General features: G+C 39.0%; 4 protein-coding genes and 1 pseudogene across 6 annotated transcripts in view; 2 read left to right on the top strand and 3 right to left on the bottom strand.

The window, feature by feature from the left end:
- Nucleotides 1-38,460: 38,460 nt before the first annotated feature.
- slc28a1 (solute carrier family 28 member 1) lies at nucleotides 38,461-226,504 on the top strand. Of its 2 annotated transcripts, XM_039773404.1 has the most exons (18): nucleotides 38,461-38,508; nucleotides 56,304-56,395; nucleotides 89,628-89,689; nucleotides 121,725-121,816; nucleotides 124,076-124,265; nucleotides 127,219-127,360; nucleotides 129,328-129,441; nucleotides 154,460-154,537; nucleotides 154,645-154,725; nucleotides 170,171-170,251; nucleotides 172,423-172,548; nucleotides 176,594-176,724; nucleotides 183,361-183,529; nucleotides 188,289-188,486; nucleotides 190,985-191,066; nucleotides 204,628-204,726; nucleotides 206,528-206,639; nucleotides 225,666-226,504. In XM_039773404.1, the coding sequence occupies exons 1-18, from the start codon at nucleotides 38,505-38,507 to the stop codon at nucleotides 225,778-225,780; spliced, it is 1,968 nt and encodes a 655-aa protein (XP_039629338.1). In that variant the 5' UTR covers nucleotides 38,461-38,504; the 3' UTR covers nucleotides 225,781-226,504. The 2 variants fall into 2 exon arrangements, with proteins under 2 accessions (XP_039629338.1, XP_039629339.1); XM_039773405.1 differs by lacking the exons at nucleotides 38,461-38,508; nucleotides 56,304-56,395; nucleotides 89,628-89,689 and adding an exon at nucleotides 110,016-110,093.
- Nucleotides 226,505-228,780: 2,276 nt separating this feature from the next.
- On the bottom strand, nucleotides 228,781-232,616 carry LOC120540525 (annotated as a pseudogene).
- A 38,783-nt stretch (nucleotides 232,617-271,399) lies between these two features.
- alpk3a (alpha-kinase 3a) lies at nucleotides 271,400-414,994 on the bottom strand. Of its 2 annotated transcripts, XM_039773401.1 has the most exons (15): nucleotides 414,802-414,994; nucleotides 414,198-414,516; nucleotides 412,225-412,263; nucleotides 404,731-404,852; nucleotides 393,536-393,653; nucleotides 380,163-381,489; nucleotides 341,013-343,161; nucleotides 312,384-312,531; nucleotides 308,027-308,154; nucleotides 306,559-306,594; nucleotides 304,219-304,493; nucleotides 299,880-299,968; nucleotides 293,685-293,902; nucleotides 289,569-289,617; nucleotides 271,400-277,263 (listed from the first exon to the last, which is right to left on the bottom strand). In XM_039773401.1, the coding sequence occupies exons 2-15, from the start codon at nucleotides 414,353-414,355 to the stop codon at nucleotides 276,921-276,923; spliced, it is 5,199 nt and encodes a 1,732-aa protein (XP_039629335.1). In that variant the 5' UTR covers nucleotides 414,356-414,516; nucleotides 414,802-414,994; the 3' UTR covers nucleotides 271,400-276,920. The 2 variants fall into 2 exon arrangements, with proteins under 2 accessions (XP_039629335.1, XP_039629337.1); XM_039773403.1 differs by lacking the exon at nucleotides 412,225-412,263 and having other exon boundaries at nucleotides 414,802-414,993.
- Nucleotides 414,995-416,997: 2,003 nt separating this feature from the next.
- On the top strand, nucleotides 416,998-547,775 carry malt3 (MALT paracaspase 3). Its single transcript, XM_039773400.1, is given in 18 exon segments — nucleotides 416,998-417,322; nucleotides 456,090-456,168; nucleotides 467,449-467,543; nucleotides 467,625-467,672; nucleotides 469,519-469,643; nucleotides 493,909-494,041; nucleotides 494,579-494,754; nucleotides 502,004-502,106; nucleotides 503,478-503,513; nucleotides 511,879-512,082; nucleotides 516,872-516,979; nucleotides 516,982-517,048; nucleotides 518,105-518,179; nucleotides 532,280-532,407; nucleotides 532,872-533,021; nucleotides 542,080-542,234; nucleotides 543,560-543,679; nucleotides 546,751-547,775. Coding segments are annotated over 16 exon segments (2,001 nt in total). The 5' UTR covers nucleotides 416,998-417,322; nucleotides 456,090-456,168; nucleotides 467,449-467,524; the 3' UTR covers nucleotides 547,105-547,775.
- Nucleotides 547,776-566,272: 18,497 nt separating this feature from the next.
- vps13c (vacuolar protein sorting 13 homolog C) overlaps nucleotides 566,273-576,716 on the bottom strand; it is a 624,410-nt gene continuing 613,966 nt past the window's right edge. The window contains exons 77-80 of the mRNA XM_039771364.1: nucleotides 573,715-573,806; nucleotides 571,997-572,120; nucleotides 568,840-568,926; nucleotides 566,273-566,949 (exon numbers count right to left, since the gene is read on the bottom strand). Coding sequence (XP_039627298.1) covers nucleotides 566,848-566,949; nucleotides 568,840-568,926; nucleotides 571,997-572,120; nucleotides 573,715-573,806 — 405 coding nt within the window. The 3' untranslated portion in view covers nucleotides 566,273-566,847. The remainder of the gene's footprint in view (nucleotides 566,950-568,839; nucleotides 568,927-571,996; nucleotides 572,121-573,714; nucleotides 573,807-576,716) is intronic.

Here is a 576,716-nt window from a genome sequence, read left to right as displayed (position 1 = left end):
GCATTCAGGTCGAAAAGGTACAAGAATTTAAGTACGTTGGATCATTGTCCAGGAGCAAAAAGGGTCATGTGACATCAAAACCACCAGCTGGAATGGCCAAGTTTTTGCATCCATCAAATAGTGCTTTTGGCAAAAGAAAAACATCCACCAAGACCAAAGTCTGTCTCTTCAGATCATTGATCCTGGTTGTTTTGCTCTATGGATCAGAGACTTTGATGATGCTTCAATCCATCATCAATAAACTTGAAGTTTTCCAAATGTTCCTATGTCAAATTCTGGGTGTCTCGCTTCATGACCGCATCTGAAACCGCACTATCCAAATTTGATGTGAGCAGCAGCCTACAAATGGTTTTAACATATTTGCAGGATGGCTGACAGCAGGCTTCCATGCATCGTGCTATGGTGGCAATGAGCATCTCAGTGAAAGTTGCAGAAAGCAGCACTGAAAAAGACCTGGATCGAACAAATTGATGTTGACCTCAAAAACTGATGAATCAACATCAGTGAAGCTCAGCTGACAGGAGTGCAAACACATCATAAAAGAAATCTGAGACCCAGTGGTACCCACAGCAACATACTGACTCCGAGGTCACCCTTGTCCAGCTGTTTGCTAGGGTCCAAAGAAGACTGATTAATCATTGTAAAACACTGACACATGACTTATAAGCAGTTGCTATGTGGAATTTCATTAGCACAACTGCATGGCGCTTCCAGACTTCTGCATGGAAGGAAAGTGAGAAGCATGATAATAGCTGAGCAATAATTCAAAAGTGCTGTGCGGCACTCTGAAAAAAAAAATTAAGACTTGAATATTGGTTTGTGCTGCTCCGTCTCAGCAGTTAAAGTATGCATGCCATTGACCCACACCAAACCAAAAGCGCCTCAATTACAATGATGTAGAACAGACTGGATTTGTCCATTTTGCCTGGCTGGAACCCAAGACCCGGTTTAACAAGCTACTTCCAGAAATATAGGACTCTTTTTCACTGTGCCTCTCTTTGGAATGCGGCCTATCTGATAAGATAGTCAATACAGACCCTGTAACATAACAGTAATGCTTTCCAAAGGCAGTGGTCAACCGAGAGGATGGGCTTATGTGCGCCCAAGAAACCAATGGCAAGGTTTCCTTTAAAAACCCTTGTATGACTTCAGCTGAAACTTTCTCTCTATCAGCTCCTAGCTTGACCCCGCCATAAGATCTGCTGTACAGCCGAGACCCCAGAGCTTAGGGTGTGGCTGCAATGAAATTGGACCGATCCAAAAAAGGGTAACGGGGGCTGGACCGAAAAAAAAAGGAATACTGTTTGTAAAAGAATTAGTACCAGAAGTACCATCAGTTCAAACCTTGCAAAGACAGCAAGGGCCTGAACTGAGGAAGACTGTATACATCAAGCTCATGCATTTGCTTTGCCAACAATGGGGACTGACTGATTACCATCCGACTCAGCAGGAGTAATTTTCCTATCAACTGAGGACATTGTGTATACAACCCTGGAAAAGAAACAGCAATACCACCTGTAACTAGAAGGTGTAACCAAAGGAGAAGGAGACAACATTTGAACAAAGAAGATTTCTCTATGTGTCTGAAGAGAGCCAACTAGGAAAGGAATAAAGCATCACTCACATCAAACCATGAGTGAACATACTTTGATTTCGAGAACTATTAATTCTAATTTAATGAATAGGACAAAGCCAGCTAATGTATTATGGTATTGGTGTCATTATAATGTTTGCTCTGAGGATTTTGATGGAGAAGTATAGAGAAGACCAGAAGGAATTGCATTGTGTCTTTGTGGACCTGGAGAAAGCATATGACAGGGTGCCTCGAGAGGAGTTGTGGTGTTGTATGAGGAAGTCAGGAGCAGAGGTGGGTAGAGTAGCCAAAATTGTACTCAAGTAAGAGTAGAGTTACTTCAAAATAATATTACTCAAGTAGAAGTAAAAAGTAGTCAACCAAAAAATTACTCAAGTAAGAGTAAAAAAGTATTTGGTGAAAAGACTACTCAAGTACTGAGTAACTGTTTGATCATAATAAATTATTTATTTTTTAGAAATGTAATAAGACAGACAAAAATATAAAATAATGTTCAAATTCTGCTATTTCCAAATGATAAAATAAAAAAATGAGTAAAAATAAATAACATCTTTACAAAATAAAGATGCACAAATAACACAAAGTTCCAAATCTCAGTTTTTCACAACAAAGCTTTTGAAGCCAATACCTACAGAAGGTAACATGGATGTTTGAACAGTGCAAACTACTTACAGTGACAAGATATACTGTACACTGACAGTATAATACTGCATATTCACTTGCCCTCCAAATAGCACAACTGATAAAAAATAACATTAGAACATGGCAGCTTGTGCACGTACAAGAAGTCTCACTTTACCTTGACTGTCTGTGTCTGTGTATGTTTGGTTTAAACGTGCTTGTTCTTCACTCAGTGATGGTTAAGCTTCAGCAGGAGTTGGCTCTCATTTTTCATGTACAATGGAACCTTGGATTGCGAATAACTTGGTTTGTGAGTGTTTTGCAAGATGAGCTAAAATTTTTAATACATTTTGACTTGATAAACAAGTGAGGTCTTGCAATACGAGTAGTCCGTATTTGCTTTGTCTACTGAGCATCACGTGTTCACAACTGAGCTGATGGTTCTTCTCTCTCTCACTGCGGGATTGTGGGCAATCATCAGTCAGCGTGCCTCACCTGATATACTCAACATCCGTACGAGCGTATACTGTTTACTACAGCATTGTGACCACATGTGTGTGCTGTGACAAGTGAGTCCACGTCTTGCACCCCAAAACACGAAGCTGAGTCTCAATACTTTAGTGACACCATCTTTATTCAGCTTGAAACAGGAACAGCACGGTTATTTATTGTAGAGGGATCTGACACTCTCCTATACACAGACACAGCAGTCAGGCAGGGTCATGCCCAGGTTAGTGGCCAAGTAATTCTGTGCCCTGCGCATTTATAATGTTCTTTGTTCCTTGTTGCACCCATCAACGGCAGGTGCTTATAGCATGACCGCAATCTTTTTGGATTCGCTTTTACGGTGAACTGCTACAGTGCTGGGTGCCTGTGGTTGCTTTGGGATGCTTTTCTGCGTGTCGTCCTGTTGGGTGAAATCCCACAAGAGTTTAGAAACTCACTCACACAGGCCATGATTCTGTTCAAAGGTAAAGTACAGGTTAATTTGTTTTATGTAATTTTACTTTAAATTTTGTATTAATTATTTTTATATGAATAGTTTTGGGTTGTGGAACGAACCATCTGAGTTTCCATTATTTCTTATGGGGAAATTCGCTTTGATATACAAATGCTTTGGATTTTTGGATTTGGATACATTTCTAGAACAAATTATGCTCGCAAACCGAGGTTCCACTTGTATTTTTTTTTTCCCTGTCCGCTCTCTGTGAGGAGTTCGTGCCCTATGCCTCCACAGTTTGTGTGTGGTCATGTGAGTGCATGACTACGTCTGATTTGTGAAATGGAACCATGTGATTATTGTTGCTATGTCTGATTGGTGAGATGGAGTCTTGCGATTATTATTGTTATGTCTGATTGGTGAAATAGTCATGCAGTAGATCCACTGGTGGCTTCTCTCTGGCAAAAAATAGCGTATCTAATGAAAAAAAAGTAACTATTCGAGTGTTGCCCAATGTAGTGGAGTAAGAGTAGCGCTTCTTCTTCACAAATGTACTCAAGTAAAAAGTATGGTGCAGTAAAACTACTCTTAGAAGTACAATTTTTCAGAAATGTTACCCAAGTAAATGTAACTCGTTACTACCCACCCTCTGGTCGGGAGTGACAGAGAAGTATGTGAGAGTTGTACAGGATATGTAAGAGGGAAGTGTGACAGTGGTAAGGTCTGAGGTAGGAGCAACGGGTGCATTCAAGGTGGATGTGGGATTACATCAGGGAGCTCTGAGCCCTTTCTTATTTGCAATGGTGATGGACAGGTTGACAGACGAGATTAGACAGGAGTCCCCGTGGACAATGATGTTTGTTGATGACATTGTGATCTGTAGCGATAGTAGGTAGCAGGTTGAGGAGATGCTGGAGAGGTGGAGATATGCTCTAGAGAGAAGAGGAATGAAGGTCAGTAGGAACAAGACAGAATACATGTGTGTGAATGAGAGGGAGGTCAGTAGAATGGTGAAGATGCAAGGAGTAGAGTTGGTGAAGGCGGATGAATTTAAATACTTTGGATCAACACTAGAGAGTAATGGGAATTGTGGAAGAGTGGTGAAAAAGAGAGTGCAGGCAGGGTGGAAAGGGGTCGAGAAGAGTGTCAGGAGTGATTTGTGACAGACGAATATCAGCAAGAGTGAAAGGGAAGTTCTACAGGACGGTAGTGAGACCAGCTATGTTTTATGGGTTAGAGACGCTGGCACTGACCAGAAAGCAGGAGACAGAACTGGAGGTAGCAGAGTTAAAGATGTTAAGATTTGCATTGGGTGTGACAAGGATGGATAGGATTAGAAATGAGTACATTAAAGGGTCAGGTCAAGTTGGATGGTTGGGAGACAAAGTCAGAGAGGCGAGATTGCGTTGGTTTGGACATGTGCAGAGGAGAGATGCTGGGTATATTGGGAGAAGAATGTTAAAGATAGAGCTGCCAGGGAAGAGGAAAAGAGGAAGACCTGAGAGAAGGTTTATGGATGTGGTGAGGAAGGACATGCAGGTGATGGGTGTAACAGAACAAGATGCAGAGGACAGAAAGATATGGAAGAAGATGATCCGCTGTGGCCACCCCTAATGGGAGCAGCCAAAAGAAGAAGAAGAAGAGGAATCACTCAGGATAGATAAGGAGAGAACCATTGTCTGTGGCCACCACCTGGAAAAACATTCCATTTTTGGGTGGTGTCTTGCTGTTGCCTCTCCACCTGCTGTCATTTACATTTAATAATAATAATAATACATTTTATTTATATAGCACCTTTCCCATGCTCAAGGCGCTTCACAGAGTCTTAGAAAAAAACAGCAAGCTATATGTAACATTGGACACAAATGTTTTCCTGAATAGAACAATGAAACAGATAACAAAGTATTAAATAGAATAAAGGACAATAAACCAGAGTAAAATACTAAATTCAATACTAAAAGAAAAACCTAACAAATAACCTAATTTGTGATATAACGCAGGGGTTCTCAAACTCGGTCCTGGAGGACCCCTGTGGCTGCAGGTTTTTGTTCCAACCAGATTCCTAATCAGTGACAACACCTGATTGCACTGATCTCATTTAATTAGCTGGTATTATTGATCTTTAATTCTACATTCAGAAAAGCACAGCAGCATGATTTTTACATTTATAAGAAACTTAGAAATATTTCTGTTTTTGCTATGGATTTAAATGCTTAAGTGTCTTTTTATTATATTTCGCCCTTTCTCTGTGCAGTTTGCTCCCTTCATTGAATCTTAATAATGACAATTAAAAATAAGCCGAACAGAAACCCAAGCAAACAACACTCAATCGTGAAAGGCTGAAACTGCTTTAGCATCAGCCCCACAAAGTAGTAAATAACGGATTAATTAAACAATTAGAACACCTAGAAAAGTACAACGACAATCAAGATGAAAATACTGTTAAAAAGAAAAAAATACATGTAATATAACTGCTTAGTACATTTTAATACTTTATTTTTTTTTTTAACCAAACTTAGTTTTCTAATTTGTTTATTGTTCCCAAAACAGGGAATCTGGGAAACAACACTTCACTTAATTAGCCCAGGAGTCCAATTAAAAACAGAGGCTGGTTGGAACAAAAACCTGCAGCCACAGGGGTCCCCCAGGACCGAGTCTGAGAACCCCTGATATAACAGACACACAAATTATCCTGAGCACCAGGACAGAGAGGTAAACTAAAAGAAAGGGCAGAAAGTTAAGTTAAGTTAAGTTAAAAAGCCTTCCTAAATAGATGAGTTTTAAGCTGTTTTTTAAAAGAATGAATGGAGTCAGCTGATCTAATTAATTTTAGGATGTCATTCCAAAGTCTGGGTGCTATGGAGCTGAAGGCCCTGTCACCCATAGAGTGTAGGTTAGTGTGAGGCACAACAAGATTACCAGAATCAGAGGACCCTAGTAGGCAAACAGGAGCATTTAAAGCTTTGTAGGTTATTATTTGGATTTTATATTCAATCCTGTAAGACACAGGGAGCCAGTGAAGGTGAAGCAGGATGGGTGTGATGTGTTCACTGTTGCTGGTTTGAGTAAGGACTCTTGCAGCAGAGTTTTGAATCAACTGGAGCTGTGATATAACATTAGAACGGGCACCTGCCAGCAGCGAGTTACAGTAATCGATGCGGGATGTGATAAAAGCATGGAAAAGCTTCTCAGCATTGGAAAAGGAGAGGAATGAGTGAACACGTAATATGTTACGGAGGTGAAAGAAAGTTTCTTAATGTGGTTTATGTGGGCGGAATAAGAAAGGGAAGAATCAAAAATGACACCAAGATTCCTTGCATCAGAAGAAGGTCTGATGAGATCACTATCAAGAGTGACTGAAAAGGAACTCATTTTCTTAAGTAGCACTTTGGTGCCAATTTGCAGGAGTTCAGTTTTGTTGCAATTTAATTTTAAAGAGTTCTGCTTCATCCAGGTTTTAATTGCACTGAGGCAAGTTGTGAGCTGAAAAAACTCTGATGAAGTTGCGTTTTTGACATTGAAATAGAGTTGAGTGTCATCTGCATAAAAATGATAACCGAGTCCATAGCTACAAATAATATGGCCAAGCGGAATCATATAAATTCAGAATAGAAGAGGGCCGAGGACAGAGCTCTGAGGAACTCCTTGTGTGACTGGCACTGAGCTGTATCTGCTGTTGCCAAGACTAACAAACTCTTGCCTATCAGTCAGATACGACTTGAACCACTGGAGGGCAGTGCCAGAGATACCCAGTATGTTCTCCATTCTGGACAGTAGAATGTCATGTCTGTGTCAAATGCTACACTGAGGTCTAACAGAATTAATATGCTGGTTTGTCCAGAGTCTGCTTCCATAAGCAAATCATTGGTTACCCGAAGAAGAGCAGTTTCACAGCTGTGCTGCGCCCTGAAACCAGACTGAAAGGGTTCCACCAAATTATTAGGAGTTAAGTAATTGGTGAGCTAGGAGGCTACAACACGCTCAAGAACTTTTGACAGAAAAGGTAAGTGGGAAATAGGCTGAAAATTGTTAAGATCATCACCATCAAGACCAGACTTTTTTAACATGGCGGTTACAGAAGCGATTTTAAAAGTGGCTGACACAAACCCAGTGTCGAGGGATGTATTGATTATTGTCGTAACAGTCAGGATTATGGCATGAAGGCAGGATTTCAGAAGTGTGGTGTGGATGGGGTCCAGTACACAAGTAGTTGGCCTCATCTTACAAAGCAGATCATTAACAAATGCTGATGTGACTGGTGGAAATTTGGAAAAGGAGCTGGATGGAGTGGGAAGACAGGGAAGGATATAAATGGATGATGGATTTATGTTAGTTGAATTATTTAGATCTTTAATTTTATTGCAGAAAAAGTGGAGGAAATTTTCACAGACTTCAGTAGAGGAGGTAATTGGGGCTGATGCAGGTTGAGGTAATTTATTGACTACAGAGAACAAAACCCTTGGGTTATCATGGCCACTTTCTATAATTCTGCCATAATGTGTGTTCTTGGCTGCAGTTAGTGCATCCCTGTAAGCCCTTTGATGGTCAGAGAAAGCCTGGATGTGAACAGTGAGGTCAGTCTTACATGACATTCTCTCAAGGCATCGGCCAGTTGCTTTCATAGATCGTAGCACTGAATTATACTATGGAGCTGAACGCTTAAAGGAAACCGCCTTATGTTTTAAAGGAGCTGTTTTATCTAGTGCTGAATGAAGGGCTGAGTTATAGTTGTCAACAAGACTATCTAGTGTCGATGGAATAGGTGAAGTCAGAAAAAGATCAGAAATAGATCCAGCAAGAACAGAGGAACAGATATTTTTAAGGTTTCGGAAAGAAATCTGACGTTTACAGATAAGAGGAGGGAGAGGTAATGAAATAGTGAAAATCACTGCTTTATGGTCACCAAAGCAGGTGAGGTAGATTCACAATCACTTATGTTTCTTAACTGGACAGATTGATACCCCTGAAGATTAACTGACATGATGTTAGACTGTGATGAATAAGTGGTCTCATGTTTTTTGAGCAGTATATTAATTAAAGATTAGAGATCTTTGTTGTTGCATACTGTAGTTAGTTAGTGCATAGTGAAATTCTTGTGCCACAATTGCAGGGAGTGGGGAATGAGGGCAGAGAAGTATGTACAGGCAATAATATTCAACAAGATAATAAGATGATGATATTTAAATGCTGCAAATACAGAAAATAAATAAGAGTAGTAGAAGATAAATAAATACTTTAATTAAAAAAGCAGATGGCAGTACACACGAAATGTACAGTACAATTACACATAAACCAGCAGATGAGTACACTATAGGGTAGTTAAGAACGGATTACTGAGAGTTCATTGACCTTATTGCTGGGGGTGAGAAGCTGTTCCTAAAGCAAACGGAACAAGTGGTCTGGCTCCAGTAGCATTTACCAGAAGGTAGAAGTGAAAACAGGAGATGAGCCAGGTGGCTGTCATCAGAGATGATAGATAAAGCCCTCCTCAGACATCAGATGGAGAAGATGGTATGAAGATGTGGAAGGTCAGCCTCAATAATGTTAGAAGCTTTATGGACAGTTCTTTCGATCAAACCACACCTATGTCCTTCCCCTTGTCTGTTCATCTGAATGGAGTGTGACTTGCCATTGAATTTTGTGAAGACAAACAGGGAGAATAATACAATGAAAATATGAATACTCAGCTGTCTAAATATTGCCATAGCCACAGATTAGAGCAAATATGTATTTATTAGCATTATGGAAGAGGTACCTGAATTAAATCAGAGGAGGCACAGCCTTTACATGACTTCATTGTTTTCAGCAGATCATCAATTAAAGGCCGTTAAATTTTCCTCACAGTGCCTTTCTTCCAAAGTTGAGGCCTCCAAAGGTGGCCAGGAGGTGTACTGCCCTAAAACTGGTACAGCAAAGCAGGGTCATGAAGGTCCTCTGCCTAGATCTATCCTCTGGACCGTAACTATTTCAGTATACTAAATAGTGAACTGCTTCCAAATTCTATGGGAATCTAGGACTTCCTGGACACCAAATTCAAGAGACCAATTAACTAAGAATGAAAGGATGCATTTTCAGAAGTATAAAATAAAGGTTCATACACAAAGTGTATAACACAGATAGTTTAGATGTGACAGGTCTACCCTGTCACACATTTATATGTGGTCCACTGTAACTATGAATTCTCTTCCACAACCGAACTGTCAATATTATATTTTTAGGAAAATTAATTAAAGTTGTGAATATAATAACATCAGTTATTATAAGCAAACACTGTCTTTCTTCAAGTAGTTACTTTTTCTAGCACTAAGATCACAAGGAATCTTCCACAACGAGTGATAATATGGATATTTGCACCCATCCACATATTTGGTAAAATGCACATGGGTTTATTGACACTTCTGAATCTTCATCTTATGGTAGAAATCTACTGTGTCTGACATATGACACCTTATGATTTTTTTTAGATCCCATTGGACTGATGTATTTACATTTACATTTGTTGTTGGTATTTAAACGTTAATGTACATTAATCTGTAAAATATTGGAGAATATTCTCCAGAATTATAATACAAATGGCCCCCTCTGTCAGACATCATAGGACCTGGGAGCACATTAAAATATGTCAGAACAGAAATGAAGTCTACAGACAAGTGTGTTTGTGGCCAGTAAATGTTATGACTGGGCAAGCATTATTTCTATCATTTTCTATTCATAATTTCTATGCCATAAATACAAGAGTTTATACAAAAGTTTTTAACTTCAGAGATTTCAAATGTATAATTTCTTTAATTATACTTTTTGGAATGATATTCATTTTATTATTGCTATGTTTTGTACGTTACTGTGACACCATTTCACTTTGCTGACTTTCTTTCCAGGATGCACTGATTTGTTACTAAACAGGCATGCGGCCCTTTCAGGCCCAGGCCCAAGGGCCTAAAGCCTGGGGTGCCCTTTAGCAAAATCAAACCAGCTGAGTCTAACAAGTTAACCACAGATACTATGGTAAAGATTTTGGACCCCCTGGGAAATATTGCAATTCCATGAAGCTTTTAGGGCCCTTGTAAAATGTGAACAACACAGTGCTTTTCTCTGTTTATAATGGCATTATGGAGGTCTTTTTTTTGTCTTTTGCATGTCCCAACACATAACTGCAGTTTGAACCTCCTGGTCATGGTGTGTAATAGAAGAGCACAAAATTGACAGAACACATGATGTGTCATAAAATATTGTAAAATAGTGTAATGCTGCAACATAACAAACATGATGTTTTCAGGATTGTCTTCTGCTGAGGTTGTCAAGTATGTCCTTTATTTGGGCTCAAAATGTTTAGCACAGAATTGATCAGATGTGTCTTGGAGTGGGCATAACAAATATTACCAGAGACCAATTTCTGTCTCCTTTCTGTTTTATTGGATTTGTCACAGTGCCTTTGTTCACATATCAGGATCCAGTACTCACAGTTTTGTAAACAGAATTCACAAAAATATACCCTGCCATTTAAGGGTGAGAAGTGGACTGAGTCTAGAAAGCAGACAGTCACGGCCACCATCAGTTTAAGCAGAGAAGGTATGACATTAGATAGTAATTTCTTCTACTGTGGCTATTTGGCTACAAAAACCTGAGCAGACAAAAGTCACAAGGAACGTAATACAGTACCTGGCGTCCTGTTGATGATATACAGTAAGTCTTAATAGTAGTAAATATACAGTAAGTATTAATAAGAGCCCTTTTGAGTTCTTATAATTCAACTGTAATTTTATTTGTATGCATTTATAAAAAAATATGTTAAGGGATTATTCAGGAAAAGAAGACACAAGTTTTGAGTTAAGATAAATAGAATACCTAATGGAGAGTAGCAACATGTTGATTAGCACATACAAAAAAATGTAACTGTATTCTGTAAAGATGACAATAATGATCCTGTAAACCTGTACACATGCAAATGGATTCTTTGGCAGTGTAACAAATTATAAGATGGTACCTGCAGACCCGGCCTTAGGCATAGGCGAAGTAGGCGACCACCTAGGGCCCCAGCGTCCGGGGGGCCCCAGATCGACGGCGGCCAGGCCCCCAGCCCGCCCCTCCCCTCGCATGTTTAAATCACGTGGGCCAGTGGGGGCGTGTCCGTGTGGGCGGCTGTCTATAAAAGCGGAGCGGTTTGAGTCAAGATCTCTATGGGTCAAACGGGCAAAAAAGGGACGCATGGTGACGCATGGTGATGACCTCGTAACGTTACAAGAAAACGTCTCCTTGGTCTAATTTTCACGCATTTCACAGAGCTTCCAGGGGGGCTCCGCCCACCTCAGGGGGCCCCTGGACCCCCCTTTCGCCTAGGGCTCCATAATACCTAAGACCGGGCCTGGTACCTGCCTTTACATATCATTTTGTTTTAAACATTGACTAAACATAACCATGCAAAGGGATGGCCAGTGGAAATAATTTGTGATTTTGTGTCAATAACCTCCAGTCCCACCTTATACACCAGGCACCGGCCAAAAGGCTTCAGTGGTAAAAGAGGAGGAATGAACAAGCTGCCACATATGTGCGTCTGGGGACTACCTTGTTGACTCTGATGAGGTAAAGAGTTCCACCTCAGGACAAGAGAGAATACTGACACTAACATGATCTTCTCCTTCCTCCTCCACAGCCAAGAGAAAAATCTCCTAAGCCACCCAGAAAGATCCCACCCTTCGAGTCTCAGCCCTATAAAGCCATCCAATTTCCGGAAGGTGGCATCAGATGCCAAGCTTATTGTAGCAGAGGACAGAGCTCCTACTTGTTTACCGAAGTACTGAAGCCTTCATTTGGTACTTTTTTTTAACTGTCATTGGCTCTTTTATCTGATAAAATTAAAAGGGGTTACCAGGGTGGCACCTCAACCTTTCTTTGGCTCTCCGATTTCTCTACCTGTCTAGTTACCTCTTACAAAGCTTACAAAAAATGAAGGAGAAGGCATGTTCAGCATTTACAGGTGCACCTTCCATCTGGGATAAGCAACAAAAAGATATATCCCTGAGCCCCAGTGATACATGAGCTAAGAAAGAAAAACATTTTACCATCAGTCTCACCATTTCTTGCATGTATCAATAAACCATATAAGATTAGCCTAAACAAAATCTATCTTTAACATTAAAGCAGAACGTTTACTAGTACAACAACAACAACATTTATTTATATAGCACATTTTCATACAAACAGTAGCTCAAAGTGCTTTACATATTAAAGAATAGAAAAATGAAAGACACAATTATAAAACAAAATAAATCAACATTAATTAACATCGAATAAGAGTAAGGTTCAATGGCCAGGGGACAGAAAAAAAAAAACTCCAGACGGCTGGAGAAAAAATAAAATCTGTAGGGATTCCAGACCATGAGACCGCCCAGTCCCCTCTGGGCATTCTACCTAACATAAATGAAACAGTCCTCTTTGGATTTAGGGTTCTCACGGAAGGGCTTGATGATGATGATGATGGTCACGTAGACTTCTGCCTTTTAATCCGTCCATCATTGTTGGAGCATCATGAAGCTTTGAGTAGGTGGAGGTGGCGCAGGCCACCACCACAAAGAAACCGGAAAAAGAAACAGAAAAGAGAGTAGGGGTCAGTACGGATTTTAGAGCCACCATGAATAGTTATTATGATGAATTGAACATACAGAGTATCAGGATTAAGTTAAATTAAGATTAAAATGAAGTTATAAAAAGGCCATGTTAAAGTAATGTGTTTTCAGCAGTGTTTTAAAGTGCTCTACTGTATCAGCCTGGCGAATTCCTATTGGCAGGCTATTCCAGATTTTAGGTGCATAACAGCAGAAGGCCGCCTCACCACTTCTTTTAAGTTTTGTTCTTGGAATTCTAAGGAGACACTCATTTGAGGATCTGAGGTTACGATTTGGAATATAAGGTGTCAGACATTCCGATATATAAGATGGGGCGAGATTATTTAAGGCTTTATAAACCATAAGCAGAATTTTAAAGTCAATTCTGAATGACACAGGTAACCAGTGTAGTGACATTAAAACTGGAGAAATGTGTTCGATTTTCTTTTCCTAGTTAGGATTCTAGCAGCTGCATTCTGCACTAGTTGCAAACGATTTATATCTTTTTTGGGTAGTCCTGAGAGGAGTGCGTTACAGTAATCTAGTCGACTGAAAACAAACGCGTGAACTAATTTCTCAGCATCTTTCAGTGATATAAGAGGTCTAACTTTACTTATGTTTCTTAAGTGAAAAATGCTGTCCTAATGATCTGATTAATATGTGATTTAAAATTCAGATTACAGTCAACAATCACCCCTAAGCTTTTTACCTCCGTCTTGACTTTTAATCCTAATGTATCCAGTTTATTTCTAATAGCCTCATTGTATCCATTATTGCTGATCACTAAAATTTCAGTTTTTCTTTATTTAACTTGAGAAAATTACTATTCATCCATTCTGAGATACTAGTCAGACATTGTGTTAGTGAATCAATAGAATCGGGTCATCAGGTGCTATTGATAAGTACAGCTGTGTGTCATCAGCATAGCTGTGGTAGCTCACGTTGTGCCCTGAGATAATCTGACCTAACGGAAGCATGTAGATTGAGAATAACAGCGGACCCAGGATAGAGCCTTGTGGAACACCATATCGGATATCATGTGTCTTCGAGTTGTAATTCCCACAACTAACAAAAATTTTCTCCCTGTCAGGTAGGATTCAAACCAATTTAAGACACTGCCAGAGAGGCCCACCCATTGACTAAGGCGATTTCTAAGAATGTTGTGATCAATGGTGTCAAATGCAGCACTCAGATCTAAGAGGATGAGAACAGATAAATGGCCTCTGTCTGCATTTACATGCAAGTCATTTACTACTTTAACGAGTGCAGTTTCTGTGCTGTGATTTGTTCTAAATCCCGACTGAAATTTATCAAGAATAGCATGTTTATTTAGGTGGTCATTTAACTGCATAATGACTGCCTTCTCCAGAACTTTACTTAAGAAAGGCAGGTTAGAGATGGGTCTAAAATTTTCAAGAGCTGAGGGGTCAAGATTATGTTTCTTAAGTAGGGGTTTAACTACAGCAGTCTTAAGACAGTCTGGGAAGACCCCAGTATCTAGTGACGAATTTACTATGTCCAGAACATTATCAATTAGCACGCCTGATACTTCTTTGAAAAACCTTGTTGGTATCGGGTCAAGGACGCAGGTGGAGGGTTTTAATTGAGAGATTATTTTCTTTAAATCAGGTAAATCTATCCTAGTGAAAGAGTTTAATTTGTTTATAACAGGATGCTGGGGTTTAGGAGGATCCTTAGTGTTGGAGGGATATACTATGTTATTTCTAATATCATTAATTTTTTGATTGAAAAATACAGCGACAGCCTCACAGGTTTCACTGGAAGCACTTAGGAGGCATTCCTTTGAGCTACCTGGGTTTAGTAGGCGATCAATTGTAGAAAATGCTGATGAGGAGCATCAGGGCCAAAGTCAGCCATAAACATCTTTATCAACAAGTTACTGGGAAAGGAGGATAATGACGGCTCTTGGTAATAGAGCTCAACTGACCCAGCATTTTAAAGAGATACTGAAAATAATAAGATGACACACACTTTTATTGATAGAGGTATATTAGCATGGTGGTTCACTATCCAGCTTCAGTGACCTTGGCAATTGTTTGCAGCTCTTTAGAATTGCTTAGGTACACCATCAGCAGAACTGTTTGTTGTACTTCTGAAACATCCAGCACCACACTGTGCGTTTGGCTTTAGCTAGGACAGTTTTAGTTCAAGCAAGCTAGTAACTGAGCTCATATAATTAAGTTATTATATTGCGTTAGATGTCCTAGAAATAAACATAGACATCAGCATTTGGTCGAATAACACATTATTAGTGGACATGTGTATAATTTATTTATTGTAGGTTGCATGCAGGGGAAGTGGGCCCCAATGTCTTGTTAAGCTCAGGGCATCCATCCCTAAGTCAGGTCACGGAATGCCACTAACTCAAGACGCCGTGTACGTTATGGCTGCCATGATTGTGCTTATAAGCTCTCTAAAGCATTCAAGCATTTTCTCCAAATAAATGTCCCTATTGACTTCTTGTGAACTTCTTCCTTATGACATCTGCTTTGACATCCTGGTACTGAGTATTGCTTTGCTATTGAGTGACATTATTCTCCCAGTCCAGTCCTTTTCATAGAAAATTAAAGTCTCCTTAATCTTTACTGAGACTTGAACATGCAGTTACTGACATGAGTGATTCGGATGGGACCAGAACTGCAGAGGCCCTCCTAGTGTAAAACTAATCCCACCCAAATAAGGCTAAAGCCTCTTTGTAACCAGTCAACTGTTTAGGGAGCAGACTAAACAAATAATGTGTCAGCCTTCCGTGGATTCATCACAAATCCTTGATAAGAAATTCTTTAAACATCAAGCGTAGTGCAGCCTTTGAAAAAAAAAAATTGAGATGTGGCTAAAGTGGTTTTAATTGCAGGGAAACAGTAAAATGTTGTCTTTTGAAATGGTGTCTAAGTTCTGCATTTGGCATCTATCAACTAGCACTTGGGAGCAGGTACGTCCGTGAAAAACATTTTGTTTTGTTGTACTTAGTATTTGGAATTATTAATGTTGTAATTATATGTTTTTATTGTCTGAATTTTACTAAATAGTAATATTCTGATTTTTTGGGGGTTATTCTACTGTATTTTATGTCATAAATTTTTATCATTTTATTTTATGGGGACCACCCTGTTGTTGAAGCAATAGTGCATATTGCAAACCACAAGAACCAACAGTAGCACCTATTGTGATATCAGCAAATACCTGTTTATACTGTAAGATGCCAGTCTGCACATACCAGCACATGAACGTTTGAACTGGCAATACCCATACCACTAGAACACAGAAGAACAACTTGGTAACCTTTCTCTCTCATAATCCAAATAATAAAAAAGGGTTTGTCATGATGAGTTAAGACTTTTATGTTAAAGCTAATTTGAAATTTGTTAACCCACAAACTGAATTTAGAATCAGTAGCTTGATTAGGCCCTCGATTGTTTCCTCCAGAAGTCATCAGACTGTTGATCATGAGTGCCAAAACAAAAGGAACAAGTATATGCAGGAGTAACGCAACCACAGTACAATCTTCAGTAAACGCAAACAGAAAAAAGGCAACTGATGATGTGCCTGTTATAATGCAATTACCTTGAAAAAATGTGTTAAAGATTGACTATATTTTTCTAAGCTTTCCTTTTGTATTTTCAGACATTTTCAATATCAAGGATCATGCTTGTTTTATTATTTTGCTCAATTATAGTTGTGAGAATTACATATAATTTATTAATTTCTAAATTTTGCTCACCTTGATGTTGTCATGATTTGGTTTTATATAGTACTTTCCATGGCACATGTCAAATATACATAATAGAGTTCCTTAAAATATTCTCTCTTTCTTATTTTACTGTATGTGTACCTTAAGCACCTTTCCTCTGTATTTGTGTGTGTACGAACATCTCTTTACTGGTCCTCCCTATATCAAGCGTGTTCCCGTAAAGCCTGCTTCTCAGACTCTGCCATTATTTGTCAGGCACCTTTCTCACCTCCTGCCCAGTTTTATACTTGATATCTTTGAAGGTGACTCTCCCAGCAGGCCTTGTACAGTTTTACTCCTCCTTGTGCATCTCACACCTGCCTTTCTTCTTTCGTTGTATCACCAAAGCCAACCTGACCAATCACACAAGCCGCACTGACCAATCAGATTGCTCATAGGACTGGGCATATAGACCATAGTAATTTTATATATAGCAGATTATCTAGTACTTAAATTGAGATTTCTGTCATTATACTACTCAGAATTCTTTATGGTTTAAGTGCTGCGTATTGTTTTTGTAATGTCTTAAATACCATTTTACGTCCTTATTGCTGCCATTTTGAGTTCCTGTCATTAAGTGTGCTTCCCTACATTTCTGGGGGCATAACCTCAGAAGTTGAAAACTGTCAGTGACTGACACAACGGGGTGAAGGACAGCTAGGGATTTGTTTCCTTATCCAATTTGCAGATACCAAGCCACTTTATCAAAAACTCTTGCTCTAAATCATTGTTTCTCAAAGTTCAGCCATGAGGGTGTCCTGTGGCTTCAGGTTTTTACTCCAACCAGTCAGTCATTTTTACCTTTACTTGATCAGATTGCTTAATTAGCCTGCCCGTTTTTCCCTTTTATTTTGACTTTAGGAAAGTGTTGTAGTGTCAGATTTACACTTACAGTAAATTAACATAAAATTCCATTTTTACTGTATCTTAAAATGCTAACTTTTTTAATTCACTTTTTCTTAGTTGTACATGAATACAGACAACTAATGTTGAGCTGAGCAGACACCAGCACAAATGACTCTGAAAGGAATAATTACTTCAGTGTTACCCAATTATGTGTTTATTAGTAAAGATTTTCTTAAATAGAGAAAACATTAAAAAAATAAAACTTAAAATAATGAATTCTTACTGTCTATCAGAATGCAGCTGCTAGAATCCTAACTAGGAAGAAAAAATCCAAACACATTTCTCCAGTTTTGATGTTACTACACTGGTTACCTGCAGGGCCGGATTTTCCTATAGGCTAACTAGGCTTCAGCCTAGGGCCTCAAGATCAAGAGGGGCCTACATTCAAATTGTTAGCAAAATGAAAATTACACTACAGTATTCTAAAAACAGTGAACACTAAAACACTGAACTGAAAATAAGGAGAAATTCTAAGCATATGACTAATAAACAAACATAAAAATGTATTGGTTAAGATTAACGCGTTCGGCTCATTGGGTCTGTTCGTTTGTATATACTAGATTGCACCAAAGTATAGTTCATACGTTCACTGATTGCTATGGCAAATATTGATGTGCCTTATGCTACTAAGCTCTGGTTTGTTCTTGCATAAATAAAGTGCAGATTGGTGTAGATTGGAACAGACAAACGAACAGACCTATTGATATCCCGACGTTCGGTTATATTCGCGTTACTTCGATAATATGAAACACGTGTTAATGTTATTAGAAAAGATTCTTATTTTAGGATTGCATACCATCATTTGATTCTCGCCTTTTGAGTTCAGTAGGTTCAATACTTTAGTGAAGTGTTTATAGACTATTGAAAAAATTTTTGTGACAATATCTTCATTTTGCGGAATTCTAGGTAAGTTCTTAACATATGTTTTAATTTGTATATTTTAAAATGTATATTACGTGATTTATTTTATATTTTCATTATTATATTATTAACATATTGATATATATCACAGTAATGATGTATTTTATTATTTCTCATGTAATTTACAAACTTAAAAATGGGAGGTGAAAGGGCCTCATAAGTGGAATAGCCTAGGGCCTCTTTTCATCTAAATCCGGCCCTGGTTGCCTGTGTCATTCAGGATTGACTTTAAAATTCTGCTTATGGTCTATAAAGCCTTAAATAATCTCGCTCCATCTTATATATCAGAATGTCTGACACCCTATATCCCAAATCGTAACCTTAGATCCTCAAATGAGTGTCTCCTTACAATTCCAAAAGCTAAACTTAAAAGAAGTGGTGTGGCGGCCTTCTGCTGTTATGCACCTAAAATCTAACATAGCCTGCCAATAGGAATTCGCCAGGCTAATACAGTAGAGCACTTTAAAAAACTGCTGAAAACATATTACTTTAACATGGCCTTCTCATAACTTCACTTTAACTTAATCCTGATACTCTGTATGTTCAATTCATCACAATAACTATTCATAGTGGCTCTAAAATCCGTACTGACCCCTACTCTCTCTTCTGTTTCTTTTTCGGGTTTCTTTGTTGTGGCGGCCTGCACCACCACCACCTACTCAAAGCATCATGATGCTCCAACATTGATGGACTGAAAGCCAGAAGTCTACGTGACCATCATCATCAAATCCTTCCATGAGAACCCTAACTACAAACAGGACTGTTTCATTTATGTTAGGTAGATTGCCCAGAGGGGACTGGGTGGTCTCATGGTCTGGAATCCCTACAGATTTTTTTTTTTTTCCAGCCGTCTGGAGTTTTTTTTTTTTCTGTCCACCCTGGCCATTGGACCTTACTTATTCTATGTTAATTAATGTTGACTTATTTCATTTTCTTACTGTGTCTTTTATTTTTCTATTCTTCATTTTGTAAAGCACTTTGAGCTAAATTTTTTTGTATGAAAATGTGCTATATAAATAAATGTTGTTGTTGTTGTATCACATTTCATTCAATAAAAATATAGCATAATCAGTTTGCAATTTCTGTCAGGTTGTAAAAAACAGAAATTGTGAAATAATTGCTTAACTAAAGTAGCAGTCAGATTAAGAGAAGGAATGGAATGGGATGAAAACCCACAGCCACAGGGGGCCCTGAGGAATGAACATTGAGAACCGCTGCTCTAAATATTTTAAGGTGTTTTATTCGGTTTTGGCCTGTTGCTTGTTCTTTAAACTTTGATTTTATCTCACATCTTGGCTTCATGTTCTAATTCTCGTCCCCTGGCTTGTCCTTTTTTGTTGTTTTAGGCATATCTTCTGGTTTTGTTCAAAATGTTTGTCTCCCAGTTCACTGTCAGGACAGATGCCATTTTGTTTCTCATAAGGGTTCAGAAATTCTGAGGACTTTGTTGTTAGGATTCAATTTTTCAGTTGTTAGGGATTACAGTTCCGTAAGTCACACTGGATGATGCATCTGGCACAACTCTTTATAAGCTGGTGCTGCCAATCTATTTGCATTGTAGACAGAGTTTTGTGCAAGTGCTTATTGTGATTTCTGGTATTAGAGATCCCTTCTGACAAAGATTTGTGGTTAGTACTAAGGCATTAGGCAGTTGAATTTCTGGTTTATAACTCGTTTCTGGCTTTACACTTCATCTCCCAGTCTGTTTAAAAATATGGAAACTGCACAGATCTCTGGCTATATAGTACCATATATATATTGCATCTGTTACTCCTTGCCAAATGAAGAAGATATCTGACCTCACGCTGGTGCATTGATCCAAGGTAGGAAGTAAAAAACGAATGCTAACCCTTTTTCCTGTAATCAATGTGTTTTAGCAATAACTAGGAAAAGTAGTTGTTGCAGACAGGTAATAGAATAATTAAAAAATATTTGCTATCTCTTGCCCTATATGTACCTTCAGTGCTTTACTGCCGTGTCTGCGTGTCTTCGAATACCTCTACAATGGTGCTCCCTTTCTTGAGCGTGTTCCTGTAAAGCCTGCGTGACATACTCTTTCATTATTTGCTTTCTATAATTAGTACGAACGTCAAGGTTATCAAAAAAAGGAAAAAGAAGTTTTTGTAGCTTAGTTTACTGAAGTAAGATAGAGCCTTCTTTCACAAGATCTTTTTAAATAATAAAGTTCAACCTAGGTTGAAGACATGATAAAATGCACAGATATTTGATTCCAAATAAGGCAGTAAAACTAGGAAATTAGTGATATTGATTTACAAAGCAATCCCTGTTGTGACTTCCAAGGTAATTTCTGACTCAGAAGGGCGTTACAGAGTAATGATAGGAAAACTCATACAGATCACAGAGAAGAAAAACAATAAGCATAAAGAAATAAACTTGACAGAGAGTTCACTTTAAGGCTTTCACAACACATAGGTCATAATGCTTAGGGTAACGCATTTCAAACAGGCTCTCTTTTTACATTATTATATAATTTTTTATTTTTTGAACTGAGAACTGAGATTGTTTAAACAGTAGAGAAAATTAATCTTAATTATGTGGTGGTGTTTAAAGGGATAATATAGAGGATTTAGAACTTGTATTAATGTAATCTCTGCCAAATTAAAGCAGAACCTATTGTATTAGCTATCTTTAGGTTATAAAAGAGTTAAACCATTAAAGGCTCATGCCTGTATTTTTTATTTTTCTTAATGCATCGAAAGCCACCATTATCTACCAGCTCTAGGTCAGGAATGGGAGAAGTGATTTAGTGGACACAGAGAGAAGGTCACTCCTAGGGCGGGTGGTAACTATGTTTTGTTTTAAAAAATAATGTTGGCAGTAAGGGGCAGAAAAGCAATTTATTTCTGATAAAGCATGAGAAAATATTCATCAAATCCAACAACTTTAGGAATGAAGGATTTTTGTTTCCGTACACAGATAATGATGAAAAATGTTCAAAAGAGATACTGATAAGAATTGCAATAAATGTAAGATTTGCCCAACAAAGGATGCTCACTTCATTGAACTGAGACATCTTTACAGTAAAGTGCATTCTGCTTGCTCATCTTGAGACTCTGATGTTTACTTTGAAGAGAGAGCAAGTCCATTCTCCGCAGCAATAGTAGTTAACCAAGCAGATGTCAGAATAATGTTAATCAAACAAACCTTTTATGAAAACCAAAACATAATGTAAAATTCTTAGTCTGATTAAAGTCATAACCTTACTTAGCCTAGTTTTCTTTACTTCAGTCCTGGTTGACCACCATACTTGTACCTTGAACAGAAAATTTTATATAAGGACATCTGGGAAGGATGGAGGCTATTTTTTACATCCTTTTGGATAATCTGTGAAATCTTTAACAAATTCTTTACTAAATGCAAAGGTCAACCATCAGGAAGAGAAGAAACTGATCTGCACCATATAGATTGCTGTGTACTCATCAGCTGATTGTTGCAGAGAAGGACTGGAGAGTTAATCTGAGAAATAGCTTTGGAAGAGACAGTCCAGTGTCCCACTTGGTCATCTACAATATAATAAAATGGCAAGGTCTGTGTATCCAGTTTTTAAGAACAATCTGACAGGTCAGTTTGGCTTTGGTGACACGACGAAAGAGGAAGTGAGAGTGTGAAACGCACAAGGCAGAGTAAAGGCAAATGAGCCATGCAGAAATAGTTGTCTTCAAAGATGGCATGTATATAAACCAGACGTTCTCATTTCAACATTCTCATTTCTGTCACATTCAACTTCATCTCATATGCCCCCCTTACTGCCCATGTTTCAGCTTACATCATTTCTGGTCTTAACACCATCATAAAAACCTTACCTTTAACCTTAACCTTAATTCCTTGATAGCACAATACTCCTGACACCTTCTTCTAATTGTTCCATCCCCACTGCATTCTATGGGTTATCTCTGCATTTAATTTTCCATCTCGGGCTACCACTGATCCTAGATATGTACATTTATCCACTGTTTTCAATAGCTCTCCCTGCAGGCTAACGTCTGAATCCTGACCATCATTAAACCTCACCATATTTCCTAAACTGGGGTGTGATGGACAGCAACACCCCTACTGCATCTGTTCCGGGGGAGCAACCATAGGCAGTTCAATACCTGCCCGGGACGGTTGGTGGCAGCCTCCCTGGCCGAACGGTAATCCCCCAATCGGTCGCATGGCTCCATGGGAGATGGAGTCTTCCACAGTCTGTTTGGGAGCTTGGATGGCTGCTAGGGGGAGCTCCATGGAGTCAACAGCCCGGCTGGACAAGTCTTCGGCCCAACCCGGCAGTGCAATTAGGACCAGGTGGTCAAGCACCTGGAACGCTTCCGGGTGGGATATAAAAAGGGCCAGCCGCCACCACTCGAGGGCCGGAGTCGGGAGGAGGAGGACTAAGCTTGGTGAGGAGGAGTTGGTGGACAAAGAGAGTATTTGGTGCTGTTGTGTTTTTCTTTTGGGACTGTGTGTCACGGGGAAGATGTGTGCCCACGGAGGAAGAAAAATAAAAAGCCTGTGTTCATTTTGTATGTGCTGTCACAATAATGAGACATACTCAGATAAAGGTTTGGGGCAGCCGCCCGTATAATCTGGTATCCTGGCTGCAAAGTCGTTTTTTATGAAAATAAACAGCACTGATATGCATACAAACGAGTCCAAAACAAGACTGAGGGTTTAGGGAAGAGGGACAGGCTTTTAAAGGGGAAGACAGGAAGTGAGGTCATAATGATCCGGCCCATGTGCTTTAGCCATTGGTTCGAGCCCGGATGTGACATCACAGGGGCCGGAGCCGGTAAGGTCTCCTTCCATTGGCTCGGTCCCGGAAGTGACGTCAAGTGAGCCAGATGGAATCTCCCGGGAATGGTCTACAGGAAAGAGAGAAAAAGAGTCAGTGCACTCTACCAGCTCCTGGCATGCCTCAGAACTGCCGTCACTCAAGCCCTTTAGCTGCCTACCACGCGCACGTGTGACAGTGCCTCTGCATCAGTCTCTGCCGGGTCGGGCGCTATACAGCGCCCTTATTGCAGGGGTCAGGGAACAAGAAAAACAATTCTGGCAGTGGTCATTTTATTATATTATACTAGCCCCCTGCTCGCACTGCCCGCCCACCCCCGGGTTTGGTTTACCAGATATAGAATTTAAAGAGATTGTTCATGGGAATTGATACATATGCATTATTTTCACTTTTACTTTAAAACTTTAGTAAAAACAATATTTGGAATTAAATTTTCTACAATATCGCATTGAATTTTGATTCCATGTTTGGACTTACATCGTGAAGACGCAACGTATAACTGCCTGTGATAAAATATCGTTTCTTTCTCTCTAATAAATAAAACAACTTTCTTGAATGTTTGTCCATGTTCTTTATTCTTTGCTTTGTTTTTGACGTGTCATCTGGAGCGTATAAAATTATTGTCCTGATAAAATTTATAAGAGCTGAGAGCGCAGAAAGTGTGTCTGACAAAAGCATTCACACGACTAAGAGCTGAGAGTGCAGGAAGTGTGTCTGACAAAAGCATTCACATGACTGAGGTTAGATGACTGTGGTCTTGTTTGAAAATAGTTGTAAGTAGGGTGTGACTTGAAAGAATCTCATGTTAAAAGTTTCATTTTCACGGGACTTCATACCGCACCAGCATTTTTGTAATCTTTTAATTCTCACTGTTAACATGAATTAGATGATCTACAAGTCTCTGACGTAAAGTTTTTAACTGTTCCGTTATTTCATTGAGTAATAATTTCCATTTGTTTGTGCTAATGTGATCTTTACTATCATTTTTTTGAGACTTTCGAATTTTAGTACTTTCATTATCTCTAAACTGCTCTGCAAGTGTACCACGCCAACATTTTTTAATTCCTTATGACATTCTACTTAGTCATCTACTCTTTGTCCTTTATTTCTGGCCCCGGGCATGGTTAAATCTCTTTCTCGTAGGACGTATAAGTGTCTTGTCTCCTGCTCGTGCTCGTGCTCGTGCTCTGCATGTGTATCGCACCAACGTTTTTGAACATCTTTATGAAGTCTTTTATTTCTGACCCCGATTGGACCTACGAGGTTTTCAATTCCACTTGGTCCGGGCTGATTATTATTTTCCTTATTTTCAGAATTTGCACATAGATTATTATTGTTCTTTTTTGCCTTCTTTTCTCTCCAACACTTTTGGGTCTCTTTTTGACGCACTGCTCTTTATTCTTCACTTAGTCGTTAACGTGCCATCTAGAACATATAAAATTTTTAAGAGCTGAGAGCACATGAAGTGTATCTGCCACAGGAATTCCAACAATTGAGACGTTAGATGTCCATGATCTTGTTTTAAATTGGTTGTAAGTAGGGCGTAAGTTGCACCATCTCATGGGACTTGCTTCCAAAGGTTGTAAAGTCTAGTCTTGCAGGACATCAAAGTTTCTTTCCGAGAAGGTCGCGTCTCGACCCAAGATTTTTTTATATAAAAGAGATATGCATTGGTTCAGAAAGGGCAATTAAGTCCAGCTTTTAAGATGTCTTTTGTCTCTTTGACTAGTATTACTCAATAGTCATTGGAGAATCTGTACAAAATAGGGGTAATATCCCTGTTGAATTGTCAGAAACTGATCTCAGAATTGCATACATTAAAATATTAAGTAAATAACATAACTTAAAGGAAGTATAGGAAGTCCTCAGGTTACGGTAACTGCTGCTCCATTATCTTTGGCCTGGGAACGCTGCAAACGGTGGCTGGCGGAGGCTGGAGGGGCCGATTTCGTTGCTTGCGCAGTGTAGTGTCCCTCAGGCGACTCCCAACTGCAAGCGGTTTCACTGCCTGTCCACCACACACGGCTGCCCTGTTTGTTCTCGGTGGGCGGCTGGTAATGCTGCAAGCGGTGACACGGTTTTGGCTGAATGGAGGCCATTGAGGATGAAAGGGGAGGCAGGGGGTAGCATTGTAGTGTGTCTCGGATGGCTGCCTGTTGAATTGGGGTGATGATGGGTGATTCACTACCCGCCTTTGGCTGCACCATGTTCGTTCTCGGTGTGCGGACACTGCAGGCAGCATACTGTAGTGGAGATGACTGTGAGGTGGGCTGGAGATGAACCACCCCTCGCTGCCCCCAGTCATTCTCAATAGCAAGCCTGCTTGTACTGTTACGTACATAGCAGGAAGTTGTCTCTTAGCACATCAGACATGCTGACAAGGGGTGCCTTCCTGCTGTGATAGTGTGTACAGTGCTGTACAGAAAAACTCATCTTACCGTTTTGTCTTCATCCTTCAAGAATGTCTCTGAAACACAAATCTAATGCAAGTGCTGGTGATACAGTAAAGAAGAGAAAAACCATCACCATTGAAAATAAAGTAGAAATAATTAAAAGGTCAGAGAGAGGTGAAACTTCACCATTCATTGGCAGAGCACTTGGTTACAGTCGGTCAACAATAGCATTTAGTAAAATAATGTACCTGTTCCAACTTACATACAAATTCAACTTACCAGTAAGTACAAACTTACAGTCCCTATCTCGTAAGTAACCTGGTAAAATTACAAATTTAATAAAAGAGATGTAATAAACAAAGATACATTTAATAAAGTATAAACCTAGTCTACGGTATATACTTCAAGAAGAGAAGTACAGAAGTTATTTTAAAGGATGGCAATTATGCTTTACATAACAATAGCAATGATGGTACAGGTCTAGGCTATATGATTCCATATCAAATGAAAGAAAGGATGTAGAAGTAGATATGGATGGTGCAAATGGGAATAAATGTCAAGAACTATATGTGCTCCCTAGTAGAGAAGATACAAAATACTGAGTAAAAGAACATCATGTTAAAAAACAAGTTAGGCAGTGTATTGACTAACTAAAGAAAATCAGAAATATACATGGGATTTATCCATAGGAAGCAAAAATCCTTAGTAGTTTTTTATTCTTACTGTATATTTAAAAATGATAAAACAGCAGTTAAGGATTTAGATGCTCGTGAGTTGTGACATTTTTAACAATTTTGTAATGCTATGAGGCAGATTTTGATATTGTGAAATTTGTTGATATGTTCTTAAAAAGAAAATTCAAGACATAAAGGCCTGACTTAGAAGGTCGCCCCAACTAAAGACTAGAAATGTGAGAATTAGTAATATAGAAAGAGACAGAGTTAACTTTGTGTGTAACCTGGATATTAGGCAAAACAATTCAGGAGAAAGAATGTCCAGTCAAGCAGAAATTCACTTCTGTTTATGAAAAATAATGACTCAGGTTTTTCTGAGAATTTTTAAAAGCAGACTACCTATCAAGAAGAGCAGTTGTGAGCAATGAATGAAGAAGATGACAAAATATTAATAACTATGAAACATAATATTACACAATTAAATAGTGAGTTGCAGTTTAAAACAGGAGGTGTTACTTGCCACTTAAATGCCACTAAAGGATCATTTCTGCAAAAAGATGTAAGATGGTAAAAAAAAATTGCCTCTTTATCAGCCGGGGTAAAAAACAAAAATGACTTTGGAAAACTGGACATGAAGCATTGTCATATAAAGCCATGTCCTCAAAAACAGCATCTAGTACCAAACCAAGCCTTGGAAGGGTTAGAGAAAGATGACATAATTTAAGATAATTCAATTACAATACAAGCTGAATGGCTCTTGGAGGCTCACCGTGGATTACCAAGCTTTGATGGATGATGCAGTATACTCTATATACTGTAGACATATATAATCATGGACTTGCTTACCTCAAGGTTTTCATAATTCTCTAGATACATATCACAGGTAGCATGTAAGAGAACAGGGCACAATTTTCATATTCAGTCCTAATTCAATATGTACAGTACATGAGATTTCTATAGCATCTCTGACCACTGCAGATTATTATTTGGAATGCTGTTAATGGATCAGCAAAACAAAGGATACTAATCTAGTTTTTATGAAATGCAATTGTGTAAAGAGGAATTTATTTATGAAGAGTGAAAGTAGAACCCTGAAAGACCACTTTGCAAAGTTCAAATTGTTAAATTTCAGCTAGTGTTCCTCCCCTGGCTATGGTTCAAATGCATGTTTTATGTCCTTTTTTTATTTGTTGGGCCATTTATTTATGTTGATGTTTTGTTAATTATCTGCTGTATTTTCTTTGCCTGTGTTATTTTCCATGTGTTTTGTGAGTGGTCCCCAAAGAGTTGGGCCCATCTGCCAGTCACCAATAAACCGGGTTGGGTCTCCCACAGTTCCTGGTTGTTAATACGAACATGCTAGGGAGTGAGTGAGTTTTCTTGTATTTTCTATTTTGCTTTGTGATTTATTGGATTTTTTGATCTTGTTGTTCTGTCTTTCAACCTCAATTTGGATACTCTATTGGAACTTTGCTTGCTTTTGGATTTGTCTTACCACTATTGCGGAACATTTTTCTTGTGAAAAATAAATCTTTTTATATGTAAAGATTGTGTGTTTGCTCTTGTTACTTGCCAGGTTTGACAGTTTTTGCTCTGTTGTGGGTATTTTTTGGATTACGTGGTTTGGAACGCTCCCAAGTTCTTAATAACATGAAAAACCACTATGAACAAAAAAAAACTAAGATTTACAGCAGCATTGTGCAAGAAGAAAAATGAAAAATTCACTAGATTGCGATGCCCCTAAAGATTGGGCATCTATGACACTATAACCATTTGAGTGAAATCCAGGATAAAATAGTTAAAGCATTAACTTTCCTGGCCAGAATATGCAAAGAAGATGATGATTTTTTTTGAATTGGTAGAGGAGGTGCATATTCACGTTTCCACAAGTTGCTGAGAGCCATCCAGGAATTGCCAAAAAGGCTATGAATGTCATTGAGAGTACGCTGACATCTGACATCTACTCCGAGAATAAATGGAATAATGAAGCAAGCTGCTGCAAGAAAAAACAAGAGTACTGCTGCATGTAAGCCAATCCGTAGAAGTGTAGGGACTGTGGTGTTGCTTCCAGAGTGTTACCAGGAAGTGCTGAAGCAGACAAGTTGTCTCTGGAACTTGACAAGGACGTTTTAGAAGAGGTCAAGTCTTCAGTGTCACAGGCCTGCTGCCAAAGTCCCAATGTTCTTCCTGGTGGTGTGCTACTGAAGTGTGCTAATAAGCCTGAGACTAGCGGACTTGACCTGTATGAAGGTAAATACTTTCTCCTTACACTCACCTCTCTATTTTGCTGATTTAGGCCATTTTCCCCAGTCAGTTGGTCGTCTGCCTGATTTTTTAGCCTCATGTGAGATGTCAGAAGGAGAACCCCAGTTACTGCCCATTACTCCTGCAGTGGAATTACTCGAGTAGCTGCCTGTGGAACCTGGAGGGGACAAACCTGAGTTGCTGTCTGTGACCTCTTGAGGGGACACACCAGATTTACAGTCTAGGACTTCCATAGCACTAGAGGCACGCATACAAAAAAAACTCACCTCTTAGCTTGTATGTTTTAGCTCAGTTGTCTCTGATGGGAGATGCCCAGCTGCCTGCTGCCCAGTAACCCCTGCTGTTAGATGTTCAATCACCTGCTGTTTTGTGGGGACCGCCAGGAATTAGTGCCCAGTCACCAGCCCAGCTGGGACCAGGTAGCCTGTCTAGTTTAGAGATCTCTGTCTCTGGCACAGAAACAAGAAGGTATCTATCAATTGCAGATTCTACTTCAAATTTCTCAAAATAATCTTCCATCTCAGGCTCAAAGACAGGTAAATTGTTTTGCAAATCGCCTTCCCTTTTGTATTAAATAAAAGGCAATTTCAACTGCTTTAGGCAAGTGAACATCTTCTGAAGGTTCTGCTCCAGTTTGAGCTGGTGAATAATCGGTAGATTTTGCATTACAGCTGCTTGTAAAGCTTCTGGGAGTCAATGGGATTTCACATGTCTTTGTAAACGTTTTGCATACTCTGAGAATGTCTTAGGTAGTAGTATGGTTCATCCTCATCAGATTCTGAACATTCTTCAGTCAACATTTGCACAGATCTCTGCCTTGTTCTATGTTGTGGAGTTTGTTTGAAGTCAGTAAGTTCTCCATCTATTCCTCCAATCAGAACTCCACAAGGATCATTCTATCCTTTTGGTTGGACAGGCAAATCGTTCAGCTGTTTTAGCACTCTATGAACAGTGAACTAACTTATGCTTACCACGCAGACATACATTTCCAGCCAAAACACAATCCCCTCCCATTAAGGTGAATTTCCTCACAAGTTAATCAAAACGTCTCCATCTCTTATTTCAATAAGTGATTTCCTGAACATTCTTCATAGAATGCTTACAACTTTGCTGCAAGTTGTTAAAATTTTCAGATACTTTGATTGACTGATTACCTTGTGCTGGTAGACAAATGGCAATGTCAATATGCAGTCAAGGCTGTCTACTAAACATCAGTTCATATAATGAGAAGCTGGTGACTTCATTCTTTGTGTAGCTGTAAGCATGAGTGAGTGGTTTGACAAAATCATGCCACCTGTTCTTGTCTTTAGAAAAAAGGGTGTTTCTTTAAACTGCCTTTCCCAAGCTTTATTCTATTTTTTTTTCCCTAAAAGGGTTTTTGGGGGCTTTTCTTGCCTTCTTAGAGAATCAAGGCTGGGGGGCTGTCAAAAAGCAGGGCCTGTTAAAGCCCATTGTGGCATTCCTTGTGTGATTTTGGGCTATACAAAAGTAAATTGCATTGTATTGTAATAAGAGGATCAGTTTTCTAGTCCTTGATAAGCTTATTCTGGCTAAAGGTAGATGTTATTAAAGTTCCAAAGTCATACTCAAGGTCATCAAGTACAGCTTTAGGGTGGAGTGCAAGAGATTTGTCCAACATGACTGAAAGTAAATCAACACTGATATCACTTGTGGTAGCCTGCCTGGACACAGACAGGCAGACATGTTAATGTCACCCAACACACGTTTATTCATAACTATTTACAAGTTCAAAGTGTACACAAACCCCTAAAGACCCCAATGTCCTGGCCAACAACAATGCCTCTTTCCTTCTTCAGGCCACATCCTGTCTCCTTCAGAGGCCTCGTCCACTACACTCCCGACTCTCGCCATCGTATGAAGGGAGGCAGCCCCTTTTATACACACCCGGATGTGCTCCAGGTGCTTCCGGCAATCTCCCACCGACACGCCCCCGTGTGGCGGAAGTGCCGGCTGCATACCCAGAAGCACTCTGGGTGTCCCCAGTCTTCTTCCCCCCGGCCCTTGTGGGTATGGCGGAAGTGCCGAGGTCCAGGGCTCCAAAGGCATGGGGGTGCCCCCTGGCAGTGACCACGGGCTTCTACAGGGTTGAGCTTCTAAGCTCTGTACCCATGGCCCCCAAAGGAACCAGGGCGGTTGTCCCCACATGGTCTGGGGAAGGCATAAGCCCTCCTCCGGTCTTCCTAGGCGTCCCGGCCGGGTCACCACCGCAGCCATCTCCGACACACTAAGAAGATGTCTGTTGCAGACAACTACAACTGCATCAGCAGAAAGAAATGTATGTTCTGGAGAAGATGGTAAGTGATGTGATGTGATGTAATCAGTTGAATTGTTCTTGTGAAATTGAATCTTTAATCACTTGACCCTGAGGTTGATTTGAGAGACTGCCCTCACCCTGATTTTATTTCCTGGCTCAAAATTTGATATCAAATGTGAATGTTCAGAGAGCCAACTGATGATAACTTTGCTGAGGTAAGTACATAAATTAAAGGATTGTTATTGGTGATTACAGTTAAGTTATTACCATAAAGATAGCTGTGAAACTTCTCAACAGCTACTCATTTTACTGCCAAGAATTCTAACTTATTGTGCCAGGTATTTTGCGTCACTACGTGATAAGCCTCTACTGGCATGGCCTATGACATGCATTTTTCCAACTTGCTCCTGATACAAAGCTGCTTTCTGTCCTGTAGTGCTAGCATCAGTGTGAAGCACATAAGGCAATTTTGGATTGGCGAAACCCAGGATTGTTTCTGTTGTTAATGTATTAATGATCAGTTCAAAAGCATCATGACATGAAAATGTCCAGTGATCACCAAGGGATTCTTTGGGGTTAAAGTATTTCTGATCATCAGATGTTTTGACCTTTGCTCTTTTCTTCTTCTTCTTTCGCCTGCTTCCGTTAGGGGGTCACCAAAGTGGATCGTCTTCTTCCATATCTTTCTGTCCACTGCATCTTGTTCTGTTATACCCATCGCCTGCATCTCCTCTCTCACCACATCCATAAACCTTCTCTTAGGCCTTCCTCTTTATCTCTTGCCTGGCAGCTCTATCCTTAGCATCCTTCTCCCAATATACTCAGCATTTCTCCTCTGCACATGTCCAAACCAACGCAATCTCGCCTCTTTGACTTTGTCTCCCAACCGTCCAACCTGAGCTGACCCTCTAATGTACTCATTTCTAATCCTATCCAGCCTTGTCACACCCAATACAAATCTTTAACTCTGCTACCTCCACCTCTGTCTCCTGCTTTCTGGTCAGTGCTGCCATCTCCAACCCATACAGTATAACATAGCTGGTCTCACTACCGTCCTGTAGACCTTCCCTTTCACTCTTGCTGATATCTGTCTGTCATAAATCACTTCTCCACCCATTCCAACCTGCCTGTACTCTCTTTTTCACCACTCTTCCACAGTCCCTATAGCTCTGTACTGTTGATAGATAGATAGATAGATAGATAGATAGATAGATAGATAGATAGATAGATAGATAGATAGATAGATAGATAGATAGATAGATAGATAGATACCTTATTAAGGGGAAATTCACATAATCCCAAGTTGATCCCAAGTATTTAAACTCATCCACCTTCACCAACTCTACTCCTTGCATCCTCACCATTCCATTGACCTTTCACATCTCCACCTCTCCAGGGTCTCCTCAACCTGTTCCCTACTATCGCTACAGATTACAATGTCATCAGCAAACATTATAGTCCACGGGGACTCCTGTCTAATCTCATCTCTCAACCTGTCCAACACCACTGCAAATAAGAAAGGGCTCAGAGCCAATCCCTGATGTAATGCCACCTTCACCTTGAATTCATCCATCACTAATGCCACAGACCTCAATACGGTCACACTTTCCTCGTACATATCCTGTACAACTCTTACATACTTCCTTGCCATTCCCGACTTCCTCATACAATACCACAACTCCTCTCACTGCACCCTGTCATATGCTTTTTCCAGGTCCACAAAGACGCAATGCACCTCCTTCTGGCCTTCTCTATACTTCTCCATCAACATCCTCAGAGCAAACATCGCATCTGTGGTGCTCTTTTTTGGCATAAAACCATAGTGCTGCTCATTAATAATCACCTCACTTCTTAACCTAGTTTCCACTACTCTTTCCCATAGCTTCATTCTGTGGCTCATCAATTTTATCCCCCTGTAGTTACTACAGTCCTGCACATCCCCCTTATTCTTAAATATCGGCACCAGTACACTTCTACTCCACTCCTCAGGCATCCTCTCAGTTTCCAAGATTCCATTAAACAATCTAGTTACAAACTCCACTGCCATCTCTCCTAAACACCTCTATGCTTCCACCGGTATGTCATATGTTCCATTCTTTATCCTCCTAATAGCTGTTCTTACTTCCTCCTTGCTAATCTGTTGCACTTCCTGATTCACTATCTCCACATCATCCAACATCTTCTCTCTCTCATTCTCTTCATTCATCAGCCTTTCAAAGTATTCTTTCCATCTACTCAACACACCCTCCTCGGTTGTGAGTACGTTTCCATCTTTATCCTTTATTACCCTAACTTGCTGCACATCTTTCCCAGCACAGTCCCTCTGTCTAGCCAATCGGTAAAGGTCCTTTTCTCCCTCCTTAGTGTCTAACCTCTCATACAACTCATATGCTTTTTGTTTAGTCTTCGCCACCTCTCTCTTCACTTTGCGCCTTATCTCCTTGTACTCTTGTCTACTTTCTGCATCTCTCTGACTATCCCACTTCTTCTTTGCCATCCTCTTATTCTGTATACTCTCCTGTACTTCTCCATTCCACCATCAGGTTTCCCTTTCCTCCTTACTCTGTCCAGATGTCATGCCAAGTACACATCTTACTGTCACCCTTACTACTTCTGCTGTAGTTGCCCAACTGTCTGGTAACTCTTCACTACCACCCAGTGCCTGTCTCACCTTCTCCCTAAACTCAACTATGCAGTCTTCCTTTTTCAACTTCCACCATATGATCCTTGCCCTCACTCTCTTCCTCTTCTTGATCTCCAACATCATCCCACAGACCACCATCCTATGCTGCTTAACTACACTTTCCCCTGCCACCACTTTGCAGTCTTCAATCTCCTTCAGATTGACTCTTCTGCATAGGATCTAATCTACCTGTGTGCATTTTCCTCCACTCTTGTACAAACATGTTCCTCCCTCTTCTTAAAATACATATTCACTACAGCCATGTCCATCCTTTCGGTAAAATCCACTATCCTCTGACCTTCTTCATTCCTCTCCTTGACACCATACCTACCCATCACCTCCTTGTCTCCTCTGTTCCCTTCACCAACATGTCCATTAAAATCCGCTCCACTCACCACCTTTGTCCCTTGGGTACACTGTTCATCACTTCATCCAACTCACTCCAAAAATCTTCTTTCTCATCTATCGCACACCCAACTTGTGGGGCATATGCACTAACAACATTCATCATCACACCTCCAATTTCCAGCTTCATAATCATTATATCTGTCTGACACTCTTTTCACCTCCAAAACACTCTTGACATACTGCTCCTTAAGAATAACCCCTACTCCATTTCTCCTCCTATCCCCACCATTATAGAACAATTTGAATCCACCTCCAATCCACCTGGCCTTACTCCCATTCTATTTAGTCTCTTGCACACAAAATATATCAACCTTCCTTCTCTCCATCGTATCTGCTAACTCTCTCCCCTTACCAGTCATACTGCCAACGTTCAAAGTTCCTACCAGTTCCACTCTCTTTACCTTCCTCCTCTCCTCCTGCCTCCGGACCCATCTCCCCCCTCTTCTTCTCCTTCTTCTTCTCCTTCTTCTTCTTCTTCGGCCAACAGTAGCCCAATTTCTGCCAGCACCCTGTTGGCTAACAGTATTGGTGGTGGTTGTTGTTAACCCGGGGTTCGATCGATCCGGTATGGATATTTTTATTGTTGTCTGCATATTGATTTGGCAAACATTTACACCGGATGCCTTTCCTGATGTAACCCTCCCCATTTATCCTGGCTTGGGACTGGCACGAAGAAACACACTGGTTTGTGCATCCCCTGTGGCTGGGCTGACCTTTGCTCTTTTCTGCAAGGTTGAATACCTCCCTGTAAGGTCATTTAAGGGTTAGAAAATCTTAGAGTGAATTGCTTGCCATGAAACTATATGACCTGAATAGTGTACTGAAGTTTGGAAAAATGTGTGCTTGTCTGGAGAGAGTTTAAACAAATTCTCCTTAAGTGGCTGAGTGCACGCCTGCGTCATGTTCCACCAAACTTCTAATAAACACAATGAAATCATCATGGAACACAAAGATTTCTTTTAAGTTAATATCTCCCACACTCTTCTCCATCAGTCTCTGAAAGGTACTTTGGGCAGTGGTTATCCCATGGGGTATGTGACTGAACTCCCAAAACCCAGAGAACATACAAATGCAGTCCAGGGCTTGTCAGACTCCTGGCAGCACTCTGGGACTGAGAAGATAAACTGTAACATCCAATTTTAAAAGGAATTGTACAATCGGAGGAAGAGCTGGAAACCACATCATAAGAAACACTTAACTGAACAATAAATCAGTTCCTAGGAAGAGACACATTATGATCAGTTTCATTTTTAACCCAAACTGATAACTTGTAAGAAGCTTGGCTTGGTAGGGTCCACAAAGACTCCACCAGGAAAGAATGACATTGTGGGATGCTCAAGTAACAGCTACATTTCTCTGCAAGCAGCACTGGAACTAATGCAGCCTTTAACAGAAATTTTCCATTCTGCTGGAATCATCATCTTTGCCTTTTTTCTTACACTCAGCATACCAACATGGTCCATTATACACTGCTTCCTCCGAAGTGTAAGGGTTTTAATACAGTGTCTGTAGCCATAAGCAAATGTTCTTGTTCTTGAAACATTCCTGCCCCAGTACTGATCATACAGCACTTTATTAGTGCTGAAGCCAAACAAAATAGGAAAACTACTGCTGGTACAAATGTCAGGAACCACTAAGGCCAATGAATCCACTGTAGGTACAATCTCAAAGAGGTCGTTCGAAAAAGTCACACAACTTCAACATACCCTCAATGAGGAACTGGTTGGCCATTAGCTCCTTCACCTTCCAGTAAGCTGTCAGTAGATTTGATTGATAGGTTGGACAATATATCCAAATAAAATAAGCAATATATTGATAGTCACATAGCAGCATATATCAAGCAAACAATTACAATTCGCATCACAGGCAATGACATTTTCACTGCACTTATGGCCAATAAGTCCTTTAGTTAACTTAGTCTGTTGCACAGCTTCTGCACATGCTACAGTAACTTGAGACACAGAATTAGGGGTGGAAGTGTGAGAGCCACCCGTTTCCATTAGTTTCCATCTGTCCCATAGCAGAAAGTACTGTCATCACTGCTGAAATCATGCCCAACTTTACCACAATTGAAACAATGCCATGGTTTAGGTCTGTATTGATTGGAGTTTTAGTCTTAGTGTGGGTGAGTGGGTCCCCACTCTCAATGTCAGGCTTGGGGTCTTTTGGCCATTTGAAAGTTCACTTTTAGAAGCTTTAAGGGAAGCAAGCTGAGACCTAAGATGAGCAATCCCTTTTTGCAATTTCATAGTAGGTTGTGAGTCATTTGGGAAACCACGTATATCAAGCTCACTTATGAAATACTATTTCTGGTAAGAACCAGATTGAAATTTTGACTTTGAAAGGTGAAGATGTTGCCACATCCAACTAGACTTACTGATCTGCTTATATTGTAAGACCTCAGTAACAGTAACAATTCAGAGAAAGAAAGTGATTTGTCTTTCTTATATTCCAGATGAAGAATAATAACAAGACTGTTACTCCCAGAGCCTCTGCAAAATTGTTTTAACATCTAATGATCTTTAGCTGAGATGCATTTCATTTTCACAACTAAGTTGAGAGCTATCTGTAATCTGCTTAAATAATCTGACCATCAGGCAGATATTTCAAAGCTCTCATGCCAAGTTCATAATTAACTACCTTCTTTCTTGCCCATGCATTGCAAATACAAACCATGGGCATTGAGTGTTGCTAAGTTTTTTTGCTTTTTTTAATTTAGGTTAAAATTAGAAATACATCAAGTAACAAAATACATACCTTGATGTGACTGCAGTCTGCCCTGGTTTCTTTTTCCTGTCTGTGATGATGGTGATGTTTGGATGCATGGTGCAGAGAAGGTAGACACTCTTTCTCGGACTGTACATATACATAGTGAGTGTGTCTACTTTATTAATATATAACACTGCTATTAGGGAACAACAAAGAACTTTGGGAGCCTCAAAGCATGTTATGCTCTATTGCAGGGACAAAATGGAATCTTCGAGGAAGAGACAAGGCCCATAAAAACCCATTGGAAGTAAACTAAAGAATGCTCTGCCATACAAGGTCTCCGAAAAACATGTGACCCATCAAGACAGGTAACCAGAGTGAGAACAACAGTGGGAGCAGTGCTTACAATTGGCAGTTCACTTTCAGCAAGTGAGGAACTCCCATTCAGTTGAGCTGGGTGCTGAACCAAAGGAAGGGTTCCTAACTGAATACTAAGGCAAGAGAGCCTAAAGAATGAATCTGTTGTTACTGTTTAGAAAGTGTTCTACATGAAAGGATCAAGCTCTGTCTGCGGAATAGAAGCAAAACGTCTACTGTTTTAGATTATTAGTTTGAACAACTAAAAAATATTCCAGGATCATTATCTATAAAATCAAACATTATGTCTGATTTTGTTGTACAAGATTTTCCTGGATGGGGATGCCTGTATTTCTCAGAGCAAAATCAAAAATGCAACCAAACTTGACTAAATTCAGACTTGTCTTTAACTTAAGCTGTGGACATGTTGTGCAGGGTAGGAATTCAAACTAAGATCCCTGACTAACCTCTGTACCACTGTACCAACCAAATTGATGATTGGGTTGTTGAAACCTTTAATGCTTCTTTGCAGATATTCAGTTGAGTATCCACTCAGATTAGGTAAGGACCAAAATCTATCCCAACAGCACTGAAGCACCAATCAACCTTAGATATTTAAACAAGCCATTATTTATAATACGGGAGGAAATTCTCGTGCAGACAAATTCCACGCGCACTTAAGAAGAGCATGTAAAATTCACAAAATGAAGCTGAAGCCTCGCTATTTTATTACAGCAGCCCTATTACATCAGAAGGTAAGGTAGTTCATTCTGCTCTTTAATTAATATAAAGGTTGTTAAATATAGTAGTTATTGAGCCTTTTCCATTGACTTTCTGTTTTCAGTGTTCAGTAGTGGTGCTTGGAGTTCATGATGGGACATCAGCATGGATGGATGATATCAGCATCATCAGTGACAGACCAGTATCAGATCACCAATATCATAGACACTATACTGTATATTTATGTACATTATTAAAATCAGAAATTTTAAGAAACCTATTAAAAAAAGTCTGTCTTTATATGTTTATAAGATTGTACGAGTGTATAGAGTTACCCTGTTTTATTCTATTTATAATTTATTTGGTTCCAAATGGAAAGCATGCTATTGACAAATTAAATACATATTATTGAACTTGTTTACACTAAATGTAAACTTTGCATATTTAATGTATTGAAGTAGTTTATTAATCTTCTTAAGTATCACAATTTCTGACCATTAAATGGAGAAATAATACAGACAGGTTCAACATGTTTTCAGTATGAAAGATGTGTGGCTTCATGTTTTTTTTTGTTTTCACAGCAATGGGTTGTCCCAGCTGACAAAAGTTTGCAATACGTACAGCCTTCAATATATTTTTAATTGTTTTCATTCCTTCAACAGCTCTTCTAGGTAATTTTGATAAAGTATGCACCAAAGAATAGTCTTAACAGCAGTCCATGAATCATACTCACACTTTCAAAAAAATACTGTTTGTTAATCATTAACAACTATGGTTTTTATTTTTTTTTTTCTAAAACAAAAAGGAGGAGCAATCAGCTTCCTGGAACAGAGGACAAAGTGTAGAGGCTTCTTCATTTGAGAGAATTTGCTGTGAAACGAGATAGCCACACAATGAGTAAGTACTGTAAAGGTTTCATTCACATCTACAGAACTGAATATAAAACTGAATGGTGGTAACATGTCAGTTAGGGAGAACTGAAATTTGTGAAAGTTGTTTTAATGTAATTGTGGGAATTTGTTTCATAAAATTAAAAATATATGCATATTATGTACATTCATAATGCCAAAGAGAAGAAAGAATCAACAAAAATAAAGAATTACAATAAAACATAAATTATACTGGAGAAAGTACATGAAGGTCAGACTGTAAAACTTTATTATAATGCAATTAAGAATTATAGGTTTCTGAAATTATAGTGGTAAACTAGTAGTGTACTTTAGAATAACACCATTTTCTTATAATACTGATATATATATATATATATATATAAATATTTTCTTTTTTACCCTAACAATATATTTTTCTTCTGAAACACATTTTCTAATGATACTAGTATTGTTAGAGATTGACTATAATGGTAGTTCAGTTATGGGCAGCACAGCGGCACTACTGCCTCGCAAACAGGATGTGTCCTGGGTGCTCCATGCATGGAGTTAGCATGTTCTCCGCATGTCCACCTGGGTTTCTTCTGGGTATTCTGGGTTACTCCCAAAGACATGCAGGTTAGGGAGACTGGCAAGACCAAATTGGCCTGTAATATATATGTATGTATATTTGTGTGTGTATGTTTACCCTGCAATGGGCTGGCACCATGTCCATGGGTTTCATGCTCATTGTTTACTGAAAGGCTCCAGCTTCCCTGCAACCCTGCTCTGGATAAATAGTTTAAGAAAATGGATGGATAGATAGCTGGTTGGATGGGTGCTATTTAATTCCTATAATTTTTTTTGCAAAATACTTATGACTACATATATCTAATGAGATGCTTAAGATAATAATAATAATAATAATAGTACATTTTAAGCTTTTACTGCATCTCAGTAGATGCAAGAGACATTAAATAATTCCTGTGTAATACCATAAAAATGGAAAGAACCACAAGGAGCTGTGGACAAAAAGGTTTTGGAGTCCATCATGGTGGAAACACCTAGAAGGTAGCAGTAATAGACCAATTTATTTAGTTCAACAAAGAGGTATTCTTTGCAATGCTAGCAGGAGGGTCTCCCTGTATGACTTGATGCACGTGCAGCCCAAAAGAGGCAGCAATGGCCAAAGCAAAGGCTTGTGTGTTTGGGGAGATTGTTGAGGGCATGGAGAAGGACAGCCTTGAAGAGGTGTTGGCAAACTATTCAGCTACTCTAGAAACCTAGGTAGTAATCTGCCCAGGAGGCTTGAATGATGTTTTGGCAAAAATGTGAACCTAAACTTGTTAAATCATGAAGAGGCAGAACAGGCACTTTTGTGGAACTCATAAGCTTGGTGAATACACTGTTTTCTGAGGTGGCTGTGCCAGAAGCATCAGCTTGGGTTGGTTTAATTTCAGTAGTTTAGTTTGCTGAATTGATTAAAATGCTCTGTGGTGGCAATGCTGCAGAGGTTAGACAGATTCACCTGGAAATGCTGAAAGCACTGGATTTGGTGTTTTGGTTACTACATTCTTTCAATTTTGGGTAGATAGCAAAAACTGTGTCTTGGACCTGGAAAATCACGGGGATGGGGAAAAGATATGTGCTTGTGGGCGCCATCCATTAGCTGAACCACAAATCCAAGAGAAGAAATGTCAGTTATGCTCTGGTGGTATGTTTTCAAAGATGCTACATTTATATGGAATTTCAGTGTATGGTACATTTCATTCTGTCATTGAGTATTGTGTTTGCATACTTAGCATTACGTCAAGTATTTTCACTGTTGCTGGTGAACTCCACCGAGGCTGTTCTTTGATTTCTCTTCTGCTTGTGGTTTTCATAGGGAAAATATAAGCATGCAACTGAGGGTTTAAGAGCATCTAATTTGGGATTCTAGTAGATATGTCTTGGTTATTTCTGGGTGATGTTGTCCTCTTTCCTCCTGCTGTTGATGCAGACCGTTGTGAATGCAGCAGAGATGAGAATTTGCATCTTCAAATATGAGGTAATGGTCCTTTATCAGAAAATAATTGCTTGTTCCCTGCAAGTAAGTAGTAAACAGCTTCCTAACATGAAGTTCAAGTAATTCAGGGTTTTGTTCAGAAGTATGGATAGAGGTGAATTTGCAATTAACTAAAAAATATGTGTAGTGCCAAACATTGTGTCTATATTGTGGTGGAAAAATGGGGAATCTTTAAGGAAAACCTCAGTTTACATCCTCATCCCAACCCATGGTTATGAGAGATTATGAGAGATTGATATTATGCCAGAAGAATGAGATCACAAATAAAGGTGGCCTGAAATGGGGTACTGCACGGACTCACTCTTTCCGTAACAGGGTGAGATGTTCAGAAATACAGATAGGTCTTGAAGTAGAAACACTGCCTCTTTAGAGCAACCACAGATTTATGCTTGTGCTTAGGATGCCCCTAAGGGTTTTTCTGTACAAAGAGAAAAATCACTATATGAAATGAATACAATTCCTTTCTGTCTCTAAGCTGTTTGTAATTTACAAAATTATGAAAGTTCACTTTTAAAATCAGTAATGTATTTGTTTTGAGCTAACAATTCTCACTAACAGCTGTGTTTGGTGTTCTTCCAGATTGGTTTAAAGTGGAGAAGGACAAACAAACTCTTATTGCATTCACTACACTTTTGGCACGCAGACTTATTTTGCTAAACTGGAAGAATCCTAACTCTCCTCTTTTAAGTCAGTGGGAAACCGATGTTTTATACTATTTGAAATTGGAAAACATTAAATACTCAGTTACAGGATCTGTACAGATTTTTTTCAAAACATGGCAGGATTTAATCAGTAATATTTTAGAATAAACTCTTAAAGCACACAGGAAGCTATTATTTTTGCATTTCTTTTTCTTCTCCATTCATCTCTATTGGCTAATCAAACTTATCAATTTAGGTATGTTTATAAGCCTAAAGTTTTACTCCGTTGGCCATGCTCTTTCTCTCAGGAGTGGGGGTCGACTTGTTCGCAATCCTACTTTTTGTAAAAATGTATGGAATGATTACAATAAAATTAATTTAAAAGAAAATCATAATATCTTTAACTCTCACTGTCTCCAACCCATATAACATAGCTGGTCTCACTACCATCTTGTAGACCTTCCTTTTTACTCTTGCTGGTACCCGTCTGTCATAAATAACTCTTGACACTCTTGTCCACCCACTCCATTCTGAAGGCACTCTATTGTTCTTCTGTTCTTCCTCTTTTCTTCTTCTCTTCTTCTATACTGTTGATCCCAGGTATTTAAACTCATCCATCTTCACCATCTCTACTACACCATCTCTCCTAAACACATACTTGATTCCCCAGGTATGTCATCTGGACCAACGGCCTTTCCATTCTTCATCCTCTTCATAGCTGTCCCTACTTTCTCCATGCTAATCCATTGTACTCCCCGGTTCACTGTCTGCACATCATCCAACCTTCTTTCTCTATCATTCTCTTCATTCATCAGCCTCTCAAAGTACTATTTCCATCTGCTCAATCCACTCTCCTTGTTTCTAAGTATGTTTCCATCTTTATACTTTAACACCTTAACCTGCTGCTTATCTTTCCCAGCTTGGTCCCTCTGTCTAACCAATTTAGTACAGGTCCTTTTATCTCTCCGTAGTGACTGACTTCTCATATAACTCATCATACACCTTATCTTTAGCTTTCGACACCTCTCTCTCTTCACCTTATGCCTTATCTCCTTGTACTCATTTCTATTTTCTTCATCTCTCTGACTATCCCATTCTTCTTTGCCAACTTCTTCCTCTGTATATTCTCCTATACTTCCCCATTCCACCACCAGGTTTTTTGTCCTCTACTATGCAGCACACACCATCCTTACTTCAATCTTAATCCAGTTGCAACTGAAATAAAAAAGATTTAAAGGAAAAACATAAGTCCTTGATGGTTAATTTGGTGGGGTACGGTCAGAGGCATTTATTACATCAATTTTATGAGATTGGACATTTGGTAGCGCTAAAGAGAAAAAAATCCAAAGCATTCGTATTATGTATTGGCTTTTTGCCTCAAAGTGATATTAGTCTTTTATAAATGATTAAATGATGTTTGTTAACTGAGCTGTCAGAAGATTTCTCATAGATGTGTTGTTGTACTTATCAATTAGTTTGCTACATTCATTGAAATGCTAAAATTTGGAGAAGGGAAGGTTCAAGATAACCCAATGTAAAGTTTTGGATTTTTTTTCTACTTCAGCAACTGTTCTGAATTATTACTGAACTATGTGATGTTTATAATGTGGTAGTACTAAGGGACTTTGCCCCCTGCTCGCTTTGCTTGTCCACCCTCTCCCCAATCTGGGGTGCACTATGTGCCAGCCACTTTGCGTATCTGCCACTCACATTGTTTAGAGGGGGGCTGAATGCACACTAAGGAGATGCAGTCAGATCAGCTGCTGGCTTGCTGCTGCTGCTGCTACTGCTGTGCTGTGTGATCTAAATGTCGCACAGTGCTTCAAACATTTAAAAGCCTGTACAGCAGCTGTCATTTTGTTTAACTGCCTTGCTCGCAGGACTTTAAAGTGTCTCTGAGAAAATCACATCTCGTCTCCTTCCAAGTCCTTCCAAGATTTTTTTTAATAATAGAGAGATATACGAGTGCCTAGAGGTGTAGTGAGTTGAGGTCCTTAAGTATGTGTATTTTTTTGTATCTCACATGGCTAAAGAGGTTAGGTCATTTTACACCTACACCACTAAAAGCATCCTAATTGGATGTGTCACTGCCTTGTATGGAAACTGCACTTGTCCTCACACGGTAGTCCATTCTGTCCAACAGCTCACTGGTGGTGATGTTCCTAACCTACAAGTTGGACGAGTCATGAACTGTTCACACTATTCACAGGCAGACAATATTGTAGCATCAGATCCTGGACCAGCAGGCTCTGAAACAGCTTTTACCTTGACACTGTTAAGATGCTGCATAGTGACTGGTGCTAACCCTTACCAACACCCCACTATTCACCCACATTCACACTGCTGGCCCTTCAACTCTACATTTCATTGCAACACAATCATTTTCTGTTATTTTCTGTTATTGGTATGAACCGTATTAAATACACGTGGTTGTTATGTCTGTTTACTTATGTAATTAGTTCTTTTTGTATATTGTTCAACTGATTAATTAATATTTAAAATTATTTATTATATGTATTCCAAATTATTATTGCTGTATTGCTGTGGAAATTGTATACATGTTTTTCACTCACCTGTAAATATGTTCATGTTAAGTGATGTGAGAATAAAGTGACTCAACACATCCTTATTGGTTATCAGCATTTAAATCAAGGCGTAAATTGTTTTTATAAGGAGCATTTACAGGTTAAATTTAATTTTACCTCATCTGAGGTAGGTTTTCCGTGGATGATTTCTTTGAAAATTAATTTAATTTATTGTTTTGCTCTTTTCGTTGCTTTGTTATTGACATTACTTCACATCAACGTATGACATGTCAGACACCATGCTATTTAACAGCAAATGTTGTAGGAACTCAACATTCATATTGGCTAAAGCTTTTTATTAATTTCATTAATCATTCTAATTACCGATCCCTAAGTCTTTTCCATTTTCTCTTTCTTTTTGGTCTCACTGACATATTGTTAACCTTCCAAATCTTGAAACACAGCATTAGAGTTGTAGCAGGTTAAGTGTTATACTCCCGTAGAATCTCTGACTTTTGCCTGTGTTGCGGTCAGTATTTGAGCAAGGCTTTGATGCTGGCAGGGAACTCACATCCAGTGCACAATGGACAGAAATTCCAAGCATTTAGTATTCCAGTGATAAGAGCTTTTATGACATTGGACTGAATATCTGATTTTTTAATTTTTAATAAATTTATAATTTCTAAAATTCTGCTTTCACATGAGTGGCACAGTGACACAGTGGCAGGGCTAGTGTCTCACAGTAAGGAGACTTGGGTCCATGTCTTGGGTCCTCCCTGTGTGGAGTTTGCATATTCACCCTGCGTCTGTGTGGGTTTCCTCCCACAGTCCAAAGACATGCAGGTCAGGTGAACTGGCAATCCTAAATTGGCCCTAGTGTGTGGTTGGAGTGTGTGTGTGCTCGCCATGCAATAGACTGGACTCCTCTCCAGGGTTTGTTCCTGCCTTTCGCCCTATGCTAGCTGGGATAGACTCCAGCAGGCCCTGTTCAGAACTAAGTGGGTTAGAAAATGACTGATAGTTTTCGCTTTATTATTCTGGGGGTATTGAATATTGCTTGCATTGGGGAAAATTTAAAGAAGTAAAGGGGTCTGAATAGTTTCTCAATCCATATTGTGTATATAACGTAGGTGAAGATGTACCAGAATAAAGAGACATTTTGTTCTTGGTGACGTTTGTGGGCACTCCATTAGTGGCTGCGCTACTAACTGTGGTGCATTGTGGGTGCCTGTAAAGCACTGATGCTTAAAGTTGTGAGCCTGAGGACCACTTTTGGAAAATAATGGCTATTAATTGGGCCGGTAGGCCAATGTGCTACTTGTGACTAATTTATAAAAGCAGTCATTTTTTGTATGCTCTATTATGCATTAATTTCAAGTTTTTAGTCTTAACATATATTGTGAAAAAGGAATAAACAGTTAACAGGGATTATGGCCCTAAATACATTAAACAAGCATATATATATATTAGGAACAGTGGTACACCTGCTTATCTTTTCAATCAGCTAATCATGTAGCCATGGTCTAATGCATACAATCAGTCAAATAAAGGTCAAGAGCTTCATTTAATGTTTGCATTAAACACCAGAATGGGGGAAAAATATGTGATCTCAGTGATTTGGACTGTGGCATGATTGCTGGTGCCAGATGGGCTGGTTTAAATGTTTCTGTAACTACTGATCTGGGATTTTTCATGCACAACAATCTCTAGTGAGTACTCAGATATGTGTGAAAAATAAAAAAAAAAACATCCAGTTAGAGGCAATTTAGAGGATGTTGAAGAGACTGGTCAGAGACTTTTAAGAGGAGAAATGGCTGGGCTGGTCTGAGTTGACTCAAATGCTAGGGTAACGAAGATAACCACTCTGTACAACTGTTTCTGATGATCCAGCTTGGCTGCAGTTGCTATCATGTCCTGTCAATAGTCATGTCCAAGTTCAGCTGGACAGTGAAGATACAACACAGCAAGAGTAAGGTGAAAAAGTGCTTTCTGCTTTAAATTACACCTTTCAAACAGTGCACTGCAGTTTTTCAATAAATAAGTGTATTATCATAGCATTTTCCTCTACTTGCCCTTTTACCTGTTTCATCAAGGGTAAGTGTTCTCGTCAAATTCGTTATCGGGTTGGTCTACTGTTGCACTTTAAGATAAACACACACACAGACCCTAACCACAACAGTGCTCCATGAATGACACACACACGCTGATTAACCCTTAGCACTTTAAACCACACAAGTGCTATAGGAATAACAGCCTGTCATTCAGCACTTCAAGAGACTTACTTATTTTCGGCACGAACAACAATACGATGTTTTAGTGATATCTCAGACCTAAATATTACTTTTGGTCTACAAGAATACATTTAAACATACAAAGACTCAGCACTCTTGACTATAAGCCATTCATCAGCCAAGAATACCATCTTTCTCGTATTTGTTCTTTCTATTGAATATAGCACTCTCACTCTCAGCCTTATAAACCTCGCAGCACAGAAATAATGGCAAAAATCCGGCTGTCACCAGGTGCTCAAAGAAATCTAACGTATTACTTCAATCACTCTAGACATTAAGACAAAGCATTGAAAGTTAAAAGCAGCATGGTATTTATTACAAGAATAATAATAATACCACAAGAACAAAGAATACTAGAAAATAGGTACTGATAGGAAAGTCTGAATATATATAGTCTTTAGAAAAAGCTTACGAAAAAGTTACAGATGACAAGGATGAATGTCCCAGGGAGGCGTTTGATTTAGCAATCGATGTTCATGATGCCTTTCTGACGACCAGGGCCGTCTTCGTCCGTTCCTCTTCTTCTTTGCTTCTCTCTTCTTGCTTCTCAAACCAAGGCATATTTATTATGAAATGTCATGCCTTGGTTTCACAACACATGCACCTGATTGGCTGGCTGTCCAGATGATTGATGAATTAATTCACTGTCTGTTTTCCCACATAACAAAACCTTTGATGTGCTCTGAGGTATCAGTAGTTCTTCCTGTCCCAGGCTATAAAGCAAATTGTTGTTCCAGATGTCCATCTATAAAGTAATCAATAGCCTGAGGTATCAGCTCAGCATCCTTTCCCAGGCTATAAAACCAAATTAGCACGAAGCTATGAACAAGTGTTATAAAAGTAAGGTGTAAGGGAAGAAAACCTGCTTTAATTTGTCTTAGTTCATCTGTTGTCTTGTCTTGAACAAAATAAAATGGAAACCAAAATGTACAGATTTTATACACCATAACACTCCACCCCTATTTTGGGCAGACAAACTAAAGATGAACTGTGAGTCCTTCAAACCCTTGGCCGTCCAGGTTGGTAGTGTGTTCCCACGCCCTTCCAGTCGCCTCCTACTGCCCAAGTACTCAGTCCCTCAAGCAGATTTGGCTCACCAAGGACATTTGAAATACTTCACAGCTCCTACAATCAGCAGAAAAAGAAAAAATTATCAGCAGATGCAGTTCTTATGCTAGGATCCCATCAGATATACAGCAAAATTTGCCATTGTCATTTCATAATGATTCCATAAGCATTCTGAATCTTTTGCTAGTTGACTCTAGTAATTCCTGTGTTCTGTTATTTCTGCAGCTCTTCTCTTTATTTCTTCAAATGCCAAAGATGCTGTATGCAAGATGGAAGCTGGATTGCCTAAATCTTAAACACCTATTCCAAGTTCAAGTGGTTTGCCAATTCCAAATTAGTGTCTGCCACATTACTGTGTTTCACCTAAACAATTTTAACTATTTACTCCACCCCTGGACCCCTAAACATGAGTCCATCTATCTAAGTTACAATTCTATACAAATAACAGAAATGTTTTTATAATGTCTGTGCATCTGATAACTAAATACCTGGTCTTAGGAAGGAACACGTTTCCTCAGATGAGGCCTTCATCTCAACTATCAAATAAACCAAAGTAATTTCCCCTGCTCAATTTATTCAATCAGTAGAGAGATCTGACTGCCACCAATTCTGGCTAGAATACATTGGGACATCCTGTATGGGGCATCAAGTGTCTTTCCATCCAACAGGCGGACACCCTCTCCTGTTCCCTCTTTGAGCACTAAAAATATTTTTGGCTTATACCACTACTTGGTGTTCATGTGAAATGCCTCCTTCAACTCTTAGTGTTCTTCTCTAATGTGATCACTTTCTCATTCAAAACTAAAACTTAACTATGACCTACTGCATTGTACATTATATTACATTTCCATAGTGTCATATGAATTCTCTATGATAAACTTTACAGTTCTGAACTTTAATATCTTATACAATGTAGGATACCAGTTTGTCAAAAGGCCCAAAAACTTCTCTAAATTTAGTTGCTCTATTTTGTTCTAAATTTTGTTCACGCTTTCTTTACTTTTTTTTTTAGCACACATTATTGGACCAATTTGCTCACTAAATAATTACATTAACAAAACTGCAAATCTAACATTCTAGTTTAGAATTCAAAGCTGAAATGTATCTAATTAATTTAGCTTTAATGCCCAGTTCCTTATGTTATATTCCTGGTTTTATGGTTCCCTCTGAGACATGCACTTCCCCCAGTTCCTAACTATGGTAGCCATAAAAGGCACACCAGGTGTGAGGTGGTTTGTGGCGTGGCAGTTAGCTCATCTGTAGCTAGAGTGGGACCAGCCTGGTGGAATCACAGAACTCAGTGCCATTGCCACCCCTTCAAATGAAGCAAATGTTATAGTGCACCATGAGCACAACTCTTTGGATGACCACCAGAGGAATGCTAACTGCCTCCTCACTGGAGCATCACTTCCACAGTCACAGATACTGTTGTGCAGCTCCCTGCAGTGCAGCTTCTTGCCTCTAAGTGACTACGATTATAATCCTTAGGGCATCCAGCACTCCATTTATCCCCCTGTTTGTACTCACTTAGCACATTACAAGCCTCTTTACTGCTTTTCCACCACTGGCCTTCCACTCATGCCCCTTTACACCTTTCCAACACCCACAAAGCACAGAATATATCTATGGCCCCCAACTAATGGGCCTCAAAAAAGGTGAAGGAAAATAGCTTGTTTCAAAGTTTCCATTAAAACACAAGACACTATATTGACATTTAACCCACCCCAGAATCAACATCGCTTTAAGTCACCTAGTTGAGCATAGTGGGCTATACGTCAATATACAGGCTACAAAAATTAAAACAAATGCTAAATAAGGCATAACCTATCTGTCTAGGCCTTTTGGACAAAGTGATTCCCTCATAGTCTTTTTGATTGTCTTGATCATTGTTCTCCCTTTGGGTCCTATGAAATCCCTACAAATGTGTCCTAAACTATCCTGTCTTGCCCTTAGAAACCAGCTTCCCTCTGCATGCAGTACATCCCATGTTATGTGCTTATGGAAGAGAACACTTAGCTTTTATCTCTCAGTGTCCAGGTGTCTTTTCCTCAGTCCAGTGCTCGACAATGGTGGTGATGATGATGCAGTCCCTTGACCTCTTTCAGCAGGATTCTGATGCTTGCTTCAGGTCCTAGTATAAAAACTTTTTTGCACACAAATTCAGTCCAAACATAAACAGTTCATTCCGGTTCAAATAAAGTCTGTAGAAATGGATGCAAGAAAGTATTTTCTGGCTTTCAGTCAAATCAAGTCTTTTGTCCTTTTTTCTAGCAGCCACTGTTTCTCATTTTCTGGATGCTGTTCTTCCTAGACTATTAATCCAGACCTTGTTATCAGGTGTAATTATTAATAGTGCTGCAACTTGCCATACTTTGTCCACAACCAGAGTGAATGAAATAATATTCATTTCTAATTGAGAGAAAGAGAGAGTGCTCACATATTTTATTAAAATGTCTGCCTTCTGTCCCTGCTCCACAATAACTCCTAGAGCTCTTTACCTACCAGACAGACTTAACAAATATGTGACACCTGTCTTTCTTCCTGCTTTGGTGCTCATGTAACAAAGACCCTAAAAACTACCCAGCTGTTAGTGTGAATCACAACAGGCCTTTCAGTATGTCCTCCTTAATAGCAAAGCAACAGCTTTCAACTCAGCTCACTAGCTACATTTTCCATCCCTTTGTTCTACATGCTGAGTGCCAGAAACTGGATGGTAAGCCACTGCCTTCCATTTTCTTACTCCCCCAATATGAATGTGCTGCTTGTAACACCAATAAGAATTTCAATCCAACTAACTGCTAAAATGCCCATTCCAATCCATTCACTTTTAATTCAAATACATTCAAAAGCTTTCATATACATACACTTGCTTTGCTTTCATCTCCTGTATTTCTTTCTTTAATTCACTTAGTTTTCAGTCACATTATTCAACTCATGCCCTGCAGTCTACAATGGCCATACAAATCCACCAGTTGCTCTACATTCAATGTCTAAATCAAATTCTATCTTAGCACTGGTTACTTTTACCAAACGCTATGGATTAACTATTGGTATAACATGTTTTTAAATACTGGATACAGAGAATGCAGTTCAGTAGAGAATAATGGAAGAAAACACTTAACTCTTTTCCCTTTCTTTCACTTACAGTTTGGCATTGGCTGTTTTTATACTGTTGCATTTGTCCATCACTAAACAAATGCACACCATATTGTCACTTACACTTTCCTTCATTACCACATACAGTAGAAGTAACCCTCACATTATAGCAGCTTTCCTTGTACACTGCCTCTCCAATATACAGTAAATTTTGTTTTCTCAGCAGCACTAATCAACATGGGCTTTGAAAGGAGTGTTACCAAGAACCAGCTTCATTTCTACTGCTGTTGCTGGATGTTTCACTGCCCTATAGCCTGTAACAGCTGTTCACCTTTAAAGTTATCAGGATCAATGCTACTTCAGTGTTAAATGTAAATCAAAATTAAAAACGTGCTTTTTTCTTAAAACAACGGTCAGTTTGTGCAGGTCTACACTATCACTCCGCTTATCTCAGTTGCAGGGGACCATCTTCAAAACGCTGGCCTCAGGGGTTTTCTTTCCACCCCTCACTGAGACCTGAAAACTGCTCCTCCCCCGATGCTGTCTGCTGCTGCAAGCCGCTCGCTTCGCTATCATAAAACACCTCTGCCTGTTTTTCCTGCACAACAACCAGCATACTTGAGTGACTGCCTCCTGTCCCATCAGCAATCTGCTCTGCTATAAACTGCGCTCCGGTGTGCAGCGTAACAGCTGCGTGTCCTTGCCTTTCAACAAAAGCGTCTCTCTTATCAGCAAGCAGATATGAGAGTGCAGCGATCTGCGACAAACTAAGTTCTCCTGCATTTATCTCCTGTTTCTCAGGGTCAAAAGACCCCGAAATCAAAGCACACACTTTAACACTGAGCGCTCGTCGCTTAATCTGTATGGCGTTCTCTTTATACATTGCTACGTGTACTGCTAGCTGCTCGCGAGTTTTTAGCCAGGTATTTATCTCTCTTGCCTCCTCATCTAAATTCTTTATAATCATTAAACATACACAACCTGTCTGACCAGCAGACAAGTGTATGTTTTCTATTTTAGCCGCCTTTGCCTCTACTTTATGCAGAGACGGCTTCTCAGCATCTTTGACTAGCTCAACTGCTGCGCCTGACTCCGCCCTCCTCGAGGAAAGCACAATGGCCTGCGATTCTTCACTCTCTACAGCCCGTGTAAGGGAAGAAAACCTGCTTTAATTTGTCTTAGTTCATCTGTTGTCTTGTCTTGAACAAAATATAATGGAAACCAAAATGTACAGATTTTATACACCATAACAATAAGTTAATAAATTTTCAGTAATAAAAGCAGTATTGAAGTGGTGGTTAAAATCAAAAAAAAAAGTTCATAAATAAAATCGCTGTCAGGATCCATCTATTAAAAAGAATTCATGAGCCATGGTGCTTCCATCAAAAGCCAGCACCTCCCTTGCTCACCTTCTAAGGTTTGCTCAGCAAAGGGAGATGCCCTTCAGCAAGTAGTGTCATTCTTTGTCTCTGGCTCAGGTTCCCACCACCATGTAGGGAATTCACCTGTGACCCCTGTGGTGTCCCACCATCTTTCTTTGGGAGATATTCAGAGCAGTAGGTTGTGTCCACTACTGTTGCCTTCAACAGGTAATGGTGTTGGCCATCCCTGACCATTTGCCTCCACTCAGATACTGTGGACGAAAACTCAAACCCGAAAGCAGGTGTGGTTATAAAGCAGCTTTATTTTCAGAGTCACGGTGAGAAGAGTTTCAGTAAAGCAGACAATCAAATATACATGACAGCGTCAGGGCTCTTCTGAACCCCGTCTGTTGGGTGGGGTCCAGTTTTATACCCCTAGAATGCGTAATTTAATATCATTATAAAATGTAACAGTCAACACTTTATTATACACAATCCTTGAGCCCCTTCAATGTCCCTTACGCAACTTGATTTCTTGGCCCTTTTGTTATGTTATGTTCAGATGTAAGCTAAGGGAAAACGTGATAAGGCAGACTCATGTGTGGAATGCTCAGACCTTGAGTCCTTTGCACAAATATTTTTCTGTTTGCTAAAACAAAGCATGCTATTACATGATTTAGTAAAGCTTACTTCTCAGACATGAATTAGTACAAGGGAACGAAGAGAACATTCGTCTTCCACAATACACCCACTCTGCCTCAATCCCGACTTCTCGTCTTTTGTTTTGCTTTCTATTTAATCTCTCATCTATTATTATTGCTATTTTGAAAGCAAAAGTGGACCCAACCCAACATTAGTATAGCAGTCCAAAAAATTTTTGCAGAGAGTCTATAATCAATGTTGCAATTCTATATTGTTAGTGTAATGTGTGACATTGAAGGTCCATGGTGACATTACTGAAGGCAGGCTTGTGGAAAGTTGGAGTAAGGTGCATGCACTGTTTGAGATACTCATCTTTGAGTGTAATGCACCTCTTATTTAAAATTAAATTAATTAAAATACAGACTCACAGACATATGTACATCCAAACACGATCAAAACATAAGCAGAAGTCTGTTGCATTTTTGTAGTGTACTTCTGTGCATAACTGCATCAATAACGTGCACAGTTCTTCATCATTGCACTTGGCTTTGATCTATCTTTGTTGTTCCCTAAGTAAATTATCTGCAGTTTGAATGATACTTGTCTTCATTTGGGCATGCACTAGTGATTTTGGCAAGGAAAGAGTTTCAGACAAATAAGATCACATCACTTGTGATTTTGAAGTTGTCAAGCCATATCTTGAAAATCTCAATGAGACTGATAAGCTAGTGCCTTCACTGTAGAAAGTGCCATCCCATTCACAGTGTCAGGGACGTCATGCTAGGGAGGAAGTGTAACATTCTCCACTTTAGACCAGTCAGAAATAAACTCAGGTGTACACAAAACATGGTAAAATTTTTCAAGTAGATCTCAAATACAGTGGCATTGACATGAGTTGGTAAAATAGGGCTCAATTATGTCTAATTAGGGCTGAATTTTCATTTTGTTATATGTTTGTGATTCCCAATTCACCATACCTCTTGCTAACCATAACTGATCCGTTAGTTTAGTCATAACGTAAGTATAATTTGTTTAACCCTTTCAGGATTGTGGTGGTCAAGTCAAGTGTCTTTATTGTCATACCATCCATACAATGTATTGTAGCATACAGTAACACAAATTAATGTTTCCCCAGGACCATAGTGTAAAATACATAAACAAAGGACAAGTAGAAGACAGGTAAAGTACTATACTATGATATAACAGGTAAAAAAATTAATAAGCTAATAATAATAGGTAAATGAGTAAATAATCATAATTTGAAATGAATAAATAAATAATAACAGTTAAACTATTAATATAAAACAACAGCAGTGACAAGTGTAACAAATGTACTGTATATAAATTCACTATTTGGGGCAGATCTGTGGTGGTGCAGCAGCACAGAGTTTAGGGTCCCGTCAGCCAAGAGATAGAAGCTGTTGTAGTACCTGGCAGAACTTGCTTGGATGCTGCAGTACCTTCTGCCAGATGGAAGTGGGACTAAGAGACCATGGGAGGAGGGGTGGGAGTGGTCCTTCACAGTGCTGTAAACGTTGCCGATACAACCCTTTGCAAAATTGTTGTGGATGAAGGTTCGAGACAACAGCAGGCAGACACCAATTCAAACAAGCAGAATTCTTTTTATTCTTTCTTTTCTTGGTGAGCAGAGAAATCTGTGCAGACCCTGTCAGCTTGTCATTGACAGTTTCTAATCACAGCTCCCCCCTTTACAGTAGGCTTTTATATCCTTTTTTTATCAGTACACACTTACCGCAAAGCTTATCTGATAGTTGCAGCTTTACAGGCAGCCCTCCCTCACTTGTGGACTTCTTCTTTGTTAATTAAGACAGGGTGCATCTTCCTAAGGGCTGACACACCCTTCATCCACCTCTTCCCACTTAGCTTGTGGCTATTCTCTACGCCCAGGCTCTAACCTTTAACTTTCCTACATCACATACCCTAACAATCTTAATGCATTCATATGGTTAACACAAAGAACTCTTATACTTGCAAATATATACATTTTCTTAGCATCAGCTGGTTTGCATAACATATTTTCCATCCACCCAAACACACCCAGATAGTGATCGTCAAGGTGTTTTTGACTTGTTTATCTAAGTACCGAATGTTACATTACACTTAGGTGTAGTCTCAAGAACTTCCTTTCTTTTGGACTAGGTCAAAAGGCCCTCAGCCCAAGAGTCTTTGTTCAACTATTATTTAAGATATTGATTCAAATTTTTATTATTCCACATTGTCTACAATGGAAGGCAGAGAGGACCATGAGAGGCCCGTTGTAGGACCTTATGGTCAGAGATATTGTAATTCTCAAACCAGACAGTTATGCAGTTGGATAGAACACTCTCTATGATACCCCTGTAGAATGTGTTGAGAATTGGGGGAGGTATTTTTGCCTTCTTCAGCCACCAAAGGAAGTGGTGGCTTTTTGGCTAAAACGATAGTGTTATCTGACTAAGTAAGTTCTGCTGCCTGGTGTAAATGCAGGAATTTGGTGCTCTTGATCATTTCCACCATGGATCCAAAAGTATGCAGTGAGATGTGGACAGCATGGGCATTCCTGAAGTCAACAATCATCTCTTTTGTCTTGTCCATATTAAGAGACAGATTTTCACACTTACACTAGTCTGCCAGTATTCATATCCTAATTACCGTATATAAACTGACTCATTTCCATTGCTGATGAGACCCACTATCATTGTCTCATCCCCAAACTAAATGATGGTGTTAGAGCTGTAAGCAGCCATACAATCATGAGTTAGTAGAGTGAACAGAAGTGGGCTGAGTATATAGCCATGGGGGGCACCAGTGCTCAGCGTGAAGGTACTGGGGATGGTGTTTGGGGTCTCTCTGTCAGAAAGGCCAGGGCCTAGTTACATAAGGAAGTGTTGTAGGCTAGCAGACCCATCTTCTCTATAAGCTTCTGAGGCACAAAGGTGTTGAAATCTGAACAGAACTCAATTAAAAGTATCCTAGTATAAGTGTCTCTTTTGTCCAAGGTCATTTGACGTAGGGAGTCCGACTTTCACATGGATCAAGATTAGCTTCTCAAAGCCCTTCATGATGAAAGGTGTGAGTGTTATAGGGTGATGATCATTGAGGCAAAAGACAGGACATCTTTGGCATAGGTATGATGGTGGTGGTTTTGAATCACTTTAGGATGACTACCTGCCTCAGGGAAATATTGAAGATGTCTGTTAAGCAGCAGCTTTCTGTGGGTTTACATTCAATAAAGTTCTTCTCATGTCAGCACTGGGCAAGCACACTATTTGTTCTTCCTGAGGAGAGATAAATATCCTTGCAGGTATGTCATTCAGGGCATCAAACTGTGCATAGAAGTTGTTTAGGACGTCTGGACAGGAGGCATCACCACTGTAGACATTTGGTGTGGACTTATAGTTTGTGATGGCGCGAATTCCCTGCCACATGTGCTATGTGTCTCTGGTGTCCTGAAAGTGGCTGTCGATATACTCAAAATAAATAAAAGTTTCTTCTTATCTGTTTTTCATTAGGATATTTTAATAATGCAATCTGAATTTGAAACAATTCTGCAAGTGCTATATACAGTATGCATGTGGTTTTGTGTTTAACAATGTGTATTTAATAATGTTACATATAATATTGTGTTTTCATTAAACTATATTATATCAGTAATAGTGTATTTTACAAGTCTGATTCTTGTAAGAGTGTGGCATGATTATTTGATATATGGACTCATGTGCCCCCTATCTTGCACCAGATTTGTCAATCAGTTTTAATGGAGGCCTTAAGTTAGAATTTATGAGCCCCATACAACTCAAAATGTACTATTATTATTATTAATATTATTATTCAACTGACCATTCAGTATTTCATGGTGACTACAGGGTGGAGGGGGAATTTGTACAAGGTCAGTACTATATGCAGTGGACATAAGGTTAATTCAAGCTTTCAGTAAATTCTGCAAAGTTTCATAATTTTGTTGAGCATTATTAATTGTCTTTTCTTTCTATAACACAATTGTATTTATTTTATTAATTTGAAAAATAATACCAACAAAGTAAATACAACCATTTCAACTGGAGACCATTTATAAGTGCAGAAACAAATAAATGCTTTAATTTATCAACTCATTAAATCCTTTATCCATTTTTCTAGGCAGTGGTGACATCCAAATGGAAGAGGTGCAGGTTTCCACACCTTGTAAATCGAGTGATAATGGAATCGACAATTTAGGCTTTGACATACAGGTAAATCTTTTTTTTTAAGATGTCTGGTGTTCTTTTATTACAAAATGGATTGCACTACTCTAATGATGAAAAAGAAATGCAATACTCTGTTAATGAGCATACCTTTTAACAAAATTTCGTCAGCCTGGTGGAGGATAGTCAGTCATATAGAGATAAGGATAGTAGAAGCTAAACTACATGGCACAGTGCTCTTTATTATTATTGGTCCTGCTCTTAAATTACATTTTCAGTAGAACCATTTTGTTTTCATCAATCAATGGATATTTATGTAAATATTTCTTCAATATATGACTATATAGTCAGCTAATAGAAAGATACTTCTTTTTCTTATTCATATGATTTAAAATACAACAAACCATCCAACTACTACATTCACAGTCCATTACAGAGACATAGACAGCTTACGCTGTTCTCAGCAGTATTAGGCACAGAGCAGTCTATCACAATCTATGGCACATTCACAATCATTCTAGGCTAGTTTAGACTTAACAATGAGGAGGTGAAGAGGGCTTTGTTTGGGGCCAGGAAAGTAGGGAATATGTTGAAATGAATATGTCCAATAATCTGGACAGAGGAAGGAGGAAAAGGAAACTTGGAGGTGGAATGGAGAAGTACAGAAGAATATACAGAGGAAGAGAGTGGCAAAGAAGAAGTGGGATAGTCAGAGAGATGCAGAAAGTAAACAAGAGTACAAGGACATAAGCCACAAGGTGAAGGTAGAGACGTATGATGAGTTGTATGAGAAGTTGGACATTAAGGAGGGAGAAAAAGATCAGTACCAATTGGCTAGACAGAGATACCGAGCTAGGAAAGATGTGTAGCAGGCTAGGGTTATAAAGGATAAAGATGGAAACATACTCACAAGTGAGGAAGGTGAGTTGAGCAGATGGAAAGAGTACTTTGAGAGGCTGATGAATGAAGGTTGGATGATGTGGAGATAGTGAGTCAGGAAGTGCAACAGATTAGCGAGGAGGAAGTAAGGACAGCTATGATGAGGATGAAGAATGGTCCAAATGACATACCTGTGGAAGCATAGAGGTGTTTAGGAGAGATGGCAGTGGAGTTTGTAACCAGATTGTTTAATGGAATCTTGGAAAGTGACAGGATGCCTGAGGAAAGTGTACTGGTACAGATTTTTAAGAATAAGGGGGATGTGCAGGACTGTAGTAACTACAGGGGGTTAAAATTGATGAGACACAGCATGAAGTTATGGGAAAGAGTAGTGGAAGCTAGGTTAAGAAGTGAGGTGATGATTTGTGAGCAGCAGTATGGTTTCATGCCAAGAAAGAGCACCATGATGCAATATTTGCTGTGAGGATGTTGATAGAGAAGTATAGAGAAGGCCAGAAGGAGTTGCATTGTGTCTTTGTGGACCTGGAGAAAGTATATGACAGGGTGCCTCGAGAGGAGTTGTGGTATTATATGAGGAAATTGGGAGTGACAGAGAAGTTTGTAAGAGTTGTGCAGGATATGTAAGAGGGAAGTGTGACAGTGGTGAGGACTGCAAGTTAGATGAAACGGATTCACACAATGTGCAGGTGGGATTAGATCAGGGATCGGCTGTGAGCCCTTTCTTATTTACAATGGTGATTGACAGGTTGACAGACAAGATTAGACAGTCCCCGTGGACTATGATGTTTGCTGATGATATTGTGATCTGTACCAAGAGTAGGGAGCAGGTTAAAGAGACCCTGGAGAGGTGGAGATATGCTCTAGAAAGATGAGGAATGAAGGTCAGTAGGAACAAGACAGAATACATGTGTGTAAATTAGGGTGAGGTCAGTGGAATGGTGAAGATACAGGGAATAGAGTTGGAGAAAGTGGGTAAATTTAAATACTTGGGATCAGCAGTACTGAGTAACGGGGATTGTGAAAGAGAGGTGAAAAAGAAAGTGCAGGCAGGGTGGAATGGGTCAAAAAGAGTGTCAGGAGTAATTTGTGACAGATGGATATCAACAAGAGTGAAAGGGAAGGTCTATAGGACGGTAGTGAGACCAGCTTTGTTATATGGGTTGGAGACAGTGGCACTGACCAGAAGGCAGGAGACAGAGCTAGAGTTAAAGATGCTAAGATTTGCACTCGGTGTGACAAGTGCAAAGAAGAGATGCTGGGTATATTGCGATAAGGATACTAAGGACAGAGCTGCCAGGCAAGAGGAAAAGAGGAAGGCCTAAGAGGAGGTTTATGGATGTGGTGAGAGGGAACATGAAGGTAGTGTATGTGAAAGAGTAAGATGCAGAGGACAGGAAAATATGAAAACAGATGACCAACTGTAACGACCCCTATTGGGAGCAGCCAAAAGACAAAGAACACAGGTCTGAGAATCATTTCGAACTGTTATTGGCCTTCTTCTATTCTGTTCCACTTCTCTACATCCTGCTGTAGTACTTGGTGCAATTTCTATACTTCCATATTATATGCTAGGAGCCTTGGAATCCAAGGATAAAAAGATTTGTTCTAATCAGATTTCTCAGTATGAAATTATATTATTGTCACTTTAGCTATAACTTTTCAAATATAATCAACCCTAGACATTTTCTTCATGAACGCCATTATTAGTTTTGTTTTCTTCTGTTCTATTGTCAACTGGCAATATCTCAGAGTGTAACATGAACAGACTTTTATTGTCAGGATTTGTTTATGTTAATCAGATTGATGCTAATCTGTCTGTTAATCTATGTTTAATTATATCTGTCATTGCAGTATAACTGGAAATGTGTAATTTCCACTCTGTTGTGTCCTTGAGCAAGACCCTTAACCTGCACTTGCTCTGTCCTGGGTATGATGTTAACCTGCATCCAGTCCTGCAAACAGGTCCCTCTGCTTGCAGAGAAAACCTGGAGGTTGGTGGCAGAATTGGCACTCCAGCCGCCATAAAAAACCTCACACTGGTTCCATGGTTCCATTCCATCTGAACTGGTGTGGTGCTGAGGTGTCACCCGTTGCATGGCTGCACTGGTCCTAAATTGGGATCCTGAGGTGGTTCGTCATGTGGTGGGTGCAGTAACATACTGTATCAGTGCAAGCTTCCAATCTGCATTCAGTAAAGCACACAATTAAAATACATTGGACTAAATATTAGGATGATTCCTTCTCTTGGTCCTTAGCAAGGTGGCATTTGACTAAGAAAAAAGCAGAGAAAAGATAATGTACAAAAGAGCCAAATAGGTAAATGGTAAATGTTGACTAAGTAAAGGAAAACCCTTTGACAAATAAAAATCACTTCATGAACTATAATAAAAAGCTCAAGAATTACAGTATACAAAACAGTTATGCAACCCTTCAAAAAACAGCCAGGAGGCTCAATGCCTCAGCAACAAGACTGAATCCAGAAAAGCTTTTATATAGATGGCCTAAGGTAAAGGCCCCAAATGATCACACAACTGGGTAACTGGGACCCTGCCCTCTTAGGTCCAAAAGAATGATATAAACCAATGTGAATTGCCACCACAAAAGCGGAAGCCGCAAATATTGTAAAACACAATATTTGTGTCACTGGCCAAACTTTTGGCCACCGCTGTAAGTCAAAAAACAGAAAAGCAAAAGTTAAAGAACTTGAAGGCACAAAAGTTGTTTGGAATCTGCAAACTCGATCATATTGTGAACCAAAGATCACAACCTCTGAGAGCACACCCCTAACAAAACAAGACACCACCCTAACAACTGGATGTCAAAATAGCAGCAATAGGAAATAAACAAAATGATGGGGGAAACAGACCAAATAAAATAACAAAACCAAAAGTAAGTTTTAATTCAGAAAATGAAGGTGAGATTCAGACATCCTTTAGCTAACTTTTTCAATGCTAGATCTTGTAAATAACATGTGACATTAATTCATAACAGCCACACAAACAAAGGTTCCTCCCACAAAACACAAGTATATAACTGAAACACCAAACCACTGTGACAGTAGATGGTGCTATACCAGCTCTTACCCTGGCAGAGACAAACACAAGAGGCACACTTACACAAGTTCACGCTTTTTATTTTCAGTTCTCTTCTTTACAGTTCTTTGCACTTCACACACTGTGCTCAAATCACAACAAATATAACTCACAGTCCTTTTTTTCCTTCTTCTCTGTATTGCCGCCTCTACTCCACTCCTCACAAGCTCCGTCCTCTTCCACCTGACTCCAGCTCTCCGAATGGAGTGAGGCTGACCCTTTTATAATGCACCCGCATGCGCTGCGGATGCTACCTGATGACCTTCCTGCAGCACTTCCTGCTGTAGAACTCTGCCTTCTAAGAAGGAAAATAATGCAACTTATTGATAAACACAAGGATTATATAAATATGATAAGTACATATACATGTTAACATGTCAGACTGGGCGCAGAGAGACAAACATATGATATACAGTATAGGCTGGCTGTTTACTGGTATTTAGAGTTCTACTTTATCTTTGCACAGATAAAGAGTTTTTCAATACCAAGTCTTCATGTGTGATGTCCGATGTGATGTGGAGTTGTTGCTTTGTTGTTGCTCCGGGTTCACATTGAAGATTCTTCATGCATTGAAGTGCACTCTTTCTCTCTGATGCATGATCCTTGCAAGTGCTGTGCTGCTACTTCCTCAATTTGCCTTTTGCTCTTCTTCGTACAGAAAAGTCATTACTCATTTTAGCTCATGCCTTCTCATCCTTATCAGACTAATGGCACACAGCTTTGGCTTGACAGACTGGGTCTCAGCTTCTGATTCACAAAGGTTTGTCAAATTCAGCTCTCCAAGGAAGAGTTGCTCATCACTTTCAATATGAGAGAAGATTTTAGAAAGTCATTTTGGAGAATGTGCACAAAGTGCCCCTGGGAAGAGTCCCAGAATTATTTAGGATTCCCTAGAGAATTTCAGTGAGAGAGTTCAAATCACAATTTACAATTCTCCAAGTTTCTCTTTGCTTCTCCCCATTCTCTGTCATTCTTTGATTCTATTCCTTTTCTTTCTATTCTTTAAGAGATGGGGTGCATGTAGTTTAAAAGGAAGGATGAAACTTCTCATGATTGATTAAAGTCACTTTCAGTTACAAAACTGGTGTCTTCTAGTAGGTGAGTTCTACTGATCATCTTAGTAGTCATCCAATGAATTATAGGTCTTTGTCCTTGCTTGATTCCATTTCATGCCTGTGATTGTGATCCTGGTACAAACTGAATTCAGTCACTTAGTTTGGAATGCAATATGGGCACAGCTGGATGCATGCATTCCTGTTAAATCTGCTTTCTTAACAGGCCTAGTGTGCTGTGAAAGCCTAGTAGATTGGCTAATGCCAACTTTGTCCTGCATAGCCTGTAGCTATAGGATCCATAAACACAAGAATTATCATCTTGACAATGTTATGGAAGCCTCAAAGGTCTTAACATTTAAATCAAGGCTAGAAACTCTATTCCTTTAGTATAGCATAATCCAGGAAATTAATTGGTGTGTACATTCATATTAAATTTGATTATATCTGGTATTAATTGTGATGAAATACCCAGTCTCAGAGGCTAACATGAAACAGCATAAAACACAGAGAGAGGCTACTGTTATGATTTGCAATCTTTATTTTTTTCCTGGGTTTTTAATTATAAGAAAAATCAAGGAATCTAATTGTGCTATTAGTTCCTTGAGTTACCATCTTATTTAAAAGTTAACTTTTTACCATCATTTTTGATGTTGTTCCGTTTCATTATTGAATGTCCCCATTTTTTGGGAGCTTGCTATGGCAATTTCCGATGATCCTGTGGGGAGTGTGATTATATACACAACAGGATAAAAGATCACCTTGGAACTTTATTTGCTATTTGAGATTGGAATAAAACTTAACGATTCATTCTATTTACTTTCTGACTTTGTTACTGGTCCCTGTAATTCCCTTTTGATTACTATCTTTCATTTTGCATTTTGGTTGTGGCAATCAATTTTCTTTGATTCCCTCACATTCACCTTGCTTTGTTTTCCTGACTACAGTTACCTCCCGGTCCTTTAATATTGACTGGTTGCTTGGCATTACAGCTGCTTGGCTTTTTGATAAGCCCTTTGTTAGGGACCTTGAGCCCCCAAATGTTGTTTTTCTGTATAGACTAAAGTTTTGTGATGATTTCAGGTTGGTCTAGACTTGTTGGCTTTGCCTTTGTTTTTGACATTTCTTCTCATTGCCTTGTTTTTGGTTTGTCTTTGTTTTGGTTTATGTTATTTATGTTTCCAAGTTCCCTTGCCCATCTCTAAGTCAATTAGGACTGTTTGATGCTGTGTTCATTAAATCAGCAGTTACCTGAATATAAGATTCTTTTATGCCCCAACAAGTTACAGAGGTATTAGTTTCTGTACGTAGCTGTATCCTTTGACTTCCATTTTGTGATTTCTGTTGGCTCAGGGTTTGAGATTAATTTAAACTATTTAACATTTGATTCTTTGGTTTGGTTCTTTATTTATTGTTTGTGATTTGGGGTTATAAAGAAAAGAAGAATGTGAACCCTAAAAAGACTAGATTAAGATTTAACTTGTTTATTAACATATGACTCATTTTTTAATGTCCTTTTAAATAATTAAACAAATAGTCCACAATGTAAGAAATCCTAAAGGTAAAGATACAAAAAATACTTTAATATGTCAAAAAGGTCAAGCTTTACAAAGGCTGCCACTAAAAAAATACTATAATGATAAAAAAGACAGGCAATACAAAACATTCATGATTCAGCAGCAAAATCATTTTGCTAATTCAATCCAAATTTTAGAGATGTGAGAAAAGGGAAATAAATGACAAAGAGCTCAAATTCAATGCCTAGCTGACAGCAACAGTCTTAAAAGAGGATCAGTTGACATCCCCTTTATCAAATCAAATCAAATCAAATAACCTTTTATTGTCAATTCACTATATGTGCAGAACATACAGAAGAATCGAAATACTGTAACTCTGTCAACTTTGTAGTACAATAAAATATAAAAAAAGTATAAAAGTATAACTTATAAGATAAATAACATTAGAACTTGTAAAGTAGACCTGTGTACAATGTGAAATAGTCATTAGTGCAAAAGCCAATTACAGTAAAAAAATGAGAAGGTGCATTATAGAGTAGCTTATAGGAAGTACAAAAAGACAAACAGTTAGCAGCAGATGTAATATTGAGCCCTTATATAATACCAGCTGAGGTAGGGTACTTGGTACATAATAACTCTTGTTATGGTCCAGGGGCAGGGGACAAGGCGGGAAGGTAGTAAACAGAGTTCAGCATCCTGACAGCTTGGTGGATGAAGCTGTTAAGCAGTCTTGTGGAGTGGGCCCAGAAGCTCTGGAACCTTTTCCCTGAGGGGAGGAGGCTAAAAAGGGTGTGAAAGGGGTGGAAGGAGTCACCAGCAATGGTGATGGCACTACAGGTGAGATAGGTGTGGAAAATGTCCTTGAGGGAGGGCAGTGGGGCACCAATGATCTTACTGGCCACATCCACTATGCGTTGCAGGGACTTCCTACAGGAGGCATTGCAGCTTCCATACCACACAGAGATGCGGTTAGTGAGGATGCTCTCGATTTTGCCCCGGTAGAAAGAGCACATGATGGGGAGTGGAACTGGTGCTCTCCTCAGTTTGCGTAGAAAGTAGAGGCAGGAATGAGCTTTCTTGGCCAGTGATGTGGTGTTATCTGACCAGGAGAGGTCATCTGAGATGTACGTCCCCAGGAACTTGGTGCTTTCACCCTTTCCACAGCTACACCATCGATGGTCAGTGGGGGGTGCTGTGAATGACCTCTCCTGAAATAAACCACAATCTCTTTGGTCTTTCTCATGTTCAGGAAGAGATTGTTGTCTTTACACCACTGGACCAGTTGGCTCACCTCGTTCCTGTAGTTAGCTTCTTCATTGTTGGTGATGAGGCCAACCACAGTTGTATCGTCCGCAAACTTGACAATGTGATTGGTACACAGTTGTGGGTCTGCAGGGTAAAGAGCAATGGGCTGAGCACACTCCCTTGTGGGGCCCCTGTGCTCAACGTGATGGTCTTAGAGGTGTTTTTGCCGACTCGTACATTTTGTGACCTCCCTTTTTTGTGAGATTAGTCAGGGGTGTCTTCCGGAGAATTGAAGTACTAATCGGCATTGGTACCCCACTAACCCCAAAAGTACCTGTACCTGCCACTTGGTTTGCAGATGGGGCAAGCTCAGAATGGCACTTATTTTGGATCTCGGTGGCAACTGTACCACCATCCATCACATAGTCTAAATATTTGACCCTCCCTTAAGCCTGACTTTTTTTTTGTTCAGGTTTACTCAAAGACCTGTCTCATTTAGTGTTAGCCGTAGAGACGTGTGTTATGTGTTCATCCCAGGTGCAGGAACAGATGACAATGTGATCCAAGTAAGCAGTACTTTAGGTATTGTTGGACCCTAGAAGTTTATCCATCATTCGCTGGAAGGTGACAGGCACCCCATGCAATCCAAATGGAGGACATGATAATGCCAGTGACCACTGAGTGTGCTAATTGCAGTCTTTCCCTTTGCAGACTCTGTTAAAATAATTTGTCAATACCCATCGCTCATGTCAGTTGTGGCCAAATAACGTGCATTTCCTGGCCACTTGAGGAGCTCATCTATGTGTGCTATTGGGTATACTTTAAAGTGGGAAAGTTATTTAAGCCAGAGGAATTCATTGCAAATGTACCAACTGCCATCCAGCTTTGGGATCAATACAATAGGGCTAGACCAAGGACTAACACTTTCCTCAGTCACTCCTGTATCTAGCATTCGTTTGATCACAAGCTCCTATTCAGCTTTTTTTTGCTTCCGGGAGTTTATATGGTCATTCTCCGACACTGAACCCTGGCGTCATAACTTTGGTGTGTGCAATCAGAAAGATCCAACTGGGTCTCTCATCCACTGTCCACAGGAGACAGGATGAATGCTTCCAGCTCCAATCACTGGAGGGCAGACAAATTAGATCTGAAATTGAGTTGTCTCCAGAGGGCAAAGAGAGAGCATGGCTGACCAGAGTAGTGATCAGGTTCCCGCTCCTTCAACTGCTTCAGCAGATTGATGTGGTAAAACATGGTGCGGAATCTGTCAAAACTGAAATGTCAGAATCATGTGAATGTTGAAGAGGAGCAGTCAAGCTGTGAAACTTGGGACTTGTCCTGTGGTGTGGCCAACAGTTAGAGTAGGTGTGCATGCACTTCTGAGCAAAGATAGCACTCATGGTCACTCCGCTGAGACTATTGTAATGATGTTCTGTTGCTGAGTTTGTCTTCATGCCAGAGTTTTGATGTGAACGCTTTGCCATAGCTGATGATCCAAAAATGTGGCAAGTTGAGCAGTAGTGGCCTTTTTTGACAGTAGTGCAGGTTTTAGTAGCATGCATATCATTTCAAAGACTTAAATTATATAGCCCACCAATTCATGGGTCACGTTTGTGCCAGACTAGCAAAGTAATTGGTCAACAGTAATTGTGATGTTAGCTATATGTCAAGGCACACTCTGTTGGGCTTTTCCGGAAGTGCTATGTATGGCTGTGTTTAATTCATGTATACACCTTTGTTCTATTTGAGCACATCTGTGTGTTTCCTATCTTTGGGATGTATACTGCTGTGTCTTTGGTAGGCATGAGAAAGCCAAATTTTGGTGTTAAAGTGAACCGGACACCCAAATCATAGGTTGCATTGCATGTGTCATGGCATACACTGTCGACTAAAACAAACACAAAGCTTTGCATGACAGACAGTAAACCCTTACAATTTTCTATATGTACATGATATTATAGATTTGTTGACCCAGAGTCTGTTGTTAGGATGGAGCTTTATGCTTTTAGTTGGGATAAGCATGTCCCCACAAAAAATAATACAGCTGCTGATAACCTTTGAAAGTTCATCTAAATCAGCGTTTGTATCCTTAAACAGATCCTAATCTGTAAACTGAAAGCATCTTTGCAGAATTTAAATAGAATCTCCTCTCCAGGGGTTTAATGTCTTTTTGAATATTATTTCTCTTTTTAAAGCTGTTTTGTAAATAGGGAGAAAGCAAACAGAATTATGATCTGAGGAGCCAAGTGGAGGTTTGGCCAACGATTTGTAAACTTCCTTGACTGACCCGTAACAAAGATAAAGAGTTTTCAGCCTGCAGCAATCAAGTAACCATCAAAAATCAAGGTCTGAAAGTCATCTATATTTTGTGTAACTAAACACAGAAAATGCTTCCTTTTCAAAATTTTATTTTCCTGGATTTCTTTGAAGCAAAGTCCTTGATCAGATCACTAAGATCCATTATCCAAATCAGATCATTTTCAGTTGTCATCAGATTCAAATGATTCCCTGTCCTGTTGTTGATGTCAGCCTATTGTTCACTAGTCTGAGGTTGGAGAAAGATCTCTCACCACTTGCACTTCTGGCAGACTATGTTATTTAAAACTTGAAAGCAAGGTCTACATTTGGAAAGATGTTCTATAAGTCTTTTTTAAGACACTACAAAAGCTCTGGAGTGATAAAAATGCCTTTAGTGTATATGACTCCTCTAAACTGAATAATCTGCTAACCACTGCAACACTGTGCCTCAAACAATAAAAGACGCAGAAGGAACAATAACCATAAACAAAATACAACACAAATCCTCAAACTAGCAGTAATATATATACACTGATCAGCTACAATATTGAAACCACCTGCCTAATTTTGTGTAGGTCCTCCTTGTGCCTGGCGAAACAGCTCTGACCCATTGAAGCATGGAGCCCGCAAGGCCTCTGAAGGTGTAACGTGATATCTGGCACCAATACGTTAGCAGCAGATCCTGTAAGCCCTATAAGCTTCAAGATGGGACCTCCATGGATTGGACTTGTTTTTTCAGTAAATCACATAGATGCTTAATTGGACTGAGATTTGGGGAATGTAAAGACCATGTCAACACCTTGATCTTTGTCATGTTCCTCAAACCATCCCTGAATGATTTTTGCAGTGTGACAGGGAGTATAATCCTGATGATAGAGGCAACAGCCATCAGGAAATACCATTGTCGTGAGGGGCTGTATGTGGCCTGTAACAATCTCTTATTTGGAGGCAAATGCTGACATTCAGTTCTAATTTATTTAGTTTATTTGACCTCACACTAATTTTGGCACTTTGCTGCAGAATGTCTGTATTTTAACATGTTTTGCACATCACTTTCATGATTTTTATAATTTTTAATTTTTAGTTTGTATAATCTATTAATAAAGCAAACTGCCTTTACTGTCGCACTCCTCTGCTTTTTGGTAAACTTGTGTACTGGCAACAGATTTAAAACATGTCTCCAGTGCCCTATAATACATTTTGCATGTCACCCAGTTTTGTTTTAATATTCTTTTGCTATTATCTCCAGGGGTCCAGAGTGTATCCTATAAGTGATCCTTAATCAATTCATATCTGACACTTTAAACCTTCTGCTTGAGTAGTTTGCTCATGGGTGATTTTTACTTTTACTTTTCATAAAGATAACTGTAGTTTCACTCATATAAGGGTATTGATCACTTTATACAACACTAATGTCACAGTGGTCTCTCCAAGGCAGAAGAAAGCAGTATTTTTAAGCAATATTTTACACAGTGTTTTTAAAAAGTTACAAACGCAACAATCACTTATACACTTTTTAATGTTGCTGCCTCACTTTAAAACCATGCAGAAGTCTTTCAGTTACATTACTCCCAATACACTCAAAAATGTGGTGCAGATGGTGAATAATTGCAGAAACAGTACCAAAAGTATTGGGGCGCCAACGGGGTCATCCCTTTTAATTCTCAAATAATATAAATCAGTGCTCAAGTGCACAAAATAAAACAGCCTACCTGCCATCATGGAAAGGTCTGGCTCTTGAAAGCAGGTCAGTCACAGGAAGCACCGTCCTTTCACCAAAGGAGACACTGATATCTGGAGGCAACAGACCTTTATCGCCCTACAACATGAAGGGATGAGGTTATTTTCTCTCAAGGGGTGTCTTTTCACTGCTGCAAAGGAGAACAGAAAAGATGAGGGAGTTAGCAACAGCACCCCCTCCTGCCTCAATGGGGTATTACGTACCTGTCATGTGCCAGGAAGGTGTTCCCCTGATGTGCATGTGTTACAGCAGTTAACTACAAGTTTGTTTTTTCTCTCTTCCATGGTCAGCAATGCCTTTGTCTTTGGTTAGTTGGATATTCAGAACCAAACTTTGTGGATTTTTATTAGAATGTTGTTGAGAAATTATGCATGTAAACATTGCATGGTTTTGTGCTCTTTGTTTGCAAGTTATACATGTAAGAAACTCAGGGACATGAAAATGGAGTGGAGTGCTATAAAGCATCTTCAAACTTACTCTTTGTGCTTGTGAGGGAAAGCCTGCTTGATTTGCATTGCTGGGAAGGAACGTTACACTATGAGCATTCAGTTACACACCCGTGAATTAGTCAGTTAGCTCCTGGCCGGAGTAGAGATCCAATTGCTAATTTCCTTATTTGAAAAAGAGTAAACTGACAGTTTTTACAAGTCAAATTTGAAGAGCTAGACAAAGTACACTAAGGTAGAACTCACATGCTGCTCTTCAACCTGTACCACACGCATCTTCAGGTAAGACAGAGCAGATCACAATGTTAAATGCATTGTTCAAATATTGATGTGTGAAAAGTGGACATAGGCTTGTTAGGCATTGAAACAGATTTTGGTTATGATAGGACTTCAACCAGAAGGGTAAAAATGCACCAGTAAGCTGTATGTTCTGCTTAGTTAAGGATGGATTAAATAAAATGGGAGAAAGTCTTTAATATCACACTTAATGTAATCAACATTTTGTTATCATAATAAATATTTGCAAAATTAAAATAAACAAGAAACCAAAAATTATAATAATGTTAAAAATACTTGCAGAGAAAACAAATAAAAAATACATTAGTAGACTACTATAATGGTAGATGTTTGAAATTACATTGTTGAACTGACTTTGTGCATAAGGCACAATGACAGCATATTGATAACTGCTGCTACCATACATTTTGAGAACCCCAGGTTCAAATTGCAACTTGGACATTGTCTGTAATTTTATCCTAATATTCTGGTATCTTTCTACTACATGCCAGATATGTGCAGTATAAGCTGACTTGAATCTCTAAATCTTCTGTGCAAGGCTGAGTTTGCTGAACAGTAGACTGATGTCCAAGGCTCTGAGACTCTGTGGCTGTGGATTGGAAATAGCTGGATCAGAAAATGAATGAATCAATGAAGGGTGTGTATAGTAGCACATTATAACAACAACAGAAACCTACCTAAATCCAAGAAATTGGGATTGATATAACAGAAAGGAACAAAAGTAATTTCAAAAAGACAAGTAATACTGAAAAATGGGACAGCTTACAAGACACCTATAGTTAACATTTTGCTTTCACTGCTGGGCACCAGAGCTAGGAATGCTGACATTCTGAACTATGGACTTGCCAACAATTAGTCCTTTATTTTCAGCATCAGCGGCAATCCTGGAGAGTGCTGAGTACCATTCCTGAGTGATTGTTTGATTGATTGAGTGCAACTGATGACCTTGATGTCATTAAGTTATCAAAACTGTGCTGCTTTTAGTTTGGTCTGTCGACTGTTAACATTAGAGCCCTGGGGAGCTGATGATTAACACAGGACCGGCCACATTTTCTAAATAAATCAAGCCAATCCAATGCTTGTTTCATCCTAAAGCTGACAACAGTCCTAAAGGGAACCTAACAGCTCTCAAGTGGATGTATGTGTGGTTCCTAGTGGGCCTAAGACCTTCTAGTCAGAAGTGTAGACCATAAAATCATGATAGTTTATTTTATATCTGTATAGCAGTGTATCACTTGGGCATGAAGAGCATGCACTTACAAATCACAGATTATAGGCAATGACCATTATCCACATGATGGTTACTCATACATAACCAAACATGAACTGCTGACTTATTCCAAGTGATATTATCTCATATCCTTGCAATGCCAAATATGATAGACTTAATGAAGAAGTGCTGCTGTTAGTAGAACATTATAAGAATTATCTCCAGCCCTTCCACATCAGGTGACCACATTTTGCACAACTTTTAAAGGGAATATTCCAGACATAGCAACAATTCCAGAGTTAACCAGATTAATTGTTGTAAACGATTAATAATATAGCAGCTAACTTAAAGTTTACACAGTTCTGATTCTTTTTTTAACCATCCCTGTCACTGTGATGTTTGCTAAGTTGTCATTTCTAATGCTCGATATAATTAAAATATGACTTGTGCAGCATCATGGGTCATGCGAGAGAGTTAGGACTAGCAAGTCTTTCAGTTGACAACACCCAAAGCACAAACTTGGACATGGGAATAAAATATCACTTGGTTGAGTTTTAGGCTATTTTCATATTATTTTAATGTTATCCTAATGTTAATCGGCAGCTGTGCCAATTTAGTGGTTATGTGCCAGCTACTAACAGGCTATTGTGTCAGTTTCATGCTTGACTCGGCTGCTGTGTCAGTTGTTTGGGGCCAGAATAACTTCTGGTTATTTTAACATTATAGATACTTGCACCTGATGCTTAGTTGATGACCTGTGTTCCAAAAAGGACTGTAAATACTAACAGTGGTGCTTAAAGAAGGTCTAACCATTGGTCTAGCCTACTCGCGAATGAGGTTATGATGGGTATGAGTACACTCGGTAGTACTTCAAATAATACAAGAGACTGAAACGTCCAAAGATGTCATTGATATGCAAACAGTCATTCAAACATGGCTGTGTAGCTGGGCTGTCTAGTACGTCTTTTATGTTTTCCACCATTAAATAATGACAATGACTCTATAAGGGTATTGTGTTGCTGTGCCAGGTCAAGTTAGACTCATTAGTTTGAGTCAAAGATCAAGGGACTGGTTGTAAAGCTTTGCATGCAGGGCCCAGTAGTGAGTTATTACACCAGTGGTTCTCAAACTTTCATACTTCACGTCCCCCTTTTCTACCTGGAATAATTCTGCGCCCCTGCATAATATAAGATAGATGAGAATAACCCATGATACAACTAACAAAGGTATGATACTCGTGCTGTGTCACGGTATCCTATCAATTCTACTTCCATAAGATTTGTATGTGTTCGGCTAACTTCGAAGAAATATTTGCAATTTATTTTTTTTAAAGTGCTTTAATAACTGTTAAAATGTCTTGTGTGGTTTTTGGTAGTAATTCTAATTCCAAAAACAAAGAATAAATTATTTATTCTTATTTAATAATTTTTTATTTAAAGAAACGATTAAATCAGATTTCATTTTTAAAAATATCGTAAACGAGGACATCGATGACGTCAATCTGCGTGAGACAAACATATTTTCGTCCAACAAACATTATACCGCTGTTAGTTAGGAATCTATATCCGGTGCCCGCGAGTGGCAGCCATTCCAGCAGCTACGTGTATAACTTTATCCTTTTACCTTTTTTTTTCTCTATTTTTGTCTATTTCACTGATCACTTCTACCACTTTCTTTTATGTGGAATCGCTCCCTGGACACTTTTTACTACTTTTACTACTTGACATGGATTTTTACATGCCGAGACTCACCTATTCAAGTAGTCAACTTAAAGCACTGAGAAGAAATGCCCATGCCGGTGTGGTTCCCTATTTACCTGACGAGATAAGAAGATGATATCGGGGCAGCCGAGCCGGCACTAAGATAAAAGATAAGATAAAATCCAAGAGGCTTGCGAGAAAGTGGCGCTATAAACCATCGGTGCCTTCTGTGATCCTGGAAAATGTGAACTCACTACCAAATAAGATCAACGAACTGGCTGTGCTGGTGAAAAATGTCACAACCTACAGAGAATGCAGCTTGCTGTGTTTTAGTGAAACGTGGCTAACAACTACCATCCCAGATGCTAACATGGAGCTACCTGGGTTTAACACATTTAGAGCGGACAGAGAAGCAAATACCTGTGGTAAGAAGAAAGGAGGTGTTGTTCTCTATGTCAATACAAAGTTTTGCAACTCTGGACATTTAAACGTTAAAATCTCCACTTGCTGCAGGGACATCGAACTGTTGGCTGTAAGTTTGCGCACCTATTACTTGCCCAGAGAGTTTGGACACGTGATTGTTGTTATTGTTTACATCCCCCCACAAGCAAATTTGGAGATAGCGAGTGACCTCATCCATTCAGCAGTTGCTAAGTTACAAACGCAGCACCCTGAGGCGCTTGTGCTAATCACTGGAGACTTTAACCATGTAACACTGGACAAAACATTACCTGCCTTCTCCCAGTATGTGGACAGTAACACCCGGGGAAATAGGACTATTGACCTACTTTATGCAAACGTTAAAGACGCATACAGCGCCACCCCGCTGCCTGCGCTTGGGAAAGCAGATCATAACCAGGTTCTGCTTCAGCCTCAATACAAACCAAGAGTGAGGGCGCTACCTACAACTACACGCTCATTCAGGAAGTGGTCCCCTGAGGCAGAGCAGGCTCTGAGAGACTGCTTTGGAACTACAGACTGGGATATCCTGCAGGGGTCACATAGTGAGAAGAATGAAGAGGCTGTTGACTGCACAACTGATTACATCAACTTCTGTATGGACATTGTAGTTCCAGTAAGAACAGTGTGCTGCTATGCTAACAACAAGCCATGGATTACAAGTGACATCAAGGGCATTTTGAACCAGAAGAAAAGGGCTTTTAAAGGCGGTGATCAGCATGAGTTCAAGTGCGTGCAGAAGGAACTCCGAGTCCAGCTCAGGGCGGCGAAGGAGCAGTACAGGAGAAAGCTGGAGCAGAAGTTGCAGAATAACAGCATGAAGGAAGTGTGGGATGGGATGAAGATCATCACTGGCTGCAGCTCGAAGCAGGTGCCACCATCGAGAGAGATGTGGAGAGAGCAAACCAAATAAACAAAGTCTTTAAAAGGTTTGAACACCCTAACCTACTCTCACCTTGCATCCTCCAACCATCCTTCTGCTGATACCAGCATAGAAAAGATATCCCCACCCACAATTACAGCAGCGCAGGTGAGCAGAGAGCTGAGGAGACTTCGTGCCAGCAAAGCAGCAGGTCCAGATGGAGTATCGCCATGACTGCTGAAGGCCTGTGCGTTGGAACTGGGGAGTCCTCTACAGTGCATCTTCAACCTGAGCCTGGAATAGGGGAGAGTCCTGGGGCTTTGGAAAACATCTTGTATCACCCCGGTCCCAAAGGTATCACGTCCTAGTGAGCTGAATGACATCCGGCCTGTTGCTCTGACGTCACATGTAATGAAGACCATGGAGCGGCTGCTGCTTCACCACCTGAGACCACAAATCCGCCACACCCTTTACCCTCTGCAGTTCGCATCCCAGGAGAATGTGGGAGCGGAGGATGCCATTATCTATATGCTACACCGATCCCTCTCCCACTTGGACAGAGGCAGTGGTGCTGTAAGAATTATGTTTTTGGACTTCTCTAGCACCTTCAACACCATCCAAACTCTGCTCCTTAGGGACAAGCTGACAGAGATGGGAGTAGATTCACACCTGGTGGCATAGATTGTGGACTATCTTACAGACAGACCTCAGTATGTGCATCTCGGGAACTGCAGGTCTGACATTGTGGTCAGCAACACAGGAGCGCCGCAGGGGACTGTACTTTCTCCGGTCCTGTTCAGCCTATATACATCAGACTTCCAATACGATTTGGAGTCCTGCCACGTTCAAATGTTCGCTGACAACACTGTGGTTGTGGGCTGCATCAGGAATGGGCAGGAGGAGGAGTACAGGAAGCTAATCAAAGACTTTGTTAAATGGTGCGACTCAAACCACTTACACCTGAATACCAGTAAGATCAAGAAACTGATGGCGGATTTTAGGAGGCTCAGGCCCCTCATGGACCCCGTGATCATCAGAGGAGACTGTGTGCAGAGGCTAATGACAAATTGGACTAATCTGCCAATACTGATACTCTGTGTAAGAAAGGTCAGAGCCGACTATACTTCCTTAGAAGGCTGGCATCCTTCAACATCTGCAATAAGATGCTGCAGATGTTCTACCAGACGGTTGTGGCGAGTGCCCTCTTCTACGTGGTGGTGTGCTGGGGAGGCAGCATAAAGAAGAAGGACACCTCATGCCTGGACAAACTTGTTAGGAAGGCAGGCTCTATTGTAGGAATAAAGCTGGACAGTTTAACATCTGTGGCAGAGCGACGGGCGCTAAGCAAACTCCTGTCAATCATGAAGAAATCACTGCATCCACTTAACAGTGTCATCTCCAGGCAGAGGAGAAGCTTCAGTGACAGACTTTTGTCACTGTCTTGCTCCACTGACAGACTGAGGAGATCATTCCTCCCCTTCACTATGCGACTCTTCAATTCCACCCAGGGGTGTAAATGCTAACATTATTCAAAGTAATTGTCTACTTTTACATACATTTTTATTACTATTTAATTTAATTATTTTTTTTTTTGTATCAGTATACTGCTGCTTGCTTATGTGAATTTCCCCTTGGGATTAATAAAGTATCTATCTATCTATCTATCTATCTATCTATCTATCTATCTATCTATCTATCTATCTATCTATCTATCTATCTATCTATCTATCTATCTATCTACCTAGATGTATCATGAAAATAACCCAGTATGCAGTACATTATGTAACTGAATTTGGCAATATTGGCCATGTTGCCAATGTGGTGCAGTCGCGCCGCATTATCACCTGATCTACTGTTACCCGAATGTTCGTGACAGATACTGATACGTCTCGAACTTTCTGGATTGAAAAATGGCAACTAAAAAAGCAGAAGCAGCGGTGCCGCTCGTCATAGAAACAAACTTCAAATAGAAAAGGAGCTCAGAGTGTCTGTCCCGAAAATATCAAACCAAACCTGGACAGGCTGTGTACTTTAAAGCAGGCACATATTAGTCATTAGATTTATGCCTTAGAAATGTTTTACTTTAATTTTAGTTATAAAGTATTTATTGTGATTATATATTATAAAAATGTCGAAAATTAATTTTGATGTCTCGTTCATTTATTTGACGTCCCCCTTGTACAGCTTCAGCAAACCCGCAGGGACCAAGTGTTTGGTACTTATTGGGACTGTGTTGTGCCTGTTGGAATGGGGAAGGCGCTGCCTACAGGCGAAGAAAATTAAAATATTTATTTGTTTTATAAGTGCGCCTCGCGTGTCTGTCTGTGTCGGTTCAGGCGCTGGTATAGTGCCTTTGTCACATGATAAAGTTCCAAATAATTGCAACAGACAAAATATCACATCATTTTCTCTGCAATATTTTGCAAAGGATAGTTTTTAAATAAATACACTACTTTTTTTTGCTAAATTTTCAGACATGTCTTTGAAATATCCACTGGTGAGCACTTATCTGGTTATGATATAGAGATTATCTTCTTGTCTTTACTTCCAAGTCATTACTTAAGATTTTGTATGATGGTAGGTCTTAAGATTGTTTTTATCTTCAGCAGTTTTTACCACTGTGTTCCAGAAATTTCCTGGAGTCTTCTAAAGCCAGTCTGTTGGTGTTAATGTCACAGATCTTAGAATTGACTTTCAATGCATTGGGGCTTACTGAATTTAACTTTGAGTTACACACATATTAGGCTAGAATAGGATAGATGGATTTTATTATTTTGTATTTTTATTATTATTATTTATTTTTTTAAATCTGAAACTGGCTGAGTTAATGGAGTAAACAACAAAATAAAGAAGAAACAATTGAATCACAGGACAACTCAGCAAACATAGGAAACAAATTAGAAAAATCTATAAAAGTAAAAGAAAAACATTGTGACCTGTTCCTTTTATCCTTGGCTATATACTAGTCTTATACATCTATTGTGTGCTTTTTGTGCCATTGTTCTTATTGTTATTATATTGTTTGTGTTTACATTTTATTGTATATTTTTCATATATTAATTATATCGGCTGTGCTTTAATTTTATTGTACATTTTTCATGTGTAAATTACAGTTATGAATTGTATGCTTTGTAACCATACAAAAGGTGTGAGCTGTTCCCCTTTAATTCCTGTTAGTTGCTGTAGTCTGACAGTTTCCATGTCTGCGGATTCTGTGACACTGGCCTCCTCAATATGTGCATCTGGTGCTGTGCATTCTTGTAGAAGGTCTAAAGTTATTAAGGATGTTTAAAGCCTAAGCCTTTTAGATATGTTTCTCATTTTCTTCATATTCTGTAAGTCTATCACAAATATTCTTTGTTTGTTCCCACAGTAAGTAATAAGTTATAGCACACTGATAAGTAACTTGATTTAATGGCGGTTCTACTTCAGGTGATTCATTTTCATGCCTGCAGAATTATGACTTGTTTGCAGTTTCTGACCTCTCCCTTAAAACTGCCATTCAATTAATTAGGTGTTTTTGGCAGCTAAAACTATTTAGCTATATTGAACAATCCCACAAGATCCACACAACACACAGAAACCCTTGGGAATCATGGCAAGAAGCAGATTTTTTTACAGTTGCTATGAAAAGGATTATTTTGATAATTTATGCCCCTTTTCAGGGGTGAATTTCTGTACAGTATATTAGACACTCTTCACACAAGTTTTTCATGTCCAAGAGTCAGTCTTTAATGTTGGATTCATGTTAAGATTCTGTGTCTTGTTTAGATTTTGTCATTATATTTTGAACCGTTTCTGCCACCGTTTTGATTATTGTAGTTGTTTCTATTCCTTTTTTCCTCTCTCTATTGAGGTTTTGCAGTTGGTAGCCAGGAATTATGGAAGTTGCAACACGAAAACTAATCTGTGCCAGATTAAAAGTATACCTGCTCAAAGATTCACTATTCAACTTCACAGATAAATTCTTACTTATCTTTGTGCTGTAATTCTTGTTCTTTTTGGACACTTTTGGTTACAACTCTGTTCTTGAACACTTTGACTTGGTTTTGATGCCTGTGCTAACAATCTCTCAGAGTTTGACTTTCACTCCATCCTAACCTCATCTTCTCTCCTGATCAGCCTCATTAAATTCACTCTGCACACTGGAATCAGAATAGAAACTCAAATCACTGAACGATCCAACAACATGCATGTTTTGTAGAGCAAAATGACAGCTAAACAGCTAAAAAAGCGAATGGGAGATGTGCATACAGTACTTCTCTACAGAAAATAGCAGGCGCTATTAATATCTTGACACAAACAGGAACCTATGATCCCACAACCAGCTGGGTATACTGCAGATCCGAATGTATGTAGTAGATTTTTAGACCAGTGCCGTATGATATTTGACATCAAACCCACTACACATCCTGATGATTGAACTCATACTGTTTACCATCACTTCACTAATTAACTTCATTGTTTTTCATTAGCTACTTTTTTTAAAGAATTTTGAAAAATATTTGATGTGCCAGTTCACTCCAAGATAGCAGCTAATAGACTGCTGGAATGCAGGCCAGGAAAAAGCCCTTAAATGACTACACTGTAGTATTTCATATGCTAGTGACTGAGGAGGGGATTGATAAAGCTGTTTTGATTCCTGCATTCAAATCTGGTTTAAAATAAAACAAAAATAAAATAAAAAATGAATTAACACGTAATGATACTGAGGACACCCTGCTTGCACAAACACAAAATCTAAAGAAAGTGGGAAAGGAGACAACAAGCCATCCTGTTGAAACTAAAGTAATGGCTGAACCCATGGAATTATGCCTTAAAGAGAGACAATGGAATTTAAAAGCTTCTATTTGGTGAATCTGGACATGTTTTCTTGTGTCCCAAATTACAGAGAAACTAAAACTCCAAATCAACATTAGGTTTGGTAGGATGTAGTCTTGTAGTCAAAGCCTATGCAATAATTTGCTTCTTATGCCTTTCATTACAAATACTATTACCATCTCCACTCTCATAGATTCAGGGACAGCTGAAAATGTTATGAGCTCCATCTTATTAGATCAGTTCATGTTAGCTAAAGTACCATTAATATATAAGCCAAGAATTTTGGTAGTCAATGTGAAGCCAGTTGGCAAGAAACAATATTGATTACACTACTCAGGCAGATCCTTTGAATCTAGGTCTTTCTCACAAAGAAAGCTTTCTCAGCTTTCAATCCCCAATACCTTAGGTCATTGTGGGCTTTCCATGGATTCAGAAACATACCCTTACATAAAAGAAAAACTAAAGTTATTGATCACTGGAGTCCACAGTAACATTGTCTTAAAAATCAGCCTATTAATGTCCTGTGGAATACTATATGCCCAATTCACAGATGTAGTCAGTAAATTAAATAGGCTTACCACCGCGTAGAGAACTCAGCTGCTTAATCATTAATGCCTGGTGCTCTGTTACCAAAATGCAAAAATCTATGCTCTCTCCTGACCAGAACAACAGTCTGTGAAACTAAGGAGAATCTGCAAAACAGAATTATTAAAGCTTTTCATATTCCTATAGGAACTGTTTTTTTTTTTTTGTGGAGAAGAAAGATTATCATCACGTAGATTAGATCGATTTTATTTATCCCATGGGGAAATTCAGATGCATATAGCAGCAGAAACATAAAAAAACAAGGACAAATAATACAGTCAATCAATCGATAAGTAAATCGGAATAGATACATAGAATACAGGGAATTACATTCAAAGACTGTTAAAATAAACTATCTTCTCCCTCTTATTTCCTCCATTCTAAACCAAGTAATAGGATCCATCATATTCACCAAGCCTGATCTAATAGGTGCATAAGCCTAATTCAGAGAAAAGAATAGGATGAATGGAAAACTGCTTTTAATACATCCAGCGGATATTATGAATACAGGGTCATGTCCTATTAATGTTTTTCACTCCTTCATCAATGTCTTTTCTGAGATGCATTTCTCCTAAAGATTTGCTGTCTCATGTGAATCACGTAAATGAGATTCTGCATCAATTAAGAATGAACAATCTGTTTGTAAAGTTAGAAAAAAAACAGCATCCATGATAAGCAAAGCAGCAGCGTAAACAATCTAAAATTTAATTACAAAATCTAAACAAAGCACAGAAATTTAATTGTAATATAAAAACTTGAATAGAGTAACTAATATATAAATATTCCCCTCAGAAAAGGAGCAAAAATTATAAAAATAATTGTTTTCATAACAACTGGAATTTGTGGGACCCGGGTTCACTTCCCGGGTCCTCCCTGCGTGGAGTTTGCATGTTCTCCCCGTGTCTGCGTGGGTTTCCTCCGGCTCGGTTTCCTCCCACAATCCAAAGACATGCAGGTTAGGTGGATTGGCGATTCTAAATTGGCCCTGGTGTGTGCTTGGTGTGTGGGTGTGTTTGTGTGTGTCCTGCGGTGGGTTGGCACCCTGCCCAGGATTGGTTCCTGCTTTGTGCCCTGGGATTGGCTCCAGCAGACCCCCGTGACCCTGTAGTTAGGATATAACAGGTTGGATAATGGATGGATGGATGGACAACAGAAATTTGTAATCCACATCACACACAGAAACTTAATAGGTATTCTAGTTGGTTACAGGATGCTGAGTTTGTAAGCCTTTTGCTGTGGCTGAGCTGAGATATTTTATTTTTTATTTTTCACCAACATTGATGCAAATTGTAGGATACTATTATTTGTTGGAAAGTTAGTAAATCATGTAATTTATGACAGATGTTAAAAAATGTGCGCTGTTCCAGCTTTTGGCTTAAAAACAGAGCAGCCACTACTCCCATGACTTGCATATCCTCAAGGCTAAATGGCTTTACCACATCAAAAATTCATAAGGGACATGCCAGGTAGAAACAAGGAGCCACATATGCAGCTGTAATGTAATTAAGCTTAACTAAAATTCACAAAGCCTCTGGTCTGAAATGCTACCGTACATGTCCACTAAGCACATCATTTCCTTTTTATGTTTCTATATCAGTCTTTTTGGTATACTTTATACATATTTCCTAGAATCATGTCATTTAAGGGATTAAATGGGTGTGTAGAGTATAAGTTCATCTGGTTTTGTATTTCTTAATGTATTTCACATCAAAGATCACTGGAAAAGAAAATTACATAACAATGAAGAAAAACATTGTATGCTTATCTGTGGATAACTGCTGATAACGATCCTAAGTCAACTGAAAACAAAAAGACAACCTGATAGTTGTGAATTAATTTATTATTGAACCTTACATACTTTCTGTAATATACTATCAGCAAATATTTCCTTTCACGTAGACACTGAACTTATAGTAGGTGAGAACAGTATTCTGCATCGGTATAAGAATATGCTCTTTTCTATTTAGACTAGCTGTGCTATCTGTCTAAGATGAATGGAAATCAAAGTAATCAAAGTAGACCTCAGCGTTAACATTTGCAGTGCACCATCTATTGGAATGTATTTTGTAATTATGTAGTAATAAAATGCATTGCATTTGTCATTGCAAATTATGTTGAATTGCAAGCATTTGCAGTAATAAAATGCTTTACTACAAATGTTAGTGATGTAATGTCATGTTAGACCCCCAGTTTAATTAACAGACTTGTCACACTCTATGGTGAGTTTGCTGGTTCGTTCTTTATCCATTGATTATTTTTTTCTTTCAAAATACTTCAGGTTCCTCATATATCACAAATATATGTTTCAGTTACAGATTAAAATTGTCACTTTTCTACTGTTTTTAAATAAACATTTTAATTCTCCTATTAGGTTCTTGAGCATGAAGATTTCAAAACCTCCCTTTATTTTATTCATATAAAATTTATTTAATATAGTATTTTTTAATTTTTTTTTGCCATTTTGTTTATACTGGACATCACTATTTTTGATTGTTATAACGTTCTTAGGTGATTGACATAAAAGCAGAAGTGGCTTCAGAGGTGTTCTAGCTGTCAATCAATTGGGGCCTCATGTATAAACGGTGCGTATGCACAGAAATGTTGCGTAAGAACGTTTCCACGTTCACGATGTATAAAACCTACACTTGGCGTAAAGCCACTCACTTTTCCACGGTACCTCATACCATGTCGTACGCAAGTTCTCTGCTTGGTTTTGCAGTCTGGCGGCACCCAGTGTCAAAGCAGTGCTACTCTTCCTGTGTGGTTACCATTTATTTCTTAGAACCACATTCCTGCCAAGGCTTTATAAATACACTGAAACTAAACGCATATTGTTTATTAGTGTAATGCATCTGATTGTAATTAGCTTGTAACAATATAATGGTCCGGGGAATAGCCATAGTATTCCAAATACCATAACTGCTTTAGCGTTGTTACTCTCACTGCACCTTCTTCTTTCAGCTGCTCCCGTTAGGAGCTGCCACATCAGATCAACTTTTTCCATATTGCTCTCACTGCACCACTCGGAGTATTTATATCACTGTATCTGAGTGAGGAATCACAGCAGCAGCTGATCGGAAAGAGAATTATCGGTATACAGCATCAAGCCCACGCTGCCAAAGCCACGGCAAAACGCTTCAAAGCCTTTCCTGTATGGACCTCGCGGTTCAGAAACAGTTTCATCCCAAGAACTTTAAACGCACTCAACCAAGCGCTCCTTGTAGAACGGTTTGTACTTATAAGTACAATCACCTCACTGTAAACTTGCACTACAGTTATAATACTGCACAACCTGAGCCACTTTATAAAGCGCGTATTTACATATGATGACGATATCATTTTTAAGATGAAATGCAGCAAGATATGTTGATTATATTATACAGATAAAATTTTAACTTCATTTAACTAATCTGTATTGTTAATAATTAAACATGTGAGGATACGATTCCGCAGCGCTAACTAGTTCACGGACTGATCCTACCTTGTATTCTTACTGGGGCTGACGCGACACTGGAAGGATAAGATGGGTAGAATAATTAAACTTGTACTACAAAGATATTTAAATGTTCCTTAAAAGTTTTGAAGAATCGTCGTTGTAAGCTTACAGATGGCTTAACGTCTATTACAGAGCTGATTGCGTGGCAATTGGGTATTTGGAGAAAGAAAAGTAAGCACAGGAATTGGAGGTTAGTATGTTTGAAAGAGACAGTACTGCTACAATAATTTTATCGAAGGTGCGCACAATGACGCACCGTGTTCCAATGTTTAATAACATGCTTTAACTCCTATGATCATGAAAAAGATATCACTTATACATCTCAGTATTTTAATTATTCAGAGAGCTGTAATATCACAAATGTAATGGATTCTCCTGTCGGAGAAAGAGAAAGTGGAAGCAAGTAGTGATTCACACACATAGAGCAAAAGATCAAATACAAAACAAAGCATTTAACGAGCTACTTTAATTACGATGTGATTTGAGAAACTGGTTAATTAAATGATTTTAAGATGAAGTTTATGATGTTCTACTTTAATGACAAAATAAACTTTGTTATTAAAGTGGAAATTTCGAGATTGAAGTTGACCTTTAGTGCTTTTTTCCCTCTGTGTGCCTTTTTTTTCTCTGTACCCTAATAAGCTTTCATATGACACTCAGACGGTGGACTACAACTCGCCTTTTCACGGCGACTTTGATATCTGACAACTTCTTTTTTATTTTGGGTACTGTGTGACTTTGTGAACTTGAGCTTTCGAGTTTCTCTGACACGCTATGTCAGTCGATCAGCTTCCTTTTGTTATTTATACCACTATTTAAATCAACAAATAGTATGTTTTTCTTTGCCTCCACTTGGTATTCGCTGAAATTCTTATATTTTCCCCTGTGCTTTTCCCATTGTCTTTTCACAGAACGCTGAGCTTAAGGGCTATTTATATTGATTTGCATATACAAAGAGGAATAATTCTGGGAGGAGTTTGGGTGGGACAGCAGGCATGTGAACATGCTTTACTTTTCATGCTGACCGGGATTTATGGAGCGGAAGAACGTGGAAGTTGGAGTACGCACAGATTCCTGCATCTGGATTTTTCTGTGCGTAAGCACATTTCGGCTTTTGTGCTTAAGTCATGTTATAGTGCGAATTCTATGCACGGCATTATGCTTGAGGCCCCTGGTCTGTAGAGGGAGGAAGAGAGAAAGCCATCAGGACACAGCATCAACTCCTGGAGTGGCAGTAGAACTGCAGTCACTAGAGCCCTTCCGCTGTACCCTAAGCGCTTGCACTTGACAGTAGGTCATGTGCACTTCCTAGAATGAGTGGGCACAGGGGTCCAGTGTGAGCACTGCAGTGAAGAAACCAAGGTTTGCATCCTGGGTCAACACTGAGTGGAGTTTGCATGTTCTCTCTGTAGCTGCGTGGGTTTCCTCCCACTGTTCAACAGACATGCATGTTAGGTGAAACGGCAATGCTAAATTGGCCCTAGTTGGTGTGTGGGTGTGTTTTGGCCCTGTGATGGACTGGTGGCCTGTCCAGGGGTTGTTCTTGCCTTGCACCATGTTCTTGTTGGCATGACATGTACTCCCTATTCATCTGAGTTTACTGTGATATAGCAAAAACATTAGCATGTGTTTACTTAGTTAGTGATCTTGGTAAATTGATTTCAGCAGTGTGTATTTTTTAATTTGATTGTGGGTTTTTGTGACTTCCTGGTTGCAAATCTTTGCCTGTTCTTTGGATCACATGTCTTCTTCTGGTCCTGTACTTAATATTTTTCTGTTAACCTTTCTGTGACAAAAATGTGTGTGTTAAATTAACAGCAAGTTCTCATCTGACCCATTATAAGGGTTATGGATGTGCCCGTGATAAACTGGTGCTCTGTAGAGAGTGTGACGCTTTATATTCCAATGGCCCTGCAGTCAAAGCAAGTTCACAGGATGCACAAATGAAGGCTGAAGACTGTGAAAGCTGTGTCTTCTTTCTTTTAGAGATTTATCACTAGTAGAGCATTAACCACTTATAGTGCATATTGTCACAAGGTCATTAATAATTAATTGAATGCTATCAAGGGCCATGAAACTAATTAGAAGCCATTGGAGAGTTACTGATGTTCCCTTGTCATTTGATGCTAGTCCTGTCCTGCCAGCTTCTCAGAGAGCATGTCACTGCAGAAGTTTAGATTAGTAAACTAAAAGTGAAGGTGACAGGACAAATCAAGGTAACTCAGTATGTTTGAAGAACAAATTTTATGGAAATATTTGATGTAGGAAAGAGGATGCAGGTAACTGCCTGAAAAAAATAAAATAAAAATAACATTCCAACCACTTTAAAATCTGTGCATCTGAAGAATATTGCAGAATGATAAATAAAATGTATTTAGTATTGGTGGTGAAGGACGATTAGGGTATACTGTAGGAGTCATTCATAATGTGAAGAAAAGCTGTGTGCTTTGTACTGAGCACTGTGGTAAAGATGGAAAACTGGCCTGAAAAAGCCTCAAGAGAAGCTTCACCACAATATGCACTGCAGTATGCCTGATTTGACTGATCAGAATTAGAACCTTTTGAAATATATTCCAAAAAAAGAAGCACAGCAAAAAAGGAAGAGCTAAATATGGACACAGACATTATGATTGAGGGTCAGTATTTGTAATGGGTGTGTGTATATACATAGTGGGACCTTCTGAGACCCTCCTCAACAGGACAATATGCAGAAGCGCAACTGCTGCGTCTGTTAAAGGTTGCTTGTCTGTCAGCGAGGAAACTGCAAGTTCGTAGCTCCACAGAAACAACTACAAGCTGATTGCTGCCATGCGCAAAGCGCCAGTTGCCCAATGGGTGATGCAGGGAACATTATAAATTGGCCACTGACCTGGCCCGGACATTGCATGTTTGCTGTGTTTGTGTATTGTAGAATGGCAGATCCCGCTACAATAAATAACCTTTACTGATCCTGTTTGGAGTTAAATAAAGCTGATTTTACTAAAGTACAGAGACTCAGCCTCATCTTTGGGTTGTAAGACACCGACTCACAAGTCACATGGAACCAGGAGTGGGGTTCTTGCACCAGTGGAACCCCAAGAGACACATAACATCTCGATACCGATGGAGCAAAATGAGGCTCCTGCAGGTGTTCTTGTCTTCATGCTCCTCCAGGATGTGCAGGTGAAGATGGCTCCCTCAGATGTTTCCTATTCTGCTTCAAACGCACAGGAACATTGATGCGCTGGAACAGGGAAGCCTGGGCAGATATTGTGGCCCTGATTTTTAACTGGGGAGGCCCTACAGGTTGTGCTATACCTCTCTCTCAAAAGGCTTGATGATTATGACTTACCTGAAGTAAATGATCCTCCTCTGCACAGCTATGAGCCCAGTGGTCAAGGGGCATCAGTTTCGTCTGTATCACATTGACCCAGATTACCGTATATGAGGACAGATCCAGTACTCAGTGGACCTGATTCAAAGCTGGGTCCGCAGGGACACTTTCAAGCGCTTTGTGGAGAAGCTCACTATTGACAGAGTCCTGTCAGGGATAGATGAGGACCTTTGTGATGAGATGCCCTGGAATTATATCCACTTCAAGTTAGACCTGATCTGTAGACTGGAGGGCATCCAAGCCACCTGGAAACAAAGGGGCTACCCGGGTTTGGACTCAACTTCAATCCAACCAGCACAGGCTCCTCGGTTCGTCTGCGCCATGGGTGGTAGACCCACTAGGGCTCCCCTCTCCTATTTTGGATGTTCCCTTTGAGAGGGTTAGACTAGTTATTGTGGGCCCACTCCTCAAGAGCAAAAATGGTTTTCTGTATATGCTCGTGTTGGTTAACTATGCGACAAGATACCCCAAGGAGGTCGCTTTAGAGAGGGTGAATGCACAGACTGTCACTAAAGCTCTCTCAGAAATGTTCATACATATTGATATCCTACGTGAGATTTTAACTAATCAGGGTATGCTGTTCATCTCTCATGTCATGAAGCAACTGTGTAAGAGCCCTGCAATTGAGCACCATTATTTATCATCTGCAGACGAATGGCTTGACTGAGCAGTTTAATACAATGTTGAAACAGATTATACACCGGGTAGTCCATGATGACCCGACCTCCTGGGATACAGTGTTACCTTTTCTCCTGTTTGCTGTTTGGGAGTCCCCCCAAGCATCCCCCGGGTTGAGTCTGTTTAAACATTTGAATAAAAAAACAATAAAAATGCTCTAACTAAATAGCATCTGAGGTAGTAGCAATACTTTTTTTCCACCTTAGAAATGGAAAAATAAACATTTTGGTCATATCTGACCTAGGCACATCTATAAATGTGTAAAAAACAAAATAGTGCACAATATTAGCAATAACATTTGCTTCCCTTAAGAAATAAAATAAATATTTTGTTCAGATATGACTCATCACAAAGTGCATAAAATCAAATTAAGTATACAATAGTAGTAATAACAATTATTTACCTTTTGAAATAAAATAAATATTTGGTTATATATGGCCCAGGCATATCACAAAGTGCATTTAGCAGAATAAGTACTATCAATGCTATCAAAGTTATCAGTGCACAAACCCATAACAACTGATAACAATAGCTAACACACATGAATATAACGTCTACTGCACACTGAGGGAACATAGGTTCATTTTAAATCAGCCCATGTGTGATCAGCAGTGCCTTTTTTTGTAAACAAAAAGGTGGCGGTATTCATACCTTGCATTTGGATCATGTTTGAGGGACTGTGAATGTATATAAAGGCTGAGAGTCCAAGCGTTACATATTTTGTTGATTTGGTGAAAAAACATAACGTTTAAAATTTGAAACTGAGAACTCGCCAAGTATAATAATAACAATTATTCAGATTTATATAGCACTTTACACTATGCAAATTCTCACATGGAGGACCCTGAACATGAACCCAACATCTCCTGATTGCTAGGCAACAGAACTATTATTGTGCTACCTGCATAGACATAATGTATCTTTGATTAGCTTCCTATTCTTTGATTAGCTTCCTATAGAAAGTGTTATTCAGTGGTATTCACTGAAATTCTTATATTTTCCCCTGTGCTTTTCCCGTTGTCTTTTCACAGAATGCTGAGCTTAAGGGCTATTTATATTGATTTGCATATTCAAAGAGGCGTAATTCTGGGAGGAGTTTGGGCGGGACCGCACGAGCATGAGCATTACTTTTCACGCTGACCGGGATTTATGGAGCGGAAGAAAGTAGAAGTTGGAGTACACACAGATTCCTGCATCTGGATTTTTCTGTGCATAAGCACATTTTGGCTTTTGTGCTTACGTCATGTTATAGTGCGAATTCTACACACGGCGTTATGCATGAGGCCCCAGGAGATGTAGATCGAAAATGAAAGTTAGGTACCAGCATCAGCTGATCGGTCCCCAGCTGATCGTGGTGCTGAACACGTTTGTGTAGCTAATGCACTTATGGCAACATTCGCCTGGGAGGACAGACACTTATGATGACAGGAGGTACAAACCATATTGCATCTCACTGCAACTGGCACCCCCGCGCTCCCCTCTCACAAAGACAGCCAGGCAGCCAGCCCACCGTGCATTCCTGCTGGCCATCAAGCTGCCCTCTGTGCAGCTGCTGCTGCCACACACTGCAAACTGGCATCAACAGCAGGCACAACAGGCAGCAACAAACTTTTTATGTTGATTTATGTGTGAAACCATTGCTTTGCACGCTTTTCTGAAAACTGAGTTTTTTGGAAAAAATATTAGCCCTCAAAGAGTTGCTACTGAACATAGACTGTTTATGCTGCTCCCTGTAAAAGAAAATGTTTCTGCTGGTATCTGTTCAGATAAAAAAGAAAACCGATTTAGAAATGTTGCTCAGAAGGTGCCTGTTATAATGTTGTGATTGTGGCTGTGGACTCTGAGGGTAACTTGTTTTTCTATAACAAACTAGATAAATTATTAATGCCTTGGCAGTGGCAAATAGCTTTGGTTTTATATTTGATTTGATTATATTAATGTTTAAGTTGAGATTTACAAGAAATATTTTAACTGCTACTATATAAAGTGAATACTGCTGTTAAAAAGCACCCTATTTGTTTAAAGTGTTTGCAAACCAAATGCATGCAATACACTACTTTTGAGTTCATTATTGAATTTTGCACATAACAATGTGATTGTTGTGATTGTGTGCGATTAATCGCAATTAAAAATTTTAATCACTGCCCAGCACTAATATATATATTTATAAAACAAAAGTTTGGAGCAGCCACCCGTATGGTTTCCCTGGCTGCAAAAGGCTTTAAAGTAGAGTAAAATGTGTACTGGTTAGAGTCCAAAACAGAATTGTTTCAGTATGGAGGATGAGGGGGTTTTATAGCTGGTTCACAGGAAGTGACGTCTTTAGGGCCGGGACAGGAAGGATTTCTTGCGTTTGGTCTGCGGAGAGAAAAGCCTGGCCCAGTATGGAATTGACATTTCCTGGTCCCTTTGGTTGACTCCCAAGCGTATGTGTGTGACAATATATATAAACATATATATAAATACCTATATAATAGGGTGTTACCTGGCTTCACCTGTAAGACAATGATTGTCAGTTATAGTGTTGTCAGTTAATCAGATGTATCAGAACTACTATGTAACTAATTGATTTTCTGCACAATATTGGTAGATTTTTTTTTTTTACCCAAGGCAAATATTAGACATACAAACACCAGCATGTCATTTACGTATTGGTACTTCAAGGCACCCGACTCCCCCTCTCTTCACGTAAGAGTGCTTCACTGCGCTTGAAACTTCAAGAGGATCCGCTCACTTGCCCTTCATGTGAAAAAGGGCTTTGCAGCACTCAGTACGTCACCCCAGGATGTCAATGGAGCAGAATGGATAACAAAGATGCGAGCCTGTAGGTAGTCAACAGCAAAAAGCAGAGCCTGCTAACCAGTGAGCTTTGCATTCACATTGAGTTTACTAACCTTTCATTTTCCATTTCATAACGTGATGATGTCTCTTTATTCCTGTCCAGCATGTACGTTAGCAAGTAAATTACAACGTTATAAAATATTGACAAATAAAAAAATTATATAAAAAGGTGTCTCATTTTCTGTTTTCTTTAATGTCACCATTCTTTGATCAAATCTGTTAAGGCATTTTGAGATTTTGTGTATTCTATCAAAACATACTATAAACACTATAAATAAAAACAAAGGAGTTTGTGTCTTTGAGGAAAAACAGCTCAGGCCTGCACCTCCTCACCAGTCAAATTATTTTCCTTTAAATCGGCTTTTACAATATTTTTGTTTTTCCACATAATAATAACACAAGAAGCAAAACACATAATACATGGACCTGTTTTCATTTAACTGCAAGTGTTTGAGTCCAATTTACAAAATTGTTATAACTAAGGTTCATCAAAACCGTGGGCCTCAAGGACAGGGCTGTCCAGTCAAGCTGGAGGTCAGTTATGGCTGCTATGGTAAACTGATACCTCGTTAACCCAAAAACAGCATCAACAAGATGAAATATGTATCCATGGTTTGGAATATAAATTACACCAATTATTTAAAAACACTTTTTTTTTTTTTTTTAGGAAGAGATGGTTGCTACCGGTACTGAAAAAAAGGCTCCTAATAAAATCACCTCGTTTGTAAGGTAAGAAGGTAAAACTCATGCAACATGGCATCTCATAAAATGGAAGAATTACAAAATGGTTGTGTGCAATAAATGTATTTAATGCAGTTTTCATTCACAAGTGATAGAATTTTAAAAGTTTTAAATAGAAACTGGAGAGACCTGTACTACTCCACATGCTGTTTCAAGGTGATGGTATTTATTTAACTTACGAAACCTTAAATTACTATTTAGCTGCTTAAGTGGAATATAATAAAAGAGAAATCTTCTCTCTGGTAAACAAGATGTGAAATGTGACAGTCAGGTGTATAAGACTCAGCCACAGCTTCTGATCCTTGGATATCCTTCAGCCAGCTTTAAGACGTCTAATCGTCAATTAACCTTTTGTTTCTGGGCCTTGATTGAAATCACACAAAGATCGACCAGCCAGATTAGTTGACCTCATGTAACATTTTTATTTATGCATGATGAGAACCACATGAAGAAAAAGTAATGTATTTCTTGTTAATTCTTTGCAAAATCTGTTTGATTTAAACATTGTCTTCTGAAGTAATTTCAGAAAGAAAATAATTTTATAAGGGATGAACAAATATATGCCATACCATGTACTTGCATTTTGTTCAGGGCTGCTTTCTCACTTGCATATGTTTCTGTTGGGGTAGGCAATTGATTCTTGCATAGCACTCTTCACTAAGTGCAGCCTTTGAGCGTTTACGTATATTTACACTACAGTAAAATGATAAACTATTACATTTATATATATGGTAAACAAATATAAACAGAAATTAAACTGAAGGCTCTGCTGTTAACATTATAATTGAGATATGGGCAAGTAGAACCAGAGGAGAGTGAAATAAAAATTCCAGTTAACTGCACTCCTAGGGAAACTTCTGGTTGTCTTTGGTCATTTACAGTAGGAAGGCTCTGCCTTGCTGGTCTAGGCAAACTAGTTGAATAGGCATACGCACAGTCCACAACTTGTAGACTGAAGTATATAAAGTGGTCTACTGTTGGCCAATGTTTCCTCTGAGTTACATCTATGTGTGAGTCAGTACACACACCATTTTACTGAAGTACACAAAGATGCAAGTTTGTCCTCTTCTCCCTGTCGTCAATTACTAGAACTTGACATGGAAAACCCATAGGTGAATACTTTGAAAACTGATGTTAAAGTGACCAAATGGGTCTATCTTATGACCATCCATTATTACAGAGGGAAATGGACTGCATACAGGCTTGGGTAGATTTGTGGCAGATGAAATTTAATTTAAGTAAATGTAAAGTATTACATGTAGGAAATAAAAATGTTAGGTTTGAATAGCTGATGTAAGGTCTGAAAATCGAAAGGATACCTTAGAGGAAGGATTTAGGAGACACAGTGAAATAGGCACTATCTGACAGTGTTCAGAAACCATTAAGAGAGGTAACAGAATGTTAGGTTATATAGCACGGGGTGTGGAGTACAAGTCCAAGGAGGTTATGCTCAAGCTTTATTATGCACTGGTGAGGCCTCATCTAGAGTACTGTGTGCTGTTTTGGTCTCCAGTCTACAAAGTGGACATAACAGCACTAGAAAAGGTCCAGAGAAGAGCAATTAGGCTCATTACAGGGCTTCAGGGGATGAATTTTGAAGAAAGATTAAAAGAGCCGAGCAGTTTACCACATAAGTGGTGACATGATTGAAGTGTTTGAAATTATACAGGAAATTAGTACATTGGATTGAGAGTGTTATTTTGAAATGAGTTCATCAAAAATATGAGGACGCAGTTAGAAATCTGTTAAGGATAAATTTCGCACAAATATTAGCATTTTTTTCTTTACAAAGAGAACTATAGACATATGGAATAATGTTGTGATTTTACACATAGTTAAACAGCAAAACCAAAGCATTAATAAAGAAGAAGCAATTATCAGACTTCCATTATTTTACTTACTGAAGTATATATAACAAGTACTAGGAAAAATATGAGCATTAATACCTAGGTGCAGGCACATCACATATTTTATGCAATTGTTTGGTAAAATAAAATAGTTATATTTAGTATTACATTCGCACAAATACATAACAAATAAGCTACCAAGTAGTGTGTCAAACATTAGGACTTCAGGGACTTTCAAAATAAGACTTGATGTTTTTTTAGGAGAATTAAGTGAACAGGACTGGTGAGCGTTTATTGGGCTGAATGGCCTGTTCTTGCCAAGAGTGTTCTAGTGTTCTAATGCTCTAATTGCCAACATTTTTAACGATGAATGCACAGTTTGGTGGAAATTTGCTTTGAAGGAATTTTGGTTAGTGAAACATGGATTGATGACTAAATATTTCACCAAATAACCAAGATGTGAAAAAGAAAACATTAAGGTCTGATCAGAGTTCAAGCAGCTGAATTAGAGAAGAGAAGAGACCCAGAGATGGTGGTTTTGAACAAATTAGCTCCACTGTCATGTTGACAAAATGTGTAACAATTTGTATTTATTCACAATAAAATTCAAAGTGTGACTGGCTTGAAGACAAAAAAGTAGGGAGTGCTGTTTTCCATAAAATGTGCAAACACAAATACACAAATGTTATCTTTAATAACAAGAACAGTGGAGTTCAATGAATTATGACATCTACTAAGTCTTTAAGACTACACGCAGCTTCAAAACAAAAAAGCTTACAAGAATCCCAAAGTGCAAACAAAATAGTTTAAAAATCCATCATTTAATGAACACAAGTATTGGAAGACTAATGAAAGCCTTTATACATTTGTCTCTGTGTAGGCCATATGCCACAGATAACTTGGTGGTTGCCTTGCACTTCAAAAAAAGACTGGGTTTCAGGGTTACAAAGAAACTTGGGGGCCCTAAAGAGAACTGTGGTAGAATGGCCTCCAAAGTTTAAAATGATGTCTAGAGTTTCCTACCTTATTCCTGACTGCAAAAATGATTCCCAGGACCCATCGAGTAGCAGCTTCAATCCAAAGATCAACTGAACTTGAAGTCAGAAGGGACAGTTGGCCAAGAGACAAACAGAGACCAGAGATAGTGAAGAAAAATTTCAGAGGGCAAGAAGTTAGTGTTTGTGTTGGTACTGAAGTGAGAAAGAACATGCAGCACCACATCTGCCAGAAAGGGGACAGAACCTGTTAGTAAGGGCCTAGAGAACAAATAGGTTTATTGTTTTCTTGTAATTTATTAGTTTAAGCTTTCTCTATAACCTTCCAAATCATATGTTTATTCTTTTGGTTAATGAATCACTTTTAAGGGCCAATATCTGTTTCCTTATTCGGGTTCAGAGATGGCTTAAAAGCACTCCCTACATGACTCTAAATTGGCCTAGTGGATTCATGTGTCTGAGAGTGCTTCTTAAAATGAATTGGCATTCCATCTTGGACTGTTTGCAGAATTTCTACTGATGCTTCCAGAGTAGGCACCAGTTTGAAAACTCCATATTAGAAGGATATTTCAGCATTCCAGGATAATGACGTGTAACACTTAAATAACATACTGGGTCAAAGCTACTTTCAACACCCAGACTTTGTTGTAAATTTTTTTAATTTGTTTTCATTACTGATTGTTATAGTCTGGTTGCATTTAAAGGACTAAATAAAGGTGAATAATGGATTGTGGGTGCCCAGGAGGAAGGACAGGCACCCCAGCAGGGATAGCAGAAGTTTCATACCCAGCCAAGAGGCCATAATGGAAATTGGGAAAATTGACTCACCAGGAGCTGGTCATTCCCCCACATGTCAGGTGGCAGTATTCCTCAGAGCTACGCCCAATTAGGACACCCGCAGGGTTACATGGGAAATGGAAATGCAACCCTGTGGGGTCTTTGGTGTCTGCCAGAGGGTGCTGTCAAGGGAGGACTGCCCTGGTTTCTGGACAACGTGGAAGTGCTCCGGATGACTGGGACAAGAGAATAGAAGTAATTTCCAGGCTGGACTTAAAAGAAAGCCTGCTGCCTCATTTGGACTGAATCAGAGTCAGGAGGCAGTGGGTTACACTCCATGAGGAGGAAGGAGAACTGTGCTTGGTGTGTTTTTTTGTTTTTTTTTTTTGTTGTTGTTCTTCTTGTGGCGAAGGTGTTGAGACTCAATAAACCCCTTTATTTGAGAGTGAATTGTGTTGGGCTTTATTGTGTCTGTGGTTTGAGGGTCCGGGTGCCCTTTTGTGGTTATACTAAACTCTAATGCCGAATAAAACTAAAGCCATTTATTAAGTAATGCAGAAAAATATTTATCTATTAAATAAAAAATACCTTTGTGTAAAAAAAGTCAATACACCACTGCTCTGACTAATCTGCAGCAGTTTAAATTAAACACTTCTTTTTAAAAGCAATATCTCCTGTCCTTGTGCTGAGGGGATTTCTGATCCACTTTTTCTAACAGAAATGGTCCAGTCTTCTGACTTGTGCTGGCTTCCCAGTAGGCTCAGATCTCTTGAGCGCCTCTCACTTAGTGCAGGGTTTTAGGAGTTTTTCATAGTCAGCTCTTGAGCAAAATTTGACAGGGCAGCCATTTTTTTGAGAAAATAGCTTCTCAACGTATTGCAGCTGTAATTTCTTTTTAAACGTTAGCATCTAGAGAGTGTGGATGTGTGGAAGGACACTGAAAAACTTCAAGGAAGTAGGCCAGGTTGCCCTGTTTAATCCTGACTAAAATCTCTCTAGGGACTATGAAGACGAGACGTGATCTTCTCGGAAGACAATTTGATGTCTCGAGAGAGACAATTTAATATCACACGAGACAAGGCAGTGAGACAACTTTTAAAACAAGTTCACAAACATCTAACCAAGTAGTTGTTGGAATGCTTTTGGCAGACACACTTCATGTGCTCCCAGCTCTTAAAACAACGACAAGCAGAGCAAGCAGCTCGCCAGCAGCAGCAAGCCAGCAGATGATCCGACCGCTTCTCCTTAGCATGCGTTCAGCCAAACCCCATACCGCCCTTCACAACGCGAGCGGCAGAGATGCAAAGTGGCAAAAGGACAGCTGCTGTACAGGCTTTTAAATGATTGACACACCGCGCAACAAGCAAAATACGCAGCTCACCAGCAGCAGTAGCAGCAGCAAGCGAGCAGATGACCTGACCGCTTCTCCTTAACTTGTGTTAAGCCCCCCCCCACCCCTTTACAATGCAAGAGGCAGAGATGTGAAGTGGCAAAAGTACAGCTGCTATACAGGCTTTTAAGTGATCGACGCGCAGAGCAACAAGCAGAATACGCAGCACGCCAGCAGATGATCCAACCACTTCCCCTCAGGGTGCGTTCAAACACAATGCGAGCAGCAATATACGTCCTGCGAGAAAGAGATTTAACCATTTATTAATGCAGATTTAATAATGCGTATGTAACAATTCCCATGAAAATAACAATCTCTTTAAATTGTATATCCAGTAAACCAAACCCAGGGGTAGCCGAGCAAAGCGAGCAGGGGGCAGATCCCCCTAGTATTATTGTAGAAAACAGTCGCTTGATGGCAGGAAAACTAGCAAAGGTAACAGAAATAAAAGGCAGCCTTTTCGCCTCTTGTGGTTTAATAGCTCCACAGAGTGGATCTTACCTGAAAGCTCAGTTCTGGTTACAGTCTGAGCCCTGATTGAGATGACACTCTCTAGGACAGGCATGTCAAACTCACTACCATTGGTGGGCCGCTTCGACTGCTATACATATGTCAGCGGGCCGCACTGTACAAATACTGTTATACTATTATATAAAGTTACTTTAGCTTTCTTTCCAATACTGAAAACTTAAAAAAATGTAACACTTAAAGTTTAATGAAAAGCAATTTATTTCCATACATTCTCCGTACAACAGCGTACAATTAGAGTCTTAGCATCTTAACTAGGTCCTTATATTATTATATTATATTCATTATATTATATTCATTGCTTATATAGGAGTCTTACAGTCTGAGATCTATTTCTTTTGTCCCAACACTTGGCATCTCTTGTTAGTAACCAGTTCATCAATATCAGGCTTGAAATCTTGTGCAGCTGCAACTTTTATGAGGGATGAAAGGTGCTCGGCAGTAAGTCTTGAGTGATGTGGAGTTTTGGTAGCTTTCATTAACGAAAACAATTTCTCACAAAGGTAAGTGCTTCCGAACATAGACAGTACTCTCGATGCCAACTTATGGATCTGCACATGCGAATGTGGCAGGTAAGCATACAAGCCTGGCACACCCACTTCGTTGTATTTTGCCTTCAGAATAGAATCTGACTGCAGTTCAATCAACTCCATTTGGATATTCTCGGGCGGATTCTCAACGTTGTAAGAGAACAGCGTAAAGTCCTCTTCATGTGAACTGAAATCATGAAAACGCTCACTGAATTCACTGCTCAGTAATTCAAATTGGAAAACAAATCCTCCAAAAATAAAATTTTACTTTACTTCAAAGTTTATATTGTAAAATAAGCCAATGTGCAAAAAGCCCCCTGACCTACACTAATTTTACAAACTCAAAATCACAAAAATGTGTTAAAAAACAACTCACCACTTCAGATCTTCAGCTGTAGTCTGCACTAACTGTTCGTTACAATACTAGCACAAAATTACATAAAACTAGAGCAGAAAAACATGAACATATTACTACTCGTGGTGGTCAGTTCTGCCCAGTGGCCAGTCTCAGCAGCCCAGCCAGTAGTGTAGCCTGCAGCGGCGGCTCTAGGCTCATGGTGGGCCTGGACAGAGAAAGAATCAGTGACCCCTTCGCCCGCCAATGTCAATTTGGTATCTTAAGCACGGCGGATGGCCACGTCCGTTGCAGACACTGCATAGCCGCCTCTTGCTCATGACACGCTGCTATATACCTGTGTCCATAACTTGAAAACCAAGTGGCGGCCCATGATATTCTCATTACAGCAGAACGTTATAATACAGTACTATATATAGCTTACTGCTCCGACTCTAGCGACCTTAGTAAATACAGCATCCTAATCAACAAGGAACACAATGTTTTTTGGCCACATTGCTGTCAGCTATGTCGTTATTTTCTCTTTCTGTTTTATATTCAATATATATTGGTGTGGCGGCCCTGTGCAGGTGCACAGTTTTCACATGCCTAAAGCCACCCCTGCTGCCCGCTGCTGCAGCCTAGCACTTCAGTTGCGACGTCACGGCTCATTAACTTTGGTCAAGGCTTGTGGCTATACTAGCAGATGATGTTTCCTGTACTGTAATGCCATGGGAAAACGTGCTTTTCTCAGAAGACAGAAGTAAGAAAAGTCAATAAATAACTTCGAAGATGCAGAATGATTCAGTCACAAATGACAGTAATCATTTTGTACAAGTTCAGTGATAACTAGGATCTGTCATGCGGGCCGCATAGATTTCTGTTGTGGGCCGCATGTTTGACATGCCTGCTCTAGGACATCCTGGCTTTTATTATGATCCGATTAGGAGGGTCACACTCAGTTGCCCTCACTGGGCGTCTTCTCTCTGCTGCAGATGAAAGAAAAGATAATACTGTTAGTGAATGCGCCCCCTGTCGCCTACTTCAGGTGATTCTCTGATGCATGATAATAGTGTAAAAAGAGCAGACCTAATAAATAATTTTGAAGAGAGGGTTTACCACAAGGAGTTATAAACCAGAGTTTTTTTTACCATGTAGATGATATTTTCATAAACAATTCTTTTTACAGATTTTTTCACACCGTATGTTGTACATTGCAAGTTGACAGCTCTGTCATATTGCACCAGATGCACATGCAGGCCATCACATGCTGAGTCAAATCTTAGTTATAGGATTTGAGTGGCATTTAGGATTAATGCCTCCACATCCATTACACTTGAAATGGTGGTCCTGACTTTATTTCTTTTTGAGGTTATAAGCTGCTACCTTCCAAAACTGATCACGGTTTTAAGTGGATACTGTGAGCGCTGAAGTTGAAAAACAACGGAAGAACTTAAACCCAATTAAAAAAATACTTTCTTTATTCTTAATTCTTGGTGAGTAGAGAGAATATGAGACTACCTCTTCCCAACTCAGTCAACTGATTTGGGTTTTAGCAGAATATCTAAAGTAAACCGTTCTCTCTTTTATATCCTAGAAAAGGAAAAAACCCCTAGCAGTTCATTCTGAGGCTATACATAGCTTAAGGTTAAATCTTAATTTATGACATACTGGAATGTCCTAAAACATGAAACAAACAGCCATTTGCATTCCTAAGGAATACACCCTTCTAATTATACACACTTAGAATCAATTTAAACATTCTTATAGTCCATAAAGATCTTACATTCTTCACAGGGTCTTCTGTTAGTATCATAGGTCAGCATTTCTTATAAATGATAAAAGTTAGTTCCTTAATGCTGTGCACACAGCCCAACTCCTTTTCTGCATAAATCAGGAACAAATCATATCGCTCGAGCATGATCAACTCAAAACACAGCCCTTGATATCTGTGAGTTAAAAAATGTTTTCTTTTCCTCAGTTCCCCCCTTTGCACATAAAATGTGCACATTAATAATATGACTTCTGCATCATCAGAGTTCAGAAAAGGGTTGTGGATGGAAGAAAAGGTTTGTACTGGGAGTCAGGGTCAGCACTGAGGAGATAAGCCTTAGTAATGGAAGCGTTAATAAACCTTTGTAGAAGGGCTCAGATGCACGGGATTAGACAGCAACCCAAGAACATGAAAACTACCAGAGAAATAAGGACAGTTATGAGAACTGAACCAATCTTTGGAAGAGTTAAAAAAAAAAAGAGTCAGGTGTTCCTGAGTGTTCTGCTAATTAGATAGATAGGGAGGTAAGGCCAGCTAAAGCACGGGTAGATTATTGGGAAGGGATACAACTAGGAGATTGGGTTTAGCAGTGGCACATGCATAACAAGAATCTATTCTTAATTGTGTAACAGTAACCTTCAACCACTTATATCACAGATTATCCCCTAAACAAAGGGAATAATCCCTTGACAGAGTCCCAACATAGAAAGTCCAAAAATAGCAACAGCTTAATGATTCAGTCCACTTTTTACAGTGAGAGATGTGCATTCAAGAAAAGAGTCCTTCAACCATCACGGCATGTGGGGTGCAGATAGCAGCACCTGGAATGGTTCCCCTCCAGCTAGGTTGATGCCAATGTTTCCTTCGGGTGTCTCTGACCAGTATGCAGGTTCCAAGGGGAATCTGGAACTTCATCAGTGGGGACTGGTCTGCCAAGCCTTGTTAACTTGTTTGTGGACTTCCTTCAGGGAAGCTTGGAGACCTGCAAGACTGAGAGAAGATCATTGTCCACAGTATGCAGAGTGACATTTCTGATAACCATGCCAACAGGCATGGGGCATCCAGTTACAATTTTAAATGGTGACAGTCCCAACTGCCGATGTGTCCTTCCTCTCAACCCCATCAAGGCCAGGGGTAGAGCATCTGGCCAGGTTAAGTTTGTCTGCTCACAGATTTTTGCCAATTTTGATTTTAGGGTACCATTGCACCTTTCTACAATACCTCCACTTTGAGGATGGTATTTGCAGTAATGATGCACATTTATCTGAAGCCAAGTAGTCAGCTCATTTATTACAGAATGCACAATCTCGGTCTGCAGTTTCTGTGGTATTCCCCATCTTGGAATGATTTCTTTTATTAAAGCTTTAGCCACAGTTTTGCATCTGCATGTTTAGAGAAAACTTCCACCCATGGGAGAACACATCGACAATTACCAAGCAATAACGGTAGCCTTTAGACGGTGTTAACTCAATGAAATCCATTTGGAGGTGTTCAAAGGGACCCATTGGGTTAGGAGTGACGGCGGGGCTTACCTGAGTACCTTTACCTACATTAAACCTTTGGCATAGTGCGCATCATCAGCAGAATTGTTCAGCATATGTAGAGAACCTGTGGTTTCCCAATGTCGCTCGACTTCCTGAGTCATAGCGTCTTTTCCTGCATGATCCAGGCCGTGTGTGATTTGCCATTCCTGGAAAAGAAGCCTTTGGGAGGAAAGGTTTGTTAGTTTGCTTATGGGTCCAGACCCCAGCAGAGACGGATCCTTCTTGGGACCACTTTATCCTTTCTCGGTCAGTGGTAGCGCTCTGTAAAGAAATAATTTGATTATCAGGGTCTTTGTCATCCTTCTGTTGGAATAAAGACTGGTGTGTTATTACAGGCGGCCTGTTTAGCAAATGGTCAGCCAGTTCATTTCCTTGGCTGACTGGGTTTTGTTTCCCAGTAATGGGCTTGCATTTAAGTATTGCCAGTTTTGATGGTTTTGTTATAGCTTCGAGAAGGGATTCCACTAATTTCTGGTGTTGTATGGGCTTACCAGTACTGGTTTTGAATCCCCTTAATTTCCATAATGCCCCATGATCATGGAAGACTCCAAAGGCAGATCTGGAATCTGTGTAAATGGTTATGACCTTCCTTTCAGACAACTGGCAAGCTCAGTGAGAGCTATTAGCTCAGCTGCTTGTGCACTTAAACTAGAAGAAATTCGTTTGCTTCAAGTAAGTGGTCTTCCTTGACCACTGCATAACTGGTGGAGAGTGTTCTGTCGTCCAATCCCAAGGAACAGCCATCCTCATAAAGAATTTCTCCTGTTTCTAGTAGAGTTTCCTGGAGGTCCGGACTAGGTTTCAGGACCTTTGTTATCTCATCCTGGCAGTTATGTGGTTCCCCCTCTCCCTCAGTGGGAAGTAGGTAGCTGGATTTAGAGTTGAGCATCTTGCAATAGTGACATTTGACAGGGTACAGAGCACATTTTAATAGTGTATTGCCCTTACAGTAGTGAGGTAGTTCACCGTGTTTCCCTCACTTGTTCATGCACTCTATCTGTAAAGCCTTTTCCTACATTAAATCTTCGCCATAATGTAGACCTCTTACAGAACTGTTCAGCAAAGTTAGAAAAACCCTGGGCGTGACAGTATTGTTGCACCTGTGCCATCATTTCGTCTTCTGGAAGGGTGGGCCAAACCATGCAGCCTTTGCAATTCCTAGAAAGACTTTTGGGAAAAAGGATGTTTAGTTAATGGATGGATCTAAATTCCTTTCAGAGCTTTATCTGATCCCTCTTTCTGCACGTCTTTATCTCCTTTTCCGTTGCTACAGTTTGTAGAGATAAACTGCATCCTTGTGTGACTCTTGTTCCTCCTTCTGTAATAGAAATAAAGAAGTTAGTGGTGAAGTAGGATCCCGGGCGGCTTTCTTTGCCCCCATGTGTGCTTGCGCATTTCCCTTACTCACTGGATTTGTTTTCCCCTTGTGAGCTTCACACTTCACTACATAGCGCACCTGTCAAATGAGATGTTTTTTGTCTGTACTAAGATGGAATGTACAGCATGTGGTACCTTAACAGTTAATAAACTCATGAGAACAACATCTGAGCATGCTAATATGGCCTCTGTTATTGCATCAGCTGCTTATAAACAGGCCGGGATTGTAGCGGCCACTGGATCCAGTTTTATTTGTTAATTTTTTTTTTTTAGAACAGTATGTGACCGGTCATTGTCTATTTCCTTGTTGTTGAGTTAATACTGCAGTCATACACCCCCCTTTCTCATCCACAAACAGAGTGAAAGGACGAGACTACCATACTCCGGAACTCTTAACGCAGGCACAGACATCAAAATTTAATTTTTATCAGTTAAAGCCTTCTCAACCTGCTCCGTCCATGAAATTTTATCAGTCAAAACCAAATTAGAAGAGGTCGCTAAATCTTGGAGTGGCTGTGCTTTTCAGCAAAAAAAAAATCTTTTTTAACCCATTGCCGGCAATATCAATATCATAACATTCCAAGAACAGACATAACTTGCCGTCTTGCAGACTGTGCACATTCCCCTGAAGTCAAATCATGACTCAGGTATTTCATTTTTCTTTCAACCCGTTGCAACTTTTTCCGGAACACTTTGTGCCCGATTTCCGCTAGGAAGACCAACAAAGCCTTTGTGTCTTCTTCGCATTATTCCTGAGCCTCAGAACATAAAAGCAACTCATCTACATATTACACCAGGACACCACCCCCCTTTGGCCAATAACCTTTCAACTTTTTATCCTTTCTAATTCTTGTCCATACACACACGAACACGTGCACACACACACACGTGCACACACATTCACATGCACACACAGAGCCTCTGTATATCCCTGCGGCATCACAGTTCAGGTCCAATGCTTCCCTTTAAAAGTGAATGCGAACCAGAACTGAGACTCAGGGTGTACAGTAATTGAAAAGAAAGCATTCACAAGATCAGTAACAGAAAACCACATAGCAGTGGCCGGGACAGTACAGAGAATAGTGGAAGGTTTCGAGACTATAGGAGTCCTAGGGTGTATAGCAGCATTGACTCCACGGAGGTCCTGAATGAATCGTCATGAATCATATGCTTTCTAACTGGAAGAATAGGAGAATATTGGATCAGAATAATGGCACCCCCGCTTAACTAAATCAGCATAAACAATTGTAATACCAGTCCCAGCCTCAAACGAAATAAGATATTGTGCACAATGTAAACGGAAGGATGACTTTGGGAAAATGACCAAGGGTTCAGCATGAGCTATTCAGACAAAATATTATTTCCCTTGTACCCAGAGAGATGAGTGGAGCAAATCTAACTAAAAATTTTAAGGGTAAACAGCATGGGTTTAGGTGGAGAAGTGAAAGATAAATGACAGAACGGATCGGGTTACAGGTACAACTAGTTCTACTGCTATTTTCTTAACAGATCTATCTGGGTGAACTAAATGTTAGGTCCCACATACTCCCAATCCTCCCCTTCTGGACATGCTATTACCAATTGTCTCACATTATGCCACTGAAAACAGAGGATTTAGCAATGAGGATATGTGGTAAAACCACTCCAGAAGAAAAGCGATTGTTGTAAAAAGAGTAATACTGCTCCAGCCAGTTTTGCTGAGATATAACAGTTCGTTAGGCAAATAGTCTCTTTTACTGACAACAGCAGCTGAAAAGTCCACGAGTCAGATTTCATCATAATACAGTCCAAAAATCATGCAATACAGTAAAATGATTTTGAATACTGTAATCCAAGAGGAACCCAGGACAGCAGAGATTTTTGCTGTTTTGAGACAAACATGAACAATCAAGGCAGCATACAAGCATGTAATGGTGGTGGTCAGTGCAAGGGCAGTGTGCTGTTCTGATGCAACCTTCACTCCTTATTTGTAACTGAAATGCAAAGGCACAGGCGGACCATCAAGTCTTGTCAAAGTTCACTGGGCATTAGGGCTGATATATTTTGCTTTTATTTGTGCTCGTAACTGTCCACTGAACACTGAACTGGCCACTATCAACCCGCTGTCGTCCCAGAGTCTCTGTCCATTGCACTCTCACATCATTTCAGCCTGAAATGAGCTTTCCTTCTAAGGACCTGAATCCATTCTGCAGTATTTGGCTTATATATTTCATCTAATTGTTTCTCCATTGTCATGAACTGGTTCAGCAATTCCTGCACCACCTCTTTTAAATTCTTGCAGGTCCCAGTTTCTTTGCACCATGATGGTGGGACAGTTTTAATCTGAGTCAGGCTGTTGTACATTATATTGCGGAAAGGGCACTTGTATTAATGGTGCTATTTTTGTTTTTTTGACCCTGAGGGGTCAGAATCGGGGCTTATGAGTCTTCATCCCTCTCTGGCTGAAACTGTTCATTTTTAAAAGTCATCAGGACCATTTTCTTCCTCTCCCTCATTAATTCCTCCAGCTGCCCCAAGGGGTGGTGATGGACTATTGTGCTCAAAGGGAGTTTAAACGCATGCTGTCGCTAAATCAAGGTATAATCTTCTTTTTTATATATTTTTATTTATTTATTCTTCCTTCTTTCATCCAGACTTTTGAGGCGGTTCTTGCATTATCAAAACAACTTTTCTCTTTCTGCAATAAGTTTAATTTGGCTTTGCAGTCCCTCATTGCACTTCTGCATCGCTTTCAGGGCTCTATCTTTAATTATCAATTCCCATCTATTAAAACATTTCCATTTTCTCGACTACAGCACCCTCGTGCTTTTCTATATACAATCTACCTAACTTCCTGTATTTCACTCATATCACCAGAGCCTTCTACTGGCCACCTGCCCCTGCTCTGTTCATTCCACTGTTTACAATTTTTTTTTTAAATCTAACCCTGTTTTCTGTTCTATGTAGTGTCTTGAAGAGCCGCTTTTTTTTTCCTTGGTATGTTTTCCGAAAACAATCCTCCGAACAGAGGCTCCTCATTCACACCCTGTTTTTTCAATTTCTTTTTTTAGCGAATCCCCGACTGGGAGGTACTTTCCCTTTTTATTAAATTTCCACCTCTCGCTTCTAATTACGAGACTACTTAAGACTCTTGTCTCATTCCAAGAGGCGATCTTATCATTACGTCCCAGTACCTCTCCCGGACGGTAAAGCAATTGTACTCAGCGGTCACCGATCTTATTCCTGTCTGCAATTCGCACCTTCACTCGGGTTCTCCAACACGAAGGAAACTGTTCGGTGCCAAATAAACAGTGGAAGTAACACCCGAGGAAGACAGGAATAGTTCAATCAATTAGTCTTTATTCAGTCACAGATGAGTACGTTGATTCATGCTTTCTGTTTCCCAAAGGAGTTTTAACCGGTTTGCTATTAGTTTTCTCCATGGTCAGTGAGTTTTCCACACTCTTTTTGCTAAACCAGCCTTCACTCCCGGTCCCTCCTGTTCTCCGGTCCACCGGGATGATTAACCTGATTAGCGGACTGACAGTTTCACCCGAAGGACGCTAGTTACCGCTGTTTAGGTGATCATTTCCATGAGTTACCTGTTGAGTTCAGAATTTAACCAGACCGTTAGAGCAAAGAGTCTCGCCCTCCCAACAGTGCTTTTTCCCGATCACAAAATGTTCAGTTATTTATCTATTCTTCCCACTCCCTTCCTTTATTTTACTTTTAAGCCTCTAAGAGACTTCTTCTTCATTTCCTAGGGAGTGTACTAACTCATGTCCTTAACATTCATAATCTTTACACTGTTTTATTTCCGAGAGCTTATCTATACATTCCGGTCCACTCACTGCCTGGTTTCTTTTCCCCGGTCGGACTCCCTCGGTCTACTCACCAAGAATTTTTCCTCCTGCCTGGAAGTTCCCAGTTTATTCGACTTTCAGGAAGAATCAGAGGAGGTCAAGGATTCCCCATGCAGGAGTCGCCTGAGGCAGACCAGTCCTAACTTTTTCCGGATCTGGTCCTCCCGACCCAGCTGGAATCAGTCCATTTGCTGGTCCTCTGGACGATCCTGCTCAAGGAGTCGCTTGGCCGTCTCTGCCCCACGTTGGGCGCCAAAAACTGTGAGCACTGAAGTCGAAAAACAACGGAAGAACTTAAACCCAATTAAAAAAATATTTTCTTTATTCTTAATTCTTGGTGAGTAGGGAGAATGTGAGACTACCTCTTCCCAACTCAGTCAACTGATTTGGGTTTTAGCAGAATATCTAAAGTAAACCCGTTCTCTCTTTTATATCCTAGAAAAGGAAAAAACCCCTAGCAGTTCATTCTGAGGTTATACATAGCTTAAGGTTAAATCTTAATTTATGACATACTGGAGTGTCCTAAAACATGAAACAAACAGCCATTTGCATTCCTTAGGGCTCATTTATACTTCGCGCTCAGAACACGTACGTGCCCGCATCATGACTGCCACGCGTTCCCAGCGTTCATTTCATGCGTCCTCTGAGCAGGTCCTCAGAAATTAACGCAGCGTCGCGAGTTGCAGTACCAGCAAAAAGTCGGGGGGCCCAGTGTGCTAAAAGTCCGAACGTGACGTCAGAGTCTCTGTTTACTATCTACATGTGACAGCAAGCCTCTATGGAGATCCTTCGGGGATCGATGTGCACTTTGCTGTTTGATGAATGGCTCAAATACAGCGCTATACATTATGTACCGATGTGAAGTTGCAAAAAAAAAACAGACGGCACAAAAGATGGTATGTGAGACTTTTAAAATGTATCGTGTCATTTATATATGTCTTTTTTATTTTTTAATTTTTGCAACTTAACAACAGCAACATAATGTATAGCGTTATATTTGAGCCACTGAGAAAAAACGGTGAAAACGTGTATTTTGTGATTAAAGTGGAAATTTCGGCTTTAATCTCGAAATGTCCACTTTAACCTCGTAGTTTACTTTATCATTAAAGCAGACGGTCGTAAACGTCATCCCAGTTTTTAATCGCTACGAGCTTCTTGGACCTGACAGCAGGTAAAGTAAAACAATAAAAAATAGACGGCACAAAAGATGGTATGTGAGACTTTTAAAATGTATCGTGTCATTACGATCGGGAATATGCGACGCTTGAATATAAAAGCACCACGAATGCATCTGTATGTCGGCATTTTGCATTAGCAGCGGAAAGCAGCAATAGATCGCCAAACAGAACAAATTAAATGTATGACATTCCAACTCTCTGCACATTTAGAATCTTTAGATTTATACTTGATATCACTTTCATGATGAAATGCATTAAAATGTGTATGTTACATTTTACATATAATTTCGTTTAAATAATGAATACTCTTAATAAATACACACATGGGGAGAATAATTACACACATGGGGGTGTCACGATGGTGGAGCGATAGCACTGCTGTCTCGCAGGGAGTTATGTTACTGGTATTTCCTGCTTGTATTCCACAGTGTGCTCCGGTTTCCTTCCAAAGATATGCAGATTTGGGGATTTGGTGCCGCTAAAATGACGCTAGTGTATGTGTGTGCTTGTATTCACCTTGCGATGAGCTGAGGCCTCGTCAAGGGACTGTTTCTCACTCGTGCCCAATGCTTCCTGGAATGGACACATACATCCCTGGATTTATGGATTTAATCAATAAGCATCCTTTTCAGAGATATTGCGGTAAGGTGTTATCGGAATTTAATAGGTGTTTTAGGCAATTCACAACACAGAGAAGCCGAACATGTTATCACCGTGATAATATCTCGCACTGCCACCTGGTGGATTCCTCCAGATTTACGTAAAGTACGCGCACAAGTATAAGCACTACAACGCTTGCGTAGCAGGAGTGTCCGCTGCAGCATGCGTCGCGTCGCGTGAAGTATAACTCCGGCCTAAGGAATACACCCTTCTAATTATACACACTTAGATTTCAATTTAAACATTCTTATAGTCCATAAAGATCTTACATTCTTCACAGGGTCTTCTGTTAGTATCAGAGGTCAGCATTTCTTATAAATGATAAAAGTTAGTCCCTTAATGCTGTGCACACAGCCCAACTCCTTTTCTGCATAAATCAGGAACAAATCATATTGCTCTCTGCAGCATGATCAACTCAAAACACAGTCCTTGATATCTGTGAGTTAAATAATAATGTTTTCTCTTCCTCAATAGTTTCATACATTTTTCTCCTAATTTATAGACGTGACTTCCAATCTCACAGAAAATGTTTCCTAATAAGCAGCCTTGCTAAGGTGACCATTCTTCTTCAGTATAGAGTGATGTGGCAAATTCATAGTCCTGAATTTGAATCTGCCTGTGTCTTCATGCTTACTCTCGTGTGTAGTTTCTTTGTCTATCCCAAAAGCATGTGTTTTAGGATACAAAGAGGCAGCAAATTGTCTCAGAATGAGTGGGTGGGAGTTCGTGCATCACTGCACCCTGTCCTATTTTCTGGGATTTTTGAAATAAAAATTATGGTGGAGCCATACCAGAATTGCTCTCCATTTTTTCATACATTTCTAACATACACATTAATTTAATTAATTAAAAACAGATGACACTCTTCTGCTCACGACTAGTAAGACCTGCAAATTCACACACATTTCATACCCTCTCATCATTATCTGTCAAAATATACCCTGTGAGATGTGGCCGGCTTGTCATCCCGGCCAATACCCCCAGGCCGCCAGATGGAGCCCTCCCTGCAGTATGGAGGTGCCCCGAAGACCAGCAGGGAATCATGGACGCTGTAGTTTTTATCCTCAGCCCTGCTGGATACCTCAGGGCCCACAAGAGGGTGCTGCCGGGAGGACCGAGGACTCATTTGTGCCCTATGACCCGGAAGTTCGTCATAGGAAGAGTGACGGGCTTCCGGGGTGAAGAAAAGAAGTTTTACCTGACCCGGAAGTGATTTAGGATCACATGGACTGGGGATTGAGAACACTTCCGGGTCAGGGAATATAAAAGGACTGTGGGAGCTCCCAGACGGAGAGCTGAGCTGGGTGGAAGGGTGGCAACGCGTCTGGGAGCTGGAGGATTGTAGTATTTGTGATTATTGAGTATTTATATGAATATTGTTGAAGAGAGTGTGCTTTGTACACTGTGGCAATTGAATAAAGTCGATTTGAGGACTTTTACCTGGTGTTTGGAGTCGTGGACAGGGGTTCAAGGGAGCGAGAGCACCCCTATCCACCACAACCCTTATATAATGAAATCCTATAAAAATTGAAAAATATGCTGGCCATGAACTGCCTAAATTAAAATGGCAATACCTCAAGTTTAGAATCGAAAAGGTCTGAGGTGAAAAAAGGACACGCCACAATAACATGAAAAGAATCTGTGGACTACACACACTGCAAGACTTGAACTGCACACTGCACATCCAGTAGTAGCACTAAATATTGTGTGGTCAGGTGTTTGTTGGTCAGAATGAGATCCGGGCCACCACATGCTAAAAGCAGATCAGCAATCACCTGGTAGAGAGAGAAATCTGAACAGAGCCAATCCAGTTTTCTTATTATTCAGGTCTTTTATTTTTCCACTTTGAATGCACTGGCACCAATATCTAAGCTTCCCTTCCCAGACTGTCCATTTTTGCTGTTTGGGTGAGAGCTGGAGAAGGCCTGCCATGACAGCATTGGTCCAAGGAAGTTCAAAGAAAGTGCCAAAAAATTCTTGGGTCCTTTGGCATCCATGCAAACTCTGAACTTGTAGAGAGCGTTTAAGGGTCTCATAAGCAGCCAGTTGGGCTAAAGAGGATTTACAGTATTCTGCCAGCTAACAGGCTTCTGATTTCTACTACAATGTCTCTCTCTTTTCCACCCTTCTGTCCCCAACTATAGGGTTCCACATCTTGGTAAAGTGCTTTTATGGGCTACTGACATGTTCCTCTCACATCAAGAAAACCATTGACAGACTGATCCTGAAACAACTACACTGTCTGATTATTGGTCAGCTTGATGATACCTTGCAGTTTGTCTACCAGTCAAATATAATGGGAGATAATTCCAGAATCATGTTTTTTAATTTCTTCAGTGTAACACTATCCAACCTATCTGGTTGGGAAGTAATATCAAAAAATGAAAGTACAGTATATACCTCTATGGTGTTCAAAATCACTGACTCTTGACCTACAGCAACTGATTATTCTATACAACTTCAATTTATATAAAATTTAGAATTTCTCAAATGACTCCTTAATTGTAGGCTGTATTGACAAACAATTAACCCCTTAAACTCAGCCCCTTTGTTTTGGACCTGATGGTGGGACTACACAATAATGCAAATTAAAAATAAAACTGCATAAAATCATTCATTTTCTCATTGCTATAAATAAAGTACAGAGTTTTGCTGTTAAAATGTCAAATTGCACATTGTGATACCACATTATGGTGTTTTTTCACTATGAGCATGCACCCAACCCTCACAAATGGCTGAATTGCTGTATCATAGCAGAACCTAATCCCAACCAAACCCCAGGCTATGTTTAATGTCCTGATTGTGTATAATGTGACAGACATACTAGTATCTACTAAATGACAGGGATGTTTCAGCTTTCAAGTGACACTACATTTTACTCTCTATCTTATCCACTTTCCATATTTCAGATTTTTTTTTTTTTTCGTAAATGCAATTTTGAACCTTCTAACTATTGGTTTATTTTTTTAGTTTGCATACACAGCATCATTTCTTTACCAACTGTGCTGAAATTGAAAGTGGTGCCAGGTACTGCATACAGGTGAATACCAGCCCATTCCAAGTGTAATGGAGGTTAATTAGCCTTCCATTTACGGCCATTCTGCATATATATTTTTTCTTATTTTAATTACATTTTAAAGGCTAATTAAAAAGCCGAGGGATGTTTAAATTTCATTATATTATTTTTATTGGGAAATGGATAAATGTTGCCATTGAGAGGTAATTAACATCAACACCCCTGTCATGTAAATGGAACTTTCCAAAAGAAAGGAAAGGCAGGTTAGGCTTGGCTCACCCTCAGTCCTGTGATGGCTGTCATGAGGTCAGGGTTTCTTTCTTTTAGTTTTTCCCATATAGTGTTTCAATTTCTTATTTTAGGATTTACATGTACATATTTTGTATTACAGGTATTCTTGTTTAAACTTTATGTTTCTTGAAAATGAAAAGAACTTCTGTGGTGGCCATGTGAGGGCATCCAAATGCTGAGACTTTTTTACATTTTATTTTACAGGTAGAGAAATAAACTAATAGGAGAGGTGGACAAATGATTATGTGGCCTCTGTCTTACATCTAAAAAAATGAATAAATGAATCACAATGAAGAAGGGGTGCCTGAGGTAATACAAGCACTGATAACAGCATTGAACCCTAAAGTAGCTTCATCATGTTAAGGACATGAATAACTGCTTACTAGCGAAAACCTTTAAAGTTTCTAATTCCTTTTAGTCACTCATACACATCTTCCTCAATCATTCTTTATCTATTCCATAACAAGAGCAACTCAGCATACACTACACAAAAGTCAGTGATAGATTTTGAGGTACTTTATTCTCTTCATGTTCTAAAAAAACTCTTCAGTATTTCTCTTATCATGCATGTACATGCCACAACTCAGAAAGTGTGCAATGAGTGTTGATTGGTAATACCAGCTTAGTTACCTCATGCAGTTGGCCATTGCATTTAAATCTTTCAAAACTTTATAGAGTTTTAGTTAATCAAAAATGTAATGCATGTAATCATTTTAGATCAGATTTATTATGAGTTTATTATGCATACAGAGTTTAATTAAATTCTTATTTACATATTTGAACAACCCAGAACATGGGGTCACACTGGTGTCCCATACCTTACTGCATAGGTTATATAAATATAACAATGCAGAATAAAATGTCTGCTAATGAAGTGGGTCATAGGTAAAAACAAAATATAAGGGTTACCCAGAATCTTTTTTAACATCAGTATTTTTATTCTTGTATAACAGAGCTCAGCAACCTAAGGCAAGCATGCCACAGCAGGAATGCCATGCCATTTTCCATGGCACCGGGAAAATTGATACATGCCCCATGTGTACATTATTATTTGATATTTCTCATTAAAACTTTATTGTAGTAAAGTTGCTTACATTGTATCTAGTCTATAGTGTCATGAAAGTTTACTATAGTAATTATAAAAAACAGATTAAATCAGTAAGTAAATTACACTTAAGAGCAATATTCCTCATGCATGTACTCCTTCACCGAGCAGCCGCACACACAACAGCAGCAGTAACTGTTGCCAGAACCATCTAAGTGATGTTAGTTTTGTGTTAATACTTTGCAAAATGGCAGATAAATGTAGGAGTCATTCTTTGCAAAGCAGGTGGACAACAGAGTTTGTTTTTAGAGGGGATCAAGCTGCTCTGTTGTGATAATGTTGTGAGCCAAATAATGTGGATCATTTAAATTCTTCAAAGCCTTTTTCACAGTGAATATATTCTCCAGTGTCCCATGATGCTTTGGGAGGCTAGTGTGTCATCATATATATGATCAGTACTCCAGCCAAATTTCCATTCTGCATGTGTTAAAAAACAAAAAAAACTTGCAGTATTTCCATTTCAGATGTACATTATCTCAATGTTTCTCAACCATTGGGATGCAGTATGTTTCCCAATTTCTAAATGACCTTATTTTACCAAGGGGCAGCCCTCCAACTTTACTGATGGCAGTGGTTTCACCATGGGGAGAGTTTGCATTGGATGCTCATGGGTAGACAATGAAATTAAAAAGAGAAAACTGAGTCCTGGGAACATAAAGGTTGAGAAACACTACATTAGCTGACCATATTGATGTTACTATGAGAACTGCCACCAAATATATAACACTGGTCCCTGTGCACTGGCAAGACAGCTCCACATGGATAGTTTGCCTGCATAATTAGCCATGTGCCAAGCTACAATCGTAGAACCAGCCTTAAAATATCCCTCCCATTCCCCCTTCTTGTGTCAAATGAGACAATGTGAAATGAGATCATGCAAATGCAAGATCTAAAAGAATTACTTGGCTCTTCTGAGAAGCTGCTGGAGAGTCTCGAGTCTTACATCAGAACTTGGAATGCTGTTTGCAGGAGCAATACAGGGGGGAAGACAGCTGAGAGACTGCTCCTCTACAGCTCCACCAATGCTTCTTCATCTTCTAAGGTCCATTGGCTTAGATGTATGAATGGCAGCAAAGCTTCTGGTTCATTGGTTTGGTGGTAAAACTGCATAGGCAAAGCACAAAGCAGATCACCAAGACGTTACAAGACAGCCGTGGAGGGAGAGTCTCAAAGCAGAAATACGGACCTGGAACGCTGTTTGCAGTTTCAGGTCAGTGGAGGGAATTGGCCCAGAGACTGACACATTTGCAGCTCAAGACAATGAACTTCATCTGCTCACTTGTAATCAGCAGATCATCTGAACAGAAGTTCAGCTTTAACACCTCTACTGCACCTCATGACAGCACAGCACTCAACATCCCCTAACATCTAATAGGGAAATGCCCAAGACTTCTGTTGATGTAGTTTTGTCACTTGCCACAAAACAATGGGAGAAATGAAGATCATTCTGCCATAGCTTCAAGATGTTGGAAATGGTTGCTGGGCACGACGACTTTGAAGTAATTATAATAAAATGGCCCTGACAGGTTGCATCAGCCAGGCATGAGTGACCCATAGTTTGATCTGGCATTCAATAACCAGTGGCAGGGGTACCTATAAAAACAGCAAGCCTGCAGAGTCACAAACAAAATTTCATTATGTGCAGAAATGGCAAATAATCCTTTAAGGATAGTGAGCCATCTAAAAGAGCCATGCAAAGAGCAAAGGAGCTACAGTATATCAGAATTCTGCTGGTTCTACAATGTAGTGGATATTAATGCCATCTCGTGTCTAGCCATTGTAATATACTGCAACACAATCATTGTAAGAGAGAAACTTTGCTGCTATTAGCTTATGTATGGCACTAAAGATGAAACAGATGCAGCAAAAGCTGTTGCCAACCATTTTGAAAGTAGTATAGACATGAAGAAAATATTTTGTATTAGAACAGACAATGCTCTTGCTACGGCGGGGAAACAAAGGCATCGTCATCACATAAGCCTGTCAACCCTGATGACATCATTCAGTACATAAAAGAACTTGAAATGGAATTCTCTGCTTTGAACAAAACAGCCAAAGTGTTTTTTTTTTTGATTGATCTGGAAAACTTTTCAGAGAAAAACGTGAATTTGCCCTTGCTGAAGTGGATAGGAAATGAGGAGATTGAAATGCAGCAGATTGATCTTAAAAAATCTTCACTGTGGGCATATAAATTCACAGAGCTCTGCACAACAACTTGAAAACACTGACACTGGCCGAGTAGCATCCATTGTGGCCTGTTGGGAGAGTTTGACAAATTCTCATATTTTAAAAAGGTGGCTTTTGCATTATCCTCTGTATTTGGATCTATTTATATGTGCAAATAGATTTACTCACACCTGAAGTCAACATGAAGTCCATCTCATAGCCAACTTGGGAAACGTGTGTGGAGATGAAATTACCATGCTACAGGCTGGATTTAGCACAATCAAGTATTGAAAGGCAGGGACGGGGATCACACTAAATGTTCCAACTTAATGTTCAGCACATTTTAAGAGTAAATATGAACATGCTTTTTGTGTACAAGCTACTATAATAAAAATAATTAAGACATGTTCAGCAAGCCATAGATAGATAGAATTCTTTATTGTCATTATGCATACACATATTTTTTTGTGAAAGGACTTGGCTTCAAGGCAGAATACTTAAAATACACAATACACTATAAATAATAAAATAAACATAATAAGTATAATAGACAGCCGCAATAAAACATCAAGTCCAGACTTTTCCTGAGATAGTACGCCTGCAGAGACCAGTGATCTGTTTGCGTTGGTCTGCAGGGGTGTGTGTTTGATTAAGAGGAAAAGTGTGTGTACATGTCTACAGAGGGGCAGGTTAGGGGTAGGTGTAGATGTATGTATGTGTGTGTGTATCAGCAGGGGCAGGTGGACTTCACAGCTCTGAGGAAAAAGCTGTATTTCAGTCTACTGGTACGTGTTTTTATGTTTCTGTACCGCTTTCCCGAAGGCAGTGGTACAAACAGTCAATTTCCTGGATGGGTGAGATCCGCAGCTATACATTTGGCTTTCTTCTGCACCCTACCAGCATATACAGAGTCCAGGTCTAGGAGAGGACTTCCCATGATCCTAAGTCCTTCCTGTCCTGTGCAGCTGGTGTACCACACTGTCATACTGTGACAGAGAATGCTTTCTATAGTGGATCTGTAGAAGTTTGTGAGCAGCTGAGAGGAGAATCCAGTACAGTACAATACAATAAAGAGTACAATTATGAGTGCACTGATTGTCTTATGCTTGTAAAGTGACTGTTAATATGGAAGAGGTTGCCAACCCCTGTAGTACAATGTGAGAGAAGTTTGTAGAAGTTTGTTGTCCACATGAACAAGATGACTGTGAGAAAAGTTCTCAGGAATTGAACCAGGACTCTGAAGCTGTTCATCAGCAATGGCAACCACTAAGCCAGCAAACAGCCATTAATGCAAATTTCTTAAATATAAACTGCTCAAAAAATTAAAAGAAAACTTTGAAAACACATCAGATCTCAATGGGAAAAAATCCTGCTGGATATCTATAATGATATGGACTGGGTAATGTGTTAGGAACAAAAGGATGCTATATCGTTTGATGTAAATGAAAATTATCAACCTACAGAGGGCTGAATTCAAAGAAACCCCGAAAATTAAAGTGAAAAAATGATCCGGCAGGCTAGTCCATTTTGCAGAAATCATATTCAGCAGTTTGTATGGCCCACCACATGCTTGTATGCATGCCTGACAACTTTGGGGCATGCTCCTAATGAGACGACAGATGGTGGCCTGGGGGATCTCCTCCCAGATCTGGACCAGGGCATCAATGATCTCCTGGACAGTCTGAGGTGCAACCTGGCAGTGTCGGATGGACTGAAACATAATGTCCCAGAGGTGTTCTATTAGATTTAGGTCAGGTGAGCGTGCAGCCAGGCAATGGTATCAATTCCTTCATCCTCCAGGAACTGCCTACATACTCTCGCCACATGACGCCTGGCATTGTCGTGCACCAGGAGGAACCCAGGACCTACTGCACCAGCATAGGGTCTGACAATGGGTCCAAGGATTTCATGGCAGTCAAGGTGCCGTTGTCTAGCCTGTAGAGGTCTGTGCGTCCCTCCATGGATATGCCTTCCCAGACCATCACTGACCCACCACCAAACAGGTCCAGCTGAGTGATGTTACAGGCAGCATAATAATTCTGGTATTCTATGGCAAATGTCAATTGAGCTCTACAGTGCCGGGCAGTGAGCACAGGGCCGACTAGAGGACTTCGTACCCTCAGGCTACCCTCATGAAGTCTGTTTCTGATTGTTTGATCAGAGACAGTCACACCAGTGGCCAGCTGGAGGTCATTTTGTAGGGCTGTGGCCATGCTCATCCTGTTCCTCCTTGCCCAAAGGAGCAGATACCGGTCCTGCTGATGGGACCTTCTATGGCCCTGTCCAGCTGTCCTAGAGTAACTGCCTGTCTCCTGGAATCTCCTCCATGCCCTTGAGACTGTGCTGAGAGACACAGCAAACCTTTTGGCAATGGCACGTATTGATGTGTCATCCTGGAGAAGCTGGACTACCTGTGCAACCTCTGTAGGCTCCAGGTATCGCTTCATGCTACCAGTAGTGACACTGACCACAGCCAAATGCAAAACTAGTGAAAAACCAGTCAGAAAAGATGAGAATGGAAAAATGTCAGTGGCCTCCACCTGTTAAACCATTCCTGTTTTGGGGGTCGTCTCATTGTTGCCCCTCTAGTGCACGTATTGTTAATTCCATTAACACCAAACCAGCTGAAACTGATTACCATCATCATCTGCTACTTAACTAACCAGATCAATAACCCAGATGTTTCATTGACTTCATGTTAAACTCTGATCAAAAAGTGTTACCTTAGTTTTTTTGAGCAGTATAATTTCAAAATCAAGAGTTTGTAACTAGAAGGATCTGATCACAAAATGAAGCATAAAGAATCCACCTTGTAGAAGTGTGATTTAAAATGTTTGGGTGTTTTGCTTTTTTTTGTATGGACATTGATGGCAAACATTGATTCTGGCCTGAAAGAGTAAAGAGCCAAATAACATGAGGCCATGTACAGATGGTGTGTACTGTTTGCATGATCTTCACTGGTGGAGGTTGGGGAGGGTGTTCATTTTATATCCCTAAGACTTTACAGTTCAGTTGACTGGATGCTGTAAATGTTGCTGGTGTCAATGAGTATTTGACTGTGATGTATTGGCACTTTGTTCACTGATGGTGTCTGCGTCATGTACACCACTACCAGACTAGGCTGCAGACTCCTGCAACCACATATAACATAACATTCTCAAATCTGCTTACACCAGGTAGGGAATCACATGGAGCCTAGATGCAGTGGTTCCAATTCAGGAAATAGACCTGGTGTAGGAATTTTGATTACTAATAATAAATAAGACGGCCATCCAGGTGGATGCCATAATAATGTGGGATTTAAAAAAGACTAGGGGGCTCCACCCCTTGCTCGCTTCGCTCACCCACCCCTGGATTTGGTTTACTGGATATACTATTTAAAGAGATTGTTATTTTCATGGGAATTGTTACATATGCATTATTTTCACTTTTACTTTAAAACTTTTTTTAAAAACAATACTTGTCCTTTATTTCCAGCCCCAGGCATGGTTAAATCTCTTTCTTGCAGGACGTATAATGCTGCTCATGTTGTGAAGGGGGCCGGCTGAACGTATACTAAGGAAATGTCGTCGGATCAGCTGCTGTCTTTCTGCTGCTACTGCTGGCAAGCTGCGTGTTTTGTTTCTAGCACTGCATGTTGATGATTTAAAAGCCTGTACAGCAGCTGTCCTTTTACCACTTCGCGTCTCTGCTGCTCGTATTGTGAAGGTGGGGCTGAACACACACTAAGGAGAACCGGTTGGATCATCTGCTGGCTTGCTGCTGCTAGCAAGCTGTGTGTGCTGCTTGTCCCTTGTCGTTGTTTTAAGAGCTGGTACATATGAAGTGTGTCTGCCAAAAGAATTCCAACAGCTGTTAGGTTGTTTTAAACGATGTCTTACTGCCTTGTCTCGCATGACATGTAAGTGTCTCTCGCGGGACTTCAAATTGTCTTCCGAGAAGATCACGTCTCGTCTCCCTAGTCTCCCTCCCAAGATTTTTTTTTATAATAGAGAGAAATTTTATCTTGGCTAATTAATCATCAGTGTTTCTTTTGGCAATACCAAGTGATTAAGCCTATAACTCAGCAAGGCTCTTCCTTTATTTACCTTAACTTTCTCTGTTGCAGGAGGCAGGTCTACAGCCTTTTTAGACTTGTATCAGGGTAATGAAGGCACACTCATTTTAAGAAACAGAGCAATGAAATTCATTGATAAACACAAGGATTACTGAAGTATAATAAGTGCTGTAAAAGTAGGGGGCACTAGTGCTCCCTTGAACCCTCAGGTACAACTCCAGACACCAGGTAAAAGTCCAAGACTCTTTGTTTTCGTTTTCCACCGATGTGCACCAAGCACCTTCCACACTACTCATCCAAAAAAACAATAAACCAAATCCTCCTCGCCCAGACACTTAGCCACCCTACCTCCCAGCTCAGCTCAGTGTCTGGACTGGTGTGACGATGTGGGTTCTGGCTCCACACTCCCTTTGCTGTTGGAAGCACATGAACCCAACACCGTCGATAATGTTACCGAGTGAGCTAGTCAGTGGAGGCAAATAAACACTTGAGCAAGGGGTGGTGCAAAAAGTGCAACCGTGCTTTTATTAAAAATCAACAAAACAAAAACAGTGTTCATAAATAGTGCAGTACTCCAAGTTCTTCAATAAATAAATAAATAATCCATTAAATGAAAACGAGGAGGTTAAAATCAATAGAAAAACAATCCTTTAAAACCAGAGGTTAAAATGATCAGGAAGCAGTCTTAAAAACCATCAAACAAATCCGGTGCTCTTCTGTTAGCGTCTCACCTGCTAATCCCGTTTGGGCCAAGCAGCAGGCAAGACGCCTCTGCAGCTGCCCTCCTACAACACACGCATGAGACTGAGACCTCCCGAACCCTGGCTTCGTATGGCACTCATCCCAGTCTCGAGAACTTGGCTTCCAACCAACGCCAGGTCGCCCACGTTGGGGATTCCAGCACCAAGTCTCCCGACTTCCGCTGCCTTTCCATGGCCTTCATGTGGCCAGTTGCCTTCCCTGGTCACTCCCGCTACCTGATCGCTCAGCGGGAGCGACATCAACACAAACGCCTGGGTGTCGGCCTAACACCCAGCTTCCACGCAGCTGTCCACGAGCGCTCGATCACGCGCTCACCACACTCACGCACCGTCTGCTTCCTCTCCTGCTCCCGGTAACCTCCGTCCTCTCCTTTCTCTCTCCACTTTTTTCCTCCCCTTTAAAACCGACTCGCGCTTCTTTTTTTTAAAATGACGAGGGCCACAGCAGCTGCAGCATTAGCCACGGGACAATCATGAATGTGGGCAGTTCCTCACCTGTGCACTAGGCGAGAAACGCCCACACCCTACGGATCGTCCCGCGCCCACTATGGCCCAACGTCCCCTCACTAAGCCGCGAGCACATTGATTATTTATTTAAAAATGGCCTTTGCTCAGTGAGCTGTGGACCCTTAACACCACAACTGGCCCAAAGTCCTTTTATAGCCCCTGACCCAGAGGCGTTCCTGTCCAATCAGACCACAGTTCCTTATTCCAAACAGGGCAAACAGTCCTTTTCTTCACTGCGGGAGCACGTCGTTCCTTCCCGTCACGTGACCGTGACGTACTCCCGGATTATAGGGCACACAAGAGCCCATGAGCCCCCCTACAGCGACTCCCGGTGGTCCCCAAGATATCCAGCAGGGCGTGTAAAAACACTACATAGTCCATGAGGCCCTGCTGGAACTCGGGGCACAATCCTGCTGTTGGGAGAGCTCCTCCTGGCGGCCTGGGGTGAGGGCCGGAGCACGAAGCCGGCAATCCTCCACAGTGCATATTTATATTGATATACTAGGGGGCTTCGCTCGCCAACCCCCTTGTTTGGTTTTCCGGATACACACTTTTAAGATTTTTTTTTTCTTTGAATTGTTGCTATTTCATTAGTTTCACTTTTATTTCAGAACCAATAAATGCATGTGTGGTAAACTCTGTTTTTGAAATTCTCTGACTTAAACTTCAAAGCCTTACAATATTTATATACTTCTGACATATCACCTATGTCCATATATTCGATCTCTTTTCGCCTTTTCGTTATTTCTCTGAGTTATAATTTCTCTTTGCGCTAATGCGATCTTTACTTTCTTTGTTGTGACACTTTTGTTTTTTCTATTTTCTTATTGTATATCTTGCTCTGCATGTGTTTCGTGCCTATGTTTTTTTTGAGTCTTTTGAATTCCACTGTTTTCATTATCTCTAGCCTGCCCTGCATGTGTTTGGCCCCCTTTTTTTTAACCTCTTTATGACGTTTTACTTTGTTTTGTGCTCCTTGTCTTTTATTTCTGACCTCACTTTGTCCTGTTTTTTTTTTTTCAATGATACCTGGTCCGTGGTGATTAATTTTCCTTTTTTCAAGTAATAATTTCTGTTTGTTTGCGCTTCTGCGATCTTTACTTTCTTTTTTTTGATACTTTCCTAATTTCATGCTTTCATATTCTTTAACTTTCTCTGCATTTGTATCACGCCAACTTTTTTTGAGCCTTTTGAATTCCACTTTCGAATTGAGCCCGATTGGACGTGCTTTTTTTTCAATTCCACTTGTTCCGGGCTGATTATTACTTTCCTTATTTTCTGATATTTAGATTATTCTTTTTGTTTTTTGCATTTTTTTCTCTCCAACACTTTTGAATCCCTTTTCTTTGCGCTGCTCTTTCTTCTTCACTTAGTTGTTGACGTTTCATTTATAATGTATTGTCCTTATATGCTTTATACGCACTGAGAGCCCTGAATCTGTGTGTGCTCAAAGCCTTTACACAACTGAGTGTTTTGCTGCCCGTGGTCTTATTTGATATTGGTTGTAAGTAGGGACGTATCTTGCAAGAATCTCATGTTCTACGTCCCCGCAAGACGGTCCTGGGTCAATCTCTTGGCACAAAGTCGGAGCATCTCGCGGGTCTTTTAAGTGTCTTCTGTGATCTTCACTAAGATCACGTCTCATCTCCCTAGTCTTTCTCTCTGAGGATTTTTTTTTTATAATATAGAGAAAAGACTGGACACAGACACACTAGACAGACAAACATATCATTTAGACTGTTTTTTTACTGGTATTTAGAGTTCTATTTTATCTTTGCACAAATAAATAGTTTTATGATACCAGGTCTTAAAGGATGATGTCTGATGAGTATTGAATTGTTGCTCTGGCCTCAAATGGAGGATTCTTCATGCGTTTCAGTGTACTCTTTCTTTTTGCTGCATGCTCCTTGTCAGTGCTATGCTACTGCTTCCTCATCTTGCCTTCTGTTGTCTTTTACCACTTCATAGAGAAAAATGCATTACTCATTCTGGCCTAAGAGTTTAGATGCTGAGGTTCCCTTCTTGAAGTAATAGCTGCTCCTAAGCAGACACAGCTCAGTGCTTAGCTTGGCAGACTGTGATATCATCTACTGTTAAATTCTGCTCCGTACTTGTAAAATTTTTATTTTTATACTGTATTGAGGATTTGTTCTGGTCTGTGTATTGTATTGTATTGACCCCCTTCTTTTTGACAACCTACCTGGAAAGGGGTCTCTCTTTGAACTGCCATTCCCAAGGTATCTTCTATTTTTTTCCCTACAAGGGTTTTTTTGGGAGTTTGTCCTTGTCTTCTTAGAGAGTCAAGGCTGGGGGTCTGTCAAGAGGCAGGGCCTGTTAAAGCCCATTACAGCACTTCTTGTGTGATTTTGGGCTATACAAAAATAAATTGTATTGTATTGTATTGTACTTGCAGTTACAAAATCACTGTCTTTTAATAGGTGGGTTCTTCTGTCCATTCTTGTCTCATCCCTTGATTTATAGGGTTTTGTCCTTGTTTGAGTACATTTTTTGTTTTCTGGCTCAAGAGGTTTGCAATGGTGCATCTGGAGAGAAGTCAGGTCACCTCTGATTTATGCCTTTGTTATCAGATGATGTCCAGGCAGATCCTGGTACAAGCTGGAATTCAGTCACTTAGTTTGAAATGCAAGTGTGGGTTTTGTAGAGCCTGTTAAATCTAATTCTTTAACGATATGCTGTACCACAAAAGCCTATCACAATAGGCAATGCCTACATTAGACTGGGAGCCAGTCAATCACAGGGCCCATTCATGCTCACATGAGTAGTCAGTTAACATAATCTGTATGTTTTGAGTACATGAGAGGAAAATTGGAGTACTGCGAAGAAAACATGCAGACATGTGAAGAACTTTCAAATTCTACCTGATTGAAAACAGAACGCTGTATCTCTGTGCTCTGTGTTAAGGGCTTAAATGATATAAGGGCCTGGGAAATGAATGAGTTAAAATGTGCAACGTTTCGCATGTCCTGGTCAATAATTTGCCTACAAAGTTCTCATAACCTGCTGCTAATGTGAAATTTTCTCCTTTTTTTGGAAACTTGGGGGTGGAATTTGTTATATTAATGTACATCGATGGGTTCTCTTTGCTTGTATCCATAATCAAGTCAGGTGTTTTACTGGTATAAAGGGTATGGTGATCAGATTTTTGTCTAGTGCTTCATCTGTTATGTGTGCATGGTCTCGAAAAATAACAATAAGTAAGCTGAATGTGTTGGTGAGCAAACTTTGGAAATGTTGTTAATTTGGTGAGATGCACAATGTCGCATGTTATTGTTACTGAACAAAACATAACTAAATGAAATGCTTCTCTTTAATCTTTTTCACAGTAATGTTGCACAGCCATTCTCAGAAGCTAAAAGTTACTGCAAAGAACATTCTCGAACCATAAAACATGTTTTTCTTGCAGTTCTTTTGGCAGGTAAAGTATATTTATATACTGCAACTATTTAAATTCAGTTATGATAAATAAAATTAAAACAGAAAAATGCACATGTCATTCCATCCTTAGGAAGCCACAAATAATGGAAACATAATTTCAATTAGATGTAATCATCTTTTATAATTTATTAATTCAGTTACCATTTGATCCAATTGTTATGTTTAGACACAAATGGGAAAGCTAAAATCATCAAAACACCTTGATCTCACACAATGTTGAAAGGGGGAACAGGTAAATCTTTATAGCATCAGGAAACGAAAAAATGTCTCTCTATTATAATAAACAAATCTTAGGAACAGAGACGAGACATGACTTTCTCAGATACACTTTCACGTTGCCAGAAATAAAAGACAAAGGGAAATGACAAAGTAGAACATTGTAAAAAATTCAAAAACATGGTGCAATACACATGCAGAGCAGGTTAGAGATAATGGAAGTACGAAAATTCAAAAGTCTCAAAAAAATGATAGTAAAGAGCACATTAGCGCAAACAAACGGAAATTATTACTCAGTGAAATAACGTGACAGCGAAAAGAGATTGAATACATTGTTTGGATTTAAACTTTAAGTCGGAGACTTGTAGATCGCCTAATTCGTGTTGCCATCAGGGAAAAGTAATGTTTCGTTCTCAATGAAGAGGTCTATCCACGAGAATTAAAAGATTTTTTGTTTGGTGAAAGTGAAATCCCGTGAGAGAAAATTTCAAGCCCTGCGAGACAAGACCTTATGCAAAGAGATTTGGAAAAGTCCTGCCCACATCTAAAATATTTACAACCACGCACACGGTTCAATTATTTCTCATTTGTGTGAATGCTATTGTCAGACACAGTTCGTGTAGAGAGAAAGAAATGATATTCATTCACGGACAGTTATACATTGTGTAGTCACGATGTAATTCCAAACACAGAATCAAAATTCAATGTGATATTGACGAAACGATAAAAGTGAAAAGAGATTGAATATATGGACATAGGTGATATGACAGAAGTATGTAGATATTGTTTGGCTTTAAACTTTAAGTCGGAGATTTGTAGATCAACTAATTTGTGATGCCATCAGGGAAAAGTGGTGTTTCCTCCCAATGAAGAGGCGTATCCGTGAGAATTAAAAGTTTTGTTGTTTGGTGAAAGTGAAATCCACATACGCAAGTGGCAGAGACACAAAGTTGCTGGTGTATAGCACAGGCAGGGGGGCTGGCAAGTGAAGCGAGCAGGGGGCAAAACCCCCTAGTAAAAAAAAAGGAAAAGAAAACAAGTAATCAAAAATAAAATGAAATCTGAAAGTCTAAAGTCTAAAAATCATGAGATGAAATGAAAACACTAACAAAAACTAGTCTAAAGTCATTGCCAGAATTCATAGTTAACCAAAAGTAAAAATCAATGACATAAATTAATTCTCCATTTCACAAAACCCCTAAAATAAACAACAGTACCAAATAAAATAAAAACAAATGGCATATCCTCCTTGTCATGAACTAGGAGTCCCAAGCACTATGCACTAATTGTAGGAGCCCACAGTGTCTCAAATTCCCACAGTAAAGTCCCTTCCCTCAGAGATGCACTTGTTCTTTCACATTTAATATTTTGTTAGCAGCAGTCTTGCACTCATTTTGTCAGATTTATGAGGCCAAGGAGAATTTCCTTTCATCTTAATTAATAATCTCCATGTCAACCTGTGAAAAATACCAAAATGTCTATCCACTTCCACTTTAAGAGTGGCAGCATAATTTCTATGTATGCTGTCTAATCTGAAACATAACATCTCATGTCCACATTTTTAAAAGCCCAAAGAGAAATTTCACATAAAAACAACATAACCAAGAAATAAGACAAGACAAAACCGGAAGGCAAAATTTTAAATATCCAAAACATAATATACAAAATCAAAATCATAGAAACCTAGTGTCCTGAAATCATTGTTGCTAGCTATGGCACCACAAAGATTTGTTTTTATATCCAGAAACTTGGACAGTAGATGGTGCCTCTATGTTTTATACAAGCACTGATGTTACAAAGACATCAGACTCTTCAGCTTCGTGCCATCACTTGATAGTGTCCATAGTCAGAAACAAATAAATGAAATGGAGGTAAAAATGTAAACAATGTTAAAAGTAACCACGTTATGAAATTCAAAACAAAATGCAAAAATGTAAATCAAGATAGTTTCTATAATAAATAAATCCCAGTCTATAACAGCATCTCCTGTGTGTTACTCATTTGAACCATTTTTTCCCCACAGGTTATTTGTCCTACTTCATCACTGCTTGTGTGCTCAACTTTAATAGAGCTGTCGCCCTTGTTGTACTGACATGCATTGCTGTATTCTGTGTTGCTTATGATCTTGTCAAGAAACATCTGGGAGCTAAAATAATAAATCTTTTCCAACCTGTCAGTCACTGTTTCAAAACTTACTTTCAGTGGATCAAATGGTAAGTTTGAACATTTTATGTCTTTGAGATTCTAGAATTGCTGGTATAAGAAATGCTCTGTTCATCTCAGTGCTGCTTTGTTGTAAATTTATACAATTCTCAATGTTGACTTGGTAAGTAGGGCAAAAATATTTATTGAAGGTTTTTAAAGTTTAATATATTAGTAAATTTGAGGCACTGAATGCAGCAAACAAACTTATATTGGGCCAGTGTAGGCTTAATGTAAGAAAATATATTGATCCTGTTTGAGCAGTCAGTAATGGCCTAATTGGGATTTGCACATCAGGGTAATATTGGCCCCAAAACAGTGTGGGCAATTGGAAATTACCTTGAAAAAAGTCCATACCTTACTAGTCCATCCATCGATTTTTTATAATTGCTTGTCTAGGATAGAGCTGTGAATCACCTGGTGCCTATCCTAGCAGGCAATGGGCGCAGACAGGAACAACCCCTGAACAGTGCACCAGCCCATCATAGGGTGAACATACACTTACACACTCATAGCATATGGCCAAATTAGTACTACCAGTTCACCTAACATACATGACTTTGGACAGTGGGAGGAAGTCAGGTTACCTGGAGGAAACCAACATGGCCACTGGGAGAACCCAGGATGTGAGCCACAGTTTTCATACTGTGAGGCAGCAGCGCTTGCATTGCACCACCCCCTTTAATTATTTTTTTTAGTTGCTTTTTTATCATTTAAAGTATGTATAATTATGAAGATTTAGAATGTATTCATTTATACAAAACAAATTAAAAGAAGACAATACTACTGCAAGAAAAGTTTAAACTATTTATGCTTACAAATTACAAAATGCCTCTTCATTTATTGGTACTAGTCCAGCTTTTTCTTTTTTTCCTTTGTGGTGTCACAACTGTGAACACAAAAACATATAAAAAGAGTACAATTTTAACCAAAATAAAAATTATACTTTTTGAAGTTGTTATAAATTACTATATATACTTAACAATCAAAATCTAAAGCCCACTGAAAATACTTACTCACTGCATTACCTACTCTGCTGCAACAATAAAAAGTGGGAAATTAGAAGGGTACACAACCTCACTGGTCCAAAGAGGGGCTTACTGAACGAATTTTGCACCACTTGGCGAACTGTGCTAAGGAGCCCCTTGTTGAAGCCCTCCTACTAGGCCAGTGTGGTAATTGATTACATTTTCTCAAACCCACCCTGCCCATGGTCTGTCCATCGGGGGCCACTGTGTGCATGTTTTCTGGGATCACTTACTTTTGCATAGGAATAATTACCACAGGCTTTGTCCAGTCCAGCGTTTCAGTGTTTACTAATGGGTTTTAATCACTGGGAATTGGTTATTCATTATTATATTATGAAATGACATCCTCCACCCTGCTGCCTTCCTGCGCATTCAGTGTCCAAAGAGTGTGAGAAGCCTAACAATTCATGAATTACAGGCCCATACAGTGGAATGCAAAGGTTTTGGCACCCTTACTTAAAATGTCTGTTTCTGTGAATAGTAAGTGAGCAGAAGATGAACCGATCACCAAATGGCATAAAGTTAAAAAAAATTATGCATTTCTTTTCAGCATTTTATGCAAGATTAGTGAATTGTTTTTGTTTTGTGCAATACTACAGTGAAAAAAGGAAAGCAGCACAATGCAAACGTTTTGGCACCACAGGATTTTTGAGGTCTCAGATAACTTTTTCCACTTGTTCACAGTCATCGGTAGGTAACCCCAGGTGATGTAAATTACAAAGCTTTATAAATTCTCGGACTCCTCAAACCTTGTCCCAACAGTCAGTAACTGAGGAAAAATAAATAATTGATGATAGAAGGATACAAGAAGAAAGCAAAGCTATTTCGTCAGTTTGTAATATTAAGAAATCGCAGTTAAAAGGAATGGTGGACATCTAGTTGAGGTCAAGAAAATTGAAAGAATGAGTTTCAACACACTGGAAGGGTTTGGGGCAGCTACCCGTATATTGTCACTGGCTACAAAAGGTTTAAAGAAAAACAATAATTTGTTGTTAGGTTGAGATCCAGGATTGAACTGAACTGGTTTAGAAAGATTGAGGTTTTATATGCTGTGAACCAGAAGTGATGTCATTTGACCAGAACAGGAAGGGATGTCAGTCTTTGCGCTGGAGCAGGAAGTGACGTCAGCCCGGGCGCCAGAACAGGAAGTGATGTTAAATCAGGCAGGTTTTCCCATATTTGGTCTGTAGAGATAACAGAAATAGACTTTTAGCTGGCTACAAAAAACATTTTCAAATGGTGATACTTGGTAAAGGGGGTGTTACTAAGTACTGACCATGTCTAGTGCCCAAACTTTGGTTCCGGTCTTTTTCATTTTTTTGGTATTTTATACCTATGAATGATGGAAATAAAAATGTAATCTTGCTTAAAATATTAAAGAAATGTGTCACCTTTAACTTTATGTGTTTTGGTGATCAGTTCATCTTCTGCTCACTTACCTATTGATGGTGACAGACATTTTAAGAAAGGGTGCCCATACTTTTGCATGCCACTGAAAATTGCACTTACTTTGAAGTCTGTTCAATGTTCAGAAACAAAATCAGTGCAATTTGTAAAAAAGGCACCTGAACATCTCTTCTAATAAACTAGTATAGACCACAGGTGGCCCAGTGACAAAGTGGTTAAAGTTCCTGCCCCACCATGCTAGATAGATGTATTCTTTTTGTATATTTGCTCACTGTTAGCAGTTGGCACAATCTCTTTGTGTCAAAATGAATTTCCTTTCACATCCAATAGAAGCATGCTGGATAGACTTGTGCAAGTCAGAAGGTACTTGTTCCATTTCATTCCAAACCTGTGTTGGTAGCAGCGAAACGAAGGTTATGTTGACGTGCCTGAAATACGAGTTTGGAATAAAAGAGAATGGTGGATGCATCTACTATACATCCCTTACTTTTGATTGTATTGTTTAATTTCTTTCTGTTTGCTTCATCAGGGTGTTTATAATAATTGTGCTGGGTCTGCTGGTGACTTGGCTTATCCTGGATACTTCAAAAAGGCCAGAGCAGCTCATTTCCTTTGGTGGGACTTGCATGTTTGTAATTATTTTGTTTATCTGCTCCAAGTACCACAGAAAGGTGAGTTTCTCCACAGTTAGGGAGAACTTCAAAAAATCTAAGAAGCTAAAAAAGCATCCTTGTGTATAGTCCATTTTTATAGATAAGTCACTTTTAACTAAGACTGAATTCCTATGAAAAGCCACTTTGTCTTTAGTCCATTTAAGAACACAGTAAAACAATCTAGCCACTCATTAGTGAATATCATTATTTCATTCTAACCAAGATGTTCTTTGTCATGCCTAAAAGATCAATTGATTTATGTCTTATTGTCATATCCCAGTTCGCAAATGCTCCCCGAAGAAATATTTTAGAGAACAAAATTCAAAGTCCTTATTTGTAAATCTCATGATAATTCACATACTTTTTAAATGCAATGGCAATAAGGCATATTCAAAAATTAAATTTGAAAAACCCAATAGAGAACACTAAATGAGATGTTAATCAGATGGCCAGGCCAACAAATCCTTGTTTGAAAAATAGATAGAGCAGCATGCAGCAGATGAAAAACTGATTTCATTGGTGATGTAAAGCTGATGCAGGTATGGGACTATCTTAACTATTTAGTGCACTGTTAAGTTGTGAATATATGCACTATTCTACTTTCTTACGTTATCCCAGGAAATTATGAATAGCTGGTTTCAAGACAATCATTCAAACCACCACGTCTCTTTGTCCCCAGCTTTTCTTGATCCTGTTGTCATACCCCTCTCCTTAAATCACTGTCATAGGACAATAAGACACAGTAACTAAATAAGACACAATAACTAAATAACACAACAGCAGCAGCTCCTCTCAGCTTTACTCAGTTTTGTCACCTCCTTTCCTTTTGTTTTTTTCCACTCACCAGCCTTATTCTGTGGTTGCAGTAGTGAGATCCAAATCCATGCCTCCTGAGAGACTTATGTTGCACACTCCCACCTTTCGTTTGTCCTTCGAATCTGCAAAATCTCTTTATTTTCCAGCCATTGTACCAACATCCCACCATTCCATGTTCTTAATCTTAACCTTCTCTTTCTCCTACACTATTCTCCTCTTCTTCTGTTTCTTTTAGACTAACTTCTTTAACCAGACTTACACTTGACTTCTCACAAGGGTCAGGTGAGTCCCCTGTGAGTCGTCTGTGGGATCTGCCCTAGTATTTTTAGAAGTTGATTGGAATGACTTCATCATTGATTTTTTAAGGTTTCACAAGCCACACTATCCAGTGACCTGCGATGAAGACTGAACTCCTTTGGTACTGTGTCTCTTTGGAGAATCCTTGGGTACCACTGGTTTGAGTCGAATGAGCAGTTGCTAAAGGAGTCCCAAATGAGGCACGTTACCTACATTGTGAGGTTGCGTCAGTTATGGCAATACGGCCATGTGGGGTGATACCCGAAAGTGATCCAGCTTGCAGGATAAGGGAATGCCAACGTAACATCTGGCAGATTGATGGTCATTTCCAGTGGGTGGGACTGGACGACGAGTCTGCCTGGGGGATTGCCAACCAGGATCCCAAGCTGTTTCGTCATGTGGTGGGTGCAGCAACGCACAGTACCAGTGCATGCTCCCCAACCTGACCTGACCTGTTTCACAGCCTGGTACACTTCCTGGCACTAACCCTCTTTATTTATCTAGCGTGGGCCTGGAACTAACTTAGGCTGGTTTGCCCCCTTGGTTGCTGGATCAAGAGTGACTACTTCATAGTAAATATTCGAATCTCTTGTTCTTTAGATGGTTAGGTGTAGGAATGTGTGATTTGAATCTAATAAGATACAGAATTGTGAGTATGACTTAATTGTAATTCATTCATTAAAATGTAATTTATAAAACTATTAAAATAATAAAAAGGTTAGCATGACATTAACAGGTAATATAGATGAAGGCAGCTGCAAATAATTGCTAAACTTATAAAGACTTCATCCAAAAATAGAAAGACCCTTAATGGTCCATATACTGTGATCTGGGTAGTCTTCTCATATTTCATTCTTGTTTGCACCTCGCAGGTATCATGGAGAGCGGTATTTTGGGGATTGGGGCTGCAGTTTGTACTTGGCATTTTCATCATTCGAACAGACCCTGGCTTTGAGGCTTTCAACTGGCTCGGAGTACAAATTCAGGTAAATTTTGGTTTCTGATGGTGTTACTAAACTACTAAACTGTGCTCTGTAAGGGGGTATCATATCTTTGATATGTGCCTTATGATTTTTCACTATGAATGTTTTTTTAAGACTACCTGCCATATTTCTACTGTATTGCTTCCACTCAGAGCATTGATGAAATGCTAGAAATGGAGAGTACCTTGAAAGCTGCAAATTATATTGAGTGCATCTACCAGCAAAATAAGAGATTTCTTCTAAGTTTGACTTGTGGCCTGTGCGATATTAAAAACTGAACAAGACAAACGATATTTACAACTGTAGTAACATTGTTAAATTAGCGGTCACTGGCTAAGAATTAAGGTATGTTCAAATGCTTTTAATGTCCATTTTACAGGAGTTAATTAATTTTACTGAAAAGACGATACAAACATTTAATTATGCTGGATTCAGTAACTGGAGCCACTGCTGGATATCGCGTCAAGTTAGGAATCAAGATAAATACATTTTTTAACACTGGCTATGCAGAAATGTTCAGAGGATAGCAAAGGTAAAAATACCAGGAAGACAAGTAAAAGAAGCAATCTTTAAAATCTACTTTTAATGTCTTTTGTGGCTTCCACAACACAACACAACCAGACAGGCATGATCAAAGGCAAAAAAAACATATAAGAAGATGCCAGGGAAGAGTGTTTAGAGGATGCCTGATAAAGCCTGTCATATATCCACACCTGCTAAATTTTTCTGGAGTAAACAACAAAAGAAATGTCAGGGTTTCATGAGATATTGCACTTTATTTATTTAAGTGAAAGGTTGAAGGCCATTAGAACCTTATTCACTACTCAATAGAATAATACTCCAAATCCAGCACCTACTCTGCATTTCAAATGGAAAGTAAACATATGTTAAGCATACAAAAGATGGACAACAATTATTTCCAAAGAAAATAATAACTCTCAAAAAATTACAAATAATCCACATACCCCTGTCCAATTAGATCTTCTGCACTGCCGTTAAGATTGTTTCCAAAACCCAGCTGTTTTATCATGGAAGAGTTTTGGGTGACCCTATCCTAAAATCATTTGTATTCCCTGACACAGATTCTTTGTTACGTAGATCCACACACATGTCCTCCACCCCAACTCTTCTTCTCTGGAATGAGACACAGCACGGCAGTCTCAAAGCACTTGCAGCTGGGACTACAGACCATCTTCACCCAGGACTGACTGCTACCCTATTTCATTTCTCCTATTAGAGGATTTCCCCTCTTTTCCATGTACCCAGATGGTAAAATAGAGCAACAAGGCAAGCAAGGGGAACAGGCAATAAATCTTCATTCTGTCATTATAGATTGTAATATTTTAAATATTCTTACATTTGTCAAAATGCAAAAGCAAATAAAAGTAAATGAGTTTGGCAAATCAATTGATACACCATGGAATATTTCAGGAGCTGTAATAGACGTTCCTGCTACCACACCCATTGTGTATTTGTCTTTCAATCTCTTTAAGGTGACGTTGCTGGTCTCACTGTGTGGGTCATCTTGATGGCTATGTTCTTCTTTATTTCCCTCCTTTCTAGTTCTTCGATATCTCTTCCTGCTTGAAGCCGATGTTTAAAAGACTATCAGGGCCACAGTGAGACAACCCTAGCCCCTCTCTGACCAGTTTCACTTTGACAGACCATTTCTGTACATGTTCAGAAAATATGGATGTGCAAAGATAACTAATGATTTGAGGTCTACACTTTTGCACATGTGGAATGTCCAGAAAATGACCAATTAACAATTTCTGTCCTTTTCATCTTGTTAGACTGTCCTTTTTAATGTGTATGTTGCATTTTTGCTAGTTTAGCCTTGTGCCTGCTGCCTCTACTAACAGTCCCTCTTTCTAGACATTTTTACAGAGACTGGAGGTTCAAGTAGAAGAAAAGAACTTACAGTTTTAACAAAAAAATAGCAAAACACAAAGTGTCTATAATCCTTCTTAACACTTTAAAGCAAGAGAATAAGATTGCCCTATAATGCCCTATAACAGCCACTACTCTTAGCACAATCAATTAATGGCAAGGTGGTTATGAACAGCCTCTTAAAGCAATTACAAAACATTCCCTCCAACATTTTTGTATTAAAAGAATTCTGTTTTTTGATTATTTTTCAAAAGCACAATCTCTTGTTAATTCTTCACCTCTCCGACACAAGCAGACCTCTCATAATTACACCTTTTAAAATACTGGCTTCTGTAATCCTTTAGGGAAATAATAGCATGCAACCATCCCACTGTGAAATCTTCTGTGTTTTCCTGCTACCGATGTCACAATACTTTCTTTTCAACTCACTACACTATTTCCATTTAAACATCTTGGCCTGCCTCTCCCTCTTCTTGAGAGACCAGTAAGATTAACTTAAAGTAACAAAGACACCTCAGCTGTACAGTAGTTATCCACCAGGTTTGCATGAGTGTTCCATCCCAAGGGCTGTAAATGCCATGCAGGACAGGCAGGCATCCCAACCAGGATCAAGACACATTTCTTGCCCAGACTGGATGCCTTAATGGTAGGATTGCTGGACTGGAGACACAACCCAGTCAGATCTCCCTACAGTCTTTGCCCTGGCTGGAATCAGCCAATAATGAATGGACTGGGAGACTGTGAATTCCGAGAACAGTTCATTCCTTCAAGGTTGATTCCTTTCAGAACACCCTCAGGGTTGCATGGGAATTGGAGTGTAGATGTACAGACCTGTCGGGGTATTTGGGAACCGCTAGAGAGCACTGTCTTGGGAGGACAGTTTTTCCACATATACAGTCAGAGTTGGGAGGCATTTTTGGAGGGAGGAAGGAGGAGGAATTGACAGAATTATTGTATTTAATTACTGATCTTTTGACAGAAGATTATTGGAAAGGTGCATTGGATAAATAAATATCTTTTATTTAAACCCAGAATTGTGTGGGGCATTACTTTGTCAGCACTTTGGGGCTCTCAAACGCCCTGTGGTGGTTATAGTGCTTAGACCACATTTTTAGACATGACTTTTAAAAGATGTTAGAAAGGGAGAACATGAAGGCCATCACAATTATGTGGCTTTACTCTCTCTCTCTCTCTAATATATACTGTATAGTGGTCATTCAAGGTAATAACGGTTCGATAACTGCAACAAATGTTGGGGTGCTAACCTGGCCGTCCGCATTTACTTCCTAAATAAAATAAAACTGCTCGATGGCACAATTGCAAACAGAAACATCACCCTCTGATATTTTAACAGAAAATTGCTGCCTGTCATGGTATGGTTTCTTACTACTAGTACTACTTACTACTAAAATACTAAAGGAATCTCTTTGGGTCATCTTCTCTGCTATATTCCTCTCTAACTGCCTTTTAGCCTCCCTAATACCCTACTAAATGATTGCCCTCTTGCTCTCATACACTCTGCGATTCATATTGGAATTATTAGTCTTATGTGCCTTCTATAGCTGTTATTTCCTTTGCAGTTTATTTTTCTTATTCTTTTTTAACCCTCTGCAGAATATTTGAAAATTTACCACTTATTCCAAATTTAGCTATATACCTGTCCTGCATTGTATGTAAAACATTTTTAAACCTGTTCCATTGCTCCTCAACTGTCTCCACACTTGAAAGCTTATCCCAGTCTATCCTCCTTAGACTTTGTAGCATCTGGTTAAAATTTGCCCTACCAAACTTAACAGTTTTAATCTTTGCACTGGCACTCTTCCAAAACACTGAGAATTGTATTATATTATGGTCACTTGACCCCAGTGGTTCAATCACCTATACACACTCAATTCTATCCGGATTATTAAAAAATACTAAATCCACAAAATGCTTCACCCCACGTTGATGCTTTAACATACTGTGTTAAATTGTAACTGATTACTTCTAAAAACACGTCTTTCAGATGGGAGTCTCCACCAAGACTGGTAATATATATTGTAAGTACCAAGCAGGATTATCTGTCATTCTGGCCTGGATGAGTATGGGACCCTTACCTGGATGGAAGGACAAGATAAGGCAGCAGCAGGGGTAGCTCCTAATTTTGTATATTTTTATATATTATCCAGTAGATGGCAGCATCCCAGGACCATGGTAACCATGTGGAACCCTGCAGGGCATGATGGGAGTTGTAGTGCCAAGAATCAGCCCTAATGGTTCCCATGGGTGCCTCCAGGGGGTGCTACAGGAATTCACTATTCCTACTTTTTGGGACTTCTGCCTGAACTGAAAGTGGTTCATGTGGGCTATGCCCTGGCACCTGAAGTACTCCCATATAAAAGGAAGCTGTCCAGCCTCCTCTAAGGAGTCAAGATTTAGGAAGAAGAAAAGCAACACTCACTGGAGGAAGTTGGAAGGAGAGAGAAGAGATGGACGGAAGAAAGAAAAAAGAATATTATTTCTGTGCTTGTGTAACCTGGGAGAAACCTTTTTTATGAGTTATTTTTATAATAAAAAGTCTCTATTTTGAACCCATGCCTAACTATATGTCAGTTATATCCAGGGTTTGGGTCTCAGTGGTGCCCCCTATCAGTTACAACTGGCATAGTTGGTAGGATTTCCTGGACATCTGTTTGGCAGGAACCTGTTTTATTAAAATTCTGTTGAATCAGAAAGTCCCTGGAATAACTGTACCACCCATAACCTAAGTTATTTTTTTCATACTAATGGAGGGAAAAAATCTAGGAAAAAGAGTGGAAATGCTTCCAGGAGACCAGTCACCCAACTTCATCACTGAACTGCCTAGGGGATAGTGAAGATGGCAGGTCTGCAAGACAGCCTGCTGATCCACTTCCTCAATGGAGAGGGGACAGCTGTGTGGAGAACATGCAGGACATTCCAGGCACTTATATATAGCAATGTAACCAAAAAAGAGATATGCATTGTCACTCTGTCCTGGGTTTAAAACTAGCTGGGGAACTGTCTTAACTGTGTGCCTTGTTCATACCTCCTGGACAGAATAAATGCCGCTTGCTGCCTGCTGTGCAATTCTCACCCCAGACAAGATGGCGACGATGAGTAGACCATCCAGTCTAACTATGAGAACCTCAAGTCACTGTTCGCCAATGAATGTAATGTGGTGAAACCCAGTGAACCCTGGAAGGAAGATGATGACTGGAACACGGATGTCTATGTATCCAATCCTGCCTGGGGAAAACCACAAAGGGAAAAGGTTGCGCTAAGCACTCTTCCTGTTTCTCATAGGAATTTCCAGAATAAGTGTCAGGATTCTGTCGATAAATTAGTAGAGACGGGACCATCTGGTTATACCAAAGACTGTCGGGGCTCCAACTCCCTCAAGCCTTGGGTGCTACCTACAGGACATGCGTAGGAGATATACATGACTTTCGAATCAGTGAAGGATGACGGGAAAGCCTGAAGTCTTACCCTACCAAGGATGAACCAAACTGAAGGGCAAATCGACCCCATGGATGTAGAGTTGTTATTTATGCCACTTCACACACTCTTGAGAGTAATGAACTCAATTTAAGCAGTAATGTGTGCATTGGAAAGCACCGCAAAAGATCTAATAGAAGTCATGGAACAATAAGCCTAGGAAAGGGGCTGGTTATAACGGCCTATTCAGCTGTACAGGTAAAAGAGCACTGTACAGTACAAAATAAAGGAACACAGAGCGAAGGGGTCCTGGAAATAATTGAAGGGAACTGAGTAGCTGCTGTTCTGACAAATTAACAAAGCTCGATGGTTAATCTCCTGGTACAAGGACCGCCAGTCAGTGAAATTACCATTTATGGAGGCTTGCATGTCAGATAAAAGAGACTGGGATTTCAATAAAAAGGGTCAATTTATTCATACCAGCCACCAAGCTATTCAATCTCCTACAGAGGGTAGAAATGTTAAGAAAGATGTTAAAGCTGTACAGATGTCAAGGGACTCATCTTTGATTTATGAAGCGTCCCAGACAATCTACATAACCCAGATTTTAAAGGTGAGTCCTCCGGTAAGGTTAGGATCACCTAACATTTGTGGTACGGACTTCTCTGCAAAAAGTGCAGATCACGGCTTTCCTTCCTGCTTTCAGACACACAGAATCAAACGGCCGGTTGGGAACAATCATTGTTATAAGTGAGATGGTGTTGGGCATGGCTGGAAACTCTACCTTTACAGGCTGCAAAGAAAACTGCAGAACTGCAAATGGGATTTTGCTATCGCTAATTATGCATTTTTTGTTCCAGACCACCACGTCAATCTCTGGGACTTTGATTTGACACTTCGGAGGACTGCTACCTTTGCAGGGCTAGCCACTGAACCCTATAGGGCTCAAGCTAAGGGGGAGCCATTTAAGTTTCAAGTAGGATTATCTGTCATTGTGGCCAAGTTGAATATGGGACTATTACCCAGACAGAAAGACAAGATAAAGGAGCAGTGGGGAAAGCTCCAAATTGTGTATAATTTTATCCACCATTCTCTAGCTGGCAGCATCCCAGGACCACGGTAACCATGTGGAACACTATGGGACATAATGGAAGTTTTATTGCCAAGAGTCCACACAAGCAGGGGTGCTGCAGGGATTTTTTCTGGACTTCTATTTTGAACTCGTGAGACTGTGTCAGTTGTATCCAGTGTTTAGGGCCAAGTGGTGCCCCTGGTTTGCCACTATATGTAATCGGCAATGTCTGAAATTAGGCATTGTGTAGTATGCCTAGGAAATCTATAGAATACTGAAAATGGAATGTCAAAGTATGAAATGATTAAATTTCCTAGGCATTCTATGTAATGCCAAAAGGCAAACCGGCAAGTGATTCTGTATAATGCCTAGGTATTATATACAATGCCTAGTGAAGCATTGCCTAAAAAGTCGTGCATTCTATACAATATCTGCTTTTCACACATTGCCAGTAACACATATACAGTATGTCTAAACAAGGGCTTTAACATTGATTACATGTACATTGTACTGTTTTAGTCTTGGCATCCCTGTTCAACTGCACACAATGATTGATTAGACCAATTTGTTAAATGCCGTGGGACCATCCCATTTAGCAGCACGTTTGGCTGAGTATTTGGTCGCAACTTTGGAGAGAGGATACAATTTTATCCTGGCTGGATCAACAACAAAAATACTCTTGTAGGTCCAAGCCTGTCTAGCTGAGTTGTCACTGAGCTCTGCTTCATCTACTGTTTTAAGAGTTAAAGGCTGCATGCTGTAGGTTATTGAAAGAGTAGACATTTGAAGGAGACTGCAACAACAAAAAGGCTTTTGATTTAACCATACATTTACTTAGAGATAGCAGTGCAGAGGTCTCCACTTTTATCTCACCCAGAGCTCAGTTAACATACTTACTGCATTCTTGAGTTTGTAACCCTGAGCTGGTGAATTGTGGGATTCTATAAATGATTATAAATTTTAGCAAACTCCAGCAGTTAAAAAATCTCATCTTTAAGTATGGAGCAGTTTCCTTTCACCTATTTGGTGAAAAATAATCCACCACCACCATCAAAAAGGTTTTCCTGTTTTTACTGGAAGGTAAGGGTACCATGAAGCCTGTTCTTAACATATTCAAGGAGTACTGACTGTTGTGGATTGGAGTCCACCAGATGTAGGACCAGGGGGCTCTTGTACTATTTCTTCTCATGACTCCGGGTTTATTTGCAAATAGTCATCTACCATACCACCTCCAATAGTTCACAAGCATCCTGGTACAAATAAGGTATTCACCAAAAGACCCTGTGCCCAGATGAAGGGTATTGTGCTACACATGTAAAATTAAATTGAACAACTTGCTTACTGACCAGTACTATGTCTTCACTGCAACAGGAATTTGGGTTTAAATGTTGACCTGATTAATCTTTTGGGCCTGCCCACTAACTCTGTGCCAGTCTGTATTTTTTCACTGGTACTTTGGTTGTTCCTTCTGCATCATGAAGACTTTTGGCTGAATTGAGCAGGTCCAGTAAATGAAAAGGTGGTTGGTTCAGTTGAAAATCAAATAATTCAAGGTCTCAATCTCATCAGTGCTTTTAACCTGACCAGCTTAAAAATTTAAAGACAAACACATACTATTCTTTTCTCAAATTCTTATAAAATACTATAATATTGTGTTAATCAATTTTTATGACCTTCTTTTGGAAAGTTTTTTTATTAGCTCTAGAACTCTTAATTGCATTTCTTCAGAAATTTCTCCACATTTTGCAAGTAAGGGCCGGATTAATGCATAGGCTTACCCAGGCTTAAGTGGTGCATAGAGAGGGGTGCACATAGCTAGGGCAGAAAATTAAATACATCAATGGTTAAAATAAAAAAAATGGTAGCACTTTATTTAAAAGAATCAATAAAACATCTGCAACTACTACTTCAAGTAGAAGGTTCTCAAAGTGGCGGGACCACAAGGGAAATTGTAAGAGGCACCTACAATCGCTCAACTTTTCAATGAAAGCATATGGAGTAGAGGGATAGAACGGCATGCAGTGCTTCAGTAGCAGCTTGTCACTTTAACAGTTTCTTTCTGCCAGCCTGGGATCACTGTGTTACTTTCATTATAAAAAATTGGTTTCTAAATGCACCCTCACAACAAGCTTTTTAAGTACAGTCAAGGTGGAAAAGTGGCTCATGTTACACAAAAAACAAAAATACAAGGAAAGATTACGTCATCTTTAAATGAAAAATGTAATAGATTGCTTGGAATTGTTTGCTCAAGAAGAACATAACAAATATAAGCAAAAGTGGAAGCAGTTATTGAAAAAAATAAGTGAAAAAATGGCAGATGTCAAGCTGTATGCTTTTACTTGCTTGCTTATTGAAGGTGAGTGCTCATTCATGTTGTGTTTTGTGTTCAAAATTCCTCACCCATGGCAGGAACTCAAGTGACTTTTAGAAACAAGGTGTTGTTGTACTGAACTTATAAGAGGATTGTTGTGAAATTTAAATTCACTTGGAGATGATTAGCACGAAACAGAGACGTGTTCAAACCAGCAAGGGTCAAAGTCATGAGAGTGTATCAAAATAGTAAGAGGTCAAGTTGTGAATTGTTAAGTTGGGAACAAAGGAAATCTGAAATCAACAATCCAAACCTAACAGTAGGGCCTACTTGAATTTCGAAACTGACTATGCTACAGAGATGTTTACTTGAAAGTAATGAATCCACCGACGGATAATGCAAGATGAGATTGTCACATTTGTAACTTCAAGGTGTCTCCACATGACCCAAAATAAATTTTGTCAATTTGAATCAAAATAAAAATTAACCCATCCATCTATCCAACCCGCTATAACCCTAACTACAGGGTCATGGGGGTCTGCTGGAGCCAATCCCAGCCAACACAGGGTGAAAGGCAGGAAACAAACCCCAGGCAGGGTGCCAGCCCACCGCAGTGTGCGCATACATACACGGGACATTTTAGAATCGGCAATTCACCTAACCTGCATGTCTTTGGACTGTGGGAGGAAACCCACGCAGACATGGGGAGAACATGCAAACTCCACACGGGGAGCACCCTGGAAGTGAACCCAGGACTCCTAACTGTGAGGCAGCAGCGCTACCCACTGCGCCACCGTGCCACCCAAAATTAACACATTACAAACATAAAATACACAAAATTGTATAACAACGCCTTGCGTCATATACATATAACAACGTAAATAACAAAAGACATTGCACATTCATCAAAACAATTTAATTATCTTGTCGTAAAGATAGCAAATTAAGCAGTCAGTGGGAAATCAAAGATAAAGAAAATTGTTCAAAGGAAAAAACAAATGCAGAAAATGTTACACAATTGTTGAGAGCCTTGTTCATCCATTGTGATGTCCAGTTGCCTGCAAGATGCACACTCTTCTTGAACTCGGCCATCAATAATCATAAACCGAGATGGACTGGGTAATGAGGAGACGCACACACAGCAGGAGATGGGGCAAAGGGACTTGTGCTTTTTATTTTAAACAATCCAAATATATAAAAGTGCCAAAGCAAAAGTGCAGGATCTTCTGATAAAGAATCCAAATAAATCCATACATATAAAAGGCAAAGCCCTCACTGACTCATCACTAATTCTCTCACTTTCCATATAGGTGGGAAGCTGAAATTTTGTGTGCTCATTCGTTTCAGTGTACTTTCAAAAGTTAGGTATGTTTCATGTTCTATTGCAACACCCGAGGGGGGGATACGGGTGTACCCCCTAAACTATATATATTACTGTATATATAGATATATAGGGGAAACCCTCCTCACTATTTCTGCGACTTCCAATATACATAGGAAGCCCAAATTTCCCATGCTCATCCTTTACACTGTTACAAATATTAAGTATGTTTCATTTCGTGCCGTGCCCAGTAACAAACTTTCAAAAATAATGTCTTCCTTTTGGCAGTTCTCACCATTATGTTGTAAGAAACTTTTGGAAATGAGCTCTGCTTTTGGCGGTTTCATTCCATATTTCCATTAGACAATTTATTTCACAGCAGAGACGCACAAGGGCTGCCCCCAGTCCCCCTTCCTTTTTCTGCATGGCCATTGTCTGCACACCTACCACGTGGTTGGCTCCCTGCCTGTATACATTAACGACATCCCGCGCTGATGTGCCTCCTCACTCGCTTCCCTAATTTCCTCAGCTGTTTGTTGTGCTCACTGTTCCCTTCTTCTTTACTCCACCGCTTAATAAGCCTGTTATTGTTCACCTTCCTTCATGTCTTCCTGCTGGTGACTCCTGCCTTTTCTTTTACTCCACCGCTTCAAGGCTGACATTGTTGAGCTTCCTTACTTGCTCACGTACGTCTTCCTGGTGCTGACTTCTGCTTTTCATTCCCTGCTCCACTGCTTCTCACCTTCCTTCGTACTTTCTTTCTCAACAGGTGCAAGTTTACCCGGAATAACATGTCTATTCCGGTGATAACCGTCAATCCCAATTTCACCGACCCATACTCAGTGATTTCCATGCCCTGAGATTGCGCCTACCTCTTCTAATCTCTCTCTTACTTATTGCATGGCCATATCAATCTCAGCCTTGATATCCAGAGAGACATTGTGTCTTATGTACTGAATAACTGGGACAGGTTCAAGGTGTGGACTGATGACGGTGCAGGAGACAATTATACTACACAGAACCACTATAGCAGTGAAATGCTTAAGCTCTCAATCTATGGTTCTACATGGAACTTATAGCTGCCGAGGAATTGTTTTGTTGTCGCTTTCAAGTGTATAGAAATGGGGAAATATTTTACACCTTTGGACAACCGGGAATGCCTGTTAAACATCTTAGATTCACGGATAGCGATTTGGGTAGTGGACACTTTGATGTTTATGAATGTTTCAACTCTAACATCGTGGACACAAAGTTATCAAAGAAACCTTCGTCACGCTGCCACTAAATACTCTTTGGCAAATCCACAAGTTGATAGAGACGTCATTTTTAAATATTACAAACCGCATCCTCATGTTAACACAGCTTCTGTTTGAAGGTACGATCCAAATAATGGCAAAAGGCTCATTAGGAAAAAAAAGGTTGCCCTCAACAAAGCAGATTGTGGATTTGCCTACAAACCTCATTGAGGCAACTGTCTTCACTGGAACTGGCTCAAGGGAGACTGTATTTATTCCGCGCATCCCTCTAATATCCTCTGACCTCCCATTTCAATTCAAACGCCTCCAATTTCCAGTAAGGGTCTGCTTCACTGTGACAATAAATAAGTCACAGGGCCAGACTCTAAAAAAGGTCAGCTTTGACTTGACACAAGATTACATGGCCAACTCTACGTTGCATGCTCAAGAGTAAGCTCAGCAGACAGCTTGGTCATTTTACAGCCTGAGGGCAGAACTACAAACATCGTTTACAAAGAGATTCTTACATCCTAAAAATGTGCATATCTCATACACAACATTTACAATTATAAATTAAACTCTTTACAATCATCAAATTCATTCACAATACTAAAATAAGCCTACGACAATTACATTGTCAATCATGTTAGGTTATTTTTAAAATGTTTCCTTTTCTTTTTCATAACACACTACTTCTCTGCTGCGAAGCACGGGTATTTTGCTAGTAAACTATAAAAAGGGTGCTTGGTGGAGGTAAAAATGCCATTAATAAATAATCCATAAATAGGTTAAAATGAAAGGTCAAAACCACTCTAAGGTCTCCTCAGCAAGAGGAGAAGCCCACAAGCAAGCCCAGTCATTTTTCACTCTTGCTCATATCCCAACGCCATCAATGGCTCCTTTCTCCATCGACCTTCCCACTGAGATTCTAGGGGAGTCGCTTGGAGTGGTTGGTTGGTCCTGCTCCTTGGATGTTCAGCAGGAGCATCCCTGCCCTGACAGCACTATTCACTCGCTCTATCCAGGGTCACTTCCCAAACGCTTGCCTCCTCTCTGCCGCACCAGCTCTGCCACGATCCCATCACTACATTTCTACCTTTCTTTCTCCCATTTGTGTTTGCCTTCCTCTCTAGCCTGCTGAGGCTTTCTAGCTTTCTAACCCTTGTGGGTTTAGATTCCTCGATCCCAGAGTGCTAATGAGGAAAAGGCTGAACTAACAGAATAAACACATGAATGTATTATGAGTCAACAACCCGATCAACATCCCAGGGTCACTCAGCCATGCTATTGTACATACCTACAACTTCCCCTGAGCCTGAGCAAGTCGCACACTGCCACAGACCCCTACATCTGCCTTACCACATCTATCTGCAGTGCAATGAGTAAAATCACGCAGGTGATACATTTGCTTGCCAGATTCAAATAAAATGCTATTTTTTATAAAATCTGTTCTATTGTACAACACATTGATGACCTGGACAGTAAAGGTTACTTGATTGAACAAGTCTTGCTGAGAGAAACATTTGCACTCTAGTTATACAAATCATCTGATATAGGTGGGTCTGCTCAGTTACTTATAACTGTGAAATAATACTTTGATTCACACATACAGTATATTAATATATATTTGGGGGATTATGTCAATGTTACAATTAGGTGAAGGAGAAAGATGCTTGAGAGTGACTAGTCTAATCAACCAATTTAAGATGAGTTCCCAAAATCAGTCACATGGTATTTATGTGTCCTCTCCAGTAGGTGATCATATTCTTCCTCCTAGAGTGTCTTGAAATCGTGTGCTGTATGTTGCTTGCAAACTAGAATATTGTTTTGTTTTGTTTAGGTGTGGGCTTGACCATTTCTATGTTTCTATCCCATTTCATTATCCGCTCAAGGGGTGTTTTACCAAACAGGGGTGAGGACTGGGAGCACAGAGGTTTCAAAAGCCCAGGGGCACCCAACTGGGTGGTGGCCACACCACATAAATATTACAACTATATCAGGAGCCAAAAGGAACCTTTTTAAGGTTACAGTTAACTGAATTATAGAGCTAATAAAAACTTTCTGCAAATATTAATTACATTTAACTAAAGGCTACTTTTTCTAAATACACCAAATAAATGAATGTTAGATTTCAGGTTGTTTTTTAACTAAGCGCTACATTGCCATTTATTAAAATGGTGTGAAATTCAAGACTGCTTTGCCAAGACAAACAATAAAAATCAACACACATGTAGTACTTCCACATTAATTACACAAACAATGCATATATTTAATAAATACTTATTACATCACATCATATCTGAAGACAAACAGAAGAAATGTACAAAGGGCGTGCATACTTGTATACTTAAGACTTTCAAATGTGAAATATTCAAGTTAGATATAAGAGAGAGCCATACAAACTTGTTTTAAATTATTTAAAAGAGGTATATGGATATTTATGCACACAAAACACACTTCTAAGATGCCAAGGAATTTAACAGCAACAGCAAGACAAGTTAAAGAAATAATGCACAGTGTTAAAAAAACAAAATATAAATAGTCTGTGACACTAAAAACTATACAAAACGGGAGCCTTGTGTGAAGCGTCCAAGAGCTTCCTCTGCTCACCTAACTTAACATGCAGTCACTATGAGTACCTACTAATAGAAGATAGACCATAAGGGGTACCAACCCACCGTTGTTGTGAAAACAGCAGCAACAAAATTAAAGGGAGAAAATTAATGCATGAATTCTAGTACAGAAAATAAAGTGCTAAAACACAAACTTCAAAAAACAGGTAAAACTACTGTATTTTTTAATTAAACTATAAATAAAAAGAAGCATTGAAATGACAGTCTGGCTGTTCCAGAAGAGCTGACAATCTCAGTTCGGTTGACGCCAATATCACACTGGCGTAGTCGTCAGGATTCTGGTCCGTCCGTAAGGTTGGGCCCAGTAATCTTTTTTGTGTGGTGACCTGGCACAGCCCCACGAGGCACACAGACTACATGGCTGCGCGGAGAGCGCAACCCTGCAACACCACCAAAGCATGCTCACACGACAGGAAGGCCGCAACACTTGAGACTTCCTTATCCACCGCACCCATGGGAAGGAAGATGGTCAGGTGCAGCCTAAAGGCAGCAGGCATGCCGAAGGAGCCCGTCGTCGGTGGAAGGATCGGCAGGCCTGATGACACGGTCAGGCCATGGAAGCTGCCTCTGGGAGAGGGGATCCAGGATGTAGGCGCTGGACTCAGGGAGGGTTTGCCCTGGCTGCGCTGTTTCTTTTTTTCCAGATGCCTACCTAGTAGGAGACCGTCCAGAGGCATTTGGCTGGCTGAAGGACGCTGATTCCAGAGCCAGCAGCTGAGGACGTGGGCCTGCTGTCCAAAAGGAAAATGCAGCTGGCGGAGGAGCGCCTGGAGTCGCAGCCTGGTGGGAGTAACCCACGGGAACAGGGGGTGGTGAAAGAGCGAAGAGACTTCCCAGTAGCAGGTAAGGGGGTGGAGGGCGTGTGTCGGCTGCCCGCCAATAAAAGTTTACAGGTGGGAACGACAAATCTCCACCCCGGCTTCAAGAATCACCCGAGGGCACCTGTTGGCTGTACGGGAGCTGGGGGAGCTCCACCGACCCATACAGTCTTTATTTCAGGCCCTGGGACTGCTCCAAGAGGCTGGAGAAAAGGTCAGCACTCCGTTAGGAGCCATACTGGGTTGGCTGCAGTGGCGCAGCGCTGGATTCCCCAGCCTGTGTGATGTGGTGGTACAGGTAGGTGACGCCTGTACCGTAAAGCAAGATATAGGAGGGCAGTGCGAAAAGGAAGCGGTATGCGTCAGTACCGTTGGCCAAGTAGCCGGACCTCCTACAAGGAATGCAGCTGGAGTGACCAATCGCGCGGCAGATACACATGTGAGGAGGCGGCTAGTAAACACTGGCTGCCAAGCAACCTCACACAGCCTGCCGGCATCAGTCTCCCAGGCATCTAACGAGGTGCAGATGGCAAGGGGTTTCCTTCCTTCCCAAAAAGGGACCCAGACCGTTGGTGTGCCCCAGAGCAAGAGGAGGACCCGGAAAAGGAAGACAGGGACTCCATACAGTGCACAGCATGAGCCTGTCTGCTCACAGACAGGCTGTTTTGTGGAGAGGCGGAACCACCAGCCACCCTCAGCTGGACGGACGTTGGGGCAGGACATCCTGTCCTGTTTCCGGTCCCGCAGGTAACGCACCAGAGGGGAGCGCCATTGCTTTGAATGCCACCGCTGTGGCCATGGCTGGACATGTTATCCATGGAGGATGCCCGGAGGACGCGGGCGTTGGGGCAGCACCTCTCGGTCTTTTTCTTATATAGTTAAAGGACAGAGCTGTGGACCCAAGAATGCCAACTCCCCTTCCTGGAAAAGACCAGCCCTTGCGAGACGAGCCGATGTGCCCCACAGGGCTCAGCTGACGGAAGAGCACTGTGGCAGATGGCCGGGACCCATGCCCGGTCGGGAGACCCCTTTGACACTGGATCTGGGGGAGCAGTCACGGGATGCATACTACATCCCCTGGAACACTTGTTGGCAGCCCCCCTGGGTTGCATCAGGGCCAATAGTTTGGAACACTGGAGCTCATTCCTGTTGGGCTCTGTGTCCACTGCCAGGGGGAGCTGTACAGCCTAATGAGCCCATCTGGGTGGGAACGCAGCCACACCTGGAGGAGCAGCCGGAATTAGGTCAATGAGCACCTGCAACATTTCCAGGTGGGCTATAAAAGAGGCCGACAGTCACCACTCCAAGCTGCAGTCGAGAGGAAGAGGACAGAAGGACTTGAAAGAGGGTGATTAGTGCAGGGGCACTGTGTGCTGTGAACTGTAAAATGAATAAACGTGTGCTTTTTCTAGATGTCCTGGCGTCTGTCTGTCTTTGTCCGGGGCTGGCTTCCACAATATATATATATATACTGTATATATATATATATATATATATATATATTGTAAAAGATGAAGCAATAGACAACATAAAGGTTTGGAGTTTTCCGGCCCAGTATATTGCAGACAATCCACAATATTTCAAAAAGAAAAACGGTCAAAATATAAACAAAACAGTTCATATGCGCTACGCCCTTCAGAGGCGTCGGCGGCCATTTTATAGAGGAGGAGCTGGAAGTGGAGGAATGCTGGGAAGGAACCGTGAGGGAGGATGGGACTGCTGACGTCAGGAAAGATGGCGGAGGAAGGGCGGAAGTGGACGTACTGCGGGCAGGCTATGATGGTGGAGCGTCTCTTTTTCTGGAAGACAAAGGAGAAAGGTTAGTACCCGCTACTCCCCTGCCGTAACGCCTTTCGAATCGGTTTAAGATCCGTCCGTGGCCTCCTACTCGGGCATGTGTGACAATATATATATATATATATATATATATATATATATATATATGTATACAGTGGAACCTCAGGTCATGAACATCTCGGACCATGTACAAATTGGGTTACGACCAAAAAATTTGCAAAACTTTTGCATCTGTTCACAACCACACACTCGGGTGAAGAACAAGCCAGTTTCCCTTCCGATTCATACGGGATGATGATTTCCGCACGTGTTTAGTCTCTCCCTGTGCATTCCCTGTGCATCGAGCAAGAGAGACAGAGAGAGAGAGAGGGTTGGCCTTAAGGCGTGTAAGGCCGAGAAGGCAGTTAAAAAATGCACCAGGCTTGTTTTTAAAGAGATTGATTCGGGCATTGTTTTAACCGCATTGTATTTAATGAAGACTTTTTTTTTATTGGATTTTAACCTCCACTTCACTTCAGTTTACAGCAATCGGTTTGTAGCGTGCATTGTTGCAATGTTACTTTTCTTGGTTGTTTATTAAATTACAGATTAAAAAAAGGTGTTAACAGCGAGCAGTTCGTAAGGCTATAGCATGAATTTTTGCAATGTTACTTTTCTCTGTTCAAGGTTTTCTCAATGTTATTCAATGTTTTTACATTTAGTTTACTATTACGCTGTGCATTCTAATTAACAATTTTTGTGCTTAAAAATCTTTCAAAAAATATATTTACATACAATCCTATGGGGGAAAATTACTTTGGGTTCCACTGAGGCAGAGGTGCTTGTGGGATTTGTAGATTGTAGTTTGTATGCACTGTACCAATAAAACCGGAAGAGAAGAATATGGCAGGACTTTTCGAGTGGACTATTTTCTAATCAACATCATCCGCAGCAGCTCCTAAGCATTTTCAATTACTGGACATCTGTAGCGGAGAAGGATAGTGCTCGGCCACCAGATGGAAGGATGGCAGTAAGTTCTTTTCCTCCCAATGCAGTCCTTTGATGCTCTTCCTTCCTAGCCTTCCTAACCCTAGTTTCCATTTCCAGAATCACCCCCATCATTTACAGTGAGGACTATTTTCCAGGACTGTAATCGTGTGGGGGTTTGTTTGTGGGGTGTGTATAGTATTTTTTGTATTTGTAAATAGTTATTCTAGCAAATAAGGATCATTTTATATATTTGTGTGTATTTGGTGTATTTAATCTTAAGGGGCTTTTTCCTGGGTGTTATTAATATTCAGGTGGCAGGGTGGAAATTCAGTAGGGCTTAGGAGTTGGCCTGATTTTATCCTTCCCTCATTTTAAAAGCATAGTGGCTTCCTTGCTACGCAAATCTGGTAACACCCTCCGCACAAGCTATAAGCTGGAGGGTGTGCTACAAAATTAATGGACAGGGGGGGACACAGTCTTCCAGGACTGTATGCCTCATTGGTATGCTAGATGGCAAAGTTGCTGGGCTACCCTGCTGGTTCTCATGGGTGCCATTGAGGGAGCTGTAGAGAATGGCTGATCCTACTCTGATGGGCCTCAGGAGTGATTCCGTCATGCAGTGTCATTTTAGCAGAACTAATGGGCCTGGAAAAAAGGGAACTCCTCATCTTATTTAGGGATTTGAAGTCAGGAGGATAAGGGCAACGCTTGATGTAAAAAGAAAAGATAAAAAGGATGAAAGGATTGGTGTATTGTGACTTGCCTGTGTTCATTGAAGGTACAGACTTCAAAATAAAACATTAAATGAATGAATGACTTTGTTTCTGCAATTTTGTTGAGGGCTTGGGAACTAAAGATGTCCCCTACTGGCCACTATATGTAATGCATTGTATAACAAAACCATTTATATATACAGTATCTTCCAATGCATAGTATAATGCAAAGGTACTTTTCAAATAGTAGTAAGTGGAAACAAAGGAAAACAATCATCAAAAACATAATTACACTAAGGTTCAAATAATCAAGAGGAAAAAACCCTTTGGGGTTCTGCAACCAAACACCCAACCAGGCCCTGCTGGTCATTCTATCATATTCTGTATCTTCATCCATACATCCATCCATCTTCTTCACCTTATCAGAGGTCGGGTCGCTGGGGCAGTAGCTTGAGCAGAGAGGCCCAGACTTCCCTCTCCCCGGCCACTTCTTCAAGCTCTTATAGGAGAATCCCAAGGCGTTCCCAGGCCAGCCGGGAGACATAGTCCCTCCAGTGTGTCCTGGGTCTTCCCCGGGGCCTCCTCCCAGTCAGACGTGCCCGGAACACCTCACCATGGAGGCGTCCAGGAGGCAATGCAGAGGAGCAGCGGCTCTACTCTGAGCCCCACCTGGATGACTGAGTTTCTCACCCTGTCTTTAAGGCCGCTTGTATTCGCAATCTCATTCTTTCGGTCACTACCCATACCTAATGACCATAGGTGAGGGTAGGAACGTAGATCGACTGGTAAGTTGAGAGCTATGCCTTACGGCTCAGCTCCTTTTTCACCACGATAGACCGATGCAGAGCCTGCATCACTGCGAACGACGCACCGATCCGCCTGTCAATCTCACGCTCCATTCTTCCCTCACTTGTGAACATGATCCCGAGAAACTTGAACTCCTCCACTTGGGGCAGGATCTCACCTCCAGCCCTAAGAGGGCACTCCACCCTTTTCCGGCTGAGGACCATAGTCTCGGATTTGGAGGTGCTGATTCCCATCCCAGCCGCTTCACACTCAGCTGTGAACCAATTCAGAGAGAGCTGAAGATCACAGCCTGATGAAGCAAACAGGACAACATCATCTGCAAAAAGCAGTGACCCAATCCTGAGTCCACCAAACCGGACCCCCTCAACACCCCGGCTGCGCCTAGAATTTCTGTCCATAAAAGACAAAGAGCAGCCCTGGCGGAATCCAACTCTCACTGGAAACGGGTTCGACTTACAGCCGGCAATGCGGACCAAGCTCTGACACCGGTTGTACAGGGACCTAACAACCCTTATCAGGGGGTCCGGTACCCCATACTTCTGGAGCACCCCCACAGGATTCCCTGAGGGACGTGGTCAAACGCCTTTTCCAAGTCCACAAAACACATGTAGACTGGTTGGACAAACTCCCATGCACCCTCCGGGACTCTGCTAAGGGTGTAGAGCTGGTCCACTGTTCCGCGACCAGGGCGAAAACCACACTGTTCCTCCTGAATCCGAGGTTCGACTATCCGATGGACCCTCTTCTCCAGAACCCCTGAACAGACTTTTCCAGGGTGGCTGAGGAGTGTGATCCCTCTGTAGTTGGAACACACCCTCCAGTCCCACTTCTTAAAGAGAGGGACCACCACCCCAGTCTGCCAGTCCAGAGACACTGTCCCCGATGTCCATGCAATGTTGCAAAGACGTGTCAACCAAGACAGTCTTGCAACATCCAGAGCCTTGAGGAACTCAGGGTGTATCTCATCTACCCCTGGGGCCCTGCTACCAAGGAGTTTTTTGACCACCTCGGTGACCTCAGTGCCAGAGATGGGGGAGCCCACCTCCAAGTCCCCAGGCTCTGCTTCCTCATTGGAAGGCATGTTGATGGGATTGAGGAGGTCTTCGAAGTACTCCCCCCACTGACCCACAATGTCCCGAGTCGAGGTCAGTAGCGCACCATCCCCACCATATACGGTGTTGACACTGCACTGTTTGCCCCTCCTGAGACACCGAATGGTGAACCAAAATCTCTTCAAAGCCGTCCGAAAGTCGTTCTCCATGGCCTCCCCAAACTCCTTTGCCTCAGCAACCACCGAAGCCGCATTCCACTTGGCCTGTCGGTACCTATTAGCTGCCTCCAGAGTCCCATAGGACAAAATGGTCCCGTAGGACTCCTTCTTCAGCCTGACGGCATCCCTCACCGCCGGTGTCCACCAACAGGTTCGGGGATTGCCGCCACAACAGGCACCGACCACCTTACGGCCACAGCTCTGGTCAGCTGCCTCAAAAACAGAGGCACGGAACATGGCATATTCGGACTCAATGTCCCCCACCTCCCTCGGGATGTGATTGAAGTTCTGCCGGAGGTGGGAGTTGAAGCTATTTCTGACAGGGGACTCTCCCAGACATTCCCAGTAAACCCGCACAACACGTTTGGGCATAACGGGCCTGACCGGCATCCTCCCCCACCATCAAAGCCAACTCACCACCAGGTGGTGATCAGTTGACAGCTCCACCCCTCTCTTCACCCGAGTGTCCAAGACATATGGCCGCAAGTCCAACAACACAACCACAAAGTCAATCATCGAACTGAGGCCTAGGGTGTCCAGGTGCCAAGTGCACATATGAACACCCCTATGCTTGAACATGACGAGCACAGAAATCCAATAACAAAACACCACTCTGGTTCAGAGCGGGCCATTCCTCCCAATCATACCCTTCCAGGTCTCACTGTCATTGCCCACATGAGCATTGAAGTCTCCCATCAGCACAAGGGAGTCCCCAGAAGGTATGCCCTCTAGCACCCCCTCCAGGCACTCCAAAAAGGGTGGGAAATCCAGACTGCCATTCGGCGCGTACACACAAACAACAGTTAGGACCTGTCCCCACATCCAAAGGCGGAGGGAGGTTACCCTCTCGTCCACCAGGGTAAACCCCAATGTACAGGCTCAAAGTCAGGGGGCAATAAGTATGCCCACACCCGCTCAATGCCTCTCACCGGGGGCAACTCCAGAGTGGTAGAGAGACCAGCCCCTCTCAAGGCGATTGGTTCCAGAGTCCAAGCTGTGCATCGAGGTGAGCCCAACTATATCTAGCCAGAACCTCTCGGCCTCGCGCACTAGCTCAGGCTCCTTCCCCTTCAGAGAGGTGACATTCCACGTCCCAAGAGCCAGCTTCTGTAGCCGAGGATTGGACAACCAAGGTCCCCGCCTTCAGCCCCCACCTATACTCACACTGCACCCGACCTCCTTGGCCCCTCCCATAGGTGGTGAGCCCATGGTAAGGGAGACCCATGTTGCCTCTTCGGGCTGTGCCCGGCCGAGCCCCATGGCTGCAGGCCCGGCCACCATGTGCTTGCCATCGAGCCCCACCTCCAGGCCTGGCTCCAGATGGGTGTCCCAGTGACCCACGTCCAGGCAAGGGAAAACGGCATCCAAATTTTTTAATTATTATAGAAGGTCTACTGAACCGCTCTTTGTCTCATCCCTCACCTAGGACCAGTTTGCCTCGGACAACAGAGCTCCTAGGATCATTGGGACACGCAAATCCCTCCACCACGATAAGGTGGCGGTTCATGGAGGGGATAATCTGTATCTAAGATACAAGAAAAAAAAGAGAGAGTCAGCCTGTGAGGGGGAGTCAGTATTGTCCTTTCTTCAACCAGGCTCAGGAAATTTTGCCCAGATGGTGGTGCCATAGGGCCACTACTGGACACCAAGAAGAGAAACAACTTGATTAGTTAGAAATGTAACAAAATGACAGATTAAGAAAAGCATGTTTGAAGATGTGATTTAAGCCACTCTGCCTGATGTTTCATTCTAGGTAGATTACTCCATATTTTTGCATCACAGAAACTGAAAGCAGTCTCCTCACTTCTTTTATTTACACTTGAAACAGCAAGCAAAGCAGACTTTGGGGATCTAAGTTTATGGTTAGGAATGTAAAGGAACAAACATTCCAATATTTATGAAAGTGCAAGCTTATTCAAAGCCTTATAAACAATTACAGTCAATTCCGGTTAATTGGACCAGTCGCTTATTCGGACCAAATCCTAAAGAACTGAAACAGATCATGTTACATAAGCCTAATATTGTTCGCTTATTTGGACCAAAATTCCGTTTAATCGGACCAAAGAACGTGACAGAGAATAAGAAAAAGAAGCCACAAGTCACCCGCAGAAAATGGATGTAAAGCAGGTCAGTGACATTGGGAGGATCCCTGGGCTCCCCAGGAGAATTTATGCTTTTATCAAAGGTCAGGAAGTCGGAAAATTTGTACCAAGTGCAAACCAGTGTGGGTGAACATGCCTGCCCTTTCTTTCCTAAAACGGACCGCCCAGTAGCCAGCGACAAGAAGTCGAGTGCAATCAAGTGCAGTGCGTAAACAGAATGCGTCAGATCACACTAGACAAGTTCTTCAAACGTTGACTGGAATTTGGTAATGTAACCTTTTTTATTGTGCTTCGCATGCTGAGTGTTGTGTAGATTGTTTTGAAGAATTTGTTGATTTCTTTTTCAATAAACAAAGTTGTAAGCAACCGTACATGTACATAGTTCTTGTTTGTACATTCGCCATACGCATGTGCAGCACAATAAAAGTCATAATGACATTTTTAATATGTTACTTATAGCATGTCCCATCTTGGTTCCACATGTATAGGGCATGTTCGTGTAATCGGTTATTAGGACCAAAATGATCGTGTCCCGATGTGGTCCAATTAACAGGAATCGACTGTATTAGTATTTTAAAATGGATCCTGAAAGACACAGCTAGTCTCTCTGTTGTATAAAAAAATCTTTTGATGTGACAGGACTTTTTAGGAGACAAGACGTGACTTTTTGGAAAAGATTTTTTCCAAGTCCCACAAGACAAGAATATTGCCATGATATTTTAAAGTCATGCCCTCCTAGCAACCATTTTCAAACAAGACCATCGTACTCTCAACTTCTCAGTCTTGTGAATGCTTTTGTCAGACACACTTCCTGTGCTCTCAGCTCTTATAAATTTTAACGTTTTCTTCACTTGAAGTTCCCAATTAAACAAGACGTATTATGTCCAATTCTTATTGAAGAATTTCATCACGAAGGGTTTTCAACAGAAAAAATGAGTACACTGGCAATCCTAGCATCTAGAAACGAGGAAGTCAACGAATTTACACCAAAAATGTCAATCAGTAACACAGCAAAATGATTAAATGCCCATCAATAGACTGCTGAAACAGTTGATGGTGATCGTGCGGAACTTGAAAACATCAACTTACAATATCACGAAGAATATCTACATCCGTCAGCACCGTCTGGTCTTCCAATGCACAAATTACTATAGAAAGAAGGATGTATCCAAGAAAGGTAATGCAGTACATCTCCCGCAGATAAGATTAGACACCAAGGAGATTTTGATATGCCATACATATTAAAAGGTTCAAAGTTTCCCGTTAGAATAGCTTTTGCAAAGACAATTAACAAATCTTAGAGCCAAACATTCGAAAAAGTTGTTTTATTTAATAGAGAGAAAGAAATGAAATGCAATCATGGACAGTTATATGCCGCATGGATGCAAATGTAACACTTTACATGAAAATTAAAATCTGTTTAAATTGTACATCCACATCCCAATATGCAAGAGGAAGAACCGCAAAGAGGCTAGTGTGGAGCGCTAGCCAGGGGTTGGCGAGTGAAGAAAGCAGGGGACAAAGTCCCCTAGTACATAATGACAATAATAGTGATGCAGTGTGGTCAGATTTCTTCTGTTTAGTTAGGACTCTGGCAGCTGTATTCTGCTGCATATGTTGTATATACTGTATGTACAGTGGAACCTTGGTTCACGAACGTCTCGGTACATGTACAACTCGGTTTATGACCAAAATGTTTGCCAAACTTTTGCCTCGGTTCACGACCACACACTCAGTATACGAACAAGTCAGTTTCCCTTTAGGTTTGTACATGTTCGGTCTCTCCCTGTGCATTTCCTGTGCAGTGAGCGAGTGAGCAAGGGAGAGAGAGTGCGATACACACACACACAGGTGCGCGCGCGAGAGACACACACACACAGAGGTGCGCGAGACAGAGGCACACACACACACACAGGCGCGCAAGACAGAGGCACACAGGCACACAATACAGAGGCACACACTCAGGTGCCTCAAGAGACACACGTACACATGAAAGAGAGAGCGAGCGAGCGAGTGAGCAAGCGAGAGAGGGAAGGCTGGACGCATAAGGTAGAAAAGGCTTGTTATTGTTTTCAGTTCTGTTTACAGCGATCGGTTCATAGCGTGCATTGTGGCAATGTTACTTTTCTTGGTGGTTTATTAAATTAGGGATTTTTCAAATGTTAATTTTTTTCCTTGTGCTTAAAACTCTTTAAAAAAAAAGTGTTTTTAGCGAGCGGTTCCTAGCACTATAGCGCAAACTATTGCAGTGTTAGTTTTCTCTGTTGTTCAAGGTTTTCTCAGTGTTATTCAATGTTTTTACATTTAGTTTACTATTACGCTGTGCATTCGATGGTATAATTAACTATATTTGTGCTTAACAACTAAGAAAATATAAATTTACATACAGTTTGTATGGTCTGGAACAGATTAATTTTATTTACATGCAATCCTATGGTGGAAATTGCTTCGGTTCACGACCAAATCGGTTTACGACCAGAGTTTTGGAACGAATCATGGTTGTGAGCCAAGGTTCCACTGTATTTAGTGCATTGTTTTGTACTTATTTATAGTATGTTGCATTTTTATTGAATGTTAATTTTTGTTTTATTTTAAATAATACATAACTGTACATTAAATTGCTTCTTAATGCATTTTTTTCCTCTCAGATATTTCTTGATTACACGAAGGCAGGGTCTGGCTTTGTCTTTGGACAGAAACTGATTACAGAGGCATTTGCTTTCCAGGTTTGTCATTTTTTTTCTATCCACGTAATAGTAAGCTGTTTAAATATGGCATTTTCTAAATCCAACATAAACCATTATGCACTAAACTTGGCTTTTTTTAACCCTAGGCCTTGCCGATAGTGGTTTTCTTCAGCTGTGTTATGTCTGTCCTTTATTATCTTGGTCTGATGCAATGGTTGATCATTAAGGTAGGTATAATTCAACATGAATATACCAGGCAGCACACTATATAAAAGTAAATCAAAGTGAAGTGAGTAGAGTAAGATGTACATTTTTTAAATTATTTTTTTAAAAATATCTAATCCTCATAACAGATAGGAAATGAAAGGCTTATAGGATAAGTTCACTATTTCTCAAGTCAAAGTGATATCCTCACAAACATGCTATAAATGCATTTGCCAGGCAAATTTAAAAACTGAAATTTAAAACTACAAAAGAACCTCCAATCACAGCAGAGCCTCTTGTCTAGGACATGGTGTCCAAACATGCTCATTGGGCTTGTTAGGGGACCATTTATGAAACCTAGGAAGTAGTTTAGAAGCATAAATGTCACTGAAGTTTACCCAAAAGTAGTCTTTGTAGCCATGCTCCTTCCAGTAAAGAAGCCACTTGACCCATTTACCCTGGCGTCAAGAATTGACAGAATCTCAAGTTCTTCAGACCCATCCGTCGACACTGGGGGAGGAGAAGTTGTATTAGAATAACACAGACTCTTACTCACAGGTTTTAACCAGTAAACATGAAACAGAGAAAGAATCTTAAAGTGAGCTGGCAAAGGCAGCCCATAAAAAACTGGTCCTGCTTCCCTTCTGACGAGATGACCTATATAACATGGCGTTAGTTTATGGGACAGAACCCTCAGTTGGCTATTATGGTCTGAAAAATGCTTGGAAATTAAACCTGCCATCTTGAGATTTCCTTTAACCAGCTGCCACATGCTCTTCAAAGAGTTAAGATATTCAGTTATGCAACTGTAGGTGCTGAAAATGGAACTGATGGAATATTCAATCCGACAGCGTTATTCATTTCTCCTTGCTGCTGATTGACTGCTACCCTGTGACACATCTCCAGCTGCTTGTGTTTTCCATTTTGTTATTGTATTCATTTTGTTATTCTTAAATGCACAAGATGCCGCAGAGACGCCCTGCACCTTTTAAGGCTTCTAGCACTGAGCCTAAACACCAGAAGAAGTTTAAAACACTCCAGGAGATGATTGAACTACTGGATTTGCTCCAGGAACTAAAAAGTTATGCTGCAGTAGCGTGCCACTATGGCATTAATGAAAGCACTGTACGCTACATGAAGAAGAACGAAGCAGCGATCTGGAGTACCGTATCTGTAAATTTCTGTGATAGTGCCAAAAAGGTAACGACCTTAAGGAATAACAATATTGTCAGGATGGAATCTTTCTTGGCATTGTGGATCACCGACTGCAGGAAGAAGAACATCCCCTTAGATGGTAACATCATCCGTGAGAAAGCACGGAAATTGCACTAGCAGTTTGCTACAGTAGACAATGTAGCAACTTCCCAACACAATGTTCCTGAAACCTATAAAGAAAAGCCAGCACGAAACCCCACAAGAAGAAGACCCGTCCAAAGATACGACTCCTCCTGAAGCGCCTGAAGAAAAGGCGCCACCCGAGGAGTTTTAAATCCTCACATCGTACTACACAGTTACTTCATCATCATCATCAATATGATTCATCATTGGTGAGTACCTGCACCATTATGTATTTACTCTGCTTATAACAAAGAAAACGACAGTGCATACCAAAGAAAATACGCTTGCATGAATTACAGTACGTATAGCGGTAACATTGGTATTTTACATTCTGGCTCCATGAGAGACATAGCAGTACATTACTGTACAGTATACGGGTTTACCTTTACATTCTGTTTTTAGGTAATGTATTAAGGTAATTTTTTAGGTAATGTATTAAGCTGAGTTTGCAATGAAATTAAAGTGCTTTGGGGCATACTGTATTTAGGGTTTAAACTATAAAAATAGGCACTTAAAAGGCATTTTGTAACCACATCCAAAAGTCGCGGTTTTTCGCAATTCGTGGGTGCTCTAGGATCGTTATCTCCGCGAATTTTGGGGGTGTACTGTATTTAGAAAAATGATTGACAACTACATAAATAGTTTTCCAACCTTTGGAAAGATGGAAATCAATGATAAAGTCCATCAAGAATGACTCCCATGGATGTGAAGGGCAAGGAATAGGTTGCACAAACCTACAGGGAGAGCCTGGGAGGATTTTGCCCTACAGAAAACCACATATGCCAGAATATACTCCCTGGTGTCTTTAAGCATGTTTTCCCCTTTGAAATATCTTTTGATGTTACCTAGAGATTGTGACGGTCCCAGTTGGCCCATGACTCATGAGCCCAGTCTAATATCTAACCAGATAGCTTTGGTGGAACGTAATATGACCTTTAGAGGCTTAGTAGACTTGGCTTCTTGAATCAGTATATGTAAATTGTGTGGTGGAGCTGTGACAGTAGCTCCTAAAAACATTTCTGGGGAATAATGCATTTGGGATCAGATTGAATAATTACTGGACTCGGGCAATCCAGGGTTCAGGTGCTAGAAGGGAATTTGGACTAAGTTAACACCCTGAACCAATTTTTAATAGATTTTCCCTCCCACTTGCACAACTAAGGAAGCTACACATAGGAAACGTGAAACCAAATGAAGTCTGTCATCAAGTTCTTTAGGCCTGCGCTGATCACCTTTGTGGTGTTCTCTGTGACCTGTTCAGTTTGCTCCTATGGCTTCAGAAAGTGCCACTTTTTTGTAAACATCCTACAATGTTCCTGCTCCAAAGAAGGCAGGCGCCTCTTCACCAGTGGAATGTCTTATGTATCACATCATGAAGACCTTTCTGAGGCTGGTCCCAGAGTACATAAATCTTCTTGTGGTATACCACCTAGATCCACTGCAGTTTGCCTACCGGCAAATATTGGAGAGTTGAATGGAAATATCTATCTGCTCCACGTGCCTTATTTTCACTTTGACAAAGCTGACAGCACTATTAGGATGATGTTTTTTGATTTCTCCAGTGCCTTCAATTCTATTCAGCCATTTCTTTTAAGGAATAATCTCAGAGATATGCAGGTGGACAAGCCTATGATGTCCTGGATAATGGACTATCTGTTTAACAGTCCACAGTTTGTGAGATTCAAGTACTGTGTTTCTGATATGGATGTCAGCAACACTGAACCATCACAAGGAACAGTTCTCTCATTCTACAACTCTGTCATGTGCAGTGCAATTTTCTGTGCTGTGGTGTGTGCTGGTCTGATAACTTCATTTCAAGAGAGGCCCACTAAATCAACAAGCTAATTTAAAACATCGGCTCAGTTATGGAATGCACAGAATGAAAACAAAACTAAGCACCACTATGAGCAATGCTGCACATCCTCTCTCTGAAACGTCAAAACCGAAGACTTTCATCCACCGAATCATTCTGCAAAACTGTGTCCGGAAATGCTACTGGTGCTCCTTATACCAACAGCAGTACACCTGCATAATGCCTCACTCTGACTGTGACTGCCATGTCAGAAGTTCCTTTTTAATTTTCATCCTTTTTAGTCTGTATTGTGTGTATTTAGATCATAAGGTCTATATATATATATATATATAGGCTGTGCCCCCTACTCGCTTTACTCGAGTATACATATATATATATATATACAGTGGTACCTCGGTATACGTCTGCTTTGGAATAAGTCCAACTTGGTATACATCCTGTTTGGACACAAAAAATTTTGCTTGGTATACAACCTTTGTTTGGAATACGACTCACGTGCTAACCTTGTTTACCTCTCTTGAGACAAAGCCACCACTGCCCACAAGCGTTAGTGCGGCAGTTGCTGGCATTCAGTGAACAACCCGCGCTATAACTCTCTGTGAACTTTTACGTGTGTGATATAGTGGGTCCACAGCTCCTGTCAAAGTCCAGCTTTAAAATAAATAATCACCGCGCTCGCAGCTTGGTGAGGGGGCGGGGTGGTTATGTGGCTGAAGGTTGTCAGGGCGATTCGCAATGTGGGCATTTCTCACCAAAGTGCACTTGTGAGAGACCGTCCGCATTCATGATTGTTCCTGGGGCTGCTTATCTTGATAAACAGAAGTGTGAGTCAGCTAGAAGGGGAGTAAAAAGAAAAAAAAGACGGGAGGTTGAGTGAGTGAGAGAGAGAGATAGGGCTGCTTATCTTGATAAACAGAAGCGCGAGTTGGCTTGAAGTGGAGTAAAAAGAAAGAACGGACGCGAGAGAGAGAGAGCGAGCGAGCAAGAGCGCGCATGGATGAAGTGCCTGAAGCAGGCAGAGCGAAGGTCAGCTGCAAGTAGGGCGACTCCCCAGTTGGGAAGCAGGCACTGGGCTTCTTCTTGTTTTTTTTTTTTTAAAGAATGCTTCCTGCTTTTAACTTCGATGTTTTTAAGAAGACTTTTTTCTATTGTTTTTAACCTCCACGTTTCACTTCTGATTTTATGGATTATTTATTGGAACTTTGGAGACTGCACTTAAATTTGAACACCTTGTTTTGTTAATTGTTTTAATGAAAGCACTTTGCACTTTTCCACCATAACCTTGCTTTGTTGTTACCGATGAGGTTAGCAGCGAGACATTACCAACAGTGTAGGATTCAAGGGCTCCCCGGCAGCAGATGGGAGCATACAGCAAACCTGCATCGTCACAACGTGATTTTGTGTTTTTTTCATGTAAATTTGAATTGATTGTTGAAAAGTATGAAGGTGGCATGTGTATCCGGGACATGACTGTTGCATACCGTTTGCCGAAAACGACGGTATCTACGATTGTGAAAAACAAAGATGTTATTAAAAAGTAAAGTGAGGTAAAATTTTCATTTATTTCATCTAATTGCTTTTGTATTTATGTATTTTAGTATTAAGCAGTGTTTAAATTATTTTATACAACCCCATCAATGTATAATATGCCAATAGCAATAGGATTTTTTTTTTCATGGGAACGGATTAATAATTTTCCCATTATTTCTTATGGGAAAAATTTGTTTGGTATACGTCCTGTTTGGTATAAGTCAAAGGGTCTGGAACAGATTAAGGACGTATACCGAGGTTCCACTCTATATATACTGTATATATATATATATATATATATATATATATATATATATATATATATATATATATATATATATATATATATATATATACACTGTATATGTGTATATATATATGTATATATATATTGCAAAGGGAGACACAAGGTGAGAGAGTTGGGTCATATAATTAGAGACAAAAAAACAAGTAAAGAAGACATGCAATAAATGTGGACAGCAATTTCTGAGTTCTTAGTAGAACTGTTTTTTCAAGATGGCCAAACTACTGGTCATATGGCTTCCAGGGAGGAATGGCTGGGTCCGGGAAGTCAGACAACGAAAGTGACATCGGAGGTGGAACAGCTTTCATTCCATTATGCAGAAGATGGAAGAGAGAAACCATTAGCAAACAATGCCAACCCTTGTTCCAGCTTTGCCATGTCTCTTGGCAGATTTATAAGAAATTACAAAATTGAAATGACTTAAGCTTAAATGCCAATGGTCCTGAAGTGCATTTAGGCATATGCTGGCTTCAACTGCATTAAATTCTTATGATCAGTGTAGATTACAAATGAATACTTGCCACCTTATAGTCAATGTGCCCATTCCTCTAAAACTAACTTATCTGATGAAAGGTCATGTTTGTCTACATCACAGTTCTGCTCTGCAAAAGACAGTTTTCTTGAATAGAAGGCACATGGATGTGCTTGGTCTTTATCAGAATATTTTTGTGACAGAATGGCTCCCACCCCAATACCGGAAGCATCAACTTCAAGAATGAAGTAATATGAAGGGTTTGGGTGTCTAAAAATATGGGCTGTGGTGAATAACAACTTTGCCTTGTCAAAATCGTCTTGTGCCTTAAGGGTCCATTACATGTTTTTTCTCACATTTCTTTTGGCAATAAAGTGATATTAGAGATAAGAGAACTGCAATACCTCATAAACCTTCTGTAATAATTTGCAAACCGTATGAAGTATTGGACCTATTTCATACTCAATTGTGTTTTCCAATTTAAAATCACTGAGACTTTGTTTGATCTTTGCTAACCCCTTTTGTGTGATTTCATAACCCGGAAACTGAACTCCATCAGTATGAAATTCACATTTCTCTAATTTTACAAACAATTGATGAGATCTCAGACATTTCAGTATCTCATTCAATGTCCCTTAAAAGTTTTGAAGAGTTGGTCTCGTCCAATGCGAGAGATGGACGTCTGAAGTGGAGCTCCGCTAGCAGTGGTGCTATTTTTCATATTATTTGCTTATTATTCTGAGATATCCTGTATTTATTCAACCCGAGAGGGACCGCTACAGTATATGTAAACACATATAAACATGGCCAACAAGAAGGGGTCGAAAGAATCAAGACTAAAGCTACATCCAAGCTGCGATCAGCAAGCCCTAGTTCGAGATACGGCCTCTCAGAGACAGACCTGGATCAGATGGGCGAAAGTACAGACTCCTCGGGACCACGGTCCGCTACATCGTCGCCGGCTGAGAGCGAAAAGGGGAGCGAAGGTGCGATCGTGAGTGCAGATGTGGATAGCTCGCCGATTGGAGAGGATTACCTGAAACTGGAAAAGGCGGGAGGTCCGCGGCTTCAGTTACGCAATTACGCGGGACTGGAGCAGCGGGGACACCGGCTTCAGCAGAGTCTGCTGCTTCATCTACGGTACAAGAAGGCACATTTGAGCTATCTGAACTGAAAGTGTTGCTCGCTGAGCTCACGCAAGATATAAAGAAAAGCGAGAAGGCTAATGAGAAAGCAACGGCAAAGGCACTTGAGAGACTGAAACAGGAATTAAAACAGGAGATGAAACAGGCCAATGAATGTCTGCGACAGGAAATCCAACAGGCAAATGAAAGGCTGCGACAGGAATTCCAACAGGCAAATGAAAGGCTGCGTCAAGAGGTACAACTTGAACTTCGACAGGTGCTGGGTAAAATTGAAGAGCGCATTGAGAAAAACTCGGCTAAACTGAGCACGCTTGCTGATCGATTGGAGCATCTTAGTGAGACATTCACGAATCGGATCGAAATAGCCGAACATCTAGCTGCCAGTGCCGAGGAAAGAGCAGTAAATGTCAGTTCGGAATGTAAAAAACTCGGAGAAAAACTTGGAGACAGACTGGCTGCTTTAGAAGATGGGAATAGAAGGTATAATGTCAGAATTGAAGGCCTGCCGGAGAATCGAGAAAGTTTAAACCCGGTGAAATTCGCAACTGAACTTTTTTCTAAAATAATCGGGGGCGACTTTAAAGCAGAATCTGAGATAGCAGCGGCTTACGCACGCGATCAAACACCGTCAGACCCGACCAAGATCTTTTATAGTTCGTTTTGAACGATTATCATTTAAGTTAGAGGTGATGGAACTCCTCAGGAAAAAAGGAAGATATTATATATGAAGATTGCCACATTCGCGTCTTCCCTGACTTCTCTCCAGCAACAGCTATCAAACGCCGCCTTCTATAATATTAAACAGCGCTACGGCAAGCCAATGTCAAATACGGCCTCCTGTATCCGCAAAACTGAAAGTGGAATGGCAGGGTCATTTCTATGTTTTCGCTAGCAAGGAGGAGGCAGAAAATGAGTTAAGAAAGCTGATCCCGGGACTATTCTGATACATAATTGTGAGTCATGGCGGTAAATGATAAAGCTAGGATTAATAATCTACTGTCTGATCTATTTGTTTTAAAATACGGGTTTTTATCAGCATATATTCTCATATTCTTATATTATTATTACTTACTTATTACTTATCATTACTTAGTATTACTAGGGCTAAATGTTTATGTTTTATTGTGCTTAATTACGTTTTCCTCCTCTTTTTTCTTTTCTAATTATTTCATGTGTACCCTAAATGAGACTGTTCAATATCATACCCTTGGTTTGCTGTTATTGCTATTACTGCATTAAGACTTGTTATGCTTGTTTTGGACACATCTTTAACACCATCACCTGGGTTTATTATCTGGGGATATCATCTTAATGCACTAAAATTGATGAAGATTATATGTATATATATATATATATATATATATATATATATATATATATATATATATATATGTGTGTATGTGTATATATATATATATATATATTAAGTGCAAAATTCTTTTCTTTTTTTTTTTTTCCTCTTTTAAAGACTATATTGGTAACAGATATCTCTATCTTTTAACCTTAAAGCGCCACTGCATGGGGCTTGATGTGCTTTGGACGTGCTCTGTCTCTGGGTATGTCAGAGGACTGGGACTGCATGAAGTGGGTTTTAGCCTCACCTGGGGAGGCAAAAAGGGAGGGTGGGGGTTAAGGGGGGAAGAGAAAGAGAGCAGGCTTGATCTATATCTAATCTATCATCTCAATCTTTATAATTATAACTATCAACGTAATAATAAGCTGCATGGCAACAACTCTTGGGGGAATAGGAAATTAAGACCTAAACTATTTCACTTCCAGTTAAGACTATAATATGACACCAAAAACTCAGAATCAGTGTCTCCATGATGGGACAGTTAACTTCGTAAGCTGGAATGTTAAAGGCCTGAATCACGAATTAAAGAGAAAGAAAGTACTTTCTCACCTAACAGGTCTAAATGCTAAAATAGTATTTTTACAGGAAACCCACTTACTAAGTAAGGATCAGTTCCGCTGCAAAAGACTGGACTGGCCAAATGTTCCATTCTAGTTTTACAAAGAAAACTAGAGGGGTGGGAATTCTCATACATAGAACAGTACCATTTGTAGCATCAGATGTAGTATTGGATCCTGAAGGGAGATATGTGATGGTCATGGGAGACTTATCTAACTGTAAAATGATTTTGATAAATGTTTATGCACCTAATGTTGATGATAAGGAATTTATACAAAATTTATTTGCATCCATTCCCAATCTGAACACTCATAAACTTATAATGGCTGGGGACTTTAATTGTGTTCTAAATCCACTTTTAGATAAGACTTCCTCCACAGGGGAACGCAACTAACACCGCAAAGATAATTACAAAGTTTATAACTGATCACAACTTATCAGATCCCTGGAGGTTTTAAACCCAAATTCAAGAACATATTCTTTCTACTCACCAGTACATCATTGCTACTCAAGGATTGATTACTTCTTTATAGATAATAACTTCTTGCCTAAGATTAAATCTTGTAAATACGATGCTATTGTTATTTCAGACCATGCTCCGATGATCTTGGAGCTGAAATTACTAAGCCCCATACACTCACCCCAGATGGCGCCTCAATCCGCTTCTATTAGCTGACGAGAATTGTACTGAATTTATATCCAAACAAATTGAATTCTTTCTAGAGACAAATACATCCCCTGAGATCTCTGCAGGAATACTCTGGGAAACTCTTAAGGCCTTCTTAAGAGGACAGATTATCTCATATCTTTCCCACAGAAATAAATCCGCGAAGAAAGTAGCAGAGATAAAAAGCAAATTACTAAAATAGATGAAGAACATGCCAGACTACCAAGCGAGACTCTACATAAGAGGAGGCAGGCTCTACATTCAGAATTAAACCTCTTGACAACTAAAGAAACCGAACAACTAATTTACAAATCCAGACATCATTATTATGAACATGGAGAGAAAGCTAATAAGCTTTTAGCAACAAATTCACAAGCAAGATGTACAACGCAATCTCGTAATTACTAACACGAATGGAGATAAAATCATCGAACACAAAAATATAATGTACACTTTTAGAGACTACTATAAATCCCTATATACTACTGAGTTTAAAGAAGACAATATACAATCTAATGCATTTCTGGATAAATTACAGATACCACAAATTGACGCTATTAGTGTGGAGGAGCTCGATAAACCTCTGTCATTATCAGAATTACTGGATGCTATAAAGTCACTCCAAGGTGGAAAAGCAGCAGGCCCTGACGGCTACCCTGCAGAGTTTTACAAGAAATTCTCCGCTCAGCTAGCTCCCTCCTATTAGCAACATTTACAGAAGCCAGAGATAACCAATCTCTTCCACAAACCTTTCGCCAAGCACTAATCACTGTCTTTCCAAAACAAAATAAGGACTTATTACAATGTGCATCATACAGACCAATTTCACTTCTGAATAACGACGTTAAAATACTCTCTAAAATCATAGCTAGAAGGATGGAGAAAGTGCTCCCTCAGTAATATCACAAGACCAAACTGGATTTATTAGGGGCCGACACTTATCTTCAAATCTTCGACGCCTGTTTAATGTAATATACTCACCAACTAAATCAAACACCCCAGAAATATTATTATCATTGGATGCAGAAAAGCATTCGACATGATTGAATGGAAATACCTTTTACTATTTTGGAGAAGTTTGGGTTTGGCCCGAACATTTGTGCATGGATTAAATTACTGTATACTAACCCAGAAGCTTCAGTTTGCATCAATAACATTTGCTCAGACTACTTTAAACTAGAACGTGGCACAAGACAAGGATGCCCTTTGTCACCACTGCTGTTTGCAATTGCCATTGAACCACTGGCAATACATTGTCGAAATACTGATCAGATAAAGGGGATTAGCAGAGAAGGACTGGAACAGAAAATCTCATTATATGCAGATGACATGGTACTGTATATATCGGACCCAGAAAATTCTGTGCCTGCAGTCTTAGCAGCACTCACAGAATTTCAAAAGCTCTCTGGTCTCAGAATTAATCTGAATAAAAGTGTACTCTTTCCGTGAATTCGCAAGCATATAATATTAGATTAGACACCCTTCCTTTTATCATTGCAGAACAGTTTAAATACCTCGGGGTAAACATCACAAGTAAACATAAAGCTCTTTATCAAAAAAATTTGTCGTCTGTATGGAAAAAATTAAACAAGACTTGCATAGATGGTCAACCCTTCATCTCACACTAGCTGGAAGAATTAACACTGTTAAGATGAATATTCTTCCTAAGCTCCTTTTTATTTCAAAACATACCAATATACATTAATAAATCGTTCTTTAAGCAATTAGATTCAACAATAACCTCATTTATTTGGAATTCTAAACATCCACGCATCAAAAGAGCGACCCTACAAAGACAAAAGGCAGAAGGTGGCATGGCTCTACCTAACTTCCAGTTTTATTACTGGGCGCAAATATACAGTCGATAAGAACCTGGACACAAATAGAAGAACATACACAGGCATGGACCGCAATAGAAGTAAAATCCTGCAGTACTTCTTTGTATTCCTTGCTTTGTGCTCCAATAAACACACGTTATCGGCAATACACTAATAACCCAATTGTGCTCCACTCACTTAGAATCTGGAACCAATGTAGAAAGCATTTTAAGACGGAGAAGCTTCTTTCTGTGGCACCCCTGCAAAAGAACCACCTCTTTCAACCCTCACAAACATATGCAGTTTTAATATCTGGAAAAATTTGGAATTAACTTGCTTAGAGATCTTTATATAGACAACGTCTTTGCATCCTATGAACAATTACATTCCAAATTTAACATTCCAGCTACAAATTTCTTTCACTATCTTCAAATCAGGAACTTTGTTAAACAGAACCTTCCAGATTTTCCTCATCTTGCACCCTCATCCACGCTGGAAAAATTATTGCTCAATTTCAAGGAGTTAGACTCCATCTCTACAATATATAAAATCCTTTTACAATCCCTTCCTTTCAAAGATCCAAGAGGACACTGGGAAAATGACCTCTCAATTAATATATCAGAAAAGGAGTGGAAAGTAGCAATGCAGAGAATTCACTCAAGCTCCATATGCAAAGCATACAATTATACAACTCAAAATTATATATCGAGCACATCTGTCTCGACTAAAACTCTCAAAATGTTTCCAGGGCATGATCCAACCTGCGAACGTTGCAACCAAGCCCCAGCCTCACTAGGTCACATGTTCTGGGCCTGCTCCAAATTAACATTATTCTGGACAAAAATTTTTAATTACCTCTCAGACAGTCTTGGACTCACAATCCCTCCTAACCCATTAACAGCTGTGTTTGGGGTTCTTCCAGAGGGTCTTAAAGTGGAGAAAGACAAACAAATTGTGATTGCATTCACTACACTGTTGGCACGCAGACTTATTCTGATAAACTGGAAGAACCCAAACTCTCCTCTTTAAGTCAGTGGGAAACTGATGTGTTATATTATTTAAAATTGGAAAAATCAAATACTCAGTTAGAGGATCTGTGCAGACTTTTTTCAAAACATGGCAGGATCTAATCAGTAATATTTTGAAATGATTTTATAAAGCACAGAGAATTTGTTGATTTAGGTATTTTTAAAAGCCTTAAATTTTACACCGTTTGGCTTGCTCTCTCTCTCAAGGGTGGGGATCGATCTGTTCTTAGCATAATTCTTTTTTTTGTATAACTTGATTGCTATGTATTGATTGTAATAAAATTAATAAATAAATAAAAAAAAAAAAAGTTTTGAAGATTCGGCGTTCTCAGCTTACAGATGGCTTAACGTCTATTACAGAGCTGATTGTGTGGCGATTGGGTATTTGGAGAAAGAAAAGGAAGGACAGGAATTGGGGGTTAGTACGTTTGAAAGGGACAGTATCGCTGCAATAAATTATTTCATCGAAGGTCACACACGGTGCAGCAAGCATCTTGCGTGAGGCTTGAACAATCACTACGCCACTGTGTTCCCATGTTTAATAACATGCTTTAACTCCTATCATCATGAAAATGATATCAAGTATACATCTCAGTATTTAAATTATTCAGAGAGTTGTAATATCACGAATGTAATGGATTCTGTGTCCTATCGGAAGAAGAGAAAGCCAGTTTAAGAAGCACGTAGTGATTCACACACATAGTGCACATAGAAGAAAACATACAAAACAAAGCATTTAATGTGCTACTTTAGTTACAATGGGATCTGAACTAGTAACTAGTAAATTAAACGATTTTAAGATGAAGTTTATGATGTTCTACTTTAATGACACAAATAAACTACGTGATTAAAGTGGAAATTTCGAGATTAAAGCTGACATTTCAAGCTTTTTTCCCACTGTGTCCCTATTTTTTTTCTTTTCTCTGTACCCTAATAAGCTTTCATATGACATTCAGACGGTGGGCTACAACTCGTCTTTTCATGGCAACTTTGACATCTGACAACTTCTTTTTTATTTCAGGCACTGTGCAACTTTGTGAACTTGAGTTTTTGAGTTTCTCCAACAATCTATGTCATTCAATCAACTTCCTTTTGTTGTTTATACCACTGTTTAAACCAACAAATAGTACATTTTTCGTTGCCTCCACTTGGTATTCGCTGAAATGCTTCTATTTCCTCCGGTGCTTTTGCCATTGCCTTTTCACAGAACTCTGAGCTTAAGGGCTATTTATATTGATTTGCATATTCAAAGAGGTGTAATTCTTGGAGGAGTTTGCAGCAGGGACATGCATGTACGTTACTTTTCACACTGATCGGGATTTGTGAAGGGGAAGAACGTGGAAGTTGGCGAAGGCACAGATTTATCCATCTGTATTTTTTTGTGCATAGGAACATTTCCACTTTTGTCCGTATGCCATATTTTAGTGTGAATTCTACGCACAGCATTATGCATGAGGCCCCAGGTCATTAGAGCCTTCTTGGTCTATTTGTCCATGATGATACCTACTCCTTCCTATTGTTATCCATCACGGCATTCTAAGTAATGAGTTGTTTCTCCTGAAGTGAGTATTAATCTTTCAAAATCTGTCAACCTCATCCTGCCATTTCCAAGAATGTTTATATTCTATCTTGTCATTTTCTTTGCTGTATTTCCAGATTCATACATAGTCATTATATTCCATGCCGCTATTCTCACTTGCTGCTTGCACCTCGTCACCCCTTTAACAGACTCCAGAATGTTTGAAAGTCATAAACTCTACAGACCACCAGGAAGTTGAAGATTTATAGGTCCAGTGTATACTCATTCGTACTCTATGCAGCAGAAACCTGGAGAACTAACAAGAAGATTGAAAGCCTACACAGAGGGTTCCAGTTAATCCTAAAAATCTTCTGGAAACAGCATATCATCAATCAAGATCAGGCATCAACCACATTATTGCTGACTTGAAGCAGAGACACAGAAGGTGTCTGTGCCATGAACTACCAAAGGACAAGAACAGACACCCACTTGTTGCTCTCCAATAGACACCATCAAGAAAGAAAAAGAGAGGGAGAACATTGGGCACATAGGGAAGAATGAAATCAACTGGCTTGTTGAAGAATATGAGGGCTGGAGAAGAACTGTCCATGAGCAGGAAAGAGCATTATTAATAAATATTATTAAGAAAACTATAACAAAAATGCTCTTAAACAGCAATAGGGATGTGCCTTAAAAGCTGTTGCAGTGCTCTACATCTGCACTTGATGAGGAATGCTGTGAAAGACCAAAATGTTTTGTACTATTGTATTGCATTTCTGAGGTGATAATAATAGATTTACCATCTACTGTAGTTCTTTGAATAGAATTACTTGTGCTCTGTTTAGTGTATTATATGTACCCCATTTTTTGACACCCATTGCATGCCCAAGATACCTGGAAGGAGGTCTTTCTCAAAATTGCCTTTACCAAGATTTCTTACAAGTTTTGTTTTGGAGGGAGGGGTTCTTGTCTTTTAAGGCATTCAAGCCTGAGAGACTCTCAAAAACAGGGCCTGTTAAAGCCCACTGAGGCATTGTGTGATTTTGAGCTATGCTAGAAATAAATGGTTGTTGTCGCCTAAAAATCACAATCCAAAGACAGGAGCAAATTAATTAAAAAAAACTCTAAAATAAAGGAAAAAAGCAATACTTAAAATAAACTCCAATACTAACTCAATGATCAACTGCAGGGATCTTTTAATGGCTGATTTATAAAGCCAGAAGGAGGACCCAGCAGAAGTGTGGTGGTCCCACATCTTGAAATTCCACCCACAAATGTGGCAGCACATTAAAATATACAATACATTATTAACAAATTATGAACAAAACTAACAACAATAACATTAAAAAATGAAAAAAAAAATTATATAAAACAAAAACAACAATAAAACAGAAAATACACTTGAGCCAGGGAATAACCTCAATTTGTTGTATAACTGCATGGAGGATAGTGTCTAGTGTTCTTATTGACCAGGTTATGTAAATAGGAAATACTTAGTTCTGTTGGGATGAAATAATGGCAGGTTTTGTTTTTAATTTGATAGAATGCATATGAAATAAACATTGATAGGATCTTTTATATCAATATCAGAGCTACATTTTGGGCTATTATGGATTAATCCTCCTCTACATCACCAATATATCAGTGACGCATTTGCTAGCCCTAACCCTTATCATGATCATTGGTCATGGCAGCATATTAGGAATTTCTACTTACCTATAATTATTTAAATTCCATTTCACTCTGTGACACCTCCAGCCCTGGACCTCAAATTTAGAGAGACAAATTACCCAATATCCAACATCAAAATTAGTGCTTTTAAACAAATGGAAAATATAAAGGATAATAGATGCACCCACTCATCTGGAACGGCAGCTACACCATCAAGAGTGATGTCTTAAATATCTGATTTGTATATTCCAGATTGCCTGGCTAATGCAGATCTCAATGGGAACATCAGCCACAGAATCTTTAAGTGTAGCGGGAAACATATTTGTTGGACAGGTAAGTTGTCATAAAATCATTTAGATGTAAGCAGCTGAAAATCCTTCTGTGTGTAGTGAACATAAGAAATTTGACATATGAGAGGAGACCATTCAGCTCATCAAGCTCATTTGTTTATAACTAAGCTGTTCCAACATCTCACTTAAATTCTCCTTAAAGGTTGTCAAGATTTTGACTTTAACTACATGTCTCAGTAGTTTGTTCCAAATTACCACAACCCTTTGCATAAAGAGGAGCTTCTTGGCTTCAGTTCTAATTGCCCTTCCACTCAGTTTCTACTGGTGCCCTTGCGTACGTAATTCACTGTTTAAAAGGTGGTTTCATGATTAATTAAACACAGGATAAAATGTTACTATCCATTGTGCAAACACTTACAAGAGATAATGTTGGTGTTAATAATATGATAGTGATAGTGCCACAGAGGGTGGCACAGAGGGGTTTTAAAGTGGGCATTCTCCTTCCTTAACATTTTGCCTATTAGCCCACTACATCCCTGCAGGATTGACAATGACGTCTGGTGTCCCAAAATCAACCCCTGTATGTCTACCTAATCTTCAACAATTTTGGAAGGCCAAATGAGGTTACGCCTCTTCAACCAAAGCCACTGGCTGCCCTTTGCTGCTGCATCTGAAGTTGACATGATAGTTTATTTTAAGGCCTGGTCCTGGATAACCAGATCTTTAAGCAGTTTTCCAATGTATGCTTTCATCTTCTAGTCACTGTCTGAGTGTAACTGACTTAGCTCTGGGAACGTCCTTCAGTAAGGCTGATCTTACACCCTGCTAGGGTGTGCTTGAGGGATGCTGGCTAGGGACATATGGTACATAGAGACTCATTCAGTACCTTTGATCCATAATCTCAGAAGATGCTGGATGAAGCTCAGTTCTAAATCTGCTTACAAGTAAAACACAAGCACATAAGCAGTAAGCACAAGTATTTAAACGGGATGGTCCATGATGCTTCTGTAAGTTAACCAGTGTTACCAGTGTTCTTTAGGCTATCCAATAAATTATCAGATAATTATCTTGTCTGAAAAGGGCTGGCTCCTGCCTTGTGCTGAGTGCTGCCAAGAAAGCCACAACCTCCCAACCACTATAAAATTGGATTAAGCATGTTTAAAAATGGACGGAGAAATAATTGTCATAATTTCTCAGCACTTTGTCATAACAGATACATTTCAGTATCACCTGAGCTGGAAGGCCAACAACAGTAATCCAGTGAATAATTAAATGTTTAAATTATCTGGATTAAAATACTAAAAATGATTATTCAGTATTATGGGCCTAACCTGTACATTCAGATGAATTCTGGGAGTGAGTTGTACAGCAGCTGGCACTCACCTTCCATTGAACCAGAGTGACAGCAGATCACTACTACTTGTAGATCACATGACATGCATAGACAATTGTGATCCATGCTGCCACTTCAAATTATGATAACTTCTATTTATGACAAATAAAGTCTTATCTATGACTGGAGAGTGCATACATTGGCAGATTATTCAAAACCATTGTAATTGCTTATGATAAATGCATAAGCAGCCTTTTGCCATGTTTCTAGACATTATTTTACGTGCACATCATAAAAGCAGAGTAAGAAGTTGTAATGAATGGAAGGACGACTTGAAGTCCAAAAGAAAAGTTGAGTAGCCATCTGGGTCACCTGGTTTAATACAATTATCCAAAAAAGCCAAACAGAAACAGGAATTCTATGGAACAACAGAAAACAGGCTTCTTAGATTCCTTCTTATCCAACTAGGCTCTGCTTTATAAGTGACTCGTCTGAGCAGGTCAGTCATGGCCAGTTCTGACGTATGGATATTTCTCCCTGGAGTGAGAGGCCCTTCTCTGGGAACGTCTCGGCTTTATATCATCCCAGTCCAAAAGGGTGTGGCTTCTGGGACACTGTGGGCAGAGTTGAGCTGTCCTAATGGGGCATTTCGGTACTGTAGGAAAAAAAGAGATGACACAGTTAGTGACTGCGCCCCATCTCATCCCATGCTGGTGAGAGTGACAATGAGTGACAATGTGCAATAACATATTACTGCATATACAAATGGTCTCTAGACACATGTCTTCTGAAGCTTCTATCTCATGCAAGTCCCAAAGGATTTTTATTTCAATGCACTGTATATATTTGTTTATTTTATGCTTTGTCTTTTTTCTATTGAGACGGAGGCCCCTTTGTTGATCCGTCCTTATCTGCCAGACATGACCAAATCGGAGATGCATGCAGTGATGACTGGTGGTTTTGCAACAATAGCTGGAAGTGTTCTGGGAGCATATATTTCATTTGGAGTAAGTGATTTTGTTTTTCTTTTTTTAATTAATTTCAGTTTTAAGAAAGATACATTTTTAGCAGAAAAACGCAAAAGAACATTCCTGTGTAAGTTTTTTATATTATTGAACTTATGAGTGTTCTGAGTGTTTTTTTCACATGGAACCAAGATATTCTGTATCCATCATGTCCTAAACAGTAACCAAGGTAATGTTGAGATAATTACATGAAAAAAATTTTCAAGAATTTATTAGTAAGAATTTCTCTTTAGAGATAAACATGTGGGAAGGACCTTTAACATATTAGCTATTTTTGCACCATAATGTAAGTTCCCAAATTTTTAATTTTAATATAATTTATTTTATATTTAAGACATAGGTTTGACATTAGTACATACAGTGGAACCTCGGTTCGTTCCAAAACTCTGGTCGTAAACTGAGTTGGTCGTGAACCGAAGCAATTTCCCCCATAGGATTGTATGTAAATACAATTAATTCGTTCCAGACCATAAGAACTGTATGTAAATATGTAAATATTTACTAATAAAGATTAAGCACAAATATAGTTAATTACACCATAGAATGCACAGTGTAATAGTAAACTAAATGTAAAAACGTTGAATAACACTGACACAAAACACTCAGGCTCCCTGCTCAGCTACACGAGCTGGCTCGCTCGTGCTCTCTCTCTGTAGCACACACAATCCCCCGTCTGTCAGCAGCACGCGCTCGCTCTCTCTCTCTCTCTCTGAACAGAGGGGAACATATGAACAAATCTAAACTTAAATTTAAAAACCAACCACAAGCAACCAAAAAACATTGCAGGAGTTCATGCTAATAGCCTTGCAGCCCGATCGCTGTAAAAACTTTTTTTAAAATGAGTTTTAAGCACAGCGGAAAAAATGAACATTTGAAAAAAAAGAAAAGTAACATTGCAACAATTCACGCTATGAACTGAAAAATTAACTTTTGAAAAATCCGTAACAGAAAAACCACCAAGAAAACTAATCTTGCATGAGTCGAGTTCTGGCATGAAGTGAGGAGGAACTGGGTGGAGAGGAGGGAGAGTCTGGCTCCGCAATGGAGGGATCTTTTCCTTCAGGTGTTTTCTCTCTTGTGATTTATTGGGTTTCTGGTATTTTTAGCTGTTTAGCTGGTGGGAGCGAAAGCCTCATGCAGCCATTCCAAAAACAAAGTCCTTGTGTTTGCCCCCCACATTATTGGCAGTCTGGCTTTGTTTACATTGTGCTGCTTGAAAGCACGAGGGTTCTCAAATTGGTAAATGAGTAAACTGGTAAATAGTTTTTCCACCTCTTCCAGCACTTCAAGCCTCTGCCTTGTTAACGCTGTAACTCCTTTTGCAACATCAGCTGCTTTAATAGATTCTTTCTGCTTTAAATTAGTTGAAATCATAGATTTCACCACACTCAAACTTTTCAATAATTTCTTTCTTTACTTCGATTTCAGTTTTCTTCAAAACTTTCTTCTCACCACTCTTCACTTGCTTAGAAGCCATAGTTAACTACAAAAGCACACGAAATACTGTAGAGCACAAAGAGAGTGCTGGTAAAGCACGCACGTCTGACTGAGAACAATGAACAGGGAGCAGCTTTGCTTAAACACAGTAATCGGCGCGTATGAACCAGCCAGGCAGGCACGTACCCTCCCCCCTCTCTCTCTCAGCGGCAGGCAGGCAGCCTCCCTTATCCTCTCCCCGACCACCCCCACCGCCCCCAACCAAAGGGAGCGGGCAGGCAGGAACTGCAGCACCCTCCGCCTCCCCCTCCCTCTCTCTCTCAGCAGTAGACAGGCAGTCTGACCGAGAACAATGCAACACGTGCGAAATCATGGGCCGCGAAAGGGAAACTGGCTTGTTCGTATACCGAGTGTGTGGTCATGAACCGAGGCAAAAGGTTGGCGAACTTTTTGGTCGTGAACCGAGTTGTACAAGAACTGAGACGTTCGTGAACCGAGGTTCCACTGTACCATTTATCTGTATGCTGATTGGTATACATTGAAATGATTTCAATATGTTATGTAAATGAACCTTCTGTATTTAGACCGTTGTTTTGTCATTTTAAGTCAGTCAGTTACAGTGTACTGGTAGAGTGCTTTGAGTCGATTTCTTCCAGCTTGTTGTCATGTAGATATCCATCTTTGGGTTCATTAGTAGCAGTGACATGTGACTCTTTTTTAGTTACAGAGAATCCACCTTAACACATTCCATGCAGGTCAATGAAACATTAAAAATTCAAATGACATTTTATACTTCAAAAAGAATGAAGCTGTCATTTCTGCATTTAATTACTTATCTCACAATATCAAATATTAATTCGTTTTTTTAAAAACATGATTTAAACTTGCAAGCTTTCTGTTTATTGCAAGGAAGGAATAAACAGCATTTTTCATTTTTGCTTAACTGGGATTGAATAATAATAATCATAACAATAATAATAATATCAACAATAATTCTTTACATTTATTTGGAGCTTTCCTCACTGCTCAAAGTGTTTCTGTGAGTGGGGAGCCACTTCAACATCACTGATGTATACCATCCGCCTGGATGATGCGACAGCAGTCATTTTTGTTCCAGTACGCACACCACATATTAGCTGTTATGTGGTGAAGTGGTGAGAAAGAAACAGTTAGAGACGGGGGGTGATTATGGGGCCAGAAAAACCTGACCATGGTGGGCAACTTAGCCTGCACATCAAGAAGGATGTGCCCAGGGACCTTAATGACCACAGAAAGTCAGGACCTTGGATTTACATCTCATCCAAAGGATGACAGCATTTTTACAGCACAGTGTAATAATAACATAATTGAACTGGGACATTAGGATCCACATTCAGACTGCAGTGCAATCACTCCCTGCTAGCCTCACCAACACCTCTTCCAGCAGCCAGCCAAGCTTTTCCTGGTTGGTCTCCCATCCAAATACTTGCTGGGCTCAGACATGCCTAGCTTAAGGTGCATGACCTCTTCTGAAGTGCATGTGGTATACTGATGCAGGGGTTAGCACCAGGCTGCTGGGTTCAGCTAGTCCTGTTTATTTTATGGAATTTGCTTGTTTCTATTTTTCATGTCTATTGGTGTTTATTTTTCCCGGTATTTCAGAGGTGGATTATTAAGTTGATGTCTCTGCTTGAACATTCCAGCCCCATTATCCCATCCTAGGCCAGTTTCTGTCTTGCCAGAAATCGGATATGCTTTAGACTTATAACAGTAACATTTTGCAGCATTACAACATTTTACCAATAATGATATAAGCAAACTGGTCATTTTGACCAGGAAGAATAATTGAGCATATTTGTTATGATTGGAGTGGATTTGTTTGAACAAACAAGATGTGTTGCTACTGAACTGGTCCATGGGCTGGCCTACTGAGGGACACAGTGCACACCATTTTTCACAAACTTTCCCAAGTGTACAGAAAATCAAGTTGTTTAAAACTCTTCAGAATCTATTAGCAAAACAGGGAGCTTTTTGATTTAGTGTCATTAAGGCTACATCCTCCCTCATCCTCATTATATGGGTTGTGCTCTTGACTCTGGCTCTACTGGGCATCTATTCTTTGTGTGCTATTAGAAGGTTTCTACTGACCCTCATACTCCTTTTGCACTTTTTGGGGTTATCCCAGGATGACATGCCAATCCTGTATGATTACTCTATTATTATTACCTTCGTTATGTTCCTGTCTTGCTATACAATGATACTAATTTTCCAGAACGCTGTATTGCATATTTTTTTTATGACTTATGAATGTACTTTTCTTTTGAAACTGGAATAAAGTTACCAGGACTGATACTTTAACAAGATATGGTGGTCTGTCTTCGAGAAAGCTTTCTGTTTCAATCTCTAGAACAGTCTTTGTCCTTTCACTTCTTCTCTGCCTTTTCTACTATTGTTTTTGGGGAGCAGAGACAGTGAATTGTTTGGGAATATTAAATGAGGGAAAGGTAGGCTTAGTGCAACACGATGTTCACACTCACATGCTGTTGTGCCTTGTGCTTCTCAGACTCGGACTGGACTGGACTGTGTATAGTGTCCTTCTTTGCCTTTTCAGATTGATGCCTCTGCTCTTATAGCTGCATCGGTGATGGCTGCCCCCTGTGCTCTCGCTCTGTCCAAATTGTCATACCCAGAAACAGAGGAAAGCAAATTCCGATGTGATGGTGAAATTCATATTGATGCTGGGTAAGTTATTTTCATCTGGGACTCATGATTTGTGTTCATTTTAAACCAAGTATTCAACCCCTGAAGATGAGATTTAAGGTGGGCTGGATTTACGAGTTTTTTCATTGGTTCTGGTAATTCTAGTGTTAAAGGCCCATATAGGAAGTGACATCATCAAAGGAGCCAGAACCAGAAGTGACATGTTCTGGATCGGAAGTGACATCATCTAAGGCCCTGGAACCAGAAGTGACATCATCTGGGCCGGAAGTGAGGTCTTCAGAGATGCCGGAACCTGGCAGGATTTCTCAGGAAAGGTCTTGAGGGAACTGAGAAAGACAGTCAGTGCACCCCACCGACACTGATCGGATGTGATATTACCATTACTTAAGCCCTTTAGCTGTCTCCACGTGTGTGACAATATTAAAAATAACAAAAAAATGTAATCTCTCATTTCCATAAGTATTCAGACTTTTTGCAGCGGCTCTCCAGATTTTGGCCCAGTGTATCCTGTTTACTTTAATTCTCTTTGAGCTGTGTCTAGAACTTGTTTCGAATCAGCCTGTGGCAAATTGAATTGTTTGGACATTGTCTAGAAGAGCGCACACCTGTGTATATAAGGTCCCACAATTCACACTGCATGTCAGGACAAAAACCAAGCCATGAAGTCCTAGGAATTCTCCATAGAACTCCATGATCAAATTGTAGTAAAGGATAGATCTTGGCAAGGAAATTAAACTATTTGTAAAGCTCTGAGTATTCCCAGGAGCACAGTGGCCTCAATAATTTTGAAATGAAATAAGTTTGGAACCACAACGACTTCCTTCAGTTGGTTCTTTGGCCAAACTGAGTAACCGGGCAAGAAGGCTGTTGGTCAGGGAGGTGACCAAACACTGTATGGTTACTCTAACAGAGCTTCAGAAATCATCTTCTGAGATGAGAGATCTTATTAAAGGACAACCATTTTAGTAGCACATTGATTAAGTGTTTATGGTTAGAGTGGTGTGTTAGAAGGCAGTCTTGAATAAAAGGCATATGACAACTAAAAGGACCCTGGTAACATGAGAAGAAATAAAATAAAAATAAGAGATAAAACGTGAACATTTTGGGCAAAACTCCAAACACTATCCCTGACAAGGACATGGCACTGCTAATTACCTGACTAAAACCGTTCTTGTGGTCAAGCATGGTGGTGACAGTGGAGTGCTTATCAGTAGCAGGGACAGGGAGAATTGTCAGAATTGAGGAAAGAATGAATGCCGCCATATATAGAGAAGTGCTTGAAGAAAACCATTCTCCAGATTGCACATGACCTCAGACTAAGGAGATGATTCAACAACCCAAAGCATATAAGCAAGACAATGCTGGAGTGGCTTCAGGAAAAATCTGACTGTCCTTTAGTGGTCCAGCCAAAGTGGAGAGACCTGGAGGTAGCAATTTACATATACTTCCCATCCAATCTAATGGAGCTTGAGAAGATCCTTCAGGAAAAACGGGATCAACTACCCATATTCCGGTGTAGAAACAGAAAACATTTTGAAACACTTTACACAAACCATACTGGACAAGGCACATGTAAATTTCAGTCTAAAATTTTCAGTTGAACTGGCCAAATTCAATATTTCAGTTTATGTGTTTTTACTTAACAAGTTAAAAAATATTTTTCAGTGAATCCACTCTGTAAAATGAGTTCATCCTTGAGAATAAGCTGGACAGAATTGAAAGAAATGATTTCAGAAAAATATTTTTCACCCTTTTAATAAATGAGTCAGTCCATTTATTATATTTTTAATGACTGCTTTCCTATAAATTAAAGCTTCCTGAATGACCTTTTTACACTGGCTCTCCTCAATTTTATACTTGCAATATATTGAGATTTTGTTTTTGTTTTGTACTTTGAGGTCTTTAGAAGCCAAAAATATATTACTTACTTAACATGCAACTGTATTGCCATTCCAGGATATTTTCACTTATGCTTGTTTAAATGACGTGCCATATATAAGCCAGATCTCCTAATTTAATGATACTCTGTCAATTTGCAAATAGAAGCAGAATTACTAGTTTAGAAGTTTGGAAGCCCCAAATAAATGTCTTTTGCTCACAAATAACCTATCTTCTATTAAGCAATCCCCTTGACACATGAAAGGGTACAACCCTAAGTCTTTAGTGAGAACAGAAGACACTTCTAGTTGTCAACATATGAGGGAAAGTCATTGCAGATTGCTCGGCAGTCCAGGCTGCAGTGGCTTTCAAAGTCATCACCTGTGTCCACTGCAGGGTTTTCTCCAAGCATAGCAGTTACAGTTTGAGTCAATTTCTCAGATCATCAGTGGGTCAGTTTCACTTGCTGAGAACACACTCTGCTTTGAATAAAATCCACCAACAAAACACTTGTGGCCACCAAAGGGCACTTCAGTTCCCCAAACACCCAACACAAGCAGGCTTGAAGACAAGTGTAAAAGCACAAGATAGTTTTTTATTATGTGAATCTCTTCTCTGTAAGTGTTTCCCACCACCAGCAACACAAATACAGCAATATAGCACAGCACACAATACTTTGTCATCTTCTCTCCCTCTTTGTCTGTCTGTGCTTCCCTTGGGCACTGCTTCCACTCCTCCTCGCAAGCTTTGTTCTTCTTCCTCCCGACTTTGGCTCCTGGCGCTGAGGCAGCCAGCTTCTTTTATGCAGCACCCAGAAGCACTTCTGGTGTTCTAAAGCAGTAGCTCAGAAGCACTTCCAGGTGAGTTGAGAACCTGACAAAGTGGGGCTACCCAGTCTCAGCAGCACGCCCTGGTGGCACCCATGTATCCCAAAAGGGCTGAGTCCAAGAACTTCATTTCCCATGATGCCCTGTGGGAAACCATGGAGCTGCTGCAACTCACAGGGGCTTCCATATAGCAATTCCCTAAAGAAGCTGCCTTCCCCCATCCTTCCACTTCCTAGGCTTCCTGGCCAGGTAAGAATACTGGCTGCCGCTCACACAGTATAAAAGTAGAAATGTCAAAGCACAACACACATCTCAAACAGCAAAATCACCATACTCCACACACCATACTTTAGAATTTAGAAGAAAAATGTTTGGAAATGTATATTCTACTAAATGAACTACCATATTGTTATTTTTCAGTCATTTTCATTCCCTGAACAGGGTCATGGTGGGTGCTATAGCCTATCCAAGTTAGCACAGGGTGCAAGGCAGGAACAAACCCCAGACAGGGCTCATATGCAATGGAAAAACTTAGTAACTGCCATTTTTTTCAAAATTGAGTTTTTGGAGTTACAAGGTCTTTCCTGATATTATAAGGTAGCAGTGGCCAAATATGTCTTCATTCCTTTCAAAGCATGATGGAAGAAGCTCGAATAAACACAGTATTTTACATACTGCCAGACAAAAATCTATGAAAACGTTGGATTATGATCATGTGATTTAAATGCTGCAACTGTGTCATTTAAAGGGCAGGTGCTGTTGATATGTGAAAAAAAACAATATTGTGAATGTGAAACTTAGGAAAAATAAAATCTAGAGATCGTTAATTATATGGGTGACATCATTTTCTCAATTTGCCAAAAACTTGAAAGATGTGACATATTAGGTTTTTCCATAGTTGGTGAGAGGGCCCACACACACACACACACATACCAACCATAGGGAGTACATGCAAAGTCCACACAGGGAGCGCCAGGACACAAACCCTGGTCTCCTTACTGCATGTTATATTTTAATGATTATATATTTTAATTATATATCGGATCGGTGTGGCATCCACAGTGATACGGGCTCTTCATCGGTCTGTCGTGGTGTAAAAGGAGCTGAGCCGTAAGGCAAAGCTCTCAATGTACCAGTCGATCTACGTTCCTACCCTCACCTATGGTCATTAGGTATGGGTAGTGACCGAAAGAACGAGATCGCGAATACAAGCGGCTGAAATGAGTTTCCTCCGCAGGGTGTCTGGGCTTTCCCTTAAAGACAGGGTGAGAAGCTCAGTCATCCGGGAGGGGCTCAAAATAGAGCCGTTACTCCTCCGCATTGAGAGGAGTCAGATGAGGTGGCTCGGGCATCTGATCAGGATGCCTCCTGGACGCCTCCCTGGTGAGGTGTTCCGGGCACGTCCAACCAGGAGGAGGCCCCGGGGAAGACCCAGGACACGCTGGAGAGTATATGTCTCCCGGCTGGCCTGGGAATGCCTTGGGATGCTCCCGGAAGAGCTGGAAGAAGTGGCCGGGGAGAGGGAAGTCTGGGCCTCTCTGTTTAAGCTGCTGCCCCCGCGACCCGACCCCAGATAAGCGGAAGAGGATGGATGGATGGATATATTTTAATTATATAGATATAAAAAGATTATCTATTTATTTTTTGTAAGCAGAATTTTGTCAGAGTTGTGACAAACTCATAAAGTTCCAGTATTTGTATTCTGTATAATACAGCTGCTATTCTCAAATGTTATGTGCTTAAAAGCATTCTGTCCAGCTACCTGTTTATCCAATCCTTATCCTTACCCTCACTGAGTTATCATCTACATTCTTAGTCTCTTTAATCCAATTCAAAGGTCACTATGAGCCAAAGCCTGCATCAGGAGTATCAGGCTCAAGGAAGGGATCAGCCCTGCCAGAGAGGCACCATTCCTTTATCACACACTCATTCAAAGGCAATTTCAAGATATGGAGGCAATCAGAGAAACCCTTACAGGTAATGCAAACCCAACATAGACAATAACTTGAATGGAAACCTCTTCTTGGGGTCTCATTTATAAAGCTTGCATACGCACAAAAAGAGGCTTGAAATGTGTGTATGTAACTTCCCACGTAGACGTCAGGATTTATAAAAGAGAACTTGACATGAAAACTTATGCATATTTAGGGCTACTCAGAGCCATGCGTACACAACATTTGAAAGAAAATGGGAAATGACGAACTCTTGGTCGAGCAGGGATTTGTAGCCTAAATGACAACTCAAATGTATTATTATAATATAAATATAATTTATATACTAATATTTAATATCACCAAGCCATTATTATAATGTGTGTTAGCGTGACAAACATATTAAACCTCTACAGCAGGGGTTCTCAACATCGATCCCGGGGACCTCCTGTGGGTGCAGGTTTTTGTTCCAGCCAGCTTCTGTTTTTAATTGGAATCCTGGGCTAATTAAGTGAACTGGTGTTGCCCATATTCTGTGTTTTAGGAACAATATAGAAATTAGAAAACTAAGTTTGGTTAAAAAAAAGTACTAAGCAGTTATATGGGAATAATGAATTTTCTTTTCTATTCTTTTTAACAATATTTTCATCTTGACGCTCATTCTATTTTTCTGGGAGTTGTAATTGTTTAATTAATCCATTGTTTTCTAGTTAGTGCATCTAATGCTAATCTAGTTGCAGCCTTTCATGATTCAGTGTTGCTTGCCTGAGTGTCTGTTTTGCTTGTTTTTAATTGTCATTATTAAGGCACAATGAAGGGAGCAAACTGCACAGAGAAAGGGTAAAATATAATGAAAGCAACAAAAGTGAGTTAAGCATTTAAATCTATAGCAAAAGCAGAAATATTCCTAAATGTCTTATAAATGTAAAAATCATGCTTCTGTGCTTTTTAAATGTTGAATAGGAGAAGAGAAAAAAATACCAGCTAATTAATTGTAATCAGTGTTATTATTTGTCACTGAATTTGAATCTGGTTGAAGCAAAAACCTGAAGCCACTGTGGGCCCCCTGGACCGACTTTGAGAACCCCTGCTCTACAGTAATTGTGATGTACAGATTGAATTTTGGTTCCCGTTTAAGCGGCCCAATGCTGCTTATTGGCACTGAATAACTTTTCCGTAAGTTTATATTGGCTACCTGTTGTCACTACACAGAGGACTGTCTGACAGGTCAGGAATATCTCAGCCCACTTTTACTCCATCATGGCCAGTGTGCTGAAAGCCACTACATCCAATTTTGTATGATGTGAGTGTATGTACCTAAAACAAAACATATTTTTGCCAACATAAAAAGGCACTTTACAGCAGTTCTCCTAACACTTTACTGCACTCATTTTGCAATAAGAGTGAAGCTGCTTTTGTTAATTGTGAGCTGTTACATTCTATTAGTGCACAAGTCATCTGTGATGTCAAGATGACAAACATGACATTTCAATGGCCTGGATTAACCTGCGATTCATTTATTTTCAGGCAGACTAGCTTTGTCAGACATGACACTTCTGTACGTGGTGGCTGGCTTGTTGGTAAGGTAACTGTCAGACCTCAGGTCTTCATGCGGCCTGTACTATTTGTTGTATCATTACACGTGCCAAATGATAGTGGCTACCGTTCAGACACTGACACCATAGTCCCCTCCTCAACCCCCAGAATGCAGAAGAGAGGAGCTATAAACAAGAATGAAAACTGAAGGATCAAAAAGTACTAATCTGCACAGGTCCAGAACATGTTTGAATGATCTCAGAAATTCAAAATTCAGCATTCAAGGCAGCACTAGATAACTAAGCCAAAGAATTTAACAGATTTTAGGAATTGGCTTCAAATTAAGATACTGTTTGGAGCAAAATCCTACATATATTGGAGTCCTCTGAAACCAAGACTGATTAAGTATTTATTTAGTGGCGTATAATGTATCGGTGTTACAAAATAAAATTGCAGAAATTGTTAATGTTTTTTTTTTTTTTTAGAAATGAGCAAAACCTCTTGGAAGCAGCCAGTAACGGGGCTTCATCTTCCATTGGCCTTGTTGCAAACATTGCTGCCAATCTGATTGCGTTCCTGGCCGTGTTGGAGTTTATTAATGCTGCTCTCAGCTGGATTGGAGGGATGGTGGACTACCCAGAGCTTACTTTCCAGGTAAAACTTAAGCAAACACTACTTACAACAGTCACTGCAAAAAATGACAGTATGTTCCTAATGGAATCCAATTTATTTTAAGAACTGTTGGTGATCCATCTGGAGCAAGGCAAGATTAAACTTTGGATGGGTCAGTCGCCCATCAGAGGGCATGCTTACATACACTGGGCAATTTTAACCTAATTATTGTTGTATTTTTGTTCAGCTGTGGTGGGTTGGCACCCTGCCCGGGGTTTGTTTCCTGCCTTGCGCCCTGTGTTGACTGGGATTGGCTCCAGCAGACCCCTGTGACCCTGTAGTAAGGATATAGCGGGTTGGATAATGGATGGATGGATGGATTTTTGTTCAGTTCTGTTTTGTGGGTGAAGCTTTTAAGTTTTATCTCATTTGTCACTTTGCCTAGGAACTAACATTGTCCTCCTCTGCAGTTGGTATTTTACAAACAACTTCATCATTTCACCTTCAGCTGAATGGAGTGTCTGAACTTGCATTAGTGGCAAGGATGACAAACATCACCCATAGATCAGATTAAAGTAGATCTGTAGACAGAAGATGTGCAAGTTGGAAATGGCTTAGACTTGGCCTGCCATGCAAAGGCCAGCACATCTCTAAGGAAAAAATCGGGATTGGCCTCCCCTAGACATTCTCATGTACTCAGATATGGGGATGGATATTTGAGGAGTAAACCGCAAGACAATGGTTATATTTTTGTATTATGTACGTTAAACAACCATCAACAACAAATCAAATCAAATTAATAATATGTTGAACAATTATTCTAAAAGTAAAGTTGAATAAACCAGACTCTGCAGCTGCAAGAATAAAAAAGTACCATTCCGGTTAGCAGAACTAGCTCAAAAATTGAAAGAAATCTAAGTTTTGTACCTAATACTTGTATGCAAAATTTGGTTGACCTAAGAGAAAGCGTACACAAGTTACTGTGTTTACATACATACACAGACACACACACATGCAGACATAATTCCAAAAATTAAAATTAAAATACTTTCCCTATACTTTGTTTACGAGACAGTAAAAAAAAAATAGACAGGAAAGGGGATATATGAACTTCGTAGGCCAAAGGCATCAAAGATATGGAATAAAAAAGGTAGAATATGTCAGTATGAGAATTTTTGTGGATTTAATTATCAAGCATTGCGGTTAAGACAAAACTGAACACTGCAGGTAATTAACAACCTTAAAACCACTTGTGAATGGAGCAGCATTGTGGTATTGTCTCACTGCTTCAGAGTTCAGGCTTTGAATCCAGCCTCAGGTACTTGCTGTGTGGAGTTTGCATGTTCGCCCATGTTCTCTCCATAACTTAATGGGAATTTCTACCTTTATTTCTGTTTACCTTGCACATCTCAAAGATGTGCACATTCAGTTGATTTGTAACTCTGAAATGGTCCGATATGTGTGTGTTTGTGAAGGGTCTGCAATGAACTAGCACCCCATCCAGGGCTGGTTACTACCTTGCCATGAATGCTGTTATTATAGCCAATGTCTAGATAAATGAGTGAAGAAATTGTTGCACACTTCTTATCACTATGGCAGTCAGAACTGCTTGCAATAGAAAAGGGGCTTTGCCAATACAGGAGCAACAAAAGAAGCAAGTAGGCATCAAGAGCATTAAACTAAAATTGCTGAATTTGTTTATATTGTTCTCTAAGTGATCGGTGCTGATTTTAGAACTTTTTAAGAACATCAGAACACTCTAGATGAGAACAGGCCATTCAGCCCAACAAAGCTCACCAGTCCTATCCACTTATTTCTTCCAAAAAAAACATCAAGATGAGTTTTAAAAGTCCATAAAGTCTTACTGGCTACCACACTACTTGGTAGCTTATTCCAAGTGTCCGTGTTTCTCTGTGTAAAAAAACTTCCAATGTTTTTGCGAAATTTGCCCCTAACAAGTTTTCAACTGTGTCCCTGTGTTTTTGATGAACTCATTTTAAAGTCACAGTCTAAATCCCCTGTACTAATTCCTTTTTCCACTTCAGTCATGTCTCGTCTTAATCTTTTGTTTAAACTGTATAGCCTCAGCTCTTTTAATCTTTCCTTATAACTCGTCCCCTGTAGCCCTGGAATCAGCCTAGTCGCTCTCCACTGAACTTTTTCTAGTACTGCTATGTACTTTTTGTAGCCTGGAGACCAAAATTACACACAGTACTCCAGATGAGGCCTCACCAGTGTGTTATAAAGCTTGAGCAGAACCTCTTTGGACTTGTACTCCACACATCAGGGTGCCCAATAATCCCTAATATTCTGTTAGCCTTCTCTATGGTTTCTGAACACTGTCGGGAATTTGATAGCGTGGAGTCCACTATGACTGCTAAATCCTTCTCATAAGCTTTACTTTTGATTTTCAGACTCCATTGTCTATTCAAACCTAACATTTTTACTTCCTATGTGTAATACTTTGCATTTACTGACATTAAATTTCATCTGCCACAAATCTGCCCAAAGTCTGCATGCTATCCAAGTTCCTCTGTAACAATTTAGCTGTTTCTCATTAATCTGCCCTTCCACCTAGTTTGGTATCATCTACAAACTTAACCAGTTTATTGATTATATTCTTATCCAGATCATTTATGTGTATTAACAAGAGCAGCAGCCCCACTGAGGGACACCAATTTTAACACCACCTAATTCTGAAATAGGTCCCCTCACCATAACCCTTATCTTCCTGTGTTTGAGCCAATATTGTATCCACCTAAAGACCGTATCCTGAATTCCCATTTCTTTTAGTTTGATCACTGACCTTTCATGTGGTGCCTTACCTACAGCCTTCTGATAATCAAGATTAATAAAATCATATGCACCTCTTTTATTTTATCCTTTTTTGCTTCCTCATAGATTTCCAGCATATTAGTGAAATCTGATCTTTCTTGTTTAAACCCCCATTTTGTATTTGGCAATACTCCTATTCTGGACATGTGCTGCTCATTCTTTTATTTAATGATTGCTTCCATTGATTTACCTGTGGAGAACGTTAAGCTTACTGGCCTGTAGTTATTTGGATCAGCTCAGTCACCCTTTTTATACAACCGGTGCCTCCAGTCTTTAGGAATTTCCCCAACATGCAGAGGTTTTTGAAAAATATGTACCAAAGGTTTGTATATCTCCCTTAAGTACTTTTTCTGTGTAGCTTCCTTTCCATCTCTTTTTTTATCCACCTTCAGTTTTAATTTTTTACTGCTATTAAATTTTGGGATTAACTTGTACTGCATTGTACGTAAAACACTTTTAAACCTGACCTACATTTTCTCAACTGTCTCCATGCTTAAAAGTTTATTCCAACTAATCTAACTTGGACTTTGCCACATCTGGTTCAAGTTTTCCCTATTTAATTCAAATTTAACTGTTTTTGTTTTAGAATAAGACCTCTACCAAGAACACTGTAAAATCTATAATATTATTGTCACTAGATCCTATTGGTTCATTCACTTTTACTCCTTCAGGTCTAAATACTAAATCTAGATGGGATTTCCTCCCGTATTAGTGCTTTAATGCACTGTTAAAAAACAGTCACTGATTTCGTTTAAAATCTCCTGTTCTTGTGCTAGCCCAGTTAATATTTGGGTAGTTTACATCACCCATGACTATAATATCCCCCTCTAAACTTGCCTTTTTAATTTAATTTAAAGGATGTTATTTGAAACTATTGTTTGCATTGGAGGTATATGACACACTCATAATATAAGACTTCAGTTCCTAATGCTGTCTAGTTGAACTTAACCATCTGCAATAAGCTAGGGTTCACTATCTATTTATGAAGACTTGTATTTAAATTCTGTTTGCATACGTGGCATCTCCCTGCCTTTTCAGTTTTGCTGGTGTTTTCTAAATAATGCGTATTCGTCTTTTTTGTACTTCTGCCCATCTCTATTATTATGTGCTGCTACATAGAATTCTAACCCATTTTGTTTATTCTTAAAATTGTTAGCATTAAGACAAGCAATTGTCAATGTTTTACAGTATTTATTTTGCTATGGCACAATACTTTGATGTAGAATTTAAATTACTATGTACATTTGATATTACACAGTGGTTGTCTCTTCATGTACAGTTTTAAATCTGGACAGTCCTAAACTCCCTGCCCACCATTCCCTAGTTTAAACAATCCTTAATCTACCAACTCACCTAATTATCGGACCTTTGACTTTTGAATTCAATTTGTGGCTTGAAAATTGTTTTTTAATGTTGTTTCTGGTAGTTAACCCCTGCCCATTTATGACCACTCTTTCTCCATCCCTTTGAAATGCTTTCCATTTCCCAGTCCTTCAGTTGGTAGGCATGTTTCAGTTTTCCACTCTAAATTTCTCATTTCCTTTGCTTTCAGGGTTCACTTCATTAGTGCTGTGATGTACTAGTCTCAATTTTTGGATGCACTGACACAAGGTTACATCAATTCTCTTGGTTCTTTAGACACTTCTTGCTGCTTCACTTATCAGGAGGAAACTCTAATGCCAGTCTGATGGTGCCAACTATTACATAGAAAAAGCAAAATAAGTCAAAGTCAATACTTTCTCCTAATATAAAGTGAAGTTGGCAGATTCTGCTCAATCCCTAAATGACACTCTGGGATTTTAGGGCCTCCCATATCAGCACCATTAAGTGTTTGGTTGGGTAATCACACAATTTGGAATCATCTCTACATTGCCTTGATCATTAAATGTCATTAAAGTATTAAGAATATGATGAAAAAACTATATAAAATCAGATGTTCTAATTCTGATGAAATTGTGTCTTGCAGCTAATTTGCTCCTACATCTTCATGCCTATCGCATTTATGATGGGGGTATCTTGGAATGACTCCTTTTTAGTGGCAGAACTGATTGGAACCAAACTATTCCTGAATGAGTTTGTCGCCTATGAAAAACTTTCAGTGTTCAAGAACAACAGATTAGCTGGGATGGAAGAGTACATCAATGGAGAAAAACAATGGATTTCTGTAAGTTTGTCCATCAAGATCTCAATTTTCTTTAACTAAGCTGAAGTTTTAAGTTTATTGTCAAGAGTACAGAGCATATTGAACTTCATACTTGCATGTCTCCACCAAGGTGATGACAGTAGTTCAATATACACATCAGATGTCATATCAGACAAGAAACACCATCACTATGATGAGGATAAAAACTGTCCTTCAGTCTACGCGTGTGTGTGCTAATGGTACTTGTTGTGTTTGCCCAAATGAAGAAGAAAGAAAAATGACTGTGCAAGTTACTCAATACAGTATGCTGCAGAAGTCTGGATGTTGTATTTTTAGAACATTACAAAAATTGTGACAAGAACAGGCCATTGAGCCCACCAATCTCAACCATCCTATTCACCTACAGTAGACTGCTCAAAATAACATCAATCATGACCAAGCCGAGCCTGTAAGAATAAGTTTTTGCAAAATATCAAAGTGTATATTGCTGAACACATAATAAATTAATACCTAAGAGGCTAAAGATCACATTTTAATTATACATCAAATGTAACAAATACAAAATAAACCGAAAATCAGCAAGCCCGTCTGCCTCTCTGGCAGTGCTGGTCAAATCTCATATGCACCCAAGGGTGGAGCAGTAAACACATGTCCCCTTAGTTGCCAAAACGGTTCCCCTCTCTGTCCATAATTTCCTTTTAGTTTTATTAGACCTTGTATGCTGTGGGACCTCCTCAGTGTCTATAGAATGCCCCTTAACTTACCAAAACGGCACCCTTTGCTGTGCGTATTGAAAACATAATCAATAGGTATGGAGCATGAACATCCTGGTTTATATGAACAGTGTCCGTTAACTTGCATAAATGGTTCCCCTTAAGTGTCTTTTGGATTGATCGGCTCTGCTCTTTGGTCTTTTCTGTACCAGGCATCTCCCTGTCTAGTCAGTGATGTGGCTAGTCCATTATTCTCCTCAGCACCATACAAAGCACTCCTCTGTTTCTTCTGTACCTCTTTGTCCAATGCTCTCTCCTCTCTTCCTCGCACCAGATGAACTCACTTTAAACCTAGAAAGGCCAATTAATCCCCAGCCTGGGATCACGTTTGGGTAATTCTTCAGACCATTTTTGAGATCAGGAACTCTCTCTCAAACTCCTGAAGCCATTGTTTTGCAGCAGAAGCTCCAGGTGTTCCTAAGTCCCACCTCATTTTATCAAGACCAAGAAACCCTGTGACAGCCCAGCTTCTTTAACTTGCAGTCAGTGCCGGTGCCTGTTTTTTTGCGCCCTAGGCCAAGCTTATTAGTGTTTCAACTGACTGTTCAGTAGCTAACCTATGCGGCTAGGTTTTATTCCTCCTTATTATCTTCACCATAGGCGAATGCCTAATTTGCCTTAATGATGGCGCCGGCCCTGCCTGCAGTAGAGAACCATACAAAGTGAATAGCACCTGTGGAACGAGCCCCGGACACAGACAGGCAGACATGTTGTAGATCACCACCACACGTTTATTTACAGTCTATTTACAAGTAAAGTGCCACCCAACCCACAGACTCCCCCAAAGTCCAGGCCAACACCACCTTATGCCTCTTCTTCAGGCCGCCTCCTTCTCTCTCCTCCAGACCTTGTCCTCTTCCACCCGACTCTAGCCCTGAATGAAGTGAGGCGGCCCCTTTTATAATTATCCGGATGTGCTCCAGGTGTTTCCCGGCAATCTTCCACCGACATGCCCCAGTGTGGCGGAAGTGCCGGCTGCATCCCCGGAAGCACTCCGGGTGTCCCTGCTCTTCTTCCCCCCAGCACTTTCGGGTGGGGAGGAAGTGCTGAGGTCCAGGATCCCCAAGGCATTGGGGCGCCCCCTGGTGGTGACCACGGGCCCCTACAGGATTGAGCTTCAAAGCCCTGTACCCGTGGCCACCAAAGGCACCAGGGTGGTCGCCCCCACATGGTCTGAGGGAGGCGCAAGCCCCCTCCGGTCTTCTGAGGCATCCCGAGTGGGTCGCCCAAAGCCATCTGCGACACACTTTTAATGGCCGACTGACTTCCATCACATTGGTCTGTGACCTCCTACCCTTCCTTTGTTTCTGTACACCTGGAGCAGCTACCTCTGGAGCACTGTCTTGGCCTTCATGTTTCATCATTCCCTGGTTGTGTTTCTTTTAACCTTACAGAATAGCATCATCCTTCCATCATTAAGGTTCTTGTATGGCCCTGACCCTACTGAGTGGTGTCCTCTTTTGCCTGTAATTCCATCATATGCTAGATACTCTGCAATTTAAACAATTAATCTGAGCTATTTTCAATTGCAGTTTCAATACTAAACCTTTAGTAATAAAATGGATTCCTACATAATTTTAGACTGAGTCTGCACTTTAATACAAAACCTGCATTATTGCAGTAATGTTAATTATTCACTGTGATTAATGACTAATGAATACTTTATAATCTATATCGGTTTATTATTATTTAGTTTTCAACTGACATTATGTTAGCTTTCTATAATTTTTTACTAAATTTTTGCAGGTTAGAGCAGAGACAATTTCTACATTTGCCCTCTGTGGATTTGCTAACTTCAGCTCCATTGGAATCATGCTTGGAGGATTGTGTAAGTTTACTAAGTATTACAAATGGGCATGGTGGTTAGCAGTGCTGCTTAACAGATTCAGCATCCTGGGTTCAAATCTTGGACTCAGGTGTTCTCTGTGTAGATTATGCCAGTTCTTCTATGTGTTGCTTGGGCTGCCTTCTGCTGACAATTCCTTGCTGCACATAGATATCAATAGTCATTTACTGAGATGAACTTAGTGCAATGGGGACGTATAAACAACAAGTGGTGTAAAGTGCATTGTTTTTTAAACAGTATCTAAAACAAAGTGCAGAACAGATTCTTCATTTCAGATCAATTCATTATTTAATTAAATTCAGTGCTCAATGAAGACAATAAAATCCAATAAATAGGAGAAATAAATCTATACTAATAAAAGGCAAAGCCCTCACTGACTGACTCACTGACTGACTCACTGATTCCCTGACTCACTGACTCATCACTAATTCTCCAACTTCCCGTGTGGGTGGAAGGCTGAAATTTGGCAGGCTCATTCCTTACAGCTTCCTTACAAAAGTTGGGCAGGTTTCATTTCGAAATTCTACGCGTAATGGTCATAACTGGGAGCTATTTTTCTCCATTTACTGTAATGGCGTTGAGCTCGACAGTCGTGGGGGCGGAGTTTCGTGTGACATCATCACACCTCTCACGTAGTCACGCATTACGTAGAAAACCAGGAAGAGCTACAAAAAGCGCTGAAGAAAACATGCATTATATAATTAAGAAGGCAGCGAAACAATTAGAAGCGAGCGAGTGACATATAAAACCATATTTAGTGGCTCACGTGAACAGACGCAGTGCGCAGACAAAAACCAACAGTTCCAAAGAGTGCTGAACAAAAACCAAATTACACTGCTACGCTCAAATAGACAAACCGCACAACGTGGCGCAATAGTAGAGGCTTCGCCTCTAGCGCCGAGGTTCGATTCCCGAGAGGGGATGCACTGTATGTACGCGGCTTCTCGATTCATTTTAGCCTCGCATCCCCTTGGTTTGAGACGTATGAAAAAATATGTGGTTAACGCAGAAAGACAGATCACCAATTGAAGCTTCATGAATAATGGATACTTTATTCACGACCAATGATTGTTTTGGTAAAGCCGTACTCAGTGTATTCATTAGATGAACGGTAAAAAAGTAAGAGCGAGGGGAGGGTAACTTATTGAGGCACACAGGCAAAACCACAATAGCACGCGGGCTCGATGTACTGTAGTGCGTGTCAACTCGATCTGAATTGTGCGATCACATTCGAAAAAATATTTCTTTTCAAGTTCTATTTAGTCCATATGTGTCAAACTCAAGGCCCACGGGCTACATCCGGCCCCGCGTGTAATTATATCCGGCCCGCAAGATCATTTTATATACTGTATTATTGTTATTAATGGCCCGGGGATATGAAGCGCTGGTAACACAATAAACTACAGATCCCATAATGCAGCGCTTCAGCTGCCTTGCCGAACACTTACGCGTTAATCAAGTCTAGCTTATGATGCTGCAAGTTATTGCGAAGCTAGCCCACACGATGCTGAAGAGAAAAGGTGATTCTGAACATAGAGCCTTTAAAAACCGATGGGAGGCTGAGTATATGTTTACTGACATTGCCGGTAAACCCGTGTGTCTCATTTGTGGAGCTAATGTGGCTGTAATTACAGAATTTAATCTAAGACGGCACTATGAGACAAAACATCAGGATAACCTGAAAGACCTGAATGCAATGCAGAAGATACAGAAAGCAGAAGAGTTAAAGAAGAATCTGACACTTCAGCAGACGTTTTTACCCATGCAAAATCACAAAGTGATTTCAAGTGAAGCTGCTTTTATGGGAGACACAAATGCACCAGTGCAACTTGCCCCACTTTCCCTGTTGCCAAGTAATGTTGAACCAAGTCGGCACAACGGTGTTCCCAAATACGCACTTTGCTGATAAACTGAGCACACTGCGCACTGAGTTTGCACGGCGCTTTGGTGACTTTGAAGAACAAAAAAAGAATTTTGAGTTGTTTTGCAACCCATTTGCAGTCGATGTGGAAACTGAACCTGTGCAGATTCAGATGGAGGTGATTGAGCTGCAGTGTAACGGCACACTGAAGGCAAAGTACGATACTGCAGGGCCCGCACAGTTTATTAACTATATATATATGTATGTATGTGTATGTGTGTATATGTAGATATGTATATATATATGTATATATGTGGATGTATGTGTATATATGTATGTATATATATATGTATGTATATATGTGTGTGTGTATATATATATGTGTATATGTGTATATGTATATATGTATGGATATGTATATATATATGTTTATATGTGTGTGTGTGTGTATATCTATACTAATAAAAGGCAAAGCCCTCACTCACTCACTCACTGACTCATCACTAATTCTCCAACTTCCCGTGTAGGTAGAAGGCTGAAATTTGGCAGGCTTATTCCTTACAGCTTACTTACAAAAGTTGGGCAGGTTTCATTTCGAAATTCTACGCATAAGGGTCATAACTGGAAGCTATTTTTCCCATATAATGTAATGGAGTCTTGAGTTGGAGATGGCGTGGGGTTTAGTGTGACATCATCACGCCTCCTACGTAAGTACGTAGAGAACAAGGAAGAACTCCAAACAGCGATGAGCACAAAACGCCATTTCACAATTGAGAAGGCAGAAAAACATTATGAAGCAAATGATGCATACAAGCATATTCATAAGTACAGCTACTGCGGAAACAAAGCACGGCGTGAACCGTAAGTTTATATTAAATTAAGTTCATAGACAGGCTGCCACTAGCGTTTGTAATTTAGTGCCTGCCCATATAAGGCCGTCCATCAGCGGCAATCCAATACAAACACTGCCGGTAAATGTTCACGGGTGAAGGACTGTGCTTATGCAGAGGAAGATGAGATGGTCAGGGTGGTGTTTGGCACAAACTCATTGAAACTGCGAGAGAAACTTTTAAGTGCCGGGTCTTAGCTGACATTACACGAGATGGCACCAGTACAGCTGGGAACCTTCGATGCAAGAACACCAAGCGGCTCCGTGAACTGGCGCAGTGCACAGACAAAAGCAACAGTTCCAAAGAGTGCTGAACAAAAACCGAATTACACAATTGAGAAGGCAGCAAAAAAATATGAAGCGTCTTATACATACAATCATATTCATAAGTGCAGCTACTGCGAAACAAAGCACACGGTGGAAAAAGTGAATGTCCTGCTAAAGGAAGACAGTGTAAAAAAACGTGCATGCAGTTTGTCACATCTCAGATAAAGAGGAAGACGAGCTGTTTATTGATGCAGTAAGGAACTAATCGATGAATGAAACCTCTTATCTTTACAACGATTGACAAACACGGAATGTAACTTGAACACATCCTACAAATACGAGCCTGATTGAAAGAAATAATGATAATCAAATCCTTGATGACAGCAACATTCAATAACACTCACAAAACAATTACTGTATATTGACAATCATGTTACGTTATTTTTAAAATGTTCCCTTTTCTTTTCATAACTTCTACTTCTCCACTGCGTACACGGTATATATATAAATGTATATATATACCCCATCTACAATACATACTTTAGCATAGACAAGCCACACGCTGTGGCTAATTGTAGAGTCTTAAGCCTCTAACGCCGACATTCGAGGTTCGATTCCCAGAGGGGTGTACTGACTATGTATGCGCTACCGATTCATTTTACCTTCAGATCTCCTTGGTTTGGGACGTATGAAAAATATTAGGTTAACGCAGAATCATGTTACGTTATTTTTAAAATTTTCCCTTTCTTAGCACAAGCACAGCTGAGAAGCTTCGATGCATGTACTCCATAACGCGTTAAAAAATAACGCATTTAATCACACTTTCAATTCCAAGCAAGCGGGAACTTTTGTCAATGCATGATTTCCTGGTACATCCATTACACTGATGCACACATCACAGCTACAAAAATGTTAGAGTCGGAATAAAGCGCGTTCCTACGACTGATCATTTCGACTACCCGAGTGAAGCCTTGATAAAAGCATGGTTTTGTGCACACTGAAAAGCAAGCAAAATTAGATGCATTACAGAAAGCGGACTTTGTGGCTCTTACTGGGGATCATTGGACTTCCGTGACCGTTAGTAATTCTAAATACATCTAATTACAAAATGTTCAATGATCACACTGTTTTAGCCTAATGTACAAAATAATTTTGGCTAATGTTACTCAGAGTTTAAAGAGTAAGCTGGTCAAATTACCTTTTATGTTTCTGACTTATTTTTTAAGAAGAAAACTGCACTTTATGTTGAAATTTTGGTTATTATTATTTAAAGACAATACTATTCTGAAAATGTACTTAAAGTACTTAAACTACCACTTTATTTTTAAGTCTGCCCAATTTTAACCAGGGATGATATTTTTGTTTCTGTTTTGAATTCAAATGCAGTTTAAAGCTTTTTTTCAGAAATTAAAAAGCTTCAGTTTACAATATTCATGTCCATGTCTATTATTTGATTCTGTCGCCCACTAAAACCGTTTTAAATTAAAAAAAAACATTTGCGATTTGGGGCAAATTTACGTGCGATTACATACGATTAATCAAGATTAATTCTTACACAGCCTCTAATTAATTGGATTAATTTTTTAATCGAGTCCCACCTAATATATATATATGTAGATATATATATGTAGATTTGTATATATATGTGTATATACAGTATATATGTAGATATGTATATGTTGTATATACAGTATGTATATATGTGTGTGTGTATATATACAGTATGTGTATATATGTATATGTATATATATGTATGTGTGTATATGTATATATATAACTGTATATATGTATGTGTATAGATGTGTGTATATATATATATATATATATATATATATATATATATATATAGCAACACTCATGACAATGACAAAACAATTACATTGTCAATCATGTTACGTTATTATTAAAATGTTTCCTTTTCTTTTTACTTCTCCGCTGCCAATGCAGGTATTTTGCTATATATATATATATATATATATATATATATATAATATAAATAGATAGATATGACAACAACACTCATATCAATGACAAAACAATTACATTGACAATCATGTTACGTTATTTTCAAAATGTTTCCTTTTCTTTTTCATTACGTCTTTAACACGCTACTTCACAACTGCGAAGCGCGGGTATTTTGCTAGTAATCCAATAAAACCAAGGACAAAGTCACATAGGATTGGTCCATATTTCCATAGCAGTGCTGCTCAATCTCCTTTTCTCTCATCTTACCCTACACATCCATCTTCTGAGTATCATGAATGAGGTAAAGACTTTGGCGAATGCAGTTCCTTACTGACTTACTTACTCGACCATCTTTCTTCGGTATCCACTGAGATGAGCAGAGTCCAACTCCATCTTCCTGAAACGTCTGTTGGTGTCATCTGATTGCTCCTGCTCTTAACTACTTAGCAAGAGTGATCCACTCTACTGCTGGAGAATATCTTGCACTGCTTTGTCGCTTGGTTTATCCTGAGTACTTTATTGCCTTCGTTCTGCACTACTTTCTATTGGATCATTTCTTTTCCTTCCCTCTTCTCTGTCTATTTTGTACCTTGATGATGACCCATGGAATGGTAATGAGGAAAATGGCTGAACTGATCGTGTCATGCATGTGAATGCACAGTCAGAAAATTTCCCCATCAAACACCCCAGAGCTGCATGGCATTGCAGCAACACACAACCACACCCACTGAGCCTGAGGTGCATTGTTCTGATTCACTAAAATCCTGCTCTGCCACGCACCTCAAACATGCTTCACCACATATGTATTTGCATTTTCCTCAGTTACTTAGCTAATAATGCTAAATTGGCTCCTCATTTGTCTTTTTATGTCCTTTATATATTTCCTTATATCATTTATGCCCCCCCGCCCCAGATAGCAGCAGTTATTGCAGTAATCATTGTGGTGATTGTTACCTTCAGCTTGGACTGTTCATTTCAGTTTCCTACAAGGTCCGCGGGCAGAGTAGCAAGCCCAGTTTTAGTTTGTGCTGCTGACTCATGGGGGGTAGTTGACAGTGGAGATGGTAAGGCCATGCACAGTTTCAATGAACCTTCTGAAATCCACAAGTTCTCCTGGCCCGACTCACTTGCAGTTTAGCTTCCACTTTCGCTCTCAGCTGGAGCCGATGCTGCAGCGTCAAAGCCCCAGAGGTCTGTTCTTTCGCTTATCTGTTCCAGGTCCGTCTCTGGCAGGCCATACTTTGAACTTGATCTTGAGACCTGTTTAGACTTAGATGAAGTTTTACCTGTCTTTTCCATTTCTTTCTGAGCTCATTTTCTGCTCTTCATGCTTTTACATACAAACATTTACTTTAATTAAAGCCCCTCGGGTTCAGTAAATAGAGGATACCTCAGGAAGATGGTAAAAAAAAGGTTAAATAACACCGCTGCTAATGGAGTTCGCCTCAGATGTCCAACTCCTGAAACGGACATGACCAAATTCCCTAAACTAGCTCCTTGTGCAGATTTTTGCATTTGTGGGTCTTACAGCAGGCAAGTGTTCCATCCAAGGTGGGTTTCTACCTTTGCCTTTTTGCCTATTCAGCTAGGCTTTGGCCCGCACAATCCTGCTTTGGAGTTGCGAGGTTTGATAGTATTAAGTTATGCAATATTAAATATTCAAATTTCATAATGCTCAGTATGTTATATTTGTGTACATGATTTAGCCATCAGTTATTATATTTAGAAAATGTGTTGCAGGTCTCATCCAACTGCACAAATTCAGTTCAGACATTGTGTTTAATTTCTAGCAATATAATTCAGCAAATCATTAGTTTTCCAATTAATACTGTACCTGAAATTTGCAATAATTAGTGCAGTGCCACAGACTGTTCTTCTGACAGCATTGATGTAGGCGACAGAAAGGGAAAATTTGCTTGGAGGTTAGAAAAATGATAACTTCAAGATGACGGCAAAACCAGAAAATCACAAAGAGAACTATGCATCCATAGCCCAGTGTAGAGAAAAGTCCTCACTAACAGTGAGTTTTCGAATACTAAATACTATAAAAAAAAAATTTTAATTATTCAGAAACTTGGGCAAAGAAAATAGAGTGCCACCATCTTAAATAGTGGTGTTATGATTATGGTTTTTATCTATTTACTTTATTTTGGATTGTTTATTTAAATATGCACCATTTTAATTTTTTGCAAAGAATCTAGATGTATGGTTGATTCAGTTGCTCCATATTAGGCAATGATCTTTCTATATATTTTTTGTGCTGTATTATGTTGTGTTTATGCAACACTCTCTAGACATCACATGACCTGCCTGTGTGAGTCAGCTTGTGCATATAAATGCTCATGAATCACAGAATTATTCTTCCATTGATAAGCACAAGATCTACTCATGGTTTGCAGTAGCTTAATTTCAAGTTACCAAACAAAGCAGTTCAGTTTGGGATTCTGACGTTGCCTTCTTATTACTGACTACTGTTTTATGTCTCTTCTTTCACTTGGCACTCAGTTTTGTCTTCTCAGTTTTGACTCTTGACTGTTCGTCTGCCAGTCCGTATTTCTCTCAGAATGACTTGCGTGTACTTTAAAGTGCACATAACACTGCAGCTTCTCAAAGAGTCTTGGTTCCTGACTTGACCCCTTGTCCCCACCTAAACCACAAAGTCTAAGAAAATCTTTGTAGACATCCATGATAAACGTGTGGTGAAGCATAGATCAAGACAAAGGGATAAAACCATTTCTAAAGCTTTGAGTGTTCCCGCTGACCTCAATAAGCATGTAATGGAATAAGATTGCAACTACCAGATTTCTTCCTTGAGTTATCTGTCTGAACAAACTGAGTAACTGGGCATGAAGGGCCTTGGTCATGAGAGGTCACTAAACAATGGTTACTTTAATAGAGCGTCAGAAGTCATCTGCTGAGATAACAGAATCTGTCAGCAGCACTCCATCAATCAAATGCATATTATAGCCCACTTGGAGTAAGGACTCTGAAAGCACATGAAGAAGATTCTCTGATCTGATGAGACAAAAAGTAAATTTCAAGTATTATATCTAGCAAAGACCAGGCACTGCACAGTAACTGCCTAACCACACCCTACAGTAATGCATGGTGGTGGCAACAGTATGCTACGGCATAATTCTCATCAGAAGGTAAAGATATACTGGTCAGAATTGAGGGAAGGATGAATGCAGACAAATACAGAGGGATCCTTGAAGAAAACCTGCTCCAGATTGCACACTGCCTCAGACTGGGGTAATAGTTCACCTTCAACACAATCATGACCTGAAGCCTACAGCCAAGACCACAAAGGAATGGCTTCGGGACAAGTATGACTGTCCCTGAACGGACCACTCAAAGCCCAGATTTAAACCCCATAAAACATCTGCAGAGGGACCTAAAAATGGTACTTTACAGATTCTTCCAATCCAATCCAACAGATCGAAGGGATCTGCCGGGAAGAATGAGATAAATATCCCAACTCCAGGGGCCTCATTTTTTTCCATATTACTTTCACTGCACCACTCAGAATATTTATATCACTGTATCTGAGTGTGGAATCACAGCTCTACAGCAGCTGATTGGAAAGGGAATTATCGGTATACATCATCTAGCACACGCTGCCTCAGCCATGCTGTCTATTTGAATTGCTCTCATACGGCAAACGCTTCAGGGCCTTTCCTGTAGGGACATCGCAGTTCAGAAACAGTTTCATCCCAAGAACTGTAAACGCAATCAATCAGTCCATCAAGTGCTACTTGTAGAACTGTTTGTACTTATTAGTACAATCACCTCACAGTAAACTTGCGATACAGTTATAATATTGCATCCTGAGCCACTTTATAAAGCGTGTATTTACATATGATGACAGTATCATTTGATATGAAATGCAGCAAAATATGTTTATTACATTATACAGATAAAATAATTTGAATGGTCTATATTGTTAATAATTAAACATGTGAAGTCACAGTGGCACAGCGCTAGCTAGTTCAGGGATTGTTCCTGCCTCACGCTGTATTCTTGCTGGGGCTGGCGCGACACTGGAAGGATAGATGGATGGAATAATTAAACATGTACTACGAAGACATTTCAATGTTCCTTAAAAGTTCTAAAGAATCAGCGTTCTAGGCTTACAGATGGCTTAACATCTATTACTGAGCTGATTGTGTGGCAATTGGTTACTTGGAGAAAGAAAAGGAAGGACAGGAATGGGGGGTTAGTATGTTTGAAAGAGACAGTACTGCTGCAATAAATTATTTAATCGAAGGTCGCACGGCACAGCAAGCATCTTGCAGGAGGCAGGAAAAAGCTCTGGACAGGGCACCAGCTCATCACTATCACTGCGCCACCGTGTTCCCATGTTTAATAACAGGCTTTAACTCCTATCATCATGAAAATATCACATATACATCTCAGTATTTTAATTATTCAGAGAGCTGTAATATCATGAATGTAATGGATTCTGTGTCCTGTTGTAGGAAGAGAAAGCCTGTTTAAGAAGCACGTAATGATTCACACACATAGAAGAACACATACAAAACAAAGCATTTAACGTACTACTTTTGTTACGATGGGATTTGAGAAACTAGTAAATTAAATGATTTAAAGATGAAGTTTATGATGTTCTACTTTAATGACAAAATAAACTACATGATTAAAGTGGAAATTTTGAGATTAAAGTTGACATTTCGAGCTTTTTTCTCACTGTGTTCCTATTTTTTTTTCTCTGTACCCTAATAAGCTTTCAGATGACACTCAGATGGTGGGCTATGACTCACCTTTTTACGGCAACTTTGATATCTGACAACTTCTTTTTCATTTCGGGCACTGTGCGACTTTGTGAACTTGAGCTTTTGAATTTCTCCAACACTCTGTGTCACTCAATCAACTTCCTTTTGTTGTTTGTACTACTGTTTAAACCAACAAATAGTACGTTTTTCCTTGCCTCCAATTGGTATTCATTGAAATTCTTCTGTTTCCCCCTGTGCTTTTGCAATTGCCTTTTCACAGAAAGCTGAGTTTAAGGGCTATTTATATTGATTTGCATATTCAAAGAGGTGTAATTCTGGGAGGAGTTTTGGTGGGGCAGCAGGCACGTGCATGAGCGTTACTTTTCACCCTGACCAGGATTTATGGAGGGGAAGAACGTGGAAGTTGGCGAACGCATATATTTATGCATCTGGATTTTTTGCGTGTGTGTGTACATTTCCACTTTTGTCCATACGCCATGTTTTAGTGTGAATTCTACACACGGCATTATGCATGAGGCCCCAGGTGTGTAAAGCTTGTAGAGAGTTAGCCAAAGGGGCATCTACAAAGTACTGAATTAAGGGTTTGAATAATTATATGAAGAGAGATTTCAGTTTTCAATTTTTAATAAATTTGCAAACTTTTCTGAAAATATGTTTTCACTTTGTCACTCAATGAACACAACACAATGAAGTGTGCAGAATGTGATGGGAACTGGAATTTGCTGTATGTAATATATAATATAGAAGTGGCACTTGTAGGAATTTTTGACAATTAATAATTTTTATTGATTAATAGTCAATAAGACGGCCACCCAGAAGGATGCAGCAATAGTGTGGGATTAATCCGATAATTTGACAAGATTCCTAGTTTATTTACCTTACCTCTTTCTGTGTCGTAGGAGGAAGGTCTCCAGTCTTTAGACTTATATCAAGGTAACTGAGGCACACTCCTTTTAAGAAGCAGAATAATGCCATTTATTGATAAATGAAAGGAGTTTACAAAGATGATAACTACAGTACTTATACATGTAGACATGTAAGAATGGACAGACACACTAGACAGACAAAAATATAACATATTGGCTGGCTGTTTACTAGTATTTAGAGTTCTACTTTATCATGGCACAGATAAATAGATTTATGATACCAAATCTTTATGGATGACATCTGATGTGTGGTTTTGTTGCTTTGTTGTTGCTCTGGTTTCAAGTGGAGTATTCTTCATGTGTTGGAGTGCACTCTTTCTGCTTGTTGTGTGATCCTTGTCAGTGCTGTGCTGCTGCTTCCTCCTCAGTTTGCCTTTTGCTGTTCCTTTGCATTTCATAGGAAAAAGGCATTACTCATTTTGGCCCAAGATGCTGACGTTCCCTTCTTCTGATTGGATTAAAGTCAATTCCAATTACAAAATTAGTGTCTTTTAATAGGTGGGCTCTTTTGTCCATCTGAGTTGTCATCCCTTGAAATAAAGATCTTTGTTCTTGCTTGAATCCATTACACACCTTCTGACTCAAGAGTTACATTTACTTCTTTGGCTGATGATTTATTTATGATACAGTTGCTTACGTTTCTTTTGGCTTTCCAATTGGAGCACAGGCGGGTCAAGTGACTTGCCCATGGTCATACAATGTCATAGTGGGATTTAAACCCACAACCTCAGGGTTTAGTGTCCAAAGCAGATTTTTGCAGAGGAGCCGGTGCAGATTTTTGCAGAGGAGCCGGTGCAGATTTTTGCAGAGGGGCCGGTGGAGTGGTGTCAGGTCACCTCTGATTTACACCTTTGCTATCAGATAAAGTCCAGGCAGTTCCTGGTACAACCTGGAATGCAGGCATTTACTTTGGAATGCAAGTGGGGGGGTTTTATGCAGCTGGATGCCCTTCACCCTGTTAAATCTGCTTTCTTAACAGGCCCGTTGTGCCAAAAAAGCATAGCAGAATGGGCAATATGCACACTTTGTCCTACAGACTTTAACAAGCCAAGTTAAGATGCTGAAGGCAGAGAGTTTGTTTTCTAACGGACCACTGGACACCATGCCTCTCTGATTTAATCACTTTTTTTCAAGCACATATCCTGCACACTGTCTGAGCCAAGTATGGATTCTCATCACAATGCAGACACAACCTGAGTTTGCCACGATTTCATAACTCAAATATTTCGGTTTGTTTTCTACAGCCTATTAAATCAGGTTACTGTTCTGCCAAATGGTAAATGACAGGCCAAAAATGTTGCCAACTTCATAGAACCAAGAGATTCATGTGAAAATATACCAAGAAATTGATTCAGAGAAGCAAAGAAACCTGATAGCTAAAGCATAATGCATAAACTTGTAGTCAAAGCCAAAAGAAAAAGCATGGAAAGTCCCAGTTGTTGAGAAAAGCAAAAAACATGGATGCTAATGATCACATCTCAGATAGGAAATTGCCTGGGACATCACGCCCTTGTCGACTTCTAGTCCAAGGAACTGTAAACAATGGGGGTGCCGCCCTGAACAAACACACCAAATGGCAGTGCCTGCGAACAAGAGCAAAGTACAAAATCACAGCGCAAAGTAAAAATAAACATGATTATTAAAAATAATCATACCCTTAAAATGAACAGTTAGGTACAAAATATATGCATGTTCATAAAAACCCAAAGTGTAGCAGTTACAATTCAAATATATAGTATATGCAACCAATATTCTCAAAACTTTATGTTTCATATTATTTGAGGTCAAACTCGACCCTCCACTCCTATCTGACTTTAAGACATATGCAAGCACAAAGTAAGTTCACAAACACAATGAGACATCAGGGAGGTTAAACAGAGGCACAGTGGGTTTACTTCAGGACAGTATTCTTCAATTTTTCATCAAAATTCTAAAAATGCTTTTACCATTCCTTATAAATAAAATTACATTTTTCTAATTTTAGATTATGAGCTATTCCTTTCCTTCAAACTAATAAGCAAGCAATGCAACATAAAATATTAAAACATATTTTTCATTGCCTATTGTTTGGCATATGTCTCTTAACAAGTTTTTAATTTACACACACTGTAAAAGAAGAGAACCAACAATGGAAAAGGTTAGGGTCACCCCCTATCACCCGCTATGTAAAACAAGTACTGAAAATAAATGCAAAGGCAAAGGAATATCTTTCAGCCGGGGGTCCAAATAAAGAACTGGCAGCCATGGCAGGGTTTGAGATCATATGGGTTCAAGGCAGGAAGGGGAGGGTCCAGGAGGTCAGACAACAGGAGTGATGCTATTGGTGGAAAGGCTGTCAATTATCCTTTATGCAGAGAAAGGATGAGAGAATAACGTCTGGATGAGAGAATCAGCCCTGGTTCAGTGGGAAAATTAGAAAATTACCATCATCACATCCTTAAGCAGTGCCTCAAGCACACACGCATAACAACAGCTGAATTAGTATTTTACTTGATGATTCTATTTGAGGTGTAATTGTTCAAATGTAGAAATGTAAATTGTTGGTATAAAAGTCCAAATCCTTGTTACCCTTTAAAGTGTTTTCTATGCAGCATGTTCTTTGTCTTCTCCTGTGGCTTCTTCCAATTGGTAGTACATGGTACGCCAGTACCACCTGAATTGGCTTCTCTTGCTCAGGAGGAGCAGTTCCTGTCCTGCAAGGTCTTGTCTTGTCGTGAATACCTCATCTTGTAAAGAGCAGTGAGGCCAGCAGCCCCTAAGCTGGAGTCTTATTCTGAACACTTGTCTGCATCAGTAGACCAAATCATCCCACAGAGACATAGCTGAAAAGAAACATCGCGCAAAATATTCATTTAACGGGTTGTGTTTTCTTTTTGTTAACCAGCTTCAATAGCACCATCAAGAAGAAGTGACATTGCCCAAACTGTTATCCGGGCTCTCTTCACTGGCACATGTGTCTCCCTGGTCAATGCTTGTGTGGCAGGTGAGTTCATCATCATCAAAGTTTATAAACTACTTTTCAAAGTTTGAAATCACTTGAAAATGTGCATGTTTTTGGTTTAAAAAATGGTACTTTTTTATCATGGTATCATTAAATCAATTTTAAAAATAGACATATCATTGCCATGTCCCAAGAGCCAGCTTCTGTAGCCGAGGATCGGACCATCAAGGTCCCCGTCTTTAGCCACCACCCGACTCACACTGCACCCAACCTCCTTGGCCCCTCCTACAGGTGTTGAGCCCATGGGAAGGGGGATCCACATTGCCTTTTCGGGCTGTGCCCGGCTAAGCCCCATGGGTGCTCCTCTGCATCAAGAGGAGCCAGATGAGGGATTATGTCTCTCCGCTGGCCTGGGAACACCTCGGGATTCCCTTGGAAGAGCTGGTAGAAGTGGCCATGGAGAGGGAAGTCTGGGCATCTCTGCTCAAGCTGCTGCCCCCGTGACCTGATCTCGGATAAGTGGAAGAGGACGGATGGATGGATGGACATATCATTACTATTGTTCCAAATTTCCCTCTGGAACAAATAATGCTCAAGCTATCTATTTATCGAAATTGCAATTGCATCTAGCCCCATTTTCAGGAGCCATTCAGTGTTCTAATGGTCAACTCTCTTAGTTCATCTTTAAAATATTTAAGTTAAAGTACCAATTGACTATGAGAGAAACCTTGAAATTGTGTTAGTGCAGCTTAAAAATGATATTCTGTTCAATAAAGCAAGTTAATTGTCTTTCCTTCATTTTGCAAGGTGCTAGCATTGCTATGTCACAGTACACTGGCATGTGTCAATGTTCACTAGCAGTTCATAGCCAGATGGCACTTAAGCTGCCCAAAAACACAGATGACATGGAAAGTACTTAGGAACCAAAATCATAGATGTTTATTGTGTTCTTTTATTGGTGAGAAAAAGAACAAGAAAAGTTGCCATAAAAAGGGAACAATCTGTAAAAATGATCTACAGCAATCCAGGAAACATTAGGAACTACCTGAAAAATTCAATAAATAACTAAAACTTTCAATCATTGTAGTTACAGGCCAGGGCTCTGAAAATGCAGATAGTCCAAAGAGCCTCTGGGTGAGCAATCAGAATAAGACCTTACTGCAAAGTTCATAAAGCCGTCTCAGTTCAATGAAGTGAGTCTTGTTCTTCTGGTGAAACCTTATGTTATCACAATTCTTATCATTTATGCAAAAATGTTTTTATTTTTTTTTTCCTGATAGATCCAGTTTTCTTTCATCTCTCAAAACAGTTGTGCACACCTTTGTATGAAATTGTCAGTTTCTTGCCAATCTGTTGCATGTAATAGCCTTCATTTCATGGAACAACAATAGACAGACATATTTCTCAAGAAAACTGTTTCATTTTGTCCATTTCTGAAACTAGAACTGAACTTTATGAATGCCATTAACTTGCATTCAAAGGAAATACAATTTGCTTGCTAACACAATTACGTAGATTCCCTTAAGAACAAAATACCATTTAAATATGATTATTTGAAGATGAGCTAAGAGAGCTCATCATTAAGGTCATGAAAGAGTTTCTGCTTTGCAGTGATATGTAAATAATAAATTATAAATCAGTCATTTCAAGCAGTATTGGCCATTTGCAAAATTAGTAATGGCTATATAATTTTTTTAATTAATTCTAAAAAGTAATGAATTTTTTTTCAGCATCATGAACCTTTCTGGGCGACTCCAAGCATTTGAATGCTAGTGTGTATATTGATGACAATATGTGTTTCAGAAAATCAGGTGTAATTTTTCAACTGCTGTCTCATTTTCAGGCATATTGTATGTTCCCAGAGGGATGCCAGACTGTGTTCCGTTCCTAGGCGAGAGCACTTTCACCAACAAGACTTACGATCTTCTCATGTGCTGCCAGGATCTTTTTCAAAAGTAAGAGTTTTCAAGTTACTATAATTTTATACTGTATATATTCAGGTCCTGTTCAGTCTTGATGCAAACAGTAAATCTTGGCAACTACGCCAATCTGTGAAGAAATAAATGTGAGAGAGGCAGATTAAGGGTTGGGGATACGTCCACGTATACTGTTGGTGATCCAAATATTCAGTTGGCACTGATACAGTCAATTTTGAGTAAAACAGTTATCATCAAACAAGGATAGACGGAGCAATTTATGTGATCTGGACAGGAAGTAGGCATAATAAATGAGGTGACATGGACAGATGGCGACAGAGGTGGCGTCATCAGTGTAGTCCGGGTTGAGTTAACAGGGAAAAACAGAAGGAAAGTGAAAACACTTCATGTAACGTGACGGTGTTTTTAGTGTGGAACTCAAGGTGCAGAATGCTTTTGTTCTTCATTTTTTCTGGTGAGGAAAAGAGAAAAGCATTAATATGCTGTCCTAAACCCCCATCCAGTGTGTTTTTGAGCTCTATCTGACCCTTTGGTTGCCCCCTAATCACATGTGTGTGACACGACTCCGGCTCCCCTCCCATCCCAGACCCATCGGATCGGGCGACCCAAATTGAGAGGTCGAATACCCAACAAAGGGCATCGGCATTAGCATGGAGAGTACCACGGTGATAAGTGACATTGAACTTGTAAGGCTGCAGATCTAAAAACCACCTGGTGACCTGAGGATTTGACTCCTTATGAACAGCCATCCACTGGAGAGCAGCATGGTTCGTGATCAGGGTGAATTCCCGACCCAAAAGGTAGCACCACAACTGGGTCATGGCCCATTTAATTACCAGGGCTTCCCGTTCTACTGCTGCATACCTGGTCTACCAGTCAAGCAGTTCCCGGCTCACATCACGGGGTGTTCGGCACCATCGATGCTCTGGCTCAGCACAGCACCTAGACCTGTGTCCGAAGCATCAGTCTGGAGAATAAAAGGAGAAGAGAAATCAGGGGGTTTTAGTAAAGGTGCCAAAGTAAGGGCCTCTTTTACGTTAAAAAATGTAATTTCTGTTTTATCGTCCCATACCACATTGAAAGGGGACATTTTCTTTGTAAGATCAGTCAAGGGTGCAGCTCTTTCCGAAAAACGAGGTACAAACTGACGGTAGTAACTCGCTAATCCAAGGAAAGTCTGTACTTGCTTCTTGATTATCAGATGGAGCCAATTTAAAATGGCTTCAACTTTGGAAAACAGTGGTTTAGCAATCCCTCTGCCCACTCGATAGACTAAGTATTTGACTTTGTTTACCCAAAAGAATCAATGGGCCAGTAATTTACAATGGGAGTGGGCACGAGTACCATAACGTGATCCCCCGGGAGGAACTCCCTCAGGGAGCTGTTGCTGTTGTAATTCTGTGTCTGCGCTGTTTGAGCCTTCTCCATGTGCTCTTTTAGAAGGGGTTGAATTTTTTCAAATCTATTGTGTAACTGCGATATATTCTAGAATATTAATGGAGGGAAGGGCCTCTCCTTCCCAACTTTCTTTTAGGATGTCCATAATGCCTTGGGTTGTTGTCCATATAATAACTCAAAAAAGGAAAAACCAGTCGAGGCTTGCAGCGCCTTCCGGTAAGGAAAAAGTACGAGGAGGAGTAACTGATCCCAGTTCCTCCCATCCCCACTGACTACTTTGCAGAGCATCTGTCTGAGGATCTGGTTAAATCTTTCAACCAAACCGTCTGTCTCTGGGTGATAAACAGATGTCCGAAAATCCTTAATATGGCATAACTTGACAACCTCCCTGAACGTGTACAACGTAAAAGAGGTCACCTGGTACATAAGGACTTCTTTAGGGATCCCCACTCTTGAAAAGAGTCCTACTAGTTCCTGTGTGATATTCTTGGAATTGACTGTATGCAAAGGGACAGCTTCTGGGAATCGAGTAGCGCAATCTACCATAACTAATACATACTTATGTCCTCTTGCTGAGGGCTCTAAGGGTCGAATGAGATTGATACTGATTTTCTCAAAGGGAATATCAATCAAGGGGAGAGGAATAAGAGAAGCACATTCCCTACGGGGAATCTACCAAAGTTGACATTTCAGGCAGGAATAACAAAATTGGCAGACCTCCTCGCCAAAAGAATCCAAGCCAGACCAGAAGAATCCAAGCTTATTCATCTCTAATGCTTTTTTGGAACCCAAATGGCCGCCTAGGAGGTGGGCATTTGTTACTTCACAGACCTCCAATCAGAAGGCTCGTGGGACTAGCAACAGTGTCCGTACCTTGTCCTCATGCTTCGTTACTCGATACAACAGATCATTTTGTAATACAAAGTAGGTTCCTTGTGGTGTGGGGGTTGCCCATCAACGGAAACTATTACATTTTGGCAAACTTTAGTGAATCATTGGGAATCACTGTTCCCTTTTGAATGATGCAGGTATAGACCTAAACTGAACATTAAACGCCGATAAGGGATTGGTGCTGACCTCAAGAGGTTGGTTCTCGACTCCCAAGACTTCCACCTGGGTTTTTTCCGGGTCAATGGGTGGAGAGGTGAACTCAGCCTCTTGAGATTCAGTGTCATCTTCAGTTGCCAGAAAACACAGTGTGGGGGCAGCCGGTTCAGCAAGAGGTCTGTCCATTATAAGACCCAACTTGGGTTTAGGAGTGGTAATATCTATTTAATTTCATCAAAGTCTCATCCCAGTATAACAGGGTAGGGAAGATTGGGCAGCACTGCAACCAATAACTTTTTGGGTACCCCTTCCCAAGTTATAAAATCTTTGGCGGACTTAAATTATCTGGTCTCCCCATGTATACAAGTCACACTGGTTTTGATTTTTAAGATCTCTTGTGGTAAGACAAAACAGCGAGTAACAACAGTGATGTTACTCCCGGAATCTAATTTAGCCACCACCCTTTGTGAATTTCCCCTTGGGATTAATAAAGTATCTATCTATCTATCTATCTATCTATCTATCTATCTATCTATCTATCTATCTATCTATCTATCTATCTATTGTGGTAGATAGGGGCCGCTCTCACTCCCTTGAACCCCTGTCCACGACTCCAGACACCAGATAAAAGTCCAAATGTTGACTTTATTTAATCGCAAAAGTGCACAAAGCACACTCTCCACCACAATACTCATATAATCAATCACAAATAAACACAATAATACAATCCTCCAGCTCCCAGACGCGTTGCCACCCTTCCACCCAGCTCAGCCCACCGTCTGGGAGCTCCCACAGTTCTTTTATATTCCCTGACCCGGAAGTGTTCCCAATCCACAGTCCAAGTGATCCTCAATCACTTCCAGGTCAGGTAAAAGTTCTTTTCTTCAACCCAGAAGCCCGTCGCTCTTCCTATGACGAACTTCCGGGTCATAGGGCACAAATGAGTCTTCGGTCCTCCCTGCAGCACCCTCTTGCGGCCCCTGAGGTATCCAGCAGAGCTGAGGATAAAAACTACATCGTCCATGATTCCCTGCTGGTCTTCAGGGCACCTCCATACTGCAGGGAGGGCTCCATCTGGTGGCCTGGGGGTATTGGCCGGGATTATAAGCCGTCCAAATATCACACTATCGATCTATCTATCTATCTATCTATCTATCTATCTATCTATCTATCTATCTATCTATCTATCTATCTATCTATCTATTTACCCTTTGTCCATTCACTAACACTACTCCTGTTTAAGGGGCGGATGAGGGATAAGACAATGCACAATACCTCTCTCTTTTTGCCCAGTCCATCGGCTCCACAGTTAGAGGACAAGCGGTGATGATGTGCCCCAGCTCCCCACACTTGAAATGTGAAGAAATGGGAAGATTGGGAACTTTTTGTTCTTAAGTGACGTGAATGGATGGCAACGGAAGTGACGTCATCAGTATAGACCAGGGATGAGGACAGTGGAGGGAAATGAAGTCATCAGAGAAGGACGGCTGGAATGTGACATCTCCTCAGGTGTCGTAACGGTGTTTTTTCTCGTAGAATTCAAGGTGCAGAATGCTTTTGGGGCGGCACGGTGGCGCAGTGGTAGCGCTGCTGCCTCGCAGTTAGGAGATCCAGGTTCGCTTCCTGGGTCCTCCCTGCGTGGAGTTTGCATGTTCTCCCCGTGTCTGCGTGGGTTTCCTCCGGGCGCTCCGGTTTCCTCCCACAATCCAAAGACATGCAGGTTAGGTGGATTGGCGATTCTAAAATTGGCCCTAGTGTGTGCTTGGTGTGTTTGTGTGTGTCCTGCGGTGGGTTGGCACCCTGCCCAGGATTGGTTCCTGCCTTGTGCCCTGGGATTGGCTCCGGCAGACCCCCGTGACCCTGTATTCGGATTCAGCGGGTTAGAAAATGGATGGATGGATGGAGAATGCTTTTGTTCTTCATTTTTTTCTGGTGAGGAAAAGAGAAATGCATTAATTTGCTGTCTTAAACCCCCATCAGGTGTGTTTTTGTGCTCTGTTGTGCCCTTTGGCTGTCCCCTAATCACGCTTGTGACAATATATACATATATAGTAATAGGAGATGGCATTGGGCTGAGGTTCCGGCCAGGACCGAGGATGTGACTGCTATTAAATGCATGGATTGGGGGAAAATACAATAGATTGTGTAGTCCCCCTAATGCTAGATGGCAGTGTTTCTGGACTTGTACACCCATGCATATACCCATAGAAAATGTTGGGAATAGTAGAGAGAACTGTCCCCACTTTGAGAGGGGCCTGACCCAGAAGTGCTTCCACAGAGCAACATTTTAACACCAGAAGTGCTCCCTGGTCTGGTATAAAACAGTGCCACCTCACCTCCATAGGAGTATTGGAGTTTACATGAAGCTTGTGTTGGAATATTTGTGGAAAAGTCTGTAAAAGGTGTTTGTGAATGTTAAACAATTGTTATTTGAATCTGTGACTGTCTGTGAAGTTGTATGTGGAGTGCTGTTACTTCCCCTGGTGGTAACAATATACATATAAATAGTTCTTTCATTTGTACTGAAGAAATTGGTGTCAATTTACACATTCACACAACTTTCTTTGATGTATTTATTTAGTGCTAAATTAAGATTTCAATTTCTTTTTTTTTTTTACAATAGGCATAGTTTTCTTGTTTCAGTGCTGATCATTTAGCTGCCATGTCATTCAGTCTTGATATAATTCTGAGTGAAGTACAGTAGACCCTCAATTTAACAGACCCTGATTTGACGGACAAAACATTCCTGTTTGGTGGGAAAAATTACACCAAACTACCACTAACAGAACATACGAAAAAGATCAACATGCAAAATATATATTTTTACAAAGATATACTTGAATAAAACTACTTGTGTAAAAAAGAAATTTTAGAGGTAAGAGAAGTATTGTAATGAGGTGAGCAATTGGCTTGTGTGCTCAGCACAGGCTCACTGTGGCATGATTGAGAATAAATGAAAAGCGTGACACGGTCTAAACATTTAAAAAGGGGCTATGCAGTTTGGGAAAATGTAAGTAATTTAAGATGATTACAGGTCAGTTCAAAAGAAGTTGAATAAAACGTTTTGCAACATATTTATTACATTGTCTTCACTGCAGCAGCATTAAACAGTACTTGCAGCATCTGAAAAAATTAGTATTTGAATTAAGAAAGTTTAGTTATTGCAATAAAAAAACAGCATGGCAAATTATCCCCAATTTGTGCAACAAAAGCCATTGAAAAGCTTGAAAAAATTTGCGTGAGAATCAATTCAACATTTTGTTTGTAAAAGGGGTCTTCTGATTTCTAGGTTTGGAATAGAAAATAAAAATAGTGTTTGAGATCAGGTGTGTTAAAATCAGAAACACTAAATTACAAAGCTGGAAGATGTGTCAGTCATAAACATTTGGTTTCTTTTGACCAGAGCAGAAGTTGTGAATACTCAGGGCTGCTTGCTGTGTGTGTTGGTTGGGAGGGGGTCAGGGGGGGTTTGGGGTTGGGGGCCCCTGTTGGTCTTGAGACCCTTAATCACACACTTACCTCACTTAAACCGCAAAAAGGCCCTTGGTCAAATGGAACAGGTGTTTAACTGTTCAACAAGGCTTACAGGAAAGAAGACAACAAAATAAAAACAAAGCCTAGTAGTGACAAAAATGAAATATGAACTTCACATCTTTTTTAATAGTAGTGTAAATAACATTATTTTATCATTTATACAATATTTATTGCAAATAATGTGGCTTCATTCTCAGTTTTTACCCTATTGAATGTAAAACATCAAAACGGTGTACAGAAACGCAGAATTCCAGCCTTCTACAGGAGAATTCTAATACATTACAATAACATGCCAGTAGGTGGCAGCAGAGGATTCAAAAATTATTTAAGAACCTTGACGAAGACCCAGGTGTACAGTATATTACTGAAGTCCTCACTACGAGGTTTTCTTTACCTGCTGCATACAACAGACTGAAGACTAAAGACAGTTGTTCTCAGGATTACATCACTTTTGCCTAGCGTGGGTTTAATCCCCCACTTTGTCGACATTGAGATTCAGAAATTGTGGTGAAACTGATCTTGACCCTCTGTCTCTCTGTAATCTTTGTTCCTTTTATCTCTACAAGTATAGCCCATAAAGCACTTAGCCTTTGTTCATTTTCCCCTTTTTGTTTGCACTTTTCTGTTCTCTCTGTGTCATTGCCTTGCTTTGCTAATACATTCCATTTTCATTTGTGCATTTGTACCCCTTATGTCCTGATACCATTTCCCAATTAATTCATTTTTATTAACTTTTTCTCACCTTGTTGATCAAGGAGATTTGGCCTGTAATGTTAGTTTCTTGACGTCTCGTTAGTATTATTAAAATAATACTATATCATTTTATTGCCATATTTGTTTTCTTTTGGCTGCTACCATTTATTTATTTGTTTCCAAGGAATCACACGGTGAGGGTGTGGGGGTGGGGCACTGGAGCAACAGAATAAAATGTCATCACAGATGCCATGAGTATTTATCTATGATTGCAGATAACCCATAATACTTTAGAATTTCAAAACAATCTCATTACTTATGAGAAGCCAAACAGACCATAAATCACATATTTTTGTGCGTAATCTATTGCTTTACATGTAAACACAATTAGTTTATAAGTTTTTACGTGTATACTTTACTGGTTTTATTCATAAGAGCTATATTGGTTTGTGTCCGTATATTATCGGTTTGTGTATGTATACTACTGCTTTGCATATGAACTATAGATTTCCACGTTAATATAACTAGTTCCAGTACATTATTGGTTTGAAAGTGAACTGTATTGGTTTACGTTCGTATGCTGTCAGTTTGCATATGAACTATATTGGCTTGTGTTCACATACTACTGGTGTGCTGGTCTAGCAATGGATTTGTATATGCACAATATTGGTTTCATGCATGTCTTATACTGGTTTCATGTGGGTGGTATATCAGGGACATTTGATCTCAATTGGATTTATGTATGCACTAGATCAATGTGAGAATTGTACCAGTATTATGTGTGTGCCATGCTGGTTTTATGTGTGTACTATAACAAATTTGTGTACAAAACACACTGTTTATTTGCACAAACCCTATCACAGCTTTGTATGTGAACTGTATCGGTTCTGTGTGCGAACTGCATAGGTTGTTAACGTGATCTTCAGCTGAAATGGAAGGGGCAAGAAATAGAAACTCCAGCACTGCTAAAGTACTGATGGGCAATACTGCTGATTTATTTTTCAATCCAACACCGGGTGATACTGAGGCCAGCATTGCCAATATGGAAACTGATACCAATACTGATGCAGCCAGAGTGTTGTCTTGCAAGAATGGTTAATCTTCTGTAAAATCTTACAGTATGTGTGGACATGAAAAAGTCTTATTTTAAAGGCTTTGCATTAGTAAACTAATACATATGTGCCAAGGATCAGACTTTGCTTGTTTATAAACGGAAATTATTAAACATGTTCAGTTCTTGCAAATAATCTGTGGAACAAAAACATGCGTTAGCATTACATTTTTTCTCAGAATGACATGAAAAAAATATTGCATTTTTTTTACTTAAACATGGCATTTTTATTTTTTATTGTAAAACATCCATCCGTCCATTATCCAACCCGCTATCCTAACTACAGGGTCTGCTGGAGCCAATACCAGCCAACACAGGGCGCAAGGCAGGAAACAAACCCCAGGCAGGGCGCCAGCCCACCGCAGATTTTAAAACATGCAAAACACTAAAAGTACTCAATCAGAAGTGTAAAAAGTATAATGATTTAAATACCGAGGCAACGTAACTTTTGGATTCATCAGACTCACTTTCAGTTTCACTGTCTGTTTCAATTTTACTGACTGAGGACAGATTCACTTTGTCATCACTGCTGACGAGAGGCTCCTCAACATCACTGCTCATTTCTCTGTCAAGAGCATTCAACACCTGGGACTTCATATATAATGCAGTGTATGGAATTCACATTAAAACATGGGGTATGGACAAAAACAGAAATGTGCTTACGCACAAAAAAATCCAGATACATAAATCTGTGTGTACGCCAACTTCCACGCTATATAAATCCTGGTCAGCATGAAATGTAACGCACATGCACACACCTGCCGCCCTACCCCAAATCCTCCCAGAATTACGCCTATTTCCATATGCAAATTAATCTAAATAGCCCCTTGCCTTCAGCATTCTGTGAAAAGACAACGGCAAAAGCACCAGGAAAAAAAAAGAATTTCAGTGAATGCCAAGTGGAGGTAAGGAAAAATATACTATTTGTTGGTTTAAACAGTGGTATAAACAACAAAAGGAAGTTGATCAAGTGACAAGTGCCCGAAATAAAAAAGAAGTGGTCAGGTATCAAAGTTGCCATAAAAAGGTGAGTCGTGGCCCACCGTCTGAGTGTCATATGGAAGCAAATTAGGGTACAGAGAAAAGAAAAAAAAATAGGGACACAGTCGAAAAAAAGGTCTAAATGTCATTTTTAATCTCAAAATTTCCACTTTAATCATGTAGTTTATTTTGTCATTAAAGTAAAACATTATAAACATAAACTTAAAATTGCTTAATTTACTAGAGTTTCTCAAATCTCATTGTAACTAAAGTAGCATGCTAAGTGTTTTGTATTCTATGTGTTTTTCTATGTGCTCTATGTGAATCACTTATGTGCTTCTTAAACAGGTTTCCTCTTACGCCAACATTAAATTCATGACATTACAGCTCTCTGAACAATTGAAATACTAAGATGTACACTTGATATATTTTTCATGATGATAGGAATTAAAGCATATATTGCACATGGGGGCACAGTGGTACAGTGGTAGCGACGAGCTGTCCCCGTGCAGAGATTGTTCCTGCCTCCAGAAAAATGCCCTCTGCACTGAGCGCAACACTAATAATTTAAATAATTTATTGCAACAGTACTGTCTCTTTCAAACGTACTAACCCCTAATTCTTGTCCTTACTTTTCTTTCTCCAAGTAGCCAATAGCCACACAAGCTCTGTAATAAAGTGTCAAGCCATTCTGTAAGCTTAGAACGCTGATTCTTTAAGACTATTAAGGAACATTGAAATATCTTCGTAGTACATGTTTAACATACAAGTTTACAGTGAGGTAATTGTACTTATAAGTACAAACAGTTCTACTAGGAGCACCTGATGGACTTACTGAGCGCATTTATAGCTCTTGGGATGAAACTGTTTTTGAACCATGAGGTACCTACAGGAAATGCTCAGAAGCGTTTGCCGTATGGGTGCAGTTCAAATAGATGTGCACATGGTTGAGGCAGCGTGTGCTAGATGCTATATCCTGATAATCCTCCTTCTGATCAACTGCTGTCGAGCTGTGATTTCACACTCAGATACAGTGGGTTAAAATACTCTGAGTGGTGCACTGAGAGTAACAACACTAAAGCAGCTATGGTATTTGGAATTGTTTGCCCATTCCATGCATCATTATATTGTTACAAGTTGATTACAATCAGATGCCTTAAACTTGTAAACGCTATGCGGTTAATTTCAGTGTATTTGGTAAAGCCATGTCATGGATGTGAATCTAAAAAATAAAGAGATACCACACAACCGCCAGTTTGCAAGTTTTTTTTCACAAGATGGACATAAATAAATAAATATATTAAGTTTGAAAATGTGTTGTAAATATGTCCATTTGTCAAGGTATAAATGTAACATGCTCCCCCCTAAAAACACATTGATTATTTTCTATTCAAACAATTGCAACAGCCTTACATATGATTGCAATACTAGCGTTGCTGGGTACTGCCTGCCTTTATGGAAGGCTTCTTTAAGAGTAGACTGCAGCCTGAGTGTCTGTGCACTGTTCTTTCTGCCATTGCCTCACATTTACATCTCCACTGCTTTGGCTTGTAGACCACAGCACTGCCAGGGTGAATGCAGGGTGATGAAAAATATGGAAGGAAAAGGAGCTCCGGTTTTATGTAATATGACACATTTAATCATGTTCTCGCAATCAAATGCTTTTAAAAAATAATTTCCAATAAACTTGCATATCATTGAAAATGTGTAATATCTATACTTTTAATGTAAACATCGATGTTTAAATTAAAAGGTCCGGATCGGAAACAGCAATACTTTAGGAGGCAGAGTTATGTGTTAAAATAGCTTAATACTTACTTTTCTTGTATAATATGTTTGTGAAAGGGTTTGGTGGTAATTATTCTTAACTGTATTTTCCCTTAATTCTGAAATGACCATGGGGCTAAAGTTAGGTCCAAGTTTGTCCGGCTTTTTATTCGTTCCTAGCTACATATACGCTTGCACTCAGCCACTTATTCACACAGCTTTTACAAATCAGTTTCTTATTCTATGTTAACAACAAGGCAAAATATTGTACAACGTGTAGAATATGATAAACTCACCCGTGCAGGTCCATAATGTCGAATATTTAGCTTTTCAAATAATGGACCAGTTTCTAGTTATGCCAATTAATATACATGCTGTACTGATTAAGAGTTTGCACTTTAAACCCTGAGTTTGTGGGTTTAAGTCCTAATACTGACACTGTGTGAACACGAGTAGGTGTCTTCACCTGTCTTTGCTGGAGGGGTTGGGGGCAAAATAAATGTAACTAAATCTTGAATGTTGAATAAAGGTGGCAGTTGTAAGTGTAAATGTAGAATATTGTGCCTTTATAACAAGTAACTGGTTCGCAGAAACTGTGTGAATAATTACGGTCATAGTTGTAAGCAAACATGTACAGTAGCTTGGAGTGAATAAGAAGATGGCCGAATGCGTACCCAGTTTCATGCTTGTGTTCATTTCAGACTCAAGGACAGATACTGTTAACCAGTAATATTTACCACCAAGTCCTTTTGCAAACGTTTGTGTAAAAACAAAAATATTGTGCTATTTTAATGCAGATCTGTCTCTTACCCGCTTTTCTTCACGCTCCATGACTCTACTGGCACTTGAGTTCCTGTTTCTTGCTCCTCCCATTACCGCTGATCACATGAACAACTAGCATAGTTCACACATAAAGCTGCAACTGGGTGCATATGCATAACCAGTATGTTTCATACACGAAACCAGCATAGTACACATATAAAACCAGTAGAGTTCCCACATGACACTAGTATAAGATGTGCATGAAATCAATATACTGCATACACAAAACCATTGCTAGACCAGCACAGCAGTAGTATATGAACGCAAACCAATATAATTGATATGCAAACCGATAGTATACAAGCATAAACCGATGCAGCTCACTCACAAGCCAATAACAAACACACCTGAAGCAGTGATACACAAATGCAAATCAATATAGTTCATATGCAAACCAGTAGTATAAATATATAAACCAAAACAGTTCACACATAAACTGAAAATATACAGACACAAACCAATCTAGTTCATATGAATGAAACCAGTATTGTACACATGCCAACATGCAAATCGATAGTAAATACTTATAAACCAATAGTGTTCACATGTAAACCAATAGAGATTACGCACAAAAATATATGATTTATGGTATTTGGGTCCCTTCATAATTTCTTGGTTCTATGGTTAACAAATTTTTGACGCATTCTTTCAACTTTGATTTTCAGTTCACAAATAAGGTTTGACGAAAGATTTGTTGAACTCACAGTTTTTGAATTTGGCTTTTTAAACTAGCTGCATTTTTTTTTAATCCCTCAGTGTACACTTTGGTCCTTATTTAAGTTCTGGGATGGCTCAAGAGTGACACATAGTTTACAATAAACAAATACTTTGTTTAAGCCAGTAGTTTCCAATCTGGGGGTGCTCACATTCCCTGGGATTTCAGAAGGTGTGACAAAGACGAAGGCTGCTTTGCGATTTTCCAGAAAGGAGTGACGTGTGTTGTCCAACTTTATCGTGGTGTAGTCAGTTTCTTGCAGTATGCCATAATTTTTAGGTCATTTATTAGTCAGTACTCCTGTTCTACAATATGAAAAGAATCAAGCATTGCACGTGCAGTTGTCACCTATGAATGAGCCCCAGAAATGCTCGTTGTTGCCAGTGCCTTGCTGCATTCGTAAAGGTGAATAACTATTTTTAAGAGAATCGAATTTGGACCTTGCAATGATCTGTAGGGAAGGGCAAAGTCTAGTATTGATTTCTGTGTAAGGCCAGATTGTGAAGTATCACTGATTTTGAGGTGTGATTGACATTTTTGCCAGTGGGGGACAACAGGAACTGAATTGGATACAACACCTACTGCTTTCACTGAGCCTATCTCTCCTGCTGGAGGTCCTGGCAGTACCATGACAATTTTAACTGTGTGATGTTTTTATGTTTGAACTGCAGTGCAGGTGTTATTAGGAGCCAAAGCTTGTCATCTGTGTTTTATTGCTTACTTCAAGGGGGGTCTTCAGTCCCGCATAACCTCTCAATTGTTCATTGTGTATAATTTTGTCGTGGCGCTGGGTGCTTTGCGGGATGCCCCAACCTCCAGAAAGTCACTCGAGTGTCTAAGCTTCACGGAGGAGGGATTTACAAGATTGTTGAAATTTTTAAGCAACAACAACAACCTTTATTTATATAGCTTTATATAGCTCATACAATGTAGCTCAAATTGCTTTGCAAAATGAAATAAAAGGAACTTAATATAAAACATAAACAAAAAAGATTATGCAATAATGTTATGCAGTGAGTAGCAAAGAAAAAGGTAGGATCGAATGGCCAGGGTGGACGGAAAAAAACAAAAAAAAAACTGCAGCGTTACAAGCCCAAAAGAACACCAAGCCCCCACTGGGAATTCTACCTAATATAAATTTTCTAAATCAGTCCTTATGGTTTTCAGGCTTCACATGAAAGAAATTGTCAATGATGGTGGTCATGTGAGTATCTGGGACACCCGCCATTTAATCCATAAATGCAGGGGCAACATGGTGCCTTGATCAGGTGGTGGTGGTGGTGCAGATCAACTCCATAGAAGAACCAGAAAAGACAGCAGATAAAGTAGGGGTTAGTCCAGAAGTGTAGAACCCAGACGGAAATGATAATTCACTGCCCATGTAGACTAACAGGGATACAACTAAAATGTAGATATGAAAAAGCCATTTTAAAATAATGGGTTTTTAGCAGCTTTTTTAATTGTTCTACAGTAATAGCCTGTCAGAATTTTGTTGGTAAAACATTCCAAATTTTAGGTGCATATCAGCAAAAAGCCGCCTCACCACTTCTTTTCAGGTTGGCGCCCAGAATTATAAGTAGACCTTCATTTGAAGATCTGAGGTTACGACTTGCAATATAAGGGGACAAACATTCCAATATGTAGGATGGGGCAAGATTATTTAAGGCTTTGTAAACCATTAGTAGTATTTTAAAGTCAATTCTGAATGACGCAGGTAACCAATGTAAAGATGCTAAGACTGGTGAAATGTGCTCAAATTTTCTAGTTAAGATTCTTGCTGCTGCATTCTGCAGTAACTGTAAACGGCTAATGTCTTTTCTGGGTAGTCTTGTAAGGAGTGCATTACAGTAATCTAGTGGACTGAAGACAAAAACGTGAACTAAAGTTTCAGTGTCTTGTAAAGTTATTAGAGGTCTAACATTATCTGCATTTGCTCAATATATATACAGATTTTACACACTAAGTTAACAGCTTATTTTCTGGTACAAACTGTGCTTCAAAAAATTGACTTCTTCATCTTCAAATGTGATATTACTTTTGTTGGGGACACAAACATAAACATTTTTTAGGGATGTGGGTTATAGAAAAGGTTGGGAACTGCTGTCCTAGTGGAAGCTTTCCCCATGTTCATCAGAGAACACTCCGTGTTCTCAGGGAAGCAGTAGAAATGAGAGTGTAGGAAAATGATTTTTAAAGACATGTTGCACACAAGTGCTCGGTAGAAGAGAGAAGCTCCTCAACTAGCTCCTCATACTTCTCCGTCTTTGTATTCCCAAGAAAATTGTGGCACCCTTTTCTTTCAATAAAAGCTGTTTGTAAATTAATTTACCATTTGCCTACCTGTTTACCTGGTCAAGACAATGGATAAATAAACTCGACCTTGCATAATTCTGTAAGAGCCATTTAAACAGCAACTTTCTCTCATTTGAGCACTAAAATGGCATCTTTGTAACTTTCTAAATATACATTTGTGGCTATACTGAAAGAATAAGAAGACAGAAAAAGTATGACTGATTGCAAAATTGTGGAGTAAGTATTAGATGTTGGATTGTCCCCACCTCAAGTAACTTTAGGAATAAAGAAGACAGACATTTTACACCTCAAATCATACTTCAAATAGTACTCTAAGCTTGAAAAATACTTAATGCTAAACAGTTAAACAAACTGGTTTTTCACAACTGTATTATTCACTTAATCCAACATCACACTGAAACAGTTTGTGGTACAGAAATTCCAGTTACAGAAATGGATTTAACACACCTACATCTGTAAAGTACACCAATTACGCTAGAGCAGGGGTGGGCAGGCTTTTTTTTCCTGACCAGTATCTCCAAGTCCAGATTAGGCCTCTGGGTGACAAGGTGTCAGTCGTTCTTTTAACAGTGCAACGTGTGGATACCCAGTCATTTAATGCAGCACGATATTTCCCACTGTTGCTTTCGGCGGGCAGAGACTCAATCATTTTATCAAGTCTTGGTCATTTCTGTACGCATTCATTCGATTGATTCGTTGAGAGTGAAAAGGCTTCTTGCTATCATGGCCCCCTGGGTGTACACCAGAACAACCTGATGGTAGATCAATCCATCCAGAATTGACACTGTATGCCGTTTAATTAGAGATTCTGCTCCTATTCTCTTAGATGATCTTTTCTACCAATTTTTTACTTTTAAGGGAAAATCAACAAAATGTATGGATAAAGATCATAACGATTATTTCACAATCTGCTTGATTGTTTATTGGTTAATGAAAGTAAGCGATAAAGAACTGAAAACTCCTGACAAGTAAGTAAACTAAAATAAAACCCAGCAAGTAGAAAATGAGGTAGCTGCTGAGGAGTAAAAACATCATGGATGAAGAAACAATATTCTAAACTTTAAGGGATGTCTGGAACAACACAGATAGAATCAGAGTGTGGCATCTGAATGAACTAGGAGCTTAATTAGTAACAATAATAGAGGTTAGAAGTATGTGCTGATACAGCGTGTTGCTGCACCCATCATGTGACAAACCAGCTCAGGATCCCAGATTAGGAACAAGATCACATTAAATTCAAACAGTGAATGGAATGAAACCCTGCGGCTCCCAAGCCCTCCAGGAGCAAAACTGCCACTACTGGTCTAGAACATGAGAAGACTAAATCTTGCATAACTAGACATATAACATACATACATTGAGACAACTAGGAGTGAAAACTGAGAAAATGTGGGTGGGAAAAATTAGACACATTGAGTCACAATTCTAAACCAAGGCCGAGCTCAAAGTAGGGCGGTGGTTTAAACAGCAAAGACCACTGCTGCTCAGCTCAACATCATCTGCCAAACATCAAGCCTACAGTTATGATGCATAAAACTCCCATGGCCAAAAATTATCCAAAAAGACTCCTGGGAAACAAATAAAAGTGTTGTGTATGTATGTATTTGTTAAAAACAAACATAACCTATTAAAAGGGAAAAATCTTTCAGTGAAATCAGATTATACTTGAGCATCTGAGCTCGTCAGTGGACTTGTAGTAAAAATGAGCGATGCACTGCCTCTGGCTGTAAGTGGTCAATGACATTCACATTTACGACGGTACAGCCAGAGTCGATGTGAAGTAAAAAGAACTGACTGACACCTTCACTAAAAAAGTAATGGCAGAGTATGTATTCATATTAAACGGTGTGCTGTCACACCCAGTACAGTATAAAAGAAGTGATAATGAAGAGCCAGAGCAGAGCAACACTCTACCATTACAACAGACCACAGACTGGGCTGGACGGTCTACACGAACAACTAAAGTAAGTTAACATTACTGTTTAATTGTAAATTGTAACCATACCATGCCTGAATACGGTTACAGTGCTTTAACACATTTAACACATTGTAAATGTTTAGGGAGGCATCACTTGCGATTCACAGGGGTTAAGTGCTTGAACACATTTTGGGCTGCATTGTGAGGCAAAGGGGATGCAAATTAGTTTAAATTATTTCATCTTCTTTGGTAGAGGCACATACTGTGTTTTGGTCTGGGTTGGTATGTGACACGGAGATGCTGACAAAAGGATAATTAATGATTACCGGTTGTCACAAACTTGATCACGAGCCATAGCAAGGTTTGGGGCAGCCACCCGTATATTATTTTCCTGGCTGCAAAATTGCAAACAAAAAAGATAGTACTGGTGTGCACAACTCAGAGTCCAAAACAGAACTGAGGGAGTAGGGGAAAGGTGGAAGCTTTTAAAGGTCAGGATAGGAAGTGACGTCAAGGGGGCCGGGATCGGAAGGGTCTTCAACCATAGGCTCGGGGCCAAGCATTACATCAAGGGGGCCGGAACCGGAAAGGTCTTCATCTATAGGTTCGCACCCGGAAGTGATGTCACCAGGGCCAGGTGGAATTTCCCGTGAATGGCCTGCAGGGAAGCGAGAAAAAGAATCAGTGCACTGTGCCACATCCCAGTCTGATTTGGAATTGTCCTCATTCAAGCCCTTTAGCTGCCTCCCATGCACCCGTGTGTGACATGGTCAAAAGCATTGCAGCAAATTAGACAGGGTACAGCTGAGTACAATGTGGAGTATTATGGGGAGCGGGTTCAGTGTAGCAAAAAATTTAAATAAAACAAAGAACGGAACAAAAAAGAAAACAGAGAGAAAGTGGTCACTGAATCAGGAGACGTGCAGGTGGTGGAGGATGAGTTGAGCAGCAACAGACTGCTGAAAAGTTTGCAGAGAGCAGAATGGAGTAGTGGGGAAGCTCTGGGAGGTGGCTACATTTTCAGCGGCTGTGAAGCTAGTAAATACAGAGCTGGCAAGAGAGAGACAGGCTATGTAGTCCCATAGTTCTTAAGTATATTTTAACATTATACAAAATTGAACTTATTGAAATAAACTAGCTGTCCTGCTCGTCTTAGATGGACTGAAATCTAAATAGTCAACGTAGACATCAGTGTTAACATTTGCACTGCACCGTGCAATGTAAAAGTCTCTGTTATAAGTGATTCAGTATTAGATGCGTAAAGGCAGTGCTAATATTTGTGATGCACCATCTGTTGGAATGGCAAATGTAATGCATTTTATTACTAACAATGTTTGTGATGTGCCATCTTTTGGAATGAGAGAGACACAGCAATCAGTTGGACACACAGATAGATACAAAGGCCCTTCTCCTTCTATTAAGGTGGATTTGTGTGTATCTTTATGGAAGCAAATGATAAAAATGATTATGTATATTTTATGTATTTATGACTTATTAGACCTTTATAGTTCATTTAAGCCGATGCAAATCATCTGTGGTTTTCTGTAGTAGATTGTAAAGCTTTTAAACTAATTTGTATTTAATAATTGATAACAAACCCACAAATAGACAGATCTGTGAATCGTAAACCCATGGATCACAAAGCCAACTGCACTGTGTATAAAGCCTACAGTACCTCTCTAAAGACTAATTGCTGCTGTTATACCATGGAGTGATGCAATAGACAAAACGACAGAATGATATATAAATTAAGTTAACCAGTGTTACTGAGCTCTAACTGATAGCAGCAGTTGTAGCTTTTTACGACCTTTCAGTGTCAAGTCTTATGTTCAGTTGATTTTTCCGTTGCACTCCAGCTGTTCGAAGTGCTTGAACAGGAGTAAACTGATGATGGGTTTTAGGAAGAAACCCTGTGGGCAGAGCCAACCTCCCCACTGACTTTTTGTCCCACTTCGATCTGGCAAGAGGTAATGTAGCATCCAAACCAGTTCTGCCAAGTAGCACAACAGCTTCTACCCCTTGGCTCTCTGGACTCCGACTCTGAGCTGCCCTCCTCCTCTCAGATCTGCCCCTAGTAGTGAATTTATATGCAGTGGATTTGTTACACCTTTTACTACTGTTGTTTTTTATTATTAGTATTACTGTTATTTATTACTATTTCACACTAGTACTATCTATTCACTAACCTATATTTAATTTTTCATATGTCCATTATATTATCGTTCTCTGCCTGTTTTGCTCTTGTCTTGTGTTTATGTATATTTTGCACTGTGGCCCTGGAGAATGCTATTTTGCACATTACATACTGCAATACTGTGTATGAATAGTATGGTAAAGCCAATTGACTTTTCAGTGTCAGATTTAGTTTACAACATGCTTTTTAATGAGTTGTCCCCAGAAGTTTATTCTGAATCGAGAATCACGTCACGCCTGGTTCCACAAGACTAGAAAAGACTCAGCATGTCCTCTGTCCCCATAAGTGTCATCACCACAGAGCCTCACAGGAATAGCTGTCATGTTTAATAGCAAAAACAAGACAATCTATGGACTTGATTTAAGAAGGACATTGTTGGGAAGCGGTCCTTTTCCTTACTTTACATTTACTTCCTGTTTATTGACTTATTCTTCTAATCTGATAGGTCTGATAGATTTAGAAATTTCATTGTCTGGTGTCTTTTGCTTAACATTGCTTCTGTCCGGTACAAATGTAATCATTTTCTTCCTTTGTTTCTTTTTTTTTAACAGTACCGATTCTGGAAATGGATCATTTATTTTCCACAATCAGTGGTCTGGAGTGGAACATGCCAACCAGTCATTTATTAACTGTTGTAGGCTTTTTAACAGTACTAATTGTTGGTAATCTGCTGATATGTACTGGCGTGGACAAATTGTATGCTCATGAATTCACATTGGTTATAATATTTTTGTAAAGTGATTTCATTGTAATAATTCATTTTTGAAAAACTACAACAGCTCTGTACTTGTTTACCTTTTTATTATTTATTTAGTATTTATTTCAAGTCAAATGGCCCAGTTGTGCAGCAGTCAGCTAATGCACAGATCTGCACAGAAGTAAGGACAATTATCAACTTCACATTCAAAACATCTCAAAACTTAAAAATCATTTCAGCCCTTTAGCATCTCTATGTAAATAATCCACGTATAATTTATGTTGTTTTTTCTGATCACTGCCATAAATGTAGAACATAAAACATTTTAGTGCATAGTTGTTGTAATGTTGCTTGGCAAAAAAAAAAACATTTTTATTAAAAATGCAAAGTAAACTGTATATTTTAAAGTGTATGCATTGTCAGGTACATAATACTAGTAATATTTAAATCTTAGAATCAGTTCTTTTTGCATTGATCTTCTTTTATTTATTTGACATCTTTAGAAAATGTGTAGTAGATGTAAGTCTTCCTTTTTGTTTTGTGTTATTTTAGCTTATTAAGGTTCCATATGTACAGTAACAGATTCCCAATTCTGTCCATTATGAGATTTAATCAGTTACTTATGATACACAATCACATTCTCTTATTGTGTGTCAGAATCAGAAACAAATAAAACACCCAAGTGAACACAAACAAAAGTTTGTCTTAAAATGTTTGTAACATCTTCTTTTTCTTCTTCTTCTTCTTTTCTCAAGGCATAGCGGGTCACAAAAGTGAATCACTATCCTCAATTTCCTCTTGGTAATTGCACCCACTTCCTTCAGACCTTGACTCTCTACATCTTCCATTAATGTGTTGTAGGCCTTTTTGGTTGGCTATTAATTTATGCATTTATTAATTATGCATTCATGGTCATTATTGTAATTGTTTATTTAAGCTACAGTTGTCACATCACTTAACTAACAACAGAATAAGGGTGCAGGTCTTTTAATGTGACTCCAGTTTATTATTACTGTGAGTTATCAATTGATTATGTTATCTGTAATTTTTGAGTTGACAGAAGTAGTTAATCAGATAGATACTCTCAAACGGATGATTGATGACATTCAGCCCCGCCCCCAATGTGATTGATGACTTTAAGCCCCGCCCCAAAATATGAAAAATACAATTTATGAAAATATGCAAAATATAATTTATGAAAATATAAAAATATGAACATATAGTTTATGTAATATAATTTATGAAAATATACAAATATGAAAATATATTTTATGTTAATATGATTTATAAGCTGTAAACTTATAAATTATTTTATAAACGCTAGATTCAAAATTAATATTAAGAAATTAAATATACACTTATCTTGCCATCATTGCCGTGCCTACGTGTAACTTTCTAAAAGCAATATAAAATATTCACTCCCCTGATCTAAGTTATAAGAATTATTCAACAGGCTAAACTCCTCCTCCAATTTTCTTTTAATTCTTTTCATTTGGTCAGACAGTTTTCCTTGATAAATAGCCTCATCAATATTTGGAATAAGAGATTTAAAAAAAGTCCAGTCTTTTATAGAAAAATGAATTTCACTCACTCGTTCCTTTATCTAATTTTCTTGATATTCCTCCCCCTCTTCGTGACCGTCCTCTTTACATTCAGGAAGGATAGACTCCTTCTTGGAAACTGCCACCGTGAGATGTCCCTCAGCATTTCTTTTTACTTCTACTTGGCTCAAAGCACAATTAGAATTGTACCAGGAAGAGCTGAATCGAGGGTCCCATAACTCAGTCCTTCTGGAAAACCTGTTTGTTTTCAGTTTCTTAGGGGCATTCACAAGACCATTCATTCTGTTTGCTTTTGTGTGTCGTAGCGTTTTCACTAAATGACTAGAATTTTATACAAGAACTCTTTTGTCTCCTCCCACAGTCGGGGGTGAGCAGGGGTGGAGCGACATGCCTCTCCCCTAACCCTATAGGCAGTTAGAGAGACAAAGGCGTACCTCGTGGGTGTGGGTATTGTTAATGGGACGTGATAAGGGATCGGTTTATGAAAGAACCACCCTAAAAGGCAGGGTTTAGAGATGATCAATTATGACGGTGGTCCAACCCTTCATTACCCTTCGGGGTATATTTCATATTTTCATGAATTATATTAACATAAACTATATTTTCCTATTTCCATAAATCATATTTTGCATATTTTCATGAATCATATATTTCATATTTTGGGACGGGGCTTAAAGTCATCAATCATATTAGGGAGTGGGGCTTAAGGTAATCAATCATCCGTTTGACATTATCTATCTGATTAACTACTGATGCTGGGTGCCGCCAGTTTGCAAAACTGAGCACAGAACTTGCATATGCCAGGGTATGAGCTACCATGAAAATGTGCGTGGCTTTACGCCAAGTTTAGGTTTTATATATCAAATTTGAGCATGGAAACCGGAGTACGCAACATTTTTGTGCATATGCACCATTTATACATGAGGGCCCAGGTTTCTAGCCAGCAGTGAAGGGAACATAATCTGCTATAAATCACATCCTCTCTATATAGTCTTGGCAAAGGGACAGATACAACTAAATTTCAACACTTTCTTTTAGCTTTGGTGCATAGAGAGATGAAGTTCCCCTTTAATAGCTCAGATTGCTGTAAATAAATATCATTAGTGCCGGCATGCAACAATAAAGTCGATGTCTGTGAAGATTCTCAGTCATCCAGGTGAAATGATCTGGTAGTTGAGTCATGGCCACTGGAAACTTTCTTGTTAGGTAGATACATTTCACTGCTCATCCAAGCAGCTTTGTCAGTCTGAGGATGTTGTTAGAGATCACAGTTTTATCCTCCAGGTTAGTTTCACTTCACACCTACTTTGATTAGTCTCATTGAGTAAAACAAAGGAAGGAGGAGGTGTGGGTAGATGTAACCGTCATACCTTTTAACAGCCCCTCCTACCCCCATAGAATGGGTCGTTAAGAGTGGTCCACCTGGTGGAGGTGTGTATTGGGCCTGATTTTCCTGGGGTTGGATGAAAGGGCAGCATGATAAATTGAAGAAAGATTACGCCTAAGGCCTCCACCTCTTTTGAGTGAGGGGTTGTTGATTTGCATATGCAAAGCTTCACTCACCCCTCTCTCAAACCACTTGTCTTCTCTATCCAATATCTAGATGTTAATGTCCTCAAATGAGTATCCTTTGTTCTTCAAATGGAGGTACACAGCTGATTCCGGCCCCAAGGTGTTACTCCTTCTGTGCTGGGCCATCCTCCTGTGTAGCAACTGTTTGGTCTCTCCAATGTACAGTTCAGGACACTCTTTGCTGCATTGAACAGCATATATTACATTGCTCTTCTTCTGTTTCAATATCCAGTATTTGGGATGGACGGGTCTCTGTCTCAGTGTGTTAGAGGGTTTGAAGTGGACAGGTATGTGGTGTTTTCCAAAAATCCTTTTTAACTTTTCGGACACATCAGCCATGTATGGAATAACCAGGTTCTTCCATTGGTCCTGGGACTCCCACTGTTCTGTTGTCCTTTCTCTGAAACAAGATACTGCTTTGTTAAAGGCCCACTTGGGATATCCACAGGTCTTAAGGGCTGTCTTCAGGTGCATGTTTTCTTTCTTCTTAGCTTCATGGAAGTGGGGATGTTCTCTGCTCTGTGGTGTAGAGTCCTGATAACTCCTAGTTTGTGTTGTAGTGGGTGATATGAATCAAACAAAAGATACAGGTCAGTGTGGGTGTGTTTTCTGTAGATTTCTATTTCTAGCTTTCCCTCAGTCCCAATGATGAGTGCACAATCCAGGAAAGCCAGCCGGTTATCTTTGGAGTCTTCCCTGGTGAACTGTATGTTGATGTCCACTGAGTTAATGTGGTCTGTAATGGCCTGTACCTCCTGGATCTTGATCTTTACCCAGGTGTCATCAACATATCTGAACCAGTGGGTTGGTGTCATCCCTGGGAAAGAGTTTAGTGCTTTCTCCTCCATTTCTGCCATGTGCAAGTTGGCTACAATGGGTGACACTGGGGAACCCAAGGCACAGCCATGTCTCTGTCTATAAAAGTCACTTCTGTATGATAAGTAACTGGTGTTCAAACACAGATCCAAGAGCAAGCAGATTAGATCTGGGTTAAGGTTGCTCCTGGTGGCGAGGGTGCCGCCTTCTTCCAGTCTCCTCCTTACAGCTGTTAATGCAGCAGTGGTGAGGATGCTGGTGAAGAGAAATGTGACGTTAAAGGATACCATGATTTCATCAGTATCCAGTTTCAGCTCCCTGACCTTGGAAGCAAGCTCCTGAGGGGCTGTTAAAAGGTGTGACAGTTACATCTACCCACACCTCCTCCTTTCTTTGTTTTACTCAATGAGCCTAATCAGGGCAGGTGTGAAGTGAAACTAACCTGGAGGATAAAATTGTGGTCTCTAACAACATTCTTCAGACTGACAAAGCTGCTTGGATGAGCAGTGAAATGTATCTACCTAACAAGAAAGAAGTCCAGTTGCCATGACTCAACTACCAGAAAATAAAGTAGATACTTCATCATCAGTGATACGATCCAATTGGGCCTCTGTGTCAGAAGTCTTCACCCCCTGGGAGGGATATGTATACCTTCCATACACAGTATTAATCACACACACTTACTGCATAAATTGGTAAATGTGAAAAGTGGGAATTTATGGGAAAAAGGAAGGCACTTAGGGCCTAGTGGACCCGCCAGATTCATGGTTGTTATACCAAAGGCACCTTCTTCCAGCTGGCTTCTTACGACACGACAAACTCTGTTTTTTTTTTGTTTTGTTTTTTTTTAACAGTGTCTTTTTGTTTGCCAACCTATCATAATGTTGTTACTGTTCTCTACACAGTCTTCTAATTTCAGTCAACAAAAAGATTAGACATTCAGTACTTCACCTCATCAGTCTGCAGCAAACCATGACTTCTGGGAGGGTCATGAGGTTGCCAACAGTGATGAAGCCGCTCTTCTTGTAAAATGAAGGATGGATGGAATTAGGCCAACACCTAAGCCCAACAGTATTTTCCATCCCAATGGCTGAAAATTAACAAAACACATCAGAAAAGAGTCAAAGTAGATTACATATATTAAGCAATAAATATATAAGTAAATATATATATATATATATATATATATATATATATATATATATATATATATATATATATATATATGTTTACAAACACAATAAAGAAAGGTAATGACAAACATATAAAACAAACGCCACAAACAACTCCAACGATATATACAGTCACAAAAAAGTGTTTACTGTAAGTAATGGGTGTGGATCCTTAATTGTAAATAACAGTTAATAGAAGGAAAAATGTGATGGAATAATCCCCTTTTGTAAAAGGGATAATGAACACAGTCCTTCCACCAGAGTCCCGTAGGTGAATTATTTTCTGAGGCCACCTCTTCACAAAGAGCAACTGCATACAGGAGTGGGAAAAAATACCCTTTGTCCAATGGCTGTGCAAAATCCTCCTCCAGTTCATAAAGAGCCTTTGGGTTCCACCATTGATGAAGTTAGCGGAAAATGGAAAAGTCAAAAAAGTCCTGTTACATCTTCCTCTTCCGATTTTATATCTTCAGTGCCTACCTCTACACACTACAATTCCTACAAGCCCCTGCACATTCATGAAAACTTGTTTAAAGACACAGACCCCATATTTATTAAAAAGGTATCCGAGCTACTCACATTTAACAAATGCCAAACAGGACATGCTATACAAAATGATAATCCCGTATGGGGCAATGCCACAAGTTGAGTGACTGACAATTTAGAAACAGATTAAGAACATAGGAGGGGAAGGGGAGAACAAAGCAGGGGTGATGAAAGTAATAAAAGACAAGAGGATGTGAGAAAAACAGCACTGGAGGAAAAGGAATAGATTAAAAGCCTAGTCAGTTATTGAGTAGTAGAGAAATGTGTTTTCTTTTGTGTCAAACCCTGTGAAAACACATACAGAAAGGTCAGTGTGGCAGTGATCAAGGGGTGAGAAATAGGCTTTGTCAGATCATTGATTTGAATGATTTCTGATAAAACTGCCTGAAAGTCATCTCCCAGTTTCACCTGTGTGGGTGGCCACAATCTTTCTGAAGGAACGGCAGTAAATAAAATTTTTGGACTGGCAGAAGTACTTTTTGCATACTAGTATATTTTCCAAAGGACCAGATCTAAATGTATTGGTGGTGATTCATTGGCTCCTGTTTCAACAGAAAATGCCCAGCTGAGAAAGTGGCCCTGCTTTGTGACGTGTATATAAATACATGTTACACACATACTCAATGTAAACCGATAGATTTTGTTGCACTGCAATGACCTTTCACATCAAACGATTGCCAGAATAGATTACCAAATACATCAGACACAGGAGAAAAAGAGCTTGGGGTTTGATACAGACTAGGGAATCCATTCCCGGACGGGTTTATCCATTCCCAGGCGCTCAGGGATGACACAGTGCACAGGCATCTCACATGTGAACGGTTTTAGAATGACCGACACTTATTTTTAATAAAACTACTGCAATATGTTAACACCAATAAAAGACTAACCTTATCTACAAGCAGTTCATGCTGTAATATAAGTACATGTATCTAATTAGTTGCGGTAATAAGAGTGTAGAAAGCACAACGTGTCCAGCATGTGGTCATCCAGGCGAGAGTGCACATTCGTGCGGAGTAAGCTAGCCACTGAGAAAGCACGCTCAGTCTTCACTGAAAAAGGCAGCACAGTCATCAGATACTGACACACTTGTTCTAAACAACGCCCGCGCTTGCCGTTGCGTTGAAACATCGCCATTTCAGCTTTTACTGAAGCATCCAGTTTCTTGTCATCATTCTGTGATGGCAAGTTTCTTGGTACAGATAATGCGGATGCAACGGACTGACGCATTGCAATTTCAAGTTGTTGTTCAAAGCTGTAGTCTGACAGACGTCAATGAAGTCTGCCCCGTCCCGGCATTTGTGAACTGCAGACTGCAGACTCCTCCCAGTCCACTGTGCTCAGTCTTAGTGGGAGCCGGGAGACTGACTGCTGCTGGTCTGTTGTTGACTGAATTAATCAGCAACACACTACACCGTGGGCCAAAAAACCGTGCCACTTAATTATTTTAAACTATAACTCTGTTATTTCTTGATAGATCTTGATCCCTAATACAGACAAAGGAAGCAACAGAATCAGAAAAAAGAGAAGCTGTGTGCCACACAATGTACTGTAAGGGTTTATTATTGCTGATATTAAGAAGATGACAACCTGAAGATGACAAACTCTCCAGTTCCAAGTGTAAGGTTCCAGTCCTGGAGATAGTCTGGAGTAACGAAAATTGATTGCCTTCAACTAAAGTCATGCATGGCCCAGGAGACGTGGACAAAATCCAGTCAGGTTAGCTGCCCACTGATGACAGACAACAAACATCAAAGACTCATTGTTGTTTGTCTTATTTTTGAGACGTAACACCGCTCTGATTACGTATGTTTAGTAGCTGGTATTATCAGTTTGCTTTATTCCAGTGTAAATGGGAATGATTCTCAATGCATGGACTAAGTGTGCTTTATTATTTGTTACATGTATTTTTGATGAGACTGGTTTATGTTTTATTTGTGTTACAAAACGACTCCAGACAAATACAAAGGTTTGGGGCAGCCACCCGTATATTATGCCCTGGCTGCAAAATGATTGAAACAAAGCAAGTTGTTCACAAGACTGAGTCCAAAACAGAACTGATTATGTGAAGGTGAGATGGCTGTTGTAAAGGCTGGTGCAAAAAATTATGTAATTTATGCCAGAACCAGAAACAATGTCTTCAGAACCAGAAGTGATGTCATCAGAGGTGCCAGAACCAGAAGTGATGCTATCAAAGACAAGGAGTCGGAAGTGACATCATCAGAGGCGCTGGAACCTGGCGGGATTTCCCAGGAAAGGTCTGCAAGGAACTGAGAGTAACAGTCAGCACACTCCGCCATCCCCTGGTCTGATGTAGCATTACAATTACTCAAGCCCTTTAGCTGCCTCCTATTCACACGTGTGTGACATTGTAATCTGAATGATACATTTTGTCATTTTTTTAATTAATTAGATATATATTTTTGCATATGCATTTTACAATTATTATTTGTTTGCTTTAATAATAATAGACCTAAAGTAAATTTAGTCAACATAATTAGAGGAAGGAAAATTGGAAACTTGTGTTGGTAAACTGAATCTCATAATAAAATCAACACATGAATGTTAATAGAAGTTGTTGTATTTGTGCTTGACTGACCAGGAGTTACCAAGAACAGCATATCGTATGGTGAATAAAAATGATGAGCATTGAGTAGTCTTCTTTAAAAGTCTAATTATATTTTATTGCCATTTGTTGTCAATTTTAATAATATACAAATGCTTAAAATTCATATGAACACATACACACACACAGAGCTCAAAATTATGTCCAAATCTAAAGCTTGTTGAGGTGCCCTCAGTTTGAGAAATCTAGCTTTTGTACTCTTCAGATGTTCTCTATTAGAATCATTTATCACTAATGTTTTACAATGGTAACTGCAACGATGTCTTAAGACTGCTGTAGTTAAACCCCTGCTCAAGAAAAATAATTTTGACTCCTCTGCCTTTGAAAATTTTAGACCTACTGTAGTTCTAACCTGCCTTTCTTAAGTAAAATTCTAGAGAAGGCACTCATTATACAGCTAAATGACCACCTCAATAAACATGCTATTCTTCATAAGTTTCAGTCAGGTTACAGAACAAATCACAGTACAGAAACTGCACTCGTTAAAGTAGTAAATGACTTGCGGGTGAATGCAGACAGAGGCCATTTATCTGTTCTCATCCTCTTAGATATGAGTGCCGCATTTGACACCATTAATCACAACATTCTTACAAATCGCCTTAATCAATGGGTGGGCCTCTCTGGTAGTGTCTTAAATTGGTTTGAATCCTACTTGGCAGGTAGAAAATTTTTTGTTAGTTGTGGTAATTACAACTCAAAGACACATGATATCCGATATGGTGTTCCACAAGGCTCTATCCTGGGTCCGCTGCTCTTCTCAATCTACATGCCTCCGTTAGGTCAGATTATCTCTGGGCATAATATGAGTTACCACAGCTATGCAGATGACACACAGTTGTATTTATCAATAGCACCTGATTACCCTGACTCTGTTATTTCACTAACACAATGTCTTTCTTGTGTTTCTAAATGGATGAATAGTAATTTTCTCAAGTTAAATAAAGAGAAAACAGAAATTTTAGTGATTGGCAATAATGGATATAATGAGGTTATTAGAAATAAACTTGATACATTAGGATTAAAAGTCAAGACGGAGGTAAAGAACTTAGGAGTAACTGTTGAGTGTAACCTGAGTTTTAAATCACATATTAATCAGATTACTAGCACAGCATTTTAAGAAATATAGCAAAATTTAGACCTCTTATATCATTGAAAGATGCTGAGAAATTAATACACACTTTTGTTTTCAGTCGACTAGATTACTGTAATGCTCTCCTCTCAGGACTACCCAAAAAAGACATCAATCGATTGGAACTAGTGCAGAATGCAGCTATTAGAATCTTAACTAGGAAAAGAAAATCCAAGCACATCTCACAAGTTTTGATATCACTACACTGGTTACCTGTGTCATTTAGAATTGACTTTAAAATACTGCTTATGGTTTACAAAGCCATAAATAATCTTGTTCCATCTTATATTTTGGAATGTCTTACACCTTACACTCCAAATAGTAATCTTAGATCTTCAAATGAGTGTCTGCTTAGAATTCCAAGAGCTAAACTTAAAAGAAGTAGTGAGGAGGCCTTCTGCTGTTATGCACCTAAAATCTGGAATAGCCTGCCAATAGGAATTCGACAGGCTGACACGGTGGAGCACTTTAAAAAACTGCTAAAAACACATTTCTTTAACATGGCTTTCTCATAACTTCATTTTAACTTTAACTTCATTTTAATTTTAACTTTTAACTCATGGCCTTCTTATAACTTCATTTTAGTTTAATCCTGATACTCTGTATATTCATTTAATCATCATTACTATTCATGGTGGCTCCAAAATCCGTACTAACCCCTAGTCTCTTCTGCTCTTTTTCCGGTTTTCTGTGGTGGTGACCTGCGCCACCACCACCATATCAAAGCACCATGATGTTCCTACATTGATGGATTAAAGGCCAGAGGTCCATGTGACCGTAATCATCAAGTCCTTCCATGAGAACCCTAAATACAATGAGGACTGATCATTTATGTTAGGTAGAATGCCTAGAGGGGGCTGGGCGGTCTCATGGTCTGGAACACCTGCAGATTTTTTTTTTGTTTTTTTCTGTCCTCCCTGGCCATCGGACCTTACTTTTTATCTATGTTAATTAGTGTTCCCTTATCCATCCATCCATTCATCCATCCATCCTCTTCCGCTTATCCAGGGTCGGGTTGCGGGGGCAGCAGCTTAAGCAGAGAGGCCCAGACTTCCCTCTCCCCGGCCACTTCTTCCAGCTCTTCTGGGAGAATCCCAAGGCGTTCCCAGGCCAGCCGGGAGACATAGTCCCTCCAGCGTGTCCTGGGTCAGTTGGACGTGCCCGGAACACCTCACCAGGGAGGCGTCCAGGAGGCATCCTGATCAGATGCCCGAGCCACCTCATCTGACTCCTCTCAATGCAGAGGAGTAGCGGCTCTACTCTGAGCCCCTCCCGGATAACTGAGCTTCTTACCCTATCTTTAAGGGAAAGCCCAGACACTCTGCGGAGGAAACTCATTTCAGCCGCTTGTATTCGCAATCTCGTTCTTTTGGTCACTACCCTTAACTCATGACCATAGGTGAGGGTAGGAATGTAGATCGACTGGTAAATTGAGAGCTTTGCCTTACAGCTCAGCTCTTTTTTCACCACGACAGACCGATGCAGAGCCCACATTACTGCGGATGCCGCACCGATCCGCCTGTCGATCTCATAGTCCATTCTTCCCTCACTCGTGAACAAGACCCCAAGATACTTGAACTCCTCCACTTGGGGCAGGATCTCTCCCCCAACCCTAAGAGGGCGCTCCACCCTTTTCCGGCTGAGGACCATGGTCTTGGACTTGGAAGTGCTGATTCTCATCCCAGCCGCTTCACACTCAGCTGCAAACCAATCCAGAGAGAGCTGAAGATCACAGCCTGATGAAGCAAACAGGACAACATCATCTGCAAAAAGCAGTGACCCAATCCTGAGTCCACCAAACCGGACCCCTTCAACACCCTGGCTGCGCCTAGAAATTCTGTCCATAAAAGTTATGAACAGAATCGATGACAAAGGGCAGCCCTGGTGGAGTCCATCTCTCACTGGAAACGAGCTCGACTTACTGCCCGCAATGCAGACCAAACTCTGACACCGGTTCTACAGGGACCGAACAGCTCCTATCAGGGGGTCTGGTACCCCATACTCCAGGAGCACCCCCCACAGGATTCCCAGAGGGACACGGTCGAACGCCTTTTCCAAGTCCAGATAACACATTGAGACTGGTTGGGCAAACTCCCATGCACCCTCCAGGATTCTGCTAAGGGTGTAGAGCTGGTCCACTGTTCCGCGACCAGGACGAAAACCACACTGTTCCTCCTGAATCCGAGGTTTGACTATCTGAAGGACCCTCCTCTCCAGAACCCCCAAATAGACTTTTCCAGGGAGGCTGAGGAGTGTGATCCCTCTGTAATTTGTATGAAAATGTGTTATATAATTAAATGTTGTTGTTGTTGTTGTTGCTGCTGATATCCTGTTTTAGCATCAGTAAACCCACTGTTTGTTTTCCCTAGGTGCACCGACTCATATTGTGCAAATAACCAAAATGTAGGTCAGTAACACTTATGTCAATTCTTCTCTGCAAAGCAACAATCACAGTGTGGTTTGGAAGTTTAAAGTGCTCTGGTAAAACTGTGAGTGACCTACTTTTTAGGAAGAGATAAAAGAAACAAACCTCAGTGTAAACTGATTAAAGCCAGAAAGCAGATAAATGGTATTCCGTTTTTCTATTTTAATGTTCACAGTTCTCAGCCTTCCTAGCAAAGCTTATGCCAGGGTAATAGAAAAGAGACTCTGCCCAGTAATGGAACCTCAGTCCAGGAGAAGCAATGTGGATTCCATCAGCCCGTGAAACAGTGGACCAGCTCTTTAAACTCGAAAGGATTCTGGTGGGGCCATGGGAGTAGAGCCAGTTGGTCTACATGTGTTTCATGGAGTTAGAGAAGGTGTTTGTCGTGTTCTTTGAGGGATTCTGTGGAGTGTGCTGGGAGAGTATGGGGTTCTGAGGTCCCTAATAAGGAATGTTTGGCCCTTGTATGATCACAGTGAGAGCTGTGTCCACATATTCAAAACAACAGCACACATATTCAAAAAAACAGCTTCGTTTCCAATGGGTGAGGGATTCTGCCAGGGCTGTGCTTTGTCCCCATTTCTGTTTGTGATTTTCATGGACAGGATACCAAGGTGCAGCTGGAAAAGGGATCCACTTCAGTGGCCTTAGAATTGCATCACTGCTTTTTTGCAAAGGATGTGATCCTGCTGGCTTCATCGGGCAGTGAACTGCAACACACATTGGGATGGTTTGTAACAGAGTATAAAGAGGCAGGGATGAGGATCAGCACCTCCACATCAGTGTTAATTTTGTTGATAAAAACAAAGACAAATGCTTTTAAAATAATTTTTGAAGAAAAATAAAGAAAACAAAAATGTTACAAATAGATAACGTGGGGCCTCATGTATAATTCTACGGCTCGTGCATAGAATTCTATGGTGGCCCCGAAGGGCAAGTGACAAAAAATTTAAAGGTGTGACGCGCACAATAAAAAAATTAAACAAAGTAATGCACACACTTAAGGTGACACGCAAAATTAAATGTGGTGCCACGCAAAATTAGAGATGACACGCTTACAATCAGAGGGGTGACAACAAGCAAAAGTGTATTTAAAGAGTAGGTACCTTGGCAAAACTAAAGAAAACTGATTGGTGGCAAGGTTTGTCTGTCAGTCCACAGGGGAAGCTAGCGGTTAAGTGGTGTGCTGAGTGAAGGAAAGTTAATATAGCATTATTTTTTCAATTAAATTGTTGGCACAAATCACAAATCCCGGTGAATGTACATGATGGTGTACATTAACAGATGGACATCCACTTCTTTTTTCCCATGCAAGAGTTATAAAAGAAAAAAATAAAAACGACCCCAAAGCAGGTGACTACATATCCTTTGAGGCATTCATTTTAAATATTAAAACAGATTTCAACACAATTGTAGTTCTAGTCTACAGACCACCAGGGCCATATTCATTTTTCATAACTGAATTCAGCAACCTTTTATATGATTTTACTATAAATTATGATCACGTTGTGTACACATTGATGTGGAAACTGACACTTTCAGCAGATGTTTTACTTATTTGTTAAATTCAGTAGGATCAGTAGGAAGGTCCAACTCATAATCAAAACCACACATTAGATTTAATTATAACTTACAAAGCTGAACTTCAAAATGTAAATATTACTCCATTAAATGAAGTTATTTCCGATCACCTCTTAATTACATTTGATTTAGTCCTGCCATTGCCAACGCACTCACAGTTTAAAACAAAGACAGTGCAATATCTAGATTGTAATTCTGCTTCAGAATTTATAGATACTTTGAGTAAGTCAAGTGTAATTGTGGAAAACCATTTAGATCAGTTAACATCAAATGTAAACGTAGAAAACAATTTAGATCAGCTAACATCACATTTTAATGTGACCTTGAGAGATGCTCTGGACGCAGTTACTCTCCTTAAAACAAAAGGGATCAAAGCACATAGAAACTCTCCCTGGTTTAATAAGAAAGGTCAAGCTCTTAAATTAGAGTGTCGAAAACTGGAGCACAGATGGAGAACAACAAAGCTGAATGTCTTTCAAATTGCATGGGCAGAGAGTGTTAATAAATATAAAAAAGCTCTCTTTAAAGCTCACTCAGAATACTATTCTACAATAATAGATACCAATAAAAAAAATCTTCAGGGTACAGTTTAGAACAGTTGCTAAATTAACAAATGGAAATTCAGATCTACAGTGCAAAATAGTAACAGATATTAGTAGTACAGACTTCTTGAACTTCTTCAATGAGAAAATAAAAAATATAAGATCCCAGATCTCAGCATCACAGTGCAAACCACATGCTAACTTAGCAGACCCTGCCTCACATTGCATTCAACACTTTAGAAACTTTAATCCTGTAACTTAATTTCTAAAATGAAGACCACTACTTGTTCCCTAGATCCAGTGCCAACAAAACTAGTAAAAAGTACAATGGATGTTCTTGCATCGAGAGGAGTCAGATGAGGTGGCTCGGGCATCTGATCAGGATGCCTCCTGGACGCCTCCCTGGTGAGGTGTTCCGGGCACGTCCAACCGGGAGGAGGCCCCAGAGAAGACCCAGGACACGCTGGAGGGACTATGTCTCCCGGCTGGCCTGGGAACGCCTTGGGATTCTCCCGGAAGAGCTGGAAGAAGTGGCTGGGGAGAGGGAAGTCTGGGCCTCTCTGCTTAAGCTGCTACCCCTGCGACCCGACCCCAGATAAGTGGAAGAGGATGGATGGATGGATGGATGTTCTTGCAGCACCTATTCTAAACATTATCAATATTTCATTATTGCATGGCACAATACCTGATGCACTAAAAATGTCAGTCATTAAATTATTACTTAAAAAGTCAAACCTAGACCCACATATTCTTAATAATTATAGACCCATTTCAAATTTACCCTTTCTCTCTAAAATACTTGAAAAAGTAGTCGCCAATCAGCTTTAGTCACACCTTACACATTACAATTTATATGAGAAATTCCAGTCTGGTTTCCGCACTGGTCATAGTACAGAAATGGCACTAATGTGGGTTGGAAATGACATTCGGATATCCTTCGATGAGGGAAACTTCACTGTAATTATGTTGTTAGACTTAAGTGCAGCATTTGACACCATTGACCATTCTATTTAACTACACAGGCTAGAAAATGAGGTTAGGCTCACAGGTACTGTCCTTGCCTGGTTTAGTTCTTATATATCAAATCGATTCCAATATGAACAGAAATGTGCTGACAGTACTACATCATTATACACAAAAGTGAGATATGGTGTCCCATAGGGCTCAGTACTGAGACCTTTACTGTTTTCACTTTACATGCTTCCACTGGGATCTATCATTAGGAAACATGCAGATGACACCCAGTTATGCCTTTCTTTTGGACCAAATGAGCTTTCTCCAATGGTGTCTTTAATTAGTTTTGTTAATGCATTAAAAAAACAGATGTTAATTATTGGAGAGGATAATGCTAATCACAACAATATTTTGTCATCATTTAACTTGTTTAGAATCACCATTAATTTTACTGAATCAACTCACAATCTAGGAATTATCTTTGACTCTAGCATGTCATTTAAAACGCACATTACAAAGTTGTCCAAATCATGTTTCTTCCATCTTAAAAATGTTGGGAAATTAAGGTGTTTTCTTATTAAGCGGGATTCTAAGACATTAATTCATGTGTTTATTTCTAGTAGGATTGACTACTGCAAAGCAGTGTTCACTGGATGCTCAAACTGTTCTTTGTACAGCATCCAGTTCATCCAAAGAATTACAAGAACACATAACTCCAGTTCTTAAATCTTTACACTGGCTCCCAGTTAAGTTTAGGGCAGATTTCAAAATCCTCCTTTTAACATATAAAACATTAAATGGCCAAGGTCTGGCTTACTTGTCTGAACTTATCATGACTTACAACCCAGATTACATTACCACATTAAGATCTCAAGATGCCGGTCTGCTTAGGATTCCAAGGATTAATAAAATAACAGTGAGAGGTCGAGCTTTTAGTTACAGGGCCCCTAAACTGTGGAATGGTCTTCCTGCTTCCATAAGAGATGCCCTTTCGGTCTCAGCTTTAAATCCCGACTGAAGACTCACTACTTCAGTTTATCATATCCTGACTAGAGCGGCTGATTAACTGTACAGACTGCATCTCTGTTGTTAGTCATTAGCACTAAAACATAAGTAACATGATAGTTATAATTGGATACTAACCCTCACCTATTCTGTTTCTCTTCTCAGTACACAAATATGGCACTTGGTGCCACGGCCCACCTGCCAAGTTGTTTTGCCTCCCTAAGGTAAAGTCATCACTGATGGAGGATCGCAGGAATCATGGAAAATAGGGGTCCTTTCATCGAATTGGCTGGCCCAGCGGTGTCTCAGCTGTGGAATGCCCTATAGGGGGAGGCAGCTTGATGGCTGAGGTCTCCAGGACTCTGAACAAATCCAAATCATATTATGTGATATCATCTACTGTTAAATTCTGCTCTGGACTTGTAATATTTTTATTTTACTATTATATTGGATTAAGGATTACTTGTGTACTCTTCTGTGTATTGTATTGTATTGACCCCCTTCTTTTTGACACACAATGCACGCCCAACCTACCTGGAAAGAGGTCTCTTTTTGAACTGCCTTTCCCAAGGTTTCTTCCATTTTTTCCCTTCGAGGTTTTTTTGGGAGTTTTTCCTTGACTTCTTAGGGAGTCAAGGATGGGGGGCCGTCAAAAGGCAGAGCCTGTTAATGCCCATTGCGACACTTCTTGTGTGATTTAAGGCTATACAAAAATAAATTGTATTGATTTGTATAAATAGGTGGGAGGTGAGGAAAGTTGGGCAGGTTTTGTTTAACAAAGTTTCTAATTTGTAGGTAGTGAAAGAAATGTGTTGCTGGAAGGTTAAATTTGGAGTGTAATTGTTCATAGGATGTAAAAACGTAGTCTATGTACAAATATCTAAGTGATTTAATCCCACATGTTTTTCAGACATTGAAAGCTGCGTACATTTGAGAGCGTGGGAAAAGGTGGTTATCATGCAGAGATGCCACAGATAAAAGCTTCTCTGTCTTAAAGCACTTCCTGCATTGGTTCCATATTCTGAGTGAATGAATCACAATTGGGTTATTAGTACAGTATATTGGCGATAGCTTGTATTTACTGGGGTACAAAGCAAAGAATATAGAGAAGGATTTTATTTCTATTGCAGACCAGGCCTGTGTATGTTCATCTGTTTGTGTCAATGTCCAGGTTTTTATAGCTTGTATATTTGCCTCCCAGTAATAAAACTGAAAGATAGGTAAAGCCATGCCACCACCTACTTAACGAGTTTGTAAGGTCGCCTTTTGGACATGTGGATGTTTTGAGTTCCAAATAAATTAAGTTATGATTGACTCTAACTTCTTAAAAAAAGATGTGTTGATGTATATTGGAATACTTTGAAATAGAAATAGAAGCTGTGGAGCCGACCCGGACACAGACAGGCGGACATGTTGTTACGTTTATTATGTACAATTATTTACAATAGTTATGGTCACTCAGACCCAGTCCAAACCCCAACACACAGTCCTGGCCACACAAATGCCTTCTTCTCGGACCACCTCCACTCTCCTCTCTTGCCTCATCCTTCTTCCACCCGACTCCAGCCCTGAATGAAGGGAGACGGCCCCTTTTATACACTCCCGGACGAGCTCCAGGTGGTTCCCGGCATTCCCCTCTTGGCCACGCCCCAGCGTGGGGGAAGTGCCGGCTGTTCTCCCAGCAGCTCTCCGGGTGTCCGTCTAATTCTTCCCCCAAGAACTTCCTGGTGTGGCGGAAGTGCTGAGGTGACAAGTCCCCAAGGCATTGGGGCGCCTCCTGGCGGTGACCACGGGCCCCTACAGGGTGGGGCTTCCATGCCCTGAACCCGTGGCCCCCAAAGCAACCAGGAAGGTGGCCCCCACGTGATCCCAGATGGGCACACGCCCACTTCCGGTCTTTCAAGTCGTCCCGGTCGGGTCGTGGCCCCTGGCATCCTCGATAAAGCTTAGAAAGGATATTCATCTTAACAAAGTTAATTCTTTGTTGCCTATTCATAGAATTCCAGCATGTTAGTAAAACACGTCCTCCCTCTTCTGAACCCATGCTGACTATTCCTAATAACTCCTGTCCTTGCCAGGTGTTGCTCAATCTTATCCATAATAATTCTTTCCATTAATTTTCCTGTGATGCATGTTAAGCTTACTGGTCTATTGTTGCTTGGATCTGCCTTGTCACCCTTTTTATATAATGGGACAAAATTTGTCATTTTCCAGTCCTTCAGAATCTCTCCAGTGTGCAGTGACTTCCTAAAAATATATGTCAAGAGTTTATATCTGTACTTTCTAGCCTCCTTAAGAACTCGAGGATAAATATTATCTGGTCCTGGGGCCTCATGTATAAACGGTGCGTACGCACAGAAATGTTGCGTAAGAACTTTTCCACGTTCAAATCGCGATGTATAAAACCTACACTTGGCGTAAAGCCACGCACTTTTCCACGGTACCTCATGCCTTGTCGTACGCAAGTTCTCCGCTCGGTTTTGCACACTGGCGGCACCCAGCGTCAAAGCAGTGCTACTCTTCCTGTGTAGTTACTCATTATTTTCCTGACGCGGCTTTATAAATACACTGAAACTAACCGCATATTGTTTATTAGTGTAATGCATCTGATTGTAATTAACTTATAATAATATAATGGTCCAGGGAACAGCCATAGTATTCCAAATACCATAACTGCTTTAGCGTTGTTACTCTCACTGCACCTTCTTCTTTCAGCTGTTCCCGTTAGGAGTTGCCACAGCGGATCATCTTTTTCCATATTACTCTCACTGCACCACTCGGAGTATTTATATCACTGTATCTGAGTGTGAATCACAGCAGCAGCTGATCGGAAAGAGAATGATCAGTATACAGCATCAGGCACACGCTACCTCAGCCATGGCAAAACGTTTTAAAGCCTTTCGTGTACGGACCTCGCGGTTCAGAAACAGTTTCATCCCAAGAACTTTAAACGCAATCAATTGCTCCTTGTAGATCTGTTTGTACTTATAAGTACAATCACCTCACTGTAAACTTGTACTACAGTTATAATATTACACAACCTGAGCCACTTAATAAAGCGTGTATTTACATATGATGACAATATCATTTTTAAGATGAAATGCAGCAAAATATGTTTATTATATTATACAAGTAAAACTTTAACTTCATTTAAATAATCTATATTCTTCACTGGGACTGGCGTGAAGGATAGAATAATTAAACATGTACTACAAAGATATTTCAATGTTCCTTAAACTTTTTAAAGAATCAGCGCTCTAAGTTTACAGATGGCTTAACATCTATTACAAAGCTGATTGTGTGGCAATCGGTTACTTGGAGAAAGAAAAGCAAGAACGGCGGCCACGCCAATATATATTGAATATAAAACAGAAAGAGAAAATAACGACACAGCTAAAAATGCAGCGGCAAATTTCGACAAAAGTTAAATGCTTGTGTCATGAGCACGAGGCGACTAGTGTCTACAACGGACGTGGCCATCAGCGGTGCATAAGCTACCTCACTGACATTGGCGGGCTAAGGAGCCACCGATTCTTTTTCTGCCCAGTGCCACCACAAACCTAGAGCCGCCCCTGATACTGCTGCAATAAATAACTTCATTGATGGTCGTGCACAATCGCTGCGCTGTAAAACCCATGTTTAATAACGTGCTTTAACTCTTAATGATATCACGTATACATCTCAGTATTTTAGTTATTCAGAGAGCTGTAATATCACGAATGTAATGGATTCTGTGTACAGTCGGCGGAAGAGAGCCGGTTTAAGAAGCAAGTAGTGATTCACACACATAGATCACATAGAAGATCAAATAGAAAATAAAGCATTTAACGTGCTACTTTAATTACGATGTGATTTGAGAAACTGGTTAAGTAAATGATTTTAAGATGAAGTTTATGATGTTCTACTTTAATGACAAAATAAACTACGTGATTAAAGTGGAAATGTCGAGATTGAAGTTGAAATTTCTGTACCCTAATAAGCTTTCATATGACACTCAGACAGTGGGCTACAACTCGGCTTTTCACGGCGACTTTGATATGTGACTTCTTTTTTTTTCCGGCACTGTGCGATTTTGTGGATGTGAGCTTTCATGTTTCTCCAACACGCTATATCACTCGATCAACTTCCTTTTGTTGATTATACCACGGTTTATTTGAACAAATTGTATGTTTTTCCTTTGCCTCAACTTGGTATTCGCTGAAATTCTTATATTTCCCCCGTGCTTTTCCCATTGTCTCTTCACAGAAGGCTGCACTTAAGGGCGATTTATATTTTTTTGCATATTCAAAGAGGCGTAATTCTGGGAGGAGTTGGGGCGTTACATAAAGCGCGCATGAGCGTAGTTTTCCGCTGATCGGGATTTATGTAGCGGAAGAACGTGGAAGTTGGAGTACGCACAGATTCCTGCATCTGGATTTTTCTGTGCGTAAGCACATTTCGGCTTTTGTGCTTACACCATGTTATAGTGCGAGTTCTACGCACAGCAATGTAGCGGTGCCACATAGTTAGTGTTTAAATGTCAGTTCTGTGTGTGTCTCGTTTCATTGTCCCATTGACTGTGTGTATGTGTAGCAGTTAATGTTGTCCCCGTAAAGGAGGACGGATGATGGGAGGAGTTCACAACCACTAATCTGGAAAGCACCTGTATATCAATCAATCAATTACTGCCGTCACGGACTATTTAAGGAGAAGAGGAGGAGACGAAAGGGGGAACTAGCACGAGAGAGAGAGAGAGAGAGAAAGAGGAGAACCAATTTCGCATTCACAACTACAACCTGCCTGCCGATTCATTTTCATTGCGCTTTGATCCAGTTTGTTTTTCATTCATCCGACTGCCTTTCAACCTGCTTGCTGCTGAAGACCCCGGGGTCGAATCATCATTCGCCACACGCCGAGGAATCACGGTGAGGTTGTTCCAAACGCCGGGAAATACAAACGCTACAATTGCCGCTAATCAGTATCCGTATTCAGGACATTTACTCACGTATCGGACTCAAGTTCACAATCATTCTGTTTGCTAGTCATTTGTCGTTTGTGTGGTGTGTGTTATATGTTACGTGGACAAGGGAGGGGATTTGTATATATATATTTTCGGTGTTGCTTTGGGATTGTTGGGGTGGAGGAATATTTGGGTGTGCATTTGTCTTGTGGCGTGTCTTGTCTCATTTAATACATTTATTCCTGTTTAATTTTACATTCTGCCTATTGTGTCTTTGCATTACAAACCGTCGATTGTGGGAAAAGTTTATTTGTGTAGGAGTACGGCTTGACAGGAAAGGCTTCTCAGTAAATTATCCAGGCCACAGGTCTTGGAGGTGTAGCTGCCGGCTGGGAATAAGGGGTCGGCCGTTACATAAGTGGTGCCCTTTCTGAGGAATCTTTATTTAATTCGATCACTGTCTGCCTTTAAACGTTCCCCAAATTATCATGTCTTTAGGGCGTGCTGAGCAGGACGACACCATTGCTTCGCCTCGGTGTGATGATGGAGTAGCCGGGGCACGGCACGTCACGGTCAGAGCGTGTTCAGCAGTGCGAGAGGTGGTGGATTCTTTGCAGTCGCTGTACCTCGAAGATCACCATGGATCTGAGGAGGAAGGCCTGGAAGATGTCTCGCCTCTGTGGGAGGATCTGGCGCAACAAATAACCCGGCTGGAGGAGAAGATCTGCGAGGTTGCCGAAAGTACACTCGGGCGCGAAGAAGCCTTGCGGGCTCGCATCAGCAGCTCCCAGGAAGAGATAAAAGAATACATCAACGAGCAAGTTCAACTCCTGGGACGGGAAATTGTGTTGTGCCTCCAGAGGCGGGATCAACACTGGCAAGAATCTCTTCGGGGGAGGTCCGAAGGAGTCTCCAGAAGATACTTCCGTCACCCTACCAATCAACGCCGTACGTGTCTCGGGGGGGGAGTGCATACATCAATCGGCCCTCTGTTCCTGGGGTGTGCCTTTCCTTTCCCAAGTTAGGGGCTCCATATAACGTCGATGATGTCCTGAACTTTGTGGAGGAAGGGGAGGCGTACATGGCCGTTAACCCTTTAACCCCAGAAGAGCTGATGGGGGTGATAGGGACATCCCTCTCGGGACCGGTGCAGAGCTGGTGGCTGACGGCCAAGAAGAACATTGTCGACTGGGGATCCTTTCGTCGATCTTTCCTCGCGGCTTTTCTTCCGGATGACTATAAAACCGAACTGGAGGACAAGCTGCGATCCATGGTGCAACTGCCTTCACAAACCATCCGGGACTTCGCCTATGAGTATCGGGCTTTGTGTTTGAAGTGGCGGCCGGTTATGACTGAAGAAGAGGTGGTCCGCCGCATCCTTAATGCCTGTAACCCGCGGTTAGCTGGGAGTCTCAGGGGGGTGGTGGGGTCGGTGGAAGACCTGGTGAGGGTAGGCTCGCAAGTGGAACGGGACTGGGGAAACTCAAACGTACTGGCACAAGGTACAGGCCAGTACACGAGAAACCCAGCCCCTAAAACCCCAGCGAGCCAAACCTTGCCGGTCGGAAGCCGATCTCGCCATCATGCAAGCGAGTATGTCCCTCCTGATCGTCCCAGTGAAGCTGCGGGGGTGGCAGATGGATGCGGTGGTGGATACAGGGAGCCATCACACCTTAATCCGCTCAAGTATGTGGGAGAAGATTAGTTGACCGACAGACAAATTAACATCTGCCCCGTCCGTCAGATTTGTATTGGTGGATGGGAGTGAACACAAGGCCCTGGGCAGAGTCCCCTTGAGGTACAGTGTACTCGCCACCACCTGGGATATGGATACATATGTCCTGGAGGACCAGCACCTGTCAGTTCCGTTACTCCTTGGGCTGGATTCTTTTGCCACCATGAGGATGACCATCCATCTCAGTCCCAGGGGGTATACGGTACCGGGGGAAGGGATATGCGAATTCATGTACAAATCCAAAGAAGATTTGGGCTCTGAATTTATCGTGTTTTACGCGGCAGAGAGGAGCGGCGCAAGCACCTTGGCGGCAGCCCCAGTGGAGGGACAACCTGAAGAGGTGAGGCCGGTGCTGAAGAAGTGGGCCGAGGTGTGGACGGAGAAGTTAGGAGTTGCCCGTGGGGTGACCCACATGGTCCACACCTTGGACGAAGTCCCTATAAGGCACCGAGCTTACCGAGTTTCTCCACTGAAGAGGGGCGTCATTAAAGAACACCTCGATCGGATGCTCGCCGAGGGAATAATAGAACCATCTTCCTCCTCCTGGGCGTCCCCTGTGGTCCTCGTGAAGAAGCCGGATAATTCCTATCGTTTCTGTGTGGACTACAGGGGGGTTAACGAGCCTGGACGCATATCCCATGCCCCTGGTTCATGAAATCCTGGAGTCACTGCATGGAGCTGCAGTGTTTAGCACATTAGATCTCCGCAGTGGCTATTGGCAGGTGCCGATGGACGAGGGGAGTAAGAAGAAGACGGCAGTCATCACCCCTGAAGGCCTGTTCCAGTTCAATGTCATGCCTTTTGGGCTTAAAAATGCTGGGGCCACTTTCCAGTGGCTCATGGAGCAGGTTCTGAGGGGGTTGATAGGCAAGATCTGCTTCGTGTATATCGACAACGTCATCATTTACTCCCCTTCTATAAATCAACATCTCCGGGATTTAGACACCATCTTCCAGCGGTTTCATCAAGCGCACCTTACGCTGAACACGAAGAAGTGTACCTTCATTCAACCCCACATACGCTTCCTCAGGCACATTCTTTCATCAGAGGGGGTCGCTGTAGACCCCGAGAAGACCTTGGCCATCCGGGAGTACCCCACGCCCACAGATTTGAAGTCGTTGCAACGTTTTCTTGGGTTAGTGGGGTGGTACCATAAGTTTATTCCCAGGATGGCAGATATAGCGGCTCCCTTGAACCAACTTAGAAAAAAAGATGTCCCGTGGGAGTGGACCACAGAATGCCAGGACGCGGTCGAGCGACTAAAGAGCCACCTTCAAGAGCCACCCGTTCTGGCCCAACCAGATCCACAGCTCACCTTCCAGGTACAAACTGATGCCAGCAACCTGGGGCTCGCGCGTGCTCACTCAGAGAATTAACCAGGCTGAACATGTCATCGCGTACGCCTCACGAGTTTTGCGCGGCGCTGAGCTGAACTACTCGACAGCTGAAAAGGAGTGCTTGGCTGTCGTGTGGGCTGTGGAAAAATGGAGACACTATCTGGAGGGGGTTGAATTCGAAGTGTACACTGACCATCACGCTCTGACCTGGGTGTTTAATCACCCGAAGACCTCCTCCCGCCTGACCATGTGGGTCCTCCGCCTCCAGAATTTTACATTCAGGGTGACCTATCGGAAGGGCTGTGGTAACATTGTGCCGGATGCGCTGTCTAGGGTATCGGAGCCGTCGGGGATGGTGTGTTTGGCAGAGGTAAAAAAGATGATCCTCCCTCTGCCAAGGAGCCTTGAAGATCTGGCCCAAGCACAAGCCACCAGTCCATTCTGCCAGAACATCAGGGAAGGACTGGGGCAACAGCGTACTGACCGGGTACACTTTGTGGACCTCCAGGGGGTCTTGTACAGGACTATTCCATCCGCCCTTGGGGGTCTGCAACATCAACTTGTGGTCCCGGAAGATCTCGTCCCCGACTTTCTGAAGCATTACCATGACAATCCTTTAGGTGGTCACCTTGGAAGGACAAAAACTTTATTAAAGACTAGCAAAATACCCGTGCTTCGCAGCGGAGAAGTAGTGTGTTAAAGAAGCAATGAAAAAGAAAAGGAAACATTTTGAAAATAACGTAACATGATTGTCAATGTAATTGTTTTGTCACTGTTGTGAGTGATGAGTGTTGTTGTCGTATGTATGTATGTATGTATGTATGTATGTATGTATGTATCTCTTGCCTTGAGAAAAGAAGAAGAAAAAGAAGATGTTACAAACATTTTAAGACAAACTTTTGTTTGTGTTCACTTGGGTGTTTTATTTGTTTCTGATTCTGAAACACAATAAGAGAATGTGATTGTGTATCATAAGTAACTGATTAAATCTCATAATGGACAGAATTGGGAATCTGTTACTGTACATATGGAACCTTAATAAGCTAAAATAACACAAAACAAAAAGGAAGACTTACATCTACTACACGTTTTCTAAAGATGTCAAATAAATAAAAGAAGATCAATGCAAAAAGAACTGATTCTAAGATTTAAACATTACTAGTATTATGTACCTGACAATGCATACACTTTAAAATATACAGTTTACTTTGCATTTTTAATAAAAAATTTTTGTTTTTTTTTGCCAAGTAACATTACAACAACTATGCACTAAAATGTTTTATGTTCTACATTTATGGCAGTGATCGGAAAAAACAACATAAATTATGCGTGGATTATTTACATAGAGATCAGAGTGCTAAAGGGCTGAAATGATTTTTAAGTTTTGAGATGTTTTGGATGTGAAGTTGATAATTGTCCTTACTTCTGTGCAGATCTGTGCATTAGCTGACTGCTACACAACTGGGCCATTTGACTTGAAATAAAGTTGAAGTTGATGTAGTCAGTAGTGCAGTCAACAACCTCTTCAATGTTGTCACTATATGATCCCTGCAGGGTATCCCAGTCCGTAATACCAAAGCAGTCTCTCATAGTCTGCTCTGCCTCAGAACTACTTGTCTTTAAACACAGATAAATCAGAGATGTTAATTGTTGGAGGAATGATGCTGATCATAACAATATTCTGTCATCATTTAACTCAGTTGGAATCACCATTAATTTTACTGAATCAGCCCACAATCTAGGAGTTATCTTTGACTCTAGCATGTAATTTAAAGAGCATATTACAAAGTTGTCCAAATCATGTTTCTTCCATTTAAAAAATGTTTAAATGTTTAAAAATGCTGTTTCTAAATAAACAGGATTCTGAGAAATTCATTCATGCATTTATTTCTAGTAGGATTGATCTACTGCAGTGGTTCTCAAACTTTTGTATTTCGCGTCCCCCCTTTTCTACCAGGAATAATTCTGTGCTCCCTGCATAATATAAGATAGGTGAGAATAATCCATGATACAACAAACAAAGGTATGATACTAGTGCTGTATCCTATCATTTTTACTTACATACGATTTTCATGTGTTCGGCTAATTTCGATGAAATATTTGCAATTAATTTTTTTTAAAGTGCTTTAATAAATGTTAAAATACCTTGTGTGGTTTTTGGTAGTAATTCTAATCCCCAAAACAAAGAATACATTGTTTATTCTTATTTAATTTTTTGTTTATGTAAAGAAACGATTAAATATGTTTTAATTTTTAAAAATCTCGTAAACGAGGATACTGATGAAGTCAATCTGCGCAAGACAAACGTATTTTCGTCTGACAAATATTATACCGCTGTTAGTTCTATCATGAAAATAACCCAATATGCAGACCCAAGAATTTTTTGGCACTTTCTTTGAACTTCCTTGGACCAATGCTGTCATGGCAGACCTTCTCCAGCTCTCACCCAAACAGCAGAAATGGACAGTCTGGGAAGGGAAGCTTAGATATTGGTGCCAGTGTATTCAGAGTGGAAAAATAAAAGACCTGAATAATAAGAAAACTGGATTGGCTCTGTTCAGATTTCTCTCTACCAGGTGATTGCTGATCTGCTTTTAGCATGTGGTGGTCCGGATCTCATTCTGACCAACAAACACCTGAACACACAATATTTAATGCTACTACTGGATGTGCAGTGTGCAGTTCAAGTCTTGCAGTGTGTGTAGTCCACAGATTCTTTTCATGTTATTGTGGCTTGTCCTTTTTTCACCTCAGACCTTTTCGATTCTAAACTTGAGGTATTGCCATTTTAATTTAGGCAGTTCATGGCCAGCATATTTTTCCATTTTTATAGGATTTCATTATATAAGGGTTGTGGTAGATAGGGGTGCTCTCGCTCCCTTGAACCCCTGTCCACGACTCCAAACACCAGGTAAAAGTCCTCAAATTGACTTTATTCAATTGCCACAGTGTACAAAGCACACTCTCTTCCACAATATTCATATAAATACTCAATAATCACAAATACTACAATCCTCCAGCTCCCAGACGCGTTGCCACCCTTCCACCCAGCTCAGCTCGCCGTCTGGGAGCTCCCACAGTCCTTTTATATTCCCTGACCCAGAAGTGTTCCCAATCCCCAGTCCATGTGACTCTCAATCACTTCCGGGTCAGGTACAAGTTCTTTTCTTCACCCCGAAAGCACGTCATTCCCCTTGTCCACGTGTGCTTCCGGGGCGTAGGGAAAATAGTTATTGTTCCTCCCTGCAGCATCCCCTAGTGGCACCCACGGCATCCAGCAGGGCTGCACATGAAAACTGCATTGTCCAAGATGTCCTGCTGGTCTTCTGGGGACCTCCATACTGCAAGGAGGGCTCCACCTTGCGGCTTGGGGGTATTGGCTGGGATAAACGGCCGGCCATCCTCCACAGTACGTAAGTAGGATTCAGTTAGCGCTGGGAACCCGCGTACCAAATTTCTTGAAGATGGGCCCATAAGTAACAAAGACTGTTGAAAAGTTCAATATGGCGGCCGACACTGGCATCATACCACTGAAATAAGTACGTAAATTGGATTCGGTTAGCGCAGGGAAGCCGCCTACCAAATTTCGTAAAGATGGGGCCATAAATAAGAAAGTTCAATATGGTGGACGTTGTCGACCGTTATGACAGTTACGCATAGAATTTCGAAATGAAACCTGCTTAACTTTTGTAAGTAAGCTGTAAGGAATGAGCCTGGCAAATTTCAGCCTTCTACCTACACGGGAAGTTGGAGAATTAGTGACGTTGGAAAGTTCAATATGGCGGGTGATAGTGGCGTCATACCGCCGAAATAAGTACTGTGATGATGATTCAAAAGAATCTTACTCAACACAAAACAAAGTTTTGGGGACCGTCCCCATATATTGTCGTCCAGACAATTAAAGAAAAGAACAATTCAAAGTCTCAGAACAAAACAATGAACAGATTTCTTGAGTCAAAATGGCGACTTTATACAGGGAAGGATTATGGGACAGGAAATGGTTGGCAAGAAGTGACGTTGAAAACAGGAACCGGAAACAACGTCATCATGATGGGACGGAAGTGAGGTGGATTGATGGAGCCGGAAGTGACGTCATCATGGTGGGCCGGAAGTGACGTCGTTGCGGCCATTTTGGAATCCTGGAAGTGGAGGAATTATTTTTCTTCAAGTTTTCTGTTGAGAAAAAGAGATTCAGGTAAGTACCACGTGACAACCCTCTATCTCGCAATGTTTCACTCACCTTTAGGCTCTTTGACTGCCTCCTAATCGCACATGTGTGACAGTACGTACATTGGTTTTGGTTAGCGCAGGGAAGCCACCTATGAAATTTCATGAAGGTGGGGTCAGCCTTCTACCTACATGGGAAGCTGGAGAATTAGTGACGTTGGAAAGTTCAATATGGCGGCCGACAGTGGCGTCATAACACCGAAATAAGAACGTACATTGGTGTCGGTTAGCGCAGGGAAGCCGTCTACCAAATTTCGTGAAGATGGGGCCATAAATAAGAAAGTTCAACATGGCGGACGTTACGTGTAGAATTTCGAAATAAAACCTGCTTAACTTTAATGAATAAGCCTGCCAAATTTCAGCCCTCCACCTACACGGGAAGTTGGAGAATTAGTGATGAGTCAGTCAGTCAGTCAGTCAGTCAGTCAGTGAGGGCTTTGCCTTTTATTATTATAGATATATACACATACATCCACATATATATACATATCTACATATACACACATACATATACATACACACATATATATATAAACATATATATACATATACATACATATCTACATATATACGTATACACACACACACACACACACATATATATATATATATATATATATATATTGTAAAAGAGATATGAGAGACACACATAAAGGTTTGGGGTTTCCAGCCCCGTATACTGTAAAATTATCCACAGTAATAATACAAAAATCCCGGTCAAAAAATACATAAACAGGCTGTATTCGGATGACAGTCAAAGATGACGTCGGAGGAGTATTTATATAGGCGGGGCCGGAAGTGGAGGAAAGCTGGGAAGGAGCCGTGGTGGATGATGGGACTGCTGACGTCATTGGTAGCGGACAGACGAAGGGCGGAAGTAGCGTACTGCGGGAAGGAGGTAGGCTCATGGCGGCGGTGCGTCTTTTTCTGTAAGAGAAGAGAGAAAGGTTACTACCCCGTCACTCCCTCCTGGCGTATGGCTTCACGATCATATTAAGGTTTGTTCGCGGTCCCCTACTCGTGCATGAGTGACAAAATATATATATATATGCCAGAATCCATCAAGGAAGAAAAATGAAAAACATTATTTGTAAAAAATCTTAATTTATTTATCCATTCCTAAATAATTAAATGGGCAAGCTATTTCGTATCAGTGCAATCCGCTGTTTGTTAAAACGGATGACGTCCGCTCTTATGTGCAAGTCTGCGTGGATATTATGAACTATCGTATCTGTTCAAGTTTTATTTAAATTTTAAATAGACGGAATTTTTATTTAGTCGACAGAAATATCTTTGGTAGGAATGTAAGTTAAATGTAGGCATCATTGCATAAATTTTTCTTCACCATAGAAATGTAAAGAGTAAATTCGCCTTACATTCCAACCAAAGATATTTGTGTCAACTAAATAGAACTTGAAGAGATATATTTTTCGAATGTGATCGCGCAATTCAGATCGAGTTGACGCGCACTACATCGAGCTTGCGTGCTATTGTGCTTTCGCCTGCGTGCTTCAATAAGTCACCCTTCCCTCGCTCTTACTTTTTTACCGTTCATCTAATGATTACACTGAGTATGGCTTTACCAAAACAATCATGATGGCGAATAAAGTATCCATTATTCATGAAGCTTCAATTGGTGATCTGTCTTTCTGCGTTAACCGCATATTTTTTCATACGTCTCAAACCAAGGGGATGCGAAGGTAAAATGAATCGGGAAGCGCTGATATATATGTATGTGTGTGTATATATATGTATGTATATATATATATATATATTGAAATAGTTTTACTGTGAAATAATGCAAAGAGTACGCGACACGTGTTTCACCCTAATTTTGGGGTCATCAGGCATACATACTCAGTGCATTACCTCTCGGGAATCGAACCTCGGACGTCGGCGAAGCCTCTTCCATTGCGCCACGGCATGTGGTTTGTCCATTTGAGAGTATGTAGATCGGGGTACATATATACATATATATACATATATATATATACCCGAGCTTCGCAGCGGAGAAGTAGTGTGTTAAAGAAGTTATGAAAAAGAAAAGGGAACATTTTAAAAATAACGTAACACGATTGTCAATATACAGTAATTGTTTTGTGAGTGTTATGAGTGTTGCTGTCATCAAGGATTTGATTGTCATTATTTCTTTCAATCAGGTTCGTATTTGTAGGATGTGTTGTGTTCAAGTTACATTCCGTGTTTGTCAATCGTTGTAACGATAACAGATTTCATTCATCGATTCGTTTCTTACTGCATCAATAAACAGCTCGTCTTCCTCTTTATCTGAGACGTGACACACTGCATGCACGGGTTTTTTTTTTACACTGTCTTCCTTTAGCAGGACATTCACTTTTTCCACCGTGTGCTTTGTTTCCGCAGTAGCTGCACTTATGAATATGCTTGTATGTGTCACACGCTTCATATTTTTTTGCTGCCTTCTCAATTGTGTAATTCGGTTTTTGTTCAGCGCTCTTTGGAAGTGTTGCTTTTTGTCTGTGCACTGCGTCAGTTCACGTGAGCCGCTCGGTGTACATGCATCGGAGGTTCCCAGCTGTGCTGGTGCCATCTCGTGCAATGTCCATGGCTGTATTTAATGTTAGCTAAGACCCGGCACTTAAAAGTTTCTCTCGTAGTTTCGCTCAATTTGTGCCAAACACCACCCTGACCATCTCATCTCGTCTGCAAAAGCACAGTCCTTCACCCGTGAATATTTAGCGGCAGTGTTTCTATTGGATTGCCGCTGATGGACGGCCTTATATGGACAGGCACTAAATTACGTGGGAGGTGTAACTCAGCCTCCCATGGCCATCGAGCAGAAGTCTATTATAGTATATGGACGAAAAAATAGGTTCCAGTTATGACCATTATGCATAGAATTTCGAAATGAAACCTGCCCAACTTTTGTAAGTAAGCTGTAAGGAATGAGCCTGCCAAATTTCAGCCTTCTACCTACACGGGAAGTTAGAGAATTACTGATGAGTGTCTTTAAATAATAATAACAAAAATTTCAACATAAAGTGCAGTTTTTCTTCTTAAAAAATGAGGCAGAAACATAAAAGGTAATTTGACCACCTTCATCTTTAAACCCCGGGTAACCTTAGCCAAAATGATTTAGTACATTAGGCTAAAACAGTGTGATCATTGAACATTCTGTAATTAGATGTAATTAAAATTACTAACAGTCACAGAAGTCCTATGAGCCCCAGTAAGAGCCACAAAGTCCGCTTTCTGTAAGGCATCTAAATTTGCTTGCTTTTCAGTGTCATAAAGCTGTTGAATTTTTCTTAAAATAGTCTTTCGGCAAGGCAGTTGGAAAGTTGGATAACCTGATGCTAACTGTAGCACATTTTCAAACCCCCTATCTTCCACCACTGTTAGTGGTCTACAGTCCAAAGCAATCCATTTTGCGAGAGAATTTGTAAGTTTGACTGATGTTGACTTACGAATTTTGGTCCTGAAGTCAGTCATTTCATCAGATTTGGGCTGCTGACACCTTTTGTTGGTACTTGAACTCGTACTGGTAGTGCTAACATCATACATAGTTTCTATGCTCGCTGTAACATGTTTTGCATTTAGATGGTACCGTAAGGTTGAAGTCCGTCGGTGGTATCCAAACTCATTTTTGCACAGTTTGCATAAAACCACGCTTTTATCAAGGCTTCTGTCGGGTAGTCTTTCGAAATGAAATTTGCCTCAGATTAGTCCTAGCAACACGCTTTCTTCAGACTCTTCCATTTTTGTAGCTCTGATGTGTGCATCAATGTAATCGATTTACCAGGAAATCATGCATTGACAAAAGTTCCCCTTTGCCTGGAATACAAAGTGTGATTAAATGCGTTATTTTTTTAACGCGTTATGGAGCACATGCATCGAAGCTTCTGAGCTGTGCTTGTGCTAAGAAAAGGAAACATTTTAAAATTAACATAACATGATTGTCAATGTAACCTTTTGTAGGGTCTGTCCCTGAGACTTATCAATTGTCATCGCGAAGCAGAGCCATACTGGAAATTGGAGGCATTTGAATTGAAATGGGAGATCAGAGGGTGTAACGGGGATGCGAGGAATACAAACTCTTTCCCCTGAGCAACCGCCAGTAAAAATAGTTGCCTCAATTAGGTTCTTTTGCAGACACGTGACCTGAAGTCTTGTGCCGTTACAAAGTCTCAGTGGCTGTAAGGTTTTCAGTAATATTATTGGTGTCCCAACCCTCAAAATTAGATTATGCTCAGTAGTGCCTGGAGGATTCAGAGTGTGGAGAAGCCCTAGAGACAGTGTGTGTATTAACTTATGGATTTTTCTGTGAGTATTTGGTGGCAGCGTCACAAAGTTGCTTCCGCAAGACCACGATAGCTGCGGAGCTCAGCTCAGAGTGAAATGAAGTGAATGGGAGGGGAGATGCTGACGTAACTTCCCCCCCGCCTTAACTGTCAATCCCCCCCACAAACACAGTCTCTTGAAATTTGCATAAGCACAGTCCTTCACCAGCAATTTTAACTTAGTTAGAAAGTGATCAAAACTCTCGTTTATACCCTGCGTCCTCTAATTAAACTTGTATCCCGAATATCGTGCTAGTCGTGGCATGACAAACGCCAGCGGTAGCCTGTCTATGAACTTAATTTAAGGAGCGTGTCTACAAACTTAAACTTACGGTTTATACCGTGCTTTGCTTCCGCAGTAGCTACACTTATGAATATGCTTGTATGTGTCACTCGCTTGATATTCTTTTTCTGCCTTCTAAATTGTGTAAAGTGTCTTTTCTCAGCGCTCTTTGGAGCTCTGCCTTGTTTTCTACGTACTGCGGTTACAGTCAGTTCACGTGAATACGTGGGAGGCGTGATGATGGAGACACAACTCCGCCTCCCACGGCCATCGAGAAGCAGTCTATTACAGTATATGGGCGACAAAATAGGTTCCAGTAATGACCATTATGAGTAGAATTTCGAAATGAAACCTGCCCGACTTTTGTAAGTAAGCTGTAAGGAATAAGCTTGCTAAATTTCAGCCTTCTACCTACACGGGAAGTTGGAGAATTAGTGATGAGTGAGTCAGTCAGTGAGTCAGTGAATGAGTGAGTGAGTGAGTGAGTCAGTGAGAGCTTTGCCTTTTATTAGTATAGATAAAAGCACACTTATTTTGTTATACCTTTGTGAAAGTATTTATTTAATATTCCAGTAACCACTTGAATGAGATCAAATCTGTCTCTGCCTCTCTCACGTGTGCACACACACATCAATGCAAAAAAAGTTATTATTTAAAAATGCTGTCATTTGAACATGTTTTTGCATATTGCAATCTGTGTTATGGTGCATGGTAATGAGAATGCAGACAGATTCCTTCTTTTTGGGCACATACACTGCCAGTATGGCACTGCCAGATCTAAAACAGTGTGGAGAATTACTTGTGTACTAAAGTGACTTTAGCTGCAGGTGGAAGTTTCTGTCCAATTTTATTTATGGTACCAAGCAGAGCTGTTTTGTGGTGCAGCCATCTATTAGCCAGTGAAAGCGATGTAAAGAAGTTGTGTGTTGTTATGGTTCTGCCTTTGTCCAGAAATGGATCCATAAGCTTTATAAACCACAGTCTCAGAAAGTCTTTCTCCTGTGGGACGACTGGGATCTTTTTCTAAATAAGGAATGACATTGCACATATACTTTGTCTGCAAATCTGCCGCAATCCAAAAGTTTATGCCAAATTTGTCAGGCTTGGTTGAGATGTATTTCAAGAAAGTACAAAGGTTACTCATCAACAGTAATATGTTGCCCTGGGTTGTAATTCAAAACACACTTCTCAACAAAATGTTGCCAGATATCCAAGATCACTGCAAATCTGTCGTTTTTCACACGTTCTGCATGGGCGTTGTCACACACGTGCACATGGGAGGCAGCTAAAGGGCTTGAGTGACCCTGACTCTTTTTCTCCCTTGTCTGCAGACCATTCACAGGAGATTCCATCTGGTCCTCTTGATGTCACTTCCAGGACCAAGCCAAGGGAAGGAGACCTTGTCATGTCCAGGCTCGCACCAATAACAGAAGACCTACATGAGCCCGACCCCTTTGACTTCACTTCCTGTCTTCCCCTTTAAAAGCCTCCACCTTTTCCCTGTTCCCAGAGTTCTGTTTTGGGCTTGGTTTTGCGCACATTAGTGCTGTATTCATTTGATCGACTTTGCAGCCAGGAAATCAATTATACGGGTGGCTGCCCCAAACCTTTTTACGACTCTTATGTCTGGTTTTTGTGACAGCGTCTTTGTTGTCAAAGTTTTTAATTTGCAAATAGTGGAAACATTGTGTAGATGGGAAGCTAAATTTGGGTTGTAACTTTTTTGTAGGAAGCAAAGACAATATCTATATACACATCTCTAAGTGACTTAATCCGATATGTTTTCCAAATATTATAAATTGTGTAAATTTGAAAGAGTGGAAAAGGAGGTTATTGTTTAGAGGTGCCACAGATACAAGCTTCTCTATCCTGAAGTGCATTAGTTCCATATTTTGAGTGAATGAAGGACAATTGGGTTGTTAGTATATTGATGATAACTTGTATTTACATGGGAAGAAAACAAAGAATATAAAGAAGTACTGCAGGATTTCTATTGCAGACCAATCCTGTGTGTGTGTTCATTAATTTTTGTCATTGTTCAGGTTTTTATAGCTTGTATGTTTGACACTCAGTAATAAAATTGAATGTTAGGTACAGCCATGCCACCTTCTGCTTTTGGTTAAGTGAATGTTTTGAATTCCAAATAAATGAGGCTATGATTGAATCTAATTTCATAAAAATGATTTGTTAATGTATATGGGGATAGTTTGAAATAGAAAAAGAAGCTTAGGAAGGATATTTATCTTGACTGTGTTAATTCTCCCTGCTAAAGTGAGATGGAGAGTAGACCATCTATGCACGTCTTATTTTAAGTTTTTCAATGCAGACAGCAAAATTTTGTTAAAAAAGAGCTTTATTTTTACTTTTTAGGCACAGTTTTTTATTAAACTGATATATAGTACAATATCATCTGAATTTTGTGATATTTTCTGTTCAGGTCCATCTCTGATAAACCCCTTTATCTCAGGAGCATTTTAAAATGGAGTAGCCAATGGCTCAAAGAAGATTGCAAATAGCAGTAGTGATAGAGGACGTCCTTGTCTAGTACCACATTATTGTTTGAAGTAGCCTAAAATAATGCTGTTAATATAAACTGAAGCTTCTGGACTGGTAGCTTGATCCATGCAGATAGATTCAGGCCAAACCCAAATTCGTACAATGTGGTGAATACATAGTCCCATTCACCCATATCAAATGGTTTTTCTGCATCCAAAGATAATAAGATTTGCCAAGGGTTACACATTAAACGGGCATCAAAGATTGGAAACGTGTGCCTTTAATAAATCTGGTTTGAATTTTTGATATTACCAAAGGAAGCAGTTTGGAGAGTATCTTAAAATCATTATTCAGATGTGTGATTGGTCTATTTGATGCATATTGTAAGTTTTTTTTTCCTTAGGAAAGATGGTAATTAATTCTTGGCAAAAAGTTTGAGGTAGAATTCTATTTAATTATAAATGTCGCTAATAAAAGGAGAGCTAACTTTTCATAAAATTCAGCAGGGTAGCAATCAGGGCCTGTTGTTTCCCAGTCTGAAGTGAGTTTATAGCATCTAGTAATTCTGAAAGTGTCAGAGGATTATCCAATTCCTCTGCATTGAGAGTATTTAGCTGTGGTACCTGTAACACATTAGATTGTGTCTTGTCTTCTTTAAACTGAATAGAATATAAGGATTTATAGTAGTCTCTAAATGTGTGCGTTACATTTTTATGGTCAATGATTTTGTCTCCATCTGTGTTGGTAATTACTGGTATTGCATTGCAAATCCAGCTTGTGGATTTGCTGAGCTAAGATCTTTTTAGCCTTCTCTCCATGTTCATAGTAATGATGTTGTGATTTAAAAATGAGTCATTCCATTTCTTTTGTTGTCAAGAGGTTGAGTTCTGAATGCAAAGCCTGTCTTTTCCTATGAAGTGCCTCATTTGGGAACCTGGCATGTTGTTGATCTATTCTGGTAATTTCACTGATTAATTTTGATGCCTTCTTAGTTTCAAATTTATTTTTATGGGAGAGATATGAAATAATCTGTCCTCTTAAAAATGCTTTCAGACTTTCCCAGAGTATTCCTGCAGAGACCTCTGAGGATGTATTTGTCTAAAAAAATCAATTTGGTTGGATATAAATTCGGTATGCTTCTCCTCAGCTAATAAATGTGGGTAAAGATGCCAGATGTGCGAAGAGTATGTGGGGCATAATGATTAACTGAATTCCATGATCAGAGGGGAGTGGTTGGCGATAACAATAACATCATACTTGCAAGATTTGATCATAGGCAAAAAATTATTATCTATAAAGAAATAATTAATCAATGATGTACTGAAGAAGGAATATGCTCTTAAATTTGGACTTAGAAATCTCCAATGGTTTGATAAGTTGCGATCAATTCCAAACTGTGTAATTGTTTTTGCAGTGTTAGATGTTACCAACCCTCTGGCTGAAGACCTATCCAGGTATGGATTTAAAACACAGTTAAAGTCTCTGGCCATTATAATTTTATAAGCATTCACATTAGGAATGGATGCAAATACGTTTTGGATGAAGTCTATCATCCATATTGGGTGCGTAGGTATTTATCAAAATCACTTTACAATAATAAATAAATAAATTACCCATAAAAATCATATATCACCCTCCAGAATCAGATGCTATATCTGAAACTACAAATAAAATTGTTCTATGTATTACAATTCCCAAACCTCTTGTTTTCTTTGTATAGCCGGAGTAGAATATTTAGCCAGTCAAATCTCTTTTCAACCAAAACCGATCCTTGCTTAATAACTGGTTCTTCTTTAAAGATACTATCTTGGCGTTTAAACCTGTTACATGAGAGAATATTTTCTTTGTCTTTAATTTGTGAGCAAAACTTTTTACATTCCAGCTCACAAAGTTCACTGTTTTGTCATTGAGACATTGCTCTGAACTTTTGTTGACATTTTGTAGTCTTACATTAAGGTAGTACATTATTACATAAGGCTTTAACCTTAATTTAGAATTTTGTCAGGAGTTATTTGTATGAAGCCTACAGTTGGAGGGAAAAAAGACAGATTAGAAGTAGATTGTTCTTGTACCCCCCCCCTCAGTTCCCCTGCCCCCCCATTTTGCCTCCCCACGTGAGGCTAGACCACGCTTCACAAAGTCCCTGTCGTCTGACATACCTTGAGACAGAACATGTCCAACATAAAACAAGCCCTTCAGCAGTGGTGTAGAAGGATTAAAGTAGAGATATCTATTGTCAATACAGTCCACGGGTAGGACAGAACACACTTCACAAAGTCGCAGTCCTCTGACATACCTAGAGACAGAGCACGTCCCAAACAAAACAACCCACACAGCAGCGGTGTAGAAGGATTAAAGTAGAGATATCTATTGGCAATATAGCCCAAATACTATAAACCTGGAATAAATAAATCTAGGAAATGATTTTAAACAGTACCCATGGAGAAGCAGATAATGTTAGTACAATCCTAATACAATAAATCAAGGGTATGATGTTAAACAGTCCCCTTTGGGGAGAAAAAAAATATAATTATAATTTTAATTCAAATATAAAAAATAGCAGAGAAGGAAATAGAATGTATAATTATGGCATTGTAAATGGATCAAATTGCAGGTAAAATCTTCTTTGCCTTGCCAGGACACAATGTGACTCATGATTGTATTTCAAAACATGTTGTGATTCATTTTCTTAGTTCTTTTTCTGCTTCATCCAGAGAAATAAAAATGTAGAACTGGCCTTGAATATCCACTCTCAATTTAGCAGGATACAAGAGGCTTTTTGTAAGCGTGGTACAATGCTGCAAAATGTGGTACATTTGCAGCTGTTGAAAGTGAGAAATCAGAGAAAATACAGATGCGGTTATTTTCAAGAATAATCTCTTTTCAGCCTGAGAAGTCACGTCAAATTTAATTTAGATTGTAATTTCTCGAAACGTACAATGAGGCTTCTAGATTTTGAGGCTTTTGATTCACATATGCGGTAAGCTGCTGATATCTCGATGTCTGAATTAAAGTCCTCTCCAATTATTTTAGAGAATACTTCAGCTATGAACTTCACTGGGTCTGGACTTTAACGGTTTTCAGGGAGACCTTCCATTCTGATATTATTCATTGTACATTGTACAGCACCACTGCAGTAATTTTCAAATTAAGGGCCTTGTTCAAGGACCCGACAGAGTAGGATCCCTTCTGGCAATAATAGGGTTTGGACCAGCAGTCTTCCAGATACCAATGCAGATCTTTAGTAAAAGAGCCACCTGTTTTAAACAGGATTTCAGTGCATTTGGGCTTATTCCCACTCCAGAAATGTCATGTTGCTCATGCATACAGCGCCATGTAATAATGAGATCCTTAACAAATTATTACATGTTAAAAATATAAGAGACCGAAGTGGCATCTCTTATAGTAGCAAGCAGACCATTCCACGGTTTATGGGCCGTGTTGCTAAAAGCCCGACCTCTCACTGTTATTTTATTAATCCTTAGAATCATAAGCAGACCAGTATCTTGAGATCTTAATGTGCGCTCCGGTTTGTAAGTCACGATAAGTATAGACAAGTAAGCCGGACCTTGGTCACTTAATGCTTTATGTGTTATAAAGAGGATTTTGAAATCTGCCCTAAACTTAACTGGGAGGCAGTGTAAGGATTTAAGAACTGTCATGTGTTCGTATTTTCTTGTTCTTGTAATAATTATTGCAGCAGCATTTTGGATTAACTGGAGGCTGTATAAAGAACAGTTTGAACATTCAGTGAACACCGCATTGCAGTAGTCCAGCGGTTCTCAAACCGTGGGGCGGGGCGCTGAAGCTGTACAAGGGGGTCGTCAAATAAATGAACACAACATCAAAATTAATTTTTGACATTTTTTTTCAAATTTAAATTTTCAAGCATATAATCACAACGAATGCATTATAACTAAAATTAAAACATTTCTAAGGCAGATCTAATGACTAATATATGCCTGCTTTAAAGTACACAGCCTGTTCAGGTCTGGTTTGATATTCGAGATAGACAATCTGAGCTCCTATTCTATTTGAAGTTTGTTTCTATGGTGAGCGGCGCAGCTGCTGCAACTTATATAATCATCTATTTTCAATCCAGAAAGTTCGAGTCGTATCGGTATCTGTTGCGAACATTCGGGTAACAGTAGATCAGGTGATAATGCGGCGTGACTGCACCACATTGGCAGCGTAGCCAATATTGCCAAATTGAGTTAAATAATTTACTGCATATTGGGTTATTTTCATGATAGAACTAACAGCGGTATAATATTTGTCAGACGAAAATACGTTTGTCTTGCGCAGATTGACTTCATCAGTATCCTCGTTTACGAGATTTTTAAAATTAAAACATATTTAATCGTTTCTTTACATAAACAAAAAATTAAATAAGAATAAACAATGTATTCTTTGTTTTGGGGATTAGAATTACTACCAAAAACCACACAAGGTATTTTAACATTTATTAAAGCACTTTAAAAAAAATTAATTGCAAATATTTCATCGAAATTAGCCGAACACATGAAAATCGTATGTAAGTAAAAATGATAGGATACAGCACTAGTATCATACCTTTGTTTGTTGTATCATGGATTATTCTCACCTATCTTATAGAATTATTCCTGGTAGAAAAGGGGGGACGCGAAATACAAAAGTTTGAGAACCACTGCAGTAGATCAATCCTACTAGAAATAAATGCATGAATGAATTTCTCAGAATCCTGTTTATTTAGAAACAGCATTTTTAAACATTTAAACATTTTTTAAATGGAAGAAACATGATTTGGACAACTTTGTAATATGCTCTTTAAATTACATGCTAGAGTCAAAGATAACTCCTAGATTGTGGGCTGATTCAGTAAAATTAATGGTGATTCCAACTGAGTTAAATGATGACAGAATATTGTTGTGATCAGCATCATTCCTCCAACAATTAACATCTCTGATTTATCTGTGTTTAAAGACAAGTAGTTCTGAGGCAGAGCAGACTATGAGAGACTGCTTTGGTATTAAGGACTGGGATACCCTGCAGGGATCATATAGTGACAACATTGAAGAGGTTGTTGACTGCACTACTGACTACATCAACTTCTGTATGGACATTGTAGTTCCAGTAAGAACAGTACGCTGCTATGCTAACAACAAGCCATGGATTACAAGTGACATAAAGGGCCTTTTGAACCAGAAGAAAAGGGCTTTTAAAGGCAGTGATTAGCATGAGCTGAAGAGCATGCAGAAGGAACTCCGAGTCCAGCTCAGGGTGGCGAAGGAGCAGTACAAGGGAAAGCTGGAGCAGAAGTTGCAGAATAACAGCATGAAGGAAGTGTGGGATGGGATGAAGATCATCACTGGCTGCAGATCGAAGTGGGGTGCTACCATCGAGAGAGACATGGAGAGAGCAAACCTGATGAACAACTTCTTTAACAATTTTGATCACCCTAGCCCACCCTCCACCCATCCTTCTGCTGATACCAGCATAGGAGAGAGTTTCCCCCTACCCACAATTACAGTAGCCAAGATAAGAAGAGAGCTGAGGAGACTTCGTGCCAGCAAAGCAGTGGCTCCAGAGGGAGTATCACCATGACTGTTGAAGGCCTGTGCATTGGTGCTGGGGAGTCCTCTACAGGGAATCTTCAACCTAAGCCTGGAACAGGGGCGAGTCCTGAGGCTTTGGAAAACATCTTGCATCACCCCAGTCCCAAAGGTATCATGTCCTCATGAGCAGAATGACTTCCGGCCTGTTGCTCTGACGTCACATGTGATGAAGACCATGGAGCGGCTGCTGCTTCACCACCTGATGCCACAGGTCCGCCACGCCCTCGACCCTCTGCAGTTCACCTACCAGGAGAAGGTGGGAGTGGAGGATACCATTATTTATATGCTACACTGATTCCTCTCCCACTTGGACAGGTGGTGCTGTAAGAATTATGTTTCTGGACTTCTCTAGCACCTTCAACACCATCCAACCTCTGCTCCTTAGTGACAAGCTGACAGAGATGGGAGTAGATTCATTCCTGGTGGCATGGATCATGGACTATCTTACAGACAGACCTCAGTATGTGCGTCTCGGGAACTGCAGGTTTAGCATTGTGGTCAGCATCACAGGAGCGCCGCAGGGGACTGTGCTTTCTCTGGTCTTGTTCAGCCTATACACATCGGAGTTCCAATACAACTCAGAGTCCTGCCACGTGCAAAAGTTTGCTGACGACACTGCTATCGTGGGCTGCATCAGGAGTGGGAAGAAGGAGGAGTATAGGAACCTAATCAAGGACTTTGTTAAATGATGTGACTCAAATCACCTACAACTGAACACCAGCAAAACCAAGGAGCTGGTGGTGGATTTTAGGAGGACCAGTCCCCTCATCGTGATCATCAGAGGTAACTGTGTGTAGAGAGTGCAGACCTATAAATACCTGGGAGTGCAGCTGGATGATAAATTGAACTGGACTGCCAATACTGATGCTCTGTGCAAGAAAGGACAGAGCTGACTATACTTCCTTAGAAGGCTGGCGTCTTTCAACATCTGCAATAAGATACTGCAGATGTTCTATCAGACAGTTGTGGCGAGCACAACTCGTCTTCTATGTGGTGGTGTGCTGGGGATGCAGCATAAAGATGAGGGACACCTCACACCTGGACAAACTGGTGAGGAATGCAGGCTCTATTGTAGGCACGGAGCTAGACAGTTTGACATCCGGGACAGAGTGACAGGCGCTGAGCAGGTTCCTGTCAATCATGGAGAATCCACTGCATCTACTAAACAGTAACTGTCCTGCTCTATTGACAGATTGAGGAGATCGTTCCTACCCCACACTATGTGAATGTTCAATTCCACCCATGTAAACGTTAACATTATACAAAGTTATTGTCTGTTATACCTGCATTTTTATCATTCTTTAATTTAATATTGTTTTTTATCAGTATGCTGCTGCTGGAGTATGTGAATTTCCCCTTGGGAGTAATAAAGTATCTATCTATCTATCTATCTATCTATCTATCTATCTATCTATCTATCTATCTATCTATCTATCTATCTATCTATCTATCTATCTATCTATCTATCTATCTATCTATCTATTCATCCACTCCTTTAATTCACTAACACAACTAATTAAAGACAACATCGGAGAAACTTCATTTGATCTAAATGAAAGGTGTAACTGGGTGTCATCTGCATACAAATGAAAATTAACATTATGTTTCCTAATGATAGATCCCAGTGGAAGCATGTACATTGAAAACAGTAAAGGTCCCAGTACTGAGCCCTGCGGGACACTATATCAAACTTCTGTCTATAATGATGGAGTACTGTCTGCACATTTCTGTACATATTGGACTCGATTTGATAAATAAGAACTAAACCAAGCGAGCACAGTGCCTGTAAGTCCAATATCATTTTCTAGCCTGTGCAGTAAAATAGAATGGTCAGTGGTGTCAAATGCTGCACTTAAGTCTAACAACATAATTACAGTGAAGTTTCCTTCATCAGGATATCAGAATGTCATTTACAACCCGTGTTAGTGCCGTTTCTGTAATATGACCAGTGCAGAAACAAGACTGGAATATCTCATATAAATTGTAATGCGTAAGGTGTGACTGAAGCTGATTGGTGACTAATTTTTCTAGTATTTTAGCGAGAAAGGGTAAATTTGAAATAGGCCTATACTGTATTAGTATTTAGTATGTCTGACTTTTTAAGTAATGGTTTAATGACTGACACTTTTAGTGCATCAGGTACTGTGCAATGCAATAATGAACTATTGATAATGTTAAGAATAGGCGATGCAAGAACATCTATTGCACTCTTTACTAGTTTTGTTGGCACTGAATCTAGGGAACAAGTAGTGGGTTTCATTTTAGAAATTAAAGTTAAGACTTCCTGCTCAGTTTCAGGATTAAAATTACTAAAGTGCTGAATGCAACGTGAGGCAGGGTCTGCTAAGTTAATATGCAGTTTGCACTGTGATGTTAAGATCTGGGATCATATATTTTTAATTTTCTCATTGAAGAAGTTCATAAAGTCTGTACTGCTAATATCTGTTGGTATTTTGCACTGTAGATCTGAATTCCCATTTGTTAATTTAGCAACTGTTCTAAACAGTACCCGAGGATTTTTATTATTATTATTTATTTATTTATTTATTATTCTATTATTGTAGAATAGTATTCTGAGCGAGCTTTAAAGAGAGCGTTTTATATTTTTTAACACTATGTCCATGCAATTTGAAAGGCATGTAGTTTGGTTGTTCTCCATCTGTGCCCCAGTTTTCGACACTCTAATCTAAGAGCTCGAGTGTTTTCATTAAACCAGGTAGAGTTTCTATGTGCTTTGATCACTTTTGTTTTAAGGGGAGCCACTGCATTCAGAGAATCTCTCAAGGTCACATTATAATGTGATGTTAGCTGATCTAAATTGTTTTCCACGTTTACATTTAATGTTAAATGATCTAAATGGTTTTCCACAATTACACTCAACTTACTCAAAGTATCTATAAGTTTTGAAGCAGAATTACAATTTAGATGTTGCATTGTCTTTGTTTTAATCTGTGAGTGTGTTGGCAAGGGCAGGGGCAGCTGCCAGCATGCCCTGTAAAATCCTTTGTGCTGAAGCAACCCTCTCGTGGGAGATATAGCCCTGAACACACTCTTTCCCCCGGCTTATCCATTATAAAAGCATCCCAGGCCGAGCAAGGGCTCGGGCATCCACCACATAGCCCAAAACACAACAGCATAGAAAATCACATTGCCATCACAGAGTTGTAGAAGATGTGAAGGATGTCACTTCCCACATTAAAGCAACACAATATCCTAAGGAAAAATAGCCTGCCCTTTTCTATATAGTTCTATAGTTTATAGTTATATAGTATTTTTATATAGTTCCTACTTGGCAACATAGGACAAATAATGGAAGAGAAGTAAAAATATACTCTTCAAAATGTTTCCCCTGCCTCATTGGTCTTCAAGCACACTAAACCCAAAAAACAAGAAACTGCAATTAGAGACATCTGTTTATTATGCATTTTAACATACTGCAAATCAAGATTGGGCTCAAGAGAGGTCCACAATTTGGCCATGATCACACTCTGTCCAACAGCTCCTGTTACACTTCCCTGGAGGACCTAGAGTGTAATGCACTGTTCCTTTATAGTGCCTTCATGTACCTACCTTTCATATGATACGTTGGATGCCTTTTAATGCTCACATATTACCATATATACTCGCGGATAGGTTTTCCCACAAATAAGTTGGGACTTGATTTTACTGTATAATTTCTGGTATTTTATAATGTCGGCCATATAAGTCGAATGCAGAAAACTCACACTATTGGCCGAAGAGATTATGATATGCTAGTGCCCACCTGAGAGAGTAACCACAGAGCACACTGCTTTTTTTCTATGTATTGTGCCCATGTGACCACATGGCAATACCCAAACTATTCCGAAGCGACGTTTGCACTGATTTGTGTTTTTTGTATCTCACATCCTCATACACCGTTATCATAAGTGCATCCCTTATCTACGATGGAGCATTTGATCAGAAGAAAATATGAAGCTGGTTTTAAATTAAACGTCATTGAAATAGCGAAAGAAATTGGTAACTGTAATGCTGCAACAAAATTTGATGCATCTGAGAAACTGATGCGAGATTGGAGGAGGCAAGAAGATGTAAAAAATAAATAAATAAATAATACGTATTTTTAAATGTGCATATAAGTCGGGGTCTGACTTTATGACCAATTTTTCGGATATCAAGTCCTGACTTATATGTGAGTATATATGGTAGTTCTTTCATACAGCAAATTTTGCCTTGTAATTTCATTGTGTTTTCCAGCATAAAGTTGCAGCAAAATTAGAATGCCATTACTAGAACTGTCCAAATGTTATATTAATGGGTCCAATTCTCCTCCACCTAGTTCAGACGTCCCTAGCAGACCTTGCATGCCTTTTACTTCCCTCCATACACAGGACCTTAGTGTTGGTTGTTCTTCACTCAAGCTGTAGTACTTAAATTTAATAACATAATAATAATAACAATCTCTCCATAATAAAATAATAATAGTGACAGTACTAAACAGTTGACATGCTTTAGACTTTGTGATCTATGAAGTAAACACAACAAGACTCCTTTGCACTGTGTAGTTTTAAATGTTTTAGAGTACTGCTACTTACAATGTTACCATTGGATATGAGAAAGACACTATAAATTGGTGGATTATTTTCTGGAGCTCTATCAATTGTGCATAATTTGACAAGACAGAATACAGAACATCTCAGAATATTCTGCATGGTTTGAGATTCACAGGAAATCACACAGCCACAAGTCTTCTTTGTTCAAATATTTATTGCACATTGGATGTGAGGTTCCAGCTTTGTTAAAATGACATTGTATTCTTACAAATTATGTACATTTTTACAAATACAGTAAAAGCAAGACATTTAATTACACTGTATAACAGTGTCAGAGAGGAATAACAAGCACAAGCCATATTACACGTTACTATCCTTAACAGAACAAAATATTTGAATAAAGATTTAAATAGGTTGCAGTATTGAAAAATCAAATTGATCTGGATTTGTGCCAAAGCATAGTAATTTTCACAAGCCTCTGCAGAACTCATAAATGCTACAAATTACACTTACATTCATCAGATAAGTGGATTCTGTATATGTTGGGCTTCAAATTGTCAGCCACTTAAAAATTACATTTTAAAAACTGTCATAATTCATTTTTATTACTTGTCTTGTGGATCTTTCACATGTTCTTCTTTCCAAACATCAATAAATCAGATTATCATTTAACTTAATTCTTCTAATTAAAGTGTAGGTTTTAATAATTATTATAGTATAACTTGGTCTTCTGTAAAAAGAATGAAGAATATTTTCCTATTAGCTTGAGCCAGAGGTTTTACAAATGTTATGTTTTAACATATGTTTGCTTGTTTCTTTCTTAATGTATAAAATAAGTAAAGACTAAGTATGTATCTATTGCTTGTATTAACCGCAGTATTTTTGTGACTTATCCAGATACAATAATAATTGTCTGTTAAACACATTAGTTAGATGTGCAATTAACAAAATCTGGATACATTGGTGAAGAAATGAACATTTTCAAAAATGCATAGATTGATGATGATTTATGAAATATGATTTGATCCATCAGGTCACAAAAATAAGCAACACAATAACATATAAGTAGTGAAATTAAAAGAGTAATGATATGGAAGCCCAACATATACAAAGCCGATAATCATTTCCTGTGAACAGAAGTGATGCTAAGTATCATTAAATTTAGGGAGGTTAATAAACACACAGCCCTCACACAAACGACGCCAAGCATTTTGAGGCACCAATACTACACAATATATTAATCTGCTACCCAACGATGATATATGAGGGGTGATGAAAAGATTCTGAGTCTAAATTTGAAATTGGAAATTCATTGTGCAGATTTTGCAGGTGGCTAAATACTGCATTCTGCATATAGAAATATATAAATGACATGTTTTTTTTGTTTACAGCGTACCTCTATTTTTTCAGGTCTAAGCTAACATTAGAAAATTATAAACACTTTTGATGGGTGTAGAGAATTCAGCCCAACAATGCTTGTCAATCCTAAATTCCTCCAAAACAAAATCAAGTCGAGTCTTGAATGTCTCTATGGTCTTACTGTCTACCACACTACTTGGTAGTTTATTCCATGTGTCTATGGTTCTTTGTGTGAAAAAGAACTATTAATGTTTGTGCAAAGTTTACCTTAAGTGTACCCTTCCAACTGTGTCACCATGTTCCCATTTTAAGGTAACTCGATCCACTGTAATTACTCCTTTCAAAATTTTAAACACTTCAGTCGTGTCATCTCTTGTCATCATTTGCTTAAACTGAGAAGGTTCAACTCTCTTAATCTTTCCTCATAACTCATTCCACACTGTCTTGGAATCAGTCTAGTCATTCTTCTATGTATTATTTCTTGTGCTTTCTCTGTCTTTTTTGTAGCCCAGAGGCCAAAACTACACATAATACTCCAGGTGAGGCTTCACCAGTGAGTTATAAAGCTTAAAACGTGAATGTCAAATCCCATAAAATCAAGTACTATGCTATCATTGTGTATATAACACTAGAGAACAATATGCTTTTTGAGATTCGTTCTCACCTAATTAAAATCTTTTTAACTTGGAACACATTGTTATATAGATTGAAAGAGTGATAGTGTCAAAGTTAGGAGACACTAAAGGGATTAATTTTGGGTCAATTCTATCCATTCTTTATGAACAATTAAACATGAGCAAGGGCTTTACATGTTGGGTTCTCAGAGCGTTAACTCCCAAAATAAAACATCACCAAATCCAGTGCTACAAGGAGAATCTCAGCCTAATGAATCTGAAGTAGGAGAAACTTAAGAAACGTTTCATAACTAGGCACAACACTTGGATTCATTACTATGACCCAGAGTTCAAACAACATTTAATACAATGGAAGCATTATGACTCCACCAACACCACAGAAATGCAAGGTTTAAGCCAGTGTAATTAAACTCGTACATACCTTTTTGTGATGTTGAAAATGTAGTCCATATGGATTACATACCTTAAACGAACCATATATCTGGGGGCTGGACAAACTATGGCCAAAAGACCAGATCAGGCTTCCTGGCCAGTTTTATCTGAAAAAACTGTGTTTCGTGCGGTTGTTTTCTTACATTTTATTATTCTATCTGTCTATACTATAACAATTTAATTCACTGGTTAGTGGGGTTCCGTCATATTATGAGGTAAACTGTGTTAAAATGAACAGAGCACCAAGTTGAAAGTTAGCAGTGAATTCAGTGTCTTCGACAAAGAATAGACTTCAGAATGCATTTTTACAGTAGTTGCAACAAAGGCTGTATGTTCAGTTTCTAAGGAAAGCATTACAGTGTTTAAAGAATCAAATCACAGTTGGCATTTTTCTGCCAAACATGCTAATCTAGTTTACAGACTCCAGAAAATGTTTTTTCCGCCTATTGATTATATAAGTTTCCAGCACAAGGGCAAGCTACCTACTAGCATATAAAACTACTATAAAGATGCAAGAAGTTTTTGAAGCAGATGATCGGCCACTCATTTGCACATTTCGCAACTCTTGCGTCACTGGATATATCAAACACTCAGGCACAAAGATTCATCAGGTCCTTCAAAGACTTGCATGGAAATTATAAATTAAGCTTGAAATTAATAAATTAAGGTTGGAACTTTTCAACACCCCTCTTATCACTTTTTCTGTTTTCTTCACCCACCTATTCCACAGCAGGATGGCTGAATCTATCCTGTAATCCAAACTCACTCATTATGGGCAAATGCCAAGTCTCCTCTTAATTTAACAAGTACAGTTATGGGGATTAGGGAAGAAATCCAAATGTCCACAGAAAAGACGACGAGGACATGGGAATGTGCAAACTCCACATTGGTATTGACCAGGCTGGTAATTGAACCCCGGTCCCTGTAGTGCTAACCACTGCAGCATTGTGGCATACATTTAAAATACAGTAAAATTAAGTCATGATCAATATTTTTGTTGTTTTGCAACTGAAACAGAAAGAATTTTTTTCAAGTTCCAGTTTACCTCACCTCTGTTCAAATAGGATATCACAAAATTAAACATTTCTTCAACATCAAGTAGTATATTTAAAGTTTACATGATGCCAAACACTTCCACCAGATTGGTCATTTTAAGCTAGTGTTTCAAAACCAATGAATGCCAAAAAATATTTTAAAATACTGATTACTGTGCTACATGAAAGGCATTGCTAAGAAAATAATAGAAATGTTTCACACTAGATCTTGCAGGGATAATTCAATAACCATATCACAATCACTGAGAAAAACACTGAATAATTCAGTATGGAATAAGATTACTCACAAAAAATGACAAGTTCAGGCTACGGGGATCATTCATATAAAAACAGTAAGGAAGCAAAGTTTTTCATCAGAGGTTACCATGTGCTTTACTGAAGATGTGACTTCATTCAGATCAAATTAACCTTTTTCTTGTACATGTAGCTCAACACTTGCTTTGGAAATTGTTTTTCTTGAGCAGTAAATTTTCTCTGTCTGTTGGAAGCAACCACAGTGCCACAAATTCAGAATAACTGAGTGCCTTTAATTAATATTCTGCTTAATGGCTTGAATGTACAAAGATTCACGTTCAAATCTTAATTCCTAGCTCACTAGTTGCCAGTGGAAAAGCAGTATAATCTGCCTGTACTTACATGAACCTTTAGGAAAGTATTCATTATGGAAGATTCTCCGTGGATGAAAAATTTAGCAAACGATCTGTACATAACTATTAAAAGAATGCTGTTAGTTTCCAACTAAGATTAGCATAAATATGTAAAGCAAAAGAAAATAAATAAATACTGTAACAAATATTTGGAAATCTCTCTCAGTGTAATAACATTGTTAAGCAACTAGTGAAACCCTCAGACCTATGGTCCTAAAACAAAATGCTACAAAAGGCTAGATATAAACAACATTAATCTCTCTACCCATTGTTTACAAACATAAGAACTTCCACTTGATTATGAATTATGAACACATATGTACCATGAGGATTTATCAATTGATGTGGGCTTGTGTGAACCGTGCTTTAATTACAATAAACTTTTCTGCCCACCATGTTGCCGCTATCTAAAATATTTTGAATTTTCAGAATATATCAGGTCATAAGCTTTTGATTAAGACCAAGATCAAGGTTCTATCCCCATTAATTTATGAGTTATTGCATAACAGATGGACATACATTAGCATTTTATATAAATAGATATTTCAGTCACTGAATTAACCTTTATTTTATACAACATCTTTCACTGTGAATGTCATACTATATTGTCTTATATGTACACTGTAGTTAACAGATACATCCTATATTCATACAATACCAGCACCATCAGATAATAGTATGTGTACAGATGGCATTAACAAGGTTAGGTCATGAAAAAATACAAAATCATAAAGCAGCATTTTAATCAAGAAATACTACATAAAGATGATAATCAGATGCCAAATCATTATTTTAGCACATAATTAAAATTTCTCTTTAGACATTTCTAAAGTGAAATAAAATCCACTATTACATTTTTTTTTGGACCACAAGTATTTAAAATTGTATATTATCACTGAAACAAATACTCCACAGTGAGATCTAATCCATTAAAAACATCTTGTAGTCCAAATATTTTGCAGAAAAAAAACATGAATGCTCCTGAGAGCAATACAAGATATAAAACGAACAAGGGAAGAAATTTTGAAAACCTTGTGTTAATAATTTGTGGTTAAGATTTACTTACATTCAACAAATATTTTTACAGAATTTCATATCTGTGATGAGCTGCATATTTCTTTCAGGTCTTGGATTCTGGACAGATACAGGAAATCCAAGAGTGCATTCTCCTTTAACTCCTCCATTAGCAAGAGATATATCTTAAACTCAAAGACTGAAGAGAAATGTCTCACAAGATGTTATCACATCAAACTTAAAACTGAAGTAAAATAGTGTTATTCATAATTTCAACATTTCTCAGACACATATATTTAATTATATAAATCATGCACTTTTTAATTGCTATACATCTCCATTTTTAACTGAAACAAAGCAAATCGTTTTCATGTTAAATATATATATATTTTTTTTTTTGGTGAAATGGTAGCATTATTTTATTCTCATTGTCAATCACAAGCTTCGGTAAAGGCACTGGTGAGATATTAAAGATGGCATGTTCTGCAAGACACTTTCATTACAAACTTCAGCTGTTGTTTAACACAGCAAACTGAAAGATAACAAAATCTGTTCAAAATGTTTCTTTCTTTTCCTTATCTCATTCGGACAGATTTAGGGATTTCTACTGTTTTATGTCTAACTGTTGATTTAGTATCCCCAGAGTCCGATTTTTTAATAACCTTTGGACTTACGGGGCCCTTTCTTGGAGCCTGAGGGCTAATCATTCCTTTCTTCTGTGTCTGTGGACTAGAGGACCCTGATCCAGCTTTTCTGTTTAGCAGAGGGCTCCGAGATCCCTTTATTTTACCTTGCAACTGCACTTCTGGGTTCCTCAAATTTCGCAGTCCAAGCAGACCACAGTAGTAATTGCACTGATGCAAACTGGTAAATTGTTCCAGTAGATGTGCACAATAATTATTAGTAAAGCCCTGATATCTGTAAAATAAATAAATAAAAAAAGTATAAGGTTAGGTTTCATTGCAGCAGGACATAATTCCAAAACAAATGCTTAAGATATACAGTATTAAAATCTTCAGCAATATTATAAAACAAATTGAGCTTTATTAGTTTACCTTGGTTTTAGCTAAGAATACATAGTCAATCTGGATGTTAAGCAAAAGAAAAACAGGTCTGATCTATAATTACTTCATAGCCCTACCAAGAATACTGGCATCTAGAACTTAAGAAAATGAAGAATCATGTAGTTTCTATAATTCATTCACATTTAATGAACCAATTTATACAATTTTTTATGTAAACCAAGCACCACTGGAAAATAAAAGTCTAAAAACCTACTGAATACGTCCTCCTTGAAGCAGCAAAAGAAAACATGCCTTCCGTGTTTCCAACACATGTTTGTGACAACAAAATGGATCTGGAAAAAATTTTATAGCAAACTCCTGAAACTATTTTTCTTAAAGTAAGGATACGTTTTCTATTTGCCTGTGTGATACCAAACCCCCCTTGGGGGTGTTGGGTCTCACATAAATACGAAAGCAAATCAACACATGGCATGAACAGTTTACTGTAATTTTGTCTTTTGAGAGTAAACCACGCCCCTGGGGAGACATGTTGTTATGGAAAAAGGCAAATGCAGAGCTAGCATGCTGGACTTTTATAAAATGTCTGAATCTCATAATTTTGCTGTTTTTTTTTTGTTTGACAATGACATGTATAAGCTATCTTACAATATGTGTGTAACCTCAGGATACAGATCAATTGCTCAACAACGTTTTTGTCTTGAGGAATTGACATTTTCTGTAAGTTTTCAGTCTTTTGTTTTCCAGGCAACACATGCCCCATAAGGTTTCATCATAAAACTCCAGGAGCGGTTATGTATTTTTTTAAACTTATAGAAAATACATAACTTCAGAACACAATGTTGCATGGCAAATGCATATATACCATGTTTGTGAAGAAATAACTTTGACTTCAAAAATACTGAACTCACCCTTTAAGTTCAAATCGCACTTGTTTAATTAAAACAGCAGGCATTTTTTAGTGCAGGGGTGCCCACACTTTTTCGGCTTGCGAGCTACTTTTAAAATGACCAGGTCAAAATGAACTACCTAAATTAAAAAATTATATATATATATATATTGTGAACGTTGACCCGGACACAGAAAGGCAGACACATTCATGTCACCCACAAACACGTTTATTTACAATAAATATGTGCACCACAAACCCCCAAAGTCCCCAAAGTCCTGGCCACACAATGCCTTCCTTTCCTCAGGCCGCCTCCTTGCCTTCTCCAGCTCAGTCCTCTCCGCTCCCCGACTCTCGCTCTCGACTGAAGGTAGGCGGCCCATTAAATAGGAACCCGGATGGGCTCCAGCTGTTTCCCTGGGGCGTGTCTGCTGAGGAGTGCCGGCTGCGCACCCGGAAGCCCTCCAGGTGTCCCCTGTCTTCTTACCCCCAGCACTTCCTGGTGTGGCGGAAGTGCTGGGCTCCAGGGTTGTTCAGGCAACGGGGCGCCACCTGCCGGTGGCCACGGGTCCCTACAGGGCCGGGCTTCCAAGCCCTTTACCTGTGGCCCCCAACATAACCAGGGCGGTCGCCCCCTTGCTGTCTGGAGGAGGTACAAGCCCTGGCCGGATGCCTGTCACACACGCGTGAGTAGGGGGCCTCGGACGGACCTTAATACGTTCGGGAAGACATACGCCAGCAGGGAGTGGCGGGGTACTAACCTTTCTCCTTTTGTTTCTTACAGAAGAAAAGACGAACTGCCGCGGCAGTGAAGAGGGAAATCTTGGCCATTAAGTGGGTGGTGACACATTTACGTTACTACCTGTTGGGTCACGAATTCACTCTGGTGACTGATCACGCTGCTCTTCAGTGGATGTCACTACACAAGAAGTCGAATCCCCGAGTCACCAGGTGGTTTCTGGATTTGCAGCCTTACACCTTCAGGCCAATGCCGATGCCCTCTCTTGTATTCACGACCTCTTGGTTAGGTCCGCCCGGAATGCGGTTGTTCTGCCAGGCAGCTCACAAGCTGACGGTTCCATGCCACGCGAGCCCTTCTTTGTACTGGAAAACGATCTGTTGTATCGGGTAGCAACACACGAGGGTGAGGTGCGGAAGTTGTTGCTAGTCCCGCATACCTTCCGGCGGGAGGTGTGTGAGCTGGCACACGCTCACCTCTTAGGCGCCCACCTTGGGGCCGAAAGACACTGGAAAGAGTCAAACTCCGCTTTTACTGGCCCGGGATCAACGAGGAGGTCCGGCGTTTCTGTCAGTCCTGCCCGGAGTGTCAGACTCGCCAGATTCCTAGGAGGGACCGCGCTCCTCTCGTTCCAATTCCTTTAATAGACATTCCGTTTAACAGAATAGGGGTTGATTTAGTAGGACCCCTCGAACCCTCCACCCGTGGCTACAAATACATATTGGTCATGGTTGATTATGCAACCCGATACCCAGAGGCAGTTCCCCTGCGCTCCACTAATACGCACGGGAATTAGTCAACTTATTTTCAAGAGTGGGTATCCCCAAAGAAGTCCTCACGGATCAGGGTACCACCTTCACCTCGGAAAACCGTGGAAGGACAGGGAAGAGGTCCCTGACACCCAAAGGTCCCTCTCCCTATTCGCTGGCGTGTCTGCCCTTAACCTCGGGGATGAGCTGACGCCCTTACAATGGCGTGAGATAGCCCAGGTCATCCACGCCAACCCTGAAGTGGTGAGCGAGTCACCTGGTCGGACTACCCTGATTGCGCATGATATAGTCACAGACCCCGGAGTGATCGTTCGGGAGAGGCCCTATAGACACCCGGAGGCGAAACGCGCTGTAGTGGAACTGGAGATGCAACTCATGTTGGATATGGACATTATTGAGGAAAGTCACAGCCCCTGGTCTAGTCCAATCATCTTCGTTTCCAAGCCAGACGGTTCCTGGAGATTTTGCAATGACTTTAGACGTCTAAACCAGGTCTCCAAGTTCGATGCCTACCCGATGCCCTGCATTGTTGACCTACTCGAGCGGCTGGGTACGGCCCGATACCTGACTACCCTTGACATGACGAAAGGGTATTGGCAAATTCTTTTAACGGCATCCGCGGAAGAGAAAGCGGCCTTTAGCACCCCTAGTGGACACTGGCAGTACAAGGTCCTCCCATTTGGGCTGCATGGGGCCCTAGCGACCTTTCAGCGTCTGGTGGATAGAGTGCTGAAGCCCCACCAGTCCTATAGTGCCGCCTACCTGGATGACGTCGTCATCTATTCCGGCACCTGGGAGGAACATCTATTGCAGGTCTCAGCTGTCCTCGCGACACTGGCTAAAGCCGGCCTCCGTATTAACCCCCGTAAGTGTTTCTTTGGCTTGAAGGAGGCCAAATATTTAGGCTACCTTGTGGGACGAGGACAGGTGAGACCCCAGTGTTCCAAAGTCAAAGACATCCTGGGATGGCCCCGTCCGAATACCAAGAGACAGGTGCAGGCTTTCCTGGGGTTGGCCGGGTACTACCGCCGGTTCGTACCCCGTTTCTCCGAGAGGGCTGCACCCTTGACTGACTTGACAAAGAAAGGCGCTCCCCTTCATGTGGTATGGAACGACAAGGCAGAAAACGCATTCAGTGACTTAAAAAAGGCCCTAACGTCGACACCTATATTAAGAACCCCTGATTTTACCTTACCCTTTATTCTCCAGACCGATGCTTCGGACACAGGCCTGGGTGCCGTGTTGAGCCAAAGCATTGATGGTGTCAAACACCCCGTGATGTACCTGAGCCGGAAACTGCTGGACCGGGAGACTCGGTATGCGGCGGTGGAGAAGGAAGCCCTGGCCATTAAGTGGGCCGTGACTTATCTCCGGTACTACCTGTTCGGTCGCGAGTTCACTCTAGTGACTGATCACACTGCGCTGCAGTGGAGTCAAACATAAGGAGTCAAACCCGTGGGTCACCAGGTGGTTTCTGGACTTACAGCCCTATAGGTTTGCGGTCACTTATCGCCGCGCCGGCTTTCAGGCCAACGCCGATGCCCTCTCTCGTATTCACGACCTCTCGGTTAGGTCCGCCTGTCCTGACGGTCTCGGGCTAAGGGGGGGGTCGTGTCACGCATGCGCGAGTAGGAGGCTGCGGATGGACCTTAAAACACATCGAAAGACGTTCGCCGGCGGGGAATGGCGGGGTGCTAACCTTTCTCCTTTGTTTTCCAGAAGTAAAGACGCTCCGCCATAAGGCACTGTACCGCAGTACATCCACTTCCGCCCTTCCTCCGCCATCTTCCCTGACGTCAGCAGTCCCGTCATCCCTCACGCCTCCTTCCCAGCATTCCTCCACTTCCGGCTCCTCCCATATAAAATGGCCGCCGACGCCTAGTATGTTTTTGTTTTCTCTGTTTGACCCGTTTTTTTTATTGTCTGTGGATTGTAGACAATATACGGGGCCGGAAAAACCCCAAACCTTTTTCTGTTTTGCTCTGAATTCTTTAAAATATATATATATATATATATATATATATATATATATATATACTGAGTATTAGAGATGGGTAGTAACGAGTTACATTTACTCCGTTACATTTACTTGAGTTGTAGTTTTACTACATTTGTGAAGAAGAAATGCTACTCTTACTCCGCTACATTGGGCAACACTCGAATTGTTACTTTTTTACCACTATATAAAGTCTGACAGACAATTTTCAATCTGCTCTGTAGCATATGCTGTCAAGTTGCACACATGCCTCCCATTGTGTCTCCAGCTCTGATGCGAGGTTTTGGATGTTCCCCAAATCAAGGCGCTGCAGCTTTGAGTACAGATGTTGCATTTTTCGTTTGAAGCATTAACTGAGCTAATCATATTGACCATGGTTTTCTCTTTTCCTTGCAGCTGTAAATTAAGCTCATTAAACATGTTGGTCAAAAAAAAATGCCAAGTCCAGCAGCCATTGATCGTTATTAAGTTGCTTGTATTCTGCATGTTTAATGACAAGGAGAAACTCCTTCTTCTCCAGCCAGAGGTCTTGAAATCTCAGCAGGAATTTCTCCTTAGCCATCTGCCTCAACGAAGGCATCTTTTATTATCTCTCCATCTTGGAAGGACTTCTTATGCTTAACGATCAAGTGACTCACCCGGAAGGATGCTTCGGTGTGTCTGCCTTTGCTTTTGAATTCAGCTGAGTGAAAAATGACAGCTGTCCGATTAACTGCGATTTTAGTTCCCTCTCCTTTCTCTTTCTCAGATTGCTTTTCGGAAGGAAATCAGTTTCGTAGTTTTTATGAACAGTTCGAAAGTGCGTTTCCACATTTTCCTTCTTTGGAATAGCAATGATAGATTGACAGATCAGACAAACGCACTTCGATTATGATAATGTGAGAGAAAAAAATCCTCTTCCAATTCCACATCCAGCCCATAAACAACAATTTTTTTTTAAATCCCTTCTTTAGTTGATATAAATTGGAAGGCTAACTAGATCACAGCCAGAGTTTTGCAGTAGCTCGCGCATTTTGATCATGCATGTGGGATGACCAGTGCGTTAGAAGGAAAGAGATCTCAGACTGGCCACCCTGTATGTCAATCAAGTGGCAAATGCCATAGGGAGGATATATGATAGACTAACATTTTAAAAAAAAAATTTTTGAATGCAACGCGATCAACACATTGGGCACCCCTGTTTTAGGGTGTAAGACAGTTTGACACAACCAGCTGTGCAGAAAGAGCAATAAAGCCAAGGTTTGTCTTGCAGTCACTTTTGTATTGTACATTTAAATTTTTTAATGCTTATTTTGTGCTTTTTTGTTTTGATGTTATTGTAATGAATATTACATTTTTGTCTAATGTTCACAGAATGCTCTGTATCACAAATTCTGTATAGAAATACATATTATATGTGAATGAAGTGCATCCTCTCATACTGTTGTCACACACGTGTGCATGGGAGGCAGCTGAAGGGCTTAGAGAGGACTGATTATACATCTGCCCGATGGGGGGCGGGGTATGCTAACGCTCTTTCTGAGTTCTCTACAGGTCTTTCCCGGGAAATCCCACCAGGAGCCGACACCTCGAAGCGGGACACATCAGTTCCGGTCCCCGCCCCGAGGACGACATCACTTCCGGTTCCGGCACCAAGGACGACATCACTTCCGCCCTCCAGCCTATAAAGCCTCCTGCCTTTGCTCTGGCAGGCAGTTCTGTATTGGACTCTGTTGAGTAAACTTGACTCTTATGAACCGATTACTTTTGCAGCCAGGAAACCAAATTAAACGGGTGGCTGCCCCAAACCTTGCCATTCCTCATGTCTCTTCTTCTTACACTGTCTAAGAATATGGAGCAGAAATTGTAAAGGTTGTGGGTGCGGAGGTACTATAAATGGAAATAGGTGTCAAAATTCACATTGTCTCAGGTGGCATTTTGTAATGAGCCAGCACTTGATCAGTTTGGTACCAAAGAGAGGATACTGTTACTACAACAGTAGCAACATGTTTTGTGCCAGATACATTTTGAACCGCTTAAAGAATTTAAATAAAAGCAAACGAGGGGGCTGGCAATAGAAGGGGTTATCCTAAGCATAATGGGAAAAAGTGCCACAAAATCTGGGATTAAGAAAAGGATCCTATGAGTGTATGACACTGGAAATTTGATAGCAATCAAGAAAACATTTTTGAGTTTCAGGAGAAGTTATCATAAGAGGAATTACTTCTTTGTGCCACTGATTCTGGGTAGGTAGCACAAGAAACAAACAAAAATCAGAACTAGAAGCAGAATAGATGATCACTCATATATTGATATAGTGATCAGACGTGTTCCATAATGAAATCTAAAATGCAGTAGAATGAGTGGCTCCACATTAAGATATGACATAAATCCAAAGAGAGTGGGAGTAGAAGAAGTATAATGCTCCAAAAAACGTTTACCCGTTACCAGGTAAGGTCTTAGCTAGGGAGCTGAACTGAATGAACTACCATTAATTCAGCCTGTGCTGCAGAAATGTTAATGTATTTAGCTCTGCACAACAACGGAGGCAGTGGTGACATTTCAAGAGTCACGGGTATTTAATTCAGGCTGATTGATGGCAACAAGTGAGAAGGGTTTTAGTTAGGTGCCAGCATGGAGTCTGGTATGTCTGCCCCATGACAATAAAGAATAGAGAACAAGGTAGAAGTACAGCTGATTGAAATTGTTGTAACAAATTGTTATCTTTCTAAAAAGAACTTCTTGGTATGAATGTGATCAACAAGGGCATATTTAAAAGCCCTACTTCTACAGTAAGTTCCCAATGATCTTATTTAAACAGCAACAATGTCCTCTGATTAAACTGATAAAAAATATTTAAATACCCTAGTGTAATATAATTTCTTTATAAATAATTTGCTTCATGTGTAATCTTTCAATAAAATGGCAGCAGTAACAAAGCATACCTGAGAAATCATTACTATATCTTACTGAGAAAATGGGAGGGACTGTCTGGCATCATGGTGTGAGGACAACAACCTCACCCTCAACACAGACAAGACGAAGGAGATGATAATGGACATGAGGAAGGAGAGGAGATCTCACTGGTCACCATTCATCCGAGGGCTTGAAGTGGAGAGGGTGAACAGCATTAAATAGCTGAGCGTCTGCATCAGTGAGGACCTCACCTGGACACTTAACCCCCAACACATACTGTTCACACTTCTACCCTCAGGCAGGAGGTATAGAAGTATGAAATGCAGGACTTTCAGGCTAAAGAACTCTTTCTTTCCCAAGGTCATTAAACTCCTAAATAACTGGAGTTTATAACCGTGGTTCACCTCATTCTATCTGCCTCACACAACTGTATTTGACTTGTCCATCACCCACCTGCCTGCACAATTACACTTTATACTTCTATTCTGTTTTAATACTTTAAGCCGCCTCTGTTACTTGTTATCTATCTGCTACTTATTTTTTATGTTTATCTTTATACGTTGGTTTTGGCATTTGGTGTTGATAGCAAAGAAAGAATTTCATTGTACAGGGAAATATGTTTCCTTACTGTGCACATGACAATAAACTTTGAACTGTTATGGAATGATCATCATGACACAGATATAACATTCACAGGTGTATAATATTCTGGCATAAACAAATTACTAAAGGATCAAAACTGTGATTTTAACTGGTCTGGAGGAGTACAACCATCCAACCATCCATCCATCCAATTACAGAACTCATCTAATCCATCTCAGGGGTGCAAAAAGCTGAAGCCTATTTTGTCAGTCAGCACAAGCAACCAGCCCTTGGAGTCTCCGTTACAAGACTTTGACTGAATTCCAGCATGCAAATATGCACATAAAAAAGGAAAATACATTCAGCACACATACAAAAACAAAACAAACAAAAAAAAAATACTGGATTTATAAAACCTGGTGTATGCACATTTATATGCAATTTACCCTTTATAAATCACAATTACCTTGTAAATGTGCACATGTGAATGCGCCTCGAATCCTGCCCAGTTGTTTCTCTGAATCAGCAAGATATGAACCATGCTAATCAACTGTTTACATATATAATGCATCTACCAGCTGCACCATGTGTACCGATTGGCTAGACAGAGGGACCAAGCTGGGAAAGATGTGCAGCAGGTTAGGGTGATAAAGGATAAAGATGGAAATGTACTCACAAGCAAGGAGAGTGTGTTGAGCAGAAGGAAAGAGTACTTTGAGAGGCTGATGAATGAAGAGAAGAGAGAGAAGAGGTATGATGATGTGGAGATAGTAAATCAGGAAGTGCAACGGATTAGCAAGGAGGAAGTAAGGAAAGCTATGAAGAGGATGAAAAATGGAAAGGCCGTTGGTTCAGATGACATACCTATGGAAGCATGGAGGTGTTTAGGAGAGATAGTAGTGGAGTTTTTAACCAGATTGTTTAATGGAATCTTGGAAAGTGAGAGGATGCCTGAGGAGTGGAGAAGAAGTGTACTAGTGCCGATATTTAAGAATAAGGGGATGTGCAGGACTGCAGTAACTACAGGGGAATAAAATTGATGAGCCACAGCATGAAGTTATGGGAAAGAGTAGTGGAAGCTAGGTTAAGAAGTGAGGTGATGATTAGTGAGCAGCAGTATGGTTTCATGCCAAGAAAGAGCACCACAGATGCAATGTTCGCTCTGAGGATGTTGATGGAGAAGTTTAGAGAAGGCCAGAAGGAGTTGCATTGCGTCTTTGTGGACCTGGAGAAAGCATATGACAGGGTGCCTCGAGAGGAGTTGTGGTATTGTATGAGGAAGTTGGGAGTGGCAGAGAAGTACGTAAGAGTTGTACAAGATATGTACGAGGGCAGTGTGACTGTGGTGAGGTCTGTGGTGGGAGCGACGGATGCATTCAATGTGGAGGTGGGATTACATCAGGGATCAGCTCTGATCCCTTTCTTATTTGCAATGGTGATGGACAGGTTGACAGACGTGATTAGACAGTAGTCCTCGTGGACTATGATGTTTACTGATGATATTGTGATCTGTAGCAATAGTAAGGAGCAGGTTGAAGAGACCCCGGAGAGGTGGAAATATGCTCTAGAGAGATGAGGAATGAAGGTCAGTAGGAACAATACAGAATACATGTGTGTAAATGAGAGGGAGGTCAGTGGAATGGTGAGGATGCAGGGAGTAGAGTTGGCGAAGGTGGATGAGTTTAAATACTTGGGATCAACAGTACAGAGTAATGGGGATTGTGGAAGAGAGGTGAAAAAGAGAGTGCAGGCAGGGTGGAATGGGTTTAGAAGAGTTTCAGGAGTAATTTCTGACAAACGGGTATCAGCAAGAGTGAAAGGGAAAGTCTACAGGACGGTAGTGAGTCCAACTATGTTATATGGGTTGGAGACCATGGCACTGACCAGAAAGCAGCAGACAGAGCTGGAGGTAGCAGAGTTAAAGATGCTAAGATTTGCACTCTGTGTGATAAGGATGGATAGGATTAGAAATGAGTACATTACAGGTTCAGCTCAAGTTGGATGTTTGGAAAACAAAGTCAGAGAGGCAAGATTGCATTGGTTTGGACATGTGCAGAGGAGAGATGCTGGGTATATTGGGAGAAAGATGCTAAGGATAGAGCTGCCAGGGGAGAGGAAAAGAGGAAGGCCTAAGTGAAGGTTTATGGATGTGGTGAGAGAGGACATGCAGGTGATGGGTGTAACAGAACAAGATGCAGAGGACAGAAAGATATGTTAGAAGATGATCCGCTGTAGCAACCCCAAACAGGTCCAGCCAAAAGAAGAAGAAGAAGATTATCATATTAATTTGCAAAGCAGTTAACATTATAGAACTCAATACAGTCCCAACATTATTAGCATAGAAAAATGCTTGGTTAGCCTTCACTAAAATCAAAACCATACACTGAATATGTATAATTAAAAACAAAAACGTTGCAGGAGAAGAGTGTTATTGCTACCCTTTGGCACATGAAACATCCATATGTGCTGCAGGCCTAAGGTGAAATCATTAACATTTAACACCAACTCCGACTATGGCCAAAGTGAAACTGGTCAGAAATTAAGGGATTAGTTTCTCTGGGGAATGAGGAGGTGGGCCTCTTATTATGCAATATCTGGATCTCCCAATTGAATAAAGTAAAATGAATCAGAGTCAAATGTCATTCTTGCAAGTATGTTTAAAACACTAAGGTAACCTGATTTTTTTGCCTTGTTCATGAGGAGAATAACTGTAATTTATCTTTGCCAACCCTGATGAACAAACCTGTAATCTAGTTATCAACCAAAATGTTGGGGCTATGTGCACCCAATGAATCAAGGGCAAAATGACCACTACTTTCTTTATAACCCACTATCAGCACTAGCCCTTGTTTTTTCTCTTTATCAACTCAGCTAATGCTCTCCCCAATAGATGCACTACTGCCTTAGGTGTGGCCTATAAAAAAGAATGAAGTGTCTCAAACAAATGTAATTCTAGTACCAGACCTTAGATAACAAAGCACAGCCAACAATGGAAATAGGCTTTAATTCCTCTGTAAATGACAGTAAGATTCACAAACATGTGAGCAGATGGAATGCATGTTCAACTTGCTAAAGACCAAAAATAATTGATTACCACCTCTCAGCTGACATACTGTATTTTATGCTAGCAAGGATCACAGTGTGAAACCTCAAAAACTGTAACTGCAGCAATGCAAGTAAACTGACAAAAAGACATTTGAACAAAGAAATAGAAATTGTTGTCAGGGTCATAGTTTAGTTTTGTTGTTGGTTTGTTTTTTATTTGTTTTAAACTTGTTTGCTGATGGTTTATGTTTTGTATTGTTTTAGTATTTTTGCCCAATTCCTTTACCCCAGGTCTGGTCATGTTTGGCTCTCAGGCATTGCTTTGAGTAAATTATCAATTACCTAGATGCTCTACTTAAGATACCTGTCATCACAGCTACTTTCCTCTGGCATGAACTTGTGTAAGCATATTTTCATATTCTTTTCTGATTGTTAGTGTTACTTAAGTTCTGAGTAATAAACATTTGTTTTGGATAAACCTTTGCCTTTTACAAGTCTATCCCACCAGTTTAATAGAAAACTTAATTCATTAAACCATAAATAGCCAGCTTCTAATGAAAAAACATAAAGCAACTTCTATTTATCAGTGACACACAGTGACATCCCCACAGACAATCTAAGAACAAACACAACTACATTAAAGTATACAGTCACTAGGTAAAGAAAAAGAAGACAAAGACTGACAAAATAATATTCCAATAGAATGGAAATCCAAGAAAAGCTTTTAAAAGTTGGTTTCAAATGAATAAATAGTGTTGGGTTAGCAATTCTTTGAACAGAAATTAAAAAGGGAAAACTGAATTCATACACCTGTGTTCTCATCATAAAAGAAATACAGAAAGTAACCAAGTCACCTTAGATTTATATTTTGTGCTGTTTGTTTGCTCTACTGTATCTGACAAGATAAGCCCATTTTCTATAATTCTTGTCTAATGAATAAACGGTATGATTCTGCCTAGCCCCGCAAGATGTAATGTAAGATTACATCTTGCCCGAAGAAGGGACCTGAGTTGCCTCAAAAGCTTGCATATTGTAATCTTTTCTAGTTAGCCAATAAAAGGTGTCATTTTACTTGACTTGTCATTAAAATTTCTGTTAAAGTTTGGTAGTTAACCCATTTTAACTTGTCCATCTTAGTTTAAAATGATACATATAGTTTTCTCATAAGTAGTACTTCACTGACTTGTGTATTTGGATATTCTAGTTCAAGTGGCGCAATTTCATTAATGAGAATTAAAAGCTGCACATTATACCTTTACATATTTAAAAATTGAAATTTACAAACCCTTTAGACTTTGTCGTGATTCCGACATTTGTGAGCTTCAGCCCAACACCTGGAAAACAAAGAAAAAAAAAACCTTTGAAACTGAACTCAACCTTAATTTATTAACCTATGAAGAAGAATAAATGCTATAAAGCAAGAAGAAACAAGCAGTCAAATAATTAACCATTTAATTGATTAAATGATTTATTCATTCAAGTAACACTTTCTAATAAACCAGAATGCACTTATTTTATTATTTTTTATTTGAATTGGAACTTAGAACCTGTACATAACACACCATAATGTTCAAATTCACTTATCAAAGATGATAAAATACTGCAGTGGGCGGCATGGTGGCGCAGTGGTAGCGCTGCTGCCTTGCAGTTAGGAGACCTGGGTTCGCTTCCCGGGTCCTCCCTGCGTGGAGTTTGCATGTTCTCCCTATGTCTGTGTGGGTTACCTCCGGGCGCTCCGGTTTCCTTCCAAAGACATGCAGGTTAGGTGGATTGGCAATTCTAAATTGGCCCTAGTGTGTGCTTAGTGTGTGGGTGTGTTTGTGTGTGTCCTGTGGTGGGTTGGCACCCTGCCCAGGATTGGTTCCTGCCTTGTGCCCTGTGTTGGCTGGGATTTGCTCCAGCAGACCCCCGTGACCCTGTGTTCGGATTCAGCGGGTTGGAAAATGGATGGATGGATAAAATACTGCAATCAAAAGGCACAATAAAAGGAAATATGACACAGTACCTGTAGTTTTCAGAGAAGTGTGTGATCTATTGTTACAGTTAAAAGGACACCTATAAGCTTTCATAAATATATCTGGAGATTTATACACAGTTTATTTTTGCTGTTTGTAAAACATGTGAGGCATACATTTGCCTTTATATTCAATTTGCTGTGTTGAGACTGTTGAATTAGTGGTCACACATGTACTATATATGAGTTTATTTTAATTTTAACCTTACTATATTTAGGTTTAGAGGGTGGCTACTTCCTGTCTAACTTCAGAGTTTACACAGAAGTGTGAAATACAGAACATGATGGTCAGGCTGGGAAAATCCAAAAATGTTTAAACAGTTGCATGTTTCCTTTTTAAATTTCTGGCTTCAGAAACATCAATCATGTATACTCACATTCACAACATATCATCATAAATAATTTTTGAAAACATAAATTATACATAACAGTATACATGCTTTTATACAGTAGTTGTCACTTATTTACATTTTACAGAACAGTTGTAGGTAATATTAAGTTATAATTATGATATGCGTTGGACATATTAATCACATACACCTTCATAAGTCCTGTGCCATGATATAACAAATAAGATTACAATACAAGATCATATATACAAACTAATCAGTATGGTAAAAAGAAAAAATAGTAAAATCCAAGTGAAAAAGTATATGCTGACTGAAGTAGTAGAAATGAAGTATACTTGACAAATTTTAAAAGGATGTACCATTAAAATCCCCTGAGATTTTAATGAAAAAAATGTACAATTTAAAATGAAAATTTTAGAAGTGAATTCCAGCATAGAATGAAAAGAAGTAAGTAACTAAATGAACTCTTTGAATGTAGCTTATGAAAGTGGGCAAAAAATAGGTGAATTAAAAAATAAAATTGTCAGTTTCAGAGAACAAGGGATAAAACTGACTGAAGAAAATATTCACTATTTTCTTTCAGGATATGGTGAAATGAAAATAGCATACATTAAAATACACAAACATTTTGAGTTTAAACATTGTCCAGAAGGAAGTTGAAAATTATAAAAATATCAAATTGTGCAATGCTAATTTATATCAATGAAACAACTAAACTGGCACTGCAATTTCTGCTGAATGGCCTTAAAGGAAGTATCAGTTGGGCTAAATAAAAATAGTTAACAGCAAACTGTTAACTTAGATAAGGCAGGGCTGTGGTTAGCACTGTTCTATTGCACCTCCATGAGACTAGGCTCAAATTCATATATTAAAACTGTTCTCACTGTCTGTGTAGGGTTTGTACATTTTGTCATGTTTGTGTAGGTTTTTCTCAGGGGATGTTAGATCTTCCCTCTAAGTTCCAAACACAGGTACATACTGTTGGGATGATCATTGACCCTAAATGGTTTGTTTGTTTGTGTGTGTGTCCTGGTTCATAGTTCCTTAGCAGGCTTTTGCCTTGTGCCTAATACTACTAGAATGGGCTCTGGAAATGGAATTCAATTAAGTAGGATAGATGAATAGACCTATGCTATGATAGTCTTTCGGTCCAGCTCTATAGTATACTTCAGGGTTTGAAAGAAGACAATGTATGGAAACCATACATTGAGACATTATGATTTTTATGAAAATGTTACTCTGTTTGATACAGAATACTAAATCGCATATCACCTTGATATGGAAATAAGCCTCACAGCTGGTCACTTTCTATGTGAAAACTGCATTTTCCTCTGTTTGTGTGAGCTTCCTCAGTTTTCTACCACATATTAAGATCTGCACATTAAGTTAATAACTGAATCTAAATTGCCCTAATGTGAATGCAGGTATGTGTGTTGCAACCAATCTTTGCTTTGTACCAATAAGGCAGAGATAGGCTTTGACTCTTTGCATTCAAATTATGGAAAAACTGGTTAAAAGAATGTTTGATAGGTAAACTAAGAAAGTGAAAGGTATATTTTGGACTCAACGGCCAATTGAGCATAATTTTCTGTTTTAATTTTTTATTTACATTTGTTTTTTTTATAATTTATCTTGCTCATTTTCTTCTGAAGGTCCAAGGTGGTCAGACCAAGGACACATCACCCTGATGACTGACATGCTATGTGAGGATTGGCATACATGGTGGCAAATTCCCTATAAAGGAGGATCTTAAATAGAGGGAAAATGACAGCTTTTCTTATTGTCTCTCAAGAGCCTGATGTTACTTATTTGTTGTTTCCTCTACTATTTCACAGAGATTTGCTTTATTGTGGATACTCTTTGTGAATTACTCCTGTGTCTAGCTAGTCCATGTATTATATTTTCTTTCCAATTTTTTATCATTGCTATGCTCTTTTACATTCAATGCGAGATAGCTGTCCAATTCCCTGTGGCTCATCAATAAGGCATGCTTTCTGGCACTACCTGCTCTTTGGAGAGGTGAACTTAAGGGAAATTTCCAGCTGTCTGAGGTGATAGAAAAAGCAGTCTTACAGACTTTAGTGAAAGGTGTTCACATTTCTATTTTCCTGAAATATACTGTACATCTATTCAAAAGCTGACACTGGTTTGCCAATCTAGTTGTAAACCTGAATCCTGAACTTGTTTATGGTTCATAAAAAACAAAGTCCTTGCCATATTCGGCAAAGAATGTTTTTTATATGCTGTAGAAAAAAAGGATCAAGAAAACTGGGATTTTAGCAGATCTGTTCCTGTCATTAGTCACTATCACCTGTTCATAGAAGCAAGTGGGAAACTGATATAAATACTCTGAGGCCAGTATCAAGAATACAGATAACGACAAACAAATGCAGATAGAAAAATAGATGAGTATTCCAACAGGAAGGTGGGATTTAAAGATGTAATTTGGACTGAAAAAAGATTAAACTAAATTGCAATGTTAAAATAAAGGTGCGGTTTTAGAAAACTGTTTAAAGGTCATGAGCCACTGAATCAAACCACAAAATAATGTAATTTTTCTTAGACTGATAATAAGTTGTTTTATTTATTTTTTGAAAAACAAAGATTAAGTAATACACATTTAAGAGGCATCTACATATTCAAAATGAACCCTTTTTGAGCAAAGTGTGTATAATTCACATGCTCCAACTGCTTCTTTTATTCACTCAACATTACATTCTAACAGATCTTTCAATAAATAAAGTAAAATAATACACACAAAACATCCATCCATCCATTTTCCAACCCGCTGAATCCGAACAGGGTCACGGGGGTCTGCTGGAGCCAATCCCAGCCAACACAGGGCACAAGGCAGGAACCAATCCTGGGCAGGGTGCCAACCCACCGCAGCACACAAAACATAATTGTGAATATTTTCTGCCATTAGAATACATTATTGTTAATATCTAGATTAATATTATCTAGTAAATGCTACAACTGGAAGCATTGCTTTTTCAAATCATTATTACATTTGTGATTACTATATATTCTTTCTTACCTTCTAACTCAGTGACCAGTAAGTTCCCATTTGTCCACTGATAAATCCAATGCTGAAAGGCACAACATTTTTGGTCTTCTTCTGATGTATTCCTGCTTACTATATTTCCCATATTATCCATAATACTGTATGTGACAAAGGAACCTTCCAAGTCCGCCTCCACTGTGGCATAAGGAATGCTATTAGCAGGTCGATAAATAAGATGTAGAGGTATAATCCTACATTGAATAAAGTCAAAGAAATACATTTAATTATTTGGAAAACGTTATTTCGTTCAAAAAGCCTATTTCATTTCATTACATATTCAATATACTTTTTAGTAATCACCCTGGGTTATTGATTTAGTTATCCCATGCATGATACCCTCTATTTTGTGTGCATTCTTTTTCAAAATCTAGTAAATATATGTGATTCTACCTCGTGTAGCATCCCTAGCCCAACCCCATAATAACTCGGAGTCCTGCCACGTGCAAAAGTTCGCTGATGACACTGCTATTGTGGGCTACATCAGGAGTGGGCAGGAGGAGGAGTACAGAAAAATAATCAAAGACTTTGTTAAATGGTGCGACTCAAAACACTTACACCTCAACACCAGCAAGACCAAGGAGCTGGTGGTGGATTTTAGGAGGCCTAGGCCCCTCATGGACCCTGTGATCATCAGAGGTGACTGTATGCAGAGGGTGCAGACCTTTAAGTATCTGGGAGTGCAGCTGGATGACAAATTGGACTGGACTGCCAATACTGATGCTCTATGTAAGAAAGGTCAGAGCCGACTATACTTTCTGAGAAGGTTGGCATCCTTCAACATCTGCAGGAAGATGCTGCAGATGTTCTACCAGACGGTTGTGGCGAATGCCCTCTTCTACGCGGTGGTGTGCTGGGGTGGCAGCATAAAGATGAAAGATGCCTCACGCCTGGACAAACTTCTTAAGAAGGCAGGCTCTGTTGTAGGATTAAAGTTGGACAGTTTAACATCTGTGGCAGAGCGACGGGCATTAAGCAAACTCCTGTCAATCATGAATAATCCACTGCATCCACTTAACAGTGTCATTTCCAGGCAGAGGAGTAGCTTCAGTGACAGACTTTTGTCACTGTCCTGCTCCACTGACAGACTGAGGAGATCGTTCCTCCCCCACACTATGCGATTCTTCAATTCCACCCGGGGGAGTAAATGCTAACATTAATTTTATTTTAATTTTTTTCATTTTTATTACTATTTAATTTAATTGTTTCTTTGTATCAATATACTGCTGCTGGATTATGTGAATTTCCCCTTGGGATTAATAAAGTATTTATCTATCTATCTATCTATCTATCTATCTATCTATCTATCTATCTATCTATCTATCTATCTATCTATCTATCTATCTATCTAATAAAAACCTACTGTCTTCATATACACACTATTCAACATCTCCTTCCTGGATCTCTTACTGTTCAATCATTACTATATGATCCTTGGTGATCTTCCTAATATTTCCACACTTCTTTCTAGGATTTGTTATAAAAAACCTTCCTTCTGAGATACCATCTATTAATTCATAATTGAAGTCCCGATCTTTACAGGATACTTTCAAATAATTATGCATAAACAGCAAACTATCTTCTGTAATTAATTACAAAAATCTTGCTGGTGACTAAAAATAATTAAATCATAATAATCTTCCTTGCATACATTGTTTATATCCGAATACTATTCTTCTTTTGCAATTATGTTAATAATCCTCAGCCCACTCCAAAATAAAGATAACTTAGGGTATAAGTATAACTAAGAAAGCACAATGAAATTTATAATTAGACTATATATGGTAGATGTTGTTTTAATTATAACACATACAACTGGATGGTGTAGTACCGAATAATGTTAAAAACAAACAGATGCATGGAGCAAATCACTAAAGACTGCTGCTGTGCATTGACAGCACACATAGTTATACAGCATGCAAATACTTGGAAATGTATTTTGAATGGTTTTTACAAGCCAATCTAAATTATTTTGAATTTACAGATAATGCACTGTTGTATACAGTAGCTACAGTATGTAATTTTTGCCATATTTTGCACAACTTGCATAACACAATAATAGGAAACTAAAAAAAAAACTCCATGGTGGATTAATAAATATTTAAAAAGAAGTGGCAAAGGAAAAAACTGCTTTATAAGGCATATAAGACTAATGACTGCAAAGTGAATCGTAGAGCGTATGAGAACATGAGGGCAACCATTAAGAAGGATATCAAGGAGGCTAAAAGACAGTTGGAGAGGAATATAGCAGATAAGGTGAAAGAAGACCCTAAGAGATTCTTTCAGTATTTTAGTAGTAAAAGAACAGTCAAGGAGGAGGTCAAGTGCATCAGGAATAGTAAAGGGGAATTAAAAGATACAGACAATGAAATAGCAGATGCCCTAAACTTACATTTTCCTGAGGTGTTTACAAGTGAGCAAGTGGATAACCTCCCAGAGGTAAACGCAACTACTAAGGAGGTACTGAGGGATTTGGAAATTGTAGAGGGAGAAGTGCTGCTCAGATTAAATAAGATGAAATCAAACAAATCACCAGGACCAGATAATATTTATCCCCGTGTTCTTAAGGAGACTAGTGAGTACATATATATCCCTTGACACATATTTTTAGGAAGTCACTGCGCACTGGAGAGATTCCGAAGGACTGGAAAATGCCAAATATCATCCTATTATATAAAAAGGCAAATCCAAGCAACTATAGGCCAGTAAGCTTAACATGCATCACCGGAAAATTAATGGAAGGAATTATTAAGGATAAGATTGAGCAACACATGCAAGGACAGGAGTTATTCTGAACAGTCAGCATGGGTTCAGAAGAGGGAGGTCGTGTTTTACTAACATGCTGGAATTCTATGAGGAGGCAACAAAAGGATACGATCAAAGTGGAGCTTATGATATTATTTATCTGACTTTCAGAAAGCATTTGATAAGGTGCCACATGAGAGGTTGGGCATCAAATTAAAAGAAGTGGGAGTTCAGGGTGATGTTTTTAGATGGGTGCAGAATTGGCTCAGACACAGGAAGCAGAGGGTGATGGTGCGAGGAACCTCATCAGAACTGGCTGATGTTAAGATTGGTGTTCTACAGGGGTCAGTGCTAGGGCTGCTGCTTTTTTTAATATATATAAATGATTTAGATAGGAATATAAGTAACAAGCTGGTTAACTTTTCAGAAGACACCAAGATAGGTGTATTAGCAGATAATTTGGAATCCATTATATATCATTACAGAAGGACTTGGATAGCATACAGAATTGGACAGATTTGTGTCAGTAAATGTAAAGTATTACACATAGGAAGTAAACATGTTAGGTTTGAATACACAATGGGCAGTAGGAAAATCGAGAGTACACCTTATGAGAAGGATTTAGGAGTCATAGTGAACTCTAAGCTATCAACTTCCCGACAGTGTTCAGAAGCCATTAAGAAGGCTAACAGAATGTTAGGATATATAGCACGATGTGTGGAGTACAAGTCCAAGGAGGTTATGCTCAACCTTTATAATGCACTGGTGAGGCCTCATCTTGAGTACTGTGTGCAGTTTTGATCTCCAGGATACAAAAAGGACATAGCAGCATTAGAAAAGGTCCAGAGAAGAGCGACTAGGCTGATTCCAGGGCTACAGGGGTTGAATTATGAGGAAAGATTAAAAGAGCTGAGCCTATACAGTTTAAGCAAAAGAAGATTAAGAGGTGACATGATTGAAATGTTTAAAATTATGAAGGGAATCAGTAAAGTGGATCGAGACTTGTATTTTAAAACGAGTTCATGAAGAACACAGGGACACAGTTGGAAACTTGTTAAGAATAAATTTCGCACAAAGTTTTTCTTTACACAAAGAATAATAGACACTTGGAATAAGCTGCCAAGTAGTGTGGTAGACAGTAAGATTTTAGGAACTTTCAAAACTCGACTTGATGTTTTCTTGGAAGAAATAAGTGGCTAGGACTTGCAAGCTTTTTTGGGCTGAATGGCCTGTTTTCGTCTAGAGTGTTCTAATGTTTTTAACACACATATTGTACAAGGATCTAAAAATGAAGCCAGATCGATTTTGATATTTATTTAATGAAAGAGTGAAGTAATTTTAAAATTAAAATCCCATCATTATATAATTGCATGTGTGCTATATGAACCATTCACATATGCAACAATGTGATATTAGCATCTTGAATTAAATTATAGCTAATACAATTTAACTTTTAAATTAAAGTAAATGTAACAGAAAATTCTGTACATTTGATTCTGAAAAAACTAGAGGACTACAGGGAGTGCAGAATTATTAGGCAAGTTGTATTTTTGAGGATTAATTTTAATATGGAACAAACACAGTGCTATCAGTCAATCCAAAATGTTAATAAACCTGAAACCTGAATGTTTCACAACGGAAATGTGAGTGTGAACATCATCAGGGGAATACATATGTGCGCACAATTATTAGGCAACTATTAGTGTGCAGATTTATTATGCAACTAAAGGAAAAATGAAAATTTTCCCATCTCACTTGTTTATTTTCATCTGTTATAGTGAGAATAATAAACAAACACCTCAAAATTTACAAATAAACATCTCTGACATTTCAAAAAAAATAAATCAATCAATCAATGACCAATATAGCCACCCTTCTTTCCAATAACAGTCATAAGCCTTTCCATTCATGGAGTCTGTCAGTTTCTTGATCTGTTGACGATCAGCTTTTTGTGGAGCAGTGACTACAGCCTCCCAGACACTCTTCAGAGAGGTGTATTGTTTTTCTCCCCCATAAATCTAGCGTTTAAGAAGTGCCCACAAGTTCTCGATAGGGTTTAGGTCAGATGAGGAAGGGGGCCATGTCATTATTCCTTCATCTTTAAGGCCTTTACTGGCTGGCCACGCAGTGGAAAACTTCGATGCAAGTGATGGAGCATTGGCCTGCATAAAAATCATGGTCTTTTTCCTGTATCACTGTTTGAAGAAAGTGTCTTCGAAAAACTGGCAGTAGGTTTGGGAGTTGATTTTGAGTTCATCTTCAATGCAAAAGGTCCAACTAGCTCATCTTTAAAAATACCAGCTCATACCAGTACCCCACCTCCACGTTGGAGTGGAGCTCTGTGCCCATTACTGATCCACAGGTCCATCCATCTGGTCCATCAAGAGTCACTCTCATCTCATCGGTCCATAAAACCTTTGAAAAAAATCTGTCTTCAGATATTTCTTGGCCCAGTTTTGACGTTTCAACTTATGTTTCTTGTTCAGTGGTGGTTGGGTTTCAGCCCTCCTTACCTTGGCCATGTCTTTGAGCACTGAACACCTTGTACTTCTGGGCACTCCAGGTAGGTTGCAGCTCTGGAATATGAAAGTACTGGAGGATAATGGGTTCCTGGTAGCTTCACGTTTGATTCTTCTCAAATCTTTGGCAGCTAATTTGCGTCTTTTGTTCTCAACACGTTTCTTGCGACCCTGTTGACTATTTGCAACAAAATGTTTGATGGTTCTGTGATCACACACCAATATCTTAGCAATTCCAAAAGTGCTGCATCCCTCTGAAAGACTTTTTACAATTTTTGACTTTTCAGAGTCAGTTAAATCTCTTTTTTGGCCCATTTTGCCTGAGGAAAACTAGCTGCCTAATAATTCTGCACACCTTGATATAGGGTGTTGATCTCCTTAGGCCACACCCTCCCTCATTACACAAATACACATCACCTGACATGCTTAAATCCAATAAGCATTCAAGTTAATACAGCTTGGAGTTGGAATATACGCATAAAAATGATGATATGGTCAAAATACACACTTGCCTAATAATTGTGCACACAGTGTAGTTCAATTGAACTAGAACTGCAGGAAGGTGCATGATGTGATGATGATGACTACCATGTTTTGTTTCTTGAAATATGCTTTAGATGTAACCAAAAAATTACAGTAAGAAACATTATTAAACAATAAATATCCAAGCAATGTCACATTTAACCAATTTAAGCCTTAGTTTTAGATTTCTTTAGATTAAACAAAAACAAATCAAATATACCTAAAGTACAAGTTAATCAAAATTGAAAAGGTCCTTCCAAAAACAACAACTTGGTGATGACCATGCATGCTCTCTTCTTAAAACTGGAAATGTAGTCATTTGAGGGTGGCAAAAGTAATGGAAAGCTGCTCTTTAATACTTTTATGATCAGATATAAGTACTTACTCAGGTACTGCACCAAAGTTTGAAATCAATCGTGCTTCTGCAGCAAATATTTTGCAGTATTCCCGTGCAGTATTCTGAATTTTGCATTCCTACAAAACAGAAAATTATCAATGAAAAGTTTTTGAGCTGATTAAGAATAGTGAAAGATTTCAATATTTTTGTTTACTCATGCAGCTGCAAAACAATGCTTAACTTAGTTAACACACCAGTATAATGAATGTATGGAACAGAATTTCCACATTTGGCCTCCAGAAGACTGGTATGGTAAGCTGAATTAACACTTAGTGATATCTCAAAATGAATTTCAAATATCTTAAAATGCAGTTCATATTTTAAGATATCTGAATCTTGTTTCCAGATATTTCAAATTTTAAAATGTGTTCCTTTACATTTTAAAATATTTGCAATGCATTTTGAAATATACCCAACAGATCACCAGAAGGGAAACTGCTCTAACCCTTGTCTGGCTCCTCCACAGACTCCACTTCCTCAACTGACATCACTTCCGGCAACCTCCAAAGACACGCCTCTTACTCTCTCATTAAAGCTCAGCAGATCCTTCTCCCTGATGGTCCTGTACTGGACACAGTTCCAAAGGACTACATTTTATGTTCATTGGCATTTTACCAAGCCTACTTTTAAGTATACAGATCGGAACCCCAAACCTTTTCATGCCTCTCTTGTCTAATTTTGAACAACCTTTTTTCATTAAACCAAGCCTTTTTTTAATAATTTCCTAGATGCACCATTTCTGGACGAAACATTAACTTGGGCCTGCCCCAAGAGAACTGACTCTATCTATAAAATTGATTTTGGCAGAACATAAATATTCACTGCTGCAAATACATTTAAGATTTGGAAAGTGGGAAAGTGAAAAATGCTTCTGTGTTACTGTAACTTAAGTAACATAATGTACAACCTCATACAATATATTATAAAAAAGCTGATTAAAATATTATTTAAATAAAAACCTGTAGCCATGCATAAAAAAAAATGTGAACCCCTGTATTACAATAATACTGTACACTTAACATCTTGCAATATAAAATATCGTCATGGTATCTATAGCTCAGTTCCTCCCAAATAATAAACAGTGTATATTAAGGAAAAAGTAAGAGGAAGTACATTAACTCATTGGCTTCATAAAATTATGTATAAATCTGAACCTTGAACAAATGACACTTTTGATTTTATGTATAAATTATATTCACTGTCTGAGTTAAACTTTATTAGCAACTGTAGCATTATATGTTTTGGGTACACTGTTATATGTTTCATGCAGTGGGATTAAACTATCTGAACAATTTTTCAAGCCTTGTCAAGTCCAGTGTTATTATGTTGTTAGATTTAAGCACAGCATTTGACACCATTGACCATTCTATTTTACTACACAGGCTGTAAAACAACATTGGGCTCATAGACAATGTCCTGGCCTGATTTAAATATTGTTTATCAAATGTGCTGAGGGTACTCCATTATTATACACAGAAGTTAAATATGGTGGTCGGGCAGGGTTCAGTACTATGACCTTTACTGTTTTTATTTTACATGTTTCCATTGGGAACTATCTTAAGAAAACATGATGATAATTTTCACTTGTACACAGATAAAACCTACTTATACCTTTCTTTTAGACCAAATGACATTTCTCCATTGTTTCCCTTAACACTAGAATCCCTGAAGCCTATGAAAAAACTGTTAATCCCGGCCCACGTTAAATTCCTTTGCACCTCTCCATCAGTGTCTTTTGTTTTGTAAATGTGTCGATCAGCACAAGCAGCAAGCAGCCAGCTATCCCATTTCCCAATACTGACGGAGCTCAACTTGGGCAAAAAGTTCTCCCAGCTCAAGCCAAAGCTTCTTATCTGCATGAGAGGTGCTTGTAGTAGTATAGGCCAAATAATACAGTACAGTAATCCCTCGCTATATCGCGCTTTGACTTTCGCGGTTTCGCTCTATCGCGGATTTTATATGAAAGCATAACTAAATATATAACGCAGATTTTTCGCTGCTTCGCGGGTTCTGCGGACAATGTGTCTTTTTACTTCCTGTACATGCTTCCTCAGTTGGTTTGCCCAGTTGATTTCATACAAGGGATGCTATTGGCGGATGACTGAGAAGCTAACCAATCAGAGCATGCAGTTAAATTCTCCTGACTGAGAAGCTAACCAATCAGAGCACGCAGTTAAGTTCCTGCTTGCTGAATGCAGTGTTAACCAGGAAGTCTTGTCTCGCTCATTCAGCATCAACGTGTTTCGCTGTGTAAAGAGTTGTTCTCTTTTGTGTTTATCTTTGTGCATAGTCAAGCCCTTCATTATGGCTCCAAAACGATCTGCTACTGCTTCAGGGGCCGTGCCCAAGCGCAAACGGAAGATGTTAACGATTGCCGAAAAGGTAAACGCTTTTGGATTTGTTGAAGGCTACGATTCTTTTTATTTAAAAAGTAGGAAAGGAATATAAGATCTACAGCCGCAGTGTCCTTTTAACCAGGGTGCAAAACAAGTTGTAAGTGGATGTAATAAGGCAGTAGTCTGGATGGAATCTGCTTTAGGGATTTGGATTGAAGACTGCCAGAAGAAGAACAACGGCAGTGCTACACAATCGCCTGAAGTGGCTCCTTTAAGGGCTGTAACGCTCTCCTTTGTTGTGCAGTAAAATAAAACTCATTGTTATCGGACAAGTCATCGTGTCATTGTTGGTGAGTAACCATAATTAATTTTCTACTTACAGTACTTAGTACATGTACGTACGTTTAGTGTCACTGTACACACACATTTACTGTATACTATTTTTGTTGCATTGTACATATTTATTGCTGCTGGCATGTCTATCGTAATGGCTGTAACATGTGATATCGGAGACACTCAATATCTTTAAAATAATATTTAGGTTTTACTGTATATAAACAGTGTGTTTATATACATAATTTCAATGAATCTTACCTAATATCTAAGAGAATACAAAGGGATTATGCTGTATAACTCTGCGGGGAATATTTATAAACAGTGTGGGAGAGTTTATAAGGGCTTAAAATATATAAAAATAACCATAGAAACATATGGTTTCTACTTCGCGGATTTTCACCTATCGTGGGGGGGTCTGGAACGCAACCCCCGCGATCGAGGAGGGATTACTGTATATCATATTTTGGAATACATGAATTTCATGTGTGTTCTGTGTCTGCAAAGATCTGGGTAAATGTAGGATGAAATGTGATGCAGGAATTTTTGAACACATAACTAAAAAAGAAATGTTTTTCATATTTTAGTAATAATTGAAAAAATGCAGACATGAAGTGTATAATGTGTGAAGTCCAAATATCAAATAAACACTTTCAGAAGAGGTACAAGTATAACAAAACAAGTACACTTTTATTCAAGAATATAACCCTAGAAAAAGAAATTGGGGTAAGGTACAGCACTGACATGACAACTTGGGTGATGCGGCGGTAAGAACAGCTGACTTGTAATCAAGTGGTTTCCAGTTCGATTCCGAGCGCGTCTGTTATAAATGGTGAGCTGCTTATATTGTTACTATTATAGAATAAATATATCCATTTGATATGAGTTTGTAACAGCTGGTGTAAATTTATGGCACTTACAAAAAAAGTTTTTATTCAGTTTTATTCTCTCAGTCATGTTCATAAAACCCCAATCTGACACTGCTGTTTTCAAATAAAGACATGCAATAACAGAGGTGAACTCAGATAAGGATGAGAGTTCTTTATCGGAGAAAGAGAACAGAAGACCTCCCCACAAGAAACGTTAACTCACACATAAGAGCAACGCAGCTGCACCAGGCGTAAAGGCAAAAGGTGTCACTGTTTGGATGCAGCAACAGGTCGGGCGTCATCCTGCCAATTAGTCTGTTCCGTCCTTCAATGAAACAGCAGGGCTTACTGAGCTTGCCAAGGTATCGTGCAAAGTTCTGTTTGTGATTATGTTTTGTGATGGTCTTTATATGAAAAACATGTATATCTTACTTATATAAAAGCCACATTGAATGTTGTTTACCCTATATTTATTTACTTATCTTCCTACAGTGTAAAGTCACAAGTAGACTACAGAGGTTCCTGTGTTTGATCGACACAAGTTATAAGTTATGATAATGTAATATTGATTGCTGCTTTTAATATTCACATAGAAAAAAGAGACATTCATTAAATGCATTACATATCCACTCAACGCTGTAAGGCTTTACCAAACTGTTAATGGCCTGATTTAATTTCTCAGTCACACACTAGACCTAATTACCTTGTGGCACTGAGATTAAAAATATAATTATGGCTTATCTAAACAAAATTATCTCTTATCACTGCTTAATTACATTTTTGTTATACCTGTTTTGCTATCTCCTGGTTCTTCTCGATTAAGCCATTCTCCTGTTTGGTCCCGTAAGCAATTGGGTTTCGTATTTTAATAATACAAGTGATGCCAGATTCAAATACTGGGTCCAAGCCATAGATAACTTTCACTTTGCATAATTTTCTTTTGCATCCACTACCAACACAGGCTTCCACAGTCATTATTCTCCCAAAGAGCTTTTCTCCCCAGGATCCTGAATCAGCAAGCCCCTTCGTAAACAGCATTGGTGTCATCTCAATCTCTTCCCCTACTGTAGAAGACAGTCAATACTGAAAATAGAGAATAACTCAAGTATTCATTGAACATGCATTATAAATGTAATATATGTTGCTGTTTCATGGGTGGACTGGCAATTGACAGAAACTGCCTAAATTAAAGGGGTTTACTCTACATGTGATTGAAAATGAACTTTTAATTCCCAAAACTAAACTTCACATTATTTAAATATATGGTAAGAAAAATACAAAAAGTTATAAAAGGGAAAACACCTTCAGCTGCTGTTTTACAAATGAATACACCTGCAGATTTAGGTGAAATTCACAACTGCTCAAATTACAAAGTCTTACCTTCAGTACTACACATGCTTATCACCCATTACAAGGATTTACTCGTCTAAAATCTAGTTGCAGCCAGATTGACTCATATACAGTATGCTAGCAATGAATAAGAAAAAAAAAATAAATGCAATTATCTATAACATTATACACTACTAAGTGTGCAAAAAAGAAAAAAATAATTTTCAAAAAACGAAAGATATATTGCTCTCCATTGTAACAACATAAATGTCACATGGTTCTCAATGCTGTCATATACTGTATAGGCTGGTGCGGTCCTAGTTAACAGCACAAATATAGAATGTGCTGCTGTGAGGCAAATTTTCTTCAAGAGTTGCGTCTCAGGTAAGAGAAAGCCACGTGGTCTGATTTATTACCAGTTAATAGGCAACTGTCTCATAAAGTATAAATAGAAAACTAAAAATGTCATTGTGGAAAATCTAGGATTAGGAAAGTTATAGAAAATATTTGAGAGATTATGTTTTTTTGTGTGAAGAAAAACATACAAATCTTTGTGTGAAATTTACCATTAATAAGTTTCAGTCTTTGTCCCAGTGTTCTTGAAGAACTCATTTTAAAGCAACAGTAGAGATCCACTTTATTAAATCTTTTCATAAGTTTAAAAACTTTAATTGTGTCACCTCTTAGTCTCTGTTAGCTAAACTTAACTGTAGTTTCAACTTTTTCAGTGATTTCTCAAAACTCATTCCCTGCAGTCTTGGAATCATCCTAGACACTGTTCTCTAGACTTTTTTCAAGTGCTGCTATGTTTTTGTTGTAGCCTGGATACCAAGCCTCAATAGAGTACTCCAGATGAAGGCTCAAAGGGGCATCATACTGTATAGCTTATGCATAACCTCCTTTGACCTGTACTCTTCATACTGTGTTATACAGCCAGACATTCTATTAGCCTTCTTAATGGCTTTATACACTGTCTAGACTCCTAGGTCCTTCTCAAGTGAGCCAAGGAAGCGTGAAAGTAGAAATGGCATGGAGAGGAGTTAAGCAATGCAGCACCATGAGTAATCAAGGATCAAGAATCTTTTATTGATATTCCAACATCCATGTGCAAAAGCGAAATTATTTCTTTTCAGCTGCTAAGCTGGCATAAGAATTCACTATACTATAACTTGAGTCTGATAACTGTCATGACAAAGTGCAAATAATATTTTCCAAAACATTAAAAACACAAACCTTCTTTTGTTAATGTTGCAAATCACAAACACACCACCCAACTAGCAACAGTGCTATTAACCAAGAAGCAAGAGCTTGGAAATTTGTGGTAAGAGATTAATCTTCCAAAAGGGCTTTTCACGGTCTAAAAAGTGAAAAATACCACTACTTTCAAAAAAGGATGAACACTATTTTGTTTTAATGCTATTGAAAAAAACAGTTTCAGGCTCTTTCAGACCTTTTTTGCAACTCTTCTGGATAATTTCATCTTCTGACTTTCAAACTATAAAAACGGCTTTGAAGTATTACTTTATTCAAAAACAATGTTAAAAGTAATTAACTATACTAACAAATTGCCATAATTTTTTTAAGCCCTTTACTCTTAATTTGGCCTTCTTGCTGTCTTGCCTAACTTTCACCTCCATTGAATCAAATTTTCCCTTCACTATATGCAAAAACTCATAGAAATCATTTTCTTTCAAGTAGTAGCATCACCAACAGTTATAACAGGTTTGACGTCATTCACTGTTTGCTAAAGCAGGCTCCATCATGTCCCTTGTAATATATAAGCCAAAATTTTCCTCTTACCTTCTGCTTCTTCCCTTACAATTAAATCTGATAGTACTGAAGCCATGAAAAGAAACAAGACAAATAGGTTAACATAAAAGTAATATTCTAAAGTATTTACAGTACATTATGCTTCTAAAATGATGAATATTAAACCACAAGATGAGGGAAGATCCATGTCAATTAAAATACACTAAATTGTCATTCTATACAAAGCATTTTATTAAATATAGAAATTCCAAACTGCACATATGTATGCCTTTATTCAAAATATAAAACCGTTATAATTTTACTGACAGTGAAAGGAGGACAATAATAAACTATCACTAATGCAATAAATTACCCATATTGAAAATGAATATGTAAAAAATAATTACTTCAATATGAATTTGCACTGAATAGTATAATAAGGGGACATAATTAAAACTGTCTGCATGCAGTGCTGCAAAAGTAAAAATGAAGCTATGCACATTTTAAACTAAACACAGTGTGACATGACATTCATTAAAATACTCTGTAGAACGCTTTACTTTTTTCCCTTTACTTTGTTTACACCAAATATTCTGTTTGATTTGATATTTTGATATTTGTATCTTGCTATGAAACCTCTTTTACATTTTCCTGCTAATGTGTTTTACCTAAAGTATACTGTATAATGACATGCTGACTTAAATAACATATTGTGATTGTGCTCATTACTTTAAGATTTCAACATGCTTCAAGTTAACCTGCTACAGGAGAACGTGCAAAACCCAGAGAGAGAGAGACATAAAAAGTGCAGGTCAAAAGGACCTCAGTGGTTGTCGTTAAATAGTGATGATGACCATAGATCTGTATTATATTTTCTTGAGTTAAGGATGTGTTTTGTATTTTCTTGTTTGTTAGAAAAAGGAGGTCTCACATAAATATGAAAGTCTTATGAAAGGAAACCAGGATCCTAGGGATGAACGGTTATTGTAGAGGAAGATGAGTCCTGTGGGAAGATGCACAGGTAATTTTCTTTTAAAATGACTGTATCTCATAAAATTTGTGTTATATTGTTTGAAAATACATGTTTAAGATATTGCAGATTGTGTGTATAATCTTAAGTTTGCAGATCAATGCTCAATAACTTTCTTGGCTTGAAAAATGGACATACTTGATAAGTGTTAAAACATTTATCTTCTAGTGGTGCTCCGTGCCCTTTTGCCTTCATTGTAAAACCTCAGGATAGGCCAGACAGACAGACAGACAGACCGACAGACAGACAGACAGACAGACAGACAGACAGACAGATAGATAGATAGATAGATAGATAGATAGATAGATAGATAGATAGATAGATAGATAGATAGATAGATAGATAGATAGATAACTTTAGAACAAAATTTGATGTTGCAAATGCATATATCATGTTTGTGAAGAAATTCAGCTTGTAGAATACCAAAGTTATCCTTTAAAGCGTAGGGGCTGAACCAAACCACAATGTAACATCAAATTCAATACTTACTTTCTGCACTTAGGAGGTAATCTGTGGAATCATATCCATATTCATTATTTATTGCACAAGTATAGACCCCACAGTCTTTTGAAGATGCCTGCACGATAGCAAGGGCAACCTGATCTTCATCTCCAGAACTAAGGAAAAATAAATACAGGTAAAAAAAGAATATTTCATTACAACAAAGTATTTTTATGGTCCTGACAGTTTCCCCATATGACACGAGTCTATAGAAATCCCGTTACTACGAAGTACATTCAGCAGATACTTTCATTACAACGAAGTGCCCAAAAGACCTTGAAATGCCTGAATGAATCATCCACAGAGTAGTTAGTTCTGTGTTCGCAGCTCAGTTGTGCACAATGATCCCAAACAGAAATATTGTAAAAAAAAAAAAATCTTTCTTTGGACATTCTTCATACTGTTATTTTGTTGTTTTTGTTTTCAGTGGTTTTCAGTGATACTTTTTGCTTAATGCTCGTCAACATTTGAAAAACATCCTTTGGAATTTAACTCATTGTCATCCTTCTATAGAAACGGCAGACACGAAAAAAATGATAACAGTTCATATTAGAAAAAAACCTTTACATTTTTGCAGCTCTCGATTGCGGCAAAAAGAAAAAAGACATTGCCAGTGAATTTGAAATTTTGCCATCGACACTGTCAACTTTCTTGAAGGACTAAACCAAAAAAGAAGAAAAATCTTGGGTTGCAAATGTATACGAACTGCTGCATTTGAAGATGTCGAAAAAGCAGTTTTTATGTGGTTAAGTGATGCTCGTTCAAGAAACATTCCAATTAATGCGGCACTCATTCAAGAAAAGGTGAGGTTTCTAAACTCTCTTGCAACATCTCACAAGTGGACAACATGCTGAAGAGTGTCCTGAAGTGCGATCCCAACTCCCAAAAGAGTTCAGAAACCTCACAATATGAAGAAGAAGAAAAGGATGATTTGGCTTCTGATGGATAACTGTGCTGCCCACAACATGCTTCCACATTTAGATAATGTTCATTGAATTCCTCCCACCCAATTGCACAGCAGTGCTTTACCCATTGGGTTTGGGCATCATTTGCACCCTGAACATGTATTATAGAAAGGAAATGCTGAGAAAATTTCTCGTCGGCATAATTTTTTATACAGGAGAAGATTACAATTAATGCAGAAGAAGCTATTGAAATGATTGCAAATGCCTGGACGCAAGGTAAAGAAAGTACTATAGTGAAAAATATAGAAACTCATTACATCGAAATATTTTTTAGGTCCCTGGCAGTTCTTTGTAATGGAATTTTACCTGTAATGACCTTGTATTTAAAAAAAAGCACTAGGCACATCTCTAAATATATCAGTTATATGTATACAAACATGCTGTATGTTTGTTGCTGTATGTTCGTACTCTATGTAATTTATAAATACATATATATATTTTATTCTACATTATGGTAAGATAAATAGCAGTGCATCAGTAACATTTATAATGGGTAAGGACACCATTTTACTTTTTGTTAAATAAATTTATGTCTCCCTATAACTGTAGTGCAGTTGTCCTGTTTTTTTTATGCCTTTTTCTTAATAAGAAAGACCCCATTTTCATCAATCAAAGTTAAGTGGGTGGGCTTTAGTGAGTTCTGTTTATTGATCAGTGAATCTTTAGAGCAGGGGTCTCCAACATTTTTTCCCCTGAGAGCTACTTTTACAAAATGAAAATGGCCGAGAGCTACTTATGTATTCTAACATTTCTTCTCATAGCTTATTTCAACCCAAACAAACTGAATAAGCTTATTTTGCCTGAACATTTACAAAATGTTGGTGTCCACAACTCACATTTTACATTAAAACAACACAAAAAATATTTAGTTCACCTGCAAATGCATTTTGTATGTCTGTATGCATTTTCTAGTGTATCTCACACTATTGAATTAAAACATGAATGCTGTCAAAACAAAACAATGCAATTACAAAAAATACACAGATATTACTTATTCATTTGCCATTTTGTTACATGTCACTGTTTCACTTCACAAGAGTATTCATATGTACAGTTGCATGTGTGATGTGTTTTTTAGTTAGACAGATAACTGGCACTGCATGGAGTCTACAAGAGAGGTGTATGGTGGAGTGTAGCCACTTAGGTTCACTCTTATGGAGTCATTTAAATGTTCAACTGTCAGTCTTGTTCTGAACTTTGATTTCATGACATTCATGTTAGAAAAGGCAGACTCACAGAGGTATGTAGACCCAAAAAAAGCAGACATATTCAGAGCTGCATGACAAAGATTTTTATAGTTATCTAGCTCTACTAAGCTCCAGAAATGCTGAGAATGCTGTTGAGACTTTAACTGTACATTATCTTGAAGGTTTACTAATATATTATATATAAAATCCAATGTCTGTCTGTCTGTCTGCTTTTCACGAGAGAACTTCTTAACGGATTTAGATCGGGTTTTTTTAATAAATTTGCTTGAACATTCTGGTTGATTTTGTGACTTCTTTCATCGCGCTGTGAATCACGGTTCGCTTGTGGTACCGATTTATTGCGTGAAACCAAGAAACTTGCAGCGGGCCGAGGGGAGGGGTCTTCCTCACTCACTCACCAGCTTCGGGGCGTGTTCCTTAACTCTGCTTAGGTAGTGAACGAGAGAACAATTGAATTCAAGTTTGTTTGATATTTAAAATAAAGTGTTACTTAGGTCTTGATGAGTTTGAGTCTGGATAGTCTCTTAAGTGTATGCCACATTGAAAAGATAGATTGCAATTCAGACTGTGGATTGTGATTTTGTGTTAAAAGGATCGTCATATGATTTTTTTGGAAAGATCGCCCACCCGTAATTTGACTAATCAGGTTTTCAAATTTACATAGGATTCATTAACCTTTTGGCGAGTTACTTGGAAAGGGGTTGCGAGCAACGTGTTGGAGACCCCTGCTCTAGAGGGTAAGCGCATAGTCTATGTGTTATATTTCAGCCAGGGTTCCTCCCCTGCCTGGGGTACAAATTCTTTTTTAAGTATTTTTTGTTAATTTTTTGAGACTTTTATTTATGTTACTGTTAATTTTGTTAAGCATTTCCTTTTTTCCCTATTCCTGTATTATATTCCTTGTATTTTGTTGTCGGTTCACCAAAAGCAGGGTCACCTGCCCATCACTGCAATGGACTGTCCTCTGCCCTATATGGGCAGGGACAACCCACAGTCCCTTGCAGTTCATTTTGAATGTGCTCGTAGTCTTCTGAGATTTCTACTGTGATTTTCTGTACTCTTTGATTGTAATTTTCTGGATTTTTTTCAATCTGTGCTCTGTTTTTGTGACATTGCCTCGTGGATTTCAAACTGGAACTTTGTTAGTTTTTTAGATTTTTTTTTTGAAGGCATTGCTTTATGTGCCTTTTACTCTGCACTTATCAGGGCTTATTTTTGTGCTATAGGGCATTTTTGTATAAATAAATCTTTTATTTTTTTGCATGTGACTAGTTGGATTTGAAGGTTTCACTATCTGTGGGGCATTTTGAGTATTTTTGGACACTGTGTGCACCAAATGAACAACATTTTGGAAAAAACCTTTGAATGCCTATCAGACAACTTTGGTATTACAATCACTCCAAATGCATTAACAGCTTTGTTTGATGTACTCCCAGATGGTTTTAAAATGGAGAAGTAGAAACAAACTGTAATTGCCTTTACCTCACTACTAGCATGTAGACCTATCTTGCTTAACTGAAAGGATTCCACCACACCATTTTCAAGTCAGTGGGTAACTGATGTTCCATATTATTTGAAATTAGAAAAAATGAAATTCTCACTTAGATGATCTATTCAAAACATTTAAAAAATATGGGAGGATCTAATCAATAACGTTTTAGAATAAGCTTCCATTTCGGGGAAAAGGATACTGTTCCTTTGTTGCTGATTTTAAAGAGTAGCTCTGGTTCTTGTATGGAATCAGACATACCCAAGATTCACAGGATAGCCAAGGCAAGCAAAGATCATTTTCAAAGTAGCACCTGTGTGAGTCTAAGGTGCATACAAGTGTAAGCAAGGTTAATATTATCAAGTGGCTTAATAAGGACAGAGACTATGAGGTTTAAAATCTTAAGCTCACACTTTACTAAGCATAGATCAAATAAAACTAGGAATCTTAAATATACAGTATATCTGATGAATCGTTTCTTATGTTATTATGTTTCTAAAAGGTAAATTGCTCTGGCACTCTTTGTAAAATACAATATTTGAAATAATACCTAATAAACATCATCATTACATTATTATTAAATCTAAAAGAGTTACAACCACATTAATAAATAATGCAAAAAAACCCAGTGTCTGAAGATTCATACATAATAAGGCTAAATGTAAAATAGAAATTAATTTTACCTTCTCCTTACTTCTGCCACTGGAACATCATCTCTGTACCATATTATGGTGGATTCACTCAGTATATTGAAAAACTGGCACCACAGTTTCAAGTGTCCTGAAGTATCTGAGAATTGCTCACCTCGAATCTTTCGGATCACCTGAGGAGCTAAAAATGTGAAATATTTACATACTTAGCATGATTTAGACCACTTTATATTTTGCTTAAATCCTGACAAATTATTTTAGCCATTTATAGAAATATTTAAAATATAAGACAGCCTTTGGAACTATACAACATTCATTTCTTGTAAAATATTAGTATGGTTGTTTATTTTGTATCTGACTGAACGCAAAATCTATATGAGGTTCATGGGAAGACATGTGAGAAGAAAGGATTTTTACCTTTGTGTAACCATCTTGTTTGACCAGGTACTCCCATTTTTTTCCTCAGAAACTACAGGTTTGGCTGTGTGGCGCTCCCTCTCTAGTTTATATAATCTAATGTCTTATAGACATGGGGACAAAAACAATTTTCAAAGTCAAAGCCAACTCCAAATCTTCACCTTCTAGTCATAAATCAGGTTTCACTTTACAGTTTTTAAATCAATCATGAGAAAGTTGCTGCATTTGTATGCTAAAAGTTGTTTTTTTTTTTTGCACAGAGTGTCTTTCGTTAAATCTGCTGTCTCACATTCCCAGAGGAGTGGCATGTATTCCAAATAACAATATACTATATTATTTACCCTATACAACTCCAGGCAATTCACACACAGATAAGGAGCCTTGGCTTGAGCTGGGAGAACTTTTTGCCCGAGTTGAGCTTCGTCCCTTGGGATGTGGGATAGCAGGCTGCTTGTTGTGATCGACACATTTACAAAACAAAAGACACTCATGGAGAGGTGTGAAGGAATTTACGGTGGGTTGGGATTACAAGTTTTTTCATAGGTTTCAGGGATTCTACTGTTAAACTGGATGTGTACATGAGTTTGTAATGTGACTGAGTGATGTTCCATCCAAGGCTGGTTTTTGTCTTGCACCTGGTAAAGCTTTTGGTTTTCCCTTTGGTCTTATAGTAGGATCTAAAAAATTCTTCAATCACAAATATTACTAAGCACTTGTCATTCTTTGAAGTTAAAAAGATCTTCAATTTTGTTTGTTTCATGAGTCACTTTAGGACAATTTTTTGAAAAATGATAAAATATCCATTATATTTTTGAGTGCATATGTCATGACTCTTTTATGTAATTTTGTTTGTAAGTTATGTAAGAGTATGTTAAGGAAAAGACCTTGAGAGAAGCAACGATAACAGTGGAGCTATTTGCAGGCCCTATTAAGGAGACCAGCAAGTATGAAGATCCCTCTGTGCTGGATATTCAGTTTCTGGCAGACATGACCCTCAATTAACTTAAGTCTAAAAAGGAGATCTAAAAGGCGCAGGTACTTATCTTAAGGGTGGACTTTAAACACTTTCTGATCGTCTCCTGGACAAGCTTTTTAAGTAGAACTCAGCAAACTATCTGCTTGTCAAAAACATGCAGCATCTGGACCAAAGACAGATGGTCTTAAAAAAGGAGAATTGTGGTCAAGAAATTAAGAGTGTCCAATACACTTGTGTCACAGCAAATCATTTCAATGAGCAATTGGTATGATAATGTGCTGAGTGAGTTCAAGAAACATGGGAGCTATCAATGGTGACACTATATCAACTTCAAGACCATATTTCAAGAGCAGGACAGAAAAAAGATCAATTTGGAAGTAATAATCAAGTTCTCCAATGAGACAACAAAAAGAGAAAGAATCAGAAAAAATGTAGTTTTAAAATGAGTGCTACAGTTACTAAAAATCAATACGAACAGCTTGAGCAGCATTTCTAAGACAATGAGGAAACACTAAAGCTTTGTATGAAGTGCTTCTTGTGGTCCATGGCATAGCTCTGGTCTATTAGCCATTCTTAAGAAAACAGTGACAGTTAATTCATAGAAAATACAAAATACGAGATTTCTTTATTGACTTTACAAACATTGAACATTTGTGATAAGTTATAAAAAAGCATACAGTAGAAGTACTCCTTGAGTTAAGATGCAAGAGCCTCCACTGAAAGAAGATCAGTAGATTGCTTATCTTTCACGAAACAGCAAAAACACCAGAAAGAAAGAGCTATCATGGGGACTTATTTTTATCACTGATATGCAGATGGCATATAGGGAGAACCAATGGACATTTTTTTTATCAAGCAGAGTAATCTGGTTGCCGAGTATGAGAACAATTACAGTCAGTAAATATGAACAAGAATAAAACTGATGCTTCAACAAAAGTAAAAATAATATTTACTACTTTTATTCTGAAGTATGACTTTTCAAATATTCAGTTTGATTTTGCAGCCATAAACAATGGAAGAAATCCAAAACTGCAGGTTGTCATTTGTGCAGGTATATTAGCTAACGATGCAATGAAACCCTCAAAAGTCAAGAGGCATTTACCTACAAAGTATGAAGCAATCAATCGGAACCCTAATGAATTCTTTGTAACAATGCAAGTCGATTTAAAAAGCCATCAGAAAGGAATCTTCAAAATATCACACATAAATACATAGGTGTTCCATGCTTTTTATAAATGATACACAATATGTAAGAATCTGGTAAAAGCGGAGTGGTGGCTCTGAGGCTAAGGATCTGTGCTGGTATCCGGAAGGTTGCTGGTTCGAATCCCCGTCACTGCCAAAAGAAATCCTACTCTGCTGGGCCCTTGAGCAAGACCCTTAACCTGTAATTGCTCCAGGGGCGCTGTACAATGGCTGGGGTATGTGAAAACTAACAAATTCCTAATACAAGAATTTGTATAAGGTGAAATAAAGAACAAAAAAAAAATCCTGTGTTAAAGACATCTACAAGAATATGGTAGGTAAGCTGGTGGCAGAAAGTAATTCAGCTCCTGCTTTCAGATGTCACTATACAGTAGTCCAAGGAATATAAGATACAGTTCATGATATGGAAGATGAGCTCATATAAGTTAAAATGGTAATTCACAACTAAATGAATATAAGATGATGCAAAAGTGGCAATTCTGAAGGTTTATGTGTTATTTAAACAAGGATAATTTGATGAAATGATTACTTTATTCTGATTCATTACCAACAAAAACACCACAACTTTCAGTGACTACATCATTAACAAAAGTGGCATAGATTTTAAATTCTGTGTAGGTTAATGTTCTGAAAGGACTGCTGCAAAGGCTAGACAACATTTGTAAGGTGTTTAACTATAGGCTGGATTTGATACTACTCAGGGACAAGAGGGGGCACCAATATTTACAACCTCTTTTCTTTCCCTCATAGCTCTGAAAGACTGCTGAGTGAGAATGCATAGTTCTGCCAACAATTTCTTGCACAAGTCCTGACCCTTCCTGACCAACTGCTATAAAGCAGGACAACCGATTAGAAGGAGGTCTCTTTTTGGAATATGACCATGGACAGAAACACAGATCCTGTCTGTGTCATGTGAAAGCTCACATACAGAACTGCTTTGGCTTACTACAGCCAACTTTTTTGATGTGCCACTGAGCTACTGTTATTTTTTTTTATTCAAATAAACAAGGTTTCACCTATTTGGTGCCCCAACATTCTCAGGGTGGTCCTTGTGATCTCTCAGTCACATATGGCGTAGTCTTCAGGATTTATTTGAGGCAAAGACGAGTGACCCGGTGGACCTTGCAGAGGTTGTGCAACAGCTAGCGAGGCAGGTCACTCAGTTACAAATTCAGGTGGCCATGTAGTAAACAGTCTTCTTGAAGCAGAGGCCCAATGTGAGGCTGCTGAAGTGCCACAGGTAGGTTGTGTCTGTTTCTCCTGCTATGCAGACAAAAAAATATGTAGCTGTATCTTCTAATTTTTGAGGAAACCATACCCTGGCACTGCTGGCCACATAATGATTGGGCACAGATCTTATCCCCTTTTCTTACCAGGAATGTGCATCTCAGTGAGATGGAGGAGTGTGCAGCCAAAGACTACCCCATGTTAAAGAGAACAATCTTGGCCTGATAAGGCTTTACTATAGTCATTTAGAGAGATAGTGTGCACCCACCCATAAGGTGGTGTGGGAGGAGATCCTAGACCAGACAGGTAGAGATAGGTGGGTCACGGTCACACAGTACAAGGTGCATACTGTCCAGGGGCATCAACCATACAATTGGAAGTGTCAAACTTTTTTCAGTTCCTTGAAGAGCGAAACAGTATCTCTGATGATTCTGAGGTGGTAGGCAGGGATAAGGGGCCCCAACAGGCCTCTTCTCAATCAGTTCATTCCCAGAAAGAGAGAGGTAGTTATAGTTGGGGACTCAGTCATAAGAGGGACTGAAGCACAGGTTTGGTCCAGAGACAGAGAGTCTTGTACGGAATGTTGCCTTCTGGGTGAACAGGTGGGAGACCTCCAAGGAAGGGTGGATAAGCTCTTGGCCAGAGCGGGGTTGGATCCAGTTGTCATTGTCCATGTTGGAACAAATGACATACATAAGGGTAGTCTGTCAGTTCTGCAATCCAAATTCAAAGAGTTAGGTGCCAGGCAAGGAGCAGAACTGACAAGGTTTAGGTGCCAGGCTGAGGAGCAGAACTGACAAGGTAGTCTTCTCTGAAGTTCTGCCTGTGCCATGCGCCAGTCCAGGTCATAGGAGATTAGAAAGCTTAACATGTGGCTCAAATCTTGGTGCAGGGTAAAAGGGTATAGGTTAATGGGACATTGAGAAATCTTTTTGGAACAGATGGGACATGTTTCGCCGTGACAAATTACATCTGAACTGGAAGGCTACCAACGTATTGGGGAGACTTATAAGTAGGTTAGTCGAGGATTGTTTAAACTAGGGAATGGTAGGGGCAAGGAGACAGGCCAGGTTTAGAACTATAGATGGAGGAATAAAAAATAGTATAAAAATAAAAATGTGTAGTAATAGCCCAACATTTAAATGTAAAAGGAGTAACACATTAAAAATAGCTTGCCTTAATGCAAAAGGTATCAAAAAGAAGGCAAGTGAGTTAAAGCTGTATGTAACAGAGCATAATTATGATATTATAGCAATAATTGAAACATGGCTAATTAATAAAGATGGGGATAGTTATAACATAGAGTGATACACATTTTTAGGAAGGATAGACAGAACAGAAAAGGAGGTTGGGGTGCTGTTTATGTCAAACAGAATTTAAATGCAAGTTCACTGGATGATATGCCCCATCTTAGTGACTACATGTGGCTTTGTCTGGAAAGCATTAGGGAGGCTTAGAGATGGTTGGACAGGAATATAGCAGATAAGGCAAAAGATGACCCTAAGAGATTCTTTCAGTATTTTAGTAGTAACAGAACAGTCAAGGAGGAGGTGAAGTGCATCAGGAATAATAAAGGGGAATTAAAAGATACAGTGAAATAGCAAACACTCTAAACTTGCATTTTTCTGAGGTCTTCAAAAGTGAGGAAGTGGAAAATCTCCCAGCGGTAAATGGGACTAGTAAGGAGGTTTTGAATGATTTAGAAATTGTAGAGGGACAGGTACTGTTAAGATTAAATAGGCTGAAATCAAACAAATCACCATGACCAGATAATATTTACCCTCAAGTTTTTAAGGAGGTTAGTGAGTAAATATATATAAACCTTTGACACATATTTATAGGAAGTTACTGTTCACTGGGGAGATTCTGAAGGATTGGAAAATGGCAAATATTATCCCGTTATATAAAAAGTGTGACCGGGCAGATGCAAGCAGCTTTATATCTAGTAAGCTTAATGTGCATCACTGGAAAAATAATGGAAGGTATTATTAAGGATAACATTCAGCAGCACATGGCAAATACAGGAGTTTTTCTGAACAATCAGCATGGGTTCAGAAGAGGGAGGTCATTTTTTACTAAAATGCTGGAATTCTATGAGGAAGCAACAAAAGGATATGATCAAAGTGGAACATATGATATTATTTATCTTGACTTTCAGAAAGCCTTTGACAAGGTGCCACACAAAAGGCTGGGCAATAAACTAAAAGAAGTGGGAGTTCAGGGTGATGCTTGTAGATGGGCGCAGAATTGGCTCAGACACAGGAAGCAGAGGGTTAAGTGCTGGGCCTGCTGCTATTTTTAATATATATATATAAATGATTTGGATAGGTATATAAGTCCAGAAGGACTTGGACAACATACAGGCTTGGGCAGATTTGTGGCAGATGAAATTTAATGTCAGTAAATGTAAGGTATTATACATAGGAAGTATAAATGTTAGGATTGAATACACAATGGGAGATCTGAAAATCAAGAGTACACTCTATGAGAAGGATTTAGGAGTTGTAGTAGACTCAACACCATCAACTGTCAGGGAGTGTTCCAAAGCCATTAAGAAAGCAAACAGAATGTTCGGTTATATAGCGCAATGTGTGGAGTACAAGTCCAAGTAAGTTATGCTCAAGCTTTATATGCACCGGTGAGACCTCATCTGGAGTACTGTGTGAATTTTTGGTCTCCAGGCTACAAAAAGGTCATAACAACACTAGAAAATGTCCAGAGAAGAGCAACTAGGCTCATTCCAGGGCTACTGGGGATGAATTATGAAGAAATATTAAAAAAGCTGAGCCTTTAAGCAAAAGAAGATTAAGAGGAAACATGATTTAAGTGTTGAAAATTATGAAGGGAATTAGTACAGTGGATCGAGACAGCGATACAGTTGGAAACTTGTTAAGGGTAAATTTTGCACAAACATTAGGAAGTCCTAATCTAGACTTGATGTTTTTTGAGAAGAATTAAGTGGATAAGACTGGCAAGCTTAGTTGGGCTGAATGACCTGTTCTCATTTAGATTATTCTAATGTTCTAATAGACTGTCAGGCCCAGCACTGCAGGGACTGGTGGTTTGACTCTGACCATCCAGCAAGAGCCTAGGCCATCAACCTGAGGGAGAGGTTGGCCCACTGGCTCTGGCCCAGGGTAAATGCAGTGAAGCATGTTGTCAAATAGTCATTTGAAACTTTCTCATATGTGCTCTTCCCAATCTCCTAGTTATCCCATGAGGCTGCAGTTCCTGGTAGATATGGAAGAACTGATTGATGCGATAAAGAGAAACATGACCCATGCTTGACTCAAAGGTGAATGAGACAGATGCCAGTACACATAAGAGAGAACAATCACCCCCTTTGTATCCGCTGCTATAAATGCGGAGAACTAGGAAATGTGGTGTTGAATTGCCCACATCTTGATAACACCATGCAATTCCACCTAATACTCATTTTTTTTTCAGGAACAGCCTGTCTACATTGACACCTTGTCAGGGTGTCTGGGTGTGCCAGAGACGAGGATGGATGACACAACAGATCCACTGTCCTTGGTGCAGTTTTTGTATCGCTCCTACATCTTTCAAGAGAAGGTAGAGGATTGATGATCTACTGAAATTTACAAGAAATGTCATAACAGTTATCAATGGTTAACCGTCAGGTAACTCCATACATACAAGGCCACATATCATGATAACAATCTTTGCATTAGGTGCATCACCACGGGGAGACACAGAGCCAACTCCTAATCCTACAGTACTATTGTTGCAAGAATTGTGACCTGGCCCACATCCAGCCCCTAAAACCCTAGAAAGAATAAAAGCCTGATTTTAATGGCCTTGTTTAAACAGGATGGTGCACCATTTTTGCTAGTCCTGTCTGGAGTGTTAGTTAACCAAAATACCCTGACAGGCTCGGGCAACCCTCATCCCACTGCCTATAACAGACATTCCTTTCAAGCATATAAGCATATATTTATTAAAAGCTCTCAGACACTTGGCATTTGTACAAAAACTGGTCTAGTTGTAGTTAATTCCAAGACTATTGCTGGGGAACCTGTAGAGGTCTTTTCCTCACAGACCGGGGGTGGCATTCACATATGAGACATCCAGTGAGGTTGTCAAATCATTCTGTATCACACACCTTAAAATGTTTGTGTACCATCCCCATCTGATTGACTGATTTAATTAAAAATTCAAGCAGATGTTGAGTTTAGGTGATGCAGGTAGATGGGAGGGTCTGGGACTAGCGCCTTCCTCTTGTAATGTTTGCCTTCTGTGAGGTGCCACAGGCTTCCATAGGATTCTTCCTGTTTGAGCTTGTATATTTATATATGGAAGACAGCCCTGCAGCTTGTAAGATATTATAGATGAGGGCTCGGCGTAGGAACCCCCCCACCAGTAATATTCTTGAATATTCTGCAAGCTTGCACGACTGTTTCTCTAAGCTGCAACCCGGTAGAAAAATAACATATGGAAAAGCACTTCATTCTGGCTATACAACTATGGCAAGTGCAGGCCTTTCTGGGTCTCACAGGTTACTATTGATATTTTGTGCCCTAATTCTTGGATAGAGTCTTAGACAGAGACCCCAACACAGTGGTATGGAGTCCTGTGGTGGAAGTGGCTTTAGGTGACTTGAAAATGGCCGTAATGACAGTTCCCATATTGATTGCCCCTATCCTTTCTATCTGCAGAACAACACCTTGTGCCTTCAGTGTCAGACTGAGCCAGGTGATTGACGGAGCTGAACACCCAAATGAGTACCTCAGCCAAAAACTCTTAAACTTGGACAGCAGGTATCCATTGTTTGAGCAGGAGGCCCTGGCTATCAAATGGGCTATAACCCATTACCTCTTGGAATGAGAGTTCATCTTGTTGACGACCACGACACTCTGTAGTAGTTGTGCACACACAAAGACTTCATCCGATAGGTTACCTACTGGTTCCTGGGACTCCAACCTTACAAGTTTGTTGTCCAACAGCAGTGATTGGGTGATCCATGCCAAAGTTGTAGCCATTATCTAGGCACACAACCTCACAGCTAGATCCACCCACTCCTCTGGGGACAAGCTAAGTGGAGCCGTTTCATATATGCATGCTTGGAGATCACCTACAAGGCTCTGCTAAGGTAAGTAATACCACTCTGGAATGAGAGGAGGTGCTAATGCTTACACCTTCTTCTCTTTCTCCAACAGCTTTGAGATAAAGTCCAGTGAGAAGGCATAGTCTAACCGCTTCAGGACCAAGTACTATAAACTGCCCAAAAAAATAAAAGGAACGCTTTAAATACACATCAGATCTAAATGGGAAAAAAACCATGCTGGATATCTATACTGATATGGACTGGGTAATGTGATAGGAACGAAAGGATGCTATATTGTTTGATGTAAATGAAAATAATCAACCTACAGAGGGCTGAATTCAAAGAAACCCCGAAATCAAAGTAAAAAAAAATGATCCGGCAGGCTAGTCCATTTTGCAGAAATTTCATTGCAGCAACTCAAAATCGTACTCAGTAGTTTGTATGACCCCCATGTGCTTGTATGCATGCCTGACAACGTCTGGGCATGCTTCTAATGAGACAACAGATGGTGTCCTGGGGGATCTCCTCCCAGATCTGGACCAGGGCATCACTGAGCTCCTGAACAGTCTGAGGTGCAACCTGGCAGAGTCGTATGGACCGAAACATAATGTCCCAGAGGTGTTCTATTGGAATTAGGTCAGGCTAGCGTTGGGGTCAGTTAATGGTATCAATTCCTTCATCCTCCAGGAACTGCCTACATTCTCTTGCCACATGAGGCGGGGCATTGTTGTGCACCAGGAGGAACCCTGGACCCACTACACCAGCATAGGGTCTGACAATGGGTCCAAGGATTTCATCCTGATACCTAATGGCAGTCAATGTGGCGTTGTCTAGCCTGTAGAGGTCTGTGCGTCCTTCCATGGATATGCCTTCCCTGTTGGAGTTCATTTTGTAGGGCTATGGCAGTGCTCATCCTGTTTTTTCTTGCCCAAAGGAGCAGACTCCAGTCCTGCTGATGGTTAAGGACCTTCTATGGCCCTTTCCAGCTTTCCGAGTAACTGCCTGTCTCCTGAAATCTCCTCCGTGCCCTTAAGACTGTGTTGGGAGACACAGCAAACCTTCTGGCAATGGGAAGCATGTATTGATGTGCCATCCTGAAGAAGTCAGAGTACCTGTGCAACCTCTGCAGGGTACAGGTATTGCCTCATGCTACCAGTAGTGACACTGACCGTAGCCAAATGCAAAACTGGTTAAAAAAAGTCAGAATAGATGAGGAGGGAAAAATGTCGGTGGCCTCCACCTGTTAAACCATTCCTGTTTTGGGGGTCATCTCATTGTTGCCTCTGTAGTGCACCTGTTGTTAATTTCATTAACACCAAAGCAGCTGAAACTGATTAACAACCCCCTCTGCTACTTAACTGACCAGATCAATATCCCAGAAGTTTCACTGACTTGATGCTATACTCTGATTAATAAATGTTCCTTTAATATTTTTGAGCAGTATATTTGCATTTCTGTTTGATACATATGTGGTGTACATCCAGGGCCTTTGCCCAGTTGGGATGCCTCAACACTGAAAGGACTGGGGGAGGGAGTGTAGCCAGAGCATTTCCTCCCCCAGAGTGCTAGGCGGCAGCACCCTTGGGTTTTGCAGCGGTGCCTATGACTCCTGCAGGGCTCCATAGGAGTTGGAGTTTGGTGCAGGCCTGTTGGGTTCCGTGGGCACCACCATGGGGTGTTGTAGCTACTGCTGAGCCCTTGGTTGCAGCACTTCTGCCACACCCGGAGGTACTGTTGGAAGAAGGTCAACAAGCACCTGGAGCACTTCCGGGTGCTTTATAAAATGATCCAGCAGCCACTACTCTGGGAGCCAGAGTCGGGTGGGAGAAAACAAAGCTTGCCAGGAGGAGTGGAGGTAAAGAGAGGGAAGAAAAAGAGAGAAGGAAGAGAGTTTAGTGCTGGACTATGGTTGTGCTTGTGACTGTGCTGTATAGTTGGGAGACAGGGGAAGGAGTATCCCATAGGTAAAAGAAAGAAGTAAAAGCGTATGTGTTGCACTTGTGTCCTGCATCTGCTGTGTCGGGTTTGGGCAACGGGAGGACTCTCCACAGGACACACATAGCATTTTTTGTTTCTTACCAGTGTTTGAAACTTGAGGAAAAATAATAGTCAGTCTGCACATCTGTCCTAGGGCAGATTTATTTATCCTACCTGCATTTGGCAGTAAAAGAATGATATAATTAGCCATTTATGAGTTTACTGTGAACAGTGAATTATAAAAATAGATTTTAATTGCATGTCATTTCTATGTAGTTTTTCCTATGTTAATTCATGATCCTTGCTACTGTGCTTTGAATTAACTATAGTGCAGTAAGAAAGCAATCTGGAACAGCCTGAATGAAAAGCATTACAACAGTCAATGTAAGGTTACTATTTTCCATTTTCAATATGTTATAGGACGTTGGACCTTTGAGAAGTGCATAATTACAAGAACACTGTTATCTTATTATCCATCCAGCTATATCCTAACGACAGGGTCACGGGGGTCTGCTGGAGCCAATCCCAGCCAACAAGGCAGGAAACAAACCCTGGGCAGGGCGCCAGCACACAGGCACACACAAACATATCCACACACTAGGGACAATTTAGAATCGCCAATGCAACTAACCTGCATGTCTTTGGACTGTGGGAGGAAACTGGAGTACTCGGAGGAAACCCATGCAGACATGGGGAGAACATGCAAACTCCACGCAGGGAGGACCCGGGAAGCGAACCCGGGTCTCCTAACTGCGAGGCAGCAGCACCACCATGCCGCCCGTTATCTTATTTTGTTTTTCTTTAATTTTTTGTTTCTGCTCAAAAAACTTTATATGGAATTTTTGTTTTCCAATTTTTTTATTGAGGAAAATTCACTTTACCTTTCGATTTGTATTTACAGAGTACTTTTGGAGTTGTAATGTAATGTTTTTACTGTTTATGTTTGAAATTTACTGTGATGATATTTTATGACATGGTTGCTATATTGATATTTCAGTTGCTAGGGGGTGTGGTCCTGGAAGTACTGGAAGCCTGCAGTTGCTCTGGCAATGGATAAACTGTCTTCAACAGATGCGGTGAGCATGTTTCGGGATGCTCTTTGGCCTGTCATTCTGTTTTCGGGGGAGTCCCAAAAGAGTTTAGAAACATTATATCTCTCCCCTCAGCTTTGTTCACACCAGTGTGGGCAAAGCGACCGTGCAAGCCAGGCTTGGCTAGGTGGCAGAGAACGTTAGTATTAGTGTGTGAATCAAAAGCAAAATCCTGCAAACTGACAGACCACCAAGTGAGCCAGGCATTTGTATCCTTCTGTTTGTACAGCCATTGTAGTGGGACGTTGTCAGTCACCAGGGTAAACTGGCATCCCCAGAGATAGTAACAGAGGGCTTCTACCGCACACTGAATCGCTAAGCACTCCTTTTCAATAGTCAAATAATTATACTCCCTGGGTAGCAGCTTTCTGCTGAGAAACATGATCGGGTGTTCTTCTCCCTCAAAACATTGTGAGAGTACCGCTCCAAAACCGAAAGTGCTAGCATCTGTTTCCAGAATAAATTAATTTGAAAAGTCTGGATTGCGCAGAACTGGGAATGATGATAAAATGTCTTTTAGGTCAGCAAAAGCTCTCTTATAGGCATTGGTCCAGACAACACTACGATTCTTTTTGCCCTTTGTCAAGTCAATAAGGGGGGCGGCCCGATGCACAAAATTGAGAGTTAACCTCCTGTAATACCCCGGGAGCATGAGGAAGGCTCTATATTATGGGATGGAGATATGTAAGCACCTCCCCCACCTTGTCCAGTTGAGGCTTGAGTAAACCCTTCCCAATGGAATATCCCAGATAGTGGGTTTCCCAAATACCTCTAGCTTGCACTTCTTAGGGTTGGCTGTCAATCCTGCCAGCCATAAACTGTGAAGCAGCATCCGAAAGCGGACGAGATAAGATTCCCTGTCATTACTGAAAACGACCACATCGTCTAAATAGGTACCTGCGTATGCAGGATTTGGTCTGTCATTTGCTGAAAGGTTAGCAGTGCACCATGGAGACTAAATAGGAGTGCCGTAAATTCAAACAACCCATCTGGAGTGGCGAACGTGGTCTTCTTACAACTAGAGTCCTCCAAGGGGACTTGCCAATAACCCTTTGTGAGGTCAAGGGAGGAGCTATATGAAGCCTGCCTGAGCTGTTCCAACAGCTCGCCCACACACAGCATCAGGTATGCGTCAAACTAGGAATTCTTACTCAAACTCCTAAAATCAATACAGAACCAAACCAAACCGTCTGACTTTGACACGAGTACAACTGGACTTTGCCATTTGCTTTTGCTTGGCCGAATAACGGCTAATATGAGCATCTGTTGTACTGCCTCAGGTATGACTTTCCTTGTTGCCTCTGGTAGGCAATACTGGGGCACTTGTATAGTAACACAGGGTGGAGTGACAATCTTGTGTTCTGCAATTGTCTTCTGGCCAGGCGTTGGCGAAAAGACGGCCGAGTTCCCCTCGATCAGTGATAGCAATTCCACTTTCTGGGTATCAGTTAAATCAACTCGAATAGCGACCCACAAGACTTTGTGACGGTCATGCCACTCCTTTAAAAGATTAACATGCAAAATTTGTACGGGTTTCCACCGCCAAGGAATTCTGACTTTATAATTCACTGGGGACATATGCTCTTCTATCAATGGTGGCCCTTGCCATTCGGCCTGAAATTTATGTTGATCAGATTGGACCAGCCCTCTCCTTGAACTGCCACCTTATCGTGGTGGAGGGGTTTGCATGTCCCAACGATCCTAGGAGCTCTGTTGTCCGGGGCTTTATGCCCCTGGTAGGGTCACCCAAGGCAAACTGGTCCTGGCTGAGGGATGAGACAAAGAGCGGTTCAATAGACCTCCTATGACAAAGAAAAAATTTGGACGGCGTTTTCCCTCGCCTGGACGTGGGTCACCGGGGTCCTACTCTGGAGCCAGGCCTGGAGGTGGGGCTCGATGGCGAGTGCCTTGTGGCCGGGCCTGCACCCATGGGGCTCGGCCAGGCACAGCCCAAAGAGGCAACGTGGGTCCCCCTTCTCATGGGCTCACCACCTATGAGAGGGGCCAAGGAGGAAGGGTGCAGTGTGAGTTGGGTGGTGGCCAAAGACGAGGACCTTGGCAGTGCGATCCTCGGCTACAGAAGCTGGCTCTTGGGATGTGGAATGTAACCTCTTTGTAGGGGAAGGAGCCTGAGCTAGTGCGCAAGGTCGAGAGGTTCCAGCTAGATATAGTCGGGCTCACCTCAAAGCACAGTTTGGACTCTGGAACCAATCGCCTTGAGAGAGGCTGGACTCTCTAACACTCTGGAGTTGTCACCGGTGAGAGGCGCCGAGCGGGTGTGGGCATACTTATTGCCCCCCAACTTGGAGTCTGTACATTGGGGTTTACCCCAGTGGACGAGAGGGTAGCCTCGCTCCGCCTTCGGGTGGGGGGACGGATCCTGACTGTTGTTTGTGTGTATGCGCCGAACAGCAGTTTGGAGTACCCACCCTTTTTGGAGTCCCTGGAGGAGGTGCGAGAGGGCATACCTTCTGCGGACTCCCTCGTACTGCTGGGAGACTTCAATGCTCACGTAGGGAATGACAGTGAGACCTGGAAGGGCGTGATTGGGAGGAATGGACCCCCGATCTGAACCTGAGCGGTGTTTTGTTATTGGACTTCTGTGCTCGTCATGGATTGTCCATAACGAACACCATGTTCAAGCATAGGGGTGTTCATATGTGCACTTGGCACCAGGACACCCTAGGCTTCAGTTCGATGATCGACTTTGTGGTCGTGTCATTGGATTTGAGGCCACATGTCTTGGACACTTGGGTGAAGAGAGGGGCGGAGCTGTCAACTGATCACAACCTGGTGGCGAGTTGGCTTCAATGGTGGGGGAGGATGCCGGTCAGGCCTGGTAGACCCAAACGTGTTGTGAGGGTCTGCTGGGAACGTCTGGCAGAGTCCTCTGTCAGAAATAGCTTCAACTCCCACCTCCGGAAGAACTACGATCACGTCCCGAGGGAGGTGGGGGACATTGAGTCCGAATGGGCCATGTTCCGTGCCTCTATTGTTGAGGTGGCTGACCGGAGCTGTGGCTATAAGGTCAGGATTGGGTCACTGCTTTTTGCAGATGTTGTTGTCCTGTTTGCTTCATCAAGCCGTGATCCTTAGCTCTCTCTGAATTGGATCGTAGCTGAGTGTGAAGCGGCTAAGATGAGAATCAGCACCTCCAAATGCCGGAAAAGGCTGGAGTGCCCTCTCAGGGTTGGGGGAGAGATCCTGCCCCAAGTGGAGGAGTTCAAGTATCTTGGGGTCTTGTTCAAGAGTGAGGGAAGAATGGAGCGTGAGATCGACAGGTGGATCGGTGTGGCGTACACAGTGATGTGGGCTCTGCATCGTTCTGTTGTGGTGAAAAAGGAGCTGAGCCGTAAAGCAAGGCTCTCAATTTACCAGTCAATCTATGTTCCTACCCTCACCTATGGTCATGAGCTATGGGTATTGACCGAAAGAATGAGATTGCGAATACAAGCGGCTGAAATAAGTTTCCTCCGCAGGGTGACTGGGCTTTCCCTGAAAGACAGGGTGAGAAGCTCAGTCATCTGGGAGAGGCTGAGAGTATAGCCGCTGCTCCTCCGCATCAAGAGGAGTCAGATGAGGTGGCTCAGGCATCTGATCAGGATGCCTCCTGGACTCCTCCCTGGCGAGGTGTTCCGGGCACGTCCGACCGGGAGGAGGCTGCCAGGGAAGACCCAGTACACGCTGGAAGGACTATGTCTCCCGGCTGGCCTGGGAATGGCTTGGGATTCTCCCGGAAGAGCTAGAAGAAGTGGCCGTGGAAAGGGAAGTCTGGGCCTCTCTGCTCAATCTGCTGCCCCCACGACCTGACCTCGGATAAGCGGAAGAGGATGGATGGCTGGATGGAGATTGGACCAGCACGCAATCCTCCTTTTTAAACTCATGGAGTTTACTTGTCATGTCATAATTACACTGTTGATGTTCCACCTCAGTAAATAATAAATAAAATAAAAATAAAAAATAAAAATAAAAAAATAAAATAAAAAATAAATAATCTGGCAATCAGCTCTTGTAGCGAAATGACTTGGTCAACAAACCTCCCCCCAGGGGGTGTCTCACAAGTCCCTGTCCATTCATCCCAAAAAATGTCCAATACCCTGCACGGTCAACGACCTAATAATAATTGGAAAGGGCTCATCCCAATGGATGCTTGTGAGTCTTCCCGGACAGCAAACAGGAGGAAAGGTACATATTCCAGGTAGTTGGATCGTCATGGGCTACCTGCCAAATCTTCTGTTTTAGGATTTTATTAAATCGTTTAGTCAGGCCATTCATCTGCAGATGATAAACCGTGGAGTGTAACTGCTTAATTCTGAAACTTTCACATAGCTGCTTCATGATATAAGACATAAAGGGTGTGCCCTGATCAGTGAGAATTAGGGATGCTAATATGTGTGAACATATCTGATAGTGCTTTTGCAATAGTCTGGGCAGGACTACTACTTCTTGGTATCTTGTGGCATAATCGATTATTGTGAGCATGTACTGAAAGCCACTTTTACTCCTGGGAAGCTGGCCAACAATATCTAATTCCACTCTCTCAAAGGGGACATCTAAAATAAGCATCAGTACAAGGGGTGCCCTGGCGGGTCTGTGGGCTGAAACCATTTGACAGTTGGGACAGGCCATACAAAATTGCGCCACATCCTGGCCCATATTCACCCAATAAAAGATTTTTGAAATGCATTCCCTTGTCTTTTCTGTGCCAAGGTGACCCCGAAAACGTGACTCTGAGCAATTTTTAAAACCTTCTCCCTATGCTCACTTGGTACTACCATCTGCTCAATCCATCCATCACCCATACAATCAGAAATCACATGATACAGAAAACCATCCCTAAGTAAAAAATGTGGTGTTTTACAATTTCGGTAATTTCTTTCCAGATAGTAATAGTCATTTGCAACGTGGGCTTGTCCGAATGCAAAATCCAAGTTGTTATCGGCTCGTTGTAGGCGAGCAAACTCCACCTGGATGGCAGTCTCTGTTTTCCCCGCATTTGATGCAGAATCACACTTGCCTCCCATTGCTACTGTGTCTGATGCAGCATCGGACTCACCTCCCATCGCTATTTTGTTTTCATCCGGGTCCGTATTGAGTGTCTGGTCTGTGGAGGCTTTTAATGAGTGCAACAGCGCTGAAGAGTTTGACAGCTGCCCCAGGTCTTCACTTGAGGATTCGTCCCCCAGCTCTCTGGAGAACTCCCATTCAATTTCAAACCTGTTATCTTAACTGACATTGTCTGTGGTGAGCTCCTCTCTATCCACTACGGGGGTAGGCGCTCTGCAGGTGGCCAAGACCCATGGGAAGAGGGCATTCCTTTTTCCTATTAGGAGTGGCCAGGGTGAGGTGTCTGATATGGCAATCAAAACCTTAAAGTTCTTCCCTTTAAATTTCAGAGGGAGTAATGGAGTCTCATATGCTTTAATGTCCCCATGGACACAGCAGATATTTACTTTATCTGTGGTCTTATAAGGGGTCTGCCGGAACAAGTCACGGCAGTCTACACAGAGGTCGCTACCAGAATTCAACAGTTCAGAGAATTCCCGTCTGACCAACATAACAGAGACCTTAAAATTGTCCTTTAATATCTTGGGGGAAACTTGCAAGCCTCATACCTGGGCCAGACCCGTAGTTATTGTTTGTGCAGGTGGGAGGTGACTCTTCTAAGCCAGATGTCCCAGTTGATCACAGCGAAAGCAGCTGTGTTTAGTCCACACTATGGTGTTCACACTCTGGCTTCTTCTAGTCGTGGCGATGGTGACCTTGAAGGTCTGTGCTGGCTGGATTGAAATCGGGGTCAGGCCTGGGTAGCCCTGTTGTTTCGAGGTGGTTTGTGCACCCTCCAGACTGTGGGTCAGATCCAACAGCGAGTTGACGTTGTTCTGCAGCATTTCATCACAAAGGCTCTCATCTACAATATCCCTGACAGGACTGCATCAATAGCAAGCTTGTCCACAATGCGCATGAAAGGGTCTCCAAGAATCCCACTTTGAATCAGGTCCACTAAGCCCTGGATTTGTCCTTGTATAGAGCGATCCAGATCAATATGTCACAGCTGAAACTGCCGCCCCTTGACAGCCGTACAGAGGAGGATCAGTTGCTTCAGGTAGTCATAATCACCAAGCCTTTTGGGAGGGAGATTCTGTATAGTTTGGTGGGCTTCTTTGGTTAAAAAGTGGGCCAAAATTTCTGCCCGGGCTCCCCTGTCCTAGCGCATCAATGTTGCCATACGTTCAAAGCAGAATAAGAAACATTCAGTGTCATCTGATGGAGCCATCTTTGGCAGCACATCTCATGACTGCTCCAAGGCAGGGGCGGCCGCCAGAGCTTCATCTTGATCTGGGTTTTGTTGTACTTCTTGGTACCATGTGATGTGTGAGTCTCTGTCTTGCACCCCAAAACACGAGGTAGAGTCTCAGTACTTTAGTAAAACCAGCTTTATTCAGCTTGAAACAGGAACAGCATGGTTATTTATTGTAGCGGGACCTACCATTCTCCTATACACAGACATAGCAATCAGGCAGGGTTGTTGCCAGGTTAGTGGCCAAGTAATACTGTTCCCTGTATTTATAATGTTCCTTGCATCATCCACTGAAGACAGTGCTTATAGCGCGACTGCATTCAGCTCAGATTTTCTTTTACAACGAGCTGCTACAGCGCTGGGGGCCTGTGGCTGCCCTGGCAACAGATAAGCTGTCTTCTACAGATGCAGTGATCATGCTTTGGGACGCTCTTCATCCCAAAAGAGTTTAGAAACCTTACAAGATATTCTCAAAACCTTTCTCACAAGTGTTCAAATTTGATTTCCTGACAGCGAGCACAGGCTTATTGTTTTCTGACTTTGATTATTTGTTTCATATATTGGCTTAGACAAAAGATTGGCTTTGATTTTTAGTTTTGAGATTCTCACTAGTTTATTGGTTACATTTCACCTCCTGATCCATCTTAAGCTCCAACAGTCTGTTTCAAAAACTTATACCTGAGACAGGACAAATATATTGAAATTAAAATTAAAGACTGTTAGGAGTGTATTTGCGCACAATAAAATCACAAACTGTATAATTTACATTTATTGAATTCTGAATATCAATATGTATAAGTGTTCACATACATGATCTAAGTATGATGCAAAGTGTTTTGTGTTCTACTGTAAATCTGTGCTGCCCAGTCTTTTCACAATGTAATCTGTGATATTGGAATAACCGGGAAGCTTCCAACAGAAGTACACAGACAGAGGCACATGTAGAGGAGAAAGAGAAGAGGAATAGCCATTATGATCTGTTACTAAGAAGAATAGAGATTTAATATTAATTCAAATGAAATCATCAACCTTATGCTAGCTTTCAAAATGTTTGAGGGAGAAATCTTTGAATGAAAAATATGATGAGAAGGTAAATAAAAGGGTACATTGAAATTAGAGAAGATACTATGATAGAAAACACACAGCGGGCCTCTCTGTCTAAGAGACTGTAAAGGAATTCCACTCAGCTATTAAGAGCTCTTACATATGGCTATGAATAGATGTGTCAGACAACTCTGGTATTGCCCTAAGTTAGTCTGTCTTTCTCTAAAACATTTAAGCCAAATTACAAACCAAACTCTTAGTCCAGTAAAATGATTCTCACATATCTATGAAGGAAGGGAGGGAGGGTGAGGCAGACAGAGCAAAGTTAAAAGTTACGTTCTCTACTTAGACAATCTACCACCTCTAGCCTTCTCTTTTAAATAAGCAGCTAAACCTTTGACATCTATGTGTTATAAAATGTTTAATTCATTAAGAGATATAGTTTACCTTTTGGCTGCTGGTTTCAACAAAACCATTTGTTCACTTCATCTGTTGGCTACCACTATCACTTTCCTAAGGAAAACTTTGGTAAGTTGCCATGGAAAAAGTTTGGAGAGTATTAGTTTAGAGAAATGCAGAGTATTTTTTCTATCCTAGTTTTGGTACATTCTGATTGTTTCATCAAAGCTAATCAATCACAAAACCAACTTCAGTCCTGCTTGTTACTTGTAAATTATATCCTGCACTGCAAATCCCACCACTGGAATATATGTGTCTATGTATCAAACAAGTGGCCCATAAATTCAGTAACAACTTTGCCAGAAACCAATCTTTTGATCAAATATCCTAACAAATTAAATCCACACATTTTAAAAGAATTTTAGGCAATTTGTAATTTTTGTTTTTGGTGTAAACTTCCCTTTACTTTGTATTTTAACATGCAGATGAGAGACACCTTATGCTAAAAATGTATAAACATACACTGTAGTAAACAAATAGTAGCTTGTTTCCTTTCCTTATCTGGAACAAAGGAAAATCACTACCATAATGTACATCTTGTTATTTATTTTTGAATTTTACCGGGAATGAAATCAAAATTTCTAAGTGTCCTTTTAACATAGACAATATTATTATTATCTGCCCTTGCCAAAACACAGCTTTTTACTAATCTATGCAGGAGCATCTCTATTTGGCTGTTGTTTTGGTAAAAAGAATGTTTGGACGTAATCAGCAAATGAGAAAAAAAAGTTTCTCAAGATTGAAATTATTTCAGTCCTGTCTCTTTCTCCTCAGCCTACAACACTACATTTTGTGCTGCAAAGAGGTAAGATGGCAGATGTGTGAATGCAGGTCTTCAATTCAGCCCACATAAAGCAATAACTAGCTGACATCATTCTTTCATTAGTAAGCATTGGCTAATTTTGTTATAGCCAACTCTCAGGCAAACAATTGTAATGCTACTTTGTCATATGTGCTTTTATTAAATAATTAGTTAACAACAAAGATGGAAATTTAAGTGAAGCAATTCACATTCTGGAGTGATGAGGCATCCAGAAAACGATGAAGAAATTATTGATAAAAGGGGCACTTACAGGAGACATCAGGTTAGATACTGCAAAGGACAAAAATATAAGCAGATTAATACTGCACCACTTTCTTTATTCATATACAAATATATTTTCATTGTTTTGTTTAATAATAATAATTAATCTACAGTTTCCAGAAATGTACATTTTCCTCTCAAACTGTTTATTTGCATTGTTTTTTACGGTACAAAGCTGCTGGTTATGGAAGAGTAGCACAAATCTCATGACCCTACATGAACAGACAGAATTAAAAAAAAAAACAAAAAAAAAAAAAGTTGCGTGTCAATAACAGGTGTGAAAAGGCCATAAGAACCTGATCAAAAGGAGGAGGCTATAGATGTTTGGTGATGGTCCAATAAAGAATTGTTCTAATTAGGGCAGAGTGCCAGTAAATGAATTACAGAAATACATTACTTTATTTAGGAGCTAAAAGACACCTAATAAAGTTGTCAGGTTGGCACTGTAGGAGGGAAAATGTTGTATTGATGTTTTGTTTTTATACAATTTGTATATGCAGGGAACAAAATGATTTTGATAGATTTACAGTTAATTATACATAACCAGAAAGGGAGCTCCAATATGGCAGAAGAGATAATATAAATATTGGAATGCAGAATTCGTTACAGGGGCTTGTTGAGATTTTGTTATGCATGTTTCAGTTATATAAAAGACTGTTTGCCTCACATTTGAGGGGTCAGGTTAGGACATTACTATGGATATGGGTATAAACAAACTATGCTAAGCACACTTCATGCCAGCCAGCACATACAAGACATGAAATTGAATATCATTTTTCATAATATTACTTATATATAACTGATGAAGGAAGATGAAAATATATCCTCCATCCATTTTCAAACCTGCTTCATTTGGTTCAAACTTAAGGGGACCAGCAGACTATCCTGGCATCGGGCACAAGCCAAAAACCAAACATGGAGGCAGTACAAATAGTTTTCAGAATGATAAATATAAGTATACTGTACATAGAAAATTATATTTAAGTAACAGTTGAAAAGTCTAGGCCATGTGACAGTAAATACATTCTTTTATAAACATGACCCCATAATTTTTAAAAACAAAATTGCACTGTCTTACTTATTTTATATGTAGAAAAAGTTGTATATTTCAAATAATGTGACAGTAAATGACTGAAATTTGATTTCAGCTCTAAAACTGCCAGTGCTGTTAACAGAGTTATCAACTGGTTTTTGTTTCAGCAAAAAACATGATTGAATATTTATAGTAAGAAAAACTTTAGATTTACTGTAGCTATGAGCTAAAGATCTATCCATATATACTACTGGTATGAGTTATATTTAGCAACACTGAGATTGTTACATTATGAAGTGGGAGGTTTCTAAATATAAATCTAAAAGTTAAAACCATGATAAAAATTGAAATAAACTCAGAAATTTGTCTGAATTTTTATAAGTCTTATAAGTCATGCTCTTCTCTTTTTAACAGTGAAATTACATTTGTTTTAACATGCCAGTTAGGTGGGTTGACATTACTAAATTGGTCCTAGTATGTGTGTGTTTGTTTGTGAGTGTGTTCCCCTACAATGGACTGGTGCCCTGCCCAGGGACTGCTCCTGCTTTGTGCCCTGTGCTTGTTGGGATAGGCTTAGAAAATGGTATGGTATATTTTAATAAATATCTTTTTGTTCTTTCTGCTCTTTAGTACAATTCATTTGTATGATTTTATAGAACATTTCCCACTGGGAAACTAAGGGCACTATACACATTTATAAATGTACTGTACACAAAATATCATACAGAATATAAATTTAAATAAAGTCTTTCAATTTCTTAAAACTGTGAATGGTCTTAATGTAAGTAAAAGACAGCACATTGCAAAGCAAATCAAAACAAAGTCAGTAAAAATAGCAACTGACTCATTGATTCTTCACAGTTTCAATTAAGTATACTGTATACTAAATCACTATTTTACCCTTCAGGTAGGAAATGCACTCCACATCCTACTTACACTTGAAATGCAGGACAGTATTGTGAATGAGGTCTCAGCTTTTGTTTTTGCTGAATGTCAGCAAATGTTGACAGCATAAACCTTATTATAGTTTAGGCCTTTTTCCACACTGCCCACTGAGAGTTTCAGGTCTTTCTGAGGTTTTGTTTACATAAAACAATGTACACAATGGCTTCTTCGCAATGATCAACAGAAAAAGACTTGTTATGTCAAACCATGGTCTAAATTAACATAAAACATCAGAAACATAAAACACCAAATAACTGATCACATAAGTATTCACTCCTTTAATATGGCAAACCTAAATCATCACTGGTGCAGCCAATTGGTTTTAGAAGTAACAAAATTATTTAAATGGATATCATCTATCTGTAAACAAGGGGTTTCCAATTAATTTTAGTGTACATTCATTTTATCTGGAAGTTCCAACTTGTGAGGAGTCAAGATTGTGGCGTAACCTACACAATGATAAAGACAAAAAGTACACTCCAAGTAACTCACTGATTAGAAAGAACAAGTCAGGGGTTGAATACAAAAAATATCCCTTGGAGCACAGTTGAATTAATCATTAAGAAATGGAAAGAGTATGGCACAGCTGTAAATCTGAACAGATTGTACACAAAAACTGACAAGTCACGCAAGAAGAAAATTAATCAGAGGGACCACCAAGAAATCTATGGTACTGCCAAAGGATTTTCAAGCTGCAGTGGCTAAGAGTTGAGAAACTGTGCGCACAACAACTGCTTCCCAGTTGTTTCACCAGTTGCGGCTTTACAGAAAAGTGACCAAGTGAAAGCCACTGTTAAATAGAACGTACATGACATCTTGACTACAGTTCGTCCAAAGGCACATGGGTAACTGAAGTCAGTTGGAAGAAGGTTCTTTGGTCTGATGACAACAAAACTGAAATTTGTAATAAAACAGACTTTGTCGTAAGCCAAAAACTGCACATTATTAAAAACACACAATCCACATTCTGAACTAAAGTGGTGGCAGCATCATGTTGTGGGGATGTTTCACTGCAGCAGGTTCTGGACGGCTTGTGAGGGTGGAGTGGAGGGTAAAATCAATGCATAAAAAATACATGGAAATCCAAGAGGAAAACCTGATGCACCTTGGGAAAAGGTTTGTTTTCCAGCAAGACAACAACTCCAAAAATTATGTTAATGTATTGGAGTTCTATATTTGTAATTAATGTATATCTTTGAACAGGTCTGTTTTCACTTTGACATTAAAGAGTCTTTTTTTGTTGACCAGCGTCAAAAGAACCAAAATACTGTAAATGCATGCTGATTTATTGTTGCATAATCTCTGCACACTGGCAAAATTCTTAAAGACTGAAGGCTAGCAAATATTACCCCATTTTTATAAAAATGGTGATTGGAATGATAAAAGTAAGTATAGGCTAGTAAGTTTATTGTGCATTGCAGGTAAATTAATGGAATCAATTATTAAGGAAAAGATCAAGCGAAAGTGGATGTGAATGTGAAAGTAGAGCTTTTCAATAGCAGGATTGGTAAATTCACAAAATGTTAAAGAGTGAATTCCATCATTTTTACAGCATAAAGACAAAGACTCCTACTAGCTGGACACATGAGGTAGCTACCTATGGCTATGAAAAAGTAGGTATCAGTATAATTTCTCTTTAAGTCAAGCATTTAGTATTGGTTCTCTTTGATTAAAACCTCATTTATTCCACTTCAGTCCTACTTGAGCCACACATCAGACATAAATGCATCTTTGTTAATATTAAAAATGTATATACAGTCATGTGAAAACATTAGGACACCCTTTGAAAGCATGTGGTTTTTTGTAACATTTTTAATAAATGGTTATTTCATCTCCGTTTCAACAATACAGAGAGATTAAAGTAATCCAACTAAACAAAGAAAACTGAAGAAAAGTCTTTTCAAGATCTTCTGTAAATGTCATTCTACAAAAATGCCTATTCTAACTGAGGAAAAAGATAGGACACCCTCACATGTATTCCCTCTTAAATTGGCTCAGATCTCACACAGGTATATCACACCAGGTGCACATAATTAGTAGATCGTTACTCTGCATGTTGAATGAGGCTTGCCCTATTTAAACCTCAGACATTTAGTTTGGTGTGCTCCTGACTGTTGAAGTGAGAGTGAGCACCATGGTGAGAACAAAAGAGCTGTCAGAGGACTTCAGAAAAAAGATTGTAGCAGCCTATGAGTCTGGGAAGGGATTTAAAAAGATCTCAAAAGATTTTGAAATCAGCCATTCCACTGTCCGGAAGATAGTCTACAAGTGGAGGGCTTTCAAAACAACTGCCAACATGCCCAGGACTGGTCGCCCCAGCAAGTTCACCCCAAGAGCAGACCGCAAGATGCTAAAAGAGGTCTCCAAAAACCCTAAAGTGTCATCTCGAGAACTACAGCAGGCTCTGGCTACTGTTGATGTAGAAGTACATGCCTCTACAATCAGAAAGAGACTGTACAAGTTTAACTTGCATGGGAGGTGTGCAAGGAGGAAACCTTTGCTTTCCAAGAGAAACATCGAGGCCAGACTGACATTTGCCAGAGATAAAGTTGACAAAGACCAGGACTTCTGGAATAATGTTCTTTGGACAGATGAGTCCAAAATTGAATTATTTGGACACAACAGCAGAGGACATGTTTGGTGTAAACCAAACACAGCATTCCAAGAAAAGAACCTCATACCAACTGTGAAGCATGGAGGTGGAAGTGTCATGGTTTGGGGCTGCTTTGCTGCAGCAGGACCTGGTCAGCTCACCATCATAGAATCCACGATGAATTCTACTGTGTATCAGAAGGTGCTTGAAGAACATGTGAGACCATCAGTTAGAAAATTAAAGCTGAAGCGGAACTGGACCATGCAACATGACAATGACCCAAAACATACTAGTAAATCAACCAAAGATTGGCTGAAAAGAAGAAATGGAGAGTCCTGGAATGGCCAAGTCAAAGTCCAGATTTGAATCCCATTGAGATGCTGTGGGGTGACTTGAAAAGGGCTGTACGTGCAAGAAACCCCTCAAACATCTCACAGCTGAAAAAGTTCTGCATTGAGGAGTGGGGTAAAATTTCCTCAGACCGATGTCGAAGACTGGTAGATGGCTACAAGAACCGTCTCACTGCAGTTATTTCAGCCAAAGGAGGTAACACTCGCTATTAGGGGCAAGGGTGTCCTATCTTTTTCCTCAGTTAGAATAGGCATTTTTGTAGAATGACATTTACAGAAGATCTTGAAAAGACTTTTCTTCAGTTTTCTTTGTTTAGTTGGATTACTTTAATCTCTCTGTATTGTTCAAACGGAGATGAAATAACCATTTATTAAAAATGTTACAAAAAACCACATGCTTTCAAAGGGTGTCCTAATGTTTTCACATGACTGTAAGTTGCTAAAAGAAGATGTATGAAGGAAGTGTCATTGTCAGGGCAATGGAAAAATTCCTCAGGAAATAAAATTAAAAATGTTGATATGCAAATTGATTTGATAAAATGATGTTAAAATCACACATTGTTCCATGTTATTTATACATTGACTATATAAGATCATTAGATTTAATTTGGTATTCTAATTTTTAAATCTACTACAGTATTCAGAAAAACAAGTGACAAAAGGCAATTCTCCAACAAAAAAATAAGTACAATTATATGTGGTACCTTTATACAATAACAACTATTTCATGCTGCTGGGCTACTGACACTTGAATCCATTGTTATGCAATGCTGGTCCTTTAAACTTTCAAAGAATTATTTTGCTTATAGTATGATATGCCATTTTGGATGTTTCAAGTGTAATCTTTAAACATTTATAGTTCAATAACTACACACTTAATTAAAGCAAAGCTCTGCTTCCTTAATAGAATTGCAGAGTAAAACATAGATTTTACAACAGGAGACTGCTGCAAGCTTAACATCCATCCATCCGTCCATTATCCAAACCCGCTATATCCCAACCACAGGGTCACCGGGTTCTGCTGGAGCCAATCACAGCCAACACAGGGCGCAAGGCAGGAAACAAACTCTGGGCAGGGCGCCAGCCCACCACAGCAAGCTTAACATGATTATTTAAATAAACTGCTCAAATAAATTAAAGGAACACTCTGAAAATACATCAGATCACAATGGGGAAAAAATCATGCCGGATATCTATACTGATATGAACTGGGTAATGTGTTAGGAATGTAAGGATGTCACAATGTTTGGTAGAAATGAAAATAATCAACCTACAGAGGGATGAATTCAAAGACACCCCGAAATTCAAAGTGAAAAAAATGATGCGGCAGGCTAGTCCATTTTGCAGAAATTTCATTGTAGCAACTCAAAATCGTACTCAGTTTGTATGGCCCCCACATGCTTGTATGCATGCCTGACAACGTCGATGCATGCTTCAAATAAGATGACGGATGGTTTCCTGGGGGATATCCTCCCAAATCTGGACCAGGGCATCACTGAGCTCCTGAAAAGTCTGACGTGCAACCTGGTGGCGTCGGATGGACTGAAACATAATGTCCCAGAGGTGTTCTATTGGATTTAGGTCAGGTGAGCATGGGGGTCAGTCAATGGTATCAATTCCTTCATCCTCCAGGAACTGCCTGCATACTCTCACCACATAAGGCCGGGCATTGGTGTGCACCAGGAGGAACCCAGGACCCATTGCACCAGCATAGGGTCTCACAATGGGTCCAAGGATTTCATCCCGATACCTAGTGAAATCAAGGTGCCATTGTCTAGCCTGTAGAGGTCTGTGTGTCCTTCCAGGGATATTCCTCCCCAGACCATCACTGACCCAACACCAAACCGGTCATGCTGAACGATGTTACAGGCAGCATAACATTCTCCATGGCTTCTCCAGACCCTTTCACGTCTGTCAAATGTGCTCAGGGTGAACCTGCTCTCATCTGTGAAAAGCACTGGGCGCCAGTGGTGGACCTGCCAATTCTGGTATTCTATGGCAAATGCCAATCGAGCTCCATGGTGCTAGGCAGTGAGCACAGGGCCACTAGAGGGCGTCAGGCTGGAAGACACCCTCATGAAATCTGTTTCTGATTGTTTGGTCAGAGATATTCACACCAGTGGACTGCTGGAGTTCATTTTGTAGAGCTCTAGTAGTGCTCATCCTGTTCCTCCTTGCCCAAAGGAGCAGATACCGGTCCTGCTGTTGGGTTAAGGACCTTCTACAGCCCTGTGCAGCTCTCATAGAGTAACTGCCTGTCTCCTGGAATCTCCTCCATGCTGTTGAGACTGTGCTGGGAGACACAGCAAACCTTCTGGGAATGACACGTATTGATGTTCCATCCTGGAGAAGTTGGACTACCTGTGGAACCTCTGTAGGGTCCAGGTATCGCCTCATGCTACCAGTAGTGACACTGACCACAGCCAAATGCAAAACTAGTGAAAAAACAGTCAGAAGATGAGGAGGGAAAAATGTCAGTGGTCTCCACCTGTTAAATAATTCCTGTTTTGGGGGTTGTCTAATTGTTGCCCTTCTAGTACACCTGTTGTTAATTTCATTAGCATCAAAGTAGATGAAACTGATTAACAACCCCCTCTGCTAATTAACTGACCAAATCAATATCCCACAAGTTTCACTGACTTGATGCTATACTCTGATTAAAAAGTGTTCCTTTAATATTTTTGAGCAGTATATTTGTATTTCTTTTTCATTATGTATTTTGTAATCCTGAGAGCTATACTGAAACAACAAATTCATGTTTTATAGAGCCATAAATAGCCTCTGTTCTGAGCTGCTTATGACACTTTACTTTCAAATTAAATATAACAAACAGTAATATTTTAGTTGAAACCATTTTAATAAGTCATTTGCTTGTCTTTAGAAATACAACTTACCTTTAAAGGGGTCCTGCTGCTTCTTCATTTCTTCTGCTTTTATATCAGTCTTGAAATCTTTATTGCTTTCATTTTTTACATTAGCATCTTCATACAGCTTGGGCACCTCAAGAGTGGATACTTTCCTATTAAGCTTTGGTGAACATTTTTCCACTGATGTGGTGTGAGGTGCCATAGGAGGCTGTAAAAAGGTCAGGCCTCGTCTAGACTGCCCAGGAGAAGCACAAGGGCTCTCAAGATCCTGTGAAAGTTGCCTTCGCTTAGATATCTCCTCCTTCTTCACCTGGTTATCCAAAATTGTTCCGTCCAATTCATCTCCTTTGGATTTTGAAATAAAAATCTTTCTGCGTGCCCCAGAAGCCAATTCTTCAGGTGTAGCAGAGGGAATGAGTGGCAAGATTTCATTATGCTTTAGCTTAGGACTGTTCTCAGAAGAATGTTGTGTAAGAGGTTTATCTTTTATCTCTGTTTGGGGGCTAGCCTCTTGTTGATTGTAGACCTCTTTAAAGAGGGTATCATCGACTCTTATTGAGGGAACTGAACTAAGTCCTAGGACATCTGCAATAGCAGTGTTTGCTGATGTAGAACTTTCAATTAGAACAGCTGGGGCACATTTGGGATCTTTTTCTTTTTTTTCCAATATATTATATTCAGAAGGTGCCTGTGTAGACTCTTTCAGTTTAGATATGTGAATAGACTGAGTTGACTGTGTTATAGAAATGGTTTCTTCATTCTTTAAACCTTTAATTGATAAGTTGTCATCTGGAATGTTTGGTTTTCCATCAAAAATGACATACATGTCTGTGCTTACTGCAAGCTTATCAGCCTCTGATAATAATATTACTTTTTTCGAGGTTTCTGCAACTGCTTCTGTAGAAGGGGAAAAAAAATTATTATCCAAGCTATTTTCATTGTTGCTTGACATTATTGCCACACCATCCTTATTTGTGTCTAAAGGAAGTGTTTCAACATTCTGACTGTTTTCAAGATCTTTTTTAACAGATCGTAGCACCTCTACTAAGGACTCATTGTGGTTAATAAAAAGATCTTCTGTTTCAACAGATGGCATTTCCACTACTGAATATATGTTTTCATGTGGCTTATTTCCAACAGCTGGGGAAACATCTAATGATAGATTTTTGTCCACAGCAGTAAGTATATTACTAGACTGGGCTATGTTTTCAGAAGAAACTGTTTTACTTATAAGTGGGACTTTCACAGCACCCTGCTGTAGGGGCAGTATATTATCAGTGAATGGTTTTTGTTGTTTAAAGGTGTTGTCTCCTTCAGAAACCTCGTGGTCTTTTGTCATCATGTCAGGCAACTCTTCTTGTGGAATAAGTGGCTCTACATTATTTAAAGTTGCAGAATAACAGTTTTGATCAGGGTCGCTCTTAACCACAGTCTGATGATCTAAAATTCCAATGTTTTCTTTTTCTACTATTGTTTTCTCAGGGAAAGACTGGGTTATCTTCTCAGCTTCATTACCTTGGCTAATAGCATTTTCTTCTGTTTGTAGAATTGATAATTCTGAAACATTTCTGCATTCATCCTGCATATTTCCAGTATTTAACTGGAATATGTGGATTGTTTCTGGGCATGATACTGGAATGTCAAACAGTTTCATAGGTGGTTCAATAATGTCACTGATTAATTTGGTTTCATGTTGCACAGGAATAACTGTATGTACTTTATTAGGTGTTATCATGACATTGTCTTCAGCTGAAGATAGTGTATCATTTTGTATATCCACGTAGCTCTCTTTTACAATTCCCAGATGTTCTGTATTGGTTTGATTTTCAGTTTTCTCAATATTAGTTGATATTTCATATTCTACTCTATCTGTGTGATTAAAATATTCATCCAATATCACAGGCCTAGTATTTGAATTGCCCCTAAACTCTACAGGAAATTCATGTGATGTATGCTGTGGTTCAATTAATAGCTTCAGAATTTTATTAGTTTGCTCAGAAGACTTCTGTTCACTTTCTTCTTGAAAGGTTACATCATTACTCACATCCAATAACTGGAATGTTTCTTCAGAAGGCTCAACTGCTAATCTATCACTCTTTAAAACAAGTAATGTCTTCTTGTCATCTTCAGGACTACCAGATTTCTTCAAGTCCTCATGATTCTCCACATACCCTACCTTTAAGATACAAAAACAATGCTGAAAAACAAAGATAAACCAGCAATGTGGAATGTTTTAATCTTACAGTATAACCTACTTCTGGGTAAAGTCTACTGGGTGCAAATATTAAATTAAAAACAAAAGTAATTGAGATTAAAGATCTATTTCATATATTAACTATAAAAGGAAGTTGTTCTGTTTATTTTTTATCATCTTGGCAAAATTATTTTCAGTTATTCCTATTTGTTGTGAAAACATTCCTTGTCTTTGGGTCTGACTCACATGTTAAGAGTGTTAAATGCCTATACTATTGATACTGTACACAAAGCAGATAAATGACAATATAAACAGATACCACTTTCAATATTTGTCCACAAGTAAACAATAATACTCCAGATGTCAATATGTAAATGTGGGTATTGGATAATACTCCCATTGTTCTATGTTAATGTTTCTATGTCTGGGCATTTTCTATGCTCAAATTTTCTTGGTAATCACAGTGATGAGAATACACTGCATAAGAGCATGTATTCTACTCAGTTCAATTGAAAATCTTATCACAGTCATCGCTTTTTAAGATAATATTATTTGAAACCTGTTATTAGGCAAAATGTAATGACTTCTGAATGTACTTTATGCTTGCCTATTATGTTTAATTCAAGATTACTACCCAGTCTCATGTTTAAATTACTTTTTATGTCCAATTTTGATCCTTTTGTTAATTTCAATTATGTTATTACTATTTATATTTACTATATTTATAATTATTTAATTTTTTCCTATTTAGTTTACTGTTTGATTTCTATGTGTGAATGCTTCTTCTGCTATGCTCCTTGTGTTTTGAGGGTGGTTTCCCAAAAGGCAAGGCCACCAGTCAATGTCTATTGAGGAACTGCTCCAAGCCCTATAAAGCATCATGGGAATTGCAGTCCCATCATAGTACACTGCATGGTACATTACAAGTGCTAGGTGGTTGGTGAGTTCTTCCATTTTGCTATTGCTATTATTGTTATCATACTGGCTTTTTGACTACTTTGCTTCTATTTTGGGGATTTTGATTTCTGTATAATGTTATGGTATTTGTTTGCATAGTATTCCCCTATTGTCTGCTTTTTTCATTTGAATTTTTTTAATATATTTTTTACAAAGATTTTTTGTTGCTTTGCTTTGTAATAGACAGGTGTTGTTGGTGATCCTCTTCCTAGTGGGGTAGCTTAAATATATTTTCGGACATTTTAGAGTAAATTTTTCAACTTTGAGAGTTAAGTGCATTTTAGTCCAGTGTACACCAAAACCAGCCACTGAAGCAGAAGCTAGGCTCACTTTCGGTGCGCATCCTATGGGTTGGCTGGTGGGAGTCAGGCCTACTTCCTTGGCTATTTTTGAAGGCCTCACATAACTTTGGGTACTTCAGATGAGTGGATCACAATATTATGCACACTTGGATTTCAGAACAATGTGGAAAAAAACTTGCTGTAAAGATGGGGGAAGAATCCTGTGATCTCTCAATTACAATACATTTTTATACTAAGGATTCTTCTTTTGCTTACGGAGATTTGTTGCAGCACAGGCATAGTTGAACTTTGGCCAATCAGTACTAGGGCAAAGTACAATGTGTCTGCAAGAGCTTACTAAAGTTGCAACAAAATGTGCAGGGTGGAGTTTGAACCAAAGACTTGAGATTCATAGGGGGTAGTACTACCTACTGTGAATCTAATTCAATTCATGGAGGGCATCATCAGGACCCTGTCTATTCATCCAATATATATTTGTCACTGGAAAGAAAAATCAATGAAGTAAAAATAAATGTTTTTCTTTAAAGATTCTTAGTAGTTAATTCTTCATGTACTTTGAAAAAAATGTTTTGTATTATGTAAATAAAGGAAGAACAAAACAAATCTAAATTTTAAAAGTAAAGCTAAAAATATAATGGAAAACATGCAAACTTAAAATACAAGGTTCAATTTTAAAATAAGACAAAAACACAAAAATCAAACAAAAACACATCTAATTTACAAAGACTGCAAATTTGTAATAAAAAATGGAATCCTGGAACAAAAAAGGTCTTTTAAACTACAACGTGGTACCAGACAAGGATGCCCCTTGTCACCACTGCTTTTTACAATCACCATTGAGCCACTCACAATTCACTGTCGAAATGCTATTGAGATAAAAGGGATTATCAGAGAAGGACTGGAACATAAAGTTTCTCTATATGCAGATGATATGGTACTGTATATATCAGACCCACAAAATACTGTGCCTACAGTCCAAACAGAATTTCAAAAGATTTCTGGTCTCAGAATCAATTTGAATAAAAATATGCCCTCCACAGTGAATTCTCAAGCATACAATATTAGATTGGACACCTTCCCTTTTATCATCGCAGATCAGTTAAAATGCCTAGGGGTAAACATCACAAGTAAATATAAAGCTCTTTATCATCAAAATTCTGCCGTCTGTATGGAAAAAATTAAGCAAGACTTGCATAACACTTCATCTCACATTAGCCGAAAGAATTAACATTATTAAGATTAATATCCCCCTCCTTGAACCGTCAACTTATCGTGGTGGAGGGGTTTGCGTGTCCCAATGATCCAAGGAGCTATGTTGTCCGGGGCATTATGCCCCTGGTAGGGCCACCCAAGGCAAACTGGTCCTAGGTGAGGGATGAGACAAAGAGCGGTTCAACAAACCTCCAATGAAGAAAAAACTTGGACGACGTTCCCTTGCCCGACGGGTCACCGGGGCCCCCCTCTGGAGCCAGGCCTGGAGGTGGGGCTCGATGGCGGCGCCTGGTGGCCGGGCCTGCACCCATGGGGCTCGGCGGGCACAGCCGAAGAGGTAACGTGGGTCCTCCTCCCATGGGCTCACCACCTATGGGAGGGGCCAAGGAGGTTGGGTGCAGTGTGAGTTGGGTGGTGGCGGGCGGGACCTTGGCGGTCTGATCCTCGGCTGCAGAAACTGGCTCTTGGGACGTGGAATGTCACCTCTCTGAAGGGGAAGGAGCCTGAGCTAGTGCGCGAGGTTGAGAGGTTCGGCTAGATATAGTGGACTCACCTCGACGCACAGCTTGGACTCTGGAACCAATCTCCTTGAGAGGGGCTGGACTCTCTACCACTCTGGAGTTGCCCCCGGTGAGAGGCGCCGAGCAGGTGTGGGCATACTTTTTGCCCCCCGTCTTGGAGCCTGTGCATTGGGGTTTACCCGGTGGATAGAGGGTGGCCTCCCTCCGCCGGGTGGGGAAGGGTCCTGACTGTTGTTTGTGCGTATGCGCCAACAGCAGTTTGGAGTATCCACCCTTTTGGAGTCTCTGGAGGGTTGCTAGAGGGCATACCTTCTGGGATTCCCTCGTTTTGCTGGGAGACTTCAATGCTCACGGGCAATGACAGTGAGACCTGGAAGGGCATGATTGGGAGGAATGGCCCCGATCTGAACCCGAGCGGTGTTTTGTTATTGGACTTCTGTGCTCATCACGGATTGTCCATAACGAACACCATGTTCAAGCATAAGGGTGTTCATATGTGCACTTGGCACCAGGACACCCTAGGCCTCAGGTCGATGATCGACTTTGTGGTGTGTCGCCGGACTTGCGCCATATGTCTTGGACACTCGGGTGAAGAGAGGGGAGCTGTCAACTGATCACCACCTGGTGGTGAGTTGGCTTCGATGGTGGGGAAGATGCCGGTCAGACCTGGTAGGCCCAAACGTGTTGTGAGGGTCTGCTGGGAACGGCTGGCAGAGTCCCCTGTCAGAAGTAGCTTCAACTCCCACCTCCGCAGAACTTCAACCACGTCCCGAGGGAGGTGGGGACATTGAGTCCAATGGGCCATGTTCCGTGCCTCTATTGTTGAGGCGGCTGACCGGAGCTGTGGCCGCAAGGTGGTCGGTGCCTGTCGTGGCGGGAATCCCCCAACCCGTTGGTGGGCACCGGCGTGGGGGATGCCGTCAAGCTGAAGAAGGAGTCCTATAGGACTTTTTTGTCCTGTGGGTCTCTGGAGGCAGCTGATAGGTACCGGCAGGCCAAGCGGAACGGCTTCGTTGTTGCTGAGGCAAAACTCGGGCATGGGAGGAGTTTGGAGAGCCATGGAGAAAGACTTTCGGACGGCTTCGAGGAGATTCTGGTCCACCGTCCGGCGTCTCAGGAGGGGGAAGCAGTGCAGTGTCAACACCGTATATGGTGGGGATGGTGCGCTGCTGACCTCGACTTCGACGCTGTTGGTCTGTGGTGGAGACCTCCTCAATCCCACTAACATGCCTTCCAATGAGGAAGCAGAGCCTGGGGACTCTGAGGTGGGCTCTCCCATCTCTGGGACTGAAGTCACCGAGGTGGTCAAAAACTCCTTGGTGGCAGGGCCCCGGGGTGGATGAGATCGCCCGAGTTCCTTAAGGCTCTGGATGTTGTAGGACTGTCTTGGTTGACACGTCTCTGCAACATCGCATGGACATCGGGACAGTGCCTCTGTATTGGCAGACCGGGGTGGTGGTCCCCCTCTTTAAAAAGGGGGACCGGAGGGTGTGTTCCAACTATAGAGGGATCACACTCCTCAGCCTCCCTGGAAAAGTCTATTCGGTGGTTCTGGAGAGGAGGGTCCGTCGGATAGTCAACCTCGGATTCAGGAGGAACAGTGTGGTTTTAGTCCTGGTCGCGAACAGTGGACCAGCTCTTCACCCTTAGCAGAGTCCTGGAGGGTGCATGGGAGTTTGCCCACCGGTCTACATGTGTTTTGTGGACTTGGAAAGGCATTGACCGTGTCCCTCGGGAATCCTGTGGGGGTGCTCGGGAGTATGGGGTACGGACCCCTGATAAGAGCTGTTCGGTCTCTGTACAACCGGTGTCAGAGCTTGGTCCGCATTGCCGCAGTAAGTCAGCCCGTTTCCATTGAGAGTTGGACTCCGCCATGGCTGCCCTTTGTCACCGATTCTGTTCATAACTTTTATGGACAGAATTTCTAGGCGCAGCCAGGGTGTTGAAGGGGTCGGTTTGGTGGACTCAGGATTGGGTCACTGCTTTTGCAGATGATGTTGTCCTGTTTGCTTCATCAGGCCGTGATCTTCAGCTCTCTCTGGATCGGTTTGCAGCTGAGTGTGAAGCGGCTGGGATGAGAATCAGCACCTCCAAATCCGAGACCATGGTCCTCAGCCGGAAAAGGGTGGAGTGCCCTCTCAGGGTTGGGGAGTGAGATCCTGCCCCAAGTGGAGGAGTTCAAGTATCTCGGGGTCTTGTTCACGAGTGAGGGAAGAATGGACGTGAGATGACAGGCGGATCGGTGCGGCATCCGCAGTGATGCGGGCTCTGCATCGGTCTGTCGTGGTGAAAAAGGAGCTGAGCCGTAAGGCAAAGCTCTCAATTTACCAGTCGATCTACGCTCCTACCCTCACCTATGGTCATGAGCTATGGGTAGTGACCGAAAGAACGAGATCGTGAATACAAGCGGCTGAAATGAGTTTCCTCCGCAGGGTGTCTGGGCTTTCCCTTAAAGATAGGGTGAGAAGCTCAGTCATCCGGGAGGGGCTCAGAGTAGAGCCGTTGCTCCTCCGCATCGAGAGGAGTCAGATGAGGTGGCTCGGGCATCTGACCAGGATGCCTCCTGGACGCCTCCCTAGTGAGGTGTTCTGGGCACGTCCAACGGGAGGAGGCCCCGGGGAAGACCCAGGACACGCTGGAGGGACTATGTCTCCCGGCTGGGCTGGGAACGCCTTGGGATTCTCCCGGAAGAGCTGGAAGAAGTGGCCAGCGAGAGGGAAATCTGGGCCTCTCTGCTTAAGCTGCTACCCCCGCGACCCGACCCCGGATAAATGGAAGAAGATGGATGGATGGAAGATTAATATCCTTCATAAGCTTTTTTATTTCAAAACATTCCAATATACATCAATAGATAATTTTTTAAGAAATTAAACTCAACCATAACCTCATTTATTTGGAATTCAAAACATCCATGTATCCAAAAGGCAACCCTACAAAGATCCTGGACATGGACAGAAATAGATGAACATACAGAGGCTTGGTCCACAATAGAAGTAAAATCCTGTAGTACTTCTTTATATTCCTTGCTTTGTACTCCTATAAATACAAGTTATTGCCAATATACTAACAAACCAATTATGCTTCACTCAATCAAAATATGGAACCAATGTAGGAAGTATTTTAAGACGGAGAAGCTTTTTATCTGAGGCACCTCTGCACGAGAACCACCTTTTCCCGCCCTCTCGAATGTAAGCAGTTTTTAATACCTGGAAAACATCTGAGATTAAATCACTTAAGAGGTCTATACATAGACAATGTTTTTGCATCCTACAAACAACTAAACTCCAAATTTATCTTACCAGCAACACATTTCTTTCACTACCTTCAAATATGAAACTTTGTTAAACAGAACCTGTCCAATTTTCCTCACCTCCCACCTACTGTTCCTCTATACCAGAAAAAATATAGCTCAGTCTCGAGGACTCAGAGCATTTCTGTAACATATAAAAACTATTTTACAGTCCCTCCCTTTCAAAAATCCAAGAGAAAAGTGGGAAAAGGATCTCTTATTCAATAATTTAGAAAAGGAGTGGAAAGTAGCAATGCACAGAATTCACTTGAGCTCCATATGCGCAAAGAATAGAATTATTCAACTTAAAATTATACATTGAGCGCATCTCTCTCGTTTAAAATTGTCCAAAATGTTTCCAGGGCAAGATCCAACCTGTGAACGCTGCAATCAAGCTCTAGCCTCACTGGGTCACATGTTTTGGGCCCGTGCCAAGTTAACATCATTTTGGGCCAAAATCTTTAAATGCCTTTCAGACAGCTTGGATGTCACAATCCCTCCTAATTCACTAACAGCTGTGTTTGGTGTACTTGCAGATGGGCTTAAAGTGGAGAAGGACAAACTATGATTGCCTTTACTACACTATTGGCACGTTGACTTATATTGCTCAATTGGAAGAATCATAACTCACCTATTTTAAGTCAGTGGGTAACTGATATTATATACTATTTGAAACTAGAAAAAAAATAATTCTCATTTAGAGGATCTGTACAAAACCTTTTCAGAACCTAGCAGGATCTAATCAATAACATTTTAGAATAAGTGTTTAAATTGAGGAAGCAGGTTCTCTCTCCTCTTTTACTCCATTTATCTCTATTCATGTATTATTTTATCTATTCATTTGTCTTTACCAGCATAACAGTTTACACTGCTGGCCTAGCTCTCTTTGTCAGGGGTGGGGGTTGATTTGTTTCAAACCTTTTTCTTTTTTCTTTTTGTAAAACACGAGTTATGTGTATGGATTTGATTTTTAAAAATTCAATAAAATTAAAACATTAAAAAAAAGAAAAAAGAAATGTAACAAAAAATTGTTAGCAGGGGATTGCTCCCAGAGTTCAAGAAAACTAAACTAGCAAGCCCAAAATACAAACTCAGAGTCTGAAATGGAAGAAACATGCAATAAATTCATAAGCTAAGAAATAGTTTACACACATAACTACCACAACAAGAACTTGTTTTTTGTATCCTAAAACTTGGTCAACCAAGGAGTGTGAAATGCTGACCTTTATACTAGTGCATGATGTCACATGCTGCAACTCCTGACTGTCATTGAGCAGTTATGGAACAGAAACAGTATACAAAATGGTGGCACTCATTAATAAACATGATGCCGTCATGGCAAGATACAAAATAATTTTAAGTAATAAAAAGCAATGTTAAAATAAAAAAACTAAAAGTAAGAGAAATGAATTACATATATTAAGAAAAAACGAAAGGAAAAAAGAGGCATAGACATATTTGGAATTATTACACAGAAAACCTTTTAAAAATTCCTGACCAAGACATAGGTGGATATCAAACACAACATAAGTATAAAGAACACCCTGTAAGCAGATTAACACCAAATAGGCCAAGGCACACAAAAGTAGATGATTTACTAAATAATTGAAAGAAAAAAGAAGTAAAAACTGGGAGAAATCAAAGCAGCAAGCAAACTGTTTTACCTTAAAAGAAATTGGAAGAATATTTAATGATACAGACTAGAAGATGAACCATAGTGAGAAAAACTAACCAAAATTCATTATCCAAAAACCAATCGTCTCTGTAAGAGCCATTCTTTAAATGTTTAATGTTAATGTTAGAATTATTTAATTTCAATAATAGAATTTCAGACTGTTATAATTACTTAAAATATGATAGAGCTAATATGTAATGTCTTTGCTTTATCTGTAAAACTGAGTTAGGAAATAGCCTCATTGCTACGCATGGACTATTGGAAAAATCTGCAAATAGCAGAATGGCATACAGTTTTCTGACCATTTTGATATGAACATTTGAAAGTATGAGAATATGACTAAACTTAGAGAAACATGAAACCTTAAGTAAGCCATAAACAGACCTTTCTTTAAAAATAAACTTTATTGTCTTTAATATCAACCTTTTCTCTAGTTTTTGTGTGAATTGTTTTGCTATGAATTTTAATTAAAGGACCAGAAATGTCCTATGAAGCAAACTTAAAGCTGCAGAACTTTGGTAACATGGTACAAATGCAGCTACACTATCTTTCTAGTCATGATGTTCAGAATACTTTGGATAAAGTAATCAGTTTCACTCTGAAGAATGATACTAGGCATTTGTTAGTGGGGTGGGAATTTGTAGTTAAAACTTTCCTAAGCTTCTTTTTTTATTTCAAAACATCCCAATACACATCAATAAATATTTTTAAGCAATTAGATTCAACAATAACCTCAATTATTTGGAACTCAAAACATCCACATATCCAAAGAGCGACCCTACAAAGACCTACTGTAAGGCAGAAGGTGGCGTGGCTCTACCTAACTTTCAATTTTATTACTTGGCAGCAAACATACAAGCTATAAAAACCTAGACACAAACAGATGAACATACACAGGCCTGGTCCGCAATAGAAGTAAAATCCTGCAACACTTCTTTATATTCCCTGCTTTGTGTCCCAATAAATGCAAGCTATTGGCAATATACTGATAACCCAATTGTGCTTCACTCACTCAGAATATTGAACCAATGTAGAAAGCATTTTAAGATGGAGAAGCTTTTATCTGTGGCACCTCTGCAAAAGAACCACCTCTTTCAACCTTCGCAAACATATGCAGTTTTTAATATTTGGAAAAAATTTGGGATTAACTTGCTTAGAGATCTTTATATAGGCAACATCTTTGTATCCTATGAATAACTACATTCCAAATTTAACTTTCCAGCTACACATTTCTTTCAATATCTTCAAATTAGGAACTTTGTTAAACAGAACCTGCCCAATTTTCCTCATCCTGCACCCTCATTCATGCTGGAAAAAATATTGCTCAGTTTCAAGGACTTAGACATCATCTCTGCAATATATAAAATTATTTTACAGTCCCTCCCTTTCAAAGATCCAAGAGGACACTGGGAAAAAGATCTCTTAATCAATATATCAGAAAAGGAATGGAAAATAGCAATGCAGAGAATTCACTCGAGTTCCATATGCGCAAAGCATACAATTATTCAACTCAAAATTATATATCAAGCACATTTGTCTCGCCTGAAACTCTCCAAAATGTTTCCAGGGCAGGATCCAACCTACAAACGCTGCAATCAAGTCCCAGCCTCACTGGGTCACATGTTTTGAGCCTGCACCAAATTAACATAATTTTGGACCAACATTTTTAATTACAGACAGTCTTGGTGTCACAGTACCTCCAAACCCATTAACAGCTGTGTTTGGGGTTCTTCCAGATGGGTTTAAAGTGGAGAAGGACAAACAAACTGTGATTGCATTCACTATACTTTTGGCACGCAGACTTTTTTTGCTAAACTGGAAGAATCCTAACTCTCCTCTTTTAAGTCAGTGGGAAACCGATGTGTTATACTATCTGAAATTGGAAAAAATCAAATACTCAGTTAGAGGATCTGTACAGATTTTTTTCAAAACATAGCAGGATCTAATCAATAATATTTTAGAATAAGCACTTAAAGCACCGAAGAAGCAATTATTTCTGCATTTTTTTTCTTCTCCATTTATCTCTATTGGCCTATCAAACTCATCAATTTAGGTATGTTTACAAGCCTTAAGGTTTACCCCGTTGGCCATGCTCTCTCTCTCAGGGGTGGGTATCGACTTGTTCTCAATCCTATTTTTTGTAAAAAATGATTGATTTGTATGGAATGATTACAATAAAATAAAAATTAAAAAAAAAAACTTTCAAAATAATATTTAATGCTCAGGGTGCATCTAAGTTCATTTAGATACAGGGGTAACAGAACATTTTATGAGTTTTAAACTAGTTTTGAAGACTTTTAAATCAGGTTTTCTTAAAATTCAAACAACTATTGCTTTCCAATGATGGTAATACTATTAGTACAGGGCTTTTGAAATTCGTGACTCCTCCTCTTAGATTTCCAGTTGGCACTTTACAATTTTAATTCTTATCACTTTTTATTATTCACATCTTAATTTCTAATCTTATGTGATTTTAATGGTTAAATAAGACATCTAATCCAATCATGAATGAGGAACCCTTGGGGTTCTGTTGGCTTTGCCCACTGTTTACAAGCAGTTTTAGATAGATAGATAGATAGATAGATAGATAGATAGATAGATAGATAGATAGATAGATAGATAGATACTTTATTAATCCCAAGGGGAAATTCACATAATCCAGCAGCAGCATACTGATACAAAAAATATTAAATTAAAGAGTAATAAAAATGCAGGTAAAAACAGACAAAAACTTTGAATAATGTTAGCGTTTCCCCCCCCCCCGGGTGGAATTGAAGAGTCGCATAGTGCAGGGGAGGAACGATCTCCTCAGTCTGTCAGTGGAGCAGGACAGTGACAGCAGTCTGTCGCTGAAGCTGCTCCTTTGTCTGGAGATGATCCTGTTCAGTGGATGCAGTGGATTCTCCACGATTGACAGGAGCCTGCTCAGCGCCGGTCGCTCTGGCACAGATGTTAAACTGTCCAGCTTCATTCCTACAATAGAGCCTGCCTTCCTCACCAGTTTGTCCAGGCGTGAGGCGTCCTTCTTCTTTATGCTGCCTCCCCAGCACACCACTGCGTAGAAGAGGGCACTCGCCACAACCATCTGGTAGAACATCTGCAGCATCTTATTGCAGATGTTGAAGGACGCCAACCTTCTAAGGAAGTATAGTCAGCTATGACCTTTCTTACACAGAGCATCAGTATTGGCAGTCCAGTCCAATTTATCATCCAGGTGCACTCCCAAGTATTTATAGGTTAGCATCCACTGCACACAGTCTACTCTGATGATCACGGGGTCCATGAAGGGCCTGGACCTCCAAAATCCACCACCAGTTCCTTGGTCTTGCTGGTGTTCAGGTGTAAGTGGTTTGAGTCGCAACATTTAACAAAGTCTTTGATTAGCTTCCTATACTCCTCCTCCTGCCCACTCCTGATGCAGCCCACAATAGCAGTGTCATCAGCGAACTTTTGCACATGGCAGGACTCCGAATCATATTGGAAGACTGATGTAAATAGGCTGAACTGGACCGGAGAAAGTACAGTCCCCTGCAGTGCTCCTGTGTTGCTGACCACAATGTCAGACCTGCAGTTCCCGAGACGCACATACTGAGGTCTGTCTGTCAGATAGTCCACAATCTATGCCACCAGGTGTGAATCTACTCCCAACTCTGTCAGCTTGTCACTAAGGAGCAGAGGCTGGATGGTGTTGAAGGCGCTAGAGAAGTCCAAAACAATAATTCTAACAGCACCACTGCCTCTATCCAAGTGGGAGACGGATCGGTGTAGCATATAGATGATGGCATCCTCCGCTCCCATCTTCTCCTGGTATGCAAACTGCAGAGGGTCGAGGGCGTGGCGGACCTGTGGCCTCAGGTGGTGAAGAAGCAGCCACTCCATGGTCTTCATCACATGTGACGTCAGAGCAACAGGCTGGAAGTCATTCAGCTCACTAGGACGTGATACCTTTGGAACTGGGGTGATACAAGATGCTTTCAAAGCCTCGGGACTTTCCCCTGTTCCAGGCTCAGGTTGAAGATGCACTGTAGAGGACTCCCCAGTTCCAGCACACAGGCCTTCAGCAGTCGTGGCGATACTCCATCTGGAGCCGCTGCTTTGCTGGCACGAAGTCTCCTCAGCTCTCTGCTCACCTGCGCTGCTGTAATTGTGGGGTTGTCTCTCCTATGCTGGTATCAGCAGAAGAATGGTTGGAGGATGCAGTACTCCGAGGTGAGAATGGGTTAGGGTGGTCAAACCTGTTAAAGAAGTTGTTCATTTGGTCTGCTCTCTCCACGTGTCTCTCGATGGTGGCACCCCGCTTCGAGCTGCAGCCAGTGATGATCTTCACCCCATCCTACACTTCCTTCATGCTGTTATTCTGCAACTTCTGCTGAAGCTTTCTCCTGTACTGCTGCTTCGCCACCCTGAGCTGGACTCGGAGTTCCTTCTGCATGCGCTTGAGCTCATGCTGATCACCGCCTTTAAAAGCTCTTTTCTTCTGGTTCAAAAGGCCCTTGATGTCACTTGTAATCTGTGGCTTGTTGTTAGCATAGCAGTGTACTGTTCTTACTGGAACTACAATGTCCATACAGAAGTTGATGTAATCGGTTGTGTTGATAGATAGATAGATAGATAGATAGATAGATAGATAGATAGATAGATAGATAGATAGATAGATAGATAGATAGATAGATAGATAGATAGATAGATAGATAGATAGATAGAAAATTGAAAAAGAAACAAACCTTTTGACTTGTCAGTCATAGTCACAGTGAGGCATTATGCATAAATTATGTATAAAGGAGTCACAGTAGCATTACTTGACACACTTCTTTTTAATAATTCATTGTCTTAAAGAAGTTGGTGTTAGTGTGTCATGGAAAGGATGTGCAGCATTGTTCCTAATGACGCTCAGTTTTGTTGCAATTCTCTCCTTTGCTACTGACTTTGGGGGATCCAGAGTGCATCCTATAATTGAGCTAGTCCTTTTAATTAGCTTGTTGAATCAGTAAGCCTCTCTTGAAGAGATGTTTCCAGCCCAACACACCACAGAAAACTGCACTGCCTATCACAGAGCTGCAGAAGATGTGAAGCATGTCATCACCCACATTAAAGGAAAACAGTCTCCAAAGAAATAAAGAGCCTGCTCTGCTCTTTCTTGTATAGTACCTCTGTGTTCTGAGACCAGTACAACCTGTAATTGATGTGGATCCCCCCACATACTTGTAGGAGTGCACCACCTCTACATCTACCCATTGAATAGTGACCAGATATAGGGGCTGTTTCATGCAGCCATAATAATAATGCTAAGATGCAGACATTTCTCTTTACACCAAGACACAAAGTTCTCCACCTGATTCCTATGCTCCATCTCATCCTCCTTATCAATACACTCCATAAATGCAGAATCATCTGAGGATTTCTGTAAGTGACATGCCCTGGTGTTATATTTATAACCAGAGGTGTACAGAGTGAAGAGAAAAGAAGACATGTATAAAAGCAAAGCGTTTGATAAGGTGTCACATGAGAGGCTGGGCATCAAATTAAATGAAGTGGGAGATCAGGGTGATGTTTTCAGTTAGGTGCAGAATTGGCTCAGACACAGGAAGCAGGGGGTGATGGTGCGAGGAACCTCATCAGAACCGGCCGATGTTAAGAGTGGTGTTCCACAGGGGTCAGTGCTAGGGCCGTTGCTATTTTTAATATATATAAATGATTTAGATAGGAATATAAGTAACAAGCTGGTTAAGTTTGCAGATGATACCAGTGCGTAGCTTTGGCAGTTGTTTCTTTACTTGGTTGTCAATTATGGATAGCCCATACTGATAATCAGTGGTGGATTTGTCACTGGCCATTCCAGCTGACATGGTAGGAGTTGTTGATTTAGTAGAACTGGTGTGGAGAGACTGGCTATTGGAAGAAGGTGGCAGGAGGGAAAATACGTTAAAAAAATTGGTTCAGTTCGTTATCTTTATCCACATCTCCTTTTAGTGTCTGTGCCCTGGATTGCCCGAGTCCATTAATTATGCCCAGTCCTTTCTAAACATCTTTCATGTTATTCTGAGTGAACTTGTTTTCTGTTTTAACTTTATAAGCTTCTATTTCTTCATTCAGCCTTTTCTTTAGCTCTCACTGTGTGTCCTTCAGAGTTTCTGTGTCATTAGATTTGGATGCTCTCATTTTCTCATTTAGGAGACCTTTTAGCTCCTTAGTAATCCAGGGTTTGTTGTTTGGAAAGAAATGTAATGTCTTTATTTGTACTACTGTGTCGACACAGGTTTAAAAATGTTTTACATGTAATGCAGGACAGATACATATCTAAATTTGGAATTAATAGGAAACTAAAATAAACTCCACGATGGATTAATAAAGATTTAAAAAAGAAGTTGCAAAGGAAAAAAACTGCTGTATAAGGCATATAAGACTAATGACTGCAAAGAGAATCGTAGTGCGTATGAGAACATGAGGGCAACCATTAAGAAGGATATCAGAGAGGCTAAAAGACAGTTGGAGAGGAATATAGCAGATAAGGTGAAAAAAGACCCCAAGAGATTCTTTTAGTATTTTAGTAGTAAAAGAACAGTTAAGGAGGAGGTCAAGTTCATCGGGAATAGTAAAGGGGAATTAAAAGATACAGACAATGAAATAGCAGATGCCCTAAACTTACATTTTTCTGAGGTGTTTACAAGTGAGCAAGTGGATAACCTCCCAGAGGTAAACGCAACTACTAAGGAGGTACTGAGGGATTTGGAAATTGTAGAGGGAGAAGTGCTGCTCAGATTAAATAAGATGAAATCAAACAAATCACCAGGACCAGATAATATTTATACTCGTGTTCTTAAGGAGGCTAGTGAGTACATATATAAACCCTTGACACATATTTTTAGGAAGTCACTGTGCACTGGAGAGATTCCGAAGGACTGGAAAATGTCAAATATCATCCCATTATATAAAAAGGGTGACAGGGCAGATCCAAGCAACTATAGGCCAGTAAGCGTAACATGTATCACAGAAAAATTAATGGAAGGAATTATTAAGGATAAGATTGAGCAACACATGGCAAGGACAGGAGTTATTCTGAACAGTCAGCATGGGTTCAGAAGAGGGAGGTCGAGTTTTACTAACATGTTGGAATTCTATGAGGTTGCAACAAAAGCATACGATCAAAGTGGAGCTTATGATATTATTTATCTGGACTTTCAGAAAGCATTTGATAAGGTGCCACATGAGAGGTTGGGCATCAAGTTAAAAGAAGTGGGAGTTCAGGGTGATGTTTTTAGATGGGTGCAGAATTGGCTCAGACACAGGAAGCAGAGGGTGATGGTGCGAGGAACCTCATCAGAACTGGCCGATGTTAAGAGTGGTGTTCCACAGGGGTCAGTGCTAGGGCCGTTGCTATTTTTAATATATATAAATGATTTAGATAGGAATATAAGTAACAAGCTGGTTAAGTTTGCAGATGATACCAAGACAGGTGGATTAGCAGATAATTTGGAATTCGTTATATCATTACAGAAGGACTTGGATAGCATACAGGCTTGGGCAGATTTGTGGCAGATGAAATTTAATGTCAGTAAATGTAAAGTATTACACATAGAAAGTAAAAATATTAGGTTTGAATACACAATGGGCGGTCGGAAAATCAAGAGTACACCTTATGAGAAGGATTTAGGAGTCATAGTGGACTCTAAGCTATCAACTTCCCAACAGTGTTCAGAAGCCATTAAGAAGGCTAACAGAATGTTAGGTTATATAGCACGATCTGTGGAGTACAAGTCCAAGGAGGTTATGCTCAACCTTTATAATGCACTGGTGAGGCCTCATCTTGAGTACTGTATGCAGTTTTGGTCTCCTGGCTACAAAAAGGACATAGCAGCACTAGAAACGGTCCAGAGAAGAGCGACTAGGCTGATTCCAGGTCTGCAGGGGTTTAATTATGAGGAAAGATTAAAAGAGCTGAGCCTTTACAGTTTAAGCAAAAGAAGATTAAGAGGTGACATGATTGAAGTGTTGAAAATTATGAAGGGAATTGGTATAGTGGATCGAAACTGTTATTTTAAAATTAGTTCATCAAGAACATGGGGACACAGTTGGAAACTTGTTAAGGGTAAATTTCGCACAAACATTAGGAAGTTTTTCTTTACACAAAGAACGATAGACACTTGGAATAAGCTACCAAGTAGTGTGGTAGACAGTAAGACATTAGAGACTTTCAAAACTCGACTTGATGTTTTCTTGGAGGAAACAAGTGAATAGGACTGGTGAGCTTTGTTGGGCTGAATGGTCTGTTCTCGTCTAGATTATTCTAATGTTCTAATGTACACAAGACACAAGTTAATATAGTCTATGATGCAGTGACAGGACCCTCAATGTTATCCCCATGCAACTTGCACATCATTTCCCAGTCTGTCATTTAGAAGTAGTAATTCAGAGCCATTTCAGCCTCCAGTCTCCACTTCTTCACTATTCTAGTGGTAACAGATTTCACAATAGGCTTGTAGCTGGGAATAAGATGAAGCAGAGTGTCATCAGATCTGCTCAAAAGTGTCAGTAGTTTACACCTAAAGGTATCTTTAACATTTGTATATAGCAGGTCCAGTTTATTGTTTACACAAGTGGAACAAAGACACAAACTGATAAAAATGTGTCATTGTTCCTTCCAAAGTCCCATTGTTAAAGTCACTACATATTGTAACTGCTGAGTCAGAATGTGTCCCCATTTTTAGAAGGAATAATATAAACATTAATAAGGATAATGTAATTTATCCCCCTGGGAAAATAACATGGGCAAATTTCAATAACCAGAACTTTAATGTCTGAATTACAGACTGTAGTTTTAACTCTAATATGCTTCCTTTTACACCATTGCTCATTTCCACAGATGACCAGTCTTGTTCTTGTCTTTTGTGCACATCACACTGGGTCTCAGTCTGTATAAATAAGATGAAACCCATGCAGCATTAACACAGTGTCAGGTATATCAGGTTTAAGCCAGATGTCTATAAAACACAAAATGCCACAGTACTTGTATGCTTCCATGAACCGCTATAAAAACAACCAATTAACCCATCTTGTTTAACAGTGATCAAACTTTGCCCATTACAATGGATGGTAGATCAGTTCTAAAACATTTTTGCTTTGCTTTTACTCTGCCAGCATATCACCCTCTCCGTCTTTGGACTAACAACTCTTGCAGAACAGTGAAACTGAGCTGATCACAGCACAAATAGCTGATTATGGGATTATTTCATACAACCTGATTTTATTTTCTCAGTGTATCTTATATTTCCAGGTGTTGCAGACATAATAAAGCCTTCAGGTTCTCTGTGCTACTCCATCCAAGTTTGCAGCCCTTTTGAAGTGCAGTCAAGGTAAACCACCACCTGTGTTTGCATACTATTTGCATATAACTATCCCCTTCCCCTTATCTCTTCCTTACTCAATCAAGTAACTGGTTCTATAATATTTACTAAAAAAACTCAGAATTGGATTATGTTAATTTTTTAGTCATTTGCTATCCTCAAAAAATTGTTAAACTGTTGTTTCCGAGGTTTCTGAGATCAAGGAATTAGGTGTTTTTTTATTTTTTGTTCTGATGCATTTTATTAACATTTCATTTTGAATTTTCTCCTATGAGTCCATATTATATTTGTATAAACACTACCATTATTGTTGCGTAGTTGCTAGGCGGTTGCTAGACTTAACAATCTTAGGTGCATGTTGCATGATGTCATAACCACTACTAGATAAAGGCCGGCATTATGCATTTCCAAATTGTTGAAGTATTCAGATTTCTTCAAAGAACTTGGTGTATGACATATTATATTAATTTGATATCTTGGTTTGACATGTTTTCATTTCCTGACTTTTATTCTTGTCGCTTACATTGATTTATAAATAGTACTCGACTTCCCGGCTCCCAGCCTTCTTGCTATGTCCTTTTTCATTCAGATTTCTACTTCATGTTTTAGGCTCTCTTTAAAATAATAAATTCCTTGCTTACTGGTTTCAACCCTAGCTTGCTTTTCTGACCTTATCTCCTGAACCTTAATTTCAAATGATCTGTGACTATTTTTCCTTTGCAGTCATTGAAACAGACTCTGAGAATTTTGTATAAACTCATGCAAACAATCGGGAGTGGTCTCTCCTAGACTTTCTCATATACTCAGATATGGGGATAGATATTTGAGGAGTAAACTGCAAGAAAATGATTATATTTTTATTTTATGTACATTAAATAACCATCAACATCAAATCAAATTAATAATATATTGAACAATTATTATAAAAGTAAAGTTGAATAAATTTGACTCTGCAGTTGCATGAATAAAAGGTAAAATACAGCTTCCGGTTAGTAGAAATAGCCCAAAAGTTGACAGAAATCTAAGTTTTGTACCTAATACTTGTATGCAAAATTTGGTTGACCTAACTGAAAGCATACTCAAGTTATTGTGTTTCATACATACACACACACGCCCACACATGCACACCCACACACAGAGGCAAACAGACATTATTCCAAAAATGGTATTTTTGAGGCGGCACGGTGGCGCAGTGGTAGTGTTGCAGTTAGGATACCCAGGTTCGTTTCCCGGGTCCTCCCTGCATGGAGTTTGCATGTTTTCCCCGTGTCTGCATGGGTTTCCTCCGGGTACTCTGGTTTCCTCCCACAGTCCAAAGACATGCAGGTTAGGTGCATTGGCAATTCTAAATTGTCCTTGATGTGTGTGTGTGGATGTGTGTGTGCCCTTCGGTGGGCTGGCGCCCTGCCCGGGGCTTGTTGGCTGGGATATGTGCCCTGTGTTGGCTGGGATTTGCTCCAGCAGACCCCCCGTGACCCTGTCGTTCGGATATAGCGGGTTGGATAATGGATGGATGGGTATTTTCAAACTCAGGGTGGTCTAAAACATCAAGATACATCAAAATCTCAACATCAAATTTTTGAATGATTACAATACAGTAATCCCTCCTTGATCGCGGGGGTTGCGTTCCAGAAACCCCTACGAAAGGTGAAAATCCGCGAAGTAAAAACCATACGTTTATATTGTCACACTTGCATCACAGATTTGCACAGAAACACAGGAGGTTGTAGAGACAGGGACTTTAAAACATTGCAAACAAACATTTGTCTCTTTTTCAAAAGTTTAAACTGTGCTCCATGACAAGACTGAGATGACAGTTCTGTCTCACAATTGAAAGAATGCAAACATATGTTCCTCTTCAAAGGAGTGCATGTCAGAAGCAGAGAATGTCAGAGAGAGAGAGAGAGAGAAAGACAGAGAGAGAAAAGCAAACAATCAAAAATCAATAGGTGCTTTTAAGTATGCGAAGCACCACCCTGGCAAAGCAGCCGTAAGGAAGGGAGCAATGTGAAGGCAGTCCTTCAGCATTTTTTAGAGGAGCGTCTGTATCCTCTAGGCCAGTGTGCAAACAGCCCCTCTGTTCACAGCCTCTGGAGTTTTTTTTTTCTCAACCTTGCCATCGGACCTTACTTATTCTATGTTAATTAATGTTGACTTATTTTTATTTTTTATTGTGTCTTCTATTTTTCTATTCTTCATTTTGTAAAGCACTTTGAGCTACATTTTTTTTTGAAAATGTGCTATATAAATAAATGTTGTTGTTATCTAAAAGAAAAGTAGATAATGGTCAGAAAAGAATTTTTCTTTTGTTATGTTCCATGTGTTTTATGGGTGGTTCCTCAAAAGGTGGGACCACCTGCCCATCACCACCAGGGATTGCCCTCAGTCCTTTAAATGCGAAGGTTTCCCATAGTTCCAAAAGTTCATTTGGTTGTGCTCAGGAGTCATAGTGTGTTTTTGTGTCTCTGCTTATGTAGACATCTCTGCTTATGTTTTCAGTGTTTTCTGGATTTTTGACCTTGCCTTGGATTACTGTTGTAGAACAAAGTGAGCACTGCCCATTCTGATACACCTTTGTGGTAAACCAGGCTTGCAAAGACAGCAGATTTAACAGGGATGGAGACATTCAGCTGCACCAAACCCACACTTACATTCCAAAGTAGGTGGCTGCATTCTTTGTGCCAGGACAAGTCTATAATTCATCTGATAACAAAGGTGTAAATCAGAGTTGAACTGACATCTTTGCAGTGGCCTCTCTTCAGACTCTTTCAGAACAGAAGGCACCTAGACATTCGAGTCCGAGCAGAGACCTATAATTAAATGAATGGCAACTGTGATGGACAACATAATACACCTATGAGAAGGCACTGATTTTGTATCTGGAAGTGACTTTAATCCAATCACAAGAGAATGCATATGAGTTCAAAATCTAGCTGCATTCATCTCCCTGGACACTCTGTTCTGTCACTCTCCAAAAAGACTGAAAATCTCTGAAACCTAAAAGCAAATGAGCCACTCCCTCCCTTGCTCACCTATTTGATCATTGAAAGCTGACAATTTCTTTTCTTTGTGGACTATAAAACTGAAATCCAGTCTGCCATGCCAGGTACTGTGCCAGTGGGGTGAGAAGGCTTAGAAGCAGTTATTACTTCAAGAAACAAACTTCAGGATTTAAATTCTTGTGTCAAAAAGAATAATGCTTTTCTCTATGGATCTGTGGATGACACAACAACGGGCCTAACTGAGGAAAGCACTGCACACCACAGACAAAGGACCACATTGCAAAGAGAAAGAGTGTACTCCAATGCAAGAAGAAGAATCCTTCACTTGAACCCCAAGTAACAACAGCAACATTTCCACACAACATTGGATGCCATCTTTAAAGACCTGGTAACATAAAACTATCAGTGCCAAAATAAATTAGAAATCTAAATAGCAAGTAAACAGCCAGCCTCTTCTATTTTCCATGTTTGTCTATTTAGGCAGTCTTAGGTCCTGCCTTATATGTCAATATATATGTAGTTGCCATATTTCTATGATTCTTGTGTTTATCAATAAATTGTATTATTATGTTTTTTTAAAAGGAGTGTGCTTCAGCTACCTTTATATAGATCTAACACCTGAAGACCACATCCTGCAATGGAGAAAGATAAAGGTAAATAAAGTAGGAGGCTTATGGAATTATTTAATGAATTATCGGCATTGCCAGAGGCAGAGAGGATAATAAATTAGACAAGTTAAATCTGTCGATATTCCTACACTGTACTGACACTTTGTTTGGCTGGGAACTCCTTTTTGTGCTCCATGAAGCTTCATGTTATTTCAGAACATTTTTGATAAGAATAAATCTTATGTTTTATAAATATTCCATGTGGGCCTCTGTGTTACTAGCCAGAGATTTTTGATTGTATTTTGCCCCTATAGTGGTTATTGTTAGAACTATTCATGACTTAATATACTTTGGGACTCTTGAGTGGCACAACATATGGATACTCTTGTGGAATTTTGGCATCACACGAAATAATCTAAGCTGCCCACTCTGGGACCTTTAAATAATCAGACAGTTGTAGGGTGTAACAGTAACCTGAGCAGTAGAGGGCAGCAGAAAGGAGATAGTTTCTCCCAGCGTTATAATGTGAGTTTTCTAATAATTTTTTATGATCTTTTGTGATTTGTTATTCTTGATCTTTGACTTATTTTAGGGGTATTCTGAGTCAGAAATGTAATGTTAGTGTTTGCTTTTTGGTTCGCCTAATGTTTTAAAAGTTGTATTATTTTTAGATCATTTTGTCCATAATTTTGCATTTTTAACAATTTCCACTATTTTCCTAATATGTTGTTAGGTTTATGACTTGTTTAGTATGAGGCGGCACAATGAGTTTAAAGTTCAGCTGTAAGTTCACTTCCTTATCCAATCTGTGGGTTCAAAAAATCTTTCCCAAAAAACCTTCCGGTTTATACCCTTTTGGTACTGATTTCTTGTTTAATTCTTTTTTACATCGATTTAGTTTTTAGATTTTTCTTTGATCTCCTCGTTCTGACCCTTTTTTGCCAGATCACACCTCTCTCTGTTCTCTCTAAAATGACCTTTGTCAGTTCACTGACATAACAAACAAGAAATACACATTTCAAGTTAATGGGCCATTTAGATGTGCCAGCATGAAGGCATGACTTATTGATGTGAGACAAAAGAACTTTTGAAAAAGAAAACTTTATTCGTTCATAACTTTTCTTTGTGCTTTCTGAGCATAAAAAAAATGTAAACACATGAATCCACATAGTCACATGTAAATTATGCAGAGTAATATTCTTATTATACCAAACAACACCTCCGCCCCAACCCCCACACCTCTCTACAACTACTCTAATTAAAAAAACATTTTTACATGGACACATTGCCTCTCTTTTGTTTTACAAAATTTATTTGGCAGTAAAAAGAGGAACTACACATTAGCCCAACAGTACTTGTTTCAAAGAAAAGCAACAAGACTCTGCTTAGTGGATTAACAAGTCACCCCTCCACAGGACATGTTAAAGTTTGTTGTGTTTTCCCTTCCCTAACCAGATATCTTTCCAAATAATAGATCTGTATTAGTCAGAGTACACCACAATGTGTTTCACTTCTTTAAAATGAAAAGTGTACTTCATCTTTCTATATATATTGCAGAGGGTGGCTTGAATGCTGAGGTTTTAACAATGACGTAAATCCATTACTTTGAAACTAGTATAAAGAAAACACAGACTGATTTTTGACCAAGAAATGAAACTTGAGAAGCGAAGTTTTTCCAGGAGTTAATGTGAATCTTTTTGAAAAATCAGTAGATATAACAGGCTGTGGCCTTTGGCATTTTGGTGAATCTTTCTGAGGAAAATCAGCTAGTACCAGAAGTCATGAATAAAAAAGTGGCGATGGCCTATGAACTCTCACTGTGTGCATCACTGTATAAATTCAGCTTATTAGCAATAAGACAGCTCTTTTCCACTGCTTGTTAACACAAATATCTAACCAGCCAATCACATTGCAGCACCTCAATGCATTTAGGCATGTAGTCATTGTCAAGACGACCTGTTGAAATTCAAACTGAGCATCAGAAAGGGGTATAGAGGTGATTTAAGTGACTTTGGAGGAGAATGGTCGGACTGGTTCAAGGTAGAAAGGCAAAAGTAACTCAAATAACTACACGTTACAACTAAGGTATGCAGAAGAGTATCTCTGAAAGCACAACATGTTAAACTTTGAAGAAAATTGGCTACAGCAGCAGGAGACCACACGGGTGCCACTCCTGTCAGCTAAGAACACACAACTGAGGCTACAATTCTCATGGGCTCACCAAAATTGGACAATAGAAGATTGGAAAAATGTTGCCTAGTCTGATGAGTCTTGATTTTTGCTGTGACATTCAGATGTTAGGGGCAAAATTTGGCATCAACAACATGAAAGCATCGATCTATCCTACATTGTATCATGTCACAAAGCTCAAATCCTCTCAAACTGGTTTCTTGGACATAATAATGAGTTCACTGTACTCACATGGCCTCCGCAATCACCAGGTCTCAATAGGATTTGGTAGAATGGGAGATTCACGTCATGGATTTGCAGCTGACAGTTCTGCAGCAACTGTGTGTTGCCATCATGTTAATATCGACCCAAATCCCAGAGAAATGTTTCCAGCACCTTGTTAAATCTATACCACAAAGAATTACACCAGTTCTGAAAGCACGCAACCTGGTACTAGCAAGGTGTTCCTAATAAATTGGCCGGTGAGTGTATAATGCTATTCGTGCACCTCACAGAATCAATTCTGCCCTTATATTGGATAGAAATTATGAGGGCTGTCAGATCAAATGCCACTATACCATTTGAATTTATTTGAAAAAGTATTTGAAGGCAAAGTCTGACTTTCAATTGTAAAAGAACTGATTTTTGTTTTACTTTGCACTAAATTAAGCATAACATTATTCCATACATGCTATGCAATGTTAAGGTATTTTTCAAACCTGATTCTGCACTTTTCCTCCATGATCAAGCTTTTGAATTGTTAGTTAATTATCTTCATTAGTAAAACCTGATCCAGTTCTGATTCACTGCTGAACAAGTGATTTCTAACTGTTATTCTATGCTAAGACATTCTCATTAATGCAAATGGAAAATTAAAGGCATAGTTCTGATTTTCCTTTTATTGTTATAACACTTCAAAACCCCAACTTTAGTGGCAGTAATGATCTATGTAAGCTACCTCCACCAACTTGTGGTGTGGAGATGGAGATTTTACATGGCTTCTGGCTTGACATATAAAGCCTAAAACAAAGAGGCATATTTAAAAATATTTAGACTACCTTAATTACATTTTTGCTGCATTTTTTGTTAACATATTTTCCTGGTAAGCAAACAAAGTCATTTTAGTGAATATAAGTTGCTTTTAAAATGTCTGCTAAATAAAAATTATAATGAGGATAAAAAACTTAAAAATCATAAGGATGTAACATTTTAGCATAGTCAGTTACTTAATTTGTGAGACACAAACACAGCATTTACTTATTCAACTGAGTCACAGTGCCTCAATTATTATTAAAGAAATTGTCTTCTGGCCTCAAGGAGCAAAAAGCTAATTAGCTGGGGGAAAAAAAAAAATAATGACTACATTTATCTTGTTTAAGCAATCGTGTGTGATTTCATCTTGGCTTCATATGTGCATATCGCGAATTAATGCACATGTTCACATAAAGTATCTATCTATCTATCTATCTATCTATTGCTTTTGATCATGTCACTTAATATGCACATAGAAAGAAGTGCTGTAAGACTCATAAGGATTTCAGTTTGTTGCTCACTAAGGTGCCAGTTCTAAACTCAAGTAAAGATGGCTTGCAGAACCTTCTCTTTTCTAAAGCCCACCTAAGTTGGATTTTGATGGGTCTTATATTTAAATAGAGTATCACTATTATTTTTTTTGTTGGCTACTGTTCTTGATGCTGCCATTGGTACCAGTCTAGAGATTCTGGTCGAGAAAGAGGCTTTGGAATAATTCATTGTAACAAAATGTAAATCACGTCTAAACATTTAGGCGACTTTACATCCTTTGAGGCCTTCATTTTAAATATCAAAACAGATTCCAACACAATTATAGTGCTAGTCTACAGACCACCAGGGCCATATTCATTGTTCATGAGTGAATTTAGCAACCTTTTATCTGATTTGGCTATAAATTAGGATCACGTAGTACTGATCGGGGATTTTAATGTACACATTGATGTATTTGTTAAATTCAGTAAGATTTTGTCAGAATGTCAAAGGTCCAACTCTTATTCATAATCACACATTAGATTTAATTATAAATTACAAAGTTGAAATTCAAAATTTAAATATTACTCCATTAAATTAAGTTATTTCCGATCACTACCTAATTACATTTGATTTAGTCCTGCCCTTGCGAAAGTACTCACAGATTAAAACAAAGACAGTGCGACATCTAGATTGCAATTCTGCTTCAAAATTTATAGATACTTTGAGAAAGTCGAGTGTAATTGTGGAAAACCATTTAGATCAGTTAACATCAAATGTAAACGTGGAAAACAATTTAGATTAGCTAACGTCACATTATAATATGAACTTGACAGATGCTCTGGACACAGTGGCTCCCCTTAAAACAAAAGTGATCAAAGCACATTGAAACTCTCCCTGGTTTAATAAAAACACTCAAGCTCTTAAATTAGAGTGTCAAACACTGGAGTGAAGATGGAGAACAACAAAGCTGCATGTCTTTCAAATTGCATGAACAGAGAGTGTTAAAAAATATTAAAAAGCTCTCTTTAAAGCTCATTCAGAATACTATTATACAATGATCGATAACAATAATAAAAATCCTCGGGTACTGTTTAGAACAGTGGCTAAATTAACAAATGGAAATTCAGATCTACAGTGCAAAATACCAACAGATATTACCAGTATAGACTTTATGAACTTCTTCAATGACAAAATTAAAGATCCCAGATCTCAGCATCACAGTACAAAACAAATACTAGCTTAGCAGTCCCTGTCTCACATTGCATTCAGCACTTCAGTAACTTTAATCCTGTAACCGAGTCTTAACTCACTACTTGTTCCCTAGATCCAGGGCCAACAAAACTAGTGAAAAGTGCAATGGTTGTTCTTGCAGCGCCTATTCCAACCATTATCAATAGTTCATTATTGCATGGCACTGTACCTGATGCAGTGTCAGTCATTAAACCATTACTTAAAAAATCAGATCTAGACCCACACTTACAAAATAATTATAGGACTTTTTCAAATTTACCCTTTCTCTCTAAAATACTAGAAAAAGTAGTCACCAATCAGCTTCAGTCACACCTTACGCATTACAATTTATTTGAGAAATTCCAGTCTGGTTTCTGCACTGGTCATAGTACAGAAACGGCACAAACGCGGGTTGTAAACGACATTCTGATATCCTCTGATGAAGGAAACTCCACTGTAATTATGTTGTTAGACTTAAGTGCAGCATTTGACACCACTAACCATTCTATTTTACTGCACAGGCTAGAAAATGATGTTGGGCTTACAGGTACTGTGCTTGCTTGGTTTAGTTCTTATTTATCAAATCCATTACAATATGTACAGAAATGTGCTGACAGTACTCCATCATTATACACAAAAGTGAGATATGGTGTCTCACAGGGCTCAGTACTGGGACCTTTATTATTCTCAATTTACATGCTTCCACTGGGATCTATCATTAGGAAACATAATGTTAATTTTCACTTGTATGCAGATGACACCCAGTTATACCTTTCATTTAGATCAAATGAAGTTTCTCCGATGTTGTCTTTAATTAGTTGTGTTAGTGAAATAAAGGAGTGGATGGATAAGAACTACTTGTATTTAAACACAGATAAAACAGATATGTTAATTGTTGGAGGGAATGGTGCTGATCACAACAATATTCTGTCATTATTTAAGTTGGAATCACTATTAACTTTACTGAAACAGCCCGCAATCTAGGAGTTATCTTTGACTCTAGCATGTCATTTAAAGTGCATATTACAAAGTTGTCCAAATCATGTTTCTTCCATCTTATAAATGTTGGGAAATTAAGGCGCCTTCTAAATAAACAGGATTCTGAGAAATTAATTCATGCATTTATTTCTAGTAGGATTGACTACTGCAATGTGGTGTTCACTGGATGTTCAAACTGTTCTTTATACAGCCTCCAGTTAATCCAAAATGCTGCTGCAAGAATTATTACAAGAACAAGAAAATACAATCACATAACTGCAGTTCTTAAATCGTTACACTGGCTCCCAGTTAAGTTTAGGGCAGATTTCAAAATCCTCCTTTTAACATATAAAGCATTAAATGGCCAAGGTCTGGCTTACTTGTCTGAACCTATCATGACTTACAAACCAGAGCGCACATTAAGATCTCAAGATGCCAGACTGCTTATGATTCCAAGGATTAATAAAATAACAGTGAGAGGTCGAGCTTTTAGTTACAGGGCCCCTAAACTGTAGAATGGTCTGCCTGCATCTATAAGAGATGCCCATTCGGTCTCAGCTTTTAAATCCCAGCTGAAGACTAACTACTTCGGTTTAGTATATCCTGACTAGAGCTGCTGATTAACTGTACAGACTGCATCTCTGTTGTTAGTCATTAGCACTAAAACATAAGTAACATGATAGTTATAATTGGATACTAACCCTCAACTATTTTGTTTCTGTTTTAGGTACTCAAATGTGGCACTTGGTGCCACAGCCCACCTGCCGAGTTGTTTTGCCAGCCTAAGGTAAAGTCATCCCTGACGGAGGATCTCAGGAATCATGGGAAAGAGTGGTCCTTTCATCGGATTAGTGCTATTTCAGCTGTGGAATGGCCAAATGGGGGAGGCAGCTTGATGAATGAGGTCTCCAGGACTCTAAACAAATCCAAATCATATTGTTTTGATATCATCTACTGTTAAATCCTACTCTATACTTCTAAAACTTTTATTTTTATACTGTATGGAGGATTTGTTCTGTGTATTGTACTGTATTGTATTGACCCCCTTCTTTTTGAAACCCACTGCACGCCCAACCTACATGGAAAGGGGTCTCTCTTTGAACTGCCTTTTCTAATGTTTCTTCCATTTTTTCCCTACAAGGGTTTTTTGGGAGTTTTTTCTTGTCTTCTTAGAGAATCAAGGCCGGGGGGCTATCAAGAGGCAGGGCCTATTAAAGACCATTGCGGCACTTCTTGTATGATTTTGGGCTATACAAAAAATAAATTGTATTGTATTGTACCATAATAATAATATATAAAACAGCATGTTTGAATAAATTTGAATATTTTTTTGTTTTTCATTTAATATTCAATCCTGCTTAGGAAAAGTTATCAAAAGCTTTGAATGGGTGGGGTGGAGGGGTTTACACAAGGTACAAAGTTGATTTGATCTTGGTGGGAGCCCAATGTGATACCTTTCATGGGGCCTAAAATCTCTAGCAGCACTCCCTGCTAGACTGAGCCCCCTGCAGTTTTATTAGAAAATCGGCTGGTAATTTGTTCTAACTATCTTGGATAACTTGCATCAGTTCTTCTGCAAACTTTGACTATCTTGTTTGATACTGTTTTTCCAGGTAATTCCAGACAGCCTTGCTGGAGCTTGTAAAATGGCCACATGTTGCCTCTGCTAAGGCAGAAATTAAACATTAAGCTTCTGATCAGTTAAAAGGGTTGAAATTCCAGATTTGAGTTTATATTTATACCAGAAAGGCTGACCATTCAGGTATAGTGAATTTGTCAATATCCACATAAACTGGGTGGACCCCAGGGAGGGGGTACTTATGAATCAGGTGGAGGTCTGCTCAAGTGGAAGCCTTTTTGACTTTTTGCTGCATCCTAAAAATGAAATATATGGCAGCAAATGAACCCTATGTAAATTCTGTCAGTCTAGGCAATGGTATGAGCTTACTGAAGCGGTTGAATCTTCAGTTCCATGGGACATTGTAACAGCTGTTTTGTGTTACAGCCAAAAATGAACTTTTCTTTTAATTAAGCATTCTGTTGTAACCCATGATCTAATTTTGATGTTTCAATCCTGAAATTTCCCAGAGTGTTTGTTAACTTGTTACAAGAATTGAATGAGTATTATCCTCTTTTACATACATGATCTCTTAACATTTTGCTTTAGCATTTAGGCACTTTCTTGTTAATAAGCACATTAGATTAAATAGCAGTGAACTAGATGCTCCTGTAATATTATTGTACTTGAATATTAGTTTTTAGTATTTGAATACAATTTAGGAAGCAAATTCCATAAAATGTGAAATGAAAAAATAGAGATTGAAAGTGCTCAAGAGGTATGGAAAAATATCTATATATATAATTCACTAAGGCAAGACACCCATGGAAAACACGCCAGAAGGGGCGTGGATTCACTAAGCTGCCGATAAGTAAGACACCTATGGCGCATGCAGGGAGGAGCCACGCCCACCAACTCCAAGACCATTGGATACGACGACAACTCGCAGAGCCACGTCCACGAATTCGGACACGACGACACAGAAAGAACAGCGTCATTTATATTAGTCTGTCGTGGATGCCTCATGTACTTCCGAGCCACCTTGACTGTTCATAGAGGCATGTTTCTCGCGGAGGTGAGTCGCCATATGCAGCGTGTGAAATGGTTTGCGAGGGGTATCCCATGGACCTCGTGCACCATAGCAAACTGTTTTATACGCTACATACAGCAATTCGCATCCGTGACAAACATGTGTTTTCTTAGTTGCTCCTGCACTTTGTACACACCCCTCTCCCACCTCGCTACTACCGTGGTTGGGTGTCTTGGTGGATTATATATAGAAAAGTAGCCAAAACCGAGGGGTATCCCATGGGATCCTTAAAACATTCCTTTACAACTGAGGTTAAAACACAATGAAGTAAGCAGTCTTTAAAAACTGAGTTTTCGGTTACGACGCACGACCGCATGCGCCATGGCAAACTGTTTTACACGCTACATACAGCAATTCGCATCCGCAACAAACATGTGTCTTCTTCACTCACGGACAATTATATGTTGCTCTCTCCAGAGTTCCATCTTTTCATTCACTTTCTGTTGTATCCTTAAACCCTCCCTTTTTAGACAACTGTATGCACCATAGCAAACTGTTTTACATGCTACATACAGCAATTCGCATCCGCAACAAACATGTGTCTTCTTAGATGCTCCTGCACTTTGATCACACCCCCTTCGCTACTACCGTGGTCGGGTGTCTTGGTGGATTATATATAGAAAGGCAGCCAAAACCGCACAGAGCAATGAAATGTCTAGAGTTCCATCTTTTCATTCACTTTCTGTTGTATACTCAAACCCTCCCTTTTTAGACAACTGTGTCTTTCCAGAAGTGTTCAACCATCAATAAATAATTATGCGGTGTTTGTTATGCTGCGGGTTCACTATTGTGTTGTAGTTTGCTCTCTCCAGAGTTCCATCTTTTCATTCTCTTACTGTTGTATTCTCACACCAACCCGTTTTAGACAACCGTGTCTTTCCAGAAGTGTTTAGCATTAAATAAATAATTATGCATGACATTGAGTGTGTGTGTACCCGGCGCAGAGAGGCATAGGTAAGGAACCCCATTCGGGCTGCAAACCGTGGAATTCCCACTAAGTGCGACTCATACGCTCCCACTGCTTGCGTCCCTACCCTTTATGCACACCCCCCTCCCACCTCGCTACTACCGTGGTCGGGTGTCTTGGTGTATTATATTTAGAAAAGCAGCAAACGACTCAAGTGACGAGTTGGAGGTGGGCACATGAGCGGGCAGTACATACTGAACGAGAATTCAGCAGACTAGCATGACGGAGGGAGCTGAATGGACGTCCTTCTCCTCTCCTCCTGTTCCACACTCCGCGCCGTGCACCCCCATCCCTCCGTCTGGCAAGAGAAGGCGCGATTGTGGTCTGCCAGTTTTCAGTCACGGACGATTGTGTGTTGGTTCGTTCCGTGCATTCTTACAATGTTCTTTTTCTTGCCGATTTATTACATTACCGATTTTTCAAATGTTAATTTTCTCCCAGTGCTTAAAGATTATTAAAAAACCGGCCTGATTATGTGGCGCATGGTATGCCGCGGGTTGGCTAGTATCTCTATAATGGCCTTACCTACTGTAACAGCTCTAGTTACTCTACATGTAGAGCACACTGTGGTGGTCCCCTTTCTGTGCTTTCACCAGCTGATACCTTTAGTGCTAATGCTTACTCATCTACTTCTAGCCTTTCATTTAACCTTTTAGTGATCAGTCATACTGCTCTGCATTTTATTAGCTTTCATACAACTGTTAAAGGTAAACATATAAGGAACCTGCAATTGAAAGTCATACTGTATCTAAGTCATTACTATTTCTTTTGAGTGCCAGTAATGTATTCCAGTGTTGCAGGGGCAGGATAATGTTTCACATATCAGGCCACTGTTTCACAACGCTGTATTTATTAGGTTATAAAATTACTCTAAGAAACCAACTTTTTCATTATATATAGCTACTCAATAATGTACTTTAAAAGGAAAAATAACCTGGGTTTTTGACACAAAACTGTTGTTGGTAATCTACAGTAGGTAGTATGGTAAGCAAATAATAAGAGGATCCTTTACAGAGAACAAGAAATCCAAAAATGATTCCTTGTCTAGTAGCCTGTACTACTGAAAAGTCAATGAGCCCCAAGTAAGAACCAAAGAGATGAAACATTTGTGCTATGTTGGATTTATCCATCCATCCATTTTCTAACCCGCTGAATCCGAACACAGGGTCACGGGGGTTTGCTGGAGCCAATCCCATCCAACACAGGGCACAAGGCAGGAACTAATCCCATGCAGGGTGCCAACCCACCGCAGGACACACACAAACACACACACACACCAAGCACACACTAGGTCAATTTAGAATCACCAATCCACCTAACCTGCATGTCTTTGGACTGTGGGAGGAAACCGGAACACCTGGAGGAACCCACGCAGACACGGGGAGAACATGCAAACTTCACACAGGGAGGACCCGTGAAGCGAACCCGGGTCTCCTAACTGCAAGGCAGCAGCGCTACCACTGCACCACCGTGCTGCCCATGTTGGATTTATTACCCAACTAAACTAATAGCAATGCAGTATGGAGCATGCCTGCTATAAACACAAATGTCATGCAAGTTGAAGCATAATTTATTTGTTTTGAAGCAGATGGCATGCAAGATGGATGCTATTATGAAAGGTATGGAGTAGATTGATGTTGATGTCAACAACACATTGGGCCCTGGGGACTGTGAGACTGATGACAAGTTGTTTCATTAAACAGCTAACTGATCTAGCTAAGATGTTATTTATATATATTATGATCAGACTGGATGACATATAAGCTGTGTAATGCTTTTTAGATATTCCTGCAAATCTGAGCCCTGATTTATATTTAGAGGTCCTGGCTAACCCTACAGAAGATGCACTTTTGATAAACTCAGAAGAAGGCCATCCAGAGCACAATGTTGGGCCCTCCTTTATAACTTTTAATCAAGTCATCATAAAGAAGGGACAACCACAACCTTCTGTCTTTTTAATATGTGCCTTCAGACGTACTTATAAATAAATGGATTTGAAACTGTATACCCAACTGTGATATACCTAGTGCTTGGGAGTGTAAACTCTGATACAATGGAAAAGTATTCTTTTTGATTAAAACTAAAAAAAATGTAGCAAAAGAAAAAGACTTTTAAAGAAAAGTGCATTAAGAATGTGTTTAAATATACTTTAGTCATTCTTGCATTTGCTTGCAAGTTCTTAACTACATTTTTTCCTGGCCACATCAACTGTAACTCTGTTGAAGGAATTCACAAGTATAAGTGACCAGATAAACTGATAATGCTATTGTAACATTCCTTTGTAAGGCACTGCTTCTGATCTGCAAGGCTCTAAATGTGATTAACAACATACCAATTTAATCGAGTTAAATATGCAAAAAAACCTGAGATCGTTTCAGACAAGTCTCCTTACCATTCCAAATTCTGGCTGTGCTTTTGCTATAAAATATTCTTTTAGCTCTCTGCAAACAGTAGGTTTGACTGCTTCAGTTTCAGATATTTAGATCTAGGAAGAAGTCACCTTTCCTCTGTTTCTTTTTAAAAATACTGTCTTTTTTTCTCTTAGTTTATTTTCTCTATTGAGGCACTGGTCTTTTAAAGAGGGACAAATGTAACTGGTAAATTACTCAATTTTTCTGACTCTTTTAATCACTATGTCAATTTATATTGTTTGAGATTAAAAAGGAAACTATTTATTGTGAGACTGCTTAAACTTTCAGATATTTATTTTAATTCTAAAGCACAGTTTGGCTTACTGTGTAAATGCAGTGAGCTATGCAAAATCCCATAATAATTAATAGCAAAATGCACAGGTAAACAAAAATGCCGCACAACATTTAAAAAGAAATATATATATACAGTGGTGTGAAAAACTATTTGCCCCCTTCCTGATTTCTTATTCTTTTGCATGTTTGTCACACAAAATGTTTCTGATCATCAAACACATTTAACCATTAGTCAAATATAACACAAGTAAACACAAAATGCAGTTTTTAAATGATGGTTTTTATTATTTAGGGAGAAAAAAAATTTAAACCTACATGGCCCTGTGTGAAAAAGTAATTGCCCCTGAACCTAATAACTGGTTGGGCCACCCTTAGCAGCAATAACTGCAATCAAGCGTTTGCTATAACTTGCAATGAGTCTTTTACAGCGCTCTGGAGGAATTTTGGCCCACTCATCTTTGCAGAATTGTTGTAATTCAGCTTTATTTCAGGGTTTTCTAGTATGAACCGCCTTTTTAAGGTCATGCCATAGCATCTCAATTAGATTCAGGTCAGGACTTTGACTAGGCCACTCCAAAGTCTTCATTTTGTTTTTCTTCAGCCATTCAGAGGTGGATTTGCTGGTGTGTTTTGGGTCATTGTCCTGTTGCAGCACCCAAGATCGCTTCAGCTTGAGTTGACGAACAGATGGCCAGACATTCTCCTTCAGGATTTTTTGGTAGACAGTAGAATTCATGGTTCCATCTATCACAGCAAGCCTTCCAGGTCCTGAAGCAGCAAAACAACCCCAGACCATCACACTACCACCACCATATTTTACTGTTGGTATGATGTTCTTTTTCTGAAATGCTGTGTTCCTTTTATGCCAGATGTAACGGGACATTTGTCTTCCAAAAAGTTCAACTTTTGACTCATCAGTCCACAAGGTATTTTCCCAAAAGTCTTGGCAATCATTGAGATGTTTCTTAGCAAAATTGAGACGAGCCCTAATGTTCTTTTGCTTAATAGTGGTTTGCGTCTTGGAAATCTGCCATGGAGGCCGTTTTGCCCAGTCTCTTTCTTATGGTGGAGTCGTGAACACTGACCTTAATTGAGGCAAGTGAGGCCTGCAGTTCTTTAGACGTTGTCCTGGGGTCTTTTGTGACCTCTCGGATGAGTCGTCTCTGCACTCTTGGGGTAATTTTGGTCGGCCAGCCACTTCTGGGAAGGTTCACCACTGTTCCATGTTTTTGCCATTTGTAGATAATGGCTCTCACTGTGGTTCGCTGGAGTCCCAAAGCTTTAGAAATGGCTTTATAACCTTTACCAGACTGATAGATCTCAATTACTTCTGTTCTCATTTGTTCCTGAATTTCTTTGGATCTTGGCATGATGTCTAGCTTTTGAGGTGCTTTTGGTCTACTTCTCTGTGTCAGGCAGCTCCTATTTAAGTGATTTCTTGATTGAAACAGGTGTGGCAGTAATCAGGCCTGGGGGTTGCTACGGAAATTGAACTCAGGTGTGATACACCACAGTTAGGTTATTTTTTAACAAGGGGGCAATTACTTTTTCACACAGGACCATGTAGGTTTGGATTTTTTTTCTCCTAAATAATAAAACCATCATTTAAAACTGATTTTGTGTTTACTTGTGTTATATTTGACTAATGGTTAAATGTGTTTGATGATCAGGAACATTTTGTGTGACAAACATGCAAAAGAATAAAAAATCAGGAAGGGGGCAAATAGTTTTTCACACCACTGTATATATATATATATATATATAGAGAGAGAGAGAGCGAGAGAGAGAGAAAGAGAGAGAGGACTGCATCAGCAAATGGGATAAAGGTAAATAAGTTTATAAAGTTTATAAACTCCTGATACAGTGCTACTGTAAACATTCTTGTATCCCATTTCCAGTATCATGTGGGAATGTAAACTCTGACACAATTAATAAGTAGTGTTTTTTATTTAAATTTAAAAATTGCATCAAGAGAAAAAGATTTTTTTAAAGAAAAGTGCATTTAGATCAGTCAGTCATTCCACCACAGTGCAGTGGAGCCAACATGTGATAGAGCCATTTAAGGATTGTTGTGTCTAATAACAATAAAGGAGACTTAATTTATATAAGAAACACTGTCATGAAGACATGTGTGTTAAATAATTGTATGTTACATTATATAGATAAATTGTTAACTTTACTTAAATAATTAATACTGTTAACAATTACACATTTGTGGGTGGCATGGTGGCAGAGTGGTAGAATTGCTGCCTCATAGTAAGAAGTCATGTCCCTGGCAGTCCCTGCCTGGAGTTTGCATGTTTTCCTGGTGGTTTTCAGAGTGTGCTCCGGTTTCCTTCCAAGGACATCCAGGTTTAGGGATTAGGTAATGTTAAAATGGCATTAGTGTATGTGTGTGCTTCTATTCTCCTTGCGATGAGCTGATACACGTCCAGGGATTGTTTCTACCTCGTGCTTGGTGCTTGCTGGAATTGGCATGTCTCTGCATTGACAGATGTTATCATTAAACATCCATTCTTTTCAGAAATATTGTGGCAAGGTGTCCTGAGAATGTGATGGATTTTTAGGACAATCCACAACAGAGCGAAGCCAAATGTTGTTTTCTCACCGTGATGATATCTCACACTGCCACCTTGTGGAATCTTCCAGATTTACACAAATTATGCATGCAATTATAAACATTACACTGCTTGAGTAGCAGCAGCATCCATAGGCGCATGCATTTCATCACATGAAGTATAAAACAGGCCTAACACTTAGCACTTTCAGCCAACTAATTATTCATCAGATATATGTCAAGAAATGATACTGGGACCCCTTTATACCTAAGGCAATATGACTCTATAATGCCTTACTACGACTGTGAATTACCATCACATAACTCATAAGTTATCCTTCTCTTTAGATATTCTGGTGTGTATTTGATAGACAACAACCAATCAAACAATATAACCCTATCTATCTATCTATCTATCTATCTATCTATCTATCTATCTATCTATCTATCTATCTATCTATCTATCTATCTAATTGCAGAGTTGTATAAATTTTGATTCAGTCCAAAAATTATAAAGAAAAATCGTAACTTATCGTAACTTGCGTTTTTAGGAAAATGTTTGATTTGGTACAACCTTTTGAAAGCTATAAAATAATTCCTTTAACTGTTTTATATTTCTGAATATTATACAATCTTTCTTAAGTGATATATTAAAGACATTTTAAAAATCCTTGATTTATTGTGTTAAAGTCTTTACCTAAATATTTTTCTATTATTGGTATCAAGTACAATTTATTAAAATTAGTATTATTAGAGTGCTTAAACAAATATAAAGCAAAATAGTTATCAGTTTACATAATTATTTTTAATATAGGTGCTATAAAGGAATTTCTCTTTTATAGCTCTGTTTCAGCACAGCATTACCACACTAGTGTGTCATTATCCTAATGCACTGGGCTCATCCCAAAGATGTGCAAGTTAATCTGAGTGAAAATTCCAAACTGACAATGTCAGGAAATGCATTATTGTGTGAGTGCTGGATTTAAATGCATGTTTACTGGGGTTGCATGGTTTGTGTCTATTGCTGCACTAAAGGGTCCTTACCAACCATGACAATGACAATGATAAGTGGGTGTAGAAAATTGATTCATAGTTGATACATTGATATTGTACTTTTAAAGCAAACAACTGGAGCAGTATTTTGCTATAGATTCACTGATGTAATATGTGTTTCAAATTAATCAAGCTATTTTTATTACACAGCTGCATTTTCTGTCATCTATAAATATCGTTCAAGTGTCTGTTGCTGGGCTACATCAACTGATTTTGAAACAAAAACCATACATGAGATAAGGGGACAAGAATACCACACTTACCTCAGATATGTCTGCCTGTTTGAACTGTTCTTGCTGCAGAACATTCTGTTTACTAACAGAGTCTTCTTCCTCCTCCTCCCTCTCCATGAATGAAAGTAAACTTTTTTCTTCTGGCTTATGGTAAACTAAGACCTCATTTGCAGAAGACTGAAAACTATCTAATGTCAAAGTTTGCTCATTTGCACTCAATTTATTGTCTTTGGATCTAGGTATAGAATCAGCTGTTCCAGTGTGAATGTTGTCTATTGCTGTTGTATTTTCTGTTTCCATCATGGACCTTTCTTCTATCTGTGACTTAATTTCAGCATTTACAGTCTTTGAACTGTTTATTTTTTCAAATGCAGTTGGGGTAGATGTTATTTGAGGAGGCATTTCTTTTACACCACTGGCTTTATTTTCTTCTGATTCCAACTCACTGAGAAAACTATCTTCTTTGTTTCCAAAGAAGATGTCTCGTAGTGAAAAGTACCCTGGACTTGTGTCTGGTGGTGACTTGTGAAATTCTGTCTCCTTATGTAACATTGTCTGCATGTTGTTGCTTTGTTCAGAAATTCTGGAACTTTGAGTAATTAGAACGGGTGTTTCGTCCATTAAATCACTGGACTCTACGGTTTTTTCTTTTTCCTCAGGTATCTGTGACATTAATGATTCTGCCAAATATTGTGCCAGACTCATGCTTTCATTACCCTTGGCATGTTCTTCATTACTTCTCTTCTCACGTTCTTCAGTTCCTTGCCCTCCATCAACCTGATTCGAAATCTTTTTCTTTTTCTTAGCAAGGAATTCCTTACTGGCAGGTTTTTTTGTAACTATTTCCACAGTTTCATAAATATATGTCAGAAAATTGCTATTTCCATTGCCATTTTCCAGCATGACTTCTTGTGATATACTGTCATCATGTGATTCCTTAGATCCAGCCAAGAAACCATTGGGAACATCTGAAGCTGACTCCTTTACATCTGAGGCATCTTCTTGTAGTCTTGACTCAGTGTCTGGAATATTAATTTTCACTACATCATTCCTGCTTTGCAGAGATGCTGAAGACAAAATATTTGCATCACCAGGAGATCTCCTCTTTCTTTGTACTCGTTCAGGACTAGTTGTTCTTAGCTGTTCATGTGCCTCAATGACATTTTCTTTACCCCTCTTTCGACTTTCTTCTAGTTCCTTCATTTTCACAGCAGCTTTTTGCTTTAGTTTTGCAAACCATCTCTGATGTATTTTGTATTCAGTCATGGTTGCAACCTCTAGAACACCAGAACAGGAGACTATGCCTTTGCTGTTTCTGGCTGAGGCTTGATAAATGGCAGCATCATCCTCTGTGCAGCTGTAAATAAAGCAAGAGCAGAATAAAATTTTAATACACCATTAAGCAAAAACTTTTCTTTTTTACATTAATGTACCTGAAACAGAGTGAATCTATGGTTTTGGAGGTCAATCCTTATAATTTGATACTATCCATATGTATGGTGTTCGCATCAATACTTCGACTCAATACAAGTTAGACCCATGCAATGGGACTCTGCCTCTGTAGTTAGAACATAACGTGGCAAATGCGGATGCAGTATTGCATAATTGGCTAAGAATGTTCAAAAGCTTCAGTGACGCCGCTGGACAGCCAAGTATAGTAAGTTGCTGTTGGTTCGAGCAGATAATAGTAAGTTTGGTTGGTTTTTGGAGCGTTGGTTTGGTAGGGTGTACTTTCCAGGACTAACATCGTTAACTGACTTAAACCCTTTGACAGCTCCGGAACCGTAAGTAATTTAGAACATATCGCCATTTGCTTGGTAAGTCGAAATCTATCTTTGGGCAGTTCGGTTTTGGCATCCGTCCTTCTGACATCTGTTGGCAAACTGAGTAATGACGGCTGGCTTTTAACAACAGTCATTGTTTAAATTTTAGCTGATCTCAGATCTAAAATGACCACTCCAACATAATTAGTACTCCGACTCTGACTAGAGTCGTACAATACTTTTGTTTTGAAAATTTGTTTGCCGATAAAAATCGAATGAGGTGTGCCTAAGAGCTGAGTTCACGTCTCCCAGCCCCGTTTAAACAGGAAGCTCTTCATTACATCAGCCAAAAAGGTCTATTTTAAGCACAAATCAGTTCCATGATAACAAAATCATTTCAAAGACTTAAAAAAAAACAAATAATTATTTGCAGAGAAAGTATGGATTTCACAAATGTAGAATTTGTGGCCCGATTTGATCGGGCTCACAGACGCTAATTAAATAATGAGTGCAAAGCAATCTTGTTGTGTTATGTAGAATTCTTTCCTGCAATGTGGCACATTCATTATACTTTTCTATAATAATATGGCAATAATCATTCATACACCAGCATTTAAAATTAATGAAAACACATTATATAAAGCAACAGGGATCACAATAATAATGTAAAAACTTCTGAATCTAACTTTGTGGTCACATAAATGTGTCCTTCTAAAATTACATTGACTCCCACAGTATACTTTTTAAGGCCTCTTTAACTCCTTTCTGTTCTCTTCCTCTTTACTTTACCAATTCACCTCATACCAGGGAGGAATTAAATAAAATGGGTTAGCCTAATGCATAATTATTTATGCAATAAATTATGTCGAACATTTACTGTCTTGTAAAGAGAAGGAATATTAATTAATAGACTGGTACTAGCAGGTTTGTGTTTCTCTGAGCATTAAAATACTTGCAAAATGTGTGATTGAGTTCATATTTAAAGAAACTCCCTTTGAAATATACTGATGCAAACATAAAGGAGTAGGAACCCTAGAAAATTGTTGATCAACTTACCTTCTCCTAAATTCAACAGGTCCACCATTCTCCAATACTACTGCCTCTCCTCATTAGGTAAAGTAAGATCAATATATGTTGATACTTCATTGCCCATTAATTAAACAATTATACCATTGTATGAAAATTATGAACAGAACACCTACCTATTTTAAATTGGCTCATTTTAATGCCAGGTATGTTAATATAACCGTCACTCCAGCTGGAGTATGTGAACTTACCCTTGGGATTAATAAAGTATCTATCTAGTATGTGAACTTACCCTTGGGATTAATAAAGTATCTATCTATCTTCCAAAAACACACGGACTGAATGGCAACCATGAGCAGCCCTTGAATCTTCGTTGTTTTTTTTTTTGCAACTTCACAACAGCATCAGAATGTACGGCAGCATATTTAAGCCACAAAGAGAAAAATTAAGGGTATGGTGAAAAGGTCTATTTTGTGATTAAAGTGTCCCTTGTGTTACCTGCCTGGAGTCTACATGTTTTCCTGGTGGGTTTCCACAGTGTGGTCCAGTTTCTTTCCAAAGGCATGAAGTTTTGGGGATTTGGTGACGATAAAATGACGCTAGTGTATGTGAGTGCTTGTGTTCATTCACCTTGCAATGAGCTGATGCCTGTATAGGGATTGTCTCTGTCTCTTGCCTGATACTTGCAGAAATGGGTACATCCCTGGATTGATGGATGCAATCATTAAACATCCTTTCAGAGATATTGTGGCAAGTTGTCCTCAGAATTTATTGGATGTTTCAGGCAATTCACAACACAGCAAAGCTGAATGTTTTCCTCACCGTGATGATATCCCACACTGCCAACTGGTGGAATCTTCCAGATCTACCTAAAGTATGCGCGCAAGAATAAACAGTAAAATGCTTGCATAGCAATAGTGTCCGCAGGAGCATGCATCGCGTTCCGTGAAGTATAAACCTGGCCTAAATGTCTGTGATGCACCATCTACTGGAATACCAAATATAATGCATTTTATTATTAGAAATGTTTGTGATGCACCATCTATTAGAAAGACAGAAACACAGCAACCAGATGGATACACAGTCACTTACCCTTAATAAAAGTATTAAGATGGATTTTTTATACTTGGATAATATTTTATTTATTTTTCTAACTCAGTCCTTTGTATGTCATGTATGGATGTTGACCCTAATGTGCTGTTATCATCTCTTGCTGGTAATCTACTCCTATATATTTCAGGTTATCTCTTATGTATTAAAGCTTTTCCTAGAGCTTCATTGTATTTTTGTGATTTGTCACAATTTTCAGTGTTCATTTTTTGCTTTCAACAATAGCCTTGTGTGCTTTATAAAGTGCCTTGTGATGATTTGCTTGAGAAAGAATGTTCATATATGGTCTGCCTGCTACTATAAGACATTCCTCTTCAGTCTCAGCTTTTAAATCCCAACTGAAGACTCTCCCTACTTCAGTTTTGCATATCCTGACTAGAGCTGCTGATTAACTTTACAGACTGCTTCTCTGTTGTTAGTCATTGGCACAAAAAGATAAGTAACATGATAGTTATAATTGGATACTAACCCTCACCTATTCTGTTTCTCTTCTTGGTACTCAAATGTGGCACTTGGTGCCACGGCCCACCTGCCAAGTTGTTTTGCCTGCCTAAGGTAAAGTCATCCCTGATGTAGGATCACAAGAATCGTGTGAAAAGAGGGGTCCTTTAATCGGATTAGCGCTATTTCAGCTGTGGAATGGCCAAATGGGGGAGGCAGCTTGATGGATGAGGTCTCCAGGACTCTAAACAAACCCTAATCATATTATGTGATATCATCTACTGTTAAATTCTACTCTGTACTTCTAAAAGTTTTATTTTTATACTGTACTAGCAGAATACCCGCGCTTCGCAGCGGAGAAGTAGTGTGTTAAAGAAGTTATGAAAAAGAAAAGGAAAAATTTTTAAAATAACGTAACATGATTGTCAATGTAATTAATGTATATATATATATATATATACACACACACACATATAAACATATATATATACATATCCATACATATATACATATACACACATACATATATATACATTGTGAACGATAGGGGGCGCCCTCGCTCCCTTGAACCCCTGTCCACGACTCCAGACACCAGGTAAAAGTCCTCAAGTTGACTTTATTTTCTTGCCACAGTGTACAAAGCACACTCTCCTTCACAATACTCATAAATCACCAATAAATCACAATAATACACAATAAACCAATCCTCCAGCTCCCAGACGCGTTGCCACCCTTCCACCCAGCTCAGCTCATTGTCTGGGAGTTCCCATAATCCTTTTATAATCCCTGACCCGGAAGTGTTTCTGCCCAATAGTCCACAAGTCCTTTTCCCTTCCGGGTCAAGGTAAATAGTCCCTTTCTTCAACCCGGAAGTCCGTCGCTCTTCCTGTGACGAACCTCCGGGTCACAGGGCACGAAGAAGCCCTCGGTCCTCCCTGCAGCTCCCTCCTGTGGCCCCCACGGCATCCAGCAGGGCTTTGCATAAAAACTCCAATATCCATGATGCCCTGCTGGTCTTCTGGGGACCTCCACGCTGCAAGGAGGGCTCCACCTGGCGGCTTGGGGGTATTGGCCAGGATAAATGGCCGGCCATCCATTACAACATACATATATATATACATATATACGCATACATCCACATATATATATATATATACATATATATATATATACATATCTACATATATACACATACATATATATACACACACAAATACATATATATATATATATATATATATATATATATATACATACACACACACATATATATATATATATATATATATATATATATATATATATATATATATACACATACTCTCTTTGGGGTGCGAGCAACTGTTGTTGGGGGTGGCAGAATCCATCAAGGAAGAAAGATGAAAAACATTATTTGTACAAAATCTTAATTTATTTATCCATTACTAAATAATTAAATGGGCAGGCTATTTCGTAACAGTGCAATACGCTGTTTGTTAAAACGGATGACTCCCGCTCTTACGTGCAAGTCTGCATGGATATTATGAACTATCGTATCTGTTCAAGTTCTATTTAAATTTTAAATAGAAGGAATTTTTATTTAGTCGACAGAAATATCTTTGGTAGGAATGTTAAATGTAGGCATCATTGCATAAATTTTTCTTCACCATACAAATGTAAACAGTAAATTCGCCTTACATTCCAACCAAAGATATTTGTGTCGACTAAATCAAGGGTTTCAAACTCAATTGCACAGGGGGCCAAAATCCAAAACTTTAAAACCTTAACTTTTTTAAACATAAATATGAATAAAAACAGACAGGAAAATTATAACGGAATAAATCAACTCAAACCTTAAATAACTTATAATATTTTGCTCTCCATAAAAATATATCCTGTCTAAATTATACAAGTTAGAAATAAAGTAAACGCGTTAAAAGAACAAACATTCAAATTTCTTTACTCTTATGTAATTTTATATAAAAATAAACTTAAATTTTAAATATCCCAAAAGATTTTGCTCTCCATAAAAATATATCCTGTCAAAGTTATACAAATTCAAATATGAACATGCTGCATAACAAAAACCTGGAAATATAAATAAAATTCTTTTTTTTCAGCAATAACAAATCAAATCATTCAGTTGTCTTTGCTCATATGTCATTTTATCAGAGCTGGACGCCTGGCATCTTTTTTTGGCAACAAGTTCGTTTATGTTTGGTGTGAGGTTCTGTGTTATGGAGATTCTCAGGATGGACTGCAGGTGCTCATCAGTGAGGCGACTCCTGTGTGCTGTTTTGTTAGTCTTCATCACTGAGAAGAGCTTCTCACAAAGATATGTGCTACCAAACCTGCACAAGGTTCGAGCCGCATTTAGACGGAGCTGGAGCATTTCTGCGGGAATGGAGTGAATAAACTGTGTGGGCCCTGCAGTATCGTACTTTGCCTTCAGTGTGCCATTACACTGCAGCTCAATCACCCCCATCTGAATCTGCACAGGTGCAGTTTCCACATCGACGGCAAATGGGTTGCAAAACAACTCAAAATTCTTTTTTTTATTCTTCAAAGTCACCAAAGTGCCGTGCGAACTCAGTGCGCAGTGCGCTCAGTTTATCAGCAAAGTGTGTATTTGGGAACACCGTTGTGCCGACTTGGTTCAACATTACTTGGCAACAGGGAAAGTGGGGCAAGTTGGACTGGTGCATTTGTGTCTCCCATAAAAGTAGCTTCACTTGAAATCACTTTGTGATTTTGCACGGGTAAAAACGTCTGCTGAAGTGTCAGATTCTTCTTTAACTCTTCTGCTTTCTGTATCTTCTGCATTGCATTCAGGTCTTTCAGGTTATCCTGATGTTTTGTCTCATAGTGCCGTCTTAGATTAAATTCTGTAATTACAGCCACATTAGCTCCACAAATGAGACACACAGGTTTACCAGCAATGTCAGTAAACATATAGTCAGCCTCCCATCGGTTTTTAAAGGCTCTATTTTCAGAATCAACTTTTCTCTTCGGCATCGTGTGGGCTAGCTTCGCAATAACTTTCAGCATCATAATCTAGACTTGATTAACGCGGTAAGTGTTCGGCAAGGCAGCTGAAGCGTTGCATTATGGGATCTGTAGTTTATTGTGTTACCGGCACTTCATATCCCCGGGGAATTAATAACAATAATACAGTATGATTATTAATGATCTCGCGGGCCGGATATAATTACATGCCGGGCTGGATGTGGCCCGCGGGCCTTGAGTTTGACACATATGGACTAAATAGAACTTGAAAAGATATATTTTTTTGAATGTGATCACGCAATGCAGATCGAGTTGACGTGCACTACAGTACATCGAGCCCGCGTGCTATTGTGGTTTTGCCTGCGTGCCTCAATAAGTCACCCTCCTCTTGCTCTTACTTTTTTACCGTTCATCTAATGAATACACTGAGTATGGCTTTACCAAAACAATCATTGATGGCGAATAAAGTATCCGTTATTCATAAAGCTTCAATTGGTGATCTGTCTTTCTGCGTTAACCGCATATTTTTTCATACGTCTCAAACCAAGGGGATGCGAAGGTAAAATGAATTGAGAAGCGCGCGTACATACTCAGTGCACCCACTCTCAGGAATCGAACCTCGGAAGTCGGCGCTAGAGGCGAAGTCTCTACCATTGCGCCACGGCGTTTGGTTTGTCTATTTGAGCGTATGTAGATCAGGGTATATATATACATATAGCAAAATACCCGCGCTTCGCAGTGGAGAAGTAGTGTGTTAAAGAAGCAATGAAAAAGAAAAGGAAACATTTTGAAAATAACGTAACATGATTGTCAATGTAATTGTTTTGTCACTGTTGTGAGTGATGAGTGTTGTTGTCATATATATATATATATATATATATATATATATTTACACACACACACATAAATATATACATATCTATACATATACACATATATACATACATATATATATATACATACATACACACACATATATATAAACATATATATACATATACATACATATCTACATATATACACACACAGCTATTTCAGATCAGTGCAATAAGCTGCTTGTTAAAACGGATGACTCCGCTCTTACATGCAAGTCTGCGTGGATATTATGAACTATCGTATTTGTTCAAGTTCTATTTAAATTTTAAATAGAAGGAATTTTTATTTAGTCGACAGAAATATCTTTGGTAGGAATGGTAAAAACAGACAGGAATATTATTCGTGAATAAATCAACTCAAACCTTAAACAACTTATAATATTTTGCTCTCCATAAAAATATATCCTGTCTAAATTATACAAGTTAGAAATAAAGTAAACGTTAAAAGAACAAACATTCAAATTTCTTTACTCTTATGTAATTTTATATAAAAAATAAACTTAGATTTTAAATATCCCAAAAGATTTTGCTCTCCATAAAAATATATCCTGTCAAAATTATACAAATTCAAATATGAACATGCTGCATAACAAAACCTGGAAATATAAATAAAATGTGTTCCTTTCAGCAATAACAAATCAAATCATTCAGTTGTCTTTGCTCATATGTCATTTTAGAGCTGGACGCCTGGCATCTTTTTGGCCACAGGTTCGTTTCTGTTTGGTGTGAGGTTCTGTGTTGTGGAGATTCTCAGGATGGATTGCAGGTGCTCATCAGTGAGGCGACTCCTGTGTGCTGTTTTGTTAGTCTTTATCACTGAGAAGAGCTTCTCACACAGATATGTGCTACCAAACATGCACAAGGTTCGAGCCGCATGTAGACGGACTTTTTGTTCTTCAAAGTCACCAAAGCGCCGTGCAAACTCAGTGCGCTCGCTCAGTTTATCAGCAAAGTGCGATTTGGGAACACCGTAGTGACGACTTGGTTTAACATTACTTGGCAACAGGGAAAGTGGGGCAAGGTGCACTGGTGCATTTGTGTCTCCCATAAAAGCAGCTTCACTTGAAATCACTTTGTGATTGTGCACGGGTTAAAACGTCCGCTGAAGTGTCAGATTCTTATTTAATTATGCTGCTTTCTGTATCTTCTGCATTGCATTCAGGTTACCCTGATGTTTTGTCTCATAGTGCCGTCTTAGATTAAATTCTGTAATTACAGCCACATTAGCTCCACAAATGAGACACACGGGTTCAGTAAACATATACTCAGCCTCCCATCGGTTTTAAAGGCTCTATTTTCAGAATCAACTTTTCTCTTCAGCATCGTGTGAGCTAGCTTCGCAATAACTTGCAGCATCATAAGCTAGACTTGATTAACGCGTAAGTGTTGGCAAGGCAGCTGAAGCGCTGCATTATGGGATCTGTAGTTTATTGTGTTACCAGCGCTTCATATACCCGGCTTTAATAACAATAATACAGTATATAAAATGATCTCGGGCGGATATAATTACATGCCGGGCGGATGTGGCCCGCCCCTTGAGTTTGACACATATGGACTAAATAGAACTTGAAAAGATATATTTTTTCAAATGTGATCGCGCAATTCAGATAGAGTTGACGCACTACAGCCTGCATGCCTCAATAAGTCATCCTCCCTCGCTCTTTCTTTTTACCGTTCATCTAATGAATACACTGAGTATGGCTTTACCAAAACAATCATTGATGGCGAATAAAGTATCCATTATTCGAGTATGTAGATCGGGATATATATATATATATATATATATATACCCGCGTATCGCAGCGAGAAGTAGTGTGTTAAAAAGCTAGAAAAGAAAAGGGAACATTTTAAAAATAACGTAACATGACTGTCAATATACAGTATTTGTTTTGTGAGTGTTACTGAGTGTTGCTGTCATCAAGGATTTGATTATCATTATTTCTTTCAATCAGGTTCGTATTTGTAGGATGTGTTGTGTTCAAGTTACATTCCGTGTTTGTCAATCGTTGTAAAGATGACAGGTTTCATTCATCGATTCGTTTCTTACTGCATCAATAAACAGCTCGTCTTCTTCTTTATCTGAGACCTGACACACTGCATGCACGGGTTTTTTTTTACACTGTCTTCCTTTAGCGGGACATTGACTTTTTCCAATGTGTGCTTTGTTTCCGCAGTAGTTGGATTTATGAATATGCTTGTATGTATCAGGCGCTTCATATTTTTGCTGCCTTTTCAATTGTGTAATTCGGTTTTGTTCAGCTCTTTGGAACTGTTGCTTTTATCTGTGCACTCGCCAGTTCACGTGAGCCACTCGGTGTACATGCATCGAAGGTTCCCAGCTGTGCTGGTGCCATCTCGTGCTATGTCCATGGCTGTATTTAATGTTACCTTAGTCCTGGCACTTAAAACTTTCTCTCGCAGTTTCGCCGAGTTTGTGCCAACCATCTCATCTTCCTCTGCATAAGTACAGTCCTTCACCCGTGAATATTTAGCGGCTATGTTTCTATTGCCGCTGATGGACGGCCTTATATGGGCAGGCACTAAATTACGTGGGAGGCGTAACTCCGCCTCCCACGGGCATCGAGCAGAAGTCTAATACAGTATATGGACGAAAAAATAGGTTCCAGTTATGACCATTACGTGTAGAATTTCGAAATTAAACCTGCCCAACTTTTGTAAGTAAGCTGTAAGGAATGAACCTGCCAAATTTCAGCCTTCTACCTACATGGGAAGTTGGAGAATTAGTGATGAGTCAGTGAGTGAGTGAGTGAGTGAGTGAGTGAGGGCTTTGCCTTTATTAGTATAGATGTGTACATATATACACACACACATATAGTATGGGGTACCAAACAGGCAAATACATTGATTTTGTGAATATATAAAGTCTGCGTCAGAATATATAAAGTCAAAACTTGAATATATAAAGTCATTTCTGAATATATAAAGTCAAAACTTGAATATATAAAGTCAGCGCTGGAATATATAAAGCCAAAACTTGAATGTATAAAGTCATTGCTGGAATATATAAAGTCAAAACCTGAATATATAAAGTCAGCGTCGGAATTTATAAAGTCAGCACTGGAATATATAAAGTCAAAACCTGAATATATAAAGTCAGCGTCGGAATTTATAAAGTCATTCCTGATTATATAAAGTCAACATCGGAGTATATAAACTCACTCCTGAATATATAAAGTGAAGTCAAAATCTATTGATTAAAACGACTCTGAACTGAACTAAGTTAACAAAAACGTATTCAGAAAAATAAATTAAAAAAACACTGTTCGGTTAATGTTTTGAAAATGATGCTGGTGCACTGCCCAGGATTGTTTCCTGCCTTGCGCCCAGTGTTGGCTGGGATTGGCTCCAGCAGACCCCCGTGACCCTGTGGTTGGATTCAACGGGTTGGGAAATAGATGGATATTCCAGTGCTGACTTTATATATTCAAGATTTGACTTTATATATTCCAGCGCTGACTTTATATATTCCGACACTGACTTTATATATTTAAGTTTTAACTTTATATATTCCAGCGCTTACTTTATATATTCCGAAATATTCCAACAACGTCTTTATATACTCAGGTTTTGACGTTATATATTTGGCGAATGACTTTATATATTCACGTTTTGACTTTATATATTCAGAAACAAGTTTTGACTTTATATATACCGACGCTGACTTTATATAATCAAGTTTTGACTTTATATATTCAGGAATGACTTTATATATACAAGTTTTGACTTTATATAGTTAAATTTATTCATCATTGCATAACTTTTTCTTTACCATAGAAATTTAAAGACTAAATTCAACTTCCAATCCTAACAAAGATATTTCTGGAGACTAAATAGAACCTACTTATATCCAAATTCGAGCTATTGAGCCGTTGCCTGCCTGCCTAAATAAGTCACCCATTGTATTGTATTGACGCCCTTCTTTTTGTCACCCACTGCACGTCCAACCTACCTGGAAAGGGGTCTCTCTTTGAGCTGCCTTTCCCAAGGTTTCTTCCATTTTTTCCCTGCAAGGGTTTTTTCGGAGTTTTTTCTTGTCTTCTTAGAGAGTAAAGGCTGGGGGGCTGTCAAGAGGCAGGGCCTGTTAAAGCCCACTGTGGCACTTCTTGTGTGATTTTTGGCTATACAAAAAATAAATTGTATTGTATTGTATATATTGCTGACTGATTCATAAAGCTCTGCAAAGGGGAATGTAAGTAGTATATGATTTTAGAAAGAATAAAAAATTAGGTGAATTAGAGGGGTTACAATGAATGGAAATAACAGATTTAGCTTGCAACTAAAGTAAATAAAGTTAATCTCGATCTCCAATTTAATAGCATTTGAATTTTGAGAAGGGAGGTGGATTTTGGAATATTTTTCATGGATTTTAACATGTTCAATTGATTCTATATTTAGATTTTTACTGTGTCTTGGAATTTCATTAATAGAAAGCAGCCAACATTTAAAATATTAATCAAGTCAGCTTGGCATTTAAGATTAGAATTCCCAGTTTTGTTCAGGTTTTTTAATCTTTGCAAAAAGACTACTGTTATTCACTGGATTATATGGGTTTAGAAAGTTGTATAGTATGGTGTAGTATCTGTTAATTAATATTTTACTAAATATGACATATAAGAGTGTAACTGGTGTCTAATCCATGGTTACTTCTAGAAAAAAGGGGCCTGAAATCTGTATAATGTAAAACAGCACTAGAATCATGAAAAACAGAAGCATCTTTACGGGGACCTTATATAGTGTGATGGAAATGTATGTGAATACCCTTGAATTAAAGTCTGCAATGTTAAATTTAATCATGGCAGAATTGTTTGATTTGTAATCTTAAACCATAGAGCAGAAGGGTAAAATAAGGAAAAATGTGTCTTTGTCCTAAATATTATGGAGGGCACTGTATATAAAGGTTTTCCCCTAAGCTGATGCCTATTAGTTTATACTTCTCAGTGGAATGCCAGAGAGCAAAAGTAACATTTCTATTGTAAAAATGTGTGATACTACAGTTTTCCTTAAGAGCTATTTTGTTTCTACAGTTTTCTTCCTTGTTGCAAGTCACACACACACACAGAAAACTGAATTGTATAATTTCAACAGGGTCCACAAATTTGCCAATGAGTAAACAAATTATAATATCTTAATGAATGTTTGAATTACTGTATTCATGTAGCTTAACTCATTGCTAAATACCTACTTGTATATGTGAAGAGTATGAACTTTCCCGTTGCGAAAAATTTCATACTTGGGTAGGCCACAGTAGCGGTCCATTTCCACATCATCTTTATACCAGGTTAGTTCAGGTTCTGGGTGACCTAAAACAAGAAAAAAGACTCTGGATGACAGAAGAAGTAGGTTTCTACAATGTGAATGTCTGGACTATAGTAAATGTGTCTAGTTTATGACAATGTTATTGAGTAAACTGCATAAATTACAACTTGCTAGCTACTTCCTTCCTTGCCAGATAACTTTCAGATCTCTGTGATCCTGAAATAAGGGTCATAAAATTGGATGAACAGAAAAAATGTGGTTAAATCATCAGCTACAAGTCAGGAGTATCAAAAATGGGAAAATATAATCTTTCAGTTTGACAATGCAAATCCTCCAGTTTTATGTTTTTTAGACCCTCTGGACGTATGTGTGCATAGACAATTTTTCTGAGCTTAAAGAGATGAAAGATGATGGTGTATCAAGTGATATTGGAGTAAAATTAAGAATGTAGGCAACTAGATGACAAGGACACTTTTGACAGGCAGATGCACAGTCAGTAGATAAACCAATCACGACAAAACAGGCTAGGCAAAAAAGAAAGCTTAAACTGTTTAAATAGTTTAATATATTTTAAACATTTAAATTGAAGGACTTTTCACAACATGCAGTTTTACTGGATTTCTGTCAGATTCTTTATATACTGTGATTCATATATGTGTTTTAATTATAATAAAATTGTATAATGCTACATAAGAAACAAATTGTCATTATTACATTGTTATTATTCCTGAAACAAGTAAAATGGCAAGTAAAAATCAGTTAGCATAGAGCAGTTATCCCTCATATAATAGTAACAAAGTGCTGCAATGTTAAGTAAGACGGGATATAACAGGAATGCTTTGAATGTAGCAGCTGAGTAAGATTAAGATGTTGCAAGTGTTTTCACATGAAGCAATCAGAATGCCTGGTATATGGCTATTTCTATCATTTCAAACGTTTCATGTTGATTCCCGTTTTCCTTTAATGAATTACTTCTTTTGAATTTTATTATTTATTTAACAACAGACCTAATAAATGTTACCACAAGGTATTAAAAGAAATAATTCAAATAAAGAGTAGTTGTAGACTAATACAAACAAGTTACAAATGCATGAATCTGTTTATGTTTTAGAATAATATACTGCACATAAAAAGGATTTTAAACCATTTTCCATGCTAATATAGATATTACCATTGACAGAAAAATCAACTCCTGTAGTGATGCAGAGCAAAGTAGCATCAGACAGCAGACTTTTGACTTGCCAAAAAGCCTTCCTTATAAATATTATTCTTCAAAATTTAGTTTGCCATTAAACAATACATTTCAAAATAGTTATTATCAAATTTAGGTAACTTTGATTTAAAGCCATACAGCTTTATATTTTAAAAGGCATAACACACAGTTAATGTAGATATTTAATACCTATACCATTAGACATTCTATTCAGTTTAAAACAAATGTAAATATAAATGTAGATGTAAATTAAAACATGTAAAAAAGCAATACTGTAATGCATTACAACATAATTAAAATGGAAAAAAAAGAATGTTGTAATCCATTCATATTTAATATCATTAGAATGCATTAAGTATGTTATTACTTGTGCATTTTCACAATACAGATTCAAAAGTTTCCTATTTACTTTTTTTTTTTTAAATAGCTGTGCTAAATGCCTGTATAGTCTACCACACCCAGATTAATTCCAAGTGATAACTCCAAGGGAGTTATACTTACTTTTTAAAACTATAACCCTTACCCATGACTCATCACTCCAGGCTACTACTTTGTAAGTTAACAGTTAAAACAGTGATGAATGCAGCAGCTTTGGAGGAAAAGGAGTATATGCTCAAAGTATGCTATGTTTTTTCAAACTTTATCAGCTCATCAGATAAGAGTGTCAAATTTGCCAACCAACAATAATGTGATTTACATATCTAGGGTAAAGATATATTGCCACAGCCATCTACTAGAAAGTTTAAAACAAAGTGACAGAAATATGTATGTCTAAAATATGACACAGAGATACAAACAATGTATTCTGACTTTTAATCTTTTTGGAAAATAATTGAATTTAAAAGTGGATTGCATAATTTCAAAAAATAGACTGTGAAAAAATATAATTAAAGCCAAAGAAACAAAACTGCAAGAAACTGAACGATTACCGAATTGTTCATCACACATTAGCTTGGTCCATATCTAAGGAGATTAATGCTAAAAAGAATTAAAAATGTTGAAAATAAAGTTCATTTTTGCATATATGATTGCTTGTAAAAAACCTACTGCTCACTAAAAACTAGTATTAGTTTAGAACAGGGGTTCTCAAGTGCAGTCCTGTTTTACAGTCAGTGAGTAGTCTTTATCTTTAATTGATCCCATTGTTTAATTAGCAGTGTTCCTTTTATGTCTTCTCTTATTTTGCATTCAGAAAAAAGCATTTATTTTAGATTTATATTCATAAGAAATATTTGTTGTTTTTTTGCCGTATCTTTAGATGCTTAACTGTGTAATTTTCTATTTAACTCAATTTTTCTCTGTAATTTAAAAAGAACCAAATGCTAAAAGTTGAAAAATACCTACTCCATTCAGTTAAATTTTATTATAACCAATTTGTAATTTCTGGATTGATAAAATAACACACATTGTGAAGATTAGCTTGTTTAGTTAACATAGAAGTGTAGTTAAAAGGAAAAACTTGTTGGGATGAAAAGCTGCAGCCACCGAAGGGCTGCAGGACTGAACTTGAGAACCACTGGTTTAGAGCCCAGTCTTGTAACAGGATAAGTGTACACCAAACCAAGATAGAGAAATATCTCTGTACCTGAACTCCTGTTAATCTGTCGTATTCCAAAAAGATTCCGCTTACAACACAAATGCCCAAGGGGAAAAAGTGAGCTTACAGCCCTCAGATATTGTACATCACCATGGAAAAAAGTGTGATATCGGCATTTTATGATTTGCTGCCAAAGAAAGATAAATGCTACAGCTGGGAAATTGACTCCTGATTCAATACTGTATGAATGTTTCATTAAGAACTATGACAGCTTGTTTGACACTTAGTTAACAGAAAGCACATGTTGCAGCATAATGCTTACAGTTATTTTTTCTCATTTAATTTTATTCTCTTAAACAGAACAGATCACGTATTGTTTGATGTGGTGTGTATTGTACAAGTGAGCCCTGGCCTTTGTGAAATATGTTAATGTTTTAGGTAATGTTAAATAGTAACACTTAATTATAGTTTAATCACTTCAGTGAGCAGGACAATGATTAATGCTGTTGTATCTAAACTCTTGAGTCACAGGTTCAGACCCTGAATTAGTCTCTGTATGTGTTGTGTTATTGTGCTTTTTCTATACCCACCTTGGTTTTCTTTGGTTATTCCAGTTCCCTCCCACAAGTCAAAGATGTGTATGTTAGGTGGAATGGTATTTCTAAATTGGTCTGGTGAAAGTGAGTGTGATTGAGAATATGTATATCCTATTCAGAGTTCAATCTTAATGGAACATATTCTGGTCAAACAAATGACTATATTTTGGTTCAGGAGGTAGGTGCCGAAAATTAAGTAATATTTAAGTTGACAATTTTTCATATTATATTTTAAAAATAAACGGCATGTCCTAATTAGATTTTATAATAACAGCATTCTAGTCACTCTTGATTTCTTATATGCCTTAAACAAGCTGCAGTTTGTCAGGCCATTTAAGGCAATTTTCAACACCACACCAACTGTTTTATTGGCAGCTGCAGTTCCTGTAGTCATCAGTACAGAGTTGAGTTTGCTTTGTGCTCAATTAGACAATATTACCAGGGCAGCTGTACATTGACAGGTGGGATTTCTGAATACCAGGAAGTTACAATGTGTCAAACTAAGTATGCAGCCTATCATGAGGCATCCTGCCACAACTATAATGCTTCAATGTAGTATTCATAATCAGATCAGCAGAATGTTTCAACAAAATTAATATAAACCAAACAAGGGATTAAAACACATATAATACTTTAAAATCACTTGTCAAGTGTACCAAATACTGCTAATATAACCTGCTTTACCATTTCTGTTTTAATATCAATTTCTGAGTTGTTTCCTATGAAACAGATTTATTTTTTGCAATTCTATGCAAAACATATAGTGTTCAGTTATAATAATGAAAGCAGAGTTGGATAAATTTAGATAAGCAAAATAAGAGTTACCTGTCAGTGTAATAAAAGTATATTGAACAAGAGTATTCCACTTTGTACTACTGCTAAAAGGAATATACGACGATGATGTAAATGAAATAGTCTTAAATAGGAGTGAAGTAGTATGATATAAGCTGAGGACATAGCCAGAGCATGTGGCCACGAGGAATAGGTACCTAAAAATAACTGTCACGTGTAGAATCTAATCCTGGATAAATCTTGTGTCACTCATGAGAGATGTATTCAGTGTACAATGTTTTAGCTTGCTTCTGGTACATATTTGGGAGAATTATATTTTATCAAGGAATGACTTCCATTTATTGATAATCTAATTATAATGCAAATTCTTCCAAAGTTGTTTAGTGTGTCTAAGGAAGTATTGTTTTGAAAGCATTGGAATAGTGAGAACATAAATTAATTACTAGTTAAGCTATGTTGAAATAAACTGAAAGGAAGGAAATGGTTATGTTTCTTTCATTACATGCAAGTTCAAAACTTTTGCTGAAGCACCACAGCTCAAAACAAACTAACACTGAAAGTGCTGAAAAATAGGCAAACAGCACAAGCAAGGACATGAAAGTTATCAATACATGAGCCTCTGTCAAATAAGAGAAAAAAGCTGATCATTTTTTGTGTAGAGACAAATCTTAAATTACCAACAAGAGAGACTCTTTTGAAACCCTAATAATATTGATAGCTATAGCCTGAAGTTCAAAAGAAGCCAGAGCTAAACAGATGTAAAATGGCATAAGAACTGTGTCAAAATTACTCTTCTATTTGCATTTGGACCCAAAAAAGGAGGACAGCATCCATACTATAAGATGATGCCATAAAACCCACTGTTGAAATGGTGGTCAAAATAATGATAAAACACACTGTAATCCATTCATTATTTATTCATCTATTCATTTTATGACTTAGCAATATGGGGCTGTGTGGGCCTTAGATCCCCTTTCTGAACAGTCAAGTTAAAATGAGGAACCACTCATTCATGCCAATGCAAATTAGAGTCCCTAGTCTGCCCAAAAAGGATATCCTTGAGAAGGGGGAAGAAAACCAAATATGTAGATAAGTAAATATGTAAAATAAGTTGCTATCGTCACTCATTTGAACTGCCCAACCCCACCCATCTCACCTTCTATGCCGTGCTGCTCTGCTTAAGTGTACAGTACTTTACTACTGTCAGATAAATATTGGAATTCTACTATGTTGAAAAATTCATGACAAACTCCTGCATATTAAACAGTTTGTCCAGAGAAAACAGTCTGACTGGGATGTCCTAAAAGATACTGGCATTGTGCGGCACCTGAAATATTTACATCACAGGTCATGTCACTGCAACCGCCAGGCTGTGAATGGAAAGTTCGCCAGCAGCATCTGTTCAGGAATACACTGCCCTACTTGTGGCTTTGGAAATAAGAGTGCCAGTGTGCCCAATTTGCAATATGCTAAAATAAACTCTGGTTATGCGTCTGTGCACAAAGAAGCCTCATTAGCTAATTTTACATTGTTTAACAAAAGATCTGTTAATGGCAAAGCATTGGTGCTATCAGAATTCATTACAGACTCCAACTTGATATGCTGTGCTTAAAAGAAATTTGGCAAATAAAAAAACACTAATAGCATTGTTTTGGGATTTGCTTATGTCAGCAGACTCAGGACAAACCAGAATATTAATTCTGTTAGACCTGCAGCATTTGAAACTGTCAAAAGTGACATTCGACTGTCCAGAATGGAAAACATTATGTGTATCTCTAGCTCTGCCCTCCAGTGGTTTAAGACCTATCTGACTGATAGGCAAGAGTTTGTTAGTCTTGGCAACAGCATATCCAGCTCAGCGCACCAGTCACAAAAGGACAACTTGCCTCAGTGAAATTAAAACATGGATGCAGCATAACTCCTTAACGTTAAATTGCAACAAAACTGAACTTCTACAAATTGGCACTAAACCACAACTTAGGAACATGAGCTCCTTATCAATTACTCTTAATGAAAATCTCCTCAGACCTTCTTCAAATGCAAGGAATCTTGGTGTCATTTTTGACTCCTGCCTTTCTTACAGTATTCCACCAATATAAACCACATTAAGAAATTTTCTTAATTCAACCTCTGTAACATATCCCATGTTAACTAATTCCTCTCCTTTTCTAATGCTGAGAAACATCTACATGCTTTTATCACATCCTGCATCGATTATTGTAACTCCCTACTGGCAGGTGCCCCTTCAAATCTTATATCACAGCTCCAGTTGATTCAAAATACTTCTAGAGGAGTCCTTGCACAAATCAGCAACAGTGAGCACATAACATCCACCCTGCTTTGCATTCACTGGCTCCCTGTGACTTACAGGGATGTATATAAAATTCAATTAATAACCTAAAAGGTTTAAATGGCCTTGTACCGGACTACATCAGTGACATTTCCCATCACTATGCTCCTGTTCACCCTCTAATGTCCTCTGATTCTGGCAATCTTATCGTGCCTCACATTAACCTGCAGTCTATGAGTGACAGGGCCTTTAGCTGTATAGAGCCCAGACTTTGGAATCTTCTTCTTCTTTCGGCTGCTCCTGTTAGGAGTTGCCACAGCGGACCTCCCTAAATTAAATAGATCAGCTGACTCAATTCATTCTTCTACTCATCTCCTCATCTACAAAACTCATCTCCTCAGAAAGACTTTTAGCTTAACCTGACATGTTGCCACTTCCTTGAGTTTACCTCTCTCTTTAGATGCTCAGGATAATTTGTGTGTGTATGTGTGTTATATCACAAATTATGCTATTTGTTCGGGCCTTTATTCTAGTATTGAATTTAGTATTTTACTCAAGTTTATAGTCTTTTATTCTATTTAATGCTTTTCATATCCTGTATTTATCTGTTTTAGTGTTCTATGCAGAAAATATTTGTATCTCATGTTACATATACCCAGCTGTTTTTTCTAAGACTCTGTGAAGTGCCTTGAGCATGGTAAAGGTGCTATATAAATAAAATGTTTTATTTATTGTTATTAAAGTCTGGATGGGTAATAATTACTTAAGATTTATTGAGGATAAGAAAGAAGTACGGCCACCTTTTTCCTGATTGCTCTATCCCTAAGATTAGGCAGACAATTGGAATTTTATTTTCTATTCTTCAGTCAGGCTAAACTAGGCCATGTTTCTTCCACTTAAGAAACATTGCTAAGTTTTGAATCAATTGTGTCTAAATCTGAGATGGAAATGCTCATTCATGTTTTTATTTTTTCCCATTTAGACTATTGACATGTACTTTTTACTTGCCTCAGCAAGGCGTTATCACACTGCTTACAAACTGTCCAAAATACAGCTGCAAGGCATTTAAAGAGGTCCAACAGAAGGTCCCATACTCACCACCATTTTATTCTCACTACAGTTGCCTTCCTATTACCTTTTGAGCTTATTTAGAGTTCATTTTAAAATTCTCGTTTTAACATACAGAGCTCTGCATGGCCAGGCTCCTACATATATTGTTGACCTATTTCAACCATATACTGCAAACCGGTCCCTTAGGTCCTCTGGTCAGGGACTAATAACTGTCCTACGCAATAACTTAAAAACCTGTGGTTACCAAGCTTTTATAGCTATTACACAATGACTCTGGAATGCCCTTCCATTGACCTTGTGATGTGCCGACTCTGCAGATAATTTTAAGTGTCTGCTAAAAAGTCATTTGTTTAAACAAGCCTTTTGCTAAAAGGATTTTATATTGTAAAGTATGTATTGGTTTTTAACTTGAAAAGCTAGTTACTTTGTGTCTATTAAAATCTGCTTTATAGAACCTTTACTTACTAACTTGCTTAACTTCCTTTTGGAAAACAAAAGAATTAAGTCCCCATGAAAAACTGATTGCAATCCAGTCTTTACTCTGAAAACTTTGTTAATTCTTATGCCTTAATTATCCAATATAAAAAGATTATTTTCATGTCAAATACTGTAGCCAACTGGATTTTTATTTAAAAATACATTTACAAGTGAACACATTTTAATAATTGGTATTGATCCATTTTTTAAACCATTTATTTTACAGCAATCTGCAGCAAGGCAGAACATGTTATAGTAGCGTGAGTTGGAAACCTGTACACAATGTGATGTCAGTCCAGTACATACTATACTCATGCAGGGCCAGTTTAGGGTCACCAACTTAACATGCCTATCTTTTGGAACTGAGAGAAAATAGGAACACCAGGAGAACATTGGTAGAACATGCAAAATTCACACAGTTGTTGACCATGAAAGAATTTTAACCTAGGTGCCTAAAAAGTAGAGACCTCTGTGCTAACCACTGTGCCACTGTGTTGCAGCTTTTAGCCAATTGAATTTTAATTTAAAGTAATAAACATTGAAAGTAATAAACAACGTTTTCTGTAAAAAAATCCGACCTGAAAGAAAAACATTCTACGGTTTCCCAAACTAATACACAATGTGTCATTAGTTTAAAAGTTAGGGTTTTGGTTTATTGTTTATATGATCCAAATACCAGGAAAAAAATCATCAAAATGAAAAAAGGCCATGTAAGGTAGAAGTAAAAATGTTTTGCTTTACAAATAATGCAACTTTATGGAAGCACTATTACTGAGACTCGAGTGAGGAATTGAAACTAAATTTTGTGCTCCTGATATAGTTTGAAAAGTTAAACTTGGTATTTAGCTGGAAAATGTGTTATCATTGTTAGAAACCTACCTCAAGGCATACATGTGAAAACCTAGTTGTAATCTTGAGATTTAAAAATGAATAATAAATGAATCATTGTTTTATAAGGTCTAGGTTTGTAGTTAAAGCTGCTTGCTATTTCAAAGTGATTACTATAATAATGCTGCCACACACTACAAGTGCCAAAACTTTGCAGTTACAGGTGTCATTTACTTTTCTGATAAAATTCTACCACTGCCCCAATCATAATGAGGACTGTATAATTAAATCCAATTTTGAAAATGTCTTCAGACTCATTTCTGCATTATGAATATGCCAAATCAACATAAATCTGGTTTTAAATATTTTTTACATTTTGATTAATGGGGGGTATTTATATTTTTAACCCTCTATTTAATAAACAAAGAATTTTAAATATTTTTAATAGTAATTGATTCGACAATTTATAGATTTTATGGATATTTTAGGACACTTCAATAGATCCTTTTAAATTATGATTGACAATTAATAGGATGCGGAGTACTGCAAAATAAAAAATTTTATGAATGGAAAAGTGTACCCACGCATTTTTTTGATAATGACCTTCGGGTTATTATCCCCTACCCCAACCCTATTTCCAAAACCAGTTATTGATTGATAGAATAGGGTGTGGCAACAAAGTCAAACATCTGTGACTCATATTATATTCTGGAGAAGGATACTACAAACAAATTTTATTTGTAGTGAGTTATGCATATTTGAATTTATTTAATTACTGAGAGGCTAGGGGAAATAAACTCCTTTAATCTTAAGCAGGAAAACCAACCTTGGGACTGCCTAACTTTCAATTTTATTACTGGGCAGAAAATACTGATACTAATGAATATACACAAACCTGGTCTGCAATAAAATCTTGCTGTACTTCTTTATATGTCCTGCTTTGTACCTCAGTAAATACAAATCATTATCAATATACTAATAATACAATTCTCCACCATTTACTCATAATATGGAACCCATGCAGGAAGCACTTTAAGATAGAGAAACTTTTATCTGTTGTACCTCTACAATATAAACACCTTTTCCTACCCTCTCAAACCTACATAGTATTTAAAGTTTGGAAAAAGTCCAGGATTTAAACACTTAGAGAATTGTATATAGATAACGTCTTTGCAACAATTAATCTTCGAATTTAACTTCCTATCAACGCAATTTTTCTATTTGCAAATCAGAAACTTTGCTAAAAGAAACCTGAGCAATTTTTATTACCTCCCACCCATTTCTATTCCAGAAGAAATACTGATCAGTCTTGAAGACTTAGACAACATCATAATAATATATAACAACATTTTAAAATCAATTCCTTTAAAAGATCCCAGGGTACTTTAGGGAAAGGATCATTCACTTAACATCTCAGAAAAGCAGTGGAAGGTAGCAATGTATAAAATACACTCTAGCTTCATATGTTCAAAGCATTCAATTAACTTAAAATATTTTACTGAATTCATTAATCACATTTAAAATTGTCCAAAATGTATCCAGGGCAAGATCCAACCTGTCAATGTTGCAATCTAGTTCCAGCCACATGTTTTTGGGAATATACTAAATTAACATCATTCTGGACAAAAATCTTTCAGTCCCGTCACAATCACTCCTAACCTATTAACAGCTATATTTAGTTTTCTCCCAGATGGGCTCAAAAAAGTGGAGAAGGACAAATTGCTTGTAGTTGCTTTTACCACACTACTAGCACATAGACTTATCTAGCTCAACTGGAAGAATTCCAGCCCACCTGTTATAAGTTAGTGGGTAGCTGATGTTCTATACTATTTGAAATTGGAAAAAATCAAATTCTCACTTAGAGGATCAAAACTTTTTAAAAACCTGTCAAGATCTAATCAATAACATTTTAGAATAAGCATTTATATTGGGGAAAATGACATTCTTCTTTATCTCTTGTTTTTAAAGATTTGCTCTTGCTTTTGGCTCTCTTCTCTTTCACTTAGATAGGGGCTGGATTCTGGCTTAGTTAAGTTTGATTTGATTGTATGCAGAGTAATTTCATCATTGTAAGTTAGATTTGATTGTATGAAATGTTTTTTTTTCTTCAAATAAAACATATAAAAATAATTTAATGGCTTCAGTGAGAAATTCAAAGGAAATTGTGATTGTGCAAAACATAAAAGTTACATTATAAGTCTATAAATAAAACTGTTCTCTGATAGTAGCCATCATTTAGCATTAATATTAAAGAAATGCAAATTTCCGCCAGCATAAAATAAAAATAGTTTAATGAATATATTAGTTTAGTTGTTACCTGACACAACACATGAGAACTTTACGTTGCAATCTTCAGACACAGCCTTTGACTTCAGGGTGGTCTCAAAAGTTGGTTGGGTTTCCTCAGTCAATTGAGCCATAACACTGCAAAACGTGCTCCTGCAAAAAATCAAAGCTAGTGATCTAACAGAAATGCCCTCAAATGAACAAAGAAACAAATTTTGAATGTAAACTTTAGATCTGTGTTATTATTGCAATAAATGCAATAAAGGAAATACAATTTTTAACATTACTAGCAGGGTAATGGTCACACTAAATAAATATACCTATATTTTATGCTCTTTACTATTTAGACAAACCAGTCACTTTCAAACAGAAAGTCTCTATATTGCTGAGCAGATGTCCTGTGAAAGAGTTCCTCTTGATAACCTAGTCATTAAATACTCACCCTCTTCAGACCTTTTGTCATTTTCCTTCATGTAACACACTTTTCCCTAAAATATGTAACCACTTCTAGTGGAATGTCTACAATAAAAGTTAATCATCACTACTTCCCTTTCCCCTTAGTGTGGAATGTGGCATGTACATAGTGGAGGCATTAGGTGAAAAAAATCTGACTCCTCAATGGTTATTATTGATTTGAAAGTGAGTGCAGTAGATTTTTTCCCCAAATGTTCTTAATGTTTTCCTCTGGCTGTGGAGCCTTCAGAATTTACAAAAGGATTAATCATTTCCTACAACAGACACAAAGTTCAATACAAATTTAAGACAACACTCATAAGGCATAATGTTCATGTTTTAAAGAAAATCAGAAAAGAGGTCTCATTCAGAAGAAAGGGAAATTTTGGAGGTGCTATAGTTATGCCCAAGGGGTTTCACAGCAAATGTGTTACGTTAGTGGAATATCTGGAGTTATACAATTTAGTCCGGGATTGCAAAAATTACATGGAAAGGAAGTGTGTTTAGTAAAATAATGCAATTTGATAAAATAATTACCTCTAAAAAGACACAGTGTAATGATAAATAATTAGATCATACAGAATTAAATTTCAAATGAAAATTAAAACAGAATAGCATTATCCCTTATGCCTAATACCGGATATTGTATTTTTATTCTTTATAGAAAACAATGACATCCTCAGTGAAGTGATTTATCATTTTATTTTCTTTGTGGTATTGAATGTAGTTAAAGTTTATAACATATATAATTGAGGAATAAGGAGTTCAAAGTATACACTCCACATTTTGTCTTGATCTTATATTAAGATATTATATCTGGGGGGGGGTACTTTTATATATTGTTTTTGTTATTATTTATATTATTATATGTTTAATTCAATCTCAGAAGCAAATTTAAATAGATACGTGAAACATGTACAATCTTGTAATATAGCACTCATAACTAAAAACCAATGATTACAGTTTTTAAAATGTGCCTCTTGTCTAATGTTACCTCTAAATGATAATACCCTAATAAAAACTTACAAAGTTTTACAAGTTACAAATAGTACTAGAATGGAATTATTGGATGAATCTTGCATATTGTGAAATTCTACCCATATACTTTGTGTGATTATTTAGCTTAAATCTTTTAATAAAAGATGAAACATGTTACTATAAGTCCTCATGGAAACATATCTGACCTATGTGTCTAAAAAATGACAAAAACACTACACTTATGTCTCTCAGTGATATCTTATAGTTTTGCATTTTACAGTCTATATGCCATACCTTACAAGGCACATCACTACTAAAACTGTCTGTCAGTAAATTGACAGACAGAATGTGATAGAAACAGCAGTAATAACTCAGAATTGTATGGATCTCATTGTTTTCTGGTCTAAACTGATACACCTTGAAGTTTGTTAAGTAAAAAAGTAAACATAAATAATGCACAATGATTGTTTCTAATTGCTATAATTAAGGCTGGGAGATAGTGTTGAAGCCTCAAAGCATACAATGATTTTTACCTCAAATGACAAGACACCAAGTATTAATCACCAGAAAAGATCATCATTGTCATTGTGATCACTGGATTAAAGATCTTTTTCTGGGTTCAGGTTAGCTGGTTGCCTCAAAATCTTCCTCCTCCACTCTTTTAGGTCCTGGGCATCCTTTCAGTTGATACCTTTTCTCTTCATATCATCTGACACTACCTCCAACCATGCATGTGGCTTTTCTCAGCTTAACTCTTCTTAAATTAATGTGGTAAGGCAAAATAATCATGAAATAAATTTTCTTATTTGCACAACGTGGCTGGTTCCAGTGCATGCCAAGACCCATTAAAACTTGGTTCCGATTTGTACTTGTTTAATTTCTGTGTGAATACCTATATTTCCTGACTGAAAGGCACAGGGCAGATGATAGTGTATGTAAGCCCTTGATCTTTTCGCAAGCAGGTGGCCTGAAGTTGCCTTTTAATTGGTTGCTTTCAGGTGCACCTATTCCTTTCCACATCTAGAGGCCAAATTTTGGAAAGAATAAGGGGACGGTGGATGTCATGGACTCAAGTTCTGGAGCACAGTAAAAATGGGAAAGCTGGCATCAGATTAGGCATCATGGTGGAAAGAATAAAATAGATTTTATCCTGGATTTGATAGTTCTGATACTGGACTGGCCAAGATGTGCATTGGCATTATGATGAGGGCCACAAGAGCATGTTGAATGACTAGATAGATATGAAAGGCACTATATGATTGATAGATATATATAATAGATACATGCTACTTCAGTTTTTCTCTCCGAAAATTGTGCCTCTCACCCAAATTGTTTTCACCAGCTGTCACTGGCTTACACTGCATTTTCTAATTTTCCATTCACACTTCCAATATTCCATGTCACAGTTCCTTTTTCTTAACACCTCTTAATAACTGCCACTTATTCATCCCCCTTGTCAACAGGCAGCCTTCTCACAATACATCAGTCTAGGGCCGACAAAAATCATGTTTTCCCTGCCTATAGCTTAATCAGATTACCAAACTTTCTTTTTGACATAGGCAGGTGGGGGTAGGCACAAGGTGTACCCTGCTCATGCTTTGTATTTCTCACCTTTGTACCTGATCATGAGGGAAGTATTGGAACAGAAATTTTCAAGACTAGATGCACTTCCTGATGCCAACATACTTTAGTCGTCTATTATAACACAGAAGAGGGGCACAGATCCTATTTTAATCCAGCATCAAGGGGAAATTAAATGCCATTAAAAATTGTGACCACTAGGAAATGCCACTGAACCCCCAAACCCTCCAATACACCAACAACAATACAATTATAAATTCAAATGATGGTTTATTATTACAAACTCTGAACATGTGATGTAATAATCATATAATTCTTCTTTCTCTACCTTCTTATTTCTTTTTCTCTCTCTCTCCTTCCTCAATATGGTTGTCGTCCACTGTCTCAAGACCCTGACTGCCCATATAGCAAGCTTTCCCTCTATTACGCCATACCCGGGAGTACTTTTAATGTCACTGCACTAACAATTGGAGGCAGTTCTGGGTCCAGGGAAAGTTCCCTGAATCAAGGACCATTCAACCCTGCAGCTCACCCTGGGACATGGGTAAAAACCCGCAGGGCTGTGCTACCGAAATACAAATCTCAGACTGCCCTGGACTATCACTTATTGTGTCGGGGGAAAAAACAGTCTGCATAATTTTCCCTCTGTTCTTTCAACAAACTGGCATCATTGCCAGGTAATGGTCCATGAACTATTCCGACCGAAATGGGCAACCATACCTGATGTCCATCACAGACATTATCAGTAAAGCATTTTTATTACATATTCACCAGTATGTAAGTCAGTTGCAATATAAAATGAGACATGGTGTATGTTTTGATTGCATACTTAAAGACATAATTATGTGTCAGTCCTGAAAATGAAATATTATCTCCTTTAAAATTAACAAGTTCTGTGCCATTTGGCATGTGTTCACAAAGGCACTAACAAAAACAATAAAGATGATGAAAAATTAATCTAGTCTCCAACAAAAGTCTGCAATATTGTTTTAAACAATCATACATCAATTTGATAAGTCTAAAAACTTTCATAGTTTGTCATGTATTATTATTATCTGCTGTCTTTAAAACTTTTAATATTTCTGTCTTATAAAAAGATGTTATCTGGAGAAGAGTATATGTACAGTATATCAATATTGGAAAAAAGAAATAATTACACATTTCTTCCTGACAGCAAGAGAAGCTTAAGAATATATCTTAAAATGAAAAGCATATGTAATGCCAAGGTGGGAGGATCTGGCACAGCTAGTAAGCAGCATGGTTCTGGTAATAAAAAATGTTAAAAGTAAAAAAGCAATGAGTGTTACCAAAAGAACAAACCAGCATCAAAGCCAAATCATGGAACATCATTGAAGAATGGAGATTGTAAGTAAACCTGCAAATGAATTTACAGAATATATCTGCAATCTTGACTAATGATTCTGAGTCTGCCCAAACAGCATTGCATAATTTTTAAAACAATACCTTAAAAGTAATCAGTAAATCCAAATATCAAAATAAGTATAAACAAAAAGTAAAAATGAATTCTCTGTTATTCAAAAACTAAATAAGAAGTTAGCATAGAGTGAAGAAAACGTTATCAAACCTTGAATAAATTAAAGAAAGGTAAACTGCAGTAACATCATAAACCTCAAAAAAAATATAAAAAAATCTCTCTCTATTATCAATTCTGGATTGTGGACTCTAAGTTTTGAAATTTGACTTTTGTGAATTTTGTTTGCTTTGATATTTTTTGTGTTTTCTTATATATTGTTCTTTACTCTTTTTGCATTTTTTAGTTATTATTTAAATGAATTATGTAAAAGTTTTGTTTATGTGCCCTGCGTCGTTGACAGTTTTTCTTCCTTCTTATGATCAAATTCACATCCCAATTTTTTTTAACATATGAACAAGTACACCCATCATTTCTGTTGAATTTGGACATGGTATCACCTCTGATTTCAGCAACATTTATGTTTTCACTGTATATGTTGCCATAAGAAGTATTTTAGAAACATAATGTCAGCTTTCATTTATATGGCGGTAACAACCAACTATTTTAATTTATACCATCTGATAAGGTCTTCAGTTAGATTAGTTATTACCTGCTTTACTGGTATAAAACTGTAGATAAGCAGCAATTTTTTGTGTTTGGGGAAAAATTAAGTTCCTTTAGTGGGTGTTAGCAATACTGAACATTCTTAAGTTCACATCCAATCCAACATTTGAATCAAGGCTGTAAAATTAGTTATTTTAGCATATCATATTGTTGTTAAAACTGCTGCTTAAATTGCTGTATTAGAATGCTCTTGAATAACTTGTAGTCACTGTATTGATTGGTCATTACTAATTTATTAATCTCACCTATTTTAAACTGAAGCTATTTTTGTTTGCCGATGAAATGATCGATTTCCAAATGCAGGTGACTGAGTACATCTTGTGTTTATGTATATATTTCTTTGTATTGTACATTTTGCATGATATATCTGTATTTATGCTTTATTGTTATGTTTTGTGTTATGATGAATGTGTTTTAGTCATACTATATTTGTCTTTATTGTCTAGCTCTCTTTAGTAGAAGAGTGCTTCTAAGAGAAAAACAAATGTCAATTAAATTGACTTTGAAATAGTAGAAAGTGACATGAGGAGAAAAAAGTAATCTTCAAGCAAAATGTGTAAATAATTAATTCACAAAAGAATATACAGTTGAAAAGTCTTAAGTCTTAAAAAGATTGATAATATATATCTGATATCAGATTCAGCAAAAAGATTATTTTAAAGAGTTGGGTGCACTAACCATAGATAAATCATTGAGCCCAAATGAATTATTGCTTTGTGCTCAGAAGAGACCAGACAACTGTTTGTACTCCTGTCACATGAATATAAAATATATCTTCCAGGAAAAAGGGAGGCATTAATTGGAAGACGGAAAAAAGTTATTTTAGTTTTAACAAAAAAACAGAACAAGGTAAAGATGGATAATGGTATATCAAAAAGGGTGTGGCAAAATACAACAGACAAATTTATCAATTGTTAATTTTCATTATAAATATTTTCAAAATAATATAAATCAGTGGAATCTGCACAGCTGAGCACTCATTTGGAAAACTGTATGTAATTTGGGTTATCATGCAATATGAAAGATGTTTATGCCTTCAAAACAGTTTAAAGGAAAAGAAACACATTTTATTTTTCAGATAATGATAACTCAATTTCAAAGGAAAGTCTGGGGAAAGTAAAACTGAAACCATAGGAGCAGAAGTATAAGTGGAAATATAAAAATACTGAAATTAACAAAAAATAAAAATATAAACAATTTTAGAGTTCTTTTTATAATGAAACTGCATAACATGTAAGACAGTGGTAAAATAAGGGCAAGAAAAGGTAAAACAGAAGCAAAGAAATCTGTCAACATGGGCTTACAGTGGATTCACGATGTATTCAGATCCCTTCACTTTCTGTACATTTCGTTTTATGGTAGAATGAATTTTAAATGGATAAATTTGCTATTTTTACCAATATATCCACACTTAATAACCTGCAATGACAAATTGAAAGCATACTGTTTACTTTAATTATCCTTACAATGTATCTAGAAATTGAATGGACTCCACCTGAGGCAAACTGAATTGAATGGACATAGTTTGGAGAGGCATACACCTGTCTATATAAGGCCCCACAATTTACACTGCATGTCAGAACAAAAACCAAGAAAAAGAACTTTGGAACCAATGGACTCTTGCTGGAGATGGCTATCTGGCCAAATGAACATCTGTGGAAAGACATGATGATGGCAATTTACAGACCCTTCCCGTACAATCTAACTGAGCTTTAGAGGATCTGGCAAGAAGAATGAGATAACTGCCCACATCCAAGTGTGCAAGGCTTGCAGAGACTTTCACAAGAAGACCTGAAGCTGAAATTATTACCAAAAGGTCTTCTATAAAGTACTGAATTAAGGATTTGAAAACTTACATGAATGAGATATTTCACTTTGTGTAGATTTTCACTTTAAGTATAGATTCAAAAATGTCAAACTTATTCATTTAAAATTAAATCTACAACACAATACAGTGTGCAGAAAGTAAAGTGGTCTAACTACTTTCCCAATCCACTGTATGACACCATTCACCGTGGTATTAATGAAAATTTTTAACAGTTTGTGTCACTGTTTTATACTTGTATTCTATTTCCATTGGGCAGTACTGAAATGAAAAAAAACATGTGTAAACTCTATTTTTCAATGAAATCACTCTGTAAAAGTTTCACTTACAGAGCTGTGTATAAACAGGTAACAGAACCATGCCCAAAAAGTCCCACAACTTACACTTTAAAGCTAACTCATTTGTTATTTATGATGTTGCTTCTTCAGGAATGTGCTCTTAATGTTGATGAAAAGTTAATTCAAAGTGATGCTCTCGAAATTCAAGGAATCAAGTGTTCACTGTATTTAGTTTCTTCTTTCAACGTGAGTACATAAAACTTAGTATGAGTCAATGTGTGTTAGTTGAAATCAAGTTTTAAAAATATTTACCTCAATGACTTGTAGTGCAAATACCTGTGACTTGAATAGCTAAGCAGAAAACAAACAGAAGCAATAAACTGCACATTCCAGTATTATCAAGACAGACATATCAGCTCAATATTATAGGCCAGGAAAGAGAATTAATTAATTATTTTAAAAAGCAAAAACATACAATATTATTTTATCCTTCTATGGTTGGTCAACTCTGAACTGCGTTCTTATGAAATAAGTAGTCTTTTTAGACATAAAAATGAATTTGTTCATTTGTTCAAATGCTTTGCATTCACACAATGATAAGGCTTTTGCAATAGATGTTATTTAAATTGTTATTTGATTTACACAATGTTAAGTACTGAGAGGCAAAGAAAAATAACATATTTTATGACAATTGATTACTTTCTCACACGCAAAAATTTTCCTGAAAATCACTGAAAATAAAATAAGATCTCATGCAATGCTCTGTTTTAGTAAAATTCATGTCAACTGCTTAAAAACTAATTTAATTAGGAAAGAAAGACATTTGAAGTAGTATGCCCCTTTCACTTCTGTTTGTTCCTATTTTGTTGTACTTGTGTATGAAAAGCCCTAATTACTTTACAGTAATTTCATTTTGAGTTGAACCAGTCACAGTATGCACAATAACACAGTACTTCAAAAAGCATATATAATTACAAAATAAGACAATTTACAATTATATTTTAAAATAGAGCTTCAAATGTATTATATTTTGAAAGAAAATTAAAATGTGTGTGCCATATGATCTATCTAGTTTCCTGTCTAACACACAGTTTATGTTTACTGGCCTGATATTTTTGCTTTGTATGTCACTAGATAAGCCTTATCAGCTCATATTTTACACTGGTTTCCGTTGCCTTTGATTAGGCTCTAGCTCCAAGGTAACCATAGGTAGGTTTAAGCAAATAAATCAATTTAGTAATAAATTGATTGATAGATATAAGAAAATAAGCCTGAACAGGACTTTTTAAATTAGGCAGGCAACTTTATATAACACACACTGTTAACCTGAATATGCACAATGGCGAACAATGGCCCCATTCATATTGATTTTATAGGTATCATCAAAAAGCAAACATTGTCACCCACTGTGTTCTTGGTGAATGAAATCAAAAAATGTAGACTGATGACCTGAAACCAAAAACTATGAAAGTTATTTTTTATATTTTAACATGTTTAATATATTATATAAGAGCTGACTTAGCAAAGCAGCCTGAGGCAGAGACGATTTTCCTTATATGCTGCATTTCTACTTAAACTGTTTTTCAAATTTTTGTACAGAAGAACAGGCATTGTTACTTCCTAAGACTTTTACATAGTGCACAGAAGAACAGGTATTGATGCTTCTTCGGTTTTTATATAGTGTTCAAAGCAGGTGTCTTTATGTAACTTCTACTTCCTTCTTTCAAATCTACTGTGGTAATACCTGCTGGAAGGTGTGGGATGTTGAGATGAAATGTGAAGTCGAATAATATTATGGATAACAGTTCACAGTCAGGGTCAAATACACAGCCATGCCCTGGTATCTCAAATCATAAGATCATGACTCTGGGGTTTGTTATCTTCTAAACAGAAACCCATCCTCAACTTTAAACAAAGCAGGTTTATAATATCAATGCTTTTGAAACAGCCCCTGGCTCTTTGAGACCCTAACTTTTTTATCCATCTATCTACAGTACACTATATATGTATTTTCTAAAGCCCCATATTCCAGCTTAAGGTCACCAGGTAGCTGGAGCCTATCTTGGCAGCATCAGGTGATAGGCAGGAGCCAAACCTGGATGTAACACTGGTCGGTTGGCCAAATGTACACTCAAACACTGCCAATTCAGAGTTGAGAATCCAAAGAATAATAATATATAAATAATAGTTCCAGATCAAGTAATGTAATATCAATCTAAATTCTTTAAATATGTGCAGATAAACAAACATACTAATTATGAAGTATAAAGTATAAAATATATTACCTGTTTTCAGGTCTCACATTAAGCAGGTAATTGCAACTGTCTGGCCTGGCACTGGGAGGAAGAGGAGGTGGTTCTTCTCCATTTTGAGAATTAGAACTATTGAAGGAATACCTTCCATTCCCTGAGTAAGAGCGAGTCATTGGCCTCCTGGAGCCCATTTTTACTTAATCAGTTATCCAAAAATTAGGCAGAATAAAAAAGACAAAAAGATAATGGAGCTCTCCAAAAACTAGGATTTTTACAGTGAACAAAATATGTAATCCAGCTTGTAGAGAATATCCAGATAAAGCCCGCAGTAGGTTTCCTAAGCGGATGACAGCTGAAAAACAAAATTATTTACATGGTTTTTATAGAAAGCTTCTACTGAGGGAGCTGGAGAAGGTTTGTGCATAATATTACCATTCTCAGGCTCTGAGCTTCTTTCAAATCAATAGCAAGGAGCTTTTGTGGAAGTTTCCCATGCACCAGTTGCTCCAAATTTAAAAATAGACTCCAGATTCAAACAATAGGTTTACCATAAAAAGCTTTCCTGAGACATGATTAGAAATGTCTTTACTTTTCACACAAAGCATTGAAGAATTCTAAAAAATGATTGTTCACTCACCATTTCTTCTTTTCTTATGATCTTTTGAAAGTTGCCTGTAGCCCCAGAGCAAGGCACTGCAATTGTCAATCAAGTGTGAGCACGCGCTGTTTGACAGGGTATTTTTAGCAGGGCCACAAATAGGCACAAGTGCACATCACATTTTCCAAAACCTCTTCTCAGACCTGAGAAAAACGTCTAGAAAGCAGAGGTAAAACAGATGAAACCAAACAAACTTAGAAAGTTTGAAATTCTCCAAAGACATGCTTAGACCAGAAAATGCATGGAAGATCCAAGCTGCACTTTCTCATGGGATACAAAGTATGCTGAAAGATATTTGGACACAGATAAAGCGTTTCTTCATGAAATCTTTTTCTGTGTCATAAAATGCAAGGGGATTTGTTTGGTTCTCTGTCTGTGAGCCCCTGGCTTGTTTTAGGAGTTTGCTGGACACTTGGAATGAGCTCTGCCTTCTCATATGATATTGTCACTCAAAGTTAGGCCACCGCACCCGAATGTTCTGTAATGTGAGAATTAATGCAGTCATCCAGTCACATTGGCTTAATTTCCAAACATAAAAGTGGTTTAGTTACAGTGACCTATAAGACCAAAGGACACTAAACAACCCAGTACCTTTGTAAGCAATATAACCATTTCTTTGACAACATTTGTGAGGAATGAAACTGTGTAAAATATAACAAAAACCTGAAATTGATATTATATACTATGCTGCATACTTATCTTACATGGGAAGGAGGCATCTCTATATATATATAAACTTAATATTATAACAAACATAAAAAGAGCTTTTACTATTGAACAGTTTAAGTTATTTGCTCATTCTAGAGAGTGGACTACTTATTGTAAGAGGCATAACTGCAAACCCTAACAATGGCAAATGAAGTGGAGTAAGTAGGAGCAAATGAAGAATTGTTTTACTTCTGTCTGTTTTGACAAACACTGGTGGTTGCTTTCTGGCTGAAAAAAACACTTTCTGTTATAATAATAATAAAAAACTACTTTTTCCTATGTAACACCCTTCTTGCTATACTGGTTCAAACCTCGATACAAACCTTGCTAGTGTCTAGCCTGCATTATTTTGTTTTATGTTATGCAAGAGTATTTAAGTGAAAAACATGGATAACTTTAGTAAATTTTTTTTTAAAACCTCCATTGCCTTGATTGCACTTTTATTTGTTGTTTAATAGAATGGTCACTAATCACTATTTTTGTGTGTTTTTCTATTTTTTCTGATATTCATTGGTGGCACAATACAACCCAGACCACCGGCCTGAGTACAGTATACTGCAGCCACATGTCAGTGCTGGCAAGATGAAGAAAATTCCACAAGCGTATTTTGCTATTAGTAATGGAAATGCTCCTATATAATCACTTAGCTTTCGAAATATCCTTTTTAGCTGTTGCTCTCACAAGCCCTATGATTAGTACTTGTGTTTATTGACTAGTACACATAAAAATCAAGGTTTGTTTGTCGGGTCTTTAAATCTAAGTGTGGAAACATTTCAAATTCAAGCTTCTTTTAGATGTAGCAAAACTACTTTCACCTGGAAGCAACAGCACAGTGCATGAGCATACAACAAAACAAAAAAAAAAAACCTTAAATAAAGTGTTACTTTCAGATATAATGCCTCTTGTGTTCTGCGATAGGCTGCTGACCTGCCCAAGGATTGTTCCTGCCTTATGCCCAGTGGTTACTGGGTTAGGCGCCAGCATTTCCTTGTCCCTGCTCTGGATAAGCAGATTTAGAAAATAACTGGTAAGTTGAATGAATGAAGCTTCTAACTGACACATTGGCCAACACAAAAATAATGAAAATTTAATCTTTTCACATGTCTCATCATACACTGGACAAATTTGAGTATTCCAATCTCAGCATCTTCACCATATCTGCGTACAAGTCACCTCTGATTAATTTTTTTCAAGAATTAAGTCCACTTCATGCTCAAGCCTGTTTTACTTGACTTTAGGAAATTTGCATTTATGCATATTTTGGCAAGAGTCTAATTTTCTGGTTTGCTTTAATAGACCTATTTCAGCCTCATATTTTTAAAGTATTATTTGCAATACTTGATTTGTCTATTTAATTTATTTTCTATTCATTTCGTAAGGTAGTCAGGAATGCTGACCTTTCCTTCATTGTTTGTTTGTTTGTTTCTACGCGATTCTGCTCCTGTCTTTCTGATTCTGTAGCGGTGTATATTACGCCAGGAGGAGAAGACTTTCGTTTCGCAAAGTAAGGAAGTGCTAGTCACAAGCCACCCGTGCTTTAGGACCCAGCGAGCACACGCTTCGACCAAACTACGGAACTTTCCATAAAGAAAACTAAACGCTCTTGGGTCACAAGCTTCCGGGGATTTTCCAGCATTCCACTACACTCAACGTGCACAAGTCGGTTCAGTTTCTTGTCATTTAACATAAAGTGATATGGAATATGGAGCCAGAAATGGAGCTGGCGGCTTCGTAGTCCACACAGAGTGCATTTCATCGGATAAAAGTTAATTATTTAAATAGTTTCAGTCAGGTAAGAAAGAGCGAGATACGGTGGACGGAAGAGCTTCCTTGTTATTCGCAGCATCGACGATATTTGTTGCACTTGTGCGCGGAGATGTCGTTAACGAGCCCGCGTTAGTCGCTGGGCCGATTAGACATGCGCAATACATCATCAGTGCCCGGCTGTCGTAGGATTTTCTTGTGGGACACACTATTAAGAACCTTGCTGAAGGGGCTTGGGCCACTTGTGTGGATTGTCGGTAAAGTGTTTTGAGTATGTTGTTAATCCTTACAGAGGGTGCACCAGAGGCTGTACTAATAGCATAACTATGTTCGCACCAAGCACCGTTACAGGGCGGTTTTATTACATTATGGAAGAAAGTACATTATAGTTCAAAGTCGTAATTTAACCACCAGTCAATAATAGACGTAGTACGTTGACAAGTAGAGTCAGAATATAAGTCAATTAATTGGATTTACGCCGGTGTAGACAGAGTAAGACAATGGCCACACTAGTCAAGTTGTAATACCTGTCAAATATTACATGGGAGTAACAAACAGCGCAGCGGAGAAAGTGATGTTACTGCACACTATTAACCCTTCGCTATGTTTGCCTTACCACGTAATTAAAGGATGTTAAGATGACTCAACCATAGGTTACATGTGGAATAAAGAATGAGTACCTCAATCTGGAAAAGATTATCAAAGGACAGTTTGCAGACTCCTACACATTTGTGGAGCTTGTGAGTGTGTTAAATTAATAATTAATATACATGAATTATCTGGATAGAAATGTAAACGACAACCTGGGTGAATTTGCAAGTGATAGATACCAAGAAAGGCAGATTGTCAAATAATCCAGACTATGTTGAATCATTACAGAAGGGCTGGACTTGGGTAGTATACAGAAGTGGATACATTGGTGGCAGATGAAATTTAATGTAAATTATTCCAGGTAGGTATTTAAAATGTTAGATTTGAAGGCACGGTCGGTCTGAAACTTGAAAGTACCCCTTATGAGAAGGACTAAGGAGTTATACTGGACACCTCACTATCCACCTCCAGGCAATATGTTCAGAAACCATTAGGAAGGCTAACAGAATGTTATCCCATATAGCACATTGTGTAGAGTACAAGTCAACGAATGTTGAGCTTAAGCTTTATAACGCACTAGTGTGGCCTCACCTGGGGTTCTGCTTGCAGTTTTGGTCTCTGGGTTATACGAAAGACATAGCAGTGCTAGAAGATGTTCAGGGAAGAGTCACTAGGGTGATGTTAGGACTTCAGGGTATGAGTTATGTGGAAATACTGAAGAAGTTGAACCTTTTTAGTTTAAACAAATGGAGGTTAAGAGGTGACATGATTAAACTGTTTAAAGTCATGAAATGAATTAGTACAGTGAATCAAGACTCACTTTAAAATGCGTTCAGTAAGAACAAAAGAACACAGTTGGAAGCTTGTTGAGAGTAAATTTCAAAGAAACATTAGGAAGTTTTTCTTCACACAGTAGGATGTTTTTTTTTCACACAGATAATTACAGACACATGGAATATGTTACTAAGTAGTGTGGTGAACAGTAAGACTCGGGGATGTTCAAAACTAGACTTCATGTTTATTTGGAGGAATCAAGTGGATGGGATTGACAAGAAGAATGGCCAGTTCTTGTCAAAAAACTTTCTAATGGCCCAGTGCTCCAATGGAGGTCTTACAGGAGGGCAGTCAGCTGTTATGGGTGCAGTTGATGTTCACAGCTGCAGCCAGTTAAAATAGGATTTCAATGCAAACCTTATTATTTCCATGAAACCTTGCCTTGATTTTTTAACTACTGTGTTTTTACCTATTTGTGCATATGGAATTGTACAAAAATGAGCATCATGGAAACTATGATGCTTAGAAGAATTCAAACTGGACCACTAATTTGAATGTTAGATGCTTACTGTTTATTTCGAGGTTAAAGAGGGGCAGGAATGTCAAGAGAATCTCAGTCACCAGAAGAAGAAACATAACATAACATTTGCTCAGGTATAAGTGGAGCTTGGTTAAATGTAAACAGGATATTTACAGATGTAGAATCCTCCAGTAGTATTTTTAGCAGCCTGGATCTCCTATTGAACTCCAAAAGAGAAAGAAATATCAGAAAGATAAGTCCCCTTCTCGATCGTTACAGCAAGGCAATTTGTTGTATGGAGAGCATCTTTTTTAAAAGTTTTATTTCTGTAGCAAATATGGCAATTTGGTAATAAAAGCATCACACAGTTTCTTTGTGCATATGTTGATTTTACATAGTCACTGATGGTATTAGGACTTGACAGCAATGTCCTGGACCTGATCCAAAGAATATTAGCCTGTTTATAGTCAATCAGATGTCCAATATGTGTAAATATAAATTATAGTTAGTATAGTTGAAACTTAAGTGAAAGTTTCAAAGCTGTTTACTCAGACTCCTGTTACTTCAGATGCTGTACTTCCAGGAACAACCTGTTCCTGTTTCTTTATTAAAGCAGAATCCATTGTTATGGGTGAAACACAGTTTTTTTGCCTAATGTGAAACACTAGGCATTTTTTCAAATGAAGCAAACCTAATGTATATGAGATGTAGGTATTTCCTGATTTTATAAATAAAGTATGAAAGAGAATGTTGCCGAACCTTTGCTTGCCTCTGGTTTGATTTCTGGTTTACTTATCAAAAATCACGTGTCCTTTCTTAAGAAAAAAAAAAAAAATCAACTCTGACTGCGGTGGGCTAGCACCCTGCCTGGGGTTTGTTTCCTGCTTTGTGCCATGTGTTGGCTGGGATTGGCTCCAGCAGACCCCCATGACCCTGTAGTTAGGCTATAGCGGGTTGGATAATGGATGGATGGATGGAAATTCAACTCTGTGTGCTTTCATTATACCTGTTGATTGTGAGTAAACAGCACTTGACATAAATTTTATTTATTTTTGTCTAAATGTTAACTGTACATTTAACAGTGTCTTATTAAACTTGCATATGGAAAAGAGCATATTAAATACCACTATAAATATATTATCTGTACCTTCGTCCATTGTTGAAATATTATTATTATTTTCTTGTAGAAATGCTTGCATCAGAATAGTTTCCTTATTCTTGTTTTCATGTACATGAAACTGGAAATTTGTTGTGTATTTATATTGCAATGAAAAACGTCTGGCAAGCAGTTTTGACGTTTAAACAGGAGTTATTTATTTCTATTTGCCATAGTCTTTTCAGATGGTGACAAATGCTTTCAAGCATGGCATACCAGCATCTTGTACAGCTGACACAGAGATACTTGCATTTTCCAGGTATATTTATTTATGTCTGAATTCTTGTGCTCCAGTGCAGGTAACATTTTTAATTGAAAATATTTAGTGCTAGACAAGGGAAATTTTGTTCAGGCTAATATTTGTTAAACATATTAAACCTAGTAATTAGTAGTGATAGATATTTTTCAGAAATGTAGTAGTATTTGTATATCCTAATATGCTGCAGGATGTTTGAAATTTGCTGGAGGGTTGCAGTCTATGGGAAGAAGAGGCTTAAGTACTGATTTTCAAACTTAGCTTTTTAAGTTAAAGTCTGTATAACACTAATTTATTCTTATACCTGCTGCTTCCATCCATTACAAGTGTTTTACCTGTAATTGAGAATGACTCTTGCTTTAATGTCCAAAAAACTGAAGAATAGCAATAATTCTTTCATGACAATCCAAGTGATTTTTTCAGGAGCATCCAAGAGTAAAATAATACAATAATTCAACAGTCAGTATTGCAGCATAATGAAAAGGCAACCTTTGAAATATGGAGTATTTTTATTGGGGCTTTAGAGCAAGCTCTTCTTCCAATATGCAAATGACTTTCTTCTTGTATAACAATTTTTCTATCTGAGTTACTTTAAAAAGTGATGCAGCTTAAGTAAATGTAGTGAACATGCATTCATCTCATATTTTATCTGGCATTAGTGGCAAACATATGTGCTGGAATTTTATAAATAGTCTTCAAAAGACCACATGAGAATACAACATTGAATTAACAGAAGTACATTTTAAGTTGTGCTTTATATGAGAATCTGTGTAGTTTGTTTAAAGCATCCTTCTGTGTAATAATTAACTGGTGTGAACTAGCCAACCCGCGGTGTACCATACGCCGCATAATCAGGCCGGTTTTTTAATGATTTTTAAGCACAGGGAGAAAATTAACATTTGAAAAATTGGTAATGTAATAAATCAGCAAGAAAAGCAACATTATAACAATGCACGGAACGAACCAACACACAATCGTCCGTGACTGAAAACTGGTGGACCGCGATCGCGCCTTCTCCTGCCAGACGGAGAAATGGGAGTGTACGGCGCTCAGTCACGGGGTGTGGAACAGGAAGAGAGGAGAAGGACGTCCATTCAGCTCCCAACGTCATGCTAGTATGCTGATTTCTCGTTCAGTATGCACTGCCCGCTCATGTGCCCACCTCCAACTCGTCACTTGAGTCGTTGTCGCCTTTGCACAGTACAGATGCACCTGTGACTCACATAGATGTTTCATTGCTCTGTGCGGTTTTGGCTGCTTTTCTATATATAATCTACCAAGACACTCGACGACGGTAGTAGCGAGGTGGGAGGGGGGTGTGTACAAAGGGTAGGAACGTAACCAGTAAGAGCATATGAGTCGCACTTAGTGGGAATTCCACGGTTTGTAGCATGAATGGGGTTCAACGGCTTACCCACGCCCCTCTCGCCGGGTAGACACACGCTCAATCTCATGCATAATTATTAATTGAATGCTAAACACTTTTGGAAAGACACGGTTGTCTAAAACAGGTTGGTGTGAGAATACAACAGTAAGTGAATGAAAAGATGGAACTCTGGAGAGAGCAAAATACAAAACAATAGTGAACCCACGGCATAATAAATACCGCATAATTATTTATTGATGGTTGAACACTTCTGGAAAGACATAGTTGTCTAAAAAGGGAGGGTTTGAGGATACAACAGAAAGTGATTGAAAAGATGGAACTCTGGAGAGAGCAACATATAATTGTCCGTGAGTGAAGAAGACGCATGTTTGTCGCGGATGCGAATTGCTGTATGTAGCGTGTAAAACAGTTTGCTATGGTGCACGAGGTCGTGCGTTGTAACCGAAAACTCAGTTTTTAAAGACTGCTTACTTCATTGTGTTTTAACCTCAGTTGTAAAGGATTGTTTTAAGGATCCCATGGGATACCCCTCGCAAACCGTTTTACACGCTGCATATGGTGACTCCCTCCGCGAGAAACATGCCTCTATGAACAGTCAAGGTGGCTCGGAGGTACATGAGGCCTCTACAACAGACGAATATAAATGACGCCGTTCTTTCTGTGTCATCGCGTCCGAATTGGTGGCCGTGGCTCTGCGAGTTGTCGTCATATACAATGGTCTTGGAGTTGGTGGCCGTGGCTCCTCCCTGCGTGCACCATAGGTGTCTTACTTGTCGGCGGCTTAGTGAATCCACGCCCCTTGCAGCGTGTTTTCCATGGGTGTCTTGCCTTAGTGAATTATATATGTGAATTATAGCACAATACCTTTTATAAAAATATCCTTAACTTCTTGTTAACTCTGTACTTGCTGCTGGGATGATCCACAGGAAGGGATCAGAGTGCATCTATAGTTGTTGCCACTTGCTTACTCCCTTTTTTGTCTGGGGAAACATCACCTCTATGATGACATACGTACATAAGCAGTGGGTGACACAGTTCTGTATTTGTAGAAGCATATATTTAAACTCAGCAACTTCTGCCAAAATGTAAGAAGTTTTGCTTATCTACTGGTAACTTCTACACCAACTGCCTAAATTTTTTTTTTTTTCTATTAAAACACCTAAGTATTTTAGGGAATGCAAAACAGTAACAAAAAATTTACAATAGCTTGATCATCTGTGTTCAACTTTATTATTTTATAAATAACGTATTAATTGTAGTTTGAGTTTTTAAAGTTTGATTCTACAGTATATTCTTTTGCTATGCAGGTTATACTTGCCTAAAGTGAACATGTCATGTGCATGTCAGTACCATTTTCAAAATTGTAAAGTTATTTTTTCTCTCCACTGAAGTCTTTGCTGCCTCAAATCCTCAAATTGCACTTTATAATGAACTACATACTACATTGTTAACTGATATTTAGAGATTATTTTGATTACTTGCTTACCATGCATTTATTTCCATGTCAATTTTTGCATGTTTTTATTATTTGAAATACTGTATACAGGTTGCATCAGTCATTTTACTATTAGTATACAGCAATAGGCTGAGATAAGTGTTGCTAGCAACATAATTGAAACAATATAACATTTTTCTTATCAATTTCAAATTATAATTACTGTAATGTTTGTCTTTGGTTTTGGACTTCAAACACTGAAATTATGGGTTCATGCCCTGCTAACCTACACTGTGTGAGAATGACAAAGTCACTTCACCTACTTGTGTTTCATTTGTTAAAAAAAAACAAAATGTAACCAATTGTATCTCTCAAATGTCGTAAATCACCTTGGATTAAGGTTTCAGTTTTTTTTTGTTTACTACAAATACACAATAATAATTAAACAGTTTGAAACCAGAAATGCTGTTGTGCTTTTCATTAAGATTTTGGTTCAGTAAAAAAACTGCAAATAAAGAGAGGGCACTAGATCCTTCTGTCATAGTGGTATTATGTTTGGGATTTTCTCATTTTTTAAGATTTAATAGAAAAATGTCATTTGCAATTTTGCATTTAATGTTTTCTACTGAATTTATGTACATGAAAACATTTTTAAACAAAATCTGAATTAACCATAGTAACCTTCTTGATTTCATAGTTTAGTTATTATTACCATGTACTTTTAGCAGTAAAAATACACTTTCTGGTTTCATAACTTTAAATTTTATATCTGTGGAAGGGAATATGACACGCTTTGCAATTTATAATGGATCAATTTTGCTAGATGAGTACAATAATAATTACACTTTGAAATTAATAAGGACACTTTGTGATTTGTTTAGACTTTCTTCGAGATGTTTTTGTGTTTCATAGACATGAACATACTGAAACTGTTTGAAATTTACACATGCGCACTACTGTGCAGATGTTTGGGGTTATCCAGAGATTTCAATGTTTTTGATTGAAATTGATACATTTTACTGGCAAGATACCATTAAACTGATTTAAAAACATAGCAAAGGTATTACTAGTATTTATAATGGTTGTTACCACTTGATTATAGATTTTTTAATTTATTATTTACATTTGACTGCAAAGCCTCATTTTCAGCAGCAATTTATTCAGTGCCATAATGGTAAATTCCCTTAGCTTATTCTTATTTAGTCATGTTTACATACTAATTGGTTATTAGAGAAGCCTTTGTAATTGCATTAGAACTGCTGAAACCTGTTACTCTGTTCACTTGGGTTGCGAGGTAATGGAATTTCTAAAGTTCAGTTCTGAATTATTTACATGACCAAGGCTATTACATGTGACAGACTGCCAAGAAACCATACAAAGGTGTCTGTTACTGTCTTGAGAGAAGAGGGCGAAATAGATATTTTATAATATCGGGCGTATAAGTTAAATGTGGAAAACTCACGCTATTGGTCCAAGAAATGATGATATGCTTACGCCCATCTGAGAGAGTAACCAGGGAGCACACTGCCTCATTTTCTATGTGGGTGCAGCAATGTGCTGTATGCGCGTGCTCCTAACCTCTCTCTCTCTCTGTATTGTACCTACATGACGACGTGGTAATACCCAAACTATTCCGAAGCAACGTTTGCACTGATTTGTGTTTTTGTATGTCACACCCTCATACATCTTTATCGTAATAGCATCCCATATCTACAGCTAGCAAAATACCAGCGCTTCGCAGTGGCGAAGTACTGGCTTAAAATTTTTATTAAGAAGAAACTAAGGGAAAATATACCAATAATTATTTGTTAAGGATCTCTTTGTATGCCACGTTGTCAGTTCGGCCCTCCGGTTGTAATATGACCAAGCTGTGCGCTGAGCTTACTCTTGAGCATGCAACGTACAGTTGGCCATGTGAAAAGCAATCTTGCCTCAAATCTCACAGCTTGAATTGCTGCTGTCATAATCGGTTAGAGTTGCATGGTTTGTTTCAATTATGTTAGTATTTGCAGGACTTGTTGTGTTGAAGTGACATTCAGCATCTGTCAAGTGTTGTAAGCATACAACTGGTTTCATCGATAACTTCCCATCCAGCTTTTGAGAGTTTAAACATTCATAAACATCAAAGTGTCCACTACTCAGATCGTCACCTGTGAATCTAAGATGTTTAAGAGGTATTGGCGGTTGTCCAAAGGTGTAAAATATTTGGCCATTTCGGTAAACTTGAAAGCGACAACCGAACAATTCAGAGGCAGCCATCAACTCACATGCAGAACCATAGGTGAAGGGCTTAAGCATTTCAGTCTTATAGTGCTCCTGTGTAGTATAATTATCTCCTGCATCGTCATCAGTCCATACCTTGAACCTGTCCCAGTCATTCAATACATAAGACACAATGTTCCTCCCGATATCAGGAATGAGCCTGATATGACCGTGCAATATATAACACAGAGAATGGAAAAGACAGGTGCCATCTTCGGGCATGGAAACCACTCGGTAAGTGACAGTTCTTTGATCGATGGTGATCACCTCGAAAGACATGTTAATGGGGGTACGGTTGGAACGATAAAGGAAATGGGTACCTGAACAATGTGAACTAAGTCTAAAATACCTATACAATAACTATAATTGTAATAAATGAACAATGAAACAGCGGAGTAGCCATGGATTAAATAAAAAGGCTGCAGTTATCAGCAGGGAGACTTGAATACAGTGGCGAAGCAAGGAAGGGAATGAAGAGACCGGAGCGACAGACGGCCTTATATAGGCAGGCAGCCAACAACGTGGGAGGCATGGGGATGCACTTTTGTAAGTAAGCCGTAAGGAATGAGCCTGCCAAATTTCAGCCTTCTACCTACACGGGAAGTTGGAGAATTAGTAACGTTGGAAAGTTCAATATGGCGCCCGACAGTGATGTCATACCACCGAAATAAGTACGTACATCGGTTTCGGTTAGCACAGGGAAGCTGCCTACCAAATTTAGTGAAGATGGGGTCATAAATAAGAAAGTTCAACATGCCGGACGTTGTTGACCGTTATGACCATTACACGTAGAATTTCGAAATGAAATCTTCTTAACTTTTGTAAGTAAGCTGTAAGGAATGAGCCTGCCAAATTTCAGCCTTCTACCTACACGGGAAGTTGGAAAATTAGTGATGAGTGAGTGAGTCAGTCAGTCAGTGAGGGCTTTGCCTTTTATTAGTATAGATGGAGCGTTCAATCAGAAGAAAATATGAAGCTGGTTTTAAATTAAACGTCATTGAAGTGGTAAAAGAAATTAGTAACTGCGCTGCTGCAACAAAGTTCAATGCATCTGAGAAACTGATGCGAGATTGGAGGAGGCAAGAAGATGTAAAAAAAAAAAAAAAATTAACTGTCGCATTTTTGAATGGGTGTATAAGTCGGGGTCTGATTTTATGATCTATTTTCTGGGTTTCAAGACCCGACTTATACACGGATATACAGTGGGATGCAAAAGTTTGGGCAACCTTGTTAATAGTCATTATTTTCCTGTATAAATCGTTGGTTGTTACGATAAAAAATGTCAGTTAAATATATTATATAGGAGACACACACAGTGATATTTGAGAAGTGAAATGAAGTTTATTGGATTTACAGAAAGTGTGCAATAATTGTTCAAACAAAATCAGGCAGGTGCATAAATTTGGGCACCGTTGTCATTTTATTGATTCCAAAACTTTTAGAACTAATTATTGGAACCCAAATTGGCTTGGTAAGCTCAGTGACCCCTGAGCTACATATACAGGTGAATCCTATAATGAGAAAGAGTATTTAAGGGGGTCAATTGTACAAACCGGATTCCAAAAAAGTTAAGACACTATACAAATTGTGAATAAAAACTGAATGCAATGATGTGGAGATGCCAACTTCTAATATTTTATTCAGAATAGAACATAAATCACGGAACAAAAGTTTAAACTGAGAAAATGTATCATTTTAAGGGAAAAATATGTTGATTCAGAATTTCATGGTGTCAACAAATCCCAAAAAAGTTGGGACAAGGTAATTTTTACCACTGTGTGGCATCTCCCCTTCTTCTTACAACACTCAACAGATGTCTGGGGACAGAGGAGACCAGTTTCTCAAGTTTAGAAATAGGAATGCTCTCCCATTCTTGTCTAATACAGGCCTCTAACTGTTCAATTGTCTTGGGCCTTCTTTGTCGCACCTTCCTCTTTATGATGCGCCAAATGTTCTCTGTAGGTGAAAGATCTGGACTTCAGACTGGTCATTTCAGTACCCGGATCCTTCTCCTACGCAGCCATGATGTGATTGATGCAGAATGTGGTCTGGCATTATCTTGTTGAAAAATGCAGGGTCTTTCCTGAAAGAGATGACGTCTGGATGGGAGCATATGTTGTTCTAGAACCTGAATATATTTTTCTGCATTGATGGTGCCTTTCCAGACATGCAAGCTGCCCATGCCACACGCACTCATGCAACCCCATACCATCAGAGATGCAGGCTTCTGAACTGAGCGTTGATAACAACTTGGGTTGTCCTTGTCCTCTTTGGTCCGGATGACATGGCGTCCCAGATTTCCAAAACGAACTTCGAATCGTGACACGTCTGACCACAGAACAGTCTTCCATTTTGCCATTTAATTTTCTGTCACAACATTAGGCAATCAGCAGAGTGTCTCCAGCAACTGGTTTAATGTGTGGCGTGTAGCTGATAATCGTACCTGTGGTGTCTCCCCAGCAAGTACTGTTTAGGTCCCCAGCAAGTATTTTAATCTGTGCGGGCATGCAGCTGATTATTGTGTGTGTGGCGTCTCCCCAGCAATGGATTTTATGTGCGCTGCCGCGACTACCCAATCAGCACTCTCCCCAGCAATGATGTCCTTTATTTCTTATCATGCGCGGCCGTGGCAAGGCCATTCACTCTGTGTCCAGCTTCCAGTGTGTATGCTTTATTTACTTATCATGCGCGGCCGTGGCAAGGCCATTCACTCTGTGCCCAGCTTCCAGTGTGTATGCTTTATTTACTTATCATGCGTGGCCGTGGCAAGGCCATTCACTGTGTGCCCATCTTCCATTGTTTGTGCGTCCACGGTGCCGTTGTGCATGGGCGGGGCATGGCACAATGCACGGTGCAGCTCGTGCATGCGCACTTCACCAGAAGAAACACACACACACGGACACCTGGACGCACACAGGGGTTTTATTAAACAGGATATTTACTAATTGAAGTTATTTTTTTTCCAATGTAGCTAAATTGTACTTTTACTTCAGTGGTTTTCATATCAGATTTAAAGAATTATACTCCATCAAACCTTGATACAGATTGAAGAGAAGAAAGTAGAAAAAAGTCAGAAAATACCCACTTTAACTCATTCAGAGACAAATTAACAAGACAATTTCATTCTTTTAACCCTCTGTGGCTGTATGTCTGCTTTTCATTTATATCTAACCTTAATTCAATAAGCATCTAGTTCCCAGTTTATTCTTTATTTATTTGTTTATTTATTCATTTATTTTTGTATAAGTCCAAATATTACAAATTTATCACGCTAAATATTTACAGAATGAAGGAAGAAATTATTGTGTTTGCTTTTAAATATTTTTTCTCTTTTTGTCTTTTGTCTATTTAAGCTATTATTTACTAACAGACAAAACAACAGGATAACAGTGAAATAGCTACCCTTAAAAAATTTATTTTGTTTGCACTGGTGTGTGCTTAGCTCCTAGTTCTCTAATACAATTAAGAAAGAATACTCAATGGAAAAAATGTTAACTAAAAATGAAATAGCAAAACCAAGTTGAGCACTGAAAAATATAGAAAAAAAAATTTGTATTTGCAAAAATAGAAATATTTCTTATAAACATAAATTTCTCACTACTGCACTTCTCTGAATGGAAATAGGAGAAGGAACAAAGGACAGCTAATTCAACAATGAGATCAGTTAAAGGTAAAATAACTTGCTGATTGTGATACTAGTTGGAACAAAAGCTTGAATCTGTAGGTAGCCCCTGGGAATAAACTTGAAAACCACTGATATAGGAGATAAAGGCAGAGAATGTATTAACCGTTGTTGTGAACTGCCAGGGGCCCTGACTGGCCAGGACGGCAGCTGGATTGAAGGACTGTGTTAAAGAGCGTGTTCAGGGCATTATCTCCCCCAGGAAGCTAGAGGGCAGCCCCCCAACTCCCACCGGGTTTGGTGGGACACAATGTATTCCTGCAGGGCATGCTGGGAGTTCGCTGTAGCCCTTTTAGGTTCAATGGAAGATGCCGGGGGGTGTTGCAGAGGCTGCAGAGCTATATTAGGTCAGGCTTCCGCCACATCTGGGAGTATTTCTGGAACATGCTAATGGGTGGCCTGGAGTGCTCCCTGGTGGTGCTTTAAAAGGAGCCAGAGTCAGCAGGCAAAGTATGACACTTGGAGAAGGAGTGGAGGTGACTGAGAGGAAGTGAAAGCTGAAAAAAAGGCAAAGAAAGTGCTGTGTGCTGTGCTGTATTGTACTGGCTGCTGAAGGGAACAATTTGGAAATGTTTCCCCTTGGGAATAAATGTATTTGCGCTGAAACTTGTGCCTGGTGGGTGTCTGTGTTGGGTTTGGGTAGCTGGGGGACCGTACATTTCACACCTAGGCTTTCAGTAGTGCCCCGTTTGAATCAACTTGCCCCTCAAAAACTAATTTATGGTAATAAAAACCATCTTAATATGCAGAAATACAGTATAAAGAGCCGTTGCATTGCAGATAGATAACTCCTGTAGCCACAATAAATGCCTTTATTGAATAGACAAACCTGGAGTGAACAAGTTCCTTTCTACTACAGCTACAGCCGCGACACACATAAAAAACATAATAACTCATAAACTTGCAATATTATTTAGGAAAATTGCAACATTTTACTCACCAAAAATTCAGATTATTTGTAAACAAAATCCATCCTCCTCTCTTTCCTCAAAAACAGTTCAATTACTCTGTCATACAGATTATCCGTGCGCTTCAGTTCCATCAAAAAGTCACTTTCTGTCGCCATCGAAGCTAATGCTGAAAGTCGATCCTGCCCTGTCGTATTTCTGGCATAAGTTTTAATTCGCTTTAGGGCTGAAAATGTCCGCTCGACAGAAGCAGTGGACACGGGAATGGTCACTGCCAAACATACCAATGTGTACAGCTGCCCCAAGCTCTCATTCAGATTTTTCTGATGAAGGAAGTCAAGGAGATCAGTGGGAGATTTTCCTGCAAAATCATCCATGGCATACATTCGGGTCGAGGAGCGTGACAAACATCAGTTTTTCGTGGTCTTGAAATCTGGTCTGTGTCTGGCAAATAATATTGTCCAGAATCCTGCCGTGGAGTTGGTGGTAGTGCGCACGTGGATCTTGCACTTGACCTCTTTGTGCGCTCAGAGGGCCTTCTGTGCGTTCAGTGGCCTCGTAGAGTTCCTCATATCGGCTTCTATCTCACTCAACGGTGTCACAGAACTCCTTTACCCCAGCCAGACAAAACTGCACATCCAGTTTTTTGTCCTGTAGTATTGAAAAGAGCACGTCTGAATACTCAAAAATGCCATTGAATGTGTGAAGCAAAAAACAAAACTCAAAATCATCCAGACGTGCTTTAAATCCATCAGCACAGCGCACTGTGTCCTCATCATACTCGTCATGATGCTCCAGAATGTGATAAAACAGTTCCTTTAGAGCATCTCTCTTCTCAAAGACCGTATTGACCTCTCTGTATGTGTACTACCACCGTGTTGGTGCCACATGAGGGAGGCGCCGCTGGCAGATTTCGTCAGTAGTTGTGTGCGCCGAGGCGATCTAGAAAAAAATGCAGCAAGGCCATTGAGGTGGCCAAAAAGATCTTGCATTCTTTAAGCTTTGAGGCCCCTTGAGCCAATACTAAATTGAGCCGATGTGCATAGCAGTGTATGAATAAAGCCAAAGGTGCTCTCTCTTTAACTTTAGCCACCCCATTTAATCCAGAAGACATGACCGCTGCGCCGTCAAAACACTGTGCCACAACTTTACCCAGACATTCATTTTCCAACAAAAATTTGATGATAAGACCTGCAATGTCATCGTCTTGCTTCCCACTGGTAACATCTTCAAATCTGACAAATCGCTTCTTGACACCTGTGCCCGTTATATAATGCAGGATCAGTGCTAGCTGCGCTGCGTTCCTCGCGTTTGTCATTTCATCCACCATAATAGAGATGAACGGTGCTTTTTTAACATCACTTCTTATCTCTTCTCCCATCACTTCAGCAATAGCAGTGATCAGGTCATTTTGTATTTTACCCAATGTCCCACTAAACACTTTATTGGTGGACAGGTGGTAATGTAAATCCGTGTTGCTCTCAGCAATGAGAGAAAGAAGCTCCACATAGTTCCCTCTGTTATTGGATCCCGCATTTTCATCGTGTCCCCGAAATGAAAATTCCTGTTTGCCCAAAGAAAATGACACAGTCTATTAGTCTTTTTAAGATTTCTCTGTTTTTCTTCACCTTTTCGTTGTGGAGCTCCGTTTCCCTGCTCACTTGCTCGTTCAGCTGTAGATCCACTCTGGTTTCCCCAAAAGTTTTGGAAAGCACCGTTGCTTGTAACAAAATAGCTATTACACCATCCTATCCAATCAATGGGTCTGAATACGGTGACGCCTGCTAGAGGGCCCTACTGACACCAACTCAAAATCTGATTGGTTGAAGCAACAGTTTAATCCACATTTATTTTGTGTTAGAGGGCCTGCAGAACTGATTATGAAGGCCTCTGGGGAGACTGACTTTGACTCTGCCGGGCAACAAACGATACCATACCATACCATAACATTTTTATTTGTTTAGCGCTTAAAAACACAGCATTACAACTGACCGAAGTTAAAAAGAAGCAACACTAAAAACAAAATATTAAACACAAACATTAAGAGAGAAATTAAATCAGAGATACTAAAAACAGGCCAGAGGACCCAATAAAATAGGGAAATAGGAAGAAAGAAGTGGAAATGAGACAGGTTAAGAAGTAAAAGCCAATGTGAAGAAGTGTGTTTTTAGGCATGATTTAAATGAGGCGACTGAGGTGGCTTTTCTAACCACTAAAGGTAGGGAGTTCCAGAGCCTGGGAGCACAGACGGAAAAAGCCCTTTCACCACGAGCTTTAAAACGTGCCTTGGGAACAGTTAGGAGCAACTGATTTGTGGATCTATGAACACGAAGAGGATTGTGAGGATGGAGCAAGACACTCAAATATGCGGGGGCTAGACCGTTTAGTGCCTTATAGGTTAAGAGGAGTATCTTAAAATCAATTCTGAATCTAACCGGCAGCCAGTGTAGGGTTTTTAAAATTGGCGTAATGTGTTGGCTTCTGCTGCTTCCAGTTAGAAACCTTGCAGCCGCATTTTGAGTCAGTTGGAGTCTAGAAAGAGTGGCCTTACTGATACCATATAGGCAGGAATTTGAGTAGTCGAGCCGGGATGTAATGAATGCATGAATTACTGATTCCAGGAGGTGGTTAGACAGAAGAGGCTTGAGTTTGGCAATTCGCCTAAGATGGAAAAAGCAGGATTTTACTGTGCTATTGACTTGATCATCCATTTTCAGGACCGTATCCATTTTGATTCCAAGATTGGAGACAGAAGAAGTTACTGGAATGGGAAGAGAGTCGAGGCCAAGGGGTGGAGTCTGTTTGCAGTCGGGACTAAAAACAATGACCTCGGTTTTTGAATCGTTCAGGTGAAGAAAGTTTACAGCCAACCAGTCCTTAATGTCAGATAGACAGTCGAGGAGAGGTTTGGTGGAGTCAGTTGGCTTGAGGGAAAAATAAATTTGGCAGTCGTCAGCATATAGGTGATATGAAATTGCATGTTTTCTAAAAATTGCACCTAAAGGCAGGATATAAATTGAAAAAAGTAGTGGCCCTAAAATGGAACCCTGAGGGACCCCACATGGGAGTGGGACTGATTCAGATGAAAAATCATCTAGCATGACTAAGAGTTTTGTTGCAGAAATAGGACCTGAACCATTCGAGGGCTAAGCCAGATACACCAGCCCAGGATTCGAGTCGGGAGATCATGATGTCGTGGTCGATTGTGTCGAAGGCAGCAGATAAGTCGAGAAGAACCATAATCACGTGGAGTCCTGAGTCCAATGCCAAAAGGACGTCATTTAAGACACGTAAATGCGCGGTTTCTGTGCTGTGTTTGGGCCTAAAGCCTGACTGAAAAAGGTCCATTACCTGATGGTCCTGTAGGTGATGAGTTAATTGCTCATAAACTACTTTTTCGAGTATTTTTGACAAGAAAGGTAGTTTGGAGATTGGATGAAGATTAGAGAGAACGGCAGGGTCAAGATCAGGTTTTTTCAACGATGGCTGAAATGTGATTGGTTAAATGCTTTAATACGAAAATACATGTCTGGAAGCAGCACAACCATCGGAAAAGCTATGAAAGGAAGCGGACAGACTATTTGGAATTATTTAATAAGTATTCATGGACAAGATATAATTAACATCAGTTTTTGATTCAGATATTTTTTAGGCCAGCAGAGAAGGACTTGCAGGCCCTGACGGCCCACCACTGCCTGCAGGCCTTACCACACAAACACAGTGGTCTGGCTGAGAATTGACCCATATAAAAATGTATAATTTAAAGTACAACACATTTCCAAAAAAATACATAAATGACTTGGTCTGGTGTAAGAAAGCCTGTTAGTCTTTGCCTAAAATAAGCACCAAGCTCCCTGTCTCTGGTTTAAGTAGTGTAGTGGAAGAAGACATTATAAGTGGTCTTTCAAAATGGGTTGGTCAATCAAAGCCCATGTGAATGTTAATACTTGTGCCCTCCTGTCAAAGTGCTAAGTAACCACATCCCCAGTAAAGCATTGGGATAGGAGAGAGTTATATTTGCTGCAAATGACACCAAAGTATACAGCAAACTGTGTGACATCCACTTTAATATACTGTATAAGAACAATCAACTGTTTGTCATGTACTGTATATGTATGAATTTGTACTCCATGCCCACTGAAACTTGTAGGATCCCTAAGTCTGATCGTTATAATTTCCCTAAAATATGAAAAAAACTTAACTCAAAACAGCATTGTATGTTTAATTAAAGAAAATAGCAATTTTCCATATGATTTAAATGAAGAGTGAATTTCTTTATGCATATAGTACATCTGCATATATTAAACAATATTTTAAATATGAAAGCATCTTTTCATCTCATCTCTGTGACCTGAAAGTAAGGTTATGTATTAAGGTTGTTAGGCCAAATGTCACTATTTGAATTTAATAGAAATAAATATTTTTGCAAAATGTCCACCATTAGAAAAGTGTAACCTGTTTTGCAACACATGCTGTCTACTGATGCCCATTCTCGTCCATGTGCAGTAAAAGAAAAAATTCTGAGAGGCCTATCATATAGCAGCAACATGTGAGATTGAGCATTAATAGGTGTATGATGCTCTTAGATGTCTGGGGTTGCAGGTGTGCTACACTGAATAAAATGTGTATCAGCCTGGCATTGAGGGTTGTAGGTGAGCTGTTGAACCCCATTTCTGGTGGGAATCTGGGCTTGCAGTTTTTCCACATGAACGATGAATTCCCAGTAACTGCAGGTCACAAGTGTACACACTGACTGTTGCTACTACCAATTAGATGGTGCGAGCACGGGTCCAAACACCATCAGACAAACACCAGCACTTTACAAAAACACACGTTTATTAACAAAGTTCTCACATAACACACGGTGCTCCCGCACCAACCACTAACAACACGGGCCTCTCCCAATGCCTTCTTCAGGCCGCGTTTCTCTTTACTGTCACTGGAGCTTTGTCCTGCTGCAGCTCCCAACTCTCGCTCCCCGACTGCAGGAATGCGGCCCCTTTTATATTCACCCGGATGTGCTCCAGGTGCTTGATGACGTTCTTCCGCCGGCACTTCCTGGTGTGGCGGAAGTGCTGCGTGACCACCCGGAAGCACTCTGGGTGTATCTGGAAAGATCTTCCCCCACCTTCCCAGGTGTGGCGGAAGTGCAGAGCTCCTGGGCTTTAGGAGACTTGGGGCTCCTCCTGGCAGAAGCCATGGGCCCCCACAGGTTTGTGCCTCCTTGCTCCATCCCCGTGGTCCCCTGCTTGTCCAGGGCAGTTGCCCCCTCGTGGCCCGGGGCACGTACTGACTGCCTCCCTGTCCTTCCAGGCATGGGTCTGGCCCCCAGCCTCCTGTGACAATGGTGTTGTGAAGTTCTCAGGTCAGATGTCAATCTTCCATTCTACAAACAGAGGAAAACAAAAAGTGTTAACAAACTGTGCCTACCCCTATTCTGGATGGTAACTAAAATCGCCAGACTCCTTAAGCTATCTTCCAAGCTCATGCACGTAACAATGTTCAGATACATACTTGAATTGTAATACTCCATTTTATACATTGCCAAACATGGAAAAATTGCAATGCTATCTTATTGTGACTAAAGTGTATGGATAATATTGTATTTTGAACTCCCTTTCAATTCCTACCCCTAAAATTAACCTAACCTAATTAAAATGGAATGTGGGGTGAAGCATAAGCATTTGGTGGAAAATCCTATACAGACATTAAGGAAATATGCAAACTGAACCCTGGCATTGCCTGATTTAGTTGTGGGGGAAAAAAACTCAAGACAAGTTTAACAAAAGCAACTTTCAACATGCGGCTAGCCTTGTGATGATGCGGGTTCCGCTCCATGCTCATGCTTCTGGGAGCTATGAACCCGACACCATTGGTAATGTCACCGATGAGCTAAGCAGTGAGGCACAACAATGAAGCAAGAGGATGGTGCAAAAAGTGCAAAGTGCTTTTATTAAAAACAACAAAGTGTAAAGCAGTGTCCAAATAAATAGTGCAGTGTCTCTTAAAAATCTTCAAATAAATAATCCAATAAAAACAAGTGAACAGTGGAGGTTAAAAGAAACAACAGAAGAAAAATCCTTTTAAAATCCGAGGTTAAAACAATGGCTGGAAGCAGTCTTTTAAAACAAAGCCTGGTGCCTCCTTTCTACTGGTGACTACCCTGCTTCTCCCGTCCAGGCTATGCACCTGGGGAGCCACCCTACCTGCAGCTGACCTTCTTTCTGCCTTTTACTGCTGGTCTGTTCTCCTTTCCGACCCCTGGTTCCGTTGGGCATCATCAGACCATGACTTGGGCTCATCAGCGACCAGGTTGCTCACGCTGGGGCTTTCACTTCCCAAGTCCTGACTCCCGCTGCCTTCTCATCCTTATGCGGTGAGCCATCCCTCTTTCGGTCACTCCCGCTTCTCACTAATGCTCAGCAGAAGCGACCACTACCAACTGCCATCCGGGTGCTGGCCAAACACCCCACGAGGTTTCACTGTCCAGCTGCCAAATGCTCTATACAGTGATCGAGCATTCGCTCAATCATGCACCGGGTTTCTTCTCCCTGCTTCCTGCCTTCTCCTGTAACCTCCATTTGTCTTTTTCTCCTCTTTGTTCTTTTTCTCTCCCCTAGCCACCTCTTCGCTAATATTATTTATAATGGGGACGTGAATCAGGTGTGGCAATTAGCAGCTCCCGGCATCAATTACGGATGCGGACAAATCTTTACCTGTGCACTTAAGTGAGGACTGCCCGCACCACAAATTCACCTGGGAACCTGCTCCAGTCACACTACCACGCCCCCTCTCTAAGCCGCGAGTGCGGCGACTATTTATTTAAAAAGTGGCCTTTTTGACTTGAGCAGTGGACCCGCTACACCACAAGCATCCATTAATGATGAAATGAGTTACTCTAAATAATGATATGAGTCAGAATTCCACATTGACCAGACATTCAGTTGGCTTATCTCATAATGCTGTGTTTACAGTAATCATGGGGAAAGGTGCTATCATGATATGATAAGCTTTAGTGAGAGCTGAGTATTAAGCTGCTAAAACAGCTTTCTTTACTACTGAAAACAACTTATGAATCAGTAAGTTTGTGGAAGTTGTTTGGTGTCCTTCAGTAAAACAAATATTATAAGACAAACACAGTGAAAGCACATATGAAACATATTTAAATGTTTTGGGAGTGATTGCGATGGAGCTGGGACTGTCACCAGGTGATAGTTAAAAGAACATTAATAGATTACTTAAATACAGTAGTACAGTTAAGGTCAGCCAAGTTAAATAACTATTTCTGGATAACCCTACAGACATAAGCAAAAACAAATGTCTAATACAACAGTGAAAGCACATATGGTACATACTTAAATGTTTTTGCAGTGATTGGGATATGACTGGGACTGTCACCAGGTGACAGTTACAAGAACATTAATAGATCACATAAATACAGTAGTACAGTTAAGGTCAGCCAAGTTAAATAACTATTTCTGGATAACCCTACAGACATTAGCAAAAACAAATGTCTAATATAACAGTGAAAGCACATATGGTACAGTACATATTAAAATGTTTTGGGAGTGATTGGGATGGGACTGGGACTGTCACCAGGTGACATTTACATGATTATTAATAGATCACATTAGTACAGTTAAGGTGTTAAGGGCAGTCTAGTTAAAGGACTGTTTCTGGATAAATTCTTCAATCATTTCCTTGAAGCAGGAAAAAACATAAAAGTAAGGACAGATATGGAAAATTAATGATAATATTTGGCATCTGAAATGTTAATATGTTTGAAATCTCCATGATTTTTTTCCATTATGCGTTTTTTAGCAGATATTTCCTGAGTGCACAGGTTCAAATTAATGTCATGACAGAAAACATCTTAGGGCCAGTTTATACTTCACACTGAGAACACATACACGCGCATATCATGACTGCCACACATTCCCAGCATTCATTTGATACGTCCTCTGAGCACATCCTCAGAAATTAATGAGACGCGTGTATGAGTTGCAGTACCAGCAAGTAATCGGAGGTGCAGTGTGTTCAAGTTTGAATGTGACATCAGCGTCTCTGTTTACTATCAACATGTGATAGCAAGCTGCTTTGCGGATCCTACAGGATCAGTGTGGGTGCTTTGATGTTTGATGAATGGTTAGATGTGGTGAAGCAAAATGCTGACATTTTTTTTTTTTTGCACCTTCACAACAGCATCAGAATTTACGGCAGCGTATTTGAGCCAAAGAGAAAAAAAAAAAATAGGGACACGGTGAAAAGGTCTGTTTTGTGATTAAAGTGGAAATTTTCGCTTTAATCTCGAAATTTCCACTTTAATGCAGTAGTTTATTTTGTCATTAAAGTACTAGGGTATTGCACCATGTTAGCCATTATGAATGTAGTGAGAAGTCAAGCAAAGTGACACCTTTTATTGGCTAACTAAAAAGATTACAATATGCAAGCTTTCGGGGCAAATCAGGCCCCTTCTTCAGGCAAAATGTAATACAGAAACTGGAGTTCCCTGTGTTTTTATAGACACCAGGACAGATGCAACATTGGAAAACCTTTAAGTGAGACATCTTAAATATAAAAAATTAGTAGACCTCTTCAGGTTAAGCTTCATTAAAAAAGAGAGGAGAACAATTTATAGGCAAGATCTTTGGATAAGATAACTGTCCAACAAAGCCTTTTGAAGTTTCTGAATTTTTCAATACAATGTGGGTCTGTAGACAGGTTGTCTATGTCTGAGAGATGCAAACAGTCCTCAAAGACTGAGATCATAGACAAAGATCTATGTAAGTGTAGCATGACAGAACTGTTGAACACATACCTAAAAGACAAACTTTTTTCATGTTTTATTACTAGCAACAAAATTTTGACATGAAGTGTATAATGTGTGAAATCCAAATATCAAATAAGTACTTTCACAAAAGATACAAGTATAACAAAACAAGTTGGCTTTTATTCAAGACTATAACTAAAGAAAAAGAAATTAGGTTAGTGTACTTCGGTGTCACAACTGATTTGGTAGTACAGCGGTAAGAACTGCTGACTCATAATCAACAGGTTGCGGGTTCAAGCCTTGCCGCCTCACAAAATAAACATTTTGTATATTGAGCTGCTCTTATTGTTACTATTATTCAGTAAAAACATGCATTTAATTTGAGTCTGTAACAGCCGGTGTAAATGTATAGCACTTGTAAAGGTAAGCCTTTTTTTTTTTAATTCAGTTTTATTCTTTCACTCGCGTTCACGCTCGCCCCGATCGGACACTGCTGTTGTCAAATAAAGACGTGTTACAGCAGAGGTAAACTCAGATGAGGACGTGGGTTCTACATCAGAGAAAGAGAACTTAAGCCCTCCCCGCAAGAAATGTCCACTCACATATAAGTCTGACCCACACCTGTCCTTCAAAGAAAAAGAATGGCTTACAGAGCTTGCTAAGGCATCGTGCAATGCCCAGTTTGTAATTATGTTTTGTGGTTGTCTTTATATAAAAAGATTTATATGTTACTTATTTAAAAGCCAGATTGAATGTTATTTACTTGATTTATTTACGTATCTTCCTACAGTGTAAAGTCACAAGTGGACTGCAGAGCTTCCTGTGTTTGGATCATCACAGGCATGCTGATAAACTACATGTTTACTGAATTGACTTCAGCTGCAGGTGGAAGCTCCACACAACTGTTGTTACGGTTCTGCCGTTGTCCAGAAATGGTTTCATAACCTTTATGACGTTAGTCTTGGAAAGTCTTTCTCCTGTGGGGTGACTGGGATCTTTTCCTGAATAAGATCAAAACACAGTTGCGTAAGGGTGCTACAGGAGCACCGTCATCATGGCACTGCCAGATCTAAACAGCAGTATGGTGAATTGCTTGAGTACTACTGAAGTGACTTTAGCTGCATGTGGAAGTCCCATTTTAATTATGGTACCAAGCAGAGTACAACAGTCTATTAGCCAGCGAAAGCGCTGTGAAGAAGCTGTCTGTTGTTATGGTCTTGCCTTTGTCCAGTCTGATAACAGTCATGGGACATCATATCTTTGATTGCCTGTACAACAAATAGTTCTGAGCAGGCATCAGCCAAAGCACTGCTCTTATGAAAAGAATGGAGATAAATGCCATCAACTCAGAGAGTGAGAGGCAATTTCATTGTACCATGTGAATGTCACTGAGAGAATAAAACTGAATAATAAAAAGACAAGCACTAACTTTTACAAGTAACCAAAATTTACACAGGGTGTTACAGACTTAAATTAAATGTATGTTTTTATTATATTATAGTAATAATTATAATAATAGCAGCTCACTACTCAACACGTGAGGTACCTGGTTTCGATCCCGGGACTGTTGTGTTATAAGGCGGCGGTCCTTACCTCAGCACCATTCAAGAATACGTAATAAACTCCCTGTTGATTGACATTTGAGCTTGGGTTTTTAACTCATTGACAGCAACATGTAAATCAAATATTTTTTTTTTCTTTGGTTACATCCTTGAATAAAAATGCACGTGTTCATTTGATATTTGGACTAAAGTCTTCACACATTATACACTTCACGTCAATATTAGTATAACATGGAAAAAATTTATGCTTTAGGTATGTGTTCAGCATTTCTTGTCTCATTTCCTTTCATCCTACACTTACCCAGATCTTTGTAGACGTGGAACACACATGAAATGCATGTATTCAAAATAACAATATACTGTATTATTTACCTAATTCAACTCCAGGAACCTCACATGCAGATAAAAGGAGCCTTGGCTTAAGCTGGGAGGACTTTTTGCCCGTCAAAGCAGTGGATGAGTCAGCAGGCTGCTTGCTGCTTGTGCTGATCGCCGCATTTGCAAAACAAAAGACGCTGATGGAGAGGTGCGAAGGGATTTATGGTGCGCTGGGATTATGACTTTTTTCGTAGGCTTCAAGGATTCTAGTGTTAATTGTTTCTGCTGGTTGGCTTCCTCCACGTGCACTTCCTGTGGCTCTGTGAGCTCCAACATCATTTGCTTGGTGGCCTTTGAAAAAATAATGCAAGAGTTGTAAGTGCAATATTTTCTGAGAAACGCAGCTGCTTTCCCATGTCTACTGTCAGCTGCCAGCCCAAAGCTGTGGCTAAGAAGCCTGTGTTTGCTGTAAACTGTGGGAGGTCCTTTTGGCCAGCATTGATAAATCAGATAGTATTACCTTGTAAGGTGTCAATCCTTACTTGCATTGATAGCTGTGGCAACTTTGTTTGTAATTGCCTTTAGTACCTAGTCGTGCTGTCCACTGTAGCGACATTTTCCAAGGACTTTTGGGCAACTGCTCAGAAGGTGTTCCAGGGATCTGATCCTGATGCAGTGGTGACATAAGGGAGATTCACTCTTCCCCAGGCATGCAGGTTAGCTAGACTTGATAAGGTGTCATATAAAGCTTAGACCAGGAAATGGACCTCATAAAAGTTAGCCTGCCAGATATTCTAAGAGGTGACCTTCCATTGCAATGCGCCCTCCTACTTCGTCCACTTTCCTTGCTGCTTGAGATCAACCATCCCGCCGGCTATTTTTTTGTCTATGCTTTCGCGTATATCTTCCTGAATCACTTCGTGTCTTTCTTTGCCACAGGCTTTGCCCGCTTATCTCAGGCTTGACTCTGCTATCTGTGGTTCTTTGCCTGCCCTGTATCTCTGGCCTGTTTGTACCTTAATGCCAGCTGCTGCCATCTTGGAGTCACTGAAGTTTTGTGTGTGCCACCACAGATTATTCTTGAAGACTTTAGAATATAAACAATATGTTTCCATTGTTCTTTTGTGATATACTTGAGACCAAACGGAAAAACTAAAAACCAGTACTAGAACATGTGGAGAAAAATACCAGGTATACCAAGATGACCCAAAAGGCAGAGTGGGTTAGGTATTTGGTTCATCAAATGGCACTTCTTGGGAGTAGGGAGTATGATAAAGTCTAAGGAAAATTTTTATACTGAGTACTAGTACTTGGGGTTTCTAGAGTTGTATCTAACATTGGAGAGTATAATCATCTAGAACAGAGAAGATATTTTTTCCAACCTAAATGGAAATACAGTTAGGTCCATAAATATTTGGACAGAGACAACTTTTTTCTTATTTTGGTTTTGTACATTACCATAATGAATTTTAAATGAAACAACTCAGATGCAGTTGAAGTGCAGACTTTAAGCTTTAATTCAGTGGGTTCTACAAAAAGATTGCATAAAAATGTGAGGGAACTGAAGTATTTTTTAACATAATCCCTTTATTTCAGGGTCTCAAAAGTAATTGAAGAAATTAAATAACTGGAAATTAAATGTTCATTTCTAATATTTGGTTGAAAACCCTCTGCTGGAAATGCCAGCCTGAAGTCTTGAACTCATGGACATAACCAGATGCTGGGTTTCCTCCTTTTTAATGCTCTGCCAGGCCTTTACTGCAGCGGCTTTCAGTTACTGTTTGTCTGTGGGCCTTTCTGTCCAAAGTTTAGTCTTCAACAAGTGAAATGCATGCTCAATTGGGTTAAGATCAGGTGACTGACTTGGCCATTCAAGAATTTTCCACTTCTTTGCTTTAATAAACTCCTGGGTTGCTTTGGCTCTATGTTTTGGGTCATTGTCCATCTGTATCATGAAACGCCGCCCAATCAATTTGACTGCATTTAACTGGATTTGAGCAGACAGTTATGTCTCTGAACACCTCAGAATTCATTCGGCTGCTTCTGTGTCACATCATCAATAAACACTAGTGTCCCAGTGCCACTGGCAGCCATGCACGCCCAAGCTATCACACTGCCTCCACCATGTTTTACAGATGATGTGGTATGCTTTGGATAATGAGCTGTTCCACGCCTTCTCCATACTTATTTCTTGCCATCATTCTTGTAGAGGTTGATCTTGGTTTCATCTGTCCAAAAAATGTTTTTCCAGAACTGTGCTGGCTTTTTTAGATGTTCTTTAGCAAAGTCCAATCTAGTCTTTCTATTCTTGAAGCTTATGAGTGGCTTGCACCTTGCAGTGCACCTTCTGTATATTTACTTTCATGCAGTCTTCTCTTTATGGTAGACTTGGATATCGATATGCATACCCCCTGGAGAGTGTTGTTCACTTGGTTGGCTATTGTGAAGTGGTTTCTCTTCATCATGGAAATGATTCTGCAATCATCCACCACTGTTGTCTTCCAAGGACGTCCAAGTCTTTTTGCGTTGCTGAGTTCACCAGTGCTTGCTTTCTTTCTCATGATGTACCAAACTGTAGATTTTGCCACTCGTAATATTGTAGCAATTTCTCGGATAGGTTTTTTCTGTTTTCGCAGCTTAAGGGTGGCTTCTTTCATCTGCATGGAGAGCTCCTTTGACTGCATGTTGTCTGTTCACAGCAAAATCTTCCACATGCAAGCACCACACCTCAAATCAACTCCAGGCCTTTTATCTGCTTAATTGATAATGACATAACGACGGAATTGCCCACACCTGCCCATGAAATAGCCTTTGAGTCAGTTGTCCAATTACTTTTGTGCTCCTGAAATGAAGGGATTGTGTTTAAAAAAAATACTTTAGTTGCCTCACATTTTTATGCAATCATTTTGTTCACCCCACTGAATTAAAGCTGAAAGTCTGCACTTCAACTGCGTCTGAGTTGTTTCATTTTAAATTTATTGTGGTAATGTGCAGAACCAAAATTAGAAAAAAGTTGTCTCTGTCCAAATATTTATGGACCTAACTGTATATGGAATATCCATCCATTCATCCTCTTCCGCTTATCCGGGGTCGGGTTGCGGGGGCAGCAGCTTAAGCCGAGATGCCCAGACTTCCCTCTCCCTGGCCACTTCTTCCAGCTCCCAAGGCGTTCCCAGGCCAGCCGGGAGACATAGTCCCTCCAGCGTGTCCTGGGTCTTCCCCGGGGCCTCCTCCCGGTTGGACGTGCCCGGAACACCTCACCAGGGAGGCGTCCAGGAGGCATCCTGATCAGACGCTTGAGCCACCTCATCTGACTCCTCTCGATGCAGAGGAGTAGCGGCTCTACTCTGAGCCATTCCCGGATGACTGAGCTTCTCACCCTATCTTTAAGGGAAAGCCCAGACACCCTGCGGAGGAAACGCATTTCAGCCGCTTGTATTCGCGATCTCGTTCTTTGGGTCACTACCCATAGCTCATGACCATAGGTGAGGGCAGCAACGTAGATCGACTGGTAAATTGAGAGCTTTTCCTTACGGCTCAGCTCCTTTTTCACCACGACAGACCGATGCAGAGCCCGCATCACTGCGGATGCCGCACCGATCTGCCTGTCGATCTCACAGTCCATTCTTCCCTCACTCGTGAACAAGACCCCGAGATACTTGAACTCCTCCACTTGGGGCAGGATCTCTCCCCCAACCCTGAGAGGGCACTCCACCCTTTTCCGGCTGAGGACCATGGTCTTGGATTTGGAGGTGCTGATTCTCATCCCAGCCGCTTCACACTCAGCTGCGAACCGTTCCAAAGAGAGCCGAAGAGCTCGGCCTGATGAAGCAAACAGGACAACATCATCTGCAAAAAGCAGTGATCCAATCCTGAGTCCACCAAACCGGACCCCTTTAACACCCTGGCAGGGCCTAGAAATTCTGTCCATAAAAGTTATGAACATAATCGGTGACAAAGGTTAGCCCTGGCAGAGTCCAACTCTCACTGGAAATGGGCTCGACTTACTGCCGACAATGCGGACCAAGCTGTGACACCAGTTGTACAGGGACCGAACAGCTCTTATCAGCGGGTCCGGTACCCCATACTCCTGGAGCACCCCCCACAGTATTTCCCGAGGGACACGGTCGAATGCCTTTTCCAAGTCCACAAAACAAATGTAGACTGGTTGGGCAAACTCCCATGCACCCGCCAGGATTCTGCTAAGGGTGTAGAGCTGGTCCACTGTTCGCGACCAGGGCCGAAAACCACACTGTTCCTCCTGAATCCGAGGTTCGACTATCCGATGGACCCTCCTCTCCAGAACCCCCGAATAGACTTTTCCAGGGAGGCTGAGGAGTGTGATCCCTCTGTAGTTGGAACACCCCCTCCGGTCCCCTTTTTAAAGAGGGACCACCACCCCGGTCTGCCAATCCAGAGGCACTGTCCCCGATGTCCATGCAATGTTGCAGAGACTTGTCAACCAAGACAGTTCTACAACATCCAGAGCCTTGAGGAGCTCCGGGGTATCTCATCCACCCCGGGGGCCCTGCCACCAAGGAGTTTTTTGACCACCTCGGTGACCTCAGTCTCCGAGATGGGAGAGCCCACCTCAGAATCCCCAAGCTCTGCTTCCTCATTGGAAGGCATGTTAGTGGGATTGAGGAGGTCTTCGAAGTTCTCACCCCACCGACCCACAACGTCCCGAGTCGAGGTCAGCAGCGCACCATCCCCACCATATACGGTGTTGACACTGCACTGCTTCCCCATCCTGAGACGCGGACGGTGGACCAGAATCTCCTCGAAGCCGTCCGAAAGTCGTTCTCCATGGCCTCTCCAAACTTCTCTTATGCCCGAGTTTTTGCCTCAGCAACCACCGAAGCCGCATTCCGCTTGGCCTGCCGGTACCTATTAGCTGCCTCCAGAGACCCACAGGACAAAAAGGTCCTATAGGACTCCTTTTTCAGCTTGACGGAATCCCTCACCGCCAGTGTCCACCAACGGGTTCGGGGATTGCCGCCATGACAGGCACCGACCACCTTACGGCCACAGCTCCGGTCAGCTGCCTGAACAATAGAGGCACAGAACATGGCCCATTCGGACTCAATGTCCCCCACCTCCCTCGGGACATGGTCGAAGTTCTGCCGAAGGTGGGAGTTGAAGCTACTTCTGACAGGGGACTCTGCCAGCCGTTCCCAGCAGACCATCACAACACGTTTGGGCCTACCAGGTCTGACCGGCATCTTCCCCCACCATCGAAGCCAACTCACCACCAGGTGGTGATCAGTTGACAGCTCTGCCCCTCTCTTCACCTGAGTATCCAAGACATATGACGAGCACAGAAGTCCAATAACAAAACAACGCTTGGGTTCAGATCGGGGGGTGGCCATTCCTCCCAATCACGCCCTTCCAGGTCTCACTGTCATTGCCCACGTGAGCATTAAAGTCTTCCAGCAGAACGAGGGAGTCCCCAGAAGGTACGCCCTCTAGCACCCCCTCCAGAGACTCCAAAAAGGGTGGATACTCCAAACTGCTGTTCGGCGTATACGCACAAACAACAGTTCAACAGTTAGGACCCTTCCCCCCCACCTGAAGGCGGAGGGAGGCCACCCTCTCGTCCACCGGGGTAAACCCCAATGCACAGGCTCCAAGTCATGGGGCAATAAGTATGCCCACACCTGCTCGGCGCTTCTCACCAGGGGCAACTGCAGAGTGGTAGAGAGTCCAGCCCCTCTCAAGGAGATTGGTTCCAGAGTCCAAGCTGTGCGTCGAGGTGAGTCTGACTATATCTAGCCGGAACCTCTCGACCTTGCGCACTAGCTCAGGCTCCTTCCCCTTCAGTGAGGTGACATTCCATGTCCCAAGAGCCAGTTTCTGTAGCCGAGGATCAGACTGCCAAGGTCCCTGCCTTCAGCCACCACCCAACTCACACTGCACCCGACCTCCTTGGCCCCTCCCATAGGTGGTGAGCCCATGGGAAGGAGGACCCACGTGACCTCTTCAGGCTGTGCCCGGCCAAGCCCCATGGGTGCAGGCCTGGCCACCAGGCGCTCGCCATCAAGCCCCACCTCCAGGCCTGGCTCCAGAGCGGGGCCCCAGTGACCCGCGTCCGGGCAAGGGAAAACGTTGTCCAATGTTTTTGCTCTTCATTGGAGGTTTGTTGAACCGCTCTTTGTCTCATCCCTCACCTAGGACCAGTTTGCCTTGGGTGACCCTACCAGGGGCATAAAGCCCCGGACAACATAGCTCCTAGGATCATTGGAACACGCAAATCCCTCCACCACGATAGGGTGATGGTTCAAGGATGAGTTTTTTTCCTTGGGTGAGAAATAACAAAAAAGAGAGTTGATTAGAGTAGGTAGAGAAGCAAATATCCTCAACACAGATAGTTTTTCTTTTATTAGTACATAAATAATACTGTAGCGAGTAGTCTGTACAAATGCACTGGGTACATTGTTAGCACAGCACTGAGACAAAGCCAGGAAAGAAACCGTACCAGATGAATGTTCAGGGCTTGCTGGTTTATGCAAATTAAACTTGCTTGCAGTAGCGATGGGCAGGGTACACAAAGAGTGGCACTGAGTCTGTTAGACAACAAAAAGGAACAGTATCATGTCTGTCATGGAGATTGAGCTGTGAAGTGAAAGATGGAAAGTTCAGCAGCATTTAAGGAAGATGTGGTTAGCAAAATCTATAACGCTCGACTGCAGGTGCCAGATGCTGTGGCTGTAAGTACAGGTGATTCTTTTCCAGAAGCAAAAAGGGAGGGAGAGAAAAGTAGAGGAAAAAGTGACATCCTTGAGTTAAAGACACGCTTGAAATGATGCCGTCCCTTAGTCGGTTCAAATTCTAGTACAGGTCAGTTAAATGATCTGCCACAACAAGAACAGAGAGGATGTGGGCACTTAATTTCATTTGTTCTTTTCTGTACAATGCATACTTCACTCCTGTCTTGAGCCTCACTCCTTCATAAAAAGTTCTTCCTTTGGTTGTCTACATTAGCGACTGATGTGTCTTCTTTACTGTAGTCATGAAGATGTCACTATAGTACATTTACAGGGAGAAAATATTCCCAGAATTAAACATATTCAATTTGTTGTGTGGGCCAAATACATTTTCAGCCTGTAAATGTAATTGCAGTTTGCAGTAAGTTAAGGTAAACACACAATTCAGTGTTAGAACATAATTATCTGGCTATGGCTGTCAAATTAAAGGCATATTAATATAACTTAAATAAACAGGAACAAATATATGCTTGAATGTACAACTGAAGAAAAAATATGAAAAATAAATGCTTGAGTGAACAATGTAACCAAATGAAATAATAACATTATAGTGCTGCAACCAAAGAAAAATGGTGTAGTATGTTTTTTCTGGTTCTCTTTATCTAACATTGCATTTTGTCTACAGATCTGAAACCATTCATTATGACAAATAAACAAAAATTGGATTGCAGGAAAGGGGCAAAAACATATATTGCAAAGTGTTTTGTAATGCCTATAGTAATAGAATGCATTGTATTTTTCATTCCAACAGATAGTGTATCACAAAAACATTAGTACTGCTTTTACAAATTCCATTCTAAATGGCATATAGCAGAGGCATAGCAACCGGATTAATACATAGATGCACACACAGATGTTTATCCTTTTTTAGGTTGGATATATATACATACATATATACAGCATAAACTGTTTATTTCAAATGTATTTAATCCTTTAAAGAATTATCCACTTTTGCTATTTCCTGTTCACATTGCAGACTTTATGGATTGTCAGATTCTTCCTGGCAAATGAAACACCAGAATTACTTCTATTTTGTGTAAAGTGATTCTACTTTATGTGTTTATTTATATAATAGTATGTGTATAACTTTTTTTTGAATACAAAATAAATAGCAGTACTCTCAGATCTGCTTTACATACTTTAGGGTCACAAGCAGTAACCAATCCTGGACAGGGTGACATTCTCACAAACACCCACACTTAAACACAGGGCAGTTTGGAATAAGCAGTTAACCTAATGCATATTTTTGGATTTCAGAGGAAGAGAAAAATAGTTGGAGGAAAAAAAAATCACACACACAGAGTACATACAAACATTTGCCCATGGTATTTATTTTTATTGATGCAGCTTCTGTATCATTGGTTGTCTCTCTCTGGAACTACTTGGTCTCTTCAGTTATTTTATTAGATGACATTAGTTATAATAATTTGGCAATAGGAAATAATATAGTGTCCAGTTTCACACCAGAAATATTACTGTATCCATTAGTAATAAAAATGTGAATGCTTAGCACTCCATTGGTGACCTGTTTCATTTACAACAGGTACTGTCTGGTATGCAGCCCCTGGAGGTTGTGTATAGGCTGTGCCCATGCAACTATTTGGCTCTTTCTACTGTTCATGTCAGCTTAGTGTCAATTTCACAGTGACGACTGAGTGCATGACACTGTTCTTGTTCTAGCCACAAGCCAATATTTGGTGATTTCTGTAATACTATAATGTTTCTTGGGACAAGAAGAATCTGCAACTCCTTCTCAAAAGAATAGGCTTGAGACTATTGGCAGCTCTGGTAGTTTATGGTAGATTTTGGGTCTTATGGCTGACGACTACGACTCTCCAAAACTCTCAGATTTCTACAAATAACCCCTACTCCTCAGACCAAGATCCATCAATAGTCAAGAGCCAGCTAAATCATATTTCTATTGTTTTATGTTAAATATATAATTTTCATCCATCCATTGTCTACTGTCTATCTATTTTCATTTTCTTTTCTCAAATACATTTTAGTTTTTTTTTTTTTTTAGTTGTTTTATTGTCATATGCTAGAAAGATATTATAATTCTCATTCAGATGATACTTTTTCACCTAGTAAAATGCAATTGATAACTATTTCTTGACATTACTTTGAATGATTGTATTACATTATCAGATCTATTCCAGATTATAAGAATATGCTTCTAGTTAATAAAATGACACAAAATATTTCAAGAATTCAGTAGTGCGTGTCAAATTGTACTCCACAAATTTAACTTTAGACTTTAGAATTGTCTGTTAAAAATTTGTTTTAATGACTAAGTTACCTTATTTGATTACAATATGTTACCTTTCCTAATCAGTACAGTGGAACCTCAGTTCACGAACGCCTCGGAACACGTACAAATCGGTTTACGACCAAAAAGTTCACCAAACTTTTGCATCTGTTCACGATATGAACAAGCCAGTTTCCCTTTCGGTTTGTGCACGCCAATGATTTCCGCACGTGTTCAGTCTCTCCCTGTGCATTCCCTGTGCAGGGAGCTAGAAAGAGACAGAGCGAGAGAAAGAGAGACACCCGCACACGAGAGAGACACACACACACACAGGCGCTCCCGCGAGAGAGACACACACAGGCAGGCACCTGAGAGAGACACACACACAAGCGCGTGCCGGAGAGAGAGACACACACACAGGCGTGCTGGAGAGAGTGACATACACACAGGCGAGAGAGAGAGAGACACACGCACACACACACACACACACACACATATACACACGAGAGAGAGACGGATGGACGCATAAGGCTGAGAAGGCAGTTAAAGAATGCACCAGGCTTGTTTTTAAAGAGACAGATCCGAGCATTGTTTTAACCTCGTTGTATTTAATGAAGATTTTTTTCTATTGGATTTTAACCTCCACTTCACTTCAGTTTACAGTGATCGGTTCGTAGTGTGCATTGTTGCAATGTTACTTTTCTTGGTGGTTTATTAAATTACAGATTTTTCAAATGTTCATTTTTTTCCCTGTGTTTAAACCTCATTAAAAAATGTGTTTTTAGCGAGCGGTTCGTAACACTATAGCGCAAACTCTTGCAGTGTTGGTTTTCTCTGTTCAAGGTTTTCTCAGTGTTATTCAATGTTTTTACATTTAGTTTACTATTACGCTGTGCATTCTATGGTGTAATTAACTATGTTTGTGCTTAAAAAAATATATTTACATACAGTTCGTACGGTCTGGAATGGATTAATTGTATTTACATACAGTCCTATGGGGGAAATTACTTCGGTTCATGACCAAATCGGTTTACGACCAGAGTTTTGGAACGAATTATGGTCATGAACTGAAGTTCCACTGTATCTACCTTTCCATGTGGAAGTATTATGTAGGATAGAGTTATGGCACTGAAACATGTTGTTGATGCAAGACTGATAATTTGAATACTCTAATGTTCTTCTTAAGTATTTAACACTAGAATTACCAAAGCCTACGAGAAAGCTTGTAAATCCGGCCCACCTTAAATCCATTCTCACCTCTCCGTCAGAGTCTTTTGTCCTGTAAATGTGTCGATTATCAGCAAGCAGCCTGGTATGCCATCCCCCTGCCCACCGCTGCAGTTCATTTCGCAAAGAAGTTTCTCAGTGCTCAGTGTTTATCTTTGAGTGAAGTGTTGGAGCTTTATAGGGTTGTGCACAATTATTAGGCAAGTTGTATTTTTGAGGATTAATTTTAATATGGAACAAACACAGTGCTATCAGTCAATCCAAAATGTTAATAAACCTGAAACCTGAATGTTTCACAGCGGAAATGTGAGTGTGAACATCATCAGGGGAATACATATGTGCACAATTATTAGGCAACTATTAGTGTGCAGATTTATTATGCAACTAAAGGAAAAATGAAAATTTTCCCATCTCACTTGTTTATTTTCATCTGTTATAGTGAGAATAATAAACAAACACCTCAAAATTTACAAATAAACATCTCTGACATTTCAAAAAAATAAATCAATCAATCAATGACCAATATAGCCACCCTTCTTTCCAATAACAGTCATAAGCCTTTCCATTCATGGAGTCTGTCAGTTTCTTGATCTGTTGACGATCAGCTTTTGTGGAGCAGTGACTACAGCCTCCCAGACACTCTTCAGAGAGGTGTATTGTTTTCTCCCCGTAAATCTAGCGTTTAAGAAGTGCCCACAAGTTCTCGATAGGGTTTAGGTCAGATGAGGAAGGGGCCATGTCATTATTCCTTCATCTTTAAGGCCTTTACTGGCTGGCCACGCAGTGAGAACTTCGATGCAAGTGATGGAGCATTGGCCTGCATAAAAATCATGGTCTTTTCCTGTATCACTGTTTGAAGAAAGTGTCTTGAAAAACTGGCAGTAGGTTTGGGAGTTGATTTTGAGTTCATCTTCAATGCAAAAGGTCCAACTAGCTCATCTTTAAAAATACCAGCTCATACCAGTACCCCACCTCCACGTTGGGTGGAGCTCTGTGCCATTACTGATCCACAGGTCCATCCATCTGGTCCATCAAGAGTCACTCTCATCTCATCGGTCCATAAAACCTTTGAAAAAATCTGTCTTCAGATATTTCTTGGCCCAGTTTTGACGTTTCAACTTATGTTTCTTGTTCAGTGGTGGTTGGGTTTCAGCCCTCCTTACCTTGGCCATGTCTTTGAGCACTGAACACCTTGTACTTCTGGGCACTCCAGGTAGGTTGCAGCTCTGGAATATGAAAGTACTGGAGGATAATGGGTTCCTGGTAGCTTCACGTTTGATTCTTCTCAAATCTTTGGCAGCTAATTTGCGTCTTTTGTTCTCAACACGTTTCTTGCGACCCTGTTGACTATTTGCAACAAAATGTTTGATGGTTCTGTGATCACACACCAATATCTTAGCAATTCAAAAGTGCTGCATCCCTCTGAAAGACTTTTTACAATTTTGACTTTTCAGAGTCAGTTAAATCTCTTTTGGCCCATTTTGCCTGAGGAAAACTAGCTGCCTAATAATTCTGCACACCTTGATATAGGGTGTTGATCTCCTTAGGCCACACCCTCCCTCATTACACAAATACACATCACCTGGCGTGCTTAAATCCAATAAGCATTCAAGTTAATACAGCTTGGAGTTGGAATATACGCATTAAAAATGATGATATGGTCAAAATACTCACTTGCCTAATAATTGTGCACTGTGTCACCTGAGGCACAGCCAGTAAATATAGTTGCTTCAATTAGGTTGTTTTGTAGAGATGTGACCTGAAGTCTTGTTCCGTTACAAAGTTTCGGTGGTTGTAAGTTTCGCGTCCTTGGCGAAGGTCGTAAACGAAAGAAGACACCACAGTGAACACAGAAGAGAACCCGTGGATTAAATAAAACCTACACAATAACTGTAACAATCGTAACAAATGAACAATAAAATAGAAGAGAACCCGTGAATTAAATAAAAAGGTTGCTTTGTTGGTGAAGCAAGGAAAAAGCACTTTCTTATATGTCGTTCGTTTTAAAACAGTGCAGAAGCTGTGAAAAGCTGCTTCCTTGGCGGCTTCGTAAACGAAAGAAGACACCGCAGTGAACACAGAAGAGAACCCGTGGATTAAATAAAAAGGCTGCTTCGTTGGCGAAGCAAGGAAAAAGGACTTCCTTATATATCGTTCGTTTATAAAACAGTGCAGAAGCTCTGAGAAAGCTGCTTCCTTCGCAAAGTAAGGAAGCGACTGAAGAGACGGCGGGGACATGGTAAGTGTTCGGCAAGGCAGCTGAAGCGCTGCATTATGGGATCTGTAGTTTATTGTGTTACCAGTGCTTCATATCCCGGGCCATTAATAACAATAATACAGCATATAAAATGATCTCATGGGCGGATATAATTACGCCCGGGCGGATGTTGCCTCGGGCCTTGAGTTTGACACATATGGAGTAAATAGAACTTTAAAAGATATATTTTTTCGTACATCGAGCCCCCGTGCTATTGTGGTTTTGCTTGCATGCCTCAATAAGTCATCCTCCCCTCGCTCTTACTTTTTTACCATTCATCTAATGAATACACTGAGTATGGCTTTACCAAAACAATCATTGATGGCGAATAAAGTATCCATTATTCGAGTATGTAGATCGGGGTATATATATACATATATATATATACCCGCGTATTGCAGCGGAGACGTAGTGTGTTAAAGAAGCTATGAAAAAGAAAAGGGAACATTTTAAAAATAACGTAACATGACTGTCAATATACAGTAATTGTTTTGTGAGTTTTACTGAGTGTTGCTGTCATCAAGGATTTGATTATCATTATTTCTTTCAATCAGGTTCGTATTTGTAGGATGTGTTGTGTTCAAGTTACATTCCGTGTTTGTCAATCGTTGTAACGATGACAGGTTTCATTCATTGATTCGTTTCTTACTGCATCAATAAACAGCTCGTCTTCTTCTTTATCTGAGACCCAACACACTGCATGCACGTTTTTTTTTTTACACTGTCTTCCTTTAGCGGGACATTGACTTTTTCCACAGGCTTCATTCATCGATTCATTTCTTACTGCATCAATAAACAGCTCGTCTTCTTCTTTATCTGAGACCTGACACACTGCATGCACGGGTTTTTTTTACACTGTCTTCCTTTAGTGGGACATTGACTTTTTCCACCGTGTGCTTTGTTTCCACAGTAGCTGCATTTATGAATATGCTTGTATGTATCAGACGCTTCATATTTTTTGCTGCCTTTTCAATTGTGTAATTCGTTTTTTGTTCAGCGCTCTTTGGAACTGTTGCTTTTTGTCTGTGCACTGCGTCAGTTCACGTGAGTCGCTCGGTGTTCATGCATCAAAGTTTCCCAGCTGTGCTGGTGCCATGTCGTGCTATGTCCATGGCTGTATCTAATGTTACCGAAGTCCCGGCACTTAAAACTTTCTCTCGCAGTTTCGCTGAGTTTGTGCCAAACACCACCCTGACCATCTCATTTTCCTCTGCATAAGGACAGTCCTTCACCCGTGAATATTTACCCGTGGCAGTTTGCTATTGAATTGCCGCTGACGGACGGCCTTATATGCGTAGGCACTAAATTGCAAACGCCAGCGACAGCCTGTCTATGAACTTAATTTAAAGTTTAGGTTTACATCGTGCTTTGTTTCCGAAGTAGCTGAACTCATGAATATGGTTGTATATGTCACTCGCTCGCTTCTTATTGTTTCGCTGCCTTCTCAATTATATAATGCATGTTTTCTTGCGTGATTACGTGGAAGGCGTGATGATGTCACACGAAACTCCGCCCCCACGGGTTTCAAGCTCATCTCCATTACAGTAAATGGAGAAAAACAGCTTCCAGTTATGACCATTACGCGTAGAATTTCAAAATGAAACCTGCCCAACTTTTGTAAGGAAGCTGTAAGGAATAACCCTACCAAATTTCAGCCTTCTACCTACACGGGAAGTTGGAGAATTAGTGATGAGTCAGTCAGTCAGTGAGTGAGTCAGTGAGGGCTTTGCCGTTTATTAGTATAGATTGAAAAAATTTAGACATGAAATGTACAGTGTATAATGTGTGAAGCCTGAAATACAAATATGAAATAAACACTTTCACTAAAGGTACAAGTATAACAAAAGAAATGCCTAAATTTTGTAACATTTCTAAAATATGAAAAAGTTTCTGTTTTAACAATGTGTTTACACAGATTACTGTAGAAATGGAACACACATGAAATGCATGTGTTCCAAATAACGATCTATTATTTCCACTCTAAAACTCCAGCAGTTCACTCCCAGATAATCAAACAAGGTATGAGCTGGAAGAACTTTGTGAACTTTCTGCAACAGTGGGGGGATGGAATAGCCAGCTGCTTGCTGCTTGTCTTAATCGGCACATTTACAAGACAAAAGATGCTGACGGAGAGGTTCGAACGGATTTAAGGTGGGCTGGATTTACTAGTTTTTTTGTAGGCTCTGGTAATTCTAGTGTTAATAATGAATGATCTATAGCCCATAATTGAACATGTTATTCAAGCTAGTAGTACAAAATTTGTAAATTGAATGTTATAGACTGAAACCTTATAATTGTATATGTTAATTATTATATATGTAATGTTAGCTGGGATTAATAATAATAGTTCATTTTACTTAAAAGTACTTTTCATAATAATCAAAGACACTATATATACATAAATTAAAACAATAATACAGAATAATAAAACAAAAACTAAAAAAACTAGTTATTATAAATGATACAACAAACACAAAAATATTCCTTATTAGGTTATTTTTTATTCTAAATAAAGTTTGGGTTACTAATATTATCATCCAATAATTTGTAGCATTTGTCAGACAAAATCTTGAAGAGGGCTTTTATTTTTAATACTGTAATTCAGTACAGCATGGTAGAATTCTGAGATTTTGGTTTTCTTCTCAGTTTAAGCTCTAATTTTTGTCATTTTTAATTAGGAGTCTGTGTGGTATCATTAAATTGAAAATCCCTTTTCACTTTAATATTTTTCTCTGAAGAGGAACTGCTTTATCAAAGGTAAGTTTCACATCCTAATTAAACTGTACTTAGGTTTGAGGTTCTCAGAATATCTTTTGTATATATGAAGTGCTTTTGTTATTTAGGGACGTATTAGTTAGTTATATTAGGTAAGAAATTATAATTATGAAAGTGACAAATGTTTTCTTATTCACAATTTAATTTTTGTTAAAATTCCACACCCTTTCCGTTGTCTTTACTTATTATACTTGAGCTATTTTAAATTTTTGTCTGTTCTGTACAACTTACTATTTTTTAAAAATACCTTATTTATATTAAGACATTGTCCTAGTCAGAGCAGAGCAGAATGTGCCATATTGTACATTATGTGCCGTACCATACATTATAATTTCTGAACATAATTTCCATTGGTGATGTCACAATACCAGAATTTTTGTAATTGATACCAATACCAGTGAAATTATTTGATACTTTTTATTAAAATACCTGTATTATTGAAGTGAACAATATTGAGCATCTTTCTGTAACAAAATATAAAATATATAAATACTAACAATAACATACTTTAAAATACTGCTATATCTATTTAGTGTAATCCAACTACCATTTAAGAAATCAAGTATTCGCATTCATAAATATCAAAATACAATGCAGGGCTTAAATTTTAATGTGTGGCAGAGAAAGAGTTCCCCAAGTGTAACAGCAAATGGATGTTTATAGTCTTTGGGGATTTCAGCATAGGGTTTCTGCTCAGTAAGTGAAAAATACTACTTAAAATCCATAATAAAAATAAAAATTCAAATATTATTATATCTGTACTGTTGAATTAATGAATTCCAATATAATTCTGAAGATTTCCACTTAATCAAACCCTTTAAAGCTGTTTTTGTAACAGTAAGCTTTAAGTCTCTTTTGTCAGAGAACTACTCCATTAGTTTTATAACATTTCCTTTTGTAAGATTTATATTTACATCATAAGCTGGTTAAAATATTATTAAATATCAATATTTAACAGATGAATCAAATTAATTCAAATGTCAAAAATCATACATTTTCCAAATCTGTCCATCCTTTTTTATCATTTGTCCCAACTTTAAAGCTTCCTGTGTGAAATCAAACTTGTCAGTTTTACATTAATGCTTTATTTCAGAGCTCCTGTTAAACAGCCTTTGTTTTTCTGTTTTCAAGGTTTCTTACATAAATGATCAGACTTTGATATTTCTTGTGCCTGTGCACAAGACTAGAATTAGAAAATGAATTGGACTAATGTTACCTGTACTCAGATTTAAAACTTTGAGACAAATTTACATTTTTCAACATACCATTCAGATATGTGATGTATGCTTTTAGTTATGGGTTATACTCAAGAACATTAGTTGGCTTTCAAAAAGCAAACAAATGACAAATTTAGCATTTGCAGATTCTTATTTATCAATGAAGCATATGGTTTTGCTTATCCTGCTAACTTCATGTTTCAATGATTATGTGTTTCTGTTAAAACATGTCATATTAACCTTCTTATCATTGCATTTAATTCCCAAAAAAAACTTAAAGTGCTGGATTTTTTTTGGCATGAAAAATTACATTTTTATTAAATCTCAAAAGTATAATAGTGATACAAATAATAATAGTAACGATGAGTAAAAATAAAAATATGAAATAAACAATAATACCAAAAATAATAATAACAGTAATAATACTACTACTAATGGTGCCAAAACAATATATAATCTCAAAATGAGTCCTTTGTGTGGTAAATCTTAAAACACAGTGAAAGACACAATTCAACATCATAGTTGGTGCAATAATAGTGTGTTTCTTTTCGGATTTTCTTTACAGATTTATCAGTTTTTGAACAGAACACTGCACATGTATGAATTGGATTCTGTTTTTTTCTGGTGGAGGTATATAATCAGTAAAAAGTCAACCAGTAAAACGTTCTGGATTGTCCCTTAATGTGCCGGGTTGACCGTATCTCTTTAGCAATAGTGTGGACGGTGGATGTGCGGCAATGATTTGTTCTACAAGTTGGCATGTAAAGTTTGCATGAGATACTGTTTCGCCAACTTTTTGTTTGTATAAGACAAATGCATTCCAAATGCACTGTACCACCAGATGATGAAATATCTTTTTGTAGTGTTTCATTTTTTGCCCCTATATAACCGGTGTGAAGGATACTGGGGCATCAGCGAGCCACAAACACACAAAGAGTCCCAGGTTAAAATAAAGGAATGGTTTATTATAACTACCTACTATAGTAACAAAAACACACATACAAACACAGGTCTTCCTCTCCACAACACTTTCCTTCTCCCTACAGCACTACCCTCCTCCACTCCACTCCACTCCACTCCGAGACATCTGTCCTTTTCAGTGGACTGTCTTTCCATCTCTTCCGGTCCTTCCTTCTGGGTATGATCCTTTTCTCCTTCCTGGATGAGAGGCTTCTAACAGGCAAGGATGGTAAAGAACCATCCCCTCTTCTGGCCAGGATGCCCATTCCAGGCCCTTTGGCATCTATCTACACATGATAGAAAATCAATTCCTGATCTGCATGATCTATGTCTCCCATTGTGATCTATGTCTCCCATTGTGCTATTGTAGTTGACCACAGCACAAGGCTTCTTAACCTGCTTGTTGCCTTTTGCCTGTGCAGTGACTGTAGCTGCATTATGTATAGTGCTAAGAAGACAAACATCTTTCTTGTCTTTCTATTTCAGCTTTACCTTTTTGCCAAGCTACTAACACACCTCGCTGTAATTTAGCTCTGCCAAACTCTTTAGGCATGTCACAATGTTTGGAATGCATTGTTCCATATCTGTCAGTCTTTCTTTTCAGCAAGATATCAAGTAAGATGCAGCAAGAAGCACCTTCATCATGGGAAAGGCGCAATATAAATAAAATGTTAATAATTTTATTATTAAATAGCTCAGATAATGTATAAAAATTGTCCATGGTTAAAGAGTAACCTTGATCCAGCAGAGCATCTATCAAAGTCTGCTCCAATAACGTAGCAACACCATACTGATTGTATTTCGGATCAAACATTGTCACTTTTCCTGTATACAGAACCAAATTCCAAATCTATCCCATTTTAAGTTCACAAAGCTAGTAAAACTTTGTGCCAAATCTTGCTCTTTTTGATGCAATGTATTTATCCATGACAGTGTGTCCTTATAAACCATGAAACTTTCATTGATGCTGACATAATGGTCTGGAATGTAAATGCTCTTGACATTTTGTTACAATGGCCTGGTATATCTCACAAATTTTCTTCAGTTTGGGTGCAGGATGGGTATTCTCATCAAAATCTTCATTGATGGTAAAGTGTAAATATTTCATAATTAGTGAAAACCTACACTCAGACATAATTTCTCCAAAAAACGGCAGCATTTATAGCACTTTTACACCCTAAGTGATTCTCGGTTCTAACGCTTACGCAAGGCATTGTAATAGGTGGCCAGGAACCCTCCCCCGCCTGGATGCCTGGAGGAAGGCGGAACTGGGAGAGCGGCACTTCTTTTCCCTGGGAACCTGGCGCTCTTGGTCTCTGGGAGACAGCACATCTGGGACACCAGAAAGTGCTGAAAGACCAGGGATGGTTTATGCCCGTAGTGCTTCCGGATGCAAGGTCAGCACTTCTGCAACACTGGGGGGTGCTGCCGGAAGTTCATCACCAGGCACCTGGTGCCCATCCGGGACAGGATAAAAGTGGCCGCCTTACTTAAATCAGGGAGCCGGAGTCGGGTGGAAGAAAGACGGAGCTTGTGAGACAGGAGTGGAGGTGGCCGAAGGAACCAAGGCCTGTGCAGTCGTGTAAATATTTGTGTAAATAAACGTGTGTGTTGTGGACACTGCGTTGTCGTGTCTGTCTCTGGCCGGGCTAGCTTTTACAACATATCTGTACATATGCCTGAGGACTAACGCTTTTAGCAAGGTTTTCACAACCCGCGTAACACTCGGGTCTAACGTTAAGAAGGCTGATAGGGAGATGTCCTTTCAAAGCATTGAAGCACTAAATAAATTTTATTTTGGTATTAACCGAGAATCTCATGTCATTGCTGGTGGACAAAAATGTTTGGACCCTTAACTTAATATTTTGCTGCCCAACCTTTAGATATAACAACTGCAAATAAGTGATTACCTTAGCTCTCCTTGATTCATTGGCACTTGTCAACAAGTAGTTTATCCCACTCTTCCTGAGCAAACTGCTCCAGGTGTGTCAGGTTTTAAGGCAGCCTTCTCCAGACTGCTTGGTTTAGTTCTTTCCATAGATGTCTGTTATGATTAAAATTAGGGCTTATAGAATAGTCCAATGTTTAGTTCTTAGCCATTCTTGGGTGCTTTTAGTAGCGTGTTTTGGGTCATTATCCTGTTGCAATTTCCATACTGGCCAGAACATTTTCACTCCAGAATTTCTTCATAGGCTTTAGATTTCATTGTTCCCTGAACAGTCTCAAAACAGCCCCAAAACATAACAAAGTCTTCTGCATGTTTCACAGTAAGTATGGTATTTTCTTTGAAAGCTTAATTTTTTTTTCCATCTGTGGACACATAGCCGAAGTGACTTGCCAAAAAGCTATAGTTTTGTCTCATCTGTCCAAGGAATATTCCCCCAGGAGCATTGTGGCTTGTCAGTATCCACTTTAGTAAATTCCAGTCTGTCTTTTTTTAGTCCTTCATCTTCTTCTATTGAGCCCACTGTAACTCAAAAAGCCTTGACCTTGCAGTTGAGCTTGTATCTCTTTGAAACTTGTCCTTGGCATCCTTCTGCCCATTCTGGGCTTGACTTTCTTTTTGTCATGTTTGGGGAGGTTGGGTACATTCCCTTGGATCCTAAGCATCTTAATATTTGCAACTGTTGTCACAGGAACATCAAGCTGCTTGGAGATGGTCTTATAATTTTCTTTCTGATCTCTTCGGACAACTCTCTCCTTTGCCTTTTCTGGTCTATGTTCAGTGTGGGACACACAATAATACCAAAGAGCAGAGTAACTACTTTTCTCCATTTAAATATTCTGAATGACTGACAGCTAGTTTGAAAAAAAATCACTGTAATCCAATTATTTATGATTTTTTCTAGGGATACCAACAAATGTGTCCAGGCCGTTTTAGAATATCTTTGTAGAATAAGGAATATTTTCTCTTTTCACACTTGCTTTGCTTTACTAAATGATATATCAAAGGCATTCAGGTATACATTGGAATTGCTTTTCAGTTAATCACTTTTCAGGAGTTTGTAGCGGGACTACATAGGAATAATGTATTCAATATGTGCTGAGTGTGTGTTATTTCCATTGTTCCGTTTACTGTTCGTTATGTGTACATCAGTGAATGTTGTCCCGATAAGTGCAGAGGGGACGGGTGAGGGAGAGAGACCACAGCCCCAGGATGGAAAGCACCTGTTCACATTCAGTTACAACTGGCTATTTTTACTTTACTATTTAAACGATCATGAGGGAAAGAGGAAGAGAGAGGAGGGATGAGAAAGACGGAGATTTCATTTAACAACAGATCATCAATTCCTGCTATTTTTCACAATACGCATTGTAACCAGTTTGTTTCTCATTCCGCTGGGTTCACTACAGCTCAATTATCGCCAGAAACCCCAGGGTTGGACTTCATTATGCACTATACGCCAAGGAAACATGCCGAGATTGTTCCATTTATTTGGGAGATTCAAACGCATCCATTTTTTCTTGATCAGTCATCCGTATTCAGGACAGTAATATACCTGGACTCAAGTTCACTTCAGCATTCATTCTTTATTGTTATTTATGTTTTGAGTTTGTTATACGTTACAGGGGCAAGGGAGGGTTTGTTATTGTATACATGGTGTTTTCACATTGCTGCTTTGGTGGAGGGATATACATATCTATATATATATTTTCTACATGTGGAATTTGCATTCTTTGTTATTGTGTTTCATTTAATATATTTATACACCTATTTTACATATCTACTTTTGTGTGCTTGTGTTTAAACCGTCGATTGAGGGGAAAATATTATTTGTTAGAGGTACGGCTTGGTATATGTAGGTTCGCCACAGTAATTCATCCAGGCCACAGGTCTTGGTAGTGTAGCTGCTGGCTGGGTAAGGGGTCGGCCGTTACAAGGTATACAGCACTTTTTCTATGAGCTGTAAGGGTACTAACAAATTTGGCCATGTCTGTACTTGTCATTTTCGAAACAATAAAACAGTACTATGAGATTCAACCAGTTTAAAAAAAGACCAGCTCTGTGTGCTCCCTTGACACTTATCTTCCTCTGCAATAACATTTCACATTTCTTCTTGAAATACAAAATCCAAGTAAACTTTTTATGTCATATGGTTGGTATAGTGTTCATTTAGTTTTGTACCTATGTGAAAGCTCCTTGCAGGAAGGCCAAGTGATTACCTTTAAGTTGCCTAAAAAATTACCTTTACCTCAAGAAAAATAGTATCAGGAACATGCAATAAAATTATTATTTGCAGATCTCTTTTGTTGTCACAAACATGTTAGAAACACAGAAGACATGTTTTCTTATATCAGAACTTTTGCTGCTTCAAAGACGACATATTCAGTTAGTTTTTAGGCTTTTATTTTCCAGTGATGCCTCTTTCCCCATTGGTTACGTTATAAAACATCAGGACTGGCTGGGTATTTTTTTTTTAATTTACAGAAAAAGCTTAACACAATTTTACATATCTCTGAAGAATAGATCAGCCCCTGCAATTGGCAAGTTTACAATTTGTGGATCTGCCTAACCACAGGTTTGTCATCAATAATTAAATGGAAATTATTTTGCAAGTTTTGTGACCTATTGTGGAAAACCATAGACAACACTGTTGTCCTGCTACTTAAATATACTTTAACCACAGAAGTACTGCATCATCGGGCAGTTGCAAAGGCTGCTGGTGTGTTTTAGTTTCAATACTTCAGTTCACAATTGGATTAAAATAACATGCATCGGAATACAGTTTTTTCTTGATTTATATTCTGGTCCTTTGCCTGCTTGTTTGTGTAAATTGATATGCATAGCCATTACAATATTACAAAACTTTCAGGAGGCAGTTAATGGAGGATTTCATTTCATAAGTACACCACCATCTGTGAAACTGGACTGTGTAGTGAGTGTTTATCGTTTTGTGTTTAGTGGTTTTGTTGGATTTAATTTGTTCCGTGACATTATTTTTGTTGTTTACTACCATAAATATACACACAAAATTATTTGCACAGCCATCTTTTTATCTTGTGTTTCTCACTACTTTTTGTATCTTATGTAGTGCAAAATGCTTACAATATACACTAATTGTGGGTCCAAAATATATTGATGGATTTGTGGGAGTCCTGCTCCCCAAACCCTCGAGAATCAAAGAATTACTTCAACCTGTAAAATATCAAACTTATCCTTTAAAGATAAGGCTGTTGTTTTCAATATAATTACCAGTCCTTCTTCAAAGGCTGCTTCTTGTAACTTGATGTCATTCATCTTTGCACATACTCTGTCTTCTTTTTGTCAACATGTAGCACTTTGCACACACATGTATCCATATACAGTATTAAAATTTATTTAATTAATGCAAAAGTCAGATTCTTCTTAAGATTTTTATGAACTGTTTTTGCTCTCCCAATTAACAAAATGTGGAGGTAAATATGAAAAAAATATGCATAAAATCTCATAATACTTTGATTAGCGAGGATACTGCACAGGTTTTAAAAGTATTAATTTTGGTAGTACCAGAGTTGGAGATAAGACATCTCAATTTACTATCCTTCTACTGTTCAAAGTTTCACATTAACCATTATTCTTCCCTTATGCAAATTGTAAGAGTAGGATTTATTAACAACTGCCAATGGCTAACTATGTGAAAAATCGTTACCGTATATTAGTAAACCCCCAATTAGACACTTCTACTGGGTGGTGCATGGAAAAGTGGCTGATGGTTTCTTGGTTGCTGTGCATTATTCAGCAAATATAGTAGTATGCTACTTTTTCTCCAGGATATTGTTCCACAATCCCTTAATATCAGTCTAAAAAGAAAGACTGTAATGTGTTCATGTAGATAATTATTAATACTTGATTGATTTATTTTGATATTTGTTTTACTTATTTCTCAACATTGTCTTCTCATTGACATTTTTCATCATCAGCCTAGGATTTTATTTAAATTGACAATACTATATATAACATATTAAATGAGAGCTGGATTTATATATACAGTAAAACCTCAATTATCCATCACTCGATTAACCATCTTTCTCCATTAACCTTCAGGTCCAAAAAAAATGTGCATGCCAGCAACTACCTGCTACTCTACTATTGCTGCTATGCGGTACGCTGTGAGCTGGGCACATTGGAACAATTCTCCCTTGTGCTAGTGCATTGTGTTCTTCCCCAACACCACATGTCAGGCCGCATTTTGAAATCACTGTTATTACCTTGTTTTAATAGCGTCTCATAGCCTTTTGTTCTATTATAATTAATCTACTATACATTGTTATGGCTGAAAACATAAGCGTGTGGTTTAGGAATTTTTCAGAAAAAGTTGAAATTATTAAACATTTACAAAATGGTAAAAGTCCTTCAAGTATTGCTTCAATTTACAGAGTAGGAAGAACATCAATGAATAATATAAAGCATGATACCGACAAAATTAAAAAATGTGTTAAAAATGGAAATCACTGACAGTAATGTTAATGTATTAATGTCAAATGTTCTCCTGTATTGTAATTCTCTTTTTAAATTCTGTTATTATATTTTGTTAATATATTGTGATGTGCAGGCAGCTTGTGATGCGCTGTACATAAGCAGAAAGGGCAGAATGCTTTGCAAAGTGAAGAGCTTCTGTTCTGTAGTGGGTGGGCTATCTGTTAGGAGATGAGTGACAGGAGAAGTTGGGGAAAAAAGGAAGGTACAGCAGAAAGAAGTTTTGAGTATGGAGACAATAAGCAGAAGTGTTTGCAGTACAAAGAAAAAAGGAATGTGAGTGGCAAGAGATAAACTGATTGGTAGGGAAAGCTTTCTTTTTTTCTTTAGAGGTGTGCTCCATAAAACCCAGATAACGGAGTATAAAACAGGACACCATTTGTTATGGAACGAAGACTCCAAGTAAAATGTTAGAAAACTCCAGTACCTCTGGGTTGTGTTTCCTTATTATGCTGGCTGTTACAATTTTATGTGAATGAATTCATTTTGTTAATACTATTTTCTATTTTGTTTTGTAAATAAATATGACTATTTGCTAATCTACAGTATATAATTTTTAAAGTAGCTATTCTGTTATCCGTCTTTTCTCTTATCCGTCACACCTCAGTCCCGACAGCTGACTGATAATCAAGGTTTTACTGTATATAATTTTACAGAGTACTGTATATGGGTTGTTGCTTTTTTTTTTGCAGTATTCTTTCATTTAGCAGGGACTGGAAGGTGAGGGAACATATTAGTGATTTGCATGTTAACTGCATATGTTAACTGTTACAGCAGTTCTGGGTTATTGATATTATTGTATTGTTTGGATATTTTAAATGCACAGTAACTGCTTACAATCATGGTTAAGTCATACTATTCATGTCTTAATTATATATATTATGATTAAAGACCCATACTGAAGAAGGGTTTATTTTGGTGAGTGCGGCTCAAAGAACTTTAAATGAAGCAGTTTGTTTCTAATTTGGAGTTATTGGTCCTTCGGTAGCGCTGCTGCCTCACAGTTAGGAGACCCGGGTTCGCTTTTCGGGTCCTACCTGCGTGGAGTTTGCATGTTCTCCCCGTGTTTGCGTGGGTTTCCTCCGGGTACTCCAGTGTCCTCCCACAGTCCAAAGACATGCAGGTTAGGTGAATTGGCGATTCTAAATTGTTCCTAGTGTGAGCTTGGTGTGTGTGTGTGTGCGCGCCCTGCCCGGGGTTTGTTTCCTGCCTTGCGCCCTGTGTTGGCTGGGATTGGCTCCGGCAGACCCCCGTGACCCTGTAGTTAAGATATAGCGGTTGAATAATGGATGGATGGTCCTTATACCTTCTAGTCTGCTATAGTTATAGCTTGCAAGATTTACAAATTAACTCACAATAATAATGAAACAATCTATCCCCTTGTAATAATAATTACTGATAACAACCAGCTTTTTCACTACTGTCTTTGCACAATACTCAAAGAAATGAAAGAAGTGGCAAAGAATTCTGAAAGAATAAAAAGATATACTGTACATCCAATTACAACTGAAACATTAGAGACTACTTAAAATCAGTCTGTTCTTGAAGAAATAATTTATAGAAAACCTGTCATTCTAAGCTTTAAATATACAGGTATGTTTAAGTGTGTGATATATACTGTATCTGTTGTAAAATTCTGATATCTTCATATTTGAATTTGTCACAAATCTATTGGTCAATTCTACGTTTCAAGATTCAAAAGGGTCCTTACTGTAAAGTGTATATTGTAATTTACAGTGTTTAGTACTTTATTGAATTGTTTTTTTTACTCCTCTGTTTATATTCTTCTCTGTACTTGCCATTATTTACATGTACATCATTCTTTATATAGTTTTGTTATAATATTTACTTTGCAAAGCACTTGTTGTAATAACTTGTGGTAAAGTTAACTAAAAAAATAAACGCTATTTAATATGGTTTTATTTGTCATTCAAATTATCATACAGACATACAGTATATTTATGTAGATACAGTATATAAATGAATTTGGTTAGCCCTAGATAAGTGGTAGCATAATTTTTCATACTTTAGCAGTGTGATATATAACGAAAGACATTTTTAACAAGTATTGTGGTAGTGATAAGAAAAGAGATCTGATACTGATACATATATTTTTTTTTTTACTTCTACTTAAAAGCTGTCATCAAACAACAGCTAAGAAAGATTTCTCACATGATATTTTGAGGTGGGTTGTAATTAGACAGTTTGGCAGATTTCGTGAATAGTTTTTAATTGTATCCCTATCCCTCAAGCAGGAGGTATAGAAGTATGAAATGCAGGACTTCCAGGCTAAAGAACTCTTTCTTTCCCAAGGCCATTAGACTCGTAAATAACGGACTGGAGTTTATAATCATGGGCCACCTCATTCTGTCTACCTCACACAACTGTATTTGAGTTGTCCATCACACACCTACCTGCACAATTAGACTATATACTTCTGTTCTCTTATTATAAGTAATGCTTCCTCTGTTACTTATTATCTATCTGTTACTTATTATTTATGTTTATCTTTATATGTTGGTTTTGTCATTTGGTGTGGACAGCAAAGAAATAATTTCATTGTACAGGGAAACGTGTTTCCTTAGTGTGTACTTGACAATAAACTTGAACTTGAACTTGATTCCCTAGGTACCACAACAGTGAAATGGCAGGCTGAAGGGATTTACAATTCCTCAATTAGATACTTAAGTTGCTACAGTCAGAGATGCAAATCTTGAAAAAAGGTACAATTCTTTTATTAGTATTTGTTTTTCTTTGTTTAAAAATCCACTATTAACACTGGTGCTTCTTTTTCTTTAAATTAGATATTCACTTGTCCAGTTCCAGTACAGTGCCGGAAATGTACAACCAAGGTAAAATAATTAGTTATTTGTGTGTAGCTAACTATAGTTTCCGAATGTTCTAATTATTAAAATGAAAAATTAAAACAAGCCTGTTTAGAAAACTGATGAAGATTATTATAAAAATGACCCTATCCTATGTTTGTTTGGGTGTGAGGGTTACATTGTAGAAAAAGTGTTTTTGACCACTGTAAGTTCATTGGATGACATATATTTTAAACTTGTATACAACAGATGTGCTTTTTATTAACAAATACATTTTCAATCACAAAATTTTCCATTTAAAGCGTCAGACAACCAATAAAAGATATTTGACCCTGCAAGGGAGCACATATTTTGGGATTAATGTTAAGACATGTAGTTCTGATTTTGTAACTAGCTTTTCCTCTCCTTTTACTTGATTCTGCCTTTTGGCTTTATTGATATCTTATTTTTTTCTTTAATTTTCAACTACAACTTTTCTTGGCAGAAAGGTCATTTAACAACATCTCAAAGGTGAAATAGCAATTTGACAACCAAATAAACTATACTGATTAGTTTGTCTGTCTATGTATAAGATAAATAATATAGCTGATGGAGACATAAGAACCAATGTACCATCTTATTTCAGGGTTTTAGAACAGTTTATGAGGAGACTCAGGAGTGAAGCTAACAATAAACTTTAAATGTAAACTTGCACTGTATTTGCCATTATCCTGTCTCTTCCATGTTACATAACTGAAGATTTTGCAAAAGAAGTGCAATTACACTCTAAATGATACCAAGAGAGAAATGTATACGCAGACAAAGAAGGAAGCAAAGAAGGCAGTGGCAACAGCCAATGCACAAGTTTTGGGTGTGATGTATTAAAAATAGAAAATGAAAGAGGAAGAGAGAAAGATTTTTAGAATAGCAAAGACTAAGGAAATGGCCAAAAAGGATTTTAGTCAGATAAATCAAGGTGTGGTCTTAAATGAGCATGATAGGATCAAGAATAGACGAAAGAGGTACTTTGAAAAGCTTCTGAATGAAGAAAATTCAAGGGTAGTATTTGAGGATAGAGTCCCAAGTGAAAGGCTAGTACCAGGAATAAACAGGGAAGTAGTAAAAGAGGCACTGAAAGAATCCAAAAATGAAAAAGCAACACGACTAGATGAAATACCAGCAGAAGTGTGTAAGAGTGTAGGAGAAGAGGGAGCAGATGTGTTGTGGGTTCCAATGCATAAGATCTGTAAACAGGAGAAAATACCTGAGGAATGGAAGAACAGTTTAATCATACCCATTTATAAGGAGAAGAGTGATATTCAGGATTGTGGAAACTTTAGATGGGTAGTGCTGATGTCACACAATATGAAAATTTGGGAAAGGGTTATAGAGAGAAGTCTTGGGAAAGAGACTACCATAGTGGAGGAGTGGGATGGTTTTATGTAGGGAGTTGCAGGGAATTGAACAACTAATACAGTCTTTACATTGAGACAGCACATAGAGAAGTACTGAGTAAAGCAGAAAGGTTTGCATGTGGTGTTTATTGATTTGAAGACTTATGATAGAGTGCCACATCAGGAGGTTTGGAGGTGCACGAGAGAGAAAGGAGTACGAGGGAAGTGAAGATTATCCAGGATATTTATGAGGAAATGCGGACTCAGGTGAAAAGCAATGTTGGAGTAAGAGTCAGGATTCCAGTTAAAGTAGGTCTGCACCAGCAATCTATACGTTCTTACATTATTTGATCTGGTTAGGCATGTGTTGAGTCATGGGATGAAAGATCAATCCCCCTGGCCCATGCTGTTTGTTGATTACATTAGGGCAAAACTGCATATTTTTCAAAGTGTTCTCCAGGGAATCAAATAAACATTTTCCATTTCAATTCATATTTCAGCACCCATAATCACTAAGCATCCAGTTTCAGCATGTGTCCCTAAGAATTATCGCCTCACTCTGCATTGTCAGGCAAAAGGGATTGGGGTTTTAAACTACCAGTGGTTTCAGACTGAAGATGAAGAGGTAAGCTTTCTTTTTATATATATACTAGCAGAATACCCGCTTATGCGAGCGAGAAGTAGTGTGTTAAAGAAGTTATGAAAAAGAAAAGCAAACATTTTAAAAATAACGTAAGATGATTGTTAATGTAAATGTTTTGTCATTGATATGAGTGTTGCTGGCATATATATATATATATATATATACACACACACACAGACACATCTATACACATACATATATATACATATACATATATATACACATACTGTATATATACACACACATATATATATATCATACTGTATATACAACATATACATATCTACATATATACTGTATATACACATATATATACAAATCTACATATATATATCTACATATATATATATATTAGGTGGGACTCGATTAAAAAATTAATCCAATTAATTAGAGGCTGTGTAAGAATTAATCTTGATTAATCGTATGTAATCGCACGTAAATTTGCCCCAAATCGCAAATGTTTTTTTTTTTTTATTTAAAAGCGGTTTTAGTGGGCTTACAGAATCAAATAATAGACATGGACATGAATATTGTAAACTGAAGCTGTTTTAATTTCTGAAAAAAAAAAAAGCCTTTAAACTGCATTTGAATTCAAAACAGAAACAAAAATATCATCCCTGGTTAAAATTGGGCAGACTTAAAAATAAAGTGGTAGTTTAAGTACTTTAAGTACATTTTCAGAATAGTATTGTCTTTAAATAATAATAACCAAAATTTCACCATAAAGTGCAGTTTTCTTCTTAAAAAATAAGTCAGAAACATAAAAGGTAATTTGACCAGCTTACTCTTTAAACTCTGAGTAACATTAGCCAAAATTATTTTGTACATTAGGCTAAAACAGTGTGATCATTGAACATTTTGTAATTAGATGTATTTAGAATTACTAACGGTCACGGAAGTCCAATGATCCCCAGTAAGAGCCACAAAGTCCGCTTTCTGTAATGCATCTAATTTTGCTTGCTTTTCAGTGTGCACAAAACCATGCTTTTATCAAGGCTTCACTCGGGAAGTCGAAATGATCAGTCGTAGGAACGCGCTTTATTCCGACTCTAACATTTTTGTAGCTGTGATGTGTGCATCAGTGTAATGGATGTACCAGGAAATCATGCATTGACAAAAGTTCCGTTTGCTTGGAATTGAAAGTGTGATTAAATGCGTTATTTTTTTAACGCGTTATGGAGTACATGCATCGAAGCTTCTCAGCTGTGCTTGTGCTAAGAAAGGGATATTTTAAAAATAACGTAACATGATTCTCGTTAACCTAATATTTTTCATGCGTCCCAAACCAAGGAGATGCGAAGGTAAAATGAATCAGGTAGCGCGCGTACATAGTCAGTACATCCCCTCTCGGGAATCGAACCTCGAATGTCGGCGTTAGAGGCGAAGACTCTACAATTAGCCACAGCGTGTGGCTTGTCTATGCTAAAGTATGTATTGTAGATCGGGTATATATATACATTTATATATATACCCGTGTATCGAGTGGAGAAGTAGAAGTTATGAAAAGAAAAGGGAACATTTTAAAAATAGCGTAACATGATTGTCAATATACAGTAATTGTTTTGTGAGTGTTATTGAATGTTGCTGTCATCAAGGATTTGATTATCATTATTTCTTTCAATCAGGCTCGTATTTGTAGGATGTGTTCAAGTTACATTCCGTGTTTGTCAATCGTTGTAAAGATAAGAGGTTTCATTCATCGATTAGTTCCTTACTGCATCAATAAACAGCTCGTCTTCCTTTTATCTGTGATGTGACAAACTGCATGCACGGGTTTTTTTTTTTACACTGTCTTCCTTTAGCAGGACATTCACTTTTTCCACCGTGTGCTTTGTTTCCGCAGTAGCTGCACTTATGAATATGATTCTATGTATCAGGCGCTTCATATTTTTTTGCTGCCTTTTCAATTGTGTAATTCGGTTTTGTTCAGCACTCTTTGGAACTGTTGCTTTTGTCTGTGCACTGCGTCAGTTCACGTGAGCCGCTTGGTGTTCTTGCATCGAAGGTTCCCAGCTGTACTGGTGCCATCTCGTGTAATGTCAGCTAAGACCCGGCACTTAAAACTTTCTCTCGCAGTTTCAATGAGTTTGTGCCAAACACCACCCTGACCATCTCATCTTCCTCTGCATAAGCACAGTCCTTCACACGTGAATATTTACCCGTGGCAGTGTTTGTATTGGATTGCCGCTGATGGGCGGCCTTATATGGGCAGGCACTAAATTACAAACGCTAGTGGTAGCCTATGAACTTAATTTAATATAAACTTACGGTTCACGCCGTGCTTTGTTTCCAGTAGCTGTACTTATGAATATGCTTGTATGCATCATTTGCTTCATAATGTTTTTCTGCCTTCTCAATTGTGAAATGGCGTTTTGTGCTGATCGCTGTTTGGAGTTCTTCCTTGTGCTCTACGTACTTACGTAGGAGGCGTGATGATGTCACACGAAACTCCGCCCCCCGCGGCCATCTCCAACTCAAGACTCCATTACATTATATGGGGAAAAATAGCTTCCAGTTATGACCCTTATGCGTAGAATTTCGAAATGAAACCTGCCCAACTTTTGTAAGTAAGCTGTAAGGAATAAGCCTGCCAAATTTCAGCCTTCTACCTACACAGGAAGTTGGAGAATTAGTGATGAGTCAGTGAGTGAGTCAGTGAGTGAGTGAGGGCTTTGCCTTTTATTAGTATAGATATTTTATATATATATATAGCTATAAGAATAGAAAGACCATTAACTGAATGGTTATTTAGATGTTTGTGCAGAGGTAGAGTTGTTGCCTCACAGTTACAGAATCCCACTTTCAAATCCCTCATCAGTGTCTATTTATAAAGTATGCACATTCTTTCAATATTTTGTGGATTTTTCCTTTGGGTACTACAGTTTCCTGATACTGTCCCTAAGTTTATATAATTTATATAACAGATATTGTAACTAAATAGAATAACACAAGCAATTTGCTAAAAGAAATAAAAAAATGAAACTAAAAGCTGCAGTGTTACAATTTTTTCTCTTTTTTTTGAGAAGTAAGTTTTTTGTGCTTGGTAGATTTTATGATGAATGGATGGATTGATGGATGGATGGAAAAAAAAATCGTTAAAATATTAAGTATGTTTCTAGTCAGTAGTCATTTTTGAAATCTAGCATGTGAGTTTGCTTTTAGATTCTGATGTAATATAGAGTTGTGATTTCTAGCCATGTTAAATCAGCCTAAAAAATCTAAAAATTATTTTTCTGTACATAAATAAATAAAAATGGCACATTATTAAGTATATTTTCAAGCGTGCTCTGTACTGCATACACATATTTGGTGCTTACAAATGACCAGGTCATTATATCACATAATAGTAAGTACAAAAATGTCACTTAATTTATCAGTAAAAATACTGTAAATGATGAAAGTAAAAGACCTTTTCAAAAAAAAGGAAAGTTACCTTATGTTCTAGTGAAAATTACCTGTATATCTTAAACAACACTTTTCATTATTTATTTACAGACAAGTTCTGTAAAATCGATATTTTTCTAAATATGCTAAATACTGTTTATTGATGCATTTTAGTTACACTGAAAAAATCTGTTAATTTTACAGTGTAAAACTGTTAACTAGCGAAGGTAAACAACTGTAAAATGTAAAACGATAAATCACTTTCAGTAAAACCAGTTACGTTATTTGCATAATGACACGCCCCTTTTTACAATATTGTTCCTGGGGAACCACATACCTTTGAACAGTATTTTTCCCTGTGTGCTGAAGGTTTTTTGAGGTTATGGAAGCTGATTTATGGTGGGCTGTATTCGATAAGTAGGACACAAAACACCACAAAAGAAAACTTGACTTCCCCACTAGACAACGTGCCATAACTTCCTTAAACATTGAATTTTTTTCAATGTGTATAATTAAATGGTACATGCTTGCTATTGGTTGTTGTTACTTTAATGATGCAAACTGTGTACTGGGGTTTGACCCTGACAATACATATTATTTATTGATTGTCATATTTATTACACAACATGAATTTCTGGTTATGGTTAAACATTCCCTTCTGTTGGAATTTGTTGCAAAGAAGAAATAGTTTTTACTACAAAATTATACTATAGACCTAAAAACATCATCACCTTATTTATTACAGTAAAATTTTGGCACCCCAGCTGCCAGTATTTTACCGTAAATGTAACATTTTTTTTAAAGTGTACCGTAGACCAAAAAATATTGTCACCTTCTTTTTTACAGTAAAATTCTGGCGACCCCAGCTACCAGTTTTTTACCGTAAATTTAACATTATTTTTTTTACAGTGTAGTGCTTACAGGGTAATGTAATTTAAAACAGTCCAATCCTTAAGGAGAACGTTGCTCCCTTTATCACTAAATGACTGTGTACTGTAATGCTATGCAGCATAATGAGGATGTTGATTGCTGCCAAGACAATCATCAATCTAAGATTTTGAATTTGGACACACTGCAAAGAATTAGTCGTAAATGGGAAGATGCTGTCTGGGAGTCCTTTGGTTATGACTCTGACTGTAGCAAAAACAAGCACACAAATGGTTTGGTTTGTGGAACACATTGAAAGGGAAAGAACACTTCTAACCTTTCTTCATAAAGAAGTCTGTAAGAGTTTTGAGGACCATGATATGAGAAACATACACCTACCAAAGAAGGTAAATGATAGTATTGTGATTTTATCATTGTGTTTATTTATGTTACCATTACTTTGTTTATGGTACCGCTATTTTATTACAAGGCCAATGATGTTTTCAGATTCTTAACATTTCACCTTGGTGCAGTACTATGCATGTGATATCATCACATTAGCATTATATAACATTGTGATACCCACTTCCTACCATCTAATTTTTAATATCAAGGAATATCTAAATCCTGTGAATATCAGTCTTAATTTGCTTTGAAAATGCCAAGAAATCACTTAGCTTCAATAGCTGCATCATTGTTTCATTCTGAATTCAGTTTCACTTAAATACATTCACATTCAGTTTCATTTAGGTATCAGGTTCATATTGTTTGGTTTTGTTTTTTACTAGATCAAACATTTTGATTGGAAAGAATTTTTCAGAATCATGAAAAATTTGATTTTCCTTCCTTTGATTTATTACTTTGTTTTATTTTGGCCACAGTCCCTCATTTTCCTAAAGGTACATCAGATATTTTACATAGTTCAACAGTTTCTCTATGCAGAAAGCTGTTGTCTGGTCATCTCAATCAATTAAACACAGAAAGAGAGACAATGTTTTGGAACAACTATTTATTGAATTACTTGCCTTCTTAAGGTATTGTGAAATACTTGATCTTTACTTCAAAGTGACTAGTGTTGCCACACTTTATAAATTATTCAGAAAACTAGACATTAAGCCCGTTACAAAACGGGCGCTAGAACAGTATTGCATAAACATTATTAGGAACAGTCTATATTAAATGACAAGGGACCTTGACCTCATTCTGTTTGTTGTCTTAATTTTTTTGTTAAAAATATTTTTGCAAGAAGCCTAAAGTAAAAGTAAAATAATATTAAAAATAGAAATGTATATGACAATACAGTAAGTATAATTAATATTGCCTTAGTAATAAACTTTATAACAATCTGTAATACACAATATATGAAGAAGATATTTAGGAAAATGTTTTTATTTTTTTACCTCAGGAACTTTTTCAATAAAATTTCATTATAGACAACATTTTTTGTAAACACTCTTGTTCAGGACCATCTACAACATTGACAACAACATCAGTAAAACTTCTAACTCTTGATAATGCAACATATAACTGACCGTGGCTGAATACTGGTTCTGGCAAGTAAATGGCAACTTTTTCTAAGGTTTGCCCTTGAGCTTTATTAATTGTTATGGTAAAGGCTAATGTAACTGGAAATTGTTGCCTTCTTATGGTAAAGGGTAAATTAGTAGAGGATAGAGCCAAATCAATACGGGGAATATTCTGACGCTCATTTTCTTTTTTACAATCGATCTATATGCTCGTATTTTTCTTTGTCTTTCAGCCTTTCTTTTGTTGATGTTTACTTGCTGAGCTGACCGTTCTTCCAGGAGATGTTGCTTATATACGATTTGAGTGTCTGTGTCTTTTGTCCTACTTGACGTGTCCTTTTTTTTGGATGGTATGTTGTTAGTAGATAGTTAGTTACTAAACATGCACGGGGCAGTATGTGTGGCGTCTCCCCAGCAACGGATTTTATGTGCGCGGCCGCGACTACCCATTCAGCACGCTCCCCACCAATGCTGTCCTTTATTTGCTTATCATGCGCGGCTACGCCATTCACTGTGTGCCCAGCTTCCAGTGTGTGTGCATCCACGATGCCAGTCGTGCGTGTCACACCGACCCTCTCGCATGCGTACTTCACCAAAAGCCACACACACACACGGACACCTGGACACACACAGGGGTTTTATTAAAGAGAATAACTCCCTGCATAGATGCCTTAAGCAAAAACAGCCTCACTGAGCTGTTTATTGGCGTATCTGCATGTTTCAGCAATCCCTTTGCTATGCACACACATTTGCTAATCTTCTTTGAAAAACCATATTTTAAGTCAAAATAAAAGCTAAATTGTAATGATTTTCTCAAAATAAAAAAGTAAAATAGAAATGGTCACAAGTTCATAATAAAATGAAACTGAACTGAGAGTAAAATCACAGATAAAAAGTATAGAATGAAAGTTAAAGTAATGGAACTAAAATAACCTTGTAGTGTACACACCTCATACATGCATGCTAATCTAATTTTAGTAATCCGTTTTCCAATCCACTTATCCATTTCAGGGATACTGGGAGGTGATGTCTATATAACAGCATTTCGTGTGTAAGCAAGAGAGACTATGCATCAAGACTTGCTTTACTGTGCATTCCCAGGCTTTCTCTTATCATCAGGCCTCCTGCAGAGAGATAGTGACTAAAGCCAAGAACAATTTTTTAATTGGCAGAATGATAAAGTTTATAATAACCCAAGGATTTTGTTCTCTGTGGTTTTTAACTTCGGCCAACTTCCACTGCAAACTTTCTTTTACTTTATCTGTAGTAAAATTTAAAATCCTGAATAATTCCACTAGTGCTAGTTTATCATCCTCATATTCATTACAGTCATCTGCCAATTTTTCATTTATTTCACCTATCAGTGACTTACTTTGTAAAATCAGGCTTACCACTTTTGTACTAGATCCAATTCCTCCCACACGTACAAAATCCTGCCTTTATGTCATAGTCCTGGCTGCCACAGCAATAATAAATACATTGTTTGATGCTGTTTTGAAAATTGCTTCATAAGCTTTAGTGTTGAAAAAGTTGCGGGTGTTGATGCGGACTATGAATAATTTTAACCCTATTTCTCACTTATCTTTTCTGTCTAAAGTTACTGATCTTGTTACCAATAAACTAATAAATTGCTATCACTATTTCAGTGCAGCTTTAGTGCACAGCACAGCTGTGAAACTGCTCTGCTTTGAATAACTAACAATTTATTTATGGCAGCAAACTCTGGACAAATCAGCATATTAATTCTCTTAGACATTGGTGCAGCATTTGATACTGTCAATCGCAATATTCTGCTGTCCAGAATGGTGAGTATCCAGAGTATCTCTGGCAGTGTTCTCCATTGGTTTAAGTCCTAACTGACAGGCAGGAGTTTGTACTTCTTAGCAACAGCAGGTCCAGCTCAGTGACTGTCATCAAAGGTTCATCAAGGCTCTGTCCTTGTCCCTCTGCTTTTATGCATCATCCTGCTTCCCCTTGGCCATTTTGAAGCACAGATTAAGAAAATTAACTTCTTTAATTTAGTGTGGATGATAATACTATCATTGCTTGGAGATTTTGATTCCTTGCTTTGTTATTCAGTTCAGATAAATCACATTAAGAATGTAATTTACTTCCACCTACATGACACATCCTGTGCCTTCTTGTTGCTGTCCTTTTCTTTTCCAGACTTTTATCACATTCCACATTGACATCTTCCTGTAATTGGCAGACACACTTTTTAGCTTTATGATGTCTGCAGCCTGGTTCAGAACTCTGCTGTAAGAGTCATTCAAACCCATAATAAGCAAAAATGCCTGTTCTGTTCAATCCTTACTAGCTCGCTATGTGTTATGGGATTAAATGCAGACTCAGTTTGTAATTATAAAAATGTAAATGGATTGCTCTAAGCTACATCAGTTACTCCATACAGCACTACAAACCTGCTTCCTCACTACAGGCCACTAATGCTCACAATCTTACCCTAAGTAAATTATGAGTGGCAGAGACTTATTTTCATTATGTATATTGGGCTTTAAAGTTTCACAGTTTTTACATTGTAAGGTGATTCTTAACTAATCTTTAGCCTTTGACCTATTTTATTTATCCTGTGGTAAAGAAGGTGTAGAGTATCAGTTGAGTATAGTTTATGGGCTGTTTTAACTTCAGGGCACATTATGTGTTTGTGTGTGATGCACAATGATGCAGTGGTCAGCACTGCTGGCTTATTAATTCAGAGCACTGGATTCCGGTCTTCTACCCAACAAATGTCTGTGTGGAGTATGCACGTTTTCTGCATGTCTAGCTGAGTTTTATTCAGTGTACTTTCACGTTCGACACTAGAATTACCAAAGCCTATGAAACTTGTAATCCCAGCCCACCATAAACCTGTTTGCACCTCTCTGTCAGCGTCTTTTGTGTTGTAAATGTGTTGATCAACCACAGCAGTTCTTACCGCTGTGCCACAAAAGCAGTCATATTAAGGGCATGTTAATGTCGTACCCTAATGTGAGTTCTTTTTCTGCAGTTATATTCTTGAATAAAAGTGCATTTGTTTTGTTATACTTGTACATTTTGTGAAAGTGTTTATTTGATATTTGGAATCCAGGCTTCACACATTACCCACTTAATTTCTACATTACTAAAACATGAAAAATATTTCCTTTTTAGTGATGTGTTTACATAGATTTTCGTAGACACTGACCACAGATGAAATGCATGTATTCTAAATAACAGTGTATTATTTACCCTATACAACTCCCAGCAACTCACACTCAGGTAAACAGATTTGAGCTGAGAGAACTTTCTGTCCTTTTTGCATTGGTGGGGGGATGGAATAGCAGGCTACTTGCTCCTTGTGTTCATTGATACATTTACAACACAAAAGATGCTGATGGAGAGGTGTGAACAGATTTAAGGTGGGCTGGGATTACAAATTTTTTCATAGGCTTTGGTAATTCTAGTGTTAAATTAACTCGACACTCTAGAAATTGTCCATATGTGGTATGTATGAATGGACTCTGTAATGTACTGGTGCCCTGTCTTCACTTGATTCCTGCCTTGCACACAGTGTTGAAGGGTTGACTCTGATCCCATGTTACCCTGAATTTGTTTAAGCAAAATCATAAAAGATTGTTTAGTTGGTGCAACTATGAAATAATAAAATTAAAGGAACCATGCAGAGGAGAAGTCAGAAAAGCGAACCAGTCAAAAGAACATAATAAAAAAAGTCCTTAGACTATATTCTTCTTAGAAGGACCTTTTAGCTTACTCAATTCTAAAGGAAAAGTTTTATGTACAGGATTCCATACTTGGATAATTATGCTGCTATGCCACCAAAATTTAAATACAGTGTGTAGAAATTTGACAAATAGTAATGCAGACAGACACGTGGTAACAACAGGCGTCATCAGCATAAGCAACATGGCTGCAACCATGCAGAACCAATGCAATAGCTCCAATTAAAATCCTCAAGCATAGTTAATCCAAACAAACTTCACTCGAAACCTAAATTTGCCTTTTGCAGGTGCTGTAATATTTGTTTATCTGTATTTATTAAGGGACTGAACAACTTTCATAGAGGGGAGAAGTCTGAGAGTACGGTTTATGTTCTCACAGGCTATATGCATTATGTTGTTCTAGACAGATTGCAATTAAGTCATAGTGATGCCAAAAACACCCCAGCAGTGTAAGGTTTCAGTTATTCTCAGACTTTTCCTTGGGACCCCATTTACTTGTAGGTGTTTGTTCCAGCCAACTTTTGTTTTTAATTGGAATCCAAGCCTAATTAAGCAAGCTGTTATTTTTGAGTTTCTGTGTTTTGGAGTCTGTATAGAAGTGATAAAACTAAGTTTTGTAAATTTGTTATTTACAATGTGAATTTTGTAGATTTTTTTAATTGTTTTCTAAAATTGTCCTCATTATTATGAATTTAATTTTGCATTTTTAGGTGTTTCTGGTTATTTAATCATCATTTACTAATGTGTTATGTGTTCCTCAATGGAATTCTGTTGGGTGTTTTGGGAGTACGGTGTTCAATAGCCCTTAATAAAGGCGATTTGGTCCCTGTATAATTATAGTGAGAGATGTTTTTGCATACTCAGAAAAACATCAGCACTCTTTGCAGTGGGTGTGGGGCTTGGCCGGGACTGCACTTTGTCTCCAATCCTTCTTGTGATTTCCTTGGAAAGTATATCAACATGCAGGTGGGAAGGGGAGGTTGTCGATTTCTCCAGCCTTGGAATTGTGTCACTGCAAGATAATACAGTCCTGTTAGCTTCATTGGGCTGTAAACTCCAGCACCCATTGGGATGGTTTGTGACCAAGGGTGAAGCAACAGGGATGAGGGTCAGCACCTTCAAATCTGTGGCCATGGTCCTGAGTAAGCAAACAGTGGAATGAAAGGATGACATCTCAGATACATGTTGCCAAAGTGACCTTTCAGCGCAGTAGGACTGAGCACTCCCTCAGAGAGAGGGTGAAAAGCACAAAATTATGAGGTTCACAAATCATTCTGGGTAAGAAAACAAATTATAATGGCTGGGGACTTTAATTGTGTTTTAAACCCACTCTTAGATAGGACTCCTGTCACAGGGGGGATGACATCTAACACACCTAAGACAATCACACAGTTTGTAACTGACCACAACTTATCAGACCCCTGGAGGTTTCTAAACCAAACTGAAGAACATATTCATTCTACTCACCAGTATGTTATTGCTACTCAAGAATTGATTATTTCTTTATAGATAATAATTTCTTGCCTAAGATTATATCTTGCAATTACAACGCTATTGTTATTTCCGACCATTCACCTCTGATCTTGGAGCTGAAGTCATTATGCCCCACACACTCACCTCGCAGATGGCGTCTTAACCCACTTCTATTAGCAGATGAGAACCATACAGAATTTATATCCAAACAAATCAGCTTCTTCCTAGAGACAAATAGATCCTCAGAGGTGTCTGCATAAATACTCTGGGAAACTCTTAAGGCCTTCTTCAGAGGACAGATTATTTCATATCTTTCCCACAGGAATAAATTAGAAACCAAGAAAGTATCAGAGCTAAGAAGCGAAATTGCTAAAATAGATGAAGAACATGCCAAGCGTCCAAGCAAGGCTCTACATAGGAAAAGGCAGGCTCTGCATTCAGAACTCAGTCTCTTGACAACTAAAGAAACTGAACAACTAATTTATAAATCAAGACATCATTACTATGAACACGGAGAGAAAGCTAATAAGCTTTTAGCTCAACAAATCCATAAGCAAGAAGTTCGCAATGCAATCCCAGTAATCACCAACACGAACGGAGATGAAATCATTGACCATAAAAACATAATGTACACATTTAGAGACTACTATAAATCCTTATATTCTACTGAGTTTAAAGAAGACAACACACAATCTAATGCATTTCTGGATTACATTACATTACATTACAGATACCACAAATAGATACTTTTAGTGCAGAGGAACTGGATAAACCTTTGGCTCTATCAGAATTACTAGATGCTACTAAGAGTTGGTCTCGTCCGATGCGAGAGATGGACGTCTGAAGTGGAGCTCCGCTAGCAGTGGTGTTATTTTTCATATTATTTGCTTATTATCCTGAGATATCCTGTATTTATTCAACCCGAGAGGGACTGCTACAGTATATGTAAGCATATATAAACATGGCCAACAAGAAAGGGGATCCGAAAGAATCGAAAAATAAAGCTGCACCCAAGCTAAGATCAACAAGCCCTAGTTCAAGATACGGCCTTTCAGAGACAGACCTGGATCAGATGGGCGAAAGTACAGACTCCTCGGGACCACGGTACGCTACATCGTCGCCGGCTGAGAGCGAAAAGGGGAGCGAATGTACGATCGTGAGTGCAGATTTGGATAGCTCGCCGATCGGAGAAGATCACCTGAAAGTCTGCGGCTTCAATTACTCCACGCGAGCCGGGAACAGTGGGGACACTGGCTACAGTAGAGCCTGCCCCTTCACCTACGGTACAAGAAAGCACAATTGAAATGTCTGAACTGAAGGTGATGTTCACTGAGCTCATGCAAGATATAAAGAAAAGCAAGAAGGCAAATGAGAAGGCAAGGGTAAAGGCAAATGAGAAAATGAGACAGGTGTTGCAACAGGCAAATGAAAGGCTGCAACAGGAACTGCAACAGGCAAATGAAACGCAGCGGCTGGAGCTGCAACAGGGAAATGAAAGGCTGCAACAGGCAAATGAAAGGCTGCGACAGGAGCTGCAACTGGAGTTGCGACAGGTGCTGGGTAAAATTGAAGAGCACATTCAGGAAAACTGAGTTAAACTAAGCACGCTTACTGATCAATTGGAGGATCTCAAGGAGACATTCACGACTCGGATTGAAATAGCCAAAAATTTAGCTGCCAGTGCCGAAGAAAAAGCAGTAAATGTCAGCTCCGAATGCAAAAAACTCAGAGACAGACTGGCTGCTTTGGAAGATGGAAGCAGAAGGTATAATGTCAGAATTGAAGGTCTGCCGGAGAATTGAGAAAGTCCAAACCCTGTGAAATTCGCAGCTGAACTTTTTTTCTAAAATAATCGGGGACGACTTTAAAGCAGATTCTGAGAAAGCAGCGTCTTACCGCGTACGCGGATCAAATACCGTTAGACCCAGATCTTTTATTATTCGCTTTGAAGGATTATCATTTAAGATAGAGGTGATGGCACTACTCAGAAACAAGCAAGATATTATATATGAAAATAACCACATTCATATCTTCCCTGACTTCTCTCCAGCAACAGCTACTAAACGCGCAGCCTTCTACAACATTAAACAGCGTTACGGCAAGCCAATGTCAAATATAGCCTCTTGTATCCGGCCAAACTGAAAGTGGAATTGCAGGGTCAATTATATGCCTTCGCTAGCAAGGAAGAGGCAGAAAAGGAATTAAGAAAACTGATCCCTGGACTATTCTGATACATAATAGTGAGTCATGTCAAGGATTAATAATTTACTATCTGATGTATTTGTTTATAATACGGATTTTTTATCATCATATATTGTCATTATTACTTACTATTACTAGGGCGCTATCTGTTTATGTTTTATTGTGCTTAATTACTTTTTCTTTTTTCTTTTTTTTTTTTTAGCTAATTATTTCATCTCTACCCTAAACGAGACTGTTCAATATCATACCCTTGGTTTATTGTTATTGCTATTATTGCATTAAGACTTGTTATGCTTATTCTGGACATTTTTAACACCATCCCCGGGTTTATTATCTGGGTGTATTATCTTAATGCACTAAAATTGCTGAAGACTATATATATATTTAAGTGCAAAATTTTTTTAGACTATATTGGTAATAGATATCTCTATCTTTTAACCCTAAAACGCACTGCATGGGGCTTTTGCTTTGGACGTGCTCTGTCTCTGGGTATGTCAGAGGACTGGGACCGTGTGAAGTGGGTTTTAGCCTCACTTGGGGAGGCAAAATTAAGTTGGGGAGAGAAAGAGAGCAGGCTTGATCTATACCTAATCTATCCTCTTAATCTTTATAATTATAACTACCAACGTAATAATAAGCTGCATGGCAACAACTCTAGGGGAAATAGGAAATTAAGGCCGAAGCTGTCTCACTTCCAGTTAAGACTATAAAATGACATCAAAAACTCAGAATCAGTGTCTCCATGATGGGACAGTTAACTTCGTAAGCTGGAATGTTAAAGGCCTGAATCACGAATTAAAGAGAAAGAAAGTACTCTCTCACCTAACAGGTCTAAATGCTAAAATAGTATTTTTACAGGAGACCCACTTACTAAGCAAGGATCAGTTCCGGCTGCAAAAAGACTGGACTGGCCAAATGTTCCATTCTAGTTTTACAAAGAAAACTAGAGGTGTGGGAATTCTCATACATAGAACAGTACCATTTGTAGCATCAGATGTAGTATTGGATCCTGAAGGGAGATATGTAATGGTCATGGGAGACTTATCTAACTGTAAAATGATTTTGATAAATGTTTATGCACCTAATGTTGATGATAAGGAATTTATACAAAATTTATTTGCATCCATTCCCAATCTGAACACTCATAAAGTTATAATGGCTGGGGACTTTAATTGTGTTCTAAATCCACTTTTTAGGACTTCCACAGGGGAACGCATCTAACACGCAAAGATAATTACAAAGTTTATAACTGATCACAACTTATCAGACCCCTGGAGGTTTTTAAACCCAAATTCAAGAACATATTCTTTCTACTCACCAGTACATCATTGCTACTCAAGGATTGATTACTTCTTTATAGACAATAACTTCTTGCCTATGATTAAATCTTGCAAATATGACCATGCACCTATGATCTTGGAGCTAAAATTACTAAGCCCCATACACTCACCCCGCAGATGGCGCCTCAACCCACTTCTATTAGCTGATGAGAATTGTACAGAATTTATATCCAAACAAATCAAATTCTTTCTAGAGACAAATACATTCCCCGAGATCTCTGCAGGAATACTCTGGGAAACTCTTAAGGCCTTCTTAAGAGGACAGATTATCTCATATCTTTCCCACAGAAATAATTAGAAGCCAAGAAAGTAGCAGAGATTACTAAAATAGATGAAGAACATGCCAGACTACCAAGCGAGACTCTACATAGGAGAAGGCAGGCTCTACATTCAGAACTAAACCTCTTGACAACTAAAGAAACTGAACGACTAATTTATAAATCCAGACATCATTATTGTGAACATGGAGAGAAAGCTAATAAGCTTTTAGCTCAACAAATTCACAAGCAAGAAGTGCGCAACACAATCTCAGTAATCACCAACGAACGGAGATAAAATCGAACCACAAAAATATAATGCACACTTTCAGAGACTACTATAAATCCCTATATACTACTGAGTTTAAAGAAGACAATACACAATCTAATGCATTTCTGGATACATTACAGATACCACAAATAGACACTTTTAGTGTGGAGGAACTTGATAAACCTCTGGCGTTATCAGAATTACTAGATGCTATAAAGTCACTCCAAGGCGGGAAAGCAGCAGGCCCTGATGGCTACCCTGCAGAATTTTACAAGAAATTCTCCGCTCAGCTAGCTCCCTTCTATTAGCAACATTTACAGAAGCCAGAGATAACCAATCTCTTCCTCAAACCTTTCATCAAGCACTAATCACCATTTTTCCAAAACAAAATAAGGACTTATTACAATGTGCATCATACAGACCAATTTCACTTCTGAATAATGACGTTAAAATACTCTCTAAAATCATAGCTAGAAGGATGGAGAAAGTGCTCCCCTTGGTAATATCACAAGACCAAACTGGATTTATTAGGGGCCAGCACTTATCTTCAAATCTTCACGCCTGTTTAATGTAATATACTCACCAACTAAATCAAACACCCCAGAAATATTATTATCATTGGATGCAGAAAAGCATTCGACATGATTGAATGGAAATACCTTTTTACTACATTGGAGAAGTTTGGGTTTGGCCCGAACATTTGTGCATGGATTAAATTACTGTATACTAACCCAGAAGCTTCAGTTTGCATCAACAACATTTGCTCAGACTACTTTAAACTAGAACGTGGCACTAGACAAGGATGCCCCTTGTCACCACTGTTTGAACCACTGGCAATACATTGTCGAAATACTGATCAGATAAAGGGGATTAGCAGAGAAGGACTGGAACAGAAAATCTCATTATATGCAGATGATATGGTACTGTATATATCGGACCCAGAAAATTCTGTGCCTGCAGTCTTAGCAGCACTCACAGAATTTCAAAAGATCTCTGGTCTCAGAATTAATCTGAATAAAAGTGTACTCTTTCCAGTGAATTCTCAAGCATATAATATTAGATTAGATACCCTACCTTTTATCATTGCAGAACAGTTTAAATACCTAGGGTAAACATCACAAGTAAACATAAAGCTCTTTATCAACAAAATTTTGCCGTCTGCATGGAAAAAATTAAACAAGACTTGCATAGATGGTCAACCCTTCATCTCACACTAGCTGGAAGAATTAACACTGTTAAGATGAATATTCTTCCTAAGCTCTGGAAAAAAATTGGAATTAACTTGCTTAGAGATCTTTATATAGACAATGACTTTGCATCCTATGAACAACTACATTCCAAATTTAACATTCCAGCTACACATTTCTTTCACTATCTTCAAATTAGGAACTTTGTTAAACAGAACCTTCCGTTTTCTCATCTTGCACCCTCATCCATGCTGGAAAAAATATTACTCAATCTCAAGGACTTAGACACCATCTCTACAATATATAAAATAATTTTACAATCCCTCCCTTTCAAAGATCCAAGAGGACACTGGGAAAAAGATCTCTCAATTAATATATCAGAAAAGGAGTGGAAAGTAGCAATGCAGATAATTCACTCGAGCTCCATATGCGCAAAGCATACAATTATACAACTCAAAATTATATATCGAGCACATCTGGCTAGTCTAAAACTCTCCAAAATTTTTCCAGGGCATGATCCAACCTGCGAATGCTGCAACTTAGTCCCAGCCTCACTGGGTCACATGTCCTGGGCCTGCACCAAATTAACATAATTTTGGAGCAACATTTTTAAGTGCCTTTCAGACAGCCTTGGTGTCACAACCCCTCCTAACCCATTAACAGCTGTGTTTGGTGTTTTTCCAGATGAGCTTAAAGATTGCAAACTGTGATTGCATTCACTGCACTATTGGCACGCAGACATATTTTGCTAAACTGGAAGAATCCTAACTCTCATCTTTTAAGTCAGTGGGAAACCGATGTTTTATACTATTTGAAATTAGAAAAAATCAAATTCTCAGTTAGAGGATCAGTACAGAATTTTTTCAAAACTTGGCAGGATCTAATCAATAATATTTTAGAATAAGCTCTTAAAGCACAGAGGAAGCAATTCTTTCCGCATTTCTTTTTCTTCTCTATTCATCTCTATTGTCTTTTTAAACTAATCAATTTAGGTATGTTTACAAGCTTTAAGTTTTACTATGTTGGCCATGCTCTCTTTCTTAGGGGTGGGGGTTAATTTGTTTTCATCCTATTTTTTTTGGAGAAATTGATCTATTTGTATGGAATGATTACAATAAAATTAATAAAATTAAAATAAAAAAGAAACATAATTCCCAAATTGATTGTGTTAACTAAAAAAAATTCAAGTGGAATACGTTTTATAAAGGTAGTTGTCTTCATGAAGTCTCATAACTCTTGATTGTTTTTGGTAACATAAATGCTGTTCCTTTTCAATACCAAGGTTTTCAGGGTGTCTTTAGTAAACACTCCTCTTCTTCTTTTGTCTGCTCCCATTTAGGGGCCACCACAGCAAGTCATCTGTCTTCATCTATCCGTGTCTTTTCCATCATTTTCTGCCACATAGACTGCCTTTATGTCATCCCTCACCACATCCATAAACCTCCTCTTTGGCCTTCCTGTTTTCCTTTTGCCTGGTGGTTCCATCCTCAACATTCTTTTTCCAATGTATCCCTCATCTCTCCTCTGTACATGCCTGAACCATCTTAGTCTAGCCTCTGTCATTTTGTCACCAAACTCCTCGCTCCTGTGTTGTCCCTCTTATATACTCATTCTTAATCCTGTCTACCTTCATTACTCCGAGTTTAAATTGTAGCATCTTCAACTCCACTATTTCCAGCTCTGCCTCCTGTTTTGTCATCAGTGCCACCGTCTCCAAACCATACAACATAGCCGATCTCACTACTGTTTTATAGACCTTCTTTTTCAGTTTTAAAAGTACTCTTCACAAATCATTCCTGCCACTCTTTTCCACCCATTCCACCCTGACTGCAGTCTCTTCTTCACCTCTCAGTCGCAGTCTCCATTGCTTTGGAGTGTTGAACCCAAGTATTTTAATTTGCCTACCTTCACAACCTCCTCTTCTTGCACTCGCACCCTTCCACCACTTTGCCTCTTATTCACACACATGCACGTTGTCTTACTCCTGCTGACTTTCATTCCCCTTTTCTCCAGTGTTTACCTCTAGCCCTTCTGGGTCCACCTCAACCAACTATGTACTCTCACTACAGATCACAATGTCATCCATGAACATCATAGTCCACAGCGAGTCCTGTCTGACTTCATCTGTCAAACTGTCCATCACCATTGCAAACTGGAAAGGGCTCAGAGCCTTGATGTAATCCTACTCTCACCCTGAACAGGCTATCATTCCTCCCGCACACTTCATCACAGTCACACTGTCCTTATACACATCCTGCACCACCCTAACATTATGTTTCTGCTACTTCCGACTTCCTCATGCAGTACCATAACTCCTCTCTTGGCACTGTGTCATATTCCTTATCTAAATCCATAAACACACAATGCAGTCCCTTCCGACTTTCTTAGTACATCTCCATCAATGCTTAAACCAAACATTGCATCTGTAGTACTCTTTCCTGGCATGAAACCATATTGCTGTTTACAGATTCCCACCTGTCCTCTCACCCTAGCATCCATCACTGTTTTGCATATCTTCATCATGTGGCTGTTCAACTTTATACCCCCGTAGTTACTGCATCTCTGCACATCTCCCTTGTTATTGAAAATTGCTACCAATATACTTCTCTGCTTCTCAGGGATCATCTCGCTTTTCAAAATTTTGTTAAACTCTACTGCTATCTCACCTAAATATTTCGGTTTTAGTACCACTTATCAAAACATGAAATAGAAAAAAAAAACGAAGGGTGTAATTTTTACCTTTGCAAATTTTCTCTAGCATTGCACCAGGACTTCTGTAAACCCCACTGCCCACCCCCTTTCCTCCTAAGCCCCTGCGCCTTTGTCAGTATGCATAAATCAAGTAAATGAACATGAGTGCTATGTACATATTGTTGCATATATCGTTTTGAACCACATAATACAAAATGTTAAACCTTTAAATGAAAATTTTATTTCATAAAAATTTTAAAGTAGTATAAATGCGGTACTGGATGTGTATGTAATTCAAAGATAGAATTTAGATACACACTTAACTCTTTTGTCTTATTGTTTCATAATATTTACCAAAAAAAAAAAAATTATGTGAAAATGCCACCCCTGGCAAAGCACTGCCTTAGGCGTATGCTTCGTTGCCTGCTTTGGATGTGACAATATTTTTCTACATATTATACAGACCACAAAATCACAAAAAAAGAATGTGTTTACTTTCCCAGGCCTAATATATTTTAACTGTAACATATCTCGATCCTAAAGTAACATTTACTTATTGCATTTTCATCTGTTGACAAAGAGTGGTTGGCAAATAAGGGTGTCTCTTTATGAATTGCACCTTGAGATAGCAGCCATATTAAACTGGAAAAAGCCATAGAGTATTAAACAAGTACAATGCTCTGTGGGTTTTGCCATCTACTATTGCCATTTCATTCATAATTCTATCATGTCTCTGACCAGAAAGAGTCATCAATGATTTAGGTGGATGCCTGAAGATCAATTAGCATTTTAAAAGTTAACAGCTTCATTTACCTGTACACCAATTTTAAGATATCCAGATCCTAACTAAACATTTACGTATTGCATTTTCATCTGTTGACAAAGAATGGTTGTCAGAAAAGGGTGTCTTTTTACAATATGCTGGAATTGCACCTTGACATATCTCAAATGAATGTCAAATTGGGATTAAGGGAAAATCTATGTGATTATAAAGTATAGTTTAGCAGATTTTATCTTAGTACTAGAAAAGGACAATGAGTCTAAGTTATCAGGAACAACAAGGGTGCTGTACATAGTTGGCCAAACTGTGGCGTTGGCACCAGTGGAATGTTCAGACAACATAATCCTAATGAAAGAATTTTAGATCTGGGAGATACAAACTAGTACTATCCCTGGGACACTTAAGATTGCAATATTAACATCTGGGCCTTGTTCCATTCCATATAAATTTAGAAATTGTGGTTTTCACTTTCTTCCAGTTCATATAAGGTAGAGGTAGCAAAGTCATAGAACTAACAAAATGAAATGGGAAATGGCATTCATTTTAATAATAGTGAGACAAGTATGGAGTTGATTTTAGATCAAATTTGTTATTGATTCGTTTGCTCTACTGAAAATACATCTATAGTTAACCTTAATGACTGAATGGAAAGATTGAAATACCCACATAAATTGGTATAAAATCAAATAGTTGAGGGGATCTTAGCAGCTTGACATTGCTTATTTAATTGAAGGAGTCCAGACTTAGTCAAGTTAATTTTATAACTAGATTGTATTTCAAAATTCTGCAATACCTATAAAATATTAAAAAGGTCAGTAAAGTGTTTCCTAAAAACAAAAGAACATCACCTATATATAATAATGAGTGGTGATGTGATTCTTCGATGAAGATGGGTACAAAGTAATTTGAACTTTGGGCTTTGATATCTAATGAGCATTTAATAATGTGGCTTAATCAGCAGCATTATAAAGATTGGTTTGTTTCTGCAGTATTCAAAATTAGGATAATAATAGTGTTGATCAATGTTCCCTCTAAGCTGAGCTCGTGAGCGATCGCTCACACGATTTCAAACCGTCATATTCATACTTCCCGGACGATCGCTCATTTCGACGGCGTCGCTCGTACTTTTGAATTGGTGCTCATAAATTTTTGGCTTAAACAAAATGTCGATCATAAACAATGTTTTTTGCTCACTATATGCTACTCCTTAGAGGGAAGGAACATTGGTTGTTGATGTATAATTCTTGTGGCAAATTCTTTTTTACCAGTAATTTGAGGGAATACTAATATCTTTAATTGGAAGCTTATTTCAAAAGTTAATTTTTATTTTGTCATTTTTAATTTTACTAAATGCCATTTTGCTTTTGTCTGGACGCCACCATTTTGTTGTTTTATTACTAAGAAACACTCTATAATTCCTATGGAATTGGTCTCAGAAGTCCTGCCAGGTTACGTCATCAGCTTGCTACAAATTTTGATTATATCATCACAACTGCAAATACACACGTTTAGCTTCCTGCTGGCTCAATCTGGTGTCCAACTAAAAGACTTTCAGTTTGCTACTTTTCAAGTTTCATGTTAGTCAGATCTTGATTTTTATTTTGACTACGAATTTGTTTTTCCCCATTTGAATTGTTGCTGAATTCCTGGTTACAATATGTTTTAGTGGGCAGCATGACGATGCAGTGGTAGTGCTAGTGCCTTGCAGTAACGAGGCCAAGGTCCATGTCCCAGATTCTACCTGCATGGAGTTTGCATGTCCTCCCTGTGTCTGCATGGGTTTCCTCGGGTGTTCTGGTTTCCTCCCTCTGCCCAAAGACATGCATGTTAGATACATTGGCAATGTTAAATTGGCCCTAGTGTGTTTTTGGTGTGTGGCTGTTTACCCTGTGATGGACTGGTGACTGGAACCATTTTCAGGGTTTGTTTCTGCCTTTACCATATGCTAGCTGGGATAACCTTGTGCGTCAAAATCCCCCCCAAACCCCTCCTTCCCAAGACCTGCTCTGGATAAAGCAGATTAGAAAATGACACTACAGATCAATTTTGGTAACAACATTGGCTTGAAGTTCAACAATGTCTCATCTACTGATCCTTTTCATTAAAAGTTCTTAATAATAATAATAATACATTTTATTTATAGGCGCCTTTCAAACACTCAAGGACACCGTACATTATACACAGCAACCGACAAACAATACAGTACAATATTTACATAGAGAAGGCATGATTAAAAAGATGAGTTTTAACTGAAGACTTAAACAGAGAAAGTGAATTAATGTTTCTAATCTCAGGAGGCAGTGCATTCCAAAGTCGGGGGGCAGAACGACTGAAAGCTCTGTTCCCCATTGTGGAAAGACGAGCGGAAGGAACAGTCAATTTAATTGAGGATGATGATCTAAGAGTACGGGAAGGGGTGACGATGTGGAGAAGGTCAGACAGGTATGGGGGGGCTAAATCATGAATAGCTTTAAAGGTTAGCAGAAGGATTTTAAACTCAATGCGGAACTTGACAGGGAGCCAGTGAAGTTGATGCAGAACAGGAGTGATGTGGTGAGTGGAAGGAGATCGCGTAATAATACGGGCAGCTGAGTTCTGGACTAGTTGAAGTTTGTGAAGAGTTTTTTGAGGGAGACCAAAAAGAAAAGAGTTACAATAGTCCAAGTGAGAGGTGACAAGGCTATGAACAAGAACTGCAGCAGAGGGTGGGGTGAGAGAGGAACGGAGACGGTTGATATTGCGTAGGTGGAAGTAAGCAGATCGTGTAATAGTATTGATGTGTGAAAGAAAGGAGAGGTTATTATCCAAGATGACACCAAGACTTTTGGCCTGAGAGGATGGAGATAGCGTACAGTTATCAATTATAAAGGGGAAGTTGTGGAATTTGGATAATGTGGATTTTGTACCAATGAGAAGGATCTCTGTTTTATCAGTGTTGAGTTTAAGAAAATTAAATGTAAACCAGTTTTTGATTTCGGCCAAACAGTCAGTAAGGGCGGTAGGTGGGAGGGTAATTGTAGGTGAAGTTGAAAGTAAAGCTGGGTGTCATCTGCATAACAGTGAAAATGAATATTATATTTCCTGAAGATATTGCCCAGAGGAAGGAGATAGATAGTGAACAGAAGGGGGCCCAGGACAGAGCCTTGAGGCACGCCTGTAGTAACAGATACAGAGTGAGATGAAAATGATTTGAGCTGTATGAATTGAGAGTGGCCAGAAAGGTAGGATACGAACCAATTATAGACATTATGGGTGACACCAATGGAAGATAGTCTATTGAGAAGAATGGACTGAGAAATGGAGTCAAAAGCCGCACTCAAATCAAGTAAAATGAGAATAGAGAGTAAGCCGGAGTCTGCTGCCATTAGAAGATCATTAGTTATTTTGATTAATGCAGTTTCTGTACTATGGAGTGGGCGGAAACCAGACTGGAATTGTTCATACAGGTTGTTCAGAGATAAGTGAGAGTGGAGCTGTTTGGCTACCACTTTTTCTAGAATTTTGGATAAGAAAGGTAGGTTAGAGATCGGACGAGGTTGTTAAAATTAGCAGGATCGGCCCATTTTTTAAGATTGGGGTTATTATAGCAGTTTTGAGTGAAGTAGGAACAATTCCAGTTGAAAGAGAAGAATGGATAATAACAGATATAATATGGAGTAAAGATGGAAGACAGGCTTTGACAAGTGATGTAGGTAAGGGGTCAAGCAGAAAGGTGGATGATTTAGAATGAAGAATTATATCTGATATTTCTAAGGTGGAGGGAAGTTGAAAGAAAGAAAAAGGGTGAGTAGATGGGAAGAATTCAGAAGGAGTAGTGTGAGCGGATTGCATAGCAAGGTAGTGGTGGATACTCTCAATTTTGTTCATAAAAAATGACATCAGGGAATTACAAAAGGCATAAGAGTAAAAATGTGATGGCCACAAATCAGGGGGTTGTGTGACACGTTTGAGGAGTGAGAACAATGATTTAGTATTACCTTCATTCATGCTGATTATATTAGAATAGTAGGCAGATTTAGTTTGATTAATACAATCCCTGTAATGTGCAAGATACATATCTTTGTGAACCGCGAGCCCAGTTTTTTTATAGAGTCGCTCTAATTGCCGGCCTTTCGCTTTCATAAGACGAAGTTCCGGCGTAAACCAGGGGGCAGAAAGGGAAAATGAAACAGACTTTGTTTTAAAAGGGGCAAGAGAATCCAGAATATGATGAAGGCTGGTGTTATAATACAAAATCAACTCATCAGCAGTAGCCAATTTAGGAATTTTTCTGAGTCAGTACCCTAAACACTTTAAAAATGATCAATACCTAAACAAATATTGTGAAAAAGGGAAAGAGGAACTAACTTTACCCTGGCTCAAATAAACAAGACTTCATTATTGAACTTATTTATTCTATATATAGAAACATATTATTGCCATTTCTGCAGTGGAGCAACAGATCAATTTAAGTTATGATCATAAAAATAAGACTTTTACAAGGTTACATATTGCGTTATTTAGCAAAAGAAATAAAGTTTAATAAGCATGACTTTTAACATTTTTATTGCAGGTTCCAGGTGGCACAAAACCTGATCTTGTCATCACAGCTGAAAAAACACAAGTTTATGTATGCAGAGTGAATGATCAACATAATAACTGTGTATTCAGCGAATGGGTCAAGGTTAAAGTTCATGATATAGGAGGTAAACATTTTAGTGATTTTTTTTATAATAACAATTTTAAGATAACACATCCTTGTTTGTAAAAATTACATTAAAGTTTATTTCTAGAGCAAAGAGATTCATACTGCATTTTACCCTCTTTGTATTACCTACCCATATAAGTGTCAACATTTCAGCTGTAAGTTTTCAACATACATTTTTGTAGTCTACGAATACAATTTAGACAAACAGAGAGAGTGATAATAATTATTTAACCATATTTGGAGTGATATGCTGACTTTGTGTCTGATTTGGAGTCTGTGAACTTGATAACTTAAATACAGGTCACTCAGTCCAAAACCTGTAATTGTTATTAGCATTTTACAATGATTAAAACCTATTGATTTTGAATTACTCTTATACATATTACTTTACAGAGATAATGATGTTGCTTTTCACATTAGTTTGTAGTATTTCACAACTAAAATAATAATTTTAAGTTACAAAAGTCATGGCCTTAATCCGTTACTTTTTTTCTATATAGTACTTGCAAATGCAGATATTTCTTTATTTTGATAGATGTACCAGTTTCATGGCAAGGACAACCATGGATTTCAGTGCATCCTGTCTCAACAACCGTAAAACAAGGTCATGATTTAAAGATACAGTGTGTTGCTTTTGGAATTCCACGTCCAGTCCTTCAGTGGTATAAGAATGGAAATCTGTTACAGAACCAGGCAAATGAAATGTTAATTGTAAGTTATTACATTTTATTAAAATAACCAGCATTTTTAGTTCATTTTTTGAAAATAATATATATAACATTAACTGGATATTGTAAAGGTTTTTCTAGAGACTAGTATTTGTAGCCTTATTTTATGTCCAGCATACAGGATTCTTAGAAAGACTGCCTTAAATTTTGTATGATGAACCATTTGTATATGATTGTTATAAAATTCAAGAACTGGCAATAGACTTAAGGAAGAGAAAGGTTTCCATAATTCTCTTCTCCATACAGAGAGAAGAGTTTGAGATTAGAACAATTAGAACAATCTAGATGAGAACAGGCCATTCAGCCCAACAAAGCTCGCCAGTCCTATTCACTTGCTTCCTCCAAGAAAACATCAAGTCGAGTTTTGAAAGTCCCTAACGTCTTACTGTCTACCACACTACTTGGTAACTTATTCCAAGTGTCTATCGTTCTTTGTGTAAAGAAAAACTTCCTAATGTTTGTGCAAAATTTACCCTTAACAAGTTTCCAACTGTGTCCCCGTGTTCTTGATGAGCTCATTTTAAAATACAAGTCTCGATCCACTGTACTAATTCCCTTCATAATTTTAAACACTTCAATCATGTCACCTCTTAATCTTCTTTTGCTTAAACTGTAAAGGCCCAGATCTTTTAATCTTTCCTCATAATTCAACCCCTGTAGACCTGGAATCAGCCTAGTCGCTCTTCTCTGGACCTTTTCTAGTGCTGCTATGTCCTTTTTGTAGCCTGGAGACCAAAACTGCACACAGTACTCAAGATGAGGCCTCACCAGTGCATTATAAAGGTTGAGCATAACCTCCTTGGACTTGTACTCCACAGATCGTGCTATATAACCTAACATTCTGTTAGCCTTCTTAATGGCTTCTGAACACTGTTTGGAAGTTGATAGCTTGGAGTCCACTATGACTCCTAAATCCTTCTCATAAGGTGTACTCTCGATTTTTCGACCGCCCATTGTGTATTCAAACCTAATATTTTTACTTCCTATGTGTAATACTTTACATTTACTGACATTAAATTTCATCTGCCACAAATCTGCCCAAGCCTGTATGCTATCCAAGTCCTTCTGTAATGATATAACGGATTCCAAATTATCTGCTAATCCACCTATCTTGGTATCATCTGCAAACTTAACCAGCTTGTTACTTATATTCCTATCTAAATCATTTATATATATTAAAAATAGCAGCGGCCCTAGCACTGACCCCTGTGGAACACCACTCTTAACATCAGCCAGTTCTGATGAGGTTCCTCGCACCATCACCCTCTGCTTCCTGTGTCTGAGCCAATTCTGCACCCATCTAAAAACATCACCCTGAATTCCCACTTCTTTTAACTTGATGCCCAACCTCTCATGTGGCACCTTATCAAATGCTTTCTGAAAGTCCAGATAAATAATATCATAAGCTCCACTTTGATCGTATCCTTTTGTTGCCTCCTCATAGAATTCCAACATGTTAGTAAAACACGACCTCCCCTTCTGAACCCATGCTGACTGTTCAGAATAACTCCTGTCCTTGTCATGTGTTGCTCAATCTTATCCTTAATAATTCCTTCCATTAATTTTCCTGTGATGCTTGTTAAGCTTACTGGCCTATAGTTGCTTGGATCTGCCCTGTCACCCTTTTTATATAATGGGATGATATTTGCCATTTTCCAGTCCTTTGGAATCTCTCCAGTGCACAGTGACTTCCTAAAAATATGTGTCAAGGGTTTATATATGTACTCACTAGCCTCCTTAAGAACACGAGGATAAATATTATCTGGGCCTGGTGATTTGTTTGATTTCATCTTATTTAATCTGAGCAGCACTTCTCCCTCTACAATTTCCAAATCCCTCAGTACCTCCTTAGTAGTTGTGTTTACCTCTGGCAGGTTATCCACTTGCTCACTTGTAAACACCTCAGAAAAATGTAAGTTTAGGGCATCTGCTATTTCATTGTCTGTATCTTTTAATTCCCTTTACTATTCCTGATGAACTTGACCTCCTCCTTAACTGTTCTTTTACTACTAAAATACTGAAAGAATCTCTTGGGGTCTTCTTTCGCCTTATCTGCTATATTCCTCTCCAACTGTCTTTTAGCCTCTCTGATATCCTTCTTAATGGTTGCCCTCATGTTCTCATACGCCTACGGTTCTCTTTGCAGTCATTAGTCTTATATGCCTTATACAGCAGTTTTTCCTTTGCAACTTCTTTTTAAATCTTTATTAATCCATCGTGGAGATTTTTTAGTTTCCTATTACTTCCAAATTTAGGTATGTATCTGTCCTGCATTACATGTAAAACATTTTAAACCTGTTCCACTGCTCCTCGACTGTCTCCACATTTAAAAGCTTATCCCAGTCTATCCTACTTAGACTTTGTCGCATCTGCTCAAAATTAGCCCTACTAAAGTTCAACTTAACAATTTTAGTCTTTGCATCTGTACTCTTACAAAATACTGAGAATTGTATTACATTATGGTCACTTGACCCTAGTGGTTCAATCACCTCTACACCCTCAATTCTATCCTGATTATTACAGAATACTAAATCCAGATAGGCTTCACCCCTTGTTGGTGCTTTAACATGCTGTGTTAAAAACAGTCACGATTACTTCTAAAACTCCTGCTCTTGTGCTCCTCCATCTGTAAGGTTATCCCAGTTAATATTTGGATAATTAAAGTCCCCATGACTATAATATCCCCTGTAAACTTGCCTTTTGATATTACTAAAAGATGTGTGTTGAAATTACTGTCTGAATTGGGTGGTCTATAACACACTCCTAAAATGAGACCTTTTCCCTAATATTTTCCAGGCGAAGCCACATGTCCTCACTAAGATGGGGCTCATCATCCAACTGAAGATGACTTACATTTAATTCCTGTTTGGCATAAACAGCAACCCCACCTCCTTTTCTGTTCTGTCTATCCTTCCTAAAAATGTGTATCCCTCTATGTTACACTCATCCCCATCTTTGTTATTTAGCCAGGTTTCCGTTATTGCTATAATATCATAATTGTGCTCAGCTACATACAACTCCAACTCACTTACCTTATTTTTGATACTTCTAGCATTAAGGCAAGCTATTTTTAATGTGTTAATCCTTCTATCTTTACGTGTTTGCTTAAAATTTACATTACTATGCATTTTTATTTCTACACCATTGTTTGTTCTTCCATGTATAGATCTAAATCTGGCCTGTCCTAAACTCCCTGCCCCCATTCCCTAGTTAAACAATCCTCGCCTAGCCTACACATACGCCTCCCCAATACATTGGTGCCCCTCCGGTTCAGATGTAACCCGTCGCGGAACAGGTCCCATCTGTTCCAAAAGGAGTCCCAATGCCCCATAAACCTATACCCTTCTACCCTGCACCAAGATTTGAGCCACGCTAAGCCTTCTAATCTCCTCAATCTTACCTGGACTGGCGCGTGGCACAGGCAGAACTTCGGAGAAGACTACCTTGTCAGTTCTGCTCCTCAGCTTGGTACCTAACTCTTTGAATTTGGATCGCAGAACTGACAGACTACCCTTATGTATGTCATTTGTTCCAACGTGGACAATGACAACTGGATCCACCCCGCTCTGGCCAAGAGCCTATCCACCCTTCCAGGAGGTCTCCCACCTGTGCTCCCGGAAGGCAACACACCGCAGAGACTCTCTCTCTGGAGCACACCTGCGCTTCAATCCCCCTAATGATTGAGTCCCCAACTATCACTACCTCTCTCTTTTTGGGAACTGGTTTTGAGGTGGCCCGTTGGGGCTCCTCAACCCTGCCTACCACCTCAGAATTATCAGAGTCACCGTCCAGCTCCGCCAGGACATGATAACGGTTAGACACTTCTAATTCTGGGGTTGATGCCGGACAGTGTGCACCCTTTACCTTACGCCTTGCGACCGTGACCCACCTATTCCTACCTGTCTGGTCTGGAATCTCCTCCCGCCACCTTAGGGGTGCACACTATCTCTAAAGGACACCTGGGCCAAGTCCGCCAATTCTCTATTACAACGCAGGTCAGCCAACTCCTCCTCCAGTTCAGCGACCCTGAGCTCGAGGTGCTGGATCAGCTGGCATCTCTTGCAGATGTAGCCCTCATAGACAACTGGCTCTTCCAAACCATCATCTAAAAAGTCCAACATCCAACAGGACTTGCATTGCACTGGCCTCATTATTAAAATTTGATTTGGGATTACTAAGCTGCCTTAACTATATATTTTTTTTTCTTAAAATTAAATTTCTTCTTCTTTCAGCTGCTCCTTAACTTAAATGGTAACACTAAGATCTGCTACAGATATTTTACACCTTTTCCCCCTTAAGCTCCTGTACTGTTCTCCCTCTCAGCTGCCTGCCTTTCTATGAGGTTAACTTTACTTTTCTCTGTCTCTTCTAGCTTTGCGCTCTTCTTACTTATAAGCTCTTCACTCGCACTGTTTGTATTCCCCCGTATTAATGAACCAATACACTGTCGCCCACTTAACTGTTCTGCCTCTGGACCGCTAAGGACTGTTTAATCTAAAATAAACAAATAAATAAAACTTTACTACCTTATTTGCTCCTACTGCTCCTTGTGCCTGAACGGTGTCTTAACGCAGGCCGCTTACCTGCGCACTACTGAGTTTCCACCTTTTACTGCTTTGAAGTCAGCCGCGGCCTTTTTTTCTTTCCTTTAAACTAAGGAATCGCTGTTACGACGACGCGGTTATTTATTTACAAATGCCGATATCAGTTACTGCTGCTTTCTACCCTGCCGCCTCGATGCTAATTCAAATACAGATAACAAGAAAAAGAACAAGTACAAATAACTTTTCCAAGCGCACTTCCAAACACCCAGCTACTTTTGCTCTTGTGCGGCAAAAAAGCAAAAAACCCTTCTAAAGGGAAAAAGCTTTAAAAAATTCCCACACGGTTCCTTAGAGGCAACCAAAACCCAAGTTTTTAAGAGCAAAATGTATTTTTTTAATGTAAATCTCACACCACAGAACAAACCAACACTCTCAACAGACTCTAGCGTTTGCAAAGCACACGTCAGCACAAAGCACACGTGACACGTGACACGTGAGATGTTCCAGATATATGCAGAAAGTTCTTATGGGTTAACCCAAAAAGAAATGTTGACTGGCTAAAATGTAAAAATCAAATCAGAGGCCAATTGCCTTTCTTGAAGAAGCACAGGTTCTTTGTTGTCCGTGGAATATTTCCACATATGTTATATCAGTCTGTAGCAAATCTCAAAAAGGTAAAACTCTCAGGATGATTTGTGTAATAGCTCCTAGGCGACTATGCTAGAATGTATTATACATGAGGCATCGCAAACCCTGCCTTTCTATCTACTGGCAATTGCCTAGTTGATAAAATAAACATTATATTGGACAAAAAATCCTGATACTGCATATTTATTCTGCCTGTTGCCTATTTTTTAACACTCACTCAGACTTGATCTTTAATCTAGAAATATAAATATTTTCTCCCAAAAATGTAATCTTCCACATAAAGAACACAATAAAACACAACTGAGATGTCTCAGTTTCAACTAAAAAACAACTTCCAGTAGTATATGGCATTTGTTGGTTTATTAGTTCCTTCAGCTGATTTTTCTCCATTTGTTAATATGAAGATCTTCAAGGTTGATCCAGTTACATGACATCCCCAACCACCACCCACTACATGCTAATTGTATACATTAGATTCTGTAATGCCATTAGTTGAAAATGGCAGACTGGCAGGACTGGGGAGCTTTATTGTAATGAAAGTCTAATGTAAAATTCTCATATCTGGAAAATCCAATCAAAGTTTGCAAACGGCTGAAGCCTGTCCTGTCAGTATTGAGTGCAGAGCAGGGAAAACATCTAAGTAGAACACAGTGCTAGCTTGGAGTTTCCAGTCAAACTAACCTCCACATCTTTGGGAATGCAGGTAGAAAAACAGAATACCTGGAGGAAATCCCAGACAGCCACAGAGATTCAAACACATGATGATGGATACATGAGGCTATGAAATGAAAATTAGACGGAGCCACTTAGATCACTCAAGATAATTTTCATGCCTGTTGCAAAAAATACTGAACTAGCATTATTTGTATTAATAATAAAGTTAAAGGAAGAAAAAACGGAAATGTGTTCTTTCCCAATGATGCTAATACAATGGCATTTGCAAGAAAGACATTTTTTAAACAGTAAATATAAATTTATACATGCATAGGTTCTGAATCTACATCAGTGTAATAGGCTACACACTCTTTGAATAATATAAAATTAACTGACCAAACGTGTCATATTGGAATGAAGATCTTAAAGAACGAAAAACAGAATTCCATACAGAAGCCCAACTTTGGGTCACACTAATTGTACACATCTGTAAAAACATGGCCTTTACATGAATCCATATTATAACTGACACCCATTGTTTAAGGTTTCTTGCTAAATTTATAATATGGAGAAACATGCATTAAACCAGAAATAAAGCTTTTGGGTTATTTGACTGGTGCTGGGTGAAGGTTCATATATTCATTACAGTACTGGTTTTTAGGTAAGAAGCCATTATAAGTTTTAAATCATTATTATAATATCAATTGAAAAATGAAAAATACAGCAAGTAATAAAATATGACTAACTTACAATTCAGTGCTCAAAATTACACAATGCACAATACAAATACATTTAAAATACAAATAAATAAAATAAAAAATAAAATAAAATAAAATACATTGTAAAATACTCTGTTTAATTGAATGCATTTATTTATATGCATTTATTTGAAAAATATAAAGTTATGAAAAACATATTATTTTCCCCTTATAATTCTACCAAAGAATTTTATTTGCTTGGTTTTGTTTTATTCATATTTTGTTTGCTCATCATTTTCATAATCTATTTATTACAATACAAAACATATAAGGAATGTCAAGGCAGGGACCATCCATGGCTGAGATTCCACAGTTATACACAACCCCCTAGTTCCTCATTTTGTATCAATTTATATATGATAATCAATGAGAGTGTACATTTTTGTAATATTTGCAATAATAATCCCAGTAAGAAACATGATTGCACCACTTGCAAATAACTTTATTTTTTCTTTATTCTCTTAATTCTTTGGCATGAATTTATATAATAATGATGGACATACTGTAAGTAAAAATTTAAATAAATGCCTTCGTCATGTTTATCTAGCAGTGGTCCTGTCCATTTTTTTTTCACATATAAATTTAAAGATGAAACTAAACTACGTATTGACCTCATTATTTTATTTAGATCAAGAATGCAGAGAAGAATCATGAAGGCACTTACCTTTGTTCTGTCACAAATATTCATGATGAAAAATGGACTGAGCCTGTGGAAGTTCATATACTTTGCAGTAAGTACCTTTTATAAGAAGCACATTCCATTGTCGGTTACATCACAGTGTTCCCAATCTTTATTGATATGGTCTTGCTGTGAACCTAAAAGTAGAATGGAATTGCAGTACTGAGCTTCCTTCTATCCAACATCCCATAATCCACACACAGGGATGTTTTTACCATTTCTGATAATAGAAAGCTTTCAGTCTTTTTTTAAATTGCTGGGCAAAGTAAGGAATAACATGTTTAAAATCAGTGTTCAACTGCTTCTATATTTGTGTATATTATTAAAAATTTAATAAAACTGAAAAGTTATTTTAAAAGAACCAGTTGTTACGTAATGGAATTTGTTTTACACAGCAATACTACAGATCAGGTCAATTGTCTAAATAAGCCCAATAATTCTGTCAAAAGTGCTCCTATTAGAAGTACAATAGATACCTCTATTAAAACACATCCCTGCATGTCTCAATAAGTCAAGGATGATTTGTCATCATTCCTGCCATAACTATATGTAAAATGTCTTTCAGCTGCAGACTTTATTTACAGTTAACACAGAAGTTACTCCTGGGTTCAGTTGATGCAGTTGATCAGAAGTGATGCATACTGATGTTTCATATTTTGGAACATTTCACATTAAATAAGTGAAATATAAACAGTAGAACTCGTTTTTGTTAATATACTTTTATTAGAGTTTGTTGTTGTAAATAAGCTGAGCTTAATTAGTATTAATGCTTAGTTTTTATTTTGCTATGTTTTTCTTACTTAATTAAAAGTACATAAAAGTTTGATTTATTATCTAGATTTTTGTATCTATTGATGACAGTTGTATTGTCTATTAAGTATTAAGTTGTGTATACTAATATTAATAGTGTAGTTTAGATTATTTTTCCTAAAATATTTTTCCGTAAAATACATGTCAGCCTTCAATCAGAGACAATGTTGAGAACAATGAAAAGGTGAGGTCTGGTGGGAGGAGCATCAAAAATAGTTTTAGAATCACTTTAGAAATCTGTATTAGTTTCAACAGATATATTTAAAAAATTGCCCATATTGTATTTGTAATCACAAACTTTTAAAATAATACATTTCCAATTTATTGATAGATTGATGTCTTAATGATCTTGGCTTAAATTGTATTTTATAGTTTATAATGGATGTGAAGACTCTATATTTAATTCAATTAATGCACATCTTTAATAATACAGTATATTTTATTTTGCTTTGTGAATATTTGATTCTCTTTGATGGACTTGCATCTTGTCCAGTTGTTGTTCTTGCCTTGTGCCAGATGACTGCTGGAGCAGGCTTGCCCTGGACAAGTGGATTAGGAAGATGGTTAGATGGATATTTGATTCTGATGTGTTCATTTTTATTTTCTATCTTAGCACCTCCAGATAAAATCTCTACAAGAAGGTATTATGGTAAGAAATTTTCATATCTGTTTGTTATCAATTCAAATATAAAATCCAGAATTTCTGTGAAAAATTTGTTTAGTAATTCAGCAGATTATCAACTTGATAATTCATGGTCAGTAGTAATGCATAATTCTGAAAAACATACTTCTTTTAAAATAATTAACTATTTGAAAATGTTTTTGCTCCTGAAACTGAACTGATGTTAGTTTGCTATAAAATTATCTGAGAATATGCTGATATTTAATACTTAACAAACACTAGGAAACACTTTGACACCTGTAACTCTGAACTGGATTTTGGGAAAATAAGAAAAGTATATTCAGTTGACTTGTAAACAAAAGAAAAATACTTGGATTATGTATATAGCTGTTACTTAAATATATTATGGTGGCAGTGGTGGAGATGAACAAAGTACAATTACTTTGTTACACTACTAAAGAACGTTTTTCATATATCTGTACTTAAGTAAATTTTGTTGTAGATATTTTTTGCTGTTTACATCTTACATCAAATATCTCAACTTTCTGCTCCACTACAGTCACATTGTTGTTTTTTAACTGGACAACAACAGAAATAGTGATGGTTAATTTGCAAATGTTTAATTCTTTTTGAATGACCCTTTCAGTGAATAGTAGGAATCATTCATAACAACGAAGAAATCAATTCAGTTAAGCTCAAAATGAGTTCCAAAGTGTATACGTGATGCCATTAGTTTCTTTCATTTAGAGGTTTAAAGCACATGTGAAAGTAGTGCCCATCTGATGCATGATTCCTTTAAGTTAGAGCTGAATCATCTTTGGTGAACTAGAACTCTGTCATTGAGCATTCAACATACAAATACAATGTAGTAACACACATTTATATTAGAATGTATTAATAGTTACTTTTGTGTAATTAATTATTGGCATTTTTTAAACAGAATATGTAAACATAGTTTACGTTTATGCATTTCCAAGTGCTCACCCTGGCTCTCTACTCACAGTGGGACCTTTGCATATGTCAAAAAAATTACCTAATAACAGGAAAAGGTTCAAGTGTTTTACTGACAGTACAGACTCTTGCAGAAATGTGCTCCAATCCTCATAAACCTGTCTAATCAGACCTAAATTAAAAGCTTTTAAAACAAAAACACAAGTGGAAAGGGCACAATCAAAGGAAGTGTCTAATAGGTCATTTTTATGATATTGTAGATTTGATATGTTACTATGTTGCAAAAAGGAGAATGAATGAACATTTAAAGCGAGAGCCCAGTGGTGCAGTGAAAGGAAAAAAAAATAAAAAGAGAGAAGGAAAGGGGTTTGTTTGGATGAAAACCATATCTGACAGTTCTAAACTCAAAAATAAACTTTAAAATAAATAAATTAATATTTGAACAAGCCATTTATACTACAGTTGATGCTAATAAGACTGACTTTAAAGAAAGTCAGCAAACAGCTACTAGCGCCACTTCTACCGTCTTTAGCAACAATGAGCATTCCAATATCTCTGATATAGGTTTGAACAATATGGAAGACAACGAGACCACTGCAAGAGATATGATATGCCAAACAACGCTAAACCCAAATGAAGAAATTCTTTTATGTTTTTTTTTTTTATATGGAGCAAATATACCAACCCAGTTGCTCTGTTACCCTACATGTTACCTTTTTACCACAAAGTGGCATTATCCTTTTAAAAATGTTTAATGCATATTGATTAACTGGGCTATCACAAGAATGATGAGGCTGCACTCATCAATTTGTTTGTTCTTGCCATTGAAATGTAGTAATGAAGCACTTTTAGTGCCACAGGGGAGCTCATTAGAAACCCTATATACATTTGCCTCTGATTTAAAAAAAAAAAAAATCTGAAAAATGGGTTAAATATGTACAAATATTTTAATGGATATATTTTACCTAATAAAAACAAACTGAATGCAAAATACTGTTTGGCAAAAAATGTAAAATGTATCATTTTTCTTGGACAGTAATTCATTGGGGTCACAAACTTAGAGAAGAATTATTCAAAACTGATTCAAAAGAAGTGTGCAACAACAAATTCATTAATATTTGGTTTGCTTTTTCTGTCTGAGATAGTTGCAGTGGAAAAAAAAGAGTATGAATTTAAATTAGAACACAACTTAAACAAATGACATGTTCATCTGCTTCACTTTTTCCTTTGTGATGGTGTGTCTTCTACATCCAAACCAAGATATGTCTACCTTAATTGAAGCCTGCAACAGATAATATTAATTTATTACTGTAGACTTTATGATGCATTTAATATATGGTGGTGTTATACAGCCTGTATATTGCACACACAGTACAGTTACAGCTTAATTTACATGGCTTTGTGTTTTCTATGTATTTGTGCAGCAGTGTTTTATTTTTTCATTCAATTATGTTTTAAAATATATTTTTAGTACATAATTGGTAAAACCACTGTTCATGAGAGGTGTATACATCATAATTTAAATTATGGTTATATACGTGCTCTATATGAAATAGATAAATTATTAGAGGGCGGTTACTTAAAAGTTTAAACTTTATTCAGCACGTTGTTCTCGTCTGCTTTTTTTTTTTTGTCCACCAATATTTCTGCTGAAGTTCAATTTCTGGGCTGGTTGGCCTTTTTACTAATGGCGCTTTTCCACTGCATAGTACGGCACAGCACGGTTCAGTACAGCTCACCTTGGTTCGGCTCAGTTCGGCTCGGTTTGCGTTTTGACTGCAGTTTAGTACCGCTTTAGAGTGGGTGGGTGGGATTATTCACGTGTCATTATAGTTGCGCCGCCTCTACTGCCGTGACATCATCGTAAACGCGCCACAAACAAACACACAACAATGGAGCATATCGACGGAATGGTGTTCTTCATTCTCGGCATGTGGATGCTTTTAACAGCAAGACGAAGGAGTTTGTTTCAAAACAGGCTGATGGCAGCCAAAGAAAACACAGCTAAAAAAACAAGAAAGTTTTGGAACTTTTACAACAACACGCAGACAACGACAACACTTTAGCTCGACGACGCGCAAGGGTAAGCATCTAAAAAAATCACATCACTAGCTAACTTTTATCACTGTTGCAAAGCATAAAATTAACTTAACTGCCAGTGTAACATTAAAATGCTGATTTTGTATATTACAGATCTTCCACATTTTGCAAAAAAGTCGCCGCAACAGACCATCTGTTTGGACATTTAACCGTGCTTCAGAGTGGTGGGATGTGATTGTTCCCGGTTTTACAAACACTCAGTGGCTGGAGAACTTTCGAATGTCTGAAGAAACATTCATCCACTTATGCAACAAACTGCGTCCAGCGATGGAGAGACGGGACACAAACTTCGCGTGTGTACCTTTAAAGAAAAGAATAGCCATCGCACTGTGGAAGCTTGCAACCGGTGCTGAGTACAGAAGTGTTGGACATCTTTGTGTTGGTGTGTTCAGGAGTTCTGTGCAGCAGCAGAAATCCTGTTGGTACCAGAGCTAATTCGTTTTCCAGATCAGGAAAAGTTTAAAGAAATGGCTGCCTACATTGAGAACAGGTGGGGGCTCCCACACTGTATTGGTGCTATTGATGGATCACACATCCCCATCATAGCACCAGAGGAATATCAATGTGACTATTTCAACCGTAAAGGCTGGCACTCCATCATCCTTCAAGGTGTTGTGGATGGAAAGGGACTTTTCTGGAATGTTTTCACAGGACTACCCGGAAGCCTGCATGATGCTCGGGTTTTGAGACTGTCAACACTGTGGGAGTTGGCAAGCCATGGAAACCACATACCAGCTAACACCAGAAACATAGTTGGGGAGACTGCTGGCTACTACATTCTAGGAGACTCTGCCTATCCCTTGCAGAACTGGCTCTTAAAACCATTCATTGACACTGGACACCTGACAGCAGAACAGCAGGTCTACAACATGAAAATCTGCAGAGTACGCGTAGTTGTTGAAAATGCCTTTGGTCGATTAAAAGGAAGATGGCGATGCATTTTGAAAAGAAATGACTGTGCTGTCAATCTTGTGAAGTCCATGGTGCTGACATGTTGTGCTCTACATAACCTTTGTGAGAGTCATGGTGAGACCTATGAGAATGCTTGGGATTTACCCGCAGCAGCAGATACTGTGGTGGCAGTGCCACAGGCTGTAGAGGAGGAGGGCAGGGATGTCCGTGCAGGTCTGATGCGTTACTTGAATAGCTAACTATTCATGTAGCATGTTCTGTAAAGTGTATTAAATTTTTAAACAACATTTCAAAGTTTATAATGTATTCCTTGTTTTTTTAAATTGTTTTGGCTTGTATCGTGGCGGCATTAATCATTTGTCTTTATCAAGAGGTACTTCCTCAATAGACCACGAAACAGCCATTTTTGGTTAAAACAAAATGGTGCGTCCGAACCTTTGCTGGCTGTGCTAAAAATCTAGCGGGTCTGTTGTGTCTCGTGTCGCAAGTTCAGTGACGCAGTAATGACGATTTTCTCCGGCCAATCAGTGACCAGCAGAGTTTACACGCCACGCTTTGGTAACGGTTCGGCGCGCTTGGAACCTCGGCTGAGGTGGTACTAAAAAAAGGACCAGGTACTGTTCCCAGTAGAAAACCCCCCAAAAGTGAGCTGAACTGAACCGTGTCGTGCCGTACTATGCAGTGGAAAAGCGCCATTTAATGAATAGTGTACATTTGCCTGATTTCATGCATTAGCCTGGTGCAGTTTTACTTAACAGCTTATTATAGGGGAATGCAGTAGTAGGCCAAACTGTTTCTTTATTTTTTTGTTTAAATTTTTTTTGTTTTATTTTGTGATTTTTCCATTGTCCCATATTGAGTGGTGTGTGTTGGTTTTCTTATGTGTGCTGCCACCATGTGTTTGATTGACCCAACCTGCTTTTGCCACATTACTGTGTGAACCTACATCATTGTATTTTGCATCATGAATTTCTGTTTGGTTTTGTCTCTGTTGCTTATGCACTCTCAGGCATATTTGCTATGAATCTGAAATACTGTGGTCTTTAGTTGTACTGTAATCTCACACTGCCCCCATGAAAATCCAGTGCCACCATACCCACTAAATTTATTCTGGTGTCAACCCTGTCATGAACAAAAAGTAAACTATGAATTTTTAGATAAAAAAGTCTAATTCGCTGCCTACATATGATTTATTTTTGACATATGTCATGTTCATAATGGGGGTGTGAGAAGGTAATGGAGGTAGGATAATTTTGATTTTCGGCACCTTGGACCCATGGACCTCAAAATCCGGTTTTGTTAGCAGTACAATCTGCATCATTCTTAAGTATTTGTATTGTAAAATTTCTCACTGTCAAATTTTTGTCTCCTCTGAATTGATTTTTTATTAACACTAGTCAGCAAAACAACATTTTTCTTCACTCTTAAAGTGTTCTTTATTGATTTGAAGCTGCTGAATCCCAATCTGGCATCATATTTCCTCGATCATATCCAGTATTTCAGAGATGAAGGTTTAAAATGTAAATGCACTATTTTGGAGAAGAACAAAATAAATTAAAATAAATTGTTTAGACCTAAAAAAATTATAAATTACACATATTATTGTTTTAAATATAATTGTAGTCATGCATTGATTTCAGACGACCAAGTAAAGGCGATTTATAGTGCCATAGGAAACAATAGCCCAATAATGTTCTAGAAATTTCTAAAACCAATAGCAATAATACATCTTTCATTATTATCAATATTATTTGACAGGGTCTCTTATGTTTTTTGACTCTTGGAGGGCCTGTTATGGTTTCTGCTACTCCATACCAGCTACTTTGAGCAACTGTTTAAAGCTGATCCTCTGGCCAGGATGTTGGCTATCTCTGGATCCACGATTCTTGTGGCTGATCCTCCAGTTAGCTTTGAACCACCCAATCTCACTGAGATTGTACAGGTAGTAAACCAGCTGAGGGCAGGGAACGTTGAAGGGATCTGTAGTATCTGGGGTGAACTTCTCCAGGCTGGTGGTAAGGCTGTCCTCCTAGCATTGCAAGCAATCTTTTGCTTTCGTTTGGGAGAGTGGCATCATCCCAACTTACTGGAAAATGGAACTTGTTGTCCCTATCTGGAAAGGTAAGAGTGATTTCCTGGATTGCGGCAACTACAGGGGGATAACACTGCTCTCAGTGCCAGGTAAGGTTCTTGCTAGGGTCGTCCTCAATAGGATCCGTGATCACTTGCTTGGCTACAGTGATGGGAGCAGTCTAGTTTTTATGCCTAAGAATTCTACCATCCTGGCACTGAGGGTTCTCATGGAGCACAAACATAAATTTTGGCAGAGTTTCCTTGCAACCTTTGTCAATATTTGTAAGGTGTTGATAGAGCTGCCCTGTGGCACATCCTGAGACTTTGCGGGATCCCCACAAGGTTGCTGGATGTCATGGCTGACCTGTACACTTGTACTGTGAGTGCTCTGCAGAGTGGAAGCAGAACCTCTGTGTTTTTCCCAATTGATTCAGGGGTTCTTCAGTGGTGTGTTCTTGTTCCTACTCTGTTCAGTGCTTGCATGGACTGGGTGCTGGGCAAAGTTGTGGGGTCCAGTGGCTGTGGGGCATCTGCTGGCAAAGAAAGATTTACTGATCTTGACTTTGCTGGTGATGCTGTGATCTTAGCAGAGTCAATGGAGGCTCTGATCGGGGTGCTTGAGAGACTGAGCGAGCAGTCTGAATGTCTGGGTTTACGAGTGTCCTGAATAAAAACTAAGATCCAGGCCTTTAATGACCTATTAGGCACAGCCATCAGCAGTGTGTCTGCATACAGAGAGAGTGTTGACCTTGTCAAGAGGTTTACTTACCTTGGCAGCGACATTCATATTTCTGGTGACTCTTCCTATGAAGTCAGTAGACGGATTGGGAGAGCGTGGGGGATCATGAGGTTGCTCGAAAAGGGTGTCTGGTTTCCTGATATCTATCCAAAAGGATGAAGGTCCAAGTGGTTATAGTCCTGGTGCATCTTGTCTTGCTATATGGTTGCAAGACATGGACGTTATCCAGTGACCTGAGATGAAGACTGGACTTCTTTAGTACTGTGTCTCTTCGGAGAATCCTTGGGTACCGCTGGTTTGACTTTGTGTTGAATGCGCAGTTGCTCATGGAGTCTCAAATGACATGCATTGTGAGCGAGTGTCAGTTACGGCACTACGGCCATGTGCTGCGATTCCTCGAGGGTGATCCGGCTCACAGAATCCTCATTGTTAAAGACCCAAGTAGCTGGACCAGGCCAAGGGGACGCCTACCAAACACCTGGCTGCGGCAGATAGAGGGTAATTTCTGGAGGGTGGGTCTGGACCGCATGTCTGTCTGGGGGGTTGCCAACCTGGATTCCAAGCAGTTTCGTTGTGTGGTGGGTGCGGAAACATGCTATACCAGTGCATGCTCCCCAACCTGACCTGACCTGATACCAGTAGTTAAAGAACACCCGCTAATAACCCACACCAGACCCATATAACCTCAGTTGCAATGATCTGTATAGTTTGTGACTGACATACAGCTAATTTGACATACAGTCAGCGCATGACTATTTTATTTACATAAAGTGGTCACTTGGTAGTTTTTTTACTATTACCATCCTCTGATGGTGTTTCATGAAATGATTAACAGAAGTCTGCTAACTTAGGCTCATTCCACTTTTCACGTTTTTAGGAAGAAAGAACTTCCTCAACTAGTTCCTTATAGTTTTCTGCCTTTGTATTCCCTTTTGATATTTTAAAGCAATTAAAAGAAAGAAAAAATGACAGATTGAGAGGAAAAAAATGTGTAGTAAATAATCTGGCTGTTTCCATCTCAGTTAACATAAGAACAAGGAAGACTGACAATTTTCATCTCAAAATACACTTCAAATAATACTCTTAGTGTGAAAACTACCTTCACCATAAAACAAATCTGCATTCTTCCCAGAATCCAATATTTTCAGAAACTATTTGCAGTAGAAAAGTTCAAATTTCAGAAATAGAATCAACACATCTAAATCTATAAAGAACCCCAATTTTTTGTGTTTGTGTGTGGGAGCTCTTGGGTACAGAAATGTGTAATTTCTCTATTTGAAAATATATATTACCATTTTATCAAATTTGAATACAATTTTCTTAATAGTTTACACAATGGAATTCCTTGTTACTCACTTTAAATGACTATGCTCATTTATAATTAACTTTGTGTGCTGCCTGATCTCAGATTGTTTTATTTCTCATGGCTGTCTGGAGTAATTACTTAGGTTTTGAAGATATCCTCCTTGTTGTTTGTATGTTTGTGAAATTTACTGTTTATTTTTATCTGAGTAGTGTCATTCTGCCTATCTAAAAAGGAAAAATGGCAAATTCCAGTTAAATTTGTCAATTGTATTGTATAATTGCATACATATGAAATATAGCATTTTATTTTAGCAACAGACAAAGTGGCACTGCTGATTGGGAATCTGAACTACTCCCATCATCCAAACCTCATTGCTCCAGTGATGGACGTCCATGAGCTGGCTCATTTGCTCCAGGAGCTCAATTTCCGTGTTGTTTCACTGCTTGACCTCACCAAACAAGAAATGACAGCGGCTATTTTACAATATCAGCAACTGCTAAGCAAAGGCGTATATGGTAAGTTTCAAGGAACACTAATTGTTTTCTTGTTAGATTACAAATTCTTAGGGAAAAATTTTAATTATTGAATAATGCATTTATATTTTTTGAGTAACCAAAATGATGAAATGTTCATTTTATTGGCAAAAGGAAATGAAGATTTGATATACTGCCACCCAGTGGCAATGTATTTATATTATGCCAACACATTGTACAGAATGCTTAACTATTGTAGAAGAGTGGTGATATTAATTTGTAAGGGTGGGGTCTTACACAGCACTAACCTAGAGTCAAAAAATACAAAGGACATATGATCATATCTAGAAAGACTTTTAAATTGAATGAAGTGACCACCAGCCATTAGTTTCATGTTTTTTTAATTTTCTATATTTTTGTCCATATTATCTCTTTAAACCATATTGGTATATTTAGGAGCTGTGTACTGAAGGAATAAGAGCTCTAGTGGCAGCTTATTTTTAAAATCTTTTTTCTGTTTTATATTTAAAGATTACACTATCAAGGTTATTAAAGCATTGATACTTATACTGACAGGCATTTAAAATTCAGAAGATTTTCCTTAATCATTCTGGTCATTTTCTATAATAAAATACATTTTTCATTTTAGTTCATACATTCTTGCATTTACTTTGGTCATTTAAATAACTTGTTATGTGTTCTCTACTTCTGGCTGCTGGTGAAAAATTTGAAAGTCTTTTTTATTTATACTTTCACGTGTTTCTTTATATTTATCATAACAGCCCACACTATTTTACATTAATTGTCCATAGTTACTTGTTAGTTGAGAAGCAAGAGTAGACCAAAATCTGCATCCATCAAATGGGTTATTTAAATATCCAACATGATGTGAGCCTTATATGGCTCGTGGAAGCACTAAAAAGAGAGATTTATGTCATAGCTACATGTATTTTGTTTCATTATGGAGTATTTACAGTTCTGCATCTTTTCTAATAAATTCTCTTCTCAGTCATCTTAATATAGCACTGATTCTAATCTTATGTACAAACCTTATATGCGTTAAAACTGTAGTGAGATTTAATCTTGTTTTTTATTTAGACTGTTTCTCATTACCATCTTGTACGATTTTGTATGATTAATGATTAATAAAACGACACACTGGAGGACGCTGTAATAAAGTGTGGGATTTCAAAAAGAAATTTTAACTTGTAAATTAATTTTCAGTTTTGACTTTGGCAATACCAGTGCTTAATCAATTAATTCTACAAGGCTTTTACTTTATTTACCTTACCTTTCTCTGTTGTAGGAGGCAGATCTACGACCTTTAGACTTATAGCAAGGTAACTACGGCACAGTCGTCTTAAGAAACAGAGTAATACAATTAATTGATTAAACACAAGGATTATAGAAATATGATGAGTGCATATACATGTTGACATGTAAGACTGGATGCGGACAGACAAACATATAACATCTAGGCTGTCTGTTTACTGGTATTTAGAGTTCCATTTTATCTTAGCGTGGATAAATAGTTCAATAGGCAACTGGTATGTGGAGTTGTTGCCTTGTTGTTGATCTGGGTTCAAGTGGAAGATTCTTCTTGTGTTAGAGTGTATTCTTTGTCCTTGTCAAGGCTGTGCTGCAGCTTCTTCAGCTTGCCTTTTGTTGTCGTTGACACTTCATAGGGAAAAGGCATTACTCATTAGGCATTACTCATTCTGGCCCAAAAGTTTAGAAGCTGACGTTCCCTTTTTGAAGTCATGGCTTCTCAGCCTCCTTAGACTACTGGCACACAGCTTTGACTTGACAGACTGAATCTCAGCTTCTGGTCCACAAAGATAAGAGTTTGTTGAATTTGGATCTCCAAGGAAGAGTTGCTTATAGCTGTTAGTACTGAGAGAAGACTTTAGTAAGTAATTTTGGAGAATATGCACAGAGTGCCCGGGGGAAGAGTTCCAGAATGTCAATGAGTGTGTTCAATTTACAATTCTTCAGGCTTCTCTTTGCTTCTCCCCATTCTCTGACATTCTTTGCTTCTGCTCACTCTTTGAGAGATGAGGTACATGTACTTTCAAAGCAAGCTTGAACCTGCTTTTGATCAGATTAATGTCAATTCCAGGTATAAAATCAGTGTCTTCTAATCAATGGAGTCCTTCTGTTTACCTTAGTTGTCAACCACTAAATTACAGGTCTTTGTCCTTACTTGAGCTCATTTTGTGTCTTCTGGCTCTCAAGAATTCTGCAGAGCGGCCTCTGGAGAGATGTCAGGTCACCTCTGATTTACAACTTTGTTATCAAATGAATTTCAGGCAGACCCTGATACAAGCGGGAATTCAGTCTCATTGTTTGGAATGCAAGTGGGGGTTTTGTGCAGCTGGATGCCTGCATCCCTTTTAAGTCTGCTTTCTTAACAGGCCTGGTGTTCCAAGAAAGCCTAACAGAATGGCCAATGCCCACTTTGTCCCACAATCTTTCAGTTAATGGATAATTTAAAACACTTTTGAAAATAGTGAAAAATGCATCTATAGGAGCATAAATTAATAAACATTATAGAGTTTGTTTTATAAAGGATTCTCAATAATAAAATGGAAAATTACGATTATATTAAGACAATGACAACAAAAAAAACAAAATCCAAGTCTTCACACGTACAAAAAATAAACACATCGAATAGTGTATGTTGTTGGCAGAATGCAACAAAAGCTGACTATAATTGGTATTGATGTATCCATTCCAAGGTGCTGTTTTGGACTCAAGTGGAAATTCATTAAAAAATAAATGACGTCAATTGCCATTATGGCTAAACACATAATTCTTGCAATTTTTGATACACAATATAAACTGCTTTGCCATTATTCAGGACAAAAGTGTAATGAGTTTTCAGTCATAATTTAAACTCAAAAGCCAATATTTTCCAAAAGCTTCAGTAAAAAACAAGCATACATAAATGGCCAAAACTGAAAACTGGCCAGATGTTCACAAGTCTATTTTACCAATTCAAAAAATAGGTTGAAAATGTGAATGTAATACTTTAAAGCTGTTGTTTGGTCTCTCTTGCTTATAAGAAATAATTATTTTTGATCCATTACATATATTTATATAAATATATGGTATGTAATATTAAAATTATATATGTATTTGTTGAAGTGAATTGACCTTTGATATTGCTGTTCATCAAGTGTTACATGACTGTCGTTTAAGATAAATCACCAGGTAGCAGAAATGGCTAGTAATAATTAAATTTCTTTTTCTTTCCTTTACTGTAGGTTAGTACCTTCTAAGCTTTTTCCAAATTTCTGCTTGTGACTAGAGCATAATAGACATGTGATTTTACACACATAGTTAGGTTTTATAAAGGGAATAGGGGAACAAGCCATGCTTACATTTAAAAGAAAATTTTAAATAATTGTCTACAGTTACTCATATATGATTGATGAGTTTTACAGATTTCTTTGATGGTAGGTCAGATATGAGACAATTGTACTTACACTTGTTCATCAAACATTTTGAACATTATGTTTATGTTTTTCTATTTTTGGTTTTCTTTGTTATTATAAGCCTTTTCAAAGTCAGAAATGCTCATTTAGCTACCTCAGCCAGCATTGTGTTAACATGAAATCTGTAAGTAGGTGTCTGCTGGCTTGTCACACATGCCCTAAAACAAAGACATACTGAAAAATAAATATTAATGTCACCTGTACTGTAGTTATTATTAGGTTCTACTGTTACTTTAGTCCACAATGTTATTCAGTAGCAACTTGCCCCTGCCCTCAATGCGTAATGGCCCTCACCAGCTGTGAAGTATCAAGTCGGGGTAGGCCTCAGCACACCTAATCTGTTGCTGGGTTTTTTGTATTTATTTATTGTATTTAATGTGATTGAGTAATCACAATTTTGTCTGGATTCTTTGTGTTTGCACTTTACATGTAGTTTTGTCTTGATAGTTTCACTTTGCACAGACCGGTAACTCTTGTATTTTTAAGTGTTACATTTGTTTGAAGGCTGCAATTTTTACATACCTATTTAAAGTAACTGTGCACAAATCATAAAAATTTCACACTTAATTTCACATAAAATATTGAGTCATTTAAAAAGAGCACATACAGTACAAATGTATATACATAACCAAGAATATTTAAGCTGTTTTTGAATATATTAAAATATATACATATTTTTAATTTGAATACTCAAATCTTAATTTCATAATTTTTAAATAAGACAAAACTACCTTGGCCAGAAGTATGAAATTTCCATTAATGATAATTAGCAATGCTCTTAACACAATTTTTTGAACATGGAAGATGTGCTGTTTGTTGAATTTTTCATGTAGTAATGCTGTCCTAAAATGTTCTCAGTTCATTCTTTGTAATACTGCAGCTGAATTTCTCCAGTGGGTGCAGAGTCACAGCTCCTCCAAGACCTTGACAATCAGTGGTTAGGTATAGTTGGATTGGACTCTATGAGCAGCTTTGGGTCTGAAGCCTGTTGATTGATGTAATTGATATGTCTTTCTCTAACCCTTGAGAGTGAACCTTGTAGTAGGAGCTCTCCTCATGAGAGTTGTTGTAGGCTTTGTCTACTGGTAGAACTCTACACCTTGGAGAGATTGTACCTGTCAGGTACATATTTAGTTAAAATAACATGAATCTTATTAGTGTATTACAAGCACCTCTATTTATTAAATTACTTATGATTAGGAAATAATATGAATATTGTATTTGGTTTTATAAAATAATTACCTATGCAATAGTCCACTTTTTATGAATTGTGCATGCTCCAAGTATTGTTTGATTTTGCACTATATGTTAAAAATGTTTTTGTTTCCTTGCAGCTTTATTTTACTATGCTGGCCATGGATATGAATGTTCAGGCAGAAATTATTTGGTTCCCATTGATGCTCCTCAGCCATATAGGCGAGAAAACTGCATTAGTGTTCAACGATAATGAAAATAATGCAAGAAACCCACACATCAGTTAATGTTGTGTTACTGGACACATGTAGAAAATGGTGATTTTTTTTTTTTTTTTTTTCTTTGGTTGTATAGTCAAGATATCACCAAATTTAGAAAATTATTTGAATTATTATTTAAACATTCTGTTTATTTTGGTTCTCTGTGGAAACTTCTGTAAATATGAATTGCACAACGTTTCACATTTGTTTTCTTTAAATGTTCCCAATTTGATTCTCAGGATGCCTTGTTCCTGATTTGACAATAGAGGTTTCCTTTTCTTCCCAACTCTTTTTTGTGATACAAGGATATGCACGTACATTTGTGCTCCACCTCATGTATATTAGATCTACTCGAGTCAATCCTTGATGAGACATTTTCCTGAGTGGTCATGTAATAACAAGTTGATTATTGAAGGTCTGATATAACTGGCCAGAACACATGTTTATATTTTAAGATTTTGCAAGTACACAGCTGACTAAAGGTATTTGAGGAATTAGAACTTCTCTTTGCTTAGATACTGTGATTGTCACCTAGCAGACCACTAGACTGATACTTGCAGACCACACATTTAGAGGCTTAGAGCTTCAGTAGCTCTTAGACTAATTGTCCCCGTTAAATGGGCAAAATTATCACAGGTGTCATATTCTGTGACTGAGCACAAAGCTTTATAGCAGGTTGGAGAAGCTGCCTCTGACTCCTGACAATTTATTATAGCCTCTATTTTCTACTAATATCCTTGTCCATATTTCAACTGGAGAGCACAAAGCACCTTCGGCTTTTGTTAGCAGTTGTTGTATGTCAATATCTCTACACGGAGATGTACTGTTTCAGTCAGTTGGAGGCCTCAAAGCAAGGTCTCCTGTCCTAGAGTACTTTGGTGCCATTTCTGAACCAGCAGTCTTTTGCCATCCAGGTGTTCCTCAAGAATATATATATTTGTAAACATTTTTGCATTTTAACATGTGAATATTTTGATATTTATTGGTAATCTTTGAGAGGCCACATAAATGTTTTTTCATGTTAGAAATTTAGCTAGATCTGAGTTATTTTGTTTATTCACTTGTTTGTTAAATTAATGAATTTAGTTATATGTACACTTTTGTCTTATAAAGGTATAACCAGGAATTTAATCCTTCCGAGATAAGGCCACTTGAACCTTTGGGAAACACAGTCTATGGCTATGCTACGTAAGTGTAAAACATATTTTTTTCTTCTTTACAAGTATTTCTGTACATCAGTTTTCCCATCTTGTATATTCCATTAAAAGATTCAGGGGAGCCGGAGCCTGTCCTGGTAGCATGTAGCCAAAGGAAGAAACTAGCCCCTGACGGAAAGAAAAGTATATATATTTTAAAGTTAGTATTTTCAGTACACACCTAACTGACCAAATGTCAGAAAAGAGCAGCTTCATGTGTTGGTTGTCATGAGTTGTGTAAAATAAAGGTAATAGTACAGTTCTCTGTATATAAATAAGTATTGAAAAAGTTTAAAAGCATTTAAACTTTTGTATTTAATGGTGTTGATGTGGAGTTTTGTTTATTTAAAAACATTGTTTATTTATCAGGTCCAAAAGTTTATCACCATCATCGTCATGGGTTGAACAGCAATTTTCTGGATTTACCCAGGATAGCTGGTTGTCCTGTTTTAAAAGTCAAAGCGAACTTTATTGTCATCTCAACCATATACAAGTATACAGATAGATGAAATTGCGAAGCTCAGGGTCCACAGTGTAACAACATGAAATGCAAATAAAATATTAAAAATAGAATTAAAGTTTAAATTTAAATTTTAAAAATTAAAACACAAACAAGACAAGTCATTGTGCAAAGACAAGACAAAGAAGTACTGTAGCAACAATATTGATGTGTATATATGAACATTGATGCAATGTATGGTAGTGGCAATCTAGATAAATAAATTTAGTCAATAGATATGTAATATAATAAATAAATAATAAGTAATAGATATAGATAATACAGAAATTATCAGTGTATGAAAATAGTTGTTTAAGACGTGTAAACAATGACAGGTCAGAATGTTTCACAGCAGAAGGATAAAGAGTGACAAAATCCTTAAAGGTCAGTATGAGATTTTCAGTTCTTTTCTACATGCACACTCATCTTTGCAGGACAGTGGTTTTTCATGTATAAAAGTTCTGTTTTAAGAGATGTTTGAGGCAGTGTGGAAGATCCCCGGGGCAGCCTGGTGTTAAGGAGTCTGACAGTTTGGGGGTAAAAACTATCCTGCACCCTGGCAGATCTGGCTCTGTTGCTGCAGTATCTTCTCTTGGATGGCAGAAGTGTGAAAAATCAATGTGAGGGGTGTAAGGGGTCCTTCACAATGCTGCAGGTCTTGAGGACACTGCGTTTGTAAAATATGTCCTGTAGCGAAGAGAGAGGCACCCTAATAATGTTCCCTGCTTTTTCTTCCTTTTTTGTTGTTTTGGACATGATTCACAGTGAGACCCATTTATTTTCATATACTGTAATCTGAGTGCATCAAACCACATCTTCTTCAGCCTTTATTTGTGTCTTCCATCTTGATGCACTTTCTCAGCCAGTCATCCACAACAATTTGCTCTACATACCTAAACCACCTTAGTCTGTTCCCCCTCAACACAACACCTATCTTCTCCACTGCAAGTCTTTTATCATTTTCTCACACTGTGCAGCACTCCACATATCCATCATGTCATTCTCACCTCTGTTCTTTCCAGCTTTGCTTCATGTGACCTTGGGTTAAAATAAGGTAATCTCCCTTGCTGCATATTATCAAAGGTAACCAAAAGCGATTGCCGTCAAAGGTATCCTCCATTAAACATCCCTTTTTCCAACACCATCTTGATCATTAATAACATTCAGAAAACAAGTATAAGTATCTCTATTTTCTGTATCTGTATTTTGTTTGTGGTATTCTTTCCCACTTCGTCTTTAGTTGTTTTAAGCACAGTGGTACCAGTTAGCAGTGCTGCCTCTCAGCTCAGATTATATTTTTAGCCACAATAATTCGTCCAGCATAGTTAGCAGACACTTCCCTAGTGCTCATGGACACTTAAAAGACCACTGCACCATTATAATCCATGCAAAGCTAGTTTAGTTCCTCCTTCCCCATTTACTTCAATGCATTTTGCAGAGTTTAGCAAAGTTCTCGAACATTTCCATGCTATTGCTGCATTGTGCGGGGTTTACTCATTACTACTTATCAACTAAAACATTATTTTCTATTTAGTTAGAAAGCTATATTTGGTAGGATGCTACATCTAGAGCAGTAGGTATCAGCTAAGAAAGGGGATTTTGATATATCAATATTTAGGGTTAAAACTGTAGAAAAACAAAATAGCCCAAAATCTTAAAAATGCTTTGACTGATTTAACTGAAATTTGGTGATGTTATAAAAAAAAAAAAAACTAAAATTGGCTGACCTAAGTTCTATGTCAATAAATTTTCCATTTTTCAAAATGTATTAATATTATGCTAACATACGTGCTTTGCTTTAAGACTGTGCTTTGTGCAAAAGACGAATAGAGCAGAAGTGATCAACAGGCCAAACAGGACCACTAACCAATAGGGTGAATGGATTCGTTTTGCAATGGAAAAAAGAGATGTGATCACATTTGCCGTGTATAGTGAGTTCTGAAGTACAATGAGAAAGTTCAGCAAACCACAAGCAAGATGCTGAGCTCAAGTATGCAATAAAGCTCCAGTGTTGGAGAGAAAAGCATAAGTGGAAGTTGTATCCTTTGATCCAAGACAAGCCCGCACTTCAACAGGATTAGGATAGGGACTTTAGAATCGGAAGCACATGGTGTGTTTTGCCTAGCCCCTGATCTTTTTTTTTTGATTATATACATTATCAATAGCAGTGAGCCCTCTATCTTTTGTCCATCATATACAATATAGCCACTGATCAATGACACAATTGTATATACATGAGCGAGTCCAAAAGGATCTCCTGTATGATTGTATATACATGGAAGACCGTGTCCCAATATCACAGAGTGGGCTAAAACCTGATAGTCTTAAATCTTAGAAATGCCCCTGAACCGACAGCATCAGTTTAAACTTAACCAGTCTCCCACATGGTACTCCATTGTAATATACAGTCACATGTTCAGGTTTTGAAAGGGGAGTTTCCCCAACCCCCCAATGCCATGCAAAATTGTTAATGAGGTCAGTGGGTTTAGAAAATCAGTTAATAAATGATTTTTCTCTAGAAAAAAACTAGTAATTAACATGGATCAGTATAATTTTTAAAGAAAGATTCTTGTTTAGTTTTGATATTGGATTTAGTTTTATTTGCAAAATATATAGTGGTTATCAAAAGAAATATCTTTGTGATGAAATTACCTTTAAACATTTTAAGATATACTAACTGTTTTAAATGCCTTAGAAGCTGTATGCACAGTTTGAAATTGGAATGTAAATACTATAATCTGTTACACAGCACTGATGGGAATAAATTAATTTTATTAATGGAGAGTGATTAATGACAAATTTTCTGTATTTACAATGGGCAGTCTTTCAGAGTTACACTCAATCATATGTAACCATAAAGACATTCAAACTTCATATAAAACCTAACCAAACTAGAAAAAAATCAAACGTTAGCACCTAGCAGTGAGGCAAGAAAGCTAGCTGTGCGCCACTACTCCTCCAGTGTTGTAACATCTGTACTAAACAACCTGATTAAAAACGGATTCATATAACTAATTTTATGAATGTAATGTCTTTTTGGTTTCTGTCATTTCATTACATGCTCCGTTCCTGATCAATATCCACCTATCACTAAAAGACAAAAGTATGCATGTTTGCAATACAAGCGGATAATATCTTGGTGAAAAAATGCAATTTCAGTTTTGTTTTTGAGTAGCTGAAATAACATTCCATGAGGGTGGTATGTTAAAAACTACTTCAAAGTTTATTTAGTTGTACATAGCTGAGAGTTTTTATAAGATCTCTAAGCTTTTCAAAAACAAGCTGAATATTATGAAATGTTTTTTAAAATTATTTTATTTTTATTTTTAACTACTCTTTTTGGGTATTCCAGTTTTATTAGAAGTACTACATCTAATTTATTCGAAGCACATGTACATTTTTTAAAGTGTTGAAAATATTATGCTTTAGTAAATTAATAACCTAAATTAAATAAAAGTAACTTGAGCATTTTGTCTACAGATATTTCTCTGAGCACCCAGCCATTTTCTAAGTGACTAAATTCGAAGTGATAATGCTACAACTCTCCAGAGTCGCACAAGATTTAGTGTTACTGCTTACAAGCTGAAGCAAATTAGTAAGCAAGGAAAAGTTCACATTAAAATAACAATAGAAGGTACAATAAAATATTGCCAATGAACTCACTTTGTATGAAAGAGATATGAGATATATATGCAGGAAGCTGTTGCATTCACTACATCTCATTATATCTGCAACATCCTGTTCTTTGTTTCGGATTCTGAAGTCTGTTATAACTTTATGGGACCATGGACATACAGTGGGATGCAAAAGTTTGGGAAACCTTGTTAATAGTCATTATTTTCCTGTATAAATCGTTGGTTGTTACGATAAAGAATGTCAGTTAAATATATCATATAGGAGACGTACACAGTGATATTTGAGAAGTGAAATGAAGTTTATTGGATTTACAGAAAGTGTGCAATAATTGTTCAAACAAAGTCAGGCAGGTGCATAAATTTGGGCACCACAAAAAAGAAATGAAATCAATATTTAGTAGATCCGCCTTTTGCAGAAATTACAGCCTCTAAACGCTTCCTGTAGGTTCCAATGAGAGTCTGGATTGTGGTTGAAGGTATTTTGGACCATTCCTCTTTACAAAACATCTCTAGTTCATTCAGGTTTGATGGCTCTCTTTAATTCATACCACAGATTTTCAATTATATTCAGGTCTGGGGACTGAGATGGCCATTCCAGAACGTTGTACTTGTTCCTCTGCATGAATGCCTTAGTGGATTTTGAGCAGTGTTTCGGGTCGTTGTATTGTTGAAAAGATCCATCCCCATCGCAGCTTCAGCTTTGTCACTGATTCCTGGACATTGGTCTCCAGAATCTGCTGATACTGAGTGGAATCCATGCATCCCTCAACTTTGACAAGATTCCCAGTCCCTGCAGTGGCCACACAGCCCCACAGCATGATGGAACCACCACCATATTTTACTGTAGGTAGCAGGTGTTTTTCTTGGAATGCTGTGTTCTTTTTCCTCCATGCATAACGCCCCTTGTTATGCCCAAATAACTCAATTTTAGTTTCATCAGTCCACAGCACCTTATTCCAAAATGAAGCTGGCTTGTCCAAATGTGCTTGAGCATACCTCAAGCGGCTCTGTTTGTGCTGTGGGGGAGAAAAGGCTTCTTCTGCATCACTCTGCATACAGCATCTCCTTGTGTAAAGTGCTTGAATGGTTGAGCGATGCACAGTGACTCCTTCTGCTGCAAGATGATGTTGTAGGTCTTTGGTGCTGGACATTGGGTTGACTCTGACTGTTCTCACCATTCGTCGCTTCTGTCTATCCAAAATCTTTCCTGGTCTGCCACTTCGAGCCTTAACTTGAACTGAGCCTGTGGTCTTCCATTTCCTTAATATGTTCCTAACTGTGGAAACAGACAGCTTAAATCTCTGGGACAGCTTTCTGTATCCTTCCTCTAAACCATGATGGTGAACACTCTTTGTCTTCAGGTCATTTGAGAGTTGTTTTGTGACCCCCATGTTGCTACTCTTCAGAGAAAATTAAAGGAGGAGGGAAACTTACAATTGACCCCTTAAATACTCTTTCTCATTATAGGATTCACCTGTGTATGTAGGTCAGGGGTCACTGAGCTTACCAAGCCAATTTGCGTTCCAATAATTAGTTCTAAAAGTTTTGGAATCAATAAAATGACAATGGTGCCCAAATTTATGCACCTGCCTGATTTTGTTTGAACAATTATTGCACACTTTCTGTAAATCCAATACACTTCATTTCACTTCTCAGATATCACTGTGTGTGTCTCCTATATAATATATTTAACTGACATTTTTTATCGTAACAACCAACGATTTATTCAGGAAAATAATGACTTTTAACAAGGTTACCCAAACTTTTGCATCCCACCGTATAGGCAGTTATGTGGTCAGACATTGCCCAAAATGGACACTACACGGTGCATAGCTCTGTGTGTGTGTGTGTGTGTATGTCACACACTGAATGTGAATGAACACAATATTCAAGTGGAAAATCTTTGCAGAGTAATACTGTTGTTGAGAGCAAAATGTTGTAACAATAGTCAATGGAAACCAAAATCACCAATCCACTGAGAGCTAGATGCGACATCACATCAAAAATTTAAATCATAGGCAAATCCAACTCACATGAATTTCATCACAGCAACTTATAATGTTACTCAGTAGTGTTTATGGCTCCCACGCACTGTAGTGTTTATGGCTCCCACGCACTGTATGTACTTCTGATAAAGTCTGGGCATGCTACTGATTATATGGCGGATTGGTGTCCCAGGGGATCTCTTCCCAGACCTGAATCATGGCATCAGTGAGGTCCTAGATTCTCTGTGGTGCTACTTGGTGGCTTCCGATGCACCGATACATAATGTCCCAGAGGTTCTCGGTTGGATTCAGGTCTGGAAAACGAGTGGGCTAGTCAATGGCATCAATGCCTTCATCGTCCAGGAATTGCCTCCATATTTTGGCCATATGAGGTCGGGCATTGTCCTGCACCAGGAGGAACCCAGGGCCCACTGCACCAGTCTAAGGTTTGAAAATTGCACTGAGGATTTTATCCTGGTATCTGCATCAGTCAAAATACCACTGCTTAGCACGTGGAGGTCTATGCAACCCTACAAGGATATGCCTTCCAAGACCATCACTGACCCACCTCCAAACCAGGATCCAAATGCTGGATGATGTTGCAGGCTGCATAACGCTTACCACAACTTCTCCAGACTTTCACATCCGTCACATATTCTCAGTGTGACCCTGTTCTCATCTGTGAAGAGAATTTGTCACCAATGGCGGAACCACTAGAGAATGTTGGGCCCTCATGCCACCCTCTTAGAATCTGTTTCTGACAGTTTGGTTAGAAACATGCACACCAGTAGTCAGCTGGAGGTCATTTTGTAGGGCTCTGGCAGTGCTCCTCTGGTTTCTTCTCACTCAAAGGAGCTGATACTGATCCTACTACTAGGTCAATGTCCTTCTTCAGCTTTGTCCAGCACTCCTTGTGTAAGGGCCTGTCTCCCTGGTATCTCTTCCAAGCTCTTGAGACTGCTGGGAGACGCAGCAAACCTTGCAACGGCATCCTGGAGGAGCTGGACTACCTGTGCAGCATGAATCAGCTGCAGGCACTGCTTCATGCTACCAGTAATGACAAGGACACTAGCAAACACACAAAACTAATGAAAAATCAGTCAGGAAGGGTTGAGAGCAATTGTCTGTGGCCACCACCTGTAAAACCATTCCTTTTTTGGGGGTGGTCTTGCTGTTTTCCCTCCATTGCACCTGTTGTCAGATTCATTTGTAGCAAAGCAGGTGAAACTGATTCATAGTCAGTTATGCTTCTTAACTAGACAGATTGATATTTATGAAGTTTAAATGACTTGGTGTTAAACTGTAATAACTAAGTGTTTCCTTATTTTTTGAGATATATATATAAAATATATATAATTTTGCTGAGGTTAAGGATGAGATTGTTGTACTGGCACTACTGTCTCTGTAATGGTGGCATCATCAGAAAATGTTATGATGAAATTAGAGTGAACAGGGAGTACAAAAGAAAGGCCAATACCCTAGCATAGGGAGTGCTGTGTTGAGGAAAGAGGATGTGATACCAGTTTACATATAATGAGGTCTGCAAGTTATGAAGTCAATTTGCAGAAAATGGCACCAAGTATCAAGTGTATGATTTTGGTGATGAGCTCTGATGGTACAGCAGTGATACATACTGAGAGCTGTCATCTATAAACATGTCTGTGGCAAAGCAGTTTGTGCTAAGGTGGTATGATGTATAAGGGAAATGGCATCCTCTGTGGACCAGTTGTGAAAAAATGGAAATATACAAAGTGTAGGTGGCCCAGAGTATCTGGAATTTTCTGTTTATTATGTCCTAGCAATTAATCTCTCAAGACAGGTCATGAAAAAATGAAGTGAGTGCCACCGGTCTTTAGTTATACAGGCAGTCCACTTTTGTTGTCTTTTTGAGGCAGGCAGGGACCCATGATTCTCTCAGTGAGATGTCAAAATCGCCATTGAAGACACCTGTTAATTGACTGTTACAGGTGCTAAAGGCAATTAAATGGTTGGCTGCTTGTTATTGCAAGCATTGATGTTCATCACAGAGAAAAAAAATGTGCATAAATCGGATTGGGTTTAACTTTATAATTCTGTAAACATCTCTAAATCCTCACAAAGGTTATACAAATTATTGTTGATGTTATTCTACAACTTTTATTGCTTTTAGTACCAGCATTCCTTGTATTTTTTCATATCACTATCCTGAAAAACATTCATTAGGAAATTTGCATAATCCTCTAGATTTGATGACAAGACTCTAAACAGATTACTGTTTACAGAGTAAAAATGTCTTGCAGTTTTTCATCTGCCTTTTTAACCTCCTTCACACGTACCTAGTCTGATCCCAAGCCCCCTTCATTTCAGGCATTTTGTTTTTCTTTTCTGCTGGAATCACCCTATCTGTCTGTCTGCCTACATTTAGGGTTACCTTCAGAGCTAAATTTAGGCAGGTCTCTTCAGCTGCCACACATTCACAAGTGAGTTGTGACTAAGAATGCAAGCAGCTGCCTGTGAGCCTTTCAACCTTCTCACCACAGTAAGTGATATAGACAAGTGGCATATGCACATGTGGCAGTGGGGAGCCAGGGGCCTGCTGAGACTAAAGGTGTGTTTGACGTGACCTGACCTCATCAACCTACTGACTGCTTGTAAATCGGGGGAAGGACATATGATGGGCTGTTACTCTGCTTATGAAATGAAGGAGCTGAGAATAACTGAAGAGTAGCCAATACAACTTTTAAAATAAAGTATTTATGATTAAAAACCTTTATTTACACCAGTATCAACTAAAAAAAAAAAGTCATGCTTTGGGGATTTCTTTACAAAAAACTGGATTTTACAGTATATAACTAAGACATTTTATGATCCTAAACTCTGGAATCCATTTTCTTCTGTGTCCCTATTTGTCAGCTATCAATGTACCAAGTTAGCATGTACCAAGTTAGCATGTCATATCTCATAGCACTGCAAAGGTACATTTACATTTATTTGCTTAGCAGACACTATTATCCAAAGCGACTTTCAACATTGGTAATCAATCAAGTAACGTTAGGCTAGGGCCTGTTTGTTCAGTAAGAGAACATGTAACAAAAGTTGATAACCACAAGTGAAAAGATTTAATAAGTCTTACTTTTACTATCAATAAAGCAATTACACTTAAACAAATAACCAAGAACATAAAATATCATGGTGCAAAGTTTTTTCTTCTTCTTTTTTTCTACTTTTCAATTAGACAAATATTCACAAAACAAATTAGTCTTCAATTGTTTCTTAAAAACATTGAGGGAATCAGCAGTATGGATAGAGCTGGCGGCCCGTTCCATCAACCACACATGAAAAGAGTCTAGAGTGAGACTTGATACCAGATAGAGATGGCATCACCAGACGCTGTTCCCTGGCAGACCTGAAGTGGGCGAGAAGGAGCATAGCACTTCTCCAGTGTCTCCATATACTCAGGTGCTGACCCATTGACTACTCTGTAGGCACACATCAGGGATTATATACAAGGTGGGCCTTTTGGATCATCTGCAGTGGCTTGAAAGTAAATGCGGGTACTCCTACCAGAAGCAAGTTGCAGTAGTTTAGATGTGACCAAGCCCAAGCCTGGACTAGAACTTGTGCTGCATACTCTGTCAGAAAAGGTCTGATCTTGTGGATGTTGTGCAGCACAAACAAGAAACAGTAGAAATATGTTCAGAAAAAGGTAACTGCTCATCAGTCACCACCCCAAGGTTGCAAACTGACCTGGTAGGTGTTAGTGACAGTGAGCCAAGCTGCACAGAGATGGGGAGCTGAACAGACTGGCTGGCCGGGATCACAAGAAGGATGATTTATCAGTAAGACATTCAGAGACTCTAGCCAATACCGTATTGTACCGACAGGTACAGCTGTGTATCATTGGCATAGCACTGATAAGAGAGCCCATGCGATTGGATGATGGAGCCCAGCGAGATGGTGCACAGAGAGAAGAGTAGAGGACCCAGCACCAATCCTTGGGGTACATCAGTGGATGACTAGTGTGCCTTTGACAACTCCCCTTACCAGGACAACCGTAGTATCTGCCTGAGATCTAGGCCTCATCTGAGAGCAGTCCCAGTGATGCCAAGGTCAGAGACGGTGGCAACAAGGATGTTGTGGTTGACCATATCAAAGGCAGAGTAGAGATCTAGCAGAATAAGGACCAATGACGTATTGTTAACTCTAGCACGGCATAACTGGTCGATCACAGTCAGTAGAGCCGCCTCAGTCGAGTGGTTCCTGTTGAAGTCAGGCTGGTTCAAGCAATTCATTCTGTACAAGTAAGAAAGAGATCTAGTTAGAAACAGCACATTTGAGTGTTTTGAAAAGAAAGGACAGGAAAGAGACAGGCCTGTAGTTGTTCACTTGGGATGGATCGAGTGTTGGTTTATTCAGAAGTGGAAAGTTATCAGAATATGTTTGAAGATGTTAGGGGATGTTCCTGAGCTGAGTGAGGTGTTATTGATGTGTGTAATTGTAGGAATGAGTGAGGGGGAGATGGCCTGAAGGAGATGGGAGTGAATAGGATCAAGTGGACAGGTAGTGGAGTGATTGGAGAGGAGTTTGGAAAAATCAGTTGCAGACAGTGGAGAGAATGTGAAGAATGTTGAGTGTTTCTTGGAAGGAGGCATAATGGGCAGACACCCTATCTTGGAAAAAGGTGGCAAAATCATCAGCAGACAAGAAGATTGGGGGAGGAGGAGGAGGATTAAGAAGGGAAGTGAAAGCAGTAACGGAGAGCATGTGTCAGTGGTGCTTTAACTTCTAGTCTGGTAGAACCTTACCTTAGCATTGACAGTGGCAGAAGAAAAGGATGCAAGAAGGGACTGATACTTAGCCAGGTCAGTCTAGCTTTGAACTTCCTCCATTTCCTGTCGGCTCTGCTGAGCCCAATCCATTGATTGTTGAGTGCTTTGGAAATCCTATGGACAGGAGGGTCTGTTGTGTGCAGCACTGGAAGAGAGAGGACTGGCAGAGTTGGTGTCAATAGAGGAGAAGTGGTCAGGAGGAGGGAGAGTAAAGGAGACTATGGATGAGAAATGGGTGGGAAAGAGAGCGGAAATGTTGGTGGTGGAATGATACAGTGGGGGCGGAGAAGAGTGAGGAGAGGGTAGCAGCAGAGAGAGCTGAATGAAAAAGTGGTGAGACACTTGTAGAGAAATGACGCTTGCATTAGTGGGAGTGCAGTTGTGTGACAGATCAAGGTCAAGTAGCCTTATACAAGGGGTCCCCCTATTTGGAAACATAGTGTCCTTTTTTGGAAACATTTAGCTTCTTGAACCTAAACACTCTTTCAAAACAAGTATTGCAATAGCAGTTATATTTTTATGTATTTTTAAAAAAAAAAATATTTACACATAAACTATATATCACTCTGAAGCATCAAGTAAACAATATGTAAATATGTATGTATAATTATGTCCAAGCCTTTACTTTCAAAATTATTTTTCATGCCATTATTTGAAACCATTTCTGTTTGCTAGTCACAGAGAAACCTTAAATTTTGGGCAATAGATTGGAGTTTTTGTGCTGCAATTCACATGACACTACGAGAGGCACAATTACACGCTAAGAAACTTTGCCTATACTCTTATTTGAAATTGAAAGAGCACTGCACAGTAAATGAACGTAGGGAGAACTTGGAACAGATCATTTCTGGCTATGGTAATTGAACCCATGACACTTGAACTGTAAAGGCAGTACAAACAAATCAAGTGTAGCATCAAGTTCTTTATCAAACGCGTCATTCTCAACAGAGTCAAAACTGTGATTTTTAAGTTTGTGCGTAAAAGATGAGCTGTTGCAGAAGCAATTCATTTCTTGTCTTCCATGCATAGCTGTGACATGTAGTACTTTGACCAATCATAGACAAGTATATATCTTTAGAATGGGCTGAAACTCAGCTCTCCAATTGTAATGTGTCTTTCACTCTATGTTGCTTGAAGTAGTAGGTGAGATCTGTGGTAAAAGCAGATTCCCTCAGTTGTGAGGGGTTGCTCACCTGTGGGTAAATGTGTGTAAATCACATAGTTTAATAATGAAAGAGAGCAGACAACATGGAAACTCACGATTTATTTTAAAAAAGACACCCATGGGTATGTAAAAATACCATAATTGCTTTAGATTGACTTGTGTGTGTACTGCTACATACACAAAGAACTTTGAAATATGGCTGTGTCCCACCGACAGGACACCTCATGCATAAGTAGCAACACAACTAAGTAAAGAAGACACATGGCTGCCATTGCTGTCTTCTACTTTCTACTTCAATTTTTATCTTAACGGTGCCCAGAGTCCACATGGATTTCCTCTCCTAGGTTCTGCTCAGGCAGTTTTCTTTTTTTTTTGGTAATGGTAATAGTAATTCTATCATTACTATTGTCTTCTTTTAATTGTTATTTTATGAGATATGTTGTGATTATTCTTAATTTATATTGCTCACTGTTGTTATTTTTTATTCACTAAATATCTGATCACAAAAAAGAAGCACTGAGGAAGGGAGATCTCTGATTTAGCTTCAAGAAGAAACTTGTCAGTGACAGACTAATATTTCATGCTTTGGGTTATTGCATTTTAGAAAAAAAATATATTTTATGTTCAGTTTAATATACATCACGCTGATTAGAATGAACATTCTTTACAGCTGTTGCAATTAAATGTACTACGGAGAGTACTGCAGATAAACAAAGTAAAATTCTTCATTCTTAAAGGACAATATACAATACAGTAAATAATCCAAGAGAAGCAACTGTTCAAGTCAGATTTACTATCAAGAAAAAGCCTTTTACTTATTGTTCCAGTGTTATAGATTGTTTAGAAACATTCTGTCCATTTTCTAAATTGTTCTTGCTATATTTATTTAACTGATGTTAAAAGCCAGGGTGAAGCATGCAAGTGACTTAAAATGAGTACCGTTTTATTGTGCCGCTAGGATAATATTATCAACCGCCTATTACAAGCATTACCTTTGGCAGAAGCTGTATAGCTTGTTTGAAAAGTATAATTTTGTCTTTGGTTCTGTTATAGATTTACTTCAATTCTCAAATGTATAATTTCTCTAATCTTTCATTAGAGATGGACTGAGTGCAGGTTTCTGGTCAAGTTTTGTGGACACAAATAACAAAATGCATGCTTTCATTGGCCATTTTTTGTGCTACGCTGCCTGATGGTCGATCCATGGAACAGGACCGCTACAGTGCTGCTAGTGAGGACCTTTTCTCAGATTTCTCCACAAGGTCTTACGATCTGGGAGTATAACTGAACATTTAGTAAAATTAGCGACTTTTTATTTGTCTTCCAGCTTGTATTAACATTGTTCTTTACAAAATCACTGTGCTTTTTTTTTTTTATAAAATATTTATATTATGGTAGATGTGGGTCTTTTGGTATCAAAAAGTACTCATCTAAGCAATCAACTGAATTTATTCCTCTGCAAAATTTGCATTAATTTTGGTATAAATAATGACAAAAGGTATAAAAAAGCAGTGGACTAGGTTCTAAAAATGAAGCTTATATAGAGCTAGAGTGGCATCTAGTGCAGTATTAACAAAAGTTAAGGTGTCCTAGTTCTAGTCTTTACATTAAAGTATTAAATTGTACCAGATGGTTTCTAACATTGTATTCATACAAGAACAAAAGAAATATGGAATCCCTTACCTTTGTTACTGTATGTAACGTTTGCTTTTAAATTACATGAAACATTGTAGGGCACCGAATTTGCAACACTAAATTATAAAAGTAATCAATTGCAGTGTGTCCTGATCTTACATGTTGCCAGGGACAAAATCATCCACCAAATACAAATTAAGACATCTAAAGACATTTGTTAATTTTAATTTCAGAATATTCAAATAGAAATCTACTGCAGAATTAAATTTACAAATAGTCATCTGACTTTTCAACAAATATTGAAATTTCAAATAACTCTGAGTACACTGAACATAGATTACACTTGGTTTTGTCTCTCACTACAGGTGTGAAGATGCTGAAGCATACGAAGTTCAGGATGGAGAGCGTAGTACTGGAATATTCACTAAGTACCTTAACAAGCGTATTTTACAAGAAGGAAAAATTACTCACGTTCTTGAACAAGTTCTGGAAGGTATTCATCACCTTTTCATTCTGTCCTTGCTCTTCCATGTGGTCTGCTAAATATTTTACTTCACTTACTTGATGCCTTTCATGTATTGTAAAAACTTTTTTAATTCATAGCAGCTACTAATAATATTCAGCCTTAATATGTACAGTATTTATGTATACTGTTTAGTTAGGTCTGGTAGATCTGTAAGTGAAAAACTTAAGCTGGAGTATTTGTTTTGCTGCTAGTGTAAAACAAATAATATGAAACATTTCATTATTATTTTATATTACATTGTATTATATACTGTGTATATATATATATATATATATATATATATATATATATATATATATATATATATATATATATATATATATATCTTATTTCGATCTTGTATATTCATTTTTAATACTGTGTGTTAACATGTCATCCACTCTGACACTACTAGTCCTGTTTTAAAAAAAAAAACAATTGTACTTTTTCAGATCTGGGCAAAGATCCCTTAATAACTGGAAAACAGGTGATGGAAATTAAACACACGTTAAAAGAAGCTCGATCTCTTACTGACAGCATTCGTTCTGTGGGATACACTATGGCCCTCGCACAGAGAAACCTCTGCTGGAAAAACGCTAATGGTAAGAGGGTAAAACACACAGCCTACATTTCTTGTTATTGTAGTTAATTACCACAATATTATGCATCATTTGCTTTAGTTGTAGTTTGCTTTCTTGTACAGTACATCTGTATATAAAGTCCAAATTTATTTGAGTTTTTATTAGCTTGCCCATTTTACTACCAGGACTTAGGCAGAATGCTAGAATTACATCGTGAATATAAATTCTTTTTCAATAATTTAATATTAATACATGTATGCTTTCACATATTGTTTATATATATTTTTTTAACATACTAACATTGTTAGCATAATTTAATCATAAGATTCTTGATCCCTGGTTAAAATTCCTTGCAAGAGTCTAATTCTCTCACTTTTGATTTTATAGTGCTTTCATTTCATATGGTTTGTTTTAGCATTCCACATATTTTAGATTTGCTCTCTAATTTTGCCACTAAAAAAAGATTCTTTGGAAGAACTAAACAAAGTTTTAAAAAATAATGTAGAATTCTGGGAGGTTAGTTGACCTTAATCACAGTTTAATCCAATATCTGAACGCCACCAACTGCCCAAAAAAATGAACAAACGAGCAAAAAGTAATTATAACAAAATAAAAATGGATCTTTTAATCATATAAAACAAATCACAACCAAATTGAACACAAGTAATCCATAAAACATCATAAACTGACATGAGGTCTTTGAATTAAGACATCTGAAGACATTTGTTAATTTTAATTTCAGAATATTCAAATATAAATCTACTGCAGAATTAAATTTACAAAAAGTCATCTGACTTTTCAACAAATATTGCAATATTACAGGAATATTATTATATTATTAAATATTATTAAATATTGCAATATTACAGGAAACTAATCAAGGACTTTGTTAAATGGTGCGACTCAAACCACTTACACCTTAACACCAGCAAGAACAAGGAGCTGGTGGTGGATTTTAGCAGGCCCAGGTCCCTCATGGACCCTGTGATCATCAGAGGTGACTGTGTGCAGAGTGTGCAGACCTTTAAATATCTGGGAGTGCAGCTGGATGACAAATTGGACTGGACTGCCAATACTGATGCTCTATGTAAGAAAGGTCAGAGCAGACTATACCTTCTGAGAAGGTTGGCATTCTTCAACATCTGCAGTAAGATGCTGCAGATGTTCTACCAGACGGTTGTGGCGAGTGCCCTCTTCTACGCGGTGGTGTGCTGGGGTGGCAGCATAAAGATGAAAGACGCCTCACGCCTGGACAAACTTGTTAAGAAGGCAGGCTCTATTGTAGAATTAAAGTTGGACAGTTTAACATCTGTGGCAGAGCGACGGGCATTAAGCAAACTCCTGTCAATCATTAAGAATCCACTGCATCCACTGAACAGTGTCATTTCCAGGCAGAGGAGTAGCTTCAGTGACAGACTTTTGTCATTGTCCTGCTCCACTGACAGACTGAGGAGATCGTTCCTCCCCCACACTATGCGACTCTTCAATTCCACCCGGGGGAGTAAATGCGAACATTAATTTTATTTTAATTGTTTTCATTTTTATTACTATTTAATTTAATATTGTTTCTTTGTATCAGTATACTGCTGCTGGATTATGTGAATTTCCCCTTAGGATTAATAAAGTATCTATCTATCTATCTATCTATCTATCTATCTATCTATCTATCTATCTATCTATCTATCTATCTATCTATCTATCTATCTATCTATCTATTATGCTGAAGGTATATATCACCAAAAAAGTTGACAATGTTATGATATAATGATATGTTTCAACATGAGACCATGATGAGATTAAAAATATTGATTTCCTTGAAGAATGCAGTTTTTGGAAAAAATGGAAACATGAAGTAATTGCTTTGGGTCGATTGTGTGTAGGAGGACAAGTCTACAATGACAAAGCTATGTCACCTTGGCTAGTGCAATTGCATTCCATCTTGTGCCCTTTGCTGCCAGTGTGGGACAGATTTGCAACGGTCAAGCGGGAGAGTGACTGACTGGATGAATACTAAGGTTCTAACAATGAAACGAAGAATAAAGAATAATGACAAACAATCACAGTGCTTCCTTTTAAGTAAGGCTGCTGCTCAATTAAAAAATGTAACAGCAATTAAAACTTTTAATTCAAATGAACTGCATATTAACAATAATTTATCGTATTTCCTTCAAGCATATTAATATTGTTTCATAATGCAGAAATAACTCAGTGATTAATTTCTTAATATTCACTTGCCTATGCATATGAAATTATTTCAATTAGTTTATGAAACAGATTTTATTGTAATAGAAACAATGCCCAACAACCACTAAACACCTCACCCTCCCACTCATTAGGGGTTGCTATAATATTTAGGAAAATCAATTCATATGGTTTATACTGCTGTGTTGCAAGACAGCATACCAAAAGTATTAACAGTTACACAAAGAATAAAATATTAAAAAACAGAAACATAAACTCATGGTTGGAAATGTGTGTAGATTAGACTTTTAAATAGAAAAGGATAGATTGAAAAGAACTTGTAAATATGTATCTGATACACATGTTTATTTAGATGTTTTAAGTTGCAAATTGTCAAAGACTGTTTCAGTTATGAATGATATATTAAGTCTATCTTAACCTTCAGCCCAGATGGATGGAAATATTAGCATGATTAATTTACACTGATTATTGCCAAGTTTTATTGGTTACTACAGGCTATGTAGGTTATAATGTAGACTATAGTCGGTAAAATACACCCCACTCGTATAACTGGTTTGATTTGAATTGTTCTCATGTTATTCTCTGTGCTGTGAAGAGCTAGTCAATATATGAAATGATATGTACAAAAATCTAGGTGTTTCAATACAATAAGCAGAATTTTATGTTCCAATAAGGGATGAGCAGCGACTCTACTGGTGTGTGTGAATGAAGTGAATTTGCCGCTGCCTCATTAAGTGTGAAGTGCAGTCAAATTAACCAGATTAAATTAACACATTAGAAAAAGTAATTTACAGAAAATTTTAATGCATTATTCGCACATGTTAGCAGCAATTAATCAGCAGCTCTAATTTCAAGAAGTGGTGTGTTTTTTTGTGTAGTTCGGTTTTTGGTTTATTTAGGGTCAATGCCACAGAGTTATATTTTTAAGGGTGACACATCTGTAAGTGTTTCATCTCACAGGGCACCCTGGATATTATTGAGAGGAGTCGCAGCGCATGGCTCAATGGCAACTCTGGTCTGTACCAGGAACTGAGAAGGACGGCTGCGAGGGCTCTGAGGGCAGATAAAGAGGCGTTTGTTAGAGGAATCTGTGAGCAAGTGACACACCATCTGTGGTCTAGTGATCCACGTCCTACTTACAGAGGAATCAAAGCATCATGCACATCTGAATCTGTTCCTCGGAGAGTCACAGTCTGATGGAACAGTCCTAACGGATGACACTGCAGTTGTGACTTGCTAGGCTGGCTACTTTGAGCAGTTGTTCAAAGCTGACCCTCCGGCTAGCACGTTGGATATCTCTGGATCCACGGTTCTTGAGGCTGATCCTCCAATTTGCTGCGAACCACCCAATCTTGCTGAGATTGCACAGGTGGTGAACCAGCTGAGGGGGGTTGGGGGAAGGCTGCAGGGATCTGTGGTATCCAGGGTGAACTTGTCCAGGCTGGTAGTAAGACTGTTCTCCTGGCATTGCAAGCAATCTTTGCTTCCATTTGGGACACTGGCATCATCCCAACTGACTGGAAAACGGGACTTTTCATCCCCACTTTTCATGGGAAGGGAAGGGTGATTGCCTGGATTGCAGCAACTACAGGGGGATAACACTGCGCTCAGTGCCGGGTAAGGTCCTTGCTAGGGTCGTCCTCAATAGGATCCATGATCACTTGCTCACCTACCAGTGATCCTGCCACTGAAGGTTCTCATGGAGCACAAACGCGAATATCGGCAGTGTTTCTTTGCAGCCTTTGTTAATTTTCGCAAAGCGTTCCAATCAGTTGATCGAGCTGCCCTATGGGACATCATGAGGATTCGCGGGATCCCATCAAGGTTGCTGGATATCATGGCTGGCCTCTAGAGTGGTACTGTGAGTGCTGTGCAGAGTGGAGGCAGGACCTCTGCATTTTTCCCAGTTGATTCTGAGGTTCGCCAGGGGTGTGTTCTTGCTCCTACTCTGTTCAGTGCTTGTATGGACTGGGTGTTGGGCAAGGACGTGGGGTCCAGCTGCTGTGAGGTATCTGTTGGTGAAGAAAGATTTACGGATCTTGACTTTGCTGACGATGCTGTGAATTTTGCGGGGTCAATGAAGGCTCTGATCGGGCGCGTGAGAGACTGAGTGAGGAGTCTGAGTGTCTGAGCTTGCGAGTGTCCTGGATAAAAACCAAGACCCAGGCCTTTAATGTCCTCTTGGGCACAGCCATCAGCAATGTGTCCATTTGCAGAGAGTGTGTTGACCTTGTTGAGAGGGTTACTTACCTTGGCAGTGACATTCATGTTTCTGGTGACTCTCCATAAGAAGTCAGTAGACGGATTGGAAGAGAATGGGGGGTCATGAGGTTGCTGGAAAGGAATGTGTGTTGCTCCCGAAAGTATGAAGGTCCAAGTCTTTAGAGTCCTGTTGCTTCCTGTCTTGCTATATGGTTGCGAGACATGGACGCTATCCCGTGACATGAGACGCAGACTGGACTCCTTTGGTACTGTGTTTCCCTGGAAAATACCATTGGTTTGACTTTGTGTGGAATAAGCAGTTGCTCATGGAGTCCTGAATTAGGCACATTACCTGCATTGTGAGCCTCATTGTTTGGGACCCGAGTGGCTGGACCAGGCCAAGGGGTCGCCTACGTAACACCTGGCTGTGGCAGATAGAGGGTCATTTCCGGAGGGCAGGACTGGACCGCATGTCTGCCTGGGGGGGTTGCAAACCGGAATCCCAAGTTGTTTCGCCATGTAGTCGGTGTGGCAACGCACTGTACCAGTGCATGCTCCCCAACTTGACTTGACTTGATATCTGTAGGCAAACTGTGTCTAATGTTTACAAAGAATAAACACCCATGTTCTCCCTCAGTACTGAGAGTGGTATATAGGGAATCCATTCCCGGACGGGTTTATCCATTTCTGGGAATTTGGGAATTCCACATTTCATTCCCGGGAATCCCGGGCTCCCTGGGATGACACAGTGCACGGGCATCTCACATATGAATGGTTTTAAAATGACCAACACTTATTTTTAATAAAACTACTGCAATATGTTGACACAAATAGAAGACTAACCTTATCTAGAAGCAGTTCATGCTGTCATATAAGTACATGTATCTTTAGTTGTGGTAATAAGAGCATAGAAAGCACAACGTCCTCACAGGTGGCGCAGTGGTAGTGCTGCTGCTTTGCAGTAAGGAGACTGTGGAAGATTGTGGGTTCGCTTCCTGGTTCTTCACTGTGTGGATAGCGCTTTGAGTACTGAGAAAAGCGCTATATAAATGTAATGAATTATTATATAAATGTAATTTATTATTATTATTATTAACGTGTCCAGTGTGTGGTCGTCCATGCGAGAGTGCACCTTCGTGCAGAGTACGCCAGCCACTGAGAAAGCACGCTCTGCCTCCACTGAAATAGGCAGCACAGTCATCAGATACTGATACACTTGTTCTAAACAACGCCCGCACTTGAAACTTCTGAAACACCGCCATTTCGGCTTTTACTGATGCATCCTGTTTCTTGTCATCATTCTGTGATGGCAAGTTTCTTGGCACAGATAATGTGGATGCAACAGACTGACGCATTGCAATTTCAAGTTGCTGTTCAAAGCTGTTGTCTGATGAAGTGCAAGCTGCAGCTATGGCCCCATCTTAATTATTTTCAACTATACAGTAACTCTGTTATTTCTTGATCGATTTTTACACTTTTACATGCTATATATGCGAGGAGCCCGGGAATGGATTCCCTAGTAGTATACCATAAATATATTATTTAAAATGATCTGATTTTTCAAACATTGTGTGTTGTGTATGGCCTGCGTTTTCTGGAGTCATTTTATAATATTTCTTGTTTGTCTGATGAATAGTTTGGGAGTATATAGATATAGTAAGACATGAGAAATCATCTATTGTCAGCAGATGAAACATCTTCTTATACAATACGCTACTGTGGCTGTCCATTTGTCTGTCCAGGATTTTAAATCACCTGTAACTCGCAAACTGTTTGACCTATTGACCTGAAATTTGGTACACATATACTACGTGATGTCTGCTAAATGCTTTAGGGGGTGATCATTTTTATTCCTCTTTTTATTTTTATTTTATTTTAGAATCAACTCTCAGCAGTGGCCAGCAGTGTGGCCGTGTGGCACAAGCGTATGAGCGCTGTTCTCATCTCTACCACCTTCGCCGTCACTTCCCCTGCCTCTTAAATCATTCTTGAGGCAGATCGAAGACTTCAGTGCCAGCTTAAGTGAAAAATTTACGAAAACGTACTAAGTAATTGCAACACAAACACTGACTTAATCAGTTTTAATGTGAAAAAAATGCAGACGAAAGAAGAGAAGAAGCGGGCCATTAGGGTGCAGAAAAGAAGAGCTGCTTAGGAAGCAGCAAGCACATCAGCCTCTGAGCAAACGAATGCTAAACGTACAGTGAAATAGTATGAATGCTCAAGTCAAGTGTATTCACTGCATGTTATAATGCAGTGCGCCAGTACTGGTTTATTACCAATAGGTACTGGAAGTGAAAGATATATCATAATGGTTAAAACAGATATATAATAATCCAAAACGTTTACACTGAATGTTAAGCCAATGGAAGGAATTTAAAGAAATAATTATATATATATATATACACTCACCTAAAGGATTATTAGGAACACCTGTATAATTTCTCACATTTTAGGCCCCTTAGTGCCAATTGGGCATCTTTTAAATGCCACGGGCTACCTGAGCATTGTTTCTGACCATGTCCATCCTTTCATGACCACCATGTACCCATCCTCTGATGGCTACTTCCAGCAGGATAATGCACCATATCACAAAGCTCGAATCATTTCAAATTGGTTTCTTGAACATGACAATGAGTTCACTGTACTAAAATGGCCCCCACAGTCACCAGATCTCAACCCAATAGAGCATCTTTGGGATGTGGTGGAACGGGAGCTTCGTGCCCTGGATGTGCATCCCACAAATCTCCATCAACTGCAAGATGCTATCCTATCAATATGGGCCAACATTTCTAAAGAATGCTTTCAGCACCTTGTTGAATCAATGCCACGTAGAATTAAGGCAGTTCTGAAGGCGAAAGGGGGTCAAACACCGTATTAGTATGGTGTTTCCTAATAATCCTTTAGGTGAGTATATATATATATATATATATATATATATATATATATATATATATATATATATATATATACACTATCAGTAAAAAGAGTTAAACAAAAAGACTCTTTTCAGGGAACAAGTGATACATTACAGCTTTTCTGCTTTTTTTCTGGAGGTGTAAAATTTTTCACTTTTTGTTTACATGAAATTATTGTGAATATAGTAACATAACAGTTTGAACATAGCAACAGTTTCCTCTAAAAGCATAAAATTTGAATAGTTGGAACATTCATGACATCAGGTCACAAGAAAAATTATAGTTTCAATCATTTAAATTAAAGACAAATTATGTGACTCAAAATTTTATTAAATAAAAAAAACACAATGTAGTCCAATTTTTTGTCTCTTTTAGAATTCTAAACAAATAGTATTTGCCACTTTAACTGATAAAAAGGTTAATCTGATCCATGAAGATTTTGCAGATTCCCGTGGGAGGTTTGATCAAAATAACAATATGGCTATTACAAGTATTTTTTCCATTTTTGAGAGATTTTACATATTCAACAATAGTAATATGAGGTGATTTTAACACTGTAATTAACCTAGAATTACACAGAAATAATTTAGGTAATTTAAATGGGTTGGAAATGTTGAGGTACTCTGTGGCAGAATTCATCAACTTTGAACTAAGATAACAATAATGAGTCCTTTTCTAAGGTTTTATCTAAAAATATAAGTGGAACTACTGTACAGTATGTTTGTTTTTTACATCGATTTAATATGGAAATGAACTGCATGTAAGTAGCAGTGATTGAATTCTCATCATAATGTAATTTTTAAAGTTAATAAAGAAAATCCCATTCAGTTAGGAGGGACGTGGGCTTCCTTTGAAAGTCTAGGTCTGTTCCAAAATCATTCCAGTTACATAGGCTGTGTTTTTAGATGGACAGTCTGGATCTGAAACCAGCATTGAAAGACTACATCTCCTGCAAACGCTGCAATCAAGCTCCAGCCTCACTGGGCCACATGTTTTGGGCCTGCACCAAATTAACATCACTTTGGACCAAAATCTTTAAATTCCTCTCAGACAGCCTTAGTGTCACAATCCCTCCTAACCCACTAACAGCTGTGTTTGGTGGACTCCAAGATGGGCTTAAAGTGGAGAAGGACAAACAAACTGTGATCACCTTCTCTACACTACTGGCACACAGACTTATCTAAGTGAACTGGATGAATTGTAACCCACCTCTCTTAATTCAATGGTTAATTGATGTTATATACTATATACAATTGGAAAAAATGAAATTCTCTATTAGAAGATCTGTACAAAACGTTTTTAAAACTTGGCAGGACCTAATCAATAACATTTTAGAATAAGCATTTACATTGAGGAAGTGGACTTTATTTATTTTATTTTTATTTACTTTATTTATTTTAATTATTTTTTACTTACTTATTTTTCTTACTATTAAATGTTTTGCTCTTTTGGCCCAGCTCTCTTTCTCTTGTGTGGAGGTTGATTTGATTTGAACTCAGTTTTGTAAATTTGGCTTGCTTTTATTGAATGTTATTTGCTCCTAATAAATTGAATAAAATGTCAAAAAAAGAAAGATGTAATATATGGGATCTGTTTCAAAACACTTAGTTTTTTTAAAACTGTATTTGTGCTCTAATATTTTAAATGTTTATTTATTTATTTTTTACACTAATCCTAGACTTGATTTGATTAGAATAGATTATACTTTATGTAAGAATAATTCTAAAATACTTATTGTTTGTCTCTTCATTTTTTAGATGTTCCCCAAAAAAAAGAAGTCAAATTTGTCTGTGGTGTGGAAGTTGAACTCAGCTTCTCTGCACTATTTTCAAATGTCCTGATTGTCTTTGCAACTATAAAGAAAGCAGCTGCAGATACTTTGGATTGTAGCATCAGCCTGCAAAGCACTCCTGTAAGCAGCTTTAATCATCTTCCTTTTTATATGTCCTGATCGTATACACAGTGAACTAAGTGTTTACCTATCTTATCACATTTTGTTGTTTTTAAATATAGAATCTCAATGTATTGCATTTATCTTGAATAATGCAAAATAGTCTCTTATTTTAAACTAGTGTAAAATTATACAAATCTTTCTATTTATAAATAAGTATGGAAAAAAGAAAATAACTGATTTGGTAGATTTTTATTCTCCATGGATGTTTTAGCTGGCCTGTCAGCTTTATGTCTGTGGGCCTTGCAGGTTTTGCTCATTCAAAGTGATGCAGATGGTGATGACGGTACTCGTGTGAAATACAGGGCTTAGATCTGAGAGCAAAACTCTTCATGTACCCCTTTATGTAGCTGGTTTTGCAGACATGTGCTTTTTGTACTTCTTTTTCCCCACACAATTACGCTGCAGCACTTGGATTGATTTAATTAACATCAGGAAGGTAAAGTTCTGACCTCCAGTTGTTCAAGTCTGGACCAAGTGACAATGACAATACAGATCTATCTGTCTGTCTGTCTGTCTGTCTAATGTTTAACTGTAATCTTAACAGACAGATCATATTAGTTTCCCTTTATGTTAATTCATTTGTAACTGCTTTGTTTTATTGTCTTTTTAAAATATGTCTATCTTTATGTGTGTGCATTATTTAATTAGTAATGTGTAAAGTGGTAATCACCTTTTACCTGTGAACTTGTTACAGTTCTCTGAGCCAGCACTCCATCAAGAGTGCAATACAAAGATAAACTTAAATAAACTGAAATGGGATTGTATAAGATTTGGTTAATACACTCTGCATGTAAACTTACAACTGTGTCCTTAACTTTATATGTTATATAATAGTAAACTTAAAACATAAAACCAAAAAACAAAAGGTGCGTGGAATGTTATGTTCTTGGCCTGATGCATTTTAACTCAATTATTATGTGAAAGGAAACAGTTTATTTTGTTAAATGTCCACAACTATAAAGCAGAGAACTATTTTCAAAATCAAAAAAAATTTATACCATTTTGTTTCCATAAAGATATAGTTAAAATCCAGCCACAACTGCAGCAAAAGCTTTACTTAACAAAAGCACTTAAAACAAAATTAATAGGCTAGAATAGAAATGGGCAAGTAAGACCACTGTGACTGCATCATTTCATTAAATCCGTTATTTTAATGAATGCTTGTAAAGTAAGTTCTTGTTGGTTTTACTGCTTAAACTGTTGCCATAGTAAAACTTTACAAAAACATATGTTATTTATTTATAGTTATTTCATAATTGCTACAATTGCATGTATTTTCACAGGTACTGGAGGATGTCTTCTCAAATCACAGCAGCCAATCCGATAGCTTTAATTCTTTTCAGTTGCAAGGAGGTGAAAATGCTGATGGTATCCTTCGTCTGTGTGGTCTGCAGAAACTGAAGGTAATGATTAAAACTGAAGGTTAATAAATATCAGGGGAACTTACTGTACGTCTGCAGACCTTTGCTGTTAAGTGATCCAGATGTAGAGGTGTCCTAAAGTTGTGGTAAGAGTAGGAAAGAGAGAGAGAAGGAACCTATAGAACAATTCAGACAAGTCCTTTTGCCCTTTCAACCAAACAGCTCTCTAGTCGCCTAGAAAGAATGCATAGGGCTCACTAGCAGGTGGGTAAATGTACTAGTCAGGCGGGGAACGTCACCTGTAATTGTGCAGCACTGTTCCTGTATGTTTGAGTTGTGTTTTGCTTTATGACTCCCCAACCCATAGTATTTTGGTAATAATAAAACTTGCCATTTTATGTGTTGTTCTGGGTGTGAAAGGTTACCGTGAGTGACTTGTACTATAATTATGCACAGAGCAGTATTTAAAAAACAAAAAGAGTTCTATATGTTTTTTGATAAATATGTGTGTGTGTGTGTGTGTGTCTATTGTGGTCCCCAAGGGGTGCTGCAGCTCCCTAAACTCCCAGCACAACAGGCTTGTTCCAGTGAAACAAGAAAGTTTTTATTGTGTGAAATTCTTACAATAAAAGTTCCCCACACTACAACCACAACTCTATTTTTTCCACTCCCTGTACCTCTTCCTCTGCTCCTCTCAGCAAGCTTCTCCATCCTCCTCCTCCTCCCCATTCTTGTTCCCTGTGTTGAGGCAAACCGTTTATTTTATTCAGTAACTGGGAGCACTTCCAGTGTCCTGAAACTGTGGCTAGGAAGCACTTCTGGGTGAGGTTGGATCCCAACAAAGTAGGGCTTGGCAGTCCCCTCAGGTGCCCCCAGTGGCACCCATGGAACCAAACAGGACTGAGCCAATGAACTCCAGTTGCCAACATGCCCGGTAGGAATCCATTGTGGTACTGTTTCAGGGGAGACAATGCCCTGCACAAACTGTCTTCCCCCATCCGTCCACACTATATACATACATACATACATACATTCACCGATCAGCCACCTGCCTAATAAGCATAGGCCCAACCCCCCCGTTTTGTTGCAAAAACAGCTGTGACCCATCGAGGCATGGACTCCACAAGACCTATAGGTGTCCTGTGGTATCTGGCACCAAGACATTACCAGAAGATTCTTTAAGTTCTTGGAAGTTGTGAGGTTAGGCCTCCATGGATCGGACTTGTTTTTTCAGCACATCGCACAGATTGGATTGAGAATTTGGAGGCCAAGTCAACACTTTGAACTCTTTGCCGTGTTCCTCAAACCATTTGCATTATCCTGCTGAAAGAGGCCAGTGCCATCAGCGAATACTGTTGCCATGGAGGGGTGTACATGGTCTGCAACAGTCTTTAGGTAGGTAGTATGTGTCATAGTAACATCCACATAAAAGCCTGTGGTTTCCCAGCAGAACATTGCCCAGAACAGCATACAGTCTCCATCAGGTTGCCTTCATTCAGTAGTGCATCTTCCTGCCTTTGTGTCCCCAGTTAAATGTTACACTTGAACTTTGATGTCCTCATGACCTAAATGAAAATGTGATTCATTAGGGCAGGCCACCTTCTTCCATTCCTCCATGGTCCAGTTCTCATGCTCACATGAGGTGCTTTTGGCGATGAACAGGGATCAGCATAGGCACTGTGACTATTTTGCAGCTAACAGGTTCTGCCATCTTTCTCTCATGGCAGCATTAAGTTTATTAGCAATTTGTGCTACAGTAGCTCTTCTGTGGGACTGGAGCACATGGGCTTGTTTTTACACCCTACATGCATTAGTGAGCCTTAGGAGCCAGTTGTCCTTCCTTGGACACATTTTGGTAAATACTAACCACTGCATACCAGGAACACTCCACAAGAGCTGCTGTTTAGAGAAGCTCTGACCCAGTTGTCTAGCCCTTACAATTTGTCCCATTTCAAAGTTATTCACTTCACCTGTCGGGCGCATCTGAGACGTGAAGCCTGGTTTCCTTGCTGTGATACCATGAGAATGGAAATTAAACATTTTATGATAGAATGGGAGTCTATAGTGACCAACGCTGGACCCCACAGCAAACATTATCAAATACAAAAAAAAAAAAAAAAGTATACATTACTCATTTTGCATAATCCACGTGAGTTACCCAATCATATGCTCACAATGTGCATAATACATACAGTCTTTGCTAAAACATTAAGTAAACGCCAACCATGAATAGGAAATTCAATTTACTTGGGACTGAGATTTTGTTTTGAAGACCCCCCTTCTCCCCTATTTAGTGGTCTAGAGTCCTACCTGCAGTGTTGGTTGTGCAACACAAGTAATTGGAGATTTTTTCTTATCATAGACACTTTTGATGCTTGCTGTGCTCCCATGTTGGTCACCATAGACCACCAAGTTTTTTTTATGCTATGGAAACATTAAAATATTAAAAGTTCTTCTCTCTTCACTTATAAAACACTAGTATGTAACATACTGTATAAAGAAAATATCATTTTTGGGGTCAGCATTCCTTTATTATCATACACAAATGTAGAACAGCTCGATGTCTCTTTCTGACCAAACACTTTTTATTCATTCCCTTTTAAAATACAATTTTTGTTCAGTTACTTTGGGACCAAGCTGGCCATTGCACTGTCGGCCATCTTTTATTTGCAGCTCATATCTTGCCAGTCAAGGGGTGAGAATCTTAAGCTGGTGAAGTTGAATGAAAGGCAAAGTGTTCAGATGTGCTAAGAGCTACGTGAGGTTCACAGATAAGAAAAGCAGCTGCTGTAAGTCATGTTAGAAATTACAAATTGTACATTTACAAGAAGAGTTAAAAATGAAAACCAGCGGCAGCCACTGCTGCAGCTCTCCCCTCAATACGTTTAAAATCCCTGGCTTAGTCATATGCAGTCTCTTGCATTGGTTGTACACTTGAATGAGATATCAGATAATGCGATTTCATTTAAATTACAACAGGTTCTGCTTATCCTTTAACTTTGAAATCAATTTTGTACATTTTAACTAAAAATCCTCTTTTGTAATATTGAGCAAATTTAGAGTATGAGATTAGCAAACCCTGTGTCTGATTTAATCTGTGTGTTCCTCTGCAGAGATCCATGACAATAAAAGTGGATTTACATTATACAGAAGCTACCAGCAGACACAGACTTGTGGTAAGTAAAGAAGAAGACATTGGAAAGCCACTGGTTGCAAAATGTGAACTTCACAGACATATTAATGTGGATAAATTACCAGAAACCGGGGCAAAAGGGGCTTCTTCAGCAAGTAAGAGTATGGGCCATATGGGACCTCAACAGACTCCAGTGCCTCAGGCCTTCAGGCCCTCCACCCGCCATGCAGAAAACATTCAGAAACTGCTAGAAAGCCACAGTTCTATAAACTGTAATGAGCCAGAAGAAAATGACGAGAGTGACATCTTGGACCAGAGGCGTGTGAAACATTAGGGCACCCTTGGTGCGGCAGCCGAGTTCTGCGTGATGGCCGTGGAATGTGTCCTATAGTGAGTGCTGATGAAGACTTTCAAGCACAACTCGTTAACATTTGGCTCTCTGTGCACCTTTTTTATGGAACGTTGCCTACGGATTCAAAACGTCCATTTTTCTTTTCTTTTGTCCTACTTAAATGAACTGTTTAATATGGCGACTTGACTTATTCACAGAGTGAAAAAGATGTGCACGTTACTGCACATATTATGGGCTGCGTTAAAGCAAAATAAGTGACTGGATCACAGCACCAGCTGAAATAATGAAGAGCATACAATGTGTGCCTAGCAATATACAATTGGTAATTCTTATATATGTAATCTATTTATTTTGGTTTCTATTTATCACATTTTAATCTAATATATTTTTGTGGGAAGTAAATGGTAAAATGCACAAGCAGTTTACAGAAGACATATCAATACTAGTTAGGTATTCATTGTATTTTTTCTTCCATTTTTGAATATGTGACACGTTTAGAGTCTACAAACCTGTCCAAGTTCTGAACTCACATTAGCAAAGTAAAGGAGCACAGGATGTACTTCAACCACACTGGCACATCTCGCCAATGTGAAATACAGTTGTGCTTGAAAGTTTGTGAACCCTTCAGACTTTTCTATATTTCTGCATAAATATGACCTAAAACATCATCAGATTTTCACTCAAGTCCTAAAAGTAGAAAAAGAGAAACCAGTTAAACAAATGAGACAAAAATATTATACTTGGTCATTTATTTATTGAGGAAAATAATTGAATATTACATATTTGTGAGTGGCAAAAGTATGTGAACCTCTAGGATTAGCAATTAGTTTGAAGGTGAAATTAGAGTCAGGTGTTTTCAATCAATAGGATGATAATCAGGTGTGAGTGGGCACCCTGTGTTATTTAAAGAACAGGATCTATCAAAGTCTGCTCTTCACAACACGTTTGTGGAAGTGTATCATGGTACGAACAAAGGGGATTTCCGAGGACCTCAGAAAAAGAGTTGTTGATGCTCATCGGGCTGAAAAAGGTTACAAAACCATCTCTAAAGGGTTTGGATTCCACCAATCCACAGTCAGACAGATTGTGTACAAATAGAGGAAATTCAAGACCATTGTTACCCTCCCCAGTAGTGGCTGACCAACAAAGATCACTCCAAGAGCAAGACGTGTAATAGTCGCCGAGGTCACAAAGGACCCCAGGGTAACTTCTAAGCAACTGAAGGCCTCTCTCACATTGGCTAATGTTCATGTTCATGAGTCCACCATCAGGAGAACACTGAACAACAATGGTGTGCATTGGCAGGGTTGCAAGGAGAAAGCCACTGCTCTCCAAAAAAAACATTGCTGCTCATCTGCAGTTTGCTGAAGATCACGTGGACAAACCAGAAGGCTATTGGAAGAATGTTTTGAGGATGGATGAAACCAAAATAGAACTTTTTGGTTTAACTGAAAGCATTATGTTTAGGGAAAGGAAAACACTGCATTCCAGCATAAGAACCTTATCTCATCTGTGAAACATGGTGGTAGCAGTATCATGGTTTGGGCCTGTTTTGCTGCATCTGGGCCAGGACGGCTTGCCTTCATTGATGGAACAATGAATTCTGAATTATATCAGAGAATTCTAAAGGAAAATGTCAGGACATCTGTCCATGAACTGAATCTCAAGAGAAGGTGGGTCATGCAGCTAGACAGCGACCCTAAGCACACAAGTCGTTCTACCAAAGAATGGTTAAAGAAGAATAAAGTTAATTTTTTGGAATGGCCAAGTCAAAGTCCTGACCTTAATCCAATCGAAATGTTGTGGAAGGACCTGAAGCGAGCAGTTAATGTGAGGAAACCCACCAACATCCCAGAGTTGAAGCTGTTCTGTACGGAGGAATGGGCTAAAATTCCTCCAAGCTGGTGTGTAGGAATGATCAAAAGTTACCGGAAATGTTTAGTTGCAGTTATTGCTGTAAAAGGGGGTCACACCAGATACAAATATGTAATATTCAATCATTTTCCTTAATAAATAAATTACCAAGTACAGTGGAACATCGGTTCACGACCATAATTCGTTCCAAAACTCTGGTCCTAAACCGAAGCAATTTCCCTCCATAGGATTGTATGTAAATACAATTAATCCATTCCAGACCATGCAAACTGTATGTAAATATGTAAATATATGTAAAGATTAAGCACAAATATAGTTAATTACACCATAGAATGCACAGTATAATAGTAAACTACTGTAATATAAAAACATTGAATAACACTGACACAAAACACCCAGGCTCCCTGCTCAGCTACACGAGCAGGCTTGCTCACGCTCTCTCTCTCTGTAGCACACACAATCCCCCACCCATGTCAGCAGCACATGCTCACTCTCTCTCTCTCTCAGCAGCTCGCTCGCTCTCTCTCTCTCTCTCTCAGCAGCTCGCTCGCTCTCTTCTCTCTCTCTCTCTCTCTCTCTCTGAACAGAGGGGAACATTTGAACAAATCCAAACTTTAATTTAAAAACCAACCACAAGCAACCAAAAAACATTGCAGGAGTTCATGCTAATAGCCTTGCAGCCCGATCGCTGTAAACATTTTTTTTAAAATGAGTTTTAAGCACAGCGGGAAAAAAAGGAACATTTGAAAAAAGAGAAAAGTAACATTGCAACAAATCACGCTATGAACAACTCCATGTAAACACTTTAATGAGTTTTAAGCACAGGGAAAAAAGAACATTTGAAAAAAGAGAAAAGTAACACTGCAACAATTCACGCTATGAACTGAAAAATTAACTTTTCAAAAATCCGTAATACAAAAACCACCAAGAAAACTAACCTTGCATGAGTCGAGTTCTGGCATGAAGTGTTTTCCTTCAGGTGTTTTCTCTCTTGTGATTTCTTGGGTTTCTGGTGCTTTTAGCTATTTAGTTGGTGGGAGCGAAAGCCTCATGCAGCCATTCCAAAAACAAAGTCCTTGTGACCCATCCCTTCGTGTTTGCCCTCCACATTAATGGCAGTCTGGCTTTGTTTACATTGTGCTGCTTGAAAGCACGAGGGTTCTCAAATTAGTAAATGAGTAAACTGGCAAACAGTTTTTCCACCTCTTCCAGCACTTGAAGCCTCTGCATGGTTAACACTGTAACTCCTTTTGCAATATCAGCTGCTTTAATAAATTCTTTCTGCTTTAGAGTAGTCGAAATCGTAGATTTTGACTTCTTGTACTCGCCGGCAAGATCAGTAACACGAATGCCACGCTCAAACTTTTCAATAATTTCTTTCTTTACTTTGATTTCAATTTTCTTCAAAACTTTCTTCTCACCACTCTTCACTTGCTTAGAAGCCATAGTTAACTACAAAAGCACACGAAATACTGTAGAGCACAAAGAGAGTGCAGGTAAAGCACGCACATCTGACTGAGAACAATGAACAGGGAGCAGCTCGCTCTCGCTCTGTCTCTCTCAGCTGTACCCCCAAGGCAGGCAGTACGAGCACGCGAACCATCCCCCAACTCCACCCCCCGGCACAGGCAGGCAGACAAACATGTGCAGCAATCTCCCCCTCCCCAACAGGCACGTGGCTCTCTCTCTCTCTCTCTCAGCAGCAGGCAGGCAGTCTGACCGAGAACAATGCAACACGTGCGGAAATCATCGGCGTGCACAAACCGAAAGGGAAACTGGCTTGTTCATATACCGAGTGTGTGGTTGTGAACCGAGGCAAAAGTTTGACGAACCGAGTTGTATGTGAACTGAGACGTTCGTGAACCGAGGTTCCACTGTATAATATTTTTGTCTCATTTGTTTCTCTTTATCTACTTTTAGGAGTTGAGTGAAAATCTGATTATGTTTTAGGTCATATTTATGCAGAAATATAGAAAATTCTAAAGGGTTCACAAACTTTCATGCACAACTGTACAAGAAAAGACCCAATGGACAGAAGGAGACTGGGCTGGAACTGAAACAAGTCTCCTAGTGTTCTTTGTCAGCGGTAATTAGCACTCATTAAAGGCGAAATAAATCATGTAAAAAACAAATGGGTGATTGAAGTACAGAATCCCTTCTTCCTGCTTATCTATGCTTTGCCATCGGTGTGTATGACTGATTCACTCACTCGTTTGTCACTCTATACCATTTAGCTAGCAAGCAGAAATTTAGCAGGATGGCATATCTAGGCCAGTAGCTGTCTGCTAAGAAAGGGCATGTTGGTATACGAGGTATCAATATTTAAGGGTAAGAAAGGGAAATCCTAAAATAAAAAAACTGCATAATCCAAAATTTCAAAATCATTTTGACTAATATGATTAAAATTTGGGGATGTTGAAGAAAAAAGATTAGCTGACATGTTTTTTTATTTGTCGATATTTATTAATATTGTGTTAACTTACATATTCTGTGCAGCAGTGATGGGGGCTTTATGTAAACCAAAATGCTGAAGTGATTAGCAGCAGCACTAGCCAATAGGGTGGACAGACGACCGAAGAAGAGGTGGTGTTCTGGACAAACCGAATCACGTTAGCTGTGTACAATGAGGTGTGAAATGGAAAAAAGAAAATTTAGCAACACTCAGTGGCTAGGATGTGCTAAAACAAACTTGAGTGCTGGTGCCATTTGTTGTGGTTGGGAATTTTGGTGGTCCTTTGCCAGAAGCAGAGGCAGAAGTGATATAAGATGGAAGTTTAAAGTTGGCAGGATCCCCACAAGCTACTCCATTGTAACAGAAGTTTGCATCTATGGACTAAGAAAGAAGACAAGTTAAATTCCACGTCTGGCTACTTTAAACGAGAATGTCTCAAACGCAAACACCCCCTCATCCACCACATACGTGCACATTTTTGGACTTTAAAGGGGGAGGGGGGGGGCATAGTTTAAGAAGCCTTCAGAACACCGACAGTACTCACAGTTATTCTCTTCCACTTCAAGCACCAGAGAAGATGACCTCAAAAGTAGAAACATTCAGTTCATTGCATGGGCTGCCTAAATGTGCAGCCTGTAAACGTCATGGCTGTTTGTAATAAGTTGAAGCAAAACACGATTCGTTGGTGGTGCTTTATTGTCTTTCCATGGTTATGGCAAAGAAAAAACAATAAAACTGATGAAAAACATGAAAAGAAATACCTGAACAAATGACGTAAACAAGGGAAAACTGATAATAGTTTATACTTTAATTTCATTTTACTGCCACGGATTTTGCATTTCAATTCCTGTAAAGTTTTCTTTTACAATGACCACCAAAAGTGGGACAAGCAGGAATTAATCCAATGCAGGAACGTTTTATTCCTGGACAAGAGTAAGCAGCTCCAGTGACCTTCTCATTTGGCCGATGTGTTTTTCAAAGGCCAATTACAGCATTTGAGTTCCATGTGGTGGCGTTTCATTTGCATGTGCTCATGGGCACCCAGCATCAGTAGGAGGACTTGAACCTGCGCCCTCCAAAGCCTTTGCCACTGCGCCCCACTGCCTGCCAGTAATATTAGCCTTTGGTAAAATCCTACAGATATCGCAAACAGAGTAAGCGATGGCGGTAGAACTGCGGCTCTTTGAAGTTTCCTGACTAGTTTTTGCTCTCCATCCCAACTCCCATTGCAGGTGAACTTATAAAGATCCAAGGAACCCTAAAGTTCTACTTGTTTGCAAAGCTGCATGTGACCTGCTGGTTTGCCCTGCTGGGATATTTTACTGGGCCACTGCTGCTGATGTTTCTCGATTGTTGTTTGTTATTTTTGAATCATCGCTGGTCATTCGGGATGTCACCAGTTGCTAAGTGCCAGGTGTGGTTGCCTTTATTTTTCATTTTTTTGTGATGAAGCGTCTAAATCAGTGATCAACAGGTCGGTCATAAGAGTCAATGGTAACAGCCATGTTTATGTCTTCGATTTAGCAAATGTACTTTCTGTGTGCCGAGTGTAAGTGAAATCTTTTCTTGTATCTGCGGCTCAAGTGTTTGCATTTCTTGTCATAAAGGAATATTCCACCCAACAATGGGCATTTTTATTATTACTGTTACTTATCCTGTGTTGTTTGTAGTCTGACTGGGAAAAATCCTTACCGTTGTGTTTTCATGGAGAACCGAGACAGCAAAACCGGGCGCCAGTGCTGAACAGCAACAAACAACATGAAAACATTTGTTAAAAAAATCTGAAGTCATGCTGCATAATCCACATATGTCAGGGATGCAGTCTGGTGTGTCAAACATGCGCACCGTTAAATAAACCACTTCTTGTGCGTCATGCGTGTTTGAATAGACCATTCTTTGGTCGTTAAGTCACAAATCCTGGACGATTCCGTTTTTCATCAAGTTCTTAGAAAACTAAAGTGGTGAACTGATCTTGTGCTTGTTGAATCATGTCAGACATGCACAACTATGTGGTGTATTTTCCTAGCTGGCAATGCAGTACCCGTCTCTGAGAGAATGCTGGGAAATGGTGATGTCACACGAGCACCGCAGTGTTTGGGACATTGAGAGCAGATGACTGACGTGTGTGTTATGTGACACATGGGTGTTTTGATACGGTTTGCTATTGTGTGGTGTTTGACACTCATTCTATTAGGAATGCTATTTAATGACTCTCGCCTAACGCTTGAATTTATTGAAAAGAAAGTGATCGTGCAGTGCAGCAAAGCTCCTTGGACTGGATTCTATTGAAACGCCCTGCGAATGAAAGTGACGAAAGTGTGGCAAAAAAGAAAAAAACTAGTGAAGAAGAAAATTAAGTTAAGCAAAAGTGAAGTGAAAGAAAAAAAATTACAATATGCTAATCAGCCTTGCCAACGTTTATTTCTTGAGATTCTCTTTTATGTATTAGGTTTTTTTTTGTTTGTTTACAATATTTGTTCATTATAAATACATTTTTCTTATGTTGAAAACATTTAATAAAAAATTGGGGTGGTTTGTTGGGAGCTGGTACGAATTACAGTAGAGTCTCGCTTATCCTACCTTCGCTTATCCAACATCCCACCTCAAAAAAACAACAAAAAAAACGCATCAATCGGCAGCAAGAACTGCAAGTTGTAAGCGTAGTTTATTTTTTGTTGCTCCCGACTCTACCGCAGCTAATTACAGTGGAACCTCGGTTTGCAAGCATAATTCATTCTGGAAATGTGCTCGCAGTCCAAAGCACTCGTACAGTATGTCAATGCGAATTTCCACATAAGAAATAATGGAAACTCAGATGATTCGTTCCACAACACAAAACTATTCATATAAAAATGATTAATACAAAATATAAAGTAAAAATACATAAAGCAAATTAACCTGCACTTTACCTTTGAAAAGAATCATGGCTAGTGTGAGTGAGTTTCTAAACTCTTGTGGGATTCCACCCAACGGGACGACACGCGGTAGAGCGTCCCAAAGCAATCGCAGCCATAAAGGCCAATCTGAAAAGATCGCAGACACGCTATAAGAGCCTGCCGTTGATGGGCGATACAAGGAACAAGGCACATTATAAATGCGCAGGGCACAGTGTTACTTTCCCCTGACCCTACCTGACTGCTGGAGAAAGGCAGATCCCGCTAAAATAAATAACCGCGCTGTTGCTGTTTCAAGCTTAATAAAACTGGTGTTGCTAAAAGTACTGAGACTCAGCTTCGTGTTTTCGTGTTTTCGGGTGCAAGATGGGGACTCGCACATCACAGCACAAACGCACACACGCAGTTACAATGCTGTAGTAAACAGTATGCGTTTGTACGGATGTTGACTATATTAGTGATGGAGTTAAGGCTAGAAACTGAAATTAATTACATTGAGCAACAAGAAGAAGCTACAGGAATCAACATAATGATGCTGCAAAGATGGCGAGACTTCACAGCGAAGAAACGGCACTCGTCAGGAAAGCAGACTTCAATCAAAAATGTCTTTAAATCATCACAGGCCTGAACTTTTTAAGTACAGTACATACTGTATTTAACTCCAGACAATTCTGTAACTGTAAGTTCATTTTTTCAGTTAATTTATTCTGTTTTGTTGTAAAACATGATTATTAGGTTCATAATGTGTAAAATTCTAACATAGTTTGACGTTTAATAGGCTTTTTCTTAACACCTGCCATTATCCAACATTTTCGCTTATTTGACATTCTGCCGGCCCGTTTATGTCGGATAAGCGAGACTCTACTGTAATCTCATTTCAGTTAATTTCAATGGGGAAAATTGATTTGAGATACGAGCATTTTGACTTACGAGCTCGGTCAGGGAACGAATTAAACTCGTATCTCAAGGTATCACTGTAAATAAAAAACAAAAAACAAACATTGTTGCATGGAGTATCCAGTCAGTGTATGGCAGACACTAATTGGAAGAGGGAAAATGAAATCCAACGCGCCAGGTTGACCGCTTTTCTTAAGGGGACACAACCAATGATGAGGGTCCTGCAGAACAGCTGGCAGCCAGTTGTCATTTATCATGGCCGCCACGCACTCCCAGTGTTCATTTGACCCGTCCTCTTGCGTACAGAAGCCTGTTCTTTATTTAAAACATTAAAACTCATACAGCTATATCTGACATACACAGAAGTAAAACATTAACAGTCATTAAGTATGAAAGGTGACGACTGTTTAAGCAGGCAACAAAATGAACCATTTTTAATTTTTTGTTGATCTGTGAAATTCTCCAAAGCGTTTTTCACAGAGAATATACTGTGGTCACCAGTGACCTCATCCATGGAGTATTTTCTTAGAAATTCACCATGTGGCCAGCTTAGTCCAACACTTTCTTCCTCGGGCCTCATTATGCTTTGCAGTGTGATGTCACAGAACTCTTGGGTGACTGGCGATGCGGCCATCGATGGGTCACAAGCACACGTAGGAAGATAAAAACAACCAAGAGAGCTGTTTGAGGTACTGACACCAACTCACACTGCTGCTACACGTCATTTCTTGTCCTTGTGCTTCTTTCAAGCCCATGATACTTTGATTGCGGTATGTGGGTCATCATGTCAATGAACCTCAAAGGGTACCAACAGGTCCCACAGCCTGTAATAAAACATTTATTACTGTTTACAGTAAGGTGCGTCTACTTCTTGATGGATGAAGAAATGGTAAAGCATCTGCACAGAAACATGGGAGACAAAAAAGGACGTCCCAGCTGTGCCCAGAGCCGCAACATCAAATAAACGAATGTGCCAGTTCCATGCCCCAGCTTCTTCGTCACGCGGCCAGTGTGTGCCCAAGATTAGAACTCATTGAGCACGATGGTCTGTCTGGTATTTACTCTTTGCTAGTTTGCGGCCGTTTGTTGTATTTTGTTTGTGGTGTTCCTTCCTTTTATGTCTTTTGTTGTTTGGTAAGAACGGCTGCCTCACAGTTCAGCTCACTTATTTGGCCACAGTAATTGGTCCTGCATAGCTGGCAGGGACTCTTCAAAGACCCCTGCACCATTATACTCCACTCCAAACTAGTTCAGTTCCTCCTTCCTCATTGACTTCAATGAATTTTGTGGCAAAGTTGTCTGAGCTCGAGGTGAAGTGAATTCTGATGTGTCTGCTCATCACTGCGCAGACTCAAAACAAGTTTACAGTGAAATGCAATTACAAACTTTAGAAATGACTACGGAGCTCACATAAAGACACAGGAAGACAAAGCAGATCCCGACTGATTAACACAAGTGCAACCCAAGTAAATATCTGTCTGTTATTATTATTATTATCACTACCACTGAAATAGAACCCGTTAACAACAGGCTACTCAGACGCAGCCTACTCAGGCTACCATCCGGAGACGACCACAAGTGAGTTTTGCTTAAATCTGGGTGGGAACAATTAGACGGCCCACTGAGTGTCACATTTCTAAACCAATCCAAAGACTCATGAAGACTTTAATCAGCGTAGGGGGTTGAGTTTGAACTGCAAAGATCAGAAGTTAACCTGGCCGGACTGGCAGTAAGCGTCTGTTTACAATGACGCGTCTTGTGCCAAAGTGACTCCTGTTGAACATACAAACGTGTGTCACGTGTGCAGAGAGCACTTAAAAGTAAACTTAACCAGTTGCAAGGCAACAATTGTTTCTGTAACGTCAGATTGCACACCGGCATTGAAAGACATCAGTGAACAAGCAGTAAAAGTGAATGATGTGTAGTTGCAAGTGCTGTGCCCTCTCTCTTTTGTCCAGTTGTGACAATAATGTTGGAGTCAATGCAATTTTAAGAAAATATGAATTTCAAAATACGTATTTGAAATAAATGGTGCGTCACATTCCGTCAAAAGGACTACCATTAACAGAGCGGATAACAAAGAGCCAGAGGGGATGCAGATTTCAGGACTCAAGACACCTGAATCAGCAAATCCAGCAGATTCACAGATGAGGCCACACAACATCCACCATCTGACTGAACGTGTCAACGAAACAAGTAAAGAAATGTAACATTACAGTCTGTTTGGAAATCCAAACCTGCCAGTGCTTTAACACACGTTGTATATCCACGGAGCACAATGCTTATCTAAACTCTACTTACGGTGATGCAATATTTAAAATGACAGAAAGATATCTTGGCAGGCAGAGGCTCTTCTCAAACGCATGGAGCCCGGTAGCTGCGCTCGCTCTGTCTGTCTGTCTGTCTGTGTGCTCATTAAAATGTACAGATGAATCATTACTTCTGTTAACCTCCTGAATGGATAGCGTCGATTTTACTTTTTTATTTCCTCTCAGCATAAAGTCTTTTCTTCAATTTTGTTTGCTTTCTCACTGATATAAAAAGCCCAGATGAGCTCAGTGCACGGAGCCTTTGCAGTGTGGGAGTTTGCCGCCATTTACTACATGCTTTTAGAACGCGTTTTGCTCACTTGAGAATCCCGCCTGGCCCCGTGAGACTAATTCCATACTGGGACTTTGCTCTCTTTGGACAGATGATAAAGCAGACAAAGATTTGGGGTACCACATAAGTAACCCCGTATAACTTGGTTCTGCTCGGACATCACCATGGCTAACTGCATACTTACTTTGTTCAAACTGTCAGAGTAGATAATTGGTGAAGGAATTATCATTATGAAGGAAAATGGTAGGAAGTGGCGGGTCCAGGAGGACGTACCCTGCAGATGATGTCAGTGGTGGTAGGGCCGGCCGGCCGTCACCCGGGACGCAGAGGTAGAAAGACGGAAAGGATCAGAGAGGAGTGCCAACACCTGGTTCTCCCCTGCACACGTGTGACAACAGATAAACAGGGAAATTAGCTTTTATAGAAGGTCAAAAACATAAAAGTATTATAACAAACAACAGCAACAACCCCACTCCTCCAAAGATACACAAGAATGACAAAAAGGAAGAAAACTAATAAATGAGTAGATAAGTTCAAAAGCACAGAGTGAGCACCCAGAGCTTCTGTGAACGGCTCCTTAGAGCGCGACACGTATTGTAGCGGCGCCCTTGCATACTTTATACAGAAATAGTTTGAGACCCTTGTGTAGGGTTTAAGCCTGTTATACTTCACTAAAATGTTGTTTTGTTTTGTAAAATGTCGACATTTGCTGTCACACCATTACGGATGAGGAACGTACTTCTACTGTGCGTCTTTGGTGACAGCGGGTATCGGGTGCTGCTCATCAAGACGGGACACTCCTCATTTCTGTGAGTTTTTGTTTTCTTCCATTAACTGAAGGACCAACAGCCCACTCAGCAGAGGGGGGTCTGAGTGCAGTAATGTCGGTGGTAAAGTGAAGTGAAATCAAAGAGGTGGGGTGTTGAATATCGCAAATTAAAGATTTCTAAGTGAGCAGAAAGTTTCAAAACCATTGCTAGTTTCTTGAATGACTTTGTGCTTTGTTTGCTAGAAGGAGAGAAAAGGTGGCATATGAATGAAAGAGAGATTCTACACGGATTAGTTTCTTAACTTTTTTCGAGGAAAAAACATATACATATAAAAGGAAATTGACGTTTCTTGTTTGGTACTTTCATGATGGTTGTATCTTAATTTTTAATCAGTTTCTTTTGGATTATTGTTAAAAAATAATATATACATTTTGTAACATTAAAATATACTTGATGAAACTGTAAGATGTTTAAGCTTACCCTGAAAACTGAATTAATAATCTTTCATTTATAATTGTTGTGTTTTTTTTTTTCTCACTAAAATATCATACAAGTGGCTCAAGCCCTGGACCTGAAGGATTTATTTTCCATCTCCGGAATATTTTGGCTTGAAATGAAGTCCGCATTTCTCTAAGCTGTGCATTTCATAAAACTGTTTACTCTTTTATCAAGAAGGGGGCTGTAAAGTGAAAACTGCCAGCTCTCTCTGTCCCCTCGAAACTGCAGCAAGCCCACCTGACGTGTGGCTCAACAGAAATAAAAATGTTGGCAAAATGAATGGATGAATCATCACATGGCGTTTATGCTTTCTGGGCCTCTTACGATAAGCCCAGCAGGGGACATAAAGAAATGGCTTTAAAATAATACAGTTAGGTCCATAAATATTTGGACAGAGACAAGTTTTTTCTAATTTTGGTTCTGTACATTACCACAATGAATTTTAAATGAAACAACTCAGATGCAGTTGAAGTGCAGACTTTCAGCTTTAATTTAGTGGGTTGAACAAAAAGATTGCATAAAAATGTGAGGCAACTAAAGTATTTTTTAACACAATCCCTTTATTTCAGGGGCTCAAAAGTAATTGGACAAATTAAATAAGTGGAAATTAAATGTTCATTTCTAATACTTGGTTGAAAACCCTTTGCTGGCAATGACAGCCTGAAGTCTTGAACTCATGGACATCACCAGATGCTCGGTTTCCTCCTTTTTAATGCTCTGCCAGGCCTTTACTGCAGCGGCTTCCAGTTGCTGTTTGTTTGTGGGCCTTTCTGTCCGAAGTTTAGTCTTCAACAAGTGAAATGCATGCTCAATTGGGTTAAGATCAGGTGACTGACTTGGCCATTCAAGAATTTTCCACTTCTTTGCTTTAATAAACTCCTGGGTTGCTTTGGCTGTATGTTTTGGGTCATTGTCCATCTGTATCATGAAACACCGCCCAATCAATTTGACTGCATTTAGCTGGATTTGAGCAGACAGTATGTCTCTGAACACCTCAGAATTCATTCGGCTGCTTCTGTCCTGTGTCACATCATCAATAAACACTAGTGTCCCAGTGCCACTGGCAGCCATCACACTGCCTCCACCGTGTTTTACAGATGATGTGGTATGCTTTGGATAATGAGCTGTTCCACGCCTTCTCCATACTTTTTTCTTGCCATCATTCTGGTAGAGGTTGATCTTGGTTTCATCTGTCCAAAGAATGTTTTTCCAGAACTGTGCTGGCTTTTTTAGATGTTCTTTAGCAAAGTCCAATCTAGCCTTTCTATTCTTGAGGCTTATGAGTGGCTTGCACCTTGCAGTGCACCCTCTGTATTTACTTTCATGCAGTCTTCTCTTTATGGTAGACTTGGATATCGATATACCTACCCCTGGGAGTGTTGTTCACTTGGTTGGCTGTTGAGAAGGGGTTTCTCTTTACCATGGAAATGATTCTGTGAGCACCCACCACTGTTGTCTTCCGTGGACATCCAGGTCTTTTTGTGTTGCTGAGTTCACCGGTGTTTGCTTTCTTTCTCATGATGTACCAAACTGTAGATTTTGCCACTCATAAAATTGTAGCAATTTCTCGATGGGTTTTTTCTGTTTTCGCAGTTTAATGATGGCTTCTTTCATCTGGATGGAGAGCTCCTTTGACCGCACGTTGTCTGTTCACAGCAAAATCTTCCACATGCAAGCACCACACCTCAAATCATCTCCAGGCCTTTTATCTGCTTAATTGATAATGACATAACGACGGACTTGCCCACACCTGCCCATGAAATAGCATTTTAGTCAATTGTCCAATTACTTTTGAGCCCCTGAAATAAAGGGATTGTGTTAAAAATACTTTAGTTGCCTCACATTTTTATTCAATCGTTTTGTTCAACCCACTGAATTAAAGCTGAAAGTCTGCACTTCAACTGCATCTGAGTTGTTTCATTTAAAATTCATTGTGGTAATGTACAGAACCAAAATTAGAAAAAAGTTGTCTCTGTCCAAATATTTATGGACCTAACTGTATACAGTATAGGGTGGTCCAGATCTAATTATGCAATTTTCATCACGCTATAACTTAAGTTTACTACATAGAAAATCACCCGAAAAATCCCGGACCATCGAGAAGTGTGCAAACTGACGACATGAAGAATCGCCTTCGTGCCGAACTGGAATCATCCCTGCATAGATCAAAGTCATCCAGACGATCAGGATCTGCATAATTAGATCTGGACCACCCTGTACACAATTAAACTGAATGCTGTAAATGGATCATACGAGTCTGCACAGTTGAAAACTTTTTACTCAGTTCTCTCCTTTTATTTCCCTGGCGTATTTTGCTGGCCGTCTCTCTTTCCTTCCAATTTAAATGGCAGTCCATTCAGTGTCCTGTCCACAGTGATGCACTTTAAACGCCTCAGTCCCTCCATTTTCAAACCTGTTTAATCCAAGTTGGGATCACAGTGAGCTAAAGTGCATTCAGGATCATCACTGGCCAGGAAGCCACAACATCAGAGCCTTAGCCACTCGGTCAGGGATCATGGAGAGTCGCCAGCCAGTTAACTGAGCTGCTCATCTTTGTGATGTGGAAGGAAACAAAAGCAGCAGGGGAAAAAAAGAACATGCAGATATGGCGAGGACATTCAGAACAGGAATTCACACAGGTAATCATCGGGCCACCATGCCACATACATTTACAGGTGATGTTGGGATGGGGGACAAGAGCATAGAAAATGAGAGCAGGGAAGGCAAATCACCTACAGGTTAGTCCTTTATTAAAACAAAAAATAATGGAAAAGAGGAAAAAAAATTGGGAAAAGCACCAGAAAGTCAGCAGCAAACCACTGAGCTACAAGAGATGGCTTCAGGGAATGCTGGGTAAAGCAGACTTTGAGAAATGGCTCCTTAGAACTGAATGACTCCTGACTTGTGCCCCTTGAAACTGTAAAGGTGCAGCTCATCTCCTCCCACTGTGATACTGAAGCTTATGGGGGTCTTGAATTCAAAAAGATAACACAAGCTGACAGAGACACTGGGGGGTGGGGGGCTTTTGGCTGCTTTTTTCAGTGATCTCCGCTTGCCCATGGGATTCGGTCCGTTGTCCACTCTAAAGTGGCTTAAGCTTTTAAGGTGACAGATAATAAAGAAGCCATGGGGAGTTTGGTAAAAAGTGAAGGCAACATGACTGAGGCTCACGTTGGTGACTTGAAAGGCACCAATTCCATCCATCCATGCACTTGTAACGCGGGTGACAGAGGGCTGAGGCCTGTCTACTGCAAACTCAAGTTCTTAAATTTTGAAAAGTCATTAAGAGAAGTGCAAATTAAACACAGTGGAAATTAATGGATATGCTTTTTAGTATCAAGTTGAATTCATGGGCTAAACATTCATCTGAGGAAGGAAGATGTCTGACAGAAACAAAATTAAAATAACAAATGGACTTTGCCTCGTCACATGACTTTACTGCAAACATGGATGCAAGCAGAAGATAACTATTTCCAGAGCTCAGATGGATTAATGCATTGATTATCAGTTGTAAATCATTAGGAATCAGCCACAGGTGTAGACTCAGTTAGCATCCTGAAATTAGAGCTTTATAACTTCCTGGGCATCAACCCCAAGCATCTCTTGGGCTCTGAATTCTGCATTATGGTAGTTAAAACCGGGCGTCACTTGAATTAGGCAGTTATTAGCCAACTAGCTGTGCTACCAATCTAAGATGGACTGAAATCTCATTGTTAATGTTTGCGGTGCCCCATGGAATGCATACGCCTCTGTTTAATGCCATTTGGTATGGGATTCCTGTTAGTGTTGGTGATGCGCCATAAATTAGAATGAGAAATGCATAGCATTTTATGACTAACAATGTTTGTGGTTTGCCATCTTTTGGAATGACAGAGACATATTCACTTTAGATAAACACTTATCCTTTAAGGAGAATTTACTGCAAATAACACTTGGGAGAGTATTCTGCCATCATCAAGTGCATAAAATAACGAAATGCTGTAAAAAAACACTTAAATCTCTGTGCGTTTTGCCACTTTGTGGTAACTGATCAATATTTATGAGTTGGGCGGAGCCTTCAGGTGAAATAAAATACAAGAGGCTGTAAAGGCAGGTTTAGAACAAACTATGACTGATACGTTAGTTGAATCTAGCGGTAGTGATGTCAGTGTGAGACGCTGACACAGATAGTGATACGGCACACAGCACTGTACAACCAAATCGCTGTGGTATACCTGCTGAATTTGGTCACTTGAAGATTTAGCAGTGTAAAAAGATTTCAAGTGTAAGGACAAGAAAGACGTTAACCTCCTTAGTACTGAACATAATGCAGCAATTATCAATGTTCATGCAGGGGAAACATGGAAGTCATTAAGCTTTGCTCTGGTGCTGCCTACAATCCCACAAGAAACACGTGGATCATGTCAGTCAGGCACTGACATTCAACCCTCTCATGCACAAGCAACAGAAAAAAAATATTGTGTGATAAGCACACTTCTACTGTCCCGTTTGTGACTTTGGCCTTTGTGTTGTGTGGAGGATGGCCGGCTGTTTATCCCCAAGCCGCCAGGTGGAGCCCTCCTTGCAGCATGGAGGTCCCCAGAAGACCAGCAGGGCATCATAGACAATGTGGTTTTTATGCACAGCCCTGCTGGATGTCATAGGGGGCACAAGAGGGAGCTGCAGGGAGGACCGAGGACTTCTTTGTGCCCTATGACCCGGAAGTTCGTCATAGAAAGAGCGATGGGCTTCCGGGTTGAAGAGAAGAGCTTTTTACCTGACCAGGAAGTGATTGAGAATCACATGACTGGGGATTGAGAACACTTCCGGATCTGGGAATATAAAAGGACTGTGGGAGCTCCCAGACGGTGAACTGAGCTGGGTGGAAGTGTGGCAACGCGCCTGGGAGCTGGAGGATTGTTTCTTAGTGATTATTATTGTGATTTATGAGTATAGTGGTGGAGAGTTTGCTTTGTACACTGTGGAGATTAAATAAAGTCGATTTGAGGGCTTTTACCTGGTGTTTGGAGTCGTGGACAGGGGTTCAAGGGAGCGAGAGCGCCCCCTATCTACCACAGTTGGTAACTGTTTCAAAACATGTCACACGAAGGACACGTACAAAATCTGCATCAGTACAGCAGAGGACACTAGACTCGCATTCCCTGCTTATTCATGTTTCGGTATTTACACGTTTCTGTCACAAGAAATAACATTTTTCTTATTAAAAAAAAAAAATCAAGCTTTTTGTGTTGATTTTCAGTGCTAAGGAGGTTCAAGATTTGAAATGGGCTGGCAAAAAAAAAACCAAATATTCTAGCGGAGTGTGGGTTACCGAGGCAGGGCCATGTAACCCTCACCAGCCTCTCTGAGTCCCATTCAATGGAGGAAGAACAGGAAACTAGATTGGCCAACTTAAACGTTAAGGGAGCGACAAGTTCTAGAAGGGGTCGGGCAGTAATTGCACTTTTTTTTCTTCCTTTATTTCATTTCTACCCTCAATCCCCCACACCCCCCACACTGTATGGGCTTATGGGTAAGGAAACCTTCCACATCCACTTTAGGGACAAAACATAAACAGATTTTAATTTTAAGACAGGCAAAATGTTTCAAAACGATTCCAAAGATACTGGGTCAAAACCAAAAAGGATGCCTGGGAGGACTTGTTAGTCTTAATACGCCTTACACAGTTGTTTTTTTTCCTTTGCAGCTTCTTATTCAACCACTGCAGTTTGGTTTTTTCATTTTCTAATTCCACATGTAGTTATGTGCCTGTCCTGCATTACATGTAAAACATTTTTAAACCTGTTCCACTGCTCCTCGACTGTCTCCACACTTAAAAGCTTATTTCTCCCTGTCTATCCCCCTTAGACTTTGCCACATCTGCTCAAAGTTTGCCCTCCTAGAGTTAAACTTGACAGTTTTAGTCTTTGTATCCTGACGTTGTATTATATTATGGTCACGTGACCCTAGTAGTTCAATCTCCCCTACACCCTCAGTTCTATCCTGATTCTTACAAAATACTAAATCCAGACAGGCTGCACCCCACATTGGTGCTTTAACATACAGTATTACTGATTACTGCTAACAGCTCCACTATTTGCATTTCACAAATTCAATTTAATCAGCCTGCTTTAGCCTGTCACACACCCTCTCGCACTCTCTTAATAGCGGACGCATTTCACTTTTGTGTTATTATAGATCAAGTAGTACTTCTTTTTCAGCATGTGAAAAAAACACCACTATCTCTGTTAAATGGTCTTCTATTTTACAACTGAATAAAACTAATTTTTCCAAATATCCCATAATACATCATGCATCCCCATCAGCCTCACACTTAAAGCTACAGGTACGCAGTCTGTAGAGGCTGCTGTCTCGTTTGTGCTTTTTAACGCTTTTATCATTTTGATTTTTTTTGGGACTGCTCACCGTAAAAATCACGAGGGCGTGCATAACCGTGGATTGTCTTAGCGGGTCTTGAGTTTGCTGAACCAACTGAAACTCAACTGTAAGCCTACTCAAGCAAGACTGATTGAGCTAAGTTTTCATTACATGAGCGTCAATACCGCCAGGCTTCTCAGGCATGTCAGCAGAGTTTCCAGACGTGCGGTATTCATACCAAATTGTTCAATTTTTGAAAGTGTGCGGCAGGGAACATTTTTGATTTGGCAACGTTGACAGTAGCAAAACTTCAAAGGGGGCACCCCACCTAATGTTAATAGCAGTAAAACTTCAAGGGGGGACGTCCCTCAATGTCATAGTGGTGAATGTTCAACGGTAACCCAACCCGGACGTCTACAGACTCAAAACTCCCCCCAGTCATCAACAGCGCCATTATAGGTGGTTTTTCAGCTGTCATTGAGCTGGAACTATTTCCAGGACCCCACAACAACCTGCATGTCTGTTTTTAACACTTAAATACATCCATCCATCCATTTTCTAACCCGCTGAATCCGAATACAGGGTCACGGGGGTCTGCTGGAGCCAATCCCAGCCAACACAGGGCACAAGGCAGGAACCAATCCTGGGCAGGGTGCCAACCCACCGCAGACACTTAAATACAGTAAATGCATTAATGCTTTCATCTGCTGAATCGTTTGATGGCTACTAAAAACGAAAACAAACATCCCTAGGACACATGAAGTGTATAAAACACAAAAGACATGAAAAACAAAAAGTAAAAAAACTGTATTTTGCAAAAGTTTTATTTGCATCATTTGAATACTAATACTTAAATCAATAATGCATGACATCAGTATTAATCGGTTTTAATAAATGGCTTTATGTTTTCTCACCAGTAAGCATTATGATGAACCACCATACTTTAATAAAAATGAATTTAATATGGTGATTTTAAAAAGGTTACCATTTTACAAACAATACCATGAACTGATTAGATAGACCACCTCACATGCAATAGTGAAGACCTGCATTTTATAAAATAATAAAAGTGCATTTAAGTACCCATACCATCTTTTGATATTCAGCACATTTTTGATTTTGAGGACTGTCTAGTGATGCTAGAAAATCCTGCCTACAAAATGAAGAAAAAGTGCATGCTGTATCAATACAAATCACACCAAATGTCTTAATTATCACTTTAGTATAAGTTCTTAAACCGTTGACCACTGTTACATATTGTATTGAAATTATAAAATTAGACAGAGGTCCCAATTGTTGTATTTTAAATAGATATTCAACAAATAAAATCTTTGAACCATGCCAAAAAAAATCAGATTGTTTTGTTTCTAAAGGCGTTATCTTAAGGTACTAACATCTGACTTAATAAACGGCTGGACTTCTGCCTCATCAGTCTTTGCTGCTGTCTTGATGTCCTGGAATCTTCTATTGCAATAAACATTTTCTGGAAAAGAAAAATCTATAATTAGACAATAATATAAATATGTGGTTATAAAGTACAGCTAGTACTAGACTAAGGTATACAGTCAATACCGAAGGAAGAAAGTAAAGGGCTAAGGTGACAGCACAATAAGAAGATATGAAAATCAAAAGGTTAGAGTTTACTGACCGTGAAATTAAGTATGTTCAAAAGAGGCATGAAGCGCATTAGCCATTACATTTGTTAAACATATCTCAAGATATGTTGTCTTCATTTTTAATTATTGACATGTACAGATACGTAACAAACATAAATGTATGATGTATATGAAAGTGTAGTAATTTAATAAAAAAAGACTGTATTAATGTTTCACATGTGCCTTATGGCAAAATACATTTATGTAACTCCAAGAAATTTAAATGTAAGCTTTTTATATATTCAAACTATACTGTATATTAAAATTAAAACTTTCTAATCTCAGTTACTTGTTGACAGCCCTGCTACAAACATAAAGGCTTTTGTTACAAGGACTCACCCAAAGCTAAAGTCAGACAATGTAGTGATGTGTGTGTTATGTAGTATAACTACTGCAAGCCTTATTATTAGATTGCTGATATACTTGAAATACATTAACACAATTAAATATTTAAGATGAATTGAGTCAAGGGTTTTCTTATTATGTGTAATAAGACTGACATATGACATATTTTTGCCTATGGAGAGATAATTTCATATTAATTTAAGTCAAAACTAGAAACAATAAAATGCAATATACTACAGGCTGAATCTTAAAACTTAATATTTGATAGTTATTTTGCATACATAATACAAGGTTAATTTTGTAGCATCAGGACAATGGCAATTTTTTATACAATCTGAGTATCCCTAATCCAAAATACCTGCAACCATAAATTTCAGATATTTTCTGATTTGGGAACATTTGCATATACATAATGAGATATCTTGAGGATGGGACCAAAGTCTAAATACAAAATTTATTTATGTTTCATATACACATGGTCTGAATGTAATTGTATGCAAAATTTTCAATAATTTTGCTCATCAAACAAAGTTTGTGCACAGTAGCATTAGAAGAGTACCTGTAATCATTTATTAAACAACAGCAATAACAAACAATGGCAGGCTTTCAGTCTCCACCTATGATGGTGTGTTTTGATTAAAAGGTTACTGTTCACAGAGAATCAACAACAACAAACAAGTGAGTAATGCACATAGGTCTGGCAGTGATGATGGCTGATAAACTGGCAGCAGCAGACCGTCCTATGTTCTCAATAAGCTGTATAAGACTTTTAAAGTGCTGTGCAAATTTTATCTGGTGTGCATAGGAGAGAGTTTAAGGGCTTTGGTAATGGCTATTGTGTGCCGAAGCAGATAATATCCTCTCCTTTCATCCTCCTGCAGACAGGAAGATTGACAGCTCTCCTTCTCCAATATCACTTCTGGTTTCTATCTTCATGGACCTGCCCCTTCCTGCCCAGATGCCATATAACCTATAGCAACTACCTTCTTGGCCAGTCCACTTCATGATACTCATGTCAGACAAGACTTTTTGTGTTGTACACATTTTTTTAACCTTTTTGCAATCTTTAATTATAGAAGGTGTTCTTAGCTGTCAAAACAAACTACATGGAGTGAGTAACATAAAAAATGATGAGTTTGGGTGGAGTATTCACTTAATAAGAAATAAAGTAAACACAAATTCCTGGTTTTTCATAGTTAGTCTGTAATGCTGTCCTATTAACATTTTAGTTTTCTTGTCAGCTTTATTTGGTTAGTTTCACATTTTGTGCTTATTACACATGGATTCACCTAAATTAATAGGATTAAAAGACTTCTAATAATATGCAGTATAGATAATGTATGCTCACTCAAAAATTTTAAAAGCTACATTACCATGGCAATCTTCTCATCTTGAAGGACGATATTTCTAACTCTTTCTTGATTTTCATCTTTCTTTTGAAATATCAATATTCCTTGATCCTGTGAAATGGTACAAACCAGTTTTTTTAACAAATTCATAATGTTCAGACTTCTTTAGGATTTTTGGGTATCCACTGAGCTTTATGTGACTTTGCTACCAGGAGTCCTTCATGTTTGTCCTAAAAGATCACTCTGGAGGCCAAACATTTACAAAAAGTTTGCCAATATTAAACAAGATAGCCACAATGAGAGATGAGCACAAGGTGAACACAGAGTACCAAATAATAACAGCATAACAGCAACCTGTTTCCGCTTGTGGGCCTTGTTAAATAGATCTTAAACTCTGTGTATGAGGTAGGGAGGTTTGTCAACTTGTCTGTTTTAAAAAGAAAACAAAACGAATATTCCTGAACTTCCATCTCTCTCTGCCTTTACCTCAGTCTTTCTTTTAAGATGTCAGTGAAGGAGCTGAATAAGTAACAAGAAAAACAGACACACTGTGTAGTTATTGTTTCTGTCTATCTGTGGATCGGCTGGCTGGCTTGCCACTAAAAGACTTAACACTAGAATCCTTGAAGCTTACGAAAAAACTCTTAATTCTGGGCCACCTTAAATTCCTTCGCACCTCTCCATTAGTGTCTTTTGTTTTGTAAATGTGTTGATCAGCACAAGCAGCCTGCTATCCCTTAACCTACCCATCTCCTGACCCCCACTCCCCCTAACACTTCAGCTCCACACAGGGTAAAAGTTCTCCCAACTCAAGGCTCTTCATCTGGGTGTGAGGTGCCTAGAGTTGTATAGGGTGAATAATATATTGTTATTTGAAACACATGCATTTCATGTGTGTTTCGTGTATACAACAATCTTTGCAAATGTAGGATAACAGGAAATGTGAGAAATACATTTTCATACGTTTTTCATGTTATAGTACCAATGACAAAATTTTGACATGAAGTGTATACTGTGTGAAGACTGATGTCCAAATATCAAATAAACACTTTCACAAAAGGTACACATATAAGAAAACAAGCGCGCTTTTATTCAATAGTATAACCGAAGAAAAAGAAATCAGGTTAGGGTATGATTCTGACATGACCGCTTGGGTGGTGTAGCGGTAAGAACTGCTGACTCATAATCAAGAGGTCGTGGGTTCGATTCCAGCTGCTTCCCAGAATTACCGATTTGAGTAGTCAGCTGCTCTCATTGTTACTATTATACAATATAAACATACATTTGATTTGAGTCTGTAACAGCCTGTGTAAATTTATGGTACTTGTACAGGTTAGCGTTTTTTTTTTTATTCAGTTTTATTCTCTCAGTCATGTTCACTCTCCCCCCGATCTGACACTGCTGCTTTCACATAAAGACATGATATAACAGAGGTGAAGTCAGATGAGGATTCCACATCAGAGAAAGAGAACAGAAGCTCTCCCCACAAGAAATGTCCGCTCACATAAGAACAACGCAGATGCAACAGGTGTAAAGGCCAAAGATGGTACCATTTGCATGCAGCAACAGGTTTGCCATCATGCTGTCAATTAATCGGACACACGCATGACCTTCAGCGAAACAGCAGGGCTTACCAAGCTCGCAAAAGTATTGTGCAAAGATCCATTTGCGATTTTATTTCTTGATGGTCTTTATATGAAAAACATTTATATGTTACTTATATAAACACCATATCAAATGTCGTTTACCTATATTTATTTACTTATCTTCCTACAGCGTAAAGTCAGAAGTAGACCGCAGAGCTTCCTGTGTTTGATCGACACGGCATGCTGGCAAAGTACATATGCAATGTCACTCCTTATTCAAGAAAAGATCAGTTATGAAAAATGCAATGGCAGCTTCCACCTGCAGTTACAGACACTTCAGTACGCGAGCGACTCTCCACGCTAGTGTTTAGATCTGATGGTGTATGTGCCCAAAAAAAGTCTGACTGCATTCTCGTACCATTGCTCACGTACTGAAGTGTCAGCATGGCAATGACAAATGCACCACTCAAGCAGTCGTGTCAGCGTTGTACCCTAACCCGATTTCTTTTTCTTCGGTTATATTCTTGAATAAAAGCGCACTTGCTTTGCTATACGTGTACCTTTTTTCGTGAATTTCCCCTTGGGATTAATAAAGTATCTATCTATCTATCTATCTATCTATTTATCTATCTATCTTTTGTGAAAGTGTTTATTTGATATTTGGACTTCAGCCTTCACACATTATACACTTTATTGTCAAAATTTTGTCATTAGGACTATAACATGAAAAAAGTTTTCAAATGAAAAAACATTTCTCGCATTTCCTGTCATCCTACATTTACATAGATTTTTGTAGACATGGAATACACATGAAATGTATGTGTTCCAATTAACAATATATTATTCACCCTATACAACTACAGGCACATCACACCCAGATTAAGATGACACTTGAGCTGGGAGAACATTTTCCTTCGAGTTGAGCTGTGGCCGTTGGGGAATGGGATAGCAGGCTGCTTGCTGCATGTGCTGATTGACACATTTACAAAATTTCTCCTCCTACAAGGCAATCCATGACTTTAAGTTATCTGCACAAGAACTCAAAGGCCCTTTCCACCTGAGATCCTGAAGCTCTCCTGGGGGTACTCTCTATTGTTTCACACAGAGCATTTATAGATCAGGCTAAATCCATATAGACCCATGAACTCCTGAAGTTACCTCACCTCACCCCACCAATTGGCCACTGCCATCTACCAGCATCTGGGTGTATTGGCCTCCCAGTCCAGGCAGTAGAATTCTTTTCAGCTGACAAACAGACTCACAATCAGAATAATTTTACTTCACAGATAAATATTTTAAAACTTTATAACTCAAACGTATTGTTGCAGCACTCAAGGAATCTTACAAACAGAAGGACAGATGCCAAACAAATGGTACAATAAATAGTTATTGTCATTCACAGTTCATCTCTCTTGATAAAAAACTTACTTTCACCTTCTAAATTTAGGAAAATTGTAGTTTTTTTCTTTCCTCAGTTATTATTAAATTACTTAATTGCTGATACACTCTAGCCATATTTGTGGAAGAGAAATATTATCAAGAAGGTAAAACTGAAATTAAAAATCATTAAGGCATATTCTAATATTAATCCATACCTTACTGTACAGTTTCAGAGTGTTCCCATCGACAGTAGAAGGACGGGTAAAATTTTCAAACATACATTCCCAGTCTTTGGTGAAATGTCCGACAAACTCTATTTCTTTTATACACATTACTCTCCTAAAAAGTAAAAACAAATATTACTAAAAAGTGAAAGGTTTGATATTTAGCCTAAATAAAAGTAGTCCTAACATATAAAGATCCTGTGCATGGGCACAGAAATGCATTAAAGATGCTTTTATGGTATGTTTTCCAAAACATTAGTTCCCCTCTCAATCAGTTGCCTACAAAATGGCAGTGCTACTTGACATAATTTTTGGGGTTTTATTCTTCATTTTGTATGAAATAGATGTGGTTTTGTCTAGTATTCATGATATTCTACATCAGTCCAGGGGTGTGTGTAGTTGGGAAATATGGTTGATATCTTAATAAGTTGCTGGAAATGGTTAACTATAATGGGCCTCATTTTTGTCTATGCTCAAGTACCTTGATGACTACTTCTTTCCTTGTTTAGAAAAGGATAGTTTTGTGATTAAAGATTTTTAAACAAGCAACTGGAGAAGCAGAAGAAAAAACTGTGCTACGTATTTTAACCCTCAAAAAGACTTCAGGTCAAATTTGACCCATTTTTGCATTTCAAATTTAGGATAAAACCTTGTTACTTTTATTATGTTTCCCCCAATGGAACAAAAAGTAAAACAAATGATCTCACCATGACTTTTATGGTCAGTTCTGACCCACTATTGACACAATTAGGGTGGTTTGGTTATTCATCACCCATCCTAAATGTCATCTTTTCAGTTTAGAAATATGAAGGCTTTACAAAATACAAAAAAGTTTCCAAATATCAGTTTTGTACAACTGCTGCACATTTTGAATCCTGCAAGGTCTTTCATGTCAGTTTGCATCTTCTATTTACTTTACTGAATTTTATTCTCATTTATAGTAGTTTGTTTGTTCTTCATCTATAAAATCTTTCCGGAAATAAGGTATTAAACTCAGAAGTGTTAAGACTTTTAGTGAAGTGTCCTACATTTACAAATATCAAAATCATTTTTAAACATTACATTTTTATACACCTAGCACAAATTTTGAACATTGCCATATGCCTTGGTTCAGTTTTGACTTAACACGTTTAGAACCCATACAAAAAATCTGCTGGATTTGAGATGCTCCTTTTGTTCATAACCCATAAAACCATCCTAAATGTCATCTGTTCTAAATGTTTGGATAATTTGTACTATACAGTAGGTTAAGATGCTCAATCACTATAAAAAGGGATTCAAATTTGATGTCCAGGGCACTTAAAAATGGGTGTCAGAAACAGGTGTAAAAAGACCCAGAAGACAGAGCACTTGAAGACTTTATGAGGATTAAATACAAATACCAACACTGTATATAGCTGTGCATGTGATATTGGATGTTATTAGTAAAGTCTCCTACTTTTGTGTGTTTTTGTAACATTATTTCATATGCTTGAGTTGATGATTTCGCCAGTAGGTGCTGTAGATGTTAATCACATGCTTTTGCCAGACTAACTACAATCCAGATCTGGAAAAAGTGTAATCAGATAGTTGGTCATTTATGGTGTAACAGAAACCCGACACTGTTATTAGTCTGGCATTTTATTAAATATTTACATCAGCTGGGAGGCAGTCTTTCCAAGTGCACATTCAAAATGATATGACAAAAATGTAATTTATAAAACAATTACCTGTTTGTTACAATTATATTTGTGTTTTTGCTGCCTGGCAGTCCATAATGACTATGAAATATCTCATCTTCTAATTTCTTTATTTCAGATTTCTGAAAAATAAATACAAAATAAATAAAAAAACAGTCACAAAGAAACAACTAAAGTACATCTTTTTAAAATAGAATTAAAAATTCTTACCAATCCTTCCCAAGTGTACTTTTCAGGAGTGCAGCTCTTTAGAAAATGGTAAATATCAACTAATAAAAATGTTATTTAAAAATTTTAACCTCAGAGTCTATTTTAAATATTCATATATTGCCTAACTCTCATATGAATTATTAATTGTGGTTACAACAGAAAATGAGGACTCAAAAGAATATGACGTAAACATTATACATTATAAACACTACATCTCTTACAGAAAATGGCCAAAACGAATACAACAAATGTGATGAGCTTGGATTTCAGGTGAGCAGTCTTATATCAGGTTCTACATAAAGCATATTTTTATTTTGTTTTATTTCTGGAAGCTGTGGAAAAGGCCTCGTGGTGACTGTGCATCCAGCTGCGGGACCCATGGAGTACAGGTAGTGCACAACATGGACACAAGTTGGGGGCTGATCACCCACGGTTGGTTCGCCCGGGCAAGGGTGTCTGATGATTAAAGACCCAAAGCATCCTATGACCCTGGGTCCATCTCTTAAGAAGCATCTAAGTAGCACCAGTATTCAAAAATACATGAACCATTCAAAATGCAGATATGCATATTAGTCAGTACTGGGCAAACATGGCTATGCCTTTATCTCTTGAAAGAAGTTCTGAATTAACTGAATGCTCATTTTCTTAAACTATTTTCCTCCTGATTTAATTAAGATTTTAGGTTGAATTCACACAAAAAACAGAAAAAGTCAATAGAATTTTCCTCTATTTTAAATGCAAGAATAAAATATGTTTTCCTTGTTTTTTACTGTTACACTTCCTTTTTGACTAAGGTGACATATTTTTACAAAATCCAAACTCCCTCGTGGAAAGCCAGATGTTTCTAAAAATAAGGACAAGCTAACAGCATGTATTACATATGCTCTGCCCTCTCATCTACATTTTACTTTAATTTAAGCAATGAGAAAAATCTTATAAGCAGTTACTCCATACTATGTACTCAACTGATTTCTACAGAAACTTAAAAATGTACTTTTTTACTCTAAATTTTCAACGGTATCTTTAGAAACTTGGTGCTGCATCAAATTTGCTTTTGTGACATTTTTATTTTTCATTTAAAATTCAGTTACAAAATACAGGACAACAGCATTACCATTACATACAAAATACTATAATGTTTGTAAAGCTTACTAATAAAAAATACAGAAATGTAAGCACACTTATTACATAATGAATTCACTTTTTAAGAAATAGAAATGAAGTACATATTGTAGATAGTTGGATGCTTTTCACCGTTAAACAAATATACTGTTGAATGTGTTTTTTTGGTTGTAAGAGAAACATTACAATAAAGCTTCAGAATAAATTAAAAACAAATATGACATAATAATTATAAAGTAAAATTATTCCTCATTATGCTGCATAAAAAGGAAAAGAAGAAAAGGTAGGTAAGAAAGCATGATGCACAAACTGGTATAAATCATACTTAAGGAGAAAGAGAAGAGCCAGTCAGATAGATCAGGTCCTGTATACTGATGCACAATGTACAAAGCTCAAGCTTGTAAAGCTGATAATTGTCAGTATAAGACCCCTTACATCACAGAAATGACCAGAGTACAGGTTTGATAGCATTCTATCAAGTAATTTTTGAAATTGTAAATCAATGCACTTAAGGTTTGAGGAGCTGAAACAGAAGTTGCCAAATGAATGAGAGAATCTGGTTGTAATAAAGACTTTTTAAGAACAAGACTTTTTCTTAAGCTAGATATACTGAGGCAACCCTAACTGGTTAGCATCAACGTCAGATTGAAGAATGGTTTATAGAACAAACCACCTAGGTACTAAATCTGTCTTTGAACGCACAATGCCTGAAGTTTTTAAGGTGACTATAGTTAAGTTACAAGCTCTGGCTTCAAATGACATTCCCCGTCAACTAACCACTTATGCACAAGGTGTACCACTGGCGGGACAAAGCTGTATTTCAAAATTGTTTGTGTACACTTGTAGATTCTATGGGGGAAAGACAGGCATCCTGGTTGAGACAAAGAATGAATTTTTACCAGGAGCAGTTCAACCCCCCACATGACAGGTGACAGTGTTCCTCAGGGCTGAACCTAATTAGGACACCTGCAGGGTGGCATGGGAGTTGGAGTCTGGAAACGCAGCCCCGTTGGGGTGATTGGGTACTGCAGGGAGGAGTACTGCCGTGGTTTCCATATGACACAGAAGTGCTCTGGATGACTTGGGCACGACACCAGAAACAGTTCCTGGGTGGGATTTAAAAGAAAGCCCACAGGCTTAGTTTTTTGAGATACGATATGGAAGGAGGAAATTTGTATTTGTGCATTGTGGCTGGTGTTCTTGTGCTCTTGTAAAGGTGGTGTTGGAGGTGAATACAAATATTTTATTTGAACCAGAATTGTGATTGGGCATTATTGTGTTTGTGGTTTGAGGCTCAGTGGCACACCCTTGTGGTTACAATAGTGCAGTAAACCCACAAGTCAATCAAAAGCAATAACGGTACTTTTACATATCCAAAGGTGTCTTCTTTCAAATAAACCATATGTTTTAATGTTACCTGCTCTCTTTCATTTTTAAAACATGCGAATTTCACACACATTCCCTGAGGTGAGTAGCGCCTCCCAACTGAGTGAATATGCTTTTATCAAAGTCATCTACTTCAAGCCACATACAATTGAAAGGCTCATTACCTTTGGATACCTGAGTTTCAGCCCATTCTAATTATGTACAGTTGTCTATGATTGTGCACTTATACAACATGTCATAGCTGGACATAGAAGACCAGAATAAATGGCTTCTGCAACGATTCATCTTTATGCATTATGCACAAAGCTCAAGTC

Source organism: Polypterus senegalus, chromosome 12 (assembly GCF_016835505.1).
Source record: "Polypterus senegalus isolate Bchr_013 chromosome 12, ASM1683550v1, whole genome shotgun sequence".
NCBI lineage: Eukaryota > Metazoa > Chordata > Cladistia > Polypteriformes > Polypteridae > Polypterus > Polypterus senegalus.
The sequence above is the reverse complement of the archived record's forward strand: the minus strand, read 5'-3'. Positions and strand labels throughout refer to the sequence as shown.

Bases quoted from the DNA above. Each gene is read 5' to 3' on its own strand.
- slc28a1 (XM_039773404.1), top strand. The intron at 124,266-127,218 runs GTAAGTTTGAAC...TTGCTTCATCAG, and splicing joins TACTTTCAGTGGATCAAATG to GGTGTTTATAATAATTGTGC. The intron at 129,442-154,459 runs GTAAATTTTGGT...TTTTCCTCTCAG, and splicing joins GGCTCGGAGTACAAATTCAG to ATATTTCTTGATTACACGAA.
- alpk3a (XM_039773401.1), bottom strand. From the start codon at position 414,355: ATGGGCTCCAGGAGGCCAATGACTCGCTCTTACTCAGGGAATGGAAGG. The intron at 381,490-393,535 runs GTAGGTATTTAG...CTTTATTTACAG, and splicing joins CATACTCTTCACATATACAA to CTGCACAGAGGATGATGCTG. The intron at 289,618-293,684 runs GTAAGAAAGAAT...TTTGTTTTCCAG, and splicing joins ACTGGTCACTGAGTTAGAAG to GTGTTGGGCTGAAGCTCACA.